We start from the raw sequence: 576,716 nt of genomic DNA on the forward strand, positions 1-576,716 counted from the left end.
TATTTTTAATAGAGATGGGGTTTTCATCATGTTGGCCAGGTTGGTCTCAAACCCCTGACCTCAAGTGATCCTCCCACTTCAGCCTCCCAAAGTGCTGAGATTACAGGCGTGAGCCACCGTGCGCAGCCTACATCAGTGATTTTTAAAGTACACATTGAGTGCCCTGGGGCTTTTGAAGGTGCCTCAAAGAAAGATGATATTTAAATTAGATTGGCAGAACAGATTTGAAAATTTAATCCAATCCCTTTATGTCTACATAAGACTTACTTTAGATTCAGACACACAAGTAGATTGAAAGTAAAAGGATGGAAAAAGATATTCTATGCAAACAATAACCAAAAGAGAGCTAGAGTGGCTATATGAATAATATCCAACAAAATAGACTTTAAGAAAATTATTTTTTGCTAGAAACAACATATAATAAAAGACTCAACCCATCAAGAATACATAACAATTATATATGTGTGTATATACATGTACACACATATTTCTAACAGAGCCCCAAAATACATAAAGCAAAATTTAAGTGGAGAGAAATAGACAATTCAACAGTAATCATTGTAGATTTCAGTACCCCACTTCCAATGGCTAGGACACCATGACAGAAGATCAGTAAGGAACTTGAACCACTCTGTAGACCAATTGGATTTAACAGACATATATACAGAACACTCCACCGAACAGCAGAATACATATTTTTCTCAAGTGCACATGAAACACTCTTTGCAAAATTTCAGACCACAAAACGTCTCAATAAATTTAAAAATACTGAAATCATACAAAATGTGTTCTCTTACCACAATGGAATGAAACTATAAATCAATAGAAGGAAAGTGGTATAATTTACTAATAGGTGGAAGTTAAGCAACGTACTCCTATGTAACCAGTGGGTCAAAGATGAAATCACAGGGAAATCAGAAAATACTTTGGGGTGAATGGAAAGAAAAAATTGATATACAATAGCATATGGGATGCAGTGGAGCTGTGTTCAGATGGAACTTTATAGCTTTAAATGCCTGCATTTAAAGAAGGTTTCAAATTAATAAGCTAAACTTCAGCCCTAAGAAATTAGAAAAAGAAGGGCAAAGTAAACCACAAAAGCAGAAGAAAGGTAATAAAGATTTTAGCAGAAATACGAAATACAGAAGAGAAAAACAACTGAGGGCTAGGCGTGGCGGCTCACACCTGTAATCCCAGCACTTTGGGAGGCTGAGGCCAGTGGATCACCTGAGGTCAGGAGCTGGAGACCAGTATGGCCAACATGGCGAAACCCTGTCTCTACTAAAAAATACAAAAGTTAGTTGGGTGTGGTGGCATGTGCCTGTATTCCTAGCTACTTGGGAGACTGAGGCAGGAGAATCTCTTGAACCCAGGAGGCGGAGGTTGCAGTGAGCCACTGCACTCCAGCCTGGGTGACAGAGCGAGACTCCATCCAAAAATAATAAATAATGAGAATAGCAACAAAATCAAAATTTGATTCTTGGTGAAGATCAACAAAATTAACCTTTGGCTAAGCTGATCAAGAAAAAAAGATTCAAATTACTAAAATAGGAATGAATGAGGGAACGTTACTACCAACCATACAGAAGTAAAAAGTGCAGTGGTGCGATCTGGGCTCACTGCAACCTCCGCCTCCTGGGTTCAAGCAATTCTTCTGTCTCAGCCTCCCGAGTAGCTGGGAATACAGGCGCACACCACTACACCCTGCTAGTTTTTGTATTTTTAGTAGAGACGGGGTTTCACCATATTGGTCAGGCTAGTCTCGAGCTCCTGACCTCAGGTGATCCACCCGTCTCGGCCTTCCAAAGTGCTGGGGTAACAGGTATGAGTCACCACACCCAGCCTTCTTTTCTTTTTTGTAGAGACAAGGTCTCGCTTTGTTTCCCAGGCTGGTCTCAGACCCCAAGCTCAAGTGATCCTCTTGCCTCAGCCTCCCAGGAATATACCTCATTCAATAGACTATACCCACAATTATATATAATGCATAATCATATGTAATTATATTTTGCATATAATGTAAGGAGATTCATGGATCCTCTGAAATTTATGGATGCTCTAAAACTATGTTGCTGAAACCCAGATTAAGAACCCTTGTCTCAGCCTCCCAAGTAGCTGGGACTACAGGTGCACACCACTACACCCTGCTAGTTTTTGTATTTTTAGTAGAGGCGGGGTTTCACCGTGTTGTGCAGGCTGGTCTCGAACTCCTGACCTCAGGTGATCCACCCACCTCGGCCTCCCAAAGTGCTGGGATTACAGGCATGAGCCACCGTGCCTGGCTTTAGAGTGTTTCTCTAGAGAGAAACACTCATGGCTTTCATATCTTTCTCAAATGGATTTTTGACTTAAAACTAAGAATCACCTGGTATAGATTGTATTAGGGTTAGGGTTCTCTAGAGGGACAGAACTAATGGAATATATATATATACAGAGAGAGAGAGAGAGTTTATTAAGTATTAACTCACATGATCACAAGGTCCCACAGTAGACCGTCTGCAGGATGTGGAGCAAGGAGAGCCAATCTGTGTTCCAAAACTGAAGAATTTGGAGTCCAGTGTTCGAGGGCGGGAAGCATCCAGTATGGCAGAAAGATGTAGGCTGGGAGGCTAGGCCAGTCTCTCCTTTCACATTTTTCTGCCTGCTTATATTCTAGCCGAGCTGGCAGCTGATTAGATGGTGCCCACCCAGATTTAAGGGTGGGTCTGCCTTTCCCAGCCACTGATTCAAAAGTTACTCTCCTTTGGCAACACCCTCACAGACACACCCAAGATCAATACTTTGTAACCTTCAATCCAATCAAGTTGACATTCGGTATTAGCCATCACATAGATGATTTCTTGAGGTCCCACGCACCATCAAAGGCTTTCCGAACCTATTAGGATTTTAACTAGATGAAGCAGTTCTCAGTATTTATGTAGCATTTGGATTTTCTTTTGTATGTTTGTTTTTAAGACAAATGAAGTTCTCTTGAATGAGTGTTCCATAGTTGTAGCACCCCATTCCCCTGAAGTTCTCATTTTATAGAGTCACACTGATTTTAATTCAGAGATTACCTATTCTGATTGTTTTCTATCTATATATAGAAATTATATAGTGTGTCTCAAGAAAAATCTTTTTTTTTTGCCCTTGCAGAATAAAAGGAATATCTATAGTTAATTTTTAGTTATATCATCTTCAGATTTTAAGATAAAAGTCATCCTTACTGGTCTACTTTTTTTCTGGGAAGGTCTTGTTTGTAACCATTGTCAGTGATCTTTTGAATAAGCAGTTGCATTTTCCAAATCCTAACTGTTGCTTTAAGAAACATGACAGAACAATATCTGGGTGGCATAAAAACACAGAACTCAAAATACAAAACTTTTTTCCATATCCATAATGCTCACAAAAGCCTCTAAGGCTGCCTTTGTCTACCTGATATCACACACACGCATGCACACACACAGGAGTTTCTCTGGGACACTTCTTAGTACTTCCATGCATGGAGGTAAAATGGATGAAAGACTAGCAACACCAAACAGGCAGAATCCTAATGGCACTGCCTCTTCAGGAATGAAGATTTGGGTCACCCACCAGGTAAAAAAAACCCTCAATTAACTGAAGTTTTGACTACAGAGAAAAGGAACATAGGATGGGTAGTAGAAGGAAATCATAAATAGCAACTATCACCTCAGGAGTAGATGCAGAAACAAGGACATTAGCCACAATGCTTATTTTCTCCTTGCTTTGTAATATGTATATTTTATATATTGGCCATTTGTGTCTTTTCCTCCCTCCCTTTTTACTCTGTTCTTTTGTTTGTTCGTTTTTGTTTTGTTTTTTTTGAGGCGAAGTTCACTCTTGTTTTCCAGGCTGGTGTGCAATGGCACGCTCTCGGCTCACCGCAACCTCCGCCTCCCGGGTTCAAGCGATTCTCCTGCCTCAGCCTCCCAAGTAGCTGGGATTACAGGTGTGCGCCACCACACCCAGCTAATTTTGTATTTTTAGTGGAGACGAGGTTTCTCCGTGTTAGTCAGACTGGTCTTGAACTCTCGACCTCAGGTGATGCGTCCGCCTTGGCCTCCCAAAGTGCTGGGATTACAGGTGTGAGCCGCTAAGTCCGGCCTCTGTTATTTTTATATAGGGTGTTTAGTGTTGATAAACCTTTTAATTTAGCCTTCAAGTTATAGTAAGGCAAAGGCGAGTTGTATTGCACTAAAAGGAATAAATATCAGAGATGGAGATAGGAACTGACAGGACTTTATCTCTCTCCTTTAGCAAAAAGTTTATCATGCCCCAATTACATCACATTAGGTGATGTTTGGAAGTTTAAACCTTGCTAGCAGGGAGTGTATGAGTGCCAAGTAACCAAAAGGATGGATTGTGCTGGGCATTGCCCATTCATACTCAACTTCAGACTTGCTTTCCAAACTCTATTGTAGGAGCTGGAAGCCTGGAAACCACACTTCCTTGATTTTCTTGCTAAGAGGGTTTATTTTCATTCTACTAATGAGAGGCACGTGTACTATTTGGAAGGCAAAAGAGAAACAAGCCCTTATTCCTTCAGCCAGCGGGCAGGCATATATAGGCTTGTTCAGACGGCATACGTGAGGTTCTGCAGGACCTTCTGCATTTTGTTAATCACCTGCTTCAGTGCTGCAGGCAGCTGAGATCATCAGCTGTGATTTCCTGCAATTCCTGTGACTTCTTGATTTCCTGCACTCACTGGCAGCTTTCCCTGACCTTCCTTTCCTCCAGCCCTTCCAGTGTTTTGGAAGCACCTGGGTTCAATCCTTTCCTGAGTGTAATACTTGAGTGCCTTCTGTTTTCCTGACTGAATGCTGACAGTTTTCAGATATAAAATACAAATGGTTCTTAGGCATAGGAAAAGATGGCTGATCTCTCTCATAATAAGAGAAATACAGATTTAAACTATATTACCACTTTTATCAGATGGGGTACAGTTTGAAGCTCAAGAACACTGTTGACCTGGGAGAAATGGGCACTCATGCAGCTGTGAAAAGTGGAAATCAATGTTGATCTATATGGAGGGATTTTGGCAATATCTACCAAGTGTATGCATACATTTGTGAATTTATGTATTCAAAAAATACTCATTACAGCATTGTTTCAAGTATCAGAAAGTTTGAAATATAAATGTCCTTCCATGGAGAACAAGTTAGATAATTTATGGCATAACTATAAATTAAATGCTGTAAAGCTATTACAAAGAATGAGACAGGCCAGGTGCGGTGGCTCATGCCTGTAATCCCAGCACTTTGAGAGGCAGAGGTGGGAGGATCACCTGAGGTCAGGAGTTCAAGACCAGCCTGGCCAACATAGTGAAACCCTGTCTCTACTAAAAATACAAAAATCAGCTGGGTGCGGTGGCGTGTGTCTGTAATCCCAGCTTCTCGGGTGGTTAAGGCAAGAGAATCACTTGAACCTGGGAGGTGGAGGTTGCAGTGAGCCGTGATCGCGCCATTGCACTCCAGCCTGGGCAACAAGAGCAAAACTCCGTCTCAAAAAAAACAAAAGAATGAGACAGCTCTGCATGTATGGTTATGAAAAGATATCCAAGCTATTTTAACTAAAAAAATCAAATTTTGTACATGTCACAACTGTGTGAAAAAAATTAAAAATATGGATGTTTTTAAAACGCACAGAGTATCTCTAGAAAAATACATACAAATTGACAATAGTGTTTGTTGGGTCCCTTTCTTTCAAATGGGAATCAGTGAGCAAGCCTGAAAATACAGGTGGCACATTTGTTAGGTTTTCTATGATGTAAAGAGCTTAAAACCAAAGATAATGTTGGTATTATTATTATTAATCTTGTTTCAATCTTTTCTAAGGAGGATTTGAGATGAAAAAATATGTAGGTTTGTGGAAGGTAGGCCAGAGAAGCCAGAAACTTTGTCTTCTTTTTTTTTTTTTTTTGAGATGGAGTCTTGCTCTGTTGCTGGTTCCCTGGTTCAAGCAATTCTCCTGTCTCAGCCTCCCGAATAGCTGGGACTACAGGCGCGTGCCACTACACCTGGCCAATTTTTTGTATTTTTAGTAGAGATGAGGTTTCACCGTATTAGCCAGGATGGTCTCTATCTCCTGACCTTGTGAGCCACCCCCTTGGCCTCCCAAAGTGCTGGGATTACAGGCGTGAGCCACCCTGCCCGGCCCAGAAACTTTATCTTTAGTAAACAGTGAGAATAGCTGCTGGAATCACTTCCGGATCTTGAGTTAGATCATGTGAAGCCTTGTAAGAGACCCACAAGAAATTCATGGTCATGAGCTTACAGTGAGAATACACAGGAAACTTTGTTTCCTAAGTATCCACAACTAGTTGCTTTAAACTTAAAACCACATTTATTTCAGGCTATTTTTAAAGAATTAAAATGTTACGGAATCTGACTCCAACCCTGCCATCTTCAGAGGCAACTACCAACTAGAAATTGAAATATATATTTTTCTGATACACATTTTCATGTTTTTACTCTATAACTATCTACCTATATAACTTTACTATATAACTATCTATTAACAGTTTATGTTTTGTTTGGTTTTAAAATTTGCATATAAATAATGTCAGTGTACATATCTTTTTGCAACTGATTTTTTTCATTCAATATTAGTGCTTTTGAGATTTATATGCATCAATGTGTGTAATTCTAGTTAATCCATTTTAGCTGACAATTCTAGTTAATCCATTTATCAATTTAATTGATAAATCATTTTATTGGTTTATCACTTGCACTCACATAAACTGATAGACCAGTTTATCAGTTTCCCTTCTGCTGTAATCTGATGTACCCCAGACTACTCTCCCTCCTTTCTGTCACCCAGGCTGGAGTGCAGTGGCATGATCTTGGCCCACTGCAATCTCCACCTCCCTGGTTCAAGCAATTCTTCTGCTTCAGCCTCCCAAGTAGCTGGGATTACAGGCATGAGCCACCACATACGGCTAATTTTTGTATTTTTAGTGGAGACGGGGTTTCACCATGTTGGCCAAGCTGGTCCCGAACTCCTGACCTCAAGTGATCCACCTACCTCCACCTCCCAAAGTGTTGGGATTACAGGCGTGAGCCACTGCGCCTGGCCACACTCTTCTTTCTTGATGAGTGTAGCTCCTGCTACTCACTCTCATGATTATACTCAAGACCTTACCATTACCCCGACATTACCAATTCATGTTCTCAATTTTATGCATCCATTCTGTTTATCACTTCTCATCTTTCAAGTTTACTCCTTTCCAGTATCCCAGCTTCAACAGTCCTTAGACCCCATTGGGACCTTAACTCCATTGATCCTATTATCTTTCACCTGCTCATTAACCCCTCTGCAGTCTCTTTTATAACCCAGCTTCAATTCCATTGCAGTCATTACCACTCCTTTCATACGTCTTCAACTCCCTTGCTCCCCTCTTACTTCATCATACACATTGGAAAAGCTACAGCTCAGATTAAATCCATCCTCCAGCTACTCCCTGCCCCTTTGACAGTGAAGAAAATAAAGGAAAAATAGACAACCACACTGACTGGCCCCATTTTAACTTTATGACCATGAATTTCATGTGGGTCTCGAATACTGCCTGACAATCATACTGTGTTTCCTTAGTCTATTCATTCTTCCACTCTCATTGATGACTGTTTCATATTTCACATTGTCTCTTTCATCTAACTCCCATTGCTCCTCCCCACCCTCCCTTTTGGCTAATGGCTAAGAGAATCCAAGTAACAAGGGGGAGAATTTCCACAATCTCATCACATCTACTGACCTACCAATACCTGCACTCACAGACTCTGCCTTCTTGCCTACCAGTATTCGTGTTTTTCTCTAAAGCCAACCTCTCCACTTGTGAATTAGGTCCTACTCTTACCTATTCAAGGACTACTGTAGCAATTCTCACTTCTATCCTGAATGATCTTTTTTTTTCTTTCTATTGCAGCTCCCTGCTACCATATAAACACTTTATTTTGCCTATCTTAAAACCCTTTTATCTTCCCCTTTTCACCATCAACTGTCTTCCATTTCCTTGCTCCCCTTTGCAACAAAGCCTGAGATGTATGTACTTTCCAAATCTGATTCTCCTCTCATTCTCTCTTGAACTCGCTCAGACTTTTGTCTCTTATGTTTCATCAGAACTGCTCTTCTCAAGATGTCTTTTATTGTTTAGTCCAGTATTTAACCTGTTGTCCTTATCTTACTCAACCTGTCAGCAGCATTTGACATGGGTGGCCCTTCCTTCCTCCTTGACACTTTCCCAGTTGCTTCCAGACACCACACTCTTGGTCTTTCTCCTTGTCTCACTAGCTGCTTCTCAGTCTCCTTTACTGGTTCCTTCTCATGGCCTTAACCTTCTAATAAGACTCAATCCTTGAATCTCATCTCTAGCTACATCAGACCCGTTAGTGGTCTTATACAGTCTCATAGATTTAAATACTATCTAGTTGGGAGTGGTGGTGTACCTGTAGTCCCAGCTACTTGGGAAGTTGAGGCAGGAAGATCCCTTGAGCTCAGGAGTTTGAGCCTGTAGTGCACTATGATCTTGCCTGTAAATAGCCATTGTAATCTGGCCTAGGCAACATAGACCCCATCTCTATTTAAAAAAAAAAAATGCTATCTATACACTGAACAACTCTAGCTCAGATACCTCTTCAAGATGCCTGTCTAATTTCCAATTCAGAACTCAAGTTGGCTAATTCTCAATTCAGCATTTTCATATGAATGTGTAATATACCTGTAAAGTAAACATGTTCAGAACTCAGCTTGTCTTCTCCCCTCAAACCTGCTCCATGGCTGGGCACAGTGGCTCATGCCTGTAATTCCAGCACTTTGGGAGGCTGAGGTGGATGGATCACCTGAGGTTGAGAGCTGGAGACCAGCCTGACCAACATGGTGAAACCCTGTCTCTACTAAAAATACAAAAATTAGTTGGATGTAGTAGTGCATGCCTGTAATCCCAACTTCTCAGGAAGCTGAGGCAGGAGAATTGCTTGAACCCAGGAGGCAGAGGTTGCAGTGGGCCAATATCCCACCACTGCACTCCAGTGTGGGTGACAGAGCGAGACTCCGTCTCAAAAATAAATAAATAGAAATTTTAAAAAACCCTGCTCCATGGGTTACGCGCTTCTCAGTTGATGGCAACTTCATCCTTCCAGTTGATCAGGCATAATATGAGTTATCCTTGAGTCTTCTCTTTAACTCTCATTCCACATCCAATCTGTCAGGATTTTTATAGGCTCTATTTTCAAAATACATCTAGAACCCAACATTGTTGTTATCATTCTGGCCCAAGCCATCACCATTTCTCACTTGAATTACTGCAGTGGCTTCCTGCTTCCATCCTTGCTTCCCTGTAAGTGTAGCCAGAGTGATCCCTTTAACATGCAGTCAGATCACTTAGCTCCTCTGTTTAAACCTCTGTGATGGCTGCTCATTCATTCAGACTAAAAAGCCCACAAGTCCTTACAGTGGCCCACATGACTTTATAAATCTACCCCTGGCTCCACTTCATCTTATTCTAACCCTCTCCCCTTGGCTCTTTTCACAGTCTCACCAGCCTCCAGCTTTTGGATCTTTACACAGTCTGGTTCTTCTGCCTGGTTTGCTCTTTCCTCCAGATATCTGCACAATAATTCCCTCATCTCTTTTAAGTTTGTGCTGTGTCACCTACTTACTAATGCCTACTTTGATCTTCTAATTTAAATTGTCACTTGCCACCCACTCCCCACCCCACTATTGCCTTACACATTTGCAGAGGGTGGCATTTACATAGAATATAATATGAATGGTATCCTTGAAGTTGTGGAAAGTAGCTTTCCTGTATTAACGTAAGTAATATATACCCTATGTATGTAGTAGGCTTATTGTTTGTCTTCTTTAATTAATATGTAACCTCGCCAAGGAGAGGAATGTTTGTCTTTTTTACTCACTGGTGTATCCCGAACATATTGAATGGCCCCTGGCATATAATCAGTGCCTAGTATTTGTAGAATAAATAGACAATTAGATTATTTCCAAGTTTTTTATTTTTTATTTTTTTTTTGAGATGGAGTCTCACTCTTTTGCCCAGGCTGGAATGAAGTGGTGTGATCTCGACTCACTGTAACCTCTGTCCCCTGGGTTCAAGTGATTATCCTGCTTCAGCCTCCCAAGTAGCTGGGATTACAGGCCCCTGACACCATGCTCGGCTAATTTTTGTGTGTGTGTGTGTGTGTTTTTAGTAGAGATGGGGTTTCACCATGTTGGCCAGGCTGGTCTTGAATTCCTGACCTCAGATGATCCACCCACCTCAGCCTCCCCAAGTGCTAGGATTACAGGTGTGAGCACCATGGCTGGCCCAAGTTTTTGATATTATAAGCAATACTGAAGTGAGTGTCTGTGATGGTTAATTTTATGTGTCCACTTGACTGGATTATGGGCACCCAAGCTTTTGACCAAACATTACTCTGGGTGTGCCTGTGAGGGTGTTTCCAGATGAGATTAGCATTTGGATTGGCAGACTGGATACAGCAGATTGCCCTTCCTAATGTGGGTGGGCCTCAGCTCATCAATCGAAGACCCGAATAGAACACAAAAGCTAAGTAAGAGGGAACTCCTCTTCCCGGGCTGCTTGAGACATTGGTTTTTTCTGGCCTTAAGACTCAGACTGGCTGGGCGTGGTGGCTCATGCCTGTAATCCCCACACTTTGGGAGGGTGAGGCAAGTGGATCACCTGAGGTCAGGAGTTCAAGACCAGCCTGGCCAACATGGTGAAACCCCATCTCTACTAAAAATACAAAAAATAGCTGGGCATGGTGGCAGGCACCTGTAATCCCAGCTACTTTGGGAGGCTGAGGCAGGAGAATCACCTGAACCTGGGAGGCAGAGATTGCAGTGAGCCGAGATTGCACCATTGTGCTCCAGCTGGGGCAACAAGAGCAAAACTCTGCCTCAAAAAAAAAAAAAAAAAAAAAAAAAGACTCAGACTGAAACATCAGCTCCTGGGTCTGGAGCCTGCTGGCTTTTAGTATTAATAACATCATCTGTTGGGGTTCTCAGGCCTTTAGACTTGAACAATGGTTCTCCTGGGTCTCCAGCCTGCCACCTGCCTATCTTGGGACTTCTCAGCCTCTGTAATCCTGTGAGCCAATTCCTTATAATTAAACACACATACACACACACACACACACACACACACTCTCTCTCTCTCTCTTTCTCTCTCTCTCTCTCTAGGTTCTGGTTTTGTTTCTCTGGAGAACTCTGGGTAATACAATATCTTTGGCTTATCTTCTTGTGTAACTATGTAAGAATTTCTCTAGGAAGATTGTGAAGGAGTGAAGTTGCTTGGTCTTAGGGGTATATGTATGTTCCACTTTATTAGATATTGCCAAAGTGCTTTTACCAATCTAAGCTTTCTTCTACAACTGTCTAATAGTTTATGTTTCCACATAATTTTGTGAGTCCTGATGGTCAATCTAATGGATATTTAATGGTTTTTTTTGTTTTTTTTTTTGGAGACAGGGTCTCGCTCTGTTGCCCAGGCTGGAGCGCAGTGGTGTGATCATAGCTCACTGCAGTCTCAGACTGCTGGGCTCAAGCCATCCTCCTGCCTCTACCTCCCTAGTAGCTGGGACTACAGGCACAGGCCACTGTGCCTGGCTAATTTTCTTATTTTTTATAGAGATGAGGTCTCACCATGTTGCCCAGGCTAGTCTTGAACTTGTGACATCAAGTGATCCTCCCGCCTTGGCCTCCCAAAGTGTTGGAATGATGGATGTCAGCCACCACATTTGGCCGGTGGTATCTCTGAATTTTTAATTTTCCTACTGCTACTAATTTTACCTATATGAAATTGCATTTTTGTGAGCTAAAACTATCAAGTATTGGCAATTTAATGAGGTTTAATCTAATAGTGAATATCTTTACAATGAAAACTTTTGCCACCCAGATTTTGTCTATATATTACTTGCCCTTATATTCTTGACATTTTTCTATTAGATTGTCTTTCCCCAAACTGCTCTTTCCCCCTTCTCTCCTTTCTGTAGTTCTTTACAGATAGCTTATCCTGGTCTATGGTTGAGAGTATGTTGTCCTTTTTATGAGAAATTTTGATGCCATCAAAATTTGGATACCAATATCCATTACCTGCCACTCTTAATTACCCTTAACCCCCCTCACCCCCGTGGCCTTAGGCAACAACTAATCGACTTTCTATATATATATATTTGCCTGTTATGGACATTTCATGTAATGGAATCATAAAATTCCATTCTTTCAATTAGCATCTTTCTTTCTTTCTTTCTTTCTTTCTTTCTTTCTTTCTTTCTTTCTTTCTTTTTTGAGACGGAGTCTCGCTCTGTCTCGCAGGCTGGAGTGCAGTGGTGCGATCTCTGCTCACTGCAAACTCCGCCTCCCGGGTTCCTGCCATTCTCCTGCCTCAGCCTCCCGAGTAGCTGGGACTACAGGCGCCCGCCACTGCGCCCGGCTAATTTTTTTGTATTTTTTAGTAGAGATGGGGTTTCACTGTGTTAGCCAGGATGGTCTCGATCTCCTGACCTCGTGATCCACCCGCCTCGGCCTCCCAAAGTGCTGGGATTACAGGCGTCAGTCACTGCGCCCGGCCTAGCATGCTTCTTTCAATTAGCACGTTTTCAAAGTTCATCCATGTTGCAGCAAGTATCAGTGCTTCATTTCTTTTTATTGCCAAGTAATATTCTGTCATATGGATACACCACATTTTATCTATTCATTCATCAGCTGATGGACATTTGGGTTGTTTCCACTTTTTTGGCTCTTATGAATAATGCTAAGAACATTCATGGACAGCGTTCTTGTTTATTTTAATAGTTTTTTTTGTTTGTTTGTTTTCGAGATGGAGTCTCACTCTCGTTGCCCAGGCTGGAGTGCAATGGCACGATTTCGGCTCATCGCAACCTCCACCTCCCAGGTTCAAGCAACTCTCCTGCCTCAGCCTTGCAAGTAGCTGGGATTACAGGCATGTGCCACCATGCCCGGCTAATTTTTGTATTTTTAGTAGAGACGGGGTTTCTCCATGTTGGTCAGGCTGGTCTCGAACTCCCGACCTCAGGTGATCTGCCAGCCTCAGCCTCTCAAAGTGCTGGGATTACAGGCATGAGCCGCCATGCCCAGCCTAGTTTTGTAGTTGTTGTTGATGTTGTTTGTGTTTTTTTGAGACAGAGTCTCACTCTGTTACCCAGGCTGAAGTGGAGTGGTGATATCTTGGCTCACTGCAACCTCCGCCTCCCCGATTCAAGCAATTCTTGTGCCTCAGCCCCACCAAGTAGCTGGGACTACAGACATACGCCACCATACCCAGCTTATTTTTGTATTTTTAGTAGAAACAGAGTTTCACCATTTTGGCGAGGCTGGTGTTGAACTCCTGACCTCAAGTGATCCACCTGCCTCGGCCTCCCAAAGTCCTGGAATTACAGACATAAGCTACCACCCCTGGCCTATTCTAATAGTTTTTTTTTTTTTTTTTTAAAAGCAGATTCCTTAGGGTTTACTACATACAAAATCATGTCATCTGCAAATACAGATAGCTTTACTTCCTTTCCAATCTTGATGCCTTTTATTTTTGTCTCTCACCTAATTGCTCTGTCTAGAACCTCCAGTACAATGTTGAGCAGAAGTGGCAAAAGCAGGCATCCTTGTCTTGTTCCTGATCTTAGGGAGAAAGCTTTTAGTCTTTTAATTATGATGTTATCTGTGGATTTTTCATAGATACCCTTTATCAGGTTGAGGAAGTTCCCTTCTAGTCCTAGTTTGTTGAGCATTTTATCATGTAAGAGTGTTGGATTTTTTTTTTAATTTGAATATGATTTTACTGAAGCATACATCATTTCAAAGCAAAAGTAGTTTATGTTGTCAATTCTAACATATAATACATTTAAGTCATTATATGAATTTCATTTTTTGTGTATTTCACTGTAGTGCTGTGACAACAAAATGACATCTGTGTACCAGAGCATACATGTATCAACAGTAAGATGTAATTTTTCATTACATCACTACTAGAATATTTAGCTTTGTGTAGGAGACATAAGCATGTAAGATGGCCGCACCAAATAATTTTGTTTTTTTCCTTAATCTTAATTTTTTATCAGTAATACTTTATAGCTATTAGTTGTGCATTAGCAGTATAAAAGCTAATATATACTATATGGTCTTGCAACAGTTTTAAAGCCTCTGCATAACTGATAATAAAAATGCATGACATTTTTGTTTTTAATAGACTTTTAAAATTATAATTTTAGGTTTAACACGTAGATCTTTGTACAATTGACTTTTTGACATAGCAAGGCCAAAAATAACTTTCTGAATATTTTTTTCTTGTGTATAAGCGGAAAGGGCATTTTTCACATATAAGTGGGCTAAGCAATATTTTCAAAAGAACTTCATCATTGTGCAACTAACAACAGTAACTAGCCCTTAATTATGGTGACAGCTCCTTATTGGTGTATGTGAGATTACTCTAGCGGCTATTACAGTATAACACAGATGATCTTCTCCACACACCCCATCACCCAGATAATTTACAGTTCTGAAAGAGTGTTGGATTTTATCATGTGCTTCTGCATCTATTGCAATGATCATACGGTTTTTGTCCTTTCTTCTCTTGATATGGCTATTACATTAATTGATGTTCAAATATCACATGACTGGGATAAATTTCACTTGGTCATGATGTATAATCCTTTTTATGTGCTGGATTCAGTTTGCTAGTACGTTGTTGAGGATTTTCGTGTTAGTATTCATCTTTGTCTGGTTTGTTATCAGGGAGTACCGACCTCATCTCCACCTTGCCTTCAACTGTGAGCAGCTGCTTTGTTAATTAATGTGCATCCCAATCTGTATTCCTTCCATGTTTCTAAGGGGTTTGCTTTTCTTTCTATTTTCCTTGTATCTGTTATTTCTTCGTGTTTATAGTATGTGGCATTCTGCTTTAGGTCAGTTTTCCATGTTGCCAGATCTGGTAGTCAAATTTTTGAAAGAAAAATATTTTTTACTTAATTTTTATATGCACATTATAGAAAAACCTAGAGGCAAAAAAAAAAAACTTTTGTAATTCTGCTTACAGAGATAACTACTATTAGCATTATGCTTACTCCATGTCTTTCTATCTCATTTCTGTGTGTGTGTGTGCACAGGTATATATGCACATGTATAAATACAGCTAAACTAAAGAGGAATTGATGCCGTTTATATGATATTATTTTATTTTATTATTATTATTTTTGAGATGGAGTCTCTCTCTGTCACCCAGGCTGGAGGGCAGTGGCATGATCTCGGCTCACTGCAACCTCTGCCTCCTGGGTTCAAGCGATTCTCTTGCCTCAGCCTCCTGAGTAGCTGGGATTATAGGCACGCACCATGCCCGGCTAATTTTTGTATTTTTAGTAGAGGTGGGGTTTCAACATGTTGACCAGGCCAGTCTCAAACTCCTGACCTCAGGTGATCCATCTGCCTCGGCCTCCCAAAGTGCTGGGATTACAGGGGTGAGTCACCATGCCCAGCCTGTACTATCTTATAACATGATTTTTTTTCACGAAAGATATTATCAACACATTTACATGTTAATCAGTGTATTCCTACCAGGTGATTTTTAATAGCTACAAAGTATCCCATCATGGTTCTATAATGCAATTTATTCACCCATCTCTGTTGTTGAATATTTAAGGGTTATTTTTTAAAACTTTGTTTTTATAAACAACACTGACACACATGTCCTTGAAACTGCATCTTTGCCTCCATCTATGTTTGTTTCCTTAGTATAAATTGCTGAAAGTAGAATACCTAGGTCTTATGAATGTTTTTGGTATTTACTGAAAAATTGAGTTGATTTCTTCTGCAACAATTAGCAACCAACTTCCTTTTTTAAAATTCTGATTCAGTTATATAAGCTCTACATGGTGTGAAATGGATTTATATGTGTCTCTTCTCAGGGCTGTAGGCATTGTGCTGTAACTTTCTGCTAAGGTTACTAAGAGGTAGTCTCTGGCGTGACTTTCCTACCTGCCATAGTTCATACGTGCTCTGAAGTATTAGTACGTGCACCAAAGGAGAAAGTTTCTCTATGATGACTTTTCAACATGAAAAATAAAGTGTAGATGCCTCACATCATTTATCTGCTCCATTTACTGGCACCCAGCCCCATCCTGCCTCAGTGAACTTAATAAGATTAACAGATGTTATTTCTTTAATCTTCATTAGAATACTGTCAGGTGAAAGCGTCATTCTCGGGTTACCAGAACTGAGGCATAGAACACTGATGAGAGGGACTAAAATCATGGGAAAACATTCCTCAGGCCTTGCAACTTCCAATATAGTCAATCCGTACTTTTCTCAAGTAGTTTTTTTTTTTTTAACAGAGTGCTATATCAGAAGCCTTCAAAATGGATTGGTTTATTATTCAAATATTCTATTTGCTAAATTATAAATTATGTAAAATATGGCCATTATTCTTGCTTCAAAGCATTGAAAAGAGACATGATAAGATTCTAAGAAATTATCATTAATGTTATGAAGTTTCACAATGGCATTCTGATTATGTATGGATGTGGACATAATTTTTACATATGCATATTGAAATATATAGGTGGAAAACCATGAAGTCTGAGATTTGCTTTAAAATTCAGTGGGGAAGGAGCCGGGCGCGGTGGCTCACGCTTGTAATCCCAGCACTTTGGGAGGCCGAGGCGGGCGGATCACGAGGTCAGGAGATCGACACCACGGTGAAACCCCGTCTCTACTAAAAAATACAAAAAATTAGCCGGGCGTGGTGGCGGGCGCCTGTAGTCCCAGCTACTCGGAGAGGCTGAGGCAGGAGAATGGCGTGAACCCGGGAGGCGGAGCTTGCAGTGAGCCGAGATTGCGCCACTGCACTCCAGCCTGGGCGACAGAGCAAGACTCCGTCTCAAAAAAAAAAAAAAAAAAAAAAAAAAAAAAAAATTCAGTGGGGAAGGAGAGAAGGAGAGAAGGATGGATGGATAGTTGAAGCAAGTATGGCAGAATTTGTTGAATTTGTGTGTTGGGTTGATGGCTCATTGTACTATTCTTCTTTTGTGAACATTTGGCGTTTTTCATAATTTAATAAAAGATATTTTCTTTAAGTTGGGGAGAGAGGAAGAAAGGGTAGAAAGAGAGGAAAGAGAGAGGGAGAAAGAGAAGACAAAGAGACACTCACAGAGAATCCTGTTGAGACTGAGTCAGTGACACCAAGTCACAGGAAATCTGTCTGATAAAGGGAAAAACTTGGCTGAAGCTTTGTTATGAATTAGCTTCCTGCTGCCATCTAATGGCACACACGTACTTATGGATATGTATATGTGTATCCATAGACAACACACACACACACACACACACACACGTTTCTACTGCTCAAAGCCTGTATCTATCTGTTTTTAAATTATTTCCCCACATAAACATCTTTTAATCTCATCTCATTTACCCTCATCACATTTTTGAGAGGGTAAAAAAAAGGTAGGGATGATGCTATCTTTTTATAGACAAAACTGAGGCACTGAGGAGGTAAGTGGCTTTGCCACTTTCAAAAAGCTAGATCGGCTGGGCTGGGTGGCTCATGCCTGTAATCCTAGCACTTTGGGAGGCCGAGGTGGGTGGATCACAAGGTCAGGAGTTTGAGACCAGCCTGACCAACATGGTGAAACCCCATCTCTACTAAAAATACAAAAATTAGCTGGACGTGGTGGCACATGCCTGTAATCCCAGCTATTCAGGAGGCTGCGGCAGGAGAATCGCTTGACCCCAGGAGGCGAGGTTGCAGTGAGCCGAGATCGCGCCACTGCACTCCAGTCTGGGTGACGGAGCAAGACTCTGTCACAAAAAAAAAAAAAAAAAAGCTAGATTAACATGACCTCTTTCCTTGAACCCATATTTTCTGACATCTGTCTCAGAACTGCTCTGGCTGCATTTCTTAGTGTTAGTCCTTAAAGCACAGGAATGACATTATTAATATCAATGAGATATGGAAACTCATTTGAAACCATCTCTGATCTCTGTCTTCATCTTCACATGGTATTCTCCCTGCATGGGTGACTCTCTCCTTCCCCTTTTCATATGGACTGCAATCATTTTGGATTAGGGCTCACCCTACTTCAGTATGACCTAATCTTAACCAATTACATCTGCAGTTACCCTGTTTCCAAATTAAGTTGCATTCTGAGGTACTGGGGATTGGGACTCGGTGTTCATACTCCAGTGTGTGAATAATGAGAAGGGGACACAGTTCAACCCATAACACTCCCTTTTCTGAAACTTCTCGCAAGATTTGTATTTTGTTCATGAACTGTCTCACATTGCATATGGTTTTCTGCCTTTCCTCTCTTTCTGGATGGTAAGATTTTTTTTTTTTTTTTTTTTTTTTTTTATGGAATCTTGCTCTGTCGCCAGGTGGGAGGGCAGTGGCACAATCTCTGCTCACCGCAACCTCTACCTCCTGGGTTCAAGTGCTTCTCCTGCCTCAGCCTCTCGAGTAGCTGGGACTACAGGTGCGTGCCACCACGCCTGGCTAATTTTTTGTATTCTAGTAGAGACAGGGTTTCACCATGTTGACCAGGATGGTCTCGATCTCTTGACCTCGTGATCCACCTACCTCAGCCTCCCAGAGTGTTGGGATTACAGGCCAGAGCCACCGTGCCCGGCCAATATATATATATATATATTTTTGAAACGGTGTCTTGCTCTGTTGCCCAGGCTGGAGTGCAGTGGCTCGATCTCAGCTCACTGCAACCTCTGCCTTCCAGGTTCCAGCAATTCTCCCACCTCAGGCCTCCCAAAGTGCTGGGATTACAGGTGTGAGCCACTGCACCTGGCCTAGATTGTAAGATTTGTAAAGTCTGTGGTTTGTCGTTATAAAATCCATAGTGCTAAGCACAGACGCTGGATAGATGTTTATTAGGGGCCTTACATTTCTTCACTATGGCTACCTTTGGGCATCCAGGTTAGGTTATACCTCCAAAGAGCAAGAGGCAGGATTTCATTAAAATGTCGGTGAATCCAAAGTTCTTCTACGTACCTATCTGCCTGCACTGAAGTTCGTAAGTTTATGTATCATTGTTGGAGTCATGACAAAATGGGGTTTGAGAGTCAGGTTGAGAACCCAGGGGGTGAGAATGGATGAGAGAGGGGGAGAGAGAGAGAGAGAGAGAAGAAAGAGAGAAAGTGTGGCTATCACAAAGCCAGGGGAGACACTGAGTTAATGATGGCAGCATGATATCAGAGAATCAGAAAGATGCCATAAAGAAGTGAATACAAGGATTATAAGAACATTTCAAAACCTAATGCTAGTGTTCAGGGGACAGAGATCCTGCAAGAGTTGAAGAGAGGGAGTAAGTCACAAAACAATTCCAAGCACCAGTGTCAAAGGGGCAAAATATCTGGCCAAAGGTTCAGGCAAGGGAAGTAGAATATCAGAAGCAAGAAATCGATTTGATGATGAGCCAGGTCATTGCCTTTTCCTGGGGATCTTACATCCCTGGGAAGGCAAGGAACAGATCCATAAATTCAGCCAATCTAGGATCCACTTGGAGAGAGAAGGGGAAGCACTTGGCTGGAGCAGGGGCTTGCATAGCCTCTGGTAGCCACTGACAAGACCTCAGCACGGGAGGCCAACCCTCAGACGCACTGCTGTTCATTTATTCAAAATGCTGAGCTGTACAATTAGAAAAAATAACTCATTGTCCCTTCTCTCAAGATGCTGACAGGTTCATGGGGGAAATAAAACACCTTCAAGAAAAAGTAAGCATCCTATAAAGTAGTAACACAATTTACATAGGAAGTTGGATTTAAAAAAAACTAATTTTTAGGCCTGGTGAGTTGTCTTATGCCTATAATCCCAATATTTTGGGAGGCCAAGGTGGGAGGATTGCTTGAGCCCAGGAGTTTGAGACCAGCCTGGGCAACTTAGCGAGACCCCAATCTACAAAAAATTAAAAAATTAGCCAGGACTGGTGGTTTGCACCTGTAGTCCCAGCTACGTGGGAGGCTGAGGTGGGAGGATCATTTCAGCCCAGGAGGTCACAGCTGCAGTGAGCGGTGATCCTGCCACTGCACTCCAGTCTGAGCAACAGAGTGAGACTGTCTCAAAAAAAAAAAGAAACTGTTTTTCATAGAGAGCCTACAGACATTTCTTAAGGGGAATCAGTTGTAGTCTAGTTAGGGAATTATGCAAATCTATCAAAAGAACTAGATTACTTTTTTTTTTTTTTTTTTTTGAGAAGGAGTCTGGCTCTATCACCCAGGCTAGAGTACAGTGGTGCAATCTCAGCTCACTGAAGCTTCTTCCTCCAGGGTTCAAGTGATTCTCCTGCCTCAGCCTCCCAAGTAGCTGGGACTACAGGTGTGCACCACCACACTTGGCTAATTTTTTTGTATTTTTAGTAGAAATGGGGTTTTGCCATGTTGGCCAGGGTGGTCTTGAACTCCTGATCTCAAGCGATACCCCTGCCTTGGCCTCCCAAAGTGCTGGAATTATAGGCATGAGCCACCGCACCTGGCCTAGATCACTTTTATTAGTATGTGATTTGGAACAGAGCACATGTAGTTCATCTAACAAACAGAACATTTCTTTACAGTTTAGTACCATTGTAATGCAAATGGCGTTTATAATGCAGAGGGAGAGGTTTGACATAATCGTTTTACTCTTTGAGATACAGCGTTTTCCTAGTGTGGTATTTTTTTACCTTGTTTGGAAACCAGTTAGCACAACTAACCTTCGTCTCATGGAAACTTAAATCATTGTTGGTTAACCTGGGGGCCCAGCCATCGTCTGTACTGATGATCACCTAGTGATGATTACATTCTAGTGCAGTGTCTGAATGTCCGAGGTATATTTGGATCACTTTTAACTGAAGACCCAGTCTTTGTTTTTTGTTTTTTTTTTCCAAGACGGAATGTTGTACTGTCGCCCCGGGCTGGAGTGCAATGGCGCAATCTCGGCTCATTGCAACCTCTGTCTCCTGGGTTCAAGAGATTCTCCTGCCTCAGTCTTCCAAGTAGCTGGGATTATAGGCACCCACCACCACGCCTGGCTAATTTTTTGTATTTTTAGTAGAGACGGGGTTTCACTATGTTGGCCAGGCTGGTCTCGAACTCCTGACCTAGTGATCCACCCGCCTTGGCCTCCCAACATGCTGGGATTACAGGCCTGAGCCACCGCGCCCAGCCATTTAATTATCTATATTTCTGTGCAGTTTTTAGCTAAGATAATACTACAGTGGCCTTTACGGGCATGGTTGTTTATTTTATTCAAAAAGTAACTTTAAAAATTATTGTCCTAAAATCTCATTCTGAATTACTCTTCTGTTGTTCTCAGTGTGTGTAAGAATCTTGCCTTGGGCTTGTTTTGAATCCCCCAGCCAGGAGTAGTAGGAACTTTGGAGTTTACTGATTAACAGCAAATGGTGGGAAAGCGCAGAATTTCCTGGAGCCACATGATTTGGTAGCAGGCGCAAAGGGAACTCTATGGTTTGAGCTATTACATCCCAGAGGCATGATCGAAACAAAACCTCTTTTTAAATGGGGCTAACCTAGAAGGTGACAATTAAAATGTTGAGAGATATTGTTAGGACAGCCACTGTGGGCAAGTAGTGGTGCCCATAGGAGAGATGCCAGAAGATGTCTAAGGAGGTGTCACAACCAGGAGCAGAGACCCTGCAGATGGCGACTCACAACAAAGAGAGTGAGGATCAGGTCAAAAGCTCAGGGGGCTGTTCAACGAATTTTGATAAAGGTGACGTGGAGTTCAATCTGAAACCAGGAAGTGGAAGACCTCCCTGTGTCCCCTACAACATCTGTCAACAACGCCTGCCTTTGTGTTAAAACGAGGCCGGAATGGGGAGCAAACTAAAGAACGGGGACCAGTTTCCTCTCTTTGTGCCCCAGATCCCCCTCCTTTGTATACACCCTCCATCCTGAATAGACTCTGGTTCTCAGCGCTAACACCGACAGCATTCATCCTGTAGAGAAACAAATATTGCTCAGAAGGACACAGCCAAAGAATCATCAGAGAGTTGGGAGCCAAGATCCCGAGGTAGCACTTGTGGAAATCAAGTCTACATAAGATAACCCATGCAAACGAGCCAAACAAGGCCAAAATTGAATTTAACATAGATTGTTTTTTCCCATCATAAGGCAGAACTTTGATAGAACAGCGAGCAACTTGATGATATGGTTTTAGACACTTAGACCATAGTGGCCACGATTGGCTGTTGAGTGTTTCCCTCCTTGGGCATTTTTTTAAAAATCACTAAATACTTTATATCTCATAGAATTTTTGTTGTAAACGTGTTGAAAGAGCTGTTTTAGAATTAGCTAGACATTGATTTTTTTCCCATTTTTATGTCACTCTTATGCACAGATTAAAAAAAAGAAAATACAAACAAATCTAATTGGTCAAGGTATTCCTAAACGTTTTTGTATTCAGAGGCTCTTTCATCAATCATCTCCACCCCCCAACCCTAGCTTTATTGAGGTATAATTGACAAATAAAAATTGTACACATTTGGCCGGGTGCAGTGGCTGATGCCTGTAATCCCAGCACTTTGGGAGGCCGAGGTGGGTGGATTACCTGAGGTCAGGAATTCAAGACCACCCTGACAACGTCGTGAAACCTCATCTCTACTAAAAATACAAAATTAGCTGGGTGTGGTGGTGCATGCCTGTAATTCCAGCTACTTGGGGAGGCTGAGGCAGGACAATTGCTTGAACCTGGGAGGCAGAGATTGTAGTGAGCTGAGATCATGCCATTGCACACCAGCCTGGGCAACAAGAGCAAAAAAACTCCGCCTCAAAAAAAAAAAATTGTCACTTTGGGAGGCCAAGGCGGGTGGATCACGAGGTCAAGAGATCGAGACCATCCTGGCTAACATGGTGAAACCCTGTCTCTACTAAAAATACAAAAATTAGTTGGGCGTAGTGGTGCATGCCTGTAGTCCCTGTTACTTGGGAGGCTGAGGCAGGAGAATTGCTTAAACCCAGGAGGTCAAGATTGCAGCGAGCTGAGATCGTGCCACTGCGTTCCAGCCTGGCAACAGAGAGAGACTTTGTCCCCCCGCCAAAAAATTGTACACATTTAAGGTGTAGAATGTGATGTTTTGAGATATATGTATACATTGTGAAATGATTACCACAATCAAGCTATTCACATATCTATCATGTTTGTTTGTGTGTGGTGTGAATGCTTAAGATCTATTTTCTTAGCAAATTTCAAATATACATTTTTTCCCCCTTTTTAGGGATAGGATCTCACTACATTGGCCAGGCTGGTTTCAAACTCCTGGGCTCAAGCAGTCCTCTACCTCAGCTTCCGGAGTAGTGGGGATTACAGAGACATGCCACCGTACTCCACAACACATTATCATTAACTATAGTCACCATGCTGTAAAGTAGGTCTCCAGACCTTATTCACCTTATAACTGAAAATTTGTACCCTTTAACCAACATCCCCCAGTCTATGGGAACCACCATATTACTACTGTGTGTTATGGTGAGCTCGGCGCTTTTTTAGATTCCACACGAGTGAGGTATGCAGTATTTGTCCTTCTGGGTCTGGCTTATTTCACTTAAGATAATGTTCTCCAGGTTCACCAGTGTTGTAGATGCTTGGGCATTTTTAGAAGTGAGGATCTGCCTGAGAAGATTTCCTGGAAGCTTCTGCCCTCTAGCGCCCAGCTTGAGAGGTAGTGTGGCACCATCCCTACTTATCCGTGCTTCCTTCCTCAATTTACGAATCGTGATTCAGCGTGAGAAAATGATAAAGTCAACAGGATGGAGCTGAGTAGTGCAAATACATAGCAAATCCTATAAAGATTGATGGAAGAGAAATTGGGAGAATCTAGTTAAATAGACCCAAAAGCATGCACACACCGGTATTCTTTCTTTCCCTTTCTCTCGCCCCCTCTGCTTGTAAGTTACCCTCCACCCCAGCCCTTCTCCAGGAGAAACGTGCAGCCAGTCCTCAAAGTCCCCCATCAGTGGTCGTGTCCTTAATCTCCCTGCTTTCCTCTGCCCTTCTTTCCAAGTGGAGAATGTGGGTTACCTGATGGGAGCAAAACAGATCTGACTGAAGTTCTCTGCGGACTCCAGTAGAAAGCATACCTTCGTGTAGGTGGGCCTATATCCGTCATTTATTGTTTTCTAAAAACAGATTTGTATGATGAGAAAAATAATGCATGCTAATCGCAGAAGAAGTACAAATTCCCCCACTTATTTATTTCTGCATGCAGATGCTTATCTAACTCAGGCTGAGTAGGTTAAGGTAAGAAATTCTGGAATGGGAAGACAAATCACTGGAGAAGAGGATAGTGGAGCTTCTAAGAGAGTCCAGGTAGAGATCACACCCAGACCCTGCAGTCATTCCCCTCCTCTGAACGCTGCCCCTTGACGTGCTTCAGTTTCCCTTCTTTCAGAGCATGTGCCCAATATCGCTGTACACATTCACATAGTTCTTTCGGCCTCTGACCTGTGATTGCTTGGGGATCTGAGCACCACGGACTGGACTGGGGTGACCTGGTGGGTTGGGCTGAATGCGGGCGCTGGGGCAGCTGCCATGGCCAAGCCTTGCCCTGAAGAACAGCTGTGCTGGGCCGGCTCAGACGTACGTGCCTCCCCAGCAGCCTGGCTGCATCTGGTATCCTCTTTGACTTCATCTGGCATCTCTGTAACTCGAGGTCAAGCAGAAAAGAATAACCTGTTGAAATAACAAATCCATTAAGTTATTTTTAAATATGGATAAGTAAAAAATAAGAACACAGAAATGGTTTATAATCCCACCTCCTAGCTAGCCTTTGTGAACATTTAAAAAATTACAGGCACAGCCTTAAAATGTGCAAAACAGCACGGGAAAGTTCAAATGAAAGGTAGATAGACTTTCTTTCTAGCAGTCCTTCATTTCAAAGATAACCATTACTACCTCTGGAAAAAAAATATTTGTGTATGTGTATACTTATCTTTTAAAATTTGTAGAACATAGATTTTTTTCCATATTCATTCTGCTGCTTTTTTCTTTTTTCACTTCCTATTTCTCAGAGATATTTACACATTGGCACATCTAGATGTAATTAATACTTCTTAAGAGTGCATAGAATTCCATTTGTAAGGTAGCGTAATTTATTTAGCTTATTCCTTACTCATGGATATTCAGGGTTTAGTTTTCTCACTATAACCACATTGCAATGAACATATGCTTATGTCTATCTTGGAATATTTTTGTTGGTGTAATCGACAGGGTAATTTCATAGGAGTGGAAGTGCCAAGTTGCACAATGTGGAACTATGCTTTAAAAAGGTATTGGTAGAGTTTGTCAAATTGCCCTTAAAAAAGATCGTACACATTTGGCTGGGCTTGGTGGCTCATACCTGTAATCCCAGCACCTTGGGAGGCCGAGGTGGGCAGATCACCTGAAGTCAGGAGTTCGAGACCAGCCTGGCCAACATGGCAAAACCCCGTCTCTACTAAAAATACAAAAATTAGCCAGGCATGGTGGTGGATTCCTGTAATCCCAGCTACTCAGGTGGCTGAGGCAGGAGAATCACTTGAACCTGGGAGGCAGAGGTTGCAGTGAGCCGAGATCTCACCATTGCACGCCAGCCTGGCAACAAGAGCAAAACTCCATCTCAAAAAAAAAAAAAAAAAAATCATAGAAGTTTATACTCTCACCACAAAGTGAACAAGGTTGAGCATCTTTTCATATGTAAAATGACAGTTAATATTCCTTTTTCTGTCAATTGCTTATTCATATTCTTTGCTCATTTTTCCATTGGGTTCAGCATTTACTGATTTGGCTGAGCTTGATAAATTAAGAAAATTAGTCTTTTGTCTTTCATTGTATTTTATAAATGTTTTCTCCAATTTGTCTTGTGTTTTAACTGTATGTTTAGTTCTTGTTTTTGTTTGGTTTGGTTTTTGCTGCAGCAGCATTTTTAACATTTCATATGGCAAATTTGGCAGAGTACCTTTAGGCTATTGGCTTTTCTGTCTTATTTTGAAAGGTCTTCCCCACTGCAAGCTTATAAATCAATTTACCCATGCTTTTTATTTAAAACAACAACAACAGCAGCAGCAGCCGCCACATTGTTGTTGTCAGGAAAGCCAGATAGTCAATGCAGAAAGTTTGTAAAATACACTTAAGAAACAGAAAAAAAATGTTATCGTGAAATTGCTAGAGATAGTCACTGTGAATATTTTGTCATAGAAAGTTCTTGCCTTTGATTCTATGCAGTAACTGACTGTATTTTGATGTCATGAATTATACTTGTTACATATTTGAGTTATGGGCGGATCACGAGGTCAGGAGATCGAGACCACAGTGAAACCCCGTCTCTACTAAAAATACAAAAAAATTAGCCTGGCGTGGTGGCGGGCGCCTGTAGTCCCAGCTACTCGGAGAGGCTGAGGCAGGAGAATGGCGTGAACCCGGGAGGCGGAGCTTGCAGTGAGCCGAGATTGCGCCACTGCACTCCAGCCTGGGCGACAGAGCGAGACTCCGTCTCAAAAAAAAAAAACAGTTTTTTGAGGTACAATTTGTATGTCATGAAATTCATCAATATTAGATGTATAATTCAATGATTTTTAGTAAACTTACAGAATTGGGCAATCATCACTACAGTCTAAGTTTAGAACCTTTATTTCCTTCACCCCGGAAAGAAACCGTGTGTCCATTTGCTGTCACTCTCCGTTCCCTCCCCTCAGACTTAGGCAACCACTAATCTACTTCCTGTCTCCATGGATTTGCCTTTTTTGAACATTTTATATAAATGGAATCATACAATATGTATGTTTTTGTGTGTTTGGCCCCCTTCACTTAATGTGAGTTTCATCTATATTGTAGCTGTATCAGTACTTCATTGTTTTTATTGCTAAATAGTATTTCATTGAATGGATATGCCACATTTTTGAGTATCCATTCATCAGTGGAAGGACGTTTGGATTATGTCCACTTTTCAGCTGTCATGAGTTTTATGCTAGCTATAAACGTTTGTCTACAAGTTTTTATGTGGACATAGTTTCATTTCTTCTGGGTGTGTATCGAGGAATGGAATTGCTGGGTCACATGGTAACTTTATGTTAATGTGTGGTTGTATTTTTGAAGAGCTGACTGGGACCAATCGAAACCTTAACTAAGAAATGCAGACAGAAGCCTCCAGAGGAAAACCTCCCCAGAGAGGTAAGACCTGTGCAGTGTTTAAAGTTAGAGGACTTTAAAGCTGGGCGTGGTGGCTCACGCCTGTAATCCCAGCACTTTGGGAGCACAAGGGGGGCGAATCACGAGGCCAGGAGTTTGAGACCAGCCTGGCCACCACGATGAAACCCTGTCTCTACTAATAATACAAAAATTAGCCGGGCGTGGTGGCACGTGCCTGTAGTCCCAGGTACTTGGGAGGCTGAGGCTGAAGAATCACCTGAACCTGGGAAGTGGAGGTTGCAGTGAGCTGAGATTGTGCCACTGCACTCCAGTCTGGGAGACAGAACGAGACTCCGTCTCAAAAAAAAAAAGTTAGAGGACTTTGAATAGAGCCTAAGGTTATCTTTGGGTCTTGACCTAACAGAATGTTAGATGTGTTTCTTTTTGTGTGATATCAGTTGAGACACTAATGTGTAATGGACAACAAATACAAAAATGAGTGTAAGACTGAACCCCACATGGGGAAAACTTAGAAAGGGTCGGAGATAAGGAGATGAGAACAGATGTTTGTACACCCATGTTCAGAGCAGCATTATTCACAATAGCTGAAAGGTAGAAGCATCTCAAGTGTCCATTGATGGGTGAATGGAAAAACAAAGTGTGGTCTCTCCACACAATGGAATATGATTCCATCCTGACACATGCTATAACATGGATGAACCTTGAGGATATTGTACTCAGTAGAATAAGCCAGTCACAAAAAGAAATACTGTATGATTCCACTTATATGGGGTCCCTAGAGCAGTCAGATTCATAGAGACAGGAAGTTCAAATGGTAGGTGCCAGGGACTGGGAGTCGGGGGTGAGGGAGTTCATGTTAGAAACTCTGGGTACAGAGTTTCAGTGTGGGACGATTAAAAGAATTTTGGAGATTGTTTGGCAGTTATAGTTGCACAGCAGCATGAATATAGTTAATACAACCGAGCTATACATTTGAAAATGGTAAAAATGCTAAGTTTTATGTTGTATGTAATACCACATACAAAGTAATGAAAAAGAGGGGGATTCCAGTATAGCCAGAGGAGGCGTATTTATGCCATGCCCTGTCTCCAGACTCCTCTTCTCCTCCACTCCACCCATGGCTGGGGAAAGGGCTTCAGTAGGATTGTCCATGAGCTTGATTTGTGTTTGCTGAACTTGGGGCACATTCAGAATGGGGTTGACACCTTAGGAAGTGGAGGGGCTAAGAGGCAGGTTCACCAACCAGCAGTGGGGTCAGGAGCGTGCTGTTGTTACCTCTGGAATATCAAAGCCAAGGTCTCTCAATATTTCCTGTCCCCCAGAGTAGGCCCCTCCGCGGGAGAGCTGGCGAGAGCAGTTTGTGAGTGCTGCCTGGGGAGCCACTGGGAAGGGTGGAGTCTGCAGCAGCATGAAGCCATGTGGAGTGCACAGTGGGGAAAAGCAGCCTGGGGGATGGAATGTTTTGTTCAAGGCCTGAGAATTAGGTGAGAGGCCTCAGCAATTGGGTAATTAAAAAGAAAACAAAAGCCCATGAAATTGTTTCATGGAAGTAAGAGTTTGCTTTCACTGTGTCAAGCCCAGAGTGCAGGGAGCCACCTAGCTGAGTAGAATCCATTGCCTCTCCCCAGGAAGGGCCCCAAACAGCAGCTAGTGGGAGAATGGAGAAGAGAAGACGCCCACACCTTCTTCTCCAAAGCAGGCAGTCTTTAGGCCTCACTTAGCCAAGAAGAGGAGGACTCTGAATGAGGACTGAATGGCTTGTTAATATCTTGGACTGAACCTGTACCATTGCTGATTTTATGATCTTAACACTGTAGAACCATCCATTATCTAAGAGTGAATGCAGAAGTCATGAGATTTGCCCAAGTATCCATTCAGGGATAGAGGAAATTATCTCCATAATTATATTTTGAAGGCACCATGGGAGAATAAACAAAAACAAACAAACAAATCAAAGACAGTTATTGGCTTTGCTACAAAACTGGTTTAGTCAATATACAAATTGTACTCCCAGCCCTTTTTCCCCCTAGAATATCTTTATTTTTTTTTTACATATGAACATTTTTTTTCCCCAGTGTCTTTGTAAAGACTTTTATTTTTGTGGTCCACATGCTTTAACTTGTGTATGGAAATAATCCGGACCGAGTCAGAAATCGTGGGTTCTAGTCTGTCTTACAGTCTCAGTCTTCTTCTTTATTTTATTTTAATTAATTAATTTTATTAATTTTTTTATTTTTGAGATGGAGTCTTACTTCGTTGCCAGGCTGGAGTGCAGTGGCACAATCTTGGCTCACTGCAACCTCCACCTCCTGGGTTCAAGCAATTCTTCTGCCTCAGCCTCCCGAGTAGCTGGGACTACAGATGTGTGCCACCACACCCAGCTAATTTTTGTATTTTTAGTAGAGATGGGGTTTCACCATGTTGGCCAGGATAGTTTTGATCCCCTGGCCTCGTGATCCGCCTGCCTTGCCCTCCCAAAGTGCTGGGATTACAGGTGTGAGCCCCTGCACCCGGCCTCTTCTTTTTTTTTAATTTAAATTTTTATTTTAAGTTCTGGGGTACATGTGCAGGATGTGCAGGGTTGTTACATAGGTAAATGTGTGCCATGGTGGTTTGCTGCACAGATCAACCCATCACCTAGGTATTGAACCCAGCATCCATTAGCTATTTTTCCTAATGCTTTCCTTCCCCTAGACTCAGTCTTCTTAACGGGGGGTGGTGGGGGGAAAGAAATATGTCTCTTGCCATGTGACAATGTTATTATAAAGATTAATATATCAGCACTGGGCTATTTATTTGGGGAGTGGGGGTGGAAGGAATAAATGCTACATTTATACCTTTAAAAATTGTTAAATACTCTTCTATTAATGTTTGAGCCTCCTTTCTTTATTTGCATTGTACATGAAATAGTCCTTACAAAATGAATCACTTAATATGTTGGCACAAATATAGTCTTTCTTAGTCAGTGTTCACATAGAAACCATTTGGACTTATTTTACTCAAAAAGGGAGTTATTAGAAGGATGCTGGGGAAGGATATCTGGATTCCTGAGGGCCAAGACCCAGGGAGCAAGAAGCCATCAGGAATTCCCAGGCCTCATCTGCTTCATTCTTTTCTTCCAAGATTATATCACTGTAGTTTCAGCCAAACACAGAGATCACAATTCCATAGTCCCCAAGAAACAGCTGGGTTAGGGACATAGGTCTCTTAATATAGAAGGGCTGCCAGGAACTCAGCTAGTGGGTGTGTGGGGACAGACTTTGGAGAAAAGGGGTAATTGTGCACTGGATTGACATAAAAGAAGTGTCTGCTCTGAAGCTATAGCAGCCTCCCTTATCCATGGGGTATTGATATGTTTCAAGACCCCAATGGCTGGCTGAAACCTTAAATACTACTGAACACTAGACATACTGTTTTTTCCTCTACATACCTACGATAAAGTTTACTTTATAAGTTAGGCACAGTAAGAAATGAACAACAATAGCTAATAATGAAATAGAATTATAACAGTATACTTTAATAAAAGTTATGTGAATGCAGCCTCTTTCTCTCTCAAAATGCTTTGTTGCACTGTACCAAGGGTAAACTAAAAACCATGGACAGTGAAACTTCAGATAAGCGGGACTGTTGTATTTGGAAATGAAGCTGTCATTCCTTTCCTTCCTGCCCACCAAAACCCCACTGTATTAGGCCATTCTTGCATTGCAATAAAGAAATACGTGAGACTGGGTAATTTATGAAGAAAAGAGGTGTAATTGGCTCACAGCTCTACAGGCTGCACAGGAAGCATGGCACCAGCTCCTGCTTGGAGTCTAGGGAGTCCTCAGGAAGCTTTCAATCACGGCAGAAGGCGAAGGGGAGCAGGTACATCACACAGTGAAAGCAGGAGCAAGTTGGGGTAGGGAGGTGCCACACAATTTTAAGCAACCAGATTGCGTGTGAACTGAATGAGAGCTCACTTATCACCAAGGTGATGGCCCAAGCCATTCATGAGGGATCTGCCCCCGTGATCCAAATACCCCCTAGCAGGCCCCACCTCCAACATTTTGGATTACTGTTTCAACCTGAGATTTGGGCGGGGACAAATATCCAAACTATCTCACCAACCAACCCCTAGCTGTGATCACTGCAAATAAACTCCAGTAACAGAAAAAGCAGTCCAGTGAAAGATATAACAATTTTTCTATTTCTTCTGAGTTTAGAAAAATGAGCTAGAAATTTGGTGTGTGGGAGAGTTCGTCTAAAGTCTTGTATATGCTCAAGAATGTCTTCTCTGTGAGTGTGCTCTATAACATTTCGAGAAACTACAGAAGGAAATTATAACGTCTTTTCCCATGAAAACTCTTAGGAAAATGAGGCCGGGTGCAGTGGCTCATGCCTGTAAACCCAGCACTTTGGGAGGCCGAGGCGGGCAGATCACGAGGTCAGGAGATGGAGACCATCCTGGCTAACACGGTGAAACCCCGTCTCTACTAAAAATACAAAAAATTAGCCCGGTGTGGTGGCGGGCGCCTGTAGTCCCAGCTACTCGGGAGGCTGAGACAGGAGAATGGCGTGAACCCCGGAGGCGGAGCTTGCAGTGAGCCGAGATCGCGCCATTGCACTCGCTGGGCAGAGCGAGACTCCGTCTCAAAAAAAAAAAAAGGAAAATGGATGCCAGTTGACTGGATCAAATTTCGTATTTGTAGACTTGGTAGATTTGGAACTTTAAAGTAGATCCTATGAGGAGACAGATAATTGAAGAACAACAACAAAAAAGTAAAAAAACTCTGTGTCCTCGATGACTCCATGAACTGTAAGTCAAACACTATGGTATATCATATTTACCCTAACGGAGAAACACTCAGAAACCTAGCCGGTTTTTTGAGGGAAGAACTATTTGTATAGAAACCTGGAGGTACAAACCGTTTAGTAAGAGAATTGTCCTATTGTGCCTTTAGCCACATCTCATTTAAATTTGTGAGTAAAGAAAGTTCTAGAGCCTGTAGTAAAAATATTTATTCAAATGTAAATTCATTTATTCAAATACATTTTATCTACCCTTTCCTTCCATCCGGCACCTTCTCAAGGAGCTGTCTAGTACAGTATTTTGGGATCTTGAATCAGCTGCTGACCATGGCTCTTAGTTGCATAGAGACCTCTTGTTGTAAACGCATTTGCTTGTGGTGGAGCTTAACATTTATTATTTAGTAACCAAAGATAGACATGGGTTCAGGATCCTGCAGAAATTAAACAGAGGTCCTTGAAAAACTTGAATGTGTCCTGCTTATCTTTTCATTTCTCCTTTTCCTGGGTTTTCATTGATATCTGTATGGGAAAAGTATAGCTATATTTCCCTCTTGTATTCTCAAAGGCAAGTACTGAGTAGCCCAGATTCACCATTTGACAGGAAACAGAGTGTCGTCACTGTGGGCAGATCTAATACCGATGGAAAAGAGCTGATGTAATTTATATGCTGTCTATGATTTCTGGAAGTCTTCACAGAATTGCTTTGTATTGTAAGAGCAGCCAAAAGGAGCTGTACTAAGCAACATTTAGCAGAGTAGTAAAATGCATTTCAGACCAGGAGGAATTCAGCCATGCTAGAATATGGTACCTTCCACATTGAAGGGCAAATCACAATCAGAATAAGGCCCACAAAGTTTATTTCACCTACTGTGTTTGGAACTTTGCCAAACCTCAACTTTAACAGTGACATAGACATATAAATATATAATGTACATGAACAAATGACCAGTAAACTTTGACATCTGGTTTTTATCTTAAGTCTGTTTCTTTGTCTTGTCACTGTGGAAAAAAACCCGGAAAAGTCTTGAAAGCTAATTAGCTCCAAATTTATTTTAGGAATGAAGGGCCAAAGAGTTTTGATGACAAATTTTTCTTTGTTGCAGCTGCCAAGCTGGTCTCTGACCCCTCAATTTAATGGAAGTGATTATTTATTTGCACATACGTCCTTTGTTTTTTTCAATACAGAACTCTCTTTCCTGGAAATAGGCACCTGGCTTCTAATTCCCATTTGCAAAGAATTTGCTGTCTTAAACAAGCTTTAAAATACTGTACTAAACATCTCTTTCAATATATTCCTTTATTAAACTGATTACTAGGCTTTATCAGAGGGAATGTATAATAATAATATGTATTTTTTTGAGTTTATATTTTCCTTCAAATTAAAAAATTTTTTTCTTTTTTTTTTTTTTTTGAGACAGAGTCTCGCTCTGTCGCCCAGGCTGGAGTGCAGTGGCGTGATCTCGGCTCACTGCAAGCTCCGCCTCCCAGGTTCCCACCATTCTCCTGCCTCAGCCTCCTGAATAGCTGGGACTACAGGCGCCCACCACCACACCCGGCTAATTTTTTGTATTTTTAGTAGAGACGGGGTTTCACTGTCTTAGCTAGGATGGTCTCGATCTCCTGACCTCGTGATCCGCCCGCCTTGGCCTCCCAAAGTGCTGGGATTACAGGTGTAAGCCACCACGCCCGGCCAAATTTTTTTCTTTTAAGACTAATTTCCCACCCAGTTTACATATTCTTAGTGAGTGTGCATGCACACACACACATACGTACACATACACACACACACTTTCTACATTCTTGTCTTTTTCATTATATTTATGAATATGTTATTTTGGTATAGGTGTAAATGAAAAGTTATTAATTTCAGGTTATTGATTGTCTATTATTTTGAAAGACCAAAGTTTGACTTAATTCCACTTTATCATAATCACAAAACTTCTGGTGGGCTATCTTGTCCTTTTAAAGCAGTTAAATAGCTTTATATAAATATATATATTATATGTACATAAATGTATATATACATACATATTTGAGAAATATATATAAGACATATGGCATATATATGAAAGCACCACTGAACAGACACATTATATACATTTCTCTTTATTTTAAAGCAAAAAGCGTTTAGGGGGAAATGTATAGGCTGAAGTTAAAGATTTGGGAACTCAGTGGTCATAAGGTTGCTGGTCTAATGATGTCAATGTCAGTGCTCCAGCCTAATGGGAAAGGTATGGAGAACCCCTTAGCTTTCTGCTCAGCAGAACTTGTCTCCTTTTCCTCCTCTGCACACTCTGAGACTTTGTAGGACTTAGAAGGCTATGTCTGTGAATCAGCCAGGAAATAGATCTCTCTGCTGGGCTTAATCAACCCCTGCTGCCCTTAGGTCTTCGCAGAGGTCCTGGGATTGCAGGTTCTGGACCTAGCCCAAGGAAGCTCAGTTTTCCTTGCCAAAATCTACGCAAATAACATCCAGAAGAGGATCACTTTTTCTTTTTTTTTAAGAGCATGAATTTAAGTGTTACTCATTCTCCCATGTAAACATTGGCATAAATAGCTGACTTTATCCTTGGGATGGCATAGTCTATCCCACGACTGCCAAAAGAACCTGGACTCTGCCATGGTAAATAAACCCCTCATCTTGCCCAAGAAGAAGGACATTTATATGGTTATAAATGCCTACATTTTATTACAAGCTTAAAATTTGATACAAAATGTAAACATTGTGTTTGGCATAGTTGGGAGTAAATTTACATTGCTAATGGTTTCAAAACAAAAATAAGCTTTAGTTAGCAAAGAAAACTTTAATAATTCTATTGAAAATAAATTTTACTGCTATGGCAACTGTAAAACAAAGATAATAAACAAAAGATAACCATAGCGTGAAACCATATCATATTTGTGGGCCATGGGCTGGGAGATTGAATCCTTAGTACTTCTTATGAAAGCACAGTGCTTCAGTCAATTTCTGGATCTTACTATCGGCGTACTGTTATGAAGACACATTATTTTGCTTAGTCTGCTTGCCTTTTAGTGAACTTAGCTATATTCATGTCTAAAAAGACCCGTAAACTTAGTATGCGTGACTCATTTTTTCATAGTCTTCAAAATGATTTTAAGGTTAGATAATGATCTAGTAAACTAATGTTACCATTAACTGTTAATCACTGGCTATTTACATTTATAGTTTCACTTTTGTAGTTTTTGCCTCTATTGACGTATTTTCTAAGGATAAATTTCTAGGAATAAAATTCTTGTGTGAAGGGGTTATTGATACTTATTTTTCTTTTCTTTTCTTTTTTTTTCTTTTTTGAGAAAAAGTCTAGCTCTGTCACCCAGGCTGGAGTGCAGTGTGGCTCACTGCAACCTCCGCCTCCCAGGTTCAAGCGATTCTCCTGCCTCAGCCTCCTGAGTAACTGGGATTACAGGTGCTAACCATGCCCAGCTAATTTTTGTATTTTTAGTAGAGACAGGGGTTCCACCATGTTGGCCAGGCTGGTCTTGAACTCCTGACCTCAAGCAGTCCGCCCATCTCGGCCTTCCAAAGTGCTGGGATTACAGGCGTGAGACACCACGTCCGGCCCATTTATTTTTCTTATTTAAACATTTTCTTCCTTTGACTTGTTTGCTTGTGTTTGTTCTCAGTTTTTAGAATCATTAAACATTTTGGTCATATAGAAAAATATACAGAAGGTTGGCCGGGCGTGGTGGCTCAAGCCTGTAATCCCAGCACTTTGGGAAGCCAAGGCGGGCGGATCACGAGGTCAGGAGATGGAGACCATCCTGGATAACACGGTGAAACCCTGTCTCTATTAAAAATACAAAAAATTAGCCGGGCGTGATGGCGGGTGCCTGTCGTCCCAGCTACTCGGGAGGCTGAGGCAGGAGAATGGCGTGAACCCGGGAGGCGGAGCTTGCAGTGAGCCAAGATTGCGCCACCGCACTCCAGCTTGGGCGACAGAGTGAGACTCCTTCTCAAAAAAAAAAAAAAAGAAAGAAAAAAGAAAAATATACAGAAGGCTCTTATTTTATTTATCTTCAGGACTTTTCCCCTGTTGTTTAGGCACTTGTGTGAGCTCAAGAAACATCTAATGAATCAAAAGATAGTCCTTTGGTGCTTTAGAAATGTGGTTTTGAGATTAAGTCAAATCAATAAGTCTTTATTGAGCATATGTTACGTACAACAGCACAGACCAAAGCGCAAAGAGATTCTGGAAATTTCGACTTAATGAGTTAATTCAGGCTCCACTAGAGCAGAAGCTGTTTTTCACTTTTCTCCTTCTTGGGTGACAGGTGGGTCTGCATCACAGCTGCTCTGGAGGAAGAGCAGCCATCTCTTCCTGCTGTCACCATTGCCTTGGTAGGACTGGTGTGTGTGTATGGCTGTGTACTTGTCTTTCTTAACCTTTCACTTTTGAAGATCTTCCTTCTTCATCTTGTCCTGCTCTCTGGAAGGTGAGAGGTTGCTTATGTCATCTCCATTTGTGTGCAGTCTAAAATGGCTACAGGCAGTCTAAGCAAAGGGGCTGGAGGAGGAGATGTTGGATATTTCAGAAGACCCTGAAGAAATCCCTTCTCCCTAAAGGAAAAAAGTCGCGGGGAGCAATCGAGATGGCTCTACCGAATAAAGCAGTTTTTAGTCAACTTCTACCACCTAGTGGCCATTTCTGAGAGGCTCTTTTCCCCTTTATTTATTTTTAAAAGTATTTTGACATACGCAAAGACATTTGTATCTGTCAATCCATGTTTTCTTTAAAAATGTCAAGATCGAAATGACACAGTGTCACAAAGAGAAGTAATCATTGCAAGAACTAAAACCCAGAGATGCTTAAAGATGGTTCTTGGGCAATCACTTATATTTTAGTTTGTTCTCTTCAGTCCTATTTGAATTTTTAAAATTCTATTTGAATTTTCATTATCACATGTGTATGATAATTTTATAATATATATTTTAAGTTTTTAAATTTATAAAGATCTTTTTAAAATATAAATAGAGCTGGGCACGGTGGCTTATGCCTGTAATCCCAGCACTTCGGGAGGCCAAGGCTGGCAGATCACCTGAGGTCAGGAGTTCGAGACCAGCCTGGCCAACATGGTGAAACCCCCATCTCTACTAAAAATACAAAAAGTTAGCCAGGGATGGTGGTGCGTGCCTGTAATCCCAGCTATTCAGGAGGCTGAAGCAGGAGAATTGCTTGAACCGGGGAGGCAGAGGTTGCAGTGAGCAGAGATCTCGCCACTGCACTCCAGCCTGGGCGACAGAGTGAGACTCAATCTAAAATACACACACACACACACACACACACACACGCACACACACACACAAAGTTTTGAGGGGTGCTAACTTCTGGCAATTAGTGCAAAAGGAGTATTAAATATGAATGTGAACAAAGTTTAAAAGGAAAAATTTTAAATGTTTGTTTTTCAGATAACCTTATCTAACATGGGAAATAAACATTACTTAAAAATTTACTTCATTTGCTCCTACTTCACCAAATCAAATGGTTCCCATTTCTCAGGTTGTTTTCATTCATTGATCAATATGCAAACATAGTTTTTCTCTCATATATAACAGTCCATCCAGATTTTCTGACATGGGATCAGAATCTTTAAATGCTTCATTATAGAAACATCACCATCTACAAAGGGGGCATGAGTGAAATCAGCAGAATTTTCTTTGCTTGAGATCTCTTTTGCCAGAAGGGCAAGTGGCTTTTGTCAAATAAATTGTGTTTTGATGAAACAGTGTAGCTGATACTCAGAAGCCTGGAGCGAACCTTCTGGTAGAGCAAAGGGCCCTTCTGTTGTGTAAGTTTTGCAGTAGCACAGACTGCATTCTTAGCTCTGACACAGTCTTTGTGATTTTGGACAAAAACTAGGCTTTCAGACTCGATTCCTTGGGGCATTAGTTTGCTAGGACTGCCATAGCAAAGTACCACAGACTGTGGCTTAAACAGCAGAAATGTATTGTCTCACGGTTCTGGAGGCTGGAAGTCTGAGATCAAGGTGTTGGCTGGGTTGGTTTCCTCTGAGACCTCTTCTCTTGGTTTTCAGGCAGCTGCTGTCTTGCTGTGACCTCACGTGGTCACCCCTCAGGGTGTGTCTGTGTCCTCATCTCCTCTTCTTATGTGAATATCAATCATATTAGATTAGGGTCCACCCTTAATGACCTCATTTTAACCCAATTACATCCTTAAAGATCCTATTTCTAAATACAGTCACGTTCAGAGGCACTGGGGCTTAGGGCTTCGGCACTTGAATTTTGGAGAGTCACAACTCAGCTCATAGTGCGTGGCTTGGGAATATGGCTAATAATTTCACCTGGCAGAATTGTGCAGTTTTGAGGTCATGTTTAGAAAACTACTGGTGTGATGCCAAGGCTCACAGTAGCTGCTCAATGAACAAGCTGTTATTCCTACTTAAGTTTGGATTTCGAATATCAGATTTCCTTAAAGTGAGGAGCCCCTATAACAGAATCCAGGGATTTTTAAAATATTGGATCAAAATGCCATTCAGTCAGCTAGGACCTGACGCTAATCTATCTCATTGCATCTTCTCTGGCCTTCATGCTGCACGAAGACACTGCACGCACTAAATGCTCCACTTTTAGGAATGCTTAATTGTCCTGTCTGGGTCCACTTATTCCAGTTACTCCAGCTCACCCTGGGAGGCAGCAAGCCATCCCAAGAACCATGGTTAGGACCATAGGTCCTGGAGTCCCCAAGATGTCCAGCTCCATTGCTTACATCCTAGACATAGGCATGGTATCTAACCTCTTTAAAGCTTCAGTTTCCCCATTTGTGAAATGGGGGCAATTGCATCAGTACTAAATCTGTAGCATTCTTTTGAGAACTGAATAAAATGGTCAAAGTAAAGCCCTTGGCATAATGGTAACAGACAATAGGTAAGCTCTTAATTTTAAAAAATGTTGAAAAAATTTTTTGAGACAGGGTCTCATTCTGTCTCCTAGGCAGTAGTGCAGTGGTGCTATCACAGCTCACTGCAGCCTCGAACTCCTGGGCTTAAGTGATCCTCCCATCTCAGCCTCCCGAGTAGCTGGGACTACAGGTGCTGGCACCATACCTGGCTAATTTCGTTGATTTTAATTTTTTGGCAGAGTCTCGTTATGTTGCCCAGGGTTGTCTCAAACTCCTGGGCTCAAGCGATCCTCCTGCCTCATCTTGGTTTCCTGAAATGCGGGGATTAAAATATAAACCACCGTGTCTGGCCGGTAAACTCATTACTGTTGCCGTTTATTATGATTTTTATTTGCCTCCCAGTACCTAGGTATCTTATTATAAGAGGAATGCCCTTTCAGAATCCCTGTCATAGTATTGCAGTTAGCGGGGCTAGCTCTGCTGCCTTCCTGAGAAGTGATGCTTGGGAGGCTGATATCTCTCCTGCATCCTGCTGCTACCCCATAAACGAGGAGCGCAGTGGGGCTCAACTCCCAGCCTGCACACCTCCTCCTCTTCCTTAGCTTGCTGATCTTTCTCTTAAGGGCTTTTTCCTCCCTCTGCCTACCCCAGTAAGGACTACCCTCTTTTCCATTTTTTTTAACTTTTATTTTAGGTTCAGGGGTACATGTAAAAGTTTGTTACGTAGGTAAACTCATGTCACAGGGTTTTGTTGTACAGATTATTTCATCAGCCAGGTACTAAGCCCAGTACCCAATAGTGATCTTTTCTACTCCTCTCCCCCCACCCACCCTCCACCCCCAAGTAGACCCCAGTGTCTGTTGTTTCCTTCTTTGTGTTCCTAAGTTCTTGTCATTTAGCTCCTGCTTATAAGTGACAACATGTGGTACTTGGTTTTCTGTTCCTGTGTGACTTTACTAAGGACAATGACCTCTAGCTCCATCCATGTTCCTGCAAAAGACATGATCTTGTTCTTTTTTACAGCTGCTTAGTATTCCACGGTGTATATGTACCACATTTTCTTTATCCAATCTGTCATTGATGGGCATTCAGGTTGATTCCATGTATTTGCTATTGTGAATAGTGCTGCAGTGAACATTGGCGTGCATGTGTCTTTATGGTAGAATGATTTGTATTCCTCTGGGTATACATCCAGTAATGGGATTGCTGGGTCAAATGGTAGTTCTGCTTTTAGGTCTTTGAGGAATCGCCGTGCTGCTTTCCATAATGGTTGAACTAATTTACACTCCCACCAACAGTGTATAAATGTTCCCTTTTCTCTGCAGCCTAGCAGCATCTGTTATTTTCTGACTTTTTAATAATAACCATTCTAACTGGTGTGAGGTGGTATCTCACTGTGGTTTGAATTTGCATTTCTCTAATGATTAGTGGCATTGAGCTTTCTTTCATATGCTTGTTGGCTGCATGTATGTTTTCTTTTGAAAAGTGTCTGTTCATGTCCTTTGCCCACTTTTTAACGGGGTTGTTTGTTTTTCTCTTGCAAATTTAAGTTCCTTGTAGATGCTGGATATTAGACTATGGTCAGATGCATAGTTTGCCAGTATTTTTTCCCATTGTGTATGTTGTCTGTTTACTCTGTTGGTAGATTCTCTTGCTGTGCAGAAGCTCTTAAGTTTAATTAGATACCACTTGTCAATTTTTGCGTTTGTTGCGATTGTTTTTGGTGTCTTTGTCATGAAATCTTTGCCCATTCTTTTTTTTTTTTTTTTTTTTTTGCAGACAAAGTCTCACTCTATTGCCCAGGCTGGAGTGCAGTGGCATGATCTCGGCTCACTGCAACCTCCGCCTCCTGGGTTCAAGCAATTCTTCTCCTGCCTCAGCCTCCAGAGAAGCTCAGACTACAGGTGTGCACTGCCACACCCAGCTAATTTTTTGTATTTTAGTAGAGACGGGGTTTCACCATGTTGCCCAGGCTGGTCTCAAACTCCTGAGCTCAGGCAATCCACCTGCCTCGGCCTCCCAAAGTGTTGGGATTACAGGCGTGAGCCATCGTGCTCAGCCTCTCTGCCCATTCTTATGTCCTGAAGGGTATTGCCTAGGTTGTCTTGTGGGATTTTTATAGTTTTGGGTTTTACATTTAAGTCTTTAATCCATTGTGAATTGATTTTTGTATATGGTGTAAGGAAGGGGTCCAGCTTCAATCTTCTTCATGTGGGTAGCCAGTTATCCCAGCACCATTTATTGAATAGGAAGTCTTTTCCCCATTGCTTGTCTTTGTCTAGTTTGTTGAAGATCACGTGGTTGTAGGCATGCAGCATTATTTCTGGGCTCTCTATTTTGTTCCATTGATCTATGTGCCTGTTTTTGTACCAGTACCATGCTGTTTTGGTTACTGTAACCCTGTAGTATAGTTCAAAGTTAGGAAGCATAATTTCTCCAGCTTTGTTCTTTTTGCTTAGGATTGCCTTGGCTATTCAGGCTCTTTTTTGGTTTCATATTATTATTATTATTATTTTTTTTTTTGGAGTCTCACTCTGTTGCCCAGGCTGGAATGCAGTGTCACAATCTCGGCTCACTGCAACTTCTGCCTCTTGGTTTCAAGCGATTCTCCTGCCTCAGCCTCTCAAGTAGCTGGGATTACAGGTGCATGCCACCATACCCGGCTAATTTTTGTAATTTTAATAGAGACGGGGTTTCACCATGTTGTCCAGGCTGGTCTCGAACTCCTGACCTCAGGTGATCCACCCGCCTCAGCCTCTCAAAGTGCTGGGATTATAGGCATTGGGCACTGCGCCTGACCCCATATTAATTTTAAAGTAGTTTCTTTTTTCTAGTTCTGTGAAGAATGTCATTGGTAGTTTGATAAGAATAGCATTGAATCTGTACGTTGCTTTGGATTGTATGGCCATTTTAATAATATTGATTTTTCCTATCCATGAGCATGGGGTGTTTTTCCATTTGTTTGTGTCTTCTCTGATTTCTCTGAGCAATGTTGGAGATCTCTCACCTCCCTGGTTAGCTGTATACCTAGGTATTTTATTCTTTTTTTGTGGCAATTGTGAACGGGATTGCCTTTCTGATTTGGCTCTCAGCTTGACTGTTGCTGGTTTATAGGAATGCCAATGATTTTTGTACATTGATTTTGTATCCTGAAACTTTGCTGAAGTTGTTTATCAGCTGAAGGGCTGAGACTCTCTGCCTAATTATAACCATGTTACAATATCTGAAAGAACCTTCTCTTGGCCGGGTGCAGTGGCTCACGCTTGTAATCCCAACACTTTGGGAGGCTGAGGCAGGGGGATCACCTGAGGTCAGGAGCTTGAGACCAGCCTGGCCAATATGGTTAAACCCTGTCTCTACCAAAAAAAAAAAAAAAAAAAATTAGCTGGGCATGGTGGTGGGCGCCTGTAATCCCAACTACTCAGGAGGCTGAGGCAGGAGAATCTCTTGAACCCAGGAGGCGGAGGTTGCAGTGAGCAGAGATCACGCCACTGTACTCCAGCCTGGGCGACAAGAGCAAAACTCCGTCTCAGAAAAAAAAAAAGAATCTTCTTTTTCCCTTGCTTTCCATTGACAATTCCTCCCCACACTTTCCCTCCTTTCTCTGCAAAACTTCTTGAAAGAGTAGGGAGTATGCTGGACATTTGCTTCTGTGCCATGCATATCCTCCTTAGCACCTTCACCTTTTCATTCTGCTCCTGGAGGTCTACCTGAAACAGCTCCCTTGAAGCAGTTCTTCTCTTTTGCCTTCCTAGTTGTTCTGTCTTTGCAGTTCTTATTGCCCAATATCTCCCCCCTCACCCACTTTTTTTTTTGAGAGAGGGTCTGGCTCTGTTGCCCAGGCTGGAGTGCAGTGGCGTGATCACAGCTGACTGAAGCCTTAACCTCCTGGGTTCGAGCAATTCTCCCATCTCGGCCTCCTGAATAGCTGAGACCACAGGTACATGCCACTGAGCCGGGCTAGTTTTTATTTTTATTTTTTGCAGAGATGGAGTCTCCTACATTGTCCAGGTTGTTCTTGAACTCTTGGCCTCAAGCAGTCCTCCTGCCTCAGCCTCTCAAAGCCACAGTGCCCAGTCCCACATCTCCTTTTTGAAACAATTTTTTGTCTGGTTTTCATGACTTCGCTCTGGATTGTCACAAGACTAGTAAACTTCCGCAGATGTCTCTAAGTCTCTAACTTGATACTACACTTCTGGAGTGTGGCAGGACCTGGGACACGAACCCAGCTTAGACACAGGGAGGAAGTTGGTGTAAAGAAGGGAACGGGCACAATTGGAGCCAGGGGCCTGATTGGGAAGACTTCTTGGGAGTGCTGCCTTCCCTCTGTTCTGCTTCTCTTCCCATCTCTTACATCTTTTTCTTGCTTGCCTTTTTGATCCCACTCCTTAAAGGTGGTAGGACCCAAGTTTCAGTGTTCCATTCCCATTCAACCTTCTTATCCCTCCTAATGCTTCAATGATCATATCCACGCAGGTAAATGTCTCTTGACCTTTCTCCTGACCATCAGCCCATCATCTCTTACAACTTGCTAGGGACTTCCAACCACATCCAGCCCGCATCTCAAACTTAACTTTAGGGGTGCCATTATTTCTTCATACTGCCTTGCACTGTGGTCCTTTCCTCTCAATTCCTTCCACTCCAACTCCCTTCCACTTTCCTACCACCTCTCTCCTGCCTTCCCACTTCCAGTCCTCCCAACCCGTGCCTGGGCTCCTCATCCTGCGCCTCTCTTTTCCCTCAGAGTCATCTTTCCCCTAAAGCCTAGTTGGTACAGATTCCTCCCTGCTTCAGAATCTTTAATGGCTCCTTCTTGGTGATGAGAAAAAAGCTCAACCCCTTAGTTAGCCTGGCATTAAAGGCCTTTCACAACCTGGCCTTCACCTTCATCTCTGAAGTCGCCTTCTCTGGATTCTCGCCAAGACGAGCTGTCAGCTGCAGGTTGGGGGTTCTGTTAGACAAGCCATGTGAGCCCATAGTGGTTTTCTGCCTCCTCCGAAGTTCTAAGTAACTTTAAAAAACGTGTCTCTGTGTACTCCCCAAAGAGCCAAGACCCCTGCAGGCAGAACCTGTATTTTTTTTTTTGGGTGCAGAAAGTTTGCTGGGCAATCCAATCCTGTTGGATGCACTGCCTGTTACTAGCCATGCTGTGGGCAACTCTCTGCATCTCAGTTTCTTTGGTTTATTATAAAATTGGAATGATTCCTTCCTGCTTTCCCAAATGTTGGTTGTAATAATCAAAAGAGCAAATGGATGAGAAAATGCTTTGAAACTCTAATAATAAGCAATGTCAGATATTGTCAGTTTTCCTTTCCAATCCCCGGCTTGTCTGTCTATCCATATCTGTCTTTCTTACTATAAACAATTAAGTGTAAAGCAGACTTCTCAGCTTTAAGCTTTGCCTGGAAAGAACAATTGCAAAGGGCTATCACTCCTTAAGCCCCGGGACATAAGAAGATTACCAGCTGGGCACAGGGAGCTGGGATCCTTCTGCCAGGCTGCTTAGATGATGGGTGCCCAGAGGAGCAGGTACTTACCATCTGTCGAGGTGTCTGGCTCATGCTCAAGAATACAGCTCGGTTTCTCAGCTGACAACACATATCTGACCCAAGGTGTGAAGCTCAGGATCTCAGATATGTGTGATCCAGGATGATTTACTTCCCTGTATGGTCCTGTGAGAACACTTTCACCTTACGCATTTTCTATTACTATCATGGCCACCAGTGGAATGCAGATATTTAGTATCTGCTCACTCCCTTTGCCGCCACTGCCAAATGGCTGATGCTGCTGAGGGCTTTTCTCAAACTGGCAGGTGTGTTCTCCTTATCACCTGTCTCATGTGTGTTTCATTTTCTCTTCTCAGTTTCTCCAAGGTTAGGATTAAAAAGAACACATTTATTTATTTATGACTTTATTTAGATATGTACAGTGCTGGATGGTGTGCAAGCCAATCTCATAGGCTTATTCTTAGTTGGTCCTTATTGCTGTGAAGTTCACAGCCTTAAAATTTAAAATGTGAGGAATCGCAGGAAGTGGAAGAAATAATTGCACCTGGGATCCTGAACCATGTCACTGCAGACCTGCTTACCTACTGCCTTATCGCATGTCCTCTGTTACGTGTGAGCCAGTCTCATCTATTCAAGTAGCCTGTTATTTTTTTGAATTGATAGATTTTATTTTTTCTTTTTATAGAGACAGAGTCTCTTTATATTGCCTAGGCTGGTCTCCTGGATACAAGTGATCCTTCTGCCTTGGCCTCCCAAAGTGCGGGGATTACAGGCGTGAAGCACCGTGCCCGTGCCCGACCAATAGACTTTCTTCTTTTTTTTTGAGATGGAGGTTCGCTCTTGTTGCTTGGGTTGGAGTGCAGTGGCGCAATCTCGGCTCACCACAACTTCCGCCTCTTGGGTTCACTATTTTTAACAGCAGTTTTAGGTTTGCAGAAAAACTAAACAGAAAGTACAGAGTTCCTGTATACTCCCTCCCCTTCCCCACAGCTTCCTCTATTATTAAGATCTTGCATTGGGTTGCACATTTGTTATAACTGATGAGCCAATATTGATACATTACTATAAACTGAGGTCCATAGTTTACGTTAGGGTTCACTCTTTGTGTTGTACATTCAATGGGTTTTGCCAAATGCATAATGTCGTGTATCCACTGTTACAGTATTCTGCGGAATGATTTCACTGCCGTAATAATCTCCTGTGGTCTGTCTATTCATCCCTTTTCCCTTCTCTTTGCCGCCAAGCAACCAGCTAATTTTTGCATCCCCTGCAATGTCTAGCACTGCTTGTGTATCCAGGAGGTGCTAATTAAATGCATAGGTTGATTGATGGCAACAGTAACCAAAGAGATGAAACTATGGATTTAATGTCTATGAGGATATCAACATATAGTCTTGGTGTGCTCAGGCAGTGCTTCTAGAACCATCATCTGTAGCAAATCATGGGATGTTCCAAATCAGCTCTTCATGAGCAGGAAGGTGGAAAGCCTCTGGATTAGGACAAAATCTTCTCAATGAGTGAAGTGCTTTAGTCAGCGTCTCCTGGGAAGGGCTGTGGTTTGATCACGGTGTGCAGCTTTGCTGTTTCAAGGGCCCTGGGGGCAAACCAGTCAGATGAGCTTCTGGCATTGACCTTGTACAGGAGGGGCAGCTGGAACTGTGGGTGAGTGCACATTTCATTGGGCAAGTGCTTTTGCAAGAGCCTCAAGGGCTGTCAGTGCTATTCGTTCCCCAGTAGTGTTAGCTCATTCAGTGTCATTTCCTGGAAGACAGGTAAAGAAAATAGATGATTTTGATTGTTAGGGAGAATGACTTCCTTTGAAGAATGAATGGAAAAAAATGCCTTCCTGACAAGATGATAAAACCTTTTTATAATACTTCATGCAAACTTCGACTAAACTACCTTATTTCTCAGTTGGGGTAGTGAAACGAATAATAGCAGAATAGGGGAAGGGAAGATAGAAGCTAGCAATGATTGAAGGTTGCTACATATGAAGCTGTTCAAATGCATTATGTCATGAGAGTCAGTTCTTGCATATATGCCTGAATGGAAAGAATTTTGCACAGATAACTTTTTTGAATGTCTACTTGGCTTTAGAATTCACATTCAGTTGTTTTGATAGAGGGGTAGGCAGCTGCAGATTGACCTTTCCAAATCCATGGGAACCAGGCTGGTGATAAAGTTGGCAGTCAATCACTAAGCAAAGCTCGGCAGATGGGTGGTGGAAGATGACCTGGGAGCAAGGAATATCTTTGGTGGATGACATGATTTGGCTGTGTGCCCACCCAAATCTCATCTTGAATTGTAGTTCCACTAATCCCCATGTGTGGTGGGAGGGACCTGGTGGGAGGTAATTGAATCATGGGAGCAGTTACCTCCATGCTGTTCTCGTGATAGCAAGTTCTCACGAGATCTGATGGTTTTATAAGGGGCTTTCCCACCTTCAGTCTGCACTTCTCTTTCCTGCCATCATGTGAAGAAGAACATGTTTGCATCCCCTTTCATCATGATCATAAGTTTCCTGAGGCCTCCGTAGCGATGCTGAACTATGAGTCAATTAAGCCTCTTTCCTTTATAAATTACCTAGTCTCGGACATGTCTTTATTAGCAGCATGAGAACTGACTAACACAGTGGAATTGTAAACTATTTCCAGTGGTCATCACTGGTCTTCAGTCTCTGTTCTCACATACTGTAGCGTGGCCTCAGGGATGTGTTCTCATCCTCTTCTACACCCTTGCTGGAGCCTCCTCACCTGAGTGGCCCTCAGGAACGGGTAACTACCAATCAAATGATATATTGAAAGGTTAAAAACCCAGAGGCTAAATAGATCCCTGGAGATTAAAAAAGGAAGTTGTTCAATATTGCCTCAAGATTTTCATGATGCACTTTCAGACCCCTAAGTTTCCTTATGTACCACATATACATACACTTCAGTTCAAACTCTGGCTGTTTAGAAGGCTAGTTGAGATGTAATGACTCATTGTTCTTTGAGAAAGCGCAAAAAGCTGACTGGAGTCAGAGCAAAAGAAGTTGCTTTTCTCAATAGGCAAAAGGTGAAGGGAAGTGGTAATCATATCCTCAGAGGTTTCAGGCCAAAGACTTGGAGATGGCAACCCATTGTGAAGAGAGGGTCAGGTAACGAAAGCCTTCAAAACCCGACTAAGATGATCAAAGTAAAAATTCCTTAGCCACCCTCCCCACCCCTATGCATCAGAGCTGAGCTTCAGACAATGAAAGAGGGCAGCCTGGAATCCAGGTGGCTCCCCAAGGTCAGTTCCTCACACCAGTGGGCTCCATGCTCTGTTCACACATTAATAAAAAGAATATGTCTCTTTAGTACATTCATCTTTCTTTCTTTCTTTCTTTTCTTTTCTTTTTTTTTTTTTGGAGACGGAGTTTTGCTCTTGTTGCCCAGGCTGGATTGCAGTGGCCTGATCTTGGCTCACTGCAACCTCCACCTCCCGGGTTCAAGCAATTCTCTTGCCACAGCCTTCCTAGTAGCTGGGATTACAGGTGCCTGCCACCACGTCCAGCTAATTTCTGTATTTTTAGTAGAGACAGGATTTCACTATGTTGGCCAGGCTGGTCTCAAACTCTTGACCTCAGGCGATCCACCCACCTTGGCCTCCCAAAGTGCTGAGATTACAGGCATGAGCCACCACGCCCAGCCCTCATATTTCTTTTAAAATAAATTATATACATTATTTTAAATTGTAAAAATCCAAAAAGCCAAAAAATTTAAAAAGAAAGATAAACAGTATCTTTCAAATAATTAAAAAAATGGTATATAATAGTTACATTTAGGCTTGGCTTCATATAAGGAAAAACAACTAATGGTGGCATAAACAAGGTAACAATTTTTCCCTGTTCCATAAAGGAAATCTAAAGGAAGGCAATCCAGGGGGGATATGGCAACCCCACAAAGTTGTCACGGAACCAGACTAATTCCAGTTATCTGCTTTGCCATTCCTAAGCTGTGGCTTTTTCTTCAAGGTTCAAGATGGCGTCCAGAGCTCCAGCCATTGTATCCATAGTCTCAGATGCCTGAAGAATGAAAGAAAAGTCTCCTCTTCCCCTTTAAGATTTCTTTAAGTCCCATAAAACATTTTGGAACCAGATTGGAAGTCTTTTAACCTTCTGATTCCAACCTAGAGCAAGGAAATCCCCCAAGGAGTGCTCTACCCTGTGAAATCTTCTCTTCCCCATGTTGTCATGATCCTGCCCTCATGTGCTCTGACTGTTGCCAAGCCTTGGATTTCATTTCTGGAATAATGCCTTGCTCAATATTAGAATTACTTTAGTTAGGATTTGGGGGAGGCGGCATGATTGAGGAACGTGAGTGTTGTTGACGACAGTATTGTTGGTGAAAGCAGCTCCAGTTCCACAACTTACGATCTGAGACATCGTGTGGCCATTCACGTAACAGGCTTTCAGAACTGAGAGAACTTTGGTAGACTAATCAAGACGAGATAGGTTATCTTGTGGCAACAAAGATGCCTACATCTCAGTAGCTTAATTCAATGTATGCTTCCTTTTCTCTTGTTCATGTTTTATGTTCTATAGAAGTTTACAGGTGAGATCCTACTCACAGAGGCTCTTGGGATCGAGGCTGACAGAAGCTCCATCTGAAGACTTACTTTTATACAGAGAGGCAGAAAAAGAGCGATGAATCAAGCACTGGCTTCTAAAGCTTCCGCCCAGATGGGAAGCATATCTCCTCTGCTCACATTTCACTGACCTAAGCCAGTCACATGGCCATCCTCAGCTTCAAAGAGGTTGGGAAGGCATTCCCACTATGTGTCTGGATGCCAGCAACTCAAAAATATTTGGTGAGTGCCTCTGTGGCTACTGGTAGTTTAGTTCTCATGCCTATGTTCCAGTTTTATCCTCTGAAAGGCCAAATCCAAAATTCAAAATATTACAAACAGGTTTATACTTGAAAATGGGTAAACATTCTCATAACATAAAGCTTAATGATATTCATGAGCTTATTTTTGCAAACTATGCCTCACACTGAAAAGAGAAGCTCTCTGGCTTCCTTAGCTCAGGGGCTGTCTCATTAGTTGGTCCCTAAGACCACAGTTGGAGACTGGTCCTACCTACTGTGGAAGTTTCACCGGCCAGGGCAAAATAAAAAAGAAAGGAAAAACCAGGATAAATGAGCTTTAGAGAAAGCAAAATTCACTCTTTTTAAGAAACTGTGCTAGCTTCTATCACATATTTATTATTTTTTTAAGGTTAAAAAAAGGCTTTTCTTTATGAAGTGGTGGCGATGGTAGTTGGTAGAAGTTTTTTTTTTTTTTTTTTTTTTTAAAGAAATGTATGGCTGGGTGCAGTGGCTCACGCCTGTAATCCCAGCACTTTGGGAGGCTGAGGCAGGCAGATCACCCGAGGTCAGGAGTTCAAGAACAGCCTGGCCAACATGGTAAAACCCCGTTTCTACTAAAAATACAAAATTAGCCGGGGATGGCGGTGTGTGCCTATAATCCCAGCTACTCGGGAGGCTGAAGCAGAATTGCTTTAACTCAGGAGGTAGAGGTTGCAGTGAGCCGAGATCGAGCCATTGCACTCCAGCCTGGGCAAAAAAGAGCAAAACTCTATAAAAAAAAAAAAAAAGTAAATTTACATGGCAAAATAAAATGTTAGTGTCATTATATATCTCACCTTCTTGTTTTTTCTTAAGTTTTTAGCAACCAGCCATGAAACAAAAGTTTAAAAGCCACTCATGTGGTTTCCCTTTGTTTTCAAAGAAGGAAGCTAGAAAATTAAGTGATGTATCCCCAAACACACACATTTAATTGGAGAAAGAACCCCTAATCAATTCTTGAATTCAAATTTCAAATTGGCTGAATGGCATGAATTTTTCTTTCCCTGGAATAGCCTTACAGAGACCTGACCATTAACAGCATTTGCAAGAGAAGATTAAAGCACACGATTACTTTACTCACTGTGTAACACATGAGGAATACAGACGAGATGGGAAAAATGTGAGTGGCTTAAGGTCAAGCACTTCATTAATGAGATGAACTCCTGACTTTGGACAGTGGTCCACTTACAGACACTGTCTTTGAAACTGCCTGCAGAGCCTCCTGAGATCTTCTAATGTGGCTGTTGAATTGGGGCATTTAAAAGCTTCTGATGGTTGCAATGTGCATCAGTTTTGGGGGACCGGGAGGTCCCCTCTCTCTCATTAAGAAGACACAAGCCAGGAATTTATGCTGATCAGACAACATAAAAATCAGCTGTGAGAGGATTGGGTCAGAAAACCAATGAAGAGAGGTTGGCCAGAAGATTAAAAATCAGAAAAAGAGGTTTGAAATTGCTGCGCTTTCTAATGATAATAAGGTTGCCACCTATTATTATGGCCATTCATGTTGTCCCCCTGTATATGAGAGCTGTGAGAGTAACAAAGTGTTACCTGTCAAGGGTCACACGAGACAATCAATGTGAAAGATGGAAAGAGAGGGCTGGTGCCTATCACTTAGGAATGATAGGTGATACGGCCGAGGTGATAAACAGTGAGAGGGGGGCGAGTATCTCTTCCTTGGTGGAAGTTGGAGTAAATGTAGACACGAATAGAGAACAAAGTCTACTTATTCAAAACCGAGCAGCCAGGCGAGGAGCACTCGTCCCATGGTGAACTATTTAATTGTGAATAAATCTCTGACTGGAGAGATTCTGGGTTAACTGTTCCTATATTACATGTGGTAAACTGGCAGAAACAGGTTTAAACCATTGAGTGGTAGGTCTTTAGGCAGAGTAAAATTAACATGCCCTTCCTTAATGGCTTTGGCTGTTTGACCATGTAAACACATTTTGAGTGCCACATCTCTAGCGCAGGCTAATCACTGGGAGGTAAAGATGACCACAAGTTTCAGTCATCTTGGGATCACAGGTCTAGAGCGGGAGCCTGCAGCGTCTCTGCCAGTTTCCCATGAATTATCTCACTATTGTGGCTTTAAGACAATATGCACTGCAAAAGGAAGGTTATTTATATTATATATTTAGCCTAACACTAGGATAACATCCTTTGGCATGGCCACTATCTGATGGTATTTGAAACGGAACCAACTTCCTATTTCCAGGCATTAACAAATGAGAGTCTTCATGTTGTCTAATGTTATTTCCTGAGTTTAAGACTGATTTCGTTTCCCCAATTCATTCACATTTCTTTAAAGAAAAGATCTCCTTTAAACAATTAAATTTCCCAGAATTGTTTGAGCATTGTTATTGTACTCAATGAGAATATTTCCTATTTAACTCTAGTTATGTAACTTGATGGGAATTTTCTTGAGTATCTATCATTGCCATACTCAGAGAATTTGCAGGACACTTGAGAGATAAATCAACCAGCCTGTCAAGAGTCAGAATCTTAATTTAGATCATTCATTCCAACAAGTCTGTGGCCAGACAGGATGCAAAAATGAATAAGGCATGACATTTGCCCTCAAACAGCTTACAGTTTAGAAGGGGAGATGAAAAGGAACATTGATTGTATATAAAGCATGATTGTCATAGCCCACCTTCTCCCATCTCACCTTCCTCTGGGAATAAAATTAAGGGAAGGGGGAGATAATATTATGCATGAAAACGCAGCATACTTATTAGCCAAGTATAAGTCTCATTATATGAATGGAGAGTGACAGTTTGTACTCAGGCATCAGAAAATGCCATTTTCTCTAGTGAGAGTATAGTATATGATTGTGGGTAGGAATATGGACCCTACAGCCAGATTTCCTGGGCCCAAATCCCTGCTCGGCCACTTACTATGTTTGAGATTTTGAGTAAGTTCTAACCTTCTATGCCTCAGTTACCTCGTCTAGAAATGGATATGAAATCAGGTTATTGTGAAGGTGAAATGCCTTTAACAAGTTTAAATTGTACAGAATAGTGTCTGGCATGTTGTAAGTGTCCATGAGTTATTATTAGTAAACTTCTAAGAGATTTCCATATTTTTAAACACAATTTTTGGTAGTGATAATATTTTATTTCCATTTAAATGTGGTAAAAAAAAAACCCATCATATTTACCACGCTTATGTGTGGAGGTCGGTAGTAGTAATTTATTCACACTGTTGTGCAATGGATCTTTAGACCTTTTTTTTTGAGACAGTGTGTCTCTGTCACCAGGCTGGAGTGCAGTGGCGTGATCTCGGCTCACTGCAACCACTGCCTCCCAGGTTCAAGCAATTCCCCTGCTTCAGCCTCCCGAGTAGCTGGGACTACAGGTGTGCCACCATGCCCAGCTATTTCTTGTACTTTTAGTAGAGACGGGGTCTCACCATGTTGGCCAGGATAGTCTTGATCTCTTGACCTTGTGATCTGCCCGCCTCGACCTTCCAAAGTGCTGGGATTTCAGGCATGAGCCACCACGCCCAGCCCTTTAGAACCTTTTACTTTACGAAACTTTTTAAAAAGGATACTCTGTATCCTTTAAACTACACCTCTTCATTTCCTCCTTTCCCAGTCCCCAGCAGCCATCAGTTTACTTTCTGTTTCTAGGAATCTTACTACTTAGTTACTTCATATAAGTGGAATCATACAGTATTTGTTACCCGGCAAAAGAGTTGTACACTTTACTTCCTTTGAGCTCCTAGATTCTGGCTACAATGTCATACCTCTAGTATTTCATGTTCGTTGACTGTGTAAATGTGATCTGTAGATATGCATAATTTCAATACAACAGAGCAAATGCCGATCCTGCTAATGATGCAAAGATTCTAGGCTATGACCTCAGATTGTGTCAGCAGGGCATTACTCCATTTCCAATCTCATGAAGACTTTGGTAGTATCCACAAGAAAGAGTTGTCCAGTAATTTAAATTTAAAAGATTGATAGAACAATCATCCCTTCATCATTTGCTCTTCGTTATCCTCTCTGTGGACAACCTTTACATGTGTTAGCAGCCAGAACTTAGAAGCAGAGGGAAACTATAGATATCATTTGTTTATTTGCAGGCAGCAGGATTCATGGTGTCTAATCTTCACCATGACATTTAAAGTAGGCACATTTGGGGATGGCTGTCCAACGTGATGGTCTCCACTCACCCCTCATTCAGGGTTGGTTGGCTGTGGTTGTCTTGTGTTCCTATGGGGTCCGCTTCTTCAGTTACACTTGATGACCTGAGAGAGGGACTTCCGACCTACTGAGCTCACTAGGATCTTGCTCCTAAAGATCCAGAATCGGCTCCAAGAGGGTCAAGCTTTTCATGTGGCTGGATTACAAACAGGTAAACTCGGAAGCAACTGGGAGCAGATGCGCAGAAAAAAGTAGGGATGAGCAAGACTTCCAGGATCCTTCTGGCTTTCCAGAGCTGGCTCTAGTGTTTCCAGAAGACCAGCTTCCTTATGCCTTCAGGCTCCATGAAATGACTCTTGTTTCCTCACCAAAATTTGTTTTACTTAAGTTAGAGTATATTGGTTTTGGTTAGTTGCAATTAAGAGTGCTAATTAATACAGCATTGTGTTGGAATGAGAAAGCTGTCAAAAAACTAAAGGAAAACTGTTCTAGTACCCACACCAGAGATTTGGAGTTGGGAGGTTTACCAGTGAGGGATCAATTGGAGAAGGAGAACCACTATGAGTATTGTGGAATAAGGAATGTATTACAGGAATTAGACCTCACACAATTGTGAGAAGAGCTGGAGAAGCAGAAGTCTAAAAAGGGAGATGAAGGATCTGAGAAAGGTGTTTAACCAGCCCTGTGTGGGTGAATGAGTTGGGGCTTACAGAAAATCTGGGAGCTATGTATGTACAGATGTTGGAGGAGGACTGTGAAGGGGCTGGTATAGACATCTACAGAAGGTTGATGGTTCTGTGTCTGCTTCCTCTGTGAATGTGCAGAGAAGCATCTCATAGGGAGCCTGGGGCTGCTATTGGCCTATGGAGCTAGTAGTTGAGGAGGAGACCTGGGCATGGAATAGGGAGAGATAGGGCAAACTGGAAACCACCAGCACCTTTGCATCTGTCTCTGACTGTCTCCAACCAACAGTAACCTTAGAACAAAATGACTACTGCTCACTGCCACCTCCCAAATATTATGCTTTTGGCCAAGTGTAGCTGGGATCCATTCAGGGAAGGTGATTCTGCAAAACATAGTTCCCAGAATAATCAAGGTGAAAATAGAATAATCTTGCACAGAGGTCTTTGATAAGACTAGGAATATATAATACATAACAGCTAGGAAAAAATATATAAATTTTCCCCAAGTGCTTATAATGAACAAACATATTTGGGAACCATATCCACCTAACCTAGTCAACTAAATTAAAAGCCGGAGTCATTTTAGATGCTTTCCTCTCAATTACCCTCAACATCTAGTTACCAAGTTTCATATAATTTTACTTCCTAAGTGTCTCTTGAATATGGCCCCATTTTCTCTCTTTCTCTCTCTCTCTCCCCTCTCATTTTGACACAAGGTCTTACTTTGTCACCTAGGCTGGAGTGCATTGGCATGAACATGGCTTACTGCAGCCTCAACCTCCCAGACACAAGTGATCCTCCTGCCTCAGCCCCCCAAGTAGCTGGAACTACAGGTGCATGCTACCATACCCAGCTAATTTTTTTTTTTTTGTAGAGATAGGGTTTCACCGTGTCACCCAGACTGGTCTTGAACTCCTAGACTCAAACATTCCACTTGTTTTGGCTTCCCAAAGTGCTGGGATTACAGGTGTGAGCCACCGCGCTCAGCCAGCCATATCTTCTCTATCCTCATTACAAATGCTCATGGTCTCTTACCTGGAACTCCTACCTGTTTCCTAATCAGTCTTTCTGCATCTACCACAAATCTGTCCATACTACCACTACAGAAGGGGGTCCCAACCCTCACTGTGCTTTAGAATCACCTGGAGGACTTAAAAAAATCCATTGCCTGGGCCCCACTCTAGACCATATATCAGACCCTCTCACAGCAACCTTCTATGGTACCACCATCACCTTTGTTTTGCAGATGAGCAGACTGAGACTTAGCAGAGGGTTAAATAACTCCTCAAAGTCCACAGCTGAGAAGTAGTGGAGCTCGGATACGGTGCCGTTATCTGAGTGCAGAGCGTATGCTCCTAACCACATAGTACGATGCCTTCCAGACTATGCCACAGGGCTAATGAGATGGTTGGTAGGACCAGTGGTGGAGGTGTGGAACACAATTAGCAGTACAGAATCGAGGGGAAAAGAATGGGAATGGTTTTCAATTCGGTTGGTTTGAATGGATTCTTAGACAACCAAGTGGTGCTGTTGAGGGTGGTGCTGTTGAGGGGGCAGTTGGAAATACAATGAAGCTCAGTCTAATTTAGGGCTAGTGAGGGATGGACAGGAGGAAATGGATACAAAAGACAGTTCTGAGGTGGAAAGGACAGGATCCAATGGCTGAATGAAAGGGACGAATGTGAGGGGGGATGTAGGATTGGCTGGGGGGACAAGAAGAGAGTAAAGCTATCTTGAAGAAAAGTTTAATACAGGAAAGGCAGCAGTTTTGGGAATGTGCTAGAGAGGACCATGAGAATCGTTTTGGTGATATTAACTTCGAGAACCCAGCAGAATCTGTAAGTTGGAAACATGAATCTGGAGTTTGGGAGACAGGATGCAGTCAGGGATTCTGATTGAGGTTTCACCAGGTGGTTGAAACCCTGGAAGTAGATGAGAGGGATGAGTAAGGTCAAGTATGAGGGATGCTGAAGAAGAGAAGCAGGCCATGGATTAAATTCTGGGGAGGCCCAAGATAAGGGGTGGGGAGAAGGGAAGAAACTAATGGAGGGGACCCAAAGAAAGGAGTGAGCAAGTGGGAGGAGGACAGGAAGACAGACAGACAGATAGATAGATAGATAGAGAAGACAGAAGAGAAAGAGAGACAGAGAGAGGAGAAAGAGAGAAACGGAGAGAGATAGAGAGAGGAGAAAGAGATAGAAAGAGAGAGAGAAGAAAAGGATAGAGAAAGAGGCAAGAGAGAAAAAGAAGAGAAAGATTTATTTTAAGGAATTGGCTCACTTGATTTTAAGGTCTAGCAAGTTTGAAATTTGAAGGGCAGGCTGCTAGGCTAAAAATTCAGGCAGGATTTGAGGCTTCTCTCTCTCTCTCTCTCTCTCTCTGTTTCTCTCTCTCTTTAGGCACGGTCTCACTCCATTAGCCCAGGCTGGAGGGAAGTGGTGCAATCACTGCTCACTGCAGCCTCGACCTCCTGAGCTAGAGTGATCCTCCTGCTTCAGCCTCCCAAGTAGCTGGGACTACCAGTACAGGCCACTGTGCTGGCTAATTAAATTTTTTTTTCTTTATAGAAAGAGTTTTGACAAGCAATGGGTAAAGAATTTCCTAAATGGTGATGGGATAACTGGCTAGTCATATGCAGAAGATTGAAACTGGACCTCTACCTTACACTTTATACAAAGTTAACTAAAGATGTATTATAGACTTAAATGTAAAACCCAAAACTATAAAATCCCTGCAAGACAACCTAGGCAATACCATTCAGGACACAGGCATGGGCAAAGATTTCATGATGAAGATGCCAAAAGCAAAAATTGACAAATGGGATCTAATTAAACTAAAGAGCTTCTGAACAGCAAAAGAAACTATCAACAGAGTAAACAGACAACCTACAGAATGGGAAAACAATTTTGCAAACTGTGATCTAACAAAGATCTAATATCCAGCATCTTATAAGGAACTTATATTTACAAGAAAAAAACAAACAACCCCATTAAAAAATGAGCAAAAGACATGAACAGACACTTTTCAAAAGAAGACATACATGCAGACAACATTCATATGAAAAAAAGCTCAACATCGCTGATTATCAGATAAATGCAAATCAAAACCACAATGAAATACCATCTACACCAGTCAGAATGGCTATTATTAAAAAGTCAAAAAATAACAGATGCTGGAGAAGTTGTGGAGAAAAAGGAACACTTTTACACTGTTGGTGGGAGTGTAAATTAGTTCAGCTATTGTGGAAGACAGTGTGGTGATTCCTCAAAGACCTAAAGACAGAAATACTGTTTGACCCAACAATCGTATGACTGGGTATACACCAAAAGGAATATAAATAATTCTATTATAAAGACACATGCACACACATGTTCATTGCAGCACTATTCACAACGGCAAATATATGGAATCAATCTAAATGACCATCAATGACAGGCTGGATAAAGAAAATATGGTACATATATACCATAGAATACTATGCAGCCATAAAAAAGAATGAGATAATGTCCTTTGCAGGGACATGGATGGAGCTGGAGGCCATTATCCTTAGCAAACTAACACAAGAACAGAAAACCAAACACCACATGTTCTCACTTATAAGTGGGAGATAAATGATGAGAACACATGGACACATAGAGGGGAACAGCACACACTGGTGCCTTTTGGAGGATGGAGGGTAGGAGAAGGGCGAGGATCAAGAATAACAACTAATGAGCACTAGGCTTAATACCTGGGTGACAAAATACTCTGTATAAGAAACACCCATGACACAAGTTTACCTATGTAACAAACCGAACTTAAAAGTTAAAAAAAAAAGAGGGTCTTATTAGGTTGCCCAGGCTGATCTCAAACTTCTGGACTCAAGTGAACCTTCCACCTTGGCCTGCCAAAGTGCCTGGCCTTAGATATTCATACATTTATTTATTTTTACAGATGTGGTGGGGGTGTGGGGGGTCTCTCTCTGTCACCTGGGCTGGAGTGCAGTGGTCCCATCATAGCTCACTGAAGCCTTGAACTCCTGGGCTCAAGCAATCCTCCCACCTAAGCCTGCCGAGTAGCTGGGACTGCAGGAGTGCACAACCATGCCGGGCAAACACACTGATTTTAAGTACGACTGTGTGCTTTCAGTCTTAAGATCTTCAGCTTTTGAAGGACCTCAGCCCTCCTCTAGTTCTAACTCCTCTCGTTCTAAGGAGATCCTTCCCATTCCTGCAGAACGTCTCCCCAACCCTTCTTCTTCACAGTTCTCCCTCCTATCCCTGAACCATTGCAAGAGGTTTTGTGCCAAGCCTCTGGCACAGGGCACATTCTATCTCATGTTGTGATTTGGTTTTCTATGCACGTGGCTCTCCTTCTAGTCCGGAAGTGAGCTGCTTAAGGGCAAAAAGCCCATGTGTAGCCCCCTTCCTTGTACCCATTGTTCTATAGCAGGTGCTACCTAGGGGGTGCTCCAGTGGCTTCTTTGAATGAACCAAAGAGAAGGGGTGAAGGCGGGAGTCAGTTGCCTAGGAGCTTGCATGGACTCCTGTGTCCTGGAACCAGCCTGTGTCCTGGAACCAGCCCGGAGCTGCTGGAAGATGCTAGAAGTTGGAATCCCATCTCATTTCTAAACATCTGCTCGCACTCATCTCTTTCCAGGGTCATCAGTCATCCCCACTCCGCCCCCCCCGCACCCACTTTGTATAAATGAGCCCCTCACATCCCTCCATCTTCTCCATCACTGTGTGGTCACTTCTTAAATCATGCGTCTGGAAGGCGCCCTCCTGTACCCCATCCTGGAGGCTTCCTGCACTTCCCCTCTTGTTTCCTCCAGAAATGAGTCAGAGCGAAAGCAAACTTTCTGAGGTCCTGAGATCCCGGAGACAGGCTGTGAGGGCCGCTGGCCCCGCCCGCTCCAGCATCGCGCGCGCGCGCGTCAGGGGCCAATGCTGGAAAGGAAACAGCGGACTTGCTGAGGAGAAGAAAGGAGCCGCCCCCTTCGTCGCCAGCCCCCTCCCCACTTCCCGTCCAGCGCGCTGCTCCCTTCCCCCCGCCTGTGGCCTCGGGGAGCGAGCAGGAGGCAGTCCAGGCGGAGCGGGAGGAGCTGGCAGCGGGGCGCATGCCAGGCAGGGGTCCTCAGGGCGCCCCAGCCGCCGGCGGCGGCGGCGGCGTGAGCCACCGCGCAGGTAGGCGAGCTGCCACAGAGTCCTAGCACGTCCTGGGGGGTCCTGGCAGGGAGGGCGCGCTCTGGCCCCCAGGAAGTCTTGTAGGTCAGGGCGTGCCTCTGTTAACAACCCCTTTCGAGGTGAAGGAAACTGAGTCAGGACGCGAGGCATGCGGGGTTGAGAGAAGAGCGAGTCTTGGGCTGCCAGCCCGGCACCAGCGCCGAGCCGGGCCAGGTCCCTGACCTAGGACTGTGCAGCTATCCCCCGAACCCGCAGTTTGCGAAACTGTAGGAGTCTGACCCGCGCCCCCGCTGCGTGTCCAGGTGACCAGGAAAGGTTGCAGGGGCGTGCTTGGGGTTTGTATCCCTCCTGGGACACCTGCGCCGCCCGCACTCTCGTTGCGGTGCGCCCCAGCCTGCGCCCCCTCGGGACAGGGGACGTCCCGCCCGCCTTAACCCCAAGACCCAGCTGGATCTCGGGTTCCACCTCTTGGGGACCTGGAGGGAGGAGGCTGGGAGCGGGACCAGGAACTGGTGCCTGTGCCTTCCCTAGGGGCTGCTCTGAAATCAGTGTCACCGCCCACTTCCTACTTGGCTACACTAACGAGGACGGCCCAAGCCGGAGACTGCTCGGTTTCCACCGCCTGGAGCGCGGGTCTCGCTGTCAACTCTTAGTGATGATTGTGGATGGTTGTTTTTCAACAATGACAGGACTTCTACCTTCTCACTCTTAAAACGTGAGGTTTTCCAAAGACAGTGAGATTTGGAGTTAGGGAGTGCTGCCTTGTGTCCTTGCTGGGTGAGGACAGGGCTGGGTCAGTCGCTTAACCTCTCAGAGCCTCAGTCTCCTGAAATGTAAAAGAGAACACTCATAGCCTGGCCTCCATATGTCGTTAGGTTTGTTGTATGGGAAATCAATTTGCAAAGTTTTATCATCAACTGGACAAATTTGAGTTGGACAGCACTAGGACCATAGGAACCGGGGTTTGGAGACAGTCTGCCTGCATGTCAATCCTGGACATGCAGGAGACTATGACAGTACCTGCTTCATAGGGTTGTTATGCGGTTTAACTGTGATGGTGGAAGTGAAGCACCTCGCCCAATGCCTGAGATACCCAGTGCACTCTCAAAAAACCTTGGTTGCTATTTTTCCTAGGCAAAATCTAAATAATTGGGAGTAATGTGAGAATACCAGTTTGATTTGATTAATGTAGGAATAGTAAGGCATTTAAAAACACATGTAGTTCTCTTGTGCTCGGCATGGTACATGAAGTCCTCTGAGGTTCAGTTCTGTGCCACAGAGCAAAAAGAGCCCTGGACAAGACACCCGCTTTTCGGGCTCTTTGACTTTGAGCCTGTTTTCTCATCTGTTTACAAAAAAGATAAAAGAAAAATGGGAGTAGTAATTACTGCCTTTTGTACTGATCGCATTGCCTGAGGATCAAATGAGGCAAAAGATCTGAAGGCACCTTGTGGAGTATGAGTCACTATGCACATATAAGACATGATAGTACTGGGAGGGAGCGGTAACATCTGCAGGTTTTTAGAACTTACAATGTGCCAGACATTTTATTATGAATTCCTTTGATGAAATCCTCCCCGCATCTTTATGGGACTGGGATTACAGTCCTCATTTCCCTATGACAAAGCTGAGGTTCAGGGTCACCCTGCTTGGTTCCCACGCTCACAGAGCTCTTAAGCGTAAAGCCAGGATTAGAACCCTGGTGTGGGTGCCACTCACAACTGTGTTCTTGGCCACTTGCCAAACTGAAATTATAGAGTGGAGCTGTGATTCAGAACCTATATTAGAATTTAGGTACTTTTTTTTTTTTCTTTAAGAGACAGAGTCTTGCTCTGTCACCCAGGATGGAGTGCAGTGGCACAATCATGGCTCACTGTAGCCTTGAACTCCTGGGCTCAAGAGATCCTCCTGTTCCAGCTTTTTGAGTAGTTGGGATTACAGGCGCATGCCACCATGCCCAGCTAACTATTTTTTTTAGAGATGGAGTCTTGCTATGTTGCTCAGGCTGGTCTCGACCTCCTGGCTTCAATCATTCCTCCCACTTTGGCCTCCCAAAGCACTAGGGTTACAGGCATGAGCCAACAGGCCCAACCTCCATCCTGCATATCTATAGACCCAAAATGTAAGAGTGAATTGTTAGTCCTGGCAAAAGAGGCTTTGGCATAATTTTAATTTCCTTCAGACTTGTTTTATAAAATATACTTTAAACTATCTTCTTGTAAAACAAATGATGACAATTTGCAGAAAAGTTATTAAAACACTGAAAGAACAGGTTGCAAGATCTCATTGCAAATCTTAAAGTGGTATCTGGATTGTTTTGTTTTGTTTCAACACGCATCTGCCAGAACCCTTAGGATAGCACATGAGGTGTAACCAGAAATTGAGGCATTGGGTGTCATGGTTACTTTGCAGGGCTGGGCCCCAAGACTTTTCTGCAGGAAGTTCATTGCTCACCCAAGATGCCTCCAGAAGAAGGCAGAAACTTCTGAGAGGAGCATGAATGCTCTGTTTCTGTGCTGCAGAAACAATTCCTAGTTTATTTGTTTCCTAAATTAAGTTTATCTTATTGGTTTTTGTTTTTCCAAAAGCAATGCATGCTCATTACAGGAAACACAGAAAACTACAAACAAGTAAATGAACACTAAAAAAATACTGTAATCTCACCAAGGTAGACAAATAGCTTGATGTCTCTGCCCTTGTAACCCATTTCTGTGCTGCATGTATCCATCCAAAAAGTGAGAGGCAAACTATTATTGTTTTTTGTTAAATGACAAAAATAGTACTTGCCAATTGCTCAAACATTATGACATTAATGTGGAAAAAAGCCAATTTATTATGCTTATTAAAGCTTTTTCTTTTTTTAAATGTAAAAATTTTGATTGGAGAAGGATTAGAGACTAAATTGTTGATATTTGAATTTTATTGTGGTTTTGGCTAAAGTTTGACACAGGACCTTCGGAGCAAAGAGAGGATACAATGGTGACCTTTAAACAATATATGTATTTTTTGAGATGGAGTCTCGTTCTGTCGCCAGGCTGGAGTGCAGTGGCACGATCTCAGCTCACTGCAACCTCCGCCTCCTGGGTTCAAGCGATTCTCCTGCCTCAGCCTCTCGAATAGCTGGGATTACAGGCGCCCACCACCATGTCCAGCTAATTTTTGTATTTTTAATAGAGACAGGGTTTCACCATGTTGATCAGAATGGTCTCGATCTCCTGACCTTGTAATCTGCCCGCCTCAGCCTCCCAAAGTGCTGGGATTACAAGCGTGAGCCACTGCGCTGGGCCCTTTAAACAAGATTTAAAGACTAGTGCACAAAGTTTCTGAGTACAAAAATAGGTATTATTTTAGATTAGGGTCATTAGACCAGAATTAGAATCATTCTTTTTTTTTTTCTTTTTTTAATTAAAAAAGATGGAGTCTCTTTATGTTGGCCGGATTGACCTTGAGCCTCAAGCAACTCTTCTGACTCGACCTCCCAAAGTACTAGGATTACAGATGTGAACCATTGCACCTGGCCAGAATCATTCTTTTGATAATCATGATGGTAATTGAGTTTATATGCTGTGTTCTCATAAATCCAAGCAGAGCCCACTGCTTCCAGAGATTCCCTTGGCAGCCACCCTGGGTTGAGGAGGGTCCCCTCCTGGCACAGCTGGAACCACCAGTGAAGAGCCATTTTTCAGTCAGCACCATTTAGTAATATAAGACTTTTAGCTCCGAGGAGACTTCCGTTGTTAGTTCCTAACTTTCATGACTTTGTGGTAAAAATTCCTTAGCGAATGACTTGTGTGCAACAATCACGTAATTTTTAAAATTCCAGATGCTTTAGCCATTCAGAATCCATTTTTTCTTTAAAAACCAGAGTTCACCAGCTGTTTCTCTTGAGCCAAGACTTTGCAATCAGCTTTCAAATGTTCACACCAAGTAGAAGCAGGAAGGGAGAACTGTGGCTGGGCAATGAATGAAATACGGACATTTAGCTGTAGAAGGTAGTCAGGGGCTCACATGGTGTGCACAGCCTCTTGTATGACTACTGGTCCTGTATCTGCTTCCTTTCCCTGCCCCATTTCCCCTTTGGCCACCTGCTTTTTGTCATGACTCAGAAATGGATGCCAGACATTGTGGGGCTCCCTCCAGTCACTAGGGTCACTGGTCACTGACTTATAAACAGAATCACAGAACTTATTGTCAGATGAAGCTTCAAAACACCAATTGGCTAAACTCCTTGTGTTCTGGCAGGTAAGATGTCAGCATCCTTATTTAACAAATGATGCTACTGAGAACTATGTATGTAGAGACATAGTCTCAAAATAAGTGCAGTCATGCCTTGCATAATGACGTTTTGTCAATGTCACATATGTGAGAGTGGTCCCATAAGATTATACTGGGGCTGAAAATTTCCTATTGCCTAGTATTTACTATACATTTTATTGTTATTTTGTGTACTTCTACTTAGTAAAAAAAAAGTTAACTGTAAGTCAGCCTCAGGCAGGTCCTTCAGGAGGTATCCAGAAGAAGGCATTGTTGTCATAGGAGATGATGGCTCCATGCGTATTTTTACCTTGAAGACCTTCCAATGGGACAAGGTGTGGAGGTGGAAGGCAGAGATGGTGATGATCCTGACCCTGGGTAGGCCCAGGCTGGTGTGTGTGTTTGTGTCTTAGTTTTTAATAAAAAGTTTGAAAAGTAAAAAAAAATTAAAAATATGATCTTATAGGATAATAAGGATATAAAGAAAAAATATTTTTGTACAGCTGCACAATGGATTTGTGTTTTAAGCTAAGTGTTTTTATAAAAAAGTCAAAAAATTAAAAAAATTAAAAAATTATTATATATAAAGTAAAAAAAGTTATGGTATGCTCAAGATAATTTATTGTTGAAGAAAAAATTTAAATGAATTTAGTATAGCCTAAGTGTACAGCGTTTATAAATACAGTAGCATAAAATTATGTCCTCGGCCCTCACGTGGACTCACTCACTCACTGACTCACCCAGAGCAACTTCCAGTCCTGCAAGCTCCATGTATGATAAGCCTCCTATACAGGTGTACCATTTTTCATCTTTTATAGTGTATTTTTACTGTACCTTGTCCATGTTTAGATATGTTTAGATGGAAAAGTACTTACCATTGTGTTACAACTGCGTACAGTATTCAGTACAGTAACATGCTGCACAGGTTTGTAGCCTAGGAACAGTAGCTATACAATATAGCTTAGGTGTGTCATAGCCTGTAATATCTAGGTTTTTGTGAGTACACTCTATGATGTTTGCATGACAAAATGACCTAATGACACATTTCTCAGAACGTGTCCCTGTCAGTAAGTGATGCACGACTGTGATTGAAATAAGTAGCCCCACATTATTTTTCTCATGTCAACTTCAGGTTAATGTTCCAGCCACATGGGCTTGTGCTTGCTCATCATAAAAAAATGTGGATAAAATTCTACCTGTTCAGCCACAACATTTGTCTGTCATGGGTGGACTTTCACCTTTTATTTTCAGAGTTCAGAGTTTGAACTCTCAGAGAAATGCAAATAAGACAGTAAACTCCTCAAGATGAGGAATGGCAATCTCTGAAGATAAATCACGTATTTACTGTACAGTATTGAATGTTGTAAGTGGTAGTAGTGGTCATGTAATCTGGCCTTCTTATTTTACAGGTGAGAAAAGTGGGAAACAGCAGCAGAGTGATTGTTAGAACCTGGCTCCTCCTCTTTTACTTAGAACTCTTTTCATTAAGTTGTGTCATTTCATAGTTCTGTATAATTCATCCCTGCTTAAGATACATTAAGTGAATTGAACTGAATCCCTTTTTTTTGAGCCATGATGGCTTTTAAAAACTTAGATTTTCGGCCAGGCGCAGTGGCTCATGCCTGTAATCCCAGCAGTTTGGGAGGCCAAGGTGGGCAGATGACCTGAGGTCAGGAGTTTGAGACCATCCTGGCCAACATGGCAGAACCCCATCTCTACTTAAAATACAAAAATTAGCTGAGCATGGTGGCATGCGCCTGTAATCCCAGCTGTTCGGGAGGCTGAGGCTGGAGAATCGCTTGAACCTGGGAGGCAGAGGTTGCAGTGAACCGAGATCGTGTCACTGCACTCCAGCCTGGGCTACAGAGAAAGACTCCGTCAAAAAAACAAACAAACAAAAAACCACGTAGATTTTCAAGTAATTACTATTGTTACACTAAATGTCAATGGGTCCTTAAGAATCTTTTTGTTCATGAATTCATTATTTATTCATTCAACGTTTATTGAGTGCCTACTTGGTTCAGAATTAGAGTTAGCATGAGAGCCACACATTAGAAAGGTATCACTTTTTGACTAAATTAAAAACTTGCTAAAAATAGTTATCCATCGATGGAATAGGCTACCCTGAAAGGCAGAGAGCTTTTTGTCATTGGAAGTATGTAGGGCAGTGTTGGGTGACTCTAGGGTGACTGTCATGGGGGTTCTGCACTGGGGAGGGGGCTGCGTAGGATGATGAATGGGAACCCTTCCAGCGCTACGATGCTGTGATCGTTGTCCTGCAGGATTGGGATTGTGCAGGATTTGAGCTACGGTGTAAATTTCCTCTTCCCTGCTCATTGGGCTTTCACATTTTGCTTCCTTCCCTCGTCCAGGTGGTTCCATTTCAGGAAGCCTAGATAACTTCTTTGCAGTCATCTGCCCGAATGTAGTAGCTACTTTAACTCCCCAGAGCTGTACATGTCTAGGATTGATATTAATCATTAACACAATTATGTTCGCCCAGGTGAACAAATCTACCAGGAATAGAAACGTGCATTTGACAGGTGGCCCTGCATGGAGACTAATTGCTTTCACAGGTTGAAAGGTGAAGTATCTAAAGTTTAATGAGTAAGTTGTGTCCTGAATGTGGAATCTGAGTTGAAATTGCATTTTGGACATGTACACCTACCTAACTTTTCTTTTTCATACCTGTCATCTTTTTTTTTTTTTTTGAAACGGAGTCTCGCTCTGTAGCCCAGGCTGGAGTGCAGCGGCGCAGTCTTGGCTCACTGCAACCTCCGCCTCCCAGGTTCAAGTAATTCTCCTGCCTCAGCCTCCCGAGTAGCTGGGATTACAGGCATGCCCCACCACGTGCAGCTAATTTTTGTATTTTTAGTGGGGACAGAGTTTCACCATGTCGGACTGGCTGGTCTTGAACTCTTAACCTCAAGTGATCTGCCTGCCTCGCTTCTCAAAGTGCTGGGATTACAGAAGTGAGCCACCACGCCCGGCCTGTACCTGTCCTCTCTTGATTTGTGAGTGGATTGATTATTGGACTTTATTTTTAACACAGGAGAATGTGCGTGTTTTGCATTTATAAGTGAAAGCATGCCTCATCTTACTCCAACACTGATAGGAAAAGGAAGATTATTTTACAATGGTCAAGTGAGAAAAAAAGTAAATACAGAGATAAAGCGGGGTTCTAATGTTTCTGCTACACTGGAAACTTAGAGTTGCAAGAGCTGTTTTGGGATCACAAATCTTCTGAAGAAAAAAAGTTTGCATATTTCAGTAGAAGTCTTAATGTTTCCCTGGCGTCTTGTGTTATAGCTGCAGGCCAAGCAAAATGAAATGTGAGACACTGTCCTTGAGGATAGATCATCTGTATTCAATTTAAACAGTAGATTTGGGGGCCTTAAATTACCTTGACTCTATGAATCATTTTGTGTTCCTTAGTTTATAGAATTATCTCCTAGAGACATTAACTTATCCATTAATTTCTTCCATTGTGTTTATTCATTCACAAACACTAGCATCTACTGTATACACAGTACAGTGTTGTGCATTGCAGGGTACTTAAAGATGTAGAGTGCCAGGCATGGTGGTGCATGCCTATAGTCCCAGCTCCTTGGAAGGCTGGAGTGGGAGGAGTGCTTGAGGCCAGGAGTTCAAGGTTGCAGTGCGCTATGCTTGTGCCTACGAATAGCCACTGCACTCCAGCCTGGACAACATAGCAAGACCCTGTCTCAAAAAAAAAAGAAAAAAAAGAAAAAACTCCCCCCAAAACAAAAATGTAGATCATTCTCAAGGGCCATCCAGTCTAGAGAGAAGAACTAAGGGAGCCTGGTATTCTTAGGCCTTAGAGCCTAACAGCCACACCTAGGATGCCTCTTCAGAAGGTGTTCCAGGCCTTCCTGTGTCTTCCCAGTTCTGATACTGGATTATGTCATTATGTCTCTGTTGAGTAACTCCTTCCAGTCAGGCCTGCACACTGCTGCCAGGACAGTCCTCCTCACAAAGCACAGATCTGATTGGGTTATTGTTCCTCTGTGGAAAGGGCTTTCAGAGACTCATTATCTCCCCCCAAGCAAATTCTTAGCATCTCTTTTCAAGCCTTCCATACACTGGCCCTTAAACACTTAAAACGGACACTCTGGCCTTTTTATTATGCACATTATTCTGCCCACTGAGAATATTACAGAACCCATCTTCCTTGCTCCCAATCTGAACACATCAAAATGTCATCCCTCATTTACCATCTAGCAAATCAATAATGCTTCTCAGCCTTCCCTGGTTCTCTGGAATCATCTGCTCTCTCCTTCTTCTGTTACAGTTTGTTATGGATATAACCTGTTTTTCTGACTCCAATGTAGACTTCTTCAGCTCAAGGTTTCAGTTCTGGTTTATCTCCTTACTCCCTCATCTATGTAGTACACTTATGGTTTACTCTATTCTCACTGGATTAGACCAAACTCTTAATTTTATTTAGGATGGATTAATCCAATGCATAGATTAACCAAGTCTATTATTTTTATATCTTTTGAAACCAATCAAGAGTTTCAGAAGTTCAGTTCAGTTTAAATATTTATTGAGATGCACACACTATACAGTCAGATACTATGATAGCTCTTGAATATAAAACATGTATATATACTTACGTTTGTATATATATAAATTGATATGTAAATTTAAATAGATAGTGTTGTCTACACCATTGAGAAGCCTATAGTCCCATGGAAAAAAGAGAATTAATTCTCATGAAGTTTCTGGATATTGTTTCATCAGAATGACTGAGCACATCGGGGTGTACCAAAATCATTAAGAAGTATTTAGCACCTAGTAGATGCCTAATAAATACCTTACAGGCTAGATGGATGGATAGATGGAAGAAGAAAGAAGGACTCCTTTAATTTATAATTTACCTTTTGCTGGGTTTACTCCTAAGTATGACAATTTTGAAAACAATTTACTCAATGTTTATTTCCACACTGTGTATGAAATATGCTGCTCTTCATTCAGAAAGGGATATATAATTCTCCATTTGTAGAACACTGAGTTAATTTCATGGTTGTGGTGTTGCTTTTGCTTACTTTCACCCACATTTTCTCCTCTGTAGGGTGGCAGCTCCGTAGGGTGGACACACGCTTTGGGAGCCTGCAGCTGTTTGTGTCTGGGGGCAATGGTGAAGGGCAGTGACTCATTGACCCAGAACTCATGATCTCATCTCTCACCCAGCTGGCTAATCGGCCTTGGGGACAGGAGGATGAGCGCTGCACTCCCTCCTAATCATGCAGCTTTTGTGTGTCTTTCTTTACTTGACTTAAATTGTAATTTGAATGGAAAAATGGATAAATTCTATCATTTGAATTTAACTTTTATGTATTTTCTTGACTCTGATTTGGGATTATCTTAAGTGCATTCATTCAAATATTTATTATGTTTTTGAAACTTTTTTTGAAAGGCATAAAGTAATACATGATAAAAGATATTGTTATTACCCCTGTTTTTCCCATTTCAAGGAGTCAGAACAGGCTCAGTGGAAACAAAATGAGATATCTTATGGGAGTTACTTTCCCTTTGGCTAATCTTGGTATGAATTTATATCAACACTATATTTAAAATTTTATTCTGCTTTTTAAATTTTAATTTACAATTTTTTTTAAAATTTTACTTTAAGTTCTGGGATACATGTGCAGAACATGCAGGTTTGCTACATAGGTATACATGTGCCATGGTGGTTTGCTGCACCTATCAACTTGTCATCTAGGTTTTAAGCCCCGCATGCATTAGGTATTTGTCCTGATGCTCTCCCTCCCCTTGACCCCTACCCCCCAATAGGCCCTGGTATGTGATGTTCCCCTCCCTGTGTCCATGTGTTCTCATTGTTCAGTTCCCACTTATGAGTGAGAACATGTGGTGTTTGGTTTTCTGTTCCTGTGTTAGTTTGCTGAGAATAATGGTTTCCAGCTTCACCCATGTCCCTGCAAAGGACATGAACTCATCCTTTTTTATGGCTGCATAGTATTCCTTGGTGTATATGTGCCACATTTTCTTTACCCAGTCTATCATTGATGGGCATTTGGGTTGGTTCCAAGTCTTTGCTATTGTAAATAGTGCCGCAATAAACATACGTGTGCATGTATCTTTATAGTAGAATGATTTATAAGCCTTTGGGTATACACTCAGTAATGGGATTGCTGGGTCAAATTATTAGTTTTTTATTTATATAAATTTATGGGGTACAGTGCAATTTCATTACATGTATAGTTTGCCTAGTGGTCAAGTCAGGGCTTTTAGGATGTCCATCACCCAAATAATGTACATTGTACCCATTGAGTAATTTCTCATCCTTCACCCCTCATATCCTCACCCTTCTGAGTCTCCATTGTCTGTTATTCTACTTTCTACATCCATGTGTGGACATGATTTAGCTCCCACTTGTAGGTGAGACCAGGTGATATTTGTCTTTCTGTGTCTGACTTGTTTAAGATAATGGTTTCCAGTTCCATCCATGTTGTTGCAAAAGGCATGATTTCATTTTGTGTGGCTGAATAGTTTTCTCTCTTGTATGTATACTGTATTTTCTTTATCCAGTTCTCTGTTGATGAACATCTAGGTTGATTCCATATCTTTGCTGTTGTGAATATTGCTGTGATAAACATGTGAGTTCAGGTATCTTTCTGATATATTGATTTATTTTCCTTTGGGTAGATACGCAGTAGTAGTGTGTCCAGAATTGGTGGGTTCTTGGTCTCATTGACTTCAAAAATGAAGCCGTGGACCCTCGCGGTGAGTGTTACAGTTCTTAAAGGCGGCACGTCCAGAGTTTGTTCCTTCTGATGTTCGGATGTGTTCGGAGTTTATTCCTTCTGGTGGGTTAATGGTCTCGCTGGCTCAGGAGTGAAGCTGCAAACCTTCGCAGTGAGTGTTACAGCTCTTAAGGCGGCATGTCTGGAGCTGTTCGTTCCTCCTGGTGGGTTCGTGATCTCATTGGCTTCAGGAGTGAAGCTGCGGACCTTCACGGTGAGTGTTACAGCTCATAAAAGCAGTGTGGACCCAAAGAGTGGGCAGCAGCAAAATTTACAGCGGATCCGAGAGGGTTGCCACTGCTGGCTTGGGCAGCCTGCTTTTACTCTTTTATCTGGCCCCACCCACATCCTGCTGATTGGTCCATTTTACAGAGAGCCAATTGGTCTGTTTTACAGAGAGCTGATTGGTCCGTTTTGACAGGGGGTTGATTGGTGCGTTTACAATCCCTGAGCTAGACACAAAAGTTCTCCACATCCCCACTTGATTATCTAGATACAGTGTCAACACAAAAGTTCTCCACATGCCCACTAGATTAGCTAGATTAGCTAGATACAGAGTGTGGATTGGTGCATTCACAAACCCTGAGCTAGACACAGGGTGCTGATTGGTGTATTTACAAACCTTGAGCTAGATACAGAGTACGGATTGGTGTATTTACAATCCCTTAGCTAGACATAAAGGTTCTCCAAGTCCCCACCAGACTCAGGAGCCCAGCTGACTTCACCCAGTGGATCCCACACGGGGGCCGCAGGTAGAGCTGCCTGCTGGTCCCGTGCCATGTGCCTGCACTCCTCAGCCCTTGGGTGGTCTATGGGACTGGGCACTGTGGAGCAGGGGGCGGCACTCGTCGGGGAGACTGGGGCTGCTCCGGAGTCCAGGGAGGGGGGCAGGCTCAGGCATGGTGGGCTGCAGGTCCCGAGCTCTGCCCCCTGCCCAGCGGGGAGACAGCTAAGGCCTGGTGAGAAGTCGAGCACAGCAGCTGCTGGCCCAGGTGCTAAGCCCCTCACTGCCCGGGGCAGCAGGGTGGGGGGCGGTGGGGCGGCGGGGCAAGCCTGCCGCTCCCAGTGTGGGGCCCAACGAGCCCACACCCACCTGGAACTCGCGCTGGCCCGCAAGCACCGCGCGCAGCCCTGGTTCCCGCCCACGCCTCTCCCTCCACGCCTCCCGGCAAGCTGAGGGAGCCGGCCTCCGGCCTTGGCCAGCCCAGAAAGGGGCTCCCACAGTGCAGCAGCAGGCTGAAGGGCTCCTCAAGCGTGGCCAGAGTGGGCGCCAAGGCCGAGGAGGCGCCAAGAGCCAGCGAGGGCTGTGAGGGCTGCCAGCATGCTGTCACCTTTCAGTAGGATTGCTGTATTACATGGTAGTTTTATTTTTAGTTCTTTGAGAAATCTCCATACCGTTTTCCATAGAGGTTTTAATAATTTACATTCTCACCAATAGTGTATAAAATTTCCCTTTTCACTTTTCACTGCATTCTCTTCAGTGTCTGTTATTTTTTGACTTTTTAATAATGGCCATTCTGACTGGCATAAGATGACATCTCATTGTGGTTTCAATTTGCATTTCTTTGATTAGTAGTAATATTGAACATTTTTTCATATACCTGTTGGCCATTTGTATGTCTTCGTTTGAAATATGTCTATTCATGTCCTTTTCACACTTTTTAATGGAATTATTTTTGTTGTTGAATTGTTTGGGTTCCTTGCATATTCTGGATATTGTTGGATGCATGGTTTGCAAATATTTTCTCACATTCTGCAGGTTGTCTCTTAAGTCTGTTGATTATTTCCTTTGCTCTGCAGAAGCTTTTTAGTTTAACTAAGTACCATTTGCCTATTTTTTGTTGTTGTTGTTGTTGTTGCCTGTGCTTTTGAGGTCTTAGTCATGAATTCTTTGAGTAGACCAATGTCCAGAAGAGTTTTCCCTCAGTTTTCTTCTAGTATTTTTATAGTTTTGGGTCTTATTTATAAGACTTTAATTCATCTTTAGTTGAATTTAGTTTTGTATATGATGAGGTATAGGGGTCCAGTTTCATTCTTCTGCATATGGCCATCCAATTTCCCCAGTATCATTTATTGAAAGGGGTGTTCTTTGCCCAGTGTATGTTCTTGTCAATGTTGTCAAAGATCAGTTGGTTGTAAATATGTGGCTTTATTTCTGGGTTTTTTATTCTGTTTCATTGATCTATGTGTCTATTTTTATACCAGCCTATTTTTTACCTATTGCTGTGTTTACTTGTTATTCTCTTTTTTAATGAGTAAAATATCCTTTTTAAAAGACAATATCCAAATTAGGAGACTGTCTTTGATTAAAATGAATAATTATTAATCATCACAGAGCAGGGAAGTGTGAATCATCTGGAATTTAGTGGAGAGAAATCCACTGTTTTGGATATGTCTTTGTATTAGTCTGGGGTAAATTTCTTGAGGACAAACCTTGTCTCATTTGCCTTCTTATAATTCGTGTTAGACTTATAGTAACAATAAAGACTTATTGAATTGGTTTGCTTTAAAACAGCATGTGTAATATAGCCACCATGGCATGCAAGAGTAGGCAGAATTGCCCCCAACCAGGAGTGGCTCTTGAAACATCACAGGGAGAGGATTAGGTAACAGTTGGGTTGGAAAGAGGAGCACAAGGCACTTGTCTTCATGTTGTTTGGGCTCACAAGCACACTTTTCATGTAGATTGCATGTTCAAGATCAACATGCCAAAAGTGGCAAAAATCTCTAAAGGAGCCTCCATCTACACATTTTTTGAGAGAAAAATGTCCATTCTCCATATCAAAGCACATCATCATGATTTTAATTTGGAGTGGATTTAGGGGACTCATGAAGCATGGGGCACTGCAGCATCCCCCTAGCCAACCCTTACACCTCTGGTGCTCCCAACACCTCCTGCGTTCATCATTTATCATGAAGTATGGCGCATTCCTGAAACACTGGACAAATGCTTCTTCTCCTGGAAGCACAGAGGTACATTCCAAAGGCAAACGTCATTTAAATTGTGATCAAAATACTTCAACTTGCTTGTTATTGTTGTGGGTAAGTGATAGTTAACCACAACCGGCCGAGTGGCCAGGTGGAAAGGACGTGGATGGGGAAGGAGGGTCAGGGTCCTGCATAAGTCCTCTAGTGTCTCTAGATCTCAGTGTCCTCCCTTGTGAAAATGGGGATAATAATATCAGCCCTCAATTTACAGAGTTGCAGTGAAGGTCCAATTTGATCAGTGTTTGTCACAACCTATTATCATTTATGTGTAGAGAACTGCTTTTGCTATAAACTTGCTTGTATGGTCCCCAGCAGCCAGTCCTGCCTATAATCTGTTGGCTTTATTGCTTGTCCAGTGATCTGTGGCTCCCTCCTGTCCTAATCCAGGTCCAAGTGGATTAATGTTATCTGATTCATTTAGTGTTTCTACAGATATATAATGTTATCTGAATCACATTAGTGTTTCTACAGCAAAACAGATGCTTGTTCCCACTAAGTAGGATAACTGAAGACTCTAAATTGCTTCACATCTGTGCACATGAGGCTCTGCCACCATGTGAGTTCAGTCAGGTCAGATTACTGCCAGATGAATTAGAGAAAGCTTGAGGTTCTCAGAGAATTTAGGATTTTGGAATTAGAAATGATGCATCATGGATTTGTGCTTAATAGCTGTGTTGCTGCTTTTCCTCCCCTTTCCCTCTTTCCCTTCTCCTCCATTTCCAGTTCTTAGCCTCAGTTACTATTGCACTGCCTCTGTTTCTTGAGACAGACTGCTGATATGCTACCTTTGGTCTCTGAGCCACCAGGCACAGCGCCGCATAAGGGAGGAATAGATGAACACGAGAGTGTCTTGGGGAAGATGAGCACAAGACATCATGGGGTTGTATTGTTATCCCCAGCTTCAGCACATTCCCGGAATGTGAGTGCAGGCTGGCTTCTCCATAGAGCAACACAGCAGTATGCTCTGAGTGGGAGTGCCTCCGAAACTCAGCTTCCAAAACTGTGGGCTCACCAGACCCCCTTGGTATTTTTTTTTTTTTTTTTTTTTTTGAGACAAGGTCTCCCTCTCTGTTGCCCATGCTGGAGTGCAGTGGCATGATCACAGCTCACTGCAGCCTCTACTTGCTGGGCTCAAGTGATCCTCCCATCTCAGCCCTGCAAGTAGCTGGGACTATAGCAGTGTGTCACAATGCCTGGCTATTTTTATTTTTATTTATTTTTTGTAGAGACAGGATCTCCCTATGTTACCCAGGCTGGTCTCAAACTCCTGGGCTCAAGAAAGCCTCCTGCCTCTGTCTCCCAAAGTGCTGGGATTATAGGCATGAGCCACCATGCTGGGCCCCTCCCTGGTTTTTGATCGTTGGTCTGACCCCTGGATTCTCCTGGTTGACTTACACTCTTCGGAGTGCTGACTAGTATAGACTCTCCCGATTATGCCTTTCGGATGAATCCTGTGATGCTACATTTTGCAGCCTTAGGACAAATGATAACCTACCCTGTAGTCTGTCCATGCTCTGGAGACCCTGCTGGTCTTACGAGATTAACTGGACAACTGCTTTCACTGATAGGACTGAAGGAAAAGGGTTGGAACTGTCAAGGTTCCCTATTAAATACCAACCAGCAATGACAATCAAGGTGAGCTATTCTTTTGGTGGGTAGGATGCTGTCTTGGGCTCTGAGTATCTCTAGTGCTGCTGGCGATGAGGTGATTCAGTGTGGATGATTGATACCAAATGTATCATGGACAGTGAAGGCTGTGTAATAACACATATAGGTTGGCTGTGCTACAGGAGTTACATTTTTACACCCAGTAAATCATTTTTTTTTTTTCACTGTGCAATTGAATTTTGGTTTTACCTATGTAACATTTTCATCTATATGAAATGTAAGCTCTATACAAGTCTCCATTAGGACATTGTGTGGATTTTGGTGTTTCTGAATCTCTTCTGGCTCAGAAAATTCCCTGCTCTTGCTGGTGTAATTTCATACCCAAAGAGGGCATTCTAACCTTAAAAGAAGTTCAGCTCAGCAGAGCGTCTGTCATTGCCTTTCTCTCTAAACACAGTTTTCCTTCTTCCTTGGCTTCTCAGGTGTTTTAGCTCCAGTGAGGAAATAGTCACAGTGAAAATCTATTTAATAAAACTGTTACGAAAATGTACCCAACCTGAGTATGCACTGGAACAGCAGAGGATGAGGACTCGGTCTATTGCCTTCCCACCAAACCTTGCCGGCTCTCTGTAAATTTTCAGAGCTGTCACTTGTGAGCTATTTCCACCAAGGGAGAGCTTCTGTAAAGTTGGGGACTTGGCAGGCCATTTCGCTAATCCTTTGGGTGTTCTTTTAGCATTGTCTGCAGTGAGTGTGGGAGTCAAAGGCCCTTCAGTGCAAAGATAATGCCAGCTTGTTCCCTGGAACCCCGAAGGAGCCAGAGTCAAAGGAGCTTTTTGTTTCACTTGTAGAAAAACCCACAGGAAATCCCAGCTTCAGATATTCCTATTCAGTCTCCTTGTCCCTTCAGATCTCACTGTGTTTAGGCCTCCTTTGAGTGAGGCAATAACTAGTAAAAAAATAAAATAAATGAAAGAATGCCTTTCATGGTGGCTCGGGGACTGGGCACACACACTGTATACACGGGGTGGGGGGCTTCCCCGGGACCCTGATGTCCTTGTTCTCCTAGCAGTCAAAAATTGGCCAGTGAAATGCAAAGAATACTAGCTACCTCATACTGTTAAGAGAATTGACTGTGGGTCAGATGTGTAGAGTTTCAAGTACATACAGTTTCTGCCTCACTGTAGGCACTCAATATTATTATTGAGAAGCTATTATTAGATTTCACATCTCTACCAGCTCTTGTGTCACTTATTAAGTATATGACTGGGAATAAGCTATTTAATTCTCTTCATCTGTAAGACAGGAAGTAATAATGCTTGTTTTCTGGGACTATTGTGAGGATCACGTAAGATGAGACATAAAAGGGCTTAGCAAACGGTAGCATATTACAGGTGGCCTGCAGCCTGCCGCTGTGCAGGTGACGTCCCACACAATGGTACTAGCCGAGGGGTGAATGGAGCCCTGGTGCTGAGGATGGCGAGCCTTTTTCTAATTCATCAGAGGTGCCACCTTTTTCTAATTTACCCTCCCTAAGGGGACATCTTTTTATATTTTACCACGCCAGAGAAGATACCTTTTAAAAATTTGCACAATGGTACCATATGTGCTAGCTGCAATTCTGTCAACAAGAAAAAGATGTTATTTTTAGTGTAGCAGACAGAGAATTCTGGAGAGGGCACATGGCATGCTTTATCTGGCTCCAACTTGGTCATTTCCGTTTAATTTCAATGATCTGATTGCCATAGAGTCAGAGGAGCAATTTTGCTATTGCCCCAATTCTAAATTTTCTCCAGGATTTTCCTTGAAGGCAAGGACTATAACCCCCACCCTCCCCATCACCTTGCTTCCTCACCACTGCCCTGTACATATCCTTCAGAATGCACATTTGTTAACAACGGGTAAGAGTGTAGGCTGGCCTTTCACTTACCTTCCTGTGCTTTGCTCTTTACTACTAGGGCTAGGAGCCAGAAAGCCACATATCCCAGGCTTTCTCGCCAGCTCGTTTGCTGTTAAATTCTGTTAATAGGAGGCACTGGTGGGAGACCAGTAAGACGGAGAGAAAAACTTCCTGATTCTGGGTTTTACTGTGAGGCCATTGCAAGCAGTTGCTGTAGTGATAGTAAGGAAGGGGTGAGTTGGAACATCAGCAACCCTGCAGGTAACCCCCTTATTGGGGCTCCAATCTTAGTTGATGTAGCACTTCCTTGGCTTCAGAGCCAACTGGCACAACCTCCTCAACAGTACAGCAGATTGAGCAGGCTGAGGGACATCATTTAGGAGCATTAATGATGGGTGTCTAGCTATGACCTCCTTTTCCTTTTTACTCCTGCCCTCTCCTTCTTCTTTGTTCTCTTCTAGTTCTCTCTGTATCTTTGTAACAAATTCCCTATATTAAATTTCTTCTGCTTGAGATAATTGGAGTGGTCTCAGTTTTCCTGCACTTAGCACGTGGACTCTGTGAATCTGTTGGGTGCTTAAGGCCTGGGTTTGCATCCTAGGATCCTGTGACTGAATTCTTCCTTTCTCTTTCCATCCTCATCATGCATGCAGGATTGTCGCAGTAGCCCTTAAATAGATTTTCAGCCACCAGCCTCTTTCTGTTCACTGTGGACATTATTGGTAGTTTAATTTTTCTAAAAATCTATTTTCTGAATCCACATTTCTGCTCAAAACTCTATTTTTATGACAACTATTTAAGCATAGGTATAGTCATCTATGACCTAAACCCCAAAGGCAGGATTGTCACCATGGCCACCTTTTCTGTGATCCTAATAACAGAGAGATCTGTGTCAGAAGAGGATTGGTTGTTCTTTCACCCTGGCTAACTGGAGGGCAGGGAGCTCAGTGGTAGGCACACCAGTCATCATGCTGGTCTGGGGAAGACTTCAAAGCCTGGCCATAGCTCCCACTGACGCTCCTTTCTGCACCTTACTGCTTCCTTGTACAAGTCAAACCAGGGCCTTTAGAGCAGGGACCTTCATTGCACTGCCCTCTCCTCACCTCCCAAATGACAATATCCAGCTTTCAAGGTCTGCCTGATGTCCCAGGGTTAGGAGGGCAGAGACAAGGCAGTTTATGTCATGTCACTTCTGTTTTTTTTTTTTTTTTTTGGTCTTTAAATTTTTTTTTTTTTTATTATACTTCAAGTTCTAGGGTACATGTGCACAACGTGCAGGTTTGTTACATAGGTATACATGTGTCATGTTGGTTTGCTGCACCCAGTAACTTGTCATTTACATTAGGTATTTCTCCTAATGCTATCCCTCCCCCCACCCCATGACAGGCCCTGGTGTGTGATGTTCCCCACCCTGTGTCCAGGTGTTCTCATTGTTCAGTTCCCACCTATGAGTGAGAACATGTGCTGTTTGGTTTTCTGTCCTTGCGACAGTTTGCTGAGAATGATGGTTTCCAGCTTCATCCATGTCCCTGCAAAGGACATGAACTCATCCTTTTTTATGGCTGCATAGTATTCCATGGTGTATATGTGCCACATTTTCTTACTCCAGTCTGACATTGATGGACATTTGGGTTGGTTCCAAGTTTTTGCTTATTGTGAATAGTGCCGCAATAAACATAAGTGTGCATGAGTCTTTATAGTAGCATAATTTATAATTCTTTGCGTATATAAATAGCAACTTTGCTATTGCCCCAATTCTAAATTTTTGGGGCAATTTAGATTGCTGGGTCAAATGGGATCGCTGGGTCAAATGGTATTTCTAGTTCTAGATCCTTGATGAATTGCCACACTGTCTTCCACAATGGTCGAACTAGTTTACATTCCCACCAACAGTGTAAAAGCGTTCCTATTTCTCCACATCCTCTCCAGCATCTGTTGTTTCCTGACTTTTTAATGATCACCATTCTAACTGGTGTGATATGGTATCTCATTGTGGTTTTGATTTGCATTTCTCTGATGACCAGTGATGATAAGCATTTTTTCATGTGTCTGTTGGCTGCATAAATGTCTTCTTTTGAGAAGTTTCTGTTCATATCCTTTGCCCACTTTTTGATAGGTTTGTTTTTTTTTTCTTGTACATTAGTTTAAGTTCTTTGTAGATTTTGGGTATTAGCCCTTTGTCAGATGGGTAGATTGCAAAAATTTTCTCCCATTCTGTAGGTTGCCTGTTCACTCTGATGGTAGTTTCTTTTGCTGTGCAGAAGCTCTTTAGTTTAATTAGATCCCATTTGTCTATTTTGGCGTGTGTTGCCATTGCTTTTGGTGTTTTAGTCATGAAGTCCTTGCCTATGCCTATGTCCTGAACGATATTGCCTAGGTTTTCTTCTAGGGATTTTATGGTTTTTAGGTCTAACATTTAAATCTTTAATCCATCTTGAATTAATTTTTGTATAAGGTGTAAGGAAGGGATCCAGATTCAGCTTTCTACATATGGTTAGCCAGTTTTCCCAGCACCATTTATTAAATAGGGAATCCTTTCCCCATTTCTTGTTTTTGTCAGGTTTGTCAAAGATCAGATGGTTGTAGATGTGTGGTGTTATTTCTGAGGGCTCTGTTCTTTTCCATTGGTCTATCTCTCTGTTTTGGTACCAGTACCATGCTGTTTTGGTTAGTGTGGCCTTGTAGTATAGTTTGAAGTAGTGTGTTGCCTCCGGCTTTGTTCTTTTTGCTTAGGATTGTCTTGGCAATGCAGGCTCTTTTTTGGTTCCATATGAACTTTAAAGTAAAGTTTTTTCTAATTCTATGAAGAAAGTCATTGGTAGTTTGATGGGGATGGCATTGAATCTATAAATTACCTTGGGCAGTATGGCCATTTCCACGATATTGATTCTTCCTATCCATGAGCATGGAACGTTCTTCCATTTGTTTGTGTCCTCTTTTATTTCGTTGAGCAGTGGTTTGTAGTTCTCCTTGAAGAGGTCCTTTACGTCCCTTGTAAGTTGGATTCCTAGGCATTTTATTCTCTTTGTAGCAATTGTGAATGGGAGTTCACTCATGATTTGGGTCTCTGTTTGTCTGTTATTGGTGTATAGGAATGCTTGTGATTTTTGCACATCGATTTTGTATCCTGAGACTTTGCTGAAGTTTCTAATCAGCTTAAGGAGATTTTGGGCTGAGACAATGGGGTTTTCTAGATATACAATCAAGTCACCTGCAAACAGGGACAATTTAACTTCCTCTTTTCCTAATGGAATATTCTTTATTTCTTTCTCTTGTCTGATTGCCCTGGCCAGAACTTCTAACATTATGTTGAACAGGAGTGGTGAGAGAGGGCATCCCTGTCTTGTGCCAGTTTTCAAAGCGAATGCTTCCAGTTTTTTCTCATTTAGTATGATATTGGCTATGGGTTTGCCATAAATAGCTCTTATTATTTTGAGATACATTCCATCAATACTTAGTTTATTGAGTTTTTAGCATGAAGTGCTGTTGAATTTTGTTGAAGGCCTTTTCTGCATCTATTGAGATAATCATGTGGTTTTTGTTGTTGGTTCTGTTTATGTGATGGATTACGTTTATTGATTTGCATATGTTGAACCAGCCTTGCATCCCAGGGATGAAGCTGACCTGATCGTGGTGGATAAGCTTTTTGATGTGCTGCTGGATTCAGTTTGCCAGTATTTTATTGGGGATTTTTGCATCGATGTTCATCAGGGATATTGGTCTAAAATTCTCTTTTTTTTGTTGTGTCTCTGCCAGGCTTTGGTATCAGGATGATGCTGGCCTCATAAAATCAGTTAGGGAGGATTCCCTCTTTTTCTATTGATTGAAATAGTTTCAGAAGGAATGGTACCAGCTCCTCTTTGTACCTCTGGTAGAATTCGGCTGTGAACCCCCCTGGTCCTGGACTCTTTTTGGTTGGTAGGCTATTAATTATTGCCTAAATTTCAGAGCCTGTTATTGGTCTATTCAGAGATTCAACTTCTTCCTGGTTTAGTCTTGGGTGGGTGTATGTGTCCAGGAATTTATCCATTTCTTCTAGATTTTCTAATTTATTTGCATAGAGGTGTTTATAGTATTCTCTGATGGTAGTTTATATTTCTGTGGGATCGGTAGTGATATCCCCTTTATCATTTTTTATTGCATCTGTTTTATTCTTCTCTCTTTTCTTCTTTATTAGTCTTGCTAGTGGTCTATCAATTTTGTTGATCTTTTCAAAAAACTAGCTCCTGGATTTATTGATTTTTTGAAGGGTTTTTTGTGTCTCTATCTTCTTCAGTTTTGCTCTGATCTTAGTTATTTCTTGCCTTCTACTAGCTTTTGAATGTGTTTGCTCTTGCTTCTCTAGTTCTTTTAATTGTGATGTTAGGGTGTCAATTTTAGATCTTTCCTGCTTTCTCTTGTGGGCATTTAGTGCTATAAATTTCCCTCTACACACTGCTTTCAATGTGTCCCAGAGATTCTGGTACGTTGTGTCTTTGTTCTCATTGGTTTCAAAGAGCATCTTTATTTCTGCCTTCATTTCATTATGTACCCAGTAGTCATTCAGGAGCAGGTTGTTCAGTTTCCAAGTAGTTGTGTGGTTTTGAGTGAGATTCTTAATCCTGAGTTCTAATTTGATTGCACTGTCATCTGAGAGACAGTTTGTTATGATTTCTGTTCTTTTACATTTGCTGAGGAGTGCTTTACTTCCAATTATGTGGTCAATTTTGGAATAAGTGCAATGTGGTGCTGAGAAGAATGTATATTTTGTTGATTTGGGGTGGAGAGTTCTGTAGATGTCTATTAGGTCTGCTTGGTGCAGAGCTGAGTTCAAGGCCTGGATATCCTTGTTAACCTTCTGTCTGGTTGATCTGTCTAATATTGACATTGGGGTGTTAAAGTCTCCCATTATTATTGTGTGGGAGTCTAAGTCTCTTTTTAGATCTCTAAGGACTTGCTTTATGAATCTGGGTGCTCCTGTATTGGATGCATATATATTTAGGATAGTTAGTTCTTCTTGTTGAATTGATCCCTTTACCATTATGTAATGGCCTTCTTTGTCTCTTTTGATCTTTTTTGGTTTAAAGTCTGTTTTATCGGAGACTAGGATTGCAACCCCTGCTTTTTTTTTTGCTTTTATTTGCTTGGTAGATTTTCCTCCATCCCTTTATTTTGAGCCTATGTGTGTCTCTGCATGTGAGATGGGTCTCCTGAATACAGCACACTGATGGGTCTTGACTCTTTGTCCAATTTACCAGTCTGTGTCTTTTAATTGGGGCATTTAGCCTATTTACACTTAAGGTTAATATTGTTATGTGTGTATTTGATCCCATCATTATGATGTTAGGTGGTTATTTTACCTGTTAGTTGATGCAGTTTCTTCCTAGCATCGATGGTCTTTACAATTTGGCATGTTATTGCAGTGGCTGGTACTGGTTGTTCCTTTCCATGTTTAGTGCTTCCTTTAGGAGCTCTTGTAAGGCAGACCTAGTGGTAACAAAATCTCTCAGCATTTGCTTGTTTGTAAAGGATTTTATTTCTCCTTCACTTATGAAGCTTAGTTTGGCTGGATATGAAATTCTGGGTTGAAAATTCTTTTCTTTAAGAATATTGAATATTGGCCCCCACTCTCTTCTGGCTTGTAGAATTTCTGCTGAAAGATCCGCTGTTAGTCATCAGACTTCCCTTTGTGGATAACCTGACCTTTCTCTCTGGCTGCACTTAACGTGTTTTCCTTCATTTCAACCTTGGTGAATCTGACAATTATATGTCTTGGGGTTGCTCTTCTTGAGGAGTATCTTTGTGGTGTTCTCTGTATTTCCTGAATTTGAATGTTGGCCTGCCTTGCCAGTTTGGGGAAGTTCTCCTGCATAATATCCTGCAGAGTGTTTTCCAACTTGGTTCCATTCTCCCCGTCACTTTCAGGTACACCAATCAAACGTAGATTTGGTCCTTTCACATAGTCTCATATTTCTTGAAGGCTTTGTTTGTTTCTTTTTACTCTTTTTTCTCTAAACTTCTCTTCTTGCTTTATTTCATTAATTTGATCTTCAGTTGCTGATACCCTTTCTTCCACTGCTCAAATCAGCTATTGAAGCTTGTGCATGCATCACGTAGTTCTTGTGCCATGGTTTTCAGCTTCATCAGGTCATTTATGGTCTTCTCTACACTGTTTATTCTAGTTAGCCATTTGTCTAATTTTTTTCAAGGGTTTTAGCTTCCTAGTGATGGGTTTAAATGTCTTCCTTTAGCTCGGAGAAGTTTGTTATTGCTGACCTTCTGAAGCCTACTTGTGTCAGCTCGTCAAAGTCGTTCTCTGTCCAGCTTTGTTCTGTTGCTGGCGAGGAGCTGTGATCCTTTGGAGGAGAAGAGGTGCTCTGGTTTTTAGGATTTACAGCTTTTCTGCTCTGGTTGCTCCCCATCTTTGTGGTTTTATCTACCTTTGGTCTTTGATGATGGTGACCTACAGATGGGATTTTGGTGTGGATGTCCTTTTTGTTGATGTTGATGCTATTCCTTTCTGTTTGTTAATTTTCCTTCTAACAGTCAGGTCTCTCAGCTGCAGGTCTGTTGGAGTTTGCTGGAGGTCCACTCCAGACACTGTTTGCCTGGGTATCACCAGTGGAGGCTGCAGAACAGCAAATATTGCAGAACAGTAAATATTGCTGCGTGATCCTTCCTCTGGAGGCTTTGTCCCAGAGAGGCAGCCTCCTGTATGAGATGTCGGTCAGCCCCTACTTGGAAGTGTCTCTCAGGCTACACAGGGGTCAGGGACCCACTTGAGGAGGCAGTCTGTCCATTCTCAGAGCTCAAACACCGTACTGGGAGAACCACTGCTCTCTTCAGAACTGTCAGATAGGGATGTTTAAGTCTGCAGAAGTTTCTGCTGCCTTTTGTTCAGCTGTGCCCTGCCCCCAGAGCTGGGGTCTACAGAGGAAGCAGGCCTTGGAGAGCTGCGGTGGGCTCCGCCCAGTTCGAGCTTCTCCAGCTGCTTTGTTTGCCTACTCAAGCCTCAGCAGTGGCAGATGCCCCTCCCCCTGCCAGGCTGTTGCCTGGCAAGTCAATCTCAGACTGCTGAGCTAGCAGTGAGCAAGGCTCCGTGGGTGTGGGACCCGCTGAGCCAGGCACGGGATGTAATCTCTTGGTGTGCTGTTTGCTAAGACCATTGGAAAAGCGCAGTATTTGGGTGAGAGTGTCCTGATTTTCCAGGTACAGTCTGTCACAGCTTCCCTTGGCTAGGAAAGGGAAATCCCCCGACACTTTGTGCTTCCTGGGTGAGACGATGCCCCGCCCTCCTTCAGCTTGCCCTGTGTGGGCTACACCCACTCTCCAACCAATCCCAATGAGATAAACAGGTACCTCACTTGGAAATGCAGAAATCACCATCTTCTGCATCGATCACGCTGGGAGCCGCAGACCGGAGCTATTCGTATTTGGCCATCTTGGAACAGAATCCATCATGTCACTTCTTATACATGAATGAGAATAACTGTGAAATGTGCAGATGTGCTCTGAGCCTAGACAAAATTGTTGTTATCGTGTTATATTGTTATTATTGTGTTATTATCATTATTATTGTGTTATTTTCTTACCCGTAGGTTTTCCAACTTGCTTGAAGTAATGTTTCAGGATATTCAATATTGAATATTCAGTACTAATGGGAAAACTCTCTTAAAGGAAATGGACATTATGGGATCAACTGGAGGAAAAATTACACATTTACTGCTCAAACATAGCTTTATTGTTTTTATATTTAAAAACATAGGCACTGTAAAAAGTCAAACAAGCCTGAAAAATGTATGGGAGAAGATGAAATGATCACTGAAGTCACATATTCCTCACTGTTAATGATTTAGGGAACATCCTTCTAGAAGGTTCACAGAGCCATACAACTTTACCGAAATGGGATTATGTTGCATCTTGTTTTCCAGCCTAATTTTTTCCCACTTAGTAGTATAGAACAGATATGTTTTCATGTCAACCAATATGACTTTACACTATTATTTCTTTCTTTTTGTTTTTTGAGATGGAGGCTCGCTCCGTCGCCCAGGCTGGAGTGCAGTGGCATGATCTTGGCTCACTGCAACCTCCGCCTACCTGGTTCAAGCGATTGTTCTGTCTCAGCCTCCTGAGTAGCTAGGATTACAGGGGCCCACCACCACACCTGGATAATTTTTATATTTTTAGTAGAGATGGGGTTTCACTATGTTGGCCAGGGTGGTCTTGAACTCCTGACATCAGGTGATCTGCCCACCTTGGCCTCCCAAAGTGCTGGGATTACAGGTGTGAGCCACTGTGCCCGGCCTAATGGTTACACAGTATTCCATGCTGACACCATAATTTACTCATCTAGTTACATTAAATTGGAATGTTCATAGTTGTTTGATCTTTAGAACATGCCAGTATTTTTTGTATTTAAGGTGATGCCAGTTCTAAAGCATATATTCTGAAATCTCAGTGGCTTAACACCTCAGAAGTTTATTTCTCCTTATGTAAAGTTTAGGTTCTCTCCATTTGCTGGTGGTTACCTTGAGGCACCAGGCTTGTGTGGAGGGGCTGCTGTGCCTCGCATGGCCATGCAGGGACTCAGGCCTTCTCCAGCATGTGGTTTGCAAGGTTGCCCTGGCCCTTGCTGCCTAGCTGGCTGATAGTGGAAGAGGGATTGAAGAAGGTGTCATAGGAGGTTTTAATGGATCAGAACTGGAAGTGGCAGATATTGCTTCTGTCCCCATTCCATTGGCCAGAATGTCACATGGCCATACAAAACTGCAAGGGAGGCTGGGAAATGTCACTCATCTGTGTGTGGGAGGAAAGGAAATACATTTGGTGAATACTAGCCAGTCTCTAACAGAGCTTCCCCTACTGTTTACCAAATTCCTGTTTTGCTTTTCCCCTCACACACAGAACACACCCCTCCCAGAGTGAGGGACCCTAAGTCCTATCCAGCTCTGGCAGCTTGCTCAGTCACTGTTCAGGATCTCTGGGTGATGTGCTCTCTTCCCCATCACATTTAAATGAGGATCCTTGTGGTTTGATGACTTATGAACTAGAAGAGAATAAAGTTATTTGCCTCCTCCCTAGCGCCTCCCAATTTTCAGTGAAGCAGGGAAGCATCATAACATTAGAAGCTCCCATTTAGATCAGGGTAAAGAGCGAGCAGCACAGTCATCACAGGCCCAAAGCAACAATGGAATCCAGTTGGGTAGGCAAGGTGGAGGTTCTCAACCGGAGGGTGGGAGAACTTTCTTGATTAGATCTTGATTTTGCCAGAAAAGGCAATCTCTTCTCAGTTGGTCTCCATGGCCCCAGCTCTGTCCTGGCAAGTTCCTTCTTGCACTTTATTCTCAATGGCTACGTTTGAAGTGATTGCAGGGGAGTCCGCCACCTTAGGAGGGTACACAGCTTTGCAGCCCTCTAGTGCCCTGCTGTTGTTTCAAGGCTCAAATAGACAAACGCCTTTAAAAAATTTTATTTTTAGTCCAGGCTTATGGTTTCTTTGGCCATACATTTATGTCAAAAATTTGATAGGATTCTTTTTTTTAAAATTAATTACTTTTATTTTTGACAAATAATAATTTACATATTTATGGGGTACAATGTGAAGCTTTCATATATTTATTCACTATGAAATGATTAAACCAAGCTAATTAACATATCCATCATTTCACATGTGTGTGGTATGACATTTTTGTGTGCGTGTGGTATGAAATTATTAGCAATTTTGAAATATATTGCATTATTATTAACTATAGTCACCATGCTGTGGAGTAAATCTCAAGAACTTATTCCTTCTGTCTAACTGAAGCTTTGTAAACTTTGACCAACATCTTCCCATCCACTTCTACCCTTGCCCCAGCCCCTGCTAACCACCATTTTATTCTCTATTTCCGAGTTAGACTTTTTTTAGATTACACCTGTAACTGAGATCATGCAGTATTTTTCTTTCTGTGCTTGGATTACTTGCTTCTGTTCTGTTTTCTTCCCTAAAGTTTTTTATGCCAATAGCAAATCCCTAAGTTTTTTTCCTAGATATTATTACCAAGCTTGAATTATTATATGACTTTCTTACCCTAATACCCTTTTCTGTCAATGAGATGGTGACTTCCTTGAGGCCTTCAAGGTCAGATGGGAAGGCAAAATTCTTAATTAGCTCTTTGCTGCAAGGCTGAATCTTTTGACCTGTGTCACTCAAAAGCCTTTTCAATCTTGTTTCTTACTCCTCAGAATTTAGAAGCAGTCATTTTTTCCAAGGCTTTACACTCAGAACTTTCTGGACAAACATCTGGACTCTATTCCCTTTCATTTATGCTTGCAAACCAACAAATTCTTTTTTTTAAAAAAATATTTTAATAGCTTTAGGAGTACAAGTGGTTTTTGCTTACATGGATGAATTGTATATTCCTGAAGTCTGAAATTTTAGTGTACCCAAGTTGTGTACATTGTACCCAATATGTAACTTTTTAAGTCACCCCCTCCCACACTCCCCTATTCTGAGTCTCTAAAGTCCATTATATCACTTTGTGTGCCTTTGTGTATCCATAGCTTAGCTCCCATTTACAAATGAGAAAATATGGTATTTGGTTTTCCATTCCTGAGTTACTTCACTTAGAATAATGGCATTCAGTTCCACCTGAGTTGCTGTAAAATACATTATTTCATTCTTTTTTGTGGCTAACTAGTATTCCATGGTGTATATATACCACATTTTCTTTATCCACTCATTGATTGATGGGCACTTAGGTTGGTTCCATAGCTTTGCAGTTGTGAATTGTGCTGTGATAATCATATGCATGCAGGTGTCTTTTTGATGTAATGACTTCTTTTCCTTTGGGTACATAGTCCAGTAGTGGGATTGCTGGATTGAATGGTAGATCTACTTTTAGTTCTTTGAGAAATCCCCACACTGTTTTCCATAGAGGTTGTACTGATTTATGTTACCACCAGAAGTATATAAGCTTTTCCTTTTTACCATATCCATGCCAACATCTCTTATTTTTTGACTTTTTAATAAATAGCCATTCTGGTTGGGATAAGATGGTTTCTCGTTGTGGTTTTAATTTGCATTCCCTGATGATTAGTGATGGTGAGCAGTTTTTCATATGTTTCTTTGCCATTTGTATATGTTATTTTGAGAAACGTATATTCATGTCATTTGCCCACTTTTTAAAAGGATTTTTTCCCCTTGCTGATATGTTTGAGTTCTTTGTAGATTCTGGGTATTAGTCTGTTGTCAGATGCATGGTTTGCAAATATTTTCTCCCATTCTGTGAGTTGTGTGTTTACTCTGATGATTATTTCTTTTGCTGTGTGGAGCATTTTAGTTTAATTAAGTCTTATTTATTTATTTTTGTGGTGGTTGTTTTTGGGGTCTTAGTTATAAATTCTTTGCCTAGGCTAATATCCAAAAGAATTTTTCCTAGGTTTTGCTCTAGAATTTTTATGGTTTCAAGTCTTAGATTTAAGTCTGTAATCCATCTTGAGTTGATTTTGTATATAGTGAGAGATAGAGATCCAGTTTCATTCTTCTACATGTTGCTATCTAGTTTTCCCAGCACCATTTATTGAATAGCATGTCCTTTCCTTAATTTATGTTTGTATATGCTTTGTTGACGATCAGTTGGTTGTAACTATTTGGCTTTATTTCTGGGTTCTCTATTCTATTCTATTTGTCTATATATCTACTTTTATACCAATACCATGCTATTTTGATTACAATAGCCTTGCAGTATAATTTGGAGTCAGTTATTGTGATTCATCCAGATTTGTTCTTTTTGCTTAGGGTTGCTTTGGCTGTTTGTGCTCTTTTTTGTGGTTCTATATGAATTTTAGGATTGTTCGTTCTCTCTTTTTCTTTTCTTCAACTTTTATTTTAAGTTCACAGGTACATGTGGAGGATGTGCAGGTTTGTTACACAAGTAAGCATGTGCCATGGTGGTTTGCTGCACAGATCATCCTATCACCTAGGTATTAGGCCCAGCATCAAGTAGGTATTCTTCCTGATGCTCTCCCTCCCACCCACCACCCACTGATAGTTCCCAGTGTGTGCTGTTCCCCTCTATGTGTCCATGTGTTTTCATCATTTAGTTCCCACTTATAGATGAGAACAGGTGTTGTTTGGTTTTCTGTTCCTGTGTTAGTTTCTGGAGGATAATGGCTTCCAACTCCATCCATATCCCTGCAAAGGACATGATCTTGTTCCTTTTTATGGCTGCATAGTATTCCATAGTGTATATGCACCACATTTATTTATCTGGTCCATCACTGATGGGCATTTAGATTGATTTTATGTCTTTGGTATTGTGAAAAATGCTGCAATGAACATACACATGCATGTATCTTTATAACACAATGATTTATATTTTTTGGGGTGTATACCCCGTAATGGGATTGCTGAGTCAAACGGTACGCCTCTAGGTCTTTGAGGAATCACCACACTGTCTTCCACGGTGGTTGAACTAATTTACACTCCCACCAACAATGTAAAAGCATTCCTTTTTCTCCACAACCTCACCAGCATCTGTTGTTTTTTGACATCTTAGTAACAGCCATTCTGACTGGTGTTAGATCGAATCTTATGGTGGTTTTTATTTGCATTTCTCTAATGATCAGTTATGTTGAGCTTTTTGCCATATGTTTGTTGGCCGGATGTATGTCTTCTTTTGAAAAGTGTCTGATGATAGTTTCTTTTGCTGTGCAGAAGCTCTTTAGTTTAATTAGATCCCATTTGTAAGTTTTTGCTTTTGTTGCAGTTGCTTTGGTGTTTTCATCATGAAGTCTTCGTCCATGCCTATGTCCTGAATGGTATTGCCTTGGTTGTCTTGCAGCATTTTTTTTTTATTATTATACTTTAGGTTTTAGGGTACATGTGCACAATGTGCAGGTTTGTTACATATGTATCCATGTGCCGTGTTGGTTTGCTGCACCCACTAACTCGTCATTTAGCATTAGGTATATCTCCTCATGCTGTCCCTCCCCTCTCCCCCCAACCCACAACAGTCCCCGGAGTGTGACGTTCCCCTTCCTGTGTCCATGAGTTCTCATTGTTCAATTCTCACCTATGAGTGAGAACATGTGGTGTTTGGTTTTTTGTCCTTGCGATAGTTTACTGAGAATGATGTTTTCCAGTTTCATCCATGTCCCTACAAAGGACATGAACTCATCATTTTTTATGGCTGCATAGTATTCCATGGTGTATATGTGCCACATTTTCTTAATCCAGTCTATCGTTGTTGGACATTTGGGTTGGTTCCAAGTCTTTGCTATTGTGAATAGTGCCGCAATAAACATACGTGTGCATGTGTCTTTATAGCAGCATGATTTATAGTCCTTTGGGTATATACCCAGTAATGGGATGGCTGGGTCAAATGGTATTTCTAGTTCTAGATCCCTGAGGAATCGCCACACTGACTTCCACAATGGTTTAAGTAGTTTACAGTCCCACCAACAGTGTAAAAGTGTTCCTATTTCTCCACATCCTCTCCAGCACCTGTTGTTTCCTGACTTTTTAATGATGGCCATTCTAACTGGTGTGAGATGATGTCTCATTGTGGTTTTGATTTGCATTTCTCTGATGGCCAGTGATGATGAGCATTTTTTCATGTGTTTTTTGGCTGCATAAATGTCTCCTTTTGAGAAGTGTCTGTTCATGTCCTTTGCCCACTTTTTGATGGGGTTGTTTGTTTTTTTCTTGTAAATTTGTTTGAGTTCATTGTAGATTCTGGATATTAGCCCTTTGTCAGATGAGTAGGTTGCAAAAATTTTCTCCCATTCTGTAGGTTGCCTGTTCACTCTGATGGTAGTTTCTTTTGCTGTGCAGAAGCTCTTTAGTTTAATGAGATCCCATTTGTCAATTTTGGGTTTTGTTGCCATTGCTTTTGGTGTTTTAGACATGAAGTCCTTGCCCACGCCTATGTCCTGAATGGTATTGCCTAGGCTTTCTTCTAGGGTTTTTATGGTTTTAGGTCTAACATGTAAGTCTTTAATCCATCTTGAATTAATTTTTGTATAAGGTGTAAGGAAGGGATCCAGTTTCAGCTTTCTACATATGGCTAGCCAGTTTTCCCAGCACCATTTATTAAATAGGGAATCCTTTCCCCATTGCTTGTTTTTGTCAGGTTTGTCAAAGATCAGATAGTTGTAGATATGTGGCATTATTTCTGAGGGCTCTGTTCTGTTCCATTGATCTATGTCTCTGTTGTGGTACCAGTACCATGCTGTTTTGGTTACTGTAGCCTTGTAGTATAGTTTGAAGTCAGGTAGCGTGATGCCTCCAGCTTTGTTCTTTTGGCTTAGGATTGACTTGGCGATGCGGGCTCTTTTTTGGTTCCATATGAACTTTAAAGTAGTTTTTTCCAATTCTGTGAAGAAAGTCATTGGTAGCTTGATGGGGATGGCATTGAATCTATAAATTACCTTGGGCAGTATGGCCATTTTCACGATATTGATTCTTCCAACCCATGAGCATGGAATGTTCTTCCATTTGTTTGTATCCTCTTTTATTTCATTGAGCAGTGGTTTGTAGTTCTCCTTGAAGAGGTCCTTCACATCCCTTGTAAGTTGGATTCCTAGGTATTTTATTCTCTTTGTAGCAATTGTGAATGGGAGTTCACTCATGATTTGGCTCTCTGTTTGTCTGTGATTGGTGTACAAGAATGCTTGTGATTTTTGTACATTGATTTTGTATCCTGAGACTTTGCTGAAGTTTCTAATCAGCTTAAGGAGATTTTGGGCTGAGACAATGGGGTTTTCTAGATATACAATCATGTCATCTGCAAACAGGGACAATTTGACTTCCTCTTTTCCTAATGGAATACCCTTTATTTCCTTCTCCTGCCTGATTGCCCTGGCCAGAACTTCCAGCACTATGTTGAATAGGAGTGGTGAGAGAGGGCATCCCTGTCTTGTGCCAGTTTTCAAAGGGAATGCTTCCAGTTTTTGCCCATTCAGTATGATATTGGCTGTGGGTTTGTCATAGATAGCTCTTATTATTTTGAGATATGTCCCATCAATACCTAATTTATTGAGAGTTTTTAACATGAAGGTTGTTGAATTTTGTTGAAGGCCTTTTCTGCATCTATTGAGATAATCATGTGGTTTTTGTTTGGTTCTGTTTATATGCTGGATTACATTTATTGATTTGCGTATGTTGAACCAGCCTTGCATCCCAGGGATGAAGCCCACTTGATCATGGTGGATAAGCTTTTTGATGTGCTGCTGGATTCGGTTTGCCAGTATTTTATTGAGGATTTTTGCATCAATGTTCATCAAGGATATTGGTCTGAAATTCTCTTTTTTGGTTATGTCTCTGCCAGGCTTTGGTATCAGGACGATGCTGGCCTCATAAAATGTGTTAGGGAGGATTCCCTCTTTTTCTATCGATTGGAATAGTTTCAGAAGGAATGGTACCAGTTCCTCCTTGTACCTCTGGTAGAATTCGGCTGTGAATCCATCAGGTCCTGGACTCTTTTTGGTTGGTAAGCTATTGATTATTGCCACAATTTCAGAGCCTGTTATTGGTCTATTCAGAGATTCAACTTCTTCTCCCTGGTTTAGTCTTGGGAGGGTGTATTTGTCGAGGAATTTATCCATTTCTTCTAGATTTTCTAGTTTATTTGCATAGAGGTGTTTGTAGTATTCTCTGATGGTAGATTGTATTTCTGTGGGATCGGTGGTGATAACCCCTTTTTCATTTTTTATTGCATCTATTTGATTCTTATGTCTTTTCTTCTTTATTAGTCTTGCTAGCAGTCTATCAATTTTGTTGATCTTTTCAAAAAACCAGCTCCTGGATTCATTAATTTTTTCAAGGGTTTTTTATGTCTCTATTTCCTTCAGTTCTGCTCGGATTTTAGTTATTTCTAGCCTTCTGCTAGCTTTTGAATGTGTTTGCTCTTGCTTTTCTAGTTCTTTTAATTGTGATGTTAGGTTGTCAATTTTGGATCTTTCCTGCTTTCTCTTGTGGGCATTTAGCATTATTAAAGAAAAGAATTTTCAACCCAGAATTTCATATCCAGCCAAACTAAGCTTCATAAGTGAAGGAGAAATAAAATACTTTACAGACAAGCAAATGCTGAGTGATTTTGTCACCACCAGGCCTGCCCTAAAAGAGCTCCTGAAGGAAGCACTAAACATGGAAAGGAACAACCGGTACCAGCCACTGCAAAAACATGCCAAATTTTAAAGACCATCGAGGCTAGGAAGAAACTGCATCAACTAATGAGCAAAATAACCAACTAACATCATAATGACAAAATCAAATTCACACATAACAATATTAACTTTAAATGTAAATGGGCTAAATGCTCCAATTAAAAGACACAGACTGGCAAACTGGTAAGGAGTCAAGACCCATCAGTGTGCTGTATTCAGGAAACCCATCTCACATGCAGAGACACACATAGACTCAAAATAAAGGGATGGAGGAAGATCTATCAAGCAAATGGAAAACAAAAAAAGGCAGGGGTTGCAATCCTAGTCTCTGATAAAATAGACTTTAAACCAACAAAGATCAAAAGAGACAAAGAAGGCCATTACATAATAGTAAAGGGATCAATTCAACAAGAAGAGCTAACTATCCTAAATATATATGCATCCAACACAGGAGCACCCAGATTCATAAAGCAAGTCCTGAGTGACCTACAAAGGGACTTAAACTCCCACACAATAATAATGGGAGATTTTAACACCCCACTGTCAACATTAGACAGATCAACGAGACAGAAAGTTAGCAAGGATATCCAGGAATTGAACTCAGCTCTGCACAAAGTGGACCTAATAGACATCTACAGAACTCTCCACCCCAAATCAACAGAATATACATTTTTTTCAGCACCACACCACACCTATTCCAAAATTGACCACATAGTTGGAAGTAAAGCTCTCCTCAGCAAATTTAAAAGAACAGAAATTATAACAAACTGTCTCTCAGACCACAGTGCAATCAAACTAGAACTCAGGATTAAGAAACTCACTCAAAACTGCTCAACTACATGGAAACTGAACAACCTGCTCCTGAATGACTACTGGGTACATAATGAAATGAAGGCAGAAGTAAAGATATTCTTTGAAACCAACGAGAACAAAGACACAACATACCAGAATCTCTGGGACACATTCAAAGCAGTGTGTAGAGGGAAATTTATAGCACTAAATGCCCACAAGAGAAAGCAGGAAAGATCTTGCAGCATTTTTATAGTTTTGGGTTTTACACTTAAGTCTTTAATCCATCTTGAATTGATTTTTGCTTATGGTGTAAGGGATGGGTCCAGTTTTAATTTTCTGCATATGGCTAGCCAGCTCTCTCAGCACCATTTATTAAATATGGAGTCCTTTCCCCATTGCTTGTTTTTGTCTAGTTTATTGAAGATCAGATGGTTGTAGGTGTTGGGTCTTATTTCTGAGTTCTGTGTTCTGTTCCATTGGTCTATGTGTCTGTTCCTATACCAATACCCTGCTGTTTCGGTTACTGTAGCCTTGCAGTATAGTTTGCAGTTGGGTAGCGTGATGCCTCCCAGCTTTGTTCTTTTTGATTATTTTTGTCTTGGCCATTTGGGATTTTTTGGTTCCACATGAATTTTAAAATAGTTTTTTCTAATTCTGTGAAGAATGCCAATGGTAGTTTAATGGGAATAGCATTGAATCTATAAATTGCTTTGGGCAGTATGGCTATTTTCATGATATTGATTCTTCCTGTTCATGAGGATGGAATGTTTCTCCATTTGTTTGCATCCTGTACCATTTCTTTGAGCAATGGTTTGTAGTTCTCCTTGAAGAGGTCCTTCACTTCCCTTGTTAGCTGTATTCCTAGGCATTTTATTGTTTTTGTAGTAATTGTGAATGGGAGTTCATTTATGATTTGGCTCTTTGATTGCCTGTTTTTGGTGTATAGGAATGCTAGCAATTTTTGCACATTGATTTTGTATCCTGAGACTGCTGAAGTTGCTTATCAGCTTAAGAAGCTTTTGGGCTGAGATGATGGGGTTTTCTAGATATAGGATCATGTCATCTGCAAACAAAGATAATTTGACTTCCTCTCTTCCTATTTGAACACTCTTTATTTTGTTCTCTTATCTGATTGCCCTGGCCAGAACTTCCAATACTATGTTGAATAGGAGTGGTGAGGGAGGACATCTTGTCTTGTGCTGTTTTTCAAGGGGAATGCTTCCAGCTTTTGCCCAGTCGAGTATGATATTGGCTGTGGGTTTGTCACATATGGCTCTTATTATTTTGAGGTATGTTCCTTCAATACCTAGTTTATTGAGAATTTTTAACATGAAGGGATGCCGGATTTTATTGAAGGCCTTTTCTGCATATATTGAGATAATCATGTAGTTTTTGTCTTTAGTTCTGTTTATGTGATGAATCACATTTATTGATTTGCATATGTTGAACCAACTTTGTATCCTGGAGATGAAGCCAACTTGATTCTAGTGGATAAGCTTTTTGATGTGCTGCTGCATTCAGTTTGTCAGTATTTTATTGAAGGTTTTTGCATTGATGTTCATTGAGGATATCGGCTTGAGGTTTTCTTTTTTTGTTGTCGTATCTCTGCCAGGTTTTGGCATCAGGATGATGCTGGCCTCATAGAATAAATTGGGGATGAGCCCTCCTTTTCAATTTTTTGGAATAATTTCAGTAAAAATGATACCCCTTCTTCTGTGTACCTCTGGTAGAATTCAGCTGTGAATCTGTCTGTTCCTGGGCTTTTTTGGTTGGTAAGCTATTTATTACTGTCTCAATTTCAGAACTCATTATTGGTCTATTCAGAGATTCAGTTTCTTCCTGGTTCAGTCTTGGGAGGGTGTATGTGTCCAGGAATTTGCCCATTTCTTCTAGATTTTTTAGTCTATGTGCATAGAGGTGTTTACAGTATTTTCTGATGGTTGTTTGTATTTCTGTGATAAAGCAAGTTCTTTGAGAATGACAGACTTAGACTACTTAGACTTCCACACAATAATAGTGGGAGACTTTAACAACCCACTGACAATATTAGACAAATCTCCCTTAACATTTTCTCCCTTAACATTTTCTATTGTATTTATTTGATTTTTCTCTCTTTTCCTCTTTGTTAGTCTAGCAAGTGATCTATTTTATTATTTTTTTCAAAAAACCAGTTTCTAGATTTGTTGATTTTTTTGAAGGGTTTTTCGTGTCTCTGTCTTCTTCACTTAGCCCTCATCCTGGTTATTTCTTGTCTTCTAGCTTTGGAGTTTGTTTGCTCTTGGTTCTCTAGTTCTTTAGTTGAGATGTTGGGTTGTTAACTTGAGATCTTTCTAGCTTTTGATGTGGGCATTTAATGCTCTAAATTTCTCTCTTAACACCACTTTACCTGTGTCCCAGAGATTCTAGTACATTGTCTCTTTGTTCTCATTAGTTTCAAAGTACTTATTGATTTCTGCCTTAATTTCATTATTTACCCAAGAGTCATTCAGGAGCAGGTTGTTCAGTTTCCATGTAGTTGTGTGGTTTTGAGTGAATTTCTTAATCTTGAGTTCTAATTTGATGGTGCTGTGGTCTGAGAGACTGTTATGATTTCAGCTCTTTTGCATTTCCCGAGGAGTGTTTTATTTCCAATTATGTGATCAATTTTAGAGTAAGTGCCATAGGTCGATGAGGAGAATGTATATTCTGCTGTTTTGTGGTGGAGAATTCTGTAAATATCTATCAGATCCACTTGATCCAGGGCTGAGTTCAGGTCCTTACTATCTTTATTAATTTTCTGTCTTGATTTGCCTAATATTGTCAGTGGGTTGTTAAAGTCTCCCACTATTATCGTGTGGAAGTCTAAGTAGTCTAAATCTGTCATTCTCGAAGAACTTGCTTTATGAATCTGGGTGCTCCTGTACTGGATGCACATATATTTAGGATAGTTAGCTCTTCTTGTTGAATTGAACTCTTTACCATTATTAATGCCCTTCTTTGTATTTTTTGATCTTTGTTGGCTTAAAGTCTGTTTTGTCAGGAATTAGGATTGCAACCCCTACTTTTTTCCGTTTTCCATTTCCTTGGTAAATTTTCCTTCATCCTTTTATTTTGAGCCTGTGTATGTCTTTGCACGTGAGATGGGTCTCTTGAAGACAGCACACCAGTGGGTCTTGGCTCTGTCCAGCTTGCCATTCTGTGTCTTTTAATTGGGGCATTTAGCCCAAAAAATATATATATTTTATATTTTTTGAGATGGAGTTTCACTCTGTGTCACCCAGGCTGGAGTGCAATGGTGCAGTCCAGGCTCACGGCAACTTCTGCCTCCTGGGTGAAGCGATTATCCTGCCTCAGCCTCCCGAGTAGCTGGGATTACAGTTGCCTGCCATCTTTTAGTAGAGATGGGGTTTCACCATGTTGGCCAGGCTGGTCTGGAACTCTTAACCTCAGGTGATTTGCCTGCCTCAGCCTTCCAAAGTGCTGGGATTACAGGTGTGAGCCACTGCGCCTGGCCTAGCCCATTTATATTTAAGGTTAGTATTGTTATATGTGAATTTGATCCTGTGATCATGATGCTAGCTGGTTATTTTGCAGACTGGTTTATGTAGTTGCTTCATAGTGTCACTGGTCTGTGTAGTTCAGTGTGTTTTTGTAGTGGCTGGTAACAGTTTTTCCTTTCCATATTTAGTGCTTCCTGGTGATGATGAATTCTCTCAGCCTTTGCTTGTCTAAAAAGGATCTTATTTCTCCTTCATTTATGAACCTTAGTTTGGTCAGATATGAAATCTTGGGTTGGAAATTCTTTTCTTTAAGAATGTAGAATATTGGCTCACAGTCTCTTCTGGCTTGTAGGGTTTCCATTGAGAGGTCCTCAGTTAGTCTGATGGGCTTCCCATTGTAGGTGACCTGGCCTTTCTTTCTGGATGCCCTTAACTTTTTTTTTTTTTCATTTCAACCTTGGAGAATCTGATGATTATGTGTCTGGGGGTTGATCTTCTCATGGAGGATCCTACTGAGGTTCTCTGCACTTCCTGAATTTGAATGTTGGCCTATCTTGCTAGGTTGGGTAAGTTCCCTTGAATGATATCCTGAAGGGTGATTTCCAACTTGGTTCCATTCTCCCTGTCTCTTTCAGGTATCCCAATCAGTTGGAAGTTTGGTCTCTTCATATAATCCCATATTTCTTGGAGGTTTTGTTCATTCCTTTTCATGCTTTTTTTTCTATTCTTGTCTGCCTGTCTTATTTCAGAAAGATGGTCTTTAAGCTCTGAGATTCTTTCCTCCACTTGGTCTATTCTGCTGTTGATACTTGTGATTGCATCGTGAGGTTCTCATGTTGTGTGTTTTCAGCTCCATCAGCTTGGTTATGTTCCTCTCTAAACTGGCTATTCTGGCTATCAGCTCCTGTATTGTTTTATCATGATTCTTAGCTTCTTTGCATTGTGTTACAACATGCTTCTTTTACTCGTGAAGTTTGTTATTACCCCCACCTTCTGAAGTCTACTTCTGTCAGTTCAGTCATCTCAGCCTCAGCCCAGTTCTGTTCCCTTGCTGGAGAGGTGTTACTGTCATTTGGAGGAGAAGAGCCACTCTGGTTTTTTGAGTTTTCAGCACTGATTCTTTGCTTATCTTTGTGGGCTTATCTACCTTCAATCTTTGAGGTTGCTGGCCTTTCAATAGGGTTTTGTGGGATTATTTTGTTGATGTTTTTGTTGTTGTTGTTTTCTGTTTGTTTTTCTTTTCATAGTCAGGCCACTCTACTATAGGGCTGCTGCAGTTTGCTGGGGGTCTGCTCCAGACTTTAGTTGCCTTGGTTTTTCCTGTACCTGGAGATATCACCAGTGAAGGCTGCAAAACAGCAAAGATGGCTGCCAGCTTCTTCCTCTGGAAGCTCTGTGCCAGGGGGATACTGACCTGTTGCTGGCCAGAACATACCTGTAAGAGGTGGCTGGAGACCCCCGTTTGGAGGTCTCACCCAGTCAGGTAGAATGGTATCAGGGACCCATTTAAAGATGAGTCTTGCTGCTTTTTGTCTGAGGAGGTGTGCTGCATTGTGGCAGATGCGTCCTCATCTGGACTGTTTGTATTCTCCAAAGCCAGCAGGCTGGAATGGTTGAGTCCCCCGAACCACAGAGATGGCAGCTGCCCCTCCCCCTGGGAGCTGCATCCGAGGGAGAGATCAGAGTTCTGTTCACAGAACCCTTGTTGGAGTGGTTGAAGCCCCCACAGGGAGGACTCTCCCAGTAAGGAGGAATGAATTGGGCTCCCACTTAAAGAAGCAATCTGGCCACAGTGTGGCAAAGCAGCTGTGCTGCGTTGTGGGGGGCCCTTCCTCATCTGGACCATTTGTATTCTCCAAAGCTGGCAGGCTGGAAAGGCCAAGTCTACTGGACCAAAGAGATGGTGGCTGCCCCTCTCCCCGGAAACTCAGACCTATCTCAGGCAGATTCCAGCCTGTTGCTGTTGTATGCCTAAGTTAAGTTGGTATAAATTCAAAATAGATTGTTATAACTATAGGATATTATATGTAATTCCCATGGTAGCCACAAAGAAAATATCTGTAGAATGTACACAAAAGGAAATGAGAAAGGCATCGAAATGTGCCTCTATAAAAAAAGGTCAACTAAGCACAAAGAAAACTGGTCATAGAGAAAATGAGGGGCAAAAAAACTGTAAGATATAAAGGAGGCAAAATGGCAAAAGTAAGTCCTTCCATATTAGTAATCGAGACTCTGTCTTAAAACAAAACAAAACAAAAGAAACAAACAAGGAAATGAAAAACGTCCAGTCAAAAGCATAGATTGGCAGAATGAATTAAAGAAAAACATGATCTAACTGCATGCTATGAGAGACCCACTTTAGATCTAAAAACACTTTAGATCTAAAGGTTGAAAGTGAAAGCATAGAACAAGATGTAAATAGTAACAAAAAGAGAACTTCGGTGTCTACACTCATGTCATAAAATAGAATTTAAGTCAAAAATTGTTACAAGAAAAAAGGACATTATATGTTGATAAAAGGGTCAATTTGCCTAGAAGACATAACAATTCAAAACATATATGCACCAAACATCAGAGCTCCACAATATACGAAGCAAATGTTGACAGAAATGAAGGGAGTAATAGACAACTCTGCAATAAAATGCCTGAATAATGCAGTATGTGGGCTAGTCCAGCCTCTTTCATGATTTCCACGTCACTTTGATGTGGACATCCTGGACATCTGCAGTCTTCAGTTACTGCCTGTTTCCTGCTGGCATTTAAGTCCCTTGTACTTTATGTGAATTCTTACTTCAGTTACACTGCCCCTACAACTTGCAATGAACATTCTCACTTTGGTTGTATCACTTTCCACCCTCCTGCCTGAAATCTGATGCTTTCCTTCAACCTCCATCCCCACTAGGAAGCCTTTTGTATGAGCTAAGATTAACAACTTTCATCCTTTACCCTCCATGTGTTGCATATACCTATACCACTCATTTAGCACATCACATTTGATATTTATTTGACACATGTAGCTATATTTAATCTATTTGTTTGGTCTCCTCCATAACAAGAGCTTTATTTCCATGGGGGCTAATGCTCCTTTAAGTTTCTGGCAATGATTACTGTTATATAGACGCAGAATCTTATTTTTTTAATGAATTAACAGATGTCTCCCTAAATTAGGCCCAAATACTGATCTTAATCCTAAGGATTAGCTAATAGAAGCATCACAGGTATTAAGTTGGATAGATATGGCCAAACTGTTTAATTTTGTGAGCTTCAGTTTCATCTGCTAATGCCTATCTATCTATCTATCTATCTATCTATCTATCTACCATCCATCCATCCATCTATCTATATCTAGCTTGACCATCACAACAGTCTAAGGAGAAGCTATGCTTATCCCTGTTTTTCAGATGAGGAAACTGAGACCCAGAGACATTAAGTCATTTGCCAAAATTACCCAACTCACATATGAAAGAGTCAAGGTTTGAACCTAGATCTCCCTGACTCCACTGCTTGTTATTTTTAAACATCTACAATATTTACCTTTCAGTTCTTGAACTTAATCTTGCCTGAGATCTAAGTTCAAGCCTTTCATTATCCACATCCCCCCATATCTAATGATAGTTGTAGTAGGCAGAATAATATCCCCCCCAAAGATGTCTGCATCCCAATCCTGGAACCTATGAATATTTTACCTTGCATGACAAAAACGGACTTTGCAGATGAGATTAAGTTAAGGATCTTTAGATGGAAAGACTATCTTTGCTATCCATGTGAACCCAGTGTAATCACCGGGTGCCCATAAAGGAAAGAGGGAGGCAGGGGTCAAAGTCAGAGAGAGATTTGAAGATGCTCAACTGCTTTTGAAGATGGAGAAAGGGACCAAAGCCAAGGAATTCACTGACACCTTGATTTTAGCCCAGTGAGACTCACTTTGACTTCCAGAACTGTAAAATAATAGATTTGTGTTGCTTGAAGCCACTAAATTTATAGTTATTTGTTATGGCAGCAATAGGAGACTAATACAGTTGACCCTCGAACGACACAGGTTTGAACTGTGAGTCCACTTCTACATGAATTTTTTTTTTTTTTAGCAAATATATTAGAAATATTTTTGGAGATTTGTGGCAACTTGAAAAAACTTGCAGACAAACCACGTATCCTAGAAATATAAAAAAAAAAAGAAAAAGCTATGTCATGAATACATAAAATATATGTAGATACTAGTCTATTTTATCATTTACTACCATAAAATGATACACATATCTATTCTAAAAAGTAAAAATTTATCAAAACGTATGCAGACAGACTGTACATGGCATCCTTTGCAGCGGAGAGAAATATAAACAACATAAAAATGCAGTATTAAATCATAATTGCATACAATTAACTGTATACATAAGGTACTATGGTAATAATTGCTGTATTGCCACCTACATTGCTATTGTGGTGAGCTCAAGTGTTGGAAGTATCCACTTAAAATGCCATGTGATGCTAACCGTCTGTGCATGAGCAGTTTCTCTCTCCAGTAAATTGCATATTGCAATGAAAGTTATCTCTTTCAGTTCTCACATTTTTTTGTGTGTTTAGAGCAATACTATAAACTTTGAGTAACACAGCGGGACTCATATGAAGTGCCACTACTGATGCTGGAAGTGCTCCCAAAAAGCAGAGAAAAGTCATGACATTACAAGTAAAAGCTGAATTGCTTGATATGTGCTATAAATTGAGATCTGCACTGTGGTTGCCCACCATTTCAGACAGATGATTCAGCTTGTAAGCAGACAATGTAAATTTACAATATCAGTAAGTACAGTACAGTAGTGTAAATACATTTTCTCTTCCTTATGATTTTCTTAATATTTTCTTTTCCCTAGCTTACCTTAATTGTAAGAATATATACATATACAGAATATGTGTTAATTGACCATTTCTGTTATCAATAAGGCTTCTGGTCAACAATAGCCTATTAGTAGGTAAGATTTTGGAGATTCAAAAGTTACAGTGAATTTTAACTGTGCAGGTGATTGATGCCTAATTCCCATGTTGTTCAAGGGTCAACTGTACAATAGGTTTTCTGCTTTCCTTACCCTCCTGATGATTTCTGAACTAGTTCTACAGAGTTTCCTCTTTTCCTTTGCATCTCTTCCTCCCACTGCCACCATCCAGATTGTTTCAGGGTGGCACTTCATCAGCTGCATCGTCACCCTCTGTGGGTGTGGAAGGGCTCTCACTTCCACTTAAGGCCATGCCACACTAATTGCCTTTCTGGCACTTTTCTCTTAAAAGGTGGTGCTTAGAAAGGAAAGGAATAGTCCATATGTAGTCTTAGTAGGACAGGGAACAGTAGGTCTTTACCTCTCTTAATCCAAATGTTAGATCTCTTTAATGCAAGCCAAGGTAATGCTTATTTTTTTTGGCACCCACATCACATCGACTGCTCACTCAGGTTGAGTTTATTGATAACTACAACCCCAAGCTTTTCATGTCATATTAAAGCAAAAGCCATTATGAGCTGTTCTTGTATCTTGTAGAATGTCTGCCATCTTGTGTCATGTAGCTTTTGTCTCAGAAAAAAAAAAAAAAAGCACAGTATGAATTAATCTTTCCAGGGAAAGATTTAAAGACTAGGATAATAAGGAGAGACAGATGGAATTCTGAGAGAAATATGGCAAATTCTAGAGCTAATCTAATTAAAGGGCCATGGGAACTTCTCCCTGGCGCATAAATAAAATATGACAATCAGTGTCAGCTAAGAAACCCTTAGAAAATATCTAATCTCGTCTTAAAATTTATCATTACATAGAACGGTTATCTTTTAACAAATAATGGTATGATGCAAAATAAGCTGAGAGAAGCAAAGAGACACAGGCCAGGCGGCTGCCCAGCCTCTCTGCCCACCCCTCCCTACATACGCTTCAGATGGCATAGGCTCTCCCAGCCATTTCAATACGTGACACATCTGTGACCTCTCCAGCTTGAAGGATAAAATGAAAGGTTCTTAGTGAAGGAAAAAGGCGTTCATCTTCACCCCATTGTAATGGGCTCCGAGGAGGACTGGCAACGTGTAGAATCTGGAGAGGAGAGGTCAAGACTGGCTGCAGAGGAGGAAGTTGCTGAGGTGATTAGGAGTTCTCAGAGAGGGCCTTGTTCTTTCCCTTTAAATTCAAAATGGCAGTGCTTCAAACCCTCTGGGCTTCCTGGAATTTGTGTTTAAATGTTTATGTATTTCCAGGTGAATATTCAAACAATGTAGCTAAGATGTGGTACCTTCAAAGCAGGTAAACCAGCTGGCTTCCCTGCTATGATCTCCTTGCACAGCCTGGCCCTTCAGACAGGAGCCTGTATTCTGAAGGAAGTCCTTACAGAGCAGCTTGGATCTACTACCCCTTAAAAGAAGGAGGAACTGGTGAAATTATTTCCATTAACTTTAAGGTACCCAAGAGGACCACAGAGGTCTTATTCTGTGCGGTTTGGATAAATCTGGGGCAGTCCAAAGGTTGCCAAAGGAGGTAGGAAGAAAAGTTTAATTTGCACACTTGAGCTTTACAGTCTGTCTGACTTCATTGGAGTTTACCTCTTTTTAAATTGCAGACTCAAGGCTTAAATACTTCCTTACCTTCAGTGACCTTTCCTGAGCCCTCCTGTTCCTGATAAGCTGCAGGGCAGTGCTTTCGTTCCTATGATGTGTTGTCATATTAACACACACACCCAGAGTGATTACTGTGTTCACTTCCCCTGGATGTGCTTCATCTTGAGTTAAAATCAAATTGCTTTCTACTTCAGTAAATCCAATTCAGCCTTCTTACTGATCATGGGTTAAAGTTTTAATTTAAAATTCCCTTTCTTTTAAAAATTAGCAATTCAAATTCAAGGTGGTAAAGCAGCCCACATTGAGATTGTTGGCGTTGGAAAGGGCCTTAGCTATCGTCTGTCCTGAGTGATGCTTCTGTTGAATTATCTCAAGGACAGAATAGTCACTACTTTGAACAGATTAGGTAGAATGATGTAAATGAAAGTGCTTTGTAAATTGTAGGACATTAAAAAAATAAATATTATTAGCATTTATAAAGATGCTTTTTCCATTGTTGCCAATGTTACTTATTTTTTTAAAACTACTTTATTGAGGTCTTATTGACATAAAAAAAGCTGTACATGCTTAGCTGGGTTTGGTGGGGGGTGCCTGTAATCCCAGCTACTTCGGAGGCTGAGGCTGGAGAATTACTTGAACCTGGGAGGTGGAGGTTGCAGTGAGCCGAGGTTGCACTATTACACTCCAGCCTGGGTGACAGAGCAAGGCTCTGTCTCAAAAAAAAAAAGGCTGTGCATACTTAAAGCATACATCTTGATAAGTTTCAGGATAAGTACAACACACTTGTGAAAACCACCTGTGAATCCCACTTGTGAAACCAATCATTAAACATGTCCCTCAACTCCCAAAGTTTCTTCTTTATTATTACTATGATTAATTTTTTTTGGTAAAAGCATATAACATAAAATCTACCCTAGGCAAATTTTAGGTATACAATGCAGTGTTTGTTAGCTATAGGCATTATGCTGTAGAGTACAGCATACTGTACTTACTAGCTTAAGCTTTATATATTATAACATGTGTTTTCATGTTGAACTCCTGTCTTCCTTCTTGTGGGTATAAACTAGAATAACTTTATAGATCGCTTGGGAACATTTTTCACCTCAAGCAGCCATTCCTGTCCAGGTGTGGGATGTGCAACACAGTGGTCCAAGAGATGATTTTCAGAGTCACAAGGGCATGGCATGGCATGGGGTACCATTGACTCACATTCTCCTGCTAAGGTGAAAGTCTCAAAAAAAAAAAAAAAAAAAAAAAAAAAGGATCCAGCACTCCCCAGTAGTCCTTTCATAAAAGAGCCCTGCCATTCCCAAGTCCATTGTCGTGATTTATTGCTTGCTTGTTGGGATTTCACCATCTAGAGATTTTTAATCAAGAAAGCCTATGGTTGTTATAGTATCCAAATCCATGCATGTTAAATAATGACTTTTTATTGTCTTTATAATGTCTGGCAACCTGGCTGGGTATAAAATTCTTGAGTACGCCCTGCTCCCTGGCTGCATCCAAACTATATAGGGAGTGTTACTTGGCGTTGAATATTGCCTTGGAAGCCAGCTTTAATTTTGCCCTTTGTACATGACTTGAGTTTTCTCAGAGAATCAGTTAGGATTCATTCTTTTTTCTTTGGATTTCAGTGATTTTACCAGGACATCTTGGTGTTGGTCATAATATTTCAATTTGCTTTCTAGGAGCTGTGTGATATTTTATTTGTAGGTTTAGTTTGGTTTTTGGTTTCCTATTTATTTTTTCTTCTCAAGGGACACCAATTGTCCATACTTTTGTTTGCCTTGTGTATATATCATCTTCCCTTTCATTATTTTTTTTTACCTTTTCTTTTGCATTTTGCTATTTTCTCAAGTTGATATTCCATGCCATTGACTCTATTTTCAGCTGTAACTGTACCTCTTGCTGCTTCTGAGATGGCTTCATATTATGAATGAACTGAGCAGAACACCCAGGCAGGCATCAGCTGGCCTATGGTAAATCTTCCTAGGTTATCATAAAAAAATTAACATTACCATAGCTCAGATTAATAGTTGACCAATAGCTGCCTTCTTCTCCCCAGCCCAACACATGCTTGAACTCTCCATTCTCCTGAGTAAAGGACCTTGGAAAAACACTCCTTATGAACTGGAGAAGGCTGTATTGGTTTTAGTGTCTGCCATTAATTTTATCCACATTTTACAGTATTTGGCAGATATTCTCATGGTTTTAAGAAGCAATATAGTGTTAAGAGCATAGTTATGGAGAAAACTGCCTGGGTTTTAATTTAAATTTTTCCAGTTGCTGGCCATGTGAGGTTGGGCAAGCTACTTAACCTCTTGATTCCTCAGTTTTCCTCATTTGTGAAGGAGGTTAGTAATAGCACTGCTAAGAGATGAACTGAATTAATATTTGTAAAATGCTTATAACCCTGCTGGGTACAAAGTAGGTGTCTTGAAGTGATCATAAGATGCATTGTCAATAAAATTTTCTCCCCAATTTCTCAATCACTTTGCTCATTTCAGTGGGTTTCACAGAGTGTCATTAACTGTCTTTATTCCATTATATTGTGCCAGAGGTTGCCTGATTTGTTTTGCTCATAACGGGATTGTTTTAATTATTCATTTAGAATTGTATCCAGAATATATAACTGGCTGACTAGTCTGTACCTCTTAGATTCTGTTTTTTTTTTTTCTCTTCTTGAAACCAGAATACTTGTCAATCTTTAATCTTCAGTAAGCCCATGATTTCTCAAGGTCTGTTGCGTACATTTCTGTCATCATGTCTGTCAGTTCTTTTAGTACTAGATCCTGACCGATTTGACCTCAGTTGGGGACATGAACTCATTTGAAATGGCTAGGTACTCTCTTTCTATCTTTTTACCGCTCTTGGGCTTCAGTTGCTCCTAAATTATGCTACCACTATCTTTTTCAATCTGAAGATCATTTTCTTTAAGAGAGATGAAGGCTGAGAATTTGAGCTATGTCATTCTGCCCTGTCTTCTCTCTTATCTATTATCACTGTGCCCTAGATACTGGGCACTTCCCTGCCTGGTTGACTTTCTTGTCCTGGTCCGTTTGTTTGTGTGTTTGTTTGAAGCACACCTTTGTGCTGTCCTTAGTGTATTTACAGGAAGTGAAGCTCATTCTGGCCCTTGGTCTTCTTGACATTTTGCTTACTGCTTTGTGACCCCTTTGGGCTTACTCCTGGTTGTTTCCCTTCTGTGGATCTTTGTACATGTCCTTTGAAAATTTCTGCCTTTCAGACAGCTTCCTTTTCAGTCTCAGAAGTACTTGTAGATACTTTACCCACCTTGTCTGCCTTGGCATTATTGTACTAATTAATGTCTTGGGGCACTTGGGAAAGATACCTGTTGTTCCTTAACTCCCTGACTTGGGGGTTTGTTTTGGGAGAGGTGAGAAGAGGCCCAGAAATCTGCATTTCCACAGACCTCCCAGGTGATTTTGATGCAGCTGACCCCCAGACCACACTCATGCCTAACTAGTTTGGTGCAGAAGCTTCTAACCTCTTTTTTTCTGGTCAAGCTGTCCATGAAGCTAAGTTGATGAGTGACCTCTGGTGAGTGCAGGGGGACTCCCTGGGGCTTACCCCAGGGTCAGGTGCAATGGTTCTTGGCTTGAAGCTGGCTCTAATTCTGTGCTTTCCTTTGCCACTCAAGAAAGATAACTGAATATGACTGAGTGAGGGTGATATTGCCCTAAGTCTGAACTTGAATCTGTTTTCATTATAAAGAATTAAATAACTCGCAGTTTTAGTGCTTTATTACTTCCTCCAACATATCTCCCACTCCATCACTGGTGTGCTGTCCCCTGGAGGTGGGAAAGTGACTCACTCAGCATCCTTTCCTTGGCTAGTTCTTTCTTTTCTTTCCTTTTTTGTTTTTTTTAAGAGACTGGGTCTCTCTCTGTTGTCCAGGCTGGAGTGCAGTGGCTATTCACAGGTATGATCATAATGCACTATACCCTTGCACTCCTGGGCTCAAGGAGGCTGGGCTACTCCTCAGCCTCTTGAGTAGCTGGACTAGCGACACCACATTTGGCTTTCTTCTTGGCTATTTTTAACTCCAGTTTGACCTGGTCACTTTCTCCAGAGATTTCCTTCCTTCCACGTAACCTGTAAATTCTGTATGGCTGTCAGATTAAGTCTGATGCCATTCACTAGAAAAGATCTTTCATTAGGAGGCTCTACTTGAAACCAAATGGACTACAGCACATTTTCAACTTGGAAAGATTTGAAGAACTGGGAAGCATGAAGATCTTTGTACCTAATTCAAGGTAGTGATGTTTGGACACTTCGGCTGCATCATGTTTCTCTTAGAGCTCTTAGTAGTCTGCTTATTCTGAAAGGTTGGAATGTCTCATAGATAAACAACAAACATCATTGAGTAATTTTACTTCTGGGGCTCACATTTGAGTACTGGCAACTGTGAAAAGAGGCGATATAGGACTTCTTAGGAGTTTAGTCCTATGCTCTAAGACGTGCATTTATCCCAGACTCTCCTATAAAAAGCCCATGCCTGCTGTGTGCAGAATAGGGTAGGACTGAGGCCAGACTTCCTGGGATCTAGTCTTGGAGCTATCACTAACCAGCTGTGTTACTTATCTCCTATAAACCTCAGTGATCTTATCTGAAAAATAAGGTGATAATGATCCTTACCTCATTCAGTTTTGAGGATTAAATGACATAAAATGTGTTAAGAGCTTAGAATATGTCTGGCACTTAGTAAGTGCTCAGTGAATTTATGATGCGTAAATGGACATCAGATTATGTCAGATTTGTCAAGCTAGTTTTTGATTTTTTTTTTTCCAATCCCCCTCTGATTTTTTTCTGCGTCACATCTGTTATATGTGCCATTTTGAAGCTTTGTAATTTTGGGAGGAAGAGTAATGGGAATTGAATAACGTGGGCAGTCACTGGGCTGTTACTATAATAATATTTGATCCCTAGCTATTGGGATAAGACCATGCTATCAATTGTAGAAAGTAGCATTAGTAAAACATTTCATTTCTATGGCACTTTGGAGTTTACAATGTATTTTCTAATGTCCTGTCTAATTTGAACACAAAGAAAATACGAAGTGCAGAGAAACAACTGATTTTCTTTTTGTCTCATCACCAGGCTAGGTGTGACCCGGGTGTGCAGCCTCAGCTTGGTGATCTCAGACATCATCAAAGCAGCTCTCTACAGTACATTGAAGCGCTTGTTGGGTACACAGAGTACCTGTTGTTAGGTTAAGCATTGTAGGAAGTTGTAAGAAAAGCAGCTTTTTATGGCCTTCGTGGCCATGTGTATGTAGTTCTGCCTAAGAGCAAAGTTAAATGAACTTGTAGCCAATATAACAACACAGCCTGATGACAGAAAAAAATTCCTCAGATAACCTTAAAACTCACCTGGAAGGAGCGAGGATTTGTGTAGTGTTCCAGATGTCCATTTGTTTTCACCCCATTCCTGCCCCCGCCCAGACTTACCTTTGCTGTCACTGGGGCTCTTTTGGAGGCTGGGAAGGATTTTAATCCTGTCTGGTCTTTTCCCAAGAATAGCAGTATGATTGAAAATGTGCCCACAAGCATAATCTCTGAATTGGTGGATTTAAAACAAAGCTGATGAGAGACTTCCAACAGTAAGTGTGTAAAAAGAAAATATCTCTTTAAAAGATGTTATTGATAATGAAAAGCTGAGACCCTTGATACTCTGCACACAGCTGGTATGGGCTTTATACAGATTCAGAGGCATCCACGTGTGTCCTGCTTATTGGTCCTTAGGCTATTCCCGCCCGCAAAGTGTAGCGCTCTCTTGGTGGATCCTGCCAGAATGACACATCTTTTTGCTTTGGGATGATCGCTGGGTCCTGGGGTTTCTCTCCCTGCCTCTTCCCCTGCCCTACCCTATTGCACATTTTAGTGTGGCTTAGCTCTGTTGCCTTTGTGGTGCTTAACACTCAACCTCAGAGACAAAGATCTAAGCAGGAAGGAGGATCTATTGTGAACTGGTTGGAAGTTGATTTTTGACCCTAAGAAAATAGTTCACCTTATCATCAGATAGAGATGCTATTTGTACATTTCTCCCTCATACATGTAAATTTACTATCAAAATTTCCTGGGCTAGTAGGTCTCTCAAGGTGGCTGAGAGACCCTAGAAGACACCAGTGTACCACTGGACCACATCCTTAAAGATGCTGCTGTGACGGACAGCCACAGAGGCCCGTGTGCACCATTGCCCTCATCCCTTGGAGGCTCTCTGGATGAGGGCTTTCTCTGTCTTTGTCTTCTCTTGTCTTTGAGGTCCTTCTTACTCCCTTGTCCAATATGTGACATCTTTTCCTCTGTGAGCTCGATTTTTCTGTTCCAAATAGCTCAGTCTGCTGGTATATTGTATTTGTTTTTTCTTTTCTTTTCTTTTTTTTTTTTTTTGAGATGGAGTCCATCCCGTTGCCCAGGCTGGAGCGCAATGGCGCAACCTCTGCCTCCCGGGTTCAAGTGATTCTCCTGTCTCAGCCTCCTGAGTAGCTGGGATTACAGGCGTGCGCCTCCACACCCAGCTAATTTTTGTATTTTTAGTAGAGACTGGGTTTCACCATGTTGGTCAGGCCGGTCTTGAACTCCTGACCTGGTTATCCACCCGCCTCGGCCTCCCAAAGTGCTGGGATTACAGGCGTGGGCCACTGCGCCCAGTGTCTGCTGGTATATTGTACTCCTTTCTCTTTGTTTAGTTAAATTATTTCTACTTTGTCTTGATATATAACAGTGGTGTATTAGTCTCAACCCTTTGGAACATATTTAGGTCCCGATGCTATCATCCATTATGTTGAAGATGACAGGTCAAAGGAAAGAGCCCTGTGGGAACTTCCCTGTGACCATTTAGGATTTAGACTCATTTGGCCTGCAGCTGTTACTCCCCAGCTACAAATACACCTACTTGTCCCACCGTTCTGTGTCTCCAGCTTCCACTTCTACACGTGGAAATCAGGAGAGGCCATGTCTTAAATCCTTTTGGTAAAATCCAGACATCTATGACCTCTACCTCTCTCATAGTTTACCATGCCTGACCCACAGTAGAGTTCTTAAGAAATACTATTGTCTTTTCCCCATTTCTTATTTCCTGTTTAAATAAAATAAATTCAACATTTGTCTTTCTAGTGTGTTGACATGTATCCTATTCTCCCAAATTCCTCAAAGACCAGTGCAGCAATTTACCAATCTCATTTTCACATTCCTTCAGTGTAATAAGTGAATTAAAGCCAATTTATTATCCAGGATTGCCTCATTTATTTCAAAATAAGCTGTGTACCAAGAAAGCTCTATTCCCTCAGCAAGAGCTAACTCCAGTTTTAAAGCTCATTCTAGAGAATAACAGACTTATGTAGTTTGTTTTAGCTATTAAATACCCCTTTTAAAAAAGAAATAGGCCTTTGGATGTTGCCAGGGGTTAGAAAGCTAGTCCAGAGACTGAGAAGGTAAACAAAGAAGCAGGGGAAAAACTGATTTTGAGTGTTTAGAGTGTGTGAAATATCACTTTTCCCCTTAACCTCTCCCTTAAGGAAAAGGAGAGATTGTTAAAGTAGTGTCTGGTCAGAGTGCACACATGTAGAAGGTTTCTGTAACTCTAACTTAAAATACAGATCTATTAAAATTTTCATGAGTTTCTTATACGTGTCAGAATTTGCCTATAGCTTAGATGATATTTTCCTGATAGTTTGTAAACTTCTACTGACTTATCTGTTTTTCTGTTCGCCCACACCCATTTATTTTCTCTTTACTGATTTTACTCTCTTAGGAAGATAAAACAGAAAAGCAAAACAAAACAAAAGCCCCAAAAAACTAAGTCTGAAGCAGACCATTGAATAATATTACTTTAACTGATGAACAGATTTTCCTCCCACAAAGAAGGAAAAAGGGAGAAAATTCGTAGCTCTTCTCTCTTTTTAAAGACTGTGCTGGAAAATTCCAAAATGTTATCGGAATAAAGGAATCACTTCGGGTGCTCAGAACAACTCGGGGAAATAAACTAAAATTTATTGAGCATTTAACGTCATCTGCCACAAATTTAAAATGTGTTTTTTAAAGAACAAACATTTCATGATTTTATTGTATCCTTACAACAGCCTTTCAGGGTATGGGAATTATCCCCATTTTACAGATGAGCAAACTGAGACCTGGACAGGCTAAGTAACTTGTTAAGGATCACCCAGATGGGAACTGACTGAATTAAAATCCAACACTTTGTGCCAGGTGTGGTGGCTCACACCTGTAATCCCAGCACTTTGGGAGGCCGAGGCAGGTGGATCACCTGAGGTCAGGAGTTCGAGACCAGCCTGACCAACATGGCGAAACCCTGTCTTTACTAATAATACAAAAATTAGCCAGACGTGGTGGCGCATACCTGTAATCCCAGCTACTTGGGAGACTGAGACAGGAGGATCGCTTGAACCTGCGAGGTGGAGGTTGCAGTGAGCCGAGAGCGTGCCATTGCACTCCAGCCTGGGCAACAAGAGCAATACTGTGTCTCAAAGAAAAACAACAACAACAACAACAACAACAACAAAAACAACCAAAAAACAACAGTTTGATTTGCTGTAAGACCCTCTCCGTGAATATTAAACTGGTAAACCTCATATATAATGATGAGATTAGTCATCTACTGAAGTAACTCAGGGCTTGTCTGTAAACATCCTACGCTCCAAAGTGACTGCAGTGTAATCTCAGGAAGGCAAGACTGGAATGAGATCATAAATAAAAAAATTGACATCTAATACATAGTATTGGTCTTGTCTGAAGAAAGACTGCTAACAGAGGAGGATGGTCAGTATGGAATGGTGAACGGGAGGTCAAAGAGGACGAATGTGTTATTTATACCCATCAGAACCCAGGGAAGCGTGGTGAGAAGCAACAGGAACTCTTCTGTCTGCTCAGCAGGTGGGCAGCTCTGTGTGGTGCAGACATTTGCTTCCACTATTATGGTTGAAGTCAGCGGCCATAAGATCATCTATAGACCGAGAGAAGGCAGTGTGGACAAGGGCCTCAGGGCACAGGCTCTCTAGGGGAGCTTGAGTTCATGTTCTCCAATCTTTCCAACTACCATGCATGGAAGATATTAAAATGAACTTTCCCCAGATGAGAAAACAGGCATGGAAAAGTTATACTTGGGCAAGTCAAAGAGGGGTAGAGATAGGCTTAAGCCCAATCTAACTTCAGAACTCTCTTGACTATGTTGCTCTGTCTCTCTCTCTCTCTTTTTTTTTTCTTGAGATGGAGTCTCGCTCTGTCGCCCAGGCTGGAGTACAGTGGCGTGATTGGCTCACTGCAACCTCCGCCTCCCAGGTTCACGCCATTCTCCTGCCTCAGCCTCCCACGTAGCTGGGACTACAGGCGCCTGCCACCATGCCCGGCTAATTTTTTTTTTTTTCGTATTTTTAATAGAGACAGGGTTTCACCATGTTAGCCAGGATGGTCTCGATCTCCTGACCTTGTGATCCGCCCGCCTCAGCCTCCCAAAGTGCTGGGAATACAGGTGTGAGCCACCGTGCCTGGCCACGTTGCTCTGTCTCTTAATAGTCTTGTCATTCCTGGGATGCTGCCATTTGTTTTTTTTTCTAATGGATAGCGGATCGTGAAGATGGGTTCACATGGGTGACTTGAATTCTAGGGAGCCAGGCAATGTCACAGCTTCCTGGCCAGTTTGTGCCTGTCGGGGGATTCTCCATCTTTGATGCCTTTGACTTCCAGTCCCCTAGGGACACTCACCTCCCTGGCAAGCACTGCCTTGGACTGCATGAGTGATTTTCTATTGGTTGGTCTCCGACCGGGCAGGCACCTAGCTTCATGCTGGTCTGTGCCTGGCTGAGATATCTAAGAGCAGCTCATTGCCATGTTCTGAATCTTAGCCCTCAGGGGAGCAGCCGGCACCTCCGCTTCCTGCCTTCTCTGGCAGATGGCCCTGATCTGAGAGTTTAAGTGATAGCTATCTGAGAGGAATGATTGGTAGAGACAGTAGCACCTCATTTTAATAATTTAAAAATCATAAAATATGCCACTTTGGATACAAAAGCTTTTAAGAGGCACTTAATAAAAATGTTTAGTTGCTTTCCACAATGAGAAAACGTTGTTATAACTAAAGCACACTTCAGATATTTAAGCATTAAAGCATCCCTAGAGACTTATTCTTAACAGTAAAATGTATTTCTTTGTTCAAGATGATTCTGTAGTGGAGAGGCATTACAGAGGCAAGAAGAGATGAGAATTCTTTATAATTAGTGTGCACTGTTTGAATGTAAACGAGTACTTGAAAACAGTTTGCTCTCTTAAACATCCTAAGTTTTCCCACTGTCGTCTTCCATAAGGTATTAATTGGTTTAAACAGCTTCTTTATTTGTAGGCAGCACAAAGGTTAACTTCAGTCCAGCCCCTGTCTAGTTATCATCAGCTCCAAATGCTAATGCTGTTTGAATTCATCAGACAGAATTTAGCTTTCTGTATGTAGTCATGGCCTTTTAAAACTTACAAGGCCAGGCGCAGTGGTTCATGCCTGTAATCCCAGCACTTTGGGAGGCTGAGGTGGGTAGATTACCTAAGGTCAGGAGTTTGAGACCAGCCTGGTCAACATGGGGAAACCCCGTCTCTACTAAAAATACAAAAGTTAGCCGGGCATGGTGGTGCATGCCTGTAATCCCAGCTACTTGGGAGGCTGAGTCAGGAGAATTGCTTGAGCACAGGGGGCGGAGGCTGCAGTGAGCCGAGATCGTGCCACTGCACTCCAACCTGGGTGACAGAGTGAGACTCTGTCAAACAAACAAACAAACAGAAAACCAAAACTTGGAAACTATATATAGTGTCTCTATATGAAATGAGACCAGAGAAATTTTATAAAAGAAGGGTCCTCAAGTATAGATAAAAGACAGCTGTATCCTATTATAAATGTTTTCTTATATCTCAGACCCAGGTAAGTTACAGGTCACGCTCGGCACCTGCCCCCGTGCATATAGCAGCAGGTTGTTGTAACATCAGCTTATTGAGAGTGTGGATCACTATAACATAGGAGTTGTGTTATGCTGTTTTTTAAATTCCCTCCCACCAGTGCACTACATTCCAATACTAACTTGTGGAAAAAAAATACTGAATATCCCCTTGTTTTTTAGTAAGACCATAGAGCAGGACACTTGTAATTTTATAATGGTTTTATTTTTAAGGTCAGGCATTTAAAGTGGCACAAAGCTTTGATGTGGGCTTACATTCCGAGTATTATAAACATTTAGCACAAAGTAAGAACTTACTTAAAAGATGCTCCAGCTTCCAGGATGCTGTTTCTGTGTGAAATACTGAAAATTTGGGATCATTTTTAAAATAAACACTTATCTAAGTTGGCATGCAAAATGGGGCACTTAGAAAGCCATGAAAATAAGTCCATGCATAAAATGTGGCATTAAAAAGGTAACTCTGAATTTTACAGATGGGCTAGCATGAAAGAAGCTATCTTTTGCTAGGGTGGATACGAGAGTTTGCAGCTCTTTGCTGCAAAAAAATAAGAGCAGAAACTTAAGTTGTTTAGTTGTTTTGAAATAACAGCTACACAGAGGGCTCCTTCTGGTTCATCCATATTTTATTAGGGCAGCAGTTAAAAAATTCATTAGAGACACCCATCTGTAGCTAGCAGCACTCTTGAGGGGGGCTCAGATGGTGATCAGATTTTGGAGTAGCACTTTACACTAAAAGAAAAAGACAATCGTTTAGGAGAATTAATAGCACAATGGAGAGAGGCTGCTTGATGCATTTTGAAGCATACCCTTCCACATGGTTTATGAATCTTTTGCTACTGAATTCCTCAGCCACTTGCTTCAGTTGGGAAAGAGAGATCCAGGCATAACAAGGAGAGAAAAATTGGATCAGAGAGATGAGACTATATTGGTCAATGGAGAACATAGAGTGTCTATGTGATCCCGTGCTGGGCTCTCACTTGTGTGTGTGTGTGTGTGTGTGTGTAAATCACGTTGGCCCCCGGGGAACTTCATCAGTACAAAAAAACGCTTGTGGTCAGAGCTGAGGCTGCCCTGGTTTACCTTGGCCTTGAACTCCACCTCCCTGGTGGTCAGGTCCAGGTGCCTTTGCCTCATCTTTATTCATGAATTGAAAATAACTCTAGTTATTGAATGGCAATGGAGGGGAAGAGACCTCTCCTCTACCCTCCTAGATTCCCTAGCTGGGTCTGTGAAATTGACAACAGATAGATTAACAGGAGAATAGGCATAGACATTTATTAAATTTTTTTTTTTTTGAGAAGGAGTTTTACTCTTGTTGCCCAGGCTGGAGTGCAATGGCACGATCTCGGCTCACTGCAACCTCCGTCTCCTGGGTTCAAGTGATCCTCCTGCCTCAGCCTCCCGAGTAGCTGGGATTATAAGTGCCCTCTGCCACCATGCCCTGCTAATTTTTTGTACTTTTAGTAAAGACAGGGTTTCACCATGTTGGCCAGGCTGGTCTCGAACTCCTGACCTCAGGTAATCCGCCTGCCTCGGCCTCCCAAAGTGCTGGGATTACAGGCATGAGCCACTGTGCCCAGCCCATTTATTAATTTTTAATATTATGTGCATGGGGGGCATCACAGGAAAAAATAGTGAATACCCCAAAAAACGGTGAGATTTGAGAGCTTATATACTGTTTTCATAGGGGAAGGGGAGGAGGATATAGGTTGTGATTTTTAAAAATGTGCTGTTAGAACAGCAGATGGAAGATAGGAGAGTTTGTGACAAAGTTTGTCTGGGTGTGGTGTTGACTCCTCGTTTCCTCTCCTGCATCCTCGTTTCCTCTCCTGCAATACGAATCCGTCTTCCCTGGTTGATGAAACTTCCGGGAAGGGAATTCATGACAACTGAGTTCCCTTTGGCGCATCTGTTTTGAGCAGATAAAGGGAGTTCAGAGAAAACCTTTCCCTGCACTTGCTGTTTTTCAAGTGGCTTCAGCTCAAAATAATCAATATTCCAAAGCAGCATAGTTTAGAGTGGCTTATTTTGGTTTCCTTCAGTGACTCTGTGCCAGGCATGGTATTGAGCGGTTAAAGTCATAATCTCATCTATCCTTCCAGCTATCCTAGGGGTGGAGTCCCATTTTACAGATGAGATAATGGAAGCAACGCAGAGGTTAGTCACCTGACCATGCCCACTCATAAGAGGCAGAGCTAAATTTCGTCTTCTGCTGTTAAGTCCAGGTCCATAAACTGTGTGCATATACATTTTTTTAGATAAACTTTTTATTTTGGAATAATTATAGATTTATCACAAAGCTGCAAAGACAGCACAAAGTTCCTTTCACCCGGCTTCCTCTAATGGTAAGGGCTTATATAATCATGGTACATGCATTAAGGCTCAAAAATGAACATTGGTGCAATGAACTAAACTACAAATCTTATTCAGATTTCACCAGTATCCTTTTCCTGTTCCCTGATCCAATCCAGGATCCCACACTGTATGTCACATGCATGGTTTTTGACCCTTAAACACGAAGTGGGCTGGATGTCAAACTGCTGGGTGGCCTGTTTCTCCTCATTACTGATGAGGAAAGTGAGACACTGGTGCCACCTGTCACCTTCCTTGTGGGGCCCAGGACTCCCATTGTCTAATGGAAAGGGGAAATCCTCTGTAGGGTAGAAGATTTAGAACAGAAGCATGGGGACAAATTTTAAATATAGACTGTACTTTTTCTACTTGTAGTAGTTTGTAGCTAAAACCACATTCAAGAAATAGAAAAGATTGGGGGAGAGAGAATATTCTGCAAAGCAACAACCTCTCTAGCATCATTAATGTTAAGTTTATGATGCATTTGAATCCCAAGTGTACTAGGATGTTAAATAGGACTTTTCCTTAAAACAAAGCTTTCCAGTCCTGACTGCCCCCTAGAATCACCTGGATAGTGTCAAGAAGCACCAATACTGGAGGCCCATCCCTCGATGTTGTAATTTCATCAGTCTTGGTTGTGATCTGGACCTTAGAAGTTTTAAAAGATACTGTCATGATTTTTTTTTTTTTTTTTGAGACAGAGTCTTGCTCTGTTGCCCAGGCTAGAGTGCAATGACATGACTGTGGCTCACTGCCGCCTTGCCTTCCCGGGATCAAGCTATCCTCCTGGGCACATCTGGGATGCATGTAATTTGCCTGTATTCTGTGACCAACCCCTCCTGGAATCCCAGTGTGGTTTCCTTGGGTGTTTTCTGGTCACTTTTTTCACAAGCCCTCTTCTTCTTTCAGGATTTGCCTTCTTACGCAGCCTCATTTAACCCTCCTGGCTTTCCCACTTGCATGGCATGTGTTTCCACCTCTCTTCCCTGTGGCTCAGGTCCTGCCTTGGCCCTGTCCTCTCGGTCCCCACCTGGAAGCCACCCTGGTCCTATTCCCATCCTGTCGTCTGCCTCATCCTCCACAGCTGCCACGCTGTCTGTACCCAAGTCCCAGTGGTTCTGAACTTCTTCAAGCTGGCTGCACTCAACACTGCCTTTCACACTGTGCTTGCTGTTCCCTCCACCGGCAATGACCTCACCCTCCTTTTTGGCTTGGGAAGCCTCAGCCTTCCAGTTCACTTTCCTGGCCTCCTGCAGTGGAGTTGCTCACAGCCTGGTCTGCATCTGCTTGTTGACATGTCTGTCTTTCCCAGGGAGCCATGAGCTCCATTGAGGACAGGGACCATGACTTTGAAAAATTAATAATTAATTTTTAGAGACGAGGTCTTGCTAAGTTGCCCAGGCTGGAGTGCAGTGGCTATTCATAGGAGCAATCATAGCTCATTGCAGCTTTGAACTCCTGGGCTCAAGTGATCCTCCCAGCTCAGTCTCCCGAGTAGCTGGGACTATGGGGGCATATATGCACCCAACTTGAAAAAGTATTATCAAATATTTCACAGTTATAAAAACTGTATATATAATTATGTGTTTAATATATAATTACACATAGGATTTACATGTGCTGTTTGAAAATAATACAATCAGTTCCTGTGTAACCACCACTTAAGAAATGGAACGTTATCCTTGAATTACTATAGAATTGCATGCATTTTTTCCTATGTATTGTTTGAGAATAATACAGTAGGCACCTGTGTAAATACCAGCAGGCTTAAAAATGGAACATTACCCTCGAGGTCCCTTGCACATCACGTCCTGTTCCCTGTTAAGACTGGTTTATCATTCTTTTGCTTTTGTTTATACTTTTAGCACGTATCTATCTCCTGTGCTAAAAGACTGTTCCAAGCAGAACAGTCCTTCCAGTTTTAGTGGTTCTGGGCTGAGACTGTAGACAATTAAATAAAAAGCCAATTCAGTGTGGGATTCATCCCTTCCGACTGTGAGGCTGTTGTAAGGAAGTAGTGTCTGTGGGAATGCCACCCGGGAGTCAAACCTCTAGCCTTTGGGTGATCAGGAGGCTGACAGGAAAACAGCGACAGAGCTTTGCCTCTGGTGGAACTCCTGGTGGTCTGCAGACCTGTTGGCGTCTGTATCTGCAGTCTACTCAGCTTTCCAGATGACTGAAATGCCCCAACAGAGTAGAGTGGCTCACCTCTCCAAGAAAGAGCAGTTGGTGAATAATCATGCCTAGGAAAACAGTCCGCCTGGCAAAGAGATGAATGGTATCCATTGGTGAATGCGATGGCAGCAAGCCCAGTGCAAGATTCTGTGGTGATTCCTTGATTGACCTGCTCGGTTGGTGGATTTTGAAAGGGAGTGGGAAGGACTGCTTCACTTGCATAGAACTCTCCCTCTCTCTCGCGCCATCTTCATAGCGATGTCTACCCTTCTCTTTGTGTATATGTGTTTATAAATATTTCATATGTATATTTGTGTATAGACATATACACATTTGGATGTATATTTGTATACATTTTATATTAGTTCTCATCCTGCTGATGAAGAGATACCCGAGACTGGGAAGAAAAAGAGGCTTAATTGGACTTACCGTTCCACATGGCTGGGGAGGCCTCAAAATCATGGCAGGAGGTGAAAGGCACTTCTTTATTTTATTTTATTGTATTTTATTTTTTTGAGACAGAGTCTTGCTCTGTTGTCCAGGCTGGAGTGCGGTGGTGTGATCTTGGCTCACTGCAACCTCTGCCTCCTGGGTTCAAGTGATTCTTCTGCCTCAGCCTCCTGAGTAGCTGGGACTACAGGCACCCGCCACCATGCCCAGCTAATTTTTGTATTTTTTTTTTTTTTTTTTTTTTAATAGAGACAGAGTTTCACCATATTGGCCAGGCTGGTCTCGAGCTCCTGACCTCATGATCTGCCTGCCTCGGCCTCCCAAAGTGCTGGGATTACAGGCATAAGCCACCACACCCGGCCTGGCAAAAGGCACTTCTAACCCAAAAGCCCACAGTCCAAAGTCTCATCTGAGACAAGGCAATTCCCTTCTGTCCATGAGCCTGTAAAATCAAAAGCAAGTTAGTTACTTTCTAGATACAATGAGGGTACCAGTATTGGGTAAATACAGCTGTTCCAAATAGGATAAATTGGCCAAAACAAAGGGGTTACAGGGCCCATGCAAGTCCGAAGTCCAGTGGGGCAGTCAAATTTTAAGGCTCCAAAATGACCTCCAGATCTGACATCCAGATCACACTGATCCAAGGATGAGGTGGGTTCCCATGGTCTTGGGCAGCTCCACCCCTGTGGCTTTGCAGGGTACAGCCTCCCTCCCAGCTGCTTTCACGGGTTGGCACTGAGTGTCTGCAGCTTTTCCAAGTGGATAGTGCAAGCTGTTGGTGGATCTACCATCATAGCTCCACTAGGCGGTGCCCCAGTAGGGACTCTGTGTGGGGGCTCCAACCCCGTATTTCCCTTCCTCTGCCCTAGCAGAGATTCTCCATGAGTGCCCGGCACCTGCAGCAAACTTCTGCATGGGCATCCAGCCGTTTCCATACATGTTCTGAAATCTAGGTGGTGGTTCCCAAACCCCAATTCTTGACTTCTGTGCACTTGCAGGCTCAACACTAAGTGGAAGCTGCCAAGGCTTGGGGCTTGCACCCTGTGAAGCCAGGACCTGAGCTCTATGTTGGCCCCTTTCAGCCACGGCTAGAGCAGCTGGGACACAGGGTACTAAGTCCCCATGCACACAGCACGGGGACCCTGGGCCCGGCCCACAAAACCTTTTTTTCCTCCTGGGCCTCCAGGCCTGTGATGGGAGGGGCTGTTGTGAAGACCTTTGACATGCCGAGGAGATGTCTTCCCCATTGTCCTGGGGCTTAACATTTGGCTCGTTGTTAATTATGCAAATTCCGGCAGCTGGCTTGAATTTCTCCTCAGAAAATGGGTTTTTCTTTTCTGTCACATTGTTATGCTGCAAATTTTTTGAACTTTTATGCTCTGCTTCCCGTATATATCTGAATGCCTTTAACAGCACCCAAGTCACCACTTGAATGCTTTGCTGCTTAGAAATTTCTCCCACCAGATACCCTAAATCATCCCTCTCAAGTTCAAAGTTCCACAAATCTCTAGGGCAAGGGTAAAATGCTGCCAGTCTCTTGGGTAAAATGCTGCCAGTCTCTTTGCTAAAACATAACAAGAGTCACCTTTGCTCCAGTTCCCAACAAGTTCCTCATCTCCATCTGAGACCACCTCAGCCTGGACCTTATTGTTCCTATCACTATCAGGCTTTTGGTTAAAGCCATTCAACAAGTCTCTAGGGAGTTCCAAACTTTCCCACATTTTCCTGTCTTCTTCTGAGCCCTCCAAACTGTTCCAACCTCTGCCTGTTACTCAGTTCCAAAGTTGCTTCCACATTTTCGGGTATCTTTTCAGAAACGCCCCACTCCACTGGTACCAATTTACTGTATTAGTCCATTTTTATGCTGCTGATAATGACATACCCGAGTCTGGGAAGAAAAAGAGGTTTAATTGGACTTACAGTTCCACGTGGCTGGGGAGGCCTCAGAATCATGGCAGGAGGTGAAAGACACTTCTTACATGGTGGTGGCAAGAGAAAATGAGGAAGAAGCAAAAGCAGAAACCCTTGATAAACCCATCAGATCTCATGAGACTTTTCCACTACCATGAGAACAGTATGGGGGAAACTGCCCCCATCATTCCATTGATGTCCCACTAGGTCCCCTCCCACACCACATGGGAATTATGGGAATACAATTCAAGATGAGATTTGGGTGGGGACACAGCCAAACCATATAAGATTTGTATTATTTTTATATCACACGTGTATGCTCCCCCAACAATGTTCCTTCATGCACATGGATGGTGTTGTTGAAAATGCACTTTCTGTTGGACTTCCAATTTTAGGCCAAGCTTAGGCCCAGGTTGTTGAATTAATCATGAATAAATCTAGACAAAAGTAGAATGGTTGTTACCAGGGACTGGGGCAGGGGGAGATGGGGAGTTAATATTTAATGGGTACCGTGTTTCAGTTTGGGAAGGTGAAAAAGTTCTTCAGGTGCAGGATGGTGATGATTGTACAACAATGTAAATGTACTTAATGCCACTGAATGATACATTGAAACATGGTAAAAATGGTAATTTTATGTTAGGTATATGTTACCTAACATAAAATTAAAGAAAAGTAAAAAAAAAATCTTAGGGAAAATTCAATGGAAGCCTCAGGAAATGGTAGGGGAGGTCAATTCCAAACCTACATACATTCTAAAATGTCAGAAATGGTCAGTTAGCAAAGTAGGGATAAATTAGATTTTACAATTAAATGTTTTTGTTGACATTTCCGGGAATAAAGAGAGAAGAGTGTGATAATTCCTCTTCCATGTCAGTTCTAGAACCTTCTCTTTGTTCCTTACCCTGGTGCTTGTATGAGTATGTACAAATGTGTGTGTGTGTGTGTGTGTGCGTGTGTGTGTGTGTGTGTGTTTGCAAACATGGACAATGGCTGGTGGGTTTGCTACTCTATTTCTAGTATTTCTGTGCCACCTTATTAATAGGAGAGCTGTGGGATCAGGCCTCTGGATGTAACCCTGTCCTTCCTTAGTGCTTCTGAGTTCAAACTAACTCACAAAATGCGTCTGGATCAGGACTGACTTGTGGCATTCATTTTCTCAAAGGGCAAAAAACCTTTTGTTTCTGGTAGAAATTAAAGATGTGTTTGTGACAGCCCTCACTTCTTTTTCACCAAATGCAGCACCCTTCTTCCCTTTAATCCCATGAGGTGGTTTTATGGGGTGGCACATAATTTGGAGCTCATGGAAGGCCTTAGAACCATTAACCAACTGAGCTAACCAGGTTCCTCCATTAGTTTAATTTCAAATTGAATTCTCCTTCCTCCATGATTGAAAGAGTACATTCAATTCCTGTAACAGTTTTTGTATGTCTGACATCCCTTGCTAGATCATAAGCAGTTTGAGGGCAGGGATGGTGTCTTGTTTATGTCCGCACCCCATGTATCATCTAGTGTTCAATAAGGAATTGCTTTATGGAAATGGATTACATGAGTAAATTGGAAATACAGTACAGGTTGATTTATTCCACCCCCAGCTTGCCTTGCTCACTGGATGCTTATTACAGTGACCCGAAGGCACTTCAGAAGCCTTAAGTGCTCTCTGAATTATCAAAGGAGGATGGACTTTGGCTCAGTAGAGTGTTTGTGCTTAGTACCTATTACTGGATTCTGATTCTTTGGAAACAAATTAATCCAGAGGGATATATTGTTTCTTTATAGTTCTGAACATTTGGTTAGCCTGAATGTATTAAGATCTTACACCCCAACCATGACAGATGGGATTAAAATTCCTTCCCTGAAAAGAATATATTCCTTTATGCTTCCACTATAAATTTATATGCAAGTCATGTTTTGTAAAATCGTGTTCTTTCTCTTGCTATTTGGTGCATTCCCTGCAGCAGTCTTGAGGTCCCAGCATTTTCCCTTCAGGAGACCTTAGAATCACTGGGGTACGGGGCAGCCAAGTGACCTGCCCAAGCCCACATGTCATTTTTTTTTTGTTTTGTTTTTGAGAAAAGAGTCTTGCTCTGTCACCCAGACTGGAGTGCAGTGATGTGGTCTCAGCTCACTGCAACCTCCGTCTCCCAGGTTCCAGTGATTCTTCTGCCTCAGCCTCCCGAGTAGCTGGGATTACAGGCATGCACCACTACACCAGGCTAATTTTTGTATTTTTAGTAGAGATGGGGCCTTGCCATGTTGCCCAGGCTGGTCTCGAACTCTTGACCTCAAGTGATCCACCCACCTCAGCCTCCCAAAGTGCTGGGATTACAGGCATGAGCCACCGCTCCAGGACAAAAACTGAGTATCATGTTTTCTTAAACTGCATGTTTAAGATTTCATATTTAAAAATGAATATTGTCTGGCCAACGTGTATTTTAATTTCTTCTCTGATATACTGTAAACTAGGATTGTTTTAGGAATTATAAGGACCTCAGGAAACTTCTGTATAGTATAAACTGGAAACAATTCATATCCACCACAGAAAATAATTAACAGTGCTGGGTGTTAACAATACGTAGGGGGGAATGAGTGATGGAGGGAATGAGTGATATGGACAACTGGTGAAGCCCTGTTGACTGGGTGATCAGGAGAAGGGAGCTGATGGGGAAGGGATTGGGAGCTGAAGGCTGGGAAGGATTTGGATAGATGAAGGGAGAACATAAGAGGGAGGACTGACAGGATTCTTGCCGATCCGGCTGGTTAATATTGGCTTGCCTCAATTTTCCTTCTAAGCTAGGTAAACATATATTTCCAGGCATCCTATTTGGACTGTATCTAGAGACCCATTGACATCTGGGTCTGTTCTAAACTGCTTTCACTTCCCTCCAATCAGAGCTTGTTGGGCTCAGTAAGGTGGAGATGGGGGTCATATATTACCAGGGCAAGCAGGTCTGTGCTTCAGAGAGGAAGTAAGGCATCAGTGCTTCCCTCTAGAATTGATCTGTTGCAGAACAAGAGGCCTGGAGGAGCAGAGAAAGCTGCGCCAGGCTCCCTTTCCCTGCTCAGTCGTTCATTCCTGGACTAAATGGGTAGAACGAGGCATCTCTGGGTTTCACAGAGCACAGAGGGCACAGCTTGTTTCCTAACCGGCTCTCAAAACCTGCCTGCACTTTGGGCTTTTTCTTCACCTTGGCATATGTTGCTTCCTGCCCTTTCGAACCTCCTTCCAGAGCTGATTGCACTTACGTGCTAGGAAAGGAGTATTTGTCTCCAAGGTCTGAATGCATCCTAATCCTTACTGAACTGCAAGGTGTGATGGCACGACTTGGATATGTAAGTGAGAATTGATTCTGGTCACAGGGGATGTCATTAGTTTCCTCAAAAAATAAAAATAAAAAAGAGGAAAAAAAGAGTGAGAAAAAATGGCCTTGCATTATGGGAAACTGGGAGTTTTTCCTACAGATTTCATTCCTGCCTTATATGGGTTTCCTGCAATTCTTCTGGCAGATTCCAGCAGTGCCCTCCGGATCTGCCCCCTACCCTCTGAGGGTTAGGATTCATAGTGTATGACAGTCTTTGCTATTCGGGCCACCTTCTGGGAAGGCCAGTGGCCAGGGGATGGTTTGCATGAGCCCTCAGCAGGGTGCAGAAGCCAGGTGGTTCCCATATCTCATTCCCACGTTTGGTAAACACCTCTCTTATGTTTGCCCTCTTGGGCTTGTTGCTTCTGGTCCCCGGCTCATCACAGCTTCCCAGGGCCCCGGTAGAAACAAGGGTTCACAGTGGGTAACCTCACTGTGCTGCAACTGGAACCTGGCTTGCAGGATTTCAGGACCTTTGGTTGAGTGGTTTTAGAAAAGGCTACTCAGGGGCTGGGCGCGGTGGCTGTGGCTCACAACTAATCCCAGCACTTTGGGAGGCCTAGGCGCGGGGAGGGGAATCACCTGAGATCAGGAGTTAGAGACCAGCCTGGCCAATATGGTGAAACCCCCTCTCTATTAAAAATACAAAAATCAGCTGGGCGTGGTGGCAGGCACCCGCAATCCCAGCTAGTTGGGAGGCTGAGGCAGGAGAATCACGTGAACCTGGGAGGCGGAGGTTGCAGTGAGCCGAGATCGTGCCACTGCACTCCAGCCTGGGCAACAAGAGCGAGACTGTCTCAAAAAAAAAAAAAAGAAAAGGCTACTCATGCTGAAGTGCCCTCAGGCTTTGGAAAAGAAATGAAATTTCAAACAAATTATTTTCTACTTAGCCCTTTTAACTTCGGAAGGGTTATCTGGATGACTGCTACATAAAAAAATAGTTAAAAGTCTAAACCACAGACAATATAGGTTTCACTGGACTCATTTTTCATGATACGAAATTGTTGAATTGTTTTCCTTTGGTAATTGAAGCCAGAATTCAGTGTTTTCTCTAACTTCCTTTCGGATTCTTTGCTCTCTGGAGAACGTTTTGCCTGCTTTGCAGGGGGTATGAGTGCGTGTCCCTGAGGCCCTCTCTCTGCCCGCTCGTAACGCCCGGCCACCCTGTTCCGACTGCTCCCCCTGCCGGTCAGGCTGGGACACTGCAGGGAGCCTCACGTTCTCCGATGACGGATTCCTTCTGTACATCCCATCCCATCCTTTTCTACTGGCTTCAACTTGCATGGCCTCTGTCTTGAAGAAAGAAAGAAAAAAATGAAATGTTTCTTCTGCTTTCCTGACATTTTACGCTGTCGCCCTAACTGATACACTTGGAGGCAAAGGGAATTGAAAGGGCGTGCACTTTGGAACGAGACAAGCCTCAGTTCAAATCCAGGCTTTGGGAAACCATGATCCGGGAGTTCTGGGGCAAAGTAAGGCTTTCTGAGCTTTAGCTGTATTATTTTTAAAATAGGACTAGTACCGATCTCCTAGGGTTATAGTGTTAAATGCCTCCCTTCCTTTCTTTATTCTGACTTCCTCCACCACCACCTCATGGTCCCTGCTTCCATTCCTCCCTTCCCTGCAAGCTTCTGGAATTCTGTGCACCCCAGGCAGCAACAGCCCTTATGGGGCTCCCTGTAGTTGGCAAGAGCAAGTCACTGTGTGAGCAAGTCTTGGGCTGTGTTATCTTCAGATGCTCAAGTCAGGAAATAGGGGGCTGGAGGTCATTGTGCTCATTTCCCCAGAGATTATCAATGCCACCCCCACCCCTTTTAGGAGCTGGCATGTGCCATGATCGTAGCTCAGTGGGATGCTTAATGCCTAGTGATCTCAGCTTAACAGGATAAAGATTCCAAGCCCGTGTCTGTTCTGGGAAGCAAAGCAGGATGTGTGGGCCTGGAGTGAAGCCTTGTTCCACTTCTCGCCATAGGCCATGGTATGACTGCAGTTCTGCCTAGTGCTGCCTGGTTTTACTGTCATGCCTGATTTGCAATGTGGCAGGGTCCTGAGATGAGAGCTCTGTGTGGGCCAGTAGAGTCAAGAGACTTTGGCCTGGTCACTTGGCTACTTGCAGGGGATTCTGGAAAGTCAAGTTCTCTGAATCTCAGTTGCCTTTAATATAAAAGGAAGCTATAGTTTCGGGTCTGATTGATTTACATGGTTTTGGTCGGGAGTGAATGAAATTAATGTAAATTAATACACATTATGAGTAGCAAAATGCTATGCAATCTAAAAATAACAACATTTTAATCACTCTTATCATCATATGTGCCAGGCACTGTTCTAAGCTGTCTACAAATAGTAACTCATTTAGTTGAATGCTCACAACCACCTTATGAGAGAGCTACTGTTAATATCACCACTTTACTTATGGGGAAACCGAGGCACAGAGAGGTTAAGTAACTTTTGGAACGTCACACAACCAGCAAGTGGTACAATCAGGGTTTGAACCAGGCAATGAGGCGTCAGCATTTGTTATTGTTCCTATTCCTATAGCATAGCTGGGAAGGGAATGCAGCACTGGTTTGGAGAACACATCAGGCAGGCCTCCTGTCATCCACTGAGTGAGATGAGATGATGACCATGCATTGTGGCACGGCCAGCTATCCATGGTCTGCAGCAACAGATCAGTCTTGCAGAGACATGGATAGCTCAGCTAGTGAACATTCACATGTTGTTCAATGAATAGCTAGAGTAAATGGTTGGATCTCATTTAGAGGCATGCTCTGGCATTCCACTTTCACATCATTTGCTTTCCAGGCCCACTCCAGGATGAGAGTACTGATGTGCCATAAAAGACCAACAGACAAGATGTTGGAGGGTTCAGGAGCCGCCAAGGTTGTGTTCATGCTGACCTGTTGGCACAGCGTACAGCAGTGCCAGCTGCTCTGCTAAACCGAGGAGCTGAGATACTATGTTGATTTCTACATGTTCCAGGCAAACACTTCCTGAGGATTGTCAGGATTTACGTAATGGATTAGCCCTGGGACCACGGAGCCAGCATCTATCTTTGACAGGTGTACCGAGAGATGACCTTTAAACCTAGGGATGTTCTCCAGATGCAGTTCCAGCTGGGCCAGTAAGATCTGCATGTTTATGGTGCTGTTTTTTCTTTTCTTCCCAGGCAGCTGGGATTGCTTACCACCTGCAGCGTGCTTTCGGAGGCGGCGGCTGGCACGGAGGCCGGGCTACATGAGAAGCTCGACAGGGCCTGGGATCGGGTTCCTTTCCCCAGCAGTGGGCACACTGTTTCGGGTCCCAGGAGGGGTGTCTGGCGAGGAGTCCCACCACTCGGAGTCCAGGGCCAGACAGTGTGGCCTTGACTTGAGAGGCCTCTTGGTCCAGAGCCCTGTTTCCAAGAGCGCAGCAGCCCCTGCTGTGACCTCTGTGAGAGGAACCTCCGCACACTTTGGGATTCAGCTCAGAGGTGGCATCAGATTGCCCGACAGGCTTAGCAGGCTGTGTGGCCCTGGGAATGCTGGGTGGCAGCAAGAGTGTGCAGCCATGGACAGTTCTGAGACCCTGGACGCCAGCTGGGAGGCAGCCTGCAGCGATGGAGCAAGGCATGTCCGGGCAGCAGGCTCTCTGCCATCAGCAGAGTTGAGTAGCAGTAGCTGCAGCCCTGACTGTGGCCCTGAGGCCACTCCAACCCCTCCTGGCTCTCACAGTGCCTTTACCTCAAGCTTTAGTTTTATTCGGCTCTCGCTTGGCTCTGCTGGGGAACGTGGAGAAGCAGAAGGCTGCCCACCATCCAGAGAGGCCGAGTCCCCTTGCCAGAGCCCCCAGGAGATGGGAGCCAAAGCTGCCAGCTTGGATGGGCCTCACGAGGACCCTCGATGTCTCTCTCGGCCCTTCAGTCTCTTGGCCACACGGGTCTCGGCGGACTCAGCCCAGGCCGCAGGGAACAGCCCCAGGCCAGAGCATGACATGCATTCTTTACCCGACATGGACCCTGGCTCCTCCAGTTCTCTGGATCCCTCATTGGCTGGCTGTGGTGGTGATGGGAGCAGCGGCTCGGGGGATGCCCACTCTTGGGACACCCTGCTCAGGAAATGGGAGCCAGTGCTGCGGGACTGCCTGCTGAGAAACCGGAGGCAGATGGAGGTCAGTGTCTCCTCCACCTCTGCGGCCCGAGATTGTCGTGAGCTCAGATTAGCACTGGGCAGACGGCAGGAAATGAGGGGTTCTGGGCTCAACTGACTTCCTCCTGGAAGCTGCAGCAGCTCCTTTTGGAGCCGGCTGCACAGGATGTTGCTGCACTTCTGTCTCTTTGAATTGAACACAAATCTACTCTCCTTTTTGTCTTCTCTGTCACTTAGGTGCTCAGATTTGCTCTCCATTGGGCCGCAGGCTCCTCTGCAGGCCCTGGCTTAGGTGAGACGTGGTTCATGCAGCCCAGCTCTGCTTTGAGACAGGAAACGGGGCAGGGGAGATTGAGCTGGGTGATGTTTGGAAGGAGTTGAGAGATACAAAAATGGGGATGCCCTGTATCAGGGCCATCCCGCTCTTCATCTGCTTCACTCATTCCCTTCCATCCTGCTGCAGTGGCCACTGCCTTCCATAGGGTCAGGAGACTTTGCTTCTGGTCATTGAACCTCTCTGGCTCTCATTTTCTGTATTTAGAGATAACACCAACTCATAGGATTGTTCTAAGGCTCAAATGAGAATGTAGCTGCTTTGGAAATAAGGACAAACTGGAGACATCTAAGGCCCGGCCTTACGATGATGCTGTCTATCCATTTATCTGAGAGGTGGGTATAGTCGGAAGTAGGCAGGGTTCCTCTACCCACAAAAATTCCCAGAGAAGCCCAGGTAGAGATGCTCTGTGGCTCATCTCTTGCCAGACTGTGTTTTAATCCTGGTGTTTGTGTGCATATGTGTTTGTGTGTGTGTGTGCATATAGGTGTGCATGTGTGCGCGTGTGTATGTGTGTGTGCATGTTTGTGCTGTGTGTGCATGTGTGTGTGTTTGTGCATGCGTGTGCGAGTGTATGTATTTGTGTGTGCGCATTCATGTGTTTCTGTGTGTGTGTGTGGATGTGTTCGTGTGAGTAGGGAAGTGGAGCACCCACTCATCAGGCATTTGGGAGGAGTAATCTGCAGAAGTTCACGCTCATTCCCCGAAAGAGCATCTACCTTCTGTTCTTTATCTATAGTCTGATATTTCTAGCCCTGTCCCTGTTTGCCCTGTTTCACCCCTCAGGGATCTCAGCCCAGCCCTCTGATTTATTATGCAGAGAGGGAGTGAGGCCAGAGCAGAGATGCAGGCTTGTATTCTGGGTGATGTGTGGAGTCTTCCGGTTAGTCATTGCCTAAACCAATGCCCTTGTCTTTCCCCTAAACTCGTTCTGAAGGGCCTCCAATATTGGTTGATTCCAATGCATAGAATCTATCCGGTTTCTTAGGCTAGAAACCACAACCATCCTCCACACTTCCCTCTCCCTCGTTCCACATCTGGCCAGCCTCCAATCCTTCTCAGTCCTACTGCTGATCTGTCTCTCATCACCATGGCCGCTGCCCTGGCTCAGATCCTTGTTATCTTTCACCTGGGTTTTGCAAGAGGGTCTACCTTCCTGCGGTGTTTCTCTTCTCCAGTTAATTAAACGAAATGTGATTATATGTGCAAAGTGCTTCAGACAGGGCCTGGCATCTAGCAAGTACCCAGAAATTGACCATTGTCATCATTAGAGAAATAGCTCCAATTTAGAGAGTTTGAGTCAAAAGCAAATGAAGCTCTCCCTTCTGCCCATAGCTCAAACTAAATTCCTATCTTATCTCAAATGGTAGAATCTGGACACACTTTTTCTGTAGTGTAAGTGTTGTTGTCTATGGCAGTCCCACAGCTGGGCAGGGAAAAACATGACACTCTCTTCAATTACACTCATATACTGCATAATGACATTTTGGTCAATGACGGATCACATATATGATGTGACAGTGGTCCTATGAGATTATCATACCGTGTTTTTGTTGTACCCTTTCTATGTTCAGATATGTTTAGATACAACAATACCTTACCATTGTGTGACACTTGTCTACAGTATTCAGTACAGTCACATGCTGCACAGGTTTGTAGCCAAGGAGCAATAGACTATTCCGTCTAGCCTAGGTGTATAATGGGCTACACCATCTAGATTTGTGTAAGCACACTCTATGATGTTCACACAACGGTGGTCACCTAATAATGCATTTCTCAGAATGCATCTGTGTCATTAAGTAATGCTAGGCTGTACTTGAGTATCTGTTGTGTGGGAGCGGAATTAACAGAGTAGTGGGAATGACAGGAATAACTCAGTCCAGGGCCTAGGACTTACAGGAAGGCAGAGTTTGCCTCAATAGGAGGAAGAAGCTCTTGACAGTGGGAACTGTCTGTGATGAGGCGGGCTGCCCAGGGACTTGTTTTCCCATGGTGCTTACGCAGAGGCCCCAGACTGCTCCCTGGGGCTGCGGCTGAGGCCCTCGGGACAGGGCAGAAGGTCGGGTGAAGGATCTCCAAAAAGATCCTCTGAAAGAGTAGGATTTCTAGTGTTTGGGGGCCTTTTTGATATTATATTTTAATTCCTTAACCTCCTCTCCCTTCTACTTAAGTAAAAATGAGAATCTCAGGAATTTAAGTTTCAGCTTCTTCTAAAAGATGGTTGATCCTCAGTGTTTGTGGATTCTATATGTGCGAATTTGTCTACTTGCTAAAATTTGTTGTTAACTCCAAAATCTGTACTCACAGCACTTTTATGGTCATTTTTCATTTTTATTTTATTTTTTAAGAGACGGGGTCTCTGTCATCCAAGCTGGGGTGCAGTGGTGTGATCATAACTCACTGTAACCTTGAACTCCTGGGCTCAAGCGATTCTCTTGCCTCAGCTTCCCTAGTGGCTGGGACTACAGGCACATGCCACCATGCCTGGCCAATTTTTTTTTTTTTTTGGGTAGAGATGAGGGTCTTACCATGTTGCCCAGACTGGTATTGAACTCCTGGCCTCGAACTCCTGGCCTCAAGTGATCCTCCTGCCTCAGCCTCCAAGGTACTGGGATTACAGGCATGAGCCACCATGCCTGGTGGTAATTTTAAACCTGCACAGAGTGGCAAAATATTTGGGTCACTTGATGTACACGCTTTCTACTTAGGTCAAACAAGTTCAGACCAGATGACATTCTACCTTCTCTCTCACACTACAAACTAGTATCCTTTTTGTGGTCTATTTAATGCCATCTTTTTTTACATTTTTGCGCTCTTTATTGGTGAGTTCACCATTGCAAATGCTCCCCAAGCATAGTGCTAATACCATCTAGTGCTCCTAAGCATGAGAAGGCTGTGATGGGCCTGATGCAGAAGATATGGGTGCTCCAGAAACTTCATTCAGGCGTGAGTTAGAGTGCTGTTGGCCAGAGTACAATGCTTATGCTTATGGATCAATAATACATATTAAATAAGGTGTTTTTAAACAGAAACACACATAGAACAAGGTTATGTGTTGATTGATTGGGGAATGTGTTGTGACCAGGGGTTCACGGGAACCCACCCTGTATTTCTCCTAGGAGCAATGCTTCATTATTCCCTAATTCCGTATTCACAGAAACTTTATGGAACATAACTACAGTACTGTGAATAAGGAGAATCGACTGTGTATATTTTACGCTGTTTAGAAATTGCTGCTTAGCGAGATTTCCAGGGGTTGCATGGGACTGAGAAGGTGGTAATAAAGACAGTTGGTGGCCAGGCATGCAGAGGAGGGGCAGCGGAGTGGGCCCTGCAAGGTAGGCTCCACCTAAGGCCATGGAAACTGGTGAAAAAAGAAGGACTCTGCCTGCAGAGCATTATAGGACGTTCCACAGGCAGGGTTGTGGCACCGTGCAAGACACGGCCACTGGGGCTGTGCCTCCAGCAAAGATGGGTATTCAGACATATCCCAGAGCAGTCCATTCAGGGCCTTATAGAGATCACTGGACGAGGCGGGCATCGTGGGGTGGGCTTTGGCTGTAAATCAATTTTTTTTCTGACCTTGTTTCCTGCATTTCTTCAGCTTCTGTTCTAATAAGTGTTTAACGATACCATCATTTGGGTGTGGCAGTGGTAATGCTATAGCTTTATGTGGCCCTCAAACCATTCACACAGCCTTTCTTCTCTCCCTAATATATAGGACTAAGTTACTGGTAAACTTTGCAGTTGTAATATAGAGCAATTCAAGGACAAAGGGGTTAATATGATTATTCATTCATTCTTTCATTCATTCAGAAAGCATTTATCAATGACAACTAGTACAATGCCTTATGCTAGGCTTTGGAGATTGTATTAGTTAGGATAGGCTAGTAACAGGCACTACGTTAGAGGCTCAACACAACAAAATTGTGTTTTTTGCGTATGCTTCATGTTCCACAGAGGTTTTTGGGGGGCTCTGCTCCATAGAGTCACTCAAGAACCCAGCCTGCAACATCTGAACATATGGCCCCCTTAGTCACAGACATGAGGAAGAGAATGTTAGGGAGTCCTACAGGAGCGATCAAATGCTTCAGCGTAGAGGTAACCCCATCATTGCTACTCATACCCTGTTCAGCAGAACAAGGAGAGAGGCACTTGTACTCTTTCCATGTGCCCAAAGCAGTGGAAAATCAAGTAGGGGTAAGTACTAGCATCTTATACGTGGATGCAAAATAGTTCTTGCCCTCCAGATGCTCCAGGTCGAATGATGTGCACAGATAAAACCAAACAAAGCAAAATGATGGCTATAACCTGGTGCAGTAAGTACTCCATTCTTCCAATGGCTCAGAAAAAAAAAAACCCCAAAAAACAGAAAACAAAACAAACCTTGGCATCATCCTGATGCGTTTTCCTCAGACCCCACCTGTGATATATTAGCAAATCCTGTTGGCTCTATATTTAACCAGTGATCTTCTGAATATATCCGGAATCAGATCACATCTCACCATCTTCACCATTGCCATCATCCTCACTATCATCCAAGCTCCTGTCATCTCCTTCCTGAATGTTCCCATGGCCTCTTACCTGGCCTCCCTTCTTCTGCTCTTACTAACAGCAGCCAGAGTGAAACTGCTTAAAACATAAGTCAAATCATGTGCTCTTCCCTCTCAAACTCTCCAGTGGGGCCCCATGAACTTCAGAGTAAAATCAGAACTTTTCAATGGTCTTCATGTCTCTTCTTGGCACAGTCCTCATTACCTGTGTGACCTCATTCTCTACAGTTTTCCCTTCCATCAATCTGCCCCAGATCCAGTGGCATTCTTGCTCCCACTTGCTTTTCATTTCACTTTGACTTCTTGCTTTCTTACCAGAAACACTTCTGCCTGAGCCTTTATACTGGCTTTTCCCTCTGTGGGAATCTTTTTCTCCCAGACAGCCTCATAGTTCACTCCCTTACTGCTTTTAAATCTTTGCATAAATGTCACCATCTCAAGGAGATCAGATTTCAGATTGCAGCCTCCACCCTCTACCAGCATCCCTGATCCCCGTAACGTGGTTTTCCTTTTTCATAGCATTAATCACTTTCTAAGGTGCCATAAAACTTACAGTTGACCCTTGAACAACACGGGTTTGAGCTGCAAGGGTCACTTATATGCAGATTCTCTTCCACCTCTGCCACCCTTGAGACAGCCCCTCTTCCTCCTCCTCCTCAGCCTACTCAAGGTGAAGATGATGAGGATGAAGACCTTGATGATGATCCAGTTTCACTTAATGAATAGAAAGTTTATTTTCTGTTTTTTATGATTTTTTCGTCATCTAGTCAATGCTGAATTTTTTTCTCAAAGATTTTTAAATAACATTTTCTTTTTTCCAGTTTACTTTTATTGTAAGAATACAGTATATAATACATATAACAAACAAAATGTGTGTTTATCAACTGTTTATGTTTTTGGTAAGGTCTCTGGTCAACAGTAGGCTATTAGTAGTTAAGTTTTGGGGAAGTCAAAAGTTACACACAGATTTTCAACTGTGTAGGGCAGGGGTCGGTTCCCATAATCCCTGTGTTGTTCAAGGGCCGACTGTATTATGTTTTTGCCTAGATTGTAAGTCTAGAGGGCTAAGCATTTTATGATGTATCCTTGGTACACCAACACAATACAAACAGGGCCTGATACCTAAGAGGCACTCAGTAAATATTTGTTGAATGGGTCTATGAATAGAAGCAAGTACAGGTCACAATGGAGGTATAGAGGAGGGACATTTAACACAGACTGGAGGAGACGACACTTGTGCTAGGGGTTGAAGGAAATGTAGGTGTGAGCCAGGCAAAGAATGGGAGGAAGATGTTTTTCAGGGAGCAAGCCCAAATCCATTCATTGGTAGGCCAAGAATTCATTGTCAGTAAATCTTTGGGTCTCCTGTTGAGAAGAACAATGATTGTATTAGTCAGTTCTCATGCTGCTAATAAAGACATACCCAAGTCTGAGTAATTTATCAAGAAAAAGAGGTTTAATGGACTCACAGTTCCACATGGCTGGGGAGGCCTCACCATCATGGTGGAAGGCAAAGGAGGAGAAAGGCACATCTTACACGGTGGCAGGCATGAGGGAGCTTGTGCAGGGGAACTCCCTTTTATAAAACCATCGGATCTCATGAGACATATTCATTATCTTGAGAACAGCATGGGAAAGACCCACCCCCATGATTCAATTACCTCCCACGACATGTGGGAATTATGGGAGCTACAATTCAAGATGAGATTTGGGTGGGGACACAGCCAAACCATATCAATGATGCTAAATCAACCCATTGGTAACACTCAGAGAAGTAACTGGATCACTGAGTCTCCATGTGGGTTAAATAAGACTGCCCTTTTCTGTAATGGAAAATATTTGAACCTTAGGGCTTCTCAGAAGGGTTTTGTGAGAGCTTTGCCATACTTCTTACTCAAGCCTTCAGGACGGCCTGCTGAGCTTAAGTTGATGCTCTTTTACTCTTGGTTTCTCTCCCAATTTCGGTGTGTTTACCTTCATAATTTAAATGTGAGGTTTAGAACAGAGACCATTTGGTCAGGAAATTTGTATTCCTTCTCATTATGCATTTCTTCATGCAGATAAGGGCACAGTGTGATGTTTTTGTTTAAAATAAAATAACATTTTAACTTTTTATGTGGATGTTATGCTCAAATTACACTTTTTCTTTACGTAGGCTTTTTTTGGAGAAACTAATGCATCTGGCATTGAAAAAAATGTGCATTTTTGTTTTTTTTTTTAAAGAGAGAATGAAGAAGTTCAGTTTTGAAACAGTTTCTAAATGTTCTTAGTTTTCACAAAAATGTTTGCTTGAATTCTATTGTAATTTTTTATTTTTTCCCCTTTAAACCAATATAGGTAATATCCTTAAGATTAAAACTTCAGAAACTTCAAGAAGATGCAGTTGAGAATGATGATTATGATAAAGGTGAGTTTTAATTTGTTTATTGATTGTTTTCTCATCATGTCCCATTTTTCTTTCCGTCTTTACTCATATCTACCTTTTGAATCCCAAATGAATTGTACAATCTGTTCCTCTGATCATCTCCACCAGGGAATAGTTGACGCCTTTACAGCATTATTGTTTTGTGGATTTCAATGTACTTCATGAACATTAATCCTTTGGGTTATAAATATAACCTTATCAATTGTCCAGAAACACTTAGCATACTCGCACAATAAAAATTATATTAGCTTGCCACCTGTCTGCCCATGGAGTGATATATCTATAATCTACTTGTTCATAAAAAATATTTGTCTGACACCTATTATGTGCTAGGTAATATGGGAGGCAATAGGAAAGTAAGACAGACATGGTATCTGCCCTTGTGATGCCAGTAAACATAAGCCTTCATGGGGCTTTCTGACTTCATAATTTCCAGAACCAGAGATAGGAAATGAGGTGAATTTGAGAAATGTCAGACTGTGCCAAAGGGGGTCACATGCATCAAATTTCCACATACATGGCCTAAAATACCCAAGATAAAAAGGAGAAGTTACAACATCAGACCAGAGATAGAGGGATTGATCTGAGGCCAGGAAAACAAACAAAAAACCAATTAAAATGAGGCACCAAAATAGAAGTTGGGCTGGAAGCAGATGAGGGCTGACATGGGGGTTGAATGGGCGCAGGGTAGACTGAGTCAAAGGAAAGCTTTCAGGTATGGTTGTCCTGGGAACAATCCTGAAAACTTTAGATGCTCATTGCAAGATCTCACACCAATTTCTGCTGGGTGTGGGAAAGAGAAAGGGCTGAAAATGACATCTGGCTTCCCTTAGGCACCTACTAACTTGATAGATACTCCGCTATTGAGCAAGTTAGGACACCCAGGATTGGTATGGAAATGGAATGTAGGTTTAAGGATTCTTCTGGAAGCTGGTTAGCCTTAAGGCATGGGTCTTCAGCCTTCTTAGCCTATATGACATTCTTACTGTATATGTCATAGACTGTTGGAATTAGGGCACTATGGGAATAAGATAAGTGATTTCCAAAAGGAGGTAGAAAATCCTGTTCTAGGAAATGCTGTTGCATGTTCTCACTACCTATCCATTGCAGTTGGATTTAGAAAGTCACGGGGCATGGGAGGAAGGGAGAAAGGACTGGAGACAGAGGAGGGACTCTTGACATTCTCTCAGTCCTCATTCTACGGGCCACTTGCTTTCATAATAACACTGGGTGGAGGATGAGGTGCCTGAGAGAAGAGGCAAGTCGGAGGCAGGGGAAGGCCCCCCTCAAGCCCAGCGTCAGTGGCTTCAGCCCGGGCACAGCTGTAGGCAGGGAGAAAATGAGCTATTCCTGGGCCAGGGCTCACTCGCTGGGTTTCATCTGTGAGAGATAATTACATCCAGCTTTGAAGCTTCCCACTACTACACAGATTTATTTTTATTACCATGGGTTGAGTCCGGATCTCTCTACCTTTAATGACACTGTAACACATAAAGCTTACAATGCAGTGAAAAAGCAGGCCAATCAGGCCCTAGTTTGTCCCCTGCTCCTGCTTAGGACCTGGTGAACTTTCTAGACGTGATTCTCTCAATGGCTTCATTAAATGGAGACCTCACTTCTTTAATCTTTTCTCCAAACATTCTGCAACACCTAAGGGTATGGGGTTCAAGAGGATACACCTCATCAGGGAAGCTCAAAGAATACAAGCGTCTTCTTTAGTGTTTCTGCCTTTTTCTGTTCTTGTTGGTACCTCACTACTTACTGAATCAGAAGTTTCAGGGTGGGCTCAGCATTCTGTGTTTTCCCAAGCCTTCCTGGTGACTGGGGTGTGTCCTGAGGCTTGAGAAAACACTGGTGCAGAGTTTATGCTAGTGAGAACCAGGCCTGGGGGGCAGCAGCCAGCCGAGCCCTGGAAGAGGGGTTAAGTCTATGGGCTGCTTCCTTCCTGATCCACCAGAAATCTGTGCAGCAGACAAGCATCCTGGTAGGCACAGGACACATGATTTACATGACACTCCCCTTGTCTTCTTCCCAATCCCATAAACCCGATTCAGTGCATTAAGAGGTAAATGTTCTTGTGGAATATGCACAATGCCTGGCATATAAGAGGCAGGCCCTCAGTAAATGTGGTGTGAGGGAATTAATTAATAAATGACTTGCTGTCTGAATGCATGGAGGCTATGGATGGCAAGCTAGAGTGAATGAGGAGAAAGCACTCTTGCCACCTGAAGGTGGGCTTAGTTCTCAGCTCATCTGCAGTGCCCAGGATGGGGGGTGGGAGTGGGTGAAGGGGAAGATCTTTGCGTAGAAATTGGCTTATGTGAAAAATACCTATTAAGTATTCATTGTATATAACAGCACTTCTCAGACTTTAACGTACTGTGAATAACCTGGGTTCGTAATGGATTAAAATGCAGATTCTGGGCCAGGCGCAGTGGCTCATGCCTGTAATCCCAGCACTTTAGGAGGCCGAGGCGGGCGGATCACAAGGTCAGGAGATCGAGACCATCCTGGCTAACACGGTGAAACCCCATCTCTACTAAAAATACAAAAACAAAATTAGCCGGGCGTGGTGGCGGGCGCCTCTAGTCCCAGCTATTCGGGAGGCTGAGGCAGGAGAATGACGTGAACCCGGGAGGCGGAGCTTGCAGTGAGCCGAGATCGTGCCACTGCACTCCAGCCTGGGCGACAGAGCAAGACTCCGTCTCAAAAAAAAAAAAACCAAAAAAAACCAAAAGAAGCAGATTCATTAAGTAGGACTGGGGTGAAGTGGGAGACTCCATTTCTAATGATCTCCCAAATGATGCGCATACTGCGAGCCTGTGAGCCACACTTAGAGTAATAATGGCATGTAAGAAATCAAAACAACGCCGTGTTTAAGGCATACTGAATGCCGTCCTCAAGATCTGCATCTCAAGCAGTATGCAGTCCAGGAGAGGAAACTGGATAATACACAGTAAGAATAATAAAGCTATACATAATATGTCCCTTAAAATAAAGACAGACCAAGGCGGGTGGATCACAAGGTCAGGAGTTTGAGACCAGCCTGGCCAACATAGTGAAACCCCATGTCTACGAAAAATACAAAAAATTAGCCAGGCATGGTGACAGGTGCCTGTAATCCCAGCTACTTGGGAGGCTGAGGCAGGAGAATCGCTTGAACCCAGGAGGCGTAGGTTGCAGTGAGCCGAGATCACGCCATTGCACTCCAGCCCGGGCAACAGTGTGAGACTCCATCTCAAAAAAAAATAAATAAACCATAAAAAAAAAGGCAGATAAAGACAGTCCCAAAAAGGGACAAATGACTTCTGCCAGAGCTCTTGGGGTGGGTGAAGAATCAACGCAGTGGAGGAGGAGGCAGTTTAGATGGGTCCTGAAGGATGGGTTTGATGCAGTAGACAGGGCATTCCAGCAAAGAGAAGAGGGAGAAAGGGCACTGTTACCATGAGCCACCATCCCAAAGTCGGGCTTGAAAGGAGATTTGCAACTGACTATGGTTTGCAATGGATCACAAAAGGTCTCAGTGCTTGGACAGTGATCGGTAAATTATTGTAAATTGATCACTAAGTCATTAGGAAAGTTTGGAAGACATAAAGGTAGAGAATTTGTTGTTATGAGATTTGTTCAAATAAGATTTGAATACAATTTCTTCTCCATATAGTTTATTGAGGGTAACTATTAAACATTTTAAGAATTGTTGAGTTTTTTTTTCATAGTTTTTACTTGAATTTGCTCCTTTTTCTCTGTTAGGAGCAGCTGTGCAGCCCTGCTCTGTCTCGGGGGAAGGGGTCTGCCGGAATCTGAGAGGTTTTCCAGAAGAAATGAGAGGATGGCCTTATCTCCCTTGGTTTTTCTTGTTTTTTTTTTTTTTTTTTTTTTTTTTTTTTTTTGCTCTTTCTCTCTTTCTAGTTTCACTCATAAAAATGACTTTGTGTTCCAAAGAAAGAAGCAGTTGGCACAGAATAGAGTTCCATGTTTTATCTCATCAAAGTGCTGGCAAATTTCCCCACTAATGCCTTGTGGAAAAACCTTCTCAGGCTCTAATTACATCTCTCCATCACTAGGGAAGTAAAGTTAATATTTCCTTATATTCTTGCATAAGGTGGGAGGGCTTGGGAGAAAAAGAATAAGGCTTTTCATTAATAGTATTTGCATAGCGTCCTTCTCCGAGAGGTTTCATTAGATTCATTGCATTAATGCCTATCCCGTGCTTATGGTCAGTTGAGGGGCAAGTTTGAGACCTCAGGGTCCTGCAGAGAGAGGAACTGTGGTCAATACTGGAGATAAGGATTCCAGCTCTGACATGGGTGGGGCAGAGAAAAGGTGGGCGTGGGCAACAAGTTTCCATGTGGTTACTGTTCTAGTTGTTCCTGCACCTATTTGTGCCCCATAATATCCCCCTGGCTGCTCGTGTCCCATGTCCACCAGTGACCATGCTCACCTCCACTTCCGATGTGAGCAAGGAGAGATTGTGAAAAGGAAGGAACACAATTTTGGGAACTCAGCATTTCAGTGACTTGTATCAACGTGACTGTTTGTCACATTTTGCAGCTGGCTTCACTCTGCTTGTTTAGAATTTCCTTCTTGGAGTAAAAGTAGCCAGCATTGTATTACTTTCTCTATCCTTTGTCTCAACTCATATCCATTATGACACAATTCTAGTATAATAAACATTTATGTACAATGACAGACATTGAAAGAAAAATGATGGTGGCAGAGGCCAAGCATAAAAACACTCTAGGGTGAGACCAGCTTTTGTCTAAATTACCATAATGTTCCTTTTTCTGAATTATGTCTTGAGCAAGATTTCTCTAACCTCAGTTACTCTTCAGTGATGGTGTGCAAATTACCCAACCAGATACCCCTTTCCTTCACAGGGAACCTGCCTTACACATCCCACAGGGTTTGGCGTCTCAGTGGCTTCTAGGAGCCTGGCTTCCAGGAGCCTGTGGCAACCAGAATCCCTGCCACAGAAGCATTGATGTGACTGAACACAGCACAACCCCAAAGATTTCCTTTTCCCTGCATTTCATTCCAGTCTAGAAAGAAGAAAACAAGACTGAATAGAATTGGCGATTCCTATATCCTCAGGACTGCCAGAATCAATGGGACGTGGATGACATCTGGGGGCCCATGGAACATAAATGCTTTTCTTGGCAGCCTGTATCATTTTGCTTTCTGACTTAAAAAGTGGACTGCAATTGAAATCTGCTCAGAGAGACAGGTCCAGCAAAACTGTCACTTTATAATGTCTGCACAGAAAAAAAGCAAACATGACCACCGGTGCAATTTCCACCTCCGGCTCCCTTGAACAAGGCACTTCCCTCCCTCCCTGCACACCGGGACTTCGGAGTGTTCTTGTCTGTGCTCTATAGAGCTTTCCCTTCCTTTGCTGTGAAATCTGCTTGCGATATCACCTTGTCCTGGTATACTAACAAAATCTGTTGATTAAAACCCAAATCAACAGCACAAATCTCAAGCACGTGTCATGAGACTCACTACATCCTTAGCACCTACTAAAAATGCCAACACTTAGACCTGCAAACACAAATGGGAGATGCTCAAAGTCACCATTGGCTATGATCTCTGCCCTTAATTTACAGAATTGTAAATTCTCATGCAAACAAGAAAAAAAGCTAAGATAGTGCAACCAAGTAAAAGAAGCTAAGATAGTGCAACCAAGTAAAAGAAATGCATTTTATGTTTCCTCTTTTTATGATATGTTTGTTTTATTAGATAGCTGCTGCTCTGGTGCCAATCATAACATCAAAAGACACAATCCTGAATGCCATCATCCTGAATGTTGAAATCTCCCAAAATTAAATCCCTAAAACCCCAAATTCCTAAAGTCTAAATCCCTAAAGTCTAAAATCTCTAATATCTGCAATCCTGAAAAATCACAATCCTGAAAGATTAAAATCCCACATGCTGGAATTCTGAAAGCCAAATTGTGGGGAAAGGATTTAGTGAGTTTTTAGTTGCATCATGTTAGTTACATCATGGTAGGTGGAACTATTACCTTTTTATTGTCTTTATTTGGAAATTAGGTATGGTTTAAGAAGATGCACATAGGTGCCAAGCTGACAAGGGGTGGACTTGTGGACTTAATTTTAAGTGTCAGCTTGATCGGATTAAGGAATACCTTGAAACCTGGTAAAGCATTATTTTGGGTGTTTCTTTGAGGGTATTTCCGTGGAGATTAGTGTGAGTCTGCGTGGACTAGGTAGGGAAGATCTGTGTTTAATGTTGGCAGGTACCATCCAATTGTCAAGGGCCCAGAGAAAACAAATGTAGAAGGCAAATTGGTCTCTCTCTGAGAAATGAGACAGACTTTTTTCTGACTCCATGGACATCAGAAATTTGACTGCATGAAAGTGCATTATAACAACGTTGACTTTGTGTGTAAGCACTGTGTGTATACATAACAATACTGGGATTTCCTCAATAGATGAAGAGATGTTTGGACATCGGAATTTGTGAAAAATAAAATTTCTTGAGATCTCTGCTCTTTGGGTGGCCACATATGACCCCCTTTGCAGGTCTGTTCCATGGTGGGCACTTTCCCATTCATTGCCTGATTACATCACGTGATTACTGTGGGAGGAATTGTCACTATCATTGCTTTTCAGTCGAGGTCATGGAAGCTGCTGAGAGGGAGGACCAGCTGTGTGCTCTGGCCACTCTACCAATTTGTCTCCCATCCCTACTGGGTCTAGAGCATTTTGTATCCCACTGTGGAAGACTGAGCTTTGTAGACAGTTGAGGACAAAACTTAGCTAGGAAGTTTCTGACTTCTGGAAGCTCTTATTTACATGACAGTGAGGACAGGAACAGATGAGCGCTCTACACTGGGAGGGAGCAGGAAAATTTTCCACAATTTTATCTAAAAAATTAGTCTATTTTTATCTAAAAAACAAGGGCTAATTAGGAAATTAGCTCTTGTGTTAATCTTCAGCATTGTTCTCAGAAGAGTATAAGCTTGTATATCTGCTTCCTCTTACTTTAAGTAAAAACTTAAAAATTGGGAGATGGGCTATACATTAAGACAAAAATACCATAGGAAGAGAATATGAACAAAATGTCATTTATTTAGTTTGATTCCATTGTCTTAGCTTCTCTTCCTGTTTACAGGAGAATTTACAATTCTGTAAGTTAAAGGCAGAGATCATAGCCAATGGTGACTTTGAGCATTGCCCATTTGTGTTTGCAGGTCTAAGTGTTGGCATTTTTCATGAGTTCTAAGGGTGCATGCAGTGAGTCAAGTGACACCTACTTGAGATTTTAGTTTTGTGCACAGATGCAAAAGTTTATTGGCATCTGATGTACTTCCCTCTCATTCACAGCATAAAATGTGATTTCACGGTGATGCCTTTTCTCCTTGGCGTTGCATCTGGGTGCACGCTCGGCTCTTTCTTAGGTCTTGGTAGGATTTCTTGGAACCCCTGCAGCTCTGGAGGTAGTAGCACAGTGGCATGAACATTCCTTCCTAACTGCCACGTCATGGTGTGTTTCTCTCCGGGAATGGGACCACGCTGCTTTGCCTTCCCTGCCCATGAGGACATCAGTCTGTCCTGTAAGGATCACGTGGAATGTTGTCATGGTGCATTATTCAGGTGCATTATTCATGATAAACTCTGACAGCTTCAAGGTTAGATGTGCTGCTGAATACAAAACACCAAGCCAAGCCAAAAGAATTTTTTTTCTCTCCTCTACCTCCTCTCCCTAAATGGTTCTTAGTTGACACTTGTACATGATTTCCTACTAGCTGAGCTGTAGCAGGAAGTTGTGCCAACAGTGGACACATCTTACTCACGTTTTATGCCTCTGCCTATGAGAATCTGTAAGAGACACAAGCTTTTCATGTAGAGTCTGATTGATGCAGCGGAATGTGGTTCAGGAAGTCTCTTTTGCACTTAGAAGACTGATTTTGAAGCTGCTCTCATAGGTTTTCTGTGCTTCTTCTGCCCTCTTAAGAGTGGCTAAGAGGCTGCCTGGGATCCCAGGTAGGTCTTGGCCCTAAGACCTCAGCTGCTCCATAGAAGGTGGTCAGACAGGATGTGGCTTCGATCATCTGGAGCCTCACACCTGTAATCCTAGCACTTTGAAAGGCTAAGGCAGGAGAATTGCTTGAGCCCAGGAGTTTGAGACCAGCCTCAGCAACACTGTGAGGTCCCATCTCTACAAAAAAATGACAAAAACAATTAGCCAAGCACAATGTCATGCACTTGTGTTCCCAGCTACTCGGAAGGTGGAGGTGGGAACACTGTTTTAGCCTGGGGGGCCGAGGCTGCAGTGAGCTATGATTGTGCCACTGCACTGCACTCCTGCCTGGGTACAGAGCAAGACCCTGTCTCAAAAACAAACAAACAAACAAACAAACAAACAAACAAACAAACAAGCAACTCAATAGAAATGAAAGGGATGTGCTAATGATGAGATGCAAACCCCCAAATTGACATGTACCTTCCTATTACAACAATTTTAGGTCCAAACTCTCTCTGTATTTGGTGCAAATGGTTGATTTACCCTTAACAGGAAGGATGTCTTAGTCTGCTTGGACTGCCATGGCAAAGTACTAGAGATTGTGTGGCTTAAACAATAGAAACTTATTGTCCCACTGTTCTGGAGGTTGGAATTCTATGTCAAGTTGTCAGTAGGGTTGGTCTCTTCTGAGGCCTGTCTCTTTGGCTTGCAGACAGCTATTTTCTCCTTGTGTCTTCACACAGTCTTCCCTCTGTATGCATTGGTGCCTTAATCTCTTTTTATAAGGACACCAGTCATATTGGAATAGGATGCATCCTTGTGACTTCATTGAAACTGAATGGACCTCTTTAAAGATCCTGTCTCCAAATACAATTAAATTCTGAGGTCCTGGGGGTTAGAACTCCAACATATGAATGTTGCAGGGGGACATAATTTAGCCCAAAACAGGAAGCCTAAAGGGCTCAGGACAGAGCTAAATACTAAACACATTCAGGTATTTCCACAAAATTTGAATAATTTAGTTTGACTATCTGTGGTCATTGTGGTAATATGTAGACATTTGATTGAAACTTTTTTTTTAAAAAAGCAGACTTGTTGACACAAGTAAGTTGATTCTTCCCACAAGTGAACTTAGGTGTTTTTCACATTTTGTTTAATCGCAGAGCCTGGCTCTTAGGCCAGTATATCATGGTATCCCTTCACACAAACAACCATCTACTGAGTATCTTCCAGATTTACCATGCCATGGGGGACAAACTATGCATAAAAAAAAAAACCCACCCTCAAGGAGTATACAGCCTAGTTGGAATAAAATATAAATAGTACAAATATGTGAAACTTCAGCTACCATTAGAATTGATTTTTTTTTTTTTTAGAATTGATGTTTATTTTTGTGTGAGGGCATATTTCTTTTCTGTTTTTTTTTTTTTTTTTTTTTTTTTGACGGAGTCTCGCTCTGTTGCCCAGGCTGGAGTGCAGTGGTGTGATCTTGGCTCACGGCAAGCTCCACCTACTGAGTTCATGCCATTCTCCTGCCTCAGCCTCCCAAGTAGCTGGGAGTACAGGCACACGCCACCATGCCCGGCTAATTATTTTTTTGTATTTTTAGTAAGAGATGGGGTTTCACCGTGTTAGCCAGGATGGTCTCAATCTCCTGACCTCGTGATCCGCCCGACTCGGCCTCCCAAAGTGCTGGGATTACAGGCGTGAGCCACCACGCCCGGCCATGAGGACATATTTCAATAGGCAGAGACACAAATTAACCTAATACCAGCTGAAAAGAAGACTTATTATTTCATGTGACCAGAGGTGGCAAGAGTGATCAGAACGAACAGGTCCTTCACTTTTTTCTCTGTATTGTGGCTTATTCTTTCAAACCCCTTGTTTTAGTTATCTATTGCTGCATGTGGTAGACTGAATGATACCCACCTCTCCCCAAAGATATCCACATCTTACTCCTTGGAACCTATAAATGTTACCATATTTGGAAAAGGGGCCCTGCAGATGTGATTGAATTAGAGACCTTGATGAGGACATCATCCCAGATTATCTGAGGTGGGTCCTATATGACATCAGATCGTGTCTGAGAGAGGCAGAGGGAGATTGGACCAAATGAAGAGGAGTTGGTGATGTGACCACAGAGGCAAAGATTGGAGTGGTGGCTCCAAGCTAAGGAATTCCAGCAGACACTGGAAGAATGTTGGGAGGGAATACAGTTCATCAGTACCTTGATTTTAGCTCAGTAAAACTGATTTCAAACTTCTGGCTTCTGAAACTGTGAGAGAATAAATTTATGTTGTTTTAAGCCTTTAAATTTGTGGTAATTAGTTACAGCAGCCACATCCAACTTATATACGGCATAACCACCACAAAACTTAAAACAGTGTCAAAGAGTTATGTTAGCAAAATGGTAGAGTTTGCAGCTCCAACTTTGTTTCTCCACAGAAACATCAAAAAACAAACAGAAACCATTAGAACCAACATGGTCAGAACTCTGGAAAATAGGCAAAAGTTTACAGCAACCAAGCAAACACTGAATAAAGAAAAGGCCACTTGAAAATGGTAGGAAACTTTGTTGCATTTTTATTTGCTCTTGTCCCAGCCTTCTCTCTAGCAAGACAGTTCTCTTGATGATGATGGCCTTCATTCCCAGTGTAGGACCCTGGTCCCTGATTACAGAGGGACTAGAGAAGACCTTACTTATTGTGGATGTCTGTTCTAACTGTCTGGGGGCTACCTTAAGGACTGACATAGGCATGTATCTGTTTAGCCTAACTCAGAACATAGGCTGGAAAAATGGCAGGCATTGCTTGCAAATGCTCAAAGTGAACTAACAAACTGCAAAAACCTGGGGCAAAAGATTACTGGTTGAGGTGTACAATAGACCATCTAAAGTCCAGGTGCAAAAGCTGGGAGAGATTCTGTGGGAAATTAGGACATTCAAAAGCACCATGTATACAGGAAAATATAGAAAGCCATGCATATACTTGGGGCAAGATGCATGCTCAGGAAAGAGGAGAGAAGACCCTAAGCTTTCACTTCAGGCTGATCCTTGAGTTAGGTGTAAGGTTGAGTAAGTATTGTAGGAGTTCCCCAGAGCCAATCTGCAAAGACTGGGAAAGGAAGTTTGGAAAAGTATCTAAAAATGGACTATGATAGCCATCAAAAATAAAAAGACAGCAAACCCTGGGGAAGGGTGAGAGTCTGATAGCCAGAGTTTACATTATAATATTTAAGGGCCCAATGTTCAACAAAATATCACAAGGCATACAAAGAAATTAGAACACATGGCCCATTCAAAGAGGCAAAACAAGTGGACAGAAACTATCCTTGAGAAAGCCCAGACATCAAATTTATTAGACAAATACTTTAAAATGATTGTCTTAATGATGTCCAAAGAACTAAAAGAAAACATGGACAAAGAACTAAAGGAAACTAGAAAAACAATGTATGAACAAAATGAGAAGTAAAGTGATAGAAATTATGAAAACTGATCAAACAGAAATTCTGAAGCTGGAAACTGAAAACTGAAATGAAGAATTTACTAGAGGGTTTGACAGAAGATTTGAGCAGGTGGAAGAAAGAATCAGTGGACTTGAAGATACTACAACGGAAATTATTGAGTTTAAAGAGCAGAAAGCAAAAGGAATGAAGAGAAGTAAAGAGAACTGAAGGAACCTCTAGGACATCATGAAGCAAATATATATATATATACACACATATACACACACATATATATACATATACACACACATATATATATGAGTTTCAAAAGGAGGAGAGAGAAAGGGCCAGAAAGAATATCTGAAGAAATAATGGCTGACGATCACTTTCTAAATTTGCTGAAAGACATGAATCTACAAATTCAAGAGCTTGATGGACTATAAATGCAAAGAGATTATATGGAAACACATTATAATTAAACTGTCAAAAGCCAAAGACATAAAGAATCTTGAAAGTAGCAAGAAAGAAACAATTTGCCACATACAAGGGATCCTCAATAAATTAACAGCAATTTTCTCATCAGTAATCGTAGAGGCCAGAAGGCAATCGGATGACATGTTTAAAGTGTGGAAAGAGGGGGCAAGGGAAGGCAGAGCATTAGGACAAATACCTAATGCATGTGGGGCTTAAAACCTAGATGATGGGTTGATAGGTGCAGCAAACCACCATGGCACATGTATACCTATATAACAAACCTGCACATTCTGCACATGTATCCCAGAACTTAAAGTAAAATAAAAAAAAGTAAAGTGTGGAAAAAAATTGTCAATCAATAATTCTATACCCAGGAAAATTGTTCTTCAAAAATGGAGGGGGAAATTAAGACATTCTCAGATTTTAAAAAAAGCTGAGGAAGTTTATTAGCACTAGACCTGCTCTTCAAGAAATACTAGAGGGAGTCCTACAGGTTGAAATGAAAGGACACTAGACAGCAGCTTATATGAAGAAATATAAGATCTCAGTAAAGGTAAATATATTGACAAATATAAAAGCCAGCATTGTTGTATTTTTGATTTATAGCTTCACTTTTTTTTTGTGATTTAAAAGACAACTACAGAAAATTTATTATTTGTGAGGTCATAAATCTATGTTACTGGGCACACAGGGTAAAAAGATGGAATTTGTGACAATAATAATGTGAGGGAGGGTGGAACTATGTAACAGCAAAGATTTTATATGCTATTGAAGTTAAGTTGGTATCAGTTTAAATTAGATTGTTATAACTTTAAGAATGTAAATGTAATCCCCATGGCAAACACAAATAAAATATGCACAAAAGGAAATCAGAAGGGAAATAAAATGGCTTAATACTAAAAAAATCAACTAAACACAAAACAAGGCAGTAATGGAGGAAATGAGGGACAAAAAATATATACAATATGTGGAAAATAAATAAAACAGCAGAACTAAGTCCTTCTCTGTCGGTAATTACTTTATTGTTATTAATTATTTTTTAAAAGCCAAGTCTGGGTGTAGTGGCTCACGCCTGTAATCCCAGCACTTTGGGAGGCCGAGGCAGGCGGATCCCCTGAGGCCAGGAGTTCGAGACCAGCCTTGCCAACATGGTGAAACCCCGTCTCTACAAAAATACAAAAATTAGCCAGGTGTAGTGGTGGGTGCCTGTACTCGGGAGGCTGAGGCAGGAGAATCGCTTGAACCTGGGAGGCAGAGGTTGCAGTGAGCTGAGATCGTGCCACTGCACTCCAGCCTGGGCAACAGAGCAAGACTCTGTCTCCAAAAAAAAAAAAAAGAAAAAGAGAGAGAGAGACAAGAGTCTCAGTCTGTTACCCAGGCTGGAGTGCAGTGGCATGTTCATAGCTCACTGTAGCCTTAAACTCCTGGGCTCAAGCAATCCTCTCACCTAAGCATCCCAAGTAGCTGGGACTACAGATGCACACCACTGTGCCTGGCTTTTTTTTTTTTTTCCTGTAAGTTACTGGGATAGGTGGTTTTTGGTTACCTGAGTAAGTTCTTTAGTGGTGATTTGTGAGATTTTGGTGGACCCATCACCCGAGCAGTATACACTGCACCATATTTGTAGTCTTTTATCCCTCACCCACCTCTCACTCTTCTGCTCAAGTCCCCAAAGTCCATTGTATCATTCTTATGCCTTTGCATCCTCATAGCTTAGCTATCAGTGAGAACATATGATGTTTGGTTTTCCTTTTCTGAGTTACTTCACTTGGAATAATAGTCTCCAATCTCATCCAGATCGCTACAAATGCTGTTAATTCATTCCTTTTTATGGCTGCTTAGTATTCCATTGTGTGTGTGTGTGTGTTTGTGTGTGTGTGTGTGTGTATGAGTTTCTTTATCCACTCACTGATTGATGGGCATTTGGGTTGGTTCCATGATTTTGCTATTGTGAATTGTGCCACTATAAACATGTATGTGCAAATATCTTTTTCGAATAATGACTTCTTTTCCTTTGGGTAGATACCCAGTAGTGGAATTGCTGGATCAAATGGTAGTTCTACTTTTATTTCTTTAAGGAATTGCCACACTGTTTTCCATAGTGGCTTTACTAGTTTACACTCCCACCAGCAGTGTAGAAGTGTTCCCTGTTTACTGCATCCATGCCAACATCTACTGTTTTTTTTTTAAATTTTTTGATTAGGGCCATTCTTGCAGGAGTAAGGTGGTATCACACTGTGGTTTTGATTCGCATATCTCTGATCATTAGTGATGTTGAACATTTTTTCCTATGTTTCTTGGTCATTTATATATCTTCTTTTGAGACTTGTCTATTCATGTCCTTAGCTCACTTTTTGATGGGATTTTTTTTTTTTCTTACTGATTTGTTTGAGTTTGTTGTAGATTCCGGGTATTAGTCCTTTGTCAGATGCATAGATTATGAAGATTTTTTCCCACTCTGTGGGTTCTGTTTATTCTGCTGACTGTTCCTTTTGCCATGCAAAAGCTCTTTAGTTTAATTAGGTCCCAGCTATTCATCTTTGTTTTTATTGCATTTGCTTTTGGGTTCTTGGTCATGAAATCCTTGCCTAACCATTGTCTAGATGGGTTTTTCCAATATTATCTTCTAAAATTTTTATAGTTTCAAGTCTTAGGTTTAAGTCCTTAATCCATCTTGAGTTGATTTTTGTATAAGGTAAGAGATGAGGATCCAGTTTCAGTCCCCTACATGTGGCTAGCCAATTATCCCAGCACCCTTTGTTGAATAGAGTGCCCTTCCCCACTTTATGTTTTTTTTTACTTTGTCGAAGATCAGTTGGCTGTAAGCATTGGGGTTTATTTCTGGTTTCTTTATTCTGTTCCATTGGTCTATGTGCCTATTTTTATACCAGTACCATGTTGTTTTTGGGGACTATGGCTTTATAGTATATTTTGAAATCATGTAATGTGATGCCTCCAGATTTGTTCTTTTTCCTTAGTCTTGCTTTGGCTATGTGGGCTCTTCCGTATGGAACATAGGAAGTTTAGAATTGTTTTTTTGAATTCTTTGAAGAATGATGTGGTATTTTTATGGGGATTGGGTTGAATTTGTAGATTGCTTTGGGCAGTATGGTCATTTTCACAATATTAATTCTTCCCATCCATGAGCGTGGGATGTGTTTCCACTTGTTTGTGTAATCTATGATTTCTTTCAGCAGTGTTTTGTAGTTTTCCTTGTAGAGGTCTTTTGATTCCTTGGTTAGGCTAGATAAAATGATAGAATAGGATTTTTTATCCTGACTCAAGAAGAAATAGAAAATCTTGAAATAAAGAAATGGTGTGAATAATTATCTAAACTGACTCAAGAAGAAATAGAAAATCTTGAAATAAAGAGATGGTGTGAATAATCAAAAATCTTTGATAAAGAGAAGTCCATGATCAGGTGGCTTCACTGGTTAATCCTAGCAAGAATTTATGAATAATTTAAACCAATTTTTCTCCAGCTTTTCTGAAATGTAGAAGAGAGGGGAAGACTTCATAACTCATTCTGAGGCCAACATTATCCTGATATCAAAGCAGATGCAGACATCACAAGAAAGAAAATTACAGACCAGTATCCCTTATGAATACAGCTGCAAAAATCCTCAACAAAATACTAGCAACTGAATCCAACAGCACATTAAAAGGATTATACACCACAACCAAGTGGAATTTATGACCACGTAGAATTTATTCTAGGAATTCAAGGGTGCTCCAACATAAAATGACATGACATTAATAGAATGAAGGAAACAAACACACACACACACACACACCCACACATACATGCTCATCTCAGTTGATGCAGAAAAGATATTTGACAGAATCCAACACCTTTTCATGGTAAAAAATTTGCTAAAACTAGGAATAATATGGGGCTTCGTCAACATGATAAAAAACATTTATGAAAATTGATAGCTAACTTCGAACTTCTCAAGATCAGGAACAAGATGAGATGCCTGCTTTCACTGTTGTTATTCAACATTGCACTGCAATTTATAGTCAGAGTAAAATAGATAAAAGGCATCATAATGGAAAGGAACAAGTAAAATTATCTCTATTTGCAGTTGACATTATCCTATTTGTAGAAAATCTTAAAGAATCCACAAGAAAGCTGCTAGAGCTAATGAACAAATTCTATAAACTTGTAGGTGTGAAAGTCAGTCATGTTTTTATCTACCTGGAATGAACAATCCCAAATGGAAAAGAAGAAATAATTCTATTTATAATAGCATTTTAAAATAATAAAATACTTGGAAATAAACATAACCAAAGAAGTGAAAGACTTTTACTTTAAAACATGTAAAATAGATTTTACCTTGAAACATGTAAATAGAGTTTATATTGAAAAATGTAAAATAGCCCAGAAATACACCCATATATCTGTGGCCAATTGATTTTTAACAAGGGGTGCCATGTTCATTCAATGGGGGAGAATAGTTCTTTCAACAGATGGTGCTGGGGCAACTGGATTTTCACATCCAAAGAATAAAGTTGGACTCCTGTCTCACAACTTACACAAAGTTTAACTCCAAATTTTGCAATGATTATGGACAAAAGTTTGGTGGTTCTTCAAAAAGCTAAACATAGAATCACCGTATGATTCAGCAATTCTACTCACAGGTATGTATAAAACAGAGACAGAGAGAAAGAGAGAGATAGAGATGGGGGAGAGAGACAGAAAGAGAGAAGAGAGAGAGACAGAGAGAGGAGAGAGAGAGAGATAGGAGAGAGAAAGAGACAGAGAGACAGACAGAGAAGAGAGACAGAAAAAGAGAGAGAGGGATTGAGAGAGAGAGAAAGATATAGGGAGAGAGACAGAGAGAGAGACAGAAAGAGATGGAGGAGTCTCTCTCACACACGCACGCACACACAGTATGCTGGAGGAAGCTCTATCATCTTTTATGAATCTATCTTAAGAAATTATGCTGTTACTTCCACCACATGGATTCATTTGAAACAAGTCATCAAAGTTGTCCCATCTTCAAGGGGAGAAGAATTAGACCATTTTTTTGATGGAAGAATGTCAAAGAACTTGTGGGCATATTTTAAAATGATCACACCACTTTATTCCATGTGGCCATTGAAGACTTTTGAATTAACAACACCACTACTAGAGAAGAAAAAGAGACTTCCCCTCTTAGATCCAGTATGAAAACCTTCAGCAAAGGATTGGGTTACATGCTGACTCCTTGGACCAATGACTATAACCAAAGGGATGAGGTACTGTAATTAGCCAAGCCTGGTTACCTGTCTGTCTCTGTGATGATGTGGGTACATCTGTTAGGAGAAGATGGAGGAACTGGTGCAGTGCAGATAAAAATAGTAGCTAGTATGCTTATTGCCTAGTGAAACATGCACACACGAAGCAATTAGGAATGATTGAGAGCAGCATATGAATTTAAAAATGAGGGATGTTAAAAATACCTAAAGAAGATTAAAATGAAAACACTCCTTACAGAGTTCATTCATTTGGTCAATACAGTCATTTCCATCCCAAAACCTGGTCTTACATGTTAGCTTGAAGGTGCCTCTTGCAACAGATTTTCCAGAGACTTTTGTCTGATCTTTACCGGGGAGCAAAGTAACCTTTGATTGTCTCTGACTGTGGCTTTTTCCGGGAGCTTTATGTGCTGGGCTCAGGAAAAGTTCAACCCATCAATAGGTTATCACATATATATACTCTGGGACTGATTGGACCACATTTTCTCACTGAATTGACTGATTGATGAATTCAGTTGGCAGAATTAACTCTTCTATGTCTACATGAAGTGCCATTTAGAAATAATCAACTCTTAATCAGCCTGGGATAGTCAGTACTAAAAGCACCTTCATGAGCTGTGAAAAATTTAATGCATTTATTTACATATTTAGTTTTAAATTTTAGTATATTGTTAGTTGAGGTATAGTTTCCAAGCAAAGAGCCGTGAAATGTTTAGTAACTGTCTCTGTACCTCTGGATGAGGACAGCTCAGCCGGGAATGGAGGGGGACTGGGTGAGGAGACCAGAATGTCAGTGTGGCCACGCAGCACACTTTTGTTTTGTCTTCTGTCCTTGAGTGCTGGCTTGTTCCTGGATAAACTAGGCATAATAATACCTATCCTGCTGTGTGGGTGGAAGGTTAAATGTGATAATGATGTGCGTGAGATGCCTGCACAGTGCCTGGAGGTATTGAAGAGTTATTTGCTCCCTTTTCTTTTTCTACCTACCACTTACCCCCTACCCCCGGGTGCTACATGTTAGAAAACACTGTGTAAAGTGTGGATGCTTCTGAAAAATCTCCCTGCCAGCAGTTAGTGCCAATAGCATGCAGAAAATAAGATGGAATGATTTGGCTTCTTTTCTATTTGGCAATAAGAAGCTTATTTGCACATAGCCTGATTTCTTTCAATCTGCAAAAAAAAAAAAAAATTGGAAATGAAGTAAAGCAATATATATTAAAACATGCAAATTATAATGAAGCATTTAAAGCTTGACTACTCTTCACATCTTTGTATGGCAAACTGTTTTTTTTTTTATCTGCAGTCTAAATTTCATGACCTTGAATCTCGTTTTCTGCCTGATGCTTTGTTGCATGACATTGGATGACATTGAGAAAATGAAATTGAAACCCTGCTTGGGCTTTGAAAGAACTGGCAATCCTGCTTTTGAGAGTGGAAGGAAAAAAAATGGAAAGGGGAAGGAGGAAAATGGGACATACATGGAATACTAAAGACAAGACTGAAGAAAGAGAGATTGAAAGCTTTCTGTCTTCTGATTATGTTTCTGTGGGTCTCTGCTGTTTTGTGGCCTTCACCCTCATGGGCAGAGAAAGCTAAGGTGCAATTCTCAGGTAACCATTTAATCTTTCCATTTAAATGGTCATTTACAAACATGGAGTCCATTTCCTTTGCATAATGGCAATGAGATGATGCCTGTGCTCCTTCGTGGAACTCCTTGCTCTGGGTGATGGACTGGACAGCTAATTTGTTTTTATAAACTGTCCGGGCACTTCATTAAATCTTGCATCCTGTCTAATAAAAAATCAACATCAAATCCACTACCAACATGTTCTGGATGGCAGAGAGGCACGCCAGAAGAAAATCTGGAGTGGCGGTTCCTTCCAGATTTAGCAAGCTCTGCAGCTTGTCTTTGGCTGTTCTCTCATCCTGTTGCTTGGCCCAGTTCCTATTCCTAAGTCAACGAGGGCTTCAAAGCATGGTGTGAATGCATCAGCGGCTCTAGAGGTCCTGTCTTTGGGAGAGGAATTGTGGCCCATTAAAAAAAAGTTCTCTAGGGAAATTTGAGTAAGTTTCCTGCAAGTCTTGGAAATAAAAACCTTTATGGTATATAAATATTTGAAGTTTTATCAAGGTCTTCAGTTGGAGGAAGGCAGGCCCTTGGCAGGACCAAAGGGCATCTCACGAGTGGGTAGAAAGTTATAGGATGGATTGTTCTTTTCTGCTTTGGTGTTGGTAGTGGTAGCTGGGGGTCTCTAGGCTGATTGTGTATGATCTGGAGTCTGGAGCCTTGCTACAGTTTGAACTGGTCAGAAAAGCCAAGGCCTGCCTCCCTCTACTGACTCTGTCTCACTGAGCCATAGGCGTGGGGTCCTGCATTGGCCATTTCAGTTTTGCTTATCGATGAGGAAAGGTAGATCAAGTGGGTCAAGGTGGCAAGGATCATGTATTCAGAGTAGGTACTGAGTGGAGTTGGAAAATAAGCAGCCGTGAAGAAGAGCGATCACTCCAGCAATCTTCTCATTGCCGAAAGTCTCCAGGTCCCATAGACTGAGCACCATTCAATAATTCTATGTGTTGTATGAACGCATCAGACAATTCCATGACCTCCTTACTTCATTTGCCTGCTTGTCATAGCATGAGAATTGCTTTCATTGTCCATTTGTTTCTTGACAGTCAAATCTCTTCATTAATAAGAAAAAGACTTGAATTCATGGCACCATTTTATTTTCCAATACTATTGTATAGAATGTCCAAACTAAGATCTAAAGACTATCTTTTTCCCACCATCCCTCTAGAAGTTCCTGATGTTTGTTATATCTCAGCCCAGCTCCTCTTGCCATATCCCCTATTACAATGAATGGCAAGTCAAGCAAAAAAAAGCCTGGGGGTCATTGTCGACTTTCAGCTCTCCCGGGACATGAGCCACTACACCTTTTCGATTTTATCTCCTAAATATCTCTTCCTTCTGTCCTTTGATCTCGTAAGTTTTGTCTGGACACACTCACTCGCCTCTTAATGGGTCCTTGGTTTCTATTTTCATCCCCCTCCAAATCATCTTTCGATCATCCTTCAATCCCTCTCCAATCATCCTTCATGTGTAACCAGTCTTCTTTCTAAAACTCATTTACGATTGCTTTTCTACTTCATCTCTCTTTGTGACTAACGTCACTATCAGGACAAATGTTACATATGGCCTGACATAAACAGCTTCTTGCCCTGGCCCTTGCTTAGTTTTCTAACTTCATTTTTTTTTTTGCCATTCCTTCCCCACTTCAAGCAAGTTTCTCTTTTTTTTTTTTTTGAGTTGGAGTTTTGCTCTTGTTGCCCAGGCTGGAGTGCAATGGTGCAATCTCGGCTCACTGTAACCTCTGTCTCCTGAGTTCAAGCAATTATCCTACCTCAGCCTCCCGAGCAGCTGGGATTACAGGCATGTGCCACCACACCCGGCTAATTTTGTATTTTTAGTAGAGATGGGGTTTCTCCATGTTGGCCAGGCTGGTCTTGAACTACTGACCTCAGGTCATCCGCCCGCCTCAGCTTCCCAAAGTGCTGGGATTACAGGCGTGAGCCACTGTGCCCGGCCGCAACTTTCTCTTTAGTCCCTCAGTAGTTCCCGCAGGCGTACTGCCTTGTCCACTGTTTAGTACCTCTGCCTGCAGTTACCACCTCCTTCTCCTACTAGGTCATCCAGACTTGGTTTCTGGTTGGTCATGGTGTGGCTCATGTCACAATCCTAGCTTTTTAGAAGGCTGACGTGGAAGGACTTGAGGCCAGGAGTTGTAGACCAGCCTGGGCAAATAGCAGGACCCCATGTCTATAAAAAATTAGCCAGACATGGTTCTGTGCGTGTGTAGTCTCAGCTATGTGGGAGGCTGAGGCTGGAGGATTGTTTAAGCCCAGGAGGTCGAGGCTGCAGTGAGCTATGATCACATTACTGCACTCCAGCCTGGGTGACAGAGCAAGACCCTGTCTCCAAAAAACAAAAAAGACTTGGTTTCTGTGCCTCTTCTTTTGAGTGCTCGGTATATTCTCTATCCTCATACATATTGTGTTTTAGTATAGCTATTGGCTGTCCTCTTGGCTAAACTGTAAGCCTCCTGGGGAAAGAAAGAGACCCTACTCATTTTTACTTTTTATCCCCAGCACTTAGCATAGTGCCTGCTCAAAGTAGCCTCTCAAGAAGTGGTTGTTGGATGAACAAGTGAATTCATCTTATTATCACTTATCATTGTTACATTATTAATAGCTGATAACTCTACTAACAATAGAATTATAAAGTATTAGCGCTTTTCGGGTCAACTTCATTAAAAACCTGACTGCAAAGTTTAATTCTGCCATTTGCTAGCTGTATAAGCTTGGACAAATTATTCTTTCTAAGCTTTATTTTTTCTATCTATAAAATGGGATAATAGGGTTGTTTGGAGAATTAAATGAGATGGTGCATGCTAAATATTTGGGTTATATATCATTCAGAATGAATGTTTGTTAAATTATACTGACCGGTAAAATATTTAGATATTTTAGATATGCTAGAGATAGGCTTTTTAATCTCTTTGTGTTTTTTTGTTCAAACTTATTTGCGAACTGATTATTTTCTTAGATAATCATTTTCTTAGATAACCTTAGTGCATGTAATTCGATGCCTGTTGAGAGTAGAGAGAAACCAAAAAGCTCACAGCAGAGGGACTTTTTCATATGTCACAGTAGACAAACAAAGTTATTTTCCGTCACAGCCATGTATTGCGCGGAATGACCTTTAGTAGCTGATGACAGCGATGTAGCAGAAGGGACAGTTTTCCACTTGACCTTTATACAATGTGCCAGCTTGTCTCCTAACACAAAATAAGTTGCAATTGACAGGCTTGATAGAACACTAACCTGACAGGAGACAGACACTGAAGCAGCCCCTGTTGGCTACAGAGCTTGGCAACTTCCATATACCCAACGGTGCCTTAGAGATGACTACTCCCTAAGTCATGGCCAGAACATTTAGTGTAATTAGTTCCTCTGGGAGTTTATTGTGAGGTGAGATTTGCTCATAATGAATTTTCATTGCCAAGGACTTGGTTACTCGCATGTACCCCACTATAGTCTTTTGACTTTTCTGTCTTTGTAAGCTCTCTTCCTCTCCTCTTTGCTCTTTGCTTTTACCACAGGATGTTTTCTTCTTTTCTCTTTTTAATTTTTTTTTAAGACAGGGTCTCACCTTGTTGTCCAGCTGGGGTGCAGTGGCATGATCATAGCTCACTGCTGCCTCAAATTCCTGGGCTTAGGCGATCCTCCTGCCTCAGCCTCTCAAGTAGCTGAGATTACAGGTGCATGCCACCACACTTGGCTAATTTTAAAAATTTTTTGTAAAGACAGGGTCTCACTGTATTGCACAGGCTGGTCTTGAATGCCTGGCCTCAAGCGATCCTCCCACTTTGGCCTCTCAAAGTGCTGGGATTACAGGTGTGAGCCACCGCAGTCGGCCTCTTCTCAGCTTTTCTAATGCTTCATTTTTGCCGTTCCCTAAACTTGGCTACTTTTAGTTTTCTACCATTGGGTGATTTTTTTTCCCTTGGGGCTTTTCTGCATGAGGGCTAAAATGTGAAGTTCGTAAGTTTGTTCCTTCTCCCAGATAGTCACAGGGCAGAAGTGGTTCTAAGCAGCAGGTAGGAAGTGTGTTGTCGTTTCGTTTACAGGTTTGTTGGAGGAAGTTGCTACCAGTCACCTCACGTTGCATACCTAGTTCTGACGTTGACTGCATTGATAACCACAGGTAATTTACTTTACCTCTGCAGGAAGTCACTGGAAGGGTTACATTTTCATTTGGGGCGAACAGCACCTGTGGATATGGATCATGAAAATTGACAATGGAAAATGGGCATGCCATTCTGGAACTTTTCCCAGCTTTTTTCCAGAGCCAGGTCTGTCCTGATGTGAGAAATGACGTCCTCATTTGCCAGATGAGTACAATAACATTAGCTCTACCTACCTCGCTGGGCTGGTGAGAGAAACAGAGGAAATAATACATATAAGAAGTGTGCTGATTGAAAGGAGCTATGTCAACATATTAATTCAGGCTGTCCCTGGTTGGAGTATTGTGGATAATGTTATCTGCTTTTTATTCTTTTCCACACTACAGATGGGCAAAAAAAGAAAAAAAGTTTTTAGGAAAGAAAAAATTAGAAGAAAATATTTAAAAATATTCTCTGGAAAGTTAGAATTCTAATAAAATCCCTAGTACCACAGTTGAGGATTTGGCTTCATGCTCCAAGTAAGTAAATCTGGCTGAGATTAATATTTGATGCATATTTATGAAATCAGATATATCAAAACTGTATCAAAAGATATAAATCTTTTATTTTTCTTAAAGACCTTATACAATGAAATGTTCATTGATATCATATGGACTTGGGGCAGCAACAAAAACTTGGCAACCTGGGGTTGCTGATATTTATAGCTGTTCAACATTTTTGGATCCATGTATTCTCTTCAGAACACCAGAAGGCTGTGCTTTTCAAACTGTGTTCTGAGGAGCCTCAGAGATGCCTTAGGGAAGGCTGAAAGGGAAGCTTCATCCAGAGTCCTTCGATTTCTATCTGTTATTAGTCCAGTAAGATTTCATCTCAAAAAGGGCTCTGTTGCTAAAAAAAAAAAAAAAAGAAAAAAAGAAAAACAAACAATGAAAAAAAAATCAAGAAGTAAACAGAAATTCTTGAAAAGCAGTGCCTTGGCTGGGCGCGGTGGCTCACGCCTGGAATCCCAGCACTTTGGGAGGCCGAGGTGGGAGGATCACGAGGTCAGGAGATCGAGACAATCCTGGCTAACATGGTGAAACCCAGTCTCTACTAAAAATACAAAAGATTAGCCGGGCGTGGTGGCAGGCACCTGTAATCCCGGCTACTTGGGAGGCTGAGGCAGGAGAATGGCATGAACCTGGGAGGCAGAGCTTGCAGTGAGCCAAGATCACGCCACTGCACTCCAGCCTGGCGACACAGCAAGACTCCATCTCGAAAAAAAAAAAAAAGCACCGCCTTAAGGACTTTCAAAAATGATATCTCCAATATTTGGAAACTATTGTTGAGAGAAAGGAAGAGATTCCTCCCAAATCCGGGCTTCTTTTTCGTGTTTGATAGAAGCTTGACTTTTGAGTAAAAAACACAGTATGCTAGAGGTGCTTAACCTGGAATGACCATGGTATTTGATACAAATGGGGTTCTGTAGAATGCGGACAGCTCTGCCTGGACTGCTCTATGAAATAGATCTTTCTACTTATCCACACTGGAACAAGTGTCTCTAGCATAAACATTGCAGTCCTTCAAACACTGTTAGTCCCAGTCAAGGATGTTATTCTGTGTCCATTCCATTCAGAGGTATTCATTTTCTTCTTGGCAGCTGGAACCAATTGCTTTGGATCCACCACGGAAGCCTCAACATCCTGAACCAAACTCCTATTAATGAAACTTCCCAAATTTAAACAAAGCAAGACAAATAGATATCCACACAGCGTAGATCATGACTTCTTTAGACATCATGAAAAGAAAAAGAGGACCCATGTGGAAGAGTATGCTTATTTACGATCAGGGTAGCATCATGTTCCTCTCCCTTTTTAACATTATTTCAGGGTAGCAGCTGTTTGGATGCTGGCCATGGGCTTGAAAAAAACCAAGGGGGCATTTCTGCCCACTGTACCATTTCTCCCACATGTTTCCCAGTCCCCTGTCATGGCATGAAAAAACCGCTATTCTGTGTTGGGTCAATTAGATTTTTGTAGGGGGGAAAAAACCACCCAAAAGCAAATGGAAAAATATGCTATGATTAATGTCAGTTATGGGAATTAAACTTCGGGGGCCTTTAGGACCATTATGAAGGAATCATTTTCCCCTTGGTGGCAATATGTACTACAGTTGTCCCTTGATATCCATGGGGGATTAATTCCAGGACACCTGTAGATACAAAAATCCATGTGTACTCAAGTCTTGTTTTCAGTGGATATGAAAAGTCAGCCCGCCATATCTGCAGGTTTTACACTTGGCGAATGCTGTATTTTTGATCCATGTTGGATTAAGGATCTGGAACCCCCTGATACAGACTGTATTTATTGAAAAAAGGTCTGCCTATGAGTGGACTCACATGTTAAAACCTGTGTTGTTCAGGGGTCAACCGTAACTGCAGGCAGAGCATCTGGGCAGGAAGCTCCTGCAGGAAGACCTGCAAACTCAGGTCTGTAGAATGGCGATGATCTTCTTCCCTTGCTTCCAGAATTGTTGCTGTGAGATCAGGTGCGCTGGCTATGACCTTACTCTTTGTACAGAACTTATTTCTGGTCCGGTTTAAGTGAACGTTATTCTTTCTGTGCAATCCCGTGATTACATCAAAGGTTAAATTTCATACAGCATGTCTGCTATATCAGACTTCTCTGATGGCCTATCCAGAGCAAACATTTTAAAATATTGGTCCTATTCTGTCTTATAACAGTCTGCTCTGGTGATTTTTGTCTCATCAATTGGATTATGACACTGTCAGCCACTGTTAGTGTTATTCTCAAATTCAGCCTTCCATTCATCTCTCCTTCCCTTACCTGGCAGACAGATTTCTGCAGCCACTGGGGCTGTTGGGGTGAGGAAAGGCAAGAACTGATGTTTCATTCTCTCCCTCCCTTCTTCCTCCCTCTTTTTTGTTGGTTGTGGGGTGGGCTACATCTGCTTACCCAAACAACTGGGAGCATTTGGTGGCAAGTTTACTGTGCCCAGTGCCGATGTCTGGACAATTAATTCCCTAGGTCAGTGGCTTTCACAGTTTGTGATGGTGACTCCAGGAAGGAAACTCACCATGACCCTGTATATACATAGAACAAAAATGCAGCCCACTCTGATATTATGTTTGTTCTATTCTAGTTCATTAAAAGCGAATGTTGGTCTTCATCCTTTAAGTGGATATTGTCACCTGCTAATGGATTGGACCAGTATTTTGAACAATTGCCTTGGTACTTCATTTGGCTTTGCATGCTCAATTGGCATATCCTCCGTGTGGGGAAGGGGGCAGGGCTGCTTCCCTGGGCTGTCTCCTGGGATACCCAGCGGCCCTGCCTGCCTGCATGTGTCCTTGGGGACCTAGAAGTGCTTCCTGGTTTCTCATGAAACAGCAGGGCTCTAGAAGAGCCTTTTCTCTTATCCTGACTCTTCCACCCTGATTTCTTCCTGAGGACTTCTTACTATGTTTGAAGATGGCAGTGAAGTGGCCTGTGGGTTCTAGAACCCTGCAAACACAGCCCCAAGTGTGATACAAGTTCACCCTTCTTGTAGACATCCCCAGACTTCAAGGTGATTGTCTTGAAGCCCTTCACCCAGGAGAGGGAACCAGCGTGCAAGTACAATAACCGCTGTGCTGCAGGAGAGGGGAGGGAAAGAATTGTCACAGCCTTGAGCCTAGCTCTTCCCCCAAAGGCAGTCTCTCTTTTCTTCTTCCTTCCTTTGGTCATCTGTGTATAGACACAGGGGCAAACTTTTCCTGGAATTCCTAATCTTAGCAATCTTCAGTAGGAGACCTGGCTTCAGAGTCTGTCCTTAAACAGTGACGTGCCCCGTGTCTTTTATTCTTAACTGTGGCCTATCTCCACTCAAATTTTGGCATTTGGCGTTTGGTTGTCAATGGTTATTTTACATTCTCAAGTGTCATTTGGTTAGGGTAGTTGTCAGGGTGGTTCTGAGAGCCAAGTGTCTAGCATAGCTTTGTTGTTACAAATGAAAAGGCCATTTCCCATTTAACTAGGTACTGTTGGCTTTCTCTACAGGATTTGGTCCACATCCATTAGTGCCCTTTGTTGTCCATGTCACTATAGGAGAGATTCCGCAGGACCTACAGGGTCACTGTCTGTTTCCAGGATCAGTGAGTCACTCCCTCATGCCCTGTTATGGCTTTGTGTGACCACAGAGAGGGTCACAGTGGTGTGGAAGCAGGGAGGGGGAGTCAGCCCTCGCTGTGCATCCACAGTGATGTCCCCAGTGATCGGGCTTCGTGGGGATGCTCGAGTCCTTCTTGATGATCAGCTCTAGTGATTCTCATGTTCTGCGCCCATAGAATACATCCTGGATTAATGGTGGTTGAGGTAGGAAACTGGCAAGACTTATTTTGTGTTCACAAGCCTCCTGATCCAAACAGGATCTGGTCCAGACAGGGTCAAGTGAAGAAACTGTCGGAAACCAGCAGATGGCGACAAAAGCCATCCTAGCTGCCCTCATTGCTCATTAGCATAAGACATCCCACCAGCCCCATGACAGTTTACAAATACCATGGCCACAACCCAGAATTTACTGCCCCTTTTCTAGAAAGTTCTAAATAACCCACCCCTCAATTTGCATTAGCTCACCCCTTAATTTGCATGTAATTGAAAGTGGGAATAAACACAGTTCCAAGAGCCCATATGTTGCTGACTCTGTGCATGCTGCCTATGAGTTAGCCCTGCTCTGCAAGGAGCAGTACCCTTCATTAAGATGATTGCTGTCTAACACCACCAGGTCGCCCTTGAATTCTTTCCTGGTTGAAGTCAAGAACCTTCCTGGGATAAGCCCCAGTTTGGGGGCTTGCCTCTCCCGCATTGTTGGTATTTTCCGTTTGCTGAGAAAAGTTCAGTTAGTGCTGCCTGAGCTGGCTGAAGGCCCTACTGGGCTGGGTCCATACGCCCAAGAGGGTGACACTGGCTGATCTTGGGGGTGGTGTCTTTGAGGGAATGAGACTGGTCCTACGAGTGCTGGAGAAACTGTATACTGAAATGGTGTAGCCTAGCATTGTTAGGGAGCGGCAGATAGGAGCAAGAAGCTGAAAGCAGGGAGCAGACAGGAAGGAGCACATTCCCTTTCCTCCTCCAGCCTTGCAGTCTCTTTGGAGCTGACAGCAAAGTCAGAAACATGGTTGGCCTACAGAGGTCCAGCCTCAGCATCACAAAACAGAAGATAAAAAGATATGTTTAGAGGGGAGAGACAATAGCTAAATCACAGGCATAGCCCCAAAATAACATTTTGCTTTTCCATGTTATGAACCAAGTGAGAGACAACATGAAGGCATGAAGAAGATGGAAATCTCAATATCAGCATTGTTCCTGATAACATAACATTACAGAAAGTGGCTTGGGTATGTGGCAACAATGGGCTTCCTAATACCAAACCCCAGAACAAGAATTGCCCATGCAGCTGTGGGCAGTGATGAGCTGCAGGCACATTTTTTTTTTTTTGAGGCCTGGCCTTGTAAACCTGAGTTTCTGGAGGAGCAGAGCAAATGAGTGCTGCCCAAGGTCACCTGGCCTCCACCAAGGAGGGAGAGAGGAAGCACTGAGTTACACATGCTCAGTCTTACCTCCCAGTTTATCAATGGGGAAATTCACTCTATCTCCTTGGACAGGTGAAAACAGTGGGGCAACAGGGAAAGCCCCTCCTCATGGATACCTAAGGGCAGGGAAGATGGGCTGTGTTCCCTCCCTACATAATGTAGAAGACAATATTCTCAAAAGCAGTTGACACAACAGGGGCCAGTTCTTATAAATTGATAGTATCACTCCAGAATGCGTTTGGGCAAAGGCAGTTTTATAAGTGGCCACATGATCTGGTTCCATGGCATGCTGCTTAACTGCTCTGTCTTAATTCAGGAAGTGGTTTTAGAATATCAAGAGAAGAGAGATGGTTGGACTGCACCATCTTTCTAGAAATATCATATCCATAATCACATCCATGATCTCTCTCTTAGCCTATGATGGACAGATAAGGGTCTGCAGTGAGATTTTACCCTCCCCTGCAATAATCTGGGGTGTAACTATTCAGGATTATTCATTAAGAGAGGGCTCTCAAGCTAATAGAATCAACCTCGGAATAAGGCTGGCATAGTAATGCAGTCAGTACTTGGTAATTAGCAATATTCTAATTCTTTTCTTAAAACACCAGCTCATCCATGCCTGGTCCTGCTTGTCTTCAGGTGTCTGCAAGATGATAAAGTGGATGAACTCATAGCAAATGATTATCCGTGGAATACTCAGAAACTCTCTATCATCTCTCGTGTTATAGTTTGCTTTTTCTCTATTTTTCATGGACGCCTGTGCTTCTCAGTCTAATTTTGCATTGCACACTTATAATGGATTCTTATTTTCTGTTACTGATATTTTTGCTATTGCATAAGATAGAATTTCGTATATCAACATGTCCCAGTATTCCTCAGAGGGCTTAATGACTTCCAAGTTTTTCAGAATCACTGATTCCTGGGGCCCTAAAGGGAGACTGCTGCATGTCCTACATGTGTGAATGGAGGACAGAGAGTGAGTTAGGACAGGGGGCAGGGATGGACATTTTACATTTTGAAGAAGTAAACCCTGGGCAAGACTGGCCATTAATTCCTCCTCTATGTGACCGTCCTCTAGGTGTTGGGACTCACTAAATATAGGCTGAGTTTCAGAGAGACGCCCCTCGAGTAGAATTAAATCTAAATCAAGAAGCAATTGAATCCATGACAGCGATCTCTTGGAATCATTTTTACTTTTGTAACAACTCTTCTACTTGTATTTTTCAAAACTCTTCACAGGCATTCTTTTCTCACCATTTTACAATAATCTGGTGGCACGAGTTGGTCTAGTGTTATTTTTCATATGTGAGATGAGTAAACTGGCTCTTAAAGGGGTTAAATAGGGCCTGGTGTGGTGGTGGGTCATGCCTTGCAATCTCAGCGCTTTGGAAGGCTGAGGTGGGAGGATCGCCTGAGCTCAGGAGTTCGAGGCTGCAGTGAGCTATGATTGTACCACCACACTCCAGCCTGGGTGACAGAGTAAGACTCTGTCTAAAAAAAAAAGGTCGGGGGGCAGGGGGGTGGTAAGAAAAAACCCTACAATTATAAGATGGTTTAGGATGAATCCAGGACTAAAATCTGGGTCTCCTGACTCTTAAGCAGATAAATCAGTTTTAAAACTTGATTTTTTCTTTCGTATACTAGAAGATTTCATACAAAGAGGGAGGAATCATGCTGCATCCCCTTACAGTGTTTACCTGATCATTTTATTCATCTTTAGAGGTTTATCTTTCAGATCACATTTTGTGCAATCTATGAGGTTAATCTTTAAGATGCTAGCTTAAAGCATTATAAAGCCAAGATTTGTTTTTTAAAGTGTCTAAAGAGAATGTCTCTTGTTAAAGTGAGACTGTCTTCTCACTCATTTTACAAATCTGAACTGCTTTTTACAGCACACAGTGCGGTAGGTGCTGGGGAGGCAGCCGCCAACAAGGCACAATCGCCCGCTGTCTTCAGGGGCCTCTGGCTTAGTCCTCATGCTCCTGGATAGCACCTACCAGGAATTCCCATCTGGGTCCAGGAGTTAGGCTTTAATACCTAGTAAGAGTCGTTGAGCTGCCAACTATTATTTTTGTAGCTCAGAGGTCTTGGAGCTCTATCCTTGGAGTTATACACTTAACCAGTGAAGAGCCTAATGGCCAAGGATGTAACTGCTTGACATGTGAAACCACATGGTGAACTTAGTTTGTTCTACCAAGGACCTGAGGTCTTTCTTCCATCTGCATTCTGTTACTATTGCATTTTTGCTCTGGAAAATGTTCCCATTTAACCAAATTTTATTTCTGAAATCTGCATGGCATCTGAGGAGTTTGAGAAGGTACTTCTAAAATGTGTCCTGCAGAGCCTTCTACAGTGTATCTTTCAGCTTCTCCTTAGTATTTATAGAGGCATATATATATATTTATTATACTTTAAGTTTTAGGGTACATATGCACAACGTGCAGGTTTGTTACATATGTATACATGTGTCATGTTGGTGTGCTGCACCCATTAACTCGTCATTTAACATTAGGTATATCTCCTCATGCTGTCCCTCCCCCCTCCCCCTACCCCACAGTAGGCCCTGGTGTGTGATGTTCCCCTTCCTGTCCATGAGGTCTCACTGTTCAATTCCCACCTATGGGTGAGAACCTGCGGTGTTTGGTTTTTTGTCCTTGCGATAGTTTGCTGAGAATGATGGTTTCCAGCTTCATCCATGTCCCTACAAAGGACATGAACTCATCCTTTCTTTATGGCTGCATAGTATTCCATGGTGTATATGTGCCACATTTTCTTAATCCAGTCTATCATTGTTGGACATTTGGGTTGGTTCCAAGTCTTTGCTATTGTGAATAGTGCTGCAATAAACATACGTGTGCATGTGTCTTTCTAGCAGCATGTTTTATAATCCTTTGGGTATATACCCAGTAATGGGATGGCTGGGTCAAATGGTATTTCTACTTCTAGATCCCTGAGGAATCGTATAGAGGTATATTTGAGTCCAGTACAGACACAGGTTCACAGTGTGCTAGAAGCATTGCTCTTTATTAGTTATTCTTATCACTGGCTGCTGTTTTGTGATTTCTCTCTATTAACATTGCCTTTGAATTGAAGGTCACTGTTTTATTTGTATTGCTGCTCTTCAGCCAAAAGAAAATAGCTTAATTCTGCTTTGTTCCAAGAAACTAATATTCTAGCATGCTTTATGCCTTCTGATTGGATTTCATCCAAATTGGAATAGCTCAGGCTAGTGGAAATATTTTATTTAATCCTCTAGGGTTTTTTTTTTTTTTTTTTTTTTGACTAGCTGTTGTATCTTCATACCTTTACGTCACTCAAAGAATTTAAGCTGTTACTGCTGCCATGTCATTAGCCAGAGACCAATTTTGTACAACCCCCTTGGCTTTGGGCCTAACACTGGTGTGTTCCATTTGTCCATTCCAGAAAGGGATATACACATCAATGTGGTTTGAATTATATTTTAAAAAATAATGATGATGGTGATTGCTCAATAGTGCTCCTCTAATACTCTGAATTCTATTATAGATGAATGAGCTGAAAAATATTCTATAAAAAAAAATTATGTCTTAAAAGATTATAGGCTGCAGCGATTACCACTAAAAGGGTGAGAGAGCCTGTGGTTTTTGAGCACTGACGAGCAGATACGTCCAGCTAATTTTTTGTGAAAACACCAGCAGAGCAAATTACTCATGAAAAATCTATTCACAGGAATGAATTAAATGCCATGTCCAGTTTAATAGTGAATACTGACTGCAACCAAAAACCAATAGAGAGAAATAATGAATGGCATTTGAATTCGTTCATTTGTATGATTCCAAAAATAGCCTCAGTGCCAATAGTGTTTCCAGTGTCCAAAACCCACTGTAGACATGGAGAAGGATAAAGAAGCCAATGAAGGAGAAACTAAAAAAGTGACCATTTGGATTTTATTTTTTCCCCACATTCCTGCGGCCACTCACATTGACCTTTTATTTTTATTTTTTATTTTTAAACTTTAGATTCAGGGGGTACATGTTGTGCAGGTTTGTGACAAGGGTGTATTGTGCGATGCTGAGGTTTGGGCTTCTATTGATCCTGTCACCCCAAATGTAGTTAGTGAACATAGCACCCAATAAAATATTTCTTAATAGTGCAGTTTCTACAAAGTTACTGTTAATATGGAATTGGCCCAAGAACCACTGGCTGAATGTGTAAGTTGGATGATTGCTTGCCAGAAATTTCCCATGGCCTTGTTGGTAGGCTGGGGTAGGATATGATAGTATGCTATAAAGAATTATTCTTTTAATTTCTCTCTTAGTTAGACTATACCTAATAAACTTCAATTTTCAGTGCACACAATTGGTCATTTATCAGCTGTGCACCTAGATTGCTAAGTGAGTTAGTCCTAGCCTAAGTAATTAACCCATTTTGGTGATGACTGAATATATGTCTAAATTCAATTAAAATGAAGAATATGGTGTAAAATTATTTTTATGTAGGAGAGCCTGCCATTACATTTTAAATAAGAGTTTCTCTTTCAGAGTTTACATATTTTTAAATGGCTAAAAAAAAATCACAGTTTTGTGTGTAGGCATGATCTATCACATTTCCCTGTATAACCCCAAATGGGAAAATGGGAGTTCTGGGTTCCAAGCTTGGGTTCCTGAATTTCACTTTAATATTTTAAGGATTAAGAAAGGACCTTGAAACGATATTCTGTTGTAGCCTAGTTTTTAGGCAGTATTGATGCAGGAAAGGCAAGCCCCAAACTGGGGCTTAGCCCATGAGGGTTCTTGGCTTTGCCCAGGAAACAATTCAAGGGCAAGACAGTGGTGGAAGAAAACAGCTTTATTGAAGTGGCAGTGTTATAGTTCTGTGATTGCTCCTCCTGCAGCTTAAAGGCATTTCTGCAGTAATAGTTATACCTACTTTTAATTACATGCAAATTAAGAGGTAGTTCATGCAAAAATTTCTAGGAAGAGGGTGGTAACTTCTGCATTGTTGGATCATTGCCATGGAAAGGGGCAGAAACTCAGGTGTTGCCATGGCAATGGTAAACATGGCACGCTGGGCATGTCTTTGAAAAGGTGCTTCCATTGCCTCCCTGTTTTAACCAGTCCTCAATTAGGCCTGGTGTCTGAACCCCACCTCCTACTTCTGTATCACTCTTAATACTTTGTTATATTTTTATTAATATATCAAGGTTGTGTTAATTTTGTGCACTGAAAGAGCTGGGAATTTTGCAAAAGTTTCCAAATTAACTGAGAAGTGCCACCAAGAGATATAGTCTATTCAGTTTTTCCAAAAGCTGCTTTCCTAGCACATATTCTATTTGGGCATAATTTTAGCAAGTTGACTTATAAAGCGTCTTTAAGTGGAATATTTCTTCCCCTGCCTCACAGCCAAGGCAATGGCTCCCCCTGACACTGTGCAAACCCTGAGCCAGACACTCTGCTCTCAACAGTTACAACAAAGTCACCAGGTAGATCTAGTTTCACTGTCCCTTTCACTGTCAAGGAGACTGAGTCTTAGAGAGGTTCTGACTTGTTCAACATCATGCAGCTAGTAAAGAGTAAAATTAAGGTTTGACTTGAGACAGCTTCTTCAGAACTCATGCTCTTAAATCCTGACCCTATAGTGTGAATACCTTGGACCCCTGCTCAGCCATAAAGTCCTGTCTTGCCCTCCACTGTCATGAGGACTCTCCAAGGTTGTATTGACTTGAAGGCTACATGAGAAAGGTGGGTGAGTGCATACTTTACAGTTGAGTTTGATAGCATAGCAAGGCTTGACAGATAATGATAACTAGCCATCTATGTGCCTAGGGTTTCTCATACATCACATCATGAATTTTTTTTCAACGTTGTGTCCAGTGTATTGATCAGAAAGGTCACAGAGACAAGAAGTGCCCCAGCAGGAATTCAGACTCATCTCTGTTTGGTTTCATAATTTATGCAAATCGATCCCAGACAGAATCCTACTTAGAAATGCCTCAAGATACCAGTTGGAAGTTATCTTTCATTTCTGAAACTAGAAATTAAAAAATTATTTAAACAATGCATAATCATTGTAAAAATATGTAGGCATTGAGATATACAGTATAAATAAAAGAAAAATATCCTTTGTAGAGATCCTTTGTAGACATAGCCACCATTCATATTTCAATGTGTGTCCTTTTTGACGTTTTTCATTGTGTGGCTGAGTGGCATTTTGTCTTTTGCTATTTCCGTTGGGTTCTCTGTATTATGGCTATGTGGATATGATCTAAGGAATGTTCCTCTTTCTCCAGTAAGTGCTTTCAGTGCATATATCTTAATAAACAGGTAGAAAGTTGGATAGTTTGCTCTTTCTACCAATAAGTAGGAGCCATGATAGTAGTATTGTGACAGTGGTGATAGTGGTTGGAGTGCTAGTGGAGGTGATAGTAGCAGTGGTCGTGGTGCTGATGATAGTACATGTGAGAGATGAGTTGGTGGTGTAAGTAGTGGGAACAGTGGCAGTGGTGGTGATGGTAGAAGTGGTGGTAGTGGTGATAGGAGTGGTGGTGGTGATGATAGGAGTGGTGGTGGTTGTAGCAGTGTTGTTGGTGATGGTGGTAGTGTTAGGAGTGGTGGTAGTCATTGTGGTAGGAGTGGTAGTGGTGGTAATGGTAGAAGCAGTGGGTAGTGATTATAGGAGTGGTGGTGGTGATGGTAGGAGTGGTGGTGGTTGTAGCACAGTTGGTGATGGTGGTAGTGGTAGGAATGGTGGTGATAGTGGTGGTAGGAGTGATAGTGTTGGTGATGGTAGGAGTGGTGGTGATGTTTACTTGGCAAATTCTTGCTGAGGAAGAGTGTAGGAGTGTTGTTGGTGATGGTAGGTAGGAGTGGTGGTGATGGTAGAGGTGGTGGTAATGGTAGGAGTGTTGGTGGTGATGGCAAGAGTGGTGGTGATGGTAGGAGTGGTGGTGATGGTAGGAATGGTGATGATTGCAGTAGGAGTGGTGGTAGTGGTAGTGAGTGGTGGTGATGGTAGGAGTACTGGTGACTGTAGAAGTGGTGGTGGTGGTTGTAGGAGTGGTGGTGATGGTGGTGATTGTAGAAGTGGTGGTGATGTTAGGAGTGGTAGTGGCTGTGGCAGTGCTGGTGATGGTGGGAGTGATGGTGGTAGTTGTAGTGGTGATGATGGTAAGAGTGGTGGTGGTTGTGGCAGTGCTAATGATGGTGGTAGTTGTGGTGGTGATGGTAGGAGTGGTGGTGGTTGTGGCAGTGCTGGTGATGGTGGGAGTGATGGTGGTAGTGGTAGTGGTGGGAGAAGTCGGAGTGGTGGTGGTTGTGGCAGTGCTGGTGATGGTGGGAGTGATGGTGGTAGTGGTAGTGGTGGGAGAAGTCGTAGTGGTGGTGATGGTAGGAGTGGTGGTGATGGTAGGAATGGTGATGATTGCAGTAGGAGTGGTGGTAGTGGTAGTGAGTGGTGGTGATGGTAGGAGTACTGGTAACTGTAGAAGTTGTGGTGGTGGTTGTAGGAGTGGTGGTGATGGTGGTGATTGTAGAAGTGGTGGTGATGTTAGGAGTCATAGTGGCTGTGGCAGTGCTGGTGATGGTGGGAGTGATGGTGGTAGTTGTAGTGGTGATGATGGTAGGAATGGTGGTGATTGCAGTAGGAGTGGTGGTAGTGGTAGTGAGTGGTGGTGGTGATGGTAGGAGTACTGGTGACTGTAGAAGTGGTGGTGGTGGTTGTAGGAGTGGTGGTGATGGTGGTGATTGTAGAAGTGGTGATGATGGTAGGAGTGGTGGTGGTTGTGGCAGTGCTGGTGATGGTGGGAGTGATGGTGGTAGTGGTAGTGATGATGGTAGGAGTGGTGGTGGTTGTGGCAATGCTGGTGATGGTGGGAGTGATGGTGGTAGTTGTGGTGATGGTAGGAGTGGTGGTGGTTGTGGCAGTGCTGGTGATGGTGGGAGTGATGGTGGTAGAGGTAGTGGTGGGAGAAGTAGTAGCGGTGGTGATGGTAGGAGTGGTAGTGGTGGTGGTGGTGATTGTGGGAGTGGTGGTGGTGCCATGAGTAGTGGTGGTGGTGGTACGAGTTATGGTGATGATGGTAGTGATGGTAGGGGTGGTGGTGACAGTCGTCATGGTTGGGGGGTGGTGATGGTAAAAGTGGTGGTGTTGGTGGTAGGAGTATTGTGGTGGTGATGGCTGAAGTGGTGCTGGGGGTAGTAGGAGTGGTGATGATGATGATGACCTGACTGGTGGTGGTGGCCATAGTGGTGGTGTTGGTGATGGTGGGAATGTTTGTGAGCACTTTCCATTGCACTTAAAAAGAAGTGTACAAACTCATTTCTCTTGTCTGGATAGTTGTGAGTGAAGATGCCTCCATCCCTGAGTCTAAACCATAAGCGTGGACCACATATATAAGTGATTCACTTTTCCATAGCAGCTGTGAAAACATACTTATAGAAACAATGTATAGTTCTGAAAATCTGAGGGTTTAATTAAAAGTAGCAAAAATTCAGTTGGTCATTTACTTCCCTGGGACATTTGATGATTGACATTTGGTGAAAGAACATTTTATTGTGAATCTCTTTGAAGTGGTGGAGCAATGAGTATTTTGGAGGTGCCCATAATCAAGCTCTTTCTTCAGAAGCTTGTGATCCTGAGAAATTTTGTGTTTTCTGTGTTGTCTATAAATTGCAACTTTAAGCATGTTTGCAAGGCCTGTTGGCATCACGTGCTCTCTCTCTCTCTCTCTCTCTCACACACACACACACACACACACGAGCTTGCTAGAGCTTGCCAGTCATATGACACACTCAAGACCTGGTGTAAGTACTTTTTCTATTTTAGTCATTCACAACTTAACTAGTTTACTTGGCAAATTCTTGCTGGGGAAGAACACTTGCTTCAGAACCACATATCCCACTGAAATGTGTCAGCAAAGCAACAAATATGTATCAAGAACAAGGCAATAGGCTAAGTGCTGAGTGGGCAGATATCACAGTTAAATTATTGCTTGTCTTCCAAAATTTTTGTGTCATCTCCAAAGGTTTGTTTTTCCTTTCATATCACAACAAAATGATTTCCCAGTCTTCTTTCCACACATTCAGCAAGCTTAAAATACAGCATTTCTAAAAATCCTCTTTGGTGTTCCCTGAAAAGATCTATGAGCTGTGGAAACCAAGCTTACCCTAAGCTGTTTAGCATTAAGAATTTGAGGAAACCAAATCTCCATTTTTATGCAGAAATCAAAGAGTAGCATAAGTAACCTGTAGGTTATTTTAATAATACAATAATTTTCTAAACAATAAATAGCTCAAATTTTGTAGCTGGCTTTGTAAGTAGAGGAATTGAGATAAAGTCACTCAAAATCACACTGACTGATTGATTTTCAAAACTCTTAGTTCTTCCCAGGACTTTTTAAAAAACATACTTTTAATAAAAAGTATAGATAATATTTACATATTTTGTATCCTGATTTATCTTGTAATATTAAAATATTTCCTGTTTTCCTAATTGTTCGTTGACTTACTGCATACCATTCTATGAGTGGATATACTATAATTTACTTAACCATTCCCCTAGAATTGGATCTGAGGCTGTTTCCATTTTGGAGAGGTTTTGTTTTTTTTTTTTTTTTTTTTTTTTTTTTGTTTCGTTTGGCTACTGAATACTACCTATGGGAAAGAGGTGGATATGGTGGAAAATGAGTTGATAGAATAGTTTGCATTTGTATAAAGCATGCAAATATGTATTTCCAGATATGTCACAGTGAAAGGATAGAATCTTTCCTGTAGAAAGAACACAGAGGTTAAGAACATAGGTTTTGGAGTCAGACAGACCTTGGCTTTATTTCTGAATCCACATCGCTGTGTGACTAATTTTGAAAATTTTCTCAAACTTTCTATATGCTTCTGTCTTTCATTTCCAAAGTGGGAGTAGCCACTCTCATGGGATCATTGTGAGGATAAAATGATTGATATGTAGCAATGTGCTTGGCACATAGCAGTGCTCATAAAATTGTTGCTATTTTCTATGCTTATCTTATTCCTCATCCAAACTGAAACACTCACTCATTTATTTTATTTTTATTTTTTTGAGTCTGGGTCTGGCTCTGTTGCCCACGCTGGAGTGCAGTGGTGTGATATCGGCTCACTGCAACCTCTGCCTCCTGGGCTCAAGCCATCCTCCCACCTTAGCCTCCTGAGTAGCTGAGACTACAGGTGTATGTCACCACACTTGGCTACTTATTTGTATTTTTTGTAGAAATGGGGTTTTGCTATGTTGCCCAGTCTGGTCTTGAACTTCTGAGCTCAAGTGATGCTCCTGCCTTGGCCTCTCAAAGTGCTAGGATTATAGACATGAGCCTTTGTGCCCAGCCCCATTCATTTATTTATTCAGCATTCACCAGTGGCTGTTGCATGCCTGACACTGAGCTTTTTATTGGCAAGACAGAGCTGAATGAGGCTCTGTTTCTGCCTTGTGGATCCCCCAGTATTCAGGGACCCAGATCAAACAGATAAGCAAGACCCCTGTGTCACGGAGGAAACTATAGGGGAAGGTACTGCTTTGGGAATGGCTCTTGGGAAACGTAATAGCAAAAGTCCAGAGGTTAGCACCGAAAAAGATCAAATTCAGATTCTGCGTTTGCTATTTTCTTGCTGTGAGGCCTTGGGAAAATTACTTAAAATTTCTGAATTTCACTTTCTGCATTTGTATTCTTACTCTGCAAATTGTTGTGAAAGAATATACATATAGCTCTGGGCATGCAGCAGATGCTCAAAAATGATTATTATGCTTGAAGTCTTCAGTGCCCCAATCGTGGCTGACTTTCATGAAAATAAACTCAACAAACTCCAGTGTTCTGAAATGTCTAAGACTGGCTCAGCTGTGCTCAGGTTAGTCTGAAATACATTTTATTACAGTCTAATTCTCTGCAAAGTGGTCATCCGCACATCATGTGTATGGTAATGTGGAATTAGAATATTCAGCTCTCAGTGAATTTCATTTATTGGCCATTATGTAAAAACCAAAGAAAAATGACTTATGAAGACGTTGATTGCTTTGTAGCATTAAAAGCCCTCCTTAGAATTAGAATGGCTACATAGCCTCTAAGAATATGGTCTACACTATATATTCTGTCATCCTGCAGATACAACAAGGCAGTGGGAATCGAATCTATTTAGCAGGATGTCTTTATGTGTGAAGATTTCTTGCTGCTTATAAATGCTTATTTGATTATTTATTCATAGATGTAGAAAGCACTTTTCTTTCATTCTGTTTCCTCATTGTCACCCAAGTAATAGTCGCTTATTACTGATGTGCTAAAGAATAACAGATGAGCATTGACCTTCAATTAAACATTAGCAAATATGTTGCAGTAGCATAAAAAATAACATCCACTTGCTTCAGAATAGAATGAGATGACGGTTAACATTTCTATTGCTGAGGTCCTATGAGTAAAACATATCTGTTTCATAAATAGAATGTATATTATCAATTGGAACATATTCTTCAATGCATTACTTTGCCTACTGCTTAGGAATATCTTCCTTTGTTAATTTTGAGTTATTTTATTTCTACTATTCAGCCATGCTTATAAAATGCAAGTACTATTTCTGATATTATTGCTGTTCTGTTAGTCAGATGGGTTCAACCACATTTATTCAGCACCTGCTGTGTGCAGTACACTTGTTAGCATGCTGGTCTTAAACCTTGAGCTGTAAACTGAAATCACATTAACAATGTCTGCAGGAAGACTGCAGAGATTTAAAATAAAGAAAAGTCAGAGAAAGGTGAGGTATGTTTTTTTGACCACTGAGCCAAACAGAGAAAGGAGAATAGGAGAGGAGGTTTTCTTAAAGGCACAATAGGATTCACAGAAATGAGGGGACTTAGAACAGAAAGGTCACAAACACGGCACTTGTAGTGCTGGGGATATATATTAATATTTTAAAAAACAACTTATTTTGAAATAATTCTGCACTTAAAAGTCACAAGTATGCTACAAAGAGCTCACATATCTCCCTCGTTCTCATGCCTGAGCTGGCTCATTCCTGAGCTGGATACACACACCCATTGTCAGAACCTTTTTCTGACCACTTGAGAGCAAGCTGCAGTTTTATTTTTATTTTTATTTTTTGAGTTAGGGCTTGCTCTGTTGCCCAGGCTAGAGTGCAGTGGCATGATATCGGCTCTCTGCAACCTCTGCCTCCTGGGCTCAAGCTGTCCTCCCACCTCAGCCTCCTGAGTAGCTCGGAATACAGGCATGTGCCACTGCACCTGGCTAATTTTTTGTAGAGAAGGGGTTTTGCCATGTTCCCAGGCTGGTCTCGAACTCTTGAGCTCAAACAGTCCTCCCACCTTGGCCTCTCCAAGTGCTGGGATCACAGGTGTGAGTCATGATGCCCCATCACTCCTAAGTACCGCATTGTGTATGCCCCCAAACAAGGACACTCTCCCATGCAACCAACCTGCAGCTTCCTCCAAGTCATGAAGTGAGCATTAATACAACACTCTTCTCCAGTCTACAGACTCCATTCCATTTCACCAAGCATCCCAGTGATGCTCCATTCTCCTTTCTGACTCAGGAACACACATTGCATGCAGTTGTAGCTCTTAAGTTTCCTCCTGCTTGAGCAGTTCCTTAGTACTCAATCGCTGTCTGTCTTCCATGTCCTTGAAAGTTTTCAGGAGTGTAGACCTTACATTCTGTTGGAAGACCTTCAGCCTGGGTCTCTCTGATGTTTCCTCATGACCGGGTTCAGGTCAAGCAACCCTAACGAGAACCTCTTGGAAATGATGCTGTGCATTCACATCAGGTGTCACACAGTGTGGACCCCTTCTGCCACTGTGGATGGTAACCTTCATCACCCCATCATGCTGTGGCTGCTTGGTTTCTCCAGCACTAAGTTCCCATGTTTCCTTTGATATCTGAATAGTATGTTGTGGGCATGATAGTCTATGATTATTCTGATGCCTACTCCCCATCAAACCTCCATTTCATCATTCCTTTCCATTAGTCAGCATTCTATTAGCATGGAAGTGTTGGTTCCTATTCTATTCAATGGGCTGTACTTTATTACTATTATTTATTTTGATTCTCAAATTGTCCCAGGTTTGGACCAGAGGAACTTCTTCAAGGTGTCTCTTGTGTTCTATTGACATGTCCCCATCAGCCTTTGAATACTTCTTAATTTTTTGTACAACAGGATGCTGTAGACACATCTGTACTGCCCCTGCCTCAGCCCTGGCCTCAGCCATTTCTCCCAGGAGCTCTGGTTCCTTGTATGGATAGATGGAGTTTAGAAATCAGGATCTGTGTGCTTGGTGTGCTCATTGCTACTGAGATGTCATTATTTATAGGCCTTCTCAGTAGGTAAATATAGAAAATGTATGTAAATGCACACATATGCTTCCTTCGCTATTTCCATATTCACCTGTGAATTTGCATATTAAAAACTAGTAGTTTATGCTAATGTTTCCAATTCCAGTGCAAGTCATTAGAATCTTTTCTACCCTTCCCCCTTTCCATGATTATATGAACATTCTCCAATAATCAGGAATCTGGCCCTCTTTACCCTCATATCCTTAACTCCTCCATTTATTTACATATTTCTCCATTTAACCTATCTCCCATTTATCCCAGCTGTCTTCCCCATCTGCTGCTGTGTTCCCCTCAATGTGCCTCAACCACAGGCCCTGGCAGGCTCATCACCACGTGTGCTGCCAGATGCCTCTGTGTGGCAGCCCCTGCATCCTTGGTGCTAGTGAGTGGACCACCTGTGTGCTCCTGCACAGGCTCCCAACTTACCAATGGGGCAGCTCACTGCCACCTTTTCTGCACAGGAAGAGAAGAGAAGGCCCATTTATGATTTTGACCCCAGTCCCAGGCACTGAGTTCTTCAAGGGCCAGGAACGTAACTTGTTCATCTTTGTAGCCCAAGAGTCTAGCAATGTTGATTTACCCAAAGCATTATTAATTGAGTGACACATGAAATAATAAATAAATATGGCATTTGAAAGGTGGAAAAGTCTTGTCAATCATTTTCAAACACTCTCCTCTCCCAGAGGAACCATTTTCACATCATCTGTATACATGGACAAAGATTGCCAATCTGGGTAAAGCTTCCTCCTTCCCCCGTTGAGGTGAGGTATGAAACGGACTGAATGTTTGTGCTCCCTAAATTCCTGTGTTGAAACCCTAATTCTAATGCGATGGTATTAGGAGGTGGAGTGTTTGGGAGGTGATTAGGTCATGAGGGCAGTGCCTTCATGAATGGAATTAGTGCCCTTATAAGAAGAAACCAGAGAGGTAGCTTGTTCCCTTTCTGCCATGAGAAAAACCAGCTGCCTGCAATGTGGCAGCTCTCATCAGAACCTATGCTGGCAGCTTGATCTTGGACTTCCAGCCTCCGGAACTCTGGGCAATACATTTCTGTTGTTTAATCTACTCAGTCTATGGTACTCTGTAATAGCATCACAAACTGACATAGACAAGGAGGTCTCTGATGCACCTTTTTGTTGTTCTGTGACAATCATGATTTAAAAACATCTTGTGGAGGTATTGGTCATATTTAGCACATGAGGCTCTGGGACTTAAGTGGGGTAAGTGATTTGTCAAATAGGATATGCACAGTTAGTGTCAAAGCTGTTGCCCGGATCTGGGTACCCCGATCCTTAGTGTTGTGATTCTGTGTTCTCTCCAATGTCGTGCCTCCCCCACATGACTCAGGAGCAGGGTGCTGGCGTGGAGAAGAGACAGGGAGGCTGAGCAAGCTCACTCATGGTCCTGAATGCCAGAGGCAGAGGTTTGGACTTTGTTCTGGAGCTCACATGCAGTCCTCCAGGCCTTTGAGAACATTTTGTATTACAGGTTGAGTACCTCTTCTATGAAATGCTTAGGACCAGAAGTGTTTCAAATTTCCAATATTTTGGGGGGTGTTAGAGTATTTGCACATATATAATGAGATATCTTCAGGATAGGACCCAAGCCTATATCTGAAATTCATTTATGTTTTTTGTACATCTTATACACATAGTCTGAAGTTAATACTATACTAAATTTCAAAATAATTTTGTGCATGAAACAAAGTTTTGGCTGCAGTTTGACTGTGACCTGTTACTTGAGGTCAGGTGTGCAGTTTTCTACTTGTGGCATCATGTCAGCCCTCAAAAACTTTCAGATTTTGGGGCATTTCAAATTTCAGATTTTTGGATTAGGGATGCTCAACCTGTAACATGTACAAAAGTACTTGGAGTAATGCCAGGTTCTAGCAGATGTTTCTGCATTTTGTTTATCAGCTTGTGCACATCTGAGTGTTAGGAAGGTCGCTCTGTTGGTGATGTGTGGAAACCACGGAAGGAGTGAGAGAGATTAGACAGAGAGTAATTCATCCCTGCAGAAGTGCTGACAACTCGGGCTAGGCTGGGGGCAGTAGAAATGGAGAAGATGTGAATATGTCAAACACCACGAGAGACTAACGAGGATACGAAATGTAGGAAGAGGACAAATCAAAGGATCTGAAGCTGAAGGCCTGGATGGGATAGTGCCCTTGCAAGGCAGAGTAACATCTTGCTAGGTAGGTAGGCAGTGAACTTGATTTAAGACTTGATGAGATTTATGTCTTATATTCATTTAGTTGCTAATGAAAAGGGTTTAAAGTGGCTTATGAAAAACATAAAAAAACAAGAAAGAAAACAAGGGAATCTAAAGTTCATTGTAATCAGACACATTTTTTGAACATTTGCTGTGAGCCAGGCAGCATCCCAGGTGCAGGTCACTATACAATGACCAACACTGTGTCATGGCGCCTCTTGTGTGGATGCATGAGGCCTTGAACATGTGGAGGTGAGGGTGTGGCGGCTTGTCAAGGAGAACCTGCATGTGCTGAGGGAGCTGGTGGAGCAGGGAGCCTACCTGGAGGGTTGGCAGGACCGGAGGAGATACTGGGATCTGATGGATGAGGTAGACTTAGCCTGGGCTGGATGTGGAGGAAGAATGACTCTGGCAATGGGAACGGCAGATTCCCCTGAACCCTGCTCCCAGCTTGTCTCACAGCAACTTTGCTTTTCTGGTTCCCTATGTCCGATCTGTCAGAGAACATCTTGAATCCGACCACCTTTCACCACCTGCACTTTCATTTCTAGGTCCTGGCTACCCTTAGATCTTGCCTGGGGAACATCAATGACCCTGTGACTGGTTTCTGGGCTCTGCCCTTTTACAATGTATTCCCAGCAGAGCAGCCAGGTGATCCTGTTAAACATGAGCTAGATCGTGCCAGTCCTCTGCTCAGAACCCTTCAGTGGCTCTCATCTCCCTTGGGGTAAACACCAAAGTCTGCTACAACGGCCTACGTGGCTCTGAAGATCAAGCCCACTCTCGTACCCTCTCTCCCTCATCTACTACTTTCCCCTTGGTTCGCCCTACTAGGAGTGTTCCTTACATATTGAAGCGTGTGTTTGCCTCATGTCTTTTGCACTCTCTGGGAGCTCCCTCTGCCTGGAATATCTAGTGAATAGGGGTGTCATTCGGGGAACCCACAGAGCTAGCTTTTATCAAAATGGAGGTAGGACGCACCCTTATGCTAACCAGAGGTGGTGCTGGCAGGGGAAGTGGAAGCTCCCAGTAGCTGAGAGCTGTGAGAGAGGCTGGAGTAGGAGATAATTTAGAAATTGGAGATCATCACTGAAGCTATACGATTGCTGGTGACCATCCTGATGCCCTTTTCTAATCATAAGATAAAAAATAACTGGGGCTGAGCATGTTGGCTCACGCCTGCAATCCTAACACTTTGGGAGGCAAAGGCAGGAAGATCACTTGAGGCCAGGAGTTTGTGATCAGCCGGGACAACATGACAAAACCCTATCTCTGAAAAAAAAAAATTTAAAAAGCAGAGCCTGGTGGCACGTACCTGTAGTCCAAGTTACTTAGGAGGCTGAGGTGGGAGTATTGCTTGAGTCCAGGAGTTTGACATCAGCCTGGGCAACATAACAGGGCTCCTTAGCTACAAAAATAAAAATAAAAAAAGCTAGGTGTGGTGGCACATGCCAGTAGTCCCAGCTACTTGGGAGGCTGAGGCAGGAGGATTGCTTGAGCCCAGGAGGTGGAGGCTGCCACTGCATTCCAGCATAGGTGACAGAGCAACACTTTGTCTTAAAAAAAAAAAAAAAAGAGAGAAAATAGTAGCTTTTGATGCCTACCCTTTTGAAGGTGAGTGGCAGCATAGAACATAGCTAATCACAGATATTTTCTGCGATAACTTATATCTTCCTTTGGAATTCACTGTGAGTGTAATTTTTGGCAGCCAGCTTACCATTTCCAGTGTTTAATTTTGTTGGATCAGCCTGCATTCTTTGAGAACTTTTCATCTGGCAGTGGATGGGTATAGTTTAGAATATGGTGGATAGCAGAGGGAGGCTAGACTGGGTTTTTAAATTTTTTTGGAATTTGAAGACAGTGCTTAATGGTATTACTAATAATAGACAGTCCTTTTGAACACTTACAAATTGCCAGGCATGATGCTAAATGCTTTGCATAGATTATCTCAGTTAATCCTCAGAAGACCTTAGATGTAGATACTATTATTAACCCCATTTTTTACCGAGCAGGAAACTGAAGCTTAGAAAGGTTAAGTAACTTGAAGGTCAGACAGCTAGAAGTGGCAGGGTTGGGGAAACCTCAGGTTTTCTCCTAACCCCTATGGAACAAATCTGGATGCATCTTTACATACATTATGACTGTATCAGGATGCTATTTTAGAACACATAATTCAAGAACTTTATTGCGTTTCACCAAAGTTTTGATTTTGTAGAACAAGAAATAAAGTATTAAGAAAGAAATCATAGAAACATTTGAATGCTTGGTGTCAGTTAAGGAATGGGTACATTTCAGCATTATCCTAGAAGGTCTTATCAGGCCAGACTCTACTGCATATTTTAAGTGAGGTGTCTGAATTAGCTTCCGCAGTAACTTCTGAAGAAGTTGGCACACACTGAGACATCTGCTAATTACCTGGGACTTAATCTTGGACAGATGACCTTTTCTAGTATCCTTAGAATGAATTGTTGGTAAATGCTCTTAGTTTCTGGCTATAGGTTTCAATGCATATGGCAAGTTTATGTGAACGTCTTTCGCTTAACAGCCCCAGAGACACAAGTTTTCTGCCCTTTCCTCTACCTTTTTGGTACCCAGGTGTGTGCCTCGGGGGTGGGCCAGGGCAGGAAAAAGGTTGAGAGGCACACTGTGACTCATGTTACCCTCTGCTGGTGTATGACAAAAGGTTTTGTTCAAAATGACAAGCTTGTTGAAAAGTGTGTTTTAATTTAGACTTGAGTCTTATCGAAATGGCCTCCTTAGAAAATGGCTTATAGAGCCATAAGAACATAAAGGAGTCTTTGTGATCTAGGGTAGAGACTCTTAAAACATTTTCTCATTATGGCGTAAAAAAGGATAATGTTTGTATTGCACACGGGGGTTAAGTAGTAAGTGCTCATGGCCCGAGGTGATGGCTTGGGATGTTGAGCTGCCCTAGGGCCCACCCACTGCCCCAGGGTGAAGAGGATCAAGGTCTCAGTGCAGCAGCCTGCCAAGGACCACCAGAAGGGAAGCTCTGATGAATGGTATCTTAAAACCCAGTCCTTCCATTTCTGCAGAAATAGTTTTATGCGAAACTTTCTAATTCTTTGGGCATTGGATTTTGAAGATAAGTTCTCATTAGAATGGATTCCAATTTCTGCAGTTTATTTAAAATTTTTTAATAGTTTGATACCAACACTTTATTAGCCAAGAAAATGGAATAAACTTTTTTTTTTTGGTGCCAGAAAGCATAGTTTTTTTCCATAAGAAACAAAGGTGGAATATATGTAATGGGTGAGAGACAACCAAAACTTGTCACATAAGGGCCAGTAAGAGAATCCCAACAAATAGCAAAAGTTCATTTTTCCATGACCTATTCATCACAGAACAATTAAAAAGCTACGTCAAGATCAGTCTTACCTGCATTTTAGAAATACATTTCAATTCACCCATGGATCCAAAACCCTTTTAGATAGACAGAGAAGTTTTTATTAACTAACTTAGGAAAAAACACTAACTGTTAAACTGATAAACAGTTGTTTAAAGAGTATCTACAGAATCCTCCTCTCAATGTTTCCGTGTAAAAGAAATGAAAATCAGTAGTCCAGAGATCCTTTTTAATAATGAGCCACTGATAAACACAACATATTTATAACTTGTATAACATTCTATTTATGTGCATTCTTTGAGCATTATGCAATATGTAATTAAAAAATTTTTAATTAAAAAACTTTTAATATCTTTATTTTTTGTCAATTGATTTTTTTCCCCCATTTAAAAAACTTGCAAATAATAATTGTGCATATTCATGGGGTACATAGTGATGCTTCAGTACATATAATATATAGTGATCAGATCAGGGTAATTAGCATATCCTTCATCTCAAACATTTATTTTCTTGTTTTTCTTTGAGACGTACTTTTCCTCTGTTGCCCGGGCTGGAGTGCAGTGGCGAGATCTCGGCTCACTGTATCCTTCACCTCCTGGGTTCAAGTGATTCTCCTGCCTCAGCCTCTCGAGTAGCTGGGATCACAGGTGCCTACCACCATGCCTGGCTAATTTTTGTATTTTTAGTAGAGACGGGGTTTCACTATGTTGGTCAAGCTGGTCTTGAACTCCTGAGCTCAAGCAATCCACCTGCTTTGGCCTCCCAAAGTGCTGGGATTACAGGTATGAGCCACCACGCTCGGCCTAAACATTCATTATCTTTTTGTGTTGGGAACATTCAACATCCTTCCGACTATTCGAAACTCTAACATATACTATTGTGAACTATATTCATTCTCCATTGCTATAGAACACTAGAACTTATTCCTCCTATCTAGCTGTAATTCTGTAACTTTTAACAAATCTCTCCCTATCCTTCACTTCCCCCTACCCTTCTCAGCCTCTAATATCCTCTATCCTACCTTTTACTTCTATGAGATCAACCCTGATACAGTTTGGATGTTTGTCCCCTCCAAATTTCATGCTGAAATGTGATCCCCAGTGTTGGAGATGGGCCTGCTGGGAGGTGTTTGGGTCATGGGGTGGATCCCTGAGAATGGCTTGATTTTCTTCTCATGGTAGTGAGTGAGTTTTCACTCTGTTAGTTCACATGAGAGCTGGTTGTTTAAAAGAGCCTGGCATCTCTTGCTTGTTCCCTCTCTTGCCACATGACATGCCTGCTATCCCTTAGCCTTCTGCCATGATTGTAAGCTCCCTGAGGCCCTCACTGGAAGCAGATGCTGGCACTAAGCTTCTTGTAAAGTCTGCAGAACCATGAGCTAAATAAATCTATTTTCTTTATAAATTACCCGGCCTCAGGTATTCCTTTATAGCAATGCAAAACGGATTTAAACAAACTCATTTTAGCTTTCACATATGAGTGAAAACATGTTTAACTTTCTGTTCCTGGCTTATTTCACTTAACATAATGTCTTTCAGTTCCATTCATGTTGCCAAGAATGGCAGGATTTCATTCTTAATGGCTGAATAGTATTTCATTGTGGATATATACCACATTTGCTTTATCCATTCATCTGTTGTTGGACACTTAGATTGATTCCATATCTTGACTAATATGAATAATGCTGCAAGAACATGCGGGTGTAGATGTCTCTTTGAGATGTTGATTTCCTTTCTTTTGGATAAATGTGCAGTAGTGGGATTGCTGGATCATATGATTGCTCTATTTGTAGTTTCTTGAGGAACATCCATACTATTCTCCATAGTGGCTGTACTGGTTTACATTCCCACCAACAGTGTATAAGAGTTCCTTTTTCTTCACATCCTCACAAGCATTTGTTATTTATTTATTTTTGTCTTTTTGATAATAGCCATCCTAACTGGGGTGAGATGATACCTCACTGTGATTTTGATTTGCATATACCTGATGATCAGTGATGTTGAGCATTAAAAATATATTTTTGGCCATTTTTATATCTTCTTTTGAGAAATGTCTGTTCAGATTATTTGCCCATTTTTAAATTAGATTGTTTTTCTTTTGTTGAGATGATTCAGTTCCTTGCATATTCTGGATAGTAATCCCCTGTTGGATGGGTAGTTTGCAAACATGTTCTCCCATTCTGTAGCTTGTCTTTTCACTCTGTTGATTGTTTATTTCTTTTATTTTTTTGAGAAAGGGTCTCACTCTATTCCCCAAGCTGGAGTGCAGTGGCATGATCACAGATCACTGCAGCCTCGACTTCCCCAGACTCAGGTGATCCTCCCACCTCAGCCTCCTGAGTAGCTGGGACTACAGCCATACACCACCGTACCTGGCTAATTTTTGTATTTTTGTGTAGAGATGGGGTTTCACCATGTTTCCCAGGCTGGTCTTAAACTCCTGGGCTCAAGTGATCCTCCTCACTTAGCCTCCCAAAGTGCTGGGATTACAGGTGTGAGCCATTGGGCCTGGCCTTGTTGATTGTTTTCTTTGCTGTGCAGAAGATTTTTAATTTGATAAAATCTCACTTGTTTAGTTTTGCTATTGTTGTCTGTGCTTTTAAAATCTTACTCATAAAATATTTTCCCAGGATCATGTCCTCTGTTTTCTTCTCATAGTTTTATCATTTTGGGTCTTATATTTAGGTCTTTGATCCATTTAGAGTTGATTTTCGTATAAGGTGAGAGGCAGGGGTCTAGTTTCATCCTTCTGCATATGGATATCCAGTTTTCCCAAAACCACTTATTGAAGAGACCTTCTTTTTTTTTTTTTTTTTAAATTTTTATTATTTTTATTTTATTTATTTATTTTTTTTATTATACTTTAGGGTTTTAAGGTACATGTGCACAATGTGCAGGTTTGTTACAAATGTATCCATGTGCCATGTTGATTTCCTGCACCCATTAACTCGTCATTTAGCATTAGGTGTATCTCCTAATGCTGTCCCTCCCCCTCCCCCCACCCCACAACAGTCCCCGGAGTGTGATGTTCCCCTTCCTGTGTCCATGAGTTCTCATTGTTCAATTCCCACCTATGAGTGAGAACATGCGGTGTTTGGTTTTTTGTCCTTGCGATAGTTTACTGAGAATGATGTTTTCCAGTTTCATCCATGTCCCTACAAAGGACACGAACTCATCAATTTTTATGGCTGCATAGTATTCCATGGTGTATATGTGCCACATTTTCTTAATCCAGTCTATCGTTGTTGGACATTTGGGTTGGTTCCAACTCTTTGCTATTGTGAATAGTGCCGCAATAAACATACGTGTGCATGTGTCTTTATAGCAGCATGATTTATAGTCCTTTGGGTATATACCCAGTAATGGGATGGCTGGGTCAAATGGTATTTCTAGTTCGAGATCCCTGAGGATTCGCCACACTGACTTCCACAATGGTTGAACTAGTTTACAGTCCCACCAACAGTGTAAAAGTGTTCCTATTTCTCCACATCCTCTCCAGCACCTGTTGTTTCCAGATTTTTTAATGATGGCCATTCTAACTGGTGTGAGATGGTATCTCACTGTGGTTTTGATTTGCATTTCTCTGATGGCCAGTGATGATGAGCATTTCTTCATGTGTTTTTTGGCTGCATAAATGTCTTCTTTTGAGAAGTGTCTGTTCATGTCCTCTGCCCACTTTTTGATGGGGTTGTTTGTTTTTTTCTTGTAAATTTGTTTGAGTTCATTGTAGATTCTGGATATTAGCCCTTTGTCAGATGAGTAGGTTGCAAAAATTTTCTCCCATTCTGTAGGTTGTCTGTTCACTCTGATGATAGTTTCTTTTGTTGTGCAGAAGCTCTTTAGTTTAATGAGATCCCATTTGTCGATTTTGGCTTTTGTTGCCATTGCTTTTGGTGTTTTAGACATGAAGTCCTTGCCCACGCCTATGTCCTGAATGGTATTGCCTAGGTTTCCTTGTAGGATTTTAATGGTTTTAGGTCTAACATATAAGTCTTTAATCCATCTTGAATTAATTTTTGTATAAGGTGTAAGGAAGGGATCCAGTTGCAGCTTTCTACATATGGCTAGCCAGTTTTCCCAGCACCATTTATTAAATAGGGAATCCTTTCCCCATTTCTTGTTTTTGTCGGGTTTGTCAAAGATCAGATAGTTGTAGCTATGCGGCATCATTTCTGAGGGCTCTGTTCTGTTCCATTGATCTATGTCTCTGTTGTGGTACCAGTACCATGCTGTTTTGGCTACTGTAGCCTTGTAGTATAGTTTAAAGTCAGGTAGCGTGATGCCTCCAGCTTTGTTCTTTTGGCTTAGGATTGACTTGGTGATGCGGGCTCTTTTTTGGTTCCATATGAACTTTAAAGTAGTTTTTTCCAATTCTGTGAAGAAAGTCGCTGGTAGCTTGATGGGGATGGCATTGAATCTATAAATTACCTTGGGCAAATCATTTTCACGATATTGATTCTTCCAACCCATGAGCATGGAATGTTCTTCCATTTGTTTGTATCCTCTTTTATTTCATTGAGCAGTGGTTTGTAGTTCTCCTTGAAGAGGTCCTTCACATCCCTTGTAAGTTGGATTCCTAGGTATTTTATTCTCTTTGAAGCAATTGTGAATGGGAGTTCACTCATGATTTGGCTCTCTGTTTGTCTGTGATTGGTGTACAAGAATGCTTGTGATTTTTGTACATTAATTTTGTATCCTGAGACTTTGCTGAAGTTGCTAATCAGCTTAAGGAGATTTTGGGCAGAGACAATGGGGTTTTCTAGATATACAATCATATCATCTGCAAACAGGGACAATTTGACTTCCTCTTTTCCTAATTGAATACCCTTTATTTCCTTCTCCTGCCTGATTGCTCTGGCCAGAACTTCCAGCACTATGTTGAATAGGAGCGGTGAGAGAGGGCATCCCTGCCTTGTGCCAGTTTTCAGAGGAAATGCTTCCAGTTTTTGCCCATTCAGTATGATATTGGCTGTGGGTTTGTCGTAGATAGCTCTTATTATTTTGAGATACGTCCCATCAATACCTAATTTATTGAGAGTTTTTAGCATGAAGGGTTGTTGAATTTTGTCAAAGGCCTTTTCTGCATCTATTGAGATAATCATGTGGTTTTTGTCTTTGGTTCTGTTTATATGCTGGATTACATTTATTGATTTGCGTATGTTGAACCAGCCTTGCATCCCAGGGATGAAGCCCACTTGATCATGGTGGATAAGCTTTTTGATGTGCTGCTGGATTCGGTTTGCCAGTATTTTATTGAGGATTTTTGCATCAATGTTCATCAAGGATATTGGTCTGAAATTCTCTTTTTTGGTTATGTCTCTGCCAGATTTTGGTATCAGGACGATGCTGGCTTCGTAAAATGTGTTAGGGAGGATTCCCTCTTTTTCTATCGATTGGAATAGTTTCAGAAGGAAGGGTACCAGTTCCTCCTTGTACCTCTGGTAGAATTCAGCTGTGAATCCATCAGGTCCTGGACTCTTTTTGGTTGGTAAGCTATTGATTATTGCCACAATTTCAGAACCTGTTATTGGTCTATTCAGAGATTCAACTTCTTCCTGGTTTAGTCTTGGGAGGGTGTATTTGTCAAGGAATTTATCCATTTCTTCTAGATTTTCTTGTTTATTTGCATAGAGGTGTTTGTAGTATTCTCTGATGGTAGATTGTATTTCTGTGGGATCGGTGGTGATATCCCCTTTTTCATTTTTTATTGCATCTATTTGATTCTTCTCTCTTTTCTTCTTTATTAGTCTTGCTAGCGGTCCATCAATTTTGTTGATCTTTTCAAAAAACCAGCTCCTGGATTCATTAATTTTTTGAAGGGTTTTTTGTGTCTCTATTTCCTTCAGTTCTGCTCTGATTTTAGTGATTTCTAGCCTTCTGCTAGCTTCTGAATGTGTTTGCTCTCGCTTTTCTAGTTCTTTTAATTGTGATGTTAGGATGTCAATTTTGGATCTTTCCTGCTTTCTCTTCTGGGCATTTAGTGCTATAAATTTCCCTCTACACACTGCTTTGAACGTGTCCCAGAGATTCTGGTATGTTGTGTCTTTGTTCTCATTGGTTTCAAAGAACATCTTTATTTCTGCCTTCATTTCATTATGTACCCAATAGTCATTCAGGAGCAGGTTGTTCAGTTTCCATGTAGTTGAGCGGTTTTGAGTGAGTTTCTTAATCCTGAGTTCTAGTTTGATTGCACTGTGGTCTGAGAGACAGTTTGTTATAATTTCTGTTCTTTTACATTTGCTGAGGAGAGCTTTACTTCCAACTATGTGGTCAATTTTGGAATAGGTGTGGTGTGGTGCTGAAAAAAATGTATATTCTGTTGACTTGGGGTGGAGAGTTCTGTAGATGTCTATTAGGTCCACTTTATGTAGAGCTGAGTTCAATTCCTGGATATCCTTGTTAACTTTCTGTCTCGTTGATCTGTCTAATGCTGACAGTGGGGTGTTAAAATCTCCCATTATTATTGTATGGGAGTTTAAGTCCCTTTGTAGGTCACTCAGGACTTGCTTTATGAATCTGGGTGCTCCTGTGTTGGGTGCATATATATTTAGGATAGTTAGCTCTTCTTGTTGAATTGATCCCTTTACCATTATGTAATGGCCTTCTTTGTCTCTTTTGATCTTTGTTGGTTTAAAGTCTATTTTATCAGAGACTAGGATTGCAACCCCTGCCTTTTTTTGTTTTCCATTTGCTTGATAGATCTTCCTCCATCCCTTTATTTTGAGTCTATGTGTGTCTCTGCACGTGAGATGGGTTTCCTGAATACAGCACACTGATGGGTCCTGACTCCTTATCCAGTTTGCCAGTCTGTGTCTTTTGATTGGAGCATTTAGCCCATTTACATTTAACGTTAATATTGTTATGTGTGAATCTGATCCTGTCATTATGATGTTAGTTGGTTATTTTGCCCATTAGATGCTATAGTTTCTTCCTAGCCTTGATGGTCTTTACAGTTTGGCATGTTTTTGCAGTGGCTGGTACCGGTTGTTCCTTTCCATGTTTAGTGCTTCCTTCAGGAGCTCTTTTAGGGCAGGCCTGGTGGTGACAAAATCACTCAGCGTTTGCTTGTCTGTAAAGTATTTTATTTCTCCTTCACTTGTGAAGCTTAGTTTGGCGGGATAGGAAATTCTGGGTTGAAAATTCTTTTCTTTAAGAATGTTGAATATCGGCCCCCACTCTCTTCTGGCTTGTAGAGTTTCTGCTGAGAGATCAGCTGTTAGTCTGATGGGCTTCCCTTTGTGGGTAACCCGACCTTTCTCTCTGGCTGCCCTTAACATTTTTTCCTTCATTTCAACTTTGGTGAATCTGACAATTATGTGTCTTGGAGTTGCCCTTCTCGAGGAGTATCTTTGTGGCGTTCTCTGTATTTCCTGAATCTGAATGCTGGCCTGCCTTGCTAGATTGGGGAAGTTCTCCTGGATAATATCTTGCAGAGTGTTTTCCAACTTGGTTCCATTCTCCCCATCGTTTTCAGGTACACCAATCAGACGTAGGTTTGGTCTTTTCACATAGTCCCAAATTTCTTGGAGGCTTTGTTCATTTCTTTTTATTCTTTTTTCTCTAAACTTTCCTTCTCTCTTCATTTCATTCATTTCATCTTCCATCAGCGATACCCTTTCTTCCAGTTGATCGCATCTGCTACTGAGGCTTCTGCAATCTTCGCATAGTTCTCGAAACTTGGCTTTCAGCTCCATCAGCTCCTTGAAGCCCTTCTCTCCATTGGTTATTCTAGTTATCCATTCTTCTAATTTTTTTTCAAAGTTTTTAACTTCTTTGCTATTGTTTTGAATTTCCTCTCGTAGCTCAGAGTAGTTTGATCGTCTGAAGCCTTCTTCTCTCAACTCATCAAAGTCATCCTCCATTCAGCTTTGTTCCGTTGCTGGTGAGGAACTGCGTTCCTTTGGAGGAGGAGAGGTGCTCTGTTTTTTAGAGTTTCCAGTTTTTTTGGTCTGTTTTTTCCCCATCTTTGTGGTTTTATCTACTTTTTGTCTTTGATGATGGTGATGTACAGATGGATTTTTGGTGTGGATGTCCTTTCTGTTTGTTAGTTTTCCTTCTACCAGACAGGACCCTCAGCTGCAGGTCTGTTGGAGTTTACTAGAGGTCCACTCCAGACCCTGTTTGGCTGGGTGTCAGCACCGGTGGCTGCAGAACAGCGGATTTTCGTGAGACCACAAATTCAGCTGTCTGATAGTTCCTCTGAAAGTTTTGTCTCAGAGGAGTACCCGGTTGAATGAGGTGTCAGTCTGTCCCTACTGGGGGGGTGCCTCCCAGTTAGGCTGCTCAGGGGTGAGGGACCCACTTTAGGAGGCAGTCTGTCCGTTCTCAGATCTCCAGCTGCGTGCTGGGAGAACCACTACTCTCTTCAAAGCTGTCAGTCAGACAGGGACATTTAAGTCTGTGGAGGTTCTTGCTGGGTTTTTGTTTGTCTGTGTCCTGCCCCCAGAGGTGGAGCCTACAGAGGCAGGCAGGCCTCCTTGAGCTGTGGTGGGCTCCACCCAGTTCGAGCTTCCTGGCTGCTTTGTTTACCTAAGCAAGCCTGGGCAATGGCGGGCGCCCCTCCCCCAGCCTCGCTGCCGCCTTGCTGCCGCCTTGCAGCTTGATCTCAGACTGCTGTGCTAGCAATCAGCGAGACTCCGTGGGCTTAGGACCCTCCGAGCCAGGTGCGGGACACAATCTCCTAGTGTGCCGTTTTCCAGGCCCGTTGGAAAAGTGCAGTATTAGGATGGGACTGACCCGATATTCCAGGTGCCGTCTGTTTCCCCTTTCTTTGACTAGGAAAGGGAACTCCCTGACCCCTTGCGCTTCCCGAGTGAGGCAATGCCTCGCCCTGCTTCGGCTCGCGCACAGTGCGCTTCACCGACTGTCCTGCACCCACTGTTAGGCACTCCCTAGTGAGATGAAACCGGTACCTCAAGCAGAAATGCAGAAATCACCAGTCTTCTGTGTCGCTGGGGCTGGGAGCTGGAGACCGGAGCTGTTCCTATTCCGCCATCTTGGCTCCACCCCCTGAAGAGACCTTCTTTTCCCCAATTAGTGTTTGGAACCTTTGTCAAAAATCAGTTCACAGTATATATGTGGATTAATTTCTGGATTCTCAATACTGTTCTATTGGTCTGTGTATCTAATTTTATGCCAGTACCATGTTGTTTTGGTTACTACAGCTTTGTAGTATATTTTGAGGTCTGGTAGTGTGATACCTCCAGTGTTGTTCTTTTTGCTTATGATTACTTTGGTTATTTGGGGTCTTTTATAGTTCCATACAAACTCTAGGATTTTTTTTCTGTTTCTGTGAGAAATGTCATTGGTGTTTTGATAGGGATTGCAGTGTTATTTTAACAATATTAATTCTTACAATCCATCAGGATGGGCTGCCTTTCCATTTATTTTATCCTCTTCAATTTCTTTCATCACTGGTTCATAGTTTTCCTTGTAGAGATCTTTCACTTTCTTGGTTAAATTTATTTCTAGGTATTTTAATATTTTTGTAGTTATTGTAAATGAAATTTCCTTATTAATTTCTTTTTCAGCTAGTTTATTGTTCATGTATAGAAATGCCACTGGTTTTTGTATATTTTGTATCCTGCAACTTCACTGAATTCATTTATCAGTTCTAAGAGTTTTTTTTTCTGGAGTCTTTAGGTTTTTCTAGATATAAGAGCATGTCATCTGCAAATAGGGACAATTTAACTTCCCCCATTCCAATTTGAATGTCTTTTATTTCTCTCTCTTATCTAATTGCTCTGGATAGGACTTCCAGTGCTGTGTTGAATAAGACTGGTGACAGCTGGGCATCCTTGTGCTCTTCCATTTATTAGAGGAAAAGCTTTCAGCATTTCCCCATTCAGTAAGATGTTCACTGTGTGTTTGTCAGATACACCATTTATTACGTTGAGGTAGTTTCCTTCTATACCTAATTTGTTGAGAATTTTTTTTTATTATGAAGTGGTGTTGAATTTTATCAAAAGCTTTTTCTGCATCTATTGAGATGATCATATGATTTTTGCCCTTCATTCTATTAATGAGATGTATGATGTTTATTGATTTGCATATTTTGAACCAACTTTGCATTCCTGGGATAAATCCAACTTGATCATGGTATATTATCTTTTTGATGTGTTGTTTGATTCTGTTTGCTGACATTCTGTTGAGAATTTTTGTGTCTCTCTTCATCAGAGATGTTGGCATCTTTTGTTGTTGTGTCCTTATCTCGTTTTGGTGTCAGAGTAATGTTAACCTTGTAGAATAAGTTAGGAGGAATTCCTTGCCTTTTAATTTTTTGGAATAGTTTAAGAAGAATTGATATTAATTATTCTTTAAAGGCTCAACAGAGGGTGTGGGATAGGGGTAGGGAGTGCATACCTTATGCTTCTAATCTGGAGCAATGCAGCTGTGCAGATTCCTGGCAGCTCTCCAAACTGGACTCAGGGCTTGCAAGAACTGTGAGATTCTCCTTTTGCAAGGACTGTAGGTGTTTGCTCTGTCAATAGGAGTTGATGAGGTCCTTCTGTTTATCTCTTCCATGCAATGAAAAGTCCCTCCTGACTCAAGGCAGATTCAATCTGAGCGGGGGATACAGGGCTGCAGAGGCTGAGTGCCTGCATGCTGCCTTTCTGGACTGCCATTCATCACAGTTGCATCTTCACTCCGCCACTGTACTCCAGCACCCTCCCTTCAACACTCCAGTCAAATCTTAGCTGTTTATTCATTGCCTTGGTCCTTTTTTTGGTGTGTGGGGTGGGGGGAGAGCAGGCAGAGTGCCAGGCATCTCTAATCAACCATCTGCTGACAGTACTGTTCCAAATGATCTGGAGTTTATTTTTTTTTTTTAAGAAAAAATTGTATTACAAGGATTCTATATTTATACCTTGTGCTAGGAGACTTAAGGTCATTAAAATATAATAGAACTCCTACTTTACAACAGAAGTGGATATATAGTCATCTATAGCATGGTAGAATTCGAACGTCACTTCTATGGCTTTAGTAACTGTGACTGGCTTTATCTGGATGTGCAATTTCTGAGGAAATGTTAAAATCAAAACTTGGGCACTGATTTTTTTTTAAAAAGTAATTATATAAAACTCACTAAAATTACAGTTTTTTCCCCAAAATGCTCACTGTGCTTTTAAAATAATTAATATTAAGTATCCCTCTGTGTGAAGATCTTAATTATGACCATCATATCACTATGTCAACAATGACCTTTGAGAGTTAAAAGAATAAAAGATAGGAGAGCCATCTTGTTGGTGCAAAGAAGATTCTTAGAAGTACCAACTGAGAGATGAAAGTGCTGGCCTAGAAACTAGTAACCTTCTCATGATGTCATTAAGGCAAAGGTTCACTACAACTGGAGCTAAGAGACACAGGGGTTATCTATTTTGCATTTCACAGTTCTTTTTTCCTCTCTCTCATCATTTTGGGTTTCCAGCTGAAACGTTACAACAAAGATTAGAAGACCTGGAACAAGAGAAAATCAGCCTGCACTTTCAACTTCCTTCAAGGCAGCCAGCTCTTAGCAGTTTCCTGGGTCACCTGGCGGCACAAGTCCAGGCTGCCTTGCGCCGTGGGGCCACTCAGCAGTGAGTACTTGTTATTGTCACCATTTTCCCGTCATGTTTCTTCCTACCTCTCAGCTCCCACATAGTGAAGAGCTGGGAGGAGCTTAGCTGTAGAGACCCTTGGCTGCCTTTCCTGGGAAGGGCCCTTTGTTGGTTGGGAAGGTGGGGATTCTTCCAGAGTGAGGGATGATCCATGTGGGTCATGCTTCTCTAGAAAGAAGACTTTTCTGCCACTTGACAGAGAGAGACCCTTCTCAAGTGCAGCTGCATCCCAGGTCTGAAGCATCTCTTGGGAAACTACCCTTCTAAGAGGGTGGGGGTAATTTCCTCTTGTTGAGGCAGCTTGGTGTCCTGTGATCATATTAAGCCTATAAGATAAACAGATATTCCCCTCTGACCAAGCGATGAAAATCCATCCTCCTCCTAACTCTGCCCTCCAGCTCCTGAGCATCATTTGCTATTTGTGTCACCCAAGGCTCTTCTGAGATCAGTAATATATAGAGAGCAGTTGCTGCTTCTGATCCAGTGGCTTGTGGTCCTGGCTGCATGTTTGAATAACTTAGAAAGATTTAAAACCTACCAGTGTCCAGGCTCCTCCCCAGGCAAGCTAAGTCAGAATGTCTAGGTGTGGGAGGCAAGGGTGGCTCCCAGATATTGGCATGCTTATAAAGGCTGAGAACCACTGCTCCATCTACCTTCGTGTTCCCTCTCTCCCCAGGTAAAGGGCTGAGAGGGAACGGGTGTTTTATGAATGCTATGAGTCTCATCACAATTCAGGTCTGTTTCCACTTAGTTATCAACATGGCCACAACAATTCCACTTTATTTCCCACTTCCAATTGGCCCTGACAATCACAAGATTTTCTGGCCTATTCCTATTAAGTGTACATGGTATTATACATTTAGTTTATCTCGGTAACTCCCTGAAGCCTGCCTGCACAGTGAGACCAATTATATTCAGTTTTGCCGGTAGCATGTAGCAGAGTGAATGGCACCTGGTAGGTACTTCCCGGTAACTATTTGCTTAGTGAACTTTTTCATGGTTCTCTTCATTAGAGAGTAAATTTCACCTCGCCATTTTCATTATTTTCTAATCTGACATTGAGACATCATTGCAACATTGCGTGTTCCTCTTTCTTTCACACATGAGGCCACTCCCAAATTGACTTTCTATGTAATTCTCTCATTCTTTTATCTTTGGGGTTATTTCTTGTCGTCTACTCCAGTCTTGGGAGAATTTTAGCATGTAAAAATAGGGCACAAAAATTGAGGCACAATAAATTTAGCTAATTTATTATGTTTCTATTTATTTAACAAACACTTTCATAACAGTTACTAAGTGCTTTAGAAGTTACTCATTTAATTTATTTCCATTTTTGAAAATTGTGGTAAAATACAGATAACATAAAATTCACCATCTTAAGTGATGGTAATTAAGTGATTAAGCCATTGTTAAGTATACAGTTCAGTGGTATTAAATACATCATAATGTTGTGCAATCACCACCATCATTCATCTCCAGAACTTTTCCCTCTTCCCCAACTGACACTCTGTACCCATTAAGCAATAAATCCCCATCCCTTCCCCTCTTCCAGTACCTGACAACCATATTCTAATTTCCATTTCTCTGAATTTGACTACTCTGTGTACCTCATACAAGTGGAATCACACAATATTTGCTCTTTTGTGACTGACATTTCTCATAGCATAGTGTCTTCAGTGTTCATCCATCTGATAGCATGTGTTGGAATTTCCTTCCTTTCAAGGCTGTATAATACTCCATTGTATGGATAGATTACAGTTTGCTCATTCATTAATTTAAATAACTCATTTAATGTTCATGACAATTCTAGGGGGTAGTATTATTTTATATATTGATATCTATGTGTATAGAGATCCATATCTACATCTATACCTGAATTTTAGGATGAGGAAACCAGGGCCAATAGAAGCTAAGAAACTTAGGCAGATCCACCAGCAGGTGAGTGCTGAGGGAGACACAAACCCCAACTGTCTGGCTTGCATCTTGGCCCTGAATCAGTGCACTGTGCTGCCTTTTAAGTCTGGGCTGGCAAAGGCTGCTATATTATTGTCTCTTTAGCCATACCTGCAATTTGGATGGAGAGTGTATTAGTCCATTCTCATATTGCTATAAAGAAATAACTGAGACTGAGTAGTTTATAAATGAAAGAAGTTAATTGGCTCATGGCTCTGCAGGCTGTACAGGGAGCATGATGTTAGCATCTGCTCAGCTTCTGGGAAGGCCTCAGGAAACTTAAAATCATGGTGGAAGATGAAAGGGGAGCACACACATTGCATTGGCAGAGTAGGAACAAGAGAGGGAGAGAAAAGAGGGAGGTGCCACACACTTTTAAACAACCAGATCTCATGAGAACTCTATCATGAGAATAGTGCCAGAGGATGGTGCTAAACCATTCGTGAAGTATCCACCCCCATGATGCAGTCGTCTCCCACCAGGCCCTGCCTCCAACACTGGGGATTACAATTTGACATGAGATTTGGGTGGGGACACAGATCGAAACCGTATCACTCCACCCATGTTCTCCCCAAATCTCATGTTTTTCTCACATTGCAAAATACAATCATCCCTTCCCAATAGTCCCCCAAAGTCTTAAATCATTTCCAGCATTAACTCAAAAGTCCAAAGTCTCATCTGAGACAAGGCTAGTCACTTCTGCCTGTGAGAGTGTGTAAAATACAAAAACAGTTAGTTACTTCCAAGATATAGACATTGGGTTAATACACCTGTTCCAAAAGAGAGAAACTGGTCAAAAGAAAGGGGCTATAGGCCCCAAGCAAATTGAAACCCAGTAGGGCAGTCATTAAATCTTAAAGCTCCAAAATAATCTCCTTTTGACTCCATGTCTCACATCCAGAGCACACTGGTGCAAGGAGTGGGCTCCCATAACCTTGGGCAGCCCTGCCCTTGTGGCTTTGCAGGGTTCAGACCCTGCAGCTGCTCTCACAGGCTGGAGTTGAGTGCCTGCAGCTTTTCCATGCTGAGGATGCAAGCTGCCAGTGGATCTACCATTCCGGGGTCTGCAGGATGGTGGCCTCCTTCTCACAGCCCCACTAGGCTGTGCCCCAGTGGGGACTCTGTGTGGGGTTCCAACTCCACATTCCCCCTCCATATTACCCTAGTAATGGTTCTCCATGAGGGTTCCTGCCCTGCAGCAGACAACCAAACTTTTCCGTACATACATCCTCTGAAACCTAGGCAGAGGCTCCCAATCCTCAACTCTTGCACTCTGTGCACCTGCAGGCTTAACACCATGTAGAAATTGCCAAGGCTTATAGCTTGCACCCTCAGAAGCAGTAGTCCAAGCTGTATCTGGACTCCTTTGAGCCATGGCTGGAGTTGGAAAAACTGACAGCAATGTGGGGAGCAGTGTCCTGAGGCTGTGCAGAGCAGTGGGGCCCTGGGGCTGGCCCATGAAACCATTCTGTCCTCCTAGGCCTCCAAGCCTGTGAGGGGAGGGGCTGCCATGAAGGTCTCTGAAATGCCTCTGAGGCCTTTTCCCCATTGTCTTGGCTATTAGCACTCAGCTCCTTTTTACTTATGCAAATTTTTGCAGCCTGCTTGAATTCCTCCCTCGAAAATGGGCTTTTCTTTTCTACCACATGGCCAAGCTGCAAATTTTCCAAACTTTTATGCTTTGTTTCCTCTTTAAATATAAGTTCCAACTTTAGGTCATTTCTTTGCTCATGCATATGAGAATAGGTTTTAGAAGCAGCCAGGCCACATCTTGAATGCTTTGCTGCTTAGAAATTTCTTCCACCAGATACCCTAAATCATTAATCTCAAGTTCAAAGATCTACAGATTCCCTAGGGCAGGGGCACAATGCAGCCAAGTTCTTTGCTAAGCAATAACAAAATTGACCTTTACTCCAGTTCCCAATAAGTTTCTCATTTCCATCTGAGACCTCGTCAGCCTGGCTTTCACTGTTCATATCACTACCAGCGTTTTGGTCATAACCATTCAATCAGTTTCTAGGCATTTCCAAACTTTTCCTCATCTTCGTGTCTTCTTCTGAGCCATCCACACTCTTCCAACCTCAGCCCATTACCCAATTCCAAAGCCAGTTCCACATTTTCAGGTATCTTTATAGCAGTGCCCCACTTCTTGGTACCAATTTTCTGTATTAGTCCATTTTTACATTATTATAAAAATACCCAAGACTGGGTAATTTATAAAGAAAAGAGGCTTAATTGGCTCACAGTTCTGCAGGATGTACAGGAAGCATGATCTGGCATTTGCTGTGGCTTCTGGGGAGTCCTTAGGAAACTTACAATCATGGCAGAAGGTGAAGGGGGAGCTAGCATATCACATGTCTGGAGCAGCAAGAGAGAGAGAAATGGGAGGTATTACTCACTTTTAAACAACCAGACCTTGTGAGAACTCTATCACGAGAACACCAGGGGATGGTGCTAAACATTCATGAAAGATCCATCCCCATGATTCAATCACCTCCCACCAGGACCCACCTCCAACATTGGGGATTACAATTCAACATGAGATTTGGGTGGGGACACAGATCCAAACCATAGCAGAGAGTAATACTTTTATTGTGGTCTTGCCTAAGTTTTTGATAGAATATGATTAACTAAAAGCCAGTGTCATGCATTCTTAATTATATTAGGTTACACCATAAGGCCATCTCTTACATTTGACTGTTTGAAACCTGTCAAACATTTTGTGGGGTTTGACCTAATAAGGCCCCCAGAAAAGTATAGGTCTTTATTAAACATTTACCAAGCCAATATTAACTGTTGGCTTACTTTATGAACTATCATCCTCTTTCCTTTTCCTCACAGGAGTTGTCTGTATACTATGCTTTTATGTTCCATTCACTTTTTGAGCTCACTGTGACCTGATTTCTATCTCTATCACTCCTCAAATCTCTACCAACGTCAGCAATGACTTTCTATTTGCTAAATTTAAAAGACATTTTTCAATTCTTATTCTGCTATGTATCATGGCAGTGTCTAGAGTTTTTAATAAATTCATTCTTAAAACTCCCATTTCCCTTGGCTTTCATGATTTCACCCTTCCTGGTCTTCTTGCTACATTTCTGGCTGTTCTTCTTAATGTCTTATGAGCTCCTTCTCTTCCTTTCTTCTTAATTTTTTTTTTTTTTTGAGACAGAGTCTCACTCTGTTGGCCAGGCTGGTCTCAAACTCCTGGGCTTAAGCAATTCTTCCACCTTGGGCTCCTGAAGTGTTGGGATTACAGGCATGCACCACCGTGCCCGGCCCCTTTCTCTTTAATATTGTTGTTCTTCTGTCTTCTGTTCTAGCTTTTTCTCTCTTCTCACTTTGTATCTTCTTTCTCGGTGGTCTCAAATGCTCTGAGGCTTCAGATATTGTTTCTATACTATTTTTTCCCAAATTTCTATCTCTAGCCCTGATTTATCTCCAGAATTCCAATCCACAATTCAGTTTTCTATTGAGCATATCCCTTATTTTTACTAAATTTAGTATCTTTTTATCCTTAACATTACTATCTCTTTATCCTTGCCTTTTACTAAGTTTGCTATCTTTTAAACTAAATTTGCCATTGTTCTCCCCATTCAGTTCCTTCTCCTATATCCCCAGTCTGAGTGACTTTCACTGCCATTTACCCAATTACCCAAGCAAGGACTCTGAGGCATCTCTGGATCCTCCCTTTTCATCCCTCCCCACAGTCATTGGTCACCAAATCCTGTTGTGTCCACTGTCTGTCTCTCTCATTTCCACTCACTTGTCTCACCTGCACGTCAATGCCTTAGTTCTGGTCTTTAACATTTTAAATCTGGATTATTGCAGTGGTCTCCTTGCTGCTATTTCTGGTTCCATTATTACTGCCTCTCATTCATCTTCCACAAGGCCATGATAGAAGTATCACATTATGCTCAATGGCTCCCCATTGCTTGCAGGATAAAATTCATGTTGCTTAGCATGACATTAAAAGTCTTCACAATCCAGCCCCTGCCCAGCTGCCCAGCATTTAACTAGACATTACCAGCATCTGCAATAGACACTGAAGTATTATATGTTACCCCCATGTTCTGAATGTTTCTAGATTCTATGATCTTGCTCATGCCCCATTGTTGTTACCAACTATTGCCCATTCTTCCAGACTTAGTGAAACTAATATCCTTGCAAAGCTCTGCTCATCAGTCACACTGCCTCCCCCTTGAATGACAGCATACCTTGAATGCCTTCACTTCTGCTTAGATCTTAAATCTGTTTCTTGAATATCTGTTTACTCTGACAGATGATAAGCTCTTTGAGGACAAGACTGTATTATATTTATCTTTCTATTTTTAGAGACTAGAATAGTGTCTGGCCTGTAATCTGTATTCTGTATTCATTGAATGTGTGAATGTGACATATATGCATATGTAGCTATATATAGGTTCACAAACGTGTATGTGAATATCGAGAGAGAGAGAGAGAGAGTTGCCAGCAAGAAGGAGTTGCACAGAATCTTGACAGAACCTTGATAGGAGGTCATTTCTGGCCCTTTCTCTTCCACCAACGAGCTGAATATGGCTTGGTGTAGTTGTCGAACCTCTCCAAACTCCACTCCCTTCATCAGAAAATGAGGGGGTTAAATTAGATCGCTGGTTTCTAAAGTTCAGTTATTTATGTTTTATCTTGGCTTTTGTTTTGCTAAATCCACCTGTCTTATTATTACCATAACTAGAAAATAATGAGTTGAAATTAACTTTCTGAAATTTTTCTAATGCATATTAACACAATTACCTAGTTACTAATAATTTTTTAAAACCTGCCTTTCCGTGTGCCAGCTACCCACTGCAGTTTTCACAGTGACCACCAGGGGGCCATGGTGGCAGGCTGAAGCCCACACAGCCCAGAGCCTGGACAGAAACCGCTCTCACAGGCTCTCTGAGTCAAGGGGGAAATATAATGTTTTTGAATGAGTGGTGCTTTTCCTGTAGAAATAAAATAGTTGTATCAACATGAACAATTTTAAATCCTAATTAATAACGCAAATAAGTGCCTGCTAACCTTTTTGGGATCAAGTATTTATTTATTTTGAGAAGCTGATGAAAGCTATGGACTTCCTCTATAGCAAAACCACGTGTACACACGTACATATATGCAAACGATTGAGTATATTTTCAGGAGAATCACAGGTCTCCTGAGTTATTCGTTCACTCCTTAGAGGGTCTTTGGTTCCCAGGTTAAGAAAGTTTAGGATAAGATTTAAGAAGCTGTAAACATCCAGATACAGTCAGATACTTTGTGTTTTATTATTTTTGTTGTCACTTTGTTCTTAAAAATCACAATTTAATTCGGCTTTTGAGAAACACTGTTTAATCCTCTGAACTCGTGTAGAAGAGCACCCTGGGTGTTCAGATCTTGCCAGCAGCCAAGAGAGTTTTAACTATCTTCAGGGGTTAACCAGGTTCCTCTGAGGGCAGATATCGGTACTCAAATCATTTGACCCCTCTTCTGTGGGGTCCTCTGGCCCAACGGATTTGCTTGCTGGAGGAATAACTTTTGTGATGTCCTCTTGATTCCTGTGGGAAGTTAATGCATCTTTGCCACAACAAATGGTGTATGCTCAGACCACCATATAATAGACCCTCTCTGCCCTGTTAGGTCTCTCTAATTCCTTTATCCCTGGTTTATGGGGCACTGACACATGAGAAGTGAGTTGCTTAAACAATGCTGCAGCGGACAGTGTGGGTGCCCTGTGTCCCGATCCCTTGGCCTCCCTCCGATTCCCTGCACAACTGGGAACCATGCTCACTGTCGGCTTTCCACTCAGGCACCCAACAGGTTTATCAGGCCTGTCTGCACAGGTGTTCTCGGAACCTGTATAAGGAGGAGTGGGGCTGGATAAGGCATGCTCCATGCTTTTTTTTTTTTTTTTTTTTTCCTTTTCTAAAAGGTTCTTACTACTAGGAACCTTTTGGCCATTGGGTTCCATTTGCCCATGTGGTGACCAGCTCCACAATGAACCTTTTGTTGAATTTTCCTCCTTCTCACTCTAGTTTCTTGGGAATCACTTCTTCAAAAAACAACCTGTACTCAAGTCCCTGTCTCAGGCTTTGCTGTTAAGAGAACCTAAATATAGACAGATATCCACGTTGGAGTATTAGATGTCAGTCTTCCTTCTTGCAGGGCACCCCCAATCTTTATGAGTGAATCTAGTGGATTTTTTTTTTCCACTGGGTTTGAGTAGAAGAGTTTACTCCCATGCGGGCTGGGTTTGGACAGGCAAAACATGGGGTAGGGGAGAAAAACACGTCTGTCATGAAGACTCCATTTCCTACATGGCCAACAGGTGGGTGGGTATTGAGAGTGGTGGTTGATTGCAGAGGTGCTGGTTGAGCAGCCCCAGGGGTAGGACGCCCTACTCCGTCATCAGAGCTTCGGAATGCAGAGCATTTAGGTCTACGTTCTTTAGTTTCCAACTCTGGAGCAACAGGAAATTTCTACCTCAATATCCTGTGACAACGGGGATCAGAAGAGAAGAGAGAGGCATCTGTTCCTACTGTGTCTTCCACCCAATCAAAGGAAAGTTATTTTTCCTTTCTCCTAAGAGAGAGAGTTGGCCTACTATCATCACACATTTGGAAGATAATTTTCTCATGAATACATTGCATTTCTCTAACTATACACCCTGTGCATTTTTCCACTGGATCTATGTACATGAAAACTGGTCCTATTTGTAACCGAAATTGTGTGTGTGCATGTATGTGTTTGTATGCATGTACACACAACATGTCCTTTATCAAAGACCTTTTCCCAGTGGATAACCTCAAACTCAAGCGAACAAAATATAACAAAGTTTAAAACAAAGGTCTATCATGGTTTTCCAGTGGGGCTTATCAAGGCAGAGCCCCAGTTTGCCTGTCCACATATTTCCCACTAGCATACTTCGTTTGAGATGGGAATGGAGAAGATGAATGTTGTGCAGCACCTTGATGCTTTTGGACAGAGTCATTCTTCCTCTGACCAATTGCTCCTCAATTGCCTTTGAAACACGTGATTCTTTATTTCCCTTTGGTTGTCATGTAGGGACTAGCACAGCATTCAGTGTCACAGAATTCAGTGATGGTCGGCTCTAAGCCCTTGAGATTGGAATCAAGATACACTGTATGAGACCAGAAAATAACTGTTACAGACACATTTTACCCAGGATATAAATTGAGATGGCTATGATACAACATGAAAATTATCATTACTGGCTGGACATGGTGGCTCACACCTGTAATCCCAGCAGTTTGGGAGGCTGAGGCAGGAGGATTGCTTGAGACCAAGAGTTTGAGACAAGCCTGGGCAACATAGTGAGACCCCATCTCTAAAAAAAAATAATAATAAACTAGCCAAATGCGGTGGTGCATACCTGTAGTCCTATCTACTTGGAAAGCTAAGTCAGGAGGATTGCTTGAACTCAGGAGTTTGGGGCTGTAGCAAGCTATGATTACACCACTGCACTCCAGCCTGGCTGACAGAGCAAGATCTCATTGCTAAGAAAAAAAAATTTGTTATTACCAACAAACCAGGATATATTTCTGAACCCCAAATCAGATCAGGAGATGGGGAACCACAAGAGACAGTGGCGTGCCCTGTGTCCCACTCCCAGGAGACCAACTCCAGACCCTTAGTCATGGCCTCAATAAGAGAAGGGAGAAAGGATAAGAGGGGAAAAATAGGTTGTGAGCCACAGAGGACTTCTCAGAACTTGTTTTGGAACTACTGGATTATAAATAAAAGCTCCCAAATAAAGGTCTTCCATATCACCCTCTTCGTTCAAACTCAACTGAAGTCTGTCCTGAGGCCAGTGGCATCAGGCATAACTGTTATGAACCCAAATAAATATTCATGTGTCTCTCTTGCCGGGTGGTCATTTCTATGAGTGGAATAAGACTGTATAAAGCAACAAAAGTCAGTTTCACAAGGAATGTGACTTCTCCATGCTCCTTACTTTTTAGACCCAAATCATATATTTATGGAAGAATTATAAAGTTACCTGTATTGTCTCTGGCAATTTTACAACATTCTTTTGTGCTCTCAGAATGGCCTTGGTAATTTAGGGCATTGTTTATTGGATGAGCAAAGCTATTTCTAGGTATAAAGTGCACTTCATTGGTTCTATGACTGGCCCAAACTCCTTCTTTATCACCATCTTCCCAAAGAGGGAGAGATGGGACACACAAGCCATGTGACATAAATTTGATAGGATAGTCATCAGTAGGGAGCAGCGATTAGCAACCTTAATCAGAAGAGTCGTACCCAACTCTTGTTGCCAGAAATAGTCATCTGAAAGGTGGCACTCCCTCAGGACTGCATTTTTCTAACTGTGACAATGAGAACATTGGCCTTGATAGTTTTGGTCCTTTCTGAGACTAAAATTCTGCGATTCCAGCAGTGGCACAAAGCAATTTTTCTGGTACTCTAACAACATTAGGGTCTCAGAGAAGGACCTCCTGTGTTACATGTGAAGATGCATAAACCACAGCACTGTCATGAGCAGTTCTGGTGCAGGATTTTCTCACAGGTGGATTTCCTGGCTTCTCCTTGCCCCGTCAACATTCTCACTTGCAAAGCCTTCTGAAGGTGGCCTCTCGAGCAGTGCCAAGGGCACTAGAGGGCCCAGGGGGCCTGAGTGCTGGGCTGGGAAGGAGGTGGCAATGTAGGCTCATCACAGGCATGCACCCCTTAACAAGCTGGCACAGGAACCACAGACACCTAGACGATTTCTTCATTATTTTTTCAATATTCCTGAAATATGCATTCAAACAGTCACATGGTAAAAATTATCAATGGAATGAAAACATTTTTCCTGTGCAGTTTGGAGCTAATTTTTTCTGTGATGTAGGATCTTATTTTATGAATGAATTTTATCCTCCTTTAAATTATTGATGGAAAAGGCCAAGATTTTTCCAGTACTGGGGTGGTGCCGATGGAGACCTGTATGAAACTGTGGGTTCTGGGTGTGATCTTGGACATCTGCATCCCCATTGGCACTGAGTGCTGTTCTAACATTCTACCCTGCATGTTTTTAATTCTTGCCCCTGAGGGATTTGCTCATTTTGCATACTGATTAGTTTACAGCAGCAATGCTAATTTGCAGTGACATCAGGGATTACACATTGAGAATTATTAAATGTAAAGGGGACAACATTGCAGAACGGAGAGGAAGCCTGACTCAGAGGACAGAAGATTTGAAAGACGGAAGCCTGTCCCTTGCTTCATTACTGAGCTACAGTGTGTCCTGGGGCCATCACTCAACCATCTGTGGATCCCTTTCTCTACCTGGAGTAAGAATACGAGAGACAGACAGAGGAGTTTTGGTTAATCACAGGGGATTTTCTTATGGATTAAGTAATGAATGTGATTAATGATAATATAGAGAATTCCCAGTTACCCACCTGTAGCTCCTCTGTAGCTAATTTTCAATTCTGTGTTGATTTCCTTCAATGACTCTCATCCTGACCCAGATGGTATCTATTTAGGAAATTCAAGAAACTCATACTATTAGCATAAGCAGAGCAAATTGGGGAATAAATTAGTGCAAAGAAATGATCCAATGCAATAGAAAAGTGAATATAAATGACTTCTGGATTTTCTAGGACCCAGACTCATTGAATCATTCTATAAATATTTGCCAAGCCCCTACTAAGTGCTGGGCACTGGGGTCCTCACCATGAGATGAGCTCAATCCCTTCCCTCCAGGTTCACAGTCAGGAACGGGGAACTGTGCACACAGGCTGAGACTCTGGAGCCCGGAGGAGGAAGTGTGTTTCGTTCCCACAGACATCAGTAGCTGATAGTAGTAGGATGGTTTTGTTCCAGACATTTCTTCTGATGCATGTAAATATCCTCAGACACATTTTATCTTTTTTTCTTTCTCTTTTTTCTTTCTTTTTTCTTCTTTCTTTCTTTCTTTCCTTTCTTTCCTTCCTTCCTTCCTTCCTTCCTTCCTTCCTTCCTTCCTTCCTTCCTTCCTTCCTTCCTTCCTTCCTTTCTCTCTCTCTCTCTTTCTTTCCCTTCTGTCCGTCCTTCCGTCTGTCCTTCCTTCCTTCCTTCCTTCCCTTCTTCCTTCTTTCTTCTTTCTTCTTTCTTCTTTCTTTTCCCTTCCCTTGCCTGCCTGCCTGCCTTTCCTGCCTTCCTGCCTTCCTTCCTTTCCTTTCTTTCTTGGTATTGATTGCCCTGTTGCCTAGGCTGGGGTGCAGCAGCATGATCATAGCTCACTGCAGCCTCTAACTCCTGGGCTGAAGTGATCCTGCCACTTCAGCCTCCCGAGTAGCTGGGACTACAAGCACGTGCCACTGTGCCTAATTTTTAGTTTTTTTTTTTTTTTTTTTTTTTTTTTTTTTTTTTTTTTTTTTGTAGAGATAAGGTCTCACTGTCTTGCCCAGGCTGGACTAGAACTCCTGGGCTCAAGTGATCCTCCTGCCTCGGCCTCCCAAAGTACTGGGATTACAGGCCTATGCTACCATGCCTGGCCCACATCTTTCATCTTTCTTACTCTGTATAGAAAATGGGTGCTTTGGACAATGAGTACAGTGTTCATTTTCCCGATGCAAACATTGAGATGCTGGGGAGATCAACAGCAAGCTTCTTGAGGATGGAGGTGTTCTGTCTCCATCCCCAAACAGCCCCAGGGTGAGGGTGGGGTCTGTATACAGTAGATGCTCAGTGGTCATTTATCAAGTCAATTTGTTCCCCATAGTTCGCTCCACAGGGAAGCCATTCTTGTTATCATCATCACTGTCATTCTCATTTTAAAAACAAAGAAGGTAAGGTTCAGAGAGATTAGGTAAGTGCAGTGACACAGCGTGAAAAAGGCAGAACCAAGACCCAAAGGATGGCCTCCACCTCCACATGCTGTGCACTCTCCACGTTGCACTGCCCTGCTGATAGCCAGCAAGAGGACCCAAACAATGGGTATGTGTGGATGTGACTGGAAGGCAGGGGAGATGGAAGTTCCTGGGCTTGCTGAGAACCTAATGGCCTGTGGTATCTGGGAAAGAGCAGGAACCTGGGACTCAGCCTGATCTGCATTGACTCCTAAATTCTGCTTCTTGCTGTCTGCATGGCAATGGGCTAGACCCTGACCCCCCAGGACTCGGTTTCCTCATCAGCAAAACTGGCATAATAGCATCTTCATCTTAGGTCTGTAATGAGAAGCGAATGTGATCAAAAGATAACATCTGGTGAACAGTACATTCTTGATTCATAGTACTTTATTTTATCATTATCAGTTTAAACATTTTTCTTGCTGCTGCTGTTATTTGCCTTTAAGCACATGAAACAAAGAATAGATTTCTAAATTGCATCATATGTTACAATAAGTGACCTTTAAGATTATTCAGAGAATCTGATCTTTTTGGTAGACTTAGGAACAAAAGCAAGGTTCCTTTTTCTGTAACCGCTGTTTTCTAAGTTAGAAAAACTGAGGTGACACATTTTCTAGTATTGTTTCTAAATATATGAAGCCTGCTTCATTGCACCATGGTTGGTTGGTTCACTTATTTTGTGTCAAGTTAAGACTTAGCAAGGGGGAAGAGTCTCCCCCAGCTTTAAAGTCTACCATCATTGGTCCATGCCTTGCAATTGCCCATTTCTTCATTGCTTTGTAATTTTTCTGTTGATGCATTTGTCTCTCCTGCTCCATGGAAGAACCAAGAACTGTTTACCATTGCGTCCCCAGAGCCAAGCACAATCCATCGTACATACCAGGCAAGCTCAGTAATGTTTTTTCTTTTTCTGAATGAATGAATGAAATAGGGTAGGAGTAAAAGGAGACAAACATAGCACAACATATATTAGGATCAGTTACTCATTTTCTTTTCTAAGAAATGCGGAGGCAGTGCGACCCTGTGTTAATATATAAATAAGAACATGCAGCTTCACGCTTCTCCTCATTGAGCCCTGAAATAAGTACAAAGGTGGCAGACAAGATCTAGCTGTGTGGGAGATGCTGCGGAAGGAGGGGATAGGTTTAATTTGGCCTGTTTAGGATGCTGAGTTTATGCCTCCAAGTGTCAGAAGCTACAAATATCTGCTCCTCTGCAAGGGAGGATGACCTTGAAGGTGATGTTATTGATGAGCTTTGTTTAAAACACAGACATGTTCAAGAGCTACAAGACTAATTGGTATGTTAAAATATTTAAATCAAAAGTGTAGCTACTTAGTATGTGTTGGCAAACATTTTATGTTACAGTTGTAAAAATGATACATGCTCACTATAGAAACTTTAGAAAGATCAATGGAAAGAAGTGATTCCACCACCCAGAGATAACAGCTGATAGCATTTTGGTGAATGTTTTTCTTTTATTTTATATACATGTTATTAATATTTTTACAGTGGTTCATTTCATACTTTTTGCCATAAAACTTGCTTTAGAAAAAACAGCAATAAATAGTGAACATTTTGCAGGCCAGTATATCTTCTTGTGTGACCTAATTTTACTGGCTGCTTAGCATTGCTAAGAGGTCCTGATGCTGGGGCACGATTAGAGTATTTTCTAATTTTCAGTCTTGGGATACTAAGAAAAAACCTGATTTTTCTAGCTAATCTTTGTGTAAAACTATGATTATTTACATGCAATCAGTACTTAGATGTGGGAATGTAGAATCCCAAGTTATATTTAATTTTAAGTCTCATTCTTATTCCCTACTCTCACCAAAGACTTATGGTTTGGGAAAACCTTTGCCAGGCCAGTTTGTTAGGTGAAAGATGATGTTTTATGTTGTTTGGATTTTCATTTAAAACTATCTTTGGAGGCTGGGCTTGCTGGCTCATGGCTGTAATCCCAGTACTTTGGGAGGCCGAGGTGGGTGGATCACGAGGTCAGGAGATCGAGACCAGCCTGGCCAACAAGGTGAAACCCTGTCTCTACTAAAAGTACAAAAATTAGCTGGCTGTGGTGGTGCGTGCCTGTAGTCCCAGCTACTTTGGAGGCTGAGGCAGGAGAATCGCTTGAACCTGGGAGGCAGAGGTTGCAGTGAGCCAAGATCATGCCACTGAACTCCAGCATGGGCAACAGAGCTAGACCCCGTCTGCCCTACAAAAAAAATAATCATTTTCTTTAACACTTCATTTATTTCTGAGGTGGGGGATCTTGCTATGTTGCCCAGGTCGGTCTCAAATTCCTAGGCTCAAGCAGTTCTCTGTCTCAGCCTCCCAGGTAGCTGGAAGTACAGGTGTGCATCACCACGCTCAGCCGTATTCCATTTTTTTGGAATTTCTGGTGGGTGCACTTGTCTTTTCCTTCATAATTTGATATAAATTTTTATAAATTAGCAGTATTATCCCTTTTTCTGCCATATGTGTAGCAATATATTTTTCCCAACTTGTCGTTCGCCTATTAGTTTTAGTTGATGGTGTTTTCCTGGACATAGCTTCCTTGAATTGTTGACGTAATTTTGCTTAGGGTAAATTGTTTTTCTGCCCACCTGCATTCCATTAGAAATGGATTGTTTTAAGAGTGAATTTGTCATTCTTTGGTGACAAATACCAACAAGTCTCCTGTAAAGATAGCTCACCAACGTAAGGCCCAAACCTGTGCCACATTTTCACTAGCATCACTGTCACCGAATATGTCAACTCCGGCAAGAATAAGAGAAGGAGCCTAAAAGATTTTAAGTGGTTTTGACAGTCTTTTAGCAAATTTTTTCTGAGAAGCTTGCACCCAAGCATCTGCAAATCAGTCACCCCTCCTTTTAATCTCCATCAAGGTCAGCTCTGGAATTTGGCCCTGTTTGGATAGTCCAAGGCAATGCTATCCAATAAAATCTAGTGTGAGCTATCCAATAAAATACTAGATCATTTTAAATGATCTAGTAGCCACATTAAAAAAGATTAAGGGCCAGGTGCGATGGCTCATGCCTGTAATCCCAGCACTTTGGGGGCGGAGGGGGGAGGATCACTTGAGGTCAGGAGTTCGAGACTAGCCTGCCCAACGTGGTGAAACCCTGTCTCTACTAAAAATACAAAAATTAGCTGGGCATGGTGGCACATGCCTATAGTCCCCGCTACTCGGGAGGCTGAGGCAGGAGAATTGCTTGAACCCAGGAAGCTGAGGTTACAGTGAGCCGAGATTGCACCATTGCTTTCCAGCCTGGGTGTTGCAGTAAGACATTATCTAAAAAAAAAAAAAAAAAAAAAAAAAAAAATTAAGAAGAAAGTTAATCAAGTGAAAATTCTGCCAGGAGCTCAGTTGCATTTTCTAGAACTCTTGGCCTAATTTTACTAAGTTCAACACTGTGATAAGTGCTGGGAATTAAAAAAAAAATGTGATGTGGGCTCTGCAAGAAGTGTATTTCTCTGTGATTAAAGCTGATTGTGGGAGAAAATCTTCTGAAACCCTCAGTGACAACCTTCTCATTGACTAGTGACTCAAACATTAATGCAAAGCGGAAGATTCTAAGTGAGCAGAGGAAGGGTGGATGCCGTAAAGGCAAGGGAACTGGTGAATTTCAGAAATAGTGAGTGTGAATTCAACACTCCTAATTATTTGAATAAAGATCTTGTTATATTTCCCCCAAATTAATAAGAAACAGGTGAAATTAATTTTAACAATACATTTAATTCAATATATCCAAAATATTATCTCAGCATGTAATGAACTTAAAAATATTACTAATGAGTTATTTGGTACTCTTTATTTTCATACTAAGTCCTTAAAATCTGATGTGTGTTTTACACTTTTAGCACATTTTAATTTGGGCTAACCATGTGTCACATGTGGCCAGGGGCTACCTTATCGGACAGTGCAGGTCTCATAATAGTATTCTGACTAAGGGGAAAAAGCACAAATCACAAGAGATTGTAATTAAGGTAGAAACTTACATTAAGGAGCTCATCCTAAAAACAGGTAAGTACCCTCCTAAGTATGAGAACAGATGGGGGCCACTTGGTGGAGTTTCTTACTCTTAAAATACTTGTCAACATGAGGATTTCAGCTTCCGCATACCTGTACCAATAGGTATGTGTTGTTTTAAGGGCCAGCGGAGATGACACCCACACCCCACTGAGAATGGAGCTGAGGCTGTTGGAACCCACTGCTCAGGACAGCTTGCACGTGTCCATCACGAGACGAGACTGGCTTCTTCAGGAAAAGCAGCAGCTACAGGTGAGCAGGTGAAAGATCTTCAAGAAATATGATGGCATTTTTCTTTTCTTTGAGACAGAGTCTTGCTCTATTGCCCAGGTTGGAGGGCAGTGGTACAATCATAGCTCATTGCAGCCTTGAGCTCCTGGGTGATTCTCCCACCTCAGCCTCTCAAGTAGCTGGGTCTACAGGGGTGACCCCCATGCCTGGCTAAATTTTTTTATTTTTAGTAGATATCAGGTCTTAGTATGTTGCTCAGGCTGCTCTTGAACTCCTGGGCTCAAAGAATCCTCCTGCCTCAGTCTTCCAAAGTGCTGGGATTACAGGCGTGAGCCACTATGCCCAGCCGGCATTTTTCTTATCCATTTAAGCCAAATGCAGCCAAGTGGGTCTTGGCTTTCCTCGAGTGTAGCAATTAGAGCCTTGGCTGTCAAGCTGGGGAGTACAAAAAGGAGAGATGGTGGGAATGACTAGAGGGCTTGTAGGAATCTCATTACAAACGAGGGTTGAAAGCTCAGCAGCATTTGTGCCTGTTTTCGATATTCCTCATTACCTTTTGAATATGCTTTTCTTGTCTGCCAGGCCAATTTGCCACTTCTTATCATTTTGACCTTTAGAAGCTTCCTTTGAAAGGCAGAAAGACATCTGTGCTGTGAAAATCCTTTATGGAAATTCCTATCATGGTAGACTGTGAGCTGCAGTTGTTAAGAGACAGAGTTGTAAGTCCGGGCTGAGCAAGGCAGGCACATCTGGAATGATTAGTCGGCTGCGTGGAAGCCCAAGGTTGGCCCAGAACAGAGGATGCAAGTTGGCTAAGAATCATCGAGGGGCTACAAATCTGGGTGCAGCACTGAGTTAAAGCCAGAGCTCTGGAAGTTGATAGGGCACCCCAGAGGCAGGGAATCTTGAAACAGGGTCTATGCCTGCTTGAGCCTGGAGCTGTGAAGCATGAGTGGGGAGCCATGAGGACACACTGATTAGAAGCAACGTGACTTCATGGGAAGAGCATAGGTCTTCAACACCCAAGTTCAAATCCTGGCTTAGGCTGGAGGCTTCCCATCTCTGCTGTGGCCATAGAGTATTCATGTTATCTGAATTTGCCCCATCCAGGTCACTGCAAGAGTAAGGTGGCAAAGGGAGGAAAAAGTCAGGGCAATTTATTTGAAACTATTTCCCCCATTAATTGAGCACTTACGTAGTCAATGTGCATCATTATAACGTTTGGATAGCTGAAAATGTGAAATCTGGTTTTTGATTTTTAGTAACATTTGCCAATTAAAGGTCTACACAATTCCTGAGAAAGTCAGAGTGTACAGAAAATAATTTTAGCCCTGGGCACTTAGTGTTTGAAGCACCCTGGGAAAGGTACTTGAATATTCATTTATTCAACAGGCATTTATTGAGGGTTCACTAAGTGCCAGATACTGTTTGAAATGCTTGAGATTCCTGGGGAGCTTTTGATCCACTAGGGGTGAGAATGGGGAGATAGACAATAAGTGATAAACATAATAAAACCTCTATTAGACAACTGGTAAGTTATAGGGTGATAAGAGCTTCACAGAGTAGACTAAGATGATGTGGAGGCTGGAGTCTACTCATTGAGAAGTGAGATTGGACCCAACAGTTGAAAGAGGAGAGGGAGTAGGCCTTGCAGAAATTTCTGCAAGAGGATCCTGCAGGGGGATACCAACATGAAGGCCTAGAGTGGGAGTGGGCCTCCTGTGTTCAGAGGGCAGCTGGAGGCCCATGTGGCTGGAGCAGTGTAAATGAGGGGGAGGATTTGGGGAGGAAGTCAGAGATAAAGGGGCCTTGTAAGGATGTGGACTTTTCTCAGATTGCAACAGGGAACCATTGGATGGTGTTAAGCAGTGAAGTGACATGATCTGACCACATTGTAAATAATTTGACTTCTGTATTAGGAATAAGATGTAAGACAATAGGAAAACAGTATGCAGCTTCCTTAAAAGATTAAAAATTGATTCACTGTGTGGTCCAGCCACCCCCCCTTCTGGATATATATATATCTCTCAAAAAAATTGAATGCACAGACTCAAAGAGATGTTTACACACCCATGTTCATAGCAGCATTATTCACAATAGCCAAAAGGTGATAACAACTCAAGTGCTCATCAACAGATAAATGATAAACAAAAGGAGTATGTACATGTAATGGGATATGACTCAGTCTCGGAAGGAAATTCTGACACACGCTACAGCATGGTTGAACCTTGAGGACATTATGCTAAGTGAAATACACTGGTCGCAAAAGGATAAATGCTGTATGATTCCACTTGTATGAGTTACCTAGAGGAGTAAAATTCATAGAGAAAGTAGAATGGTGATTCCCAGGTACTTGGAGGAAGAGAGAATAATGGGGAATTAGTTTTCAATGGGTACAGAGTCTCAGTTTTGCAAGATGAAAAGAGTTCTGTGGATGGAGGGCAGTGATGGTTGTACAACAATGTGAATGTACTTAATGCCACTGAACTCTACACTTAAAAATGCTCAAGATGGTGAATTTTATGCTATGTGTGTTTTACCAGTTAAAAAAACTGATAGAAAAAGAAAAGAATAGGGTAGAGGAAATCAAAGGTGGAGGTAGAGAGGTTAGTTGAGAGGCTTTGTCAGTAATACTGTAATCTTGGAGCAATTGGGGACACTGAGGCATTACTTTTTTCTTAGAATGTCTTGATAGTAGATATTCTTTAGTAACTCCCAATTCTTCTCCCCACTCCCATACTTGAAGTGGGTTCAGGAGGTAGAAGTTGTAGGCGATGCACCTTGGGGCTGAGAGAACGTGAATAAGAGGTTAGGAGACACCCAGGATTAGAGTTGCACTCTTATCAGCACAAAACATGGGAGATGTTAATTAAGAGCTTTATTTTTGATTCAGAATCATATGGGCAGTGAGATGATGATCTACTGTAACACTGTGCACATGATGCGTTTTCATTACCTGCTGCTTGTTTAGTTAATTGACCTTAATATTAAATGATATTTTATGGATTATTTGGATTTCAGTTTGCTATTTCGTAGAAATTACATTTATTTATATTTTCATGAACTTTAGACTGCATGGCACCATCTGCAGCATCTCATTCTTCTCTCAGTCCTGTAGACTTGAGAAGCCATTTTTACCTTTCTCTCTACTCTGAATTCTTGTGTTTGGGGACAGACCAACAAACGGCCGCTTGCATTTCTTGTTTTGGTCTGTGGCTGGGTTACCTGCTTAGCTCAGACCTCAGGTGCATGAGGCTCCCTGCCCTGTGTCCTAACTCGTCCATCCGAAATGAAGTAAGTCATTTATGTATCTGCTGGGTTCTTCCAAGTCAAATTCTTGGCTCACCCCCCATAGTTATTTAATGCTCGGGAGGGAATGTTTTTCCTTATGCCAACTCATTAGAAATATAAAGCTGGCATGATTTTTCCAGTTCAGCAAACCTCTAAAAATCTGCCTGCCTCAGAAGGGGAGCTTTGTGGTTCTGGTGCATATGGCCAATTCTCATTTAAACGAGTCATTATCCTCAGAGCAGTTTGCCATGAGCAGGGTTAATTGATAAAATCTTGTCTCCTCATTCTCTACAGAAAGAAATCGAAGCTCTCCAAGTAAGGATGTCTGTGCTGGAAGCCAAAGATCAACAGCTGAGACGGGAAATAGAGGAGCAAGAGCAGCAACTCCAGTGGCAGGGCTGCGACCTGACCCCACTGGTGGGCCAGCTGTCCCTGGGTCAGCTGCAGGAGGTCAGCAAGGCCTTGCAGGACACCCTGGCCTCAGCCGGTCAGATTCCCTTCCATGCAGAGCCACCGGAAACCATAAGGAGGTACTGGTGATTTCCTAACTGATTTGGGGTCGCTCGCCTCTTTGACCTGTTCATTGGAATGATTTTGTCTGCCGTCTTTCACCTCTAAACATTTCCTGAGCAGTCTGTATTTTTCAGTGGAAGCACCATTAGTGTTTTCGGTGGGAAAATTCTTCACGGTGTGGGGCAGTCCTGAGCATTGCAAGTTATTTCACATCCTGGCCACTCAACCCACTAAATGCCAGTGCCCCTCCCCATTCCAATATGCACCCTCCCCGTTTCCAAACACCCTCAGGACACCCTCTCTCCCTTTGAGAACTGTTGGGGTTCAATTGATTAGAGATCCTAATGCCAGCTTTTGCTGAGGACAATCATCTGGATGAACTATGCCTCTCACTAAGGGAAGAGGCAAGCTATTGAGAGAGGGACACCCAATGACAAAGTTCCCATCTGGAAGAATGGATTGTTACTGGTAGCTAAAATGTATCGGGTGCTTACCATGTACCAGGCACTGTTATAAGCTGACTCTATGAGTTACTTCTGTTGTTATATTCATTTTACAGGTGAGGAAAAAAAGTTTAAGAAGGTTATAATTTGCCCAAAGTCCTAATTAGTAAGAGAGAAAACAGGTATTTACACTCCGGTTCATTTGAAGCCTGGTCTTCTCCATTCTACTCTGGAGTGAGAATCATCCCTGTATTCTGTATCATGGAATGTACACATCTACTTTTTGCCCTTTATTTATTTATTTTTAAGAGACAGGGTCTTGCTTTGTTGCCCAGGCTGGAGCACAGTGGCACAATCATGGCTCACTATAGCTTCAAATTCCTGGGTTTAAGTGATCCTTTCTGCCTCAGCCTCTGGAGTAGCTGGAATCACAGGCTTGAGCCTCCACATCTGGCTATTTTTTTTTAAAGTCTTTTGCAGAAATGGTGTCTCTCTATGTTTCCCACGCTGTTCTTGAACTCCTGGGCTCAAGTGATCCTCCCTGCCTCAGCCTCTAGAGGAGCTGGGACCACAGGCTTGGGCCACCACATCCGGCTATTTTTTTGTTTTTATTTTTTTGTAGAGGTGAAGTCTTTCTATGTTGCTCAGGTTGCTCTTGAACTCCTGGGCTCAAGTGATCCTCCTGCCTTAGCCTCCTGAAGTGCTGGGATTACAGGTCTTAGCCGTTGCACCCAGTCTTTCTTGCCCTTCAAGAGCTCATACTCTCATTTCTGAGCCATACAGAATGCACACTTACACATGTTGGACAAAAAAGTGAGTGGCACCTGAATGGGTAGCTGAGCAGTAAGGCCTGCAAGTGCTATGTGGGTAGAGCCAGGAGTGGGAGCAGTGGTCGGCTTGGCCCCTGTGCTGAAGAAAAGACTCTATAACTCACCACCTGTAGTGACTGAGAATACGGACTCTGCCACCTGATTGTCTGGGGTTGAAGGTTAACTCCTCACTCAACCTGTTATTGGCTGATTTGAGGGAAGGGGTGATGATAATAATTTCTACCTTATAGAGCTATCACATGGATGAACCGAGGTAATACATAGAAAACTCTCAGCAGAGTCTGGATGGTAGTAAGCACTTTATTATGCTTCCAGTGGTCGTCTTTACAATGGAAATTTCCGTCTTCTGAAGGCCTTCAAACTACCCGTCCAAATGTATCTTACTGTATTTAGTGAACGACTGTTCTGTCTTCCACATGTATCACATCCTATCCAGCCTATAAAAGCAAGCGGCACATGCTATTCTAGGGAGTTACTTAAGATCTCCTCCCACTCCCCTTCTATCCCAAATATTTCCAGGCAGAACTCTAAACCCATGGCTCATGCCCATGGAGAGGGGGAAGAGATTTGGATTGTTGCCGGTTTTCATCCAAATGAAACGGGTCCCTCGAATACGGCTTGTTCTCTCCCACCTGCACCTTCAGAACCATTCTTCAGCTATTGCCTTGGTGTGGCGGGTAGGCTGTTATGTTATTCTCACTTTGCAACCGAGGAAACAAAAACTCAGAAAGTTTCCCTGATGATGTAGCTAGTAAGAGACCATCCTGTGTACAACTCTGACTGTCTTTGGGCCTGAATCAATAAAAGATGGTTTCCTTCCAGAGAGCCAAGGAAGCTATTTCTATGACTATTTCTCTTTTCTCATCTAAAACTAGGAGCTCCACAGTGTGGTTGCCTGATAGAACTGAGCCCAGGACTTGGTCTGGTTTTCTACCCATATCCTCTTGCTTGCCTTTTAATCAGAATGAGTCACAGAGAAGGCATGAATGTGTGACTTTTACCGAGTAGTCTAGTGCTTTGATAGGTTTTTATTTGTTTGTTTGTTTGTATGTTTTGAGATAGAGTCTCTCTCTGTCACCCAGGCTGGAGTGCAGTGGTGCGATCTCAGCTCACTGCAACCTCCGCCTCCCAGGTTCAAGCGATTTTCCTGCCTCAGCCTCCTGAGTAGCTGGGACTACAGGCTCGTGCCAGCACATGCAGCTAATTTTTTGTATTTTTAGTAGAGACAGGGTTTCACCATGTTAGCCAGGATGGTCTTAATCTCCTGACCTCATGATCTGCCCGCCTTGGCCTCCCAAAGTGCTGGGATTACAGGTGTGAGCCACCGCACCCGGCCAACTGGGTAGGTTCTTGAAAGGCATTTCAAAAGTTGTGCCTTTCTGATTTTATGATGCTGTTAGGGAAATTATATATGAGGATGATCTTGAACGTGGGGCACTGCTGTCTGTGGGGTCCTCTGGGAGAATCTACCATCCCCCAATCTGAACATTCCCACTGAGGTTACAGAGGTCAGGTCAAGAACAGGCTGCCACGTTTTTGTGCTGAGGTGACTATAGGAAAACCTGGGTATCTCAAGGACTTTCAGAAACCATGAAGGCTTCATGTAGGAGGAGATCTTGGGAATGTAAGGATGAGGCTGGGAGCAGTGGCTCACACCTGTAATCCCAGCACTTTGGGAGGCCAAGGCGGGAAGAATGCTTGAGTCCAGGAATTTGAGACCTAATCTCTACAAAAATAAAAAAATAAAGTAAAAAAATTAGCCGTGCATGATTGAGTGCACTTGTAGTCCCAGCTACTCAGGAGGCTGAGGCGGGAAGGTTGCTCGAGCCCAGGAGTTCAAGATTACAGTGAGCTATGATTGTGCCATTGCAGTCCAGCCAGGGCGACAGAGCAAGACCCTGTCTCAAAGAAAAAATAAAAGTAATATAAGGACAAAGAGTTTCATGGGAGGGTAGGAATAAACCAGAGCAGTTAAAAGGTACAGAAAGCCTGGACAATCTAATGACTAGTTAATAACATGACCTTTCTCTCCTGCGATGAGGAAGTTACGCAGGTGCCTGCAGCATGGAACACTCATGGTGAGCAGAGGCCATCAGCACTGGCTGGAGTTTCGTGGCCACCCTGAGACATCCTCATTATTTGGGTGATTCTCAAGAGGTGATCCTTGGCATCAGTCTAATTTACTTTGAGATGCAGGGAGGTATTGCCCCATCTGGAGGGCAGTGTGGGCTGTGTAGGTGCACATTTTGTTTGGTCAGCTTCCTTTCTTCCACCGTAGGGAGGTGAGGCATCAGACTGCTCCCTGCCATAACCATCAACTAGAAAAACCCATCATCAATATTTGGGCTTTCCATTTGAGAGGGAAGACATGTCTTTTCCAAGCGGATGGGCTGCAGCATGGATCTGCAGAAGTGAAGCATTTGAAAGAAGCCAGTATAGAGCCAGCTGGCTCAACAGGTCAGAGAGATTGCTTGGTCCAGTATTTTTAACTAATTGGACATGATCCTGTTAACCTAATTTTTGCTATGAAGTATTGGTTGTCTTTTAGAAAATGCTGACTTAGGGAGAATATCCAGTAGGTATATTTAGCCAAATGAACCCATCTTACATACATCAATAGCTGCCTCTGTTGTTCATGAGAATAGGCTCTTCTTAGGCCAGATGGAGAGAGCCAGACAAATTGTGAAACAGGAAAACCTTGAAGTCTTATAAAGAGAAGTTGCAGAGACTAGTATTGTTACAAAACCTAGAGAAACAGATCACTCAACATCACGAATATTATCATCATCTATAAGGATTTTCATAGAGTCCAGATACAAACTCAGGGTGCTGTCTGTTTGTAATTTACTCAACTTTCTAACATGCAGTTGCAAAGGGAAGGATATGCTTTGTTTCGTGGACAACGACCCAACAGCTTGAAAAGAAACTTCCTAATAGCACGTGGCATTTCTGGATGTATCACTGGTGGAGACTTATGTGCTTGCATGGGAGGCCATTGTTTCTGACTGTGGCTTGTTGGGAACCCCCTGGCCAATGTCAGAGACGGGCTAGAAGTAGAGGGCATGTGCTGGGGTCAAGGACAGCCAATGATTTTCGGTTTGGGTGTGATAATAGAAATCAAAGAAGCCATTTGAATTTTCCAGTGTCTGTGTTCTGGATCAAATAACTTAGCAGGAGGAGATGAAGTGTTACTATCCCAGAGACATCATAGACACTTTTTGAGTAGAGCCAACAAAAATGGTTTTCTTCCAGTGAACAAAAGGAGAACCGTTTTTAAGCACTGGAGAATGAGGAGCTCCACAGTATGGAAGCTGACAGAGCAGGGCTGCATGAAAGCACAGGAACCACTTAAAAGATATGTTCATTTGAATTTCTCTCATCCCTGGGATTTCAAGCCCCCTGCTTTAAAACAAGTTCCTTGTTTTTTCCTGCAAGTCTTCCTTTGATGTGAGGGTCTTAGAAGAACCACTTTTACCCGGTGAGCTTGGTTCTCCTCCCACATGAAACCCATGGTTCTTGTTCCACCCCCTGCGACTGCACTCCCATTCTCTGTAATGGGATTGTGATGTGGGGGTGGGGGAGAGAGGAGAGGGAAAAGATGGGGGACACAGGGAGGAGGTGACAGTGTCCAATGTTTTCTGTGGATCACATCCCTCCGTGTGGGGCGTGAGGTTCCATCTATTTATTTGGCGTAAATTGAGGAGAATGGTGATTTGCAGCTCATCTCTCTCTAGCACCATTAGCTCAGCCTCCCCTGGCTTCTTGTTGGTTTTATGTGTCTGGAAAACCAGGGGAGGGCAGCCTGTGACCTCATGTAGCATGCATATGGCTAACTGCAAAGTGAGGGATGAATAATTATAGTAATAATCACAGTGATGATGTGGAGGGCTGCCTAGGATGCTTTCTAACATTCTTTAGAAATGCTTGACTGGCTTGTATTCATCTGGGGTTGAGTTCTTCATTCCTCAGCTCCTTGGATTTTTCATGCTTCATGTGAAATGTGTTCTGGCAGCTCATGGATGAATTGTTGCTTGTTGTGCATTTGGAAGAAACATGTCACATCTTTTTACAAACCATTGGCACAAAGTGTGAAACAAACTCAACCCCTGGTTACAGGAGGGCTGGCTGGGCCTTGGTTGGAGAGTCTGGGAGCCTTGCAGCAGGGCTTGGCTGGGGAGGCTGGAGGGTGGAGAGGAGCCAGGCCTTCTGCGGTATCCGTGCCCCCAACCACTAGCTAAACTGCCCAGGGCTCCCTGGCCAGGGGCACTGATTATGCAGGGTGCTGCAGGCATCCTCATCACACCTGTGCTCAGTCCACAACACGCAGTCCTTGCTGATGTCAGTCCTCCTTGCAAGTGAGATTTGAAATAATGTAATTCACCAGCTCACAACTGAATGGGAAAAAAAACAATAGTTCCTCTTTTCCCTCAGAAACATATCTTATTAGAGTGAGGAGACAGTGAAACAGCAAGGCCTGAATTGGAAAACCGATCCCGAATCTAGGATCCTGGTAGAGATTCTCAAAGAGGGTTGCCTGGAGGCAGCTGTGTGGGAGGGGTCCCATTAATGCTCTTGCCCCGGGGGGTAGTGCGAGGCAGCCACCAAACTGGAGTCATGCAGAGACTGCCGAGAATATCCCCGCAGCATATCAGCAGTCTCCAAGCTGCTTTTCCATTGGTGAAGATTGTTGTTCTTTAATCTCCACTTCTGAGCTTTGTCCTTCTCTCTCCTCTGTCTTTGCCTTCTACCTGATTGGTTTGCCAAGACAATGGCAGGATGGGGCACTGAGAGCATTAGAAATCATCTGGAGAAAGAGAAGAGCTTTGCATTTTTCTAGGAAATTCTGATTCCCGCCCCCCCCCCCCCTTTTTGGTAAGGACTTTTCTCTCTTTTTTAGAGTTGGGGTTTCCCTCTGTCCCACAGGCTGGAGTACAGTGGTACGATCATGGCTCATTGCAGCATTTTACTCCTGAGCTCAAGTGATCCTTCTGCCTCAGCCTTCCAAGTGCTAGGATTATAGGTTCATGTCGCCATGCCAGGCTAATTTTTTAATTTTTTGTAGAGTTGGGGGTCTTGCTATGTTGCCAGGTTGGACTTGAACTCCTGTCCTCAAGTGATCTTTCCACCTCAGCCTCCTGGGTCACTGGGATTACAGGGTTTTTTTTCCCCCCACCCCCCTTTTTAAGTAAAGCAGACATCTTGCTTTTCCCAGGAATTCACGAAGCAGATAAATATTTGCCAAGACAGCAAATGCAGTGAGACAGAAGTGTGTGAGCAATGCTGGCCAGATGGGTGCCTGGAGTGAGGCTTCTCTGCCTAGGCGACGTCTGCAGCGTTCAGGACCTCCCTGCAGGTGTGCCCTCTCCCCTCAAATTTATCCTGTCTGCCCTTCTTAGTTAGACTGGTGATGATACTCATACACTAATTTTAATATCTCTGTTATTTACAAGCTGTCATACTTGCTTACAATAACCCTATAAGGTTTGTTGGACAATATATTGTTTTTATGCCCATTTTGCAGATGGCAGCTGCTGAGGGTCCAAGTTCACATAGCTGTAAAAGCGGTGCCCTCACGTCTTTGGCCAATTTTTAATGCGGAGGGAATCCAGAGATGGTTCATACTGATGGCCTGGGAGAGACCAGGGCTTGGAGAGAGTGCTTAGTCCGGCAATGGAAAGAAGTTCAGCCCAGCAGAGCATGGGTCCGTGGGCCCAAGGAAAAGAGAATGGATGTCCCTCCAGGCCAGGGATGGTTGTCTCTGTGCCTAGTGTTGCCTGATTGGATTGGAGCCAAGGGGTATCTACAAATAGGCAGCCTGGGAAGATCAAACAGGCAACTGTCTCAAGTCAGAGAGGTCTGTCAGACGTTCCAAAGAAAGAAATGTGAGAGGAAGAGAAACTGGAAAGCAAGGCCCCACCCCAGGGCTAGAGGAACTGGTATTACTCGTCTGTGAAAAGAGGGTTTGAACTGGATGGTGTGGAAGGTCCTCTCTGGTTCTGCAATACTTTGCACTTTAGTGTTTTATGAAATAAGTTAAAATAAGCTGCCTAAAAACCCCTCATAATTCTATTCCTAGGAGCTCTATGTTAAGTTCCTGTTTAAAGTTCCCTGTGCAGGCTGGGACCATCCACAGGCCGCGGTGCTCTAGCTGGCACTTTCCTAAGGGCTGGTCCCTAGAGCATGGACCTGAGCAAAGCCTGCTTTCCAACCACTGCTGCTGCGGCTCAGAGCTTAGACCTTGCCTCACCATTGTGTATCCTCCCGTTTTCTTCTGGAAAGTTGTCATTACAGGCAACATGGAAAAGTTTACCAGACTATAATCTGGTAAAGGAGGAAGAGGGTTGGAAAAGAAGGAAGAGATTTGAAAATCCCCCCCTATCTGGTTGGTTACAGATGCTGCTCACCAGGAAATGTAGGTTCCCAAGAAAACAGGACCCCTATTTCCAGTTTTCACTGCGTTGTAAATTAAAAATAAAATCCTAAGACCCCAACCACTGAACGGATTCCCTCTTGGCCAAGGAGACCCCAGAGACTCCATACAAACTGAGTTCCCAGCCCCGATGGGCTGGGAGGTCGGATTTGTCTTTTTATAATCCCTCCCTTTTGTAGCTTAAACATAACAACAGACCAGCATCAATGCTAAAACGAGATCATAAGAACTGATGGAACAGACTCTCGGTGGCAATAAGATACCAAATTATAAACAAGACCTAAGGCCATGCCAGGCAGGGATAAGTCACACACCCCTGCACCTAAAGAATAAACTACCTTCTGACTACCACCTGGGTTTTCCTTTTCTCTAGCAGCTAAACAAGCACTGTCCTAGAGATGAGCTATCTTAAAACCATAGCAGTTCTTCCACCGCCAGATGCTGACTGACTGACTCCCTGTTCCACCAGCCATAACTGCAGCTTTCATTAGAAAAGAGACTGATTTCAGTAACTTTCTTCTGGTACAAAGACCAACTGTGGACTGCTTCTGGCCTATTTACAGAGACACTTGAGTGCCTTTGTGTTCTGAAAAGACCTTTTACATAGAGGGCCTAATTGTAATACATGTAAATGTTAAGTCTCCACCCTAAGGTGAACATAAGTTGTATATAACATGTGTGCTTATTCAGTATGCATGCATTAGGACCACCTTCATGAGTATTCGTAGCTCCTGCTATAACCTGTGGAATATGTATACTTTGTATACTTGGTCAACCTATTCTTGTGTTTTTTTTTTTTTTTTTTTTTTTTTCTTAGAGTCTTGCTCTGTTGCCCAGGCTGGAGTGCAGTGGTGCATCTCAGCTCACTGCAAGCTCTGCCTCCTGGGTTCACGCCATTCTCCTGGCTCAGCCTCCTGAGTAGCTGGGACTACAGGCACTGGCCACCATGCCCGGCTAATTTTTTGTATTTTTAGTAGAGATGGGGTTTCACCGTGTTAGCCAGGATGGTCTCGATCTCCTGACCTCGTGATCCGCCCGCCTCGGTCTCCCAAAGTGCTGGGATTACAGGCGTGAGCCACCGTTCTGGGCCTTGGTCAACCTATTCTGTGTAAATTCCTGTCTTACCTGTCCCTCCCTTAAAGTGCCTGCTAATGGCTTCTGCTGGAGGCTATGCTTCCCAGCCTGTTAGAATTGCAACCTTGCAGGCTGTAACCCCCTTTTAAGAAATAAAGCTCTCCTTTCTAAATTGATAAATTGTGTGATTTTTAAGTTAGGCTGTATTTGAGAAACTCAAGGGAGGAATTCTGTTTTACTTGCAGATGTAAAAAAAGACTTTATTTTGTGCTACAGTAACGTTTACTTTGATTTTTGAATAACTTAGAACAAAGGAGGGTGAAAAAATGGGTATGTATTTTATAACGTTGTATTTTAATATTTTACAAATTCTCTGGACTTGTTTTCTTTAAGAAGCTTACAACACGAGTCTATTATTCTTACTATTATTATTGTTTAGGTAGCTCTTTGGAGGCTTGTGATTTGTAGACTCATCCATTTCTCTTTTATATATAATTTAGGCATTAGATTAATTATTTTCAACTGGAGCCCCATGGATTATCAAAGATGCGAGATAGTCATTTTAGAATGATCATAGCTAGTTCTAATATTTCAGCTGCAAGTCAACTCTCACAAACCTGAAAGCATGTGACCTATTTTAAGTCTGTCTCCTAGTCAATTTCAATTTTTAGTTTCCATTATTATCACCTTGAGAACTGTTCTGTACTTAATTTCTTTGTAATTTACATGTCTTCTGCAATCTTCTGTTCCCTTTATCAAATTCTCTTATTCTTTCCTTTTTGTAAGTTGTATGTTACTATTCCCTGCTTTAACTTTTCAGATGTTAATTTAGTATGTCAGGCTAAACTCTTCTTCAGACCTTGAGCTGAAACTCTGGGAGAAGTGCAGAAGTTTTGGAATCTTCCAGCAGAAGGTAATTTAGCTCTGCTCAGATAGACCCTTCTCCAGTGACTGCTGGGAATATCCCCAGGTTGGAAATATCAGCTCATTGCTTGCTGAGAATTTAATCAGTTAAGAGCACATCTTTTTTTTTTTTTTTTGAGACGGAGTCTTGCTCTGTCGCCCAGGCTGGAGTGCAGTGGCACAATCTCGGCTCACTGCAAGCTCCGCTTCCCCGGGTTCACGCCATTCTCCTGCCTCAGCCTCTCCCGGCTAATTTTTTTTGTATTTTTAGTAGAGACGGGGTTTCACCGTGGTCTCGATCTCCTGACCTCGTGATCCGCCCACCTCGGCCTCCCAAAGTGCTGGGATTACAAGTGTGAGCCACCGCGCCTGGCCCTAAGAGCACATCTTTTTCGAGCTGTGTCAGGGTGATTAATCTACCCTGTGCTGATAGCTAGGCTGCTAAGATGACCTAAACCAAAGCCAGACAGAACCTCTAGATTTCCTGTAGCTGCTTTCAGTGGGGGGTGCTGTGTCTTATATAGAGATCATTGTTAAGCATTCATCTTGACTTTCATTGTCATTCCTATTTTGTACTTCCTCTTTGGCAAATTTCCTTAGCTTCCTCTTTGAGTCATGTTGATATTGGTGTTTGGATTCTTTATGCAATTTCTCCCTTAGTGAACTGGATTTTTTTCCTGCTGTTCATTCATTTTGTTTACCAGTGGTCTATTTTTGCATTTCTTATCCAATAAAGTATGTCCATCTTTAGTTTACCCACAGAAACATTTTAGGAAATGAAATCGACAATATTCCCCAATTTTAGGAATCAGGCTGATCTGTTGCTTTGTCAACAGATTTTGAGAGATGCTTGAGAGAAATGTGAGGTTAAAATTGTCTCTGCAAACTTGAGCTGTGCATATGCTTATTCTTAGCCAGGCGCTAGTTAATTAAAGATGATTCAGAAAAGAAGAATAAACCCACAGCAGAAAGTACAACGTTTTTGGCAAACTTTATAGTTATGGAAGGTATAAATACTTAGAAATTTAGGAGAAGCAAGAATATATTTTAAAAATTAGTATTAAATATAAATGCAAATGGCTGGGCACAGTGGCTCATGTCTGTAATCCCAGGACTTTCGGAGGCCGAGGTGGGAGGATCACTTGAGGTCAGGAGTTTCAGAGCAATCTGGCCAACATGGCAAAACCCCGTCTCTACCAAAAAAAATACAAAAATTAGCCGGGTGTGGTGGCACGTCTGTGTAGTTCCAGCTACTCGGGAGGCTGAGGTGGGAGAGTCACTTGAACATGGGAGGTGGAGGTTGCAGTGAGTGGAGATCATGTCACTCTACTCCAGCCTGGGTGACAGAGCAAGACTGTCTCAAAAAATAAAAATAAATACATCAATAAATGCAAGCAGTTCTGGGTATTTATTTAAAAACTCAGTTGCTCCCATGGGAGCAACTGGACATTACTTATTAAATAATCAGAATAAAGGGAGGGTAGTAATTGAAATGGAAATATGAAGTTGCCTTTGGATCAGTTAACAGAATAAGCCTGGATGTAGTATCATTTTCCCCTTAGATCAAATTGTAGTATTTAATGGGTTGAACTCACATGAGTTTTTGGGGGTTGGGTAAAGCTCTAGAGCCCAAGTACTGAAATCTTGTTTGAACATTTAAATACATCATGGTTATGAGAATAGTTGAAAATATGGAGCTGACTTGATTACCAGTCTCCAAAAATAAGAGGCTGGTAATTTATTTCCTTATTATTGTAAAAAAGAATCATTAAAGAGCTTGTGAGGAAGGGGTAGAAAGGAGAATGATTATGATCTGAACATAAGGCTGTTCATATTTCTGATTCCTGTTCTCATTTTTTCATTATTAAACCACCAAAATCTCCTACAGACAAATGTCTGCAAGTCAAAATGTTTTTGGCACATGAATTACAGTTTCAGTTTGGAATAAGATTGTTTGAGGCAATGAGAAAGATCTGGTTGAATTAATACTTAGAGTGTTTGGATAAGCCAAATACCAAGTTCATCAGTTAAAAATATAGCTGTGATTTTTGATGAAACTGGACTTCGATGCATGCTGTGACGCTGTAATGTCAGGCACAGCTTCCCAGTAAGCCTGGGGACCTGCCAGAGATGGCACGGGGTGAGGGTGTGAACGCGTGTGTGCTACCTTACTCATACGTGCCAATTTGGAAAGTTCAGCAAATTCACTATTAGGGCTTACTCCTTTCCTCTGCTCACTGCCTTTGCATCAGCACCTCGATCACAGGAAATCTTTTCCAAGAAAAGATCAGAAATCCTTATGTTCATTTTTTTTCTCTCCCTTTCTCCCTCCGTTATCCCTTATGATATGAGTTACATGGGTGCATCTTATTAAAAAGAGTTCATGGTCTCATAAAATGTGACATTGGCCGGGCACAGTGGCTCACACCTGTAATCCTAGCACTTTGGGAGGCCGAGGCGGGCAGATCACGACGTCAGGAGTTTGAGACCAGCCTGACCAACATGGTGAAACCCTGTCTCTACTAAAAATGCAAAAATTATCCGGGCATGGTGGTGTGCACCTGTAATCCCAGCTACTCGGGAGGCTGAGGCAGGAGAATCACTTGAACCCGGCAGGCAGAGGTTGCACCGCCATTGCATTGGTTGCGACCGAGATCATGCCATTGCACTCCAGCCTGCATGACAGAGCGAGACTCCGTCTCAAAAAAAAAAAAAAAAGTGACACCTCATTTTCAGTTTGCTGAGTTATTTGGAGAAGTTGTACTTTACTGAAAGGACTCAGAATAACGGAGTGTAGCACCCTAGTTGAAGACACAGGATCCTTGAAATTCAGAGAAATAGTCAGGGAGAATGTGAGTCATGATGTGATGTATATTCAGAGAAAGAATCAAAGAACTAAACGTTCAAGTATTTCCCTGGCCTAGTTTTCTTTGGTTCTTTTACTTAATGTCCTTTGCCTTGGCCAGAGAGAAAAACTCTAAATGTATTTATTCCACCCTTGTTAAAAATTTATGGGCCTGATTTTGGTCAGATTACTCTAAAATATTTTCTTACTATAATACAGGTATGGTATATGTCTGCATGATTTATTAAATGGTCTTTCTATACTTCATTCCTCCCATGATCCTCAAAAGATAAGCTACTTGGTGAGCACCAAGGTGAGTGTCTGGCTTGAGTCCAGCAAATTCTCTGGCTTCAGCCACCACCGAACTGGAAAGAGATAATGTGCTTTGCCAAAGGCGGCAAGGATGGCCAGCAGAGGCCCTGGTGCTCCTGCCTCTCAGCTCAAATCTCTCTCTACTGCACCCCACTGGCTTTCCCAGAAGTAAAGGTCTCAGATAACCAGCTTGAGTCATTTTGATAGCCATATAGAATGGCTTGCTTCTGATGAATTTACGTTCCCTGTTGTGCCTTTACAAGATCATCCGAAGTCTAGAGGAATTCATGGCATTTGTGCCTCTGTGCTCCATGAATGTCCGATGGGTGCCATGTGACATTATCAGCTGTGAGGATAGAAGGGTCTAAGGAAAGAAAAAGGCCAAGTAGATAAACCTGAATTTCCTAAAGCTGTTTCCACAGTCATTTTGTTATCCACTTGCCCTCTGGTAGAAGGTGAGGGGAATGAGCAGTCATAGGCAAGGTTGTTAATGTCAACAGATTTGTCTTTGCGTGTGTGTGTTATTTTATTTATTTATTTATTTAGAGACAAAGTCTTGCTTTGTCAGCCAGGCTGGGGTGCAGTGGTGTGATCATAGCTGACTATAGCCTCAGCCTCCTGTACTCAAGGAATACTCCCACCTCAGCCTCCCGAGTAGCTGGGACCACAGGCACATGCCACCATACTTGGCTAATTTTTGTATTATTATTATTATTATTTTGGTAGAGACAGGTTTTCACCGTATTGTCCAGGCTGGTCTTGAACTCCTGCGCTCAAGTGATCTGCCCATCTTGGCCTCCCAAAGTGTGTGGACTACAGACGTGATCCACCATACCTGGCTGTGGAGTGTGTTTTAATTAAAGACCCACGTGGCGCCTATGCTAAGATAGCTGTCATTTTGCTCTTTCCATCATTTTTAGTTTGCTTTAGTAATAATCTCTCATTCTTAAACGGATTTTTACAAAACAAGAAACGGGATGGGATAGGGAATGTAGGGAGAGGGTAGAGAGAAGGCTATTCAGAGATGAAATTGATATTTCTCATCTCCTGTAGCTTTTTGCCAAAGTGGAACTTCAGCATAAAGCCACATATACACAGGCAGGAAGAGGGGTGGACAACTGTCTGCAGGGAGCAGACCCTTTGCACAGTTAGCTTCCTAGCTGAAAAACACATCCCTCACTTAGTGTAAAAAACGACATGTATATCCTGTATATTTGTCTCTATTTTATATTTCTAATATCTAATATATCTCTATTATCTATTATATTTCTAATATATACTGTATATTTGTGTCTCTATTACTCTATTATAGAGTAAAAAATGACGTGTCTCTTGTATATTTCTGTCTCTATTATCAATGTTATCTGGCACTTTATAAAACCTTTGTGATTTTTAGATTCTCTAAATATCTATAAATAAAAAAGACTGTAAAAGATTTTTGAATGATAGAGCAGTTAAAGAATATGGGATAGTAGACCTGGAAGGATTTTAGAAATAATTTAGTCCAACTTCCTCATTTTGCAACTGAGAAAATCGAGCCCTAGATGAAAGTGATGAAAGTGACTTGTTCAAAGTCTTGCAGAAAGTTAGCGGGGTAGTGGTGTAATTCTCTAAGTGTCATTAATATTCTTTTTCTGCAGCGGTCCAGATAAGAACAGGAACAGAGTTTGTTCTTCAAAGGCTCATCTTTGGGGCAGGTGTGTGGTTGTCACCTTGGGTGTGCCTCTAATGCTGAGAGCCAAGGCTTTGCCTCCAGTGCCAGGTGCTAAGGTGGTTATGGCTGGGTTACCGGTGGTACGAGGAACTGCTAATAAACTACCAAAGATTGTATGGAATGAGAGGTGGTTTCTTTAGGATATAACATTAAAGGTGTCTATCCAGGCCTGCCTGACATTGTGTCCCAGAGTAAGGGGTCAAATGGAACTTCCCACTTTGTCTTCCTGCCCTTGCACCTGTCACACAGCATGGTAGGTTTTATATGGGGGCCTAGCCTGTATGCCCAGGTAATATCTACACCCTTCAAGGTAGCCTGTGCTCGACTACTGCTTGGGCCTAGAGGTATGCCCACTGCACTGCGTCCACCCTTTGGAGCAGTGCTCTGAGAAGAGGCCCTGGCAGGATGCAGCCTCCTGGCTCTTCAGGAAGGCACTTCTGGTTTTGGCTGCCTCAACCAGCTTTGGGTGGCGTGTACCTTTGACGCCCCATTTACCCTTCCCCTCAAGGGTAAGGAGGGTCAGGACAGAGCCCTCTAATGTGGCAGACAGCAAGGAAGGCGTTCTGTTGCCTGGATCTAAAGTGAGTATTGGAAGTTTTACTAAGAGAGGGTGTGGATTTAAGTATGTTATAAGGCTCTTGAGATAGGCCTCCTAAGGGACAGGATCTGGAGAAACCGAGTGAATAGTTGTTAGTTGCTATTAGATTGGGGCATGGGATTCTCTAACCAAATAGATGCCCAATGCAGCTGTCTTAGTCCATTTTGTTACTACAGACTGAGTAATTTATAAAGAGAGAAGATTTATTTCTTACACTTCTGGAGGCCTGGAAGTCCAAGGTTGAGGGGCCTGCATCTGGCAAGGACCTTCTTACTGCAACCTCCCATCCAGGAAGCAGAAGGGCAAGAGAGAGAGAGAGAGAAAGAGAGAGTGAGAGCACGTGTGCGAGAGAGAGCGGGGGAGAGAGAGACAGAGAGAGAGAGAGAGAGAGAAGGGGAGGGGACCAAATTCACCCTTTTATCAGGAACCCACTCCCCCAGTAATGATATCAATTCATTCATGAGGGCAGATTCCTGGTAACCTAATCATTTCTTAAAGGTCCCGCCTCTCGACACAGTTGCCTTGGGAATTAAGTTTCCGACACATGAATTCTGGAGGACACATTGACGTTATAGCAGTAGCTGTAGGTTTTTGAGAAAGATGAGCAAGATGCTCTAAGCACAATCACTCTGAATTTTTGGAGCCATCTTCTGATCTTGGCAGCATGTTGGCAGTGAGAACTCATCTGGCACTTGCTAGAGGCAGGCTCCCAGATGAGACCACTGGTGCCCTTTGCCCAGGCCTACACCTCACTTCCAGACTTCTAGGTCTTACCATTCTAAGAGGCAGGAATGAGTGGCCTTCCACATTGTCTTCCTTCCCATGCCAGCCTGTATTAGTTTGCTGCCATAATAAAGTAGCAGCACAGCCACCTGGCTTAAATACAGAAATTTATCATGTCCAGAAGTCCAAGAATCAGCCGGGCGCAGTGGCTCACGCCTGTAATCCCAGCACTTTGGAAGGCCGAGGTGGGTGGATCACTTGAGGTCAGGAGTTTGAGACCAGTCTGGATAATATGATGAAACCCCATTTCTACTAAAAATGCCCAAAAAATTAGCTGGGTGTGCTGGTGCAGGCCTGTAATTGAGCTACTTGGGAGGCTGAGGCAGGAGAATCGCTTGAACCCAGAAGGTGGAGGTTGCAGTGAGCTGAGATCACACCACTGCACTCTAGCATGGGTGACAGAGTGAGACTCCGTCTCAGAAAAAAAAAAAAAAAAAGAGTCCAAGAATCAAGGTGTCAGCAGGGTTGCTTCCTTCTGGGGACTGTTAGGGAAGGATCTGTATCTCTCCTTGGCTTGTAGACGATCATTTTCTCCCTGTGTCTTTTTATATCGTCTTCCCTCTATGCATGTCCCTGAATCCACATTTCCCCTTTTATAAGGACACCAGTCATGTCGGAGTATGGTTGAACTTAACTCAAAGTACATTTGCAATGACCATATTTCCAACTGCAGTCACATTCTGAGGTATGGACGTCAGGACGTCAACATACGAATTTTGCGGAGAACACAATTCAACACGTAATATAGCCCGTGAAAGGAAACCCTCCAACAGAGATAAACCAGAGTAAGACTTCTGAGAGATGGAATTTAAAAAGAAGAGAGGACATCTCATGAGTTGACTCCAAGTTTTTAACCTCTTCTTTCTCTGTCATGCAAAGCTCCACCCCAGCCATACAGTCAAGAGCAGCTGCAGCCTTTAATCCCTGATCCTGAGGGGGCAGTGGTGGGAAATGGGGATAAAGATGGGGCCACTCCCCATCCTGTGGTTTGAGTGTGCCTCTAACAGAGGTGAGGATGCTTCCGCCCCACCCCACCCCACCCCACTTATTTCTTAGAAGACAAGAATGTGAGTATCATTCATTAATCAAATATTGATTAGGTACACACTGTGTGCCAAGCACTTCAAGTACTTTTCCAAAGATCCTTGCCCACATGAAATTCTTTTTCTAGTAGTAAAAGGCAGAAATAAATAACAAACATAATAAATTAGTAAGTTACAGGTAGATTAGTAGAAAATGAACTTGACTTGGGGATTGGGGTGGAAGAGGAGTGGATGTGAAATTTACAGCTGTCAATGGAGTAGTCAGGCCAGCCTCACTGAGAGGATCAGAGATGAGCAAGGACTTGCAGGTGGGAGGGGGTTGGCCCATTATGTGTGCTGGGGCAGAAGGTCAAGGCAGTGGAGCCTGCACCAGCCACAGCAGATTTGAGGATCTGTCAGGAGGCCTCTGTGGCCAGGGTGGAGTAAGCAAAGAAGGGAGCTGTAGGAGAGGAGGTAAGAGACGAGATGAGAGATGGGCCATATAGGCCCTTGCAGACTTGGCTCAACCCAGCTGTGATAGAGTGAGTAGTGGCATTTTATTTGACATGCTTGTGAAGGCTCACCCTGGCTACATCTCAAGAACAGACTGTAGAGGAGTGAGGGTGAACATAGAAGAACTGTTCAGAGACGATTGCAGCATTTCAGAGGAGAGGTGCCTGTGGCTTGGAGCAGAGTGGTAGAAGTAGAGACAGTTCTTTGGTCGGATCAGTTATCTTTAGAATAGTTTCTCACTCCCAAGTCATTGAACCGAAATTGCCTGGCTGTATCCTCCTGTATAAATGTCTCATTCTGGCCCTTGACCAAGTCTTGGCTTGTATTATCTAGATTAGTGACTGTTACTGACTTAAATTCCATTTGCCCTTCTAATTACGGCTGAAAAGCAATCTGTCCCTCCCCAGATTGAATTTTTATTACTTGTATTTTTGACACCAGTGATTGCATTCTGTTTGTGATATTGCAGGGGTATTGAAGGGAGCTCTTTTTCATTTCTAATGAATCATTTTTAAATAATAATTTTAAAATCATAATCCATAATCATTTTTAAAAATGATTATTATGGATTTTAAAAATCATTTTTAAAAATCAAAGACATTCTCACATAACATTTTCTTAGAGCCACCATTCATAATACTTAGCTCCTAAACTACAGACAAGAATGGTAATGTTCTACACACATTTATTGTTGTAGCAGCCTGCAGTATCCCAGTTGGGCAGACTGAAAAACCGTCAGTCTGAAGAAAACAAAAGAGCTGCTGTGTTTTCTGTTGGACCTGCTGCTGCTGCTACATGGTGTAGCAACTCTTTTTACCCAGATCATGAAGCACCAGTGTGTGGTGCCCTAATAATACATATAACTCATCATACCACGAGAAATGGAAAATTCTACATGCATGAGTCTGCTAGGGCTGTTGTAATGAAGTACCATGGACAGAGTGGCTTAGACAACAGAAATTTATTTTCTCACAATTCTAAAGGCTGAATGTCTAAGATCAAGGTGTCTGCAGGGTTGGTTTCTTCTGAGGCTCCTCTCCTTGGCTTGCAGAAAGCTGTCTTCTCTTTTGTCCTCAGATGATCTTCCCTCCACGTGTGTCTGTCTCCACATCTCTTCTTTTCTTTTCTTTTTTTTTTCGAGACACAGTCTCGCTCTGTCTCCCAGGCTGGAGTGCAGTGGCATGATATCAGCTCACTGCAAGCTCCGCCTCCCGGGTTCACGCCATTCTCCTGCCTTGGCCTCCCAAGTAGCTGGGACTACAGGCACCCGCCACCACACCCGGCTAATTTTTTGTATTTTTAGTAGAGACGGGGTTTCACCCTGTTAGCCAGGATGGTCTCGATCTCCTGACCTTGTGATCTGCCCACCTTGGCCTCCCAAAGTGCTGGGATTACAGGCGTGAGCCACCACGCCTGGCCCTCCACATCTCTTCTTATAATGATACCAGTCATATTGGATTGGGGTCCACCCTAATGACTTTATTTTAAATTTATCACCTATTGAAAAGCCCTATCTCCAAACATCGTCACATTCTTAGGTACTGGGGATTTGGACTCTAACCTGTGAATTTTGGGGGACGTAACTCAACTGGTGACAGGCACCTTTGCATTTAATTTTCTTTTGCCACAGCCACCCCCAGGCCCATCTGCTACTGATGTGCGTTCTGTGCAGCACATTCATGTCAGTAGTCTCAATTTTTGTAAGGTTTCATTTGTTGAGGGTGAAATTTGGTCATATGATTGGAACACCAGTTTGTGAGTAAAGAATAATGTGTATTTACATATCATGATATTGATTATATTGTACATTGAACAAATTCTAAAATAGAATTCCAAAAATTTGGATGATGACAGTTCATTTTAAATAGGTACACAGCTTCTGGGAGCGGTAGTTGGTATTGTTCAGTAGTTAGGAAAGCAGATAGTTAGACTGCCTGGGTTACCGTTTGATCTCCCATAATTACCAGCTGGTTACCCCTGGGAAAGTTACTTAAACCTCTCTTAGTCTCTTTGATTGAATTTTCTTGTCTTACAATGTAGATAGTTATAGTTTCTACTTCATAGAGTTATAATAAGAATTTAAAATGCTCATCTACATAAAGAATTTGGGAGAGTGTCTGGTACATAGTAAGTGTTCAATAAATGTTGGACCCTATTATTTCTAGGGCATCCACTTTGAATGAAGATACTCATTTGGGTAAATTAGGTCTGGTGTGTTTCTGAAAATGTATTTGCTAATTTGTTTGGATAAATTGTGTGTTTCCAAGGTAAGGCATAATTTCATCTGAGAGGATAGTTCTTATTTGTTATGAATAATATGCAAGTTTTTTAAAAAGCGGGGATTGGTTTTACTCATTAAAGTACACGGAACTCTTGCTTATCAACATTGAACTGGTCTTATTTTCTGGTTTTGGGTTTGTATTCCTGCTCCTGGAATTATGGTTTGGGGACCACAGTGTGATGGCAGCAGCAACATGTGTGTGTGTTTAGGGGACTAATGTGACATCTTTGTACCCTAGGCCAGACACCCCACTTCAATAAAAGCAGATTCCCTGTTATCTTTGTTATATTTTATAGTGCTGTGTAAACTTTGGTTTGAGAGAATTCTTCTACTATAAATAGCCTGAAACCCACTAGCATAGTATATAGATTCCTCATATCGTCTGCTGCCCCAACAATTGCTTTTATTCTGTATATACCCCAGGGATACAACTAATGTTAATAGTAGCCTGATCAAAACATAATTGGGAAGGTAAGTCTGTTGCAAAAAGGAATATAGCATAAATTAAATATAAATCAAATTAAATATAAAACAATGCATTTAATTATCTGCATCACCGCCTCCTTCCTCTAACTTGGATATCTGAGAGGAGACTAATTTTCTTTCTGGGATAGGGCCAGATCTGAGCCCAGACCAGTAAACTGTGTCAACCCCTGGAAAGACAGTACGTGACCTACTTTTTATGTGATATGTTGGGCATTAGCTAAAGGCACTGCCATTTTGGTCAGCTAAAATTTCAGTATCAGTAAGAGGATCTACTACCTATCTGAATTGTTAATGCATGAGCTAGTCTTTGTGTGTGGTTGGGAACACCTACTGATAATATACTAATAAATGCTCATATAGATTCAATGATGTGGTGAACCATTTATTAAAAATGTATTTGTTGAATGGACTCTCACGAGCCCATCAAGGGAAAGTGCATTTCTGCCCAAGGAAGGTTTTCAGTTTGGGCAGCAGGCATTAGCCACCCAAAGCTGGTGCTGCTATTAGAATCAGAGGAAGAACCAGAAGAGGTCCATGTTGGATGCCCTCTGTCCTTCTCTCCTCACCACCCTAAGTGGTTTCATCTGCCCCAATCTCCATGTCTGTGTGACACTCTGACTTATGTTCTCTTAAAAGATCCAATCCCCAGCCAGCCAGAGTCTAGCATTCTCCAGGCAGGATTCCAAACGTTGTTTTCTACTGCTCCCACTGAGTACACTAATTTTTGTCAGATGGCAAGTCCTGAATTCTGAAGACTCTGGTGTCACATGCCCCACCTCTGTCAACCCTCACTTCCTCCATTCGGGCTGATCTCAGCTGGACTGGAAAACCCTCCTCTGTTGAAAGTAGGTCTACAGTGGTAATGACTGATTAGTATGGACCCCCACCAGTTCCCAGGTATTTACAATTGAAACGAGTTTGCTTATACTCAGAAATGGCAAATTGGTGGGTGTGATAACATCAAAATATAGTTCTTACAGTTGAAGAACAAACAAACAAAAATCAGCAAATTGGTGGCTTAGCTCTGATACTTGGCAACCCAGGGTATAATATTTCCTGACACCCTGCACCCTTTCCTTTCCCCTCCCCACACATACTCCAGAAACCGTGACCTTTCCTTTTGCAGGTCATCATTTAATCAAGTAATCACTCCTCTTCTAGCATCTATTATATTTTCTGGCATTTCTAGCAGCATTAAGTGGTTGAGGGCAGGAATAGATATTTGAAGAATGAATGAGTTCATGAATGCATGAAAGAGTGGAAAACGCTACAGTGGATGTTCTCACTGCTCTGAGCATCCACATAATCCAGTCCTGTTCTTCTCTCCCCTTTCTGATCTCTGTCACTCTGCATGGCCCCTGGATCCCACGACTGGCTTACACTGCTGAAGGGCCTGCCTGGTTTTGTCACATTCAGACTTTCTTTCTCCAAATCGTCTCTCATAGTGCCGCCCAATTATTTTTCTAAAAAACGAAAACATTGCTTTCATATTGCTCTCTTGCTAGAAAACGGAATGATTTCTCATTGCTTGAGGGATAAAACTCAAAACTCCTTAGTGTGGCATTTAATACTGACTAGAGCTTGCCCTTGATATTTCTTTAAAAATATTTTAATTGTAAATATTTCAACATTTAAAAATACAACACTCATTTATCCACCACTAAGATTAAACAAATAGTAGAATTTACCCCATATTTACTTTGATTTTCTTTCCCTGACTAAATTATTTTATTTTATTTTATTTTTTGGAGATGGAGTCAGGGTTTCACCATGTTGGCCATGCTGCTCTTGAACTCCTGACTTCAGGTGATCCACCCACCTCGGCCTCCCAAAGTGCTGGGATTACAGGCATGAGCCACCACGCCTGGCCCCTAACTAAATAAATAAGCAAACATTATAGATAGGCCCCACCCCATCCTTCCCTCTCCTTTCCTACCAGAAATAGTCATTTCCCTGTTTATCTTTCACAACTCACCTGTGAGAACCATTTGGTCCAGTTAGATTTATCTTCTTGCTAGAATTTCATTCTCTTTTTTTTCCCTTTGAGGCCCAGTTCACTTTTCACCTCTTCTGGTAAGCTTTCCCACCAACCTCCTCGTTCTAAACTGCTCCACAAGCTATTGCCCCCATTGCTCAAGGCAGACAATATTCTGCCTGGTGATAGCTTTTATGTAGCAGTTTTCTCCTAGTATTGATTTTCTATTCCCCTTATAGTAATTTTTTCCTCTTGCTTTATATTATAGGGAATTGCATGCATGTGTTTCTTCTCCATTAGGTAACAACCTTCAGAATAAGATCTGACTCTTAATTGCATTGATTCATTCATTCTACAGGTATCAACTGAGGGCTTACTATCAAGCTCCAGGAATTCTTTAAGCACTGGGGATGCAGGAGTGAACACAACAGACAGTCACTGCCTTCGTGGAACTTAAGTTCCAGTGGGAGAGAGAGAAATTACATGAATAAATAAATATGTCAAGGTGAAAAGTGCTGCGGAGAAAAGAGAAGCGGGAGAAGCCTAAGGGGGTGCTATCTCAGACATACTTTAAAAAAGTGTCTCTCCTTTATGCTCTACGTCAATGCCGAATGCAGAGGGCACTGGGTACATATTTGCTGAACTGCATGATCTACCCAAATAGATGCTATTTGATTCCCTGCTGGTGAGACACTACTCAGTGTAGACCTTCCTTCTGGGAGGGTGGTTATAGGAATGCAGATTTTAATCCTTTGCTGCCAGGAGCACACCTTGGCTGTTCTTCCCATTATCAGTAGAGGTACACTCTGGGCATGATAAAATTGTAATATTAGCTTTAGTAAGGCATAATAAGGGAGGAAAGGTCTGCTTCTTAGCACCATATTTATTCCGTAGTCAAATGGAGCCAATTTGGCGTCATCTTTCCTCCTGCACTTCTTCATCCACCAGACCAGTGGAAGGTTCACTTTTTGCAGTGTTCCTAACTGTAGTTGTATTGAATTGTGGTTACCAAGAAGACCAATCTCCTCTTTTTAATTCTTCCAGCCTCCAGGAAAGAATAAAATCCCTCAACTTGTCACTTAAAGAAATCACTACTAAGGTAAGTACCTTTATGCTCCCATTTTCCGAAGAAGCCTATGAAGTTTTCCTTTGACTTGATTTTACGTCTAGATCGTAGGATACCTGGCTTCTGCAAAAAAATGTAGACTTTGTCAAGCCATTTTGCAGGCCCAATGATGAGTTAAAAGAGCCAGGAGAGAGTGCTTCTGTCATAGTGGAGGTCTCGACTTGTGGACACCCCGGAAATGGACTGGTTTGGCCTTTGCTACAAAAGGAGCTGTCAATTTAGGGACTCAAAAAGGACTGCCACTATGCATATTGAAAGCCTTTGCTTAAAGATGCATTTGGGGCCAGGTGTGGTGGCTCATGCCTGTAATCCCAGCACTTTGGGAGGCCGAGGTGGGCAGATCACCTGAGGTCAGAAGTTTGAGACCAGCCTGACCAACATTGTGAAACCCCGTCTGTCCTGAAAATACAAAAATTAGCTGGGTGTGGTGGAGGGTGCCTGTAATCCCAGCTACTCAGGAGGCTGAGGTAGGAGAATTGCTTTAACCCGGGTGGTGGAGGTTGCAGTGAGCCGAGATTGCGCCATTGCATTCCAGCCTGGGAGATAGAGCGAGACTCCATCTCAAAGAAAAAAAAAATGCCTTCAGGATGGTAGTAATTTGAGAAATTAATTACTTTTCTTCCCAGGTGGGCAATGTCTGGTTTCCTCACAAATGGAACAGTCGGTGACTGTTTTTTTTTTTGTTGTTCTTTAAAGCTTTTCAGTTGGCTTGACAATCATTTTGCCTGCTTTATCCATCATTTATACTGCCATAGCAAGACCTTGGTTTGTGTATAGACAGAATATGTCTTCATTATTCCCTGAGAGCACAGTCAATTAAATTAAATAGTCAATGTCCTCATTAGTTAGGATAACCACAGTTTACAAAACAAAAGCCCTTCTCATATGTATTTATACCTGGCCAAGTTATTGACAGACTGAGAAACAGGATCAATTACTCTGTGAATTATGACTAAATGTTGTGGCAGAGAACTGGGTATGAATCATTCATTATTTGCGGTAGGTCTGGGAACCAGGGGTGGTTGTACGATGGTCGAAATGTAAAAACGACAGCTTGCTGAGCAGAGAGCAACACAGCTGAGAGCCTGTTGGCCTGGAAGGACTCTCTTCCGGTCTCTGTGCCCAGGGAAAAAAAGTCTTGGACCCTAGATCAGGAAACACGCCAAGGGATCACTGCAGCTAAGCCAAAATCAGGGATATGTTGTTGGCAAAAATGTCTACAGTTACTCTGTGCATTTTCTCCGTTTCTGTATTTATTTCTGAAAACAACACCCAGTGATTTTGCTAAAGGTCACAGAGCCACAGGTTTGATGGGTAATTATAACTTGCGTACAAAGAGAGCTTCCTATTAGGAACAAGTGGTGCCCGTAAGACAGCATCGGAGCCAGGGACCCAGAAATGCTTGAATTCTGCTCTGCTCACCCAAAGGCTCTGTCACCCAGGCTGGAGTGTAATGGCGTGATCACAGCTCACTCAGCCTTGATCTCCCGGGCTCAGGTAATCCTCCTGCCTCAGCCTCCCAAGTAGCTGGGACTACAGACATATGCTACCTTGTCCAGCTAAATTTGTTTGATTTTTAGTAGAGACCAGGTCTTGTTAGGTTGCCCAGGCTGGTCTTGAACTTCTGAGCTCAAGCGATCCTCCTGCCTCAGTCTGTCAAAATTGGGATTGCAGACAAAAGCCACCACACCTGGCCTTTCTTACATTTTCTACTGTTTATCAGGTGCGTCCTGATTTCTATGTAGAATTAGAAGATGGGAGGACTGTCTTGGGTCTGAGTTTATTCACTATCTTCAGAACATACTGTATGGGTAATATGAATGCATCTGTACACCAACATTGAGGATACAGGTGTGCCTATTATATAATGCAGATGGTACTTATATGTGTGTGTGTATGACACTGTATATTGTGGATACACACATATACTGATATGCACCCAATATTAGGATTTGCTGAAAATTTCCAACTGCTATTAAAGATCTTAGATTTTCCCAAATATCAAAAATGGTTTGCTTTGTTTGCATACAGTCTTACTCCATTTGAGTTGCTATAACAAAGTACTGTAGACAGGGTGGCTTATAAACAACAGAAATTTAATTCCCATCACTTTGAAGCCTGGAAGTCTGGGATCAGGGTTCCAGCATGGTTAAGTTCTGGTGAGAGGCCCTCTTTCAGGCTGCAGACAATTGACTTCTTCTTGTATTCCCGCATGGAAGAAAGAGGGCAAGGTGGGGTCTCTGGGGCTTCTTTATGAGGGTACTAATCTGCTTCATGGGGGCCCCACCTTCATGACCTGATCACCTCCCAAAGGCCCCACCTTCTAATGCCATCACCTTGGGAGTTAGACTTTCAACCTATGAATTCTGGGGGGACAAAAACATCTTCAACCATTGTACATACCTTCTCTAATACATTTATAAAACTTTATAATTACTTCGCTTTTCCATAAAATTAAGGAACTCACATCTTTGATTTTAAAATGTAAACATAAAAGCCCCATTTGATAATGAGTTCCTTGGTGTCCAATTTTATTTGTAAATAAAAAGGATACATAGGTTTTCTGGGGATGTGTATGTGTGTGTGCAGAGGTGGATAGGTATGTGTGCACAGACATGAATGTGTGTGTGTGTTGTGGGTAGGGGCCTATATTAGTCCGCAGAGTAACTGTCCAGTCACACAAAACACCTTTCTCTTTACTTTAAACTAGATTGACCAGTGACCATGAGCTAAAGGTCTCAGCTTGACATAGCTTTCTTTCTCTAGTGTGTTAGACACACGCCACACACACACACACATGCACACACACACACCCCTACCTGATATTCTTTAGATTCCTGTCTCAGAAAGAAATGAAACCTTCCTTGCACTCATTACATTTCTTAAACTCTTATGGGTTACCCAAACCAAAGGTAATTAAGGGATAAATGAGATGGAAGAAACAGTTGGAAATAAATGGGATATCTGGAGATTGGTAGATATTAGATTACATCCAGCAGAGCCTGAAAGAATGAACATTGCAATTTAATAAGAAGATTCAGAAAGGTTGTTTAGTATTAATATTGACAGCTTGAAAGATAGATTTGCTCAACAAAGGAGAAGCTGACCCAATTATGATTAACAAATACTGTTCACTAAAATCAGAAATATTGGACATAGACTGGATGAGACATAAGAATTATGGCTGGTGTTACAGAGTTAATGGAAATGCCCTCAGACCTCAGATGACATTATTAAATGGATAGGATGGGATGTGCCAGTCATCTGGGTTTGAGCCAAACTAAGACTTGGTGCTGGGGGAAGGGATATCTTCCTTTTAACTCTGGTTCTGACATCCTGAAAAGTCTCAAGACTGTTGAAAGGGTCTCGGAATTAATTACTTTGGACATGTGGATGCCCAACATCACCAGTGCAGGCTTTGGTTTAGAGGCTACCGAACTGTCATCTTCATCCAGAGAATGATTTTTATAAAAAAGATGTTGGAAAATTACAGCCACTGAATAGAACATATGGAAGTCCATGAGAGAAATAGTGGAATATTTTAGGCAGGATGGATGAGGTCTGCTTTGACTCTAAAAATAATCTCAATTCAAACTGATATAAGAAAACATTTAAAGTTGATGGTGTCCAACAAACCCTAGATTCTTCTGGGAAATTAAATTTGTCTAGGTAGCTCATTAATCTGAGTCTAGATAACATTGGCATATGCAAAGTCTTGAGACTGTTGAAAGGGTTCAAAAAGGGAAAAAATGTGATGTTTTAGCCTCCAACAAAATAAAAGATAACCTGAAGACATTTGGAAAAAGAAATTAAGAGTTAAGATTTTTGCTATTTTTGAAAAACCAAAGAAAAAAAACTGTAGGATGTGTTTGGAATGTCATGGGAAAATACACGATAAAGCTCTCAAACCTCACTGAGAGTTACTTGTCTATTTTTCAAATCTGACTTGCCAGCAAGTATCTATCTGCCTTCAAAGTTTCCCTAAACAGTGTCTATTAATACTAGTAATTAAATTTAGCTTGCAGCTTTGACCTTCATCTCAATGGCCATATCTTTATTAAAACACTGCATACTATGTGCCAGGTACAGAGCAAATTTCCTGCTCACATAGAGCTCGTATCCCAGCAGACAGACAATGTGGAAACAAAGGAATAGAAGTACATGGTGTATCATCTGAGAGGAAGCTGTGGAAAAACATCAAGTGGAGGGAGGGCCAAGGGAGGTTGCTATTTTGGGTGGGTAATCAGTAAGGCCTTTCCTCCCAGGCAGCAACTGAGCAGTCTCGAAGGGTATGAGTGAGCCAAACCACCTGGGACTACAAAAGTGATGCAGACAGGAGGATTCGGCAAAGGCCTGGAGAAGGCAGGAGGCAGGAGTGATGCAATTATAACTTGTGGTTGCTCTCTGTTGGGTTAGCTCCTATCAGTTTTGTAATTAGGCGTGGGGTGATGATGGGCATATTCTTGGAATACGCCATTGCTCACTTTATTTTTGTTCTTTTTCCTCCATTTCCCCCCCCTTCCCTTCCCTTCCCTTCCCTTCCCTTCCCTTCCCTTCCCTTCCCCTTCCCCTTCCTCTTCCTTCCTTCCCTCCCTCCCTCCCTCCCTCCCTCCCTCCCTCCCTCCCTCCCTCCTTCCTTCCTTCCTTCCTTCCTTCCTTCCTTCCTTCTTTCCTTCATTCCTTCCTTCCTTCCTTCTTTCCTTCCCTCCCTCCCTTGTTCCTTCCTTCCTTATTTCTCACTCTCCTTCCCTCCCTACTTCCCTTCTTCCTTCCTTCCTCTCTTCCTCTCTTCCTCCCTTCCTCCCTTCCTCCCTTCTTCCCTTCTTCCCTTCCTCCCTTCCTCCCTTTCTCCCTCTCTTTTTTGTCTTTCTTTTTCCATTGCTTGCTTTTTGAACGTTATCCTCCAATTACTTTTCATCACCCCTTTTAATTACTTACAAACCCAGAAATCTCTGACCTGGCTATTCCACTGCCTTCTGATTTTTAGCTGAATAAATGATGATTCCTGGTCATTTCTCTCCCCCTAGGTGTGTATGAGTGAGAAATTCTGCAGCACCCTGAGGAAGAAAGTTAACGATATTGAAACCCAACTACCAGCCTTGCTTGAGGCCAAAATGCATGCCATATCAGGTAACTGGCAGTGTAGGAGATGTTGAAGCTGTCCAACTAAAATAATGACAGCCACCAGTGCATCGTGTTTTGTCCTCGATGAACATTCTACTGTTATTATGTCATTCTCAGACATCTGAAAGCTTTTCTGGGAAGTTTCACTGATATGCACATAATATAGCACAAGTTGTTTATGTGAATACCGTATTTGGGATTTCCAGTTCCTGTTTCTTGAAGAGTTTAGAGACTAAATGTACTCTGTGTGCCATATGATTCTAGCAGATGTGTATGTAGCATTGTGTATCTGTAAATACTGAATGAGGATTATTGGGTATGATCAGTCCCTTCCTATAGGGGGAAGGATGATAGCATGATCAGTTTGAAAATCTGGTCATAGAAACTTGGCGAATCCTCAAAGGATTATGCTCCCTCTTACTCTGGCAGTTAGTAAGGAATTGATTTTTCCACTAATTAGTAGCTTGAAATCAAGAGTCTCTGAAAACAGTATCTTATCCTATTATTAGTGCTTTCAAACACTCCTCTGTATTTGTTATTTTATTTTCACAATTTCTATATTAGGTAGATGGGAGAGAGACCGTGATCCGAATGGACTGATGGGGAGGTTGAGGCCGCGGGATGTGTCCTTTGGTTAAGGTCACTCAATTAGCTAAGCAGTGGCAGATCTGGGGCTAAAGTCCAGGCCCTCTCTCGGTGTATTATATATGGATTTTTAACCCAGTTACGTAATGACAGCTTCAAAAAGTTTTCTGAGTTTTATAGGTTGAATGGACCCAGAGCTCATCAGCTTCAAAAGAATCATAAAAATTTAACGAAAAGTTATAATAATTACATGTATAGGTTTTAAATGGTATTTTAAGAAGGAATACAATAATTGGCAGCTTCTGCTCCTCAGATCGTTAAACAACTAGTGTTGGCAGCTAATGAGCAATTTGGTCCCTGGTGCAGTCACGCGTATTATTTACAACCAGTAGAACATGGCAGTGCAAATGTGGGGCTTGGCTCTTAACAACTTCACGTGCCATTTACTTGAAATTATGGGCCCATTTGCTGAGAGAAAAAAAAAGAAGATTGAACACAATCTTGCTTCTGAGTTAGGGTTTTTACCTTTCTTAATCAATATATCTTTCCCAGGAATACAGGTGGATGAGTCTGTATTAAGCCCAAGGGAAGAAATGTATAGTTCAGGCAGCAGAGATAGCCTCACTCCAGTGTGAACAATCTCTCTTCAGACTCCAGGGAAAATGCCTAAGATGGTATATTGCATGTGGGGCAGGTTTCCTGTTTTAGCTCTTTGTTCACCTGAGAAAATTGGTGAGGCCTGATCTGCTGAAGGATGACCTGAATTAACCCTCCTGGTAACTGACCTTTTGACCTCACTATTTTCGGATTGCTCTGTATGCTCTTTGGTGGATGGGCCTTTCAGTCAGTGGGCTGTCCCCATGGGTGATACTAGTGATAAGGTGGTCAACATTTTTTTGCAACTCCTGCATATAATGCTATTTCTGTTTCCTCCTATTTCAATACCTTCAGAATGGGCAAACCCTCACTCCATTAGGTAAGATTCTTAAAAGCCCTGTTGAATAGAGAGGATCTTAAGGGAGGTCCTTAAGATTCTTAGGGGATCTTTTGTCTGTCTTCAAGTTTTTATGATTCGCTGTCTTAGATTTATAGACTGATTGATATGGTTTGGCTCTGTGTCCCCACCCAAATCTCATCTCAGATTGTAATCCCCACATTCAAGGGAGGGACCTGGTGGGAGGTATTTGGATCATGAGGGCGGTTTCCCCCATACTGTTCTCGTGATAGTGAGTGAGTTATCATGAGATCTGATGGTTTAACAAGTGTTTGGTAGTGCTTCCTGCATTCATTCTTGTTGCCACCTTGTGAAGAAGGTGCCTTGCTTTCCCCTTGCCTTCTGCCATGATTGTAAGTTTCCTGAGGCCTTCCTAGCCATGCGGAACTGTGAATAAACTAAATCTATTTTCTTTATATATTACCCAGTCTCAGGTGGTATCTTTATAGTAGTATGAGAAAGGACTAATACATCCATCCTAACTTTGATCTATGGCCTGAGGTTCTTTCTTAATTTGAGAATTATTTGCCATTTGCAGACAGTAGGAATAAGAAATTAGTTTCATTTTCAAACCTGGCCAGATCTAGCTCCTTTACATGTAACAGTTTATTCTTTAACTCATCTCTCTTCTCTTGCATTTCATCACAGGCAGTGACAGGAGGTCAGTGGGCACTTCTGTATTCTGTCTGGAAATCTCCTTGGATATCTAATTATAATTATTAGGGACTCTTTTTTATATTGCCTCAGTTGGTAACTGAGTGACTTTTTTGCCACTACAAGGATCTTTTTTTTTTTCTAGTTTCTGACATATTTTTCTTACTTTTTTTTATCCTTCACTGAGGCCCATGAGGCATCTGCCTCCTACCGAGTCCCAAAACCAATGCCTCGATTTTAGGATTTTGTTACAACAGCATCCCATATCCAGATACCAAAATCTGTTTTCATTATCTACTGCTGCATAATAAAAAATAAGTCACTTTAAGACGTAGTGACTTAAAATATTACCAGTTATTTATTTTGCCCATGGAAATACAATTTGGGCAGGGCTTGGCAGGGACAGCTAGGGTGGCTCAACTGGGGCGGGAGAATCTACGCCCAAGATGGTGCATACATATGGTCTGGCTGTTGAGTGCTCTGTATGTGGGCCTCTCTATAGGCAGCTTGGCTTTCTTACAACATGGCTGCTAGGTTCCAAGAGCAAGTGTCCCAAGAGAAAGGAAATGGAAATTTCTTATTCTTAAGGTCTGAATTCAGAAACTGGTATGCATCTCTATTAATGTGTAATAAGTGGCTCCTCAAACTTCATAGCTTGAAACAACAAACCTTTATGTCTCACAGTCTCTGAGAGACAGGAGTCCAGAGTGACTTAGCTGGGTGGCTCTGACTCAAGGTCTCATAAGGTTGCTGTTAAGACACACTTTGGAGCTGCAGTCCTCTAAAGGCTTGGCTGGGGCTGAAAGATCTGCTTCCAAACTCATGCATGTGTTGTTAACAGACGGCTTCAGTTCCTTGCCACAAGAGCTGTGCCATAGGACCTCTTGCAACATAGCAGCTGATTTCCTCAGAGCCAGTGATCTGAGGGAGAAAGAGCAAATAAGACAGAAGCCACAGAGGCCAGGCGCGGTGGCTCACGCCTGTAATCCCAGCACTTTGGGAGGCCGAGGTGGGCGGATCATGAGGTCAGGAGATCGAGACCATCCTGGCTAACACGGTGAAACCCCATCTCTACTAAAAATGCAAAAAATTAGCTGGGTGTTGTGGCGGGTGCCTGTAGTCCCAGCTACTTGGGAGGCTGAATAGCGTGAACCTGGGAGGCGGAGCCTGCGGTGAGCCAAGATCACGCTACTGCACTCCAGCCTGGGCAACAGAGCGAGACTCCATCTCAAGAAAAAAAAAAAAAAGAAGCCACAGTTAGGCTTTGTTAGGACTTAGCCTACAAAGTCACACAGCATCACTTCTGCTTAGTGAGTAGAAGCAAGTCACTAAGTTCAGTTCAGCCCACATGCAAGGGGAAGGAAACAGGTTTTACCCCGAAGGAGGAGTATTAAAGAATTTGGTGGCCATATTTTTATAACCACTGCAGTGTTACTTCCATTGTGTTTTATTGGTCCAGCATTCCTGGTGTGCTGATTCAAGGGAAGGGCCATTATAACAAGTCTCAATGGGAGGTGTGTCAAGGAGTTTCAGTGCCATGCTCTAAAAAGTGCCACAGTGTTTATTGAGACAGAAGGATTTTGAGAACTGAAGACCTGGACAGAGAGCTTTTCAGTCGGAGGAAATGGCCTGTTTCATTTATTTACTGAAAAGAAAAATATCATGGAGCATCTATGAAATGTCAGATCTGGTTCTAGGCACTGAGGCTGCAGTAGAGAACAGGACAAGATCCCCCTTCCTTTTTTTTTTTTTTTTTGAGACAAGGTGTTGCTGTGTTACCCAGGCTGGAGTGCAGAGGTGAGATCATAGTTCACAGCAGCCTTGAATTCCTGGGCTCAAGCCATCCTTAGCCTTAGCCTCTGGAGTCACGGGATTATCGGCATGAGCTCCTGGCTCAATGTCTCTTCTTTTTTGATAGCTGTGTTCTCCCACTGGCCACAGTGGAGTGGAGATAGATATGCCTGGGCTGAATGTGGAGGAAAAGCTCAGCTATTTCTTCAGGAGGAAAAGTAGCCTAGATTGGCCCAGGTATAGGATTAGTATTGTGGTAGCTCTTCAGAGTTGGTTAGGACCAGGATACACAGAGCTCTGAATTGTAGGCTAAGGATAAGAGCATTTTAGGGAGCCATTACAATGTTTTAGCAGAGTAGTGACATGATTAAAACCAGACTTTAGGAAGTGTGATCCGGCCATGTTGTACACAGAGGGATGGATGTGGTAACACCTCGGGAGTCATGGAATTAACTAGGATGTTAGAAATGGAAAAAGGAAGAAAAGTAGGCTAGTATAGGAAATCTACTACAGATAGGTAGTTATTGATTTTTGGAAGAACCATGATGATATTAATGTATCCAGTTGAGTATGGTGTAATACACATTAAGAAAAGTAATTTAGAAAGCCCATTGTTTCTCTCCCTTTTCACTGACCTGTACACACCTTAAATGTGTTTTAGTCCCCTCTTTTCTTTCCATTCTCTATTTCTGTTTCAATTTTCCTGTTCAGCAGAGAATAGTTTGGTTTAAAGCAGATAGCAAAAGTGGATTCTGTTGTTACTGTCCTTCCTAGACATATCAGTCAGTTCTCAAACTGCTGTAAAGAAATACCTGAGGCTGGGTAATTTATAAAGAAAGGAGGTTTAATTGGCTCATGATTCTGCAAATTGTACAGGAAGTGTGGCAGCATCTGCTTGGCTTCTGGAGAAGCCTCAGGAAACTTACAGTCATGGCGGAAGGTGAAGGGGAAATCAGCACTTCATGTGGCCAGAGCAGGAGGAGGGGGTGGGGGAGGTGCCACACACTTTTAAGTAGCCAGACCTTGTGATAACTCACTATTGCAACAACATCACCAAGAGGGATGGTGCTAAATCATTAATGAGAACCTGCCCCTATGATCCAATCACCTTCCACGGGGTCCCACCTCCAGCATTGAGGATTACATTTCAACATGAGACTTGGATGGGGACACAGATCCAAGCCATATCACTAGAGAAGGAAAGTACAGCCCTGAGCTCTATGCATACTGACTTAGAGGAAGAAACTCACCAGGGCAGAGAGATTTCTCAGTTTTTGAGTGCAGGGGCCATACAGTTAGTAGAGAGAAACTTGGGCTTTGGAATCTGAGAAGTGTGTGTTCAAGTGCAGCTTTATCATGACTTGGCTGAATGATCTTGGGCAAGTTATTTAACCTTTTCAGGTCTTGTTTCTTCATCTATAAAATGGAGCTAATAATAATATTGCCTATCACATTAGGTTGTTGTAAGAATTAAGTGAGGTAGTGAATTAGAATAATGTGGAACATCAGTATATTAATGCATGAGATAATAAATATATGAACGTGACATCACTTTCCACAGAGTGAATACATGCTTAGCTAGTGATTGTTAGCCATGCATCTGAATTGGGGGAGACTCATCCAGGAGGTGACTCTCTGATCAGGTGTCACTCAGTGCTGCAGGTTCCCGGCCAGTGTACCTGTAGTAAAAGGGCAGCGGTGGCATCCATGCCTCTTAATCCAAGGCAGCTTTGGCCTCAGTGCCTGTGCAGTCTCCTGACTGGCCACTTGTCAATGGGGAGGATTTGTTTTTTTGTTTGGTTTTCAGCTCCGAGTTCAAAAGCCTGGGAGACCTGCTGGCTTCTCTCCCAGACGTGGGCCACATATTATTAACCTGGGCCCTGGAGGTCTGATCAGTGTCCTGGCTGGATCCAGTGCAATAAGAGAAGCCAAGGAGAAGAGAGTCTTCCAAGGCCTGGAGCAGGTCTCACCTAACTGCCCAATGTAGGAGGTTTGCCCTGGGACAAACTGAGGTCCTGCAGGGTTCAAGGGTGAAAGGCCTCTTCTCCCAGGAGGCAGCCCCAGACTCACCTTGCTGAACTGGCTGCCTGGAAAGGAAGTGAGAGTGAAGATCTCAAAAAAGACAGCTCTTTAACCTCTGTACTCTCACTGAACGCTCCCGCCCTCTGCCCAGGACTTGGTGGCTTTGGCCCTGGCCCTGGGGCAGAGCGAAGGGAAAGCGTTGGTGCCCTCTAGGGCCGAGAATGTGGCACTACAGCAAGTGTGTGGTGGATGCGGCTGACTTGTGCTCTGTGGCTACTACCCATCCCCATCAGAAACCTGGGCCTGTTTCCTTCCCTAGAATGGGGCTGGGACTTTCCAAACCACAGACCTGGAGCGATGAGAGTTGGTATCTTGAGTCTGTGTCCACCATCTGCATGCCGTGCCTGCCTTCCCACTGCTGGGGGCCCTCAACCCTCCTCCAGTTCCTGTGTCTAAGACTTAGCAACAAGCATCCTTCCTGTGTGTTGGACTGTGGATCTGCACCATTCTGAGACACCGTCTTATATTGGGCCCTACCTCTATCAGTGCTCGTTGACCTGACTGGTATCACAGTCCTCATCTGGAACGGGGCCAGCCAAGCTCTGGCCACTCCCTTGCCCTGGGACGAAGGCTCAGCCCCTGAGGCCCGGCAAGTAGTCAAGGCTGGCTCTCTGATGCCTGGCTGCTCTGATGCTGGCATCCTGCATGCACTTCCAGCTCCAGCCTTGTCCTGCTCAAATTACCCCTCATTATTTATCTGGTCCATCTGTTGAGTCACCCTCCAATTTCTTTCTTCCACTTTGTTTAATGCCTGGCACTCAAAAGACAGCCAGTAGAAGTGTTTGTTTTTCAAAAAATGGACCCTCATTCGTTGGTTGCTGATCCCTAGAATCGGTTGTTTTCATACCTCCTTCACTTGGTAGGATTTTTGTCTCCTGCCCTGACTCCAGTGGGCATGTCTGGTTTTGAGCCCCGGTCCTCTTTCTCATCGGATCCATCCTCTGTCAGGTGATTGGAGCTGGCTGATGTTCCAGCTTCTGGATGCTGGAAGCCAGCAGCAGCAGCTGCCTGGGTGACAGCCTCATTGTGTGTTGGCAGGCTTCTCATTCACCTTTTTTAATCAATTGGACCTGAAAATCTTGAAGCTAAACAAACACAGCCCTGCTATTTTGGCACAAGATGAAGGCCAGTCTTAAGTAGTCTATAAAAGCTGTGAAAAAAACTTTTAAAAGAGAATTATATCCAGGGCACCCAAGCTGCTTCCAGATGCAGAGGCAGCCCTGCATTTAATAATAGGCTTGCTGGAATCTCTTTAAAATGGTAGATGTTGGCCATCTTTTTCTTTTTTCTTTGCATTCCCGACAGAAGGACTTCCAATGTATGGCCCCGGTGTTATTCCCTGTGTGTTTCAGAGAAGCTCTAAATTCCTGTAGCCATCAAACTTGGGTTTTTCACTCAGACTGCATGTTAGGATCATCTGGGGAAATTTAAAAATACTGGTACCCAGGCAGCACCAAATTCCTTCGCTCAGAATATCTAGGGATCGTTCCTGAATATGGGAACCTTCATAAACAGTTTCCAGGTGGTTTTAATGTCCTGTGAGGGCTAGAACCACTGTACCAGTGACAGGAGAGCTGGCCTGCCCTGCTCACTGCTGGCAGATGGACTCTTGAGTCACATCTTTGCACACCCAGAAGTTCCAGGCCCAACGTGCACCGTGGGTAAGTAGCTGCAACTGCAACCTGGCCTTGGCCTGGAAGCACATCTTGTCGGATTGCTGATCTTACTCTCTCCTGGCCTTCTCCTTGTCCTGGAAGATGTGCCTGAGGCTGAGAGACTTCCTTGTTTAATTCATCTAGCTGTCTGTTCTGAGAGCCCCCAGCTAAACTGAGGTTCCAGTCCCAGAGAAGCTAGCGACCTGCCCTAAGGAGAAATGAAGGGGAGATGGACATGGTATTTACTGCGTGCCTTTCATAGGATGCTTCTTTTACCTGGTAGATGGCCGAATGCCTAGTTGTCTGACCTGTGACCAGGGGCTCCTCGCCTGGGAAACTTGTTTATATGTCTTTGTGGCTCTTGCCTTTCCTGTGTTCAGTTTATGCCTACCTGTCCACTGCTCTGGCTCTGGGAGCCCAACCTTGTGCTCTCTTGGGCATCACAGTTAAAACCTGGCCTGGGGCATCCCCTATTCTTCAGATGGAAGGTGCAAATGCAATATACACCGCAGTAGGAAGCAAATTCAAAAAGTGTAATTTACAGATCCCGGGAAGGGAGGGCACAGAGAGTTGGGAGGGCAGTCCTATGTCCCTGGGCCACTCCAGATAGGAATGAAGCGTCATGCAGAGAGAGAGAAACAAGGCACATGGCAACTGGCAGTGTGTATAGGGAGTAGGGTCTGGGTCACTGTAAGTTTTCAGGCAAATCTGTGAATGGCCTGTTTAAAGGAAGCAGTAGGGAAGCAGGGAGCCCAGTCTGCTAGTCAGGGGAGATGCCTCTAAGTTTTTATCTCTCGCTGCTGGCTTGAGCCATTGGGTGTGGTTTCCTTCTAATGCCTGGGCAGCTGTGTCATTCCCATTAGAGTCACCACATGATTCTAATTACCTGAGAATTTATAGGAATCAGTTGGCAGCCCAACAAGTGGGCTCCTGTGGCCAATGAGGGAGCCTGGGGAGGGAATCTTCCCAGGACAGGCAGAGACCTCTGCCTGGTTATTAGATTGGCCGTCTTTGGTCTCACCTTAGTTTGGATGTATTTTTTTTTAATCTCACCTGCCCTCTTGTTACCTGTTTCCAAGAAGCAAACAGCTCAAATAATTATTTATTTTAAAATAACATAAGATGATGTCTCTGATACTCCAAAAGCCTTTTTAAAAAAAAAAAAAAAAAAAAGATGGTTCTATCCAATTTGGCATTTCATTTATAGAGAATAAAAACCATCTATACCCAAAATGTATTCATTGCACACAGTTGTAGTTGAATGGCAGCTTAAAATCTTCTCTCCTAACTGATGATTTTGGGGAAAATAAGAACATTTAAACAATAAACTAGATTTTCTAGATAAACACAAAATGGGTGAATTTCACACATCAAGTAATGAAAGTCGTTTTTTCCTTAAATTTAGAAACAAGGATTTAAATTTCCCTCTTCTGAATGAATGAATATTTGGCACCCACCCAATAAATATATATAATTTTAAATTTTCTTGAGGAAATATCCTTTTCTTGCATAATTAAAGGAAATTAAATTGACCATGTCAGTTGTCAAATAAGGAAAAGTAAGAATTTTGCTTATTTGTTATTAATTTTATTTACAATAGTATTTAAAGGTAACTTTGTAAAATAACCCCAATGATATAATCTAAAAGAAAATAGATTGTATTTAAATCACTTTTTTATTATATACCAAGAAAAACTATTGAATGATTAAAACATTCTTAAGTGGGTTCTTAACATTGTATGGAACTGGAAAGAGCAGTTCCGATCACAGAGGCATGGGCACTGTGTTCTAAGTGGTCACTGCACTGATTCAGAACAGCAGGGGCTGGCTCTGTACTGGAGTGGGTGGGTGCTCAAGGTCAGACCTACACAGCGCTCCTGTGTCCACAGCTGCAGGGAAGCAGGAGAAATGGTGACCATGGTCCAGGAGAGGCCACTTGACATATGGCAGAAAAACAAAATTCAGGGTATGGACAGTGGCTGGGAGCGTCAACTCAATCGCTTTCTTTCTTTACTATTTTCCCTCTTTCTAAAAAAGTCTATGATTTAGATCAGTGGCTGCAGGAGGGAGACAAGAGACCCAATAAAGATGTTTTCAAAGATGATGCCTATCCGGTGTGAAAAGAAATGAAGACCTACCCAATGAGAATAAGCAAAAGCTATTATGCAGAGCTCGCTACAGCAAGGGAGTCAGACACCATCATTTGCAATTTGGCAGAGACTCAAAGGTGGGCAGACGAGTGGGAGAGCTTTATAGTGAAAAAAGGCGAAGGCTTCAGGTGTGCCCTGATTGGAGTTTATCGATGCAGGGAAGCTGGAGGCGGCTCACTAGAAGCGAACATCCTGTGTGCTTGGTTAGGGGAGCATATTTGACTTTCTCTGGTGAGTCCTAAGTTGGAATCAGGGACAAAAATTAGGGAAGCCATCAATTATTAATCCAGTCCTGAACATTTTGGGCCAGTTGTTACAGAAGTTATTATTTAGCTTCCTGGATAATTACTAGAGAGCAATTTGGCTTTCAGCAGGTCTGACTTAGAGCAGGCCGGCTTCCGGGGTTGCTTTTTGTAGGTAGGGGTATTGTTTTCTGGGAAAGTTGCTGCACCTTGTGGATCAGAGTTCCATCTTTTGCTATGGCCTGGCTGTTGTCCGATTGTATATTTAGTCAGTCACCAGGCACCACATTTTCTCAATCTGTTGGAAAGTTCTGTGTATCCAGTGTTATCTTCCCCTTGTATTCTATGAAATATATGGCTGTCTGAAATGTTTGATGTGCAAAGCCAGCCATGGGGCTCTGCTCACAGGAAATGCTTTTGGCTATCTCAGGAAGTCATGGTGACTGGAAGAAATGCACAACCCTGACAGAAAATGGCAAATTCTAGCTGAAGGGACCTCCAGGGAGAAGGGGGTTGGGGAGGGGAGAAGTTGGCTGGGGCTCGTTGGCTGCCTCCGTTGCCCTTTGGTTCAGCCAGCCCAGGCTCACAGCGGATATCCTTGACCTGGCCAAGGGAAGGCTCTGAAAGACAAAGGTAGATCTTGATCTTGCTGAACTGTGCACTTGAGCTTGCAGTTCCTTGAAAGATCTGGTGTCATGCAAGACAAATTATACAGCACTCTACTATTTCTGGAGTTTGATCATTCTCAGCACTGGCTTTGTTTCTTTTTTTCCACTAAAGAAGTATAGTTCAAATGTGGATAGGTGAAAGTAGATAATCTTAGGAGGATCGTTACAAACTGAAATGTCCATGAGTTCAGGAAAGTGCCATGTGTGTGGGGGTACCCCAGGTGAGAGGCCTGAGGATGGGGCAGGTGAAAGGGCCCATGTGGGCACAGGATTCATCCCCCCCACCCCCGCCATGTACTCTCACTTTAGTGGTGATTTCTATCCAGCTATTGACTAAGTCACTTATTGACATGAGATCAGAAGAAACAAGTTCAAGTTCAGCAATCTCACATGGGATCTTAGAACTCTGAAAGTTTGTGACCTTCACAAGGTTACCTCTGGGTCTAGATTTTTTAACTGGAAATCAAGGACAATCATTAAGAGACTCCCCTTCCTGGATTGTTGGGAAGATTAAATGAGACAATCCATGTAATGAGAGCATTGTAATCTCTAAATTGGATTCTCAAATAATGACCTCAGGTGAAGGAAGAACTATTCAAAATGCCCCAGGTACTATGAAGTACAGAGGGCAGGTTTTTTTTTTTTTTAAGGGATGGGGTCTTGCTCTGTTGCCCAGGCTAGAGTGCAGTGGTATAATCATGACTCACTGCCACCTCAAGCTCCTGGGCTCAAGTGATCTTCTTACCTCAGCCTCCCAAGTAGCTAGGACTAAAGGTGCATACCACCATGACTGGCTAATTTTTTAATTTTTTTGTAGAGATGGGGGTCTTGCTATGTGGCCCAGGCTGGTCCCCAACTCCTCAAGCAATCTTCCTATCTTGGCTTGCCAAAGTGCTGGGCTTACAGGTATGAGCCACCACACCTGGCTGATATTTGAATTCAGAGATGCTGAGGATAAGTAATGTTAAAACAGAGTGGGTAAAGTCAGCTTCAGCATATGCCTAGAGATTTAAATTGCGTTATTTGCAGAATAAAATATGTTGATAAGTGCTTTAAAAAACCTATGAGAATACCCAGGTTTCATTCCCTTGTTGAAGAGCAGGCGGGCACAGGTATATTGGGATGCCATAGGTGGCATATTCTTCTCCACACACATCCTCCTGTGGCATTTAGAAAGGGCCCGTGAAAGTTATGAAGATTCAGGTCACAGATCTCTGATGGGACTTTCTTCAGGTATCAGCATTGACTTTCCAAATTTTCATCACTGAGCTCCTGACCAATTTCAGAAGTCAGAGAGGTCTGCATCAAGCAAGGTCTTGGTCTAAGCCTCATGGGATTAGATCTGAGGTCAAAATGCCTATAAAATATTAATCAAGGGCATTGTAGCATTTTCTCATGGCTTGGGTTTTGATATGAACGATCTCTTTGGGAATTCACACTCATTCTGCTCTTTTAAAATGTTCACTTTTATCACTGTGCATTTTCCCAAGCCTTATTCCTCAGGATCAAAGAAAGGGCCCAGGCTTTAATTAATGATCTCTCCTATGTTTTACCAAGGGCACTGGTCTCTAGAGCTTGCAATGGGTTGCAAGGGATTAGAGGGTGTATTTGCAGCAAAACTTTTGTACCGGCACTCGCTCTGTATATGTAGTCTCTTCCAATTTGTTTTCAGAGATCTTTTCTTTCTGACTGTTTGCAGGAGGACATGGCACGCTGTGGCATATTCTGCCTGGTGTCTCTGGAGGCATAGTTGGTGCCCATCCCACTTTTTATTAACTCTCTTGGTTGAAAACACAGCCCAGAAGACGTGTTGGGACTTCATAAGCACAGCCTAAGGAGGAACATTGGAAGATACAACATTGTACATGTGGCCACCCTGCCCCAACGCAGTCACACCTCCGTGCTGGTCCTCCCGCAAGCTCCCCAGAGCGTGAGGTCCCTTGAGGTTCTTTGTGGCATGCGGTAGGGGGCTCGATCCTCAGCTTTCTTGACTTGGCCATTGTTCAGGATGGCAATTACCGATCCAGGAAAAGTTTTATTTGAGGTTACTGTTTACAACTTGAAGCTCATGGAAGTGCAGTCTGCTCTCCTGTGGACTTTGCGGGTTTTTCCTAAATGGGTCCAACACATCAGCTTGGCATTTGGGGCACTATTGTTTTGAAGCAACTTCCTTGTGAGTTTAGTCTCACCTCCTACCCCCTGCCCATTGCTCTCTAACCACAGTTCCTATTTCTTCTTTTGGGACTCTTATATTCTTCCCTCCAGAAATCTGCCTCAGTCTATCCTTCTGGAATAATCTCTCTTCTCCTCTGACCTCTCCTAGTATTTGCTTTTTCTTTGGAAGGCACCTTATCCCCTTTATTTTATGGTAACTTCCTGGAGGGCAGGAGCAGTACTTGTTCTCTTTTGTGTTTGTCATGTTGCTTTAAACAGTGAGAGACAAACACATGGGTCTCAATAGAGTCTTTATCCAATCATGGCATTGGAAACCATGGACTTCAGTGACAGATGATATGTGCTAGGTTTCAGAATGCCTTTAAGGTGGGAAAACATTTTGTATCATTTTCAACATTTGTATCAGTTTGAAATCTGCCTATTAAGTAACAATAAAGAAGTTAGCAACATAATTTATGTTTAAAAGGAGGTGTTCTGGGGTAATGTTCGAGTTGGAAACTTGCCCTATGGTTTACTGCACTGTGATCTTCAGCAAGATATTTTAGTTCTCCAGATTTCTGCTTTCCCAGCTGTAAAAAGAGATAACAATATGAATTTCAGTGAACATAAAAAGCACCCATTATTTTATATATTACAAAGAAAGAAAAATTGCTGTCAATTAAGCAGTAACAGTGCTTTCTATGGTTTAGAATTTTTATCTTATACTTACTGATATAGCTCTTTTAGATGTATTTAGGCTTTTGAAAAATCACATATCACTCATTAAAAAGGAAAATAAACTGGTTAAGGTTTTCCTTGGCATCTTCTTATTTAGTCTGAGTCTTCTGAAACACATTTGGACTCAGCGCTGTCGAGGTTCGTGTTTCCCCACACATCATCATCCTCTGAACCATTGAAGTTGTTGGGAGGCAACTTTTTCTCCCCCAAGAATAAACTCTTTTCTGTAGGATTGTCTGCGAAACCGCTAACACCTTTCTTCAAGTTTTGAATGCTGGTGCTTTCCCAGTCTTTTTTTTTTTTTTTTTTTGAGACGGAGTCTCACTCTGTCACCCAGGCTGGAGTGCAGTGGCTCAATCTCGGCTCACTACAAGCTCCGCCTCCCGGGTTCACGCCATTCTCCTGCCTCAGCCTCTCCGAGTAGCTGGGACTACAGGTACCCGCCACCACGCCCAGCTAATTTTTTGTATTTTTAGTAGAGACGGGGTTTCACCGTGGTCTCGATCTCCTGACCTCGTGATCCGCCCGCCTCGGCCTCCCAAAGTGCTGGGATTACAAGCGTGAGTCACCACGCCCGGCCTCCCAGTCTTACAAATCTACATCAACACAAGATTTTCAGGCAACAGCCAGTACGCAGATGGTCCTAAAATAGTTTGTACGTTGAAACACCAGGGGGTTGCAGATGGTCAGCCAGGCCAGGGAAAACAATCCAGTTATAACCACTGCATTCTGACTACTTCCTGGCTGATGGTGATTGTAGGACACATCCCTGTTTCAGAGATGTTAAAATGTAAAATAATAATAATAATATAAGATATAACCTGTTTCCTAAAGTTGTGATGACATTTAAAGGTGAGAAAGTTTGTAGCTATTATTGTGATTATGGTTACTATAAATTCTTAGAAAACACAGGGGGGTTTTCCAATTAACACTAACTAATTTATGGGACACTCATTGATGTTATATGTTTATTAATTTATTGTTCAATGTTCATGCTTAAAAATTTCTTAATTTTTCCTCTTTTTAATTGAGGTATGGTTTACATTCATTGGAATGCACAGGTCTTAAGTGTTTACAGTTCTTGAATTTTGACACCTGTGTTACGAATAGCCCTACCAAGAGATAGAACATTTTCATCACTCAAGAAACAACACCCTGTATTGTCCCAGTCATCATCGTCCCTCCTCTGTTCTGATATCTTCTACCATGGATTAATTTGGCCTGTTCTAGAACTTAATGGAATCATGTGGCGCTACTCTTTTGTATCTTTTCTAAAGACACGCACATGTTGACCGGGCACGGTGGCTCACACCTGTAATCCCAGCACTTTGGGAGGCCAGGGGGGTTGGATCACCAGGTCAGGAGTTTGAGACCAGCCTGGCCAACATGGTGAAACCCCGTCTCTACTAAAAAATACAAAAATTAGCTGGGTGTGGTGATGGGCACTTGTAATCCCAGCTACTTGGGAGGCTGAGGCAGGAGAATTGTTTGACACCAGAAGGCAGAGGTTGCAGTGAGCTGAGATCGCACCACTGCACTCCAGCCTGGGCAACAAGAGTGAAACTCTGTCTCAAAAAAAAAAAAAAAAAAAAAGACACATACATGTTTCTGCACGTATGAAGAGTTTGTTTCTTTTTATTGCTGAGTAGTCTTTCATTGCATAGCTATAGTATTATTTTTGCATTTTCCTGCTCATGGACATTTAGGCTGCTTCCAGTATGGGGCTGGCTCTCAGGCATAAAGACACTGTGAACATTTATTTGAGTGCAAATATTTTTGATGACATGTTTTCATTTCTTTTGTGTAAATGCCTAGAAGTAGAATTGTTGGATTAAAAGGTAGGTATACCTTTAACTTTATGAGAAACTGGCAGAACTTTTCTTGAAGGGACCATTTTACATGCATGAGAGTTCCAGTTGCTCCATACCCTTGTGAATGTTGACGTTTTTAGTTGAGTTAATTTGAAACATTTGAGTGGGCTTTGGAATCTTTATGGTTTTAATTTTTCTTTTCTTAATAATTAGTGATGTCAAATGCTTTTTCATGTGCTTATTGGCCATTTGTGTGTCTTACTTTGTGAAATGCCTGTTAAGTCATTTGCCCATTTTTCAATGGCACTGTTTGTGTTTTAATTGTCAAGTTGTAGTATTCAAGTCTTTGTCAGTTAAACATAATGCAATGATTTTCTCCAAGTCTGTGACTTGTCTTCTCATTTTTCAGTTGTGTCTTTTGATGAGGAGAAGTTTTTAATTTTGATAAAGCCCATTTATCCTTTTTAAAATAGTTAGTGTTTTCTGTATCTTATCTGAAGTTCTTGCCTACTCCAAAGTCAATAAAATATTCATTTATATTTTTTTGTAGAAGCTTCATAGTTTTAACTTTTACATTTAGGCCTGTGATCCACCTTTAATTAAATTTTTGTATGGTTTGAGGTATGAATCAAGGTTAATATTTTTTCCATGTAGATAGCTAGTTGTTCCAGCACCATTTATTGTAAATACTTTCTTTTCCTTATTGACTTGCTTTGGCACTTTGGTTGGCAGTATATGTGTAAATCCACTCCTGGACTGTTTATTCTATTCCATCAATCTGTTTATCTATATGCAATGCCATATTACCTAGATTTATAGTGGCTTTAGCATTAGTCTTGAAACCAAGACTCACTTTTTAAGGATTGCTTTGGTCCTCCTCCTCCTCCTTCTTCTTTCTTCCTATTCTTCTTCATTCTTCTTCTTCTTCTCCTTCCTTCCCTCCCTCCCTCTTTCTCCTCCTCCTCCTCCTCCTTCTTCTTCTTTCTTCCTCTTCTTCTTTGAGGTGGGGCCTTGCTATCTTGCCCAGACAAGAGTGCAGTGCCTGTTCAAAAGTGCAGTCATAGTGCACTACAGCCTCAAACTCATGGGCTCATTCTTCTAGATTTTATTTATTTATTTAGAGATGGAGTCTCACTCTGTTGCTCAAGCTAGAGTGCAATGGCAGGATCTCAGCTCACTGCAACCTGCGCCTTCTGGGTTTAAGTGATTCTCCTGCCTTAGCCTCTTGAGTAGTTGGGATTACAGGTGCTTACCACTGTGCCAGACTAAGTTTTATATTTTTAGTAGAGATAGGGTTTCGCCATGTTGGCCAGGCTGGTCTTGAACACCTGACCTCAAGGGACCCACCACCTCGGCCTCCCAAAGTGCTGGGATTACAGGTGTGAGCCCCCATGCCCAACTCACTCTTAGATGTTTTAGAATAAGCACATAAATTTCTACAAAAGGACCTCATAAAATTTTGATTGGAATTGTATTAAATCAATGAATCAATGTGGGGAAAATTGAAATCTTACCAATATTGAACTTCCAGTGTATGTATACAGTGTATCTTTAAAATTATTTGTCTTTAATTTGTCTTAGCAGTTTTTGAAAAATAGTTTTCACTGTAGAGCTCTTGCACATATTTAAAGAAGGTATCCCTCAGTATTATGAGTTTTAAAATATTTTGTAAATTGTATTTTAAAAAAACATCTTCTAGTTTTTTGTTATTTAGACATAAGATTGATTTTTGTATATTGACCTTGTATCCTGCAACCTTGCTACATTTAATTTATCATATATTTTTCTCAGTGCTTTACAGAATTTCTTGTTTATTCTTATAACTACCCATGAGTCAGGTGTTATTGCAATTATATTTTATAAGAAATTTGCCCCAGATGTGCTAACTTTCTTGCTCCAGGTCACACAATTTGAGTAAACAGGGGAGGAATTTAATTTAGGTCAACTCTGATTATATGGCCCAGTCCCCTTCCACACTGCTATAATATGTCATCTCTTTGACATTTGTATGTTATTTGAATGGAGTGACACATTGTGGTTTCTCTGGATTCCACTGGGACATTGTTGTGTCATCATACTTTACCGGAGATGGCTTCACCAATGGAACTCCTAAAATGGACATAACAAGAATAAGGTGATAAAAAAGACTGGTGATTTTTCCAGTTTAAGGAGAGCAATGTTTTTCCAGGTTCTTTCCCCAGAGGACTGCTAAGGAAATTGTACATAATCTCAAAGTGCAGTTTCTTTGCCTGTGCTGTGAATGTACATTAGCTGCTGCTAGATCTTCCATGTGTGCGGATGCTGTAAAGCTTGTTTTCCCTCCTTCTCTCCCACAATGTGCTGTAGGAAACCATTTCTGTACAGCTAAAGACCTCACCGAGGAGATTAGATCATTAACATCAGAGAGAGAAGGGCTGGAGGGACTCCTCAGCAAGCTGCTGGTGTTGAGTTCCAGGAATGTCAAAAAGCTGGGAAGTCTTAAAGAAGATTACGACAGACTGAGGAGAGAAGTGGAGCACCAGGAGACTGCCTATGGTAGGTAGTGCACAACTGTTCCCCGGCCAGATATTGATGGTATTTGTTGTGTTTTGTGGCCAGGCAGGATGTTCTGTGCTTTATGCGAACGTCACTGTGAAGAGCGTCATGGAGCACATGGCCCTTTTCCTTGGGGACATTTTTGGCAGGCGCCTTGGCAAACTGAATGGAATTACTTGTCAGCTTTTGTTTTCATATTCACATGTGACATCTTTTCTTTTTCTGTTCCCTGTCTCACCCTGTGTTTGCTAATAGCCTTGTTGTTATTTAGAGCAATCTCTCCCTTGGCAAGGTCTTGAGCATTTTCTTTGTGTGACAGTTATCTTCCTTTTGTCCCTTGGCTCCGTCTCCTAGTCTGCACAATCATAGACTAAATCAGGCTGATCTGAGAAAATTGAGGGAAGACCATGAAGTGGCTCTTCTATGTGTGGACTTTTCTGAGAGCTTCTTTCCCCAGGAAGGATGGTGTAGAAGATGTGAATGCTGCCTTAGCCAAAATGTCTGCTTGTCAGAGGAGTTCAAGTGTTCCTGTGTTGTTTCCTTTTCCAGTTGTTAAGAGTAACTGAGCTTACTCTGAGATTTGCACCCAGAGGGATGGTCTCAGAACACGCTGGTTCAGTGCAAATTCAGATAGTAAAAACTTATTTCTTAAAAAATCGTTCTTAAATACATGTCATTTACTAAAACAAATGAAAGAAATATATGTATGAATAAATGGCTGTATTTTACAAAGTACGCTTATTTAAGAAGAAATAAGAAAAAAACGGGGCTGATAGGAACCAGATTTGAAATAGGGCTTTTGTAAATATTCCATAAATTGAAGTAAATGAAGAGTAGTATTTATAAGCTAGTTTGAGAATTATAAAATCAGCTAGCTGAAGTTAAGTGCATCAATTTGGGATGAATAAATTTTCTTTTAAAATGCCCATCAATTTGTGTAGAGAGAGATTTCTTCATAGAGATATTTGAATCAAAGGGTATGTTCAGTAGTTATTCTGTCTTCTTTGTAATGAATACCCTTAAGTTGGCTTAACAACTCAGTACTTATCTTTTTTCTTTTCATTCTTAAAGGTCAAGACTTGTTTTTGCCATATATGTAACTAGAGACAGTACATTTGAGGCTAAATAACTGTAGTACTAAGGAATGACAACATGCTCACCCAAGACACCACAGCCTGGTTTACTCTGTCATGATAGGAATGAGGATTGTACATTTGAAGTAGGGTTCTGCTATTGATTTTTTAAATGTATAAACAATGGAAACTACGGAATTTCTCATGTTATCACCACATAATTTTTTGTCACAAAATGAAGAATATATTATATCCAAGAATAAAGAGGAAGTAAACATATTTGAGCAAATTTAGTCCAGCAATATTTTCATTTGAATAGTTGAGCCCTTGAAAACCATTAATATCTCTTTTTAAAAAAAGAACCATGCAGTATTTTTGAATCTCATCATTGTCACTTCACTAAGTATTTTCACAATGATGAATAAAACATAAACAAATGGAATGAGAGATTGTTACCATGGATGATTCTAAATTGCAGATGGCTCATTACTGTTGTGAAGCCTCTCTTTATGTTTTTACACTTGGATTTTGCTGGATCAGCCACCCTTTCCCTATACATTGATTTACACGGGCTTAATTTTTTTTAACCAATTTGAGGTGAGTTGGCTTTAGGTGAACCAAATTAACAATCTAGGTTTGAGAGTGTGGGAAACAAATAAATAATGAATTCCTGAATATATTGAAGCTTTTATTTATTAAAATGTGATAAAACTGGGCCAAAGTCCATATTCAGCTTTTTTTGTGTTTTGAGGGTTAAAAATTCAGAGGGAGCTCTGTGTTCAAGTTTAAATGTAGAGGAAGTACAAAGGAGAGTGTACTTATGCACATACACATATGCATGCATGCACCATGACTCTTTTTAGCCTTAGAGAATGAAACCATTTAAGAAATGAGCAATATGTAGTATTCTTTTTTTTTTGACTTGTACTTTTTTTTAAATTTTTTTATTTTTTATTTTTATTTTTTATTATTATACTTTAAGTTTTATGGTACATGTGCACAATGTGCAGGTTTGTTACATATGTATCCATGTACCATGTTGTTTTGCTGCACTCATTAACTCGTCATTTAGCATTAGGTATATCTCCTAATGCTGTCCCTCCCCCCTCCCCCCACCCCACAACAGTCCCCGGAGTGTGATGTTCCCCTTCCTGTGTCCATGAGTTCTCATTGTTCAGTTCCCACCTATGAGTGAGAACATGCGGTGTTTGGTTTTTTGTCCTTGAGATAGTTTACTGAGAATGATGGTTTCCAGATTCATCCATGTCCCTACAAAGGACATGAACTCATCATTTTTTTATGGCTGCATAGTATTCCATGATGTATATGTGCCACATTTTCTTAATCCAGTCTATCGTTGTTGGACATTTGGGTTGGTTCCAACTCTTTGCTATTGTGAATAGTGCCGCAATAAACATACATGTGCATGTGTCTTTATAGCAGCATGATTTATAGTCCTTTGGGTATATACCCAGTAACGGGATGGCTGGGTCAAATGGTATTTCTAGTTCTAGATCCCTGAGGAATTGCCACACTGACTTCCACAATGGTTGAACTAGTTTACAGTCCCACCAACAGTGTAAAAGTGTTCCTATTTCTCCACATCCTCTCCAGCAGTATTCTTAAAAAAGATTTTGATTTCCAACAATGGTTGTGTAATGCAGTGTTCGGGGGAAAAAGGCAACTCACGGATGATCAAGCCACCGTGCTTTTCAGGAACCCAGACTCTTCTATCTTGTTCTTCTCTGCCCCACAACACGTGCCATTCAGTCCAACCTGGCTGACCCAGCCACATGCATGTCCAAGTCCAGTCAGAAAAAAAACAAAGAAGGAAGAGAGCTCATCTATCCCCTTTAAGTACCCTTTTAGAAATTTGCACACATCTCTGCTACGGCCACATCCCTGTGACCTTAACCTTGTTATATGGTAACAGCTACTTGCAAGAGGGGCTGGGAGCTGTCCTTACCCTGGGCAGCAATGTGCCCCACTAAAGTGCTGAATTCTGTTTCCGTGGCAAAAGGGGAGATTTGCAGTCTTAGGGAACAATTAGCAGTGTCTCTCATACAGAGACCTCTTAATGATGTGAAGTGTATCTCTAATGATGCACCTGAGATGAATTTGCTGCACGCATCACTTAAAATATCATTGTATCTTGTGTCTCTGGCTAGATTGTGAGTCCACTGAGGTCAGAACATTGTTCTTAGGTTTCACTGTACTGCTTTGGTGTCCAGCATGATATCTTTTAAAATAGTAAATATACTATACCATCAATATTTGTTCATTTACTGGGGCCAGATGTTAAAATGACACATGAATGAGTCCTCTCTTCCTGCATTTTGGATTGCAGATCCGGACCTTGAATCTTCTGCTTCTTTATTCTTTTTCCAAATTAATGAGGGTAGTGATAAGTTTGTCTTTCTTGGAAGATGCTTAAGTTGTCTGAGTTGGATATTCAGTTTGGAGTGTCAGCAGATAGAACAATACGGTGGTAGAAAAGGAACTGAAATATGCCAAGGTACTCAAGGGCAAAGGGAGACAGACCTCATCACTGAATCCATTGGCTTTTGTCGCCAAGACACAATCTCTATAAAGAGATGATAAAGAAGTGTGCTTTAACTCCTGTCAGCTGTTCTTGAGACTTCAGGATAACACATTTGAATTCTGAGCAATGTTAAGTGCAGTGAAATAGAAGGAAAAGCTAAATCTATCTTTCAAGCCTTGAATATTTATGGAAATTAACTATAAACACTTAATTATTGTGGATTCCAATGTGTGTGTTTATTTAAAGAAGGGTGGAATGAAAAATATCAGCAACTTTTACAGTTTGCTACATCTGCTTTTTTTTTTTTTTTTTTTTGAGACAGAGTTTTGCTCTTGTCACCCAGGCTAGAGTTCAAGCGATTCTCCTGCCTCAGCCTCCCAGGTAGCTGGGATTATAGGTGCCCACCACCACGCCCAGCTAATTTTTGTATTTTTTTAGTAGTGACGGAGTTTCACCATGTTGGCCAGGCTGGTCTCAAACTCCTGACCTCAGGTGATCCACCCGCTTAGGCCTCCCAAAGTGCTGGGATTACAAGCGTGAGCCACCGCGCCTGGCCTACCACTGCTTTTCAAGAAAAAAGGACAGCCCTCAGATTTATGCAACAGTTTTTCACCATCCCTTGTGTATAAATTGGTAATCTGTATTGTACTTTATTAATATTGTTGATTTTGCACTGTAACTCAGCTATAAAGGAAACCGACGTCAAGGGGAGAGATTTAATCACAGAATAATCAGGACTAGAATTTTAAATAGGACATCATTAGCATGTTAATGAATTTTCCCACCTTATGCCAGCTTTCTGAGGAGAAAAGATACTGCAGATGTAGCTCAAAAATCTGGCTGGTTCCCTGGCCCAGTGAGCTGTCAGGAATCTGTGTAGGGGGATCCATAAGCTAAGTGAAGGGATTCTAAGTGAGAATACCAAGCAGCAAGATTTTGTTTTTCTGAGAACGATGGCTAACTGTGCCCAGCCTAAACTCATTTGTCTTTCGGTGAGTAAGAGGGGAATGGGAGGCAGAGAAGGGGCGGTTGAAGGGTAACTATAAACATGTAAGTTTATAATGAGGTTGGAGTAGAGGCACCTTTCTAATTACGGTTTGGGGTTAGGGCCTTTTGCTTTAGATAGAAAAGTTGTAAGTTCACAATGACAAGATCCTGCCCTAATTCTTGGCACAATCTCATAATTTTTGAGCTTGAAATAGCTGATGAAAGGAAGCATGAGCGTCTTAGTCCATCTGCATTGCTATAGAGGAATACCTGAGGCTGGGTCATTTATAAAGAAAAGGGAATTCTTTGGCTCACAGTTTTGCAGGCTGTCTAAGAAGCAGAGTGCCAACATCTGCTTCTGGTGAGGGCCTCAGGCTGCTTCCACTCATGGCAGAAGATGAAGGGGAGCTGGCGTGGGCAGCTCACTGGTGAGAGAGGAAGCAAAAAGAGAGAGGGAAGGGACATGGCACACTCTTTTTAACAACCAGCTCTCCCAGAAACTAATGGAGTGAGAACTCACTCATTGATGACCAAGGTATTCATGAGGGATCTGCCCCCACGACCCAGACACCTCCCATTAGGCTCCGCCTTCAACACTGGGGATCAAATTTCAACATAAGGTTTGGAGGTCAAAGAAAAGAAACCATAGCAGTGACAGATTATACTGAGATATTGGTTTAACTCTGAAGTTCCCGGATGCAGCTACTTGCAGAATTTCACTTCACACCTATTAAGAAAAGTCTTTTAGTTTAGAAATCCTGTGAGTTACAAGTTCTGCATATATAGGCAGTAATTCTTTTTTTCCACATATATCAGATATATGTAGAAGAAACATTCATGAAAAAGTAGAAAAAAAGAATAAAATCTATGGGTCTCTTTTATTGGCAGGGAGAGGGAGGAAATGGAGAACCGGGACAATACATATAACAAAGATAAAAACAATAAAATTAACAAACAACAATAAAATTTAAAAACGAAGACAGAAGAAAATGCCAATGTCAAGTGTTAATTATTTGATTGAGAATATGATGTGATAATGAACTTCCTAGAAGTCAGAGCAAAAAAGACAGTTGAAGCACCATCCTTCTTCCTCAAAAGCACCTTGAAAAACACAGAGCTTTTTGGGAATTCAGAGTGATGCTAAATTCTTCAAGACAATTCTCTTGAAAGCATAGTAGAAAGTCCTCCTGAACAGATTTGTAACACATGCAGAAAGCTCTTTTACTTGTATTATTATTTTTTAAAACTTTCTATCTTAGGTTCGGGGTACGTATGCAGGTTCGTTATACAGGTGAATTGCATGTCATCGGGGTTTGGTGTCCAGAATATTTTATCACTCAGGTGATAAGCATGTTATCCAATGGTTGTGACCAACTACCTCTAGGAAAAAACATGTTAGGGGATCCCTTCAAAGCAGGAGGGACTGTGGACAGGAGAGACTGAAACCACATATACATTTTAGATATGTAGGTATGTACAGTTTTTCCCACAAAAAGATCCAGTTTTTCAGCAGATTTTAAAAGGGGTCATTCTAAGATCCCTCACATTTTAAGAAACATTAAGGTATTAAACTATGGAGGTGAATTAGGGCTTGGGCTAGTGAAGTTTAAATATGGCATCTTCCAATTTCTGACATTATTCTGAGATGTAACTTAGTACCTAAAAAGTGGCTGGAGAACATATCCTGTACACTCACCAAATGTCACTTCTTTCCTCTGAGCTTTGGCTAAGAACTATGTATAAGACAACTTAGCTCTCCAGGCCAGAACGGTGATAGTGCTCTTGATAACAGAGGGCCAAGCCGTCTGCTTTGGAACCAGATGAGTGTTGCGGTGCTATGTGGCAAGAAATGTAGATGTTTATATGGGAAATAGATATGTGTCTGCCTTTCCAAATTCGAAATCTTCGGTCATTTAGATTAAAAAAATATGTCAAATAGGATCTTTTGGAAGAAATAAAAAAAATTCAAAATCCTTTCCCTCAAGTTTTTCTGATAGGCTGAGGTTTTAAATCTCTAATCATTTATCTTTGATTTGCCTTATTGATTACTTTATCACTTTATCAGGACCCTGATTAAATCTGTGTTTGTGTTTTTAATTTCTCTCCATTTTTTCATTTCCAATTACATCCTTGCATCACTATTAGTGTGATTACTTCCCTTCAGCCATTTTTGCCTGTGAATTTCTAAGCTTGAAATTTGCAACTAACTTTCTCCCTCCTTTATTAAGTTGCTGTGATAATTCTTTTGGGAGGCAAAAGAATTAGTGGAAAAAGCCTGGATTAGGATGTAGGGGGCATCAGTTTAATCTCAGTCCTGCTCTTCCCTAATCATCTGCATAGCACCTGATATATATAACATCAGAATGTGAGGCTTAATGAATGAATAATCTTCAGCAAGTCACTGAATTTTATCTGAGTCTCAATTGCTTCATATATAATACTGTAGAACCAGATCCTAAAGTTGCATTTCCATCCATCCATCCATCCATCCATCCATCCATCCATCCATCCCTCCTTCCCACAAGCATTTATTGAGTACTTACAATATGTTAGGTGCTGTGGCAGGCCCTCATGGTACAGAGATGAATTAGATAGTCCCTGTGGCTACTGAGGTCCCTTTTAACTCTAGCCCCTTGTATGTGAATTTCCATAATTCAATTTATACTTTGTTCATTTATTTTCTTGCTCTCAGCTACTTTTGATCTCCTTTTCCCACTTTTATCCATATATATTTTTAGAAGTCCCTACTATTGTTACATCTTTTTTCACTTGTCTCTCTACTTGTTTCTATACTCCCTTAAAATACGTAAGTCACTTACCCCGTGGGTGGAAATACAATGATGTTTTCAATTATATTTCATACCAAATTGCAACAGGCAGTTTTTTTTCAACATGCTAATTCGTTTAGAGCAGAAACTTGACTCTATGTAATAGGGTGGGTACATGTGTCTCTTAAATATCGGCCAGATTTTCTGCTTTGTAGATTATTCTTACTAATCAGTGCCTATTAGAGTCTCTTTGTACATTTCATATGGACTCTGGGCTTTGATAATGTTGGTAGACACATGTACTCACACACACTCATATAATGTCCTGAAGATTAAGCTAAGAGTGATGGTAAGTGGAACTTTATGATCTTAAAGAAGAGCCTATTTGCTATGTTTTGGGTGAGGGGATTATTTTTTGCATGGGGACCCTACCGTGTATTGCAGAATATTTCACATCCCTGGTCATTGCCTGCATCCAACTCTTCTTCCCACCCCCATTTTTCAATGCCCCCAGGTAGGAGTGGTACCACCCTCAGTTAACTGCACAACTTCAGCCTAATGCTTTATGTTTTAATATCATCCCTATGATTTGAAAATATATTGTCGTGATCATTAGAACTTACCTGGAATTAATAAAGCCAAATTCTATTATTCACATTATCTTTCATATAGATCCTTAGAGGTTTAAATATAAGTTCCTTGCAGATTTCTTCTTCCGTTGCTCTTTACTGTGTGTATTCAGTATGTATTTCTTGGGCACAGATTTCTGTATGCACGGATGAGCTACAGCTATTGTGGATTTAATGTTTTCTTTGAAGGAAAGGAATGATCCCTTGCACGAAGTCACCCTCACCCTCTTTTTAGTAACAAAGACTTATCCCTTTCTTTTTGTTTCTCAAGCAGTTGAGAACTAAGCGCTGTGCTAAGACTTGACACACTTTAGTCATCTCATCCTCTGGACCGCTGTGGTACCAGCTCCACTGGAATCTCTGTTTTACCGATGAAGAAGCCGAGGTTTAGGAAGGATCCTGCCACAGAGCCTTCAGGGAGCAAGGCCAACATCTGAATCCTTCTTACCTGCCATTTTACCTTTGACGTTGCTTTATGTTCTTTATGAACTTGATTCCTAATGTCAGGCTGTATCCATCCCGCAACCTCATTGCCCTACCTAAATACCACACTCATAGATTCATAATTACAAAAGTCTGCAAAAAGTCATCTATTGATGATGTTGAACATCCTGAAAAGACGGGTATTTTTTTTTTTCATTTTTGAAGTTTTCAAGCACCCTCCCTATATTTTGTGCCTGAGATGATGATCCACTATCTGCCATGTTGCTATAGCAGATGGATAATTTAACTCACTAGTAGGAGGTTCTATAGGTTATCACCCTATGAAACTCGTATCTTTTGTATTAAAACCTCAATTCTTTATTTTTGAAGGGTGACTAGGAGAAACTTGGCATACTACCATAAATCAGAGAGAAGTTGAACTATAGCAATTTAATTGGATACATATTTGTTGACTTCAAACCAGTTTTTTGTATATTTTCAAAGAACTGTTGCTAGTTCTGCTTCCTGTTCTAAAATGCTGAAATGTCAATGTTTTCCTTTGTATTCCTATAAGTAAATGCATTGGTTATTAGATTGATACATTACTCAGTTTCTGGTAAAGAAGTAGTTAGAAGCCCTGTTTGCTTTTAAGAATTTACTAATTTGTCATCCTTTTGATTACAAGGAATTCAATTTGCAACATGTGATGTCAATCTTTCTAGGCTTCTTTTGAGTGAGTTTTGAACTTTAGTTAAATAAAACAACTTTTTTTTTTTTTTTTTTTTGAGATAGAGTCTCAGTCTATTGCCAAGGCTAGAGTGCAGTGGTGCGATCTTGGCTCACTGCAACCTCCGCCCCCCAGGTTCAGGCAGTTCTCTGCCTCAGCCTCCCGAATAGCTGGGATTACAGGCGCCTGCCACCATGCCTGGCTAATTTTTTTGTATTTTTAGTAGAGATGGGATTTCACCATCCTGGCCAGGCTGGTCTTGAACTCCTGACCTCGTGATCCACCTGCCTCGGCCCCCTAAAGGGCTGGGATTACAGGCATGAGCCACTGCACCCAGCACAAATAAAACAACATTTAAACTGTGATATAATTTAGGATTTTCAGGAATGAAGGTTGATTCTTTATAAACCAAATTTGATTTTGTGAGGTTTTGCGGAATTTAATTTTACTTGGCTAAATATGACATCTTTTATGTGGTCACAGTTTTTTCAGTGATTAATTTGGTGAGAAATATTTTGTTTTCCTTCTTGGCATTTTCATGAGTTATGGCTTCCTGTACACACTCCTGCCATTTCGGCTCTGTACTTTTTCTTTGAAGCTGCCATATGTTAACAACCCAAGAGAGATGGTATTTACTGGAGAGATCATCACTTGTTGCTAATTTGATTTTTCAGATTCTCTGAGCTCTTATAAAAGAGAGAGAGTATGCTGATGAATGTTTTCCTGCCCTGACTGCTTTGAGGAGCTAGTGTTTGCTGCCCTGGGCCCTTAGTCCTGTTATGTTTTGGACTTGGGGATGGCCACTGTGTCTAATCCACTTTCCATTGAGGCTTTTCTGTAACTGGGGAGGGCTGGAGCATTGTAGGGGTGGACAACCCTGAGTGAATGCACTGCAATTTAATATTTATGGCCAGTACAGAAGCCATCAGGAATTGCTTAAGGATTTACTGACTTGGCATCATCAAAAATTTATGAGGCAGGCATGCTTATATTCCACAAGCCTGCGGAGTCATAGAATGTCGTTTTATTTTTCTTTTGACATTATACTTTCTGGAGTCTTAATAACTCCTTAACAACTGATGACACACTTTGCTTTTTGGTTTAATTATAACCACATTTTATTTGCTAAAATGATGTTTAATTTTTGGTGTATTAACCCATTATGAATATCTCTCTTTTCCTATGTTTACTATGACTGCTTTACACTTCAAGTCTCCCCAAATCTGATATTTTCCTTCCCCAAGAAAGAACCAAATGCAATTATATTATAATTGCATGGTCTGTTAATGAATGGAGGTCTGTCTGGTTTGGACAAGGTGACTGAAATTTTGGGCTTCTTTTTAACTCTGACCTGGATCCAGCATTCTACTTTGCTTCATATGTACCAATTATGTTGGGTGAGACACATACATTGGAATTTGGCAAGTGTCTGTATACCCTTCACCCAACTCCATTGTTTTCAGAAACTGAGTGACAGTAGTGGCTGGATACCAACTTCATGTCTGCCTAAGAAGGTCACCAAACACTGACATTCCCCAGTGGTCTGGAATCTGCAAATCTGTCAGCCTTTGGAAGTGAAGTAATTCTCCCCTAAAGATTGCAGAGAAATTCTCTGAAGTCAAAGCTGATGAAACTTCTGGAGTTACTCTAGGATAAAATTTTAATTTATTTCAAAAAATACCTTTAGCATAAAATAAAATTTTTGAAATGAATGAAAAATGTTTATCATACAACTTCTATAACAGAGCCCCTGGTTGCATTTTTTGCATTCTCTTCTGTGCTTGCAGCACAGGAAAGCTTTTTACACACTTGTACTGAGAAAGAGGATGCAATTTTACATCCTCTGTCTGTCCTTAACCTTATAGGACAATAGTGAGAGCATGGCACCATTAATCCTCATAACTGTAGTTTGAGACAAATTTATTATTCCCAATCTACCGATGTGTGAAACTGAGGCTCAGTGAATTAACAGAGTGGCTCAAGTTTCTGTATATGGGAAGTAAAGAACTGGAATGAGACTCATCTGTCTCACTTCAGAGCCATACTCTTCATTATACACTTCTGTGTCCCTGGTTGCGCTATAGTATTCCAGTTTATTATTTGTTATGTACATAACAGTCCAAGAATCAATATACTGTGACTTACTTGACTACCTCCTTATTCTGAGGTGTTTAATGATTATTTCATGAATTTGTTTCTGAAGATAAAGTGCCAAGATTGGGATTAATGACCCAAAGAATGCAGTCATTTTTATGGCTTCATACATAATGCAGATTGATTTGCAAAAGGGTTATAGCAATTTAATTGATACTACCAATCCATCCTTTCTAATAATAAGCGTTATTTTTTAAAAGATTATTAGTATAATAACAATAATAGAGTGGTATTTAATTCATGCCTTGTTTTTGCATATCTTTGACTAATACATTCAACTTGTTTTTTTTGTGCCTTTATAAGTATTTTTTGAGACAGGATCTTACTCTGTCACCTAGGCTGGAGTGCAGTGGCATTATCTTGGCTCACTGCAACCTCCACCTGCTGGGCTCAAGTGATCCTCCCATCTCAGCCTTCTGAATAGCTGGAAGTACAGGCATGCGCCACTATGGCCTGGCTTGGTAGAGACAGGATTATGCCATGTTGCCTAGGATGGTCTCGAACTCCTGGGCTCAAGTGATCCACCTGTCTTGGCTTCCGAAAGTGTTGGGATTACAGAGTGAGCCACCGTGCCTGGCCTAATTTTTTTCATTGTGTGTTTCACTCGCATCCACGTGAAGAGACCACCAAACAGGCTTTGTGTGAGCGACAAGGCTGTTTATTTCACCTGGGTGCAGGCGGGCTGAATCTGAAAAGAGAGTCAGCGAAGGGAGATAGGGGTGGGGCCATTTTATAAGATTTGGGTAGGTAAAGGAAAATTACAGTCAAAGGGGGGTTGTTCTCTGGTGGGCAGGAGTGGGGGTCACAAGGTGCTCAGTAGGGGAGCTTTTGAGCCAGGATGAGCCAGGAGAAGGAATTTCACAAGATAATGTCATCAGTTAAGGCAGGAACAGGCCATTTTCACTTCTTTTGTGGTGGAATGTCATCAGTTAAGGCAGGAACTGGCCATCTGGATGTGTACGTGCAGGTCACAGGGGATATGATGGCTTAGCTTGGGCCCAGAGGCCTGGCATTCCTGTCTTCTTATATTAATAAGAAAAATAAAATGAAATAGTGGTAAAGTGTTGGGACGGCGAAAATTTTTGGGGGTGGTATGGAGAGATAATGGGTGATGTTTCTCAGGGCTGCTTCGAGTGGGATTAGGGGCAGCATGGGAACCTAGAGTGGGAGAGATTAAGCTGAAGGAAGATTTTGTGGTAAGGGGTGATATTGTGCAGTTGTTAGAAGAAACATTTGTCATTTAGAATTATTGGTGATGGCCTGGATATGGTTTTGTATGAATTGAAAAACTAAATGGAATAAGAGAAGGAGAAAAACAGTTATTAAAGGTCTAAGAATTGGGAGGACCCAGGACATCTAATTAGAGAGTGCCTAAGGAGATTCAGCATAGTCCTGCCAGCAAAGATTATTTATTTACTTTAAGAGTTAAGAATGGCAGTTTGGGGATAGCACCAGGAGATATCACCAGGAGAAAACAGTGTAAACCAGCAGTGTAAATAAGAGCAGGGCATGTATGAGTAGTTGAGAACGGTGAATAGGAGTATGACTAGACAGAAGATAGTAAGGATGACAAGTATTTTGGGGCACAGTCTAAGTTGGTCTGGTGTCTGGAATGAGACTGGGGCCTAATAAAAAGGAGCTCAAATGGGCTGTACCCTGTACCCTGATCCACCTGTCTTGGCTTCCGAAAGTGTTGGGATTACAGAGTGAGCCACCGTGCCTGGCCTAATTTTTTTCATTGTGTGTTTTCACTCGCATCCACGTGAAGAGACCACCAAACAGGCTTTGTGTGAGGACAGGCCTGAATTCTGAGAAGGGAAAGTGGTAAAAGTATTGTCCAGTCCTTTTTAAGTTGGTGGCTGAGCTTGGTGAGGTTTGTTTTTAAGAGACCATTAGTCCACTCTACCTTTCCTGAAGACTGAGGACCATAAGGGATATAAAGGTTTCAGTGAATACCAAGAGCCTGAAAAAAATGCTTGGCTGATTTGACTAATAAAGGCTGGTCTGCTATTGGACTGTATAGAGGTGGGAAGGCCAAACTGAGGAATTATGTCTGACAGAAGGGAAGAAATGACCACAGTGGCCTTCTCAGACCCTGTGGGAAAGGCCTCTACCCATCCAGTGAAAGTGTCTACCCACTAAAAGCGGTATTTTAGTTTTCTGACTCGGGGCATGTGAGTAAAGTCAATTTGCCAGTCCTGGGCGGGGGCAAATCCCTGAGCTTGATGTGTAGGGAAGGGAGGAGGCCTGAACAATCCTTGAGGGGTAGTAGAATAGCAGATGGAACACTGAGAAGTGATTATCTTGAGGATGGATTTCCAGGATGGAAAGGAAATGAGAGGTTCTAAGAGACAGAGTAGCAGCTTGTAACCTACGTGGAAGAGGTTATGAAATGACGACAGAATAGAATGGGCCTGTGAGGCTGGAGGGAGATATTTTCCTTGGTCAAAGAACCATTTGCCTTGTGTGGGAAGAGATTGATAGGTGGAAGTTTCAGCGGGAGAGTAGATGGGAGTGACCGACGTGAAGGAGAAAAACTGGCCGTGAGGGACAGAAGTTGGAACGCTAGCTGCTTGTCTAGCCACCTTATCAGCATAAGCGTTGCTTAGAGCAATGGGATCTGACGCCTTTTGATGGCCTTTGCAGTGAATGACTCCAGCTTCCTTTGGAAGTAAATCGGCCTTGAGCAGAATTTTTATTAAAGAGGCATTAATGATGGAAGACCCTTGCGTAGTGAGGAAACCTCTTTCAGCCCATGTAACAGCATGGTGGTGTAGGATATGGAAGGCGTATTTAGAGTCAGTATAAATATTGACACGTCGTCCTTTTGCAAGAGTGCGGGCTTGAGTTAAGGCAGCTAGTTCGGCTTGCTGAGAGGTAGTGGAGCAGGGCAGAGTGGTAGCCTCAATGATAGATGTGGAAGATACTATAGCATAGCCTGCCTTTGCTGGTGAGTGGCGATTAGGCCTGGTGGAACTGCCATCAATAAACCAAATGTGATCAGGGTGAGGAACAGGAAAGAAGGAAATATGGGAAAATGGGGTGAATGTTAGGTGGATCAGAGAGATACAGTCATGAGGGTCAGGTGTGGTATCCAGAATAACGTGGGAGGCCAGATTGAAGTCCATGCCAGGAACAATGGTAATTGTGGGAGACTCAACAAAGAGTGAGTATAGCTGAAGGAGCCGGGGAGCAGAAAGTATATGCATCAGGTATGAGGAAGAGAATAGATTTTGGAAGTTATGAGAACTGTAGAGAGTGAGTTGAGCATAGTTTGTGATTTTCAGGGCTTCTAAAAGTATTAAAGCAGCGGCAGCTGCTGCACGCAGACATGAGGGCTAGGCTAAAACAGTAAGGTCAAGTTGTTTGGACAGAAAGGCTACAGGGTGCAGTCCCGGCTCTTGTGTAAGAATTCTGACTGCCCTAACCATGCCTAGGAAGGAAAGGAGTTGTTCTGTAGAAGGGATTGAGGTTTGAGAGATTATTCAGACACGATCAGCAGGGAGAGCATGTGTGTTTTTATGAGAATTATGCCGAGATAGGTAACAGATGAGGATGAAATTTGGGCTTGACTGAAGTAATGGGGGCTGTCTGTGAAGGCTTGTGGCAGTACAGCCCAGGTAATTTGCTGAGCCTGATGGGTGTCAGGGTCAGTCTAAGTGAAAGCGAAGAGAGGCTGGGATGAAGGGTGCAAAGGGATAGTAAAGAAAGCATGTTTGAGATCCAGAACAGAATAATGGATTGTGGAGGGAGGTATTGAGGATAGGAGAGTATATGAGTTTGGCACCACAGGGTGGATAGGCAAAACAATTTGGTTGATGAGGTGCAGATATTGAACTAACCTGTAAGGCTAGTCTGGTTCTAGGACAGGTAAAATGGGGGAATTGTAAGGAGAGTTTATAGGCTTTAAAAGGCCATGCTGTAACAGGCGAGTGATAACAGGCTTTAATCCTTTTAAAGCGTGCTGTGGGATGGGATATTGGCATTGAGCGGGGTAAGGGTGATTAGGTTTTAATGAGATGGTAAGGGGTGCATGATCAGTCCCCAAGGAGGGAGTAGAGGTATCCTATACTTTTGGGTTAAGGTGGGGGGGATACAAAAGGAGGACACAAAGGAGGCTTTAGATTGGGAAGAAGGGTGGCAATGAGATGTGGCTATAGTCCAGGAATAGTCAGGGAAGCAGATAATTTAGTTAAAGTGTCTTGGCCTAATAAGGGAACTGGGCAGGTGGGGATAACTAAAAAGGAGTGCTTAAAAAAGTATTGTCTAACTTGGCACCAGAGTTGGGGAGTTTTAAGAGGTTTAGAAGCCTGGCCATCAATACCCACAACAGTTACGGAGGCAAGGGAAGCAGGCCCTTAAAAAGAAGGTAATGTGGAGTGGGCAGCCTCCGTATTGATTAAGAAGGGGATGGACTTACCCTCCACTATGAGAGTTACCCAAAGCTCTGCGTCCGTGATGGTCTAGGGGGCTTCCAAGGTGATTGGGCAGTGTCAGTCTTCAGCCGCTAAGCCAAGAAGATCTGGGAAGGAGTCAGTCAGAGAGCCTTGGGCCAGAGTTCCAGGGGCTCTGAGAGTGGCTGCCAGGTGAGTTGAACAGTCTGATTTTCAGTGGGGTCCCGCACAGATGGGACGCGGCTTAGGAGGAATCCTGGGCTGCGGGCATTCCTTGGCCTGGTGGCCAGATTTCTGGCACTTGTGGCAAGCTCCTGGGGGAGGCGGGCCTGGAGGAATGCCTGGCCACTGCGGTTTAGGCGTTTGGAAGTTCTTGTGTGCTGGAGATGTGGCTGGGGTTTGTCTCACAGTGGAGGCAAGGAATTGCAACTCGGAAATATGTTGCTACTTGGCTGACTCTGTTATGTTATTGTACACCCTGAAGGAGAGGTTAAGTCCTATTTTGGGGTTTGAGGGCCAAAATTTAATTTTTGGAGTTTTATTTAATGTAGGGAGCAGACTGAGTAATAAAATGTATATTGAGAATAAGATGGCCTTTTGACCTTTTAGGGTCTAGGGCTGTAAAGCATCTCAGGGTTGCTGCCAAATGAGCCATGAACTGGGTGTGTTTTTATATTTGATGAAAAAGAGTCTAAATGATATCTGATTTGGGATAAAGAAAAAGGAGCATTAACCTTGACTATGCCTTTAGCTCCAGCCACCTTTTTAAGAGTAAATTGCTGGGCAGGTCGGGGAGGGCTAGTCACAGAATGAAACTGTAAGCCGGACCGGGTGTGAGGAGGGGAGGTGATAAAAGGATTATAGGGTGGAGGAGTGGAGGCTGAGAAAGAATTGGGACCTAGCTTGGCCTGGCGAGGAGGGGACAGGTCAGATGGGTCTGTAGAAAAAGAAGATTAGAAAGACTTAGCGACGCTTGGGGTTGAGACTGAGGGGACAGGTGGGAGGGAAAGAAGGAAGATTTGGGACGAGTTGCATTGGGAACAGAGAGTAGGGAGGGACTGATGTGTAAAAGAATGCCTGGACATCAGGCACCTCAGACCGTTTGCCCATTTTACGACAAGAATTATTTAGAACTTGTAGGATGGAAAAAGTGATAGTGCCGTTTTCTGGCTATTTGGAACCACTGTTGAGTTTGTATTGGGGTCAAGTGGCATTGCAGAAGAAAATAAGGCATTTAAGTTTTAGGTCCGGTGTGAGTTGAAGAGATTTTAGGTTTTTAAGAACACAGGCTAAGGGAGAAGAAGGGGGAATGGAGGGTGGAAGCTTGCCCATAGTGAAGGAGGCAAGCCCAGAGAAAAGAGAGAGTAGAGACCCGGAGAGAAGGCGTGGAGGATTCTTGCCCCCCCAGAAAAGCGGAGAAGGGGTAGAGAATGGAGAGAAGGGGTCGGGGAGTTCTTGCCCCCTAGGAAAGCGGTATTTGCCGCTAAGGGTGAAGGAGAAGGGGTTGGGGGGTTCTTGTCCCCCAGAAAAGCGGTACTTTCTGCTAAGGGTGAAGGACCAAGGCAGGCGTCCCTGCATGACCAGACACCTCTGAAATGTGGGTGAATAATCAGGCAGGCATCCCTGTGTGATTAAACACCAAGGGAAGACTGTCTTCCTGAGTCCGTGACCAGTGCCAGAGTTTTGGGTCCACAGATAAAATGCGTCTCCTTCGTCTCTACCAGAAAAGGAAAGGAACTGAAATTAAGAGAAGGGAGAGATTGAAGTGTGGCGCCAAGATTGAAAGGAGAAAGAGGTTGAGGCATAGTGAGAGAGGTTGGAGAAGAGAGTAAAAAGAGGCTGCTTACCGGATTTAAAATTGGTGAGATATTCCTTGGGCTGGTTGGTTTGAGGACCAGAGGTTGTAGGTGGATCTTTCTCATAGAACAAAGAGCAGGAGGAAAGGGGATTGATCTCCCAAGGGAGGTCCCCTGATCTGAGTCACGGCATCAAATTTCACTCGCGTCTGTGTGAAGAGACCACCAAACAGGCTTTGTGTGAGCAACAAGGCTGTTTATTTCACCTGGGTGCAGGTGGGCTGAGTCTGAAAAGAGAGTCAGCAAAGGGTGATTGGGATGGGGCTGTTTTATAAGATTTGGGTAGGTAAAGGAAAATTACAGTCAAAGGGGGGTTGTTCTCTGGTGGGCAGAGTGGGGGTCACAAGGTGCTCAGTAGGGGAGCTTTTGAGCCAGGATGAGCCAGGAGAAGGAATTTCACAAGATAATGTCATCAGTTAAGGCAGGAACAGGCCATTTTCACTTCTTTTGTGGTGGAATGTCATCAGTTAAGGCAGGAACTGGCCATCTGGATGTGTACGTGCAGGTCATAGGGGATATGATGGCTTAGCTTGGGCTCAGAGGCCTGACAGTGTGTTGCCTATGTCCTTTGTCTATTGGTTTTATTTTGAAGGAGGCACCTAGTGGTTACCTTCTCTTTATATAATATGGTTATGAATCATTTTTTCCTATTTGTATGTGTGTGTGTGTTAGTGAAATTAACCCCCATCATGATTAATAGTGGACCAAGAACAAAGTATAAAACATAACATCATGTTGGGATAACGGTGTAGAATGGATTTTAAACTTCTTAAGGCATTAGGGTGCAAATGATGTACTAAACAACATAGACCGATCTTTCTGAGTAAAGTCATCCTGTTTCCACTCTGTGTATTAATATGCATTGGACCTGGCCTTTCAAATAAATGTGATATTCAGGGAACTGCTGCAATTGAGACCTTAATAAACCACTTTCACTTTTTTCAGTAAATCTGTGAAAGGTATTATTTTACATTTTCTCCACTGTTAAAATACAGAAATTGAGAGAAGTACTCAGTATTCTACCCACGACCTTATTTTTCTTCAGGATGCATCTCGTGTTTGTACTTCACTGTCTTTGGCCGTTTTTTTCTTTATTATTTCCCATTTTCTTAAGTTGATCCATTATAAAAACAACTCCTGCTTACAAGACTATATTTTTCCTTCCAGAGGCATGCTGTTGTTTCATAGGTGAACGGATAGTGTCTTGATGGTGTCTGTGGCCCTTGAAGCTGCAGTTTAAGGGAGGGGGTTCAAAGAAATGGTAGAGAAAGGTTGTCACTGTCCTGGAAGGATGCCAGACAGGATGACCTTTGAAACTGTCACCAGAGGCATGAAAAATGGATTTGCAATAGTTCCCTGCCCTTCTCTGCACAGATGATATGCAGCATTTGGTATTAAGGCAAAGATCCTTTTCCAATGATGATGTGTAATCATAAATCATAAGAAATTTCTATGATTTCGGATTCAGGAAGGCACCTTTCTACCTGTTGCAGCTGTTGGGAGTCATTCTCCCTCCAACCCAACCACGTCTTCCCACGGCTTTTGGCTGCTTCCGTTGACCTTCAAATTCTCCTCTCCACCTTTGGACTATCCCATACCCTTATCTATCCACACATTCACTTCCTACATTCCTTCCATGCCTAATCAGGACAGCTCCTCTGACCACCTTAACTTCCCAGGATGTCCCACCCTGCCCCTCCCCGTGTGATCTGAGTCAGGCCCCACTGACTCTCCTGTATACACTTCCTCTGTCCTCATTGGACCCATATTTATAGTCAGTCTCTCTGTTCCCACCCTGCATGGCACTTGACCTGCTGCTGGGAAGGTAATCATTATTTTTCCCTTAATGTTTCAGGATTATTCATTCTATTTTGCCACGCCTAATGTAATATTTAATAGCATCTATATGAAGAAGCCTGAAGACTATAAATAAATGCTCTCTTTATATTGAGAGGGTTTTATACAATATAAAATTTAGAGTACATTTTTTTCTCAGGAGGTCTGACATTAATATTAATCGTGAGCCCCAAAGTAGAAGCTTTTATATTTTAGCATAATGAAGTTTACCATATGTTTCAAAGTCACTTGCAATTGTGCTTCTCATAATGACAATTAGAAAGGTCATCCTGTCTTGCCAGCCTCCATTAGGTATATAAACTAGCTCGTGGCTGTCACCGTGAAATGTGTTAAGGCACTTGTATGCAAATTCAAGGGGAGACATATTTTTTATCCCAAAGTGTAGCTGTTTACAACTAATTACCAAACACAGAACAAGCCTATTGTTTGCCTTTACATGATATATGGGCATAGAAGTTTCTAAAGCAAATTCTCCTCTGCCTTTCATTGATTAAATTATATGAAGTCACCCTCTTCCATGAAGCATTACATGATGAGGTCCCCAAACCACTGAATAAAGAAATTTGTCATTAAGACACTGGTGTATTTCTGATCTATATATTTTTTTCTGCCTCACTCGAAAAACGTATTATCTGCATTAAAGTATGGAAACAGTTATGGTATTTAACTCTCTACATGCGAACCCTGAAGAAATGATGGGGCAAAGATGAAATGAAAGGGAAGAGGTGAGGAGGTGGCCCAAGTAATGTTTTCTTACGGAACTTGTAGAGGGATAAACCTACATTAGAACCAAAGCAGATAATTCCTGGGAAACTGAAGCATGCCATTGTGGATGTGGGTCATGGGAACTGATGCTGGAAAAAAGTAGTTCCTAACCTGGCTCGGGAATGGCAAATTTGGTTACCACAATTGAAATATTAATATACTTCTTTGTATGAATGCCCTTTCATTTATGCCTTTTTTTTTCTCTAAGAGGCGTTTCTCTAAGATGGGCTAAACTTCTGTATTCAAGCCTTTAGAATTTGCAAACATTTATCAATAGATAAGAAATATAAAAAGTCCCGGATTCATTAATGCACAGCCATGGTCTCTACAGTTTTGAAATTTCTCACTTGGGAAAATACTGGAGAAGAACCTGTGGCCCATGAAGCATTTGACTGTTGATATTTCATACTATTAAAATGCTTTAATTTAAAAAATTAATCTATGAATTTAACATATATTCATGGGATGCAGACACTGCAGAGAGCTGCCTCTTCCTGGCCTTTGTGTTTGAACTGTGTTCTGGTTGCTTAATCACCCATCTGTCTGGAATGGTTTGTGTTCAGGTTTTCCAGAGGAAAAGGATGACTCCATGTTCCTCAAGGAACTTTCCAGGCAAATGAATTTATTATTTTTTTAATATTAAAAATGATCCTCTTTATTGAGAGTGATAGACTAAGGGAGGAATAAACAGTTTTAATAGCCCTGAGACACATAAGTGGAGGAAAAAACCCCCTCCATGCTTATGTAAATAGGAAGGAGAACAACTGTAGCAAGAATATAGAAAAGGACTCCTTTCTTCTCTTTTCCACTCTCTTGTTTTTTGCCCTTTGGCCTAAAGCTGTTAACATTGGGTGAATGTCCCTGTTGTCATCTTGCATTACACCTCACGTTCTGTTTGTTGTTGATAGGGATGGATATCTGAGAGTCTATATCAAGAGTTACATGTAAGTTTGTGTGAGGCCCTTCTTTTGCTTCTACATTTTTGCTCATTGTATGGATGCATTTTGTAGGACTGCGAGCTTATATTTAAAACACCTGTGCAGCAGTGGACCCTTGTGTCACCGCCTGGCCTCTCATTCAGAAGCCTTAGCTGTTCCTCAACTCCTACAACACATGTTGAGTGCCTCTCAGATGCCAGTCACTGTAATAGGCACTGGGGAGTGGAAGGGTGACAAGATACGATTCTTGACCTCAAGAGGTTTGCAGTCACTGGTGGAGGAGGCACATGTACACAGCAAAGAGGGTGTGATGTGTTGAAGGATGAAATGAAGCAATAAACAATGGGTGTCAAGACAGCAGAGATAAGGGCAACCAAGGATGCCTTCGAGGAGCTGGGGAGAGCCTCACAGAGGAGGCAGGGCATGCACCGTGGCCTGGGGGTGGAAGGGGCAGAAATAGTGTTGTATTAGGGAAGGGGAGAGCACAGACTCAGAGGTCAGAGGAATGTGGCACATCTAAGAGACAGGGATCCAATCCCAGCCCTACCACTTCGCAACTGTGTAACTTTGGGAAAGTTTGCCAATCACTCTGAGTATGTTTCCTCCCATGTAAAGTAGAAATACTACTACTACTGATATTGGCCTCTTAGGACCATGAGTAGATGAAGTAATAATACATGTAACAATCTTGGCTTAGTGCCCTAGCATATCATAAGGACTCAGTAAATATTAGTTTGTGTGATTATTGATCTGGATGGACTGAAGTATATAAGAGTGAGAATGATAGGAGATGAGGCTGGAGAAGTGGACAGACAGAGCCGAACCATGAGATGCCTTTTCACCAGGCTGGGGTTTTCGAGATTTCCGAAAGGTCGTGGCTAGCCATTAAAATAACTTGGCTTCTGTATCCTCCACTGCCCCTGAACATTCTTGTATTACAGTTGTGTTAGTCTGTTTGCATTGCTATAAAGGAATACCTGAGACAGGGTAATTTATAAAGAAAATAAGTTTATTTGGCTTGTGGTTCTGCAGGCTGTACATGAAATATAGTGCCGGCATCTGCTTCTGGCAAGGCCTCAGGAAGCTTATAATCGTGGCGGAAAGGGCAGGGAAGCCAGCAAGCGTGTCACATGGTGAGAGAGGGAGCGAGAGGAGAGGTGGAGGTGCCAGGCTCTTTTTAAACAACCGGATCTTGTGTGAACTCATTACCACAGAAAGGGCACCAAGCCATGCATAAGGGACTTGCCCCCATGACACAAACACCTTCCACCAGGCCCCACCTCCAACATTGAGGAATCACATTTCAACATGAGATTTGGTGGGGGCAAACATCTAAATCATATCAAAAGTCGACGATTAAACACAGTCTCATATAAATGCTCTATCTCAAAAAAACCCAAACATTGCAGACCTATTATAGCTGAGATAAAAAATACTGACAACACCAAGTGCTGCCAAGAAGGTGGAGCAGGCCAATTGCTCATACATCTCTGGTGGGATGTGTCAGTATTGCTGGTGGGGATGTAACAGTAGAGCCATCTGGAAGACAGTGGCAGTGGCTTATGAAATTAAACATTACACTTGCCATGTGACCTGGCAATTCCACTCCTAGATACTTATTTATCCTCTAGAAATAAAAATTTTAATCCCACAAAACTGTAATGAATATTTATAGCAGCTTTATTCATAATTGCCTAAAACTGAAAACAAGTCAAATGTCCTTCACTGAGTGGACAGAATAACAAACTATGGTACCTTCACATAAGAAGGTAGAACACAACTCAGTAATAAGGAACAAACTATTAATATACACAACAACCTGGCTGCATCTCAAATGCGTTGTACTGAGTGAAAGAAACCAGTCTCAAAAGGCTACAACTGTAGCATCCTATTCATATGATGCTCTGGAAAAGAGACCTCTAGGGGCAGGGTTTAGGAGTTGGGAGAGGCGCTGGGGAAGGATCTGATTAGAAATTAACAGCCCAAGGGAATTCTTGGTTTTGTTTTTATTTGTTTTTTGTTTTGTTTTGTTTTTTGAGATGGAGTCTCGCTCCGTCACCCAGGCTGGAGTGCAGTGGCACGATTTCAGCTCACTGCAAGCTCTGCCTCAGCCCAGGGGAATTCTTTAGGGGCCTTGGAATTGTTCTGTATCCTTGGAATTGTTCTGTATCCTGTTTGTGGTGATGGTTACAAGTTACAGCCCATAGAACTGTACAACAAGTGAATTTTACCGCGTGTAAATTTTTAAAAAATTTTAAAAACTTGAAAACGTTTAGCTCATTTACCATATGCTTTACCTGTCTTATCTCATTAATCCTCTCTATGAGGTTGATGTTATTATTACAGGTCAAACATTCCTAATCTGAAAATCCAAAATCTGGAATGCTCCAAATTCTGAAACTAGTTTTGAGGGCTGACATGATGCTCAAAGGAAAAGCTCATAGAAGCATTTCGGATTTTGGATTTTCAAATTAGAGATTCTCCACAGTAAGTATAATGCAGATATTCCAAAAGCTGAAAAAAATCTGAAATCCACAACACTTCTGGTCCTAAGCATTTCAGATAAGGGATACTCAACCTGTATCTGCATTAGTGCATTATTATCTACTACTACTATTATTATTGACTAAGCAGAGGCTTTGTGAGGTTTGGCCCAAACCCACATACCTTCCAGGGGGCAAAGCCTGGCGCAAGCCAGGTGTGTGCACTCCCCAGACCCTGCATTTCCACAGCATTGCGAATCACCCCTCAAGGAGTCACAGAGTAGGTGGTAGATCTTTCTCAGGCTCTCGTCCAGGCTGTATCTCAGTTTTCCAGCTCGCTGGTCAGTGTCATTGCTTTGTGCATCATGCTGGTGCAACTTTTACAAATGTGCAAATGTTTTAAATGCTTAGTATCAGAGACGGAGTTGCCTACTGAATATTTTCTGACCTCTTAACTTGTGCTGTTGGCTAAGTTAAATTTGGCTTCTTTTCAAGGAACTACTACCTCCCTAGAGGGTTTGTGTGGTGACACCCTTAAAAACCTTATTCAGTTTTTGTTCGATTCACAGCTTTAACTTAGTTTCCTTAAAAATCACTCAGGTTGTAACCAAAGGCTGCTCTATGGCTGAGTAGAATTGTTAATTATTAATAACTGTTAATCAACTACATAGTCAACCTGAGACCAGAGGGCAAGAGATAATTCTTTAGACACACACACAAAAAGAGCAAAATGTTAAGGTTAGAAAACAGTAAAAACGATGAAGATATTTAATTCTTTTTGCATACTTTGTAATTCTTTGTTTAAATATCTATTTCCCTAGCCTCTGTGCCAGTTTTTCTTGTTGTTTTTTATTTTTATGTTTCTGAGAGAGGGTCTTGTGTTGTTGCCCAGGCTGGAGTCCAGTGGTGCAACCATGGCTCACTGCAGCCTCACCCTCCTGGGCTTTGGTCCTCCCACGTCAGGCTCCCAAGCATCTGGGACTACAGGCATGCACCACCATGCCCGGCTAATTTTTAAAACATTTATTTTTGTAGAGATAGGATCTCTCTCTGTTGCCCAGGCTGGCCTTGAACTTCCGGTCTCAGGCAACCCTCTCACCAGTCCTCTCACCTCAGTCTCCCAAAGTGCTGGCATTACGTGAGCCATCGCGCCCAGCCTTTTTGAGGCTATTAGTCTTCTGCCTCCAGTTCCTGTAATCCTTGCGTAGAATAGGGGCTTCATAAAGGTTTGCTGAGTTAGAACTCCGTTTCAACAGATACTGAACTTGAGAACTGAGTGAGACTTGTGGTGTATGGTATTTTAAAGTATTATTTATTGAACAGTCTGATATTTTAGAATCATTCATTTGCCAACTCCTATGTAGGTACTTTGGAGATATTATTTGAGTTATTCCTTATGACATCCCATGCAGCAAACATTCTCCTGCCTAAATGTGGAAGCTGAGGCTAGGAGTGATGACCCGACTTGCTTGTTATGCACACTGGATGGAGTGTGAGTTGTGTCAGACACATGTGAATTCAGATCCTCATTGTGCTACGTCAGAGGGACATGAGATGGAGTGGCTGTTTCACTTCTGTGAGCCTCACTTTCCACCTCATTCATTTATGTAACGAGTGGCGCCAGGTTTTGTGAGGACTGGAGCTTACACAATTTGAGTATGGGTCTTATTTAAAGAAAAAAATATATAGAATTATGATTCAAAATTGGATACAGGGTTTGAAGGGAACTCGTGAAAGCGGGGGACCCTGAAGCTCATGTGCCATTAGATTCATGATAAATCTGTCCTTGCTTTCAACTAATTTTTATAGTGAGCCACTACGTGCCGGGCTGTGTCTGCAGCTGGTTACATGTGCTGAGCCTAACAGTACCATCCTGGTCCTCTAGAATGCTAGAGCCCACTGGGAGACACTACCAGAAAACAGACAACGGCAGTACAGTCAGATAAGTGTATGATGGGGAGATATGAAAAGCCAGGGAAAGATTTCTGGAAGAGATGACATCTAAGCTGCTACTCAGGATATGTAAAAGTTAAAATGGTGAAAAGTATGGAAAGCCCATTTGAGGCAGAAGAAAGAACAAGCATTAGAGGTGAGAGAGAAAAGCTTCCTTATGGGGACCGCAGGAAGTTTAGGGGGGCTGCATTGTTCAATGGGGTGGAGGAGTGGGAAGAGCTTCAGCTCCAGAATTAGGCAGAGACCAGGTGGGCTTGTATACCATTTAAGGAGCTTAATGGTCCTAAGAGCAATAGGAGGCACTTGGACAGATTTAAGCAGGGAGTGGTCTGATAAGATTTGCATTAGGGGGAGAAAAAAAGGCCACACTGGGTCCAGCTGCAGAATGGAGAGAGAATCCACTCGACGCTGGACACGAGGGCCGTCCCCCTGCAGGGAGGCCAGTGGCAGAAGAGAGGAAGGTGACAGAAGAGCAGCTGTGAGAATGGAGAGGAGGGGATACATTGCAGAGGTGTTCAGCCATGAGAACCAACAGGACTTGAGAGTGGATGCTTAGAGACGGGAGGTGCAAGGTGATCATGAGGGAGGAGATGAGATAGAAGCTTAGCTTCCTGGCCTGGACCACTGGTGGGTGGGTATTCATTAGAATCAAGGCCATAAGAATGGCAGATTTGGAGGAGATTGTACTTCTCCTTTGAGCCAGCTGAATTTGAAGTTTCTGAGTGACATCCAGGTGGAGATGTTCAGTGGAGAGCTGGTTGTAAAGCTGAGGAAGGAGAGCTGACCGACGGCAGGGCTTTGGCTGTTCTCAGCATATGGATTATAATTAGAGCCGTGCAGATAGATGAGAGTGCATGGGAAAAGCCAGTGCAGAGACAAGATGGTACAAAGGAGTATCCTAAAGAACATTAATCTTTAGGGGACGGGCAGAGGACAAGGAGCCACAAAGAAGCATGAGAGACTGTGGTCAAGGATGAGGGAGGACCGGCAGGAGTGTGTGAGGAGCACGGATTGTTTTTGTTTGTGGGGTTCCCCTGACTTTGGGGACACACTAACTCTTTGGATATCAACTGGTTGTCCTGGAATTCCATTTAGCTCTGTTCGAATTGTGTGCAGAGCCCATGGTTTTCATAGCCCCCCTTCCTTTCAGATTTGATAATTTGCTAGAGTGGCTCACAGAACTCAAGAGAACACTTTACTTATGTGTACAGGTTTATTGTAGAGGATACAACGCAGGAACGGCCAGATGGAAGAGATGCACAGGACAAGGTATGGGGGTGGCGCAGAGCTTCCATGCCCCCTCCGGGTGCGCCACCTCCCAGCACTGCCATGGGCTCACCAGCCCAGAAGCTCTCTGAACCCTGTGGTTTAGGGTTTTCATGGAGCTGGGTTTTATACATTTTAGGGAGACATGAGACATCAAATACGTTGAAGAAATACATTGGTTTGGTCCAGAAAGGCAGGACAACTTGAAGCAAGTTGGGTGGGCAGGGAGGCTTCCAGGTTATAGGAAGGTTTAAAAATTTTCTGATTGGCAATTGGTCGAAAGAGTTATTATCAATACCCAGCACTTTGGGAGGCTGAGGCGGTTGGATCACGAGGTCAGGAGATCAAGACCATCCTGGCTAACACGTGAAACCCCGTCTCTACTAAAAATACAAAAAAAAAAAAAAATTAGCTGGGCATGGTGGCGGGCGCTTGTAGTCCCAGCTACTCGGTAGGCTGAGGCAGGAGAATGGCATGAACCCAGGAGGCGGAGCTTGCAGTGAGCCGAGATCATGCCACTGCACTCCAGCCTGGGCGACAGAGCAAGACTCTGTCTCGAAAAGAAAAAGAGTTATTATCAGTAAGAAGGAATGTCTGGGTTTCGATAAGGGGTTGTGCAGACCAAGTTTTCTCATGCAGCTGAAGCCTCCAGGTGGCAGGCTTCAGAGAGACTAGATTGTAAATATTTATTATCAGATGTAACGTCTGTGTTGATGTTAATACTGGAGGGTATATTGAGGCATGTTCGACCCTACCTCCCGTCATAGCCTGAGCCAGTCTTTCTGGTTAAATTTTAGAGTTCTCTGGCCTGGGAGGAAGTCCATTCACATGGTTGAGGAACTTAGAATTTTATTTTTGGTTTACAAAGAGAAAGCAGAGAAGGGTGATGAATGACTGAGCCACATCCTGGTGCCAGCTCTGGACTGGGTTTGGCTGTGGTCTCCACAAACATTTTTGAATGAATACATGAGTGAGCAAGTGAGTGAGTGAATGGGAGGAAGGTCGGAGGTGGGGAGGTTTGAGGAGAGTGGGGAAAGGTCTGCTGTGGTGCCTTGAAGGTGGGGAGACCTGGCACGGGGAACACAGAATTGCCAGGTGGATTTGGTGTCCATTTGGAAGGTGGCCCAGTGACTTCTGGGGACAGTGTCCCTGAGATCATGCATTTTCCCCAGCTGTGCTCAGCAGCCTGCTTCAGGGAGAGGGAACGGCAACAACGAGCACACCAGGCGGGGGGTTTCCAGGCAGGTAGAGGAGAAATGCAACTGGGTTCGGGAGCCGAACAGGGTGGCAGGAAGGTGAGTGAAGTGATGGATGGCTCTGTCTACACTGGGGGCTGATAAAGAAGGGAAAGTGATAGGTTGAGGGGTGGGTGGCTGGATGTGGTCGTGGAACAGGGTCAGAAATAACTGGTGTGTGGGAAAAGTGGTGGCAAGGTGGCTGGGAGCTCGGTGGCTCAGTTTGGGTGCAGATGAAGCGAAGGTGAAGTGCGGTGGGACAGTGAGGCCAAGGACCCAGAAGCCCAGGTGTCAGCCTGGTGATGCAAGGATGGTGGCAGGGCTCGGGGTGGGGAGGAGGTGGAGGTGCAGGATCAAGGCCCCCAGAGAAGGGGGATGTCCCAGATGAGAGCAACAAGAAGGACAGCTGGGGGTGAAGCTGAACGCCCTGAGCCTCCAAGCAGCAGCAGATTATACCTGAAGGTAGAGCCACGTTAGGGATGTGGGAGGACACTGACTGCTTGGGTAGGGGTGGGGAGTGAGCATCTGCACTCAAGTGGCTGCAGGTGCCACGAGACCCTCCAGGGATGACCAGGTCACTGTTAGGGCAGAGAGGAGGAGGCAGCTTTCAGAAGGAGCTGGGCATGCAGAGCTTGGTAACCAGGGATGGAGGATCCAGGCAGTAGGGCGAAGCCCACGGAGGGGCCCACAGGACGGGACAACTGTGAAGATACTCTCTGCCTTGGAATGCGGGCAGTGTCTTCATAGCCATCCAGGGATTTGGACCCTGGCCTTCCTAAGTGAGAGCTATACTTTTTCTATAATCTCTGCTGCTACATAACTGCCAAAGTTCAAGGTGGAAAAAGAGCCTCTGTCCTAGCTTTTCATTGACCTTTTCAAAAGGAACAGAAAATCATCGCATTCTCTTGCTTCTGCAATGCCAGTGATTGTCTGATGCATCCTGGATTTGACAAAGGCAGGTAGACAGTCACGTTGCAGGTTCACGTCAATTCCAAATCGCATCTTTACTTTTCAAATGTTGAAAAATGAAAAAGGCAGTGCATCTTAGAATTTAAGGCAACATAGTAACTAAAGTGGCGGAGGCTTTTAACTGAAACCGGAAGAAACAGCATGAGTTTTTTTGTTTTATGTTTCCTAGCCGAAAGAAACTCAGGCAGGATAATGTGATAAGGAAACTCAGGTATTTGCCTGTGATTAGTTCAGGAACTGTTGAAAAAAGACTCTGGGATTGGGCAGAACTAGAGTTTAGATCACTAGCTTGAAGGACTTTTAAGTCCAATTTAAGATTTGGAGAGAGTTATAAAGGTTAAGCCAGCATTTATAAGAACATGCGCCAATTAGAGAAGTACAGGAGAATTTGCTCTTTTCTCTGTGTTATTATAAAGATCATTGTTCTTAAATTTACATTAGTTTGCTAGGCCTGCTGCCACAGAAAACCACAGACTGAGTGGCTTGGACAACAGACGTTTATTTTCTCCCAACTCCGAAGGCTGGAAGTTCGAGATCAAGGTGTCAGCACAAATGGTCTCTCCCTAAGCCTCCCTGCTTGGCTTGTGGACGGCCATCTTCTCCCTGCGTCATCCCTCACATGGCCTTCCCTTTGTGTGTGTTTGTGTCCTCCTCTCCTCATAGGGATGCCGATCAGACTGGTTTAGGGCTCAACCTCTTGACCTCGTTTCAATGTTATCACCTCTCTAAAGACCCTGTCTCCAAAAAGTCACATTCTGAAGTACCAGGGATTAGGGATTCAACATACGAGTTTTGGGGAAGGACACAGTTCAGTCCATAGCAGCCTATTCCATACCTCATTTTATAAGAAGAGAATTTAAAATCAGATCCTTGCCTAGCACTCTTCTGGTCACACACAGAAAATAATACAGAAAGTTACCTTGGCTGCTCAGCCTCATGTGGCCAGACCCTCCATCGCTGTAAGACCTCACTGGATCCTTCTCCCTCCTCTCTCCTTCACATGCTGGAACCTTCCTTACATGTCTAGATGCACCGAGCTTGTTCACACCTTCAGGGTTTGTTCCCTCATCCTAAAATGGTTTCTCCTTAGTTTTATATGGCTCTATCCTTGTGCTGTTTCGGCCTCAAGTTAAATCCTCTTCCTCCAAGAAGCCTCCTTGACCATCCAATGGAAAGCAGCCACCCAGCAATGCCAGATCTCATTACCCTGTCTCAGTGCTCGGCGTGGTACTTATTGCTGGCTGATAGGGCCTCATTTATCTTGTCACCAAAGTCCCCAGCACTGAAGCAATCCCCAGCAGATAGTGTCACTGAAATATTTGCCAAGCGAATGAATAAAACCAGAAGAGTTAGGAAGACATGAAGAGCGCTGGGAAGAATCTGCATGTTCCTGAAGTCCAAGACTCTTTTTTTTAGGTGGGATTCATCAAAAGGAGGCAGTTTGCCTGAGGTCCCTCCCCTGGGCAAAGAGAGAAACAGGGCTGGTCTGACTCCAGGCCTGTCTGTGACTTTGATTGTTTTAACAAGCAGATGGTATTTTTGTACACAGTGACTTGGAGAACTTGGAGATGCGTATCAGTGCTGCCTTTCTTCCCTGTCCCTTGCATAACAGGTTTGGTGTCTTGGATCAAGTTTGGGGCAGCATCAAACTGTGCCTCTAGACTGCATCCCATGATGCAGGGATTATACTGTATTCATACCCTGTAGTGTTTGCACATAGAAGCCTTACTGTAGATGTTTGCTGAGTGAAACAGTGAATAAATGAGTGAGTATTTAAATGATAAGAACTGACAGTCTTTTGAAGTTCCTCTAGGGTGGTGCTTCTCAAACTTCAACGTCCATCTGAACCTACTGGAAAGCTAGTTAAAATGCCAGGTGTGATTCAGGAGGTCCTGGGTAGCCTGAGAATCTGCATTTCTAACGAGTTTCCAGGTGATGCTATTGCTGTTGTCCTTGCCTCTCCTTTGTGTAGCAAGGCTCTAGGATGTGTCCAGGATGGTCTGTCTACAGGGTCAAAGATAACCTTGGGAGTTGACTAGTCATCAAAAGATCCCGATCACTTCTCAGTTTGTCCAGAAAAAAACACAGCAACTTTCAACCAGTTACTTAACCTCACAGATCTTCAGTTTTTGTACATAGGTGACTTGGAGATGGGTGTCAATGCCCCCTTTCTTCCCTGTCCCTTGCATATTTTGCCTGATGTCTTGGATCAAGTTTTGGGCAGTATCAAACTATGCCATTAGATCATATCCATGATGCAGGGATTATATCATATTCATACTCTGCAGTGTCTTGCACATAGAGGCCTTACTGTAATGTTTGCAGTGAAACAATGAATAAATGAGTGAGTATTTAAAAGACAAGAACTGACAGTCTTTTGAAGTTCACTTTGGAGGAACCTAGTTCAAATCTCAGGACGTATTATTTGTTGAACACATTGTACCTGCTGAGCTTCTTGATATATGTTACGTTTACTTATCACAACAATCCTGCAAGGTGGAATTATTATCCTCATTTTTTTTTTTTTTTGAGACAGATTTTCACTCTTGTTGCCTAGGCTGGAGTGCAATGGCGTGATCTCGGCTCACCGCAACCTCTGCCTCTTGGGTTCAAGTGATTCTCCTGCCTTAGCCTCCTGAGTAGCTGGGATCATAAGGATGTGCCACCATGCCTGGCTAATTTTGTATTTTTAGTAGAGACGGGGTTTCTCCCTGTTGGTCAGGCTGGTCTTGAACTCCCGACCTCAGGTGATCTGTCTGCCTCAGTCTCCCAAAGTGCTGGGATTACAGGTGTGAGCCACCGTGGCCAACCTATCCTCATTTTATGGAAGAGGAAACTAGTGCTCAGAGAGGTTAGACAACATGCCCAAGGTCCCCAAGTCAATAACCAGGAGCCAATAGCAGGGCTCTGATGATGATGATGGCGGTGTGTGTGTGTGTGTGGTGTAGTGTATGTGTGTGTGTGTGTGTTTCCCTCATACCATTTTGCTTATCAAATGATCCTTTAGGTTCTTTCCAAGTGTATGATTTTAGGTCAAAGACAAAGCATGACACAGTTCACTGTGAGTTGTGACTTATTATACAAGCTCGTGAAAGAGTCGGATACCTTTTCTGATCCTCAATATAACCTTTGTCTTCTCACCACCATAACACTCTGCAGTTCTCTTCAGGAACTGATTTTATATTCTCATGAGCACATATGCAGTTTCTCCTATAGACTGTAAGAATTTTAAGAGCAAGGACTGGGTCTTATTTTCCATCTTGTTCCCTAGTGTCTTCGATCCTTATCTCATTCAGTGGTTTGATTTGAACAGAACTTTGCAAGCATGAGACAGACTCGGTACATTAAAAAGTTTCCATAGCACTCACCATGGTGTCCAAAGTGTCACTAAATCTCTGCTTGCTTGAGGTTTCTCTATCTTAATTAATCTTGATTTGTGCTGTTTTTTGTGAAAGAGTAAATGCCTGTGGGAGGGCTGGGCCCCACCTACAGAGGACTCTGGTAGTGTGCCAAGAGCAGGACTGCATAATTGGTGCATGTGACAGGGCACAGAGGAGGGTGGGAGGGTCCCTGGATGATGGGGGTGCCTTCCCCTCGGCTGTCTTTATTGTGTCCCCGTTGGCATTACTGTTACTGATCACTAAATCAGGGAACAGACGGCGGCGTGAGGTAGGATCCTATGACAGACAGCCTTTAGTGAGTTACCAATGACGCCAGAGTTGACCATCAATTAAATCTGTTGCCTTTTGAAAGACGTGTCTGTACAATGCTAGCGCCTGAGTTGCTGAACCCTCTAGTAAACCATAAATTTCTCTCACATGTCCTTGGGGTGATGAAAATCTTCCCGAGTTGTGCGGAGCACAAAGTGGAACCTGACAGGGAATGTTCTGAAATAACTGTGTGGAGGGCGACAGGTAAAAAAATACACTGTAGAGATATCGATTCTGTACCAATGCAGCCTAAGTTGTTGCTCTGTTAAGAAATGTTTTCGGAGTTCTCTATACACTAAAAAAAAGAAGAAAAAGAAGAAAACTTGTCTTGTATGAAACAGCAAAATAATGTTCTATCAGAATTGTTTTAAATGTGGTAAAGTGGGGCACTTCTATTTAAAGGGTACATCTTTGGTTCATTTTTTATTTTTAATTGCCCTGATATCTCTTCCTTTTGGGAAAGTCCGACGCTCTGGCTCTCTGCTATCTGTTCAGCCAGCCTTCAGTAGAAGTGGGAACACAAATAGCTCATTGTTTTAATTTTGGATTTCCTTAGGCTGTTGCTGTCATCTAGTCATCTCAGACACTCTTACAGGGAAACCAGCACTGGCAGGGTGTGAAGGTCACAGCAAGGGCAGCAGTGCTTCCCAGGATCATGTGCCTGGAGAGGTCGGCATGCCCCTGGCTTCTAAAGGGGGCCTGCCTTCCACAGGACGAGCACTTACTGAGCGCTTCTTCTGCACTTACTATACATTCTCATCCATGTGTTAGTCATTGTTACCATAAATATCCGCACACATCTGTGGCATGTGGATGACAAGAGCTTCTGAGTATATTTTTTAACTGTGTTTTTCGAAGGCAACTTTAAGTGCTTAAGAATCCAGTGGTATATGGGTGGCTCTTGACTTTTAGATTCACGGCACTGTTCTGAGTGGGTAATTCGCCACCTTTCTCTAACTCTTATGTCCTTGAGGAACCTGAATGTGCAGATGACTACCTGTACCTACTGAGCTTCCTCTCGCAGAGTTGGGGCGATAAATATGCTGCAAAACCTGCTATAAAACAGTCAGCCCTGAGCAGCAGGAAACTGAATATAGTCACTCACATAGCCAAACCCAGGCTCAGGCCCACATTCACCCCTGTCCGAAGGGGGTGGAAATGAGATCATTTCACACCTCACGTGGAATTGCAGACCTGAAAGAAGACTGGGGACTCCCCCAGCACAGGTGTCCCCATTTTACAGGTGCTAAAGGCTGTGGCGGAGACAGAGATGGGGAGAGGAGTTGGCCGTGATGCGTCGTCATGGAGCATCTCACATGTAAGGGCCATGAGAAGTGAGGACAGAAGGGCAGCCAGGCTGGCTGGTCTTCACGTGGGCCAGTTGAGCGGGAATGCGGCATGACTGGTGGAAGAACGAGCATTTGAGGAGGCAGAGTTCCCCACTCTTCTGAACATCTGTTTTACAAAAGGCTTAGCATATAAAATTGGGACATTGTCTTTGGAATGAAGGGAGCAAAGTGTTAACCTGGACAGCTTTGGTGCACAAGGTGAGAGGTTTACGAAGGGCTCACACACTCTCCTTCATGGGAGAGGGTGCTTAGGAGGAGGTCTGGCTCCTGTGAGGTATGGGACCTGTCCAGGACCTTCTATTGCTACAGCAGGAACAGCACTGTGAGGGAGGGATGTTGCTCTTCCTATTTTTCAGTCACGGAATGGAGGCTTTGAAAGGTTCGGTAACTTGCTGAAGATCACGCAGCCAGTGAGGGGCAGCATGGGATTAAACACCAGTCGGCTCATCTCCAAAGTCCTGACGGAGAAAAACAAATTTCAATCGATTTTACTTTTCCTCTGTAATATCTCATTTCAGAATATCTGAAGGTGACATTTGGAGTTGCTCATTGATTCAATTATTCTGAATCTTTATTTCAGAGCTTATTTGTCTCAGGTTTTAGATGTGGAATGCTCCAAAAGTATTCATTGGTTTCACTTCCCTTTGCATTGCTAAGTAAAGGTGATATAGGAGAACTACTCACAGGAGTGAGCACAGCAAGGGTATGAAGGATATAAAATCAGACACGGCTTTTCTATGCATCTTTCTTAGATGCATTACCCTTAACCCAAGAGACAGTCAGGATCATTATTAACTTTCCTAATATTTTGTAAAGCATTCAAATATCAACATCTGGGGGACGTGCTCCTGGTCTTGTTTAAGTCAGGGCAGGAGTGGCTATTAAGTCTCTGATTCCTCAGGCTTCACAGTTTCAACCAGCCATAATTATCTTTCAATTGAGGTTCCCTCTCTGCCTAAACTGGCATTGATATCAAGGGCTAAATGCATCAGCTTTGTAATAATGAAGATGGGTGCCAATTCCATCTTCCATATCGGATGAAGTTGGGGAGAGAGATGGCGGAGAAGAATGCATTGGTCAGACTGTAAATGATATTGAGTAGAAAGGAGTCAGGGATTTTTGTTTTTAACATGAAAAGGAAATAGAATTGTAACTAAGTTGAAGTTTCTTTACTGTGTAAATTTCATCTTGTCATTTACAAGGGATTATGCCACATAGCTGTGGATTTGGGCCCAATATTTGACCTTATAGCAGCTCTAAAAGATTAGACTGCAGTTAGGAAATGCCCTCTGGATCTGATTTTTAAACAGAACCAAATGCATTCTACTCTTTTCTGCTTTTAAGAGTAACACTGCTTGAGGATGCATTGAAGCCCTGCTAGACATCTTTGCTGATGTTTGCCTTTAACATTCTTTCTGGAGGTATTTAGACCTTAATAAACTACCGTTGTCCTTTAAAAAAGGACTGAAGAGAATAATATTTGTAGAAACAAAATAATCAAATACAGTCATACATCACTTAATGATGGGGATACATTATGAGAAATGCATCATTAGGCAATTTTGCCATTGTGTGAACGTCATACTGTGTACTTACACAAACCTAGATGGTGCGCCCTACTACTCCACACCCAGGCTACGTGGTGCAGCCTATTGCTCCTAGGCTACAAAGCTGTGCAGATGTGACTGTCCTGAATACTGTAGGCAATTGTCACACAGTAAGTATTTGTGTATCTGAACATATCTAAACAGAAAAGGTACAGTAAAAATGTGGCATTATAATCTTAGGGGACCACCATCACATACACGATCTATTGCTGACTAAAATGTGGTTAAGTGGTACATGACTGTACTAGCATTAAAGTGCTTCCGAACTGAGAGGGTGGAATGGAACAGGTGCTGGCTTCTTGTTTTAAGGGCTGACTGGTGAGGAACTTGCCACTCAGAGCAGTAGGCTGAAATAGGCTGAAGACAGGCTACAGATAGGCTCCAGGGTTGACCCAGGGCCAAGATACAGCAGCTGCCTTGTCCTGGCTCGCTGCAGGCTTGGCATCTCCTGTACCTGTATCCCTGAATTTGTGGTTGAACTTAAAGTTTGGGGAGTCCCAGTGGCCCTGATGAGACTGGAAATACCGCCCTAAACAACCTTCTTTAGCAGCTAAACTGACAATAATAATCTGTTGTTTACTGCATAGGATTGAGATGAGTGTAGCAATCTCCTAGACGAAGGGCCAAGCTGCTCATCCACCTGGGTGGGGTGGTCAGTCTAGGGTGGCCCAAGGGGATTCTTGGGTCACGATGACCCTGGGGCTGATAACCAACTCACAAATACATAAATCAACAACGTGAGGCTAGCTTCTGCTGGGGCTTTGTTGCCTGGCGGGCCTGAGTTTTAATCCCGGCTGGCCTCTTAGTAAGGGATTGTGGGTAAGTCATTCTAATTATTTTCTCTCTGAGCCTCAAATTCCTCATCTATAAAATGAGCATGAAATCTTCTTCTAGTCATTCTGAGGGACAACTGAAGTGATATATGTGATAATATGAAATATGATAGATGTGATATATAGAATTGTAAAACTTTTAAAAGGTAAAATGCCTGTTAAATTGTTAAATATGTGTAATATGTGAAAAACTCCTGGCAAATATACCTACTAATATCCGTTTCCATATAGTTCTTTTATATAAAATATAGAGCAGTATATTTCTAATAAAACACTTAGCTACAACTATGAATTCTCATGTGCTCTTCCTGCTGTCAGCCTCTCCTCCTGTTGTTAAATCCCTGCAAGGCCTCCTCTAGTTGTTATGTTCTGAAAAGATTCAAGTTTGTATCCTAGACTTCAAAGTTATGTCTCTCCCATGTGGTGTGTAGTGTATCACCCTGTACTTGGAGGTATGTGATACAAGCAACTAAGGAACTAAACTAAAGTAATTCTTTTTTTTGTTGTTGTTGTTTTTTTGAGATGGAGTCTCACTCTGTCGCCCAGTCTGGAGTGCAGTGGTGCAATCTCGGCTCACTGCAACCTCTGCCTCCCGAGTTCAAGTGATTCTCCTGCCTCAGCTTCCTGAGTAGCTGGGATTACAGGCACCCACCACCACGCCTAGCTAATTTTGTATTCTTAGTAGAGATGGGGTTTTACCATGTTGACCAGATTGGTCTAAAACTCCTTACCTCAAGTGATCCACCTTCCTCAGCCTCTGAAAGTGCTGGGATTACAGACATGAGCCACTGTGCCTGGCCCCTACAATAATTCTTTAATGTAAGAAAATATCAAAGGAAAAATAAGAAATTCTAGGTAAGGAAAGAAATTTATTTGGTGGAAGTATAAAAGAAGTTTAAAAAGTGAAGAAAATTATGGTTTTCAATGTTGATGCAGCATCCTTTGTGAATCCTTAAATTTGTGAATGACACTTTTGAAAACTTATACCTTATTCTAAGTGTCTTTGTTCCCTTTACACTGTACTGTAAAGAATCACAAAACAGTGTCTCATATTTAAATAACTTTCTATATAACATATGTTTATTTTAAAATAACATGTTATGTATATAATACATACAATTTTTGTCAACTAAACAGTACATTAAAAAGACAAAAATAACTTTCTATAAATGAGCTCAAGTTATTTTATCCACAGTGATAGAATGTTCCCCATTTGATGCAAGCAGTTAAACTTAATTTCCATTAAGACAAACACACAAATAACAATCCTCCTTCCCAAACTTGAAATCCCACTTCTCTTTTTGAACTCTTTTCATGAAGTAGTCCCTTTTCTTGCATTTACAACATAAAGCCTAAACCACAAATATTGGAGGGCAGGGGTTGAGGATGAGCAATTGAGATGTTCCTCATGCCCTTAAACCAAGAGTCCTTATGTTCTCTCCTTCCTAAGTATGACTTATTTTCCTTTCCACGAAATGACTTTAAAGGTGATTATATCCAAAGAGAAGTGACGTTTCCCCTTCTTTCTCTTCAGTTGGTCCATTTTCACAGCCCACAAAAGCAATTCTCTAATTTGGGACTTGATTCAAAGTCTGAAAAAACCCTAGGCACATCTTTCTTCCTTGAATATGTTCACATGCATATTCCAAAAAAGGTTCTCATTGCTAGTTAGGCCATTAATTTTATGTGATATCCAAATGAAACAGCTCCTGTACTGTTTAAGTTCGGATCCTAAAATGGCACTTCAAACATGAAAGTCGTGGCTGCCACTCTCCGGGTGACTATCCGGCGATGACACTTCTAGCTTTGTTTTTGGCTTGACGTGCATATGCCGAAGGCTTCAGCAAACATAAACTCATACAAATGTTTGTCAAGCTGTGTGAGCCTAAACAGCTCATTAGTTGCAAGAATGATCAGATGGGAGATGGGTTGCCCAATTTGGATGGTGACCTTTATGAGCTCTCGGTTGGATTGCAGATTTATGTGTCACAGTATATTGGAACATAATGAATCCTGTGGCATGTGGATGGTAAAATGCAGGCCAGAAACTGTGCAATGAAGACGCAGGAAGAAGGTGGCAAGTCCAGGAGCATAAGAGCAGTTAATCATCTCCTTTCCCCCTTCCTCTATTCTGCTTCCCCTCTGCTTCTCGGGATGCCCATTAAAATGCAGTTGGTAATGAAATGCTGTTTGAAATAAAAGTTGCTGAAACAATGTTGTGGATATTGTGGAAATCTGTCATATTTATTTTAAGGATGAGCTCACTTCCAGGTGCTTTTAGTGCCTGCAGCCCAGTTAGTTCCCATGCATTGATTTTCTCTCATGTCCCTGCTCCAGGGTAATTCTCCTGTGCTCAGGCACATGACCTTCTAGTTGAAAACCTGCCCCTGCTATTTCTTTATGTGGCTGCGGCCCAGGGAGCTTGCCTGCCCTGCATGAGCAGGTTGCAATGATAATGGTTCCCAGTGCTGCTCAGTGGGGAACTGAAGTCATGATATTTTCCTTCATATCCTCTTGAAGCTTCATTTTGTGACCTTGTTTCATCCTGCTGAACCCGTCATTGGAATTACCCCAAAGGTGGTGGCAGGGAAGTCCCCACAAGAGAGTGCCCCAAACTTTCCCAAGATGGGGCCTACTGAGATTCCAAAGAAAGAAGCAGTAAAAGCCGGAGTGATGAGGCCAAAGCATTCATTAGGGGAACTTAGGCAGAGTGGGCTGCAGCAATCCTGCGGCGGCAGCATGAAAAAAGGGGTCTTCCACCTAGAAATGTCCACAGCGAGGTGCTCAGGGGATGGAGTTTGGCTGAGGGTCGGGGCCAGTTTCTTTCAGTGTTTTGGGCAAAAGCTTAGATACCTTTATCAATGTGTGGGAATGTTCAAGGCCCTGGTTTGGGTTCAAGCCTGCTCGGAAAAACCTGCAGCTGTCTGGGTTGCAGAGTGGTCAAGGCACTCTGTGAGTTTTGATCACGACAGAAAGGCAACGGCTCTAGGGGACCTTCCAGAACTACAGGCTCCAGTGTCAGCCCCACTTTCCCAAGTACAAATTTATTTCAGAAATTAAAGTACTACTCTTACTTTTTCACACATTTCGAAGTCATGTGTTGACACAGATAGCCTGTCTAACACAGGAAAACTCTGATCTATTTAAATGATTTAAAATGTTTATAATTGATTATCTGGATAAGTGTCATTGATGGCACTCCAGGTATCTGGAGATGCCACTGGCCTGGGAATCACGACGTGTGGGTTTTGTCCCAGATCCCTGCCGTGCCATTTAAACACTGTGGGCCTCAGTTTCCTCACAGCAAAAATTAGGGTTATGCTAGATATTCTCCATGGACTTTGTCAAGTATTTTTTGTGATGCCGGGATTTTATAACTAACACAGGCAAACAGTAACCTAGAATGATTAGAATCTTGAAAAAATTATTTGTTTGTTTGTTACAGAGAATCTTGAAGTTAGCTGAAGTCTGACTTTCTTCTGGAATCAGCACAGTCCAAATGCAGCCATGACTTCTCATTGTCAGAACTAGACGGGCCACACCGAGAAAGAATGTGGACCGGCTACCCGGAATCTGGCCCCTTAGTGCATTCAAGAATGGTGCTTGGTTTCTATGGCTGTGACTTCCAAGCATTTTCTAAAAGGTTTATAGAGGAGAAACCTAAGTTCCTGCCACCACCCCACCTTGAAGTCAAATTTCCCTGAAGGCACTTGAGCATAGGGAGGAGAACATCAACTAACTCTTGCCGCTATAGGCCTGGGTTAAATTGCAGCTGGGAAATTCATTCCAGTGGCTTGCCGGGCTAAACACAATTGTGGATGGAGCCTGGAGCAACATCCAAGCAAACAACCACTTGTGTCAGTTCAGTTGTTTCACCAAAAAAGCAAAATAAAACAGATTTTACTAACTCAGTTAATAATTCAGTTGCCCCATAAAATATAGCCTCACTGAATTTCTTGCCTTGTCTTCCAAGACATTAAGTCAGGGCTTGTTTATAGCCGTGGCTCTCCTCCCTGGCTAAGCATCCAGGCCACCTGCTGGGCCCTAGGTCCATGGTGGGTCCTAGATTCAGCAAGTTTTTCAGAGTTCTCCAGGTAATTCCAATGGTTAGTCAATTTATCATTCATTTGGGGCTGATTATCAGTCTTCCATGTGGATAAAACCGGTTAATTTCCTCTGGATCTTTTTTGAAAGCCTTATTAAGAGGAGGGAGCACTGTTTTGAACTTGCGTCGTGAGCTCTGCCTGTCTCTGGAGGTGGCAAGGGTGCTCGTCTTCATTCCGGTCTGTGTTGCATGCTGTCTTCCTCTGTCTCCCTACTCTTTCTCAACCTTCCTACTTACTATTCCGCGCACTCGCTGGGTTAGACAACCTTTTCTGTTGTTCCACTGAAGGTTACAATTTGGAGTCGATTCCTGTAGTCTTCCTTTTTCTATTTACTTTCAAAAAAGATGTTGCAAAGCCCAAGTTTCTTCCTCATGTTCCGTTTCTCTGGGGAGTGCTGTAGAAGTTTCCATACCTTCCTGCTTCTGGCCTTCTTAGTATTTTAATAACTCCTGCCTCATTCCCAGGTTTCTCCAAGTATCTGGGGAAAGTGGAAACCTCAGAGATGGGGTCCAGAAATGTAAAACGTTGATGAATTGCCGGGTCACCCTTGTGAATGCTATTGATTGGTCAGAGGTATTCTGGAAAAGTCTGCAAAATCCAGAAGCTAATTTCTATTTTAAAATACACCCTATAACTCTTGAGTGCCCTCTCATCCTCAGCTGGCTCTGGGGAATGGTGTCTGAGCTCATGGTCTCATCTATGGGAGCTGCATCTCATCAACCTATTTTGGAAACCAGCATACTTCTGGTTCTGAGAATTCAGATTAAAAACAATACCTAGTTTCCTGTATAATCCCCCCACTAAAAAAAATTTTGCAATGTGCCCCACGTCTATCTGACACATTTTCACTTGTTTCTTCATTGATGATCTAGGTCTGTCCACCCTGCTCTATTTCTTTTCTATTTATCTCCATTATCTTAGTCTATTTGGGCTGCTGTAACAAAGTACCAGAGACTGAGTGGCTCATAAATAACAGAAATGTATCTCTCATGGTTCTGGAGGCTGGGAAGTCCAGAATCGAGGCAGTGGTAGATTCAGTGTCTGGTGAGGGCCTGTTTCCAGGTTCATAGATGGTGCCTTTTCAGTATGTCCTCCCATTCTGGAAGGGGTGAGGGAGCTCTCTGGAGCCTCTTTTGTAAGGGGACTAATTCCATTCATGGAGATTCTAACCTCATGACCTAATCACCTCCCAAAGGCCCTACATCTTAATACCGTCGCTTTGGGGGTTAGGATTTTAACAAATGAATTTTGGGAGGGCACAAACATCAGTCTGTAACATCCGTTTGATGCCAACTTCAAAATTTTTTGTTGCTGTTACATCAAAATCTCTTCTGGCTTTTTCTGAAAGTGGATTTCTATGTAACCACTTTTTCTTTTCTTTTGCATTTTGACTGAGTTTTTCTTCTTAATAATACAAGAAGCACTGGTAGATGATGGAGAGCATGAGTGCCAGAGAGTAAAGAAGCCTGGGCTCTCCTGCCAGATTTTGTATTAGTTGAAAACTGAGGACTTGGAGGGTTGATGATCTGAGCTTTTTGTTGGGGCTCCTCTTTCCCATCCATGTATTGTTCCAGCAGTACAAAGTTTGTCAATCAGAGAGAATGTGGGTTCCCATGGCAAGGTGGCTTCCAGTTTTCATACTCTGTAAAAGGCTTAGTGATGGAAGGAGATTAAATTTAATGCTTTAATGTGGATTTAGGTAGAGATCTTGTACCACAGAAAATTGGAAATCAAGGGTGAAAAACTGAGAAATGGAGTGATGTCTTTTTCTTCCATACAGTTTCATGTTTGCAAACTAAATTAACTCTAAATAGTTTAGGGTTTTATTCCAGAAATCTATAAAACTTTAAAGAATCTTGGCATCTGATTGATTTTTCTAGTTTATGAAAAACTGACAATACTCTAAGCCAAAGACACATTCAACATAATAATGCAGGTTGAGTATCCCTTATCTAAAATGCTTGGGACAAGAAGTGTTTTAGATCTAGGATTTTTGTTTGAATATTTGCTTATTTATCTGTTGAGCATCTGTAATCCAAAAATCCAAAATCCAAAATCCAAAATGCTCCTATCAGCATTTCCTTTGAGCATCATGTTGGTGCTCAGAAAATAGTGGATTTTGAAGTATTTCAAATTTCAGATTTTTGGATTAGAAACCTATATATCAAAAAATATTTTGTATAATGTCTTACCATGTGTGTGTTTGGAGCCTTCTCAGGGTTAAGCAGATATGAAAAGCCCACGTTTTCAGGAAAGAATTTAAGAAAATAAAGGGCCAACATTTTCTCCCTCCTGGCTCCATGTCATCATATTTTTGCCGGCTGCCGAGTTTATTCTTTCCTATCTTCAGACTTTTCACTATCGGGCATTTTCCATTCCCCACAATTCTCATTTTTTGTTATCTTTTTGCACTTGCAAAAACTGAAATTTGGCTTGAATGAGACACATTTCCCTACCCTTTATCTCTCACTGATTCATTCCTTGAATTGGGGCAAATCTTTCTAATCTAAGCCAGTTTCATCCTCTTGCTATAGAGTAACCTGTGCCAGCAGAGTCCTGTGTGGGATGAGTTTGGCAGAATTGCAGACTGCATTTTTGGACCTAGCAGTTGAAGATGATTCTGTCCTTCATCAATTTTTTTTCCCCAAGGGCACTTTTGCCTTCAAATGGTATTGGTAAAAACAATCTTTTTTCTATTTCCTTTATCTAAAGAAAGTCTTCAACTTAGTTTTGTTCTGTTCCTGTGAATGTCAGCACAGGAAAGTCCTTGAAGAACATCAGAAACAGGAGCTTCATCTGGGCTCTGTGATGGTGCCATTGTATGAATTGAAATCCATCAGGGTGGGACTGGTTATCTGTCTAACAAAGATGCAATGAGACATGATTGAGAGTGTCCTTCGGGTGGAGTGTTTCTTACATTTTGGGGTTAAAAACCTTTTTCTGTCATTGTTTTTATTATTTATTTATTTATTTTTATTAGAGATGGGGTCTTGCTACGCTGACCAGGCTAGTCTTGAACTCCTAGCCTCAAGCGATCCTCCCACCTTGGCCTCCCAAAGTGCTGAGATTACAGGAGTGAGCCACTGCACCCAGACTCTGTCATTGATTTTGACAAGTTTTTTTTTTTGGTTGTTGTGGTTTTGGAAGTTTTTTCTCTGAAAGGACATACTTGACTGAATTTTTCTCAGAGCCTGATTATTATTTAGTTATTTGTATTTATTTCTTTTTGATTTCACTGCAGTAGCCACTATATCTTGAGTAAATTTAGCTTTTAACTTGCTTTATGTTTTGGTAGATCTTAGTGATTATGCAATTTGATGATGCCATATTCAATATCAAGGTCAGACCACAGAATGTACAAGAGGTTTCTCTTTTCATCTCTTAGTATGGTCTCTTATTTCTTGCTTTGCTCATACAATGAATGTTTTAAGAATCTGATTGAGATATCACCTCATAGTAGATTACTTTGCCATTAATGTTTGCTCACTCATCTGTAGGCCTAGGAAGCTTTATATCTATTTACAACAGTGACTAGGACCAATAGTGTGCTGTTAAATGTTTAGGAACCAGTTCTCCAGGAAAAAAAAAAGTCCTGACTGGCAACGTCTGGCCATTTCCATAGTGTAAATCTCCCACTGTGGCTGATTTCCAGCTATTTCTGGTTTAACAAGTGGCTCACAAAATTCTTGAAAGTTTATCAACTGGCTCTCACCAGGAGGATGGCTCCAGCACCCACCATACCTGACAACAGTTATATTACTTTACAGATGATAAAAAGCTTTATCATCATTATTTCATTTCTGATTTACAAAACAACCCTGTAGAGTAGATGGTGTTATACATGAGGCATCTGAGACTCAGAGGCCTAAGTGGCTGGAAATAGCTCCAGCAGCTATTATTAGTCAGAGCAGAGATGAAATGCTGCCTCTGAGCTGAGCATTCTTGGTGTTCTCATCACTCATGGCAACTGTTTCCCATTGTGAGGATTCCCTTAGTAGTGTCATATTTGGACTCCAAAGAAGTGTACTCAAGAAATGACTACTTGCGATGGTTTTCCATAGTTTTAGCAGGTAATTTTTAGTTATTTGAGGATAAGAATAATAGTCTGCTTATGAAAGAACTTGGTAAATTTTTTTCTTCTGATTTTCAGATGCCATTTCTGTCTTAAAATGAAGTATCTGGGGTATGATTGCTTTGTAATATTTTGTTACTTAAGGGTGGTATCCAGACAACCCTTAGTTAATGTTATAGAATCAGAACTAGAAAGACCTCTTCATTCTTCACTTACAGAGGATCTAAGTGTCTCTGGCCATTTATTGGGTTAATAATGGCAACTTCAGGTGACCCAGGAAACATCTGGATATCTTTGCTGCACTTGGAAAGACATTTAGTTTGGTAATATTTTCAAATCATGTGATCATTTCAAAATGACTTGCACCATGGAGTGATGATGTGATGCTGGCAGCAGCTGCTGTTTGCTGGAGATTTCGTGTGTCAGGCACAGTTGGGAATACTTTATGAATATTAGTTTATTTCTCACCTTGAAGGTAGACATTGTTCTCAGTTTGTTGAAATCGAGGCTCATGTAAGTAAAAAATGCCCACATTCATAGCAAATAAGTGAGAGAGTTAGTCTCTGACTCTGCAAAGGACTTATATGGCTTTTGTATAATAAAGTCAGTCACTCCATTTTGGTAATAAAAGGGATAATAAAAGACCAACATGTCTTCATGCGCTTGCAGATAAGCTCCAAGTTTCAGCACGTGCATAGTTTGTAATGTCTTCTCAGGGTCTGCAGGCTCATTGCCATGAAAATACAGAACTAACAAGAATTTAGTTTTGATTGACATAGTTTATAAAACATTCTTTTCTTTTTTTTTTTTTTTTTTTTTTTTTGAGACAGGGTCTCACTCTGTCACCCAGGCTAGAGTGCTGTAGTGCGATCTTGGCTCACTGTGGTCTGTGCCTCCCGGGTTTAAGCGATTTTCCCGCCTCAGCCTCTACAGTTGCTGGGACTACAGGTACCCGCCACCATGCCTGGCTAATTTTTGTACTTTTAGTAGAGAAGGGGTTTCACCATGTTGGCCAGGCTGGTCTCGAACTCCTGGCCTCAAGCAGTCTCCTTGCCTTGGCCTCCCAAAGTGCTGGGATTACAGACGTGAGCCACTGCGCCTGGCCTAAAACATTCTTTTAACAAAAGCATAGTTTTATGTTGAATTCAGGTAGATTTGAACCATTGCTTTTAATAAGACAATATGGTTTCTTTCAGACTCTTAGGGTAGATTGAACTTCTCATAAAACTGTCATGGGACAGATTGCAACTTCTCTCCAATATCGGAATCTCTAGGTGAGTTCATCCATTTCTTTGCCCTGGGCTTTTTAAGAAAGTAGGGTAATGAGTCCCCGGTTTCTCGTCTCCGCAAGAATGAAAGGATGCTGGAGCCAAGGTCTAGTCTACTACCAGTTTCTCGAGGAACAATGTGGAGGAAAAGGACCAGTGTAGATCAGAAGTCCATGAGCGGAAACTCAGAATCAAAGCGGTTATTCAATTCTTCCTTTTCTTGGAGGAAATCGCTATGTCCCCTGAAGAGAAAAATGCCCTTTGCTCTTGCACTGGGGAGTTCTGTTTAGTGCCTTTCCACACAAAAGGGCTGTACTGGCTGGTACTATAGATGTTTTTTTATGAAGATCTTTTTCATAAATCCTTTTGCAGAGTATAGCCAGCTAGCAGTGTATGAACATTGGAGGTGAAACATAGTTTTCGTCACACAAAATTAACAATAAAAACACATGCAACTCATCATTTATAAAACTATACTTGCAATTTTTCATTATTCTCATTTCTGAGGGCAAATGTTCAGATGAAAACAGAAAGGAATTTTAGAAGTTTTCATTTTTTCCTACATCAGGCTTCCCTATATCTCGTCTGTATAACAAGCACCTTGATCTTTCATTTATAAGAGTTTCAGTTATAAGAGACTCATAAGCATTGCCTCTGTTTTCTATATATTGGTAGTGTCATTAGAAAACCTGAGGGGGTGGGCCGGGTGCAGTGGCTCATGCCTGTAATCCCAGCACTTTGGGAGGCCGAGGTGGGCAGATCACGAGGTCAGGAGATTGAGACCATCCTGGCTAACACAGTGAAACTGCATCTCTACTAAAAATACAAAAAATTAGCGGGTGTGGTGGTGGGCGCCTGTAATCCCAGCTACGCGGGAGGCTGAGGCAGGAGAATGGCGTGAACCCGAGAGGCGGAGCCTGCAGTGAGCCAAGATCGCACCACTGCACTCCAGCCCGGGCGACAGGGAGACTCATCTCAAAAACAAAACAAAACAACAACAACAAAAAATCTGAGGAGGTGGACACTGTTTTTTGGTACTGAACGACGTGATGACCATTTAAAAAGAAAGGGTAGATGTTAAGAAGGCTTCCTTATACAAAAGTTCTTGTATATTGTTCCTTCCAACTTTATTTTTGTTTTGATATATAAAATCCTATGTTCAATCTCTCATCCTGAATATCAGATTATCCCAGAAAGAGAAAGTAGCAGTCTAATTATTTTATTTGGTTGCATGGTAGTCTTAGTACAATTAAATCTCCTTTGAAAGTTTCTCAATTATGTAGTTATGAATAGTACTCCACACCACGGCTGTGGTAGACCTGGAGCGGTACTGGGCTCAGGTCACAGAATGATCACGGAAGGACTTTAGAGATCACCTATTGAGTCCCTGTTTTACAGAGGAGCAAGCAAAGGCCCAGAGAACTCACTCCATTTGCCGGGGTCTTACAAGTGTGTAGGTGAGCTGGAGCCAGAACCCCGTCTTTCGGTCTTCACTCTAGAGCGCTTTCCAAACAAACATGCTGGCCTGGGAGTCTGACAATTGCTATATGCTGATGTTTCCTATTTGAAGTCCACATGTCTTTGCAGGGGAAGAGAATTGTCTAGTATCATTCGTTAATGCCCACTCTTCATGTTTGCCAAAGACCACTGATACATTGGCCAGTGATTGTGTTACACTGGTTTGTGTTTAGGCTTTCAGTGATGCCAGGAAATCGAAAGGAGGTTAAGAAATCTCAGAGATTGGGAGGGATCATCACCCAGGATGGGAGGCTTAACCTTTGTTGTATTATGAGTCTTAATTCAAGATAAAATAATCTTTAGCCTAATAAACATTAGGTTGAATTTTGAAAGTGTAAACACTAATCTGTAGACTGACATCTATTTCCTTGGCAATATTGGCCACACCCATTAAATAATAACTCCTCATTCTCCCTTCCCCCAGCCTCTGGCAACCTCTGTACTATTTTCTGTCTCTGAATTTGACTACTCTAGGTGCCTCATGTAAGTGGAATCACATGACATCTGTCCTTTTGTGATATGATATCTTCTTTAGAAAGAAAATGAACAGAAACAGTGCATGAGAGAAGTCAGTTCTGCAGCCAGAATGCCTCTTAGTTCCATATTCATATAAGGCCCTCTCAGAAGCTCAGCCTTTGGAGTTGGATATTATCTCAGAAGATATGGCAGCTTAAGAATCTGGTACTCTAAAAGCAGATTCACAAGCATTAGATTTTGGGTATATGTGTGTGGTCATTTTAGTCTTTCTGAAAGTGGTTGAGACCAATATTTCTAGGCAGACTATAGTTCACATCGTCCAGTTCTCTAAGTCTTGGATTATCGATCTCATTGTCTTGGCAAAAAAGGACAGGGATTACTCAACTCATTACTCCTGTGCCCAGACCTCTGAGCCTGGTGTGTGAGTGTGGCTCAGTGCCTTTCCCATAGCGGCCCACATCACCCCTGGGCCCTGCAGGAAGTTCCTGCAAGTCCACCCTCTGCACATGCAGGGCAAAAAGAGCTTCCTATGGGAGCTGTTCTCCAGAAAAGACAGAAACCCGGGCCCTAGAGAACCAGAAGATTTAAATTCCAGTTTCAGCTCTGCCATTGAATAATTAGGCAACTGTAGGCAGTTCACTTTGCTCCTTTGGACCAGAGATTTCTCATCTACAAAATGAAAAACTTGGACTTAATTATCTCTGAAGTCACTTCAAGCAGAAATGGAACAATTCTTTGATTTATTAAAAAAAAACATCAATGATAATGACCAACAGCTAACACTTATTACAAGGCTCCAGGCACTTTCGAAGTCCTTAATATTTAATGTTCACCACTACCTTAGAATATAAGTACTGTGATGCAGAGTCCTGGACACAGAGGAGTCAGTAAGTTGCCCGAGGACAGCCTGCGGGACAGAGCACTGTGATTTGAACCCAGAGGGTCTGACTTCAGCCCCCAACGCTCAACTACTATTAACTGAAAGGGCATTGAAGAGAAATGGTGTCACAATAAAAAGAAAAAAAGAAAAGAAAGCATGTCTTCGACTTTCTAGTCGTCATGCTTTGTATGGATTCTTCCTTCAACCTTGATGAAAGGGTATAATTAATCTGTAATTAAAGTGATAATAGTTTCTTACCATGAGGAAATGTTGTCATTGCGGCTCTCTGAACACAAGAGGGCGCTGTGGCAAAGCTTACTGTCTGCGCATCCTCTGCCGCAGGAGGGTATAACTTCGTGGGACAAACTTCAAAAGAAAGATGCCATTTCTAATGCCTTATTTATCACCTCGGGATAGCCAGTCTTCATTCCTTTAAAATACAGAATAAAAATAACACATAAATCAACATAATTACATTCCTCCTTGATAGCATCACCAGTCTTCTTGAGGCCTGGCGTCAAACCTCTGCTTCAGTGTTACGTTATGGGGTGCGCGTGCCTCCTTAATACCCACCTTGCTGGTATGCTCCACATGGCTGTCTTCTTAGCAGTAGATGGAATTAAGCACCATAATGAGGGATATTTTATTTAAATCTGCTTTAAAAAAATCTTCCATGACTTATTCACATGTCTGGTTAGCTATCACACTGCCATTCCATGTGATCGGAAATGAGAAAGATTTAAAGAAAGTAATTGTTTAACATGCAATGGATGTACCTCTTTTGCTTCAGAGGAGAATAGTCAGAACAGAAGAACTGGGGCTGATTCGTGGAAGGCTTCCCATAGCTAGACCCTGGAGGCTGTAAAAAGTGGTTTGGAACTGTGTTTAAAAAATAATAATAATAGAGGGAATAGTGGGGTACCCAGGAGGAGCAGAGAGCGCCTGTTCCAGCCATGGAAGCATCCCCATCAGATACATAGATGCTTTTAATTAATGAGCCTGCTAGTAAACCCTCCTGAGTGTGCAGGACAGGAGGAATTCATTTTCAAGCTTTAAAAAAAAGGATGAGTCTTGGGCACACAGCCCTGTGGCCCATATGTTATTATCGTGTTACCCATAAGTCAGCAGTTTTCCTCTGCTGTTCTTGATAGATCTTCCCATACAGTTAGATTTGCTTAGAAAGAAAAGTTTCAAGTCCTTGCAAATGATTATAAACTGAAGAACTGGAAACCCTGGTTAGGAAACAATTGGAGCACTATGTATGGCTTAATGAAAGGACACAGTCTTTTAAATTCACCAAGCCTGAATCATCAGCTTGGTTAAGACTATCTCTAGAAGGTGAGCAGAGCACTTCAAACCTGGCTATTGGCAAGGGAGAGAAAAAAGCTGCCACTCTCCCCTTAGTATTCCTCTGCTAATCTTCCATTTGTATTGCAATAAGTGTGCTTTGGCATTGAGTGTGTTTTAAAGCTCCTGCTTAGCTGATTGGGGGACAAGAAAAAACAAAGCAAAACAAAACTTCAGAGGACAGTCCCACTCAGAGGCATAAAAAAAATAAACAGTTATTTCTGCTTTTGAGAAGAAGCCACATGCATGTGGCTGGTATTCTCAGGTGGGCAAAGGAGAGTGCTTGGTGGCACCTGCCCCAAACCCTCCATTCTCCCGTTTTTAGATCAGAAGAGATTCTGCTTTCCTATCTTGTCTCCAGTTTTCACTGTTAGTCCTTATTTTCTCTATTTTCCCTCCCCTTTTCCACTCTGTCCTTAACTCCTCTTTCCCTCTTTCATCGTTTTCCTTTATTTTCTTTTTCATCTCTTTCTTTATTCCTTCTCAAGGGTTTGCCAGTGGTTTTGTTAGGCAATACTGAGCTTCAAGGCCATTGTCATGGAAGTTTCCAGTCCTGGGATGTGCTTAGACCAGCCTTTAACTATGTATCCTCAAAACAGCTGGCAGCCTAATCAAACCTTATTTTTTTTTCTCTTTGTGAGAGAGGTGAAGAAGATGATAACATGAAATGAAATCTAGGGCCTTTAGAAAGAGTCAGCAAACCAGGCGCAGTGGCTCATGTCCATAATCCCAACACTTTGGGAGGCTGACACGGGGGATCACTTGAGGCTAGGAGTTCAAGACCAGGCTGGGTAACATAGCAAGACCCCATCTCTAATATATAAATATATATATATATATATATTTATATATAAATTAGCTGGGCGTGATGGTAAGCAACCATAGTCCTGGTCACTCAGGAGGCTAAGGCAGGCGGATTGCTCAAGCTCCGGAGTTTGAGGCTTCACCAAGCTGTCATTGTGCCACTGCACTCCAGCTTGTGTGACAGAGAAAGACCCTGTCTCTAAAAAGGAAAAAAAATAAAAAAGAGTTACCGGTTATACATTTTTGAGAGGAGCAATGGGGAAATGCAATCATGGGGTAATAATAATCAGGATAAGAGCAGGGGTATGTACTGCCCCCCACCCTGCTGCCCTGAATGCGAGGAAGAAGCCACATTGCTGGACCCATAATGAGAAGCTTCAGAAGGTTGATAGAGAGTGCTGATCTTGAAGACATTTAGTCTGGGACACAGACTACATATCAGCATGTCAAACATATCAGCTTGCTTGAATGAATGAGTGAATGAAAAGTGGTGAAGGAAGCAGATGGTTGGGTTTGGGAGAAGAATATGCCTGAAAGATAGACAACTACTGGGGAGTCTCTCTTGTCTTTACAGATACTTAACTCAGGAACAGACTTGCTGGTTGTCTTGAGTGTGAAGTGCAAAAAGTAAAAATGGCCCTTAACAAAAATATAAGTCAGGCCTGTGTTAGAGATGACAAGGATGAAGACCTTTATGATGATCCATTTCCACTTAATGAATAGCGTCTTAGTCCATTTTGTGTTGCTATAATGGAATAATTGTGGCTGGGGAATTTATAAAGAAAAGAAGTTCATTTGGTTCATGGTTCTGCAGGCTGTACAAGAAGCATGACACTGGCATCTGCATCCGGTGAGGGCCTCTCTCTCTTGCTTTCTCTCTGGCCATGTGATCTCTGTCCAGAGAGGAAGCAAGAAAGAGAAGGAGGTGACAGGCTTTTCTTAACAACAAGCTCTCTGGGGGAACTAATAGAGTGAGAATTCATTCACCCCTGAGGGAGAGTATTAATCTGTTCAAGGGTGACCTGCACCTATGCCTCAAACACTGCCCATTGGGCTCCACCTTAAACATTGGGGAGCAAATCTTAACATTAGCTTTGGAGGGGCCAAGTATCTAAACTATAGCAGAGTCTCTTTGTGATGATTTTGAGATAAAGTTGTTTGGGCCTTGGTTCCTGAGAGGAATCTTGCCTTATTCAGCAGTCATATTTTTTTCTAGATAAAATTCTTACTATCCTTTAGACCCGGGGAGAGCCCATGTATGAAAAACAGAACACAAAGCTGAACTTTAAATAGGAAAAAGCTAGCAAAGGGACTACCTCTGGGGGCACTACTTGAGCCTGTAAGCAGTGGTTACAGGAGATCTGAAGGTACGGGGGGCCTAGAGACAGGTCAGTTCTTAGGGTGGGGCAGGATACAAGAAAGGAAGAGTGAGGAAGGCTCAGAAGATGCGGTTTGAACACTTGGCCACCATTTTGCCTGGAATCATCAGGAGAAGCTCCTGATATGGGAACATCACTCCCAGGCAGGACACCAAGAGGCAAAGGCCAATGTGCGCTCTATTTAGTAAGAAGGTAAGATAAGGGCCAGCGTGATAAGTGCATGGAGCCCCATGGGCATCCAATTAAATGGTCAGAATAAAACAGTGATGGACCACTACAATTTAAAGTCCTTTCTTAGATGAGCTAGGCAAAAGGTTCTAATTAGAGATACCTGTCTTCCCCTCTTTTCCCTATAATGCATCCAAAGATCTCAGGTGTCATAGATTTGCAGCTCGTGATAAGTAGTTGGCCAGCGTGTGCTGGCTTTTGTGACCTACATCTCTGAGGGGCCTGAGCTGTCTGTTAGTGTTATCCTGAGCTCATAGTGGGAAGGCGGCTGGACCAGGGTGTGCTGCCCAGCTGTGGCTCCATCAGTTTCCATAAGGCTTCAGCTTGATCAGTGGAGCACAAACTGTGGCATGTTGGGGGCTTGGGAGATTGACAGCCCCCCAAAAAGCCCTCAAAACATGGTCAAGAAGACAAACGAGAATGATAGACATATCTTCACTATTGCCAGCCTATTAACCTATTACAAACTCTGTTTTTAGAGATTAGCCATTAGTTTTTCCTTCCAAAATTATTATGCTGTTGTCATTTCCTCCACAAACTGAGATATGCCTGGTGAAATGACTTAATTTAAAAACTAATTTAGATTATATTTTAAAGAATAAATATTTTCTTCAAACTTATCTGATTTTCGAACGATCATGACTTTAATTTTGCTCTAGTAATGCACTTTCTGAGAATAAATGGGAATCTCAGTTTTGTAATATGTACCCAGCATTTTTCTTCTTCCAGCTATTGGGGGTGCACTGTTGGGGATGTGGTGGGGGCTGGACCTGTGTGGAACGGGGCAGATACTCTGTGCGGGTCTCTACTTCTCAAAGGAGCTTCAAAGCTGACTGCACTCATTGATGCAGCAAGCCCGGGGCCTTGTGATGTTCCCTTTCTTGTTGGTTGGTGCTGGAAAGTCTAGAGTCACAGACTCCTTTTGGACTAGGCTATAAATGCATATATACTTTGCAGAGCATTGCCTATTAGTCGCCATTCTCTCCTCAGAGTGTAGGCAGGTTCCGAGGGCAGCACCTAATGCGGGAAGAGAGAATAGAAGGTTCTGGGGAAGGGACCCACTCTGGGCAGAGGGAGAAGGATAGGGAGGTGGTTTGGGGAAGAATCACAATTATCCTTACTTTAATTAATACATTTCCTTGGATGGCACCAACAGTGAACACAGCCCCACACTCTTCTGCCCATAGTGCTAAGTGGGTTCTCTCTTTGACTAGAATTGTGTCGTTGACGTGGAAGTGCAGTTGAATTCAAATGATCTGTGGCTGGTGGCTTTTATTCCTGAAGTTCAAGTATAGACAACCCTCTTAGCAGGTTCTACCATAGTTAGCCAACCATGTGTTAATCTCCACCTCTTTGTCTTCTGTCTTAAAGGAAGTCAGCCCACCCTAAATTGCGGCCTCTCATGTGCGCCTGTCTGTGGAGAGTGTGATTTTCCAGCAGTTTCTGGGTCCCTATAATGTTTGAATTTGCTTTTGGGGTGCATACATGTGGTATGTGTGGCGTGTGGGGTCAGGGGTGGTGAGACCAGCTCTGAATTGTTTCCAGGGTGGCTTGGTGGCACCCTGGCCGGATCCTGCATGTGGCATTTCCCAGCAACTCTTTCTGGTCTGTGTCTCACCTATCATAATTCAAAGGAGAGCCATGGACTGTGTGCACTAGATTCACCTTCAGAGACTGGAGAGTCCCATCTCTGTACCAGAGCGGACACCTGGACTTCCTCTGGCTTTCTCTTGGGGACTCTGCCTGGCAGGGGGACTCTGCCTGGCAGATGCCCTCAGCCATGCACTGGGACAGTTCTGTGGGTAGCAGCAGAAAGCCTTCAGTCGGTGAACAGTGTGAAGACAGCCTGATGCATGCAAGGCGCGGGGATGTGATTGTGTGGGCAGATCAATACCTATATCTCAAAAATGAGAACTTTCACTTTAGTACTTGATCACTTACCCTGTTGAATTATGTAAGTACTTCAGTCCCTTCAACATTGGCTTTCTTTCATTCTTTGTTTTTTTAATCTCCCATCTTAGTAATGAAAAAAAATGTATGTGTCATGTGGTTCTTTGTAAGGTTATTTCTCTCCATTTGCTTGAAAACTTTCTCATTACTCCTAACTCCTTTTATTGATTTAATGAAACCAAATACTCCTGAAAGTTTGACCCCGATCTAGTGATACCTGCACTCTCTAGGTCCCTAAAAGACCCCACAGTCTGATGCTTCGGCAGCAGATGGAGTCACAGAGATGCTTCAGCTTTAAAGTGTCTACATCATAGATTGGAAAATGCCTTTCTAGGACTGAAGTTATAGCTGTTTCCTAGACTTCTGTTTATTTTCCATTTCTTTACCCACTCCTGTTTGAAATTCTGCTGTTGTTTGCATACTGTTTGCCTTTGTGTCCCTCTTTCCATCTGTTCTTAAAAAAAAAAATCAACTGAGTTTTATTTTAAACCAATCCAGATGACAGGCACACAGTCTTCACAATGCTTTGGAAACCAGTTGAAGAAAATTCTCGTTAAATTACTCATCTACTCAACTCATTTTCCATACATGATCTATTGTTGGGGTGCCTGCTTGTTTTCAAGATAAGTGCATATTTCAGAGGCAGGTTCCTTTTACCCCAGATAAGCGATTATTTAAGAAATTGGCTTTGACATACACTTTCAGTTTTAATTTTTCCTTTTACATTCTGAAATAATCTCCGGTTGCATGTAGCTTCCCACTACCGCATATAAAGATGTATTCCAGGCATCCGTCAAGAGTTTGTCTATTCCACGAAGAAGACATTGCTGTGGAAGAAGATGGTGGGAGGCCTGATGTCCTTTCTGTGCAGCCCTGCAAGGGCCTTCATCTCCAGGGCCTAATCTCCCAAGCACCGACTCTGCGCCCAGATTTCCGACAAGAGCTTCTGCTGTAAGGTGGCCATGTTAAGGAGACCTTGGGAAGAACAAACCCTTTATCTGATACTGAGTCACTATGAAAGATTTGGGAGTCTTTCCCATCAGTGCCCCGGTAAGAGAGGCACAAGGGGATCATGCGAGGCTACTAATCTCCATTTCAAAGCCAAGAAGAGGTCAACGATTTATAGTAGGGCTGCAGATCAGAAGCAAAGCAGACTTCAGCCTGATAGCAGTCAAAAGACTTGTGTTTCAGCCCCTTTCTGTGATGTCCTTTGACTAGCGCCCCTTCCTGTGTCCCTCCCCTGCATTCCATAGCATTGGGTCTTATACAAGGGACCAATTAGTGATTTGAAAACCAAAGTGAATAGAGTACTTATAAAATCTGGTGGTGCACTCACAGGAGGAAATGAGTTGGGAGGGTTTAGGAATTGTAAGGACAAGTTTACTGATGAGAAGGCAGGTTAGGAATATCGTTAAGGAAAATTCAGATGACAAATTTCCAGCTGCCGAGGAAAATGGGTTCAACCTCATAATTAGATCATTCCTGCAGAGCCGAGGAACTGCAAAAGACATGGATCTTCACTGCCATGGGAGACTGACTCTAAGAAGAGAAAGTTGTCAGAGGGGTTCTGTGTGGAAAATGTAATTGGAATCCCCAAATTATGACTTCTATCATTGGAAGAGGGCATCTTAAATAATTTTTTTTTTTTTTTGAAACAGAGTCTTGCTCTGTTGCCCAGGATGAAGGCTGAAGTGCAGTGGCGTGATCTCGGCTCACTGCAACCTCTGCCTCCCAGGTTCAAGCAATTCTCCTGCCTCAGCCTCCGAGTAGCTGGGACTATAGACATGCACCACCATGCCCAGCTGTATTTTGTATTTTTAGTAGAGATGGAGTTTCACTATGTTGGCCAGGCTTGTCTTGAACTCCTGACCTTAGGTGATCTGCCTGCCTGTCGGCCTCCCAAAGTGCTGGGATTACAGGTATGAGCTACTGCATTTGGCCTTAAATAATCTTTTATTTTTTATTTTTATTTTTCTTGAGAAAAAGTCTCACTGTGTCGCCAGGCTGGAGTGCAGTGGCACGTTCTTGGCTCACTGCAACCTCTGCTTCCTGGGTTCAAGCAATTCTCCTGCCTCAATTTCCCGAGTAGCTGGTACTACAGGCGTACTGGGACTACAGGTGCACACTACTGTGTCCAACTATTTTTTTAAATTTTTTAGTAGGACAGGGTTTCACCATATTGGCCAGGATGGTCTCGATCTCTTGACCTCCTGATCTGCCCACCTCGGCCTCCCAAAGTGCTGAGATTATAGGTGTGAGCCACCACGCCCGGCCATTAATCTTAAATATGATGTTAAAACACATGGCCTGGCCAAAGACTTCCTAACTCACTCTCACTGATTTTTGTCCTTTGCATTCAAAAACACTTGTTTTCATAGTCCTCTGCTTCAAAACAATAAAACAATTTAACCCTGTATTAACCATTTGAATTATTAAGAATACCATAGCATTAAGTGAGATACCAATGAAGACGTGAAAACAATCTCCATCAGAAACTAGAGTGCAGACATCATAAGCCCTCGGGATCCAGGCAGAGCATCATCAGGACGTGGCCATCCGGTTCTCTACCAACCTTATGCTGTCCTCTCACTTGTCTAACCCATGGATATCAACATTGATAGAAAAATCAATCTCTATCTTTGTAAATCTGTGCTGTCTGTGGCAAGCTGCATATTTATTAAGGCTGCGACAAACACTTATATCTGTGATGTTTGGAGGAGATGATCTAGGATGCTGTGATCTAGGATGCTATGGTCAGTGATGGGGAGAGGAGAAGACTCTGCAGCTGAGCCTGTGGGGATGTCAGCCACCAGCCCCCGGCCCTGGTGAGTGAAGGCCATCTGTCAGCTGAGTGTGGGGACATGAGCCACCAGCCCCCGGCCCTAGTGAGTGAAGGCTACTTGTCAGCCAAGTGTCGGCCAGCTGGGGGCTCCTCGTCCTGCTGCCTGGGTGCTCTGGCAATGTCTGCTGCTGCGAGGATGGCCAGCTGCCCACCAAGGTTTGAAATCATGAGCAGTATTGACCACCCCTTGGGTACTTGGGCAATTCACTTCCCTGGCCTTCACCTCCGTGTTTTCTCATCTGTAAATGAGAAAAAGAACTGAGATGATCTATAAATTTCCCTCTAACACACCTAGGTCTATCATTATTTAAACATATTAGTTTGAAGGAACTAAACTGTACTCCCTCTGAATTACCAAGTACAAGGCTCCACGGTCATTTTCACTCTCCTGTTTGGTGACAGCAGGTGTTGTCACCTTCTCCTTCCTTCCAACTTTCTCCTAAGGTCTATAATGGGCAACTTAGATCGTTCACAATTGCCCTGCACAGTTTGGCTTGGGAAGTGGGGTCACAAATAAAGAGAACAAAAGAGGGAAAAAGCATAAAGCAAACTGTACCAGAAGGTATGTGAATGGCTAGGATGTGTTGGCTAATGGGGCCATCGTGTAGCCCATTAACTCAGCTTCCTAGAAATGCTCTTGAACTGGTTTCTATTTGGAAATGACTGATAAATGTGGGCTGTAAAAGGCCCGAGAGCCCCAGTATACAGCAAGGACACTCTGAAGGATCCCCTCTTATATACTTGAGATGTGTGTCCCTGCCCAAATCTCATGTTGAAATGTAATCTTCACTGTTGGAGGTAGGGACCTGGGGGGAAGTGACTGGATCATGAGAGTGGATCCTTCGTGAATAGTTTAGCACTATCCCCCGCATTGTACTGTCCTCGTGATAGTGAGTTCTCATGAGATCTGGTCATTTAACAGTGTGTGGCACCTCCCCTCTTGCTCTCTTGCTCCTGCTTTTGTCATGTGATGTGCCTGGCCTCTTTTTGTCTTCTTCCATGAATGTAAGCTTCCTGAGGCTTCCCCAGAAGCCGAGCAGATGCCAGCCTCATGCTTACTGTAAAGCCTGCAGAACAATAAACCAATTAAATCTCTCTTTTTAATACATTACCCAGCCTCATGTATTTTGTTATAGCAATGCAAGAATGGCTTAATACACCTTCCCATCTCATATGTCTTTTAACATCTTAAGTTCCTAACAAGAGGTAGCAACAGTGGCTGCAGCCTACAGAGCAGGCTTGCCTTTTGCAGAAATGGTGTAATTGTCACTGACCCGTGATAGTTGCAATCTGGGTTTTAAAGCTTTGTGTCTGAACACTCCACTCATTTTAGCATTCCTGAATCCTAGAATTCAGTGCTGCAAATGAGCTTCAGGAGGGTTTATGGTTTTCAGGGGCCATAGCAGGCTGTCTCTGAAGCCAAAACAGAGGTGGGCAGGCTACAGTTGGGGTAATCATGAGTGATTCTTTCCTGCTGCTGCCTCAGTGACAGGTGTGTGGATTTACTTTGTCCCTCCCACCTTTCTTTGTTTGCCTCCCACCCTCATTGTTAATGGTAAAGCGAAGGCTTAGGGCAATGGGCAGGGTGTGTACAGGGTGCCCACTGCTAAATGGTTCCACCTGGGTGGAGACAGGCCTGATGGGAGCCACAGAACAGTACTAATATCATAGCCATCCAAAGGGCCACTCTGGAGAGAGAGTGGACTGGGGTTATGTGATCAATGGGTCAAGTCAGCAGTCACAAGGAAATCTCCTCAACAAGTAAAGAACTAAAAATTAGAAGGGAAAGATTTAGTTTAATATGAGGACCCATTTCTTATCAAGAGCTCTGTGACACCTACCATTCTCAGGAGTGGCTCACATGAGCCCACCTTCTTACTGCAGAGGCCAACCTTGTACAGCCAGGAAAATTTACTGGATGTCCACAGACATCTTTGTCATATATTCCTGATGTAGGTTATTGACAAGCACTGTTAATGGTTTTGAACACCAAGAGAAAAAGATCATGTTGTACTAGTGAATCAACGTAAGTGTAATGGCTAAATTCAATGTACAATGGGACTATAACTTACCTCCTTTACTGTTTAAAGAAAAGTCAAGTTACACGCATCCAGAATTTTGTATTTTTATCTTGTTGGCAGAGGAAAAAAATAAATATTGATGTAATCCCACCAAGTAAAGGTTAAGGTACTCAAGTTAGGCTGCTTGCATTCAAGTCCTATTTCTGGTTCTTACTAAACAGCTTTCAACGAAATACTTGAGTACCATGAGTTTCTGGTTCCTCTTCCCATTGGTGTTCAATGGATGTTAGGTATTAATATTATTTTAGGTATACTCTATGAGATTGTATGGTACTGCTGCCCACTATCAACCTATTGGTAGAACATATATGTTCAGATCAGTTTTCTTCCTCCATGTAAGTTTGCATGGTTGTGTTTACATTTAAAACAAAAAACACAACTGAAGAATAGGAATGAATGACTGATGTGCATGGAATCAGCTTATTTCGACTGAACAGATGAAAATCAAAAATGACTTAATAGCTAAATTCAAAGACATAAAATGAGTGCATGGTAAATGGAAATTGAGTGGTAAGTGTCTCAATTCATATTCACTGAGGGCAAGATGAAGATAAATGAACTCAAATTGCAGCAGAAAGGAATTAGACATTAAGAATCAAACTTCATAACTTCAGAAAATAGTCTTTTGAGATGTCTAATGCAAAGAAATGACACTGATATCTTAAAACAGCTCATTCTTTTATTTTATTAATATTTATTAAGCATATTCTATCAGGCAGGTGCTGGGCTTGGTGCTGCAGATACAGTGATGAATGAGACAGATAGGCACTCTGACTGCATGGCCCATAGCCTAGTTGGAGAGGAAAACTTAAAACAAAGACACAGATAGGCAATTATAAATTGTGACAAGTGACATGAAGGAAGGTACAAGAGTGTGAAATGGGGCACCTGACCAGGCTAGGGGCAGGGCAGAGAGAGACCGCCCTGAGGAATTGACAAGTTCAGATCTGAGGGACAGTAGTAACAGATGGGGAGAAAAGAGCACCAGACCATCTGAACAAGCAACCTGTGCAAAGACTGCAAGGCCGTAGGGGATTGCTGGCTTCAAGCGATGGAGAAAAGACCAATGAGGTCAGCAGAGATGGGGAGCTGAGAGGGGTAGCCCTGGGTTCAAGACACAGGCAGGAACCAGACCAAGCAGGTTCTTGAAGCAAGTGAAGGACTTTCATCTTTATATAAAGGGCAATGGAAAGTTGTCAATGTCATTGTCATTTTTTTTAAAATGCCTTTTTTACTGGAGTGTAATACGCATGCAAGAAAGCACCCATAGGGGTGAGCTGGGTGAATTTCATTGTGAACACATCATGCAACCAGTACCAGATCAACAAGCAGAACATTATTAACCCCCCAAAAGTCACCCTTAGCCCTTCCAAGTCCCCAGCATGTTCCAAAGGCAACCCTATCCTGACTGGTAACAATACTAGGTTAATTTTGACCATTTAGAAACTTTATATAAAGGGAGTCATACCATATGTATTCTCTGTGCCTGGCTTCTTTCACTCAACAACGTGAGACTCATCCAGATTGCTACTTATAGCCATAGATTACTGTGTGAATAGAACATGATTTAATGATCAGTTTTGCTGTTGTGGACATTTGAGTAGTGTCTGGCTGTTTGGAACAGTAGTATAGGTTGAGTATCCCTTATCTGAAATGCTTGGGATCAGGAGTGTTTCCAATTTTTTTTTCAGATTTTGAAATATTTGTATGATACTTACTGGTTCAACATTCCTAATCTGAAAATCTGAAACATGAAATCCTCCAATTAGCATTTCCTTTGAGTGTCATGTCAGTGTTCAAAAAGTTTCAAATTTTGGAACGTTTCAGATTTTGAGATTAGGGATGCTCAGACTTTACTATGAGCTACTTGTTGATTCTATTTCACCTGATCTTGGGTGTTTTTCTAAGAGTGGAATTTCTGGGACTTAAGGTATGCATATATTCAGCACTAATGGATCCTGCCAAGCAGTTTTCCAAAGCAGCCATTTCAATTTGCACTCCCACCAGCAATGCATGATAGCTCCCTTGAAAGGTTTGCTGTAGCCAATGATATGATCAGATCTGTGCTTTTCAAAGACCATGTGGCCTCCTGTGAGCAGAATGGGCTAAAGAGGCAGGAGTGCCTGGAAGGACCTGCGGGGGCTGTGATGGTAGGTCAGGCAAGCAGTAGACAGGGAAAGGCCAGGATGGAAAGAAGTACATGGACCCAGGAGAGATGGGTGGGGAAATGGCTGATGGGCCCAGGGAATGTTTTGGGTGGGGAGATGGTGGGCCGGACAGGGGAGAGACGACAAGAATGACCCTGTTCAAGACATAGGCAGGAAACAGATGGATGGTCTATGATTGGTTAGATGGTAGTGTTTGAACTCTGGAGGTGGATCAGAGATGGGGAGGTGTGGATCATAATTCTAGTGCATTAAGAGTACATAATTTGAGGTGCGTTAGCGATGTCCAAGTGAGAATCTATGAAGCAATTAGATACAGAGGTCTGGACTCAGAGTGAAGTCCCAATGGACATGTAAACTGGAGAGTCATTATAGCAACATGAGTGAGTACTATGGTTTGAATGTTTGTGTCCTCCAAAACTCATGCTGAAATTTAATCGCCAGTGTGGCAGTATTGAGAGCTAGGGCCTTTAAGAGGTGGTTGGATCATGAGTGCTTTGCTTTTATGAGTAGATTAATCTATTCATGAAATAATGAGTTAATGGGTTATCCTGTAAGTGGGACTGGTGGCTTTATAATAGGAAGAGAGACCTGAATATAGTACATTAGCAGGCTCAGCCCTCTCACCATGTGCTACCTTGAGACTCTACAGTGTCCCCAACAGCAGGAAGGCTCTCACCAGATGCTGCCCCTCGACCTTGGACTTTTCAACCTCTGTAACTGTAGGAAATAAATTCCTTTTCTTTATAAATTACTCAGTTTCAAGTATTCTGTTATAGCAATAAAAACCAGACTAAGGCAATGAGGAAATGTCACCTGGGTTGAGAGTAGTGAGAAGAATGTCTCATTTTATCATTTCTTAGTTTGAGAGCAGTTATTCAAATTAAAGTTTGAATACTTAAAAAATTTTTGCTCTTGATTTTATTTCAAGTTAAAGCTTCTTAGGCATGTGTTTATTTGTAGGGCAGAGATGATAACACTGTTATAGGACTGACAGGTTCGTATACCCACTGCACAGTAATAGACCCATTACATGGAGACAGCAGGATTTGCAGCAGAAAAAGAGTTAAAGGTCAGTGGGCACCGAGCAGAGAGGGGAGGAGACCCTCCAATCCATCTTCCCAAGTTGTTCTGGGCTGGAGTTTTTAAGGGGATCATGGAGAGCAAGGCAAGGTGGGGGGGTGAAATCATTGGGATGTGGAAACTGTATTCTTGGGTGGGTCAGCTCCTAAGGGATCCCTCAGACCAGCTGAGTCAGCCGTTTCCTCAGAATGCAGGACCTGAAGGAATATCTCATAGGAAAAACTTAACATTTCATGATGTTCAAGGTGTTATCAATAGAGCAGTTAAGGGGAACTGTGATCTAGGGTCTATGTGATTCCAAGACAGTAGGCAGCAAACAGCTCTGAGGAAGGGGCTGGCCTCATGATTAACGCTGAGTATGCTGCAAGCTGGGTTTATTTTCTTTTCTCTCCTCTCTTTCTTCCCTGACGAATTTTATTTAAAAAATGTTTATAGGGATGGTTTCAACACCATGCTGTGGGCAAGAGAAGAGAGATACCTTGGTCTCTGCTGCAGGGCTTCACAGTCGCCAAGAGTGGACTTTCCCTGGCAACAGTGCCTCTGCATTGGTGTGCTTGAGCTGCCGTAACCAAAGACCGCAAACTGGGTGGCTTAAAGAACAGACACGCATTGTTGCACTGTCGTGGAGGTTAGAAGTCTGAGACCAAGGCATTGACAAGATTGCAGAGCTCTAGGGAAGGATCTGTTCCAGGCTTCTCTCCTTGGCTTGTAGGTGGCCGTCTTCTCCCTCTGTCTCTTCTCATGGTCTTCCCTCTGTGTCTGTATTAGTGTCCAAATTTCTCCTTTTTATTAGAACCCAGTCATTGGATTAGGGCCCACTCTAATGATCCCATTTGAACTCTGATTACCTCTGTAAAGACCCTATCCCCAAATAAGTTTCCATTGTGAGGTCCTGGGGGTTAAGGACTCCAACAGACCTTTTATGGGGAGGGGGGCATAATTCAACCCATCCACACTCCCAGCCAGGGTCCCACTTCAAGACGAGCACTTCCCCTTCCTTCACCATGCACTGGGGCAGGTGACTCTAACTAGTGCCCATTTCGTGTCTCATTCTGGAAACTATGCTGATCAGTCAAAGTTTCTAGAGCCAGTGAAAATGTTCTCATCACATGAGGCTTCTGAACACCCAGAAATTTTGAAGCAAGAACATGACAATCATCATCACTCTCATTCACTGTGTGCCATGTCCTTGCAAGTTCACATCTAGCCCTTACAGCAGCCTGCACAGGTCTGATTGTCCACTCTGCTTCGTTGATGAGCATCTGAGACTCAGGAGCATAAAGGAACTTGCTTGAGGTCACATGCTTGGTCGGTAGAGACTCAGGGTCTGCGCCCAGGCTTGCCAGCCCGTCTCCACTCCTCCCTGCTGTGGGCCCGGGGCACAGCAGCCACAAGAGGACTTGGCTCTTCTTTCAGGCTTCGCGGGCACAGATGAGCTAGACAGAGTAAATATGGGCATAGCGATTTTCAACAGCTAACTTTTGGGTGAATGCACTATTCTTGCCGTCTCAGGCTGATTTATTTGCAGCACTGGTAGTCAGGGGCCCTATAGCAAGGGAAGAGATAATCTCTAAATATTCCCTGGAGCCATGAGAAATGGCCAGGTAAAGAAGCATCCTTCTTTCAGCTGGAACGCGGCGATGTTTCCTGTCACCTCAAATGAGGTGATCTCCAGAATCCCCTCAATCCTGTCTCATTCATTCAGGCACAAAAAAGGAGAAACATAGTCGACAGGAATTAGATTTGGAAATCTTTCAGAGAAAATGTGTTTGATTTTTCTGTCCCACACCTCAGCAGTTTATTTCACACACTGCGCTTATTGGTTTCTTTGTCTCACTTCTCCTTACATAAATCCTCCGGGTGTGGATCGAATCAACAAAATGTATTAGATATGAAACATAATGTGTATCATGTTGCATCATACTACTGCACCTGCATGTTGTAATTTGTACCTTATTTGCTGTCTATGCAATGAAAAGGTTTTTAAGTTTTTAGGTGAGAAAGGTTTAATCACTGTCCCTAGTCAGGTTTGCAGGAAAGAGCCAAATAGATGGTGTGCATTTGGACCTGCCCTTGGAAGTCAGGCTGCGATTAGCTAGGGCAAAAGTTTCCTTATCTAGGTGTGAACGTGGAATGGCCTGAAATGTGTGGACAGTCTATTATGTGTTCATCACTGTGCGTAATGATGGGCCTGTAGGGATGTCTGTGACACACAGGATACAGGGCTGGGCACCTGGTTGTTGGTATCAGATATGTAAGAGAAGAAGGAATGGGTGGGGGTTGGAGAGAGCACAAGCACAAGCACAAGACGGTTCTGCTCCCAAGAGGCTCATGCGTCGCTCAGTGCTGTAGACACATGGGAGCTGCATTAGCACAGAGCAACAGATGCTATGAGACAGGCGCCCACTGCTGATGTGGGCAGAAAGAGATGTGCAAGCGAAGGGCAACAGATTTGATTGCTGAGATTAATAAGAGGAATCAAGAAATGCTCCCAAGAGAAAAATGATACTTAATCTGGGTCTTGAATAACCATTCATTCATTCATTCTTCATTCTCTCTATAGTATTAATTATATTTCTGCTAATAAGTACCTAGAAATATTCTAGGTGTAGGAAATTCAGCAATGAACAAAAAAAAACCCAACCCTCCCCCCACCAACCCCTTGCCGTTGGGAGCTCACATTCCCATAGGTAAGTGGTAGTGCTGTGGAGAGGGGCTGGCCTAATGAAAGGAACAGTGCCACCTGTTGCACAGGGACTTGTGATGAGGTTGGTGTGAGTGGGTGGCCACGTGGGGCAGGTCAGAGAGGAGGCATCGAGTTGCCAGGTGCTGGGTCCCACATGAGGATCAGTGTGCCAAGCCAAACAGCTTTCTCCTAAAGGCCTCAAGGGGCCACTATTGGTCTCAGCAAGGTGGGAGGTGATATTGTCAGACTTGTGCTGGGCAGCTGGGTGCAGGTTAGAAGCAGGCGAGGCCACAGGCAGGGAGCCCAAGGCCTGGTGAGAGCTGGCGTGAGAAATTCAAGGTAAGGATGAGGATTTCAGGATGAGTCTCACTTGCTGGCTTCTCTGACTACATGGGGATGGTGCAATTGACTGAGGGTAGGATAGAGGAAAAGGATCAGGTGCAGGAGAAACATGATGCATTCAGGGTTAGCCACCTTGCTTGTGAATTCCAGAATTCTGCCAGCCTCACCTGAGAGCCCCTCAGAAGTAAGAGTGGCTTCTTACTGTGGAGGAAGCGTCGGAATGCCAATGAAAGATGGCCAGCTAAATAAATGACATGCCTGGTGCTCTGACGTGTTAAATCCTGAGGGTCCCTTGCCCAGGGTGGGTGGCAGGGGAATGGCAGTTCACATTCAAGATCTAAGTTTTGAGAGATGAGAATCACCTCCTTTGGGGCGGGGCAGCTGAATTCCACACGCAGGACCCAGCCACTCAGTGCGGGGTGATGGTGCACTTCCTGGGGACTGATGTTCCTGCTCTGCAGTGACAACCTCCGAGTGTGAGAGAACCCAGCTTTTTTTTTGGACAGTTTTGCATCTGACTCATTGTTGGTATTTGATAACATTTGTTATGTTAATATAACAAATACGATAACAGGAAAATCAGAAAATCCACGTGTACTCAATGTTTAGCTCCCACTTATAAGCAAGAACGTGCGGTATTTGGTTTTCTGTTACTGCATTAATTTGCTTAGAATAATGGCTTCCAGTTCCATCCGTGTTGCTACAAAGGAAATGATTTCATTCTTTTTTTTTCTGGCTGTGTAGTATACCATGGTGTATTTGTACCACATTTTCTTTATCCAGTCTGCCCATTGATGGGCATTTAGGTTGATTTCATGTCTTTGTTATTGTGAATAGTGCTGCAATGAACATACGCATGCATGTGACTTTATGATAAAACAATTTATCTTCCTTTGGGTGTGTAAGAAGAATAGACAGTGGGGCCTACTTGAGATTGGAGGGTGGGAGGAGGGTGACGATTGAAAAACCACCCATTGGGCACTATACTTGTTATCTGGGTAATGAAATAACCTGTAGACCAGACCTTCATGACATGCAATTTACCCATATAACAAATCATACATGGACCTCTGAACCTAAAATAAAAGATGGAAACAACAAAAAAGAAAACCAGAATATCATCTGGGTTCTGTCTTTGTGTTATCCAGTTTTACAGGAGGAATTAACCTGGGATGGGGGAAAGAATGCATTCAGTGCAGGAATATATGAGGAGAGGCTTTCCTATGTCCCCTCCTCTCTTCTGTCTCCCCCAGGATTTTTTGTCCTTTCGTGGTCCACCTGATCCATGGCCAACTGGCTTTAGAAGTTGTTATTAATAGTTCACCATGCTCATTTTCATGAAACAGAGGGAAAGGCAGCCTCTTCAGTTGATGTCTAGTTAGCAAACCAGCGGTTTGACACCAGCTGGTCATAACAGACATTTTTAATAAAACTTACCTCCAAGTTAAAATAAAAATGCTGCCTCAGAGATTTTGTTCTGAAACATATGAAAAAAATGACAGGTGGGATCTCTCATGCAAAACTTCTGCTAGGGCTAAAGGAAAATATCTGATAAGGTTGTTTGCCCATGGGGGAAGGATTAATTGGATTTTCTGTCTTGCCCCTAGTGTCTGACCCTCTGTTATTATGACAGGACCACAGAAGTTTTGAACGCTGAATCACAGTTTATAGTTTTAGCATTTTTGAGCTATGGAGATAAGAGTGAGGGAAGGAGTGTCGTAGGGGAGTGAGTTCCCACAATACTCCTGTGATCATTATTGTCTGCCTGAAAATGTGAAGCCAGATATTCAAGCCTGATGTAGATTCAAAGCACCCCAGCTGGGCAATGAAAGCCTCAGCTGAAGATCATAGGATTAAATCCAGGCTCCCCTCTTTCAAGTACCTTCTCATGCTACTGCATTTATGTGGGTAGTCTGGGATTATGTCTGTGGTTTGTTTCACTATTTTCTCGATCTCTTCTGAACCAGTCCGTGTGTCAGTCCTGTGGATATGCATTTTATGAATGAGACTCTGAGGCATTTTCTAATAGTGTCTATGGTGGCAGTGGGAAAAGAGGAGGAGGTAGAGAAAGAGGTGGTAGCAAGAGAAAGAACTGTACGGAGCTCGAGCTAAAAGCAGGAGCTAAGACTGCAAGATCAAATGATTCCCACTGAGTTGTCCTAGTCTCTGTCTTTGTTTTCTGTGGCCATAACAGAACACCATAGATTTGTAATTTATAAAGAGCAGAAACATATTTCCTCATCGTTCTGGAGACTGGGAAGTTCAAGATCAAGGGCTGGCTCAACAGAGGGCCTCTTGCTGCATCATGCCATGGCAGAAGGTGGAAAGGCAGAGAGGGCAAGAGAAAGCAAGCAATGGGGGGCCAAGTTGTCCTTTTCTAATGAACCCCCTCCCACAGTAACGGCGTTAATCCATTCTAGAGGGTGGTGCCCCCATGACCCAAACACCTCCCATTAGGCCCCACCTCCTAACACTACCACATGGGGGATCAGATTTCCAACACATTAACTTTGGGGACACATTGAAACCATAGCACTCCCCTATAGCAATGAGTAATATCCTCATAGTGATTTTACTTATTAAATAATACTGACATGGCTTCCTCTTTATGGTTTGCTAGTGGTAAATCTTCAAAACTCTTGGGTAGTTTCTGTGGATATAAATTCCAGGTGAGATTAGTTGTTAAGGAAAGAATTTCCACGAAAGAAAAACATGTCTGAGTTTTGAATAAGGAAAGACATACATTGTGGGCAACTGAAATGCCATTTTTTCACTCTTCCTTCCCCCAGGCTCTAAATACCATCACTGAATTGAATCCGTCCAGTTTGCACGTGTATCTACAGACATGTGTCTTATGAAATACAAACAATATGTGCTTCTCCTTAAGGTTTTGTTACTTTGTCCCTTGGTGGTAAGTTTTACAGAATGATTTGAAATACTCAGTGCTCAACTTCAAAAGCCAATAAAACAGGATGAAGACATTGGGTATGATTTGGAAATAAGCACGACAGAACAGACCTGACTACTTTCTTTCTTTCTTTTTTTTTATGAGATGGAATCTCACTCTCTCACCTAGGCTGGAGTGCAGGGGCTCCATCTCAGCTCACTGCAAGCTCTACCTCCCGAGTTCAAGCAATTCTCCTGCCTCAGCCTCCTGAGTACCTGGGACTATAGGTGTGTGCCACCACACCCAGCTAATTTTTGTATTTTTGGTAGATACAGAATTTCACCATGTTGGCCAGGATGGTCTCGATCTCTTGACCTCATGATCCACCCACTTCAGCCTCCCAAAGTGCTGGGATTACAGGCGTGAGCCACTGTGCCCGGCCCAGACCTGACTACTTGCTAATATAATTTTATTTTAAGTGCAAGTTATTATTCTGCTTTCTCCAATATCAGACAGCTGGTTCCTTCTTGAAGCAACTCTTAAAGACAGATGGACCAGCCATGTCTTCAAAGTGTTGGCTTCTTCTGTGGCTCCCATTTTCCCATTTACCCTAGTGCCTTGACTTCTTCACTTGCCAACCTCAGTTCTCCCTGGCACCAAGGAGTTATGTAGCGTTGACTTGTTCTTTTCCATTTGAAGGTGGAAGGATGAACATAAGGTGCCAGACTGGGCTATTTTATTCGTAGACAGATGGATTTGCTCCATTCATGTAAAGAGTTCCTTTTGCAGAATATCTGAATCCTGGTATATCCTTTAGATGGATGTATAATCCCTATCCCCACACTTTTCTCCCAAACTTGTGAGTTATACCATGAAGTCTACAGGACTTGGCAGTTACGACCTGGACATTAGTCCAGTTTTCTGTATTCTACTACAAAAACTTGTTTCTGTTGTTTAAAACATGGGATTATTTGTAAGTTATCACTCCAGAAATGAATGTAACTGAATTTGCTGAGGATTTAAACTAATTACCTGACATCAAATTGGTTCAAGGAAGTGGGGAAAATAAAGCAAGGATTGACAACTACTATTTGCCATTCTAATTTTAGGCCCTTTAACTTTAAAGATGAATTATTCCTTGTTTCATTTTTGGAGTATTTATTTTATGAATAAGTGAATTACGATAACAAAACACTATACAGTTGTGAAAGTGAGTGAGCTACAGCTACACACACCAACATGGATACAACTCCTATAAATCTTATCATGTCAGTGAGCAAAGCAAGTTCCAGAAGAATGCCCACAGTATGAGACCAATTATTTGGTTTGAAAATATGCAAAGCAGCATTCCATATGTCTTAAAGACACATACATATGAAGGGAAAGGATAAATCCATGATGGGAGTGATAAGTCCCTAAAAATAGTTACTTCTGGGGGAAGCAGTGGAGCAGAATGCAATCTGGGAAGGGTACTGAGGGAGTTCTTATGCGATAGTGGACAGGGATGGATTTATGAGTCAAGAAGAGCATCTGCACGGCATCTGGAAGGCGTGCTGGCCCTGGGCTCTCAGGCGGAGGCTGTTTGCAGGATCAGCAGATAGGAAGGTACCGTGGATGCGGGGGTGGTCTGAATACCAGAGCAGGCAAGCCAAGTGCGCAAGGGGAGGGAGACAAGAGGTGCTAGGAAAACCCTGTCTCATGAGAAGATGATGATCTCCAGCCTGGGTGACAGAGTGAGGCTCTGTCTCAAAAAAAAAAAAAAAAATGAGTGTCCACCCCAGTGCCCCCATTCACAGGGCTGCTGCTGCTGAGCACCCATGCCCTTGGGTGACCCACCCTCCTGCTCAGAGGTCCAGAGGATGCTTCTTTCTTCCTCCTGGGCACTTTCCCCTGAGTTTTGGTTTAAAAGATAGAATTCCCGATGAGGCCAGCTTGCTGCAGTCCTGTAGCCCCACATCTCCATATGCGATTCTTTGAGGGAGGCTGAGCATCCCTGCATCTCTGAATGGGAGACATGTTTCCACCTTGGCTCCTGGGGGCACTGGGGCCATTTTCCTGGTGTTCTGAGCACTCTTCCTGCAGAAGAAGACACTCTCAGATGGTAGATTTTGTGGATTTCAGTAAGCAGAGTCCTCCAGGAGTCTCTAGGCAGAAAGCACCTGAGTTGACAAACAAGAACTGAGAGTTCCGGGTCTGCCTCTAGATGACTGTTTGCCTATTCCAGCCTCAGTGTCCCCATATCCAGGTGGAATGACATGAGCATATGGGCAGGACAAGCCACCTTTGTCCATAAGGCGGGGTACCTGCCACCAAGACTAAGACTGAAGCCTAGGCAAGACTTAGAGTATTTGTGCCTTCAGAGAAACATCAAATTGAGAGGAAGATCGAGTGATAGGAAAACTGAAGCCAGAGAAGAAAGTATTTTGTATGTAGAGTATCATTTTCCCATCATCGCTGGTGTGATAAAACAGCAAATGTCACTGCTTATTGAAAGCGACTAGACAGTATGTTTGGTGATTGAATTACAAGTTTTCCTTTTAGATAAGGAGAGATTTAATCTGTTTCTGGACTCTTTAGGAGCATCCTTCCCAGTTTTACAGTTGAGGGACTGGAGACCCTGAGAGGTGAAGGGGCCTGGCTGCACTCACAGCGGAAGTGATCCCACTGGATCTCACATGTTGAGTTTCTGACACTCAATCTAGAGCTCTTCTTACCACACACGCTTCAATCTACACAGTTCTCCCCTTCTTTTTTTTTTTCATCTTCTCATCTACTGCCCTTATTCTCCCTCTCTCTCTGTAAAACATGTAGGGGCTTTCATAGACAGCACTATGTGAGCTGAAGTTGACGACTTCAATTGTGACAAATATCAGGAGCTCCTTTCAAAAATTACCTTCACAAAAGCTTTTTAGAAAAGCAATGTTGCTGTCACATGTAGTTATAATAATTTGGGTTGTGCTCAAAAGACATAAATTGGTTAATACCGAAGGGAGGTGTGGTTTGTTCTGTGTTTGTTGTTCTAGTACTTCTTGGGTTTGGGGGCTGCTGTTACGAGACATTGCTTCTCCTAGACTCCAGAATGTGCTTAGAGAGTGTTTTTCTCTTTGAATTACTAAAAATGTTATTTCCTCTCTCATGGACTTTTCAAGGTGTGCAGTAAGTTGTGTAGTTGCTGCTCTGCTGCACAGACCTTTAATATAAACTCTGCATATTTTCACTCTGTATGTGTGAGTGATCTGTGCCTTCTATGGCTCTGATCATGGGTAAGCAAAAAACACAGTGACTTGCTGAAATACAGGGATGGAAATTTCTTTTTCAGTAAAGATCCTATGAAATCATATACTGAGCACACATAAAATATGGAACCGTCTGTGCAGTATTGATCAAGCACAAATCCACTTTCATAAAGCAAAAATAAAGGTCAAAGAGAAAAGGCACATCACTGTGGTTTTTAAAATTTTTTGAATAGTAAGTACTTGAAATTCCTTAAAAATGACACCACATATGATTTCACTTATATGAGATAGCTAGAATAGTCAAATACATAGAAACAGAAAGTAGAATGCTTATTGCCAGGGGCTCCAGCCCTGGTGAGGGAGGAATGGGGAGTTAAGTGTAATAGGTGCTGGGTTTTAGAGAAGATAACAAAGTTCTGAAGGTAGATGGTGGTGACAGTTGCACAATAGTGTGTGGGCATACTTGATTCCAATAATCTATACACTTAAAATGGCTAAAATGGTAAATTTTATGTAATGTGTATTTAATTGCAATGAAAAGGGTAAATAAATGATACCGTATCCTCGTAATTTCAGATACATCTCTTACTTACTGATCATTCCTCCTAAGAATGTATTCTCTCTCATGCTGATTATGTTTCCTGTTCTTTTCCTTTGGGTGCTGTGTTCAGCATTTTTAATTTTTTTAATAGTTAATGCTATGCTCACATTTTCCTCCCATGACAAAGAATGGGACTAAGCGTGGCACATGTGTCTCTCACCATCTGTTTGATAGCTGCACGGAAGCCTTAGGAAACTGAGGGATAGACACGCTCCCACTGACTTACTCAACATTGCTGCTTCCTTGTCCTCTGGCTGAAGGCGAAACCCTGCCTTCTACTGTTTACAACAGGAGTGTCCAATCTTTTGGCTTCCCTGGGCCACATTGGAAGGAGGAGAATTGTCTTGGGCCACACATAAAATACACTAACACTAACAATAACAATAGCTGATGAGTTAAAAAAGAAAATTGCAAAACAAAAATCTCATAATATTTTAAGAAAGTTTACGAATTTGTATTGGGCCACATTCAAAGCCATCCTGGGCTGCATACAGCTCCCGGGTTGGACAAGCTTGGTCTAACATATAGCATTAGTAGGGTATTTGAGGTGGAATAAGACCAATAGATCAGGAGGCAATTGCCACTGAAAACATAGTTAATTACTCACAGATCCTGTGTCATGCCACGTGAGGAAGCACCAGGGTGGGTCAGGAGGCAGAGGGAGCAGGGAAATATGGGCAAGAGACTTTATTGTGGTTTCTGCAGGAAGGAATGCTAAGAGAGAGCAAGCCCATTGAGGACTGGCTAGTTTGAATAACTCCAGTGGGCTCTGCGATATAGGGGTTGCCCCTAGTTGTTTGGTACCTGGTCTGGGGTGATTAGGGCAGGGGATAGTGGTCCTGAGTGTAAGATCCCAATAAGAGGGATTGTTGGGAGGTGTGGGCGTCACCTGCTGTTCCATTGGCCTTTAGGCAGGGCCTGAGAGCTGGGTCAAGATAACATTATTAAAAAAACGATATTTTACCCACCAGACTATTTCTTCCTGGTAGAAAGCACCACATATCCATGTGGACTTGGATGGATCTGTGGACAGATTCCATGTTTGAGAAGTACCCATAACCTGTGGCCATCCCTTTCTACAATGCAGACTCCAGTCTTAGCTCAACAGATGTTTCACAGGTATCTTTACAGGTGTTTCCTGAGTCAGCCGATCAGGTGAATTGTTTGACCCCATTGCCAAGAATATTTCTGGCTGGAGGTTCCAAATACCTCAAAGAGAAAGTCCCTGCTTGAAAGAGTCTCCCGCCCCACCACCACCTTAGAACAGTTGCTGGCATTGATTGCTCTACCAAGAGAAAAATGCTGATACTTGACAAACTATTGACACACCTGGGAATGGCCACGTAATGTTGGATAGTGTTAATGCCACAGGTGGAGGAGGTGGGTGTCAGAAAGAAGAAGCAGTTTATGATTCCACAAAAGTAATTTCATTCCTCAAGAAGATTGATTCTATTGGGAATGATTTTTCCCATTAAACATGAAACACAGAGAATTCTTGGTGGATCCATTCATTTAGCAAGCAGTTTTGTGGGAGGCAGCATGTATGACGGTCAAGGGTGTGGGGTGTGGTGTCCAAGTAGTGCCTTCGTGGCTCCCTGACTTATAAACTGTGTCCTTGAGTAAACTGCTGAACTCTGTGGTGCCTTGGTGTCCTCACCAATAAAATAGAGGTAAAGATACAAGCTCACCGGTTTCCTGTGAGGACTAAAGAACACCTGTGAAAAGATTATTAACTACGTTAGAGAGGAGGGTGATGATACTAATTGTAAACAAATAAGGTACTAAAACAAGTGAGACGTGATCTTCACTCTGATGGAATCCGGTGGGGGAAATGAATATAAAGACAGGCAATTATAAAAAAAATGGTGAGTCTGCTGATATGGAGTACACTTTTTGGGGGCATCAGGATAGACAAACATAGAAGAAAAATAATATTTGATTTGAGCCTTAATGGATAAATAAATAAATAACTAAAGAGGAGAAAGATAATTCCTAGAGTAGGGAATATCTCATGCAAATGATGGAGAAGCTATATTAAGTTAATGTTTAAGAATGTGGCAGGCCAGGGGTGGTGGCTCATGCCTGTAATCCCAGCACTTTGGGAGGCTGAGTCAGGTGGATCATCTGCGGTCAGGAGTTCGAGACTAGCCTGGCCAAAATGGTGAAACCCCATCTCTACTAAAAAATACAAAAATTAGCCAGGCATGGTGGCTGGTACCTGTAGTTCCAGCTGCTCAGGAGGTTGAGGTAGGAGAATTGCTTAGGCCTAGGTGGTTGAGGCTGCAGTTAGCTGTGTTCATGTCGCTGCACTCCTGCCTAGGTGACACAGCAAGACTACCATCTCAAAAACAAAAACAAAAAACAATGTGGCATATTAAAAATTAAAATCACAATAAAATCAGAGGGTAGATTGTGAGAAGTTAATAGCAGGAGATAAGGTTGAAAAAAAAAAACTTGAACTCAGGTTTAAAAGACCTTGGATTATGTGTATATGTGCGGTTAATAAAATTCGATAGTCTAGAAAGCTCTAAATGCAATATAAAGAGGACTATCTTAGTTAAGCAGGCAATTATTAAAATTCTCAGCATAAAATAACAGAGTATAGGATAGAAAATGATCTTGGAAATTTAATAAAAGGTTATATATTAGCTCCTGCTTTGATAATGTAGTATAACAAACAGCCCCCAAATCTCAGTTGTTTATATGAAAACGTGTATTTCTTGCTCATGGACTTGTGGGTCATCTTGTGGCTTTGCCATGTGTTTGTGGGTTGGGTCAGATCTACTTTGAGTAATTCTGGGACTGGGCTACCTGTGGGTCATGCTATTCTCATGGTAGACTGGAGGAAGGAGGATAGGAAGACAGTCATACAAGGGCATGTAAAGCCTCTGGGTGGGCGTGGCATACGTTAGGACTTCTCATGTTCCATTGGCAAGTGCAAGTCACCTGGTCACATCCAGAGGCCTGGGGAGATGACATTTACTCTGCCTGTACTGAAGAGAAAGGAGAGAAGAAGGACTTATGAACAATGAATGCAATCTACCACTGATGGTCATTAATGACCTCAAAAATACCACGAAGTGGTGGTGGGCGCCTGTAGTCCCAGCTACTCCGAGAGGCTGAGGCAGGAGAATGGCATGAACCCGGGAGGCGGAGCTTGCAGTGAGCCGAGATTGCGCCACTGCACTCCAGCCTGGGCGACAGAGCGAGACTCCGCCTCAAAAAAAAAAAAAAAAACAAAAAAAAACAAAAAAAATACCACGAAGACATGAAGCCCTGCAGTGGCTTCCAAGGATCTTCTTATTAGAAATGATATGAGGGATAGAGAAGTTTACCACATACCACGATGTGTATACCAGCATGTGTATACTAGTATGGGAATTCATGGTTTTGAGTATGGAAGTATGGGGAGTAAAAAGAAGGGAGAACCAGAAGTGTTGGGTGTGGTATTGCATACACTGGCTGGAGACAGGGAAGGAACAATGATCTAATATAAACTTTAAAATGGTCCCAGAGTAAAGATATAATAGTGATCAGAGATTTCACTCCATGAACATATGAATGTCTAATTTGTCTCTTGATATTTAACTTTTAACATGAAATATTTCAGAAATATAGAAAGGTACAGAAAAAAACATAGTGGACACCCATGTATAGTAGATGCTAACATTTTACCACATTTGATTCAAGTCAACCTATGAGTTTATTTTTAGTGTTGTTCTTTTTAATTAAGAAAATATTACAGATACACAAATGTTGTATATTCTACTATTCTACTCTGGATTGTCTTTTTTTTCCTCAGTGTTTTTGTCATACGAAAAATTTTAAAACTTTTAAATAAGATGACTTTATCTTTTCCTTCTTTTTTTTCTATTTCTTGTTTAATAAGTTCTTTCCTACTCCCAGGATCATGTGAATGTTTTCTGTATTTTCTTCTAATTTAAAAAGTTTTGTTCTGTAGCTTTACTTTTTAAAAACATTTTTTAAAATTTCCATCTGGAATTTTTGATGTGTTTGGTGTCAGATAGAGGTATAATTTTGTCTTTTTACATATCAATCAGTATCTAATAGCATCATAACCTCTACAGATTTGTGTGCCATTTGTTGTGTGTGTGTGTGTGTGCATCTTTTTATAAGTCCCCATACTCTTCCATTGATCTGTTTGTCTCTTTTTGAATTAATGCCACACTACAAGTGCTATAGCATTAGAGGACATTCTGATATGTGGTATGACAGCTCTCTCTCCATCCTACCACATACACACAAACACACACACATCCTTTGTCTTCAAAGTTGTCATGACTACTAATGGGAAAATTTAATCAATTTATATTTAATATAATGATTAATATGTTTGACTTTAAGTCTACTATCTTGCTAGTGGTTTTCTATTTGTCCCATCTGTTTTTTTTTTCTTTTTTGCTCTATTCTGCCTTCCTTTAGAGCTGAGTATTTTTTAGTATTCTATTTTATCTCTTTTTATGAATTATTATTGTCCCACTTTGTTTTATTTTCCTCAGTGGTTGCTTTAGGGTTCATTCTAGGTGTCTTTAACTTGTCATAGTTTCCATTCAAACAATATTATTCCACTTTATGTGTATGTGTATCTAATGAATAATATATTTAAAATTTTTATAATATAAAGCCCCATAAATATTTTATATGTGTACTGTCACTCACACACTATATATCACTATATATTTATATATCTCCCCCATATATATATCTCCCTTATATATATGTGTGTGTATATATATATATATATATGAGAGAGATAAATAATTTTACAACAGCATACTTACATTTTTCCCTCCTGTCATTTGTGTTACAGTTGTCATACTTTTACTTCCAGATATGTTGTAGATTCAGATCAATAAGGTTTTAATTAAATTTTTGTTTTCTTTCCTGGGATAAACTCCATTATTCTTTACAACCGTGCTAGATTTTTTTTTTTTTTAGTAATTCTTAAAGCATTTTTGCATCCATATTAATAAATGGAATTAACTGTAATTTTGTTTCTTCATACTACCTTTTCCAGTATTGGAATCAGGGCTGTACCAGTCTCATAAAATAACTGGGAAGTTTTCCATCTTCTTCTACTCCCTGGGCATCATCCTCACCTACCTGAACTACTGCAGTTGCCTCAGAACCGGTTTTCGCCCTCTCATCCTTGTCTTACAGTACACCTTTGCCCCAAATTCATTTCCTACAATGCAGTGATTCTTCTAAAATACACATCCCTTCATGCTGCTCCCTGGTCTAGAACACATCACAGTTCATGGCTTATTGTAACTCAGTAATTCCTTGTCTTCTGGGGTTTCTCTAGCATCATACAGGCTGAAATGGTGTCATGTGATGCCAGAGGCCAAGAGGCTGGTGTGGAGTCATGGCAACTTTCTACCACTACATTCCCCCTTCCTATGAGTTTCATCGTACCAATGATGGCTGTTCATAGCCGACTGCATCATTTTCCATGAAATTACTGGTATGGTGTGATCTGGGGTTGCATTCAATGGGAAACATTTAGGGAATGATCATGAGAGTGGCCTCCTGGATGCAGCAACCTGACATACCCTACATTTTCCCTGAACTTGGGGTCTGGGGCAGGCTTTTGCAACAGGGGTATGGTATTTAAATAATCAGCATAAAATAGCTGTCCATTTTAAAGCTGTCTCTTCATAGAGGTCAGGACAGAACTCTAGGTATGGCTTCTACTGACAGCTACTCCTTCAGGAGATACGAATTATATGCCGATTCTGACACTTTCGAAAAAGAAATATATCAAATGCAACTTTTTTTTTCCACTTCAGTTTATGCTTTTCACTGTTCTCCCTTCTTCTAAAAATTGTAGTGTTTCATCTTTCTGATGCTCTTCTAGAAAGTGGGCTAAAGCACTAAAATATAATAATTCCAGTTTCATAGAGCCGGACTTGAGGCTTATAGATGTTGTATAAGTGGCTCAGGGACCCAAAATATCTTCTGTGGTGACCCTTGCTTTAAATCTCAGGGCTATGTTTTCTTAGACTGTCTGAGCACCAGTTTCCTCATAGAATGTGGCAGACTGAAGAAGATTGTATCTAAAGCACCAACATAGTGTCTGGCACCGTGTCGTTCTGTAAATATTATACCTGTAAAATACATCAAATAGAGGCTCCACTGCTGGGAAGTGAAGTCCTGCCTATAATTGAGTTTAACAATTCCATAGAAGATTTTTTTGAATACTGATGTGCAAGGTGACTGGCCTCTTGTCACATTCTGTGAGTAAAACAAAGGTAATTGAGCAATGGTCCCCACCCTTCTGGCATCACTGACTATTATGGGATCCAGAAACATACATGATCAGACACGTGAACCCACGGGGCCAACACTACAGCAGGAGTGAAGAAGGAGCAGGAAGGGGGAGGTGGGGATTCAGTTTGCCTGGCAGGGCATGGTAAGACTTCAGAAAGGAAGTGACATTGGAGGTACATCTTGAAGGATGAGTGGGATTTCAACAGAGAGAGGCTGTAGGGCTGAGCACTTGCAACAGAGGGAGGGCATATTGCGGCCAAACCTCAGTGAACTGACTTGGGTACGCTTCTGCCAGAATAAGAAGAGGTCTTGAATTAATAGTCAACCCTGCTATAGCTTCTTTGTCACTGTGTCTTTTCCTTGAAATGAATGGAGCTTTTTGATCTTTTATCCTTACTTTTCTCCTCTCTGGGTTACAGTGGCAGGTTATTTTATCTTCCCCTGATGAATTGACTGGTCCAGAGAGTATTTCAGTTATCATTTATGGAACAAGGCCAAAATATTTCTTTCACACATACAGCACAGACTAAATCGTCTTTTTCTTTCTCTTTTTTTTCTGTAACAACATCCAGCCTATTTGTAGCATCTGAAAAACTTCTTTGCAGCAGCATTTTACAGCCATTTATTGTAGAGTCTGTTGCTTTGAGCTGCTGTCAATGCACTGACACTAAGTTGCCCATCTGATTTTGAGCTGGTCACCATGTGCTGTTGTAGTAACAGGGCCTCCTGGTGCATTGAAACACCTGGTTTACTTCACACTTGATCACTGGCATGTTCAAGAACAGATAGAGCTTTGTCTGTCATTTGCTCTTTTAGGGTTAGCTTAAGCTAGGGATGTTTTATTTTAGGTTTTTTTCTTAAAATCAGAGAAAATCTAGCTTCAAAACTCAAGTGCTAAAACACCAAAATAGTGTTATAGAGGCACATTCCTGGGGCAGGGGAGAGGTAGCCCTCGATTAAATATATATGAGCAAGCATTTATTGAATCTCATTTTAAGGACATTTGCATTTCATGAGAAGTGAGAGGTGTGGTTGCTGCCCTCAAGAGACTTATAATAGAACTAGGGAGAAAGATACAGTCACATTAGACAAAACAGCAAGATGTAATCAAGTGAACCAAAGCAGTATCACATGTACACAGGAGTGTGAGCACAGAGTTAAATCTACATATATTCACTCTAGGTCATTTATAACCTTGACCTCCAGCAAATGTTTAACAATGGTTATAATAATATTTCTTACAATTACACATAATAACCCATCCGTGCAAATGTCTGTATACTTGGGCCCTAAAAATATACTGATTCTAGGAAGAATGCATATTCTTGTCACTGTTTTCGTGTTCAGAAGGAACTCAGGAGTAGGCCACTTCTGGAGTCCATGCAGCTGGACAGACTCTGGAAGGTGAAGGACGTTTGCCCAGGAAGGGCTGAAGTCTATGCTGGGCAGAGTGAGTGAAGGGAAGGATGTTTTGATTGACCGAAGATTTTCTTTAATTGAACTTGAATGGGATGACAAGAGGAGAAAAACCTGGACTTTTACTTCTTGACCATGGAAAGTTTTGAAGTAAACAGAACACCATAAAACAAAATATAATTTGGGAATTGAGGTTGAAAATCAACAAGTAAGGTTGGAAAGAGTTGTTGAATGTTCTACATTAACAAATAACTAGGCCGGGTGTGGTGGCTCATGCCTGTAATCCCAGCACTTTGGGAGGCTGAGGCAGGTGGAACACTTGAGGCCAGGAGCTAGAGACCAGCTTGGCCAACATGGTAAAATCCCATCTCTACTAAAAATACAAAAAATTAGCCGGGCGTGGTGGTGCATGGCTGTAATCCCAGCTACTCAGGAGGCTCAGGTATGAGAATCGCTTGAACCCAGGAGGCAGAGGTTGCAGTGAGCCAAGATGATGCCACTGCACTCCAGCCTGGGTGACAGAGCAAGACTGTCTAAAAACAAAACAAAACAAAACAAAAAACGAAACGAAACAAAACAAAAAAAACCCACAAAAACCGAAACCAAACCAAAAGAAAACCAAATAGTTAGATGAGATGGAAAGAGTGGAGGACAGATCTTACCAGGAAATCCTCAGAACACTGGCTACTCAGTGTGGATTTCCCAACCAGCTAGCTACAGTCTGCTTGTCTCTCCTGAGGATTTTCAGACTAGTTTCCAAAAAGTCAGGAAAAGGGTAGGATTCCATCTTCTGTTCCCTATTTGGAGCTCTGGGAAAGTAGCTGTCACACAATAGTGTGCGTCAGAGTCACCTGGTGGGCTTGTTGAAAACACAGGCTGCTGGGTCCCTGAGCTTCTGATTCAGTAGTCTCGGGTAAGGCCTGAGAATGTGCATTTCTAAGACATTCCCAGGAGACACAGATGCTGCTGGTCTGGGGACCACATTCTGAGAACCACTGCCTTTGGGTGAGTGTGGGCCATGACCTCCTTCCAGGTTCTATACATTGGCCCCTTGACTCATCAAAAGGGTCTTGGTCTATGCTTTGATCTATGCCTTTCCTTTTGTTATTCAATGTGGCTGTAAGTTTTACCTAATTAAAATGCTGCATCTGGTTTGGATGATCTGATTAATATGGAGGATGAAATTTATAGCAATAAGTACTTAGAGCTTTGCTCCCTTCCCGATCAAAGCCTGAGGTTTGATTTCTTTATACATATATTTTAATAATCATCATCATTAGTGCTGAAATTGGAGATAAAATATCCCAATCACCCCAGTGTATTTTTAGTTTCTAAGCATAAGCATTTGATTATTGTTTTCTGGCGAGTCTGTCATGTTATCCAGTAATTGCCAATAAAAGAGAAAAGTACTTTTTGCTAATATGGTACAAATAGTTTTGTCCACAGTGATCAAATGCAGAGATTTTCCATTCTATGTTATTTTATACCCCTCTCTGCTCCCCTGCTTCCCAAAATAGACACATAATACATACAACTAGATTTATTGGAGCTTCTGATTTATATGGGACTATATAAGTGATTTCAGTGTATCTAGGATAGAGATTTTGTTCCCAGAGTAAAAGCTTCTGAAGCTGTGCAATGCAAATAAAATTATTTTATTTATTATAGCATTAACTTAAGATGCAGTCTTCTGAATAGTCTGGCCTGTGTTTGGGATGTAAATTTCTCTTGCACCCTGCTGCCTTTCATGTTTGCTTTCGGCAGGGACTATAGTTTAATCTTTTTCTTCCTCCTTGCCCCGCAACAGGAGATCGCTATTATCAGCTGACACTGAAGCTCCTAAAAAAATCTTAGCTCAGATTCTCTTTGTTCATCTGCAAGCTAGCACACATTCCCCATTCATGGAAAAATACCACTGCAGTGGGGCTTTAAGTCACTGCTGTTCTGCAAGAAATAAATTTTATTACAAGAACCAGTGGGTGCAGTTAGAAAAAGTCGTTAGATCTGAGGGAAGGCTACAAATAATTCTCTTAATTGGCCTAAGTGGTTCACTAGTAGAAAAACCTTTCGTTTTTGTCCTTCAGAAACAAAACTGAGAGAGTTCCTTGGGGACATTAGTTTGCTGAATGACTTGCCCAAGGTCACCTGGTAATATGACCAAGTGAAGAATTATGGGTTTGTGAACCATTATATTCGGTATAAGGCCATATTCTTTTGTTACTTTCTTAGGAAGAGAATCAATGGCTTGTTTCAGAAAGCATTGCAAGGAATCACTTACTCTTCTGCCATGGGAAAAATTGTGCATGCCAGATGCATTTTGTTCATTTTTAAAGAGCTCCTCAATGCTATTGCTGATCTCCTAGGGTAAGAGAAGGACAGGGAGGTTAGACAAGGCAACTGGTAGTCTTCTAATGCCTACAGTAATTCATGATAATTTTCAGACTAGTTTCATTCATCAAAGTGTATACATTACAGGATTTGAAAAATAGGTGTATTTTCTTAGATGCAACAAAATCTACTCTAGCTGCTGCCTCAGGATGCTCATTACCACCTTTCTAGTCTGCCATGGGTTTGGCTGTGGGGCGGAAGTCAGCCACATACAGACAATGGCAAGGCAATATGGGAAGTGCAGTCCTTCGCTTTAAGTCTCTAGTGTAGAGAAAACATGTTTTGGGGGTGGAATGGTAGACGGGAGTGGGTTTGAATAAACCAATTGGCAGTAACTGCTGCAGATAGTTCTCAAATGTTATTGCTTCCACTGGGGTGCACTAAGTCATGCAGTGAGCCAATTCTCTTGCAAATGGCTGGCCTGTCTTCAAACGGCTATCAGAGAAACATCAATTTCAGAATATGGTTAGATATAGTGCACGGGGATAATTAGTAGATGTCATAATGCTATGCACATGGTATTATTCTTATTCAGAAATGAAAATTGAGTAAATTTAATTTTAGAAAATTCTAATTTCACCAATTTTGCTTGTCCATAATTTCCTTAAAATTTGTTCTTAGATAACAGCATGATGCATGGCAAATGCAGGCTTTGCAAACAGTTAGAACCAAGTTCATATCTCAGGGTTGCTTCTTCTTAGCTACCTAATTGGGGTACATCGCTAAATCTCGTTAATTCTCACTGGAGAGGATGCTGATATTGAAGCGTATTGGGAGCATTCAGCCCGTGAAGCTCTGTGCACCTTTAATGAAATCAGGCTTGTATGGCACACTGCAGACACTGACAAATTGTGTGGTAGTTATTCTGCTTCTGACCCAAATGCAATGATGCCATCATCTTCTGACCCTATTTTTTCTTGTTCACTTGCACATTTACTTTCCAAACTGTACTTTATTATTACATATTTAATCATGCAATGTATTGCTTTAATATTGTTCATAGGTTATCTCCTGTTTATTTTGTTTCTCAGAGCGACTAGAATCTCTCTGTCAGAAGAGAAGGGTGTGACTTCTTGCTGCCTTTGCCTTGTATCTTATCCTGAATTCTAATTCTGACCTTAGTACTTGTATCAGTTGCTATGCACCTGGATCAGGGCCACTGTGTATGGTTATTCAGGTTGAACAGTGAACAAGAGCCCCACGTTTCATGGGATACCAGTCACTTTGAATATTTATTATATTTATCATATACATAATAATTATTAAACGTATTATATTTATTATACATATTAGGTCTTGTCCTCATAAAATCAGTACATTATGGCAAATTTTCAACAAAAAGAAGTGAAGTGTCTTAAAGAGGGACACTGCTTCTTGATTGGCACAGATGCAAGGTATGTTCACCACAGAGGCTAGCAGTGGCCCTGGATAAATTGATGATCATAGTGGGTGATAGCATAGGTTTTTAAAGTTGTTCACTTATTCATATAACAATTATTTGTTTTTGTGCATAGTATGTGACAGACAGTATTCTAGGTAGTTGGATGTACAATGGTTATTATAAAAATAATAATCACTACATGGGAGGCCGAGGCAGGCAGATGTCAGAAGTTCAAGATCAGTCTGGCCAACATGATGAAACCCCATCTCTACTAAAAATACAAAAATTAGCCAGGTGTGGTGGTGCATGCTTGTAGTTCCAGCTACTCAGGAGGCTGAGGCAGGAGAATCACTTGAACCTGGCAGACGGAGGTTGCAGTGAGCCAAATTCGTGCCACTGCACTCCAGCTTGGGTGACAGAGTGAGATTCTGTCTCAAAAAAAAAAAAAAAAAATCATTATCTTAGTGTCCTGGGGCTGCCATGATAAATTACTCCAAAGAGAAATGTATTTTCTCACAGTTTTAGAGGCCAGAAGTCTGAAATCGAGGTGTTGTTAGAGCGGTCCTAGCTCCAGGTTGTAGGCTTTGATTTGTCAGTCCTTGATATGCACATGTTGAGTATCCCTATCTAAATCTCTGAGACCTGAAATGCTGCACAGTCTGAAACTTTTTGAACACCAACATGATGCTCAAATGAAATGCTCATTGGAGCATTTTAAATCTGAAACACTTTGGTTCCAAGCATTTTGAATGAAGGATGCTGAGCCTGTATACATATCATAGCAATCTCTGTCTCCATTGTGGGTTCCCTCCCTGTGTATCACCGTGTCTCTCTATCTCTTCTTCCTCTTCTCTTTCTCCTTCTCCTCTCTCTTCCTCCTCCTCCTCTTCGTCCTCCACCTTTTCTCTCTCATTTTTTTTTTGACAGAGTTATACTCTCTTGCCTAGGCTGGAGTGCAGTCGTGCAATCATAGCTCACTGTAGCCTCAAACTCTTGGGCTCAAGCGATCCTCCCACCTCAGCCTCCTAAAGTGCTGGGGTTACAGATGTGAGCCATGATGCCTGGCCCATTTTTCCTTTTAGATGGATACCAGTCATTAGATTTAGAGCTTCCCCTAATCCAGTATGACCTTCTCTTAGTGAATGTTATGTGTGAAGACCTCCCTTATTTCCAAATAAGGTCACCCTCACAGGTACTAGGAGTTAGGACTTCAACAATTTAACCCATTATAGTCAAAGAGCCTATAAGACTGTAGATTTACATGGAGTAAGGCAGGCAAATAAATGAGCAATAAATATATCATATGTGAAAAAATACTATGTGTGAGTGATTACAAGTGCTAGGAAGAAACATTAACCTCAAGCCATAGGATTGTGTGTGTGGGGAGGCTCTATTCTAGGCTTTGTGGTCAGAGAAGGCCTTTCTAAGAAGGTGCCACTGGAGCAGAGGCCTCTGCAAAAGCAGCAGACGAGCAGTGTGGATTTATGGGGAGGGATGTTCCAGGCAGAGGGAGCCTCAAGGCCTTTAGGCCACAGTGTGTTGGGCATCTGTGAGGAGGTGCCAGGAGGCTCAAGTGAAACTTGGAGAGAGGAGGGCTGGGAAAGTGAGAACAGCAAGGAAAAGGGCAAGAGATCATGTGGGGTTGAGTATAATGGGAGGCTAGAAACTTTGTGATTAAGGTGGGAAACCATTTCAGAGGTTTTAACAGAAGAGTCATGTGATCTGACTCGTGTGTTTAAAAGATTGTTCTATTGCTGCAGTCAAGAGACTATAGAGAGTCAGGCTGGGCACAGAAGAAGCTGCAAAAGCAGTTACTGCTTTGGAGCAGGCAAGGGATGGTGTAGCTCAGGCAGCACGGGAGCCAGGACGCTGGCCCTGCAGGGAGTGAATTTCAAGGTTAACCAGCCTGGAAGCTCAGTCCTCTCTCCTCAATGATCCATGCTTCTGTCCTGGTTCTTCATCTGTCTTCATCTATGGCACCTTTGAGGTAGGTATGGAGTTGGAGGCTTTGCTCATCCTGTGGGTGCAGGTTTGGCAGCCCAGAAATTATTTTTGGGATTAACAGCTATATGTTGTTCCAGGCCAGACTTCCTCTGACATTACATTTCCCTCAAAAATTTATTGGAGCTCTTCTCTCTCTTCCTTTTTTCTGTCCCCTCCCTTCTCTTCCTTTTCTTTCTTGAACAATTTAGCAATTTAGTCCTAAATATATTAGGTCAGGTAGAGCAAGGTAAGCACTGCTGGTGAGGGGAACTGCAATGTCCCTTCTGTGGGGTCCCTTCTGAAAGTTTGGTGTCTCACTAGTGAAGAAGAGAGTTACAAATAAGGAAAGGGACAAAACTAGAAGGAACCCTTTGTTATGAGAGTAAAACTGGAGTATCGTCGTGACCCTAAATACACAGATAGATACAGGAATACCAAGGCAATGTGTGTATGTACACATGCATTTATATGTCTACTCCCAGCTCTGCCCACTGAGAGAGTCTGGGAGCAATGACATCCCAAGAACAATGAACACCCCTAGAATCCAATTCTTGGCTTCTAAATAACTCATTTCTGCTAAGCGGAACCAGAGTTCTTTGGAGCAATTGCTGAATACAAGCAGGGAAAGTGCAGACTGAGCTAGAGCCCTGTTGGTGCTGGAAAGCAAGGAAAAGCTCAAAAAATGGGGGACATGCAAAAGGATCCCAAAGTCAGCCAGAATGGGTTCCCACTGCCAAACAGGGCATAAATCGAGCATAAAAATAAATAGTAATAATATTAGTGGATGATAGCCCAGTGAATAAGATAGAAAAATCTTGAGTCCACACACATGCAAATAAACACACTGAAGGTTTGATGAGGAATGGGATTTTTACATATTTCCAATTACAATCCCCTCAGAATACTTATTAAATACAAAGATTAAAAGAATAACTTTACGGTGGAGAAGCCTGACAGCACCTGAATCAAGTTATCAACGTTATCATCATCAATGGGACAAGTCAAAGTCCTTAGCCACCACAGTAAGCTACAAGAGCACCATGGCATCAGATCTGGGATATTCCCAACAAAAATGCAAACCTGAGTTTGATCATGAGTAAATACCAGGGAAACTCAGATGGAGGTGCATGCTACAAAATAACTGGCCTGTGGTCTTCAGAAGAGCCAAGGTCAAGACAGTCAAGGAATGGTCAGGCTGGATGCAGTGGCTCATGCCTATTATCCCAGCATTTTGGGAGGCCAAGCTGGGAGGATCACTTGAGCCCAAGAGTTCGATACCAGCCTGGGCAAGATAGTGAGACCCCTGTCTCCACAATTTTTTTTTTTTAATTAGCCTGGTGTGGTGATGCACACCTATAGTTCCTGCTGCTTGGGAGGCTAAGGTGGGAGGGTCGCTTGAGCCTGGGATGTTGAAGTTGCAGTGAGCCATGATTGTGTCACTGCACTCCAGCCTGAGCGACACAGCCAGATCCTGTCTTAATTTAAAAAATAGTAAAGGAATGACTAAAGAACTATTCCCAACTCAAAGCGACTAAGAGACATGAGAACTGAGTGCAATGTGTGATTCTGAGGGGCATGGGGGACACTTTTGTTGTTATAAAAGGCATTATCAGGACATTTGGCAACATTTCAATGAAGCCTGAGTATTAGATGGTAGTAATCTATCATTATCGATTTCCTGATTTTGATGGTTATATTGTGGTTATTTAGGAAAATACTCTTGTTTTTAGGAAATATCCACTAAGGTATTCAAGGGTGGAGGAACAGTGGGTCAACAACTCTCAAATGGTCTAGGAAATAGAAAGTTCTTTGTACTATATTTGCAACTTCTCTGTTGCTCTGTGATTGTTTAAAAATGAATTCACTGAGGTCATGGCTTTTTTTTTTTTTCTTTTTGAGATGGAGTCTCACTCTGTCGCCCAGGCTGGAGTGCAATGGTGTGATCTCAGCTCACCACAACCTCTGCCTCCCGGGTTCAAGCGATTCTCCTGCCTCAGCCTCCCGAGCAGCTGGGACCACAGGCATGTGCCACCACGCCGGGCTAATTTTGTATTTTTAGTAGAGACGGGGTCTCTCCATGTTGGTCAGGCTGGTCTTGAACTCCTGACCTCAGGTGATCCATTCACCTCAGCCTCCCAAAGTGCCGGGATTACAGACGTGAGCCACCATGCCCAGCCGAGGGCATGGATTTTGATCCATGAATCAGTGAGAGAGACATAAGTACAATGCCTGATATTTTTGCCTGTTCTTGAGGATAGCATCCCTACTATTACTGAATTCACTCACGTGTGTGACTTTGGGGATCTTAAAATATCCCAGGGGGTGCTTTATGCACGTGGGATATGGAGTAAGTCCAGGGTGAATATAGGTGTTTCCCAGTGATAAGGCAGCTATGTGTGAAAGCAAGGACAAAAACAAAACAAAACTAAACTAAAAAGAAAACTCAGGCCAGTGTGCTAGATATTCACAGCTGGGTGATTGTGATGGCACTGTCCTTCCTAAAGCTTTGTAACTGATAAAGTAGATTCTCTAAAGCCATTCAGGTTAGAGGGTGCATTTTTTTATTGCTCCACCTTGCTTTTTGGCAGATATTGTGACCATGTTTAGTAATTATATTTGGCTCCCTGAAGGTAAAACAAGAACTGCATATGTATTAGGGAAGAAAAAAGGAAGCACAAGAAGAAAGAAAAAAAATTAGGGGGTTTCTGTTTTATATCCTTCCAGTCAATCCCATGAGTGAAGTGTAACTACATTAAAAATTTTGTCTCGATGTCGTTTTTAAGCCTAAAGAGTCTCCTTCCTTCCTTCCTTCCTTCCTTCCTTCCTTCCTTCCTTCCTTCCTTCCTTCCTTCTTCCTCTCTCTTTCTGTCTTTCTTCCTTTCTTTCTGTCTTTCTTTAGACAGGATCTTGCTGTCACCCAGGCTTGAGTGCAGTGGTGCCATCTTGGCTCACTGCAACCTCCACCTCTCAGGCTCAAGTGATCCTCCCACCTCAGCCCCCCAAGTAGCTGGGACCACGGCACACACCACCATGCCCAGCTAATTTTTTACAATATATTTTGTAGAGATAGGGTTTCACTGTGTTGCCCAGGTTAGTCTCGAACTTCTGAGCTCCAGAGATCCACCTGCCTCAGCTTCCCAAGAAAGAGTCTTGTTTTTACTTGCGTGCTTTGTCCCTCCCCCAGGACAGTATCAATCCCATCTTTGCCATCTAGCTTGCCCCCTGTGGCTGGTGGGGCACAAGTTTTATTTTTTGATAGGGCTGTCATATTATGGCTAATGCTTATAAATGCTTCATGTTGGGGTATAGTGGAAATTGACACTTTCAGCCATGAAGACCTCAAATTTTGGGACTAGCTAGCATGTATTGCAGGCTTTGGTGAGGCCAAGGAAGTCTACTGGAAGGGCTGTATTTCCTTCCTTCTGTACATTTCCTTCTTTCCCTGCTTGTAGCGGGGCAGGGCGGAATAAGGGTGAGGCAGGCGAGGTGCCTGGGCTGCACCATTTAAGCAGGCGTCACTCTCAGGGTTGTGGAAATGCGGGACAGACACCTGAGGGTGAGAGCCTCTTTACAAGTGTCTTGGGGACCTCTCATGCCTTGCCCTGGTTCTGGGCTTGCAGCCTGGCCAGCAGTCATCTGAGTTTACTTCTCATTTTCATGTCAAGAAGGAACTGCAGATGCCAATGCTCTGACTCTTTCCTCTGATTTCCCCAGTATCACAGCTTCCTTTGACAAGTAGTATTTCCGGGGTGCAGTAGGTGACCGTTTCCTCACATTTTTGCCAACATGCAAGAAACCAGATTTCCAGCCAGCAACATTAGTGTCCACATGCTGAGTGTCCATCTCCTCTCCTCAGCCATTTTTCCATCTTGGTTCTGTTACTTGTGACATTCTGTTTCCGTGTGACAGATCCTGCATCAGTTAGGAATTTCATACAGCTCTAAGTGACAGAAGCCCCCACCCAGTGGCTTCAACAATTTGAGGATTTATTTTTCTCCTGCAACAAGGAAGGAGTTCTGGAGGGAGACAGCCCAGGGCTGGCATGGAGAGTCCGTGAGACCCTGGGTCCTTTGATCTTTCCACTCCGCCCATCCCTAGCACAGTTTGTCGCCTTCTGTTTACAATATGGCTGCCCCACCTGTGACATTACATCTGTGTTCCAGGCAGAGTGAATTCACGAGGAAAAGGTGCATAGGAGATGAGTCTATTTCTCTAGTAAGTAGCTTTCTCAGAAGCTCAACCAGTAGCTCACACTTACATCCCATTGGACACTATTGTGTCCCCTGGAAACCCTGTCTGCAAGCAGAGCTGAAATCTAGTTGTTTCTGTTTTATTTTTATTTATTTAATTTCAGCTAAGTACAAGGGGTTGGATAAAAGCTTGGCTATGATGGAGAGAATATCTATTGGGTGGTTGACTGGTCATCCTTGTCACAGCTCTGCTCGGCTTCTTTTGCAAACTGGTCACACCATATGGGAAAGAAAATGGCCATCGAGGTGGCTTTTGGTGGCCTCCAACTTTTATCCTTTGCCTTCTTGTCCGCACCACAGGAAGGAATATTTTTCTTTTAGTTCCTGTCTGTCAGTCTCAGGGGAGACTCTGACTGGCTCAGCTTGGATGGCACATCCATCCCCGTGATTATACAGGGACATGAGCCATGCTTGTCATCTCCAACTTATGTGGAGGGAAAGGGATGGCTTCCCCCAGGGTGGGACAGTAATGGAGAAAAACAACTTGCACTATAGGTCCACGACATTTCTGTCCTACATTTTGCAAGATGTGATCAATACATATTGGCAAAGACAAAATGAGAGGCTACTTTTGGTGGAGAGCAAATGATAGTCAAGACAGGAATGTGAGAATTGTGTATACTCTCCTGTTACCATTCAGGAGCCTAGCTTGGCTGCAGAAGAGGGCTAATAAAGAATGAAATAGGCGAGGCAACAAGGAGTTGGTAGTTGAAAAGCATTTATGTTCTTTCTATTGAGGTTGTTTTGTTTAGATTCTTCTGCCTAAAGAGGAAATGTGTTACACTGACAAACTACGTGCCTCCAGCCATCTCTTCTACTTGTTTTTGACATTATAGTTGTTAGCATTAGGTTTAGTTTTGACAGAAAACCCCAAATAATATTTGTTTAAAATATACTTGATTTTTTTTTTTTCTCTCGTATGAAAGCACAGATAGGCAGTCCAGGACTGGCTTGGTGCCTCATGGTTTCAGGGGATTGTGCAGCTTCTATCTTTCTACTTCCTGTGTGGCTTCAGCTTCATGGCTTATAGAAACATCACACTCTAGGCAGCAGGATGAAAGCAGGGACAAAGCATAAGGGACATCTGAATGTTGTCCCTTAAGGAAGGTCCCCAGAAGCTACCCAATGACACTCCCACTCATGGGTCTTTGGCCAGCGCCACATCTAGCTGCAGAGGAGGCCAACAGATGTATTCTGGGAAGCTCGGCTCAAAACACTGTCATGTGGGCCAGGCGCAGTGGCTCACACCTATAATCCCAGCACTTTGGGAGGCTGAGGTGGGCGGATCACCTGAGGTCAGGAGTTTGAGACCAGCGTGGCCAACATGGTGAAACCCCGTCTCTACTAAAAGTACAAAAAAATAGCCAGGCGTGGTGGCAGGCACCTGTAATCCCAGCTACTCGGGAGGCTGAGGCGGGAGAATCACTTGAACCTGGGAGGTGGAGGTTGCAGTGAGCCGAGATCACACTGTTGCACTCCAGCCTGGACAACAAAGAGCGAAACTCCGTCTCAGAAAACAAAAACAACAATAACAAAAAAACCCACTATTATGTGGATGCAGAAGAGAAGGGATATTGGAGGGCGTCAGCAGGCTCTGCCCAGGCTCAGTCTGCTTCTCAGCCTTCACAGCCAGAGATCATGGGGATTGCAAGGTCGTGGATCTCAGTGGACCTGACTGACATGAATCTGTATTTGCAAGAGCCCAAGGGTATTTCTTGCAGGGAGTGGATTATACAGCTGAAAGCAGCTGCTTTTACGGGATTACCAAGCGTAGCTCTTTTCTATGAAACAATTTAGAATATACACAGTGAAGGAAGTTTCACTAACTTCCTTTAAGAAAGTTGAGGTAAGAAAGAGTAGACAGTTTGTAAATGGAAGTTACCTAACTGACTTCTTTTTTTTTTTTTTTTGAGATGGAGTCTCGCTCTGTCGCCCAGGCTGGAGTGCAGTGGCGCAATCGCGGCTCACTGCAAGCTCCGCCTCCCGGGTTCACGCCATTCTCCTGCCTCAGCCTCTCCGAGTAGCTGGGACTACAGGCGCCTGCCACCACGCCTGGCTAATTTTTTGTATTTTTAGTAGAGACGGGGTTTCACCGTGGTCTCGATCTCCTGACCTCGTGATCCGCCCGCCTCGGCCTCCCAAAGTGCTGGGATTACAAGCGTGAGCCACCGCGCCCGGCTTTACCTAACTGACTTCTACAAGGGGGGGCTTTGTAGCATCAACAGGTCAGAATTTCTTAGAGGCATTCTTACTTTTTAGGTCTCAAATCTCTGTCATTTTTCCCTTATGGTATTTGCACGGCGCAGCCTGCCTTCTGTGACCTACAGAAGCACATTGCATTTAACCTGAGGCTTATTTGATATTACATTTTTTTCTTTCCTTCAAATACCCACAATCTAAATTGTGTTTAGAAAGTTCAGAAGAGTTGCCAGGGCTCTACTTAATCCATTGCTCTTCTTAGCAATGCAAATTCTGTGCACAATGAGTTTATTCTCCTTGAGAAGATAAATTCAGTTTGGCTCCAGTGGCTAAACTTTGTTGGACAAGTTTATTCCTGGGTGACACCTACCTGGCCAAGCACTAGCATTTGGATGGGCCTTTGGGCAGGTAAGTTTCTGTGTACTTAGAAACCCTCCCTGCTGGGATCTTGTCTCTTGAGCTCCTCCTTTCCAGTTATAAACTCTATTGGCACCTTTATAGGATTTACTTTTTATATGGATTCCATTGTCTCCAAAATGCCCTTTCTTAGTAACTAGTTGGGCCATCTACACCCTCTTTGGGGGTATGACATAGAAATGGAAATGGAAAATTTGTAAGGAATTATCATAATGTTAAAATACAGATACTTTGTCATTAAACCATTAAAAACAAAATTTTAAAAACCTTAAGTGTTGGAAATATTAGGATTCCAAAACTCCTTCCACTTCCTGAAGGACTCATTTCTCTAACATACTTGCCGAGCAATCCTCCTACCTTTTCCCTGCAGCATTACTAAATAATTCAGATTGTTTGAAAGGCATTATCTTCTACCGAGATGCAATCAAATTTGAGGAGTGTATTTCATTCTCGCTGAATACATTATATCTTACTTTCCATAAAGAGAATCCAGGTACGTGCTATTGCCTTATGCCTTGAATAATACGAAGCGAAGCGATCGCTATTATATTTGGGGAGTGTTTTAGAGTCTTCAGATGCTTTATGTAGTATCAATGGCTCCAAATATAATAATGTTCAATTAAGAACCACATAGGCAGGCATTTTTATAATGAGGAGAAGTGAGTTTAGGAGTGCTGTGTTCACTTTTCCAAGGCTACATAGAACGAGGGAGCGCCAGGACTGACAGTTCCTTCCTGCTCCAGATCTTGTAGGCTGTCTCCTCCAGCACACTGCATGCTAGAGGAAGCCAGTGACGGGGCAGGAGTGGGGCGAGCATGGCAGCTGACCCCAAGATGGGCAGAGAGCCTACCCCTCACTGTTCTTCCCCGCCGTGAAGGACATAATCTAACCTCTGGACATGGACTATAATCTAACCTCTTCTTGATGACTTAGGGTAAATAGTACGTCTACTGGTTATTAATTAAACAACATTCTTCACCTGTACATGTTATCACACTCTTAGACTGCTTTCATATTCAACATGGAGATCTGGAAAGGCAACTTGACTATCTTCATTTTATGATTGAAGAAGCTGAGGTTGAGGGAGGCTGAATGGCTTGTAGTTACACTACAAACACTAAAACAGCAAAAATTAGCATTGGAACTAGAACATCTGATGCATGTTTGTGGCTTTGTCCTCACAGTCATGTTCTCTGTGGAGTGGTGTGTGGCTGTGATCCCTTAGTTAGAAGGCTGCAGGGACTGTGGTGTTTTAGGTTGTGCCGGCTCTTCATCATTTTCCCTTTTCTCTCCTATCCCTTCGTTCCAGGCTATGAGCTATATTTGTGCCAGCAAGCAGTGCTTCTGTCTCAGCTTTTTCCTACTTTAATTTGTTTGTGTTCATCTGTTAGGATCTTAGAAATGAGAGAACCAAGATGATTTGGAATTTCGTGGGAGATTAGAGAGGATAGACTCTGACGGGAATGGTAGCCCGTCAATAACGTTCATACATACACTCTCTGACCTCTTTGTTGGTCTCCAAGAGGCCTTTCAGATTTACTTCCTGGTTATGGGTTGTGTTTGAGGTACGAGGACCTTGTTGATGGTTGCATTCCAATTAAATGAGATGGCAGCTCTCACGGTGCCTGTGTGCATAGAACATGTCTGTGTTAGATGTACATTTGCAAGTAACTGGTTATAGAACATTATTTTGGAATACAACACTTGTGAAATCTGAAGATGGTTTTAAACTTTGTATTTCACCTACAATTATCTTGTAGTACTCTCAGTTAGGAGAAAAATATCTCTTTTGCTCTGAGGATTCCTCGATATTTTTAGTGACTCTTTGCATGCTTGCAAGGGCTGTGAGAACCAGCCCAGCAGGAAGGAAGAGACATGGGGGGAAGGAAGGAACGTGAAGGAAGTGAGAAGAAAACAAAGGCAAAGTTTCATACCTGGAAGGCTTCGTGCACCAGCGCCCACCTCCGGAAATCTCAGTTGCAAATATTCTTTTGTGACCTAATTTTGGTTCTAGATTTCCTTTCCCCTGTATGTGTTTGCTACATTCCATTCCCTGTACAATAGAGTTTTTCTGTAAAGAAGTTTCCAAGTATAACCTTCCATGAAGCTCCTCAATTTTAAGAATTTATAATTTTCCAGTCCTAGTGCTTAACTCGTCCATCATTTATTTTCCCTCATATTTTACCTGTTTGGTTGCACTCAAAGTCTTCGTTGATGGATGAAACCTGATGGTTTTTAAGAAGCAGAAAATACCAGTTTTGTCCTCACTGATTGATTTTTCTTGACGCATCACGAGTATAATTTATACCAGCTCAGTGGCACCAATCTTGTTTTGTTGTTGTTCTTAAAACAGCTTTGACAAGAAGCTGCTACTTTGACTTTGATTCTTAAGTCAGCATTAATGAAACACCATTCATTTGTGTTATCAGCTATAATAGTCAAAAACAGGTTTAAGACTTTACAATGCTTGCTTTCAAGTTTTGGGTGGATTTCTTTTTCCTCCTATGCTTAAAAGGTTTAGTAAGTGAATGTCAGGTCAAATGGGCATAGCTGAGTTTCTCCCAGGCACACTGGCTTTCCTGTGGATGTTTTTGTCACAGCGGTCTAAGTGCATGTCTTTCTGGCCCAGGCAGGGAACTTTGCTGTGGGGATTTGGTTTAAATTCATGTTTAATGTCCTAATTTTATTTTTGTGGCTATAGTGCCTCACCAAGCATACTGATGCTGAGACTGGACAGAAAGACCTTTTTTCTGATAAGCTCTTAATCTGTATCGGACTCAGCCAAAATGAGTTCTGTTAGGGCTGCTATTTTTAGCTATGTGTAATAGCTATTGTCCCACAATATACTTGTTTATACACAGAATATGGTTTTGTACACATAATTTTGTGTATTAAAATATGGGCAAAATGATTGCAAATAATTTCAGGTGTGCCTTGATACAAATCAGATCTGTGTACTTGTGTTTTCCTTTGGATATCTGTCATTTGCAATCAGTGGCTTAAATTAAAATTTTTAGGTCTTAAGGAAAATCGTGTGAGGGCTTCCCTGGTGCCTCTCTCGGGCAGAGCTTCTCAGCCTCGATACTACTGACGTTTTAGTCCAGACACTTCTTTGCTGTGGGGGCTGCCCCATGCATTGTAAGAGGTTGAGCAGCACCCGGGGCTCTACCTACTAGATGCCAGTGCCTCCCCTCCCCCACTCTCAGTTGTGACAATCAAAAATGTCTCCAGACCTTGCCAGATGTCCCCTGGGGATATAGGGCTGCCAGAGTTAACAAATGAAAACACAGCATGCCTAGTTAAATTTGAATTTCAGATAAACCATACAAGTTGTTTTTATTGTGGTAAAATACACAGAATATAAGACTTACCATTTTAGCCATTTTTAAGTGGGTAAAATTTGTAGGTGGTCAGTGTCATTAAGGACATTCACATTGTTGTGCAAACATCATCACCATTCATCTCCAGAGCGTTCTTATCTTTGCTAGCTGAAACTCTGTCCCCATTAAACACTAAGTCACCATCCTCCCCTCTCCCAGCCCCTGGCAACCTCCGTTCTCCTTTCTGGCTCTATGCATTTGACTCCTCTGGGTATCTCATGTAAGTAGAATCATACAGTATTTGCCCTTTTGTGTCTGTCTTATTTCACTTAGTGTAATGTCCTTAAGGTTAGCCTGTGTTGCAGCATGTGTCAGAACTTCCTTCCTTCTTAAGGCTGAATAACATTCCACTGTGTGAATGAACCACATCTCCTTCATCCATTCATCCATAGATGGACATTTGGGTTGCTTCCCACGTTTGGCTATTGTGAATGATGCTGCTATGAACACTGGTGCATAGGAATAATTTGTTAGTGTAAATATGTCCCACGTAATTTTAGTACATACTTTTATGCTAAAAAATTACTCATTGTTTATCTGATATTCAAGTTAACCAGGCATGTTGTGTTTTATTTTATTGGGTAATGCTACCTGGTTGAGAACCACTGCCCTAGGACTGAACTGCTATTTTTTTTTTTTTTTTTGAGATGGAGTCTCGCTCTGTTGCCCAGGCTGGAGTGCAGTGGTGTGATCTCGGCTTACTGCAGCCTCCACCTCCCGGGTTCAAGTGATTCCCCTGCCTCAGCCTCCCGAGTAGCTGGGACTACAGGCATGTGCCACCACGCCTGGCTAATTTTTTTTTGTATTTTAGTAGAAATGGGGTTTCACCATGTTGGCCAGGATAGTCTTGATCTCCTGACCTCGTGATCTGCCCGCCTCAGCCTCCCAAAGTGCTGGGATTACAGGCGTGAGCCACTGCGCCCAGCCAACTGGACTGCTTTCTGTGCTTCAGCACTGGCTCAGGGCTCCAAGGACCGTGGTCATACCTTCCCATGCAACTTACATATGACTTCCAAGACTTCCAGCACAGTGAAGAGCACATGGAAAAATGTCAGCACCATAACATCTACATACCCTAAATTTGTCAGTCAACTACAATTTGTTCTCAGTTTGGGAAGGGTGATAGAGATACTGACCTTTCCTTTTGATCTGCCTCTTTTCCATTTTATTCTGGTAAATTCACACTTATTACAGCACTTATAGAGCAAATCATATTATGATTATAATTTTATGATATCGTACTTTTATATTATGAATATATTTATAATATATGAAATTATATCATGATTGGATTCTTTAAAAAGTCAACTTAAAGAAACAAGTTGGGATCCTCACTGGCTGCTTGTGTCCTATTTCAAACTATTTCTATTTGTCCTTTTTGCTCCTCTCCCCAGCTTTATTGAGGTAAGCTGGACAAATAAAAATTGCATGTACTTACAGTATACAATGTGATGATTTCATGTATGCATACGTTGTGAAATGATTATCACAATCCAGCTAACTAACATGTCTATCACCTCGCTAGTTACCTTTTTTTTTGGAGTGTGATGAGAACACTTGAGATCTACTCTTTGGGCAGTTTTCAAGTATATGACACATTGTTATTGCATAGAGTCACCATGCCGTGCAGTAGATCTCCAGAATTTATTCATCTTGCATAACTGAAACTTTTTACCCTTTGATCAACATCTGCCTTTTTGCTTTTTTTTAATCACTCAGAGAAAGCCAGTTAGTGGATAATTTCTACATGATTGAGGATAATAGAATGCGGCCACCTAAAACTGTCCCTGACGCATGGGAATTTGGGTGAATCCTGATTCTGCCATGCACTTTGGGCAAGTCACATACCTTCAGTCTCAGTTTCCTCATCCGTGACAAAAGAATAGCATGAATGCCTCCTCAATGGAATCACCATGAGAGGTAAAGGGAAATACTGCAGTTACAGCTCCTGCTATGAAATATCTACCATCTGACAGACATGCACCTTGTCTTAGCTGTTGAGCTGCAGAGCAGTTTTCATGGCAGAAAGAGAGCAATAGTTGCTAACATGTATGAACTGCTTACTGTGTTCCAGGTACTAGTCTCCAGTTTTTACTTGTATTATTGCATTTCATCCTCACACTGAGCCCACAAAGCTTGTCCTAATATTATTCCCTTTCACAGATGAAGAATGTGAGGCACAGTTAAGGTACATTCATCCAAGGGGGTATGTCTGGCAAGCAGCAGAGCAGGGCTTGGCATTGGGACATCCTGATTCCAGTGGGAATAGTTGTCCTAACCACTTGGCTAGACGGCTGCCTGTGGGGTGGTGCTTCTGGATGGAACACAGGGTGCACAGTGACACATTTGGGAATCACTGAGGCAGGAGAATGACCCCACCCAGCCCTCCAGGTCAGCCAGGATAACCCTGGAGGGCTGGAGCGGGACATGTCCTGGTGAGTGCACCCTCCCTCTGGGTTCCAGGTGAGATGGCCTTAAGGCCTTTTGAGCCCAGCTCCCCCAGGAAGGAAGGATGCTCTCCAGCAGGCGCTCCTCAGAGCACCTTCTGTGTTTTCACCTCACTTAGAAAATTCAACCTCTAAACATCATTGTGTGGCACTGAGAACTAAAGCCACAAACTCCCAACTTAAGAAAATGCAATATTTATACATTTATAAAAGCCAAAATGGTTTTAACATACCATACTGATTCAAAAAAGAAGTCTGGGCCAGGCGCGGTGGCTCACGCCTGCAATCCCAGGACTTTGGGAGGCCGAGGCGGGCCGATCATGAGCTCAGGACATTGAGACCATCCTGGCTAACATGGTGAAACCCTGTTTCTACTAAAAATACAAAAAAATTAAAAAAAAAGTTAGCTGGGCGTGGTGGCGTGCGCCTGTAATCCCAGCTACTCTGGAGGCTGAGGCAGGAGAATCGTTTGAACCGGGGAGGCAGAGGTTGCAGCGAGATCACGCCACTGCACTCCAGCCTGGGCAACAGAGCGAGACTCTGTCTCAAAAAAAAAAAAAAAAAAAAAAGAAAGAAATCCGTTTCCACTGAGCCCTCCTGGCAGGTAGTAAAATCTTGGACTTGAGCTCCCTGGGGCCCAGTCCAGTTGCCCTCCTGTGGACTCCCTTCCAGCTTACCTATTTACCAGGTGTTCGAAGCTGCTGACAATTTAAATTTTGTTTCAAAAACTGGCCTTCTCTTTCTTTTTGTTCTGCAACATTTTGGCTTGGGGCCTAGAAAGGAATCCTTAGTCACTGATTGCTGTAGGCGGATATTACCTCACCTAGTATGGGCTTCCTCACTAAAGACCTCTCACAAACACTTGCACACTTTCAGACTCACCCTGTACAAGGCACGCTGACTCTGTTTCCTAGGGCTTATTCCCAAGAACACGTCTCTGCTGAGACTTGGTTTTTGTTAGGATGTGTGTGATTCCATGTGTTCCATCATGCAGAGGAGATGCTGAAAGTTAGTGCTGTGGCTTTCAAGACCCTCCTATGGCGCCTTTGTATATGGCATAGAATGGTGCCAACTGGAGTAGCCTGAGAACCAGAAACAAGAATTCTGCTTCTGAACAGCTTCATTTTTGGGCCAGAGAATTGTTTCCACCAGAGGAGGCGTGATGGGAGCTTAGGGGCTATGTGCTCGGTTTCTGAAGTTGTACAACGGAGCATTCATTTGCATTCATTTGACAAGTCCTGCTGTGTTCCTTTACTTGTTCTCTTCTGTATTATGGGCTTAAGGGTCGCTTATTTCAACATCTCTGTATTCTCCGTGAAAGCTCAATAATGATTGAATCACGGAATTTAAAGAGCTTGTCATACAAATACATTTAAAGTGAAAAAGGTGAACTTTTTCCCCAGTGAATACAGGCATCCTGGAAAAGAAAGGCATGGGGTAAAGCCTGCCTCCTTTGCGGGCCCCATCTGTTCTTGGGAGGACAGTCCACACGTATTGCTCCTGGGCCCTTTGTGGCCGAGCACGAACAGCTGTACATACAAAGGAGGCTGTGTATTTGTTCATTATGTTGGAACCGGAAGTGGAGGGGGCTTTCTTGTCAAAGAAGGCACATATGAGTGCCATAGTTACGGGACAAAAATATTTCTCCTGGAAAATCTATTGAAGCCTTTGTGCGATGTTCAGCAGAGTGTGTTTGGGGTGGGTGTGAATATATCTGTGTAGGTGAAATGAGGATAATGTGGTCATGTGAACAATTCAAGGCAAGAAAAGATCGGGTGATATTGAGAATCCGGATTCTCCTTTAGAGATAGGAGTTCTCTGGCTATCCTGAAAAGTGAAGTTACTGCCTATGATGTTGCAACATAAGGGTATTTGCAACAATTATTATTATTATTTTTTGAGATGGCGTCTCACTCTGTCACCCAGGCTGGAGTGCAGTGGCACGATCTCTGCTCACTGCAACCTCCACCTCCCAGGTTCACGCCATTCTCCTGCCTCAGCCTACTGAGTACCTGGGATTCCAGGTGCCTGCCACCATGCCCGGCTAATTTTTTGTATTTTTAGTAGAGATGGGGTTTCACCGTGTTAGCCAAGCTGGTCTCGATCTGCTGACCTCATGATCCACCTGCCTTGGCCTCCCAAAGTGCTGGGATTACAGGCATGAGCCACCGCGCCCGGCTTTTTTTTTTTTTTTTTTTTTTAATGATTCTTTTGTTCCAGTTACTGACCTAGCACCAGTCACTCCAGCATTTGTCTTATGGATAAGGTGAGGGCAAAATTGCATTGGATGTGGCAAGGTGATTCTGCACTTAGAGGTTCGTGTTTATGGTGCTACTGAGGGACTGAAGAATTCATCTGGAAACTTTTGCCTGCTCCCCTATCCTCTTCTTGCTAAATCAGAATGGCATACAGTTAAAAATACGGGCCCCAACCCGAACACAGAACTTCAAGCCTTGCTCACTGCTTGCACGATCTTAGAAAGTCACATCTGACTCCAAACCTTAGTTTCTTCATCTGAAAAATGGTGACGATGATGATAGAACTACCACCTGCATGGTGATGCTGTGCACTCAGGAAGGTTTTTAGAACCACTAGAGTTGACTGAGGCTGGAATGGCTTCTGTCATAAAATTCAGAGTTCCCTTGTACTGGAGAGAGTCAAGTGCAGCTGAATGGCTGCTACCAGGGATATTACCTAGATGTTCACAGGTCATGAAAATGTGGGACAAGATGACCTCAGAGCTTCCTTCCACCGGTGACAACACATGTAACATGCCTCCTATTAAGCCTGTAATGGGGTGAATTGTATCCCCACCAATGATAAGTCCAAATCCTAACCCCTGATACCTGTGAATGTGACCATTCTTGGATTCTAAGATCTTTGCAGATTTATGGATCTTGAGATAAGATCATCCTCAATTTAGGATGGGCCCTAAATCCAATGATTAGTATTTTTTATGAGAAAGGAGGGGGAGATGTGAGACACAGACACATAATGGGGAATGACATATGAAGTTGGAGGCAGAGATGGGAGTGAGGCATCTCAAGCCAAGGCATGCTAAGGGTTGCTGGCAACCACCAGAATGGGAGAGAGGCACGGAAAAGATTCTCCCTCAGAGCCTCCAGAAGGAACCCACTGGACTAACACCTTGACTTTGGATTTCTGGCTGCTGGGACAATGACAGAGTAAGTTTCTGTACTTTTAAGCCACCCAGTTTTCGATACTTTGTCACAGCAGCATTAGGCAACTGATTCCGTATCTCACCCACAATAAACACTGAGTGCTAGCAATTGACTGCCACTGTGGTGATTATCAGCATGGAACTGTGCATTCCTGAAGAGAATTAGTTATCCCATTGCCATGAATATTTTCAACCCAAGATTGTTGCTCTCAGTTAACTTACTGAAAATTAACTTGCTGAAAAAGTAAAAGCTCTTCTACATATCCCATTTGTGGATGGACTTAAGAGAACAGAAAGCTTTTTATGGAATAAGCAAATTAATACCTTTGGGATCAGTAGAATGTCTACAGTTGGAACCCCTATCAAAAGTGGGTTTACATAAAAAAACACTAGTGTGTTATGCATGTGTTATATTTTGTATAATATACAAAATTCTGGAAAGGAAGACTCACAATGCCAGATCAAGTATTGCAACGTTGGTTATGGCAGGAACAAAGGCTCTTCCCAGAAGCCTGTCTTCACTGTGCATTCTTTCACCAGAACAACTTGCTGTACTTAAGACGCAGGACATTTAGATCTAGAGATGTAGCTGTTGTGACTCACCATTTCTGTAAACTTGGTGATTGGTCCCAGGCTGTCATATCTGTGCCTGATCCAGTACAGGGATGAACTGACATTTTCAGTGGCTACTTTGAGTCCACATATTAACAGATCAGGCTGAAAGGGAGGATGAGGCAGTAATAGCACTTTTACAAGCAACAGAAGACAAGCTCAGGGAACAAAAGACAAGGGAAGCTCCTTGAATTTAAAGGCAAGGGCAGAGATTTATTCCTCCACTAAATCTAAGGACTAAGAGCTTAGGTGGAGGGAGGGCTCAAATGTGAATTCACTTCTCATGCTCCCTTTGTGACCTCCTTTAAAAAAGGCCAGATTTGAGGAATGAGATTTTCCCAAGGGGAGGAAGCATTGTCTTCATCACTTCATGTATTTTTCTCAGAAGGCTATTGGCTTCCTGGAATTTTTACTTAGAATTCGAGATAGTCCAATGATGCTTTCTAGGTACCGTGGCTTTCACTGTGGTGAAAGTGTTGGTTGCAGTGCTTTTCTGTAACCCACTCACAAAGCCTTTGGGGATGGTGATAGTACAGGGATTGTCCTTCCCACTAGTTGCTCTCCAACTAGAAAGGCGAATCCCTTTTTCTTTGAGTCACAGAGGATGGAGAGGCTCAGCATTCTCATTCCCTGTTTGGGTTTCCACCCCTGTGGCCGTGCAATTTCCATTTATAGCCATGTATTGGCTTACAAGCCTAACACCAATCCTGACCCAAAGCATGAGGCACTCTCACACATTTCTAGGTTAAGAACACTAAAAAGCAGGATCATCAGGTTATTTTTTTGTTATTTGTAGATTTCTGCATAGCCTGATGCTTCAGCTTCACAAGACCTCATTTCTTCCCAGAGTAGCTGAACTAGCTGGAACTTTATCATGTTCTGGTATCAAATTCTGCCTTGGTAATGTGTACAATGCTTCAAGAACTGGGGACTCCATATTACTCTCCTGTGTCATGTAGTTCTCTCTTTGTGAAAGCCATCCTTCCCTGAAACCCCTCATCCACCTGCCTACCTTGCCAACATTCCCTGCTCCTGGGTTGCCCTTCACTGTGTTCTATTTATGGGTAACCATGCTTTGCCAGGAACCATGCCAAGTACTTAGAATATGAAGGAAGTCATTGATGGAGAGGACACACAAGTAAGTAGAGGGCCCTGGTAAAATGCGATGAGAGCCAGGCACGTGGATTTTTATGCAACAAAGGAGATAGGCAAGGAGCCCATGAACTAGTTTCCAAATGCTGGACCCCCTTGATCAGGACCTTTTCAGAGCAGGCTCAAGTGTCTCCCAACACCTATACCTGGCTGGACCACTTGCCATTGTCTCATCACAAGTTGATGGTATAGTTCCAGGGGGCTACCCCTCCAGGCCACTCTGTCTTTTGCAATTCCAGGGTGGGATGTGCATTGTCTACTTGTACCTAGGAACTCCCTTCAGCAGTTCTCCTGTAGACCTGTATCCAAGCCACCCTACAAAGTGAGCATGCACTCTGACTTAGGAAACTTTTCTTGAGAGATTTATTCTATAGTCTCCCTAACATCCCATTCTGGTGTTTATTCCATTAATTTAGAGCAAACACCCATTCGGTGAAGGGCCCTGAAAGGCATAGAAAAGGACAAAGTATAAGACTTGATCTCTGCTGTCAGCTATTAAAACTGGAGAGGCAAGGCACATAGAAAGATAGGGATGATATGATATTTAAACAAATGTTCTACACAGTGTTTCTCAAGGTAATATTCTTGTTCTGTTGGGGCGCGTTTCAGTAAGCAGCGTCAGTGAAAGGGCAGTTAGATCAGGAGATGATTTTTGGTTATTTTCTGCATAGGCATCCTCAGTATGGAAGGCTGTGCCCACCTGCGTTTGAAATGTGCAGGCTTGATTCTTCTCTCTTTTATTCTTTATTAGTCTGGTTAGTGGTCTGTCTATTTTGTTAATCTTTTCAAAAAACCAGCTCCTGGATTCATTGATTTTTTTTGAAGGGTTTTTCGTGTCTCTTACCTCCTTCAGTTCTGCTCTGATCTTATTTACTTCTTGTCTTCTGCTAGCTTTTGAATTTGTTTGCTCTTGCTTCTCTAGTTCTTTGAATTTTGATGTTAGAGTGTCGATCTGAGATCTTTCCCACTTTGTCCTTTGGGCATTTCGTGCTATAAATTTCCCTCTAAACACTGCTTCAGCTGTGTCCCAGGGATTCTACAATGTTGTGACTTTGTTCTCATTGGTTTCAAAGAACTTATTTATTCCTGCCTTAATTTCGTTACTTACCCAGTAGTCATACAGGACCAGGTTGTTCAGTTTCCGTGCAGTTGTGCAGTTTTGAGTGAGTTTCTTAATCCTGAGTTCTAATTTGATTGCGCTGTGGTCTGAGAGACTGTTTGTTATGATTTCCGTTCTTTTGCATTTGCTGAGGAGTGTTTTACTTCCAATTATGTGGTTAATTTTAGAATAGGTGTGATGTGGTGCTGAGAAGAATCTATAGTCTGTGGATTTGGGGTGGAGAGTTCTGTAGATGTCTATTAGGTCTGCTTGGGCCAGAGCTGAGTTCAAGTCCTGAATATCCTTGTTAATTGTCTGTCTCGTTGATCTGTCTAATATTGATGGTGGGATGTTAAAATCTCCCACTATTATTGTGTGGGAGCCTAAGTCTCTTTGTAGGTCTCTAAGAACTTGCTTTATGAATCTGGGTGCTTCTGTATTGGGTGCAGATATATTTAGGATAGTTAGCTCTTCATGGAGCCAACCTCAAGTAACAGTATTGTTCTTTTCATCCTTCCTCTCCTATTCGCCTCCCCCACTCCTGACAAAATATGGAAATCCTGTCCCTGAGTAGTGTTGACCACAATACACAATCTCACAGCCAAAAGAATGTATTTTTAACCCTGAGACGCCGAAAACAGCTTAAATCATTCATGCTGTCGTCTATTAGTCTGCCGCTGTGCTGTTATTTTTCCCAGGCTTAACGAGCCCTCGTGGCACTGCGCTGCCTCGGAGCACGGCTGCAGCTTCAAGCATAGACAAGCCCGCTCTTTAAATATGCAAGTCATCAGCCTTTCTTGGAAAATGCTATGGGGAAGGTGCTCTGGACAAGCAAACAGATGATTTTTGCAGACTGTTCTGTAGTTAATTTGGGTCATGAAGCCCACTGTGGCTCAAGGAGTTTAGGGGACAGAAAAGGGGCTTTTGAAGGATTAACAACCAGATAGGAAGAAAGAAACAAATGAAGAGTAATCCTGGTTTTCTTTTGAGACTGACAAGAAAAAGTTGTTTGAAAGGAGGACACTCCACCATTGTTGTTGTTGAAGGAGAGCTGTACTTCTGATGTCCCCCAGGCTTTGTAGTATTTAAGGGGTGAGGGATTGCAGGAGCTGCTCAAACCTGGCTGCTAATATGACACTAGGAGCCTGGGTGACACAGGGGCCATGGTGCCATCTGCATGCAGTGTGGGATCGACCCTGTTAGCCCTGGACATCAAGCCTGGAGTGAGAGATGGCCCAAAAACCCCTGGGAGCTGATACAAGCAAGGACTTTGGGATTAACCAGGCTCTCATGATCAAGCATCAATCAAAAAAGAAAAGTATTTATTTAATATAGAGAGTTTCAGAAAATGTTCCCCTTATTATTTTTCTTTGATTTTTGAATTGGAAGGAGCTTAAAGATCCTGTCCTTTAAGCCTTTCATTGTGCAGATGAGACATGTGAGGTCAGGGAAGTTTCGTGGACTCAGGGACACACACAGAGTTCCCGATGCAGTGGGAGGGTCGATGGGCTTCTGCCTCAGAGTTCTTTTCACCCTAACATTTCCTGTGCGTTTGTTTACGTGTGGCCAGGGATCGCTGTAAGTGCTTTGCACACATTAAGCATATCTAATCTTTACCCTAACGGTGAGAGGTGGCTGCCTTCATTTTTATTTAATTTCACTTTGCAATAAATGATGTTGGCACAGTGATGTTAAGTCTGTTGCCCACAGTTTCCTGCCTGGAAGTGACAGTCAGGATTCAAGCCAGGCAGTGGGAGCCTCTGGAGCAGCCCTCCGAACCTCTACCCCATATGGCTCACATAGCCTCTAAAAAGGGTTTTGTGACTGATCTGAGATCCTAACCATTATCTATGACTTCATATTCCTGAGCAGGGGGCAGCTGGGGAAGCATTTCAAGATACTCAAGGACAAAGCACCCATCAACATAGATGGGTGCAAACTCAATGCTGTCTAGTTCGCTGCAGCTGTTTGGCTACAGGAGAACAGAATACATGTAGAGCTGATGGCTTGGAGACTAGATGTACAAGATTGCAAGCCAGATGCAAGTCTAGTTTCTGGGGTTCATCTGTGAGCAGAGGTGTGGGTGGAGGCCCAGAAGCCAGGCTACCATTCGAGATTGACTCTTAGCTCCTTATATGTACTTAAGCAGCCATTCATGACCTTTTCTGCAGCTCAACTGATACACTCAAGGCTGGGCATGTCACTTCTCTTCCAGTCATTCTGCTTTTGGTCCACTTCTGTATGTTTGTTACCAAACTAGGACATTGTCTTCAAGACCCACTCTGGCCAAGTCCTGGGGTCATGTTTAGTCCCGGAAGGACCCCCAGGAGATGGAGTTGGTTCTTAGTTGACCAGAGGGGAGCAGGACCACCTGTGCTTTAAGGTCATCCTGATTTCCCGGTAGTCCTTAATATGAAAGAAGACACACCAGGCTTGACTTCTCTGAGTCAGTGGTGTTCAGAGCCCTTGACTCACCCTGGACCTGAGCTTGGCAGGAATTGCTCTAACCTTAGGTGGATGTATGGGTGAGTCTGCACAGCAACTTAGTGTTCTGGTGCATTTGTGTTGGCATACCCATGTACCGGGAGATGCCCTAGGGACTTACTCATGACATACTGACCTAGAGAGGGTTTGAGTATAAAACTTTAACTTGACTCACTGGTTCCTGGCAGGGTCAATAAATATTTGTGGACTCACTGAGTGAATGAGTGAGTGAATGAACGAACCAGTCTGCTAAGAAGTGTTTCTAGAGCACAGAATATGTGTGCTGTTCTGACACATGATGACCCTACCATCCTTTGAGGACCTACCATAAAGCTCAGTTTTGACACTGCTTGTGATTTTTTTTTTCTTTGAGACAGGGTCTCACTCTATCACCCAGGCTGGAGTATAGTGGCACAGTCATAACTCACTGCAGCCTTAAACTCTTTGACTCAAGTGGTCCTCCTGCCTCAGCTTCCTGAGTACTTGGGACTAAAGGTGTGTGCTACTATGCCAGATAATTAAAAAAATTTTTTTTATAGATAAGGTCTCACTATGTTGCCCAGGGCGGTCTCGAACTCCTGACCTCAAGCAATCCTCCATTCTTGGCCTCTGAAAGTGCTGGTTTTACAAGTGTGAGCCACCAACCCCTGGTCCCACTTGTGATATTTTTCACCAGCTCATGGCCGTGGGGAGCCAGACTATTTGTATACGTGTTTTTTTTGCTCAATACTGACACCTGGTGGCATTGTCCTAAATTGCAAGCACAGTCTCTAGCATTAACTCAGTGTCAGGACTTTGGTGTGGCAGATCATAAAAATGGAGCCTCTGGAGTTATGCAGAGAGAAGTAGCCCTACCGGGGAAGATGTAATCTTGCAAAATAACCTACCAAATGACAATGAGTCTCTTGTCTTCTCTTAGGGCTGCATAATCAGCACCATCTGATTTAGCTGCAAGAGGAAAGGTGCTGGTGGGAAATGCCATTATTTAAAAATACATGGAGACTACTGATCTAGTTTAAGACCAATATTTGTCCCACATTTGATATTAGAACCAATAGAATGATAGAAGTAATAGCTATGGTACTATTAATAGCTCCTATTTATTTATTTATTGAGGACCTGTGAACACACTGCTAGACCCTGTATATTTAGTGTTTCTAATCCTCATGATAACCTAACACATAGGGATTATTATTTCCATTTTACAAATTAGGAAATGGAGCTTTGGTTTAGTAACATGCCTGAGTTCATGGTAGGGGCTGGGTTTGAATCTCAATTTGCTTGACCTCAAAGGCTATGCTCTTTCACTCTGCTTCAAGGGTACTGTGTTACTCCAGGGGTACCATTCACATTCTAGTCAGTGTACATGGCATTTCTGGGGTTGTGTGACTTGTGCAGCCATCCTCTTTCCATCATGCCCACTGCCTCTCCAGGAGTCAATCATTTATGTCTCTTCTAAACTCAATGGGTGACTGGGGCTGTGAAGAAATTTAAAATTGAATAATGTATCCTGTAGTAGATGCATTGACTGTTTAGCTAGTATTGGCATCCTAAAATTCAAAATTTTTGATCTGGCAGCCTGTGAAAAAAATCATATTTTGCCTCTAATTCTCAACCCTGGAGAGCGCCAATTAGTTGTGAAGTTGCTTTCAAAATGAAGCCCAGTTTATACTCCCAATAAAAACATCCAATGTAATCATATGTGAAATGGAGGCTAATGGCCCTGTACCACCCCAGCATCACCATAGTGATGGTGTCGAGGGTAAAAATGATGACAATGACAACAGTAGCGATGATAATAGTTAACCATTGTCGAGTACCCATTATTTCCTTGACTCCTTGTAGACACTCTGTGAGGGAAGTAATTGTATTGTCCCAATTTTCGGAGGAGGAGATGAGGTGTAGAGATGCTAATTATCTTACCCAAGCTCAGTTGACTGTGCTGGTAAGTTGTGAAGTTAACCTAGGTTAGCCTGAGTTCACAGGCTATGCTAGATTAACTTCGGCTAGCCTTGCTCTTAACCACTTGCACTAACAGCCTTTCAACTGCAAGAGGAGCTTTGGGTTTTTGCTTTGAAAGTAGAAACAAATATCTAATGATAATAATATGCCTAATAATTATCCTGCACAAAATAAATAATCCAGCCACTTATCACAACCTCTAAGGCACCTTCTCATCCTGTTGTTTTAAGGTTTTGTTCTTTTGATTCTGTCCCCAGCCAGGTTTTCTTTTCGCTCCACATGCCTGGTGTGGTATGAGTAAAGCGTCTGCCATTTTGATTATGGCACACTTGCTACCTCTTCTTAAAACATTTGTTCTCATCGCTAGTATTGTGACATTCTATCGTATCTCTGATTTTTATAAGGACATTCGTGAATTTCCAGAAAAAAAAAATTTCCAACCTCATTTTAACCTGTCATCTTTTAAAGTTAAATATGTCTCTCCAAACATATTGGTGGGGAAGAGTTGGTGTCATGAGTTAAGTAGGGATAAAATTACAACCCGAAAGTATGGGGCAAAATGGAGCAGTTCCTTCATTGGTCAGAGTTCTGTCACTGGCCCAGCCTCCTGTCCTCCACAAATCTGAGTGAGGGTGGGACACCAAGAGCCTCCCTTGACACCGGCACTACTTGGAAACATGACTTGCTATTTCTGCTACAGGCTCCCTGGTCCAGGCTCCAACAAAATTATTGTTGTGAACATAGGACTTGAAGAGGAGGCTGAAGCCAGGAACTCAATATTCACTCACCTTTTCAACCTTTGACAAGGCTGAAATTTCTCCCACGATATCACTGGAAGGAAGGGCAGAGGGAGTCAACAACGAAGAAAGTGGGAAGAGGGAGAGAGAATTCAGGCAGGAAAAGGGGGGTGACTGTGCAGCAATAGCTGTGAGGGCTTCCCAGCAGCGTTAGACACACCCTTTGCTTCAGGGTCGTCATCTCTGTCTGCATCTCCTTCCTCTCCTTTTGACCCAGCATCTAATTCTACTTTGGTTAGTTAAATATTGAAATAAACTCCTTTACAATGTGTAGAAGTCTCAGCTACTCAGCATTGTATTCTATGGGAATAGTTACTGTTCAGCTTCCGTGTGTATCCAGGGTGTGTAGGCCATGCTGTGGAGACTGCGTGTTAATGTCCTTGTAGCCCGAGAACAGCGACTCTTAAAGTGTCTGTGCTGTGGTTTAGTGGACACCACATAGCACAGATAAGTGAAGAAACAAATAATCATTTTTAAGTAACACAAATCACAGTAGAAATATGAAACTTATGAAAGCAAAATCCTTTTAGTGTTAATTTTTCTTAAATAGGAATCCTTTGTAGTTGTAAGATATGTAACGTATATATTGTTACCTAGTTGGATGAAAAACAGCTAAATCAATGATTATTAGGTTTCTTATGTGAATGATCTGTTTAATAAAATTATTGAAAATGCATGTTCTTCATTTTGATCAGGTGGACAAATTGTTCCATTTCGTAATTACACCCTGACTTCCGTTTCTGAAGAGATAACCCAAAGGTTACTGGTGGTAACAGAGGGCATCCCAGTCCTCCCCTCATTTGAGGGGCAGAGCTTAATTCTGGGTTGTGCATCCTCCATTGGAGTTGATTTAGAGAGCGGTTTGGTGAAAACCGAAGAAAGGTTTATCTCAGAGCCTCCTGCTCTTGTTTGAACAGGCTGCAGGGATTAACTTGTGGTTGGGACTGAGCCAGAGAGATAAATGACACAGCCCTTGTGTGCTCACATTCCGAGGGAGCTCTTGCCAAATGGGACAATGAAGGATTGTGTTAAAGAGATTTCTGAACATCTTAATACAGCAGGATGATACAGTCTGCTCTGTGGACTTTCTGTGGAGCACTGAGCCAAGCCTCAGAGGATTGTGGCATGTTGTGAGTGTTTAATATGCAAGTGACATCTAACAGGGGAAAACAAGACATTTGGAAACGCCATTGGGTGGGGTGGGTCCCCTGCATTTTTCAGCACGGATTTTTTCCAACAATCTCATATATACAAAGGAAGTAAATTCACAAAAGATTGGGTGTGGGGGGCGTGGGGCGTGGCGAAGAAGGAGGAAAGCACTAAATTTTATTAGAGTGCTTCTCAAAATTGACAGACTAAAATTTCCAAAGCAGGAAAGCTTACACTGAAAGTTGGGAATGTCTTACAAATGTACATATTGTCCTCTACCCGTGATATAAAATTGTTCAGCAATAGATGATTTCAGGAAACATAATCAGTGTAAACCCTTTGATGAGGAAAGCCACGCAAACACTTTTTAAACAATTGCATCCTTATATAATCCTGGTGTTAAGGGGGTGGGCTTAAAAAGCCAGTTCAGTGAGTAGAGGGACTCGTACCTTATACAGCGTTTGGCGTCTAAAGCTAACACCTAAGGCATAAATTAAGCACATTTACAATTGCCCTTGAAAATTCCTTAAGTTGCCCATAAAGTACACAAGGTTTTGTGTGTTTGGGTATTTTCAGTAATATAAATGTGGAAGTGCACAATGGACAACACTTAATAGAACACACATGCAAAATAGAATTTTCCAGAATTTTTATTGCATAAAACATTCACATAGAGTGCACCTGGTTGAACGTATGGAAGTTACATGTGCGTGTGATATGACTGCAGTTGTGGATAGAACTTTTTACTGCGTCCTCCTCTCTAGCACCTAAGTGGTTCCTATATTCTTCCCAACGTAATTAAACTGCAGGAGGAAACTGCCCATCCCAGGTTTAGACGGCTGCCCCTTTGAAAGAGAGGAAAGTGTGTCCATGTTGGGGAGAGGCAGCTGCAGGAAACGTCCTGAGCTTGTGAAAGTCTGACCCCAGGAACCACCCTGAGCTGACCTCCCAACATTCTAGTTCCCACTCTTCAGGCTCAGACCCTGGTTGGTTCACGGCCCTGGGGTCATCTACACCTCTTTGGCCTTGACCTTGGACGTTCGGCCCAGCCACTTTCCACTCCACTTTTTTTTCTCATAGATTCACCGTTTTCATCCTGCCCATATTCTCCCAGCATCCAGCCAATACCTAGTTCTCCCAGCATCCAGCCCCAGTTCCTAGTTCTGCTGCCCCTGCTCTAGGCTGGTCAGTTATATAGCGCTGCTTCTCTGCAGGTGAGGTGGCATGTGACGGCGTAGGGTAGGTCTCATACGCCTGCACTCTCTCTACCCACACCGTGAAAAATAGTGAGACAACAGCACTGCATTCTTCATTTTGAAAGAGGTTTGAATGTTTTTATTTGTGGAAGGTAGATGTCATGAAGAGTTGCATAATTAAACTAGTACAGAGGAAAAACTGGCAGAGAAGTGAGTTTCAGGGCTAGGTTTACATACAGGATGACAAACCTGTCTCTAAAGATCCCGGGAACTGTTGTCACATGGTGACAGCTTATGATGGTGGCTGAGGACACTGCCCTTTATGTCTCTGAATCTCAATACCTGTAATTAAGAAGGAGCCCATAGGAGTTTTATCCATCTTATTTTTGAATATTTAAGCAGAATAAATATATTTTCACAATCCTTTGAAACTCTCTTCCTTTTTAAACCTTAATGAGATTCCAAGGTAGCAACGAAGGCCTTTGTGATATTACCTGTACAATCAAAAACTGAGCTTGAACTTCCTATAATTTCTTCTTTTTGGTCAAAGGAGTCACCCTCCAACTGACATATTTATAACATGTCCCTGTGATAACAAGAAACTACTCACTTATCTCTGAGTCTCATGACAGAAAGAGTATCAGAAAAAAAGATACTACAATCCCTTAAACACACAGCGGTATGAGACAAAAATTACACTCTAATCTGCAGTTGAACAGGTTCTGTCTTCCATTAAACCTGTATCCCCATTTTATTAGATAGTTGAGCCAGTTATATATGACTCACTGGGAAAGTGCATTTTATGATCTTGTTGGAAGAAATGGTTTCTCTGGGATCATTTTAAGCCAATAATTTTATACCTAGCTCCTCCTAAATATCTAGGACATTAACTTATTAGCCATTCCGGTGTCAAGCCTAATGCTTTTTAAATACTTAAAACAAATACCAGGAAACTGTGGGGGTTGGAGAATAGATTTTCCGTAGGCATTTAGTGCTTTCAGAGATCAGGGGGATCGATCTCAGAGGATTTAGTAGGAAAAGACTTGATTCTCTGCTTCCTCTATACATGGAGCTTTCATTTTATGCAACACGAGGGCCAGCACGCATGTGGGATAAAGCCAGGCTGATTATTTCAAAACCAGGCTCACATCTATTTGACTGATAATGTCCTGGCCCCCGGCCATGGTGACAGCACTGGAATGTGGTCTCTTCTGTGCGGCTCTGCTGGCTGGGTCTGTGTAGAGGCGAGTGGACTGGGAGATGTCCAGGCTGCAGCTGACAGGGCACTTGGAGATCTCAGAGGGCAGGGGAGGCTTGGGGACTGAAGGGGACCGAAGAGGACCTGGCTTCGATGGGATGGGGAAGCACAGCAGCTTGGTAGGGAACGACCTGAAAGAGGGATTCCTAAACACTCGTGTATGTGTGCATGTGTGCATAAAAGCAGCTGTAGATCACAAATAATCCTTTTTTTTTTTATTGCAAATCCCACTCAATTCTTCGAGCTTTCTTGGCAGCGTCTGATCCAGTTGATGGCTTTGGAAACACTTCATTCTTCATTGGCTTCTATAGACATCTCCTCCCGGGGGTTCTTGGCTTCCCTGACCACTCCATCTCTGTTCTCTTTACTGGTCCTTCCTTCTCATCCTGTCGTTTTAAGGTTTTGTTCTTTTGGTTCTTTCCCCATCCAGGTTTTCTTTTCCCTCCACATGCCTGATGTGGTAGGCAGAATAATGACCCCCCCAAACATGTCCATGCCCTGATCCCCAGAACCCGGTGAAGATGTTACAAGGCTAAAGGGATTTTGCAGACGTGAGGAAGGTTATGGATCCCGAGGTGGGGAAAGCATCCTAGCATCCTGGTTTATCCAGATGGGCCCAATCTAATCACATGAGCCTTTACAAGTGGAAGACTTTCTCAGGCTGGGCACAGGAGGAGCCATGAGACAGAGGGAGTGACAGTGAGGTTTGAAGTGTGAGAATTGCTGGATGACACGCCACTGTAGGCTTTGGAGGTGAAGGGGGGCCCATGAGCCAGGGCAAGTGGGCGGCCTCTGAAGCTGACAGCACACAAGAAGAAGAGGACCTCAGCCTAGGGCCACAGGAAACTGGATTCTGCCAACAACCTGACCGAGTTCAGAAATGGCTTGAATCTCAGAGCCTCCAGAAGAGAACATAGCCTTGCGTTCACCATGGTTTCAACCTGTGAGACTGAGCCGAGAGCCAGCCGAGTCCTTCTGTGTTGGAACTCTGACCTACAGAACCATGAAACCAATCATTTGTGTTGTTTTAACCTGCTAAATGTGTGGCAGTGCAGTACCACAGCGATAAAACCAATCCACCCACCACCAATGGTCTTATGATTCTAATAGCTTCAATTAACCCTGTAAACTGACGGCCGGTCCCTATTCCCCGTTCTGCTGAATCCCAAAGCCTCACGACTTTCTTCTGTTGGGCAACTCTGCTTGGCTGTGTTAAAAACACATCTAACCCTACATGTTAGAAACTCTGCCAGCTGACAAAGCCAGAAACCTCGAGTCAGTCTGGATTCTTTCCTCTCTGTTTTATTCATTGTGTAATCTCAACTCCATCAGGTCTTGGTTGAAATGGCAGCATCTCAAATGGGTCCCCTCTGACCACCCAATTTAAAATGACAGCCCCCCTCCTACATGTAATTGTCCTTTATGCTTATCAGCATCAGTGTATCGTATGTTTACTTACCACTTTGCTTATTATTAGCTGTCTTCCCTCTTGGAATGTCACCACATATGTGTTTTATTGTATTAATTCTATTTAACAAGTAGTAATATAGTGGTTTGCAAGTGTCAGGAACTGCTCTAAGCATTTTTACAAATATCCACTTATCTAATACTGTTTTTTCACTGTCATAGCTCTAGCTGTTAGAATAGTGCCTGGCACATAGTAGTTGCTCAATAAGTAGTTGTTGAGTGAATAAATGAATAAATTAATGACTCCAGCCTAACACGCAGTCCTGTCAATTCTATTTCCTAAATACCTTTCCTAACAACCCGCTTTCTCCATCTGTAATTAACTAAGAAACTGACCATATCATTCTCCTTTGTAGGACTCTTGAATGGCTTCCCTTTGTGGGAGAAAATCCACACTTCTACAGGGATTCACACACGTTTCTTGTCATGCCCTCAGTTTTCTGCCTCCATCTTTATTTCTCAAAACTCCCCTCTCATCCTCTCTTGCCTTCCTTACATGCTAATCTTCAATCAGCCTGGACATTCAACTTCCCTAATATGTCCCATCCTCCCTCTTCTTCCAAGCCCCTGCATATGAGCTCCTTACCATTGACATTCCTTCCTACTACCTGCCCTGTTCTCTGCTTATTCTATTTTTTTTTTTTTTTTTTGAGATGGAGTCTTGCTCTGTCACCTAGGCTGGAGTGCAGTGGCATGATCTCAGCTTACTGCAACCTCCGCCTCCCAGGTTCAAGCAATTCTCCTGCCTCAGCCTCCCAAGTAGCTGGAATTATACTCATGTGCCACTGTGCCTGGCTAATTTTTGTATTTTTAGTAGAGATGGGGTTTCACCATGTTGGCCAGGCTGGTCTCAAACACATGACCTCAGGTAATCCACCCACCCACTTCAGCCTTCCAATGTGCTAGGATTACAGGTATGGGCCACCACGCCCGGCTTTCTCCGCTTATTCTTAATATTTCAACTCAGCTGTTTCCCTCCTCCATGACAGGACACCTCCCTGACCTCTACCTCCACTGAGAAAGTGCCTTTCTTGGTGCTCACTGCTATTCAGTCTTGGCCTCTGTCCTTCCCTCTCTCTGTGTGTGGTAAAGACTGCTTTACCTATGCAATTCTCTCGCTAGTTTGCACGGTTTTTGAGGCCATGAGCTGGAGAGTACGATCCACTTGGGCATCAAGTGCACCAGCTGGCACCTAGCAGGGACTCAGCACATACCTGCCGAGTAAGTGAATTGGTTTCCCATGGCTTGGTGAGCCCTGGCCAGGCACTCTCCTGAGCCAAGGGGGACACTTGTTCTGCCAGTATTGATTTGCAGGCGCAATTATATGTGTAAATGCATTTGCACTGTTCTGCCTTAGGACCCAATTTTTGAAAATTAGATTTTAAATGTCGTATTCTCCTCACTTACATCTTATGCTTCCCGACATTCAGCACATAATTTAAAATGAAAGGCATAGAAAATTGGACTTATTTAGTTTACTCCACTTGAAATCCATGTGAGTCTATTTTTAAATTCTCCTAGACCCTGTGCTCTTTTAGGGTGTATTTGAGAGGAAGGAAGGGGGTGGGGGAGAAAGGAAAGAAGACACTCATTGTAAGCTGTTAGAGATGCTGCGTGTTATTGCACTTTGTTTTAATACATGCAGTTTTCACATTAGCATTACCCCAAATACAATTTCTAAAGCCAAAGACTGAAATTGAGACTCTGCCTCAACATTTGCTGCTCCATGACGTTCTTGATTGCAGTGAGAGGCTGGCCGTGGCCAGCTTTCGGGTGTATCACAGTGGGGAGCTTTAACATTCTTCTCTCTGCTTTCCAGCTGACATGTTCCTCCAGCTCTGCCACACCCATCAGATGGCAGGTGGGGAGCAGATTAAGACATGGGCATTAGCAGGGTGCACAGAACGCTGGCTTACAAACACCTGCTCTCATAGGCATGCAGGTGAACAGATGGGTGGGTGGGAGGCACCCCTTCACCCACAGTCCTGAATCTGAGTTCTTGGGTTAGGATTTGGTACGGCAGCCTTCAGATTGCACAGATATCCCTACATTGGGCTGCTCTGCATGCCTGCAATGAGAGTTTTTGGGCTTCTTGCAGGCAGGAGGTGCTGAGTATTCACACCAAAGCTTGGGCGTATAAGACACCAGTGACCCCTATTCTGCTGATTCATAACACTCAGCCGGCTCCCACATTCCCACTGCCTGTGCTCATCCCCAGGAGGCTTTCTTACCTTCCCTTTTCTGCTTTATAAAGCAACAGTGAGATTCCAGGAGCAAGGCCAGCAAAGCGAGGTAGGAGAGCTCATAGATAATCCAACAAACTTGTATGGAGAGCCCATCATGGGGTGCTCTCCCCATGAAACTTCAATTTTTTCTTTTTTTTTTTGAGATGGAGTCTTGCTCTGTCACCAGGCTGGAGTGCAGTGGCACAATCTCGGCTCACTGCAACCTCTGCCTCCTGGGTTCAAGCGATTCTCCTGCCTCAGCCTCCCGAGTATCTGGGGCTACAGGTGCACGCCACCATGCCCAGCTATTTTTTGTATTTTTAGTAGAGATGGGGTTTCACCATGTTAGCCAGGATGGTCTCGATCTCTTGACCTCGTGATCTGCCCGCCTCGGCCTCCCAAAGTGCTGGGATTACAGGCATGAGCCACCGCACCTGGTCTGAAACTCGAATTCCAATGGGAAAGACAAAAATAAAAAACAAAAAATATACAATTGTTAAAAGGACTGCAGAAGTACCAGTAAAGGATCAGAGAGCAAATTATCAGGGTGGCAGCCAGCCAAGAACTGTAGGGGAAAGTGCCCTCAAAGGCGGGAACATTTAAGACTAGGCTTAAAGGATAAGCAAGCCGCCCCCACAGGGAGGGAGCAGAGCATGCCAGACAGAGGATGGGGAAAGAGCTCCTGCAGTGGAGATGAGAAAACCAGACCTGTGATCTGGGGGCCAGGGGACGAGGTAACCAGGGGATGAGGGAAAGAGGGAACAAACAAGCAAGGCTGACCATGCACCACCTGAAGGTCTTGGGAAGGATTTGGATTTTCTTCAACATCTAGGGAAAGCCAGTGCAGGTATCAAGCAGGTTTTTCTGGGATCTACTTCTAGGAAGAAGGACAAGTATAAAAAGGTGCAGGGGAGGTGTAGGCTTCTCCCCTAAGAGGGAACCTGCTGGGTGGCCCTGGAGAAGGCAGCACTCATAGTTTCCATCAGAGCTCTGCATTCAACCGTCTCTATTTCCCAGCTGTGCTGTATGGAAACAGAAAATGGCATGGCCAGGCCAGGGGAAGTGGCTTCCGCCTGTAATCCCAGCACTGTGGGAGGCCAAGGCGGGCAGATTACTTGAGGTCAAGAGTTTGAGACACCGTGGCTAATATGGTGAAACCCCGTCTCTACTAAAAATACAAAAATTAGCCGGGCGTGGTGGCACATGCCTGTAATCCCAGCTACTCAGAAGGCCCAGGCAGGAGAATCGCTTGAACCTGGGAGGCAGAGGTTGCAGCGAGCTGAGATTGTACCACTGCACTCTAGCCTGGGCAACAGAGTGAGACTGTCTCAAAAGAAAAGAAAAGAAGAGAAGAAAGAAAAGAAAAGAAAAGAAAAGAAAAGAAAAGAAAAGAAAAGAAAAGAAAAGAAAAGAAAAGAAAACGCCATGGCCAGAGGTGCCACGTTTTAGTTTCAGGAAACTATGTTGAATACTCTGAGTGGCACCAGCAGGGACACTCCCAGCCACCCATAGGTCCTTGTGCTGAGCATCAGGCATTGCCTCCTTCCTGCTTCTACCAGGAAAAGTGCTGTCTGGGAGCCTCATAACACACATTGCTGGGGTTTGTGGGAGATCAAGGATTATGTTCCCTGTGGACTAGTTTGAAAAGGTTGAAATTCAGCCCCTTCATAATGTCATGCTCGTAGCTAAGAAGGCTTGCTTTTTTCTCTTCCTTTGTCCATTTTAGAATTAACTGCGGATATTGGTAAAAGCAGGCTCACCACTAATACATGTGGGGCTGGGGCCATGATACAGCCCAAGGCCCCTGTACCATATATCTGCATATTTTCAGAGAGAAATCAGTCTAGTAAATGGCTAAATATAGCATGTTCTGTTGTCCTACCTTGATGCTTTAAAATGTATTATTCAGGCATGATGAGGCCAACAGATCAGGAGACAGCTGCCATTGAAAAGAATAGTTTGTTACTCACAGTTCCCAAGGGCTGGGACATGCCATGCTATGCCAGGCCACATGGTGATGCACCAGCATTGGTGAGGAGGTAGAGAGAGTGAAAGGGAAGATGTGGGCAAGAGTCTTTATTGCGGTTTCTGTGAGAAGGAATGGGAAAGGCAGGACAACCAGGCTTGGGATTAACTAGTTTGAATAATTTCAGTGGACTCTGGAGTATAGGGGATGTCCCTAGTTATCTAACGCCAGGGGCAAAGGACAGTGGCCCAGCGTGTGAGAGCCTAGTACAGGAGGTGGTTGTGGGTGTGGGTTCTGGATTTCTTGGTTATCCTAGCAAGGGCGTGCTCACAGGTTAGTTGTTTACTCTTTCTAGGAATAACCCTGGGAGGAGCAGTCCCTCTAGAGTCAGCAAGGCCCCAAGATGTCAAAGCATCATAAAATACTGAAAATGAAATGGAACATGATTGTTGACAAAGAATATGACTTGACAATATGACTTTTTTTTGAGACAGGGTCTCACTCTGTCACAGAAGCTGGAATGCAGTGGTGCAATCTTGGCTCAATGCAACCTCCACCTCCTGGGTTCAAGCTATTCTCTTACCTCAGCTTCCTGAGTAGCTGGGACTATGGACACGTGCCACCACGGCTGGATAATTTTTGTATTTTTAGTAGAGATGGGGTTTCAGCATGTTGACAAGGCTGGTCTTGAACTCCTGACCTTGGGTAATCCATCTGCTTTGGCCTCCCAAAGTCCTGGGATTATAGGCGTGAACCACCACACCCGGCCACAAATATGACTTCTTAATGATGAATGATTAGGAGACCAGGTATGAGTTTAGAATGCTTGAGTTCCTTGGACTCTATATTAGAAAGCAGAGGTGCTAGAGCACTGGTCCCTTGAACCCAGCCTCCAGCTCTATTTTTTCACATCTCTGTTGTCCCTCACCATGACTGTCTTGCAGATTTGTGCACAGACACTCTAACATGTGTGTCTGAGTTTTGTCTACCTGCTCTGCTGTGGGGGCTTGGATGCACTGCCCAGATCCTTCTTCTGGAAGGAGGGGTCTGCTTTCTGCAGCTACTCCCAGCTGTCAGCCTCTTTCAGGTTTGTGGGGGCTAAAGAAAATGGCCTTGTCCCAAGTTGCATCTGGATCTAGTATCCAATCAATGCAGAGGCATAAAAGCCTTGTCCCTTGTGCTAACTCGGAAGAAGGGCTCCCTGGCTCCTGAGCTCCCTGTGGGTTGGCTGGGGCATTTGTCAGGTATGCTTTGCAGCTCTGTGCAATCCTGCCTCTTCTCTGCACTTTCACAGGTGGTAAGCAGAAGAGACTTCCTAATAAACATCCAGTGTGTTAAACTCTACCTCAGGATCAGCTTCCTGGGGAAGCCCACCCACCACAGCCCCTTTCCACCCGCTTTCCTTCTACATACGCTTAACACAGCCAGCCCCCTGCATCCTCAGGCCTAGGGATGCACAGACTGGCCATACTGTGCATACTCAGAAGCCTAAGCTGGTGAAGAGGCTTGCTTGAGTTTAAGAAGCAGAAGTTAACAATCCTAATCTCTGATAAAACAGACTTTAAACCAACAAAGATCAAAAGAGACAAAGAAGGGCATTACATAATGGTAAAGGGATCAATGCAGCAAGAAGAGCTAACTATCCTAAATATATATGCACCCAACACAGGAGCACCCAGATTCAAAAAGCAAGTTCTTAGAGACCCACAAAGAGGCTTAGACTCCCACAAAATAATAGTGGGAGATTTTAACACCCCACTGTCAATATTAGACAGATCAAGGAGACAGAAAATCAACAAGGATATTCAGGACTTGAACTCAGCTCTGGACCAAGCGGACCTAATAGACATGTACAGAGCTCTCCACCCCATCACAAACGTAATCCATCACATAAATACAAAATACATTCTTCTCAGTACCTCATCACACTTATTCTAAAATTGACCACATAATTGGAAGTTAAACACTTCTCAGCAAATGCAAAAGAATGGAAATCACAACAAATAGTCTCTCAGACCCCAGTGCAATCAAATTAGAACTCAAGATTAAGAAACTCGTTCAAAACCTCACAACTACATGGAAACTGAACAACCTGCTCCTGAATGACTACTGGGTACATAACAAAATGAAGGCAGAAATAAAGATGTTCTTTGAAACCAATGAGAACAAAGACACAACATAGCAGAATCTCTGGGACACATTTAAAGCAGTGTGTAGAGGGAAATTTATAGCACTAAATGCCCACAAGAGAAAGCAGGAAAGATCTAAAATTGACACCCTAACATCACAATTAAAAGAACTAGAGAAGCAAGAGCAAACAAATTCAAAATCTAGCAGAAGACAAGAAATAACTAAGAACAGAGCAGAACTGAAGGAGATAGAGACAAGAAAAACCTTTCAAAAAATCAATGAATCCAGGAGCTGGTTTTTTGAAAACATCAACAAAATAGATAGACCACTATCCAGACTAATAAAGAAGAAAAGAGAGAAGAATCAAATAGCTGCAATAAAAAATGATAAAGGGGGTATCACCACCGATCCCACAGAAATACAAACTACCATCAGAGAATACTATAAACACCTCTATGCAAATAAACTAGAAAATGTAGAAGAAATGGATAAATTCCTGGACACGTATACCCTCCCACCAGGAAGGAGTGGAATCCCTGAATAAACCAATAACAATTTCTGAAATTGAGGCAGCAATTAATAGCCTACCAACCAAAATAAGTCCAGGACCAGATGAATTCACAGCCAGAGGAGCTGGTACCATTCCTTTGAAATGATTCCAAACAATGGAAAAAGAGGGAATCCTCCCTAACTCATTTTATGAGGCCAGCATCATCCTGATACCAAAACCTGGCAGAGACTCAACAAAAAAAGAAAATTTCAGGCCAATATTTCTGATGAACATAGTTGTGAAAATCCTCAATAAAATACTGGCAAACTGAATCCAGCAGCACATCAAAAAGCTTATCCACCACAATCAAGTCAGCTTCATCCCTGGGATGCAAGGCTGGTTCAACATATGCAGATCAATAAACATAATCCATCACATAATCAGAACCAATGACAAAAACCACATTATCATCTCAATAGGCGCAGAAGAGGCCTTCGACAAAATTCAACACCCCTTCATGCTAAAAACTCTCAATAAACTAGGTATCAATGGAATGTTTCTGAAAATAATAAGAGCTTTTTATGACAAACCCACAGCCAGTATCATACTGAATGGGCAAAAACTGGAAGCATTCCCTTTGAAAACCAACACAAGACAAGGATGCCCTCTCTCACCACTCCTATTCAACATAGTATTGGAAGTTCTGGCCAGGGCAATCAGGCAAGAGAAAGAAATAAAGTGTATTCAAATAGAAAGAGAGGAAGTCAAATTGTCTCTGTTTGCAGATGACATGATTGTATATTTAAAAACCCCATCATCTGAGCCCAAAATCTTCTTAAGCTGATAAGCAACTTCAGCAAAGTCTCAGGTTTTTATCAATGTGCAAAAATCACAAGCATCCCTATACACCAATTAGAGACAAACAGAGACCCAAATCATGAATGAACTCCCTTTCATAATTGCTACAAAGAGAATAAAATACCTAGGAATACAACTTATAAGGGATGTGAAGGACTTCTTCAGGGAAAACTACAAACCACTGCTTAAGGAAATAAGAGAGGACCAAACAAATGGAAAAACTTTCCATGCTCATGGATAGGAAGAAGCAATATCATCAAAATGGCCATACTGCCCAAAGTAATTTATAGATTCAATGCTATCCCCATCAAGCTACCACTGACTTTCTTCACAGAATTGGAAAGAACTATTTTAAAGTTCATACAGAACCAAAAAAGAGCCCACATAGCCAAGACAATCCTGGGCAAGAAGAACAAAGCTGGAAGCATCACGCTACCTGACTTTAAACTATACTACAAGCTTACAGTAACCAAAACAGCATGGTACTGGTACCAAAACAGATATATAGACCAATGGAGCAGAACAGGGGCCTCAGAAATAACACTACCCATCTACAACCATCTGATCTTTGACAAACCTGACACAAACAAGCAATGGGGAAAAGATTCCCTATTTAATAAATGGTGTTGGGAAAACTGACTAGCCATATGCAGAAAACTGAAACTGGATCCCTTCCTTACACCTTATACAAAAATCAACTCAAGATGGTTCAGAGACTTAAACGTAAGACCTAGAACCATAAAAATCCTAGAAGAAAACTTGGGCAATACCATTCAGGACCTAGGCATGGGCAAAGACTTCATGTCTAAAACACCAAAAGCAATGGCAACAAAAGCCAAAATTGACAAATGGGATCTAATTAAGAGCTTCTCCACAGCAAAAGAAACTATCATCAACATGAACAGGCAACCTACAGAATGGGGGAAGATTTTTGCAATCTATCCATCTGACAAAGGGCTAATATTCAGAATCTACAAAGAACTTAAACAAATTTACCAGTAAAATACAAATAACCCCAACAAAAAGTGGGCAAAGGATATGAACAGACACTTTGCAAAAGAAGACATTTATGCAACCAACAGACATATGAAAAAATGCTCATCATCACTGGTCATTAGAAAAATGCAAGTCAAAACCACAATGAGATACCATCTCATGCCAGTTAGAATGGCGATCATTAAAAAGTCAGGAAACAACAGATGCTGGAGAGGGTGTGGAGAAATAGAAACGCTTTTACACTGTTGGTGGGAGTGTAAATTAATTCAACCATTGTGGAAGACAGTGTGGCGATTCCTCAAGGATCTAGAACTAGAAATACCATTTGACCCAGCAATCCCATTACTGGGTATATACCCAAAGGATCATTCTGCTATAATCATTCTACTATAAAGATACATGCACACGTATGTTTATTGTGGCACTATTCACAATAGCAAAGACTTGGAACCAACCCAAATGTCTATCAATAATAGACTGGATAAAGAAAATGTGGCACATATACACCATGGAATACTATGCAGCCATAAAAAAGGATAAGTTCATGTCCTTTGCAGGGAGATGGATGAAGCTCCAAACCACCATTCTCCACAAACTGTCACAAGAACAGAAAAACAAACATCACATGTTCTCATTCATAAGTGGGAGTTGAACAATGGGAACACATGGACATAGGGAGGGGAACATCACACACCGGGGCCTGTCAGGTGGTGGGGGGCTAGGGAAGGGATAGCTTTTGGAGAAATATCTAATGTAGGTGACGGGTTGATGGGTGCAGCAAAACACCACGGCACATGTATACCTGTGTAACAAAACTGCATGTTCTGCACATGTACCCTAGAACTTAAAGTATAATTTAAAAAAAAAAAAGTGCTCCCAGGGACATTTGGGCAGGAAATTCCCGTGTTCTGGGTACCAAGAACACAGACCAGAATTGAAGGGGCAAATCTTTTGGCCATGTGACTGCCTCACCATGCAGAGGGGCAGTCTGGAGGAATCTGGAAGTGAGGGTTCTCTATCATGATGCCCAGGGCAGGGGCCCCTCTTGGGTAGGTCCAAGGGCTATTCTAGATTGAAGCAGATATTCAATTATTTATATTTTTCCGGTGTTAATTTTTTTTTTTTTTTTGAGACTCCAGCCTGTCACCCAGGCTGGAGTGCAGTGGTGCGATCTCGGCTCACTGCAACCTCTGCCTCCCGGGTTCAAGCGATTCTCCTGCCTCAGCCTTCTGAGTAGCTGGGATTACAAGTGCATGCCACCACGCCCAGCTAATTTTTGTATTTTTAGTAGAGACAGGGTTTCACCATGTTAGCCAGGATGGTCTCGATCTTCTGACCTCGTGATCCACCCGCCTCGGTCTCACAAAGTGCTGGGATTAGAGGCGTGAGCCACTGTGCCTGGCCTTCCTGTGTTAATTTTTTACACATACTTGTTCATCACCCATGTATCTGTCACCTGCATATTAAAGGAGAGGAGACCTCTGTGTGTGTCTTACTAGCCATGGCATGTTGTCTTAGCATCTTTGGCCTCTAATGAGACTATGTTTATAAGCAAAAGGTGCCCAGTCAGGCATCGTGAGGCCACGTGTTGGTGAGGGCCAGTGCCTGGATGTGGACAGCATGTGTGTATTTTGAGGTGGGAGTGAGGCCTGGAGTGATGAATGGAACTTTATAGCCAACGAAAGGCTTTCGTCAAATGGGAAGTTGTTCTGACCTCACTTTGTGCCTCTGTGTGGCCAATTTGGCCTTTTTCCTGCCAAATCCATTTGGCGTAAGGAGAAGTCAGTATTTGGGCTGGCTACTTGGGAACTTCGTAAGACAGTTGAGGAGGGCATCTCCAGCCTGGAAAACACTGCGTAGTCCAGATCTGGCTGCCTTACGGGGGCGCCATCCTTGGCCACTGAGCACAAACTACGTCTTCCTGCTAGTGTCCCAGCATCTCTCCCAACAGCAACAGCTCAGACCAACCATCAGACCCACAAGCTCGTGTGTCTTTTAACAGTTGCATATGAAAAGCCTCTGCTTTAGAGGGAAAAGTAAATTCTTTCCTTTTGCGAAATTCCCTCAGTGAAATTCATAAATTATGTTTCATCACAACTGGGCAACAATATTGTGTATTTGTAAAAACAGAGCCTTTGGCATAAAACCCAAGTGGGTCTGAATTTTTTATTTACTCCTTGAAATAACTTCTCACAGCCCGAGTCTCCTTATCCTCAAAAGGGATTTAGAGAGTTATTGTGAGAATTAAACAAAATAATGACGCACATGAAGCATCCTACCAGCACTCAGTGTGAGCTGACTTTTCCTAGCTTAAGAAGATCAAATGTGGATTGGGGCTTGTTTTAAACACAAGTTGTTTAAGAAGATAGTATTCCACTTTTAAAACAAAGTCCCAAATTTTCTTCCTTCTTCTGTCTATCAAAAAGAATGAAAAAAAATTCTGTGTGTGTGTGTGTGTCTGTGTGTGTGTGTGTGTGTGTGTGTGTTATGCCCATATTTCAGGGAAATAACAGGAGAAAGAATCAAAGAATGAGACTGCATATTCTCAGTTGCACTCTACTAGGTAAGGCAGTAAATAGGCATTCTAAGCAATTTTTAAAATACTTTAAATTAATCTCCAGGTCACAACTCTTTCAGTTATATGCGCCAGAAAGCAAGAAAGCAAACCCAAATATGCCTGCTGCTGTCAGCAGGGATTGCTGAGAAAACTTACCCTGTCTTTCCATTTAGAAAAAGCATTTGACAAGGGCACGTGAGTGGGAGGCTGTGAAATGAACCTGCTTGGAACTGATAGTGTTAGCTTTTTACTGACCTGCTTTCCATACCGCAAGCATTTGGTTTTTCTTTTGTCATTGACTCGTGTGGATTTATTAGGCTGTGTGCTTCAAGGGCGTCAGGAGATTGCATGTAGGAGCAGGTCTGAACTGGGAAAGTGAGAATTACCATATTAGATGATACCCAATTAACTAGTGACAGGCACAGCAGGTAAAATTGGTAACTGGGCTTTATCTACTATAAGCACTCGCCACATAGCAAACACTTTTAAACCTGGTGGAGCTTCCTTACTCATTTCTCCTTTCGTTTTTCCTGCCCACTCTCTCTTCCTGTCTAAGCAAGGAGCTGTGTCTACCTACATACGTATCAAGACAGATGAGTCTTTGAGATGTGCTCCAGAGTTCAAGGGCAATGGGGCAGAACTCTCTGAGGGTGGTGACTTGCTGGGAAGCAACAGCCACACACCACCCCACAGGACAAAACAGTGGAAGCGGAGGCATCAACATAGTTCAGAATAATTGATTTTACTTTTTTCATGGACAACTGAGTCACAGGATGATTTCTCAGTTCTGAAAACACTTTCTCACTCTCTGTTCTTTGGGTACCTCTGCCAGCATGAAGTTACTTACTATAACTCAACATTCTCACTCGTGTTACTCAAAGGTGAGAAGCTGGAAGAATGAGTTAATCTTACTTCCATGTTCAAATGTGGCTATTAGGGCAGTGATGGAAGCTCAGAGCCTGTGCTTTTGGACAGGCGGATTTCCTGTAGCTACTCTGTCTTCCTTTGGTGTGGGATCATGTAGTATATCTAGTAATCACAATGTAAGCTTGGAGGGAAATGATTTGGAAATAATTGGGAAGGTAAAATGATATGACATGAGATGCCTGCTATTCTAAAACACAAATCTTATTTTATGTGCAACTGCTGTTTTGGATTATCCATGCCTCCTCCTGCATCAGCTAGCATGGAAAATCCTTTAAGATCTCTAACTCAGTCACTTCCTCAGGGAGTCATGTTTAAACCCCCTCAAGCTGGGCCAAATCTCCCTCCATGACGCTCTGAGAATGACTGCTGCTTTTATCATTGAATCTAACTTGTTGCTTTTATTAGTCATCTACTGATGTGACTCTTTCTGTTACCAAGCCTGATTTTCTTAAGCCCACGGGCAGCATGATATTCACCTCTGTGGCCCCAGTGCCTAACATGGAATCTGGCATGTGTTAGGCATTTAAAGAACATTAGAGGCAGGGTGCGGTGGCTCACACCTGTAATCTCAGTACTTTGGAAAGTGGAAGTGAGAGGACTGCTTGAGGCCAGGAGTTCGAGACCAGCCTGGGCAACAAAGCGAACCCTCATCTCTACAAAAAAATTAAAAAAAAAAAAATTAGCTGGGCACAGTGGCTCACACCTGACTCAGCTATTCAAGTCTCAGCTGTTCAAGAGATTGAGGTGGGAAGGTCACTTGAGCCCAGGAGTTCAAGGCTGCAGTGAGCTATGATCACGCCACTGCACTTTAGCCTGGGTGACAGAGCAAGACCTTGTCTCAATGTCTCAAAAAAAAAAAAAAAAAAAAAGAAAGAAAAAAAACATTAGATGAATGTATGAATGACAGTCAGGTATAACTCCAAAGAGAAACCCTTTCCCTGTTACTGCTTATTAAATCAGTAGGACTCATATCTGTTAATTTTCCTTCTCTCTGTAAACGTCTTATCAACATCAGAGAAAAAAAGACAGAGAATTAACAACAACATACTGAACGATGCCCTGGTAATGAGAAATGAATCCCTTGCTAATTTGGTAATGATGCATTTATTTGGCTCTGGATCTAGAGAATTTATATTGTGTAGTCAAAAGCCTGGGAAGGACTGAACTCTGCTGAACTCAGAAATCCTCTCTTGAGAGTTCTAGCTAAACTAGAACTACCACAGATAGGTGATAGCAGAGAAATGCTGCAAATAAATAAATTTATACATGCAAATCAAAATCTTTTAGTAAAATCACACAATTAACCTCTCACTTGGGAGAATGAGCCAATGTAGATACATACTCTAGAAAGTTGTTAATCATTTTCTCATTGCAACCTACTTTGAAATCACCTTGGCCTATTTGCTCTCATATATATATATATATATATATGTATGTTTATATATATATATATAAACTTATTTTACACAATGTTAATTTATTTTATGCTGATATATTAGTAGTGTTCTTCCCTACATTTTACAAACAATGAGATTTTCGTTTATTGATGGCTGGTCTTTGCAATGGTCAGTACTCTTTGTAACTCTGACTTTTTACAGCACAGCCTTTGGCCTCTGCTGAATTTACTGTCTTTGAACACCTGCTTCATTTTGTTGGTGCGGAGATTTCACATGCATTCATTCAGTGTGCACTGACTGCTCTCATGTTATATAAAGTTGAAGTCATGTGTTTTGTAACAATGAGCTCTGGAACTATCCCTTACTGGCAGTGTGACTTTGAACCTTACTACTGCTCCGTTTAACCAACTGTAAAATGGTGATAATGATAGAGGTGCTTCATTGATACTATTATTTAGTTCATGTTTAGAATAAGGTGTTTAAAACAGGTCTTGCAAAAGAAAGTGCTCAGTAAAATGGTAGCTAAATTGATATCATATGTGTCCACACACTGGGTCTCCAATGTGACAGTCAATATCATGTGCGTATGAGCAGACAAAACTCTCTAGGTTTTAGGGGTTCATGGTTGATATTTCCATTTTGCCCTTCAGTGTGAAATTCCGCTGACATAGGACTTCATGGAAAGAATCTACCATCTTTCAAGGACTTACACGATCTTATGCCATCCTACCTGCCAAGACATTCCAGCTTCAAGTCCATTTTCCTGTATTGCTGACTTTCCTGGGTCTTTTCAGGATTATGTTACCTCTTCATCCTCATGCATGATTTAATTATCCGAACAAAGGTTCTTTCATTCACTTGAAGACAGCATAATACCTTAGATATTTGAAAATTTCTCAGAGTTCTAAAATTTCTCCTTTGTCTTTCACATCTTCCTTCTGAAAGATTTTACTAAGTGGGAGTTAATTTTATCTAAATTGATTCTTGAATATTGATCTTTGAAGTCTGATGACTTATTTTCATAAATGTAGGCCAGGTCTCACTTGGTACTTAATGTTAATTTAGAAAATTCCAGTAACGTGGCTAATGTTTGACAAACTTTGCCATTAATGCTAAACTGGGGAGGTCCCTTTGGCTTCCATTTTCAAAGGTGAGATCGTATCGTACTGATCCCGTCTGAGGATGCCTTCCTTATTAATTGAGGGTGGTGGAGTTTCTTCAAATCACTGGTCCATTCAATCTGATAGCAAGTCTGCCTGGGTGTTACTCATTTCCCATGCTATTTTCATGTCAAATACTGCTGTCCCCTTATGCAAGGGGTACAATTCATTGAAACCTCTTGGACTTCCTCCCACTTAACATTCTCCTACCTTCCGTGTTGACATTCTTCTACCTTCCAACTTCCGTGTTTACACTGAAAAGGCTGTTGCTGGGTAGCTTGGTTATTTTTTTTTCCCATCAGACTCATAGGGATATTTTTGGATTATTGGTTATGATGAATATTTATGGAAAATGTTGCTGTGCACTCCAGTGAGAAATCAGTGTTAAAGAGGCTGGTCCCACAGCTAGCTCTGTGTCCCTGGAAGCCATGTCCTTTTTCTATTTAATTAGTGCCAAGTATAGGGTCTTGCATGAAGGAGGACCCAGATTGAACTCCTGTAGCGTGATGTGTGTTTCATGCACTCTACTGTTTTCACTGATTTATGGCATTTAATTATCAATCCGTTAATCCAAGTGTTTGTTTAATTGGATTCATCAAACTAATTGTATGAATTCCACTCTGTTATCATGGCCTGAATCTGAATATCAGATTCCCTTAATAAGTAGAAGCAGTGAATGTGTTCCTGCTTCTTCTGGATCAGGAGGCCTACAGTCCTCTGGTCTTGTTTGTTTCATAGCATTTCCTTTTGTATTCAGCATTTCTTTGAGTGCCCTCTTTGCTTTTTGGAACCTCGCCTTACTACCATTACCATTCTCATAGGTCCCTGTTCTATTGGACCTAAAATGGTAGGGAAGAAAGGAAGAGGAGGGGAGTAAGAAGAGAGGAAAAGGTGAGCTCTATTCTCAGTCAGTGTGTCTGTGGGTGTATTGATTAGGAAGTTTAAAATCTAAACTCCCTGTCTACAGTCTTGGCCTGTCTTGAAGGTTGTGAGTCAACTTAGTGAATATGTGCGAGGTACTTTTAGGCTGTCTGGCTGGGAGAGAGGTTGGGTCCAGTGAAAGTAATAGTTCAACATAGCATTCTCCTTAGATGGCAGCCTCCAGGCAAGTGGAAAAGCCCATGGCTTTGCTTGGAAGTTCTTGTGCAAGTCTAGTGTGTCACTAACTGGTGCTTCAGACACTGAGATGAGGCAAATACTTAGCATTCAGTTGCTTAACAAAGTGATTAGCTTGATAGACATCTAGATTATTTTTAAACATAAGAATATGGCTTTCTTCTCCTCAGGGGGTGTGTCCATTTTTGTCTATTTGATAGAAGGTGCTATCACAATATAAATGGCACATCACGAATGATCAGCAAGGGCTTCTTAAGTTACTCCCACTTCCTTAGTGATACTGTGCAGTCTCATTGCTTCAAATGCCAATCCCAAATGTCTCTGTTGCAGAACTTTCCCAAACTCCAGACTCAGATATCCAACCTCTCACTTGACATCTCCACTGAATGTCTATAAACTTCTCAAATTTAACAAATCCAAAGCCAAATTGTTGTCTCCCCAAACCCATTTCACTTCTCATTCTTCCCATCTCAGTTGATGGCAATTTCTGTTTTTTTCTGGTGGCTTAGGGTAAAAATCTGTAGTCATTCTTGACTTTTTTTTTTTTTTTTGGAAACAGAGTTTCGCTCTTTGTTACTGAGGCTGGAGTGCAGTGGCGCCATCTTGGCTCACTGCAACCTCCACCTCCCAGGTTCAAGCGATTCTCCTGTCTCAGCCTCCTGAGTAGCTGGGATTACAGGTGCCCACCGCCCCCCCCCACACTGCCAATTTTTCTATTTTTAGTAGAAACGGGGTTTCACCATGTTGGCCAGGCTGGTCTTGAACTCCAGACCTCAGGTGATCCACCCGCCTCAGCCTTCCAAAGTGCTGGGATTACAGGCATGAGCTACCGTGCCCAGCCAACTTTTCTTTTTCTAACACCTGACATTCGACCCACCAGGAAAGCTATTGTCTCTACCTTTAAAATATATCTAAAATCTGCCCACTTATCACTAACTTCTGGTAATGCTCTAGTTTAAGTTCCTGTTGGGACATAGAACATGATACTACAAAGTACAGCACCTTGGAAACTGAGAAAACAGCAGAAGCAGAAAGGTCACTCCGACCATCTGCTGTCTTTCTGTGTGAGCTGATCTTAAGGGACTCTCTTGCTTACCTTCCCTGAAAGGTGAGCATAAGACCCTTATGTGACAGTTGCCCTGCCCTCCAACATGGAGGGAAGGAATGCTACACAGAGGCCAAGGAGATTCTGAACAAACAGTCATGCTGAGCTCCAGTTTATCACCATTAGATCATATGTTTTTGTCCAATCACGTTTCTACACAGCTGTCCATTTTTCATATGCTTCATTGAACCTAAGCACAAAAATAGACAGTTTTCTCTGGGTCTTGAGATCTTCATCTCTGAAGGCTCCTATATCACATAAAACTTTGGTCACATAAATTTATCATGCCTTTCTCTTGTTAACCTGTCTTTTGTTTTAGGGGTGTCAGCCATGACCCTGGTGATGGGTGAGAAAAAATATTCTACTTCTCCTCCTCCACATCTCCATCATCTTTTCCTGGATGATTGCGCTAACCTCCTCCATGTCTTTCTGCTTCCACCCCATCCTCCCTTATGGTGTATTCTCAACATAGTTGCTGTAGGTCAATCTCATTTTTTTCTTCTACAGTGTTTTTCCATTCCACTCAGAACACTCAAAATCCTGACGGTGGCTTTCTAGTTACTACAGCTGTGCAACAAAACATCCCCAAACTTAATGACTTAACATCACCATTTATTATGTGCAAAATTCTGTGAGTCAGGAATTCAGACAGTGTACAGTGTGAGGGCCTTGTCTCCATCCTGTGATGTCTGGGTCCCTCAGACTCAAAGACATTAACCACCTGAAAGCTCATTCACTCAGGTATCTGGAGGTTGGTGCTGGATGTAGTCTAAGACCATCGCCCAGGTTTTCAGCTGAAACACCTACACAGGGCCTCTCCATGTGGCTTGGGCTTCCTCACAACATGGCGGCTGGGTTCCCAGGACAGAGAGCTGGGCAGAAACTGGACTCTAGCCTCAGAAGAGTTATAGAATCCCTTGCATCATACTCAGTGGGTTGGAGCAGTCACAGCCTGTCCACATTCAAGAAGAGGGAAATAGACTTTACCTCTTGATAGGGAGTGGCAAGGTTCTGGAAGAGTATGTGGTATCAGAAATATTGCTGTGGCCATTTTGAGACTATAGTCTACCACAGTGGCATGTGTGATTGGACCAGGGTTGTTTCTCTGCCTTCATCTTTTCTCCCCATGGAACATTCAGCTCTGGCCACACTCGCTGGAGCACACAGATGTGCTCCTGCCCTGGGGCCTTCAGACTGCCTACTCCATTCGCAGGATGCCTGTTGACTCCCTCTTCCCAGGATGCCTGTTGACTCCCTCTTCCCTCCCTCTGCAAACTTTCATGCAGTGTCATTTCCCCAGTGATGCTTTCCCTCACTACTCTACAGCCCCATTTCACTTGCTGTCTTTTTTTTTTCCTCTAAATCCTTATTGTCATTACCACCTTCTAATGTTCTATGGAATTTTTATGTTTATTCTTTAGCATCCCTCGCTGCCAGAATGGAAGCACTACAGAAGCAGGTATCTTTACCTCTTCTGTCCACTGAGCTATCTCACATGCCTAGAACAGTGTGTGGCACATAAATATGTATGGGATGTGAAACAGAGAGGGCGTTTCTGGTCGGGGCATTCAGAACTTGCAATAATTACTCCAGCTAGCACAACTAAGTTTGTGTGTTAGACCAGCATAAGTCAATAAAAAGAGTTACCAACTTAAACAGTTGTTTTCATTGTGTAAATGTCTCTTTTTACCTTTTATGGACTAATGAACCAGAATGTTTAATTGTTTTAATTTCCATCTAAATATTTAGTTTCTTTATGAGGAATGGCAGGGTACTTTTTCCAGTTTCACAGTCCCTCACCTTACACATACACATTGACTGAAATAGAAGTCCAAGAATCCCCAGACACTCCAGTAGCATGAATCTGGGCAGCCTGGCCTCTGTGTTTCCACATTCCCCAACTTTAGAGTACATGAGCCCGTCAGCATAAATAACCCTTCAGAATAAAGGTTGGAATAAAAACAGTGATAAAACCCACAATAGCAATAATCATACTAATAATAGACATGGCAGCACCATTGATAATTCCAGCCACCATTTGCTAGAAACCCTTTGGCTGCAGGTGTTCTTCCATGCACTTGGTGTGCACGTCTGTTAGTTATCATCTTGAGAGAAAGGCACCTTCATTCCTCAGATGAGCAAAAGGGGAGAGCTTGTTCAAAGTATATCAAATCTCTTTTATCCGTAAAGTGCCTCTTTGATCTGCTGAACCATAGCAATCATTCATTCCTTCAACATTTGGTAATTAGGAAGCGCTGAGTTTATCTCAAAGAGTAGTTGATCTCATCACTCATTGGAGGTTGAGCAATTGATTTCTAGTTACTGGCAGAATCCCATGTTTATGTTTATTTCTCAATGAAAGGGTCCACAGTCCTCCTCTACCCCTAGTGAGGCTCTTCTTGTTAATCTGTAGGATGGGAATCATTACACTGTCAGGTTCTCTTTCCCTGTATTGGATAACCGAGCCAATAGCTATCAGTTGGGAAAGGTAAGAGATAGAGCACATGCCATCCAGTGGTAGACTATCAGTGAGCTGCTTTTGAAAGACTACAGCAAGGCCGGCTCAGCGGTGTTGCTCCAGCCTCTGACTTTCTCCCGCAGAGACACTCAGAGCCCCAGAATCCTCCCCGACTCATGACTTCAGGCAGCCACTCCAGTGGAGTTGAGTGTTTTCCAAACATAGAATGTTATGATTACTAGTGGCTTGACCTCAATCCTTTGGCTTTGAGCTTTTAGTTGAATGGTTTTTATTCAATTTTGACTGCAGTTGCATTCACTTTGGATTTCCTTTTTTTTTTTCCCCAGAAACAAGTGTGAAGGAAAATACTATGAAGTACATGGAAACACTGAAGAATAAACTGTGCAGGTAAGGATAATAATTTCTGTATTTCAGACTCCGTGGCACATCTAGATTCTTTATTATAACAGAATTTAGTTAAATCAATGAAAAAGGCTGGCCAATTTCTCTAATAAATTAAAAAGAAAGACACAAAAATCCTTTTGAACCCCATAAGTGAAAGAGCAGGTGCCAGCCCTCATCTTGTCTTTTAAAAAGTAAGTAGATTAAGATGTTTAAAAGTGTCTTGGAGAGATCACAGGATAGTTTTCATGTTCCATAAGAAAGAGAAGAATCTTCTTTACTGTATTAAATTCAGAATTCATTCCTTAGTCTGTTTTTCCCTTTTTTAAACTTTAGTGTTTGAAGGGGGTCTTAAGGATTTTAAGGCACTTTATACATGGTTTGGAATAATATAGAAATGCACGTCTTAGGTTCTGTTTTGAATCCTCAATCAAAACCAGCATGAAAATTTCTGGTTGCTTTTTTTAAAACCCAATTAGGAATTCATCTTTGAGAAATGTCAGGGATGCTGCAGCATGACAAGATGTTTCTGGCTTTTGTGGATGTGTGCTTAGGAAAATAAATCCCAGTCATCAGAATCTGTTCCTAATTAAGGCAACAAGTACTAGAGTGGAATATGCGCTTTATTCCCTGGAAGTCATTTAGTTTTATGGAGACCATTTTGCTACTATTTTGGAATTTGTTAAGTAACTCTTTAGATAGGCTATGCCTTAAGCCTTTGTCTGCTAGGACACTGTTGTGAGTTAAAATGCTGCTTTTCCCTTAAGAGATGTTGAGAGGGCCTGCTACAGGATTTATTCTCATCCTTGGAAAGCAGTCCTATAACCTCCTGATTGATCTTTCCCTGCTTCCAATGCTCCTAGACTTGGGAAGAATCTATGACACAGGTGGTCAGCAGAGGTGAGCGGGATGAGGAGAGCTTGCACCTGGGTCAGGTGCTCCGCTCTGAGTCTGGCCTTCCTCCTCTCCCATGTGTTCGGGGCAGATTTCTGGCACACCCTTCTTGATCTCAACTGCAGCTGCCATTGTTTTAGCCATCAGCACAGCACACACCATAAGTTAAATTAGGTTATTGGGCAGCAAGTTGTAGCCATAAGCACATGGGTATTGGTAAAGAGACACCCATTTAAATTGCAGCTCTCCCACATAAAAACTGCCTAACCTTAGGTAAGTGCTCACCTTCAGTTTTGTTTGTTTTGTTTTGTTTTGTTTTTTTAGCTATGTAACTGGAGGAAGGCTACCTACCTCCCCAGCTGGTGTGCGAATTTAAATACCATATGTAAAGCATTCATGTGATTGGTAGTAGGCACGCATTAGTTTCCTTTACCTTCTTCTTATTTATTTATTTATTTATTTTGAGATGAAGTTTCGCTCATTGCCCATGCTGGAGTGCAATGGCGCTATCTTAGCTCACCGCAACCTCTGCCTCCCAGGTACTAGCGATTCTCCTGTCTCAGCCTCCCAAGTAGCTTGGATTATAGGCAGCGCCACCATGCCCGGCTCATTTTTTAAATATTTTGTGGAGATGGAGTTTCACCATGTTAGGCTGGTCGCAAGCTCCTGACCTCAGGTGATCCACCTGCCTCGGCCTCCCAAAGTGCTGGGATGTGCACCACTGCACCCGGCCACCTCCTTCTTTTTATCATTAGAACCAATTGAACACTTCTGAGTGGAAAAACACAGACTGCTTTTCCTCTGTTCTCACACAATGCAATAATCAACACAGAAGGCTTCTGTGATGAAATACGTGAGGGTTTCTCCCCACCAAAAAGTAAGCAATCAATTCTGCTGCAGATACCAGCTGGGTGTCCTCTAACTCATTTCCAACACCAGCTACCTAGAGACAGCATCAGATGCCACAGGTTGAGGGCTCAGTCCCACAAGACTACCCCACTTACAATGCCAGTGGCAAACCCAGGTTGTTTTGCCTGGGCTTCTGACCAGCCAACTAGAAATTGGGATTCCCATGACCCCCTCCTTGGGTTTGATTAATTTGTTAGACTGGTTCATGAAATTCAGAGAAACACTTATGTTTACTGGTTTATTATAAAGGAGATTACATAGGATACAAATGAAGAGATGCATAGGGTGAGGTACGGGAAAGGGGCACCAAGCTTTCATGCCCTCCTTGGGCACACCATCTTCAAGGAACCTCCACATATTTAGCTATCTGGAAGCTCTCTGTACCCCCTCCTCTTGGGCCTTTTATGGGGACATCATTGGATAGGTGTGATTGAAGCATGGACAACCATATAGCAATGTGACTGGACAGAAAGTGTGACTTACCACAAATAGACTGAGTGGGAAAACCCGACAGGGCCTGTCTGTTCAGATTTCCTAGCTTCTCTGTGCAGCGTTTCTTCCTTCAGGTATGGGGCAAGACTCCTTACGTGAGGGTCTATGACCTACAGTCAGACAAGGTAGGTCAGAGAATTTCTTTCCCCCTTTCTTTTTTATAAATTCAACTTTTATTTTAGATTCAGGGGGTACATGTATAGGTTTGTTATATGGATGTATTGTGTGATGCTGAGGTTTGGGGTATGATTGATCCTGTCACTCAAGTAGTGAGCATAGTAACCTGGAATTAGTTTTCAACCCTTGCTTCCCTTCCTCCTCTGTCAGTCTCCAGTATCTATTTTTCCCATCTTTATATCCATGAGTACCCAGCGTTTAGATCCCACTTACAAGTGAGAACATGCAGTGTTTGGTTTATTGTTCCTGCATTAATTTGCTTAGAATAATGGCCTCCAGCTGCATCCATGTTTCTGCAAAGGACATGATTTTATTCTTTATATGACTGCATAGTGCTCCGTGGTATAAATGTACCATGTTTTCTTTATCCATTTCACCATTGATGGGCATTTAGGTTGATTCCATGTCTTTGCTATTGTGAATAGTGCTGTGATGAACATACGAGTGCATGTGTCCTTTTGGTAGAATGGTTTATTCTCTTTTGGATCTATACCCAGCAATGGGATTGCTGGGTTGAATGGCAGTTCTGTTTTAAGTTCTTTGAGAAATCTGTGAACTGCCTCTACAGTGACTGAACTAATTTACATTACCACCAACAATGTATAAGTGTTCCCTTTTCTTCACAACGTCTCCAGCATCTGTTGTTTTTTGGCTTTTTAATAATAGCCATTCTGACTAATGTGAGATGGTATCTCATTATGGTTTTGACTTACATTTCTGTGATGATTAATGATGTTAAACTTTTTTTGTATTTCTGTTGGCTGCTTGTATGTCTTCTTTTGAGAAGTACCTGTTCATATCTTTTGCCCACTTTTTAATAGAGTTATTTGTTTTTTCTTTGTCAAATTGTTTAAGTTCCTTATAGATTCTGGATATTAGACCTTTGTTGGATGCATAGTTTGGGAATATTTTCTCTCATTCTGTAGGTTGTCTGTTTACTCTGTTGATAGTTTCTTTTTCTGTGCAGAAACTCTTTAGTTTGATTAGGTCCCACTTGTCAATTTGTGTTTTTGTTGCAATTGCTTTTGAGGTTGTGGGCATATATTCTTTCCCAAGGCTGATGCAACCATAAAAGAGCCTGAATATCCAAAACAGTCCTGAGCAAAAAGAACAAAGCTGGAGGCAACACGTTACCCAACTTCAGGCTAACCTGTAAGGCTACAGTAACAAAAACATCAGGGTGCCGGTATAAAAGCTGAGAATTTCTTTATGGTCAGCTCCAAGACAGAAAGGCAGGGGGAGATTAGGGTATATTTTTAGTTTTTATGAACTGCCTAGGGGAGAAATAACAGTGGGTGTGGGAGTTACGAGCCAGGAATTGTAGATGAAAACCTATATACATAATTACAACAGTCATGCCTGGAACTCATCCTCTCTCCCTCCATGTCAGCTCCTTCTCCTGTTCATCCAGCCCAATGCACAGCCCACCACCCACCTGGCTGCCTGGTGGGCGGGTGCCATGGGCTCATGCTGGCTCTCCCGCCTCCTTTCTCACTCAGTTCCCAGTCTTGTCAGTCTTGCCTCTTTAGTATCTCACAAGCCTGCCTGCCTTTATCACACTGACAGTGTGGGCCCCTCTTCTGATCATAATAGCAACTTTTCCTGCTTTGCTGTTCCACTGTTGCCCTCTTACCACCTTCTCCAGATGGTTTTGAATAAGTGTCTTAAAATACCAATCTGGTCATTGCACAAGGCTGCCTGATGTCCTAAGGATAAAGCCTAAATGTCTTACCATGGTTCATGGCATTCTTCCATGTGGCCTCTGCATGTACTTGATTATCACCCATCACTACCCCATCATCACCCTATTGCAGCTGATACTTGTTCCCTTATGCTTCCCAATGCCATTGCATTTTTTTTTTTCTGGAAAGAAACTAATTTAGAAGGGGACATGGTTAAGGGGTATCATCCAGAGAAGTATTCGATTGAACCATGTGAAATTGCTGGTATTTCACCATTTTTGACCTAGAAAAATGACAATTTCATATAGTTAACCCAATATTTAGGGATTTGAAGTCATCTTCAGAAGGGTCAGATGCTGTGGCTGGTCTCCTTGCCCGTGACACATAGGCATAGTTTGCTCCCCCACCCCCCTGCATGTGCCCTGGTGGGCCTCTCCCAGCCCACCCCTCACCCTCACCAGGCCTTCCCATTCAGCCTTCAAGGTTTAGATTTCTCCTCTGCGCAACCTTCCCTGACTCACCAAGAGTGAGTAATGTGCTTGCAATGATTTATTCTCACTTTCCAAGTGCTCCTTGACAGGTATTATAATGTAGCAGGACAAGCCACAGACAAAACTCCTCAGACACTGAGTTAAAGAAGGAAAAGCTTTATTCGGCCAGGAGCTTCGGCAAGACTCACATCTCCAACAACTGAGCTCCTCGAGTGAGCAATTCCTGTACCTTTTAAAGGCTCACAACTTTAAGGGGATCCGCATGAGAGGGTCATAATTGATGTGAGCAAGCAGGGGGTACGTGACTGGGGGCTGCATGCACCGGTAATTAGAATGGAACAGAACAGGACAGGGATTTTCACAATGCTTTTCTATACAATGTCTGAAATCTATAGATAACATAACCGATTAGGTCAGGGGTCGATCTTTAACTGCCAGGCCCAGGGTGTGGCACTGGGCTGTCTGCTTGTGGATTTCATTTCTGCCTTTTAGTTTTTACTTCTTCTTTCTTTGGAGGCAGAGATTGGGCATAAGACAATATGAGAGGTGGTCTCCTCCCTCAATAAGATTAAGTCTGCCTTGTTCAGGACTGTATTCTCAGTGATTTGCCAGTGCTGGATGGTACAGGGGTTCCCAATAAACATGTATTGAATGAATGATTGAATAAATATGTGAATTAATGCAAATAATTTGTAAACATCCTAGGCTCATCTTTTGTCATCTCCAGCCTCTTTCTCTGCCTCTCCAGCCATGCTGACGTTGCAAAGCCACCTTGCCCCTGGCCTCTTGACTCACATACCTTAGCTACCTAGGATCCTGCCACAGTCTCAAATGACCATGATGGTAGCTGGACCCTCCTGTAGCCTGCTTCTGGAGGGCTCTTTTCATGCTATTTCAAGCTATTAGGAGGCCTGGGTCAGATTTGTGTGAACTGATATGGTGGAAACAATGGAACAGGGAGGAGAAAAAGCAGCTAGGAGTCTGCAACCCCTCTGGCACTAGGCAATTCTATTCCCACTTCAGAACAGGAGGCCAGAGTGGATGCTGCAAAAGCCTGGTGACCTTCAGGACCTCTGTGACAGAGCCCAGTAGTTATGGTTGTTTTCAGACACTCTGTGGGCTCCACTGATAAGCCGTCACCTTCACAGTTCCTTTCCAAGAGGATCAACATTTTACAATGGGAAAACAATTTTAACACCTGACACAGTGGTGCGTCTTAGTGACTGCTTGATTAACATCTCAAGTTATCCATTAAAGAAGATGAAAATCTTTACCTGTTCCCACTGTTTAGTGTCTCTTGGTCTTACAGGATTTTAGAGAGGAAGCAGCTGAGAACAGAATGGATTGCTCCTTTTCGATTAGAATGCTGGAGAGCATATACTTAAAGATCAGAGCTAAGAAACCTAGATCTGGCTAGTAACCATTTTGGGGACAAATTCAAATGATAGCACTATCTTTGTTACTCTTTCAAAGTATACAGAGACCTGAAGACCCAGATATTGAGGCAAACTCAGGTGGACTCACGATCCACTCTCTATCAAGCATGTCAAGTGAATTAGAAAGTTAGGAAGTATCTGATGCTGGCAGTGGTTCAAAAGCACATCTTGCATAACTCAAAGCAAAAAGTGGACAAATATTACATGAGGACTTTTAGTGTATGTTTAAATAAGGATTTGCCTTGTAATCATCTGAGTTATAAGTTAGATGCATGTATTCGTGTTCCTCCTTCCACAAAGGAGAGATTCCATTTGTGGATTTTTTTTTTTTCCAATTTCCACCTGTTTTAGGAATATCCCTCCTTCTCCTTATCTATAGCCAAATATCCAGGAGGGTGGCTGCAGTCAGTTACCTGGTCATTCCATAGAGGCTTTCCTCTGCATTCCCATCACTACTACCTGCAACTTGGCCCATTAAATAATCTCCTAACAGCCTCTCTTCCCTCCTGGCTCACAACAGTTTAGTCTGCTCTTCTCCCACAGCCAGAATGCCTTTATTACCATCCTGTTAGGCTCCTTTCGCATCCAGCATAAATTCTACAGTCCTTGTTATGTCCTCCTCCTCTCTGCCCCTTGGGCTCTTCATGAGATGGTTCCAGCCTACTGGTCCAACCTCATCTCTGTAATCCTCACCTGCACCAGGTGACCGATGCTCCATTCTAGCCCATTTCCCTACATTAGCTGCGCTCCACAGCAGCACCTTTGCAGAGCCCTCCCCGACCTAGCCCCTGTGCTCACACTCACCCTTACGACTCAGCACAGTTGTCCTTCTCTCTAAAGCCTTTCTGGCCTCCTGCTAGTTCCTGCATGGTACCCATAGTGGTAGCCACCTACACGAATGTGTTGCATTCACTCAGTCTATCTAATTTTATTAGACTGTGAGCGCCTTGTAGATGGAGCCTTTACTTTTCTTATATTCTAAGTGGTATTCTAAGGTTTCCATGCCTTGCTTTCCTTGTATTCTAGGTGGCTGGCATGCTATTTGGCATGTAGTCAACAGACAAATTGTATTTAACGCAAGAATGAATGGATAAATCGCAATTTTATCTTGTTCCTCATTGAAAATTTATTTGCAACTTCACTATCTTGACACTATATTCTCAACTATTACATTCAGAAAGTCAAGGCAACCTGAGAAGATACAGTGCCCAAATCCATTTGTCTTGCCATCAAATCTTAGTGGTATATAATAGAACAGAAAAAAAATGACTCTTAAAGAGCTTGACTCACTTACTCTCACTCCTTCAGGGTTATTGTTTCCAGAGGTGGGTAGTTAAGTGTAATATTTTCTCCTAGCTTGTTTTCTCTTATGGCCAAACCTTGCTTTAGTTTTTATTTTCTCAATTATTACATATTATCTGTTATCTTTTTTAAAGGGTCAAATGAAATATTCAGAAGTCTTTACTTTATAGATGGGTTCCTGTTTAAATGGATCTTATATCTCTAACCATTGTACAGGAGAAATTCATTATTGCCTGATGGCAAACTCATGTCTCTGGACCAAGTGGGCCAAGCTGTCCCCCGAGGATGGGTGTAGTGGTTCCATTTAACTGATGGAATCTCTTGTATGCATGACTAATGTGAACATTTCTCTTCTTTCTAGAATCTCTTCATTCTAACTCTACTTTTTTTTTTCTGAAGTTGAACATAAAACCTTTACCACGAACTCTTGAGCACTTGGTGGATTATAAGTGATGTCTGCGTCCTTGTCCTCTAGTGAAGCTTTACCACAAACTCTTGAGCACTTGGTGGATTATAAGTGATGTCTGCGTCCTTGTCCTCCAGTGTGTTCCTCAAGTGTTTGTTTCCAGTGTGCATCACACTTTTATCATCAGAAAAGACAAACAAAAGATCTTTTAACTCTGTTTTGAACATAGAAGAAAGTAGTTGGATACCTCCTTGGAGGCCTGTCTTAGCTTTAGAAGGAACTATCAAGAACACAATGGTCTTATCTGAAATTTGCTTTGAAATTTAGAGATTGATGTATTTTTACAAAGATGATCCAGTTCTCTTTTTAAAAACTAATGTTCACTTTTTAATTATTAAAATTTCAATAGGACAGCCTGATGTGGAATGATAGCCAGGTGAACTCACCCTGCTAATGAATGTCCAGAGGTGGCCAGCAGGGTGAGCAGCACCTCAAAGACCAAGGTCTGTTCCCTCACCCAAGGCTCCCAGAGCCTGTGTGTCATGGCCAGAAAAGACTATCAACTGCCAACTGCTCTCAATCTAATGAGGATGGGAACTGGGGTCAAAAATTGGAGCAATTGTTTCCAAAACAGGTGCACACAAAACAGTTTACTGGAGTGTGGGAAGAACATATTATAATTTCTATTTTATGCTTCAATTTCATCTATTTATATTTTATCTTCGAAAATGTTTTATATGTATGTAGTAATACATGTACACCATTTGTGAAACAAATATTGGAGTTTCATAATTTTCTTACTGATGGGTGCACACAGTTTAAATTAGAGAGTGTTGAAAAAATATTCATTTACTTATGTTCTAATATTAAACCATAGCAGTCTCCATAAAATATTCATTGTTGGATTTATACACTTTTGAACTTTGGAGCTATTTGACTATATTGACCAATTTTCCAAGAGAAACAATGATTTACATTACCTTATCAGTTCGAAATGCAAACTGTAAGAAAATATAAAGCACTTAATTCTACAAAGTTAAATGAAATCATTAATTTTATAATCATTGATTTTTGCATTTAAATTTTACCTTATCTCATCAGAAAAATCTTAAGTATGCTTAAAATAATAATGCATAAACTAAACATACACAGAGGAAAAAATGCATAAAATATAACAAAATGGCATGAATTAAAAAGAGTAAAAAAGGAAGGAAAACAAAGGTAGGAAAAACATTAGTAACACTTTGATGGAGATTAGAGTCAACACCATAGTAGTTCACTATTCTAGATACTCAAGTATTGACTGATATGCATATAAAACTAAGTAACATTTTACAATGTAAAATGTAAATGATATAATTTATAATTAACTTTTCTGCATTGGCCTATTGGTCATTATAATACTTTCCATTCTATAAGAACCCATGTAATGAATTTTAACTCAGAAATAACTTTCCCAGGAAATGTTCACTTGTGATGGAATTTAGTTTCCAGAGTACTCAGATCAATTCAAAAAATCTGCATGCAGTTCTTCAGAAAGAAAAAGCAGAGTTCCATTTTCTAGAATCCCAGCTCCCCATGTTAGGAAAGTCTTTCCTTCAGAACAAGAAAAGAAGCCACCAACCCCGAATTGGAACTGGCCTCTTCACATCTAGACCACAACATGGGAGGCGGAGGCGACTCTTCCCTTCTCGGTACCCTGAGCAGAAGTACCAGTCACAGTAATTAACATAAAAGGTGTCCTTCCTCTTGAGGCATCACTTTTAAAGCAAAAACAAAAACAAAAAGCCCTCACACACACACACACAAACCTGTTTCTGTTTCCCTATGTAGTGAAGACCCCTGAGGTTGGCAGCAGTGTTGTCCACCGCCAACTCCCTGTGGTGGATCTGGAAGCTTCATATAGGGAGGGGCTCAGGAAGGGGCCTCTTGAGTAACCCCTCTCCTGAGGATTGTTATTTTCAAGCACCAGCTCTGGAATCAGATAGTCTAGATTCAAGGGTGGCCACTTCTGAGCTGTGGGCCTTTACCAGGTTAATGCAGTTCTTAAAGACTTGATTTTCTGTCATAACAATGGGACAACAGTAGAATAAAATAAAAACTATTTCTTATATATAAGGGATTAGTCAATGATCACTAGTATGTACTAGTAGGAATTATGGCACCATGGAAATTATGAAACCAAGAAACTCTACATTAAAAAACAAGTTTTATTTTATAAAAACAGAAGAGAATCCCTTATCTTCCTGGTGAAATTGTGGGGAGCAGAGAGATGTTTGCTTGTAGCGAATACCCTCCATTAAGGATCTGCCAAACCTCCTGATTATCCAAACACTCAGCTTTTTTTTTTTTTTTTTTTTCTGTCTGCCCTTTGGCCAGCTGTTAGCACCTCCTGCAGAGGGTGGGAAGAAAAAGAAATGAGGTAATTTGAGTTCTTGCTAATGGCTGTGACAGAAGATTTAGAGCCTTCAGTGGTTCCTACCATCAAGTGGCAGGGATCCTAGAGCACACTGCTGCTCTCAGAATGGATCTGGCTTGTTCTGGGGTTTTTGAGATTGACAGAGCTCAGAGTTCCCAGGCTCCAGAGCTCAGGTGCTGGGGAGGGTTTCCCATCGCTTCTGAGATTTGGGGAGCTCCAAGGCCCCTCCTCTTGACCCTCAGTGGAGCTCAAAAGAAAATCATCTTGACTTCAGAGACAGCATTTTGGGGGGAAGATACTCCAATATACTTGTTTCTTTCTTTTTTTTATTATTATACTTTAAGTTCTAGGGTACATGTGCACAATGTGCAGGTTTGTTACATATGTATACCAGTGTCATGTTGGTGTGCTGCACCCATTAACTTGTCATTTACATTAGGTATATCTCCTAATGCTATACCTCCCCCCTCCCCCCACCCCACGACAGGCCCCGATGTGTGATGTTCCCCTTCCTGTGTCCAAGTGTTCTCGTTGTTCCATTCCAACCTACGAGTGAGAACATACGGTGTTTGGTTTTTCGTCTTTGCAATAGTTTGCTGAGAATGATGGTTTCTAGCTTCATCCATGTCCTTACAAATGACATGAACTCATCCTTTTTATGGCTGCATAGTATTCCATACTGTATATGTGCCACATTTTCTTAATCCAGTCTATCATTGATGGACACTTGGGTTGGTTCCAAGTCTTTGCTATTGTGAATGGTGCTGCAATAAACATATGTGTGCATGTGTCTTTATAGCAGCAAGATTTATAATCCTTTGGGTATATACCCACTAATGGGATGGCTGGGTCAAATGGTATTTCTAGTTCTAGATCCCTGAGGAATTGCCACACTGTCTTCCACAATGGTTGAACTAGTTTACAGTCCCACCAACAGTGTAAAAGTGTTCCTATTTCTCCATATCCTCTCCAGCACCTGTTGTTTCCTGACTTCTTAATGATCACCATTCTAACTGGTGTGAGATGGTATCTCCTTGTGGTTTTGATTTGCATTTCTGTGATGGGCAGTGATGATGATGACTTGTTTCTTTCTTTCTGGTATTTTCCTTGGAGAAAGCAAAAATATTGCCCTAGAGAATGGCATGGACAGAAAAGAAGAAGAAGGAAGATTAGAAGTGAAGCCCTGTGGGCTTGTCTGGTGAGGGCCCTCTTCCCAGGACTTAGCAGCATGGGAAGAATCTGGGTACCACTACAAGGATGGAATCCGTGGGGTCTTAGTTGCCTGCCATCATTTTCTTTGTCATTGATAATTCAACACTTAATCAAATGCAGTGGTGTTTTTGAAAGCCTGAAGAAAAAGATGACCGTGACTTTCACTAATGGAATAGAAAATAGACAGGAGATTGATTATCACTTAAAAGAAAAGGGTTCATTAAACAGGTTCCACTGTGGTTTGCGCAGTTCAACCCAAAGTTTCTCTGCTGTAAAGCAATGATAAGATCACTCTGCCCACTGAGATCAGTTGAGAAATCAACCAATATTTAAGAAGGTCTGAGACTTGGCAAGGTGCCCAGTGACTGGGGAAAGAGGGTTTCTCTTTAAGTTGGCAGAGAGACATTCAGCTGTGATTTTTACGTGGACTGAGCTAAGGAAGAGACTGAGCTAAGGAAGGCAGTATCTTGTGTAGGTTATGTCCATGGTGCTCTATGAGCCTGTGCACCCATTATCCCCAGATATGTCAATGTGCTTCACAGTGTGCACATTTCAAGGCACCTGTCACAGTTTTAAAAAGACAATTTAATTAATTAATGGTGAATTTTCAATCTTAGATGACTTTTATAAACTCAAGATAAACCATTACAGCTTGAGTGTTTTTGATGCATTTGGCTGGGAGTTAGGAAATCTTAAAGGAAAATTAATTGCTGTATCAATGGAAACCCCAGTAGGTAGATAACAAATTTGTCATTAATTAAATGAGAAGACTTTTTAATGATTAGAGGAAGCGTCGTCAAGATTGTATGATAGTTTAATTTGCTAACATGGTATGAACCTGTTAGCTTCAGACACATGATTAATAAAAGTAAAACCCCTCCTGGAATTTCTCAGATGCTCAGTTCTAGCGTGCAGTCATTTTTGAGACTTGCTCAATGTCCTTATCTCACTTTACTGACGGTTCTGCAGCAGCCGTGGCAAATGTAGGTTAGACAAAATATTACATGCAACATTTTCTATGATTCATTTTGCTCCATTTTCCCTCTTCCCCTTCCCCTCCAGCCACCCTGAGTCATACAACAGCTGTGAGAACATTAGTTACCAGGGAGCGAGCTGCAGACACTTTAGGTGCTGGGCTGTATCCCATTATATCTGGAAGCTGACGCCAGGATGGGTTCTAAATCCCTTATCACAACTGCCTCAGGCGGAAAACATTTTTTTTTCCTTCTGTTGCTGCTGATGTAAAGATGAAGTTTCTCGAGCTGAGAGAATTTTATGTGATTGTATTGTATGCTAAGCCTCAGAAGATAATTCTGTAGCTCCCATTCGTCACAAAAACAGGGCCTTTCAGTTGTGCTTCTTTCAGAAAAAAATTCCCCAGTAGAAATCATACAGTGATTTAGCGGACTAAGAAAAAGAAGAGAATCACCAACATGATGACTTGTGACAATTACACGAAGTCATTTGACTGAGTTATTTCCTTTATTATTCTGTAAATGGGAAAATAATGAACATGCTGGTTATCAGCTGTGGTTTTGCAATGGATGCGTTCCACCGGTGCAGAGTGGTAATGACGCTTCCTGGTCTCACTTTGCAAATGAACTGAAGCCTGTCTTTTAATTGACTGTCTCTAGAATTTTCTTGATTTATTGCTGCTCAGTAGAATTTACTTTTATTTTGTTGATGGCATTTGTCAGCTCTAGTAGTTACCAAATGGAAATTGTTCTAGAGGGTTGCTTTGGCATAAGTGTGCTCATTTGTGTGGCTTATCGGAGCATGAAGGAGAGATGTGCTTCTGTAAGATGTCTTGCCCTTCTGCCTGCCAGAGGGACAGGGGCTCACTTGGAGTATGTTTCATCTGATTCCTTAGATCTGTAAGTGACTATGAAGCCTTTCAACTGGAAGAGTTTAGTCAAGCGTAACTGTATGATTTCAGAATGAATGTGGCCCCATCTTTGTTTCCCAGGTGGTGAGTGTTTAGGGCATTATATAGCAGCTGTGATGATGAGAGCTTGGCTTCTCATCTCCAGCTATGTTAGTCTACCTAGGAAGAAGGATTCTTCTCTAAGAAGAATTCAGTGGGACAATATCCAGAGATACAAATCTCAAGAGTCAGACTCCTGAAAACAAATTGACTGCTCATTTGGCTTCAGATTCCATGCATAAATCTCCAACTCTGACTGTTAATCACAGCCACTAGACCTCATGACATAGGATTTTGGAGGCAGATAAAGAAAATGGCAATTGATGTCTCAGCCTGTTGCTATGCCAGTCTTTGATGAACTAGCACTACCTGAACTCAAAAGTAAGAAACAAATGAAACTGGTTATAAGGTTTAGGAAAAAGCGAATAAGCTGTTACTGAGAGTGGTGACCATATGGTAGTTATAGGGTACACGGGCCCTATGTGAAACCTGTAATATTGGACTGCGTCTCCTCTTTCCTCTACAACCTGACACCATTGCCTCATTTGATGGATTCCAGTCAATTGTAACGTTGAGTATTGTAAGACTAGTATGCCAATGTCTTGTTCTTTTTTTTTTTTTTGAGATGGAGTCTCACTCTGTTACCCAGGCTGGAGTGCAGTGGAGTAATCTTGGCTCACTGCAACCTCTGCCTCCTGGGTTCAAGCAATTCTCCTGCCTCAGACTCCTGAGTAGCTGGGACTACAGGCGTGCGCCACCACGCCTGGCTAATTTTTGTATTTTTAAGTAGAGATGGGGTTTCACCATATTGGCCAGGCTGGTCTCGAACTCCTGACCTCGTGATCAGCCTGCCTCGGCCTCCCAAAGTGCTGGGATTATAGGCGTGAGCCACCGCACCTGGCTGCCAATGTCTTTTTTTTTTCTTTAAAGGAAGAATAAATACACATTTGGAAGATGGCTACAACCTCATGCAAAGGTCTAGAAGCAGCAAGTTGAGGGATAGGGTTTGCTGGTCCAAGAGTAACTTCAGGCAGGGAAGCCTTTTCCCATGTCCTTCAAATCGACCACATCACTTGGATCATGGATGCTGTTGATCTGGTTTCAAAACATAAGAACAAGCATCTTCGACAATGTGGTTGATAAACATCATCAACAACCCACCGAAGCATCAGTTGTTTCGTCTTGTCTGTGGCTGTCCTGCATTCAGATTTGTATTCACTGTGTGATCACATGCATTTTTCCTAGGCCTATAGTTTCCCTCCCCATGCCCCAAACAGTAGAGCTAGCATTTTTTTTTAATTTACAAGCAAAGATTGTAAAATTCTAATTGGGAGTGGGACATCCTTTTTAAATAAATAGTCGTATTAATAATAATAGCAAGGAGACCATCTAGATAGTACTCTGTTTTCAGGGCTCAAAAGTGAAAAGCTAGAAAAGCCAGCTGTTTAAGCATTGGCAGGCAAGTTATGATATGGAGGACCCTCCTCACTCCCACTCCAAACTAATGTCATCTTTCTCTGAAGAGCTGTGGCTGTTTCTGTGGTTCTGAGTTGATGGGATTTTTTTTTTTCTTACAGAGGTACATGTTTATGTTTGCAACATGGTATTTCTTGCAGCCATACTCCTCAAGTCACCATCTCCAAAGCTCACACACTAAACAGGGTCAAGTGAGTCAAAGCAGCAGGAAAGAAGCATGATTGGGGTGTCTGGGACCAGAATGGGGAGGGCAGCATGCGCGGGTGCGGGGCTGGCCTTCCCGTGGTCTCAAGAGTGGGAGGTGTGAGTCCCTCCCTGGATGTTTAGCTCAGCATCACCTCAGAGTTTGAGCTTAACTGAAAACAACAACAATAACAAATATGTCAAAATATGATATCATTTAAAATAAACCCAACAACCTTTAAAAATTAACATTATTTCTTAATTGGACCATTTTACTGGTCTTTTTTCTTAAGTCAGGAAAATAAATACAAGCCTATGTGCAGGTCCTCAAAAAATGTGAAAATAAACCTAGTAAAAATCTGGCAAGAGATGTGGTTTCATCAGCCACCTCATAACCAGATCTTTTCACATAGATTTTAAGAGAGAAAGTTGGTTTATCTGCACTTTGGTGGATGCTTCCGTTTGCTTAACTTCCGTAATAAGAATCCCTAGAAAAACCTGGAGATAATTAGCAGCATGGTGGAAGCATGAATTTAAATTCTTATACCCACACCTAATTTTGTCAACTTTATGATTTGCTAACCAGTGCTTTTTATGCCAGTTTCTTTAAGTCTAGCTTAGTATTATAATACAAGGAATCAATAATACCAATCTATATAGTAATTGTCTTCAAGAAATTCAAAAGCCTATGGAGGAATTTAAGAAATATTTTAGGCCGGGTGTGGTGGCTCACGCCTGTAATCCCAGCACTTTGGGAGGCCGAGGCTGGCAGATCATGAGGTCAAGAGATCAAGACCATCCTGGCTAACATGGTGAAACCCCGTCTCCACTAAAAATACAAAAAATTAGCTGGGCGTGGTGGCACATGCCTGTAGTCCCTGCTACTCGGGAGGCTGAGACAGGAGGATTGCTTGAACCTGGGAGGCAGAGGTTGCAGTGAGCTGAGATTGCACCACTGCACTCCAGGCCTAGCAACAGAGAGAGACTCAATTTCAAAAGAAAACAAAACAACAACAACAACAACAACAACAAAAAAAAAACAACAAAGAAATGTTTTAATATGAGAAGACATTTTGCAAAAGAAGACATACACATGGCCAACAGGTATATGAAAAAATGCTCAACTTACTAATCATCAGAGAATTGCAGATTAAAACCACAAGGAGATATCATTGTATCCCAGTCAGAATGGCTATTATCTAAAAGACAAAAAGTAACAGATTTTGACGAAGATGTGGAGAAAAGGAGACTCATATACACTGTCGGCAGAAATTTAAATTAGTACAACCTCTGTGGAAAACAGTATGGGGATTTCTCAAAGAACTAAAAATAGAACCTCCATTTGATCCAGCAATCCCACTACTGGAAATCTACCCAAAGGAAAAGAAATCGATGTATCAAAAGCCTTCACTTGTATGTTTATCACAGCACCATTTCCAACAGCAAATATATAGAATCAGTGGGTGATTGGATAAAGAGAATTTGGCATATATACACAATGAAATCCATAAAATGCATAAAATACAAACGCATAAAAAGAATGAGATCTTGTCATTTGCAGCAACATGGATAGAATTGGAAGTCATTATCCGAAGTGAAACAAGCCAGACACAGAACATCAAATATCGTGTGTTCTCACTACTAAGTGGGTGTTAAAAAATGTGTTCACATGGACGTAGCAAGAGGAATGATAGATGATGGGGATTTGGAAAGGTGAGAGAGTGAGAGGGGGTGGATGATGAAAAATTACTTATGGGTACAATGTACATAATTTGGGTGATGGGTACCCTAAAGCCCTGACTTAACCACTAGGCAATCTATGCATGTAACAAAATTGCCCTTGTACTGCATGCATTTATTCAAATAAAAAATGAAATATTTTAGCCTATGCTCATTAGTTTACTTTTGAAGCATCTACTTGGCTCACTGCACTTTCTTCCTAAGTTCTCTGACTTCTGAGGCAGGAGGTGAGGCCAGGCAGCGGGCAACTGTGCCTCCCTTTCTCACCAGGACAGGTGCCAGGAGCAAAGGACCTAACTATTTTGGTGCAAAGTGTTCATTAATGGGTCTGTGAATCCCACCTCCAGCTCCAGCATGACTCCAGGGCCTAACGTTAACTTGAGAACAGTATACAGGAAAAGGGATGTTTTTGAAAATGCTGATTATTTCATAGCCTCTGGGTGTCAGCCGTGAATCTCACTTTAAGCCCCGCTAGGGATCCTGTTGCCACCACTGAGCAGAAAATGCAGTGCTTCTGTGAAGGAATGGGGCACAGAACAGTCACCGCTAATGTGTTCCTGAAAAAGCCGGGGTGACCTTTCTTGTGGCTGCTTCAGAGGATGATGTCACTTTGGGACAGAAAAAGGAAGATCTCTGTCCAGTTTACATAGGATAATAAGAGTTCTGATTCTTAGTTGCATGTTGAAGAACAAACAAGGAGCAAGACACTCATCCTGGGGAAAAAGACTGGAATCTTTGGAACCTGAGAGGCCAGCCAGTTACATTCCTAGGATAGAGCTTTCTTTTATAACCCCCGTATTGGGCTTAACTCCATACCTTTGGCGCTAAAGTTGTTCACTATCTGGGGAAACCATCAAAACAATCAAACAGAAACAAGAGCTTTTGAAAATGGAATATTTAGTACTTGTGGCACAAATACATTTTAGAGGATTGCAATGATCATGGTAGAGAGACTGATTCAGACATTTTTCAAATGTTTGTTGGAACTGTCTGAAAATGACAGGCAGTGATAATATCAATAACTAACCTTCATCAAGAGATCTGTGCATCGGATAATCTGCTAGATACTTTAAAGGGATTATGTCCTGTATGCCTCCTAACAACCCAATGAGGGGTGAACGCTATTATTAACAAGAATATGTAAGGCAACTGGGACTCAGAGAGATTCAGCACCTTGCCAGAGGTGCAACAGGAGTTCCTTTAGCAAGGCTTAAAAAAATGATTACTGTGGAAATTTCCAAACATATGCAAAACTAGAGAAATTATAATGAGCCCCATGTGTGCACCTTATAAATTCAACAAATTTCAATACATGGCCAAACTAGTTTCAGCTATCCTCCCACCTGCTTTCCTACCTTATTAGTTTTCTTTTGCTGCTGTAACAAATTGTCACAAACTTCATGACTTGAAACAACACAAAGCTATTCTCTTCTAGTTGTGGAAACCAGAAATCCATAATCAAGTCCATTGGATAAAGTCAAGGTGTCCACAGGGCTGGTTCTCTCTGAAGGCTCCAGGGGAGAATCCATTTGCTTGCCTTTTTCATCTCCTAGTGGCCACCTGCACTCCTTGGCTTGTGGCCCCTCCCTCCATCTTCAAAGTGCCTCACTCCAGTCTCTGCTTCTTCATTGCATCACCGTCTCCTCTGACACTGATTCTCACTCTTCTGCTTCCCTCTTATAAGAACCTTGTGATTACATCAGACCCACCAGATAATCCAGGATCATCTCCATCTCAAAATCTTTAACTTGTCACATCTGCAAAATACTCTTTGGCATGTAAGATAAAATTCAAAAGTTCTTGGGATTAGAACATGGACATATCTGGGGAGCCATGAATCTACCACCCCCACCCTAGCACCAACAGGAATATTTTGAAACAAATCTCAGACATTTTATTTAATCCATAAATATGTCAGTGCATGCTTCCAAGAAGATAAAGACTTAAAAAATAACTGCAATACCATTATCACACCTAAAAACATTAATAAGAATTCTTTAATATCATCAGCTATTCAGTCAGTGTTTCAGTTTTACCTAATTGTCTCATAATTTTATTTTAACAAATGGTTTATTCAAATTGAGAAATGTGTCTTAGGTCTCTTTTAATCTGTCAGTTCCCTCTCCTTTTCCTTTACTTCCTTCTTTGTAATGTTGAGAGAACTAGGTTGTTTGTCCTACAGAATTTGGCAAATGTGTTCCTGTGGTCATTCACATGTGTTTTTTTTTTTCCTGTCTTTTCCATAAACTGGTAGTTAGGTCTTGAGGCTTGGTCATATTTATGGCTGACAATTTGATTTTATGGCCAAGAATGCTTCATCAATAGTGTGACTTTCTGTTGTACCACACGGGGAAGCCAATGTCTGTTGTCTCCCTCCTGTGATGCTAAGGTTGGTTGCTGAGTTGAGGTGTTGAGCACTCCATCCTTCTTGTATCAAATTCCCGATCAGCTTTTTACCTACATTGGTGATTATGGCTTAGATTCATTACTTCATGAGGGGAGTTACAAAATAGCCATAATCTAATTCTGTCATTCAGTTTTCATTTTTAGCCAGAATTCTTATATAAAAAAATAAACTTTCCTCTATTTGATTATCTTTTTTTTTTTTTTTTTTTTTTTTTTTTGAGACGGAGTCTCGCTCTGTCGCCCAGGCTGGAGTGCAGTGGCGCGATCTCGGCTCACTGCAAGCTCCGCCTCCCGGGTTCACGCCATTCTCCTGACTCAGCCTCTCCGAGTAGCTGGGACTACAGGCGCCCGCCACCACGCCCAGCTAATTTTTTGTATTTTTAGTAGAGACGGGGTTTCACCATGGTCTCGATCTCCTGACCTCGTGATCTGCCCGCCTCGGCCTCCCAAAGTGCTGGGATTACAAGCGTGAGCCACCGCGCCCGGCCATATTTGATTATCTTGAGGTACAATTTATGAAAGAAAGACAGGAGAAATGTCTAATTCTTTCTCCTAATGCATCCATTTGCAGAATAATAACTGGTTTTCTAGCATCCTACAAGGATGAAAAAGTGTTTGTGTATGAATGTATGTGCATTAGTAGGAAGTCACGGTTTCATATATTCGTGATATTTTAGTTCTTTGCAGAAGTTATTCTTTTTCAAATTGCCCCATCTTTGGCCAATGAGAGCCCCTTCAGATTGGCTACAGACTCTTTTGACATTAACCTAGAAACTTCATTGTTTTCTGATGTAACAAAATGTTTTAGACTCATCTTGTATATTTACTGTCCCAAATATCAAATCAGTGTTTACTCCAAAAAAGCCCTTGTTTCTTTTAGTAGGAAATGGTATTTAGAGACCATACTCTAAGTCCTGTAGATCAGGGGTCTCCAACCCCTGGGCCATGGACCAGTACCAGTCTGCGGCCTGTTAAGAACCGGGCTGCGTGAAACCCCGTCTCTACTAAAAATACAAAAAAAATTAGCCGGGCATGGTGGCGGGTGCCTGTAGTCCCAGCTACTCGGGGCGGCTGAGGCAGGAGAATGGGGTGAACCCAGGAGGCGGAGCTTGCAGTGAGCCGAGATTGCGCCACTGCACTCCAACCTGGGCGACAGAGCAAGACTCCGTCTCAAAAAAAAAAAAAAAAAAAAAAAAAGAACCGGGCTGCACAGCAGGAGGTGAACAGCAGGTGAGTAAGCGAAGCTTCATCTGTATTTGCAGCCAATCCCCATTGCTCATATTACTGCCTGAGCTCCGCCTCCTGTCAGATCAGCGGTGGCATTATATTCTCATAGGATTCTGAACCCTGTTGTAAACTGCACATGCTGGTGATCCAGGTTGTTTGCTCCTTATGAGAATCTAATGCCTGACGATCTGTCACTGTCTCCCATCACCCCCAGATGGGACCATCTAGTTGCAGGAAAACAAGTTCAGGGCTCCCACTGATTCTACATTATGGTGAGTTGTATAATTGTTTTATTAAATATTATAATATATTAGAAATAAAATGCACAATAAATGTAATGCATTTGAATCACCCCGAAACCATCCCTAACCCCCTTGATCTGTGGAAAAATTGTCTTTTATGAAACCAGTCTCCAGTGCCAAAAAGGTTGGGGACCACTGCTGTAGATGCTCAGAGCTACTTGGCCTTATCATTAGTCGAATCTAGAAAATTGTTTACCAAAAGAACTGATATCACAGGTTTAGATTGTTATTTTCAATTCAAAGTTAATATTACATGGTTTTACTTAATTTATGTTATATTATATTTGTATTTATTTTCTCTTATGCTGAAAATTTTGGTTCCAAATATCCTCAGTATAATGACATATATAATATATATATATATAAAAGCATATGTATGTACATATTTCTCTCTATATATGAAATATTATATCCTCTGTATATGTAATAGTATACTGATATATATAATATCCTAATGCAAATACACATGTAATAGTATATTAGTAGTATACTATAATATATGGATGCATATAGTTTTATAAGAATAATAGTGATGTTATTAATACTATAACTAAAAACAACTTAAGATTTAACTACAGTTTCTTTTGTTCTTAACATAAATTCTAGTAGAGATATACAGTTAAATCGCAGAGTTTTAAAATCACTTTAATTAATTCCCCTTAGTGTAGTTAAACCACCAACTCGATGCATAGTTAGCTCAAAGCACCGATAGGCTTATTAGTTTTATTTTGCTTTCTACTTAGTGGTTGCTATTTTTAAGCATATGTAATACTAACCTTATGGTTCAAAGTCAAGTGTATAAAACAAGATGCATTCAGAGAAGGATGACTTTTATTCTGTCTCCAACCTGACTTTTATTCTCTCTTCTACTTTCCACCTATAGAAAACCATTTTTATTCAATTTTTATCCTTCTACTGCTTTTTAATAATTTAGCCATATATATTCATAATCCCCGGTTAGGCAAAAGGTGTGGGATTAAACACATTATTCTGCATCTGGCACCACAACTTTAGAAAGTAAAACTCCCTAGGCTTGGGAAATAGACCATTATTTACTTTCTTACTGTAGACCTATCAGTCATTCTATCAGAAAAGGGTCAGTCCTGCAAAAATGGGAAAGCAGAATCCTCTTTAGATTTTAGATTTTTCAGGGGTCTGTTTGTGACTCACACTGTGATGATATTAATGTTTGACTCATTATAGTTGCAGTATACTACCCCAAGATCCCCCAAAACGAACAACAGTCATAATTAATTGTATGCACTGATTTTGGAAACACTGCTTTTTTTTTCAGCCAGATGGTTTGCCAAAAAAATATTTTTCTATGTTACTATATGTAATTATAAACATGGTTTTAATAGTAATTGGTGTTCCAGTAAGTGCACATACTATAACTTGCTTACCATATTTCATTGAAGGGCATTTGGTTGGTTTCTAACTTTTTGTTATATGATAGTTTAAAACACTAATTTCTGTTTGCTCAAGAGCCCTGAAGCTTTGAACTGATGGGGACTGACACCATTTAGCTAAAATATATCTTATTCTTACTTTCCTGGGGTCCTTTTTTTGAGGGGTGGAAATGTGAGGAAAGACAGAGATCTTCTCAACCCAAAGAAAGCCTTTTACTCAACAATTTCAAGAGAAGAAAAATATGCAAAGTACAAAAGATGAAGATAGAAGGGAAAATCGCCTTTTATATTAGGTTAAATTTTTGAGATAGGGTCTTGCTCTGTCACCCAGGTGGGAGTGCAGTGGCACGATCACAGCTCACTGCAGCCTCAACCTCCTGGGCTCGATTAATTATCTTACCTTAGCCTCCGAGTCTAGGTCCACAAGCACACACCACCATGTCTGGCTAATTTTAAAATTTTTTGTAGAGACGGGGTCTTGCAATGTTGTTGAGACTGGCCTTGAACTCCTGAGCTAAAATGATCCTTCTGCCTAGGCCTCCCAAAGTGTTGGGATTACAGGTATGAGCCACTGTGCCTGGCCTGAGGCTGTTTAAAAGTACAAAGATCTTTATGAAAAATTTCATTGCTGTTTCTTTTCTAAAATAAGTTGTCTATACCAGTGGCATGCAAAATGTATCATATCAGATTTAATATGTGAATAATGAGGGAAAATGTGACTTTGGACAGATGACTGTCATAGACTGCTCTAGTAGAACAGAATCTTAACTAATCACCATGCAGATCCCCCGGGTTTTAGAGTTCATACTGATCCTCAACTGGGGGCTAACAATGGTTTCTCATTTATCATTTTCCCCTGCTTGTTCAGCATTCTACTTGAAGCCACAGAGAATGATGGAGCTTACATATTTCCTTTGATAAGATGAAGAAAAGAAAACATACATTAATTAAAAATAATTCCAGAGATTTTTTGGACTATAGGAGTTAAGAAGAGCTGACCAGTGAGCCTGTGGTTGTCCATGAAGGTTCTGTGGGATAGAGTTTGAACTGTGCCTATCCAGAATAGTAGGAGGGAGAGAGATGCTTATGAGTGAAGGCCCCAGAACAAGGATGGCATGACTTGTTCATGGGGCTGGGGAGAACTAGTCTGACCAGACAGAAAGGGTTATTGTGGTTTGATGGTCGGTGAAGGTTGTTAGGTGGCCTTTGGCCACATAGGAGAGTGTTAGAAGGTAGACAAATATATTTTAAGTGTGATGAAACAAGTAACATTTGGTATGTAGAGAAGTGCGGAAGGGCTTGATGAAAAGCAGTATGTTAGAAAGATGGCTGGCAATACTATTAAGAGTAGATTAAAAAGGAAAAGGAACGTGAAATTAGAGAGACCAGAAAGGAACCTATTATGATAATAAAGTCATGATTCCATGGAAAGCTGACCAGAATGATGATACTATTAGAGAAGAGAGAAGAGAAGTAAGGCCAATTTTTTCTTTAATTAATGAGTCTTAGTGACTGAGTGTGGGAAATAACAGAGTAGTGATTCCAGGATTTTAAGCGTCGGTGATTGTGAGAATGGGCAATGCAAAGTATTGATTAAATCAGCAGCATTAGGGTTGGGAACTAGATTAGAATGGGAGGGGGATGATATAGTGAATTCCTCCCTCCCTCCCTCTCTGCCTTCCTCCTTACCTTTCTCCTTCCCTCTTTCTTTTCTTCCTTCCCTTCCTCTCTTCCTTCCTTTCCTCCTTTATTTATTCTCATCTTTACATCACTAAGTACTTTTAAATTTAGCAACTATTCTATTCCCTGGAGCTCTGGTACCAATAAACAAAAGAAACACCATCTTTGCTCTCCTGAAGCTTGCATTTCATTAGGGAGAGTGGCAGATAAAAGAACAAGATAACTTAGAGAATCATGGTGCTACAAAGAAAATAAAATAGGCTTATGTGCTAGCTGGTGATTGAGGCTGCAGGGACTGGACAGTACTACTTTAGATTGGAGCTTCTGGAAAGCGACTTAGGGGAAACACTCAAGTGTCAGCCATGTGAAGATCTGGTGGCATTTCAGGTCATTGCAGGCAGAAAAAAACACATACTCAAAGATAAGAACAGCCTTGGAGTGTGTGAAGAAAAAAATGAAAGCTGAGGGCATGGGAGGGTACATCGTAAGAGCAAGGAGATGAGGGCAAAGTGTGTTTCAGTCAAGGGCAGATCAGGACACAGAAACCACCTAGTAATTTAAACAGGAGTGGTCTAATACAAATAATTATTAATTTTAACAGAGAACTGGAGTCATGAGAGATTCACCAGTACGAAGTAAAGACAAGTCTAAAAAATATAAGAGCAGCAGATATACGAAGCAGCCACCACCCACAGGGCTGAGATACAGGGTTTCCTGCCCCCAAGATAAGACCAGACCTGGTTAGAGAGGGCATGACCATGGCAAACTGGATAGCCAAGAAGTCAGTGTCATGCTGCAGCAGTGTAACCTGCTGGAAGTGCCTTCTGGAAGAACTTTCTGAAAGTTCTTCATCACCCTCCATGATGCCAAGGAAAGTTGTTCATAGGGAGTTGTTTCACCAGTGGCAATCTGCTACGAAAGGGGCTTCTGGGAAATGCTGGCATCCAGATGCTGGGGAAGCTGCCCAGACAGTAGAAGCTGAATTCTGGGGAAGCTGTATGCTTGCAGGAGTCAGGAGGTGGGTGCTGGAGAAGCCACTGTATCACAGGAGCTGGGAGCAGAGGAAACAACACATGCTTCAGGGGCTGGGTGCTAGAGGCCTGTGCATGTTGTAGGAGCAGGGCCTAGAGAAGCCATCTGTGTTTCAGGAGCTGGCTGAGAACACACTGATACAGGCCCGGGGGTGGGGTGGGGGTGGAGGTGGAGGGTAGGTAGAGGAGTTGGGGGGAGGTAGAGGGGTGGGGGGGAGATAGAGGGATGGGGGGAGATAGAGGGGTGGGGGTGAGGGATGTAGTGGGTGGGGGTGTGGGGGAGGGGGTTTGGGAGAGGGGGTCGGGGTTGGGGGGAGGGGGGTGTTGATGGGGTGGGACCTTTTCCTCCTGCAAGGTCTTTCTAGCTCCCTCTGCTGACAAAACTTAATACTGTGTCAGCTAGCAAAGAAAATATCTAAAGGGATCAGCTAATTTTTTGCTGAGCAGTCAATGTACATTTGGAGCTGAGAGGCAATAAATTGGCATAGAGAAGTAGCAATGGCTCCGATCTCTGAGGGCCTCACAGTGGTGGTGATGATCGTATTCATTTAGATACTGGTTGTGGTTAGTGCTTGACATTTTAACTAATTTTTTCGTCCAATTCCAATGAAATAGATAATTTTATTATTCCCACTTTACAGACAAGAAAACAGGCTTAGAGAGGTTAAATCGCTTGTCCACAATCACATGCTAGTGCGGCATGGGACCAGGATTCAAACGTGAGCAGTCAGTCTAACTCCAAATCTGTCCCCAGACTCCATAAAGTCATTGCTGACCTTTGAACAGACAGATAAATGTATCAGGAAAGATAAATACTTAAAATAACTTTGCAGTCAGTCCTGTGATTAAATCAGCCACCTCTATTTTATAGATTTTATGAATTCAGAAATTTTAGTTACTTTTAAAATAAAGTACAAGTTTACCAGGAAATACAAATTAGAATAAAACATGTGGAGAATACAACACCTTTCAAAGGAAAGTAGAGAAATTGGATGATTGAGGTAATTAGAAAATAATATTTTGAGTATAGTTTGATGGATTTCAGGCTTCTTCAGCTTGACAAAAACAGAAAAGGGGGAAAGTTCAAAAATATTATTATGGATTTGAAGAGATGTCACTCAGAAGATCTTGATAAAATGTTCCTCATCCCTAGTGGATGGGGGGCGCAGGTGGCAAGGTACAAAATGAAACATGGAACCAGTGATGGGCTTTTAGGAAATTCTATATGGAGCTTTTACCATGCACCAGACCTCAGGCTGGGGACCAGTGGTACAAGGATGAGTAAGACATCTGGCCTTCCCTTAAGGAGCTTGTTGTCTCATGGCTGGGACATGATAAGGACATCACTACAGACATACATGAAGAGCTAAAGGAATAATATATGGAGGAAGAACTAGTTCTGCCCAAGGGGGAAGTCAAGGGAAGGTCCCAAGAAAGCGTAGCATTTGAGCTGGATGAAGAACTGGCCAAGACAGCTGAGAAAAGGGAGATGTAGATTAGGGGCCGACACAAGTAAGGGGTTGGCAAGGACATGAACTGAAGGGGGTTTGAGGAAAAAGCATAGCACGGGGTCAAGAACATAGATTTTGGGTTCAGATTACCTAATTCTGGCCTCCTCAATATTTTCTAGTTGCATGATCTTGGTCAAATTATTTAATCTCTCTAAATTTCAATTTCTCTGTCTATACAAGAAAACAAAGTAGGTCAGCCGTGGTGGCTCATGCTTGTAATCCCAGCACTTTGGGAGGCCAAGGCGGTTGGGTCACTTGAGGTCAGAAGTTCGAGACCAGCCTGGCCAACATGGTGAAACCCCATCTCTACTAAAAATTCAAAAAAAATTCAGTCAGGCATGGTGGTGCATGCCTATAATCCCAGCTACTTGGGAGGCTGAGGTAGGAGAATTGCTTGAAGCTGGAAGGCGGAGGTTGTAGTGAGCTGAGATTGTGCCATTGCACTCCAACCTGGGCGACAAGAGCGAAACTCCATTCCCCCACCCACCAAAAAAAAAAAAAACCAGAAAGAAAATAAAGTAGTACCCTCTTCAGTATGCTATTATGCAGATTGAATGGTATGAAAAGCATGTTTTCACCATTACTGGCACATGTTCAGTTAACATTTTCCTGCCATTCGTAGCAGTAGGATGAGGAGTATTGAAAAGGCTAAAGGTTAGAGTTCTGGAAAGAATAATAAGGATTAGATGTCAGAAAGTGTGTCGTGACATATTTGTGTGTATGCATGTGGGTACACAGAATTTTGAAATAGTTTTCAATTGAAACCTTTGTTTGTAACCAGTAGCACAGGGAAATGTTCAGTTTTGCACATAATAATGAATATCTGTTATGTCTGTTAGCCATTTATAGCTACTATTGTTGTTTCTGTCATCTCCAGTAAAGTGTTTCTGTATTTTCACAAAAATGAGCAAGACCTACCACAAAAAATTACCAGGTAGGGGTGACTTTATGGGTCTCCTGCTGTGTATTTGACACCAAAATGACTCGTCACATGAATTCCTAAGTGCTGTGTTTGGTTTCAGTGTAGAACAGGAGATTGTGTTTCCCAGGTAGGAAAGGAGACTTTGAAATCTTTCTTATAAAATGCGTGAAAATCTGGTGCCATCAGATCATGGGTTTTGTCATCGGGATGGGATTCACTCTTGGATCCATCAACCAGCTAGCTAGGCAACTCTGTGCAAACACCAGATGCTCTTCAGCCTGTGTCCTGATCTGTAAAGTTGAGATCATAATAGTAATACTCACTTCACAGTGAAGTTGTACACTAGAATGAAAGAATGCATAAAAAGTGCCTGGTACCCTGCCGGGCACAGAGAGGGTGATACACATCAGTCCCCTCATCCGGCATCTTCTAATTCACCCCTCCCTGTCCCCAGCTTCTCCTGTCTGGGGATCTCAAGTTGGGAATGGTCATCTTTGGATGAAGCTGCCATGTTTATGTGGACTTAGAGGCAGATATTCTATTGGGAATTCAATGAATGGGTAAGGCAGTGTAGGGGAACTGATTTTTAGGGAGCAATATGAAGTCAGAGAAATTGCACACTCTTATCTCTACTTACATTCCTCATGGTCCCTTTTATTCTTTTATGACAAATGTTACTTCAAGCTACAGTAGTGTTTTCACCAGGGGCTGAAGGAATTGATGGAGTTGTTTTCTTTAGAATGAGCCATAACATCCCTTTGTTCACAGAGATTGTAAATCCTGCATCTTTCAGATTAGATCATGTATGTTCAATATCAGTAGGAAACAAACAGAGAAGTAAATATTTGCTACAAAATGTCTTTCTGCTGCCCTTGAAAATGAGTTTCCTAAATCTGACATGTCAGTTACCCTGCTTCATCCGTTTCACATTTAGAGTCAAAGGAAAACAATCCCCCACAGCAAGGAGCCTGTCACTTCACTTGGTGTATCCAGTAAAGATAACGTAACCACAGTGCAGTGGCATTGAATACTGATAAGGATGTGGCAGGCCATGCTTAAAGTTTGGTGTCTCATTCAAATGACTGGCTGAAGATGAAAAGAAAACAAAAATTAATCCCCCTCCTGGAACCTTATACTGATTCACTTAGTGGTTGGTTGCTGCTCAGCGGTCTGTCTGCTTTTCCCCCCATTAATAATCATCATCAAATATCCATTATTGGTTTTCGGCAACAGGGTAATTACTTTCTCTTCCTTATTTTCTGGGACAGTCGGTCTGTTCATGAGAAAGGGCAGTTGTGTAATCATTCTCCCTACGTCAACTCTGAGAAGTCGGTTGTGCCCTGCAGATATTGATGTCAGCCTATTTGCTCTCTGGTGGAGTGAAAGAAGAAAATAATTTTATTGTGCTATTTTTAGACTTCAATTTAGATTGCAGCCTTTATGATACTTTGTCTACTGGGGATAGAGCTGTTGATACAGAATTCAGCTGTGAGATGCTCTAGGTTCTACCTGCCCCTGATAGATTTTTTTGCTTAGCCTGAATGCCTTAGAACTATTCAGTCACATTGCCTTCGTTGTCAGCTGAAAGCTGAGCCATGACAATAGGGTTAAGATGCACTTTGTATTGACAGTGTTTGCCAATGGAACTTGCTGCCAGCAGTCTCCAAGTCTGCAATTTGCCTGTAAAGGCCTAATCTGATCTTTTATATGCATAAATAATCAGCACCATACAAATTCTCTATGAACAAAATGAGTTTATTGACCATTCTTGCTTCTCTAAACAGTTTTCCAGAGGTGATAGATGAAAGCCAGACAAGAAAAAAATATTTCTTTGCTGGATTTCCTTCTGAACAAACAAGAAGGACCCAGGTACCTGGGACTCCAGGTATCTTTTTATCAGCTGGGATGGAAGGCCGTGAACTAAAGCAGTCTTCCTAGTTCTTTGGTATTTGCAATGAGCTGGTCTTAAACTTCAAAGGGATCTAAGAAAGTGCCAGTAATACCTGTCTGAGCTTGTCTTATGATGTGTATGTTACCACATGTGTTAAAATTCAGAGTGAGACCCTGTCTCAAATAAAAAAGAACCACAATTTGGTCCTTGCTACTTCGAGTGTGGACTGCAGACCGGCAACATTGATATCACATGGGTGTATTTAAAAATGCAGAATCCCAGGCGCTTCCCCAACCTACAAATCAGAACCTGCCTTTTAATAAGATTCCCCAAGTGATTCATAGGCATGTTAATTATTTTTTAAGTCACAAATCTTTTAAAAAATCTACTATGATCTGAATGTTTATGTCTCCCTCAAATTCTTATATTTAGACCTAATCCCCAGTGCAATGATGTTAAGAAGTGGCACCTTTGGTGGTGATTGGGTCACAAGGGTGGAGCCCTCATGAGTGCTGATTAGTGCCCATATAAAAGAGGGCCCAGGGGGCTCCCATGTTCCTTTCACTGTGTTAGGATACAGCAAGAAGGCACTACCTGCAAGAAATCGGAAACTTACCAGACATCAAATTTTCTGGCCCCTTGATCTTGGACTCTCCACTCTTCAGAACTGTGAGAAATAAATTTCTTTTGTTTATAAGCCACCCAGTTTATGGCATTTTTATTATAGCAGCTGAAACAGACTAAGACAGAATCCCATAAAATCTATGGAACCTTTTCCCATAAAAATGTACCTACACACACAATTTGCATATAATTTCAATGGTGCAAGTTCCATGGACTTCAATGAGACTTCCATTCATTGGAAGCAGAGAGCATGCCTGGGGGAGCCCCCAAGTGCCATGTGCCCCCAACAATGCTGACCCATACTGCTCCTTGATTGTCACATTGACCAGGTCTTCACCTTCATGCCCAGACCTTGCCTATGTAAGCAGCACCAGCCTCTGGGGTGTCCCACGTCAGCCTCGGCAGTCCCTTTCATCCGTGTGGCTCTCATTAACCAGTCCTTGCTATCATTTTCCTTGCCTGGCTACTCTGGTCTTTTGCTTTCTCCTTCCCCAATTTAGGGACTGGTGGGTACCAAACATTTTAGAATGACCATGAAGTAATAGCAGTTAGCTGAAACATGTCTATCAAGATTCTTTCCTACCCAGGTCGGGCCCATAAATAGATGAGATGGAGAAAATAGGTCTTCCTGCTGTTTCGGCTGACGGTCCACCCATGCTGCAGGTCCTGCTGGAAGCGCACTTCTGTGTTCTGGTCTGTGCTTTGATTTCTTCTAATCTTTGGTGATGGCATAAGGATAATGCAATGCAGGCTAAAGAAAACCCTTTAAGAAATTTGTTCACTTACTGGCTGATTTGCTTATCATAGGCATGCCCTGACCTTGAAGAGTCCTTGCTCTGGGAGGGAAGCACATGTACATGGATGATTAAAATAAATGCTTCATGTCAAAATACAGGTACAGAATGCTATGTTGCTACAAAGGAAAGAATAAATAGCTTTTCCAAGAGGAGTGAGGGAGAGCATCAAAGAGAGCTGGCTTTTAAGGGATAAAGCAGACATTGCCTGAGACAAGAGCTATAGAATTGCTTATTGTGAGAAACTAGAGTTGGGAAGATCGAGTTGAGACAGGCATATGAGCAGAAGTGAGAGAGCTGGTAGGAATAAGAGCTAGCACTTAGACCCTGCTTGCTGTAGGATGTGCACAGGTCTAAGTGCTTTATATCAAGTACCTGCGCAGTTCTCTGCACAGTCCAACAATCCTTCCATTACGGATGAGGAAACACATGCGCACTGAGTTCAGTATCTTACCTAACGCTGTGCGACTGCAAGCGGTGGAGCTGGGCTTTGAACCTATGCAGTCTGGCTTCTACACTAGACTTCCAGGCAAAGAGCATCTGCCTGTGCTTCTGGGATAAAACTTGCAGCACTGCCTTGTCTAGGACTCAAGAGGCACTGTTTTCTCCTCCCCTACTGGTTCTGCAGTCTTTCCAACTCTTTCCACTTCATCGGTGAGCCATGTCCATCCTCACATCACTATGTGTATGTGTAATACTTAGGGCCACCGAGTTATTGGGGAAAAGAGAAATGGATATTTCTTAGTATTGTCTGGTGGTTCTGTTATCTCACAGTTCATGGAAACCAGATCACTGCAGACACAAGGCATTACCATCAGTCTCAGTGAAGGCCTGACACCCTGTTGTAGATCAGAGAGTCCTGGCCACCACTAAGGTCTTAGAAAGACATGGGGAAGGCAAGCAGAAGCACAGGCAGCCTGAAGACATCTCCTTCCGGCCAAGAGTCCTCCTGCACGCCCCCCGACCCAGGCACCACTCTCCACAGCTAAAGGTGTTTATGCTGTAGGAACGCTGTGGTGGTGGGAGATGAGGGATGATAAGGCTGCTTGGACAGGAAACATATGTGATTGGTTTGCACTGCTCTTCATACTGTTGTCAAATTCCTCACCGCTTCTGTGTACTTGGGGTGACAGTCTGACAGCCTGTGAGGTCAGACAAAGCCCAGATTACTTCCCTCTCGCCTTTCCGTCTCGCACTTGTGGGCTGCCATTCTTAAAGGAGTCACGCGTGGGCTTTCTTTGCCAGAAGTAGGCATGGCTTACATCTTTTGGGTTTGGGCACCGGAAATGACTCTGCTTCCCCTGCAGACACACCCTGATGAGGCTGCAGGCCACTAGCTCTGCTCCTTTTTCAACATCAGAAACAGAGGCTCACCATTGCTGGGACATTTCCCTTCTCCTGCTCCTAACTTTGTCATAGACATCTCCTGAACTGCAGTTGCTATGTTTGGAAGTAACATCATCCCCTTCTTTGGTTTGTGGATAGGGAATACCAGATATGAGGGAGAGCATCCCTAAGGCCTTCACCTGACCCCAATCCTGCCTGTATGTCCTGCAGTTCTCATGGTAAGCCATCAGCCTTGCCAGGTGGCACCTGTGTGCATAGCAGCATGGCTTATTCATTGTCCTCTCTAGAACATAGTTCTAGAATAGTTTGGGGGCATTTCTATGTTTTCTTTCTCCAACAGCCAGATATATGTGTCCACTTAGCTGCACATAATTATTGTCTCTGTAACTCTTTGACCTACACATTTGTCAGATAAAATATTTTGGGTGAGAGCTCGTTAGCAGATCTATTTCCATCCCACTCTCTTGGCATTTATTAGCGAGCCTCTTCGGGAAGCCGTGTGTTCTGAGAGGCAGGAAGAATAACGCATTTTACCTATAGTGCAGGGTCTGGCCAGCGCCTATTCTTTCTGGGTTGAGCTGCTGGAATATATTCAGGGGATAAGCTGAGAGGCGATTTACATGGAGTGCTCTCTCCTTGTCTTGCTCCTGCTTCCCTTTAAAATTCCCTGGCTGCCCTTAGTGTGGCATGTGTTTCCATTTATCCTATAGTTCTCAAGACTCAATGGAGCTCTTGTACTTCTGAAGAGCACTTCTTAGGAAGCCCATCCTCCCTGACGTTGAGCTTGCACTGATCAAAACGGGGAGCCCCACAAACCATCACAGGGATATCTATGCAAAGGGGGGATGTTTAGCACCAAAGTTAAGGACTGTGCATGCTTTGGCAGAATTACAAAAGGAAAATAAGTAGACAAAGTATGTTACTTTTTTATTATTATTATAGGGTGTGTGTGGTTTGTTTGAACATCAGCAAAAACACAACAGAAAGGGGTAAAATGTAAAGGAAAAGCCCCTTTGCTGTCCTCCGTCCATGAGGAAGCTGTTAGCAGTTTTAAGTGCATCCTTCCAGAAATATCTCCCTCATGTATGGACATATATGTCCTTTTGTTACTTTTAGAAAATTCAAATGGAATCATAACAGAATTTTGTTCTGTGCCTTGCCTTTTTTGCTTAATTTTTCTTGGAGGTCTTTCAACTTTAAGAGGTAAAAATGGCTGTATGATATGTAACAACAAGTGTGGCTGATTCCAATGTTCTCCATTTGGTTGTTTCCAGTTATTTCTCATGCTGCAATGATCATCCTTTTTTATGTCTCTTTTACCTTGTCTGAATATTCCTCTAGAGTAAATGCCTAGAAAAGGAATAGCTAGTGCAAAGGGCATGTGCATTTTAAATTTTGACCAATATTGCTGAATTACTTTCCTAAAAAAGGCAGCTGATGTATCCCTCACCTTTAAAACAGCAAACTATACAACTCCCAGACCTTTGTCTCCGAATCTGCGCATCTTTATATTGAATGCAAATCATATATTGATTGGCTGGGCTTTTTTCTTCCTCTGCCTTTTTTGCTTATTTTCTTTTGGCATATTTGCTTTTTTACTTCTTGACTTTCAAAACTCTTTGCTGGTTAAGAAATCTAACTCATAGACCGTGCAACATGTTAGAAATTTTTGTTTTCTAATATGTCATTTGTATTTTGACTTTCATTTATGGCACGTTAGCCACATAAGAGTTTAAATTGATATGTATCTAGATTTTTCACTGTTTTTCGCTTTTGGGTTTCAGGTTTGTGTTTGCTTAGAAAGGTTTTACCCACTTCAAGTCAGAGTCAAATGATGTAAACATTTTCATTTAGATATTGGACAGCTTAGAAGCTAGTATTAGACTGGCCAAATAGAGTGGCATGTTGAGACTTACCCTGAGACTTTAGTTTCCAATACAGCGAATCCATTGGGATCACTTATAAAAAAGGGTTTTACCCTATTAATCTTTACTAGAATGGATATTTTTAAACTTAATTTTTTTGTGCTTCTCATTGTAGGAGTCCTTTGAACGTAGCTTCCCTGAGTGTTCATTCAGTTCACTCGTTATTGAGTTCTTATAGTGGATGACATCTTGCTAGTCTATAGTCTTCATAGGGTTTTAAAAAATGAATACGAAATATTCTCAAGCCTCATTAATTACATACAGTAGAAGAAGGCATCTGTAGACAAAACCCAGAGATCAAGGCAGAATGTAACAACTCTCTTGAGAGTACTACAAAATGCCATGTGGTTCAGAGAAAGGTGACATCACATATGGTTGTGAGGTCAGGGAAGAATTTTATATTAAAGTGACATGAGCCTTGAGATGGGCCTTGATGAAATGTTTGGATTTCAATGGGTGTGGATTTTGGAGAAAGGGCATAAGAAATAGGCATCTGTAATTAGAAACCTGTGCATTTGTTCTGGGAAGAGTGAGAGGTCCACTTTGTGGGTGTGTGGAGAACTCACAGAGGTGCAATGAATGAGGAGTCCAGGGTAGGACTGAGGGCATCTTGGGAAAGGCCTCTGAGAATTTTGCTCTCCATTTGACAAGGAATAAGAGGCATTCACATTTTTTGGAGCAATAATAGATGGGATAGATTGGAAGTATGAAATATTTGAAGGCAGAAAGGCCCATCACTAATGGCAGTTTTCCTGGAGTAAAGAAATAAAATGCTTAATTTGGGGTAGTACTGAAAATGGAGAAAAGCAGACCTGAACAATATTCTCAGTTTATAATCTATAAGAGGGTACTGGGGCTGAGGAAAAGAAAAAGCTTAAAAATGACCAAGATTTCTAGGCTTCATTTGGTTCACTCTCTTAACATGCATGGAGCGCTTGCTTTATGTCAGCAATGCGCTGGGCGCTTGGACTAGAGGAGTTGAGGAGTTGGCATGAGACAGGATCCCTGCTCTCAAGGGGCCACAGACAACAAACAGGCCAGGATGATGGCAGGTATAAGAAAACCATGAATAAAAATGGAGAAATTAAGAAGAAGGGCTTATTTGATGGGGAGCCCTGTTAATTTTGATTCTGTGTCTTAAAGCTTCAATTCTTGCTTCAGATAATTATCAATTTAATTATTCCTGGTGGTGTTCTCTTTCTCTCTTCACCCTGGTATACTATGGAGTGATACAGGAAAATAAATTATTATTCGAATTTTAAATAGGCTGCAAAGTTGGAAAGCACTTTAAAATCTGAGGCTGATTGGCTTATCCACAACAGGAAAGGGAAGTTTGTTACACTAATGATTAGAATAGATCTTTGATTTCTGATGATATCTTAGTTTCTTCACCTGTGAAATAGAGACCTGTCCTAAAACAGTCCTTGTACTTTGCTCACAATTTGGTGAGTCATAAATTTGGGAAGGTCTTGCCTGGGCATTTCTCTGCGCGGGGCTGTGCCAGGGCTGAATGTGCACAGTGGCTCACTCGTGTGGCTGGCAATGGCAACAGCTGTCAGCTGGGATCCCAGAGGGGGCCACTGACCAAGCATGTAGTCCCTCCAGCATGACAATCTTGGGCTAGACAGACTCCTTGCATGATAGCTGGCTTGTCCCAGAGCAAGTGTCCCAGGAGAACCAGGTAGAAGCTACAGGGCCTTTCCCTACCTTGCCTTGGAAGTTAGATGGCATTACTCCCTCTCTGTTCCATTGGTTCCTCCAAGGAAGGCACCAAGGTCAGCCCAGATTCGAGAGAGGAGGATATAGACACCAGCTCTTTATTATAGGAATGTCAAAAGAGTAAAGGTTATGTTTTTAAAACACTACAATGTAGCAATACCATCTTACCTCATGAGGTTGTCTTGAAGACTAAATGAAGTAATATATGTACAACCCTTAGAACAGCACCTGACCAAAAATTATTAACAATGGTGATGATGGTGGTGGTGGGAGTGGGGATGGGGATGAGGATGATGAGGATGATGATGAGTAGCTGCACTGCCTTTCTGCAAAATGTCCCTTGTTGTCTGGAAGGTTGAGTTTTGGAAAGAATGGTTTTACCTAATTTATATTTCCTATAACTATGAAGGGGATTGTCATCAGTTAATTGCCTTAATCTCATCACATTCTAACTAAGAATCCAGGGAGGGGTTGCTATCCATTTTGTTCAAAGGGAGACCTGAATATAAACCAGACTCTATTAGGAAGGGCAAAACAAGAAAGAGAGGGTAGTTTCAACCAACAATGACCTCTACATGTTCCTCGTTAAATACTCTTTCTTATATTACATTTCTTCCTTTCATATTATGAAATGGCACTGGAGAAGAAGACTAAAATTTCCAAAAGTTCAGTGGAAAATAATGTTACTTTTTCTTTCTTGGAAAATAAAAGACAAAGGAATAACACTTAAACATTTCTAATAAAAACATTTTTTTTTCTGAATTGTAGATTAAGTTGCCCAGGGGATAACATGCTTACAGACACATGAGGACTATTCTACCTTCATCAGTTTGCAGTGGAAAATTTAGTACTATTGGCCATTCACATATCAGATATTTTACACCATCATATAAAAAGACCTGGTTGTTTTCAAAGCTTCCAAGAAATGAAGTAAAATACTAATGCCCTTTAAGTGAACATATTAATAAATCAGGAAAGAGAGTTTGGTTATAAGAGCTGAAACTCTAGGCATCTGTGTCAGAACTCAGTATTTCCTCTCCTAAAATGGATAGAAGGCTACAAACTCACTGCCTACCCTCTCCCACAGCACCGTTCCCCATAGAAAACCCCACGGAAAAACACAAACATGCCTGAGTCTCAGGAGGATTCAAGCCACACTCAGATGATCTCCTAGACTCCATTCTACTTTCAGCTGGCAGGAATAACAGGAATGGTGAATATCAATTCTGTTCTCAAGAACTTACCCCCAAACACTGAAATTGTATCTGCTAGCTGCCTCATTACTCGTTGTGAAAACATCACCAAAGATCTCACACAGTTCAAGTAGCTACGAGTCATTCTCTTCAATAATTATTACTAATGACCTAATTGTTTTCCCTGGGCAGAAATAGCAAAGCTTCTCAAGACTTCAAAATCAACCACTACTCTCTTTAGTACAAACAGATCAATAAGCAGGTATCTTAAAAATCTAAAGCTTGATGAAATTATTATGTATTATGAAATTACACTCTAATTTTACAACTACATATTTTCCTCAGCACTCAGCATAGCATCCCCTCAAACTGGCTTCCAAACTTTGACATGTGCATTCTAAGAGAAGTCTGGGGGACTTCCCTCACTCGGGGTACACATACTCTGTCCCATCAAATAGCAAATAGACACAAAGTTACAATATTCCAGTCATTATACTGCAGAAAATTATTTACAGAAGCAGCAAACCTTTCTTAGGAAAGTGATAAGCCAGGCTGCTGGCTCTTTCCTTTGAATCCAGCCTTGCACACACCATGGAAGCCAGAGAGATGTTGATGGATCTGTCAAGTTCATAATAAAAAATAACAGAGAACTCCTCAGGTAACTGAAGGTGATTTGGCCCACTTGTGGGGAGGAAACACACGACAGCATGGAGTTTTCAGACATGACGTATTCTTCCTCCTGCACATTGCTGAGGAAGGCCAATCCTACCTAGGTGCTTCAAGAAATAAACCCCTGCTGGCAGTGAGGCTCGGGGTGTTGAGGCTAAACAAGCAGTAGCAGAGGAGCACTGCCTGGGAGGCGGTCAAGCAGATGGCCAGGATTTCAGCATCTCGGTCCTCCCTGTTCCCCAAGGGGTAGGTAATTACAACTGAGGGAGACTATATTTCTGGGAGCACAGGTGATTCCCCCAGAGACTCTTTTCCCTGCACCCTCCTACCTCCTGAACCCACTGGGACCTGCACAAATTAGGGCCTTGGCAGTATCCACTTCTCCAAAGACCCAAGACCAGCCTAAGTAGTAAATATGCCTAAGGAAATAAGAACTCATTTGGAAAATAAACAAGACTGCTTTGGAGGACAACTGTTACAAAAGAACGATAATGAATGGAATGGCTAAAACCTGATGAAGCATGATTGTTGAAGTAGACATACAAGGTGTTCAACACACATATGAAATATTCTCCAGAGATAAGGAAGGATGTTGGAAACATGACATAAAATATGAAGCCCTAAAAAGGAGTCAAATGGAAAATCAAAGAATGCAAAGTTTGATTTTTTTTTAGTTTCAGTAAATGCATTGAATGCCAAATGGATTCAGCTGAAAAACCAATTGGCGAGCCAGAGGATCTCAGAAATTCTCAGAGGACATCAGCAATAATCAGAGAGAGGGAAAACTTAAAAGATAAGTGAAGCAATATGAAGAATAGCAATTTTTGGTCAACATTCATATAAAAAGAATCCCAGAAGGAAGGAAAACAATCAATAGAAAAATGGAAGAAAACATGAGAGAAAGATTGAGAACCACCCAGAAAAAGGAAAAGGTATAAAACCTCGGACCAATGGGCTTAGTAGAGTGCAAAACAGGATAGAAAAAAAGGTGACAGGCATACCTCAATAGGTCGTAATAACATTTATGTAAAACAATGATAGAGAGAACATTCTAAGAACACGTCAATTATTAAAGGATGAGAACTAGATCGACCTCAGACTGCTCAATAGAACACATAATACAAGAGGCTATCAAGTAATACTTTCAAAATGTGGAACCAAGAATATTAAAGAAAACCATTATTTAAATGGGGCTACGAGACCTGGAAATACTTAAAAGATTTATCATGTACAAACTTCTTGGGAATATTCTTAGAGGAAGTATTTCAAGAAGATGAAAAGTCTAGGAGGACAGTATGAGCTGTGTCACAGAGTGTGCAAATAAAGCTTAGCAAATTTTTTACTGTTGGTGACATAGAGAACTTACAAATAGAACAAACAACAAAAATATATCTTAATAAAAATCTGGAACTAAAATACAGCCTCAAAATGTATATCAATTTTTATATTTTATATATTTATATATTTTATATATTTTATATTTATAAAATGTAAAAATATAAATATTTATATATTTATATATTTTATATTATTCAGAGGTGAGATGGGGTAGAATGAGAGTGAGGTGAAAATATACTAAAGCACTTTTCTTCTTGTTTGCGAGGAAGATGTAGAAATTGAAAAGCTCAGCAAATTTATATGGAAAAACATAAATATGATCTTACAGATACAAAGGAAACTACAAGAAGACAAAAATATAATGTATAATTTTTAGATCAATAGAAGAAGATCTGATCCACCCAGTGGAAAGTAGGAAAAGAGAAAAAAAATAAAATGTTTAAAAAGTAAGAGAGGATTCCTGGTCTGGGAAAAAAGGCATGGACCATTTCTCTCTGCTTCTTCCCACTAAATGCAATTCTAAATCCTGAAAATAATGCAAGAGCTAATTGAATGAGAACTCTGAAAGACCGTGAGAGGACAGAAATCTGCCTTGGGACTGTAGGACTAGAGGGAAAACATAGCTTCAGGGCTTCCTACATACCTTCCTCATGAAAGAAGATGACCTAGACCTGGATTTCCTGACCTCCAACCAAGCAACCAAAGGCAGCTCAGCTAGGTTTATTCCTGCCCTGGATTTGGAGCCCTGCTAACAATAAGCAGCCAGGGGAGAGCTCTCCTTCCCTGCTGGCCTCCAACTCCCTTCCCCTCCCAGAGACACCTGGTTAGCCAGGAGCCCCTGGCAAGAGGGACCCTGCCACAACAGATGCCCAGCCTGGGAAGAGTTCTCCTCTCCCCTCCCTGCCCCATCAGGGGCAAGGGGAATTCTGCCACAGTAGGCACCCAGCCAGGGAAGTCTACTTGTCCTCCAGAGCCTGAAACTTTACACCCCCACCAAGAGACATTCAGTTACCTGACCTGAGGGGAGGCCCCTTCTGCCCCTTCAGCTAGCACTATCAGGGACCAGTGGAAGTTCTCATAGAGCCAGATGAATCAAGCAGACAAACAACAATAACAGCAACAACAACAACAACAACAACAACAAAACAACCAACTCCAAAACAAAACTCAAAGGCAAACAAACGAAAGGAACCAGACTGCAATGGCTTCAAAAATAAAAATTCCATTGGAACCACATATACAAAAGTAGGACGGGACCTGCATGATAAAGCTAAACAGAATTCCCTCATAAAATAAAAAAATTAAATGGAACTCAACATTTTTTAACATAATGACCCACGTGCCCAAGATATAATTAGGAACCATTCATCATAACAAAAACCAAGGAAATCACAGCTGGGATGAGGAAAGACAATCAACTGATACCAGCATGGAGATGAATCAGATGTTGGAATTATGTGACAAGAATTGTGTACGGTCATCATGAAAATGCTTCATTATTACAGCAAATGAAAAAATTAGAAAAGGTCAGCAAAGATATAGAAATTTTTTTTAAAAGCCAAATGTAAATTATAGAACTAAAAATACAAAAACAGAAATAAAAATCTCACCGCATAGGCTCAATTGTAGAGTGAAGGTGATGGAGAGTAGATTCAGTGAAATTGAGAACAGATTAATAGAATTTACCCAATCTGAACAAGAAACAATGGACTGAAAAAAATGAACAGAGCCTCTGGGCTCTGTGGGACATAGCAAAAGATTCACCATTTATATCATTGGATTCTAAAAGGAGAAAAGGAGAGTGAGGCTAAAGAATATTTGAAGAAACAATGGCTAAAAGCTCCCCGAATTTGGTGAAAGGCACAATCCTACAGATTCAAGAAGCTACACAAATCCCCAGGAGAATAAATAAAAATAAATCCACACTAAGACACATAAGAATTGAATTTCTGAAAGCTAAAGACAAGGAAAAATCCTTGAGAACACCCAGAGAGATTTACTACCTATAGGGAAACAAAATTTCAATAACAGTGAATTTATCATCTGAAACTATGGAAGCCAGAAAGAAGTGGCACAATTAACAAATGATAATAGAAAAGAACTGTTAACCTAGAATCCTACATCCAGCAAAATTATCTTTTAAGAATGAAGAGGAAATAAATATATTCCCAGATGAAGAAAACTACCATGTATTTGTTGTTAGCAGATTAAAGATTAGCTAGGTGAAATTCTCTGGGAGATAGAGAAAGGAATATAGAATAATGGAAAGAGTAGAAACACAGTAGACTATCCTTTACCTCATGTGTTTTATGTATTGTATTATGGTGATTGAGAAAAAAATTTTAATGTCATCTGATACTTAAGACAATAATATTTTATTTTATTTTATTTTTGAGACAGAGTCTCACTCTGTCACCCAGGCTGGAGTGCAGTGGCGCGATCTCGGTTCACCGCAACCTCCAACTCCCAGATTCAAGCGATTCTCCTGTCTCAGCCTCCTGAGTAGCTGGAACTACAAGCATGTGCCACTGTGTCCAGCTAATTTTTGCATTTTTAGTAGAGATGGGGTTTCACCATTTTGGTCAGGCTGGTCTCCAACTCCTGACCTCAGGTGATCCACCTGCCTCACCCTCCCCAAGTGCTGGGATTACAGGCGTGAGCCACCACTCCAGGCAATAATATTTTAAAGTGCAGAAGGTAGAGACTGAAATGGAAGGGAAGTTTATCTGCATACTTAAAGTAGTAAAATATTGGTGCCAGTTGTTGGTGATGCCACCAGCATATTGTAATAACCAGAGCAATTATTGTGCAAAATATACAAAGAGATATAATCCAACATATTATAAATAAATTGAGATGAAACCCTAAAAATAGGTCCGTAAAAATATGCTCAAATCATTTTTGGCAAAGGTATAAAAGTAATTCAATGAAGGAACAATAGAATTTTTAACAAATGGAGCTGGAGCTATTGAACATTCGTAGGCAAAAAGATGAACTCAAACTAAGTCTCATACTTCATACAAAAATTAATTTAAAATGGATCAAGGACCTAATTGTAAAATATAAAACTATAAAACTTTTAGGAAAAAAAGGAGTCAGTCTTTGAGACCTAAGGCAAGGCAAAGATTTCTAAGACTCAACACTAGAAGCACAGTCAAGTAAAAGGAAGCATTGATAGACTGAACCTCTTTGAAGTAAAACCTTTTGCTCTGTAAAGATTCATGTGAAGAAGATGAAAAGACAAGCTAGAGACTGGGAGACATGTTTGTAATCATATATATCTGACAAATTCATTAGTATGTGGAATATATAATGTCTCAAAACCCCACACTAAAAAATATTAATTCTAGTAGAAAAGAGGCAAAAACCATAAAATACACCTCACTGAAGTGGCTATATGGATGGCAAAGAAGCATGTGAAAAGATAGTCAACATCATTAGACATGAGGGTAATGGAAATTGAAGCTGTAATGAGATAACATTACACACCTCTCAGAATGGCAAAAACAAAAAAATATTATAACACCAAATATTGGTGAGGATGCAAAGAAACAAGATCACTCATGCATTTTTGATAAGAATGCAAATGGTTGGCCACTCTGAAAAACAGTTTGGCAGTTTCTTACAAAACTAAACATGTAACTGTGATACAACCCAGCAATTGTGCTGTTGGACAATTATTTCAGAAAAATGAAAATTTAATTTCACACAAACACCTAGGCACATATGTTCATAGCATCTTTTATTCGTAATATCCCCACACCAGGAGTATCCGAGATGTCTTTCTGTGGGTGAATGGTTAAACACACTGTGGTACATACATAGCATGGAATACTACTCAGCAGTTAAAAAGGAATTAACAGTTGATACACGAATCTCCAGGGAATTATGCTGAGCACACATGCACACACACAAAAGCCAATCCCTGAAGGTGTCTACTTTATGATTCTGTTTATATAACATTTTTGAAATGACAACATTTTAAAAAGGAGTAACAGACTTAGTGGTCTCCAAGGACTAGGGAAGGGGAGGCATGGGATGTAGGCAGGTGTAGTTATAAAAGGGGACATGGAGATTCATGTGATAATTGAATTGTTCTGTATCTTGAATGTGGTAAGGGGGACCTGAACTTACACAAGTGGTAAAATCGTATAAAACTATGAAAACACACACACAATGGGAACTCTGATGAAGATCAGTGGATTTTATCATTGTCAATACTCTGGCATGATATTGCACTATTGTTTTGCAAAGAGTTACCATTATGAAGAACTGGGTAAAGGTACATGAGATCTCTCTATACTCTTTCTTACAATTGTATGTGAATTTAATAAAAAGAAAAAGGAAAATAGAAAAAAAAGAAAAAAAGGAATTTTTTTAATTGAAAGACTTGTCTAAACAATATTGGTGAAAGACTTGTCTAAACAATATTGGTGAAAACACCAATAATTACACAGTAATGAGAGTACATGGGTTAAAACCAGCAATCCAAAGATAAAATCTTAGAATGGGTTTTATACAATTCAGCAAATGTTTTGTGTTGGACTCATTTTAAAAATATGCAAATAGACTGAAAACATAGAATGGTAAAAAGATAAGCTGGGTAAAATTGAACTAAAAGAGTGTTGGAATAACAATTTTAATATCAGACAATTTAGACTTTAAGGCTAAAATATCATATCAACAATGAAAATTGTCATATACAGAAAAGAAGCAGTTAGAAAATTTAATGATTGGAACCCCTAGGTATCTAACATCATAATCTGAGACTCATAAAACAACCAATAAAACTATGGGAGGAAATAGAAGAATCAAGAATTATAGTTGGAAATTTAACACACTCATTTCAGAAACTCATAGATGAAGCAAACAACAAGAAAAACAAATATATAAAAAGTTTAATAACATAATATGCCTTCACTTTCCATTCAGTGAACACAATGCTCATTCTTTTTGGACACATATGGAAAATTTACAAAAATCAATGAAGTACTAGGTGATAGGAGAACCCTCAGATAATTTTATAGAGTTAATTCTCAACCAGTATGCAATAAAATTAGATATTAATCTAACAAAAAGGAAGGTGAAAAAAATTTATTCTATTTAGAAACGAAAAAACATATCACTATACAGCCCTTGAATTAACAAGGGAACCATTAGGAAAGATAATGAAAAGGCTGTCTGTAAAATCTGCTGGACAACAATGCCGTAAATTCTAAAAATATATATAATGCAATTACAGAAAAATATTTCAAATTGATGGATTTTGTGATAGGTCCACAAGTGTTTGTTATTTTCCATATTTTTCTGTATATTTAAAATAATAATTAAAAATTTAAATAAACATATATTGGACATGGTTAAAATATTACTCAGACAAAAATTAAGAGCTTTAAATATGCTTATTATAACATTAAAATTTCAAAAGAGGGAAATATGAAAAAGAAAACAAATGAGTTAAGTGTTTACAGAAGCTAATAAACAGATAATAAATCCAAAGAAATGGGGAAAATGGAAATATAAGATAAGAACAAATCAATGAAATAGTGAACAAAGATCAATATGAAGATTAACAAAGGAAAAATTAGTTCTTTGAAAGGAGTAATAAGATACCAAACCTTTGATAAGACTGAATAAGATAAATCAGAAAAAGAATAAGTAAAACACATACTGAAAAGGAGATCTACAAACAAGTAATTTTTTAAATAGTTTTTTAAAATATGAACAAACATGTAACAATACATTTGAAATTCATTAAAAAAGGATTAATTTATATAAAGGATATAAAATATTAAAATAGACAGAAGAATAAATGGAAAACTTGAATAGAGTGTAAAAGTTAAAGATATTGAAGTGGTAATAAAATGTCTCCTTCAACAAAACCCTTGGGAAAAGGATAGGGAACCCAAGAAAGGAATAAATAGGCAGTGAATATAAAAAGATAATTCACAGAAGGAAATCTGAGTGGCTATGAAATGATCCTAGTGGAGAAATGCAACTTCAAACAAGATCCCACCTTTTACCTATTAGATTGGCTAAAATTAGGAAAATGAAAAATACCAAAGTGCCCCCAACTAAGGACTGTTGTTTCTAGTGTGAACCAGACCCCATTCCTGCACTCCTGCTCCAGTGTATCTCTCAGAAAATCTATTCCCTCCCTCCCTCCCTCCCTCCCTTCCTTCCTTCCTTCCTTCCTTCCTTCCTTCCTTCCTTCCTTCCATCCTTCTTCCTTTCCTTCCTTCCTTCTTCCCTTCCTTCCATCCTTCTTCCCTTCCTACCTTCCTTCTTCCCTTCCTTCCATCCTTCTTCCTTTGCTTCCTTCCTTCTTCCTTCCTTCCATCCTTCTTCTTTTCTTTCCTTCCTTCCTTCTTCCTTCCTTCCTTCTTCCTTCCTTCCTTCTTTCCTTCCTTCATTCCTTCCTTCCCTCTCTCCCTCCTTCCTTCCTTCTTTCCTTCCCTCTCTCCCTCCCTCCCTCTTTCCTTCCTTCCCTCCCTCCCTCCCTTCTTCCTTCCTTCCCTCCATCCCTCCCTCCTCCCTTCCTCCCTTCCTCCTTTTCTTATTATATTTTCTTTCTCGTTTTGTTATTTTATATTGGCATAGACATAAAATACATACATCATGAATGTACTGCTTGATGACTTTTCACTCATGGAATCACTACCATCAAGAAATAAAATGCTTCTTGTACATGAGAAGTCCCATTATGCCTCTCCCATTATAAGCCACCATGCCTAGCCTATTTTACTTTTATTTTTGAAGAAAATTCAAATAATTGCATGGTTCTAGATTGCCAGTGAATTTCTTTCAGCATTTTAAAGATGTTTTATTGTCTCCTAGCTTTCACTATTTCTGTCATCCATATTTTTGTTCCTTTGAAGTTAATGTGCCTTCTTTTCTCTCACTGCTTTTAAGAGTTTTGTTCTGTCTTTGATGTTTAGAAGTTTCATTATGATTGGCCTAGGTATGTGTTTTCTTGGATCTTTTCCTATTCTGAGTTGTAGTGTTTCCTAAATGTGTGGTGTGATGTTCTTTGTCAATACATGATATTCTTAGCTGATAATCTCTTCTAATATTACTTCTGCCTAATTCCTTTTTTATCCTTCTGATCTCATCGTTTATGGACATAGGCTTTGAGAGAATGTTAATTAATATGTCCAAGAAAATAGGGAACATGATGGAGAATTTTGACAGACAACTGGAATATATAAAAGAAAATCAAATTAAAAGTAACTGAAACTTAGAACACAATAGTGGATTGAATAGCAGATTCGAGACAGTAGAAGAAAGGGTTATTAAATGGAAGACAGGTCTGTAGAAAATATCTAGCATGAAGCTGTCTAGATGGGTGAAAATATATATTTTCATTGCAAATTCCTGATTTTTGGTTTTCCAAGAAAAACTCAAAATTTTTGCCAGGATTGAATTTACATTCCTCATAGTTTCAGTGTACCTGAGCTGATGAGTTGATGATGTGCTCCGTATACAGGGATATGTACTCCCAACTAGCCAAAGTCACTCCTTTCTATTATCTTCTACCACTGAGGCTGAATATTGGTTGTCATGGTTTATATTATCCCTTCCCTGCTCCACACATTTACATTGCACGCTGGGCATGCTGTGTATTTGAGTTCATGATCCATGTTGAAGATGCCATAAAGATACCCAAAAATGTGAAAGAGACTTGGAACTGGGTAACAGGCAGAGGTTGGAACAGTTTGGAGGGCTTAGAAGAAGACAGGAAGATGTGGGAAAGTTTGTAACCTCCTAGAGGCTTGTTGAATGGCTTTGACCAAAATGCTGATAATGATGTGGATAATGAAGTCCAGGCTGAGGTGGTATCAGATGGAGATGAGGAACTTGTTGGGAACTGGAGCAAAGGTGACTCTTGTTATGTTTTAGCAAAGAGATGGGCAGCATTTTGCCCCAGCCCTAGAGATCTCTGGAACTTTGAGCTTGAGAGAGGTGATTTAGGGTATCTAGTGGAAGAAATGTCTAAGTAGCAAAGCATTCAAGACGTGACTTGGGTGCTCTTAAAAGAATTCATTTTTATGCATTCACAAAGAGATGATTTGTAATTGGAACTTATGTTTAAAAGGGAAGCAGGGCATAACATTTTAGAAAATTCACAGCCTGGTGATGCAATAGAAAAGAAAATTCCATTTTCTGAGGAGAAATTCAAGCTGGCTGCAGAAATTTGCATAAGTCACAAGCAGCCAAATATTAATCCCCAAGACAATGGAGAAAATGTCTCTAGGGCATGTCAGAGGTCTTCATGGCAGCCCCTCCTGTTACAGGCCTGGAGACCTAGGAGGAAAAAATGGTTTTGTGGGCTGGGCCCAGGGCCTTGCAACTTTGTGCAGTCTCAGGACTTGGTGCCCTGTGCCCCAGCCATGGCTGAAAGTGGCCAATGTACAGCTCAGGCCGTTGCTTCAGAGGGTGCAAGCCCCAAGCCTTGGAGGCTTACATGTGGTGCTGGACCTGTGGGTGCACAGAAGTCAAGAACTGAGGTTTGGGAACCTCTGCCTAGATTTCAGAGGATGTGTGGAAATGCCTGGATTTCCGGGCAGAAGTTTGCTGCAGGGGTGGAGCACTCATGGAGAACCTCTGCTAGAGCAGTGTGGAAGGGAAATGTGGGGTCAGAGCCCCCACACAGAGTCCCCACTGGGGCACTGGCTAGTGGAGCTGTGAGAAGAAGGCTACCATCCTCCAGTCCCCAGAATGGTAGATCCACTGATATATTGCACCATGCACCTGGAAAAGCTGCAGACACTCGATGCCAGCCCATGAAAGCAGCCGGGAGGGGGACTGTACCCTGCCAAACCATGGGGTGGAGCTGTCCAAGACCATGGGAACCCATCTCTTGCATCAGCATGACCTGGTTGTGAGACATGGAGTCAAAGGAAATCATTTCAGATCTTTAAGATTTGACTGCTCGGCTGGAATTTGGAGTTGCATGGTGCCTGTAGCCCCTTTGTTTTGGCCAATTTCTCCCATTTGGGATGGAGCATTTATCCAATGCCTGTACCCCCATTGTATCTTGGAAGTAACTAACTTGCTTTTGATTTTACAGGCTCCTAGGTAGAAGAGACTAACCTTGTCTCAGATTAGACTTTGGACTTGGAATTTTGAGCTAATGCTGGAATGAATTAAGACTTTGGGCTACTGTTGGAAAAGCATGATTGGTTTTGAAATTTAAAAGGGACATGAGATTTGAGAGGTGCCGGGGTGAAATTATATGGTTAGGCTTTGTGTCCCCACCCAAATTTCATCTTGAACTGTAATCCTCATAATCCCCAAATGTCAAGGGAGAGACCAGGTGTAGGTAATTGAATCATGGGGGCAGTTTCCCCAGTGCTGTTCCCAGGATAGTGACTTCTAACGAGATCTGGTGGTTTTATAAGGGACTCTTTCCCCCTTTGTTCTGCACTTCTCCTTCCTGCCACCATGTGAAGAAGGTGCCTTGCTTCCCCTTCACCTTCTGCCATGATTGTCAGTTTCTTGAGGCCTCACCAGCCACACTGAACTGTGAGTCAATTAAACCTCTTTCCTTTGTAAATTAATGAGTCTTGGGCAGTTCTTTTTAGCAGAATGAAAACAGACCAATACAATAGAGTCTAGCAATAGAGTGGAGAAAAACATAGTTACAAGCCCTGCTCTCAGGGAAAAGAAAACAATAATCACATAAATAATTAGAATTGTGATAAATACTCTGAAATAAAAGTAAAAAATGCTAAGAGATCCATCATATTTTCCAGTTGGAAGGCAGGGAATGTTTCTCCCAAAAAGGTTATTTAAGCCGAATTCTGAAGATAATATGATTTAGTCAGATGAAGGCCTGGGTATATGTGTGTTGGTGGGGAATGGACAGAGAGAGATTGGACACGTCTGAGGATTCAAAGTAAGTCAGTAGGGCTGGAAACACATATATGAGCAGAAATTGTGTTGTATTGGGCTGCTGAGTCTGGAAAAATACATAGGATTTTGGATGCCCTTGCAGACAAGCAGCTAAGGACCAACACATTTCATGGTGACTTGATGGTGTGCAAATTTGGTCCCTCTGATGAATCTTCTAGTTGAAATAATTTATCACTGTGAAATTAAGTCATCAAGTATAAGATGACTAGCTGACTTTTAGCCAGGTAGACAAGCTATTGACCTGGTATGATGAAACATCACTGAGTTCATTTTTATGTCTTTGTTTCCTCTCTGTCTCAGCTGCAAGTGTCCACTGCTTGGGAAAGTGTGGGAAGCTGACTTGGAAGCTTGTCGATTGCTTATCCAGAGCCTACAACTCCAGGAAGCCAGGGGAAGCCTGTCTGTAGAAGATGAGAGGCAGATGGATGACTTAGAGGGAGCTGTCTCTATAGCTACTCCTCCTAATCCCCCCAGGCTCCACTCCGAGGATAAAAGGAAGACCCCTTTGCAGGCATTGGAAGAATGGAAGGCTCACCTCATCCCCTCTCTGCATTGTGCTGGAGGTGAACAGAAAGAGGTCTGTCCTTGTCACATGGCCTCCAGAGGGGACCCCTATTCTAAGGGGTGCTTTGGGACCGTGCTCCTCTCTCCCTTCCCCTTCCACTCCTCACTTTCCTCCTCCCACCCTAACAAGAGTCTTTTCCATAAAAAGGCCCTAGGAAGTTTTTCCTGATTTCAGTGCCATGACCTGAGTCTTCAGAGCTCTTTGTTGGCCCAGGTTCCCAGGTGTTCTGAGTGTGGAAAGGAAATAGCATGGAGAGGCTGGAGGAATGTGACACATGGCCTTCAAGTCTCATGGTTGATGTTAGATGTTAGCTGTGCTTCCTCCCTGGGTCTTTGCCAGGACTCACCACTGGTGGGTGGGGAAATTGCCACCTCCCCAGGCCAGCCCTGCCAGTCTCACATCCCATCTGCAGGACCACGGCCTTCAGAGAGCAGACATTTGTGTTCTTAGTCACTGCCTCTGGACTGCTTGGAAAATTGATCCTTGATCCTATATTCGGATTCCGTGGTCTTATAAGAAAGCAACCACTGTCACTCTGCATCCTTGCTGGCCCAGTCACAGGCTCTACGTTAATTTATAGACATCTGAACTCTTTTGTTAACCCAGGTGCTGCAGGTGGAATCCTCCAGCAAAGCCTGGCCTCCAATGCTCTGGGTAGAGGTGTTGAAAAGTTACCACCTGCTGCAAGTGGATGGCTTGAAAGAATATTCTGGGGTGGAGGGAAGTGCCACCTAAGCAAGGGTTTTTTCCTGGGTGGAAGAAACTGCAGGCTCTGGGAATGAGTCTTTGAAGGTGTGTCTGGCTTTCCAAAGTGAGCTACCAAGAGGAACTCGATTTGGAGCAGTCAGAAGCCACACCAGATATGTGATGGACTCCCTGGGTCATTGATTCTGCTGGAGGCCAGGACTGATTCAGCAGAGATCCCTTACTCCTGTAGGGGAGAAAAATCAGTATCTTTCCTTTACCCATCTAAAGGTTCTCAGCTGAGGCACCTATACAGACAGAGTAACAAGAGAAAAATGTACAAATGTGCTTAATATAAAATTTACACGACACAGGAGCCTGCAAAAATGAAGACCCAAAGCAACAGAAACCAGTGTATTTTTATGCTTAAGTTTGAAGAATAGCAGACATGTGGAGAAGTATAATTTGACAAAAGGAGTACGATCTAATGGCAATAAACTGGGGGGAGCTTAGCAAGGCCTGTTTGCTCGGATTCTTCACTGCATCCCTGTGTCTTCAGAGATAAGGATACTCCTTTCCTTTGGGTATAGGTTGTACACTTTAAAGATGAGGGTGTTGTAATCTACTTTAGAGGAAGGTCGGAGAATTATTTATGGCCTGCTTCAGGAGAGAATGGCTGCAGAAGATCAGAGAGACTTTCCTGCTTCTGCTGTTCCTCAAATGCCAAGGTGCCATATTTTGGGGTAGTGTAGTCTGAACCCCATCACTCTCTCCCTGCCTCTCTCCCTCCTCCTCTGCCCTACCCACTGAGCCCTGAGCCCTCCAGGCTCTCTGGGGACAGACTTTCCCAAGCATACGAGGATTCGTTTTCCTGCATAAGATTATAAGCACCTGTCAATTTCACTATCTGGCTATAAGAACACAGAGCTATGTTTGTTGAAAAATAGGAAGCTTGGGGTCAAGGATGAATAAAGAGTGGAGCCTTATCCTAGGTCCTGTGGTGGCTGCTGTTTGGGTGCTCCAGGGGTCCCCCAGAAAGCCTCCCAGATCGTCTCCACCAACTGAAATGCTAAGAATGTCCTGTATTTATCTGTTGCTTTCTTGGGGGTGAGTGGATGCTTTAGAGGGGACCTTATAGCTTTTGCTGGCTTTCGGTATCATTTCCCTGTTCCTGTATCACAGTGGTGGATTTATTTTCACAGAGAGGGCAGCCGTTCTTTGAATTCATGAGTGCCATGGATTTTAAGACGATGTTTTCTGAGAAGGGCAAAATTATGGGGCCAGAAAACAGATAAATTGTTGCCAGGAAAGGGGAAGGGACTCATTACAAGAGCAACAGGAAGGAATTTGGTGTGTGGAAGTTGGGGGCGGGGTGATAGAAGTATTCTCTGTCTTGATCGTGGTGGTAGTTACGTGACTGTGCATATGTCTAAATCCATAACTTTACATCAGAAAGAGTGAATTTTACTGTGTATGACTTTACAACAATGATTTTAAAAAGTTTTTTTAAATGTCTACCTACTTAAAAACCGGGCTATAGATGTTTGAGTCAGTGCTTTTGTCTCAGGACTACCAAAAGGCAGTTTGGCCTGCTGGAAAGAGCACAAGGCTCGAGTCTGAGTCTGCTGTGATCCTCAGTTAGGCCTCTTACAGGCCGCATCTCCACATCTGTTAAGAAAAACACCACCACGACATGAGAAGATAATGAAAACTATCTCATGAAGCTGTGATGAAGATTTAAATAAAAGGATGCATCTCAAAGTGAGAGACCAGACATAGTAGAGGCTAATTTGTGTTAACTTTTGTTTCTATCACTCTTTCTGGCAGTCACAAGCATCTCTAGAATGCTTTTTGTATGCATAATGCTATTAACAGCTATTTGTTTGGAAGAGGGTGTTGCATGACTCAGTCTCCAGGCTTAACTTTCCCTTTTGCATAAGGAGTTTGGGGGTGCTTGAGATTTTTAAATTTTCCTTTACATGTATAATATACTCACTTTTTGTCAAGAAGTAGACATGAGCAATGAGTTAGTGGAAGATACCCAGTCAGAGAAAGGTTTAACGAAGGAAAAACCTCATTTGTATTCGGGTCCAGGATTTTCGACTATGGAAGGTATAGGGAAATGCTAACAAGGGTCTCATCAGGAAGGTGCTTTTGTTTTCCTGCCTGTGCTTTCCAGGGAGCCATTGAAGTCTGGGTACTTTGCATTTATCCTGTGGCTAAAATGTCTATTCACTTTGCAGCTCTGGGTTGGTTTTGCTTTGGAACTCCCTGCTGGGTCTGACCATCCTATACTGGTTTCTCTACTGAAGCTTGATGCCCTGAAGGCAGTCAATTTCTTTTTGACCCAAATCTTCCATGAAAAATTACTGACTTCTTATAGAGGTCCACAGGGAGATGAGTTTTCAAAGCCTTTTCTGTGCTTATCTGGCCAACGTGGTGATGTGCATTCTGGTGATACTTTGTTATCACAAGGGCTTTGTCGTTGATTAACACCTTCCTGGGTCTACTGTCCTTGCCAGGCTGCCGAGCACCATTCCCCCATTTTACAGCTGGGCCCATTAAGGTGAGGCAATTTGCTTTGAACTCTGTTACAGAGGAAGTCAGCAACAGGGCTCAGTGCCAATCTTAGCATGAACTTCCTGGAATTGTAAGAGCCCTTTTCTTTTCCAGTTTCAAGACAGCGCTCCTCCAAGCCTTTCTGAGGACTCTGGAAACTATCAGCTGCTGTTGGCCTTGGTTCATAGATGTTACAGAAATTGTATGGGGGCCAGACAGGAGCCAGGGAAATCAGTGAGACAGGCTTCCTCCGCTGTGAAGTGGCTCTTTTGTACTGGCTGTTATGGCCATAATACCTGCGTAATTTTTTTCTTTCCTGTCTGCAACCTAGCCGGCGGGGTGCTTTCTGTTTCCACTACTTTTTCTACATAATGGGCTCCCTGGACGGTATCACTTTCCCAGACTTCTCATCCCAGCTGCTTCCTTTCTGAGCCAGTAGCTCTCACCAAAGAGGCCAAAAGAGGACCTGGCAATGTTGAGTCATCGCGTGCAGTATGTGAGTAGCCAGTGTGTGAACACAGCTGCAATGAAAGGAATTAGCAATAAGACACAACGCAACCATGTAGCCTCATTTGTTCAGATTGAGGTCTTCAAAAAGCATTGTAAGTTTAGGGGTGGAAAGGTGTGATACCTTTCCTCAGCCATCATAAGGGCTAACACTCCTGTAACAAAAACAAGTTAACAAGAGAAAAACATAACATATTTATTTAATCAGAGTTTTACATGACACAGGAGGCCTCAGAAATGAAGACCCAAAGACCCAGGGAAAACTATTTTTATGCTCAGGTTTAATGCAGAATAGTCAGCTATGAAGGAATGTGATTGGACAAAATGGGTGTGATCTAATGGTTATAGACTCGGGGGGTGAGCGGACCAGCAAGTCCTGTCTGTTCAGATTCTTCTTGGACGCTCTGCGTAGTATTTATTCCTCTTGGGTATGGGGCAGGACTCCTCTAAATGGAGGGTCTTCAAGGGAGAAGGAGAGTGACCTTTCTATGTTTTATGTTTGCTTTGGGGGAGAGGAGTCCTACTTTCTAAGACTGGCTTTGAGGAAGAGGAATTCTGGTTTCTATGGCTTGCATCCAGGGAGAAAAAGGAGTGTGAGAGAGGAGGGCAAGAGAAGGTCAGAGAGACCTTGCTTCTGAGGCCTTCCAATCTCCTTTGGTTCAAAGTACTCAGCATACCAAAGTGTCACACTTCGGGGCATCATACTGTGAGCCACAATGTAAGTATCTCCATTCCTTTTTACTCAATTTCACATGAAAAAAAGCTGGAAAAGGTGATCCACAATGAAGATGTTTGTCTTCCTTGTCTTAAACTGATTTCTATATCTAGAAATGTCTCTATTGGGCAAAAGTGCTTCCTCTTCAGCCATAATGGGTCCAGATCTGATTCTTTCTTTTCTCTGACACTTACTGGCCCTGGAACAGCTGGAAACTCACTTTGACTCTCCAAGGAGCACATCCCTAAATGTGTGATCTCTTGATATCTCTCCCACTTTTGAAAAGAACTGACAAGGGAAAAATATTCACTTACCCATCAGCTGGTTTTGCTCTTTTTGTTTAATGTCTTTGGGGAGAAAGCAAAGAGCTAGGGCATGAAGAAAAGTTCTATCTCCACTACATTTTGAAGTTTTGCAAACCCAGCCATCTTTCCCAAGAGCAGAGCAGTAGAAGCAACCAGAATGCAACCAGGGTTGATAATTGGTTGGTTAATTACAAAGTCAGAAAAGACAGAGAATCATAAAAGATGATACATGTGTATTTTAAACCTTTTTGTTTCTAGCTGAAAACGTGCCCTCTCATTTGCTATTCATTTGATATAGGACCAAGGATTTCTGTTTGTAGAGCCTGCTGATTGGCTTTGCACATGACCCTCCTTGTGTAAACCTCATCTATCATGCATCATTAACAATTTCCACTTTTGGTGTCTTTAAAGTGGGCTGGAAACGTTAAGAGCACTTGAAAAACAATTCTCAGCCTCTCCCTCTCTCTTAAATGTTATTGAGTCTTTCCAAGGTTTCCAGCTTGCTTTTTATGGAAACAAGCACTTTTTTTCACACTAATATTTCATTGCTCTACATAGTATTTATTTAGATTGTATAATTAGGATTTTTAAATACAACTGTCCTACAGATGTTAAGAAACAAAGGCAACTTGACCAATAGAAACAGAAGTGCGCAGGCTTACCAGGACCCTGCCCCTGGCCTGGCCCTGGCCACTGAATTTGAGAGAGAAAGCAGAGTCCAGGGACAAGCTGGCAGGTGGCTAAGAGAGGTGTTTCTTCTGTTCAGTGAGCTGGCTCCTGCTGGTTCTCTCAGTTAATTACTGTCATCAGCTTGTCAGCCTCCTTCACCTGCCCAAGGGAAGGAAGGGGACTCCTCTGATCTGCTGGCTTCTCCTTCTTTTGGAATATGGTGGAAGCTTGCTCCATGCTCCAGGGTCTCACGTGGCCCTTTTTCCACTAATTAAAAATAGTTCAGCGCTTCTGAGGAAAACAACCTCAGCGCTCTTGGTGACGCCGTTCACCTTGGAAATTCCTTGTCATTCACTGGTGCAGACTGAGGGATCGATAGCAGGCTGGCCTCTGCCTGAATGGCAAGGACTCATTTTCAGCGTTTGTAACAGAGGAGATGTTACCCATCGAATCCTCAGTGGTGTCCTGGGAGTAGCTGAGAATTTTCGTAATGTGGAAAATGAAATAGCACCCTGCCCCCTCATCATAGCTACAGTGCATTTGATTTCCCCACCACTGGGCAGCCAGGGCAGTTAAAATCAGGAGCTTCTGGCCCCCAGGAGCTTCCGGTCCCCACACAAGCTGGTCGTGAGCTATTCCTGCCCTTCCTACCTAGGAGCAGGCAGGAGATGAGGACTGGAGTTCCACGAAACTCCTGTGTGAAATTATCTTACCTCTGCCTGAGACTTATTGCACTGCCTTTTTCAGTGAATCATTTAATGCTTTCCATTCTGAATATGCTGGTGTTTCTGCTTTGCCAGCCATTGGTTATTCCACACTCCCTCCTCCACCTGGCCCCCAGGTATCTCCTGGAACCATTGATTATGGCAGAGCAGATCTTATTTTGCTGATATGATTAGGAACCTCAGGCCAACAAGCTTGGGTAACAGTGAGAGAAAAGAAGAGTGGTCCTTTGTTCTTTGTCTGAGTGCCTTTTGAGGGAAAGAGTAGATACCACCAACCATAGCATCCCTATCTCTTTCCAGCAAACTACAGGGGTGCCTGAGACTTTAGGGTGGGAAGCAAGCTGTCACTTGGAAGGGGTGACATCCAGAACCAGGATTAAATGCTGACATTTAAAAACAGTAACTATGATAGTCTCATAGTTTCACAGTTGACAAAAAACACTTAAAGTTCAAATTTGTTTTACTACAAAGTGAACCTGGATGGAGTTTGGGATTTGATTCTGTCTTCATAGTTTCCCTTTATAGTTCAATATTTCTTAGCTCAAAGAACACATTTCCTTAAAAGGAATCCCTCAAACCACTTGTCATTTTTATTTTCTTATACAAAAGGGCCTTAGGGTTGGATGTCCCTATCCCCAGAATCTGAATCCTTTTATTAAATGGACTGTCTCTAGGTACTAGCCGGTGCCATGAATCTCATTTTGGATTCAAATGGATTATTTTCTCAGAGGGTTGTAATGAAGTTTGGTTTTATTCAGATTTGACGATCAAGCTCAGTGTGCTTATAGAAAAGCAGTTCACATCCTCTTGCATGATCGTGTAATATGAACTGTAGCTTTTCAAAGGTTGCCCTTCAAGTAAACTAGAAACCACAGGCCAATTAACATATGCCAATTAGCAAGCAATTTCTTCTTCTAACAATTTGTTTGGTTCTGTTAATTACTTTTATTTAGAGCTTGTTTCTCCGAGCCACCTTCAGAACAAGCATGCAGATACTTGAAGACAATTCATTGCTTGCTCTGACCTAAAGAGATTAAATATTTCAGATGCTTTCTTTACCACTGACGACATCTGGATGCTTTTCAAAGAAATACGCAGTTACTCAAGGTGTAACCGTATAATTTGAATATTTGGATGAATACTCGTATCAGTTAGAGTAATAAAGATAGACCGTTAGTGTCTCAATTTTGCCTCTCTGCTTATTGGCATTTACACGACTGTAGAACTTGGCATTTATGTGAAAAGACAAACACCATAAAATCTATGTCAAATACATGTGAAATATATTCTTTGTGTTGTGGGAAGGCATTTGTTTGAAGTAAATATTCTTTTTGTAGATAATATTTTAAAAAGAGAAAACCATGTCGCATTCCTGGAATGTATTTGCTAAGCATATATTTTGGAAAACAGCCCAAAGGAACATATTTAAGGCAGTGATTTTAATACTAAACTAAGGAAATTGTTTGATGCATCAGCTAAGCTCATGGATGGTGGTAATCACATCTGGTTTACCTCAAGCCGGAGGAGAAGGAGTGAGACTTCACAATGTAACAACCATTATGAGGCTCAAGTAGCGTTTTTGGCTTGTAAGCATGTATGTGTGCTGTGTTCAATTTTATGTTTTAAAATTTTTTTAAAAACTTAAATACTGCTATAGCCCCAAAATATGTAAAATATGTAAACAGTTGGCTTGATGGCCATAAGGGAACACCTGTCCTTTTTTTTTTTTTTTTTTACTGTGTAGCCTGTGACTTTCACTGCAGGAATTAAATATTTTTGTGGATAGGCAAATATACTTTTGTGGATAGGTATTGCTGATGCCTTATTACACAGCCGAGGGAAATAAGGATCTGGGTAAGCAGTTGAGTCACAGCAAAGAGTACTGTATCCAAGGTGGAGGTTCATGCTAGAGCTACAGGTACTAACCCCTCCCCTGCACCACTGATCCCTAGCAAGGGTGGAAGTAACTGAGGACTTCTCAGCACAGCCCCCAGCACAGTGTCTGAAAGAGAGACCTAAAGAGTAACTGCCTGTTTTCTCAGATTAATCTTAGAATCCTAGCAGTACTTCTTACTTCAGTTTGGAGATTTTTCTTATTCTATTTCTTGACACTCTTACAGACTTCACATAGCCCCTCACTTTAGAATAACTCTTGACAGCATTTTAAGAAATAGACTATTTAAATCATCTTGATCCAGTGACTCAACCCAAGGTGTAGCCCGTCTGCTCAAATTTGTGGCAAATCTCCACTGATGATAACATTTCTGCAAATGTATGCTCTATTAGGTGTGGAAGCTTTTCTAAGTAGAATTGGCAGCCACAGTAGTACCTGCCTACCTAGCAATTTAACTTAAACAGTTTCCTCTTCCAAAGGTATTTTCTATTCAGAATAGAAATAATAAATATGATTTCCTCATCACTCTAGATACAGCCTGATGAGATATTGTTACCAGATACTTTCTCTTATCAAAACAACCATTATTATTTCGTAATATATTCTCTACCCTTTGAATATAAGCTCCAGTTCTAAAATTTTAAATGTTGGTATCTTCCACATGTCATAGGGAAAGACTTAAGCCTTGTTTATGGGAACTATAACTAAGTAAAAATGTCCTTGGAGACCCTGGTCATGGAATTTGTGACTGTTCTTCCACTGGGGCGTGTGGTTTAGGCATCTGCTCAGGCTAGCAACTGAATGCTTTTCTGGGTATACACTTTTATAGAAAAACGTGTTTTGAAAGTCACTTTAATGGGAAAATCCTGCCCAATGAAGGAAATCCTATTTTCTGTTTTTAAATCATGCTCCCTGAGTTGGGTGAGCAGGACAGAAATTTGACATCAGCTCTAATTCAACACAGCTGAAAATTTCTGCCCAAACATTCAGGCCTACGGGTTTTGATCATGAAGTGAGTTAAGCAAATTATATTTGAAATATTGCCTGGCTGAGTCGGTGCTACTGAATCATACCCGTGTGGAAGGACAGCAGGGAAGATGGTAGGGCTTTACTGGAGGCCAATAAAAGCCATGTGTGTACAGCAGTACTGTGGAGGGCCCCAGGACCCCATGGCTGTCCCTGTGGCAAGAAAATTATCCCAGATAAGGCTGTTCTTGGCTGCACTGAGGCAAAGGCATGTGTTCAGCATCCAGAAAGGTTCTTCTTGTTGGTTTTCCTTCCTGGCTCTTTATACTTGGGTGAAATGATCTCTTGGAAGTGTAGTCTGAAAAACAGCATAGCTTCTTCCAAGTTCTCCTAAGATACAGGAGTCTCCATTCATTACTTCAAAAAGCATTACTGAGCACCTTTTATGAGCAAGGTAGGACGACGGAGTAGGGCCAGGACCTCATCATCTGGTGAGGGAGACAGGCAGTTACACACACAGGGAGGAACTCCTCTTACCCAGAGGTAGGCAGGGTTGGAGATTCGGGATTGAAGCGTTCCTGGAAGAAGTGGAATCTGCAGAGTTTTGAAGAGAGGGGGTGTTAGGTGTAGCAGTCAGACCATTTACCTGTTGTAACTGCTTTTCATTCTGACCCACAGGGAAAACAATTATTCCTAGGGTTAAATGATGGGATGGATGTTCAGAAAGGAAAAAAATAATAATTTGAATTGCTGAAAGGACCACCTGACAAGACAAATTACCGGAGAGTCTTCAAAGACATTTTGAAATGCCGAGCAACCTGTACTTTAAATGATCCATTCAGAATTGCAAATCCTACAAAACTCCATTTCTGCTAGGAATCCCAGTGGCTTTGTAGTGGGTAGTATTTTTAATTATCAAGTATCAGTCATGCAGGCGTTCCCTTTTTTGTCACATTTAAAGTACAAATGGGAGCAAAAGTTACAAATTGCACACAGAGAGACACTCAGTGTGTGAAGTTGTGGACATGGTTCAGAATATGTTCATTTGGAATCCACTGAGGTGATGGGAGAGATGGGACTGGATACTCATGTTCTTATTTGGAAAGGAGACATTCTCGCCACCTTTCCCATGTGCCTGCTTGCTTTTCTCTGCTTCCAGCCTGATATTTTATGGACTTGTAGATGGGGGGTCCTGTGCCCATCATTGCATCCCAGATTGTCATGGTTGTCATCATTGTCACCTCCACTCAGTATGCCTCTGAGTCCTGGAGGGAGCATATCCCTTGAATAAGACTGAACCCTCCAGGCATTGAGACTTTGCAGAGTTCTGAGGGTAGAAGGGAAGAGAACACCGTGTCCACAGGCACTCACTGTTTGCTTCTCTGATTTCTTTCCATCACCACTTTGCCCAAGTTACATGACTCTTTGGCCAGGCACTGTGGCTCACGCCTGTAATCCCAGCACTTTGGGAGGCCAAGGCGGGCAGATCACCTGAGGTCGGGAGTTCGAGACCAGCCTGACCAACATGGAGAAACCCCGCCTCTACTAAAAATACAAAAATTAGCCTGGCATGGTGGCACATGCCTGTAATCCCAGCTACTCGGGAGGCTGAGGCAGGAGAATCACTTGAACCCGGGAGGTGGAGGTAGCAGTGAGCCGGGATCATGCCATTGCACTCCAGCCTGGACAACAAGAGTGAAACTGTCTCAAAAATAAATAAATAAATAAATAAATAAATAAATAAATAAAATGACTCTTCAAGCCTCTTTTCTTGTATGTAAAAGAAGGAATTGAATCTTGAGGATGGTTCCTAAGACCCCTACCAAATCCAGCAGCACTCTCTGCTTCTAGGTATTAAGATTCTCAGGGAACGTTTCTGACATTCTTAGTAGCCTTAAAGGAGGCAGATCTTTGTAAATGCATTTGCTGTCCTGGGAAACAAGATGGTGTTAAGATAAGGAAGCTCCATTTCTCTTGCAGTTATAACCCAAGGCAGAGCCTCGCGATTAATACACCTGGCTTACAACTCACTATTTTGGCTTAAACAGAAATGTCAGTGCTTCCAAAGCTTTCACTGAGACACCCTCTTTGAAAAAAAGTTCCTTTTAATTTAAAAGAAACAAACTCTCTTCAACAGCTCCATTTATTTATTTATTTATTTATTTATTTACGTAGCTTTCTATGAAGGCTTAGCAAATAAAACAGATAAAATTAGAAATTGGGGTAGGGTTGACAGTAAAAACCCTTTTCCTCCTACCAGGGGATCTCTGCAGAATAAGGCCTAAAGCCCACTGGTTTGAGAGAACATACTCCAGCAAGGTGCTTTCAAAGCAAGGGAAAAACTAGAAGTAGTGAAATACACTTGATGCTTCCTGCAGAGACTATGCCATCCTGTGTGACCATAACATATAAACATCACATACCAGGAGGACATGATCATTAAATAGACAGCAATGTTGTCCTTCAGTCTAGGCAGTGGGTGTGCCCCAAGGCCAGTGTGAGGGCCCGGGAGACAGGAATCTGTATATTTCTTATCTGCCTCTCATGATTTAAGCAGCTTGCTCTGCTAAGTGTCCCCTGAAGAAAAAGCCACTTCTCTTCTCCCAAAGCTGGAAGAAAGTGAGGCCCTGTGGGTCATATTGCAGTCAGATATGTTGGACTCACTGTGGTATGTCTTCCTGCGGAATTTTCTAGGACATTTTGACTGTACTTGGTGTACACACACACACACACACACACCCCTCAGAATATGTGCCTGTACTGTTCAATAACTTACACACTGAACTAGGAGTCAGGGATCTGGGATTACTGACCAGTGGCGGTGGCCACTCGTTATAATGTCTTTGTTGCACTTCCCAGCCTCATGGCCATAGTGCCCTGCATGGGTAAGAGCTCCCCTCCCTGAGACAAGTCTGGGCATTAGCACTTTAGTGAGCTTCAAAAATCTAGTCAGTCAACTCCCTAACTAGGTACTAGTGAAGATGCACTACCTGCTAGCATTTTGCAGTAGTTTTATCCACTCATGTGAGGTTCTGTGTAGGGACAACCCATGTAAGCCCCCTGTTTTAGTGACTATGGCTGCATCAAAATCACCACAAACTTAGTGATTTAAAAGAGCTATTTATGATATTCGTGGATCTGTAGATCAGAAGTTGGGGTGGGGCACAGTAAGGAGGGTGTCTCTGCTCCACAATGTCTGGGTGTTAGCTGAATGACCTGAAGACAGGGGCTGGGACCATCTGAAGTTTCAGTCCTTCCCAAGTCTGGCTGTTGACTAGGGCTTTAGCTGAGGCTCTCATCCAGACGTCTATAAACAGCCCGTCCATGTAGCTTGGGCTTCCTCACAACATGGAGGCTGGGTTCCAGGGTGGATGATCTGTAAAGACATGTCACCTTTTATGATCTGACGTTGCAGGTCAGGCAGTGTCACCTTCACTATGTTCTATACATTGAAGGAATTTCAAGGGCCATCCAGGTTTAACAGGAGAAGTAATAAACTCTATTTCTCAATGGTGGAGAGGCAATATTCCAGAAAAGTGTGTTGCTATGACCACACCTACACTCTGCCATACCTGGGCATGGCATGGAAATGGCCAAGGAAGTTTTGCCTAGTCCCTGATTTATGGGCTAATAGGCAGGACCTGGGCAACTTTGCAGAGCTGATACCCATGGTTCTTTTTTTTTTTTTTGAGATGGAGTCTCCTCTGTTGCCAGGCCAGAGTGCAGTATTGCGATCTTGGCTCACTGCAACCTCTGCCTCCTGGGTTCAAGCAATTCTTCTGCCTCAGCCTCCTGAGTAGCCGGGACTACAGGCCTGCGCCACCACACCCAGCTAATTTTTGTATTATTAGCAGATACAGGGTTTCACCATGTTGGCCAGGATGGTCTCAATCTCTTGACCTTGTGATCCACCTGCCTGGGCCTCCCAAAGTGCTGGGATTACAGGCGTGAGCCACCGCACCCAGCCAATACCCATGGTTCTGATCCCACCGTGCTCTCTCTGGACAGATTTCTTTGGACAGAACAGAATTTTTCATCAGATTGATAGAAATAAATTAATCTACCCTCTCATCAGCTGCCAATTCTCAGGTTAGGTCTATACTAATTCTATTCTCAAGATTCCAAGTGAGAGCATTATAGTAAAGTAATACATCTCTTAAGTCATATCCACCTGGTTCACATTCAGTATCCTCTCAGTTCAGAATCAGAAGCTTACAGACCAACAACTAGTGGTTGCTGCACGAGCCTGAGAGAGATCCTGTAACTTGTGCCTTGGAAAAACAGCCCCACAAAAGAATGCCAGTCAGATCTTCTCTTAGCAAACATGGTGACTTGAGCTCTCTGAATTTGTTCCCTTATGCTACATTGTTTTTTAATCTCTAAAAAAACTAAAAAAATTTCAGGTAAATTTCTTCCTTTTTCAATATGGTTTGAATTAGGGTTTTTGGTAACTTTTTTCCAAATTTTAGAGATGTTAAAGGTTCAGGAAAGTATAAAGAAGAAAATAAAAATTTCCCATAATAGTGCCCCACAAAATAATAATTATAAATATTTTGATGCTTTGCCTATTTGAGTTATTTCATCATCATTAAATGCTCTTTTATTAAAAATGACTTTAATGGCTGAATACAAATCTAATGTACCAGAACTTATTTAACTATTCCCTTTATTGTTCAACAATTATTTCCTCTTTCCTGTACTTTTAATGCCATCATCTTTGCATGAAAAATCTTATATTTCTATTTGATATATATGTGATAGGCATTATTCCATGCTTATTACAAGGGCTTAATAAAAGTTATTTCAATTTAAATGAACAAATTATTTCTTTTTGATAGATTCCAGGAAGGGAAATTATTGGGTCCTAAGATATGAACAATTTAAAGCGCTTGTTATGTGGTCTGAAATTGCTTTCCAAAATTTATGCCATTACTATCAATCTGCACATAATTTAAAAAGGAAAACAGGCAGGAATTATATGTTTGGGGGAGAAACGTAAAACTGTATTTTAAATTTGTTTAATTTAGCTTTGATTTCATATTTGTTGTAGCTGTAAGATGAAGATTGAGTCATTTGATTTCATTTAAGGGTGTTTTAAATTCCTTGGTTTTCTGTTCTGAGTCTATGCTTTTTCTCTCTTTAAGTGTGTTTTCAGTCATATATATTTTCCTGCTAACACTGTATTTTTCTCCTTCCTGTATGATATGTGGTTTCATGACTGTCAATCATTTTTTCCCAGATGTTGTTTTTCTTAGTGTCTCATTTATTTCATGTGTGATGATGGTGTTGCTCATTATCCAGTGTCTACACTTCCATGTGATCTCCTACCCTCAATTTCACATCTTTGACTGATTATTTTATTTTAGGATCAGTAAAAAAAAAAAAAAATATATATATATATATACACACACATATATATGTATATATGTGTGTGTGTGTGTATGTGTGTGTGTATATATATATATATGTATTTGTGATTTTTATGTATTTGCTGTCTTCTCACCACTGTTATGGTCAATTTTGAGTAAACCTTCATGGGTGCTTCACATTAAACTTCCTTTAATTGTGTCCATATGTTCCCACAGTTGTATGTTATTGCCACTAGATTTCTTTTCTATATACACTTACTTTCAGTAAATGCGTAGAGCTCATTCTGTAGCTTGTAGCTCATTCTTCAATATACTAGACTTCTCCAATATTTACAATAGTTATTTGCATTTCCCATTAGCACTGTTTTATTGTAAGGTACTTGGCCATTGGCATGTAAATTTTAAAGCTAATATAGCAAAAGTCAAATTATATACCTGGATTTAATTGTTATTTGTGGACTCTGATTATAATATTATATAATGCATAATCCCCAAAGACTTTTTAACAGTGACTATTACCGCACCTGGGCATTTTGTTGTTATTGTCGGGTATTCATTGTAGCTTTTGTAGTAAACTTGTAGTTTAAGCTGAATACATATCTTAATAGTTTCCCTTATACAATTTTTTTTTTTTAAGATGGCGTCTTGCTCTGTTGTCTAGGCTGGAGTGCAGTGGTGCGATCTCGGATCACTCAATCTCCGCCTCCTGGGTTCAAGTGATTCTTCTGCCTCAGCCTCCTGAGTAGCTGGGATTACAGGTGCCCACCACCATGCCCAGCTAATTTTTGTATTTTTTGTAGAGACGGGGTTTCCCCATGTTGGCCAGGCTGGTCTCGAACTCCTGACCTCATGATCCACCCACCTCAGCCTCCCAAAGTGCTGAGATTACAGCTGCGAGCCACTGCGTCTGGTCTGCAAAAATTTTTTAGTGTGTCTTCTAAGCTTTTCACTCTTAGTTAAGGAAATATTACCTTTACATTTAAGTTTTAATTCTGAGCTCATTTCTTGCTTCTCCCCCTGCTTTATTCTAAGAATCTCTATCTTCTGTTCTCATTTTCTTAACCTTGTTTATTGTTTTCCTTTACAAGTCTGTGGCCTTCTACATGCCCAGCATTCAACTTGGGGCCCTGGGATGAATGACTAACCCATGGCCCTTACCTCACTTGAGTGGACACAGAACTTATCAGAATGGTTGCACTACAAGGTGAAACTATTATTTGGGGCCTTTGAAGGAAAGGTTGGGTTTCAGAGAAGAGTGGGGAAGAATGCATGGGCAAAAAGAACAGCATGAGAGAGGGCAATGGGATTTGTCCGGTTGGCAAAGCTTAGCTTGCCTTTAGGAGAGTAGAAGGGATACAGCTGAAACGTGGGCTTTGTGCGAGGTCATATGAAGACATATTTAGACTCTGCTCTTGGTGGTTTCGTGCAGGAAAGTGACATAAAGAAGGCCCTTTTCTGGCTCACAGAAATAAGTTTGAAGGGAAAAAGTGAGAGAAGGAAGGAGCTCTACGACTTAACTGTTCATTCATCACATCGATCAATACTACGTGCCTCATGTGCCAGATACTACGCCAGGGGCTCTAGGGCCAGCAGCAAAAAGACATCATCATCCTGCTCCTTTTTTTTTTTTTTTTTTGAGTCGGAGTCTCGCTCTGTCCCCCAGGCTGGAGTACGGTGGCGCAATCTTGGCTCACTGCAAGCTCCGCCTCCTGGGTTTACGCCATTCTCCTGCCTCAGCCTCCCAAGTAGCTGGGACTACAGGCGCCTGCCACTACGCCCGGCTAATTTTTTGTATTTCTAGTAGAGACAGGTTTTCACCGTGTTAGCCAGGATGGTCTCGATCTCCTGACCTTGTGATCTGCCCGCCTCGGCCTCCCAAAGTGCTGCATCATCCTGCTCTTACGGGGCTTAAGCTCCCGTGTGTGGTGGTGGTAGCAGCGGCTGTATATGCAATACACACCTCATGGCACTTAAATTCTAACATTCAGGGACTGTGGTCAGTGCGTAAACAAATGTTCAGTGCCCTAATCAATTCCTGTGTCCTCGAAGGAATATTCCCTTTGTCCTTACAGGTTAGCCCAGTTGCTCCTGTGACCTCTCTCCCCACTTTTTCAGAATCCCTGTTAAATTTTGAATTTGCCCATTGATACAGCTGGAAGATTCAGGGTTTCTGTTTGATAAATCCACTTTGGGACTTGACATACTGGAAGCAGCACTTTGAAATGACCAGACAAGGGAGGTGGCCTGTGGAACTGTGTAGACAAAGCTCATTCTTTGGTCATAACTTGAAATCAGTTCACAGCTTCTCAAGTTTGATCCCCAGGAGAGACACAGGCCCTAGCACAATTCTGACTGAGGTGCAGAAACTGGGAGAGCTCTTTCCATGAAGCTTCCCTTTGTGTACTGTCTGTGTTCACGGCTCTAACAAGTGATCTTGTTTTCCCCCCTCTCGCCAGGAATCTTACATCCTTTCTGCAGAACTTGGAGAAAAGTGTGAAGACATAGGCAAGAAGCTATTGTACTTGGAAGATCAACTTCACACAGCAATCCACAGTCACGATGAAGATCTCATTCATATCCTTTTCATCTTGCAGATTAAGCAAGGCGAAGTTATTTTATAAAAGAAAGTCTTTAAAAGGTAGTTTTTTCATGCCTCAGAAGATGGCAACAAATAGATGCTGCTGTTATTTATAGTGCAGAGCTCCTCAGATCTCTGAGATTATCAGGTATGAAAAGTTTTCGCTCTAGTTTTCAGTAAGCAATTCAGTTATTTTTTTTCTTTTCTTTTTTTTTGAGACAGAGTCTCACTTTTGATGCCCAGGCTGGAGTGCAATGCTGTGATCTCAGCTCACTGCAACCTCCACCTACTGGGTTCAAGCGATTGTCCTGCCTCAGCCTCCTGAGTAGCTGGGATTATAGGCGCCCGCCAGCATGCCCAGCTAATTTTTTTGTATTTTTAGTAGAGACAGGGTTTTGCCATGTTTGCCAGGCTGGTCTAGAACTCCTGACCTCAAGTGATCCGCCTGCCTTGGCCTCCCAAAGTGCTGGGATTACAGGCTTGAGCCACCGCATTCGGCCGCAATTCAGTATTTTTAATTGCTAAATCCAACCACTAAAAATTAAGTTCAGTTGTGCACACAAGGAAGCCAAAGCAAAATGCAGTTTCCAGTGAGTGTAAAGCCGGCTCTGTGTGGCCCTGGTGAAGGAAAACAGTTGCCTGGCTCGTTTACCTGCGAGCTTTTTCAATACCAAGCATCCTAAATCCACCTCTGAATTTCTTTATCTAGCAACTCTACCTAGTAATGGGCAGTAGAGTAACAAAGCAAACAGGACTTTAGATTATTTCCTTTCAACTTCTAACCACGTACACATGGTTGAACTCAATTTAGTCCTTTCTGGTTCCCGGTGATAGAATTTGTTGCACCAGACTTAATATCCTTCGTGTCACACCTACAAACACCTTCATCAAAACTAGCTGCTAATTTAGCAAGATGGCCTGAGAACATACTGGCTTAGGTATGCATCCGTATGAAGCACTCCCTTCTATGTTGATCTGTGGACGCAGTTTGTCACTGGTTAGTTCTGCTGAGAGCAAACAGGTGGGTACACAATGGGTGAAGGGATATGCAGCCCTTTATCCTTTTAGTTATTTAATCACAAGTTGACACTTCTCTAGCTAAAAACACTTCCCTATTCATTCATCTTTCTATTCAGTAGAATGTCTTTTATTGGATGCGTTTGTGGGAAATTTAGCTATTTTGGTCTTTGCTTGTCATTGCTGTCTTACTTTTTAGAACTCCAGTTTTTACCATACTTTGTGGGCCGTGTGTGTGTGTGTGTGTGTGTGTGTGTGTAAGTAGCGTTGAATGGCCAAGGATTAATCTTAGTCACAAATACTCAGATCTGAGATTTAATGATGGATCCAATGCTACGCTTCCTTCCTTGTTATAACTTTACATTTTCGACCTTGTTTATTAAGCTGGGCAGAAAATTTCTTCAGCTTAATCTGCAATGATTTTCACATTGCTTTAGGTAGATTTTGAAGAGCAGATATTCTGTTCTTCATAATTTCCTGCCTCTTAAAAATCTTGTATTTAAGCTATTATCAGAAAGTTTCCCAAAGAAGCATAGAAACATAGAATAAGGATGGCGTTTTTATTTATTCCATGTTCATGGGGTCACAAATCTTTGAGCATGTGTAAGGGGGTATGGCTTCCCCATACCCCCTTATGGGATCCCCATATGGGATGTTCTCCAAGAGCATCCCATTTATACACAAAAAGTTTCAAGGTATATTGATTCAACTATTTTGTAATAAATGCTTGAAGGAATCATTCAGTAACTCCACAGTGGCTTAGATGAATGGGCAGATGACAGGGCACAGAGGAGCAACCCACTGCAGAGAGTCAATGGATGTGAAGGAGTTTCCGGTTCCCCAGCCCGGCAGATGGGCAGTTCCCGAGCGGAATGTACCTCTGTCTTCAGGTAGCAGTTCTGAGGGCTGCAGTCAGGGTTCTGTGCTGGTCTCTTGTTGTGAAATTTTCTAAAAGGTTAGTTTGATTCTGGGGAATTGGATCTTATTTTTACTAGAGCTGGGAGGCAGCTCTAGTAAAGATCCCTGAGAAAAAAGGGGTTAAGCAGTATTTAAACAAGATCCTTTTAGTTTTTCCATAGCTGATCCAAGCCAGATTTAGTAGCAGTGGGATCATGGACAAGTGATAATGCCTCTTTAAGCATTAGGGTTCCCATCTGTAACGTCAGGATAACATACACCTCTAAGGTTTTTATGGGGGTTAAATAAGGCTATATTCACAACGTACATTTAATGTAGCCATGGGTAAGTGCATGATTTTAGGTAGAAAAGTGTTATCCAAGTCCATTTGTCTCACAGTTCTTAGTATGTTAGTCACAAGCTCCAAGAACACCCCATTTATACACAAAAAGTTTCAAGGTAGATTGATTCAACTATTTGGTAATAAATGCTTGAAGGAATCAATCAGTAACTCCACAGTGGCTTAGATGAAGTCATTTAATTCTTTATTATTATTATTATACTTTAAGTTTTAGGGTACATGTGCACAATGTGCAGGTTTGTTACATATGTATCCATGTGCCATGTTGTTGTGCTGCACCCATTAACTCGTCATTTAGCATTAGGTATATCTCCTAATGCTATCCCTCCCCCCTCCCCCCACCCCACAACAGTCCCCGGAGTGTGATGTTCCCCTTCCTGTGTCCATGTGTTCTCATTGTTCAATTCCCACCTATGAGTGAGAACATGCGGTGTTTGGTTTTTTGTCCTTGCGATAGTTTACTGAGAATGATAGTTTCCAGTTTCATCCATGTCCCTACAAAGGACATGAACTCATCATTTTTTATGGCTGCATAGTATTCCATGGTGTATATGTGCCACATTTTCTTAATCCAGTCTATCGTTGTTGGACATTTGGGTTGGTTCCAAGTCTTTGCTATTGTGAATAGTGCTGCAATAAACATACGTATGCATGTGTCTTTATAGCAGCATGATTTATAGTCCTTTGGGTATATACCCAGTAATGGGATGGCTGGGTCAAATGGTATTTCTAGTTCTAGATCCCTGAGGAATTGCAACACTGACTTCCACAATGGTTGAACTAGTTTACAATCCCACCAACAGTGTAAAAGTGTTCCTATTTCTCCACATCCTCTCCAGCACCTGTTGATTCCTGACTTTTTAATGATGGCCATTCTAACTGGTGTGAGATGGTATCTGATTGTGGTTTTGATTTGCATTTCTCTGATGGCCAGTGATGATGAGCATTTTTTCATGTGTTTTTTGGCTGCATAAATGTCTTCTTTTGAGAAGTGTCTGTTCATGTCCTTCGCCCACTTTTTGATGGGGTTGTTTTTTTCTTGTAAATTTGTTTGAGTTCATTGTAGATTCTGGATATTAGCCCTTTGTCAGATGAGTAGGTTGCGAAAATTTTCTCCCATTTTGTAGGTTGCCTGTTCACGTTGATGATAGTTTCTTTTGCTGTGCAGAAGCTCTTTAGTTTAATTAGATCCCATTTGTCAATTTTGGCGACTTTCTTCACAGAATTGGAAAAACCTACTTTAAAGTTCATATGGAACCAAAAAAAGAGCCCACATCGCCAAGTCAATCCTAAGCCAAAAGAACAAAGCTGGAGGCATCACGCTACCTGACTTCAAACTATACTACAAGGCTACAGTAACCAAAACAGCATGGTACCGGTACCACAACAGAGACATAGATCAATGGATCAGAACAGAGCCCTCAGAAATAATGCCGCATATCTACAACTATCTGATCTTTGACAAACCTGACAAAAACAAGCAATGGGAAAAGGGTTCCCTATTCAATAAATGGTGCTGGGAAAACTGGCTAGCCAAACGTAGAAAGCTGAAACTGGATCCCTTCCTTACACCGTATACAAAAATTAATTCAAGATGGATTAAAGACTTACATGTTAGACCTAAAACCATAAAAACCCTAGAAGAAAACCTAGGCAATACCATTCAGGACATAGGCATGTGCAAGGACTTCATGTCTAAAACACCAAAAGCAATGGCAAGAAAAGTCATTTAATTCTAATAAAACTTCTATAAATAGATAGGGATTATTATCTCTACTTGACAGTCGAAAAAAAACAAGGCTTGGGAACGACTTGGCTGACACAAGGTCATTTCTGATGAGTAGCAGAATTTTGCAGCCACAAGCCCCATGGTCCTATTTGGCCCATCAGAAAGCAGCCATTGCCTATAAGTAAATGGACAGGTCTGTTCCATGGAACACACAATTACTTTAAATTTTTAAGCTATAATAAAAGTATTTTACTGATGTTACATTTTTTGAGAATTTCACTGATCTCTGTTGTGATAAGCGGAGAAGCACTGGTTTAGGTACTGAAGTCAGCTCTCTCCCTCCCTCCGATAAAATCTACACCACGATATGGATTTCAACCCAGACTTTTCTTCGAATCCCAGTCTTTTGTTCTGTCACTGATTGAGAATAAATACACAGAAGGTGTCTTTGAATTCATACAAAGTGCACTTAAATTTGAGTGGAACATTACGCCCTAAGATAGAAAGACATGTTTACAAGGCTCTACGGAGGGTCCCCTACACAAACCAAAGCCGTTGTTTCAAATTAGAACTTATCTAGAGATTCAGAGAGGCTGCCAGAATCCTCCAGCCAAACTCTGACTGGTTTGTATTTCCATGTTTGATCAAAGATACAATGCTGAGTGTGGCTGAAAGAAACAGCTTGTTGTCAACAATACAGAAGGATTGCACAGTGAGTGAAGTGTTTTGTTTGATTCCATTAAGCACGCTGCCAGAACCTACTGTGCATGTGAGGTAGAGGGTACCCAATTAATCTAAGTCCACATTGGAATGTGATTAATGTAAGCCCACATTGGACGTCCACATCTGAAAGATTCAAGCCACAGATGCTACCATGGATGTTTATTCTTTGTGTGGAAAACACTCAATTTTTGCATAAACCATGTGTGTGCATAAGGGCTATTAGTGTGGCATCAACAGAGGTTAGGGGTGGGCAGTGGGACTGAGTTCCCAAATAGGTCCTTGTGGCCTCCTGATTTAATATCCGAGTTATGGGCAGCCTCGTGGGCGTCTCCTACTTTTATCAAGAAGACACTGATTGACAAATCCAAGGAGGGAGAGGAAAGAGCCTGTGCCTCTTCCTCGTCCTGACAGGCTCACCAAATTACATGTAGCATGACCAAAGAACAACACAAACCCATCAGCTACTGTGGCAGCGAGTGTCTGAAAAGAGTCTGCACCATTAATTGGGAGAGCTGGTGGTGGAGAGGTGGCTCATGCCTAGTGCCTGAGAAGGGGACAGGAGGTGTGACTTCACGGCCAGTCAAGTCAGGACTTCCAGGAGCATTAGTGTGAGTCTCTAGTGCATTTTCACAGTCATCTGGGGTCCTAATTAGCAGGATGTTTTGAAAAACATTTTGGCTGTGTGCAATGTCTCCTCCACGCTCAAAATGTTGTAACCAAAAACCTCCCAAATTAAGGTGGATTTTTAAGCAGGAATTTTCTCATTTTCTTCCTCCTTCAATTTCTACAACACACTTTCAAAAGAAAAGAAGTACACCTGTGATATGTACATTTTTGGGATATTTCAAAGCCCTCAGGGCAGTTCTGCCTGCCCCTCAGTCATAGACGAGGTAGAGACACTCTGATTCTATTTGCGGTTGTATTTACATCCATGTCTGGGAAGCCCTTATGGAATTCTATTTCTGTGCTTATTTGGAGTGCATGGTGCCCAATTCATTAGTTTTGGTGGTGCTTGAGGGCGTGCTCTAAATACATCCAGGTTTGTGCACAAACACCACAGCTCCGTAGGACCCTTGTTTAGTTCAGCTTTCCAAATTTTAGTTTGAACAGACAAAGGTAACGAGAGTTTTGGGAGATTGTCCTGCCTCCTTGGAGATGTTTTCCACTCCTAGAGCTGAGGGGCTGGAGGAGGGATCATGAGGATCATGGAGCTCAACTCACATAGTTTATAGATAAGAAAATCCAGAGGCTGGCCAGGTGCGGTGGCTTACACCTTAATCCCAGCACTCTGGGAGGCTGAGGTGGGTGGATTGTTTGAGACCAGGAGTTTGAGACCAGCCTAGGCAACATGGCAAAACCCTGCCACTATTAAAAATACAAAAAGTAACTGGGCGTGATGGTGCACACCTGTAGTCCCAGCTACTCCAGAGGCATGAGAATTGCTTGAACCCAGGAGGTAGAGGTTGCAGTGAGCTGAGATTGCACACTACTACATTCCAGCCTGGGCAACAAAGTAAGACACTGCCAAAGAAGGAGGGAGGGAAGGAAGGAGGGAGAGAGGAGAGAGGAGAGAGAGAGAGAACAGGAAGGAAGGAAGGGAGAAAGGAGAGAGAGAGAAAGAGAGAGAGAGGAAGGAAGAAAGGAAGGAAGGAGAAAGAAAAAAGAAAGAGAAAAAGAAAAGAAAAGAAAAAGAAAGAGAAAGCAAGGAAGGAAGGAAGGAGGGAGAGAGGGAAGGAGAGAAAAAAGGAAAAGGAAAAGAGGAAAGAAAAGGGAAGGGAAGGGAGAGGGAAAGGAGAAGGGAAGGGAAAAGAAGGGAAGAAGGGAAGGGAGAAGAGACAAGGGAAAGGAAGGGAAGGGAAAAGGGAAGGGAGAAAAAGGGAAGGGAAAGGAAGGGAAGGGAGAAGGGAAGGGAGAAAAAGGGAAGGAAAGAAGGAAAGGAAAGAAAGAAAGGAAAGGAAAGAAAGAAAGGAAAGGAAAGAAAGAAAGGAAAGGAAAGAAAAGAAAGAAAACCCAGAGCCAAATCTAAAGCTTTGTGTGTGATGGGCTGGTGCAGACATAGTAGTCACAGTTCTTTCCTTAGGCTCTCACTTGGCTTTGGAGTGGGACGAGGAAGAGTTGGAGCTCCACAGTGGGTGGGGGAGGGCAAGGGCATAGACACAGGGCTGTCCTGCTGCTGGCTGAGCACGAGGTGGGCTTGGCACAAGGTAGGCAACACAGAGTTTCCGTGTACAAGCATCAAATCCTTTGAATCAAGTCTTGGGTATAGTCAAGGTTTTCCTCTTTGCTCTTAAAAGACTGTGATCCTCATGGCTTTTCCATGAGCGTCTCCAGTACTAAATTCTCCAGCACTATGGGCTGCAGTGGCTACCCAGGAAGGAATGGTGGTAAGAAGAAATAATGTAGCAAAGGAGCAGCACTTTCAAAGGATAAGAGGGTCCCTTATCCGAAATGCTTGGGACTGGAAGTGTTTTGAAGTTCTGCTTTTTTCAGATTGTGGAATATTTGCATTATACTTACCAGTGGAGCATACCAAATCCAAAAATCCAAAATCTGAAATGTTCCAGTGAGCATTTCCTTTGAACATCACGTCAGTGCTCAGAAGGTTTTGGATTTTGGAGCATTTCAAATTTTGGATTTGGGGGTTTGGGATGCTCAACTTGTACTATTGCTTCTTTTTGAATCAAACTAGGTCAGATGAACCGAAGACCTAAATTTGACTAAGCCTTTGAAAGGCTTACTTGGACACTTCATTGACAGTAAAATACTCAATTGTTTTCTTATAAAAACAGAAGACTCCATCTAAAGAATTCCAGAATCTTTTGCAAATGGTGCCCCAAATGACAATATTGCCTTATCATCTATTCCTGAAGGCACCTGTCCTGCTGTCTTCCTCCTTTGCTAATTGCAAACACAGACATTTTAACAAGTTACATGTTTACCTACCATGTGGATAGTCTATTCCAAGGAGATAAAGAATGGCCTTGGGTTCCAAAGGTGTTTTAATGATGTTAGGATGTTCATCCTTGTGACGTTGTTATAATGAATCTGCTAATTTTCTTAGATACCACAGGTACTTGGTGGCATGTCTGTTACGGGGGGCAGACACTTAGCTACTCAGGTCCCTAAGGCACAGGCCTCATAAGAATTATTCTGCTTTTTTGAGGCCTATTCTTGCAATTAGGTGCAGTTAGCACCTCTATTCCAGTTTTGGAATTTGCCTAAATTTTCAATAGTTTTGGAATTTGCCTAAAATTTCAATTTGCCTAAAATTCCAATTGTTTTTCAGCTCTTTGACAACAATTGAGGTCAAGGTCAAGTGTTTCAATGGCCTTCAACTATGAGCTTATTGGATTAGTGATCAGAAAAATCTCATTATAGCTACTACTTAGCCTTAAGATCTTGCTTAGATGTATCAAATGAGATAGTTTATTTTTCTGTAAGTCAGTGAGAAAATGTTGTAAAACATTTTTTTTTAATTTATGGTTGAATATGAATGCCAGACTTATATCTATTTTCTACTCAGCATCTTCTCTTGGCTAATAAGCTTGTCCAACTTACCCTGTCTAAAATCCAGTTCCTTCCCTCCTCTACCAAAAACACCAAACGCTCATTCCTAGTCTTCTCCTTCTCAATAAAATACAGATATGTTTTTCTAATTATTTGCTCAGATGAAAAATCAGGGCATCCTTCTTGATGCCTTTTCCATTTTCCATATCCCACATCCAGTCTATCACCATATACTCTTGGTTGTATCTGCAAAACACATCCAGAATCTAGCCACCTCCCCTGCCTCCACTGCCACTGCCCTGTTCAAGCCATGATTGGTTCTTGCCTGAACTATTGCAGTGGTCTCCTAACTGGTCACTCTCTGCTTCTGCCCTTACCCCTTTAAATCCATTCTCAGCGTAGCAGCCAAACTGACGATGTTACCCCTCTGCTCCAGGTCCTCCTACGGCTCCTCCCATCTCACTGTGAACACAGCACAGCTGGACATACTATCAACATGGTGCTTGTTTACTTTCTGCTGCACTCATAGGTATTTATGCCATCCATGATGGCAGTGACTTTGATTCACTCCTGTGCTGCTGTGTCCATAACATTTGTTAACACACGGTAGAAACTCAGGAAACATTTGAATGTTTGAATGAATTAAAGAAAGAATGAGGATCTCTCTCTGCACTTTCATTTCTCCCAACTGCTTAACAGGGAAATGTTTCCAGTGGTTTCTTTTATAAACATATTGATTTAAATATGAAAGCAATGCATTTCCATTGTGAATATCACAGAAATATGGAAAATAAAAAAGCTGTTTCCCTCCCAGTGCCTCTTCCTAGAGGTCACTACTTTGTCCTCCTGAAGCCTTTTTCTAGACCTATAAATGGCTTATCTCAATAGTCTTTGTTTGCAAAATTAGGATTATTCCATATAAATTATTCTACAATGTGCTTTCCCCCACCCCATTTTGCATTTTTTTTTTCTGGGGACTTTTCCATTTCAGTACATCCAAAATGCTTTGTAACTCACATTTTGTAAGGGATCGTACAGGCAGGTTGGTTAGAGAGAAGTACTTTGCAAATAAAATGTGATTTTAATTATTATTTTAATGATTATGACCCCCACAGGCTCATTAAATGAGGTTTCTAGGATTTCTGATGTCTAGCCCTGCTTTGACAGAGCCTAAGTTATTTGTTACGTGTGTTATATTAAGAAATAAACCTTAAATCTCATGATGACTCACAAAAGACACTATAATCTCACAAGGAAAAAATATTTCTTTGAACCCTAACCCTATGAGGAAGGTACGAGATTCAGTATTTTACAAGTAGAATAATTAAGCATTTATTGATTTTCCGAGCTTACCATAGCTAGAGAGTTATCTCCTCAAATGCTGGTTTTCTGACACCTCTCTGTGTTAGTGATTTTTGTATGAGCGGCTGATGTGTTAATTTAATTATAGACTAACTTCATCCTTTGCTTTTGTAACTTCTCACTCCTTATTTTTAACCTTTTCAGTGGGTTCTGCCAGTGCCAGAAGTTTTATGAGTTTTTAAAGAAACATCACATTTTGGTTCAAGTTCTCTCTCTAAAAACCTTTGTCATCATTTAGCACATCACAAATAGTGGCATGTAGTCCCAGGCTGCATGTCAAAGGTAATTAAATCTCAGGAGTTTGTCAGGATTCATAAACTGCTTAAGCTCCATGCCTGCTCTTCATAGATGTAGCATGACTTTGTGATTAAATTCCAGTTTGGTATTCAGTCTGGGACCACTTATGCTTTTGCTTGTATAAAGTGGTGTATGTTTTCACGAAAGATTAGCAGAACTATGCAAGAAATGGAAGCAACCAAAGCCTCTTAAAAAAAAAAAAAGAAAGGTAAATATTGGATTCTTTCCTCCCCTGGGCCCCCTCCTACCCAACTCCCATTTTCCTCAAGTTCAAATGCAAGGAGAGAACCCTAGTAGTAAATGCATGTGAATTACGCAAATGATAGAGTCTGGTGAAGCTTCAGGAGGGTGAAAAACTGCCAGAACTTTTCAGGGTGGTTCAGCACGTTTGCTTAGAAGAGGTTCATTTGCATCATTCCCAGGATCCTCTGGAGTTCCTTGTTCAAAAAAGAAAGTAGGCCGGGCATGGTGGCTCATGCCTGTAATCCCAGCACTTTGGGAGGCCGAGGCAGGCAGACTGCCTGAGGTCAGGGGTTCGAGACCAATGTGGCCAACATGGTGAAACCCCATTTCTACTAAAAATACAAAAATTAGCATGGTGGCACACACCTATAATCCCAGCTACTTGGGAGGCTGAGGCAGGAGAATCACTTGAATCTCAGAGACAGAGGTTGCAGTGAGCCGAGATCGCACCATTGCACTCCAGCCTGGGCTACAAGTGCAAAACTCTGTCTCATAAAAAAAAAAAAAAAGAAGAAAAAAGAAAGGGAAAGCTTTCCACAGTGGTTTGTAAGGATGTCTTTTTCTCTTTTTGTTGCATTGACATTGCACTTTGGGAAAACCACATTTAGTGTAGGTGGTCTGTAAACAGTCAGACTCCCTTTCCCAAAGCCCCATTCCCTCCACGTCTGATCTAGTACTGTTGGAGTGGTCTGGCTTCATGTGATGACTTCAGCATATTTAGGTGGTGTCAACATATTTCTACTTTCCCCCTTGGTCCCTGTTGGATGAAAGTAGATCAATTTTCTTGTTAAACCCAACTCTCACCTTGCAATTGCCTTAGAGTTGTTCTGACTACAGGTAAAAAGGGAAAGGATGAACTGGATGTTGTATGGACAGAAAAACCACTGTTGGTTAAACATTCCCATGCTTGAACACCCAGACGAGAACCCGTTTCTTAAGAGAACTACAGCCTTATCTATTACTGTTTGCTAAGTTCTCTATGATTGTTTTCTCCATGTGAGAAATAACTTTATAGGTTAGAAAACTAAGAGCCCAACAGCTTAAGGAAAAAAAAAGAACCAAGCAACCAACCCAGAAAAAGCAAGCTCTCTTTGCCCTTTGATGGACTCTATCTAGTCTTGAGTGCCCTTCCTAGTCCCTGGGAATATACTAACAGATAACAGCAGGTTAGAGCCTGAAGGGGTTTCAAAGTCATCATTTCAAGAGAAAACTGAGGCCTTAACTGGTTTGCATAGGGTGACAAGGCTGGTTAATGGTGAACAGAGACCATGTTAGTAACTGAGTCTGGTCCAGTATGCCTCTCCCTACTTATGGCAACCCCAAATCCTGTATTTCTTGATTTTAAGCATTCTACCCTTTCCACTGTCAAGAGTATTTGCATCTGACAGTTGCCCCACCCCAACTTGGGGCTTAGCCGGAGTTATGGTCACGCCAACCGCATATCATTGAGCATCTGAGTTGGCCATCTGTCTCGGCTAAGAGCTGACTCTTCCATTTCCTTTTTAAGACCTGACTTGAGAGAGTCAATACCTCAGGCATTGCAAAAATTGCGGTCATTCGTAAAAGAAAAAGTGTAAAATTTATATTAATATTTAATTCATACAATTGGAAAGAACTTGAAACTGCAATTAGGTGGCAGTGCCCATCTGCTTCCAGCAGGCTCACACGCTCTTCGATCCCTCGGAGGCCCCAGAGGGCTGCCATCACCTTCGAATGTGCTCCTTAACAACGTGCCCACAGTCTCTCAAGAGGGAGCTCCAGATGGTGAAGGAAACTCTGCAGGCCATGATCCTGCAGCTCCAGCCAGCAAAGGAGGCGGGGGAAAGAGAAGCTGCAGCTTCCTGCATGACAGCTGGTGTCCGGGAAGCACAAGCCTGAGGAGTGACGGGATGGGGGAGGGAGGTGGGCCACCATGTTTGGACCTGGGGGGGTGCTCTCCCCTCTCCCTGCATAACTAAGGTGCCTGAATCAATTACGGAGATACAGAGGCTTGAGGTCTTTCAGTGGAAAGGTGGTTCATGTTCATTCTCATGAGTCTGAAACTGAGGAGTCTGCAAATTGGAATATGGAGAGAGAGACTGATTTGCTGAATTTCCTTCTAAATGTCACTCAAAAATTTCTTTTCCATGTCATTCTTGGGAATGTCTTGCACAGGATTTGAGAATAGTTTCATCTCAGCCCCCATTAGAGAGAAGTTGGGGTGAATTCTGGAAAAATTCTTTTTCCTGCGCCATTTGCCTTCTGCTGCAACTAAAATATTTCCTGATTCAAGATTCTATAAAAAGGAAACCAAGCATAAGACTCTGTCATCATACCTGTTACACATTCCTACAGGTGCACGATCTAAGAGAGCTAATTAACCTCAGAGTCTGGAGTTAACAGCTTTTCACCTTACTTCTCCTGTGATCTAATATTATCTTAGAAAAATTAATATGCAATTTCCAAAAGATATTTTGGTAAGACAACAGCCTCTCAGTGATATGCCACCTTTCAATTTTCCTTTTGTGGCAATGATTGCCATCTGAAGAAAGGATCCCTGAGAGTCTCTGTTTCATGAGGACATTCTGAAATTTACCCACAATGAGGCTGTGGATGGATCAGGGGACCTGTATAAAATGTTTGAGCCTATTCCATTTTCCCGTGGAACCTGTTTCACTCAATGCCAGGCAGTGCAGCATTTAGGAAAGCAGTGCAGTACTCAGTAAGGCAGTACTCAGTAAGGCAGTGCAGTACTCAGTAACAATACAGTACTCAGGCAGTGCAGTACTCAGGCAGTGCAGTACTCAGTAAGGCAGTGCAATATTCAGTAACAGTGTAGTACTCAGTAACACAGTGAAGTACTCAGTAATACAGTACAGTATTCAGTAAGGCACTGAAGTACTCAGTAATACAATACAGTACTCAGTTAGGCAGTGCAGTACTCAGGGAGTGCAGTACTCAGTAAGGCAGTGCAGTACTCAGGAATGCAGCACAGTACTTAGTAAGGCAGTGCAATACTCAGTAACAGTGCAGTACTCAGTAATACAGTACAGTACTCAGTAAGGTAGTGCAGTACTCAATAAGACAGTGCAATACTCAGTAACACAATGCAGTACTCAGTAACACAGTGCAGTACTCAGTAATACAGTATAGTACTCAGGCAGTGCAGTACTCAGTAAGGCAGTGCAATACTCAGTAACACAATGCAGTACTCAGTAACACAGTGCAGTACTCGGTAATACAGTATAGTACTCAGCAAGGCAGTACAGTACTCAGTAAGGCAGTGCAATACTCAGTAACACAGTGCAGTGCTCAATAAGGCAGTGCAGTGCTCAGTAAGGCAATGGAGTGCTCAGTAACACAGTGTAGTACTCAGTAGGACAGCACAGTACTCAGTAACATGGGGCAGTTAGTACTCAGTACTATAAGTACTGAGTACTTATATAGGCAATGTAGTACTCAGTTAATCAGTGCAGTACTCAGTAATGCAACGGTATTTCAGGCTCCTGCTGGGCTGCTTCTTTGGCCCAGCTGGGACTCCTATTGAGACGGCTGCAAAACAGGCTGATTTCAGTTAGGCAGCACTTCCCAAAGTGCACTGAGGAAGGTGGCCCCAAGAGATGCTCTCTAAACAAAGGAGTGCCCTCTCCGGTCAGGTACCTTTGGTAAATACACCATACCATAATATCTACTTGGAGAACCACAATGCACATTAGAATATTAGTCTGAGAGAGAACTTATAGTAAGGAAACTCACTTGATTTTATCTAACCTCAAACTTCCCAAGTTTAACGGATCGTGAATTTTTTTCATGTAACTCCTATTCATATCCCATAGATCTAGTATTGTACAGCACTGCATTCTCTGAGGAAGTCCCAGTCCAAATGCTGATTTACATCACTTTGGAAACCACACTCACACTTTTGCAGTGTTGAGCTTAATAACTACCTGCCACAGATTGGTAAATTTAATCCAGTGGTGGTTCTGTTTGTGCTTCTGTTCTCATTTATGTGTTTAGGGATAGTGATGTTCCTGCCTTCACTAGGATCCATGGATATGAGACCATTTTTGGCATTTCCTGAAGTCACACTGGCATTTCCAGAAGGCATCTGGTGCTTTGCTCAGCCTTCCATGCTGTGCAGCACTTCTGTCCTCAGTCAAGGAGATGGCCCTGCTTAAGCCAGCAATTGGCTGGGGGCCAGGAAACAAAGCAAAAACACAATATGTGAATGTGCTGATTGTGTTCCCTATGGCTTTATCTCAAGCAAAATACACTCTACATATTTTAATAATAAGTATAATTAGCTTGTTCCTGGACTTCATTTTTCAATGACGAACCAAATTCCTGAATTATTTATAATCGTGTCTAAAGAAAATTATGAACTGGTCACATGGCACTTGGAATCCTTGAATTAATCCCAGTGAAGCAAAACGAGAAGAGTCAGGATTGGCCACATTGCCAATAACAAATTCCTACTTCAACATATGTCTTTTTAAAAAGCCTCCCAGACACAAGACATCTTAACCATCACTAGCCCAAGTGTTTTGTATTACTCAGACACCATCATGAAATAATTCTGAGGTCATAATGTATTTGAAAATTCTGCAAGTTAATAACTGCCTTGAATTATTTGAACCCCAAATAAGGGTTCTTTGGTACCTCTAGTAGATAGTGTGTTCATTTCCCTGCTGCAAATTTTGAAGTATTTGGGCAAGTGAGTAATGTTTTAACCACGTGCTGTAACTCATTGTCGTCTTTGCTTGGTCTTAGAGTGTCATTCAGAAAGTCTGCTAAGGGCCAGAGTGCTTCTTCTGGCTACACAACCTTCTCAGGACAACCCCACTGTCTTAAGCCACTTTGACCCTGGGAGACACAGGACTGTGTATCCTCAATCATACTATACAGCAGTTTTTGTCAGGGGAACATAAAAATATCCAAGAGAGGTTAGGGCTTAGATTTAAAATTATCGAAACAACAACAGTGGAAATTTATGTTGGAGATAGCCAAGACCACAAGCAAAAGCACATACTGAAAATGATGAGTTAGAATCTGATTTGACTGGGATGTGGTGTGAGAATATAAGTGTGATATTATACTGTCTGCCTTGCTGGAATGCTGGCTTTCAAATGGTCACCCATCTTTCTTTCACTGGCCTGAGTTAGGACATGCTGTCTATCAGTAATAGTCCCAGTTCCATCCAACTTTCTGAAATTTCATTTTTTTTTTTTTTGAGATGGAGTCTCACTCTGTCACCCAAGTTGGAGTGCAGTGGCCCCGCAATCTCGGCTCACTGCAAACTCCACCTCCCAGGTTCAAGCTATTCTACTGCCTTAACCTCCCAAGTTGCTGGGATTACAGGCATTTGCCACCAGGCCCAGCTGATTTTTGTATTTTTAGTAGAGACAGAGTTTCACCATGTTGGCCAGGAGGGTCTCAAACTCCTGACCTCAGGCAATCCACCCCCACCTTGGCCTCCCAAAGTGCTGAGATTATAGGCGTGAGCCACTGCACCCAGACAACTTTCTGAAATTTCAAAACTGAATTGATCCTTCTCCAAATTAGTATGTAATATTGGAAACTTGTCTTTCCCTGCAGTAAGGCTGGTTTCCCCACCCCAGAAACATGTAAGGGTTGGTACCATGCTAAGCCTTTACAGTCATATCCTATAATCCCCAAATCAACCTTATAAGGAAGGTGTTTGTAGATGATGCAACTGAGCCTTAAGAGGACTGATTCCCTTTTTCTAAGGCACAGAGCTGGTAAAATGTGAAGTAATAGTGAACCTAACAGTCAGAGACAGGCAGCATGCTCTTAACTAGTGCTCTTCCTAAAGTTCCTTTGATGTCCTTTTGAGATTTTGAGCCATGGAACTTATTTGTTCACCTGGTTAAGAACTCATGGCCACTGTGGAAATCTTGGCTGGGGAGTCAAAGAAACTGAGCCTGGGGCAAACGAGGCTTTCCACACTGCCAGGGAGGCCTCACTGTGAAGTCTAGGCTCAGACAGGCTTCAACAAACCTATTCACCCCACCATCATCCTAACCTAACCATTTCCCAGTCATCCTAGGAACAACCACTCACAGCCTGACACTGGGCTGACTTTCTTGAAGACCCTCATCCAATTGGTGTTTTTCAGAAGTGTTCCAGTTTTATGAATTCTGTGTTGTGGAGAAAAGCAACCATGCATTTACTGGTCAATGCCTTCTTGTATATGTAATTCAATACTTTTATTTTTAATATCCTCACCTTATCTAATCTTTGAATTTTGTCATATAATTTATTGCTTCATTAAGGTTACTTTTTGTTATACAGAATAAAAGCTGATATCCAAGCCATGGTGCACCTTGATGGTTTTTTGTCCTTTGAAGTATGGATGATAGAAAAATGTATCAGGTTTATTCATCTCATCTTTCTGTTACAAGATGATTAATTGTACAGTTACTTACATCACACAAAACATTTATAATAAAGCCGTGCTTTAGAATTGCACGTGTTTACTTTCAGATATCAGCAAATCAGAAAATCATGAAATATTCTATTCCCAGACTCTTAGATTAAGGAAATTGAAAATAACATTACCACTAAGATTTGGGAACAAGACAAAGATACCCATAATACCACTGAAAACATTTTACTGGAGATACTGGCTAATTTAGTTAGGCAAGAAAAATATAGAAGAGTTACAATTTCGAAAAGAAAAAATAAAGCTTTCATATTCACAGATGATGTTATTGTAAGCTTGAAAACCTAAGAGAATCAGTAGAAAAACTTTTACACGATTAACACAATGAAAATCAACACAACCAAAATCAACAGGCTTCATATCTGCAGACAATAATTGGAAGATCAAGTATAAGACCCCATTTTCAGTAGCAACATAAAACAAGAGAAAATGGCTAAGAATATATTTATATAAGAAATGCATAAGCCTTAGATGAAGAAAATTTTAAGATAAAGGACATGAGAGAAGAATTGAATACATGGAAAGACACATTAAGCTTTTGGATAGGAAGGCATCATACATTAAAAAATTTCCATCAGTCGATTTATAAATATTTCCTGATCCCAAATGGGACAATAGATGTCTAGTTAGCCCCCATATGCATTCTCCCGTTCATCCTTTTAGCTGTTCTGTGTCTAGACACTTAAACTGCAGAGGTACATGTGTGCAGAATTGCAGGTGTGCATTTGTAGCATTGTTTGTAAGGACAAAAATGAGAAACAACTGACATTTTCATTTGCATCAGTTGGAGACTGGTTAAATAAATTATTGTACATTCACACTATGGAATGCTTTACAGTTGCTAAAAAAATCTTTGTGTACATATGTGCTTGTCTCCGCAGAGCTATCACTGGAAAGGGATCCAGGCGACTTAGTGGAAAAAAAATGGGAAGGAGGCTTACTTTTCTGCTCTATACTATTCTTTTAAACATTTGGTACCATGTGCATATATTTACCTATTCAAAAATAAAATCATTTCTTTAAGAAAAAAATCATAATTAATGAGCCTGAGAGTAGACCCTCAAGTAGGGCAGGGCACACAGGCTGTTGAATGGTTGCCCAGGTCTCTTTGTGGCTCATGCAGGATTCATCTGCTATTTATTTACCTACTGTGTGCCCAGCACTGTGCTAGGGTATGCACCTGATATTGGTGATAAAAAGGCAAGTATGACCTATGACATAATGTGATCAGATGATTTTAAGTTGAGAAGGAAATTGATATGATTAGGCTTTGTGTCCCCACCCAAATCTTATCTTGAATTATAATCCTCATAACCCCCATAATCTCCGTATGTCAAGGGAAAGACCAGGTGGAGGTAATTGATTCACCAGGGCAGTTTCCCCAATACTGTTCTCATGATAGTGAGTGAGTTCTGATAACATTTGATGGTTTTATAAAGGGCTCTTCCCCCTTCACTCAGCACTTCTCCTTCCTGCCGCCTTTTGAAGAAGGTGGCTTGCTTCCCCTTTGCCTTCCGCCATGATTGTAAGTTTCCTGAGGCCTCCCAAGCCATGCTGAACTGGGAGTCAATTAAAACTCTTTCCTTTATAAATTACCCAGTCTCAGGCAGTTCTTTATGGCAGTATGAAAATGGACTAATACAGAAATGAATGATTATCACTGAAACTTTTATCACTTTAAAGGCAAGAGATTGATTTTGTTCTGACCATTTTCTTGAACAACTATGTCTGGGGGTGTAGTACTGAAAATTCAGCACTCTCTGGAACCCATATTCCCTCCCTTCTGGGTTATGGAATAACATCAAGTCTCCTTCCTTTGAGCCCTGGATCAAAGAGATCTGAGAGGTGATGGATTGTGTGGGCAGAATGGAGACTTGGGAAACGGAGTCACATTCTGCCCTTCATTGTCCCTCAGGAACTACTTATGCACTCATCATTTTATCCAGTTTTAGGTGTGCTTTTAAATGTATGTATCACATACACTTTTCCACTGTGGGAAAGACACAACCACAAACACCAGCATGAAGAACAGCCCAGTTGACCTCCTTCATCTTTACAATAGGACAAAACAGCTTCTTGAGTCCATTGGAAACAAAGCCTTTACTACAGAGATGAGACCTTTTCCCATTGTCTATTTATTTATTTACTTAAGAAACATTGAACTCCTACTGTAAGAATTGCCCTTCCTATAGATGAATGAATTCAAGCTACAGAGGTTAAAGGCTTAGTGAAAATTATCCATCAAGCAATGAAAATTTTGAGTGTTGACTCCAGGGACTCTTGGTTTTAAATCCATGCAATAAATCATTAAACTACACACAAACAGACACACACGCAGCAGTTTAATTTATGTTGAGCAACAGATTTTTAAAAATTATTTCTTATTTGATTTTTATTTGTGATAAGAAAACATAAAATAATCATTTTTAAAGATTCATGCATAGCTCACTATTCTCACTTTTCCAGCCCTTGTTCGTACAAAACTATATTTTCAACAAACTGTAGCCAGCACATTTTTATTCTTCTTTTGTGTTTAATATTATGGTATTTTCCATTTTGCTATATAATCATTATAATCATTGTTTTATTGCTGCATAATATTCTATCAAATTGATCTACCATAACTTAGCTATTCCCACATTATTGGACATTAAATCCTTCCGATATTTTGTTGTTACAGGTAATGCTGCTATGATAACTTCATGTGTGTAGCTTTTCCTTTCCTTTAAATTATGTCCTGTGAAGAGATTCCTAGGAGTGAAACTACTAAAAGATAAGAAGAGTGGTATAGTTGAGACGAAATTAGCATTAGGAACAGAATTGAAGACAATGACCACCCCAGCAAGGGCCCATTCCTTTGCAGGGAGAATTCTCAACCAGATATTGACTGGTTTAATTGATTTCGTCGCGATCCTGCTCATCATGAATATAGCCACAGTAACCACATCAGGTGAGTCACTGTTGGACAATTCTTAACATTTACGATGAGCAATGTCAATCCTACAGCTATATCTTATTGATCTCCTTCGATACTGCTGTTGTTGGTCTGTGGTCCTCCTATTTTGTCTACAGATAAAAAGTGTAGAGTCATGGAAGGATCCAGGATTTAAAGACTAGAGGTCTGGACTGAAGTTGTCTTCTACTTAGCATTTGTATGATTTTAAGCTGATCATTACCTTGTTGATGCTGCAAAATGAAGCCTCCCTTTCAGGGTTGTGGAAAAACTCTAAAGAGTCAATACATGTGAAAATCTTTTTTTTTTTTTAAAAAGCAACATATACATACATACTTCAAAAATTTTTAAAAATTTCTGCTATATGGAGTAAACAGAACCAATCTGAAGCGGGATGCAACCCAGTCAAGCGAGAACACTGTACTCAACCTAAAAAAGTGACTCTCAAGAGGTGCCTGGTAATTCAGGTAGATTTCTTAATATAAAAAGGAGTATTTTCAATTTCTGGTTCTGTAGACCCACCTTCCCCAATCTTCCCGATGGTCCCAGACACTTGGGAGAACTTGAATGCTTGAGATGCAAAGTGCTTTGGGTAACTTCTATTTAATCTGCTCAGCTCAGCAAAGCTGAGGGTAAATACTCAAAAACACTGTCTAGAGCAACCTCCCCAATTTGGGGAATTGTACACCAGCCAGAGCTTGTTTGGGATGGCCTTAGCCACAGTCCTCCTTCCACTGCCTGACCCCTGCCTGTTTCACATCCTCCGCCCCTAAGCAATGTGGCAAAGCAGATTCCAGTCCCTCGTGAATTCCCCAAAGGTGCATTTCAATATGAACCCCCTTGATTTGCCATTCTCTTTTGCCTCTACCTAACTTTAATGACTTTTCCCTAATTTTTACCAATATTTTCCACTTGGGGCTTTTATTATTTAGATGTCTTTTTCTTACCTCATGTATTTGCATTTCTTTTGTAGAAGAGAAGGGGAGAATGGCAGTTCCTGATTACTTGAGAACTTCAGGGTGAGTTCATAGTGCTTCTAAAACACCCTCTTCATTTACTAACCCTTAAGAGCAAGGCTGAGGCACAGGCATTGATTTCTGCGTTCTGTGAAGGGCTTCTGCTCCTAGCAGGACAACATCATCTGTAACAACTACAAAGCCAGGAGCACCAGGAATGCACACTTAGCTCTGCGTTCGTCCCAGCCTTCAGTAAATAAAAACCCCATGCCACCGTCCTTCTTTGCCTGGATGGAAGCAGCAGATGCTTTGTGCTGGCCCAGAGAATTCCTTTCTTCATAAATAGAATGAATAAGAACACTTGACAGAGGAACACAAGGAGAACTGGAAGGAAGTTGATAATACTCGCTTTGGGAAAAATGCTTGTTGAGGTAGGAGGAAGATGTTTTAAAAAATGAAAATGGCAATAAATCAATGCACTCTTACAAAATATGGGAGGAGAGAATGAGAAAATAACAATGAGGCCAGAGGGAGGCAAATGACATGTTGCAACCCGTGAGAAAAAAAAAAAAATTAACAAGGTCTTTATGTAATGGCATGTACCACACAATGCACAGAAAACCATCTCTGATTTATTAGTTTCGCATGAGGGAAGTTGAGAAATGCAGAAGGCATGCGTTAAAGGGTTGTCTTGCTAGGCAGGGTTTTGACTTTTAAGGACAAGCGTAGAAAGGCATCTCTTCCTGGCTTGAGTAGCTGGCAGTTACCAGGGAGATGCTTGCCTTAAGATTTGACCTGAGTAAAGGCATCTGGATATTTTGTGCCTAGGAAGATCTGAGTCCTTCCTGATAATGAGGGAGCTGCGAGGGAGATTCTCAGCTAGTCTGCAAAGTCACGGTGAACTTGTTTAAGTGTTCCAATGCACTCCTTATGTCCCACAAGCAGGCAGGAGGCTCTGGGGCAAGGCAGTGTCAGGGTCTTAGGCCTGGTCCTTGTCCTCAGAGTCAGCCCTATGCCAGGTATCCAGTACAAAGTTCCAAAGGCAGGCAGGGCACCCCTTCCTTCCGTAAGGTTTCAACCTTAGTAAAATCTCAGCCCAAATTTTAGGTTTGGGAGGAAAAAAAATCTGCCCTAAGAATTAATAGCCTTCTCTCAGAAAGGCTTGGGGTCAAATTTACTGACTCTGTGGTCCAGAAACCCCCAAGTTAAGAGATACATGTGAAAAATGGCCCTGGCAAGGGAAAGATTGATCTCAAGCAAGTATCACTGGGGGAGATTAATTCGAGCAGCCACATGGGGAATTAAAAACTGATTCAGTGGGGGAGGGTAGGGACCAACATTAAATCATTTAGGTGCTCTCCCCAGCCCCACCCTCTCCCTACTCCCCCTTTCCCTCTCTTGTTAAATCTCTTCCTTGTAGAACCATTATTCATTCATGATGGTCATGGGAAATCTTCTTAGCCACTAAGAAGATTGCTATAATCGCTCTCAACCTGCCTACACCCTATTTTTCATTTTGTTTTGCTATCAAGAAAATATGACTCACTCTTCCTTGATATTTTTTCTCAATCATAATGAGATCCCTCTCTCCTGTAGAGGAAGGAAAGGATTTTCTTGAATTACTGAAAGACTTTCCAAATCAGGAAAAACATTAACAAAGGCAGTCAGAATGAAAGCTTTCTTCCCCAGACATTGCCTGAGGCAGACACGTCATGCCCCCATGTCAGCCACACAAAGTTATTGGGGTAAAATGTATGGTTTGGTTTTGAAACATGACAGAAAGCTGGACAGAACTGTCATGATGGGCATTTTCCACATGCCCATGACAAGAGGGTTATATGCACGGACAGAAGGGCTGAAAGATTCATTATTGTCTATACCACTACCACAGAACTATGAAACTTGACTATGGAGACATCTGTGGTATTTCACAAGGACCCAGTACTCTCAGGCATGACTGCACCATTGGACGCTTGTATCACATACTCACTCCATAGCCTCCATGGTATGGTTTCTGTTCCCACCACTTCATTAAAATTCTTTTCACACATGATCTGCCAAATCCAACAGCATTTTATCTGCCCTCATTCCATTCTACATTTTAGTAGAAATGTGCAGTGTGGAAACAAATCTCTTCCTGTTGAACATCCTTTCTCTCTTGGGTTCTGTGACACTCCATTCCCAATAGTCTTATCCTACATCCATCTTTCTGCATGATTACTCTTTCTTGTGCTTAAAAGATGGATACTCCAAGTCTCTGTCCTAGATCTCTTCTCTCATGGGCAATTTAATCTGCTTTAACAAGTTTTACAACATCTCCATAGTGATTATTCCCAAAGATATAATATTCATTGACAATATTGATTGGACACTCACCACCTGTTATGTACTAGATTGAACCCAAAATTCAAAGTTGTGTATGGTTCAGTACCCTCTAATCATTCTCCAGTTATGCCCTCTTTTCTGAGCTTTGATTCTGCTGGACATTTCCATCACCACTGTTACTGAACTGAACAACCTGGGGCAGCAAAGTCAAACACTGACATTGGGATTTGCAGGGAGACAACATGAGGCATTTATTGCAGAGCATCAGGTGAGGAGAATCAGACAGCTCATGCTTAAGACTCCAACTCCCAGACGGCTTATGAATAAGAGTTGTTTGTTCGTTTGTTTGTTTTTTGACAGAGTTTTGCTCTTGTTTCCCAGGCTGGAGTTCAGTGCCGCGATCTCGGCTCACTGCAACCTCCACTTCCCAGGTTCAAGTGATTCTCCTGCCTCAGCCTCCTAAGTAGCTGGGATTACAGGCACCCACCACCACACCTGGCTAATTTTTGTATTTTTAGCAGAGATGGGGTTTCACCATGTTCGCCAGGCTGGTCTCGAACTCCTGACCTCATGATCCACCTGCCTTGGCCTCCCAAAGTGCTGGGATTACAGACGTGAGCCACCGCACCAGGCCATGAATAAGGATTTTTAAGAACAGGGAGGCAGAGATTGCGGGCAAAGTTGTAAATCAATATATGGAGGGTATACATTGGTTTGACCTAAAAAGCAAGGATACCTTAGAGTGGGGATCCACAGGCTATAGGTGGATTTAATGATTTTATGAATTGTAATTGGTTAAGGAAGAAAAGCTTTGTTTAAAAATCTGGGGTCAGTAGGAAGATGCGTTAGGTCTGGCTCCTGGGTGTAACCTCCTCCAGGCCCCTCAGGAAGAACCCAGTTTCCCTCATCTGAAGTCTCTGTGCCAGCAGGCTGCATCCTTCATGTGGTGGGGGTCCAGGTTTCTGAAAAACAACTCGAGGACATGTTAAGATGCTATCTTTAGTTTCTGTAGGGAACCAAATATTTTGTGACTAACTTTCTTGGCAATTGTTTTAAGCTACTACTACCTTCTTATTTCTCAGGTTGCTCGCTTACTTCTCAAGGATAAGGTGCCTTGCATTTCCCATGAAGGAACTCAAGATTTTCCTTTACTTCCAAGCTTGGTGGGGCATGCCCAGCAGGCCCCTAAGAGGAGTCCCTGTTCCATCTCACTGCCTCATAGACATCTCAAACACATTATGTCTAAAACCAACCTCATTTTTGTTCTTTTTCCTCACAATCTGCCTACCCATTCATCTGTTCCTTGCTTCGGTTCTCAGCATTTCCGTTTTCCAGGAGATACTAACTGGAAGCCTCTCGATTACCTTTTGTTTCTTCTTCCTCATCTCATATTCAATCAGTCAAGTCCTAGTGCTTTTAGCAGTTGAAGTTTTTATCTCTCATTCTGTCTACTCTGTAGTTCAGATTCTTATCTTCTCTTACTTGAGCAATCACAGTAAGTTTCTAAATGGTTTCCCTGTCTCTAAATTTCTGTTCATCTAAATTCATGGTCAAAGTTATCTTTCTAAACCAATGATCAGATCAGGCTCAAAAACCTCCAGTGATTTTTCTATTGCCTAAAGAATAATTGTTTTATTAGAGAACAATTATTACCTGTCATCAAACTATACTTTCAGATTCATCTTGAATACCTCCTTTCTGTTTTTGTTTGTTTGTTTTTTGAGACAGAGTCTCGCTCTGTCGCCTAGGCTGGAGTGCAGTGGCCCCATCTTGGCTCACTGCAACCTCTGCCTCCCTGGTTCAAGTGATTCTCCTGCCTCAGCCTCCTGAGTAGCTGGGACTACAGGTGCATGCCACCACGCCCAGCTAATTTTTTTGTATTTTTAGTAGAGACTGGGTTTCACCATGTTAGCCAGGATGGCCTTGATCTCCTGACCTCGTTATCCACCTGCCTCAGCCTTCCAAAGTGCTGGGATTACAGGCGTGAGTCATTGCACCAGGCCGAATACCTCCTTTCAATTGCTCAGGATGACTCTGCATTCCTAACTTTCCATCTGTTTTCACATGGACCTTTGTTCATAGCTGTGCTGTTAGCCTTGAATCTTGGTCTTTACCCATATAAATTACGCTCATTTGTTAAGAGTGTGTGGGAAAACAGTCAAGTATGAGCCCTAGGTGTTTGGCCTGAGGAAGTGGGCAAATGGCAAAACTATTGGCTGAGACAGAGAAGGTTTTAGCAAAGAGAAGATACTTGTGCAGAGGTTGCGGGGGGCAGGTGGGAGTGAGGGGGAGTATCTGTAGTTTGGCCATGTTGAGTGTGAGACGTTGATTAGACATGCAAGCAGAGATGCTGAGTAGGCAGTATGAGTTTAAATTGAATTGCGGCTGGGCGTGGTGGCTCATGCCTATAACCCCAGCACTTTTGGAGGTCAAAATGAAAGAATTGCTTGCAGCCAGAAATTTGAGACCAGACTGAGCAACATAGCTAGATTCTGTCTCTAAAAAAAAATAATAATAATAGAAAAGAAAAGAAAAAAAAAAAAAAGAAATACCTGGGCACGGTGATGCATGCCTGTAGTCCCAGCTACTTGGGAGGCTGAAGTGGGAGGATCACTGGAGCCCAGAAGTTCGAGACCACAGTGAGTTGTGATTGTGCCGCTGTACTCCAGGCTGAGTGACAGAGCAAGAACCTGTCTCAAAAATAAATAAATAAATAAATAGATCTGGGGAGTTTTATAGATTATATTTAAAGTCACAGGACTTTGTAAGACCAAATAAGGATAGAAGAGTATTTAACAGAGAGAGAAAGCCAATGAACACAGCTATGGCCACTCTAACATTTAGAAGTCTGTAGGGGAGGTAAATCCAACAAATGACCTTGAAAAGGCACAACTGACAAGGTAAGAGGAAAACCAAGTGGGTTTGTAGAGTTCTAGAGAAGAAAACATTCAAAGAAAGCGCAGTGGTTGACCAGGTTAGATGCTTCAGGGAGCTTGAATAAGAGGAGATAATGTACTGACTACTGACCTTAGCCAAACATAGGTCATAAATGACTTTGGTAGGAGCAGAATCAGTGGGAAAGTGGGACAAAGCAGGGGTTAGTGTGCTGGTAATCTGGCTCTCCAAAACACAAAACCAAAATCCTGATTTATAGCATTTGCCAATTTCCATGAAATAAATATTCCCAAAGAGCTGGTTTCAAGCTAACAAGATGACGTCACTGAACCCAAAAATGGGAAGAGACGCCATAATGGGTTCTTGCCAGCAGCTCCAGTGCATGTGGGACTGAAGCCTGACTGTGTGGACACAGGACAGGAGAGGAAGTCATGGGAGGCAGCAAGTGTTAACCACTTTTGGGAGGAGTTTTGATCAAGGGTCAGTAAGCTTTCAAATAATTTGCACAAATCAACTTAATCCTAACAACAGCCCTCCAAGGTAGTTACTAATATCTCCCTTCTACGGGTGAGAAGACTTAAACTTATGGATCACTACGCAGAAGTAGGATATGTTGGATTCCTTCAGTCCAGATATCAAACCAAGTAATGTTAACAGGAAATAGAAACATATTTCTTCCCTTTTCTTGGTGTCTTGTGATTAAAATAGAGCACCTTTTAGCTAATGCTCAAGCTAATCTTTTTCTCCTTGTATTATTATTCACTATTTAGATAGACACAGAAAGGAGACATCAACAGAAGTAGCTTGTGTTTAACATGATAGAATTCTCATAGGCAGTCCTTGAAGCAGTCTGAGCTGATGAGCATCACACTGTTAATTTGTGAATTGTTTAATTGGTACTTGGCAACAAAGTCCATCTTTGACAAGGCTGCAACTTCCTGAACATTTATATTTAGGATCCTCCTTCTTTCTACATTATTTTCTCTCCCTTTAAGCACTTCCAATCTTCAACCTAGACACCCAGTACTTTTGCTGCAATCTGATTTCTCATATATCTATCCTTATTGTCTAGGAAGCCTGAAGACCCACCTGGAATGTGAATAAGGTAAGTCCCTTCCTAAAACGTCAGTGATGTTGGATTTTTGTCTGGTGTTGTTGGACCTAAGGAAAAATTCATGGAAATACAAGAAGGTGTTGGTCAATTCAGTTCTTCCTTGTGTCTGGGGTTTCTGGAGGAGGAGGAGGAAAAGGAGGAGACAGAGGAGGAGGAGGAGGTAGGAGGTGCTTCTCTTCCTCTGGTTCACAACCTTCACATTCCCTCGCATAGATGGGAAACCTGAGCAAAATACTCCAAAAATAAATAAAAATTAATATATTATTTAAGAACCAATATATCAAAACATCCACTTAAATAACTATCTTTCTTTTTAGAGTTTTCAGATGATGGCAGCCTTATTTTAGGGAGCCTAATTCCTCTTCTGAAATTGTCTTCAGATCCAATTTTCATACCACCTGTGAGTACCAATCTCATCTAAATGGTCACCTCCTTTTTTGACTGCAGGGTGTATTGTTCATTTTGATCACCTTCCTAATAGTAATAATAGCTATGGAATATTTTCAGACCCTGTCTTAAGCATTTTAAATGTATTACTTTATTTAATTCTGTGACAGTCTTATGACAGCAATCCTATGACAAAAGTAATCAGTCAGAAAAATGGAAACCTTGCTAAGTGTTCTAAACAGATTGTGATTTAATATAAGGAATTTCCAATTGAGAAGGGCTAGAGAACAAAACGTTAAGAAAGGCCACCAATAACTTTCAGTTTCACCATGTGGCCTGAGGAACCAGGAAATTGCTGCTACTGCTCATGTTAGGAAATTATAAGAAGCCTTCACCAATGGTCATAATCAACCTACAGCACAAAGGTGAGTGGGTTTAAGGGGAGTGCCTTGAGGTCACGGTGCAGCCTCGTAATGCCTGGGCTCCACACATCTATGCACTACTGTATACCACCAGCAAGCTAACATGGGTTCAGTCTCCCTGTCCAAATTTCACATCAGAGCATCTCATTCCATTTCCAAGAAGCCTGGAGACAAGGTAACATGGGAAATGTTCTTTCCTGTGATATGGGAAAGATATTAGAAGAGATTAGAAATGAAAGCTGGTGGCCAAAAATATTTATCACTGTATTGCTCCCATTTTTAGGTGATTACCCTGAATAAATTGCCACAGAAATTAAATAGTACAGCCATGCTTTGAATACAGAGCTTCCCTAGTCCAAGCTTATGCTCCCATTAAAATGTACTTGGCTGTGATTGACTTTAGGTTGTTTTCAATGAATACATATGCCTTCAAAAAATAGATATGAAGCTATTAAAGGTTTTCAAAAATGGTTCTGAAATGAACTCCAAAAGAGGAGCTCCAAAAATGTTTTGCATTACAGTGGTATCATTAGGGAAAAACAAAAGGCTTCCCAAGCTGTTAGAACCATTTTGGGGCTATATGAATTATGAAACTTGCAACAGCTCAACGCTTCTGCTTAGACATGACATATAGCATCTCTGCTTGCATTCCACTGGTCAAAGTACATCTCAAGGCCAACATCAATGGAATAGGATGGACACTCCTCATTGGAGGTACACAAGTCCTGTAACAGTGGGCAGTATAGAAAAGTGGGAAGTGGCCAGGCACAGTGGCTCACACCTTTAATCCCAGCACTTTGGGAGGCCAAGGCGGGTGGATCACTTGAGGTCAGGAGTTTGATACCAGACTGGCCAACACGGTGAAATCCTGTCTCTGCTAAAAATACAAAAAAAAAACCCACAAAAAAATTAGCTGGGTGTGGTGGCACACACCTGCAGTCTCAGCTACTTGGGAGGCTAAGGGCACAAGAATCAACTGAGCCTGGGAGGCGGAGGTTGGAATGAGCTGAGATCACCCCACTGCACTCCAGCCTGGGCGACAGAGTGAGATTCTGTAAAAAAAAAAAAACAAAAAACAAAAAAAGTAAAGAAAAAGAGAAAGAAAAGTGGGAAGTAAATATTGGAAACAGAAAATAATTGATTGCAGTAATGTATCAAAAAATAACAGGAAATGAAGGAAGCAAACTAGCCAAGGAACAAGTACAATAACAGCAAAATTGAAAAGTAAAAGGTGTTTCCCAAAAGACAAAAAAATAGAAATACGTCAGTTCATGCATTAGACTCAGGACAAGATTAAAAGGAAAGACTCCTCTTAACTGAAAAAGAAAGAGACTTTTGGGACTGAAAATACAGGAGTTTTCAAAGACCCCCCTTGGATATCAGCAACCTAATTAATGTCAAAAGCAACATTCTGCAAACCACACATACTGAGTGAGGGAAGAATATAGTTAGAGATTGCTCAGATTAATTAAATGTGCTCAAATCTCCAAAACCCAATCATTTATATATAAGGTTGCTCAAGGGGCTAGCTGAAATTATCCAAGAGCCATAGAGGTAATCTTTAGAAAATTATAAAGGACAAGCATATAAAAGGAGAAAAATATATTGCATATCATTTAATTCCTTTTTCTTTTCATTTATTTTAGTGTGATTGATAAATTTACATAGTAAAACACTTCTTACTGTTTGCTTCCCGAAAAATTATGACCATGGACTAGTTTCAATAATACAGAATAATATATTATGACCAAGTGGAACTTATTCCAGAAATGCAAGGCTGGTTAAATATCAGTAAATTCATTAATGTAATTCAACATATTATTAGATCTGAGAGGGAAAAAAACTATATGAAATAGCTGTAGATGCTGAAAAAATATTTGACAAAATTGACACCCATTTATGATTCAAAACTCTGAAAAAAATGGAAGTCAGATATTTCTTAAATAAAAAAATATTAAAGTATCTGAATATCTGTCCATGTTAGCCCCCAGACTAGCATCTTATTTGATGGAGAGACACTGGAGACATTCCTGCTAAGGTCAGGAGCAATAAAGTCACTACTATTTCATATTGTATTTGAAGTATTAGCCAACAATTTAACATATAGAAATCTAATAGTCTTTATACACAGAAATAATAACCAATTAGAAGATATAATGAAAACAAAAACCTCATCTACAATAACAAAAAGATGTATAAAATACTTAGATATGACTTTAACAAGAAATGTCTAATAACTATATAAGGAAAACTTGGAAACACTCCTAGAAGACATGAGGACCAAATTAAACAGATGGAAAGTCATACTGTATTCTTGGATAGAAAGATCTGAGATCACTGGAACTCTGGGAGTAGAGACCAACTCTGCACACACTGCCACCCTGCCCTGGCCTCGGCAAAGGGGTGATGTGGGAGGACACATTTTCATTTACTGCTCCTTCATTAAGTCCTGTGACTCTGTACCTGAGTGACTGTAGGGTTAAAAAAAAACGAAAGGGAATGATTGTAGCTCTAAGTTATCCTGGGTGCTAAATATGACTATTCTTGGAGTCCAAGAGAGAAGAAAAACAAGAAGTTAAAATTTGTATGGGGGCGCTTTCACAGTCTTGCCTCCTGTATTGAAATCTGCCCTCTTTTTTTTTTTTTCTTGGAAAGAGATCCACTTTCCTCTATCTTAAGTAATAAAAATTATATTTTTCTTTTGGAAAAATCCTGCCACCTCATAGGATTAGGACCCTACTTTCTTCTACTGCCTAGCTCAGTAATCCACTCTAGTCTCCAATTCTAAACAATTCAGTGAAGATACCATCATTGGAGGTAAATAGGGGTGGTGGGATCTCCACTAAAGTAGCTGGGCTTTGTCACTTCAAGTTCAGCACTGACCACCTCCTCCTCCAACCCTGTGAGCTCTCTCACCTGCACTGAGGTGTACCTATGCAACTTGATTCTCTCTGTGACCCTCCAATGGACATCTACTAGATAAAACAAGCCGGCTTGCATCACAGAGTTCACAATTTAAATCCACAGTAATTAAAAAACTATTTTCTTCAATGCAACATAATTTCCAGAAGTTCCCTTGCCTGTAATGGAGATAACGCTCATGAGGGAGAATGGCAGTTCTGCCTTGTTCAGCCTCCTGCTTTCAGGCTCAGCCCAAGCTCCCCTGATCCACAGGAAACAGCCTTTAACATTGTGCCTTTTTCAACAACACAGCCGTCGACTTTCAGTGGTCAACTTTGGGCAGTAGGTAGATCTGGCCAGACAGAAATGGCCCAGAGCCAGATAAACTCCCAGTGGGATATAGTCCCCCATTCATCCCTGTAAATTGACAATGGCACTTGGTAAGGGGATATATATTTTTTTCTTCCTCCAATTATACATCACAAAAGGTATAGAAGTGGACTTACCAAAATGTTTATACTGATTATTGCCAGGTGGCAGGAAAAAGAATAGAATTTTTTCTTCTTCTTCTTTGTGCTGAGTTTTGCTGATTTTTCTGCAATAGCCCTGACTTATCTTGCAATTAAAAATAAGTTTTAAAAGGATGAAATGAGGAAGAACAAAGCTAGGGAAAAGAGGATGCCTCACTGCAGGTAAGCATTGTTCATGCACAAGCACCATCAAGGGAATTTGAGCAAACCAGTGAATTAAACAATATTCAACAGTAAAGGCCAAGGATAAAACAAAATTGGCTGTAATGCCAGCCCTATATGTTAGGTTTTTCAGTTTAATAAATACTTGTTGAGCTCCTGTGATATGCAAGGGGCAGGAAACATAAAAATAATTAAGACACATCCTTGAGTTCCAGGGTATTATGACTTGGTGAGCTACCTCTGTGGTCTCTACTCTTTTCTTTACACGGCCTCAAAGCATGGATTCACACATTCTCCCTACATTGTTGTTTCTCCTTAATTATGAGTTAACAATGTACACAATGGACAAGGCAGCCACTTGGGGCTGGTGCATTTGGAGTTCTGCAGGCCCAGTTGGTACTCTGACTATGATAGTTTCCACCCGAATCATTGCAAATATATCATTAGGGAATTGCATTCCACAGTGACTTTTATTTATTATTTTTTAATGTTTGAAATAATTTCCCCATAGGGCAAAGACTTTGTCTTTTTTTTTTTTTTTTTTGAGACAGAGTTTTGCTCTGGGGGCAGTGGTGCAATCTCAGCTCACTGCAACCTCCGCCTCCCAGGTTCAAGTGATTCTCCTGCCTCAGCCTCCCGAGTAGCTGGGACTACAGGCGTGCGTCACCATGCCCAGCTAATTTTTGTGTTTTTTTGGTAGAGACAGTGTTTCACCATATTGGCCAGGATGGTCTCGATCTTGACCTCGTGATCCGCCCACCTCGGCCTCCTAAAGTGCTGGGATTACAGGCATGAGCCGCCGTGCTCGGCCGACTTTGTCTTTTTTAAGGTTGAATCCCCAGCACGTAAAACAATGTCCGGCATGTAGACAATCAATCAACGCTTGTTAAATGGAAAAAAATTACTTTAGCAATGGAAGCATGGAAGTAATGCCCTTATGTTTGACTGTGTTTTATCTAGTATCATTGGGCCTACTCAAGAATTCTTGTGAAGTGATAAATTCTAAACTGCAAATTACTTTCAAATATAGTGATTTTTAAATAAGTAATAAATGTGTAGAGGAATTGACATCATGGTGTGCCAATAATCCTTTGTTAATTTTGATGTTGGTGGGAGTATTTTGTGTATGATCTAGCACTAATACTTTTTTCATATTTTAGATATTCTCATAAAGTAACAGTTTGTTGTGTGTGTCCTCTCTCTAATGGCTTTGTAGCAATGTGGAGTGTGTAGAGACAGTGAAAATAGACTGCATGGAGGAGGGGGCATGGATGAGGATTAGGAAGAAAGGTAGTTTCTTGTCTACTTTACAATCTAGCCAGTGTGAGCTTCCCAGTCCTGATGGGCTGGGTCCTGCTCTAGGGTGACCACCTGACACTGGTTTTATTCAATCCTGCTGCAGGAGTCTTCATGAACCTTTTGTTCACAACCCCAATCAGTGGAGAGAGGAAGTCCGCTTTCAGCTCCTCTCCAGGATCCCTGTGGGTGGCTTCCCTCCACCATATGTTCTTCTGAAGCTGTGCTGCCCAGCCACTTGCCTTGGGGCTCAGTACAAATGCATCTTGGAAGTGAAGTGCTGGGGAAGACGAAAGTGCTCTTTCCAGATGGCACCAAATTAGCCTCTTGAGATCCGCATTTGCCGGGAATATGTTTATAAGGAAAGCAAACAAAAGAGTCCCTGGAGATTTTAAACAGTCTAGGGCCTTGGGTGGGAAATGGGGAAGGTAAGGAAGAAAGCTGGGGAAAGAGGTTAGAGAAGGCAGTAGGGCACGGGAGGGGGGCATCTATCCCAAACCCACCCACAGCCAACTCTCGCCTCCTCCTGGCCATTCACAAGGAAGCCAGTTTCATTGCCAGACAACACACATTATCGGTATGATTTAAAAATAATGATCTGATTAATTAAAATGTGAATCTGATTGATTTTAATATTGAAACACTGGCTCTAACAATGCCTTCAAGTGCTTAAAAAGAAGTCTTGCTTGTCTTACGTAGCTAGTGTTTATTTTGTGCTTACTATGAGTCAGGCATTATCACATTTAATTCACAAAGTCACACTAAGAGGTAGACATGATTACAATGTCTATATTACAGATAAGGACACAAAGGTTTAGAGAAGTTTTAAAAAGGTAAAAAAAAATATCTAAGATTACACATTTAGTAGGTGGCACCTCTGAGCTGTATACTCAGGGTTGTGAAACCAAACTCAGTGTTGATAACCTCAATGCTCAACTGCCTCTAGTAGCTGAAGCACTGCCTCCTGCCCTCTGCCCTCTCTGCTTCCCAGAATCATCACCCTTTTTCTGTGAGTTCTTCTTTATTGGCTGAGAGACACCAGACCCTTCATAATCCTGATCTCTCTCCTCAGGTTCTCAGTGATCTAGTGCTTCACACTATACTTCATCATGTCACCCAGCTAGTGTTGGGTTGATTATTGTTTTCTTTGTTTTATCAACAATGACAAACAGGAAGCTGTGTTGGGTGAGTGTCCCCAGAAGCTGATCCTGAGACAAAGATTTAGGTGCAAGTGGTTTATTTGGGAGGTGATTCCTGGAAGCATCTGTGGAGGACTGGGGAGGTGAGACAGACCAGAAAGGCATCCAATGGTGACTGCCATGGGCAACTGAGACTTAATTTGCTGGTGAACTCTGAGAGAGGCTGCAGAGCACACCTGAGAATTTTTCCCTCTAAGGGGCGAGGATGTTAGGGATATTTATCTTCCCACTGTCATCTGTCAGAGGGATTTACTTCACAGCACTCCCAGCCTCTCCCATGCGCAGATCAGGAGAAAGTGCCTAGGCAGAAGTTGCAGGTGCTTGCAACAGGACACACTGGAATAGAGAGCTCCATGGGGCTGAGCAGGCAGGCCCATGGAACTCTCTATTCCTACATTTGTAGCCCTGGGACTCCCCCTCTAGACCACGACAGAATCACTCAATTCTCCCAGCCCTCCTCTCTGCTGAGCCCAGATAAGAAGTCAGAATCCTTCTCAAAAGTGGTTCTCCAGGCAGCAGCTTCCCATTGATTAGAGTTTGTGCTCAAGATAGAACCCATGTTATATCCTTTCTATCTAGTCTTACATTTAACCTTGAAGAACTTCTGCTCCATCATGCAATGATGACTTCTAATGTCACCTTCAGTAATAATATTCTATGACTACACGACCCTATATGTCTATGAATGTGTCTTCGGTTGCATTAGCTTTCTTAGAAGTTTTTCTCTAAACTGTAGAGTCAACTAAACATGTCAAGTCTTTTTCAAAAAGATTGCTATTATTAGTTTTCCATGTCATGTGTCAGTACAGCTGACTTTCTAAACCTGAGTTTAGGACTTTCCATTGATTCCGTTTAAATTTTATCAAGTTAATTCAGGTCGATCGTTCCAGTTTGTTAGAGGTTTTTTGCAAAGCAATTCTGTTATCCAAGAAATGTGTCATCTCCCCTAACTTTTGGCAGCTGCAAATTTGATAATCAGGTTGGTTTTATTTTCACAAAAAAATTGTTTAAAATATTTAGCAGGATGGGACCAAGGACAAAACCCTTGACTAGAGACCTCCCTTCTGTGGCATGTGATCCATTATTAATGGAAAGGAAAGTCCTGCAACCTGGGGTCACTGAGAGTGCCCAGGGTAGGGATGTTTGAGGTCGCTGTGCAGCCTGGATTCTCAACCATCTGAACCAGTCTAATGGAGAAACAACCTTGAGCTCTTCACCCATCAGGATTTCTCCTCGCCCTTGGTCAAATGGATCCAGCCCTTTTCCCTTGGTGCATTCCCACATCCAAAATGGAAATGATAACCTCTCTAATGATGCTAGTAAAGCTCTCTGAGATCTCTGGCTGAAAGCTGGTATACAATCCCGATTCAGGCACTACTTCACGATTGCTACTGCAGTTTCTAAAGCACCTTTCCTTCTTCCCGCCGTGGCTCAGCATGCCCTGTGTTTCTCCTTCAGCATTTTCCTATGGCTAGCATCTGCTCTGTTCTATTCTGACTCTCCCTCCTGAGAGCTAGCCAGCTGTCCATGCCAGGTGATGCTTTGGGAGGACACAGGGCCTGAATGTGTTTGCATGTGTGTGAGTCGGTGTGTGTCCGGGTGTGTTTGTGGAAGCAGGGTGAGGGGAAGAGGAGGGCGTAAAGTGGTTCCAGCAGCCTGGTTTGCATGAAGCATGTTTATGCACAATCGGCAAATTTCCAACAGGTGCCATTCACGTCAGTTGGTGCAAGAGGCTCCTTGGCCCTGGCTGGTTGCATCACTCTGGGCAGTTGTCCAAAGCAGCATTATCTGTGCCTCTTGCAATGTCAGCGGCTTCCTCCAGCCTGCTGTGCTTGTCCTTCTTAGACCCTCGGACAGGCCCATTCATCCTCAGCAGCACTTCTCAGGGGAAGGGACAGATCTAGAGTAGATTGGTAGAAGCAGCACAGAGAAGAGTCCTCTTTGGGTCTGATGGCCTTTTCCAGAAAGAGCAGACTCCTTCAGCTAGTGCTTGCAATGTGAAACTCTAGACACCTTGGGCTTTCCCCCCTTGCCCAATCCCACAGAATTATGATGTTCATCAACATGCATAATTTATGAAAGAACACATAAAAAAGCGCTTTGCACATGTTAAAGTTTTATAAAACATAGAAGGTAGTCTTGTGATTTGTGAAGCTTTTATATGTCCCCATACCCATTTCAGGTACATTTACACACACACACCCTCGCATTTGATGCATTTCATATCTGTTGGGCTGCCCCTGAAGGGCACAATCTAATTCCCTGTTATCATGAATATATAATGATAGCAGAACAACAAAGAAGAACGGGAAACACAAAGTGGTACTACGGCCAGCAAAGCCTCTGTGCATATGATATCCTGAATTTCTTTTATTAATTTCTCCAGTTCTGTTCCATTTATCTGTCTGAGCACCAGAGGGCTAAGCCACAGATACAAGGTCCTCTCCTCTGCGATCAGCCACATGTCTCTGCTCCTGTGCATTCTACTCTAGAATGGACACACTCGGTAACATGGTTTGAATGTGACTCTCCAAATCTCATGTTGAAACGTGACCTCCAGTGTTTGAGGTGGGCCCAGTGGGAGGCATTTGAGTCATGGGGGCAGATCCCTCATGAATATGTTGTTGCTGTCCTCATGGTAATGAGTGAGCTCTCACTCTGTTAGTTCACATAAGAGCTGATGTTTAAAAAGAGCCTGGCACCTCCTCCTCTCTCCTGTTGCTCCCTCTCTCCCCAGGTGACATGACAGCTCCCCATTCACCTTCTGCTATGATTGTAAGCTTCCTGAGGCCTCATAAGAAGCTGAGCAGATGTGAGTGCCATGCTAGTGCAGCCTGCAGAACTATGAGCCAAATAAACCTCTTTTCTTAAATTACTCAGCGTCAGGCATTCTTTCATAGCAATGCAAAATGGACAAACACACAATGGCTGCCTGACCTTCCATAGTGAACAGAGGATATTAGACATGAGTGTATCGTCATTTATAAAGCATGATGCTGATACGTAGAACTGTTTGGTTCTTTCTGGGTAATGCATCCCATTTATGTACAGGGGCAATTCTGAAGCTACATGACATGGAAAAAGACTGTCCTTTTTCCGTTTGGCTACATAGAATGGCAGTGCTCACTGTTGCAAACAGGTATCATAAATGTAAAGGAAACAAGGGTGGCTCTGAGCAACAATAGTCCCAGCGGCTCTCCCTGTACTCCCTGTCTGTTCTCTTCTTCCACCTGGTACTACCCAACTTCTTTACCTTATATGCATTCATCTAGAGCATTGCAGCATCCCAACTCGTCTGACCTCCCAACAACCTTGTAAAGTCTAGAAGGCAACGGCTTTGTTATTCTCATTTTAGAAATAATGACTTTGGTGTTCCCTGGCACCTCAAGCACACGCAGTTAGCACCCATACTTCTTTCACAACAGGATGACTTACTGAAAAATTAACAGTGCTGTTGCTTTTGCTGGGTCGGCTTATCAGCAGAAAAGAGAGAATGTGGAATTGCCACAACACGCTCATGGGAAGCATTGCCAGGCCACTGGGGGCTGAGTTCAAGCCAACTCAACCCCTGGCCGTGTAGACAGCTACAGTGCACATAAGATGTTTAATTGGTGGCCAACTTTAAGATATTGAGGAGATTTTCCCAGAAACTATGATTTCCAGATTCTCTTGGAGAAGGTGGAAGATCTGTGAACCTGGAGATGGCAGGGCTTCAAGGTGGGGTGGTTGTGGTGGGTGCCAGGAGTCAGTGATGTCCCCATGGCAGAGTCTGGCAGTGGAGAGTGGGGAGGGGGAGCACTAGCAGGTGTCCCTCTCGCAACTTCACATGCCCGAGAGCCTGAGCACTAGCAGCGCAGCCTCTGAGGCCTGAACAGCAGAAGCCCTTCTCTAGTATCCTTGGCTGTGTTAGCTGGGAGGCTTTCATGAAATCCCAAGGGGGCAGGAAGCAGGGAGGGGTCCCCAAAAAGTAGTCAAGATTGAATCTTTTACCAAACTTGACAAATGAGGGTTTTGTTTTGTAATTTTTATTTAAAAAGTATTTATTTATTCAATTATTTTTTTAGAGACACAGTCTCTCTCTATTACCCAGGCTGGAGTGCAGTGGTATAATCATTGCTCATGGTAACAAACTCACGAGCTCAAGCAATCTTCCTGCCTCAGTTACCCCAGTAGCTGGGACTACAGGCATGCCATCACGCGTGCCTAATTTTTTTTTTTTTGGTAGAGACAGGGTCTTGCTATGTTGCCCAGGCTTATCTCAAACTCCTGGCCTCAAGTGTTCTTCACTGCTCAACCTCCCAAAGAGTTGGGATTATAGGCATGAGCCGCTGTGTTTGGCCTTTTTTGTTCTCTTATGAGATGGTCAGCCAGCTGTGGTCACAAGAGGAGACACTGGAGAGGCTGAGGAAAACAAGTTTATGATACTCACAGTTCTAGAGATAGAAAGTACACCATGCCAGGCAGAACCACATGGGGAAGATGCTAGGATGGTCAGGAGGAAGAAGGCAAGAGTGAGGGGAAGGTTTAGGCCAGAGCCTTCTCTGGAGTTTTCGGGGAGAGAAATGGCAAGGTGGGTGAACAGTTTAGGATTGGCTGCTTTGCATAATTTCACAGGGCCCTAAGCTATAGGGGTGGCACACTAGGGAGTTGCCTGGCACCTGGCCCTGGGATGATTAGGGCAGAGGAATATTGCCTCCTGCGGAGCAAGGGCAGGATAGAGGAGGTGTGGCTGTATGTTGGTTAGTTTGCATATCAGAGGCTTGTTTGGAGCTGGACTGGGCTCTGACAATTAGCTGGCTCAGGGAGGGCTGTCTCTCTCCTCCGTAAAGTTTTTTCAACATGTCAAGACATAATATACAGAAAAATTGAAACAATATGCAACACAGGCCTACAGCCAGATATAACTGGATTCAAAATGAATAAGTTAAATAGTGTGCTGACCTGGAGCAATCGGCACTTCCTGTGAATCAGGCTTCTCTGTGGCCCATGAGCTTCAGTAGACTCCTGTGGGGTATTTGTGTAGGTAGAGAAGATCTCTCCACCCCTAACACGGTCTTCCTACTTGAAAACATAAACATAACACATTCCCTACTTATATTTATTTTTCATGAATGATTTTATAATTCTATTTAAATCTTTTTTTTTTTTTTCGAGATGAAGTCTCACACTGTTACTGGGGCTGGAGTGCAATGGCGCGATCTCGGCTTACTGCAACCTCAGCCCCTGGGTTCAAGTGATTCTTCTGCCTCAGCCTCCCGAGTAGCTGGGACTACAGGTGCATGCCAACACGCCAGGCTAATTTTTGTTTTTAGTAGAGAAGGGATTTCACCATGTTGGCCAGGCTGGTCTCGAACTCCTGACCTCTTGAGTAATGCCTGTTCATTGCACATAAAATTCAGAGAAAAAGTTGGGGGATGTTTTAAAAAACACACCTGAATTCTTGTTATGCGGGAATACTTAATATTTTGGAACACAGAGTTATGAAGAAGCTATGGAAAAACTCAACTGTTTCTCTCCCCTCCCCCATGTATGTGTGTATGTATACACTCATGTATGTGAACATAAGTACATAAGTATATTTATATGTACATCTATATATCTACCCCTATTTAGGTTCAGTTTGCTAAAGCCAAAATCCTCCCCGCTTTTAAATCACAGCTGAAGGCCTCCTTCCTCAGTTCACTGGTACTTTCCTAGCCCTACCTCTTTCTTACTGGTTTCTATGTTCTTTCTTACTGATTACTTCTTTTTGTAACCTGGACTGCTGCTTCCCCTGCCTCTCCTATTTGTATATACTTCAAATGAGGAGGGTAAAAGGTAGCACGTAATTACAAAAGGACTTCAAATATTGCACTGTCAAGTTCTAAACAATCTTTAGAACACTGACTCTGCCAGTCCCAGGACACATTAGCAGAAAACGGGACCCCTCGGTGCGGTGGTGCTGTGGGCGTCCTGTCTGCCAGCCAGTGGCTCCATTTGGGCACCCTTGTCATCTTTGCTCATTGTCTCAGCTTATGCAATTTTTTTATTTTTATTTTTTATTTTTTGCATTTTGCCATTTCTCATTTATAAAGTGAGTAAAAAATGGGTATATGAAAGTGGTGGTTCTAGTGGTGAGAAGACTAATTAAGTTGATACAAAGATAGAGTGTCAAAGTGTGAAGTCTTCAGCCTCAGCGAGATGTTATTAGACTTAAGCCAGTCAATCGCATGCCAGTGATAAGGAAAGAAACAAAAGTCATTGTGTTAGCTACTATAGATATAGTGTGTGTGACGTAAATAGTGACTTAAAATATTTTTTTAGCTCTCTGGGAATGAAACATTTATTGGCATCTGCTATATACACCAGGCTAAAAAAGTTATTTCCAATTCTGAAATGATTGACAATTCAAAGTTAAATTTTTATGAAGTTATTTTTCTGACCGTACCCAGGGTTTTTTGATTCTTGAATTCCAAATTCTCCTCCTCTTCTTCAACTGTCAATTTTTCCTCCACCACAATAGTGTTCCCTCAGTGATTTTTTTCATACTAGGTGATTAATTTACGTTTCGGAAAAATAGAGACAATGAACAATTCTAGGCCTCTGGAACTTTTAACCATTGACAGAATTTTCATGGAAATGCAGAGAAATGGGGAATATTGTGAAGAAATGACATCTAATGCTATTCCTCTAAACTCATTTTGATGGTTTCCAACCAACTACTTTGGCTAAATCTTCAATTCCAAGTAGATAGATTTCAGTTACGTTTTTTATTATCTGTATTCCAAATCTATAATGTTAAGTATTATGAAGCAATAGCTAAAGAGAAAAAATCCAAATAAAAAAGTTAAAAAGGGGAAGTTTTGGATAATGGATAGTGTACAAAACAAATCTGTGAGTTAATACCACCTATCTAAATAATTTTGTAATTTTTCATCATTATTGGAAAGATGACAATATGAGGGTTCAGAATCTCTGTTATCCTCAAGAATGATGAAAAGCATACTTTAAAAATTTGATAGCCTGCAGTTTTGGAATAGTTTCAGTAGGATTAGTATCAATTCTCCTTTGAATGTCTGATAGAATTCAGCTGTCAATCCATCTGGTCCTGGACTTTTTTTGTTGGCAATTTTTTTTTTTTTTTAGATGGAGTCTCGCTGTGGCCCAGGCTGGAGTGCAGTGCAGCCATCTTGGCTCACTGCAAGCTCCGCCTCCCGGGTTCACGCCATTCTCCTGCCTCAGCCTCCCGAGTAGCTGGGACTACAGGCGCCCACCACCTCACCTGGCTAATTTTTTGTATTTTTAGTAGAGACGGGGTTTCACTGTGTTAGCCAGGAGGCAATTTTTTTTTTTATTACTGATTCAATCTCACTGCTTGTTATTGATCTGTTCACGGTTTCTATTTCGTCCCAGTTTAATCTAGAGGGTTGTTATATTTCTAGGAATTTATCCATCTCTTCTAGATTTTCTAGTTTGTGCATGTAAAGGTGTTCATAGTAGCCTTAAATGCTGTTCTGTATTTCTTTTTTTTTTTTTTGAAATGGAGTTTCGCTCTTGTTGCCCAGGCTGGAGTGCAATGGTGCCATCTCGGCTCACTGCAACCTCTGCCTCCCGGGTTCAAGCCATTTTCTTGCCTCAGCCTCCCGAGTAGCTGGGATTACAGGCATGTGCTACCATGCCCGGCTAATTTTTTGTATTTTTAGTAGAGACGGGGTTTCTCCATGTTGGTCAGGCTGGTCTCGAACTCCTGACCTCAGGTGATCCCCCCACCTCGGCCTCACTAAGTGCTGGGATTACAGGCATGAGCCACCATGCCCGGCCACTCTTTTGTATTTCTATGGTATTGGTTTTAGTATATCCAGTTTCATTTCTAATTGAGTTTATTCAGATCTTCTCTCTTGTTCGTTAATCTCACTAATGGCCTATCAATTTTGTTTATCTTTTCAAAGAACCAGCTTTTTGTTTCATTTATTTTTTATATTTTTATTTTTTTGGTTTCCATTTCATTTAGTTTTGCTCTGATCTTTGTTATTTCTTTTCTTCTGCTGGGTTTGGGTTTAGATCTTGTTTCTCTAGTTCCTTGAGGTGTGACATTAAGGTGCTTATTTGTGCTCTATCTGACTTTCTGATGTAGGCATTTAATGCTATGAAATTTCCTGTTAGTATTGCTTTTGCTGTATCCCAGAGGTTTATAGGTTGTGTCGCTATTATTTTTCAGTTCAAAGAATTTTTAAATTCCCATTTTGATTTCATTGTTGACCCAAAGATCATTCAAGAGCAGATTATTTAATTTCCATATATTTGTATAGTTTTGAGGATTTTTTTGAAGTTATTTCCGGTTTTATTTCACTGTGGTCTGAGGAGATATTTGATATTATTTTGATTTTCTTAAATTTATGGAGATTTGTGGCCTATCATATGGTATATCTTGGAGAATGTTCCATGTGCTGATGAGAAGAATGTATATTCTGCAGTTGTTTGGATGAATGTTCTGTAAATATATATGTCTGTTTATTCTAGGGTATAGTTTATATCTATTGTTTCTTTGTTGACTTTCTGTCTTCATGACCTGTCTAGTGCTGTCAGTAGAGTAGTTAAGTCCCCCACTATTATTGTGTTGCTGTCTATCTCATTTCTTAGGTCTAGTAGTAGTTGTTTTCTAAATCTGGGACCTCCAGTGTTAGGTTTTATTTCTATGTTTTTTTCTCTTTCTAAGTAAGAGATTACTAATCACTTCATTAACAATTTCATAGAAATAACTGGTTTTGTTACTTTTCTCTATTGATCTTGTGTTTTCTATTTCACTGATTTCTTTTTAATTTCCATTTTTCTGCTTACATTGATTTAATTTGCTCTTCTTCTTGCCTCTAAAGATGGATTTTAAACTTACAGTTTAAACCTATGGTTTAAATTCCTTCATCTTTTCTAATATAAGCATTTAGAGCTATAAATTTCCCTCCAACTGCAATCTATAAATTTTGATATGTGCTATTATTATTAAGTTCAAAATATTCTCTAATTACCTTTTAATTTTTTCTTTGATCTATTTGTTGTTTAGAAGTACGTTGCTTAATTTCCAAGTACTTGGGAATTTTTCTGGAGTTCTTTTTGTTACTGATTTCTTATTTAATTTTTTGATTGAGGAAGATTAATTTCAATCTTTTTAGGCATGGCCAGACTTATTTTATGGCTCAGCATATGGTCAGTCTTCGTGTATGTTTCACATACGCTTGGAAAGACTGTTTTCTACAATTGCTGGATGCAGTGTTTCTTAATGTCAGTTACATAAGGGTGGTTGTTCAGGAACATTCTGGATGGTGGTGAAAGTTCTGGCTTCCCACATGGCCTCCTCTGACATTACTCCAGGCAAGGATGGTGAAGGGGCACTTCGTTACTGCAGACTGAGGGTTCAGAATCCCCATAATGCTCCCCAGTGATATCAGGTATGGGGGTGTTTGATTACTGCTGATAGAAATGAAATTACTGGCTCCTCACTCAGTCTATTCTGAGAGCACTCCAGCAGGGGTAGGAGGCTGTGGTAGGGCAATTTTTGTCTAAACGTTTTCTGTTTTCCTATGTTCCCCCTTTCCTGATCCTTTGTCTAGACACAGCAGGTTTTTCTTGAGGCTCCTTTTGTCTTTTCTAGTTTTATGTTTTCACATTACCTACTTCTTCAGCACCTGATGTAGGATATATAAGTGGGGGAGGAAACCAAGGACTCACTACCATGTCATTATTTAGGGTCTGAGATCTCGTGCTGATCTGTTTTCTTCTCTCCACCTTTCAAAGTCTTCTCATATTTGTTTTATATGTGATATTCAGAGTTTTTGTTATTAGTGGGGGTGGGTTTTTTGCTTGGTTTGGGTTCTACAAGAACTTGGTGGGAAGAGTAGGAAGAAGTGCATTTACTACATCTTGGTCTGGTGACCTTCATTTTTGAAGGATGTTTTTGCTGGATTTCTAGATTGAAAGTTTTTTTCCTTACAGCGATTTAAATATCACAGCATCACCTTTTGACTTGCCCTTTTCTGATAAGTTAGCAACCATTCTTACTGTGTCTCAAGTGAGTTTAATGCATCTTTTTTCTTCTAGTTGCTTTTAATATTTAATTTTCATGATTGATTTTTAGCAGTTTGAGTATGATATGCTCTGGTGTGGTTTTCAATGTTTATCTTGCTTGAGTTTTGTTGATATTCTTGAATCTTTCATTTAAATTAGGAAATAATTTGATTATTACATCTTCAAATATTTTTCTCTCCCACGTCTATTTATTCTTTTAGTACTCCAATTTCGTGTATTTTAATCTTATTTCTATTTTCCTACAGTTTAATTAGTCCCTCTTCATTGTTTAACCAGCATTAAAAAAAAATCAATGCTTTAGTTTGGATAGTTTTCCTAACCCTGAGTTCAAATTCACTGTTCCTTCCTTCTGCTGTGTTTAGTCTGCCATTAAGCCCAAGAAATAAATTTTTATTTTAAATGTTGTATTATTCAGTTCTAAAATTTCTATTTTTATGGGTCTCATTTCTCTCCTGAGTCCTATTTATTCTCTTATTATTTTTACATTTTCATTTAAATCCTTTATTGTATTTGTAATAATCCTTTATCATAATTATAATATTGTCTATTAATTTAAACACTTCTGTCATTTCAGGATAATTTTTTATTAACACATTTTTTTCTTCTTGTTATTTTTCCACCTTTAACTGTTTCTGTACATATCTGACAGTGTTTTTGTAATATGCTGGGCATTATAAATGCTCTGTTGTTTGGTGTCCAGGTTTTTTTTGTTATCCTTAATAAGTGTCAACTTTCGTTCTGGCAGACTGTTAATTTACTCTTGGAGATAAATTTTATCCTATTAAGGAGTGCTTTTAAAACTTTGTTAGGGTGGGTCTAAAACAACTTTTTCCCTAGAGCTAGATTAACTTACTTCTATGACATGATCTTGCTGGAGTCTCTGTTGAACGCTCATGGCATTCAAGGAGGTATCTACACTCTGGCTGGAGGTCTTGAATGTCTCCCTGCTTGTGCAAAATCTAGCAGATGTTCATTTCACAGCTTCCAAGTAGATATTCTCTCTTTAGTGGTTCCATCTCAAAAGGTTGTTACTTGCTAGAACTGGTAGTTTCTTGCTCTGTACATGAATACTTAGTATTTAACCAAAGCTTCAGGAATATTCTTGTACAGGTTTCTAGAGTTCAGTCTTCCCAGAGCTCTCTTCTCTCTTACTCTCCTCTGCAAATTCTAGCTGCTTCAGTACTCCAAATTCCAATATCTGTCTTCTCAGTTCAGTGAAATCACTGTGCTCCGTTCAAGCTTTGTTTCCTATTCACTCCCATCCAGAAAGTATCTCCGAAAGTGAGGTTGGAGTGATTGTGAGGCTCACCTCAATTGCCGCCTTCTATTAGGAATCACAGACCTACGCTGCCTGTTGTCTAAGGTCTAAAAATGGCATTTCATATTTTTTCAGTTGTAAATTTATAAGTGACGGGGGATAAACTCATATTAGTTACTCATGGCTTACGGTACAACCATTTTAGAAAAGTTTTATAAGGTCTATCAAAAGCTACAAAAATAAGCCTCTCTTATTGCCCCCCAAATATTATTATTTTTAGTTTTCATTCTTTTACAGACAGGGTGTCCCTTGTTGTCCAGGCAGGAGTGTTGGCATGATCACATCTCACTGCAACCTTGAACTCTTGGGCTCAACTGATCCTCCTGCCTCAGCCTCCCAAGTAATTAGGACTACAGGCACCCACACCCAAGCCTGGATGATTTTAAAATTTTTTGTAGATGTTGGCTCGGGGGGAAACGTTTTGCTATGTTGCCCAGGCTGGTCTTGAACTCCTGATCTCAAGCTATTCTTCTGCCCAGGGCTCCCAAAGTGCTGGGATTCTAGGCAAGAGCCACCGTGCCCAGCCAAAAAAAATATTATTTATAAGAATGCGTCTTACTCAAATCATCTAATTTAGAAAAAATATACATGTACCAAGTTATTATAGTAGCAAATGAAAGTTAGAAGTCACCAAAATAACTGAAATATAGGCGTAGTTATGTAAATTACAGTTAACTCACTTAACGAAACAATACATTGGTCATTACACATTATATTTCACGAACTTTGAAACAACATGAGAAGTGTTCATATAGTATTAAATAAAAAGAGACATATTAAATTATTTGTACACTCTGATTATAGTTATAAAAAATCTACATGTGAAAAATATCAGCTAGGTGTGGTGGCTCAAGCCTGTAATCCTAGCACTTTGGGAAGCCAAGATGGGTGGATCACCTGAGGTCGGGAGTTCAAGACCAGCCTGACCAATATGGTGAAACCCCGTCTCTACTAAAAAATACAAAATTATCCAGGTGTGGTGGTGCATGCCTGTAATCCAGCTACTTGAGAGGCTGAGGCAGGAGAATCCCTTGAACCCAGGAGGTGTAGATTACAGTGAACCGAGATTGCACCACTGCATTCCAGCCTGGGTGACAGAGCAAGACTCCATCCAAAAAAAAAAAAAAAAGAAAGAAAGACAAAAAAGAAAAAAAAAAGCAAGCAAGCAAGCAAAATATCCCAAGATGTATACAAACTAAAGTAACTTTGTTAAGTTTGATAGGATTTGGAAGATTTTTTTTCCATCTAATTTCAAGTATCTTTTTTTTTTTTTAAGACTGAGTTTTACTCTTGTTGCCCAGGCTGTAGTACAATGGTGCAATCTTGGCTCACTGCAACATTCACCTCCTGGATTCAAGCGATTCTACTGCCTCAGCCTCCAAAGTAGTTGGGATTACAGGCACCCACCACCAAGCCTGGCTGAGTTTTTGTATTTTTAGTAAAGATGGGGAGTTTCACCATGTTGGCCAGGCTGGTCTCAAACTCCTGACCTCAGGTGATCCACCCACCTCGGCCTCCCAAAGTATCTTATTAGATGAACACTTTTTTTTTTCCTATACACTTTTAAGTTACAGAAGATGAGATGGAGTTTAGTGAGCATCTGGTTTCAACACTGAAAAGAATGTTGAACAGCCAGGGCTCTGAATTTTCAGAAACATTACCAGATAAGTAAACAGAAAGGAAGAAATTTAAAATTTCATTAATAAGGACAAATCATGTGGAGTTTTGAGGATGGCTCGTTAAGGCTTAGGAGCCTTTGAGAATGATAATTGCTGGATAGAGTTCAGGTGTATTGTTGAATGTGCGCTCATCAGGGACCAAACTTATCTACAGAGCTATTTTGTAGTCGTTCTGTTTATTTATTTGTTTTCTTCTTACTCAGAATTTGAAATGGGAGGGTAGGGCAAAGGGAAGCATATCAAAAGAAAGTTCTAAAGGCTTAACCAATAGGTTTAGAGAACAGTTAAAACCAGCCAGAGACTAAGAGAAAAATGTGGTGTGGAAGCCTCAATGTAAAGTAGTGCTGGAGGGAATCCATTTATGGGACCACGTGATCACAGAAGTGTTAGCAAGTTGGTAACATAGAAGCGTTAGCAATTCAGTAACACCTGATTTAAACAAGAACATTCATCTCCCCATACTCACGTACTGCTCTGTGATTTACTTTCCATGTAAATACACATGGCTCTGCACTAGCAGCTGCTCTGGCTTTTTAGTATAATTTTGGAATTATTTACTCATTTCATACTATTGTTTCTAATAATGGCTTAGGAGAATATTGCTTATTAACAAAGTGTGTATGATGATGGGTAATACTACAAAGCTCCAGGAAGAAAAGTGGCTCTAGAGAAAGAAGGCTGAATAATCAATGAAGCAGATCAACATTAATACACCAAATCAAATTTTCTCTAGCATAAGTTAAACAGCTTTGCCATTTAGAGAGCAATGCAGACTGTGGAGGAAAGTTTGTAAGTTGGTATTAGTTGTGGATCTAAGTAAATTTTGTCAAAATGCAGGAACCCACTGTAACTCTGATAGGGGTGGCTCATTGCCTAACTATTAAGATTAGCTCAACTCAGAATTATGGCCAAGATCCAATATTCAACATTCTTAAAGAAAAGAATTTTCAACCCAGAATTTCATATCCAGCCAAACTAAGCTTCATAAGTGAAGGAGAAATAAAATCCTTTACAGACAAGCAAATGCTGAGAGATTTTGTCAACAGGCCTGCCTTAGAAGAGCTCCTGAAGGAAGTACTAAACATGGAAAGGAACAATCGGTACTAGCCACTGCAAAAACATGCCAAATTGTAAAGACCATCGAGGCTAGGAAGAAATTGCATCAACTAATGAGCAAAATAACCAGCTAACATCATAATGACGGGATCAAATTGACACATAACAATATTAACGTTAAATGTAAATGGGCTAAGTGCTCCAATTAAAAGACACAGACTGGCAAATTGGATAAAGAGTCAAGACCCATCAATGTGCTGTATTCAGGAGACCCATCTCACATGCAGAGACACACATAGGCTCAAAATAAAGGGATGGAGGAAGACCTACCAAGCAAATGGAAAACAAAAAAAGGCAGGGGCTGCAATCCTAGTCTCTGATAAAACAGACTTTAAACCAACAAAGATCAAAAGAGACAAAGAAGGCCATTACATAATGGTAAAGGGATCAATTCAACAAGAAGAGCTAACTATCCTGAATATATATGCACCCAATACAGGAGCACCCAGATTCATAAAGCAAGTCCTTAGAGACCTACAAAGAGACTTAGATTCCCACACAATAAAAATGGGAGACTTTAACACCCCACTGTCAACATTAGACAGATCAACGAGGCAGAAAGTTAACAAGGATATCCAAGACTTGAACTCAGCTCTGCATCCAAGCAGACCTAATAGACATCTACAGAACTCTCCACCCCAAATCAACAGACTATACATTCTTCTCAGCAACACATCGCACTTATTCCAAAATTGACCACATAGTTGGAAGTAAAGCACTCCTCAGCAATGTAAAAGAACAGAAATTATAACAAACTATCTCTCAGACCACAGTGCAATCAAATTAGAACTCAGGCTTAAGAAACCCACTCAAAACCGCTGAAATACATGGAAACTGAACAACCTGCTCCTGAATGACTACTGGGTACATAATGAAATGAAGGCAGAAATAAAGGTGTTCTTTGAAACCAGTGAGAACAAAGACACAACATACCAGAATCTCTGGGACATATTTAAAGCAGTGTGTAGAGGGAAATTTATAGCACTAAATGCCCACAAGAGAAAGCAGGAAAGATCTAAAATCAACAACCCTAACATCAAAATTAAAAGAACTAGAGAAGCAAGAGCAAACACATTTAAAAGCTACCAGAAGGCAAGAAATAACTAAGATCATAGCAGAACTGAAGGAGATAGAGACACAAAAAGTCTTCAAAAAATCAATGAATCCAGGAGCTTGTTTTTTGAAAAGATCAACAAAACTGATAGACTGCTACCAAGACTAATAAAGAAGAGAGAAGAATCAAATAGACACAATAAAAAATGATAAAGGGGATATCACCACTGATCCCACAGAAATACAAACTACCATCAGAGAATACTATAAACACCTTTACACAAATAAACTAGAAAATCTAGGAGAAATGGATAAATTCCTGGACACATACGCCCTTCCAAGACTAAACCAGGAAGAAGTTGAATCCCTGAATAGACCAATAACAGGCTCTGAAATTGAGGCAATAATTAACAGCTTACCAACCAAAACAAGTCCAAGACCAGGTGGACTCACAGCCGAATTCTACCAGGAGTAAAAAGAGGAGCTGGTACCTACCACTCCTTCTGAAACTATTCCAATCAATAGAAAAAGAGGGAATCCTCCCTAACTCATTTTATGAGGCCAGCATCATCCTGATACCAAGGCCTGGCAGAGACACAACAAAAAAGGATAATTTTAGACCAATATCCCTGATGAATATCAATGTGAAAATCCTCAATAAAATACAGCAAACCAAATCCAGCAGCACATCAAAAAGCCTATCAACCAAGATCAAGTGGACTTCATCCCTGGGATGCAGGGCTGGTTCAACATACACAAATCAATAAACGTAATCCATCATATAAACAGAACCAAAGACAAAAATCACATGATTATCTCAATAGATGCAGAAAAGGCCTTTGACAAAATTCAACAGCCCTTCATGCTAAAAACTCTCAATAAACTAGGTATTGATGGGACATATCTCAAATAATAAGAGCTATTTATGACAAACCCACAGCAAATATCATACTGAATGGGCAAAAACTGGAAGCATTCCCTTTGAAAACTGGCACAAGACAGGGATGCCCTCTCTCACCACTCCTATTCCACATAGTGTTGGAAATTCTGGCCAGGGCAATCAGACAGGAGAAAGAAATAAAGGGTATTTAATTAGGGAAAGAGGGAGTCAAATTGTCCCTGTTTGCAGATGAAATGACTGTATATTCAGAAAACCCCATCGTCTCGGCCCAAAATATCCTTAAGCTGATAAGCAACTTCAGCAAAGTCTCAGGATACAAAAACAATGTGCAAAAATCATAAGCTTTTCTATACAGCAATAACAGACAGAGAGCCAAATCATGAGTGAACTCCCATTCACAATTGCTTCAAAGAGAATAAAATACCTAGGAATCCAACTTACAAGGGATGTGAAGGACCTCTTCAAGGAGAACTACAAACCACTGCTCAATGAAATAAAAGAGGACACAAACAAATGGAAGAACATTCCATACTCATGGATAGGAAGAATCAATATCATGAAAATGGCCATACTGCCCAAGGTAATTCGTAGATTCAATGCCATCCCTATCAAGCTACCAAGGACTCTCTTCACAGAACTGGAAAAAACTACTTTAAAGTTCATACAGAACCAAAAAAGAGCCTGCATTGCCAAGACAATCCTAAGCCAAAAGAACAAAGCTGGAGGCATCACGCTACCTGACTTCAAACTATACTACAAGGCTACAGTAACCAAAACAGCATGGTATTGGTACCAAAACAGAGAGATAGACCAATGGAATAGAACAGAGCCCTCAGAAATAATACCACACATCTACAACCATCTGATCTTTGACACACCTGACAAAAACAAGAAATGGGGAAAGGATTCCCTATTTAATAAATGGTGCTGGGAAAACTGGCTAGCCATATGTAGAAAGCTAAAACTGGATCCCTTCCTTACACCTTATACAAAAATTAATTCAAGATGGATTAAAGACTTAAATGTTAGACCTAAAACCATAAAAACCCTAGAAGAAAACCTAGGCAATACCATTCAGGACATAGGCATGGGGAAGGACTTCATGACTAAAACACCAAAAGCAATGGCAACAAAAGCCAAAGTTGACAAATGGGATCTAATTAAACTAAAGAGATTCTGCACAGCAAAAGAAACTACCATCAGAAGCCTACAGAATGGGAGAAAATTTTTACAATCTACCCGTTTGACAAAGGGCTAATATCCAGAAACTACAAATAACTTAAACAAAGTTACATGAAAAAATCAAACAACCCCATCAAAAAGTGGGTGAAGGATACGAACAGACACTTCTCAAAAGAAGACATTTATGTAGCCAACAGACACATGAAAAAGTGCTCATCATCACTGGCCATCAGAGAAATGCAAATCAAAACCACAATGAGATACCATCTCACACCAGTTAGAATGGCGATCATTAGAAAGTCAGGAAACAACAGGTGCTGGAGAGAATGTGGAGAAATAGGAACACTTTTACACTGTTGGTGGGATTGTAAACTAGTTCAACCATTGTGGAAGACAGTGTGGCGATTCCTTGAGGATCTAGAACTAGAAATACCATTTGACCCAGCCATCCCATTACTGGGTATATACCCAAAGGATTATAAATCATGCTGTTATAAAGACACATGCATAGGTATGTTTATTGCAGCACTATTCACAATAGGAAAGACTTGGAACCAACCCAAATGTCCATCAATGATAGACCGGATTAAGAAAATGTGGCACATATATACCATGGAATACTATGCAGCCATAAAAAAGGATGAGTTCATGTCCTTCATAGGGACGTGGATGAAGCTGGAAACCATCATTCTGAGCAAACTGTCACAAGGACAGAAAACCAAACACTGCATGTTCTCACTCATAGGTGGGAATTGAACAATGAGAACACTTGGACACAAAGTGGGGAACATCACACACTGTGGCCTGTTGTGGGGTGGGGGTAGGGGACGAGTTATAGCATTAGGAGAAATACCTAATGTAAATGACAAGTTAATGGGTGCAGCACACCAACATGGCATGTGTATACATATGTAACAGACCTGCACATTGTGAACATGTACCCTAGGACTTAAAGTATAATAAAAAAAATTTTTTTTAATTTATGGTTTAAGAAAAATAAAGACCATGATGTTTAGACCATTCAATAAACCAGTTAAAAAAAAAAGAATTATGGCCAAGATTTTTCTGCAGATGTGCTGGGAGAATGGGGAGCCTTTATGCCACTGTTGGCCCTGTTATACTTCTCTCAGCTATCTTTATTCCCCATTTTTTTAGGTTTAAAAAATATTTAATTGTGGTAGAAAACACATAACATAAAATTTATCTGCTGGGCATGGTGGCTCACGCCTGCAATCCCAGTACTTTGGGAGGCCAAGGTGGGCAGATCACCTGAGGCTGGGAGTTTGAGAACAGCCTGACCAACAGGGAGAAACCCCGTCTCTACTAAAAATACAAAATTAGCCGGGCATGGTGGCGCCTGCCTGTTATCCTAGCTACTCAGGAGGCTGAAGCAGGAGAATCGCTTGAACCTGGGAGGCGGAGGTTGTGGTGAGCCGAGATTGCACCATTGCACTCCAGCCTGGGCAAAGAGAGTGAAATTCCGTCTCAGAAAAACAAACAAAAATTACCATTTTAACCATATTTAAGTGTACAAGTCAGAAATGTCAAGTACATTCAGGTTGTTGTACAGTGAATATTGTAAAGTTCTTTCATCTTGGAAAACTGAAACTCTATGCCAATTAAACAAGAACTCAATAGGATAATTTATTTATTAATTAATGCCTACTAAGTAACTTGTAAGTAATGACAACTAGATGGCTTGCATTTAAAATATTTTAAAGCACATAATAAATCTTTGTTCTTAAGAGAAAAATTGGAAGATACAGATAAGCAAAAAGAAAAAAATCTATAATTCAACAGTAAATTGAATTACACCTCATGTACATCTGTGTATTTAAAGACTTTTCCTAAGCAAAAGTGGAATCTTGCTTCTGTACCTTTTTTTAAACAATATATCCTGAACATCTTTCCATGTCAACAGAGATCTCCATCATCACTATCTTTAAGGCATGTGTGGTATGCCATGGGAGGGATGTGTCATACTTTATATAACCAACATCACTAAGCTGGCCCTCTTTTATCTGCTAGTGTGAACAGTTGGATGCTTTTTTTTTTTTTTTTTTGAGATGGAGTCTCACTCTGTCGCCCAGGCTGGAGTGCAGGGGCGTGATCTCGGCTCACTGCAAGCTCCGCCTCCCGGGTTCACGCCATTCTCCTGCTTCAGCCTCCCGCCTAGCTGGGACTACAGGCGCCCGCCACCACGCCCGGCTAATTTTTTTGTATTTTTTTTAGTAGAGACGGGATTTCACCTTGTTACCCAGGACGGTCTCTAACTCCTGACCTCACGATCCGCCCACTATGGCCTCCCAAAGTGCTGGGATTACAGGCGTGAGCCACCGCGCCCGGCAGTTTGATGCTTTTTAACAAATCTTCGTAAGTAACAAGAAAACCTTACCAGCATTACAAAGCTGTAATGCTGAGATTTCAGATACAATGCAAGTGGGGAGAGATAAAGAGTTGGGTGAGAGTTTCTTCAGTGACTTCAACCCCCCTTGCACACTGTATCTTTGAAAACCGGATCTCCCACAGGCCTGGCTCTCTTTAGTGGGTCGTTCTCAGAGCCTCAGGGACTGCCCACAAAGCAGGAACTCACTTGCTAGCAGGTTTGTTCACACTTACATTGCCCTTGGTCATTCTCTCTTCTTACACACGCCTTCACTCTCACTGCCATACTTATTCTTCTACACTAAAAAAAATTGCTTTCTCTCAAATCTTACCATACAGGTTTAAAGATGGGGAGCCTCACACTCTGCAGAGGTTCTGGTTAGAAGGAGTGTCTAAGAAATGCACAAAAAGGCCAGTCTCTTGCCTTCTTTGTCCCTAATCTCCCATAGAGAGGGGGTAACATAAACATCTCCTGATGCACTGAAAAGCTTTGTGCTGACTCATCAGATGTGAAGTACAAAGTAATGAAGGAACAAAAAGACACGATCTACGTATTACCAGTTTTTAAGAAACTGGGTTCTAGGCCTTCAGGGAGAGAGAAGAGAGAGAGGAGTGGAGAGGTGGGGAGGGGACGTTCTCAGATGCAAGGAAGTCTCTTTTGGAAGTGCAATTCTTTCTCAGGAGCTATCTACCCTGGAAGGGATGGACCAGCCACTGTCACCCCCAAGCTGGCCCAATGTGTGTGAGCACAGGTTAAACTTCATAGCGACCTGTGATCTGTCCATGGTGCTACTGAGGAGAGCCTGAAATCAAGATGCTCTGATTATAGCCCTTGTCCAGCACCCTCACTTATAAAATGGGTATCTCAACACCTCCCCTTGCAGAGCTGTTAAACGGATACAACCATGATAACAATGAATGTTAACTGAGAGTCACAGTGCGCCTGTATACGTACATACCTGGCTATGTATTTCCCATATATGACCTCATTAGAACTCACTGCAGCCCTATGTGCAGTATTCAAGGCCTTAAACAAAAGAGAAAACCAAGCCAAGAGAGGCTGTCTGACTTACTTCAAGTCACCCAGTAGGTAAGAGGGGCAGCTGGGATTTTGTCCTAGGCTGCTTGGCTCCCAAGTCCTTGCACCTGACCATCTCACTCCATGACATAAGGCACCTCCTGCCAGGCTTTGTGCACAGGAGTTGACCAACAAACTTAGCTCTCCTTTCTCTTCTACTGAGTTCACTCTTCGACTCCAGGCCCCAGGCTCTGACATCAAGCTCTGGATCGTCTGCCGACTGAAGTGCTAGAAGACAAAGAAACTGAATAGAAGGAAGGCTCGTGGGACCCCTGCATTCTGCTTGCTTGTTCTTAGAGGCGACCCCTCCACAGAAGACTTCTTAGATTGGTTTTGAAGGGGTTAGTTTTCTCATTATTTAAAAACACAGACTCCCCTATGCCTGAATTTCCCATAGATTAGAGCCCTTCTCCTGCTTAGGAACTTCTAACAGCCTTCTCCTGGCATTTCTTTGCTTGCATTTGGAAATTCTTTCCACTTAGACTCCACTGAAATGATCCAAACTCATCTTCTTTTATGCTGGAGCACACACTCTCCTCTGGTGGTCCTCGTGTCACGCGATCTCATTTCATCTCTGGCCAGCACTGTCTGATAGAAACAGGTGGCAAGCTGTGAATGTAATTTTAAATTTTCTAATAGTCACACTTAAAAAGTAAAAAAAAGAAAATGATAAAATTAATTATTATAATCTGTTTTATATAACCCAGCATATCCAATAGATTACCTTTTCAAGATTAATCACATAAAATTATAAATGAGATATTATACAATCTTTTTTTCATAGTAAATCCTTAACATTTGGCGTGTATTTTGCACTGAGGGTGCATCTGCATTTGAATTAGGCATACATCTAGAACCCGGTGTTACATGTGGCTTGTGCCTACTGTGCTGGAAGTGTAGGTCCAGTCTTCTGTTCACGTTCATTCCCCATGTGTAAAATCTCTCTCCTCCCCTTCAGCTAAGTGAAATCCCAAACATCACTCAAGGCTCAGCTCCAGCTGTGCTTCTAAAAGGAATCTCCTCGAACTCAGTCAACATGTATTCTTCTCCCCTTGACTGTGTCCAGGCCTGCAGTTATGCTTTTAAACATTCCCCTCCAGAGAGCATCATCTCTGCCCCTTCATGCTAACACTGTCCCAACTCCACTGAAGCCCAGGGTGCTCCCCACTGCACTTCTCTGCAGCAGTTCTCACTGGGTTCCTTATTACTTCTCTGGACTCTCCCAGTACCCTCATTCCTGATCACCTCTCCTTCTCAACACTCTCTTACCTTCACCTGTGAGCCTACATTCTCCTGACTTTCTTTCTTCCACTCTGACCACTTCTTAGTATCATATGGGGTCTTCTATTCTGCTTCCATCCCTCGTGTATTTTCTTTTGGATCTGACCCAGCTACTCCTTTTCTTCTCTCTCCTTAGTCTCCGCTTGGACAATTTCATCAATACCTTAGATTTCAGGTATTATAGATAAACAGAGTCTATTCCTATCTTCACCTCCCGCCTAAATTTCTTCCTTTATATTCAGGTCAGAAAATACAATTGCATATGTAGGGGAGAAAAAGTGTATCTTTTCCTCACCCAATATGAGAGTAATGGCTGAGACCCCTATAACAGAAGACAGGTTAAAAAGAGAAGAGCATATAAATTTATTTTATTAGTTTTATGTGGCAAGAGTACCTTCCATTCCATTACTCTTATGTGGCAAGAGTACCTTCCATTCCCAAAGGAATGGGAAGATCCATGTATTTTTATGGACAGTGGTGCAGAAGTATGACTGGAGAAAAAAAAGTATGATCTAAAGGGGGAACTTAGGAAGGCCTATTTGTTCAGTTTCTTCCTGGGGTCCCTGAGTGACATTCCTTTCCTCTAGGGATAGAACAGGATACCTGACACGTGAGGGTATTCAGAGGAAAGGGGAAGATCAGAGTCACCTTCCTAGGTTTGATGGTCTGCTTTAGGGAAGAAGGGGTGAGGAGAATGTTAGTTTCTATGTCCCACTTCAAGGGAGAAAGGAGTGAGAGAAGGTCAGAGGGACTTTCCAGCTTCTGCCGTTTTCTCAATTTCCAAGGCACCACATTTTGGGGTGGCATTTCCCACACCCAGTCACATACTTGACATGTCATTAGATTTGTCAATCTAACCCCAACACACATACATGTTTGCACACACACTCACAGCACACCCATTTCTCCATTTGTCTCTGGTACACATGTCCACACTGTTACCTAATCCAGAATCCTAGAGCCATGCTTGATTCCTTCTTCTCCCTCACTTCCCGTATCCCATATCCAATATCCAATCCACTGGCAGTTCAGGAATGCTCTAACTTCAAAAACTATCTCAAATGCAGCCTCTTCTCTTCATCTTCTGGCAGGAACCTTAGTCCAAGCCAAAATATTTCCCACCTGGACTTTTATTTTTGGACTGCTTTCCTTGTTTCAAGTTCAAAGTCCCTTCCACAGTCCTCATAATCTAGCCCCAAGCCCTTCTCCAACCTCATCTTCTACCTTTCTTCTCTTTCAAAACACTCCAAGCCTGCAGATCTTCTGTTATTAAAAGGTACAGTTTGTTGTAGTACAACTCACAGCACATGAGTATCCTCTTAATTTCATTGTGTTTTTGAGGCTGAGTCTCACTCTGTCACCCAGGCTGGAGTACAGTGGCTTGACCATGGCTCACTGCAGCCTCAACCTCCTGGGCTCAAGCAGTCTCCTGGCACAGCCTCCCAAGTAGCTGAGTCTACAGGCACATGCCACCACACCCAGCTGATTTTTTAATTTCTTTATTTTTGTAGAGTTAGGTGTTTTCCTGTTTTGCCCAAGCTGGTGCAGCAAAAACATTTAAACTCCTGGGCTCAAGCAACCCTCCCAATATGGCCTCCAAAGTGCTGGGATTACAGGTGTGAGCCACTGCACCTGGCCTCGTCTAAATTTCAAAACAGTGGGAATTCATTACTTCCTTGACAAATCAATGTGCCTAGTCCTCAGACTTGGCAACAGAGACCTGGGCAGCCTCAGATTTGTTTTTATGTACTCCTGGGTAAGTCATTGAGGGTAGAAATTAAATGGCAGAAGAGACCTTAAAAGCATTTCCCATATTTGGGGCTGGATTATAATTCATGCTATTCCCCAGAAAAAAAAATGGTCTTTTTCCCCAAAATCTCTAGAGAAGGATACACCACAGCCACTTTTAATGTTTGTTGACCTTTTCAGCCAGGAAGTTCTAATTCCAAACTCAAGTCCCTTGAGCTCTAGTTCAGCCTCAGCAGGTGTCAAGGTCATGCGATGACTCTGCCCCTCTCTGAGCCGATGTCTCCAGCCTGGCTGCTTCAGGCAAGCTTTGGTGTGCGCGCTCTGTCCTAGGAGGAGCCTCATGTCTGGGTCAACGCTCTGCTCAAGCAGCAGGACCACGGTGGTGGTTTGTAATCAGAAGACATCTTCATTTTCCTTCTCCTGGACGTGGCTGCTGGACAAGACAGTATCAGCAGGCTGTGGCTTTTGAGGAGAGAACACTTCCTCACACTGCTTAGCCATGCATGGAAGACTCTCTGCATCACCAAATCTCTCACTGAAGCAAGCCACGTGGGGCCCCACAGCAACTCAGGGTCACTACTCCAGACCCATGAGGGATGCTTTATGGCAGCAGCAGAATGAGAAGCTACCAGGATTCCCTCGCTGCTTTCCAGACAAAGCCCAAAGGCTGCCTGGTGCAAACATGCCTTGCCATCTCTCCCCAGGGCAGCTGGCTGTAGGACACCAGGAATGACCACCACCTTGACCTCTGAATCTCTAACATCAACAAGCATCCATTAGGGTCTTAGCATACCTGTCTTTCCCATAAGAGAGAATAATAGAAGGTAATTGTGTGTGTGTGTGTGTGTGTGTATGCAAGTGCAGGGGAAGTAGAATACACAAATCCATCTTTATGAGTTTAAATACTGCCCTTCACTTTGTGCATAAAAATAATTGGCAAGTTCATTTTAATTTGCAATTTTTTTTCTATATAAGAAAATGTTCATGAACTTTCTGTGTGTGGTAAGTAATAGAGGCTCCATAGATATTATTGGTAGAGTGAACATTATACAATTAAAAAGCAATTCCTTCCTCCGGTTTCCCTGCAGTAACCAGTACTCCTCAGTCTCGCGCCTCAAGCCTTGGGTTTAGAGTGAGTATTTGCTAGTAAGAGTCTGTGCCGGTTGCCATCCTTGGAAGCATTATAAACATTTACTCACTAAAGGATGTATCCTACCTGAATTTTCTCAGAAAATTGATTGTTATATGGATCTTAGTCTGGTTGTCTTTTCGCCATCTTTAGAACAAAGAGTTACCTAAATCTACATTTTTCAAACTACAGCATGGAGACATGAGGGGGACCTGGGAGGGTTTCCAGAAAAATCAAATCAGCAGCATAGATATGCCACACTCTCCTGGGGAAAATTGAGTAAAATAGATTAATTCTACTCAAAGAATGAGGAAATTACGTCAATTTTGTGCAGCAAAAACATTTAAGAGATACAGCGGGTGCTACTTCAGGCAACTCCCAACAAAATGGTGAATGGTGTGAAAGAGGAGAGGACTTTAAGGGACGCCTCAGGTTTGAGGTGTGTCTGAGAGAGGGACAAGGAGTAGTGGCGAAGAGGACAGGGTTTGTAAGGCAGAAAATATATTTTTATTCTTTTCTTTGAAGTGTGAGACTTGCAGATTCACATGGATATAATTGTAGACTTACTCTAAATATGCTTAGAGAAAAAATATATATATATATATATTGCAAGACAGTCTCATTCTGCTGCCCAGGCTGGAGTGCAGTGGCACTCCATAGCTCACTGCAGCCTAGAACTCCTGGGCTCAAGTGATCCTCCCACCTCAGCCTCCCAAGTAGCTGCAGTAACACAAGTGCATACCACCATGCCCAGTTAATTTTTTTAAATATATTTTTGTACAGACAGGGTCTCACTTGTATACTGCCCAGGCTAGTCCTGAACTCCTGGTATCAAGTGATCCTCTCGCCTCAACCTCCCAAGTGTGGGGGTTACAGGTGTGAGTTACTACACCCAGCCCAAGGACTGTTTTTCTTTCTTTTCTTTCTTTCTTTCTTTCTTTCTTTCTTTCTTTCTTTCTTTCTTTCTTTCTTTCTTTCTTTCTTTCTTCTTTCTTTCTTTCTTTCTTTCTTTCTTTCTTTCTTTCTTTCTTTCTTTCTTTCTTTCTTTCTTTCTTTCTTTCTTCTTTCTTTTTCTTTCTTTCTTTCTTTTTTTTGAGACAGAGTCTCACTCTGTCATCCAGGCTGGAGTGCACTGGCGCCATCTCAGCTCACTGCAACCTCTGCCTCCTGGGTTCAAGCGATTCTCCTGTCTCAGCCTCCTGAGTAGCTGAGACTACAGGCACGTGCCACCATGCCCGACTAATTTTCGTTTTTTTTTTTTTTGTGATGGTATCTTGCTCTGTCGCCCAGGCTGGAGTGCAATGGAACAATCTCGGCTCACTGCAACCTCCACCTCCCGGGTTCAAGCAATTCTGCCTCAGCCTCCCGAGTAGCTGGGACTACAGGTGCACACTGCCACACCTGACTAATACTTTTGTATTTTTAGTAGAGATGGGGTTTCACCACGTTGCCCAGGCTGGTTTTGAACTCCTGAGCTCAGACAATCTGTCCGCCATGGCCTCCCAAAGTGCTAGGATTACAGGCGTGAGCCACTGTGCCCCGCCTAATTTTCGTATTTTTAGTAGAGATGGGGTTTTGCCATGTTGGCCAGGCTGGTCTCGAACTCCTGACCTCAGGTGATCCATGCATCTTGGCCTCTCAAAGTGTTGGGATTACAGGCGTGAGCCACTGCGCCGAGCCCCAAGAACTGTTTTAAGAGTAAGCATAAGAATTAACTATGAGGCTTCATGGTAAAGATTTGATTCATGAGAAGATCCAGACGCCAGGCATAGTGGCTTACACCTGTAATCCCAGCACTTTGGGAGGCCAAGGCGGGCAGATCATCTGAAGTCAGGAGTTCGAGACCAGCCTGGCCAACATGGTGAAACCCCGTCTCTATTAAAAATACAAAAATTAGCCGGGCGTGGTGGCGCGTGCCTGTAATCCCAGCTACTCAGGAGGCTGAGGCAGGAGAATCGCTTGAACCCAGGAGGCAGAGGTGGCAGTGAGCAGAGATTATGCCAATGTACTCCAGCCTGGGTGACAGAGCAAGACACTGTCTCAAAAAAAAAGAAAAAAAGAAAAAAGAAAAACAGAGAGGTTAAATAAGGTACAGCGCCCTGTTCCATTTTCCCTACCCAACCCCAAATCTGTGTCAGGAAGTACCAGAGATAGAATCCTTAAAGGGTGGGTACTTATATTTTATATCCATAAACCAACACCCCCTGTTTCCCCCCTACATTACCTCCCCAGCGATAAGTAGCAGGAAACTTCCCCATTTGGTTAACTGAGTTTCCCTTTTGCTATCCGCAAAGCCGGGCCCATTCTTCCTAGGGGTGATGGAGTATGATTATAAATTTCCATTAATCAACAAAGTCAGTTGGAGTTTTATATTCCCCCACTTCAGGGTAGAAGCTTCATGCTGAAGACAGAATTTAAAAGACCATTTTGATGTCTTATTGCTTCCACTATTTTTCAAAAATAACAATTGCCCAGAATGTACCAGCTTCCAGCTGTTATCTTTCAGTCTGGTTCACAGGCCATGCTGCATTAAAAATTCAAGTTTGGTAAAGATGCCTTCACGGCACTGTCTCATTTCTGTATTTTAATAAGGATAAGATATGAAATTTGAGCTGGAAGCAATATTACAATTTTGATATCAGCGACTCTGCACATGTGGTTTTACCTCCCACGTTCCTTCTTCCCCTCCAGAGGAAGTTTTCTTAAAGATTTTTCAGCAGGCAGATTTATTACTCATCATGATTTGGGGATTATCTGTTGGACAGTTTTGCTATTTTTTTCTGATACCAGAAACTAAAAAGAGCAGATCATTTGGCTTTCAGGGACATATACTACACTGTAATCACTTCCACACTGTGAATACAATCTGCAGTAACACAAATGTAATTCCTGTCACTAATTGAAAGACTCCCTTTCATGGAGCTTATGTAGAAATATCAGATTGTTCTGAATGTCTTTTGAGGCTGTTTTTCACCAGATGCTTTTGTGGATGTGAGAGGATTAGTGGGATTCTCTAGTCCAATAAACTGTTATCGCCAAAGAATATTTCTGATGGGGCATTGCAATGACATGCAGTCATGTTTTAATTTTAATACAGAGGGCATTCTGAAAAGTACATTCTGTCACAAGGAGACAGATGTTTCTCCCTTCAAACATTGCCAGAAACAATTTGACACCTTTATAATCATGTTTCAATTACCTGCTTTTTTCTTTCTCTCTCTTTCCCTTCACTCGCCCTTCATCTTTTTCCCCATTCTTTTATTTTATTCTGTTCCTCCCGCAGATTCTCTTTCCTGCCAACTTTTCATTTCATCCTGTTTCACAGTTCTCTTCATATTTTCCATTTTTCCTTTAAAAAAATCTTCTGTCAAAGGCTTAGACTGCCAATAAGAACCTAGCATTCCTTGATTAATACAGAAAGTAGGATATGAAATAATAGACTAGCGCTACACGGTAATAATCATCTTCATTTCTCTTGTGGGACATTGCCTTGCTGTGGTTCTGCACCAGTTGCTATGTCTGGATATGAAATAATTCTAGCGAGATCCTGGTTAAAATGCTAAGCAAAAGCAAAGCTTTATGAAGCACATAATATTCATACAAGTTTAAGAAAAATATCCATCCATTTGGAGAACAAATGTTTTTGAAACTCTATGCAAACTCTAATTACCATGCATTTTTACTTTTCATTATAGTAGGTTCTTAGAGGACTTTTACTTCATGGCATTTTATACCTGAGTTATTGTTACTATTGAAAGAAAATTGAAATAAATTAAACTACTCACGATCCTTTACCATATATCATTTTAACTATTTAACACTGTTTCTCCCTGAAGACATTACACGTTTTTGGATTGTTACTGTGTTAGGTTGCTTCTTGGCCAGCCCCTCTTTCAAAGTCATGAATAGCGAGATCTTGATCCAGAGAAATCAAATCTTTAAAGGTAAACTCAATAAAATAATGTCACTTTGTTCAAAGAAAAAGCAGATGAAATATCTTAATGAGAGTTACCAACTAAGCAAATATTTATTGAGAATCTACCTGGTTCTTTTAAGGCCCATGTCTTTGTAGTCTTCTGTCACAGTAAGAGGTCCAGCTACTCTGAAGCTGCCATGCTGTGATGTCCAGGCCACGTGGAGAGGCCGTGTGAACTTGCTCCAGCCAATAGCTGAGGTCCCAGGCAACAGCTCGCATCAACTGCCAGACAGGAGTGAAGACTCTTCCAGAGGACTTCAGCCTCCAGCCATTGATTCATTCATGGCCTTCAAGCCCTTCCCAGCTGAGGCACAAGACATTGTGGAGCGCAGTGCACTAGCTGAATTCCTGACCCACAGAACCTATGGGCATAATAAAGGGATTGCTGTATGCCACTAGGTTTTGGGGTGGCTTGTTATATGGCAACAGTAACTGGGACTGATTTTGGTACCGGGACTGGGGTGCTACCGTGACCAAAAAAAGAAAGCTAAAACATTGTAGCATTGGCTTTGAGACCAGGCAGCCTTGAGGAGACTGTCAAGGATTAAAGGATCCTGAAAAGAATTTTAGTGAAAACGGGTTGGCAGAAGTCTCAAGGGCCTTGAAGATGCCCCTGTCTTTCTTCCTAGAGGCAACTGACTTTGCTGCTTGCATTTCCACACAGCTTTTATACTATTATTATATATAAGTATCAAAAATAATTTAGGCCGGGCACGGTGGCTCACGCTCGTAATCCCAGCACTTTGAGAGGCCGCGGCGGCAGATCTGAGGTCAGGAGTTTGAGACCAGCCTGGCCAACATGGTGAAACACCATCTCTACTAAAAATACAAAACTTAGCTGGGCGTGGTGGTGGGCGCCTGTAATCCCAGCTACTTGGGCAGCTGAGGCAGGAGAATTTCTTGAACCTGGGAGGCGGAGGTTGCAGTGAGCCAAGATAAAACCATTGCACTCCAGCCTGGGCAACAAGAGCAAAACTCTATCTCAAAATAATAATAATAATAATAATATAGATTGTTTTGCTTTATTTTGAACTCTATATAAATGTTATATACAATGTTTGACATTTTGCAACTAGCTTCTTACACTCAACATTCTCTTTTTGGAATTATCCATGTTTACAGCTTCAGTTTCTCTTTACACATTTGTATTGCTGTATAGTATTCCACTATAGGCATATCTGAGAATTTAGTTATGCAATCTATGAAGAGGGAATGGCCATTTAGATTTTTCCCAATGCTTTGCTATAAACAGTTTTGTGCATATCCTTGTACATATGTGCAAGTGTTTATCTAGGTCATATACATAGAAGTGGAACTGCTAGGTTGAAGAATATTTGTATTTCAACTTTACTAGGTATTGCTAAATTACTCTCCAATGTTGATTTGAGCAAGCTTACAGGTCTACTTGCATGAGAATTTTCAATTTTCCACATCCTCATTGGCATTTGGGCTTTCTCATTGTGAAATATTTGTTCTGCCCTTTTTTTCTGTTAGGTTTGCTCATTTCCCATTATATGTACCTATACATACATACATATATATCTAAGATGAATTTTATATACTTCTTAAATACTACAATTACACACCTTATATATTTAAATTTTTATGTGTATATCTTATATATGGGTATATTTGTATGTCTTAAGTACTAATCTTTTGCCAGTTATATGAGAATACTTTATTACAAGCTTTGGCTTATCTTTTTGCTTTACGATGATTTTTAATATAAGGACATTTAAAATTTTAAAGCAATCAAATATGTCAGTCTTTTCCATTTTGTTTAAGAAACACTTTTTTTACTTAGAAGTGACAGAATATTCCCCTGTATTTTCTTCAAAAGCTTAAAGTTATATGTTTCATATTTGGTCTTTAATATATTTAGGATTTTGTGGTGTGAGACAGGAAATCTAAATTTATTTTAGTCCACATGGATAATCAATTATCACAGCATCTTTATTATAAAATCTATTCTTCACCTATAAGTTATAATGCTACTTTTATCCCTGTATCATATTTCAGTGTATTCTTAGGTCAGTTTCCGGGTTCCCTACTGCATACCATCAAACTGCATTTAACCATATTGCTAAACTCTCATATTAATCTGGATAAATTGCCTAATGTTTCTCATATTATCTGTGATAACGTTTTAACTGAAAATAAGGACAATATTTTTCTTTTTCTTTCTTTACCCCTTGTTTCTTTTCTAACTGTACAGTTGGACTCTCCAAGGGCAGTGCTGAATCAAAGTGGTGATGTGGGGCGGTCTCTGCCTTCCCGGCCTCTAAGTCTGACTGTTCTGCATGATGTTTTCATAGGTTTTTGATGGATATAATTTATCATGGTAAGACAGTTCCCTTCCACTTTTAGTTTGCAAGGAATTTTTACAATAAATGAATGAGTTTTGAATATTATTTAATACTTTTTCCATATCCTTGGGATAATTATAGTATTTTTCTTCTTTAATCTACAAAAGGGCAGGAATTTTGTCTTTTTCAGTATTTAACCTCTCGTGCCTAACACTACTGGTGCATAGTAGCTACTCAACAAAGTCTGGTTGCATAAATAATTTTTTAAAAAACATGAAAGCCTGTACTTTCATGATTGGCAATGGGGAAAAAATGTCCTTACAGGGATACAGAGTGATAGTATGCTGCTAATTTCCAGACTAAATGCACTCTCCTCTTCTGACCTCTAACTCTTTCAGGACCAGGGAGGCCTCAGGGAGGGCAGTGGACCTTCTCTAACATCGATCCCAAATAGTTGAACCTAGAGGAGAGAGAGAAAGCTGCCTTTCACTCTAGCACTGTCAGGCATGAAATACATACTACTCTTAATTCCCTGCAGTATAATTACAAAGAGACTTTTAAAACTTGACCATGTGCCTGTGTAAGGAAATTGCAGTATAATAAGTGACTTGCAATAACAGCCTCCTTCTCTCCATCCTCCTGGAGTCTTCTTGTGGCAGAGACTTTATCTTGGAACCTTGGTATGGCTTTCTGCATGGCAGTTGCTTTCTGAAATTGTTTGCACGATTTTATGTGCACATCTTGGCATTTCCATTGTCAACATTCTATGCCCCAGGATGCGAAAAAGGACCTTTTCCTACTCTTCCTGATTTGCTGAAAACCATGTGATATTTAGACCTTATCTTTCTTAATTTGTCATCATTGTTTTCCTCAGTTTTTGATGCCATTCTGATTCTGTCCAACATCTTTTAGCAAACGTCAGTTGGATTATTATTTCTCTGTAAGTATAGAACTATTTTTTACCTCCCTTTTTCTCTTTCTCAAGGCTTTTATGATCATATCTTTATCCCTTGTGTCCTGGGATGTCATATGATGTTTCCAGACGTGGGTTTTTTTCATTTATATGGCTTTCCATTGAGAGATTTGTGTCTTTCATGTGCTTAAGGGTTTTTCTTGTGTCATTTTCTTGATAAAGTATTTGTTTTCTTGGCAGTCTCTTCCTGGGACTTTTTTTTAATGTCATTATTTTAAACTGACACACAATAATTGTTCATATTTACAGGGTACATGTGATATTTCTTTTCTTCTTTTTTTTTTTTTTTTTTGTGTGTGTGATGGAGTCTGTTTGTGTTGCCCAGGCTGGAATGCAGTGGCACCATCTTGGCTTACTGCAAACCCTGCCTCCCAGGTTCAAGTGATTCTTCTGCCTCAGCCTCTCAAGTAGCTGGGATTACAGGCATGCGCCACCATGCCTGGCTAATTTTTGTATTTTTAGTAGAGACAGGGTTTCACCATGTTGGCCAGGCTGGTCTTGAACTTCTGACCTCAGGTGATCCACCCACCTTGGCCTCCCAAAGTGCTAGGATTCCAGGCGTGAGCCACCGAACCCAGTTGATATTTCAATACATGTATACAATGTATACAATGTGTAATAAGCCAATCAGAGTAATTAGCATATCCATCACCTCAAACATTTATTGTTCCTTTGTGTTGGGAACATTCAAAATCTGCTCTTCTAGCTATTTGAAAATATATAATAGATGTTGTTTGTGAGAGCCACCCTATAGTGTTATGAGGCAGTAAGACTTATTTCTCTTATCTAGCTGCACTTTTGCGTCCACTCATCAACGCTTGGCTTTTAATAGCTTTTAATAGCGGGGTCTTGGGCCATCTTCACATTTTTTTGAGACGGAGTCTTGCACTGTCCCCTGGGCTGGAGTGCAGTGGCGCAATCTCGTCTCACTGCAACCTCCACCTCCTGGGTTCAAGCAAATCTCCTGCCTCCTGAGCAGCTGGGATTACAGGCACCTGCCACCGTGCCAGCTAATTTTTTGTATTTTTAGTAGAGATAGAGTTTCACTATGTTGGCCAGGTTGGTCTCAAATTCCTGACCTCGTGATCCACCTGCCTTGGCCTCCCAAAGTGCTGGGATTACAGGTGTGAGCCACCGTGCCCAGCCTGCATCTCTTAATCGCTTCTCTTATTTGTCCCACCTTTTGATAATTTCTGTTTACATTCTGGGAGATGACTTTGACTTTACCTTCCAATCCTCATACTAAATTATTCTTATTTTGGCACTCATATTTGTTAAATTCTAAAACCTTTTCACCTTCTGATTGCATTTCTTCATCATTTGTGGATACAGTAACTTATATAATCCCTGGGAATTATACTTATTTTGGTTACTTTCTGAGCCTTCCATTAACTCATGTATTTCAATGTCCTTTTTCCCCCTATTTGTTTGTTTTGGTCCTCTTGTGGTCTTGACTTCTTGCATATCTTGTGGTCTTTAGTCATCTGGCATTCTGTCCTTCTGAAGAATGAAGCAAGAGAAATGCTGACATTGTGCATGTGGCAGGCCTGCGGACAGTGTCATAACCTCAGGGGCCTGAAAGCCAAGGGCTCTTCCCAAGGATGCAGCGCTCCCAGGCCATACCCCTTCCTCACGGGTCTAAGAGAAAGGTGAACCTCATTCCGCCTGAGGTTGGGTTCGCCCAGAAGCAGACTCTGAGGCAAGGCTTTGGGATGATGAGAACACTTTATTGAAGAAGTGCGCCCAGGGGAAAACTGTTTGAGAGTGAGGGGTACAGGTCAGGAAGGAGGAAGAGGCCAAGCACAGGTGAGCTTTCTGGTGAAGCACCAGGCTTGGCCTGAGTTCGTGGGGAGCTCTGGAGGGCAAATGACATCTCAGAGCTTGTCCTGCATCAAGGCAAGGGATCTGGGCTTTTGCACCACCCACAAAACATCTACTGGCTGCCCCGGGGGAGGAAGGAAGACATAAAGGGCATGCGGGGGAAGGCTGCTCTAGCACCCAATGTGGACTCTCTAAAGTTACAGGTATGGCTCCTGGTAGCAAAGCTGGTAGAAGCACGGCTTTGGGGGCTGCAGCCACAGACAGGACCTAAGGGGACCTGGGCAGAGTGAGCTCCAAGAGTATGTGTACCAGGCCCCCACCTGCAGCATCCACCATTCTGCATGTTGGCCTTTCCTCAAGCTCTATGGAGACTCATTTCCTCATTTATAAGTCAGGCACAAGGGTGATATTGTAAGAATTAGTGCATCTGTGTCATATAGTGAAAAAAAGAATGATCTAAATGGCTGCCTTCAGTATCCTTTTTGGGGGAAAGCATCTTTGAAAGCATTCACAGAAAAGCCCACAAGATGGGTAAGACCCTGAGAATGGCTATGTCAGCAGGCTCCAAATCACTAGAGGAGAAAGGAAGGGGCTCTGCAGAAGAAAGGGGGAGTGATTTGATATTTTGCTATTAAAAGGAACTGAACATCAAGGGTGTTTACAGCAGCTTTATTTGTAATTGCCAAACTTAGAAGCAACCAAGATGGCCTGTTGTATGTGAATGAATAAGCTGCAGTCCACCCAGACAAATAAAATATTATCTAGCAATAAAAATAAATGAGCTATCAAGCCACAAAAAGAGATGGAGGAAGCATCATTGCATAGCATTTACTGAAAGAAGCCAATCTGAAAAGGCACTATGCTGTGAGATTCTAACTATTTAACACCCTGGGAAAAGCAAAACTGTGGAGAGGATCAAAAGAGCAGGGGTTGTCAAAGTTGTGGGGAGGAAGAAATGAATAGGCAGAGCACTACTATCTTTAGAGCAGTGCAATGACTGTGTGATTCTATAATGGTAGATATAGGTCATTATACATTTGTCCAAACCTAATGAATATATAGCAACAAGAGTGAACCCTAATGTAAATTGGGTTCACTATGAATTTTGGGTGATAATGATGTGTCAGTGTAGGTGTATCCACTGTAACAAATGGACCACTGTGGTTGAGATGTTGATAATGGGAGAGGTTGTGTGTAGGGCCGGGGAGGGGGAATATGAGATACGTGGGAAATCTCTATACTTTCTGCTTAATTTTGCTGTGATGGGCAGTGTAAGCCATCCTTAAAAAACAAAGTTCACCTTTGGCTGGGTGTGGTGGCTCATGCCTGTAATCCCAGCACTTTGGGAGGCTGAAGCGGGCAGATTACCTGAGGTCAGGAGTTCAAGACCAGCCTGGCCAACATGGTGAAACTCCATCTCTACTAAAAATACAAAAAATTATCCAGGTGTGGTGATCCCAGCTGCTTGAAAGACTGAGGCACAAGAATCACTTGAACCTGGGAGCCGGAGGTTGCAGTAATCTGTGATTGTGCCACTGAGCTTCAGCCTAGGTGACAGAGCAAGACTCCATCTCAAAAAAAAAAAAAAATTAAGTTTATTTAAAAAAAACAATCAATCAAAAACATGGACCTGAGTGGAGGAAAGAAGGGGAGATGGGAAAAGGGGAGCTCGCAGATGCAAGGTGATGGAGGTTGGATAAGGGGTAAATCACAAGTGACAGGGTGGCACTGAGCAAGCTTCCTCTGAAGTGCTGTAGCTGAGAGGTAAGCCCATCTTCCTCTCAAACCTCAGTTGTTCAACTCAGCACCTGGCTGCCTTGGGTGCTGTCAGAGATAAGTATTACTTGTAGAAACTGAGCAGGAGTTTTGGTTCCTGATCTGAGTGGAAAATACACCTAGTGGGGCAATGTGCTTGGAAACAGTCCAGCATAGCCATGAGAAGAAAAGCTGCTGGAGAATTTGAAGAACACTTGGAGAGGGCTTTGGGAATTTCAAGCCAGTGTTGTCGAGCTCTTCAAGGGTCACTGAGGAACCCTCACTGTCTTAGGTTGTAGAGCTAAGAACACTGTGAACCACAAGGGATGTGCAGATGGAGAGGGGAATCAGCATCTGGATTAGGAGCTTTGCAGAATAGCTGCAATCTTCAAAGTGCGATGCTGCCCATCTTTCACTCCAAAACCCGAAGGAGTGACGAGGACATCTATTCACTCTTGCTAGTTCCCTAAATGTCAAGGAAACAGGGTTAAGAGGGACCCAGGTACATTCAGCCTCTGACACAGATGTCTACTGTCTCCCTTGGGAAACTGATTAGGTCACCCTGACTATCAAGGGAACCAGCCCCCAATATTTCAACATAGGTTCTTTCTATTTTCCCTAAGTGCCGGCTGGTCTGAGAAATAAAGAGAAAGAGTACAAAGAGAGGAATTTTATAGCTGGGCCAACAGGGGGGACATCACATATCGGCAGGTCCATGATGCCCCTCTGAGCCACAAAACCAGCAAGTTTTTATTAGGGATTTCAAAAGGGGAGGGGGTGTACAAACAGGGAGTAGGTCACAAAGATCACATGCTTCAAAGGGCAAAAAAGGAGCACAAAGTTCACATGCTTCTGAGGCCAATAAAGATCACAAGCCAAAGGGCAAAGCAAGATCACAAGGCAAGGGCAAAATTAGAATTACTGATGAGGGTCTATGTTTGGCTGTGCACGTATTGTCTTGATAAACATCTTAAACAACAGAAAACCGGGTTCGAGAGCAGAGAACTGGTCTGACCTCAAATTCACCAGGGCAGGATTTTTTCCCCACCCTAGTAAGCCTGAGGGTACTGCAGGAGACCAGGGCATATTTCAGTCTTTATCTCAACTGCATAAGATAGATACTCCCAGAGCGGCTGTTTATAGACCTCCCCCGAGGAATGCAATTCTTTTCCTAGGGTCTTAATATTTAACATTCCTTGCTAGGAGAAGAATTTAGCAATATTTCTCCTACTTCCACATCCGTTTATAGGCTCTCTGCAAGAAGAAAAATATGGCTCTATTCTGCCTGACCCTGCAGGCAGTCAGACCTTTGGTTGTCTTCCCTTGTTCCCTAAAATCACTGTTATTCTGTTTGTTTTCAAGGTGCACTGATTTCGTATTGTTCAAACACACATGTTTTACAATCAATTTGTACAATAGTGGTCCTGAGGTGGCGTACATTCTCAGCTTACAAAGATAACAGGATTAAGAGATTAAAGTAAAGACAGGCATAAGAATTTATGAGAGTATTAATTTTGGGAACTGATAAATGTCCATGAAATCTTCACAATTTATGTTCAGAGATTGCAGTAAAGACAAGTGTAAGAAATTATAAAAGTATTAATTTTGAGAACTGATAAATGTCCATGAAATCTTCACAATTTATGTTCCTCTGCCACGGCTCCAGCCGGTCCCTCCGTTTGGTGACCCTGACTTCCTGAAACATCTGACAGCATTCTTGATGGTACCATTCCCTCCAGAATCTGCACCATCACATGCAGAAAAGAGCAAAAAGCCTTGAAGAAAATATCTTACTTTTTGTAGACCAGTCCCTTGTAAAAGAGGAGTGGACTGACTTTCAGATAAGATAATTATTCCAAGAAATAACTTTAAAATACGTTTTGCACTGCAGAGTTGGAAAAACGTTGTTATGTAGATGAAGATGAAATCGGAATGTCCCATATGGGAGCAGGTGGTATGCCTCCTTCTAGCTCCACTTAAGGAAGCTGCTTGGTGGACCCATGATAAGTGAGAGAGGGAAGGTAGAAGAGAAGAGGCTAGAAAAGATTTGGAAAGATGATTGAAGGTGCATGCACAAAGGTTGGATCTTTGTCCCTCCACCTGCTAACCCTGTGACCCTGGGCAAGTGAAGCAGCAACCCGCACTTCAGTGTGAATGCAGCTCAGCGTGAACTAGAGAGCAGAATAAGAAAACCTACTTTGTGGAACTCCTGTGAGGATAAAAACATACTGCTTAGAATGTACCAGCACTGTTTTAAAACTCTCCATAATGAAAGACATGACTTGTTCAATTTATACCCTTAGTTTTGGCATGAGAGCATTGCAAAAGTGACTTAAGCCTCTTGCCTGGGACCTCCTGATGAAAGTTTCACTGTAGAAGAGGATTTGTCCCTTGGCTTTATGTTCAGACTGCAGCTCTAAAGCCAAGTGCATTGAACAATAATATGTGTGTATTTACGTCCTCTGACTTCTGATTTCTCTCATTTTTCTGGTTCCTTCACTTGATATTTTGCCATAACACATCCACAATTATTCCAAACAGAGCTGTGACCAAAGTTAGGACCTCAAGGAAAATGCAGCTGTCAGGTGCTGCAATGTTCAGATGGGTTACTCGCAGACTTTTCTACCTGTGTGTGAGCACAGAGGTCAATTGCATTCTTTAGGTAAGCTGGTTAATTCAAAGGAGTCTTTTCTAAATTACTAGGATACTACAAGACATTGATATAGTTTGGATATTTGTCCCCTCCAATTCTCATGTTAAAATGTAACCTCCAGGCTGGGCACAGTGGCTCACACCTGTAATCCCAGCATGTTGGGAGGCTGAGGTGGGTGGATCACCTGAGGTCAGGAGTTCGAGACCAGACTGACAAACATAGAGAAACCCTGTCTCTACTAAAAATACAAAATTAGCTGGGCATGGTAGCACATGCCTGTAATCCCAGCTACTCAGGAGGCTGAGGCAGGAGAATCGCTTGAACCCAGGAGGCAGAGGTTGCAGTGAGCTGAGATATATAGCGCCATTGCACTCTAGTCTGGGCAACAAGAGCGAAACTTTGTCTCAAAAAACAAAGAAAAGAAATGTAATATCCAGTGTTGGAGGTGGGGCCTGGTGAGAAGTGATTGGATCATGGGGGTGGGTACCTTGTGCATGGTTTAGCACCATCCCTTTAGGAATAAGTGAGTTCTTGCTGAGTTCATGAGAGATCTGGTTCTTTAAAAGTGTGTGGGTTCTCCCACTTACTCTCTTGCTCCTGCTCTCACTATGTGACGTACCTGCTCCTGTTTTGCCTTCTGCCATGACCATAAGGCTCCTGGGGCTCTCACCAGAAGCAGATGCTGAAGTCATGCTGGTACAGCCTGCAGAATCATGAGCCAATTAAACTTCTTTTCTTCATAAATTAGCCAGCCTTTGGTATTCTTTTATAGCAATGCAGGAACAGCCTAATACAAGCCTTTTTGTGGTAAGTCGAGGACACTGGGGTAAAGGGCTTTATTCTTAACTATTTACTATGTAATTATATGTATGTTACATAGATGTAGTAGGTAAGGTGGACCTAAATATGTGTGAAAAATGTCTACTCTCATGGAACTTATTTTTTTATTTTTTTAATTTTAATTTTTATTTATTTATTTTTGAGATGGAGTCTCTCTCTGTCGCCCAGGCTGGAGTGCAGTGGCATCATCTCGGTTCACTGCAAGCTCCGCCTCCCAGATTCATGCCATTCTCTTGCCTGAGCCTCCTGAATAGCTGGGACTACAGGGGCCTGCCACCACGCCCGGCTAATTTTTTGTATTTTTAGTAGAGACGGAGTTTCACTGTGTTAGCCAGGATGGTCTCGATCTCCTGACCTCGTATCCACCACCTTGGCCTCCCAAAGTGCTGGGATTACAGGCGTGAGCCACTGCGCCCAGCCCACCCTTGTGGAACTTATAAAGTAGTAAGGAAAAGATGAATAAACACATGAAACAATCAGCAAATAATGTGCAATGGTATCTAATTAAGTTCTAATTAGCTTTGGGAGTATTTACCAAAATTATTCATCATGAACTCTAGCAAAATTTTTTCTCGCTGCCAGCTCTAAATAATTCTTCATCTCAGCTAGTCTTTGTTACATACCAAGCATCGTGCATGTTTCTTTGAGGCCATCTGAAAAAGCACAAGACACCTCGAATGAAGAAGGTAATTATATCTGTGGGACTATGGAATTTGTATTTATGAAATAGGTAAATAAACTGTGCAAAATCCAGCATTCAGTTTGGAAAAGGACACTAAGTAAAGACAGCAAGCCTAGAAAGGCTGTGGTTTTGTTGCCACTGAGAGTGTATGTGTACAGTGAAGGGTATTTTATGGCAAGTGGTGACAACGGTTATAGCTTTACTTTATTCTAGTTAACTTCTTAAATAACAATAAAATGAGAGCCAAAATTTACCAAGCTCTTTCCGGGTTCTTGACTGCTGCAGGGACCCCTTGGCTAGTTTCACAAGTGTGTATAGGTGGAGTGATTTTCCCCAGGGTTAACTAGCCAGGCAGAAAAGGATTGGCATAAATTTCTTTCTCTTGGGTGGAAGATACTGGAAATCCTATTTTAAGGAGTCGAGGTCTTAACAGAGTCTTCCACATAAAATACACAAATAAAAGCCCAATGAGAAGGAGAACACACCTCCTCACCATGATTCTGCATCAGTGATCTAACATGAAACAGGCCTGGCTCTCCTATGTGGTCCATGAAGCACTGGAAGATCCATTTCCTCTAGGTCTTGCCTCTAGGTATAAGAACACCAAAGCCTTCAAAACTCAATTGTGGATCTGTGTTTTTTTTGTTTTTTTTTTTCCGAGTATTCCTTTGTTTTCCAGACCTGAAATTGCAATGATGTTCTCACTGGAAATACTTAAAACAATCCTTCCCACATCTCTAACAAGAAGTATTAAGAGATCCCTGGGAATAGTTCCTAAGGTTAAACCCACCTATTCTCTTTTCACACTTTGTAGACTCCACATGCCAACAAAGCCTCCTCTGCCTACAGTTAAAATGGTTTTCTGATTTCAGGAGAAGACTTTTTCAATCAGGCTAGTCTTCTGAAATACGGCTCTTCTTTTAACCAATCCATATATTGTATATGTCAGCAATCTCTCTTTCTTGGAGGAAGCATATAAGAGTCAAAATTAATTGAGATCCCAGATTTTTTAAGTTTAAACCTCATCTGATCCCCGTGTCATACCCCTCACTCCATCAAACCTTGTCCAACATCAAAGAAGAAAACTGGACCTCAGACTTGCCAAGAATTAGATGGAAGATGGAAGTTTCCAGAATAAAGTCCAAGTGAGACTGACCTTTAGACGTCCTAGGCATCAAAAAGTTTGCATGCCAACTGCTAACACTCAACTCCCCAGTGCACAAATAAACACAAATGCAATGCAAAATCATAAAATAAGCATGAAGAAGCCTAACAAAATTTGATTTTTCCCACACTGGTAATTTTGATTCTTCTATTTTTTGAGATTTCAGCTCTCAAGTTCTTAATATTCTTTGAATGATCTTGCTTTGCAGTTGCATTTAGCTGATGCGGGGACTGCTGAGTAACAAGCAAAATCCGGGTCTTTTGTCTCCTGGTTCATTACTATTCTTGCTGCAGCTCGCCTCCTCTCACAGCCACACTCCACAAATTGTGTACCTTTTCTCGTTTCTGGCCATGGCCTTGGGTCTGGCTGCAGAGTGTGTCCAATTGTGATGTTTCCTGCAAACGGGAGTGGGTTGCTCATTCATTCTTTCATTGCAATACTCCAAAGCAGGCTTCCTCCAAAGTAGGGTAGTCATCCAAGGCTTCAGGTGATTGTCCTTATCATCATATGTTGTGACCCTCTACCTGTCACTGGACTTCCTACTGAGCAGAAATAGGATTAGAACTCCTTTTTTGAGTTACAAATTGCTTGTCCCCCTAAGTTTGTTTGTTTGTTTGTTTCTTCTTTCTTCTCTCTTTTTCTTTTTTTTTGAGACAGAGTTTTGCTCTTGTTGCCCAGGCTGGAGTGCAATGGTGCAATCTTGGCTTACCATAACCTCCACCTCCCAGGTTCAAGCGACTCTCCTACCTCAGCCTCCCAAAGTGTAGCTGGGATTACAGGCATGCACCACCACACCTGGCTAATTTTTTGTATTTTTAGTAGAGACAGGGTTTCTCCATGTTGGTCAGGCTGGTCGCGAACTCCCAACCTCAGGTGACCCACCCACCTCAGCCTTCCAAAGTGTTGGGATTACAGGCATAGGCCACCATGCCCAGACCCCCCTAAGTTTCTTTACAGTGGTTCCCCTCTCTCCTCTTCTGCCAGTGTATCTTTGTGGGAGACGGAAGACAAACAAGTATCAAAATGGCCATCCTAGATGCCAAACAGGAACTGGCTTTTTAGAAGTACTATACACTTGCTTGTTGAAATAAAAATCATAAGCAAGAAAGAGGTAAATGAAAGTTTTTAAAGCACTCAACATTCTTCTTTCTTTCTGCTTGAAGAATACCAGACCTAAGGACAGTTTGATCCACGACAGGTACTGAACACTAAGACATTCCGGAGCTGTAAGAACGGTTAGGCCACAGTTGGGGAGAGAAAAGATAATCCACCTAAACCCACTGTGGTGCTCAGCAACCAGAGGAAGAGCAGGCAGAAAGAAGCTTTGTGTCCAGACTTCTGAGGGGATGTCACCCTTTGAAGATCCTTTCAAGTTCAAAGCACAGGGGGCTCAAATGATTCCAACACAGGCAAGGAAATAAATATCTATAAACACACACATCGGCCAGAGCTGTGCACATGAGGCACCCAACAGAGTGAGTTTTTCCAGGCTTAAGCTCTTTTGTTCCCCACCCCCAACCTCAAAGCATCGAAGCATAAAAATCCAAATGAAGAAACTCAGTCTAGCTTTGTGTGCAACTTCCAGGACACTCTTTTGTCACTAGGTAACAAAAGAAAACCCTGAGACAGCACAGCAAGAGTGGCCTGGCTAATTATTTGCTCACTATTGATGGGGGCCCACGGAAGACTTTGGCCCCATTGCTGCCCTTCACCTGCAGAGCAGGAGGCTACAGTGGAGCCACCCAACTCCGCCAAGAGCTGGGTCCTGCATCATTTTTCAAGCGATTAGCAATAGCAGTAGAGCACAATAGCTAAGTCCTTGGCTCAAGTTCTGGCCTGTTCACTACCTGGATGATCTTGGGCAAGATGTATAACTATTCTCAAACTCAGTTTCCTCTTGTGTGAGATGGAGATATTCATAGTAAGAGTGCCCACCTCACAGGGTTAATGTGAGAATGGACAGGAATTCTTATGATGCACAAAGACGGCAGGGTACACCACAGTAAGCATTTGAATGCTCACTGCTTAAATGTTTGTAGTTGTTATCAGCTTCTTCCCTCCAAATCAAACTGTATTGATTTAATCAGTGTCAACACGATGACTTAACAACCTATCGATTTGGTCAAGTCAGTGAAAACAATCAGTCAAGCTGGTTGCTTGACATTTAGTAGATGAAAATTGACATTTTCTTCCTCCCATTTCAGGGTATGATGTCATCTAGCTGCAGACTTCAAATTCATGATTTCTGCTGCGATCAGATGGAATATTCATCTGCAGCACTTTGTGGGTGATAAGAGGGGTGGACAAGTGCTGTGTATAATTGTGTGTACCAGGCACAGTGCCTGATGAAGACACTTGCAAGCAATGGTACAGCTCATAGCATGTGCTTGTTAAGATCCCACCTGCACACATATTCCTGGGACAGAAGATCAGGGCCTCTGGGGTCAGGGTGCTGATAGAGTGTGTTTTCTTGTGAAGGCATCCATCTGCCTGAGGGTTAGGAGTGACTGTGCTCAGGGCTGGTCACTGGCTCCCTAATTTAGGGTAAAATTGGTCTACTAAGGAGGTCAAAATACAAAAGGTCTAAATCCTCAGTTAGAGCCTTGCCCACCTTATAAAACCTTAGAATGAGAATGGATTATGCAACTATAAAGTATTTTCCAGACACAGGATTCCATGAGTATTTATGCAAAATGTTAATCCAATAAGCTGAGCTTCAAAGGCCACACATGTGTTGGGTTGAAATCGTGGTGGGTCACTAGTAGCTCTGTGACTTTAGGCAAGGGAATTATTCCATTAAAGTTTAGTTTTCACATCCATCAAATGGAGATGATGTCTACTATAAAGAGTGATTTCTAAGTTACTATCTGTCAAAGTTATTTAAGACTATTTTAGACTGCACTTTAATATAGGTATAATCAAAACAATGAATGTAGACATAGATGCTACAAACTCATAAGATATCTTCATATGCAATAAGGGGCCTGTTAAATACATTAGATACACTGGAGAATGGAATATAGTGCCGTCATTAAGGGTAATTGCTTTTCTTTCAGTTAGTATAAACATTTTTTCAGGTCCATCTTTATCTGTATATACAGATAGTACATACTAATCTGTACAGTATTAGTACGTACTATCTCTATATACAGATAGCATATACTATCTGTATGTACAGATTAGTATAAGCATCTTTTCATGTCCATCTATATAGAGATGGACATGAGAAGATGCTTATACTAACTGAAAGAAAAGCAGATTACAAAGTAATACTATATTTAGAATGTGACCTTTACGAAGGATTTGACTCTTGAGCGCTAGGCTCATAGCATAGATGACCATAGCATTGCTGTCGCCTTCCACTATATTCCCCCCACCTCCAATTTTTCACATCGTAGTGATGTATTAGAAATTTATGTATGATTATATAGTAGCCCTACTTAACATCAAACCAGAGGGTCCCATGAGTGGCAGAGTAAAGCCTCAGTTCCCTCTCTACCCCAAGCCTACCATTCCCGCCCTGCCCCACCCTACTCCTTCAGGAACCTCATGCCTTTGCCTGGAATATGATCCCTCTTTGTCAACCTACAAATTCTTATCCATCTTTCCAGCCTCAACTGATAAATCTCCATGAAGTCTTCTCAAATGCATTTTTCCTCTGCCTCTGTCCTCTGCCTTCCAACTCTCACTCTTCACTCCAGAAAAGTTAGAGACTTTTCTCTGAATCCACACTTATTTCACTCTGTAACACCCGTCTAAGTATCCTTCGCTTATTGGTTTACAAGTCTACTTCTCTCACAAAATTAGGAATATTAGGGAATCTATTGCATTCACTTTTTCAGTATTCTCAGCATTTAGTAAATGTTCAATAAATATTCCTTTGATGAATGAATAAATTGATGCTTTAGTAAATTTAAATTGACTTCCAGAGCTGAAAGAAATTTTCAGATCATCATACTTTTTCTTTTCCTCCCCACCATATTTGTAAAACAAAGAAAAAGGAGAGTTGCAGACTCTTAGAGGTTGAGATTTTCTCTCTAAAGATGATGACCACTTATTAATTTATTCAGCAAATACCGATTGAGTCCCTACTGTGGGCTGACACTGGTTGGGTTACTTAGGATATAGCTACGAACATGCAGACAACAAAAATCTCTGCCATCATGGAGCTTACACCTCAGCAGGGAGACAGACAATGTACACCATTAATAAGTCACTTACCTGGTAGGTTAGTGGTGATGCAGTGGGAAAAAGAGAGCAGGCTAAGGGGAACCAGGAGAGCTGGGAGCCAGAGCAGATACAATTTTAAATACGGTGACATTTGAGCAAAGATGTCAAGGAAGTTTGGGAATGAGTCAGGCGGATATGAGTAGGAAGGGACAGCAGGGAAAGAAGCCAGCCCACACCAGGTTTGGCTGTGGAGGCCCCGGGGTTGGGGACAGTAGAGCAAGTTGGGGGAGGGTAGTGAGAGGTGTGTCAGAGCTCAGAGAAGTAAGGGCTGGGAGGCGGGGAGACCACATTAGGCTGAACTTTGTAGGCCATTTTAAAGATTTTTGCTTTTGCTGTGAATGAAGTCAGGAGCCCTTGGAATGCTCAAGGCAGAGGCATGGCGTGGTTTGAATTACGTTTTAAAATATTACCCTGGCTGCTAAGTACAGACAGCAGGAAGTAGAGAACAGATCGGGAGCCTGGTTAAGAGGCTATAGTCAATCATTCAGGCCAGAAATTGTGTGTCTTAGATCAGACAGTAGCAGTGGGAGTTGGGGAAAGGAGTAGAATATATGTATATATAAGTTGTCTCCTCCCACCCATATTGGCATAACTCATTCCCAGGCCTCACACACACATACATGCACACACACACATGTATGAGAATATATCTAGATGGTAGAGCCAATGAGATTTCCTATCCAACTGAATGTGGAGCAAGAGAGAAAGGACACTTAGACATTGTGTTTTTGATATACCAGACACTATGTTAAGTGCTTCATATAAATTATCTCAATTCTCTAAGCACTTGAAGGGCTAGGACAAATCAAGGTGTCTTCCCTCCATGTCATCATGCATTCTATTATACTGCAATGCTCCTTGGATCTTATTTTATTTTAATTTGCAGGCTTGGAGGCAACAGACTTCAGTAAGCCGTTTTGGCTTGGAGTACAGAGTTGTGGGTGATGTTAGATAAACTTCCCAGTGTGTAAAATGGGTTTGAAGACAATAGCTACCGTATGTTGAATGCTAATGCATGCTTCTTGTAAGCCACCCAACAAAATGTGAGGTGCACGTTGTTTCCTTCCATTTCACAGATGAGAAACCTGAAGATAGTTAGAAATTAGTAATTTGTCTAAGGTCACACAGTGGAGATCTGAACCAAGATCTGTCTGTTTCTCAGCCCTTGCCTTTTCCATAAGCCCAGCCTTCTTTCTGAGCCCTGGGGTGGGGATGGAGAACTGAAGATGGCAAATGAAATAGTGCCCATGAAAGTCTATAGAAACGAGTGAGAAAAGAATCTTTGAAAGTGGGAGTTCTAGGAAAATGTGTTATTCCTCTAATACTGTTACTGTTTTTACCACTGTCGACATCAGGGAAAGATGACTGATGGTCATGGTTACAGGCTGCCTGAGTTCTCTCAAGTCAATTAAACTATTTTCCTACCCATCTTCCATTGAATGGATGCTGCCCATTAATGATGATGATACAAACAGCTGACTAAACCAAGGGTCTTCCCAAATCCAGCCCTCAGTTCTTTTCTACTTCTCTTTGTCTTCCTTCTGTTGAGTCCTCCAAATTTGTTTCCAGTCTTTCTTTTTTCTTCACTGTTTTACTTGAGTCAGCTCAACTCCTTTACAAACTCTATTCCTAATTCTCAGGGCGCTTGTCATGTTATCATGGAGTGCTGAAGAATGCATATAAATAACACATTGGAATGTGAAGTAATTTTTCTATCCACCCAGAGCCTCTAGAAGCAGTAAAAAGAATTCCCCTTCAGCCATATACATCTGGACCCCACATGGGCTGGAGGAATGATGCTTGCCGTTCAAGTCTAGCCTCAAGAAATGCAACCTCAGAAATAGCTTGGCACCAGGGCTGGGTAAGACTTGAACAGCACCTGAACACTGCTGACTTAGCTTGAGTAAGGGAACTGACTGGGGCCTGCAGCTGTGATCTCTCCCTGCAGACCTCAAGACCATTCCCTTTCCCCTCCTAAGGGGAGAACTTCAATACTCCTCTCCCTGGCCTACAGGAGTCCGCTCACCAGTGTGCCTCTGCATAGTAGATCAGTGTGGCCCCCCCGATCTGCAGTCCTCACTGACACAGTGCCCTGGCATGGGGGCAGCAAACGCTGACCCTGAGCTGCTACAGTTACCAGTAGCGGCTAATGTTGGTGACTACCCTGGGGGGAGGGGAGCGGGATGAGGAGAATGGGAAGTGGGATTCTGGGAGCCCTGTGGAGACTCTAGCTGCCCTTTCACCTCTCAGCTCTCTGAGCGATTTGTATTCCCAGTTCCCAGCTGTGAATCCATGCAGTCGGCTGCAGAACGCTAGGGATAAAGTGCCAAAAACCTGGCAGAAGGTGAGAAAGGAAAGCCTTTGTCATCAACTCCACACCACTACCATGCTGCGTCTGTGTTTATAAAAGGGGGAACATAAACAGACTCAGGGAGACCAAATGATTTGGGTTCTGGGGCTCTGGAAGTGGCTGAAATTCTGCCCCTTGCTTTTTGTTGACCCACCACAAGAAATATCACCTAGGTGGAACGCTTCAGATAAGTCAGCTGTCAAGAAAGAGGTGAAGATGATCAAATAAATAAACTCAACTGTTCTGCTAAGAGGCCAGGCTAGGCTGGGGGATTATTACGGAGGCAGAGGAACTGGGAGAGCTTAGGGCCTGACTTGCCTCTTTTTTGAGTTTCTGGAGGGTGTTCAGCTTAGCGACTCTACAGAAGGAAGATATGTACCACCAGAAACTCCGGAAGGTGAATAGACAAAGTAGATTTCACTTCCAGGGGAAAAAGCAAAAGAGTCTGCCATCTTCTTGTCTTAACTCATCGATAAAAGCCTGAAACTTGAATGCTTTCTTCTTGCATGCAGACTAGAGGGAAAGGATATTTGAATATTAATAACTGGAGGCCGCTGACTGAGGCTTGAAGTACTTAAACACTTGAGTTTGATGATTAATATTTGTCATCATGGAAGATTTTTCTCCAACATTTTCCCTGGGCACTTTTTTTGGTTGGATTTATTTACTATTATCTTAAGAAAGAGATCTTTAAACCATGCAGGCTGAGGTTTGAGGCATTCTCAGTTGCTAATTTAACTTACTATGTCAGAGACTGTTTCTCCCAGTGAAAGCTTTGAATTCTTCACTAATCCTAATTGTCGATAAAAAACTGGTAAGTGGTAATGAGGCAGGAAGCCGTGGATGGCTGTGAGATCCCAGGAGGGTATTACCCTCTCTGCCAAATATCTGGATCAACAACCAGCCATTAGCCACAGTGTGATGTAATTATATTGGAAGAACTTTGGACAGATGGTTGAGATGTTTCTGTTTATACTGTAATTCTTTCCCCTAAAATATATGTTTATTTGATATCAGACTAAGCATATTTAGATGAATAGTCTGTTCATCTATTTTTTCCCCTCTCTGGGACCTTTTTTTAAAACCCCTTTTTGCCCTGAGTTTCCGTTATAAGAACATACAAAGATGAAAGTCCAGAAAGTTAGCTTTTAAACCTGGCAATAAACCCTATAAACCAACCAACATCAAGGGAGAGGGCACTAGAGCATTGTCAACTGTGACAAGATAATCTCAGAAACAGACCCTGCTCAAGTTCAAATTCAATACAGATGGAGATTTTTAAAATAAAGCGGGCTGGGAAGGAGAATGATCTTTGCTGACCTAACTCCAAAGCAAGAAGCATAATCTGGCCCAAATTTTAAAAATAGAGAACTGTCCAAGAATAATAATAGTATCTTGCTGGGAAAGACTTTTTATCTTAGTTTAGTGAGAAAAAAAAAGAATGTAAAGCTTTTTCTGAATTTCTCCAGTCCCACATTGTGAGCCCTGGGTCTTTATTAGTCCTTTTCTAAACCACGGGTAGATATGAATGGTGGTGGATAAATTCAGCCAAGGAGGAATTGTGGGTAGGTAGAGACGCAGATGCAGGGGAGGTAGATGAATCAAAATTGAAGGTGCAGGGATGGGTTAGGACCGTGTGACTAGACTCCTTTTCTAGAACTACTTATGGTTTCCTGAACAGCCCTGCTATGTCATATCACTTGCCCCTGGGCCAACTGTTCTGCTAAGAGGCCACTCCAGACTAGGTGACTATGATGGAGGCAAAAGAATTGGGCGTGCTTGTGGCCTGACTTGCTTCTTTTTCGAGTTTGCACATGCTGTTCCCTTTGACAGTCTTCTTATCCATTCAAGATAAGACTTACCCTGCAAAACTCAGCTCATTGAGGACCTTCTCTGGAAATCCCTCCTTTTTTCCTGGTTGGATCAACAACCACTCTTCCCTTGGTACATTCTGCCTCTGTCTCAGCCCCTGTCTCCCAGAGTGATATTCATGTTGACTCAACTGACTTCAATACTTGCCTGTGAGTTCTTTGAGAACAGGGACCTTATTCTTATTATGTCTGTCCCATGCGATGCCAAGCTGTAGTAGGCACAGAGTGAATATTTACTTAGTTTGATTTTATTAGAATTGAGTTGAAGTGAATTGAGAATTAGATCCCCCACTCGATGGCTTTCATAGCAGAAATGCTGGAGTCGTATGTTAATGTTAAAGTTGTTCTTTATCTGGCATGAATCGGGCCAGGGAATAAGACGCCCTTAGACTGTATCTAGGTTGATTCCATGACTTGGCTATTGTGACTAGTGCTGTGATGAACATATGAGCGCACGTGTCTTTTGAGTAGAGCAATTTATTTTCCTTTGGGTATAAAAGAAAATATGGTACATATACACCATGGAATACTACGCAGCCATAAAAAGAGTGAAATCATGTCCTTTGCGGCAACGTGGATACAGGTGGAGACCATCATCCTAAGCGAATTCATGCAGAAAGAGTAAACCAAATACTGCATGTTCTCACTTATTAGTTGGAGCCAGGCACTGGGTACACATGAACATAAAGACAGGAACAACACACACTGAGGACTACTAAGGCGGGGAGACAGTGAGGGAGGTAAGGGTCTAAAAACCACCTACTGGGTACTATGCTCACTACCTGGGTGACAGGATCATTCGTACCCCAAACCTCAGTGTCATGCAATATACTCTTGTAACAAACCTGCCCATGCACTCCCTGATTCTAAACGTTGAAATTATAAAAGAAAAAAAAAAAAAAAAAACTAAAGTGAGCCTCTTTTCTTTCAACCCACTGAGGTATTGTAGAGCCAATGATATCGTTAATGTATATCCCAAACTGGCAGGTTGTGGTGTAAAGATGCAGCCCATCGACATTTAAAAACCAAACACTTGGTGAGCACGAGGCTCAATTACCAGTATAAGTGAGGGATTTTGTTTTTTTCTTTATCCGTAACTTGTCAGAAGCTTGGTGAGACATCTCAGAGATACAGTCATGTGCCGCATAATCTTTCAGTCAATGATGAGCCACATATACAGGTGGTCCCATAAGATAATAATTGAGCCGAAAATTTCCCACTGCCTAGTGATGTAGCTATTGCAACCTTATAGTGCAATTGCTTTATTTTTTAAGTAAATGTAGTGTAGCCTAAGTGTACAGTGTTTATAAAGTCTACAGTAGTTTATAGCGATGTCCTAGACCTTCACATTCACTCACCACCGACTCACTGACTCACCCAGAGCAACTTCCAGCCCTGCAAGCTCCATTCATTGTAAGTGCCCTATACAGGTGACCATTTTTTATTTTGTACACCTATTTTATTTTTTATACTTATTGTATACCTTTTATATGTTTATATATGTTTAGATAGAAAATTACTACTGTGATACAGTTACCTACAGTATTGAGTATAGGCACACTTTTACAGATTTGTAGCCTAGGAGCAATAGACTGTACCATATAGCCTAGGTGTGGAATGAGCTATACCATCTAGGTGTGTCTAAGTACACTCTGTGATGTTTTCACAACCACTAAATCACCTAAGGATGCATTTCTCACAATGTATCCCCATCATTAAGCAATGCATGGCTATATTTTAAAAGTTCTAGCTAGTTGCATAAATTACCTGTTTAGTTCTTATCTTTCATTAAATCAAATGGAAGTTAGCAAGAAAGACAGTCTCACTCCATTTCATGCCTGATCTCTCTGGAGAATTAGAGTATTCCAAGTTATGGTTTGAGAGGATCTGGAACATGGTGTTACATAAGCATTTAAAGACTGTAGAGTCACAGAAACTTGGATTTGAATCATGGATCTGCCAAATAAAAATAAGATCTTTAACCTTTTTGTTTCTCTCCCTGTAAAAATGAAATCAGTCTAGATAAATCATTTAATCCAGGGTCCAGTATTCTGTAAGAATTTAATAACCAATTATTATTGTTATTATTATCTACTACCAGATATTCCAAGACCAGTTGAGAAGCTCAAGCAATTTGCTGAGCATTTTTGTTCATTGCCACCTTCTGAGTAAACTCTACCCTTTTGACTCCTGATGTAATACTTGCAGTTCATTAATATACAATTTAGACTTAGCATCCTGGCTACCAAGTCAGTATTTTTTCACCATCTTGAATCTGATTATGACATTTAATAGGGAAACAATTAGACAAGACCAGTTGTTTCATAAAGAGATTAAAGAGTTATCATTTGAGATGATCTAATTCAATGCCTTGCTTGCCAATGGCATTAACTCAACTCTCAATGCACACAACAGAGCAGGTCATGGGTTCAGGCTCAGGTGACAAGGTGCCAAAGGCTTGAGCATCCATTTACCTATCAAGGTTCCCCACATAGCTTATTCTGTGATTTTCTTTTGGTTGTACTAGTTGCAATAAACTCAGAGTATTTCTCCGTTGATAACATGTAGTAAACATATACTTTTATGCCATGAAATTTATAGAGAGCATACAAGCGGATGAAACACTAAGCTCACAAATGACACTTACCAGAAATGAAAAGGCACATGGTTAATGCGTTGTCCTGGTTTTAGATAATTATTTTAAGACATTCCCAGTTTATGCTTATTCTGTGCCTAACCCAGAGCTAACCAATTATGGAACAAAGAAAAGATACGCTGTGGCATCTGCCGTCAGATTTAGCTACAATTAGGGTTATCTGGTGATCAGAATTATTAACCGAGGTCCCTAATGACATGAGGAAAAATATATTACCCAAATGCAACCAGATAATGTCCACATTGGCTAATAGATGATGTTAACATTAGCCAGCTAAGTGTGAAATTATTGATTTCTTTTTGCAGATTGGATAGAAACAAAAGTTAAGCTAATTTTAAAATAAGCTATTGAGAAGAGTGGCATTTTTCTTTTTTAAAAATAATTTTTTCAGGTGACATTCATAAAAAATTAACCATTTTAAAGTGAACAATTCAGTGGCATTTTATGTATTCACGATGTTTTGCAGCCACAATCTCTACTTAGTTCCAAATATGTCCATAACTCCAAAGTAAAACCCATAAATATTAAGCAGTTTCTCTCAATTCCTTCCTGTCTCATCCCTAGCAACCACCAGCCTGCACTTTGTCTCCTTCGGTTTATCTATTTTGGATATTTCATATGAATAAATTCATAGAATACATGACCTCTTGTGTCCGGCTACTTTCGCTTAGCATGTTTTCAAGGTTCATCCATGTGGTAGCATGTACAGTACTTCGTTTTATTTTATGGACAAATAATATTACACTGTATGTATATACCACAATTTCTTTATTCATCTCTTGATGAACATTTGAGCTGTTTCCACTTTTTGGCTATTGTGAACAGTGCTGTCATGAACAGATGTGTATACGTACTTGTTTGAGTACTGTTTTCAATTCTTTGGGGGTATATATATATATATATAGAGAGAGAGAGAGAGGGAGAGAGAGAGGCAGAATTTCGCTCTTGTTGCCCAGGCTGGAGTGCAATGGTGCTATCTTGGCTCACTGCAACCTCTACCTTTTGGGTTCAAGCAATTCTCCTGCCTCAACCTCCCAAGTAGCTGGGATTACAGGCATGCGCCACCACGCCTGGCTAATTTTTTGTATTAGTAGAGATGGGGTTTCACCATGTTGGTCAGGCTGGTTTCAAACTCCTGACCTCAGGTGATCCACCCTCCTCAGCTTCCCAAAGTGCTGGGATTACAGGCGTGAGCCACTGCGCCTGACCCTCTATGTTTAACTTTGAGGCTCCACCAAACTGTTTTCCACAGCAGCTGCACCATTTCACATTCTCACCAGTAACATATGAGGGTTCCAATTTTTTTACATCTTCACTAACACTTTAGATTAGTTATTTTTTATTTTATTTTATTTACTTATTTTTTGAGATGGAGTTTCGTTCTTGTTGCCCAGGCTGGAGTGCAATGGCACGATCTTGGCTCACCACAACCTCCATCTCCCGGGTTCAAGTGATTCTCCTGCCTCAGCCTCCTGAGTAGCTGGGATTACAGGTATGCACCACCATGCCTGGCTAATTTTTGTATTTTTAGTACAGACAGGGTTTCTCCATGTTCGTCAGGCTGGTCCTGAACTCTCAACCTCAGGTGATCCGCCCACCTCAGCCTCCCAAAGTGCTGGGATTACAGGTGTTTGATTTTAGCAATTCTAGTTAGTGTGGAGTGGTACCTCACTGTGGTTTTGATTTGCATTTCTTCTAATGACTAATGAGGTTGAGTATTTTTTACTGTACTTATGGGCCATTTGTATGTCTTCTTGAGAAAAATGTGTATTTAAATCCATTGCCTATTTTTAAATGGGGTTTTCTTTTTGCTCTTGAGTTGTAGAGTTCTTTATACACTCTCAATATTGAATTCATACGAGATCTGTAATTTGCAAATATTTTCTCCCATTCTGTACGGTGTCTTTTTACTTTCTTGGTTATGCCCACATATGCACAAAATTGTTTATTTTTATAAAGTCCAACACCTTTGTAGCTTGTGCTTTGGGTATTATACTTAAGAATCGATTGCCAAATTGAAGGTTACAAAGACTTAACCCTATGTTGTCTTCTAAGAGTTTTGTGATTTTAGCTCTTATATTTAGATCATTGATTCATTTTGAGTTAAGATTTGCACATGGTGTGAAGAAGTTCCAATTCATTCTTTCACATGTGTGTATGGTCCAAGCACCATTTGTTGAAGAAACAACTTTTTCCCCATTGAATGGTTTTGGCACCCTTGTTGAAAATCAATTGGCCACAGATAAATGAATATTTTGGGGCTCTCAATTATATTCATTTTGTCTATATGTTTATCATTATGTCCATACCACACTTTTGATTACTGTAGCTTTATAGAAAGTTGTATAATTAGGAAATATAAATCCTTCAGCTTTGTTCTTTTTCAAAATTGTTTTGGCTATTCCAAGCCTTGAAATTCCACATGGATTTGAGGCTCAGCTTTTCCATTTCTGCAAAAAAGGGAAGTTCTAATTTTGATAGGGATTATACTCACTCTATAGATTGCTTTGGGTTGTATTGATGTCCTAAAAATATTGTCTTCCATGATCATAGGAATATTTTCATTTATTTAGGTCTTCTTTGATTTTTTTTAAAGCAATGTTTTCTAGTTTGCAGTGTATGAGTCTTTCACTTCCTTGAATAAATTTATTTCTAGGTATTGTATTCTTTTTGATGCTATTGTAAATAGATTTCTTTCTTAATTTCTTTATTAGATAGTTCATTACTGTTATACAAAAACTACTGATTTTTGTGTGCTGATGTTGTGCCTTTCAGCTTTCAGCTAACAAGTGAATTCATTCATTAGCATCAGTAGCTTTTTCAGTGGATTATTTGGGAAATTTCATATATATAGAATGATGTAATCTGTAGGTAGAAATACTTTTACTTATTTGGGCTGGCACAGTGGCTCATGCATGGAATCCTAGCACTTTGGGAAGTTGAGGTGGGAGGATCGCTTGAGCCCAGAAGTTGGAGACCAGCCTGGACAACATACAAAATGTCTCTACGAAAAAGAAAAGGTAAAGAAATTAGCCAGGCATGGTGACACATACCTGTGGTCCCAGCTACTCTGGAGGTTGAGGATGCAGTGAGCCGTGATTGTGCCACTGCACTCCAGTCTGAGTGACAGAGTAAGAACCTGTTTAAGGAAAAAAATAGTTTTACTTCTTTCTTTCTAATTTGGATGCCTTTTTTTTTTTTTATGTTTAATTGCTCTGTGTAGGGCTTTTAGTGCAATGTCATATAGCAGTGGTGAAAGCAGACATTCTTGTTTTGTTCCTGACCTTAAGGGGAAAGATTTCAGTCTTTAACCATAGAATATGATATTATCTGTAGGTTTTTCATAGGGAAATTCGCTTCTGTTTCTAGCTTTCTGAATGTTTTTATGATGAAAGGGTGTCAGATTTTGTCAAATGTCTTTTTCTGCATCAATCAAGATTATCATGCATTTTTTCTCCCTTCCTTTATTAATGTGTTGCATTACATTGTTTCTTTTGTCGTTTTTGTTGCTGTTGTCATTGTTTTTGGTGGTGGTGTTGAATCACTCTTGCATTCCTGGAATAACTACTGCTTGGTTGTAGTAAATAATCTGTTTAATGTGCTGCTGAATTCAGTTTGTTAGTACTTTTGTTTTACAAAGGATGTTGATCTGTAATTTTCTTTTTTTTTCCTTGTAATTTTCTTTTCTTGTGATTTCTTTTCATCACAAGAAACCTGACTTTGGTATCGGGTTAATGCTAGCCTCATGGAATGAATCAGGAAGTGTTCTCTCCTCTTTCATTTCTGGAAAGAGTTTGAGAAGAATGGGTGTTCATTCTTCTTCAAATGCTTGGTAGAATCACCAGTGAAGCCATCTGTCCCTGAACTTTTCTTTGTTGAGAGGTTTATTACTGATTCAATGTTTACATTTGTTATAATTCTGTTCAGATTTTATATTTCTTCTTGAGTCGGTTTTGATAATTTGTGTGTTTCTGGGAATTTGTTCATTTCATTTACGTTATCTGATTTGCTGGCATATAACTGTTTATAGTATTTGTTTAAATTCTTTTTGTTTCTGTAAGGTCAGTAATAATGTCTTCCACTTTTATTTCTAATTTTACTTATTTGTGTCCCTTTTCTTTTTTGTCAGTCTAGTTAAAGATTTGCCAATTTCATAGATCTTTTCAAAGGTGAATTTTTCATTACATCGATTCTCTCTATTGATTTTCTATTCTTTTTTTTTTTTTGAAACAGAGTCTCGCTGTCACCCAGGCTGGAGTGCAGTGGCGCGATCTCAGCTCACTGCAAGCTCCGCCTCCCGGGTTCATGCCATTCTCCTGCGTCAGCCTCCCGAGTAGCTGGGACTACAGGCGCCTGCCACTGCACCCAGCTAATTTTTTGTATTTTTAGTAGAGACAGGGTTTCACCGTGGTCTCGATCTCTTGACCTCATGATCCACCCGCCTCGGCCTCCCAAAGTGCTGGGATTACAGGCGTGAGCCACTGTGCCTGGCCTGATTTTCTATTCTTTATTGTGTTTATCTCTGCTCTAATCTTCATTATTTTCTTCCTTTTGCTAGTTTTAGGTTTATCTTATTCTTCGTTTTCTAGTTCCTTGAGATGTAAAATTAGGTTATTGATTTGAGACTTTTCATCTTTTGTAATGTGGATGTTTACCTGTTATAAATTTCCCTCTGAATACTACCTTTGCTGCATCCCATACATTTTAGTATGTTGTATTTTTCTTTTCAATTGTTTCTAAGTATTTTCTAATTTCCCTTGTCATTTTGTCTATGACCCCTTGTTGCTTAAAAGCGTGTCATTTAATTTGCACATATTTGTGAATTTTTCTAGTTTTCTTTCTGTTATTGATTTGTATCTTTATTCCATTGTGGTCAAAGAAGATACTTTTTATTATTTCAATTCTTTTAAATTTATTGAGCCTTGTTTTGTACCTAATGCATGGTCCATCCTTGAGAATTTTCTATGTGCACTTGAGAAGAATGTGTATTTTGCTGTTGTTTAGTATAATATTCTATATATGTCTGTTTCTAGTTGTTTATACTATTGTTAATGCTCTCTATTTTCTTGTTGATCTCTTGTCCAGATGTTTTATCCATTATTGAAAGCTGTATATTCATGTTTCCAGCTGTTATTATAGAGTTATCTATTTCTCCCTTTACTTTTGTCAGTGTTAGCTTCGTATATTTTGGGACTCTGTTGTTTGGTACATATCTGTTTATAAATGTTAAGTCTTTTTGATGAGTTAACCCTTTAACCAATATATCATGCCCCTCTGTGTCTTTTTTGACAGTTTTTGACTAATGTCTATTTTGCCTGATGCCTATAGCTGCTCCAGCTGTCTTTTGGTTACTGTTTGCATGGCATATATTTTTCCATCTTTTCACTTTAAATTTATTTGTGTCTATTTGGATCTAAAAAGTGAGTCATTTGGAGGCAGCATATAGTTGGATCATTTTTAAAAAATCTATTCTCTCAAACTCTGCCTTTTGATTGGAGAGTTTAATCCATTTAATTTTGAGGAATTTAAGGAAGAACTTACTTTTGCTAATTTTCTATATGTTTTCTGCATGTTTTATTGCTTTTGTAACTCTCATTTTCTCCATTACTGCCTCCTTTGTGGTTAGTTGATTTTTTTTCACACCATTTTGATCCCCTGTGTATATTTTTTAAACATAGTCTCAGGGATTGCCAGGGGGATTATATTTACCATCTTAAGTTTATAGTGATATGGTTAGAATGGACACCTATTTAGCTTCAACAGCAAACAAAAACTCTTCTTCTATACAGCTCTATCCCTTTTTATGTTATTTTTATTGTCACAAATTATATCTTTATATATTGTGTGCCTAACATAAATATAAAGATACTGTGAACCCTGAAAATCTGAGACAGATCTCAGTTAATTTAGAAAGTTTATTTTGCCAAAGTTGAGGATGCATGCCCGTGACACAATCTCAGGCAGTCCTGATGACATGTGCCCAAGGTATTAGGGGCACAGCTTGGTTTTATACATTCTAGGGAGACATGAGACTTCAATCAATGTGTGTAAGATGTACATGGGTTCAGTCCAGAAAGGTGGGAAAAACCTGAGGCAATGTCAGGACAACTCAAAGCAGGGAGGGGGCTTCCAGGTCATAGGTAGATAAGAGAAAAATGGTTACACTCTTTTGAGTTTCTGATTAGCCTCTCCAAATGAGATAATCAGATATGCATTTACCTCAGTGAGTAGAGGGGTGACTGAATAGAACGGGATGCAGATTTGCCCTAAGCAGTTCCCCACTTGATTTTTCCCTTTAGTGATTTTGGGGCCCCAAGATTTCTTTTTCTTTCACAATACATATTATCTTCATATAGTATGATATATATATATATACAGATAACATAGATTTGCAATGATTTTCATGCAATTATCTTTAAATTGTGTAGGAAATAAGTGTAGTTACAAACAAAAAATGCAATAACACTGGTTTTAATATTTATCTATTTAGTAACCTTTATTGTAGATATTTATTTTTTCTTATAGCTTCAGGTTATTGCCTGGTGTCCTTCTGTGTCATCCGGAAGGACTGCCCTTAACATTCCTTGAAGGGCAGGTTTGCAGGTAACCAATTTTCTCAGCTTTAAAAAATCTGCATATATCCTAATATTTTCACCTTTGAAAGACAGTTTTAAAGTCCTTGGTTGACAGTTTTTTTCTGTCAGCACTTTAAGTATGTCATCCCACTGCCTCGTGGCCTCCAAGCCTTCTGATGAGACATCAGCTATTATCCTTATTGAGGATGTCTTCTGCATGATGAGTCATTTCTTTCTTGCTGATTCAAAATTCTGTATATGGGTTTGACAGTTTGATCGTAACATGTTTTAGTGAGATTCTCTTTGAGTTTATTGTATGGGAGTTTGTTGAGCTTCTCGAATCTGTAAATTCTTGTCATTAATCAAATTTAGCAAAGATTTTGGCCATAATTTTTTCAAATATTCTTTCTACCCCATCTCTCTTTCTGTTCTCCTTCTGAGACTCCATAATGCATAGTTGGTCCACTTGATCGAGGCTCATAGGTTCTTATGTTCTGCTCACTTTTCTTCATTCTTTTTTTCTTTCTGCTCCTAGACTGGATAATTGTAATTGTACTCTCTTTAAGTTCACTTAGTCTCTTTTCAGCTTGCTCTAATCTACTGTTGAAAAACTCTACTGCATTATTTATTTCAATTATTTTACTTTACAGTTTTAAAATGTCTATATAGTTTCTTTTTCTAATTTCTATATATTTATTGATATCATCATTTTGCTCATTTATTTTTTCTAGTTTTTTTTTAATTCCTATGTGGTTTTCTATAGCTCTTTGAAAATAATTAAAACAGTTGATTTAAGGTTGTTGTAGAGTAATGCTAATGACTTCACTTCAGGGATTGTTTCTGTGAATTTGCTTTTTCCTTGAAAATGAACCAGAGTTCTTTGTTTCTTTTTATGCCTTATAATTTTTTTGTTGAAACATGAACATTTGAATATTACAATAGTTTAACTCTGGAAATCAGATTGTTCTGCTTCCCCAGGGTGTGCTCTTTTTGATTGTTGAAGGCTACACACGTCGGTTTCTTTAGTGACTCTTTTAGGCTATTTTTCCAAAGACTGTATATTCTTTGTTGTGTGTCCCTGAAACTTCTGTTCCTTTAGCTTGTGTTCAGTTGTTGTTCTGATACAGATTTCCTTGAACATCAAGAGCTAGCAATATTAAATATGTCAAAATATAAAATAAAACAAAAAACTCCAAACCCCACCTCTTCTGGTCTCTGTGGATGACTCTATGCTGGTGTACTCCTTCTTCAACACTTCAACACTTAGGCTCTTTACAACCCTGCCTCAACCTTTCTTTCCTGCTTGCACTGAGTCTCGAGATAAAAGGTGAAAGTTTAGGGTCCTCTCAGATGTTTTCACAGAATGCTTTCGTCCTTGGGCATCCATGTGTCTTTCTAGATTTTCCAGTATACACAGGTTATTTTGAATGCCCAAATTTCCAAAAGAAACTATTCTTTTTCTCCCAGGCTTTAGGTGTTCTATTGCAAACCTTGACTGTAATATTTTGCTCAAGGCAGCTGTGAGTTTCTTATTTATCTCACAATGATTTTGAGCAATGTCTGTCACTTTTTTGACCTGAGTAAGTTCCACATTAGGCAAAACAGAGATGAGCATCTTGCATCAGTTCTTCAGGTAGCCCTCAACAAGTTAGAGCAGACAAACAGAATGATTTACACCTAAGTCTTGCTCTGCTCTCTCTGGAACCAGGGATCAGCATCCCACGCTAGGGATGCAGGTTGCCATCCTAAAGACCTCTTCTCAGCTGGGGAGGGGTTGGGGCAAGTGCAAATAAAAGAATGCCACAAAACTTTTCTACCATTCTTAACTTGCCTTTTTTTGGTTTGGATTCAGCTTTTACTTGGTTCTGTAAAGCTTTGACTGTTTTACAGAGTCCTGTAAGTTGGTTCTGGCAATTCTGCTTGTTTTTATATGTTTCTGTGGAGGGACATGAGCTTGGAGCTCTTTATTCTGCTCTGTCATTTTGCTGATGTAACTGTGTGATACTTCTCTTGATAAGATTTTTCTCTGTTCCACGTGCTGATACTGATAGGCTCACATTGCAAACTATAATATTTTATGATGTCCCTGGTAACTTACCCATGTGATTGTTTAAGTGCTTGAAAAGAATTCCACTAACAAACTAAAATACTGAACTATGAAGTAATTTTCTGATTTATATTTTCAACTTACCACTATAAAAAAATAAGCGATCACAAATGGAGCCAGGAGAATAAAAGAATTTAAACAACAAAATGCAGATTATGATAGTTGCTTGGGTGTAAAAGACAATAAAAAACTCAAGCAATGGCAGATAGTTTATAATAAACTGAAAATTGAGAGCCCTAGGGCAGGATTCTAGTTCTTCCTTTAACCAACTGAGTAACCTGAGGCACATCCCAGTGAGGTCTCTCTGGCTGTTTCCTTATATAGAAAATGAATGGGATAGACTTCATCAGTGACTTCCAAACTGAGTTCCAGGGAGATTAGGCATTAGGAAGCAGTTCATGGGGATAAAGGGAGAATTTATGGATTTTGCATATATTTGCAATACGATTCTGCTATGTTAAACATTTAAAATCATTGCATTAGATCATCTCTAGTTTTTTTCTGATAAAAAATATTATCTGTAATTTTACAAAGTATATAGCCCTAATTTAGAAGAGAACTGGGAATTAGAAAACACAGATTCCAGGCTGGCTCTTTTGTTTCTAGCCCTGAGATTTTAATAATGCTTATCATTATCTCTGCCTTTTTTGTCTTCATCTACAAAAAGGAGCTAGTAATAATTCTCTATGCACTTCTAGGAGCTATAGAGCAAATAATAGGTAGAAATAGATGTGAAGTACTTTGAGAAGTTGAAAGTGTTAGGCAAAGGAAATATATTACCAATTGCTACAGCCCATGACTATCCCAACTACAAGATTTCTGGGACCTTGAAAAATTAGGCAGAATCTGGTAGAGAATGATCTAAATTCTTATTTTCCAAGAATGAATCAGTGTAATGTCCTTCATGAGACTAGCTTTGGAGTATAATTGCCCAGGTGACCTTCCTTTGCCACGTCAACCCACCTGGCTTAATTATCCAAGCTGTTTGAGAGCATGTCCATAGGTGAGAGAAGAAAAAGAGAAAAACCAAAAAAGGAGCCTTGAGGTGGAAGTGTTTGACCTTCAAAATGCTATTTGAAAATAGCTGGGACTCTTTTGCCTACACCTTGGGCACACCTAGCTCTTGCCTGACCTTGATTCTCATTCTCTGTCCATCTTGACTGATCATGCCCCACACTTTCTGGCCTTGCTTCAGGCCTTAAAACCAGACTGCTGACCTCACTCATTGGCTGAATGTCCCCCTGAGCTTCCATAACCAGCTGTTCCCCTCTATTCCTGGTTGAACTTTTTCTTCTCTTGGGGGTAGTCACACTTCATAATCATATTTATAATCACATAAATAGAGTGACCAACTCACCCTGGTTTGCCTGGAACTTTCACCTTTTTAAAACATAAAATTCTAGCTGGGTGGGGTGATGTGCAACTGTAGTCCCAGTTACTTGGGAAACTGAGGCAGGAAGATAGTTTGAGCCCAAGAATTTAAGGCCAGTCTGGGCAACATAGGGAAATCTTTTCTCTAAAAACAACAATAACAAAAACATTGGAAATTCCATGTCCTAGTGAAAGGAGTTAGCCAGCTTACTTTAGGCAAATAGTAGGGAAGGGGCCCCGGAGAACCTCTTACCCGCCCCACAAGTGCTTACACCAGATGTTTTGTTCAGATAAGGGAACTTGCACAGGGGGCTTGCCTAAACATGCCTGCAGTGGAAAATTGAATTCCTGAACACATGCACAGTAAGGGAAATAAATCAATATAGAGAAGTTTAGTCTAAGGGCCTGCATGTTCGCTAGAAAGATGGGGTGGAGCTGCCAGGAATTCGTGCCTTAAGCCCAGGTATTCAACGGTGAGGGGGGCAGTTGCCTGCCTGCATCCCCTTTTTTGGCTGAGAGCTTTCCATTTGCTTGATAAATTCTACTCCACTCACTCTTTGATGTCTGCATGCCAAATTCTTCCTGGCCATGAGACAAGAACCCACACCTAGCTGAGCTAAGGAGCAAAACAATCCTGCATCACTAGGAAACTCTTCAGTCCCAGGCAAACCAGGACAGTTGGTCACTCTATTGTGAAGGTATTAAAATACAAACATGCATATATATAAAGATAGAAACCTATAGATCAAAGGCTTCTGGCCCATGTTATAAATATCCTGCTTTTTAATATCAGCTCTCTGGTTGGATCTAATTGATGAAGACATATATACCAAAAAAGTCATTGAGTCTGATTCACTCCAAATATTATACCTATTTCTTTTGGGGGCCAGAAGTTAGAAGAACCAATGCTATTGCTTTGGGGATGCCCTTTCTGGGCCATGGTATAGCATACCCACAGCATTTTTCACCACACCTTTGAGCCTGCTAGACTGTATACATATAGATATGTGTATCACCAGAACACCAAGCAAAGGTCCTATGGAATACATAATGATCGCAGCATATCAGACACAAAGAAGTCCAAATAGGAAGAAGCAGAGAGAGGACATTGTGGAAATCATACCAGACCAGCTATGGCACCCAGTGTCTGCAATGTGCAGTTTATAGCCAATTCCTCTCCAAGGACCTGAGGGCAGGCCAGGAAAACCACAGATTGGCACTGTTTCAGCAGAGCACTATGTCTGTGATTTTTCTATACACAGATTTATATCTATGCTCCCTGGATAATTAAGAATTTTCTAGACACCATAAGCTACTTTTTAAAAATGTGATTTTTTTTTAAAAAAAAAAAAGAAAGAAAATGCATCTTTTAGAATGCTTAACAGATTTCCCATGTGTCATACTGTGAAATATATATTTGGTCTTTGTCCCCATCTCCTGGCATACAACTCCTAAAGTTCCTGGAATCTCCAAAGCGATAAGTGTCTTTTTGTATGCTAATGAGTTGACTGATGGCTGGCAGCCCCTGGGAAGCTTCAGGATGGGGCCTCTTCCCAAAAAAAAGCCAAGGCATGATTATAGGATTGAGATTTTCAGCTTTACCCCCAACCTCCAGAGAGGGGAGAGGGGCTGAACATTAAGTTGACCATCAATAGCCAATGTTTTAATCAATCATACCTATGAAATTAAGCCTCCATAAAAACCCGAAAGGACAGAGTTCAGAGAGCTTTCATACAGTTGAACACAAGGAGGTTTCTGGAGGGTGGTGCACCAGGAAGCACATGGAAGCTCTGTGCTCCTTCCCTCATGCATCTCTTGCCCTGTGCATCTGTTCATCTGTATCCTTTGTAACACCCTTTATAATAATGAACTGGTCAACATAAGCAAGAGTTTCCATGAGTTCTGGAAGCTGCACTAGCAAATTAATTGAATCCAAATAAGAAATCCTGGGATTTATAGCTGCTCTGTCAGAAGAACAGGCAAAACAACCTCGGGTTTGCAATTGCATTGGAAGTAAGAGATACAGGCTTGTTGAATAAATCTTCAACCTGTGGGATCTGATGCTGTTTTTAGGTAGATTGCATCAGAATTGAATTGCAGGACACCCAGCTGGTATCCACTCGGTCATTGATTGTTCGCTTGTCTTCTGTATTGATTGTTGTGGTATGAGACAAGAAAAAAGGAACAGTTTATTTTTTTCGTTCAGAACCATCTAATAAGTTGTAGGCACTTGAAGGATTCCAAAAGTACTAATTTTTTTCTGGGGCTTTCTTCTGAGAGTCTTGTCAGTTATTTAATGAATACAAAGTGTAAAATAAAATTTGAAGAAATTATAATGTTAAGATTTTTTAATATTAAAAACTATTTTAAAATTATATATATTTGTTCACTTCAAATGAATTTTAAAATCTTCCACTACAATGGAAAGATATCCAATTTAAGAGTTAGGAGAATTACATGAGAGAGAAGTTACAATTTCTAAAATGTTGAAACCCAAAAGTAACTCATGTATATATATATTCTTTAAATATCCCTATATTTTTGGTTCAGTGAGTGATGACTAAGTGATCAATAGGTAAAAATCCCATTAGGTACTTCTTTTCTGATTGGAAAAAGAGCATTTTAGGATTGCTATACTTTTAAAAGAAATACTACCTTTGTTTTCTTCATGGTTGCCTTAAGCATGAGGCTAGGAATAAGGCAGAAAGCCTCAAAGGGCGATTTAAGGGCATGGATGAAGAGTTAAACAAGCCACACAATGAGGGCGGTAAAGGTACGATGTCTCAAAGCCCGGAGTGGCCAATGTGGTCACAGCTATACAATGGGGTTTTTACCGAAGCTTCCAGAAGGGAATCTCTACTAAACAGTTGTGCATAGTTACAAGAATCAGGTCCTGTGACTGCTAGATTTGACAGAGAATGGAAAAGTAAGGATTTTCCATTAGAAAAGATGGAAAGCTAAACCCGACCGAAGTGGTTATGGGTAAGAGGTGGAGGCAATGACACAGACATCCTACACCTCGAACCTTACAGGGCACTATATCTTCTAAGTTTACATAATAAAAGCTGGTCATAATAACTGGCTAATGTTTTCTGTCATTATTTTAATAAAACTTTGGACATTTTTCAAAAATATTTGCTTCCCTCACTTTTCTAAAAATGTCGGAGGCCTATCTAACAATCTTCTTCAAATAGATATGTACCTTGCAGCAATTTCATGGAGAAAAAAACAATAGGCATGACCCATTTGGAGGGCAAGTTGACAGTGTTTACTTAAATTTAAAACATGCATAATTTCAGGCCCAGATAACTCTAGTTCTGTGAATGTACTCAAGAAAACCCTAGTATGTCTGCCCAAGATATATATACAGGAATATTCATTGCAGAATGAGAAGAGGACTGGCTAAACAAATGTGGTATGTTCATACAGTGATATAGACAGATACATCTAAAAAATTAAGCAAAGTACAGAATACTGTTTATAGCATGAAATCATTTATATAAAAATTTAAAGCACAATAATACCTATCTTGCTTATGGATTTATGTATATGTAATGCAGAGTTATAAAAAGTGAACTAGAACATATATCAAGTTGATAAGAGTAAATAGTTTTTAGAAAAAAGGGGGGTGACAGACCTGGGCATAGCAGACAAAGGCATATGCAGTTTTGAGGCAGGAGAATAGGGTCTGGGGACAGGGAACCCAAGGACTTCCTAGAACAAAATCAACAGGAAAAACCCTGACTTTCTAAGACCAAGTAAATAACTTTGTAACTCTACTTCAGCTGTGACAGGAAACATCCTCTTCATTTGCATAGGTGTAAATAACTCTGTAACCTCACTTCATCCTCTTCATTTACATAGGGCATACACCAAATAACCAATGGGAAACCTCTAGAGGGTATTTCAACCCCAGAAAATTCTGTAACCAGGCCCTTGAGCCACCTGCTCGCACTGCTCCCACACTGTGGAGTGTGCTTTCGTTTTCAGTAAATCTCTGCTCTTGTTGCTTCATTCCTTCCTTGCTTTGTTTGTGCGTTTTGTCCAATTCTTTGTTCAAAATGACAAGAACCTATCAGGGCCTGTCATGGGGTGGGGGGAGGGGGGAGGGATAGCATTAGGAGATATACCTAATGTAAATGACGAGTTAACAGGTGCAGCACACCAACATGGCATATGTATATGTATGTAACAAACCTGCACGTTGTGCACCTAGAACTTAAAGTATCATAATAATAATTAAAAAAAGAAAAGAAATATGCTACACGATCAGATGCCACCAGAGCACAGCCCCCACGCCAAAAAAAAAAAAAAATGACAAGAACCTGGCCACCCTCTACCAGTAACAGTTTTACTTGTAAATGTTTCATTTTTTTTATCTAAAAAAGACAGAGCAAACATGACAAACAGTAATTTCTAATCTGGGAAGTGGACACACATGTATTTATTTTAGGATTTTTATACTTTTCTAAAATGTTTAGTTTTCAAAATTTAAAAAAATTGTTGGAAAGAAAGGAGGATTTTAATTTTTTTTAAGACTGAATAAAATTCCACTGTGTATATACATCACATTTTCCTTATCCAATCATCCATTTATTCTATGATAAATACATACAATTTTTATTTGACAATTAAAAATAAATTAACTAAAAAAAAGATTGCCCTGAGGACAATTCCCTGGCTGCTCCAAAGCTCCGGTTGCTGGGAAGCTACAGACAGAAAAAGCACACCTCATGACCTCGAATACCAGCCCAGGAAAGAAACATTACATCTATAGTGTTGTGGAAGATAAATGGATCTGCAGGCAAATATTAACCAAGAAGTCCCAGTTTCTACAAGAGTGAACACACTTAATTACTTGCATATTGCTGCACAATACTTTTGCTAATTATACTGTCTAATACAAATTTGTTATTATTAAAAAAAGAAGGCTAGGTGTGGTGGCTCACACCTGTAATCCTAGCACTTTGGGAGGCCGAAGTGGGTGGATCACGAGGTCAGGAGATCAAGACCATCCTGGCCAACATGGTGAAACCCTGTCTCTACTAAAAATACAAAAATTAGCTGGGCATGATGGCGCATGCCTGTAATTGCAGATACTTGGGAGGCTGAGGCAGAAGAATTGCTTGAACCAGGGAGTCGGAGGTTGGGGTGAGTGGAGATCACGCCACTGCACTCCAGCCTGGCGACAGAGAGAGACTCTGTCTTAAAAAAAGAAAAAAAAAGAAAAAGGAAAGGAGAACTGAATTAAAAAAGAAGAAAAGAAAATCCTCCACAGGGCTGGTTTTGTCAATCTGAAGATTATAGTAAGGAAGCCATGGCGAACACCATGGGAGCACCCAAGTTTACTTAATGACACCCAAAGCAATCATCATTAACCAAAATGAAATCTATAAAAGCAAATTAGAAAATAATAATCTTTAAAAAGTCTTTTGTAATTTTTTTGGGGGGAGCCCAGGGCTGTCAAGAGCAGGTTGGGCCCCATGAATAAAACATGGGCCCTACAGCAGAACAGCAGTACCTCCTACAGCACTGGGTCCTGATATGCAAGACAGGTTCACCCTGGGCCCCTTCTGAGTGCTGGGCCCTGTTTATTTCCTGTTTTTCTTCACTCAGTGTTGAACATCTGGAGACCCAGATTTTAAACTAAGACACACTGAGACTAGACCCAGCTCTTGCAGAATCGCTGCAGTGGTCCTCGGGGACACTCTTTGACTGACATTTGCTTGAGACTATAGTATATTGAGGCCAACAGATCAGGCAATGACTGATGACTGTCATTGAAAAGTTACTTAGTTACCAAGCAGTCACTCTTCATAGCAACTTTGAAATCCCACTAGGCAGGCATTCTAAAGGGTCCCTACTCTGGAAATAGAGAAGGTTCCTTGATTAGACCAGATTCTGTTCATTAGAAGGAATGCACGTGTCCATTATTTCTGCATGGCAACATCTGGAATGGGTATTGATAAATCTGTCTACTTGGGGTTTTAAGAAAATATAGGGTATTAATAGAAAATTTGAGATACAGTAAGGCCAGCATATCAGGAAATGCTTGCCATTGAAAAGATGTTTATTACTTACAGTTCCAGGAGAAGGGACCTGGGGCTGGGGTGGGGAATTGAGGTGAGGGGTGAGGAAGTATGCTGTGCCATGGTAGGGGCACATGGGAAAGCACTGGGGTTGGCCAGGAGGCAGAGGGAGAGGGGAGAGCTGTGGGCAAGAGCTTTTATTGTGGTTTACGCAGGAAGGAATGGGCAAGGCAGGGCTATGAGTTTACAATGGGTTTGAGTAATTTTAGCAAGTTCTGGGCCATAATGGCTGTCCTTCATTGTTTGTATCTGGTCTTGGGGCAATTAGGATGGAGGACAGTGGCCCTGAGTGTGAGAGCCAGCTAGAGGAGGTGGTGTGGATACAGGCTCTGGATTGGCTGGGCTGCATATGGGAGAGTTGGTTGCTGTCTCTAGGAATTACCTAGCCCTGGGACAAAGGTGAGGGAGGTACAGTCCCTCCAGGGTCAGCAAGCCCCCAGAAGTCAAAGCGTCAAAATACAGGAAATGAAAGACATGTCTAATACAATATTCTGAGATGCAAATAAAATCCTGAAATAAAAAGTTAAGAAAACATTACCACCATTTAGAGGTCGCTGTTGTCCTCATTGGGTTCCTAAGCATCTACACTGGGCCAGTTTTCCAAATTCCAGAATTCCAAATTCACCTTGTCGTGGAGGAGGGTCAGTCAACATAGAGGGCTTGTGGCATTGTTTTTGTGACCATTCCATAACCACCAAAGATCAGCCAGCTGGGCCATCTCTGAATTGCCACAAAGGGACTGGAGGGAGGAAAATTCTACTAAATTGGTGTTCCGCAAAGCTCTTCTGTTTTGGGCACTTGGCTTAGGAGCAGGTCTACAGAATCCCAGGCACACTTCTCTGTATCCTGCCCCTGTCCCTTCCCCCACCTCCTGCTTCAGTTCTGAGTTTTGGGGATAATGGTTCTGGGGCTACTTTGGAAAAACGTGGCCAATATCCAAAGTCACATAGGGACTGTGTATGTGCACCTGTGTGCAGGCGCACTGAGCAAGGGCGGGGATTGGCTGATCCGTGTTTGATTTGCGGCATCGGGCAGATTCACATCTAGCAGTTTTGTCTTCTTTCTGCCTACCTCACACTAGCCAATCCCAGGACACCTGTGCACCTTAAAAACCATTTTCCGCAGAATTTCTGGATTTATTTTCTACCCATGTTTTTAAATAAATCCTTCCTAATTTCATCCAGGAAGTTCTTAATTTCCTTTGGCCTGTACCTTTTAAAAAATATTACACTTTGTTCATTTCCCTGAAAGAAGGGCCATCATCTTTTCTGGGAAAACTTTATAATAAGGGACTAAAATGGCAACTGGAAACAAAACAAAACGAAACAGGAGCTCTTCTGTGAGCAAATGTGACGCAATTTTGTATCACAGTTGACACCAGCTCTGTTTCTGGAAAAAGTTGTACGTAAACTACAACAAGTAATGTTGTTAATGCCCTAGGAGGCTCATTTCTTTTTTTGTTTTTTGTTCTTTGTTTTTTTTGTTTGTTTGTTTGTTTGTTTTTTGAGACGGAATCTCGCTTTGTCGCCCAGGCTGGAGTGCAGTGGCACGATCTCGGCTCACTGCAAGCTCTGCCTCCTGGGTTCACCCCATTCTCCTGCCTCAGCCGCCCAAGTAGCTGGGACTACAGGCGCCCGCCACCACGCCCGGCTAATTTTGTGTGTGTGTGTGTGTATTTTTAGTGGAGACGGGGTTTCACCGTGTTAGCCAGGATGGTCTCGATCTCCTGACAGGAGGCTTATTTCTGTAAACGCTTTTTATAAACTGGTTTTAATCAAATATTTTAACTACCCCAAGTGTTCTGTTTTGGCAAAATATATATGTATGAAAGCCTGTGGCTTTAAATATAAAGATTCGTAGAGAACGGTGGGATAAGTAACTTTTATGGTTTGTAATATGACTTGTTACGTGTTTCACTCTTCTCTCCAGCAACCAGTTATCCAGTGCCCGCCGATGATACGGCTTTGATGACTGGAGGAACACTAGGGTTTTTGGTATTGCGCCGATTTAGATAAAATGACACGGACACACGTGGAGTGATTTTAAGGAGCGAATGGAGTAGGCAAGAAGGAACAAAACAGCTCCCCTGTACAGAGACAGAGGGAGTGGGGATTTGAGCAAAGAGAAACCCCCTGTGCTGCAGAAAAGTGGTCGCTAATATTGAGATGCTGGAGGAGGTGGGGTTTGGTTTGCATAGCGCCCAGGGGATTGGTTTGACCAGGTGTGTTATTTACATAGCCGGAGAAAAACCTCGGCTTCCCACCTTATTCCTTTAATGTGCAAATGCGGGTTGTCATGATGTTCCGAACACAAGGTGTAATTTGGAGGCGGCCATGACGCTTAGTGGTGACAAGGAGAAGACTGAGGGAACCGCCATGTTGGCCATGTTGGGTGGACCTAGTTTTTAGTCCCCTGTATTTGCATATTAAAGCTTCCTGGCCTTGCTCTTTAAGCCTAGTAAAGAAATGGTTTGAGGGTTGTTTCTGACAGGAAAATTTCCACCGAGAACCTTTGCCCTTACTATTTGCCTAAAAATTATTTTTTAATAAGTCCCGTATTATCGACTCTAGACCAGGTGCTACCCAAAGCCCGGTTGTTCTCCCACCCTGTGCACCTTGTCTATGTCAGGTTGCTGTTGAAAGATTATTGAGGCCATGTGTGTAGGAAGGCCAGAGCTTCAAGAACAACAAAAATAATGTAAACAGGACTCCTTTCCTATTCTATTAATTCTATTGAAATTATTGAAAAATAATTGTCCTTGCTTTATTTTAAAATTACAGGTATTGGTTTTCATCCCAGCAGCCAGAATACATTTGTAATTTGTTTTCCATCTCACTTTTTGCCTTTTACTCGTCTTGTCATGAGATGAAATTGGTAGTTTTGGGGCAGTAAGTGAGAATAAAACAAGATTCTATGTTTTATAAGTATTTTGGAGGGAAGTTTCATTAAAAATAAAATTAACTTAGGTTCTTTAGACAAAATGCCAGGGAAATTTTAACGAAGTGAGCTCCCCAAATCTAACCCGTCTAAGTCATGTGGTAGCAGAAGCCCACAGACTCTCACAAAGACATGCAATGGGCTCTAAACTTAAGTGCAGATACTTTGATTACATTTCTTAAATTTCTCCATGAAGTTTCATGAGAAAAAAGAACCGTACAAAAACACAATAGCAGAACAATCGCATTCTTCAGCGACCTCCTCTTGTGTGTTAGCAATGCCTACGATGCATCCCTCCAATGAGCAGCAGGGCTGTGCCTGCCACGAGGGGCTGGGCTGCAGGCTGAGCCCTCTGGCTTTGCTGAGAAGGGTGGTGATGGCATTGCCTGTACAAAGTTTTCCAGAGGTACTTGCAGAGGAGGAGGGCAGACCATCAGTGCCTCCTCACCTATAAGGTCATGCAGTGGGACCATAGAGCTATGATGGACTCATACATGTGTGTTTTCCTCAAATTTCCTGATTTTAAATTAGACTATTGAAGGATCAGAAAATTTACAACTAAGTGAATATTAAAATATATTAAACAAGTGTTTTTCTATGGATGAATGGATAAATAAAATGTGGTATATCTATACAATGGAATATTATTCAGCCTTGAAAAGGAAGGCAATTCTAATACATGCTACACTGTGGATGAACGCTGAGGACTTTATGCTAAGTAAAATTAGCCAGTCATGAAGAGACAGACACTGTATGGTCCCACTCCTATGAGGCTCCTGGAGAATCAAATCCATAGAGACAGAAAGTAGAATAGTGCTCACCAGGGGCTGTGGAGAGGGGGAAGAGGGAGTTAGTGTTAACAGGAACATTGGGAGGGCCGGGGTGGGTGGATCACCTGAGGTCAGGAGTTCGAGACCAGCCTGACCAACATGGTGAAACCCTGTCTCTACTAAAAATGCAAAAATTAGCCGGGCATGGTGGTGCATGCCTGTAATATCAGCTACTCAAAGCTGAGGCAGGAGAATCGCCTGAACCTGGGAAGCAGAGGTTGCAGTGACCCAAGATCGTGCCATTGCACTCCAGGATGGGCAACAAGAGAGACACTCTGTCACAAAAAAAAACAAAACCCAAAACAAAACCACAAAACAAGAAAAACAAAAACAAAAAAATAGGAACAGAGTTTCAGTTGGGGAAGATAAAAAGAATTCTGTGGGTGGATGATGCTGATGCTTGCAAAACCATATGAATGTATAATACTAAAGCCACTGAACTATACACTGTAAAATGGTTAAGAAGGTGAATTCTGTGTTACATGCATTTTGCTACAACTTAAAAAACTTAAAAATACATTAAAACAATTCTCAATGCTGACAGCAATGATGATTGGTGGCACTATTAAGGTGAAATTTTCTCCAAATGCAACTGGGTTCTATTTAGTCAATTTATAATTCACATATTAAAGATCTCACGTCTAGAAATTGACCAATTTGCTAAGATTGTTAAGTGTGAGGATGTTGGGTGCACCACACTGTCATAGTAAAAACCTGGAGCAAGCTGAATTCCCATTCATATGGAGCAATTAAATACATTATGATGATTCCCCAAGAGAAGTGCTGTGCAACTGTTATAAAGGCAATTGTGCCAATGTAAAAAGAAGTGCAAAATAAAACATGCAAAACAGGAAATGAAGATCAGTATACATAGCATAATCCCAGTGAAAACAAAAAAAATCTAAATAAAAATAGTAAATACAAAAATATATGCGTATGCCTGCATTTACTTGGAAAATGCTGGCAGCATATCTAACAAAATGGTAATGATCGTTACCTAATCTATCTTAAATATGGTATAATAAATTCATATATAAATAGTGAAGTAAGACAAACGAAAATAGTGATTAATTCTGCCAAGTGAAGAAGGGGTTGTGAGTTGGGGTCTTTTACTTTTCATTTTCCATACTTTTGTATTGTTTGAAATTTTATATTTTTACTAAATGTGAAAAGCAAATAAAAATAATTAGAACATTTAAAAACCAAACAATTTTATGCATACTTTACTATTTTGTAAAATAATATAGTGTAAAAATGAAAAACAGAAAAAAGTAATACAAGCCAATGTGGAAATAAGTATAATCCAGAATACAACCATGAAGAAAGGATCCCATCCAGACTACAGCGAACAGACTGAGGGACCTCAGTGGCTTCCAGTTGCTAATGTGTGTGATTCCCACACTGGGTAACACAGGAGTGTTTGACCAACAATCAACTGAATACTGGTTCTTGTTTCTCATTGTCATGGAATTTGCCGAATCTCACTTTTGGCTTCACAGAGGACTTTGTGAGCTCCAAGTATGAAAAGTGGCATTTATAACTCCCCCTGGAATCTCCATGTACCCAGGACACTGCCAGGCCAAAGGATGAATCATAGCTTCTTAGAATTGTGGAAGCCATTTTGGAAACAGCTGCCAAGTAACTAATGCTATTAAAAATAGCTCCCTAAAAAATGAATTGCTTATTTTAAGAAGACAAGAGTGGCTTGAATGTGTGCTGCTCGCATTTTTCATCTACTGGGCACAGTGCCCGTGGATCCAAGAAAGCCCTGCTTGTCAGATGGGAATACCATCTGTACAGATGATGCCCCGCACATGCAAGAGCCTGGCATTTTTGGGCCAGGGCTAACCAGGGTAAAGTCTGAATCACCCCGTGTGGAATCCATCTCCTACGGGGTGTGGACTGTGGGGAATGAATTCCAATTGCGCTTTCCTTACATAACTTTGCTCTTCAGATCCCTGGTTCCGAATGTGGGGTGTATGCAATATGGCCCACTGGAAATACAAGGAAAATGCTAGAAGGTGAATCTACATGTATTTTTTGATCTAATGAAAACAAGCAGGAAATTAAGTTGCACAGATAGGTAATGTGCAGATTGACACTGGTGTCTTGACTCAGACTGTAGTAGGCAATTGTCTTTCCCTGTGAATTCTGTGAAGAAATGAACCCATCCAGACCCATCCGTGGCAATAAGATGGATGGTGCCAACCTCCCATGTTTGTTTTATGCCCCCTGTGTTGTGACGTGGGGCAGTGAACCTATTTCTGGCTTAAACAGTGTCAAAAATAAACAAAGCCAGGCACTAGTTAAAGTGGTAAGAAGAGACTTCAATCAGCACTGTGATTTGTGCAGAAGTGACTGGGCATTTTAAAGGGAGAATGAGGGAATGAGGAGGGGTGTGAGTGGGGACTCAGGAGAGTCAGGGAAGTAAAACATCATAAAAGGCGGGCGGGAGGAAGGAGTCTTGGTCCATGTGGAGACTATCTGGGTTTTCCAAGTGCTCCTTCTCAAAGTGCTGCCCTTCTGGAGGCTGGGAGACAGGGTACTTATCTTCAGGTTTTGGCTGAAACAAACAGTAAATTCCTTGGGCAGCCCTGCATTTCTCAGGCAGGCACTTTAAGGAGGTTAGGGGCATGCTAAGGATGCGGCCTTCAGCTGCTAGAAACTATGTTTGTGTTTGTTCAAGCCTTTACAGGCCAAGGATGAGGCCTGGTGGAGAAGGGGGCTCCATGGAGCCTGACTAGAATTTGGTCAAGAAGAGAGTCTTTGTCAATAGCCCTGCAGATGTCATCCATCTAAGAATATAGGATGATTGTCACATTTCGTAATGAGGTGAAGGAATGACCATACAAATAATCTGTGCCTCTTAGAGGCTCCTAAGTTATCTCAGGGCAAATAAAGTACAGTTATAAAGTTTAAGGATGAATTAGAAACTTTCATTTACAAAAAGACAAGTGTGCCAAATTTGGAAAATATTTAATAAGGACATGCTTGTCACTAGAACACTGATGTTTTTGAAAACAAAGGAAAAGATATACACAGGAACACACACATTCATGTACAATGTGGAGGTGACAAGTTAACAGTAACAACGAAAGTACTTTTCAGAAGCAACTCATGTGACATAGAGAGCAGTTTGCAAATATTTCCATTGGTTATGTGATGCATTTTTCCAAAAATTTTGTATTTCTCCTCCCAAAACAAATAAATCTATGATAATACCGGACCTGGTTAAATGCATCTGCCTTGAGTCATTCAGCAATGCTTTGGGCCCACCCCTCATTCCTAAACTCCCCCAGCTGTTCTTCCTATCCTAGGATTCAGAGGCCAGACTTCAGACCACCCAGCACAATGGGAGCCACAGCAGAGCCCAGGTCCAGCCCAGTGGCACTCGCAAAAGCTGTGGCTTCCACAGTCTGCCTGCAGGCGGGGAATATAACCCTGAAGGCAGGAAAGCTAAAATGGTTCATCTTTGCAGGATATTATAAAAATAATATCAAAATCATCAAAAAAGTGAGAAATTTTTTCAATTTATTACACTGTATTTTAATTACAAATGAGAGGAGAGGATGGTCTGCCACCTTATTTTCTGTGTATAGGACCTACACAGAAAATAAGTAATGTCTCATTCTGTTAAATTTTCTGTTTTTGAGCAAATGTGTATAGTGTAATATATTAATTTGTAACAATACATAAGGAACACATGCTCAAAAGTTTTTTACTAATAAGGCTTCACATTCAGAAAAGTTGGGAGTCGACTGCTTCAGACTCATGTGCCCTGAAGTACACGCAGCCCCTGGGTGGAGGCAGGATAAGGAAGTACAGCTGACGGGCTGAACACCTGTAGGCCAGAGAGCAGCTTCTTGGGACCTGGAAGCCATGGATGGGACAACCTGGCCTTGATGTCAAGTCTTTAGAGTATCCAACCCATAATATTAAATATTGCCCAGAATGTCATCTGACGAGGATCCTTCCGTTAGCTGTGATGCCATATTAGCACGTAGCATACTCAGGGCCTTGATAACTATCCTTTTAGAGTCATAATACCTTCCCAAGTATTCACCAACACCTTAGTGAATACTCCCAAGTATTCACCAACAATTTGCTCTGCCATTCTGTTGATTCTGTGTTCTTTTCATTCTCTTTAGGGCCAGAAGAAGCCTCTAGGTCTCACATATAGAAAATAAGTTGGGAAGGCTGGGCGTGGTGCCTCACGCCTGTAATCCCAGCACTTTGGGAGGCTGAGGCACGCAGATCACCTGAGGTCAGGAGTTCAAGACCAGCCTGACTAATATGGTGAAACCTCGTCTCTACTAAAAATATAAAAATTAGCTGGGCATGGTGGGCGTGCCTGTAATCCCAGCTACTCCGGAAGCTGAGGCAGGAGAATCGCTTGAACCCTGGAGGCAGAGGTTGCAGTGAGCCAAAATCATGCCACTGCACTCCAGCCTGGGCAACAGAGAGAGAGACTCCGACTCAAAAAAAAAGAAAAAAAAAAAAAAAGAAAAGAAGTTGGCAGAACACCCTCTCCTCCCAATCGCAATTAAAATATAGTGTAATAAATTGATCAAAATTCTGACTTTTTGATGACTTTAATTTTTTTTAATATCCTGCATCAAATTTTATCCCAAAAATATTGACTCAGTGGGTGTGTGTGCATACCTGTGCATGTGTGTTCATCCCTGATTTGCTGTAAACATTGCTGGCTCTGCCTCTGGTTAATCTAGCACAGATTCTCCTCGCCATGTTGTAGCGTTGGTTCAACAAAGATGATGGGGTGGGGAGTAGTCATGAGATCCCAGCATCACCGCTTCCTGCTTCTCCTCTTCTGCCCGCTGGTTTTACTCAACATTTCCTGGTAATTCATTAGGTGATGCTGTCCTTATTGCTGCCAAGGTTTTACTCACCCATGTGTACTCTATTTATTGCCATGGATACTTATTTAGTTGGGTTCAGTGATGACAATGCCTTGACACTGGGAAGATTAATGACTCAATAATCGTCAACACAAGATAAATGTGAGTTTAGGTTGACTGTATGAATTGTTTCTTTGGAAGCTGGTGGAGTGTCTTGTTATGCTTCCCCCAGAACCTGAACCTTGGGTGACAGCATTGGGGTGGTCCAGTGTCCCACTATGTTTGCAGTCATTGGCACATTACCATGGTTTCTTCTTTCCCTCTCATATTTTCTCTAAGATGCAAACTAAAAAGTAATTCTTCTAGATTGCTGGAACCAGTGCTTAATGAATGAATTATTAATAAAAAGGAGTTACAAAAGGATGTATACGCTCATTTATTGAGTAGACACTCTGCTTACACAGCCATTCAAAGATTTTAACCACATATTTCTCTGACTATATTAACCAGATACATTTCTTCTCCACAGTGGGATGTACTGCATGATATTTTTAACTGAGGGGAACTTAGGTAGAAAACACATTTCAATTTTGAATGCAAAAATGTAAAATACAATAAGGAAAAGGTGATCCAAAGAGAGAAATTGAAATGTGCATCTGTGGCTGAGTACTGTAAGGAGATACTCAGAATTCTGAATACAAACTTCACTCTTGGGGGATTCCGCTTAGGCAGAAGCTGGGAATGGTGGGGGGAGAGCACTGCATTTGGAGGGAGAAGATGCATCTCCTTGCTCTGATTTTACCCTTTGCTACTTTGATCAGTTCACTAAAGTGAGGGGCCCCACTTCTCCAGCAGTGGTAATGGAAAGTTCTATTTACCATGTGCCCAGAACTGTCCTGCTAACCAGACAAGTAACCTGTCGAAGCATCTTGTTTTTACTGATGAATAAACAGAGGCACAGAGAAATTGAACAGCGTGCCTGAAATCACACAGCTGACCATTGGAGGAGGCAGGATTCTGAATCTAAGCATTTGAGCCACAGAATCTACTTGTAGTCAGTGTCCTATTCATTTTTTAAAGCAAACGTTTTCAAATATTTTCTCCTCCTTTTACGTCTTCTCTATTTAAAAATGTCCCCACTTCCCTTCCAAATCTCTCCAATTGAAGAAGTAAAATGAAGGGCTAAAGATCTTTTAGTGGCCAATGGGGCAACTGAGAATGAAGCAATAAAATCAGGGAAATGAATAAAACTCATTCACACGAAGAATTCCCTCAAGACTCTACACCTCACCTCTTGACCTCTCTATGTGATCTTTTTTTAGGTCATTTTTGGAATATTTTGGTTGAGAACATAGCAGTTGAATGTTTTCAAGTAGGAGAAAACATTACAACACCATACTTTTGAATAAAGTTAAGGAAAGAAAGAAAGATGGAAAGAGAAAAAAGGAAGAAAAGAATGGAAGAAGGGAGAGAGGAAAGAAGGAAAGAAGGGAGGGAAGAAAGGAAGGAAGAAAGAAAGAAAAGAGGGAAGAAGGAAAAGAATGAAGGAATGAAGAAAGAAGAAAGGAAAGAAGGAGGAAGTGAAGGAAGAAGGGAAGAAAAGAAGGAGGGAAGGAAGGAAGAAAGAAAGGCCCTTTGACATTTGTTCGAGTTTAGGAAAGCTGATAAAGGATAAATTGAAAGGGTCTGTCTAGTTTACATTTGTAAGCACTCAGTAATACTTGTCAAGCAAACGACTCCCTCTAAAAGCCAACTTTTGCACATTAGCTATAAAGTTTTGCAGTTTTTGCCACACACCAATCTGCTCAACTTTGAATTTTTCTTACAAAATCTCAAATTCAACATGAAAATGTTTCCGAAATTGGGATTGTATTCCCTCTTTTCCTCCTTGGCTAAATGTGACTGCCTTCTTTTGTGTAGGACCTTGCAACACCTCCTTGCTTTCTCGGGAAGCTAAACTGCAAAGAAGAAAAACCTCACTCTTAAGGACAGTTTTTTTGACCTGGGGAATGAGGTGGAAAAGTCAAGCTAAGAAAAGCTGAGGTGCTTTCCGATCTCTGTCTTATCATGTGTCTCAGAAAATAAACACGAGGACATGCTCATAGGAAATTGATATTATTAAACACGTTAAGTCCTGATAGGCATGACAAAGTCATGGACATTTCAGTGAGTGGACACAAGGCTATTCTCATAAAGAAGCCATGTGAACAATGAGCTTTGTTTGAACTCTCAGGGACAGGGGGCTCATTGAATTTCTGGTTAGAGTGAGAGTGACCTCTGTCTAGGAACTCCCAGTTACCTTCTCCCTGTGGCTACTTCCTGCTGTCCCATGCTGGGCTCTGCTCTGGTCTCCTCCGCTCATTTGTCTTGA

At 41.9% G+C, this 576,716-nt stretch overlaps 1 protein-coding gene and 1 long non-coding RNA gene across 15 annotated transcripts; one reads left to right on the forward strand and one right to left on the reverse strand.

Annotated features, from left to right (window-relative positions):
• Positions 1 to 24,176: 24,176 nt before the first annotated feature.
• LOC129458564 (uncharacterized) lies at positions 24,177 to 44,581 on the reverse strand. The gene is made up of 2 exons (XR_008649659.2): positions 44,343 to 44,581; positions 24,177 to 24,685 (listed from the first exon to the last, which is right to left on the reverse strand). It is a non-coding gene; the product is annotated as an uncharacterized lncRNA (long non-coding RNA).
• A 4,507-nt stretch (positions 44,582 to 49,088) lies between these two features.
• On the forward strand, positions 49,089 to 480,100 carry DISC1 (DISC1 scaffold protein). Of its 14 annotated transcripts, none has more exons than XR_010114822.1 (14): positions 49,089 to 49,142; positions 62,593 to 62,725; positions 128,084 to 129,063; positions 136,266 to 136,335; positions 195,150 to 195,300; positions 212,276 to 212,405; positions 215,970 to 216,205; positions 239,442 to 239,496; positions 244,551 to 244,653; positions 262,518 to 262,706; positions 397,418 to 397,478; positions 446,419 to 446,695; positions 463,533 to 464,675; positions 467,153 to 470,078. XR_010114822.1 is itself a non-coding variant. In XM_055234476.2 (14 exons), exons 1-14 carry the CDS (start codon positions 59,112 to 59,114, stop codon positions 475,666 to 475,668), a joined length of 2,673 nt encoding a protein of 890 aa, XP_055090451.1. In that variant the 5' UTR covers positions 59,031 to 59,111; the 3' UTR covers positions 475,669 to 480,100. The 14 variants fall into 14 exon arrangements, 12 of the variants coding, with proteins under 12 accessions (XP_055090452.1, XP_055090451.1, XP_055090453.1 ...); XM_055234476.2 differs by lacking the exons at positions 49,089 to 49,142; positions 62,593 to 62,725; positions 467,153 to 470,078 and adding exons at positions 59,031 to 59,178; positions 184,409 to 184,504; positions 475,529 to 480,100 and having other exon boundaries at positions 463,533 to 463,650; XR_010114820.1 differs by lacking the exons at positions 49,089 to 49,142; positions 62,593 to 62,725 and adding an exon at positions 58,932 to 59,178.
• Positions 480,101 to 576,716: the final 96,616 nt, after the last annotated feature.

Source organism: Symphalangus syndactylus, chromosome 19 (genome assembly GCF_028878055.3).
Source record: "Symphalangus syndactylus isolate Jambi chromosome 19, NHGRI_mSymSyn1-v2.1_pri, whole genome shotgun sequence".
In the NCBI taxonomy this organism is placed as follows: domain Eukaryota; kingdom Metazoa; phylum Chordata; class Mammalia; order Primates; family Hylobatidae; genus Symphalangus; species Symphalangus syndactylus.

What these genes read in the sequence shown, in the direction of transcription:
- DISC1 (XM_055234476.2), top strand. Translation starts at nt 59,112, where the DNA reads ATGCCAGGCAGGGGTCCTCAGGGCGCCCCAGCCGCCGGCGGCGGCGGC. An exon ending in TTAAAGAAATCACTACTAAG is followed by an intron (nt 239,497 to 244,550) that starts GTAAGTACCTTT and finishes CTCTCCCCCTAG; the next exon opens with GTGTGTATGAGTGAGAAATT. An exon ending in CTGAAGAATAAACTGTGCAG is followed by an intron (nt 397,479 to 446,418) that starts GTAAGGATAATA and finishes TCTCTGTCTCAG; the next exon opens with CTGCAAGTGTCCACTGCTTG.